The sequence below is a fragment of the Manis javanica genome, chromosome 7, assembly GCF_040802235.1.
Source record: "Manis javanica isolate MJ-LG chromosome 7, MJ_LKY, whole genome shotgun sequence".
NCBI lineage: Eukaryota > Metazoa > Chordata > Mammalia > Pholidota > Manidae > Manis > Manis javanica.
The window spans coordinates 87796904-88373619 of NC_133162.1; the positions used below are offsets into that span (position 1 = coordinate 87796904).

The 576716-nt window shown below is 41.7% G+C and overlaps 1 protein-coding gene across 2 annotated transcripts; it reads right to left on the bottom strand.

The window, feature by feature from the left end:
- Positions 1-8917: 8917 nt before the first annotated feature.
- Positions 8918-470311, bottom strand: SLC35F3 (solute carrier family 35 member F3). Of its 2 annotated transcripts, XM_037017161.2 has the most exons (8): positions 469885-470311; positions 469300-469529; positions 121107-121431; positions 22698-22917; positions 16245-16370; positions 14016-14208; positions 13167-13256; positions 8918-10390 (listed from the first exon to the last, which is right to left on the bottom strand). In XM_037017161.2, exons 1-8 carry the CDS (start codon positions 469935-469937, stop codon positions 10155-10157), a joined length of 1473 nt encoding a protein of 490 aa, XP_036873056.1. In that variant the 5' UTR covers positions 469938-470311; the 3' UTR covers positions 8918-10154. The 2 variants fall into 2 exon arrangements, with proteins under 2 accessions (XP_036873056.1, XP_036873057.1); XM_037017162.2 differs by lacking the exons at positions 469300-469529; positions 469885-470311 and adding an exon at positions 135991-136998.
- Between the last annotated feature and the right edge of the window lie 106405 nt (positions 470312-576716).

The window sequence follows — 576716 nt, forward strand, 5'->3', positions numbered from 1 at the left end:
GTAGCATGCATTTGGGCGAAGTCCCAAGCTCGTGTACGCTCCTCAGGGAGGAGAGTATTGGCCAGGAGCATGAAAATGTCATGATGCGTGAGACTGTAAGACTGGAGGGTCCATTGAAACTCCCTGATGTAGGTCGTGGGATCAGTGGAAAAGGAACCTAGGCATTTCTCTAGTTGGGCTAAATCTCCTAAGGAGAAAGGTACGTGAACGCGCAAGATGCCTTCGGATCCTGCTACTTCCCGGAGCGGGGCGATAATTTTGGGAGGCCCTCGGGACCGAGTCTGAGGGGGACTGAAGGGTTCTGGCTCAGTCTGTGCAGGGGAAACAGGTAATGGGGGCAAAGCCGCGATAATTTTGGGAGGCTCTTGGGACCGAATCTGAGGGGGCAAAGACGGACGAGGCTCTTGGAACTTAGTTAGAGGGGGGCTGAAAGGCTCAGGCTCGATTTGCGTGAGGGGGGAAGGTGAGGGGGACGGATGAGGAGGTGGTGAGGTGTAGGAGGAGATGGTGGAGGAGGGGGAAGGGAGAGGATGGGAGGCTTCTGCGGGGTTGGAGGCTGCGGCTGCGATAGAGGAAGGGGGAGGGGCTGTTGTAGGAGAAGAAGGGGAAGGGAGAGGATGGGAAGCTTCTGCCGTGGGGAAAGCGGCAGCGGTGGCGGCGGTAGAGGAAGGGGGAGGGGCTGTTGTAGGAGAAGAAGGAGAAGGGAGGGGATGGGAAGCTTCTGCCATGGGGAAAGCGGGAGGGGTGGGGGGGGTAGAGGGAGGGGGGGGGGGTGTTGTAGGAGAAGAGGGGGAGGGGAGGGGACGGGAGGCTTCTGCCATGGGGAAAGAGGCGGCAGCGGCGGCGGAGAGTGGAGGGGTTGTAGGAGGGGGAGGGGCTGAAGGGGGAAGTCTGTATTGCGGAGGCTCGTCGGCTGGGTCAAAGGTAATTGAAGAGGGACTGGGAGTGTGTGGAGGGGAGGGAGACGGTTTGCAGGCTAGGAGAACTTGGGGCGGGGAGCAGGTGGTGCAGAGGCTGGGATTTTGAGCTAGGAGGCGAAAAGCTTCGATATAGGGAATCTCCTTCCATTTTTTCAGGCACTGGCAGTAGTTAAAGAGATTGCGAGTGATGTTAGGATCAAGAGTTCCCCCTGCGGGCCATTGGTTGTTATTATCTAGGGGGTATGTCGGCCAGTCTTGGGAGCAATATTTACGGAGAAGTTTTGGTTTTATATCAGGCGTCAGGGAGAGGGTAGCTAGATGCTTAAGCAGGCATTCAAGAGGTGAACTTTCAGGGAGGGATGAGGAGGCTCCCATGGCTAAAGGACAGAGAAGGAGACAAACAGGGGAAGACAAACGGAGATCCTTGGACTGGAGGCAGACCACAAGGAGACAAAATGGCTAAAGGACAGAGAGGGAGACAAACAGGGGAAGACGAACGGGGATCCTCGGACTGGAGGCAGACCACAAGGAGACAAAGGGCGTCCCCGATGATCCTTGGTGGTCTGCGGAAACTCATATACGAGTCGGAATTTCTTGGGAAGTGTGGGTCGTCACCCAGACTTCCCTAAGAAGGCAGAGTGCCGGAGTCACGAGGTACCTAGCGCTAGGCGTTTTCGGCAGACCGAACAGGTTTCGGCGGACGGAACAGAAGGAGGAGGGGGCGGGAAAGGGAGCGTTCTCATCCGCAAAGGAGTCACCTCATTTATGGCTGTTGGAGGGGGAGGAGGCTGAGAGTCTGCTGCAGCTGTGAAGGCCTGAGGTGGGGGTTTATGGCTTTTGGAGGAGGGGCCTGAGGGTCCGCTGCAGCCGTGAAGGCCTGAGGCGGGGATTTATGGCTGTCGGGGGAGGGGCCTGAGGGTCTGCCGCAGCCGTGAAGGCCTGAGGCGGGGAGCGTTCCCTCCTCGTCCCCGAGCGTCAGGGCCTTGCCGGACGATCATGGTCAATGGCACTGCGATAACTCAGGGAAGAGTGGCCCACCCCGGGGAAATTTTGCTTAAAAAGTTTCAGCTGAGGCGGGGGTTTATGGCTTTTGGAGGAGGGGCCTGAGGGTCCGCCGCAGCCGTGAAGGCCTGAGGCGGGGAGCGTTCCCTCCTCGTCCCCGAGCGTCAGGGCCTTGCCGGACGATCACGGTCAATGGCACTGCGATAGCTCAGTGAAGAGTGGCCCACCCCGGGGAAATTTTGCTTAAAAAGTTTCAGCTGAGGTGGGGGTTTATGGCTTTTGGAGGAGGGGCCTGAGGGTCCGCCGCAGCCGTGAAGGCCTGAGGCAGGGAGCGTTCCCTCCTCGTCCCCGAGCGTCAGGGCCTTGCCGGACGATCACGGTCAATGGCACTGCGATAGCTCAGGGAAGAGTGGCCCACTCCGGGGCGGGGGGGGGGGGGGACTTACCTAAAGGCCAGAGAGGAGTGGTGAGTGTGATGAGCCAGCGCCGGAAAAAGAGGACGAGGGCAAGCTGCTGCTCGTGTTGGGGGAAGACGGGGCCCAGTTGGGGTGTCCCGTCTCCCGGGTTTCGGCACCAATGAAAGGAAAGGAGCGACACACAACAGCAATTCACCGGAGAGTTCCGCTTTATTAGGGAAAGGTGCTGGGTTATATAGGATGGGGCATAGGGTGATTGTGGTGTTACTTCTACGGGGCTGGTGGCTGTTGGCTAGGTGCTGGGATTGGGAGGGGGGCGAGAGGTGATTGGGCTTCAGGTGGCGCCGGTGGGAACCGAGGACCCCGAAAAGAAGCCGGAAGTTCGCCATCTTACTGGTGGGGACCCTTCAACACCTTAAACTAATACAATGTATGTCAATTATATCTCAAAATGGAAAAAATATAAACTACTTTAAATAATATGGAAAAGGTACAATTGTAAAGGAGTGCAGAGAGCATTAAGAGTCAGGAAAAAGAACTAATAAAACTTAGCTAAACCTTAACAGCAGACCATTCCGGAATAGTAAGAGATTCAATGTCTAAACTTAGAGAGAGACCAGATCAAAGGAAGAGAGAGCGAGAGGCCTGCCAAGGGCTATTTGAATCCTAGTTTACTAAATCCCCATGGTTTACAACCCTGATATCCACCCTGGCAGGGCCCTTGCTTATTTTTATACTGCTTCTCACTTTAGGTCCCTGTATCTTAAACCGGCTAATAGCCTTTGTTAGGGAAAGAGTGAGTGCTGTTCAGGTGCTAATGCTGAGACCGCAGTATCATTCACTCACACAGCAGGAAGAAACAAACATTCCATGATTGGAATGGTCAAAGGAAAGTGGGGAAATGTAGAATCTAAGCATTAGTAAGATTAGTAAATTAACATAAGCATAGTCATCTTAGAAACCTAGAAACCATTTTCTGAGAGTGTGACTCAGAGGAAAAAAAAAAAAAAAAAAAAACCCTGGGCCTGGGTAAGGCCTTGAAAAACAAGTTAATCATGAGCACCGGGTGGTGGGCAGCTGTGACCCTTGGTCAGCTAACCTTGGTCAGTAAATCTTACATACCAAGCTTATCGTGCAGAACCTCCCTAACCATTGAGGAGTAGTCTTACCCTGCCCTTGCTTAACCCCAGGATATATGTCTTGCAAGAATAATGTATAGTTATAGAAAATTGCTATGAGTTAAGTGCTTTGAAATTGCTATATAAACCCTTGGCTCAGAGTGCTCGGGGTCCTTGTTGAGACCCGCTGCGTCGGGGCTGACTTGGACCCCAACTAGTTGGCTGAATAAAGACTTTGCTTGAATTTACATCTCTATGCCTGTGTAGTTTGTTCTCTGGGGAAGCCTCGGAAGCCTGGACCCTAACAGCTTTTATTTAGAAATAAAGTGAGAGAATAGAGCTCCTAGCTCACTCCAGGAGGGGACAAGAGAGCCCTTAGTGGTGTGTTGTCTAGGGGGTTTTATAGGCAGTTGAGGGTTTTTCGAGAACATGAAAAAAACTTAGGGGTGTGGACTTGCATCACCTGCCCTGTCCTCAAGGTGGGCTCGGTCATAGTCTGATTGCTAGGGCTGACAGCGGAGTCATGGGTTATCCTGATACCCTTGCAGAACACTCAAACATTCCAGGCCAAGTTGCTCCTGGCCTTTTGACCCTTAAATGATCTCACTGAAGATGTTTATATTCTTAGGTATCTTTCCCTAGAGAATTAGTGTGACCTTGACTTTGCATAATGCTTAACAGAGTTCCAATGGGGACTTCTTTGCCCATTGTTACATTGCTCTGACTGTAAATATTCCGCCCTGGTTTTCCCGGAGGCCCTCACCCTACTCTGACTACACCCATGGTCCCTGTCTCACTCTCTCACTTTATTTGCCTCAAAATGCCCATTTAAATAGTACCTTTCTAAAGTCTCCTGCCCTCTTTCTTCCTAGGCCTTTAGTCAATTCTAGCCCCTATCTATTCTTGTAGAACCATCATAGTGTTAGGCTGGAGAAAGGAAAAACAAGGACATGCAAACAGAACAGAGAGATGCCATAGGGGGAGAACAGACCAGACCCCAAAGTCTGTGCCATATATGGAAAGGGGGACAGCTCTCCCTGAATTCCATCCTGATGTACCAACTGAGACCCAGATGTCAGCCTCCTCCCTCTTGGAAAGAAAAAAGTTTCTAGTTGACTATTATGTCACCTTTAGCCAATCATACCTCAACACCCCCTAGGATAGCTTGCCCACTCCTCCCCCTCCTAATCCCTTATAAGCGCTCCACCTCCTTAACCAAGCGTGACTTCTCTGGCCTCTGGCAAGAAGGCCACAGAACCTCACCCGGGGGCGTTTAAATAAATTACCTGGCCCATTGTTGCCTCTCTTTGCCTGCTTATTCCGGCTAGAATTTATCTTACACATAGTACTTATCATATTCTATTTTTTAAAACCCACCTCCATCCATAGACCACTTTAAAAAAAAACTGTGGTAAAATAAATGTACCATAAAATGTATAAATTTAACCATTTTTCAGCATACAATTCAGTGACATTAATGTCACTCGGACTGTTATGTAACAATTGCCACTGTCTGTTTCTGAAACTTTTCACTTCAAACATAAACTCTGTACCCATGTAGCAATTTTTGGTTGTGAGTTACGGTGGGTAAAATTGCAGTATTTCCAGAATCTCTAGCCTGGCCTTAGTTCATCTCCATATCAATAGGTGTTTCCAAGGGGTGGAGAGAAGTACATGTCCATATCAATAGGTAGTTACTTGGGCAAGCAGCGCTTATCTGGAACAGGTTGGGTGGGGCCTCTTGTGCTGCTAGTAACACAGGGACCATGGGTGTAGGCAGAGTAGGGTGAGGGCTTCCGGAGAAAAAGCAGAGCAAGATAATTACAGTCAGAACAATGTAACAATATGCAAAGAAGTCTGTATCAAAACTCTGTGTTAAGCATTATGCAAAGTCAGAGTTACACTAATTCTCTAGGGTAAAGATTTGTATACATGACTAGGAATATAGACATTATTCCGTGAAATCGCTTAAAGCTCAAAAGGCCAGGAGCAACTTGGCCTGGAATATTTGAGTGTTCTGCAGATAAAGAAAAGTATCTCAGCATAAATCATCACTTTATTGTATCAGTTACATCGTGACAATGTAAAGTTTACCTTATCCTGCTAAACGGCCCAGTTTATTTTAATTGTAACTAGTGTTATTTTCCCTTCTCTAATCGTATTCTCCAACCTAGGCAAAAGAGTGCTTTGGTAAGCAATCTCAACTATAAACAGCCCAAGCAAACAGACAACAACCCAGCCCACCTTGGGGGCAGGGCAGGCAGTCTTACAAGTCTACACTGCTAACCCTTTACCCTCATTCCTGAAAATCCTCAACTGTGCATAAAACCCCTAAACAATGAGCCAACCACGGACTCTCTTGTCCCCTCCTGGCGTGATCTGGGAGCTCTGTCCTCTCACTTTATCTCTAAATAAAAGACTGTGCCTTGCTCTCCTACCTTGAGTGTTTGTGAAGCTCATTCTTCGGCTTCATGAACAAGAACCCCGGCATCACTAGGTCAGGAGAGAATGTGCTGCCAGAGCAAAAGTGGATGACTGCTTATAAGAAATAAATGGGTTTTTTCCAGTTTATTTCTCCCTTTGATTGATTTCAGTTTCAAAGATATTTGCCCCAGGATTATCCCCCTGGAGTTACAGGTACAATTCACAATACATTACATTGTAATTACGTAAAATCTCATTTCCTAGGATTCTAGTAACTCCATTTACCTCACTGAAGTTTACCATTATTTTAACTCAAGAAAATGATTTCCTCAGGAATTTGACAATGCAGAATACATGAGAAATGATATAAGGGAAAATATTGTTTGAAATTTCCTTAAAAATCTATTTTAAGCACTGAGGAACTTTTAAACCCTCTTCATTTTTATTTCATTGCCGCATTTCTTATAAATCTTATCCATTCTTTAAAGCAATTTGACCAAGGAGTTCTGCTAGGCCATAATTAGGTAAGCTTCAAGAAGTGTGACTACAGAAAGGAAAAAACAATCTGAAATGAACAGGAGTCCAACTTTGCTTTGAACATGCCAGTTTTCTCCCACAGGTGATTCAGAGTTCTTGGATTCAAGTGACAGAAAGAGCGTCTTGTCATAAGCAAACGAGAATTTATTGGAAAGCTCTTTGAGACCTTGTGAGTCCAAAGGGTCTATTTGGAGAAGGACAGGAATCTGGACTTCAGTGGTGGGAGGCACTGGGGCCGCAGTAGAGACTGTGGGGACTGGCTGGTTGGCGACCTGCTGGGGCTGTTCCTCAAGGTCTAGCATCCTTTACTCCAGAACCAAAGTCCTGGGAGACTGTGGCCCCCTGGCCAAGGCCATTTTACCCACTGCCCTCCTCTCTCAGCCTGTGGGTGGGCCCAAGATGAAATATGCTTCCTTCAGCTTCTGCAACATTAATAAGGCGCTCTTTCCAGTAGGAACCAGATGCTAGGCAGCCAAATACAAGCCAACAACCCAAGTGTCCTCTTTGCTTCTGAGATTTTGGCAAAGGAATTTTAATTAATTTTGTGTGGCAATGATTTATCTATTTATTAAACCACTTTATTGAGATATAATTCACATACTATATAGTCCCCCCTATTGAAAGTGGACAATTCATTGAATTTTAGCATATTCACAGAAGTGTGTGACCACCTCCACTTTCTAATTTTAGAATAAATCATTTACTTTCAAAGTTGAAGATATGAAGTCCACATTGTACATCACTGACTAGATTTGGGAACATACCTGTCCTCTGGGGGTAGGTCTCTGGCCACAGAGACCTCTCCCCTGATCCTCTTTATCCTTGACAGCCCAACCAGGGAACACATGCAGGATCTACACAGCAGGTGTTGTGCCTGGAGACAGTTCTGCCTCCGCATGCCCGCTGGCCCCATAAGCCCGGGCTCTGGAAAAGGGGAAGGGCTGGAGATGTGGAGACTCTCAGCTCCTTTGTCAGCAGCAGGGGTCCTATACCCTCTTCGAACCTTCTGTCTTCGATTCATTTTTACTCCTTAAAGGAGCCGAAATAGAAAAAATCCTGTTGTTGCTATGCAGACTGGCCTCTGGAGGGCAGGGCAGACAATTCCTCAGAGCAGGGATGGAGCCTGTTCCTCAAAGTCACCCCATGGCTCCACTGGGAAGCACTCCTCTCTGGGATGTTCTGTTCCTGGAGCCCTTCCTGGGTTTCCACAGCTTGTCCTCCAGACCTGCTTGGGGTGGGGGTGGGGCTGTGGTTTGTATCTTTTCTAGGAAGAAATCTCTCAAATCCCCCTATACCCACACCAACTCATATTTAAAATGTACTGAAAGGAGCATTAACCTCTCCTGAGACTTTTCACCTTTTTATTTCACATGACTTACCCTTCATAGTCTTATTTTTATTGTGGTAACTATTTTTAAGTGTGCAGTTCAGTGTCATTAGGTATATTCACATTGTTGTGTAACCATCCATCTCCAGAAGGTTTTAATTTTACAAAACTGAAACTCTGCACCCATTGAATTGTAACTCCAATAACTCCCCTTTCCCAGCCCCAAATAACCACCATTTCACTTTTTGTCTCTATGAATTTGATGACTCTAGATAACTCTTATATGTGGAATCACAGTATTTGTCCTTTTGTGACTGGCTTATTTCACTGAGCATATCTTCAAGGTTCATCCATGTTGTAGCATGTGTTAGAATTTCCTTCCTTTTCAAAGCTGAATAATACTTCATTGTATGGATATACCACCTTTGTTTATTCATTCATCCGTTGATGGACACTTGTATTACCTCCATTCCTTGGCTATTGTGAATAATGCTGCTATGATCATAAGTGTACAAATCTCTCTTAGAATCTCTGCTTTCAGTTCTTTTGGGTCTTCAGAGTCTTTTATGCCCAATGGGAGAACAAGGTAAATCTGTTCCAATATAGGGTTCTCCAACTTTGCCATGTATGGCTTACAAATGAAATGTAGGTTTGGCTCCCTGGGGTAACTGGAGGGGTTTGGAGCCCAGACAGATTTGTGGAGGTGGCAGTTTTAGGAACCTGCTGCCCCAGTTCAGGACACCCAAGTTGGAAGTTAGGTGTGGGAGCTGAGTTGGAAGACCATGTTGATTTAGTAATGGAAGTTGCCACGCTGAGGCAGCTCTGAGAGACCAGTGTCAGCTGAGCAGAGGAACCAGGCTGTGCAGGAAAGAGAGACAGAAGCCATATCCAGGGCTGAGTGGAGGGTAGGTACCTGGAGGGCAGGGCAGGGGGGTAAGGAGAAGAGGAGGGGAGGGACAAGACAGTTTCTGTGAGGCCTGTGGCTGCTCTGCATTTTGGTTTTGTGAAAGTCAACTCTGTCTTTACAATAAGAATTTTCCTCCCTTAAAGTGGGTTTACATGCCTTGAAAGTTCAGTAGGTTGGGCTCGCTGGGAGAGAAGCAGGAAACATCGGAAGCCGCACAGTGGGAGTGTAACAAAGAGGCCACCAAGACAGCACTAAATGCTTCTTTTTTAAATAGTTTATTAATCTGTTTTGCCAAACAGGTAATGGGAAATGAGAAGGTTAATTTACTAAAAAGTTCAGGTCATGAATGCCCCTTTCCCCTATGAAACGAAAGACTCCATGGTTACAGAGTGCGCCATTGATAATGACAATATTTCAAAGTAAGGTTTCCATTTCATATATAACAATGTAAACTTCAAAAATAGTAAACTCTAATACCCTTGTCCCTCTTTACAGATCTATCACAGATAGAATTTTCTGGCAGACCTAAATTGTGTAAGTAAACAGCCTGGTGCTTAAAAGTTTCATAGAAAGGTTTACAGGTTCAGTAAATAATTTTTTCAGTCTTGATCATGAAATAAAAGCAACCAGCAATTCACTTCCTGCATAGTCTGCCTTACACATGCATTGCACACTGTGAACCACCTTCCAGTGCACTGGTCATCAGCTTTGTCATTTTGTGCACGCACACACACACACACACACACACACACACACACACACACACACAGTTTTATTTGTTTTGAAAGATTTCTACATCTAAATTATAAGACAGTGCCAGTGACTTATAATGTCACCTGGCTTCACATAGGTAAAGACAGAAATTCTGTAGAAGGCACTGTAATTTCTCTTGCATGATCTTACACAGACTCAGGAGAGCAAGCCAGCTGGGTCTTGGACTCATCTTTCCCTTTCTGTTCCCTGGCCTGTCCACCTCCAGTTGCCACCCCATATCAGCACAGTCCATGGGTTCTGCTGTCCATGATGCTTTTATGCTTGACATCCCATCCATCCAGCCATCCAAATTAATTTACAATTATCTTTTCGTTCCTTGAAATCCTTTAAAATTGAAAGTACAGCTCTGGTATAAAACAAAATATGACCTACCATAGCTGAAAAATAATCACAGTGTGCAATGTAATTTTCAGTTGCTGAGATTCAAAACATTTGCCCTGCCTGGTCCAGAATGGCTGTCATCCAAAACAATTCATGCAAGGAAAATTTTAACCTGCTTCGAATTCACTTGAATAGTGCTCTTCCTGGTGCTTCGGTGCCCTTACGTGAGAAGTCTGATGTGAGAAGACTGCAAGCGAATTGGACATGCCAAAAAATGCCATATGACTTACCGCAGGTAACCGAAACTGTACAGGTATGTACACCTTACCAAACCGAGGCTCCCCCTGTCAGGAACAGACCTCCGGCTCATTAGCATGAGTGTTCTCCAGGAGTTCTGCGGCGCTGAGGTCAGCGGACAAAGGAAGGGCGGGCTCTTCTGCTCTTGTTCAGGGGCCCCGGGCCGGCGTCCGCGCCGCCCTCCGCCGTCTCCTCCTTCTTCCTCACTTTGAGCTGGGTGAGCAGCTTAATCAACCAGACATCCCACTCCTCCGGCAAGAGCAGCAGGAGGAAGCCCAGGCCGATGATGACGATGGCGATGACACGCACCCCGTTGAAGACTATCTTACTGGTGTAGTGATCGACCACTGCGCGGGACAGAGAAGCTAGGTTACCGCGAGGCACGCCAGGCCCGTGCACGGGGTGGGGGTGGGGGTGGGGGTGAGGCCTGTTCTGGGCACAGCGGCCTTCCGAGGGGTGCTTTCTGCCTGGTGGCCGGGCGGCTGGCTTCTCTTGTCCACAGAATCTTCCTCAGTTTGGTTTTGCTCCAAGAGGGCCCCCTAGCCAATCACTCTTAATTTTATAACCACCCTGGGCGTGAGGCCTTGCCCTTGGGTCTCACTTTCCCACACTGACTGGGCGCCTTGGCAGATGCTGATTTGTGCAGGAGACAAAACAAATGGAAGGCAGTTGGAGAGACATACATACACCGCAGTTAAACTGTGGCCACCTCTGGGCGGCAGGATAATGAAAACCGTTAATACTTTCTTCATATTTTTGATAGTTTGCACATTTACCACAAGAACAAGAACATATCTACTTTTATAATTTTAAAGCATTATTTTGCAACACATGCATATATATATATGTACATATGTACATATGTACACACACACACACACACATGTTTTGAAGACCAAACTTGAACTGGTGTTTTTGAAGATAATCAGGATAAATTCTTGTTCCCCAGGGCCTTATTAGTGTGAGGCTCTATGCACCCTGTCAGCGCTGGTGGTTAGAGCTTATTAAAGGGCCACGGAGCACATGGCTCATCTCTGATTCGTATCCCTGAGGGAGCATAATGAGAAGTAGGATTCACGTCAGTAATAAAAATCCAGGTTATCGTTTTCCTCTAAAATAGACCAAAACGTTGTGGATGTAAAGGTTTCTTTCTTCTTTTCTTTTCCTTCTCTCTCTTTCTCTCTTTTCCTAACTAAACCAGACAAAGCAATTTGGAGCCTGCCTGCTACCCAAGAGAGAACCAGACTGCTTTTCTCCACTGCCATGTGTGCAAGTGGGTTGTGCTGACTCGGAAGATGTGGCTTCAGGAAGCTGATGTGCTGGGCAACTTCTGTGTGTGGGGTTGTCCTGCTGCTTTTTTTTGGCTTGGCTGTCTCACTTGTTCCTTCACTTCACCTGCCCTCCTGCTCTGCCCTCCCTCCCCGACTCTCATGTGGCCTGCAGGGTGCACAGAGAATGGGTGAGGGGGTAAGGGGAAACTGGGGAAATAACTTTGTTAACAGCCCTTTGGTGGGACCAAAATGCCTCTGTTCCCTCACTATATTCGAAACACTTTAATTTTGAATGTTGGTGGAACATTCTGTTGATTCAATAGATGGGGCTAGTCAAAGAGCAAATCACATGGGCTACACTAGAGGGATGTCAAGGGGGAGCCCGAAAGCTCAGCCGAGACTCTGCTCTGACATGTCAGGTGATGGCAGGTTCCTCTGCTTTTCTCCTCCAACTGAGAGTGCAGTGTGATTCCTTCCTTTGACATATTATTAAATCTATTATGTTGTAGGTAAGTAATAAGAAATATTTCTGATAATTCTCTCAAACTCTGGCTACATGACATGGTCAAAGTGAGCTATTCAGAGCTGCCTGGAATAGGCCTTTTTGCAATAAGATCATGGTGTAACTATAAACAGGCAGTAAAATGTAGGGGGAAGTTGGTTATTTTTCAGAAGCCTGGGGTGTCTAGAGACTGACAGGCCAGACCACATTTTACCAGCTCGCAGGACCTCAGAGGCTTTCTGTATTGCGAAGTGCTGCTCAATAGATTATTTCTTGTCAACCAGGGTCATAAGGAATCAACCCAGGTAATATGATCTTCACTTTTAAGGGAGATAAGCTAAGGTCAAGAGTGGTGATGAGTTGGGACCACCATCCTCCAGGCCTGCAGGGGTATGCTGAGCCTCAGCCCAGGCCCCTGATGCACCCTCCTGGCCCTTTTCCACACTTCATCTTGAGGTGCTCCTAGAAGAGTCAGGGGCCAGTGTGAGGCATGTACAGAATCAAATCATGGGAAAAGACTTAGGAAATTGAAAGATGCTTTGCTTATGCTTCCAGGCACATTAAGGCCATACTGAACTGGGTAAGGCTTTCCCTTCCTTGGGCAGCTAATCCTCTGATGGCTGGATGTAGGAGGGTCCTGGGGATGGCTCCGGATAGAGCTATTTCAGGCCTAAGGGATGAGTGCTCTAGAGAGAGCACATTATACAGGGAGGTCAGCTGTGAAGTAGGGGATTCTGGGAAGAAAATCCACAATTCACAGCAGAATGAGCCAGTGAAAGGCAGGAGGTGAGTGGCAGGTGACAACAAACCTTTGGAAGAGCTGCCAACTGTGTCTGTCAGCGAGTCTCCATTGGAAAACAAAGCAAGGTCCTGAGTGCCCAGGCAAAGGGCTCCCTCTCTTCTGGAAGGTGGGAAATAATGCTCTTGCTTCTTCAGTTTGTAAACATATCTTTATGTCATACCCTAAGCAAATTTTCTCCCCCTGAAGGTCACTTAAAAAATTAAAATTTTTTTCTGCTACATATTTTTCTATATTTACTGATACTATTAGTGATATTCACCTCAATCCCCGTACCAGTTACAATCTAAATGGCTTTAGACTTTCTGTACCTTGGTGTGGTAAGTGAAAATCAATCCATTATGGAGAATATATTGCATATATAACAAACAACATTTTACCTAAGTGTTTTCTTGCTATACTAAAGTTAAACATGCATTCTGTATGAGACACAGCAAGAACATACGTGTGTGTGCGTTTGTGAGTGTATGTTTGTGTGTGTGTACATGTGTTTGTGTGTGTTTAAGAGTGTGAGCATTTACCAGCAGAAACAGAAAGCCACGTGGGCTTACCTGCATTCACAGGTACACTGAAGACAATTCCGAGAGACATCAGAGTGGGATATGTAACAGCAATTCCAAAATTTAATACAATATTGAATGCTGAAAGAGAGGACGGAAACACGGGTGTTACTCATGACTGGCCCTGACTTCACATTCTTCCCCATCTCTGCGACCCCAGCTTCTCTGATGAGCTGGAATCTCAGCCGTTAGCACCGCCCTTTGCTCTGACTCAGTGAACACAAGGTTCCTGCAGGGCTCCAGAACTTGGGGACCAGGGACAAACACCCTGGTTGCACAAGCTCTCCTTTTCCCGGAGTTTTGGAAAAGGGATTCAGAGAGGGTAGCCAGTGAGAAGGTGCTGGGACAGAGGTCAGGGCCACCCTGCTCGTCTTTTGACTTTGCCCTCTCTGTGTGGGCCATGATTCTGGGGTGACTGTGAATGGGAGCTCTGGGACACACCCTGGGTGCAGCCCCTCCTTGGTTGCTTCTCTGCTGAGGACCAGCCTTGAATCAAGCAATGGTGATGATGATGATGGTAATAATGATCACTGGAAACACTTATGGAACATTGACACTTATCAGGCAATGCCTTAAAAGTTCTGCATTCATTAATTTGCCAACTCCTTATCAGCCCTATAAGGAATGTACTAGTACCAGTAGTAACACACAGCACTGGGCTATCAGCTCACTGTTTGGAGCAGCAGGGACTGTGGCCACTGTGGCAGTGGCCATCGTTCCGGAATCAGAATCCATGCTGGTTTTCTCCTTCAGGGCGCGGGTCTCCAAAGAGGCCCTGGGCTGCAGGGGTCCTGTGCTGCCAGGCCATGCTCTCTGGGGGCTCCGACGGGGGCCACTTACTCAATAAGAGGACTGAAAATCCACAAAGGCTTCCCCATGGAATGTCGCTGAAGGAGCTCCAGTATTCCACTTTGGTAAAGTAGAGAATGACAGGTATACAGGTGACGAAGAGGATGTTAAACACACCCAGAATGGACAGAAATAAGGCAGCCTCTCCAAACTTAGCGCTCCCCAGCAGGAGCTTGAAGAGAACCTGCCGGAGAAAGAGAGGAGGGTTCACACAGACCCCAGCTCGCCCCAGGGAGCTGAAGGTGCTGCCAGCTCTGTGGCAGGTGAATTCTACCTCCCCAGGCCTTAGTGCAGGGATGGTGGGGTCTGCCCGTGCACACCACCAGTACAGGGACCCAAGTCTCAGCAACCTCACGATGGCAGCTACGCCCTGGCCTCATAGCACCTTCAGGAACCATGGGTTTTCACACTAGGTTTGATTTGTCTGTGTTGTACTCATGATAGCACATCCCAGGTTCAGAGCCATTGAAGATGAGGAAGAAATTACAATTATCTGCCTTGAATACACATTCCCCCCTAAAATTGATCTCTGACCTTGTAGGATACAGTTTGCCCCAAAGAAAAAGGGCTTTGGCTGTGAAGACATTTTCTAAAGATTATGGGGAGGGATCTAACACCCCCAGCTCGACTCTGCTCCATCCCACCACCTCCAAACAGCCTGGGTTTAGCAGAATGCACCCAACTTTGATTTCTTGCACCTGTTCCCAGTTATACATATTTCAGGTGCATGAAAGGCCAGGCATAGAGGGCCAGATGAGACTGCGGTGGCTGGGAAGCTGAGCTTACAAGAGGCAGCAGGCCCCCATCCAGTCCCTGTGCCTAGTTATGACTTACAGTTATGGAACTGATGTGAGTCCAGTTTGTGTCTCTGTATTGCTATCGCTCCTACTTTTCCTGCCTCTTCCTTTTTCAGCCACTTTGCAACTCTTTCAGGTCTTTCTGAGCTTATATGTAGGAAGGATGGAGAGACAAATAAATTGCTTCCAGCCTTCCATCTGAATACGCAGTGGGCAGTGGAGGGTATGGAAAGGGAAGTCTATCTCAGAATATCTGTGTTCACCATAAATTGCATTTCTACATGCTCTCTGCTTCCCATTAGCACATAGCTAATATGGCAGAGTGGCCTTTTAATAATTTCTGAGTTTGGATAGTGGCTTTAAAGTCTCTGAGTGGCACTAGACTATCACATCCTCTTGGTGAGATTTGTCCCAGAGAAGGAAGGTCATGTATGTCTCTCTGTGGGCAGGGAGGACAGAGCTGATGCAGGAGAAGAAGGTACAGTTATTTCACTTTATGAAACCATGAAATGTGTTCCTCATGAGCTGAAAAAAAATGCCTTTTCTTTAACTTTCTGCTGTGCTTATTTTTCTGTCCTATGGTCTGGATCCCCAAAGGGCCAGTAAATCTCAAAGCTAAAATCTTGTTTCTCATTGTGTCCTCCAGGTCATGTTCCCGGCTTAGAGACCAGAACCTATTTGCCTTCTCTGCTCTGGGTCTGAAGAGGAGGACAAAAGGATAAAGGGGAGGCCAGGGGAGCAAGCAGCAGGAGGCACGATGGAGTAGAGGACCAAGAGCCAGGCATGAACGTGTGCTGATGGAAAATGGTTTCACCTAGAACTGCAAGCAGGATATGCTTGCCAATGGATCCCTATATTTTGTCAAAAATAATTAGTATGTATTAAAAATTTTAGTAATAAAAGTGTTTACTATTTCAGAGTAGTTGTGCTTCCATTTATTCAGCCTATGGGCAATTCTTGAAATGCATATGGATTCATGCTCAGTACTGGGTGGTGGCCATGTGATGAGATTTAAATGACAAAGCTGTGCCAGATATTCAAATTTCAGGTCCAATCTGGTGGGAAATGATCTAACCAAACACTGAGCCAGCCACTTAGGGACTCTGGTCCTTCTGCAGTCTGCACCACACAATGCAGTCACTAATCTGACTCTGATCCATTTTTTCACCCACTGTATATACTAAATGCTGTACATCATGGCCATGGATGGAGAGGTCTGGACAGCCAAGGCTGAGCGCAGGTGTGTGCCTCATCAGGGCAGCCTCAGTCTGCCTGGGGCATGCTGCAAACAGCTGCTGGTTGTAAAGCACAGGCTTTACCATCGAAGGCTTTACCATTGAAGGCTTCCCAGAGGCAATGGGCAGCTGAGCTGGGACCCACCTTGCTCTCCAAGAGGCTTGGAGAGCTGGTCCTGGGGGCTTACCTTGTAGAGGGCAGACATGGACGCGGAGCCCACCGCCAGGGCTATGCCGATGACAGAGTGGCTGTGGAAGCCATCTGCGTAGGTCATCATCACGATCCCAGCGATGGCGAGGATGGCAGCCACTATCTGGACCAAGGGAGGAAATGGTGGTCAGGGTAGTGGTGAGGAATGGGAGGGACCACCTAAGGGCTCAGGAGGGAGAAACGCTTGTGAGAGTTCAATGATGTGAGAGGAGAGGGTCTCCCTTCCAGTTCTTCTTTGGAGAACAGCAGGCAAAGGCCACTCCTTTGTCTAAATGTTTGTTCCTATCCAAAGAATCTCCAACAGCTGGTAGCAAGTAGAGGCCTAGTGGCTTAGCATCAGAGGTGGCCAGTCACCTCAAGGAGAGTTGGCTGTAATCCCAACAACAGGTCATTTGGTCACAACAAGGCCTGGTAGGCAATGCCTGGACGGCATCTGATACATGACCTCTTGGCTCCTTTGCAACCTTCTGGAAGCACTTCCTGTGGTCTTGTTTTTTTTTCACCTCCCTACAGAGAGGGCCTAGTGAGGACCTCTGACTCAGCCTCATTTTACACACCAGCAGTAGGATCTTCTGACAGAAGACAGGTGTCACCTGTAACCTGTCACAAGGGCTATAAACATTGTCCTAACTCTGGAGGTACAGGGCCCTCTCCCACAGACCCCCTTGGTCCTGTTATTGTCCAGATACAAAATTCTCAGGTTGAATGGAAGCCCCAGAGAACATACATGCATCTGCTGTGCAAAATTAAAAGCATTGCGGTGCACGGGTGATGGACTGCTCTGGAAAACATTTCCCCAAGGAGAAACGCATCAGTACAGAGAGTAAGTGCAAGTCCTGATCTGAGGTGGTCACACAGCTGCACAAATGCCATGGGGTGGGGAGGAAGGAGGGGCTGCTGGAGGCAGAACGTGGAAAGCGCAGAACAAATGTGTGCAACACGTTTTCATTACTGGATTTATTGAAAGTTTTATCCCTTTGTGGATTATTCAAAATTGACCCCAGCTACCTCTAGCAATATCAGATAGCTAACATTTATGAGTGATCATGGGTTAATGTTTTCTATGTATTTTCTCAATTAATCCTCAAAATAGGTATGTAGATCTTTTCATTTCATAACATGGAAATTGAGGCTCAGAGAGATGAAGTAACTTGCCCCAAATCAGAGAGCTGGTGTGTGACAGAGCAGGGACACAAAACTTCAGGTCTGTCTGAATGCAAAGTCAGTGTTTACATACATAAACAGGGAAGTACAATTCACATAATAAGCTGTTGCCACCTACACTTGGAGGTTTGAATTGAGGTTTCCTTCGTGGTTTAAATGTAAAATTTTTAGGCTGGTGAAAAGTAATGTGGTTGTCTCACATGGCCTGTCTGAGTTATGTATTTCTCCTACTGTACTCCTCATGCAATACTGTCATGTAATGATATGTCTGCCCATACAACAGGCTCTTGAGAGAGATGACTGCCATTTAATAGAAGCACCAGCCTGCAGTCTGTCTACTTGCTCTCTCTGGTTTAGTGAGTCTTTCGTATTCAAATGCTATGCTACGTGTACTGTGAACAACTGCTCATTAGGACAAAGAGACAGAGGTAGCAAGGCAACAAGTGATTCGTTTTCCCCAAGAGAACAAGAAAGGGGCAAGTGAGGAAGCCAGCAGGAAAGGGGTGGTTTCTGCTCCCAAAGACACATCCCAGGTGGAGAGGCTGCCTGGAATAGTTCACCTGAGTGGGCGTCAGTCAACACAGAGAAAAACAATTAGAAAAAGAAGGGAGGGAGGGAGAGAGGGAGGAAAACAGCCAAGTTTCAGATGCTTCCGTGCATCTCCAAATGTATCTTGAATCTTACCTAACTTAGGGCTGAAGTTGGAGGGAAATGAAGGAATGAGGGCTATTTTTTGTTGCAGACTTACAAGGCCAATATCCAGCGTCCTCCTCTCCCTTCTCTGTCGATTAAACAATAAACAGCTAAAAGCGTCCATCAAGTTGTGCTAGGCGTAGCTGACGGAAGGGGCTGGTGGGAAAGGAGGCATGTGGAGGCCGCCACCTTCTGGCTAACATCTGAAGAGACCTGAGCTCAGGTGACTCTGGGACAGGGATCCCCTCGCTCACACCTGCGGGACCTCTCCTCTTGGGAGTGGCCACAGTCACAGGACCAGCCTACTCTGCCCGGCCCTAGCCTCAGCCGCCACACTGCTGAAGGGGAGCTGGCAGCTTGGCTTCATCCTGTCACCCCTGGTCACAGAGGAGTTGAACCGCAGCCAGCAGGGCTGGAGGCAGAGCCTAAGAGTCCCTCCTCAAGCCTGATGAGTCTTTGAAGATTCCAGTTCTCTCTTCAAAAAATAAGTGTGCACTGTACATCTTAAACCATGACAGATCTAGCTTCCTAGGTGTGTGCCTGGAAACATTCCCTGGCTCCTGCACCAAGAAGAGCTCTCTGGGAGGGTGTGCTTGTCCTGTGGCCTCGCGTGCCCTTAATCGTCTAGATCTGGGCATCTCTGAGAAGAAGGCTAAGTCTAAGGATGAATGAAGATGGAGAATTTCTGTTTCCCCAGACATCTGCTTTCTCATGCCTTCCCACCCCATCCCCAGCCCATGCATCCCCCTGACCTATCCAAAAACCAGGGCCCAGGACCCAGACTGCTGTCTAACAGTGGCATTGAGGCCCAGAGTGGTGAGAGCCAGCATGTCCTTCAGCTGAGGAAGAAACCCAGGCACAGGAGACACTGAGGCCAGCACACTGCCATTCAGCCTCAAAAGGGGGCCTCACCTAGTGTGGCTGTCTGTTGTCACCTGCCTGCCTCAGGGCTCCAATTCAGAGCCCCAGCCAGCCCAGAGGTGGCCACCCAGGGTTCCTGGCCACATGCTCCCTGTCAGATGTCAGGCTGGGGGAAGGAGAGCGAAGGCCTGGGCATCAGAGAGGGGATAGGGATGGCCAGCAGCCCTTAGGAGGCCTGGTCACCTCTCACACTAGCATGGCTTCTACTCCCCCTCAAGAGGTGACAGGCTGCATGTCCTCTGCCAAACAGAACCCTGACCGCGAGAGTTTAAATTTGTACAGTTTGGGGAGATTTTGAAGTAGGGAAAGAACAGACTACTTTTTAAATTTACTTTAAAACTTTTTCCCCAATGCCTGGACTGTTGTCATCAATCCTGAGTAGCAGAGTTCAGAGGGGACCCTCTAGCTCACCTCATTGAAGAGTGTGGAAAGGGGCCTGGGCTGTGGGTGTCCACCTGTACTCTCCTGTGCTCTGCAAGCCCTGTGTCCTCCCCATGCTGTGCTCAGGTAGCAGGGGACAGCCTCCCAGACAGATAGCAGTCACCATCTGAAGGTGGTCTTACCGTTCAGGGACAGCCCCTTGTGAAACACTTATAATTGTTGAAAACATGAGCCAGAGTCTGATTGAGATGGGAATGTGTCATGGTAGAAGCACAGGACCCCAGATGTGCTTCCAGGGCTCAAGGTCCCATGGGCTTATCCCTTAGCCTGCCTCCCTGCCCCTCTGCCCTCATGCCTGCTGTGAAGCCCTAACTGTAGAGGGCTGTTAGGAGCAGCTGCTGGACAATCGGAGAACCACACCCCCCCCTTCCCTGAGAGGGGGGCCAGGCATGGGCTTACCCACTCATTTCTTATCAGCTGCTGACCAAGCTGTGGGCCTCAGCTGGAGGGGGCCCACACCTCAGGCCCCTTGAGTGCTACTTGCTCCCATTCTGCTGCTCCTTTGCTACATAAAACTGCCTTCCTGAATGTTTGCCAGCTCCCTAGCTCCTGACACTGTCAACAAAAGAACAGGGCTGGTGCATCTAACCTCTCCAACTGAGAGGGGAGATAAGAACACTGAGAAAGAGAACATTTGAGTTTTATGTGCCAGACATATACCTTCTTATTCTCACAACTGTTCTATGAGTATTTATATTCCATTTTGAAGTGAGGTAACTAAGGCCCAGAGATGTTAGGTAACTTGCTCAAGGTCCCACAGCTTGTAAGAGTAGAACCAAGATCCAAACTCTAGTCACGTGACTCTAGACTGGAGCACTTCCCTGTTATATTAGAAACCCCGAGTCTGGAGATCCAGGAACCATAAAAGCACATGTAAGCACAGAGTCAAAGGGTGACACGGGGGCCAGCTTGGGCTCCTATCAACAGTCACCTCAGATGCCATAAGTGGCTGGGATCTCCCCAGCATGAGAAGACACATTTACTCCTTCTGGTCAGTCCACATGACCTGGACCAGTTGATCTTTTCTAGGAACCACAACCCTTGCGATTTGACTGTCTTAATACTATAGGTCCTCTGTGCAATCTGCTCCATGAACAGAATGGTGAGGCTCCATTGTGTTCTCTGTGCGTACATGACAATCAAGCTCCTATGCTCAGCAGTCCATCCTGGGGAAGAGTATCAGTTTCCTCCACTCTCTGGAAATTAGCCAGTGGAAGAAGGTGCTAGTTCACCCAGCAGCCTGGGAGTGGTGTAAGAGAACCCGCATGCCTATTGGACATTATTTTGGCCTTAAATCTCCACCAAGGGGCCACTTCCAGTCATTCTGGCCAGCTGCTGGCATCTCACAGACTTCACTAGCTCTCTGAACTCTTGAAGATGTGCAAGGCCAAATCCAGCACTGGGAAGCTCTGAGCTGACTGGTCATTAATCAGAGAATCAATGATGACCAGACAGATTCACAGCTGCACAAGTGCTTTGCAGGTCACAAAATTCCATCGCCAACACTGGCTCCTCCGACCTTCATTTCAGTGCTGGCCTAGCTAAAGTTCAACACAAGACTATTGGGCATGCAGTGGTCAGCGCACACCAAACTGTTCAAGTGACCAGGATGGCTAGACTGTATTGTAACTCAGCGATATTAGGCAGAAACCCTCTTAGCCACGAATAGCAACAGAGAAGAACTGGACATGCCATATCGTTCTCTACGGTCTAGGAATGTTTCAAGTATTTTCATACTTCCTTTTCTGAACCTGAAAATTATTGTTTTCTTCTGCCTAGATGCAGAAAGTCCCTTGAAATTTCTCTTCCCAGTAACACGTTCTCATCTGCAAGTTGCTTTGGACATCACAGAGTCATGCCGAGAAGTTCTATGAATTCCCTTGGCATTTTACATCAAAATAAAATTGTAATGGGCCCCAGGACATCCACGTCCCCAGTGTCCTGTCAGGCAGGCCATTGGGTAGATTGCTCCTGGAAGTACCTGCATTTCTTGTGGAGATGTATTAGATCATTTATTTGTTGAAAGCTTTTCTGGGTGGTAACACAGTAAGTTTTTATTCCAAAATTAACACAGCCTCAAAACAAAATTTCCCCCTACTGCCAGCTAAAAATACTACTCAGCAGTTGACTCATGTCCCCACTGCTGTTTGAGTAACTAGGTGGGCGTGAATCCACCATTAGGGTGATGTCATTGCTCCCAGGACAATGAGTGAAAGACACAAGTTTGGGGCCTGCAGTCTGCCTCTCCCTGGGTGTCGGCATCGTTTGCTCTAATGGGACTGCCCATTCAACTGGCTCTTAGCTTCACGCCGGCCTAGCCAGAGAGTGCACAGAAGAGTGAGCTGTGGGCTCTACCAGGAACTAGCCGCCTGGCCAAATCCTCTTTTTGTCCTTGTTGGGGAACGCAATAGCAGCTCCTGGCCACCAGAGGGAGACAAACAGAAGGCACCAGGATTCTGTCAACACTAAAATTTTACCTGTTCCCTTTTTTCAGGGAGCGTCCCTCTGCATTTCAGCTGATATTTGCTAGTGTTTTGATCATATTTTGTACAACTGCTATGAAGTTTGCCTAGCTAAATTTGACTACGTTTTAATGGAATTTCCTACATCGTGGCTGTAATAATGAGAAGTAATTCAAGGGATATAATTTCACTCTCCCTTCAGTTGGGATGTGAAGGAAATGGAATCCCCTCTGCAACTTGGATTTCGCATAAATGCATCTGGCCACTTTGGCTCTGTCACATGGCCGAGACGCAAGGCCCACCATGAGCGCGCATGTGCGTGGATATGGAAAGACCTTTGGCTTTCAGATGCATCCTAAGCAGAGGGTGACAGTGCTATCAGAGAGCTTCAGGTACCAGGGCACAGCTGCCCATGAGAGAGGTGAGCACACAGAGAGGAGAGCACATCACCATTCCTAGGTTGGGGCCCCAACTGGTACATACTTTAGGGAATGCTCGTTGAGATGCTTGAAATGAAAGGTGCCTTAATGAATGTTTGTCTACTATGGTTCTATGGTTTGCAAGCAAGAAGGTTTGCAAGGCACACCAAGAACTGGGCCCGCTGCTGGGTTCCTTTTCTGATGCAGATCAGAAGGAAGGTGGTCAGCAGCTTCTGCTTGTGGTCTAGCACATGGAGCTAAGCAAGCCAATGGGCAGGTTTTGGTTGACATGACTGAGTGAGGGAGGAAAACAGATAATAAAGAACTTACCCTCACTCCCATGAACCTGTCCCTGAGAACGATCCATGAGAGCAAGAACACAAAAGCTTTGTTGCAGCAGAACAAAACGGAGACATCCGTAGTGTTTATTTTCTTTATTGCATGTAAGTACAGGTAGTTTGTGAGTGTCCAAAGAACACCAAAGGGTGCTGCCTTGGTAAAAAACACCTTCAAAGTCAAGCCATTGTCTCCAAAAAATCGACAGCATTCCCTAAAACAAGGAAAGAGAGGCAGTGTTATTATATTCTTGGGTTGACACAGATCATTTTCTTCCTATAACTAGTTTTTTTTTTTACAGCAGATATAGGAAAGGGTGGGTGTCCTTTTATGTATTATCATTTTTTATGAACATCTTTCTATTAAAGCTCTTCAACCTGTGGCTTTAGTCCCTTGACAAAGAGAGCACACCATGATCTGGTGTCATAGATTATTCCTTCTGTTCCTATTGGGTTTGGAACTAATGGTCCTAGAAAGAAGGTGGTGTTGGGTTTATCTGATCTGAAGAAGGCCCGATTCCATGGTAATTGACTGAGGGATTCTGTCACTTGCATAGTAGAAGAAGGAAGTCACTTTTCCTTTTGTTTTGAGGGAGATACTTGAAGAGAACTCATTGAAACATTTTTTTTTTTTTAAATTTGCCCCTCCTTGGAATTGTGTTTGTGATCAGAGAGGGGCAGTCATTTCTTGGCTGCATCTACTACACTTGGCTATGACACAAATAGTGGTAACTATACATTTTCTCATCAGGTGCTTTTTAGAATTTGTTATTATACTGTGGAAGTTCATACCATCTAAGAGACCAGCCCAGGAGGAATGAGCAGATCCAAGAATATGGCATTTTAAGAGTGAGATGAGAAACACCTGAAGAGGAAAGGCTTTCCATGATTACAGGGGAAGGACTGTTGATATCTGAAAGACCAGTTAAGAAAAATAAAGCCAATCTTCCATGCACAGAGGAAGACAGTAGAGGGGGTCACGGGGTGGAGAAAGTGGAGAGAGAATGAGAGGGGCTTGGTCTACAGACAGCTGCCCGCTGCCCCGATGTTGGGGAGCAAAGATCACTGCTCTGCTGGGTCTGACGAGCCAGGCCAGGGGCAGACGAGCGAGGACATATTGCTCCTGTAACCATGACTGTCCAGGCTCACAGACCAGGCCCAGCATGGCCGAGGCACCGGTGAGCGAGGAAGGGAGTCAGCACAGGACAAGATGTGACTAAAATAAGCTAAGTATGCTAGGGTGGGAAAATAAGCCATTTTGCAGTAAACTGCTGCAAACTGAAAGAGGAAAATTTAAGATAAAAGTCAAGGGGGATTTGGAGTGGTTGTTAATTTTGTTTTTATCATCAATCTAAAATGAAATCTGTACTTGTTCATTGCTTGACTGTGGGATGTTCATAGAAGAAACAGAAAACCCATCACCTTTCATTCAACTTAGAATCCTACATTACTTCTAAACCAACACAGGTAAAACATTCAAATCACTATCACTACATTTATCATGAAATCAGTTCAACTGAATTGATTCTGTTTGGCTTTGTATAGATAAAACTCTCATCTAACTGGTAGGTTGCTATTTCTGTTTGCCACATGACTTTCATACATTATTTCAGCTGCATTTTCTATGGGGTTTTCTTGAGCCCCTATTCACAGAACAGTCTTCTTTCCCTCAGGGACAGTGACCAGGGATGGCTTCCTTTAAGTTTGTAATTGTGGTGGCTATAAAGTGATGCCAGTACCCTTCAGTGTGATCAACTGGAAATACAAGTATTCTTTCCTGCCATTAATGCCAACCTATTTTAACTATACTTACTCTTAAAGGAACACAGTGCAAGTAGGACTTTCAAGTTTCCCCTGACTCACTATTACAAAAAAATGATTCATGTTGTAGCAGAGCCATCCAAAGCCAAGTGGACACCTTATGTCCTCTATGAGAGTCTAATTTAGTTCCTCCAAGGTGTGATGCATGTAGAAGTGGTGGGAAGGGATTGGGGCACAGACATGGCTGGGTACTGATGACCCAAATTGCTGACTGGAAATGAGGGGAGGTGTGGGGATCCACCCTGGAAAAGGTAAAGGCAGGATTTCTGCACCCAGTAGAGTTCTGTTGGCCCTCTGAGGACTTATGGCCAGTAGATTACAGTTCAGGTGGGTAGGTCTTGGTTCTACTGAGACCAAGATGATTGTCTCCAGGCCAGTGAATGTTGTGCTGTTTTGACACCACAGACTGAGCACTAATCCATGTCACTGGCTTGTCCATTATACCCTTGGATGCAAGGGGACCCAAGTGAGAAGATGAGCACAAATCCATTTTTGCTAGAGACTGCTTCTTGGTACAAGAATAGACTACAGTAGAACACTTTCTTGACTGATTGCCACTTAACTGATGTGACAGCCGATGCCCTTCAGTCCTTGGCAGATGAAAGGCCCAAGGCTGTCAGGTCAGTATTCAGCCCGCCCAAGACCATTGGTTCCTACCAATCGAGTTGTATGCTGGCCAAGATTTAGATGGGCTTGGTTCCAATCCTGCTTGTGCCAATTCCTCTTGGTTATTTCAATTAAATATTTCCTAAACCAATATGATATGAGTGAGTAAACAGAGTTGTGTTTCCCTATGGCATCTAAGTCCAAAGCACCAAGGAAGACTCAGTAAAGGCAAGTCACTAAAATATTGCTATTGAATGAGTTATAAATGAAATGCTGAGAAAGGCAGAATAAAATATAAAAATGTCTAAGTTCTACACTTTTATTATTTAACAAATGCCTATGTTCTTGGTACTCTTTAAAGGACCCCGACTGGGATGGTCTGGCTTGGTAAGATTAGGATGGATTATCATTTAATTCAATTCAAAAAGCATGTTAGTTGTTATATTTACAATCCTAGATAAGGGCTCTGGCTGATATAAAAGAAGTATTGAATTGAGAAGATATGGTGCAAATGGGGGGGATTAAAGCCAATTTCTTAATAGGAAATAATGCAAGTTCAAATATCACATATTTGATGGTAGGGAATATAATAGTGCTATGGACTTCATGTCTAGTGGACAGAGTGGGACTGACTGGAGAAGGCCTCATAAAAGATATGGATTTTGAGCTGAACCTTGAAGGATAAGTAGTATTTACACACTGGTATTGGGAGAGACATAATATCCTTGGAGAGATAGGAAAATCAGTTGTGTCTATGAAATAACAACAAATGGCAATAAAAAAGGAAATGATATTTGAAATTAATTAGTGGATAGCCAAACTTATAAAATAAATAGAAGAGTTGGAATATAAAGTCAAGATATCTTTTATGAGTCAGAGAGAGGGAGTGAAAGAGAGACACAAAGAAGAAAGAAAAGATAAAACTAGAAGGTCAAGACAGAAGGTCCAACATTGAACTAAAGAAACTTCATAAAGAGGAAAGAGAAAAATTAAGTGGGGGAAATTACAAAAGAAATAATTAAAGGAAATTTTTTAGAGGTATAGAACAGGAGTCTTTATAACAAAATGGCCTACCAAGTACCAAACAAAATGAATGAGGAAAGAACCACAATGAGGCACATGCTTGTAACACAAAGGGATAAAAATAAAGCTCGAAAGGTCTTTAGAGAACTAAAACCAAATAGGTTAAAGGATATGAAAGCTTAACAGCATTAGACATCTCAACAACAAAAATGGAAGCTAGACAATAACAGCCTTAACATTTTTCAAGGAGAATTTTTTTCCAAGCCAGAATTCTCTAACCAGCCACATATCAATCAAAAGTAAGGGTAGAATGAAGATATTTTCAGTTATGCAGTACTTGAAAACATTGTCTCCCAAGCCACAGGAGGACAGGCAGCCCCAAAACAAGGGGAAAACTAAGGAGGAGGTGGAGACGTGGCAGCAGGAGATAGGGCTCCTGCACAGGCAAGAGAGAGCTGGTCCAAGGCAGATGCTCGAGGGTGGACCAGGAAGGTGCAGAGGGCTCTGGGAGGCGAGTTCCCAGCAAACTCTTGTGATTAAGCAAGCTCAGGGAAAATATGGATAGGTTTTTGAAATAGTGGAACATTTAGGAAAAAATGCAATCATGAATGGAAAACAAGGTAAGTGAGACAAAAGAGGCAAATATTGCTGGCAGGAAAATGACAGGTGGTTCACAAAAGGAGACAGAGCTGGTGTGCAACATCTGCAAGGCTTATAATAATAAAAATACTGTTGACCAAAAACTGGGATAGTGTTATGTTGGAGGGAACAGAATCAGGGAAAGTGGACACATGGGATGGGACAGAAATCAGTAGTTGTCTACATTTAAGAAACACAGAAATAGGAGTTTAATTTTGGTTACTTGGTATAAATACAAAAATTCAGAGTGGATGACAGTGAGCAGGTGTGGAGCAGGAATTCCTGTTTTTTATGATAATTCTTTTACTACTATTTTGCTTTACCAAAGTATGCACATGTATTAAATGGCTAAAAATAAAAGTTATTTAAAAACATCTGAGAGGAGTGGAGTCATGTGGTTGAAGCTGAAACAAGAGTGCTCTGAGAACACTCTGAGGAGCGTAGTTTGAAAACCATAGATAGAGGGATGTGCTATAAGCTGTACAGAAAGATGATGTACCCCAGATGGATTAAACCATGCACTCATGCTCCATTGGATCATGGTGGAGCCAGCCCTACCCCTGTGCTCAGTCCTCAGGGAACATACTAATGATCCCTCTCTATTTTGGATCCTTTCCATCACCATTTAAATGTGTCTGAGCCTCACCAACCTTAAAATACTCACCTCCCCCCACAAAAACTAGCATCTTGTCAGCCCCCTCTCCTCTCTCTTCCCCTCTTTCAAAGCCAAATTTTCTCAGAATTGTCATCTGCACACATCCCACATCTGCCTCCCACTCTTTCGCTCACTTTAACGCAGTGCCTACTACCACCCTTCACCCAAACCCCCAGATTGATTCATTACTAAGGACCTTCACATTGTGAAATCTAACAGTGTTCACCTTATGGTTGGAAGTCTCTGACATTGTTGACTGTTCCCCTGAAACACCATGCTTGGCTTCTAACTCAGTGGAGTCCCCTGGCTCTGCCCGGACCTCTCCATGCCATTCCCAGGCTTCCTCCACAAGACTTCTCAGTATTTTCACAGGTTTCTCTTCTAGTTCCTCTTTTCACCATGCAAACAGCCACTGAGCAATCTCTTCTAGCACTATGGTTTCAAAGGCCAGCTGATGACTCTCTAGTCAACGCACTTCTACTGGAACCATCTGCATGCTGAACCCCCCGGACACCTCAAATTCAGCTTTCCCAAATGAGCACAGTAACTTTCACTTCAGTCTTCAATCATGACTTGGTACCATGATTCATATTTCTAACCAGGCTAGATACTTAGGAGCCACTCTAAACTTCTCTTTGACTCTTAACATCGATTTCATTACCAAGGTCTATGGATTATTTCTCCTAAATATCTTATTCTCATGGCCACTACCCTGGCCCGTGCCTCTACCCTACTCACTTGGACTACTTCCACTGGTATCTAATTGAGCTTCTCTCTCCACTGCTGTGTCTTCTCAAATGCAGTCCATCCCATACCCCATGCTACAGTCAGAGAGATCCTCCTCCTCCCTCACTTTCCCTTACGATGATGGCCAAGCCCCCCACAGGCTTCCCAGGTTCTTTCTGCCCTGGCTTTCGTGATCATTTAGCTTTCTCCATCACCACTTCTCCACCTCTGCTCTGAAGTTAAGCTACTTTCAGCTCATTTCTGTTCTGTGAATTCAATGCTCTTTCTTCCTCTGCTTTAGGTCTCGATGGATTTTTCTGTTGAGAAAAGGGGTCTCTACTCCCTTTTCCTGAAACATTCATCTTTTTTCCTCTTTCTTTAGTTGGTTTCTTTCCATCTGTTTGTATCAGCTCATACAGCTGCTTCAGTGAAGTGCCCGATATGTGTTCTGCACATGCCCCGTATCCCTTATTATACACACAGTACCCATTATTATAATTGCACTTTACTGTAACTGCTTATTTAATCATCTGACTTCCTCAATAGAATGTAAGCTCCATGTGCACCTTATACTTTTTCTCTTTTTTAAAATTTTGTGCTATTTATTTATTTATTTTTAACATTTAAAAAAATTTTGTTATCATTAATCTACAATTACATGAAGAACAGTATGTTTACTAGGCTCTCCCCTACCCCAAATCCCCCCCACAAACCCCATTACAGTCACTTTCCATCAGCATAGTAAGATGTTGTAGAATCACTACTTGTCTTCTCTGTGTTGCAATCCTTATACTTTTTCTTCATCTTATATTCTCAGAGTCTATCACATGTCTTATAAATAATTTTAACCAATAATGTGCTTATTCCTTTACGAAGGACCAATGCTTTTCAAACAATGATGTATAGACCATTGGTATTAGAAATCCCAGGGAGCTTTTAAAAATATGGATTGCTTATCTTGAGAAAGAACACAACTGGAGGTATCATGCTCCCTGATTTCAAACTATACTACAATGTTATAGTAACCAAAACATTATGGTACTGGCACAAAAACAGACACAAAGATCAATGAAACAGAATAGAGAGCCCAGAAATAAACTCATACTTATATGGTCAATTAATCTATGACAGAGAAGACAAAAAAATACAATGGGGAAAAGAGAGTTTCTTCAATAAATGATGTTGGAAAAACTGGAAAGTTTCATTGAAAAGAATGAAATTGAACCACTTTCTTACACCATACACAAAACAAACTCAAAACAAACTCAGATCCTAACCAGAAGATATGAAACCACAAGAACTAGAAGAATACATAGGCAGTGAATTCTTGAAACTTGTTAGCAATTTTTTCTAGATATGTCTCCCCAGACAAGGGAAACAAAAAGAAAAATAAACAACTGGGACTACATCAAACTAAAAAGCTTCTGCACACCAAAGGAAACCATCAACAAAAGGAGAGGGCAACCCACAGAATAGGGGAATATATCTGCAAATGATATATCCAATAATACATACAATAGTATCCAAAATGTATAAAGAACTCATATAACTCAACATCAAAAACACAAATAATCTGACTAAAAAATGGGCAGAGGACCTCAAAAGACATTTTCAAAGACATTTAATTGGAAAATGGGTGTAGGAAAAGACGCTCAACATCACTAATCATAAGGGAAATGAAAATTAAAACCACAAAGAGATATCACCTCACACCAGTTGGAATGGCTGTTATCAGAAAGACAATACAAATAAGACACTCATGAGAGAAATTAAAGAAGATACCAATAAATGGAAACACACCCCATGCTCATGGATAGGAGGAATTAATATTGTCAAAATGATCATCCTGTCCAAAGCAATCTACAGAGTCAATGCAATCTCTATCAAAATACCAACAGCATTCTTCAATGAACTAGAGCAAATCATTCTAAAATTCATATGGATCCACAAAGAGCCCAAATAGCCAAAGCAGTGCTGAGAAGGAAGACAAAGCTGGGGGGATTACACTCCCCAACTTCAAGCTCTACTATAAAGCCACAGTAATCAAGACAATTTGGTATTGGCACAAGAACAGACCCATAGACCAATGGAACAGACTAGAGAGTCCAGCTATAAACTCAAGCATATATGGTCAATTAACATATGATAAAGGAGCCACAGACACACAATGGGGAAATGACAGCCTCTTCAACAGCTGGTGTTGACAAAACTGGACAGCTACATGCAAGAGAATGAAACTGGATTATTGCTTAACCCCATACACAAAAGTAAACTCAAAATGGATCAAAGAAATGAATGTCAGTCATGAAACCATTAAACTCTTAGAAGACAACATAGGCAAAAATCTCCTGAATATAAACATGAGCAGCTTCTTCCTGAATGCATCTCCTCGATCAAGGGAAACAGAAGCAAAAATGTGCACATGGGACTACATTAAACTAAAAAGTTTCTGTATGGCAAAGACACCATCAACAGAACAAAAAGCCATCCTACAGTATGGAAGAATATATTTGTAAATGACATATCTGACAAGGGGTTAACATCCAAAATACATAATGAATTCACACACCTCAACACCCAAAAAGCAAATAACCTGATTAAAAAATGGGTGAAGGATATGAAGACACAATTCTCCAAAGAAGAAATTCAGATGTCCAACAGGCATATGAAAAGATGCTCCACATCACTAATCATCAGGGAAATGCAAATTAAAACCACAAAGAGATATCACCTCATACCAGTAGGGATGGCCAGCATCGAAAAGACTAAGAACAACAAATGCTGGTGAGGATGTGGAGAAAGGGGAACCCTCCAACACTGCTGGTGGGAATGTAAGCTAGTTCAACCATTGTGGAAAGCAATGTGGAGGTTCCTCAAAAAACTAAAAATAGAAATGCCATTTGATGTGGGAATCCTATTCCTTGGAATTTACCCAAAGAATACAAATTCTCAGATTCAAAAAGACAAGTGCACCCCTATGTTTATTGTCTATCAATACCACAATGCTTTCCACAATGGTTGGCTACAATAGCCAAGATATGGAAGCAACTTAATTGTCCATCCGTAGATGAATGGATAAAGAAGATGTGGTACATATACACAATGGAATACTATTCAGCTGTAAAAAAGAAACAAATCCTACCATTTGCAACAACATGGATGGAGCTGGAGGATATTATGCTCAGTGAAATAAGCCAGGTGGAGAAAAACAAGTGTCAAATGACTTCCCTCATTTATGGAGTGTAACAATGAAGCAAAACTGAAGGAACAAAACAGCAACAGACTCACAGACTCCAAGAAGGGACTAGCAGTTACCAAAGGGGAGGGGTGTGGGAGGGCAGGTCAGGAGGGAGGGAGATGTGGATTGAGGGGTATTATGTTTAGTACACATGGTGTGAGTGTTCACAGTGAAAACAGTGTAGCACAGAGAAGGCAAACACTGAATCTGTGGCATCTTACTACACTGATGGACAGTGACTGCAATGGGGTATGGGTGGGGACTTGATAATATGGGTAAATGTAGTTAAACACATTGTTTTTTCATGTGAAGCCTTCATAAGTGTGTATATCAATAATACCTTAATAAAAATTTTTTAAAAATTAAAAGAATTAAAAAAGTATCCCCTCCCCAAATGCTTATTAAAAATAAATAAATAAAAATGAGCAACTTTTTTCTGAACGCATCTCCTCGAGCAAGGAAAACAAAAGCAAAAATGAACACATGGGATTACATCAGGCTAAAAAGCTTCTGTACAGCAAAGGACACCATCAACAGAACAAAAAGGCATCTCACAGTATGGGAGAATATATTTGTAAATGACATATCCGACAAGGGGTTAACATCCAAAATATATAAAAAACTCACATGCCTCAACAACCAAAAAGCAAAAAACCCAATTAAAAAATGGGTGAAGGATGTGAACAGACAATTCTCTGAAGAAGAAATTTAGATGGCCAACAAGCACATGAAAAGATGGTCCACATCACTAATCATCAGGGAAATGCAAATAAAAACCACAATGAGATATCACCTCACACCAGTAAGGATGGCCAGCATCGAAAAGACCAAGAACAACAAATGCTGGCGAGGATGTGGAGAAAGGGGAACCCTCCTACACTGCTGATGGGAATGTAAGCTAGTTCAACCATTGTGGAAAGCAATATGGAGGTTCCTCAAAAAACTCAAAATAGAAATACCATTTGACCCAGGAATTCCACTTCTAGGAATTTACCCTAAGAATGCAGGAGCTCAGTTTCAAAAGACATATGCAGCCCTATGTTTATTGCAGCATTATTTACAATAGCCAAAAAAAATGGAAGCAACCTAAGTGTCCATATGTAGATGAATGGATAAAGAAGATGTGGTTCATATACACAATGGAATATTATTCAACCATAAGATGAAAACAAATCCTACCATCTGCAACAACATGAATGGAGCTAGAGGGTATTATGCTCAGTCAAACAAGCCAGGTGGAGAAAGACAAGTATCAAATGATTTCACTCATCTGTGGAGCATAAGAACAAAGCAAAAACTGGAGGAACAAAACAGCAGCAGACTCACAGAACCCAAGAATGGACTAACAGTAGCCAAAAGGAAATGGAATGGGGAGGAGAGGTGGGAAGGGAGGGAGAAGGGGCATAAGAGGCATTATGATTAGCACACATAACGTTGTGGTGAGCATGGGGAAGGCAGGACAGCACAGAGAAGACAGGTACTGTCTCTATAGCATGTTACTACACTGATGGACAGTGACTGTAATGGGGTATGTGGTGAACACTTGGTAATGGGGCAAATCTGGTAACCACAATGTTGCTCATGTGATTGTATATTAATGATACCAAAATAAAAAAAACCACTAAACATTAAAAAAAATGAACACATGGGACTACATCAAACTAAAAACCTTCTGTACAGCAAAGGACACCATTAGTAGAACAAAAGGCATCCTACAGTATGGGTGAATATATTTGTAAATGACATATCCGACAAGGGGTTAACATCCAAAATATATAAAAAACTCACATGCCTCAACAACCAAAAAGCAAAAAACCCAATTAAAAAATGGGTGAAGGATGTGAACAGACAATTCTCTGAAGAAGAAATTTAGATGGCCAACAAGCACATGAAAAGATGGTCCACATCACTAATCATCAGGGAAATGCAAATAAAAACCACAATGAGATATCACCTCACACCAGTAAGGATGGCCAGCATTAAAAGACTAGGAATAGCAAATGCTGGCAAGGATGCAGAGAAAGGGGAACCCTCCTACACTGCTGGTGGTAATGTAAGCTTGTTCAACCATTGTGGAAAGCAATGTGGAGGTTCCCCAAAAAACTAAAAGTAGAAATAATATTTGACCTGGGAATTCCATTTCTAGGAATTTACCCAAAGAATATAATTTCTCAGATTCAAAAAGACATATGCACCCCTATGTTTATTGCAGCACTATTTACAATAGCCAAGATATGCAAGCAACCTAAGTGTCCATCAGTAGATGAATGGATAAAGAAGATGTGGTACATATACACAATGGAATACTATTCAGCCATAAGAAAGAAACAAATCCAACCATCTGCAACAACATGGATGAAGTTGGAGGATATTATGCTCAGTGAAATAAGCCAGGTGGAGAAAGACAAGTACCAAATGATTTCCTTCATTTGTGGAGTACAACAATGAAGCAAAACTGAAGGAACAAAACAGCAACAGACTCACAGACTCCAAGAAGGGACTAGCGGTTACCAAAGGGGAGGCATGGGGAGGGCAGGTGGGGAGGGAGGGTGGGAGAAGGGGATTGAAGGGCATTATGATTGGCACACATGGTGTGGGGGGGATCATGGGGAAGACAGTGTAGCACAGAGGGGCAAATAGTGACTCTGTGGCATCTTACTACACTGATTGACAGTGACTGCAATGGGGTATGGGGGGGACATGATAATATGAGTGAATGTTGTAACCACATTGTTTCTCCATGTGAATCCTTCATTAAGAGTGTATATCAATAATACCTTAAAAGAAAAAAAGTTGAAAAATGTCTTCATGCTTACAGGTTTCCACCAATTTTACAACTTTCCTGATTAACTGCATTCATAATAGAATGTTAGGGTTTATAGATGACTCAAATGTTGTTTATAAGATTCACAACCCACCCACATGATTAGGGTACATTAAACTGCATTATAAAGAAAACAGGTACCATGGAGAGAATTTGGTTCCAGCTCCCTTGGGCATTCTCGGACACTCATTTTGTATCCAAAGGGTAGTTCCCCAGACTTCAGCACACACTGAGAGATTTTACTGAAGATAGATGACAGAATGGCTAGAAGCATAGTATATTTATATAGCCTGTGTCACTTGATATCTTCAAAGTATCTATAAGCAGGTTGTGAGGTGTTTGTAAAAGACATGCACTCCAGCATTAGCAGGAAGGTGGAATTGGCTGTTTTTCAACTTTGAGATCAGAAAAGAAAACCTTTCTAACAGGCAAAAGTCAGAGTGGCATCCAGCTGCAGGCAGTGAACTGTTGGGTAAATGTTTCTTCTTCTCCTTTAAGCTAACTGAAGCAGCAAAGACCAGTTTCCAAAGTCATGAATTATTGTTTTAATTATTTAGAAGATTTTAAGACATCTTTTGGGGAGTTTTAAGTAAAATGGTTTTTCCTTTGTAAGCGACTACTACTTTTAGGTAAGTGAAAATGTGTTTCCATTTCCCATGAGCATGCTTTAATGTTACACATCTTCCCTTCCATAGCAGACCCAGGCTTAGCCAAAGTATCCCTCTGTATTAGGATCAAGTTGTACAGACTTGCCTAAAAAATGAGAGAAACATTTACAGCACAACTAGAAACAAAATACTGAATCAATTTATTAGCTTGATTTCCTGCACTGTAGGTTCATTAAGCAACTAGTTTTTTGTTAACAGGGAGTCCAGAAATTGTGTGCCTGTCTGAAATTGTATGCATCTATATACCTACCTATGTACCCATCTATTTATTTATCTACCTACCCATCTGTCTCTTGTTACCAGCCAGTTCTGGAAACACATGCCTGAAACATTTAGAGGCAGAAAAATAGAGATATTCCATGATGTTATTGGTGATGTCCTTTTAGGAAAATGATTTGAGAAAAATGGAGTCTATTCACAGCATACAAAGAAATTTGTCCCTGAGATATCCCCCTAGGAATGGCCCAGCCTTAACCATGTCAGAGAGAGAATGTAATAAGAAGCCTGGATTGCATACATGTTCCACTAACTAGGAATTTCACAGCCTCCTCCACAGGAATCTGTTCTGTTTGGGGCTCAGCTGGTTGTGTGGCATGCACAAACAGCAGAAGTATCTGAAAAGTGCAGAGACTGCCTGCTCCCTGAGTGTCCTCTTGTCCACAGGGCTCCTGGATAACCTGCTATTTATGATGAAGCCATGCTGAAGGTGAGGATCGAAGCAGCAAAGACATGGGTGGCCAACAGCTTCTGTGTGTGGAGGCTAAAGTGCCAACTGAAGTAGCCTGGCCACTTAGGAAGGTGGGCTCTCAGAATTTATATGCCTTTCCCTCCCAATCTGACACAGCTTCCCTATATCAGAAATCATTCCTTCTATTCCAAGGAGCTCATTCAAATATTGGCCATGTTTAATAAAGTGGCTCTGGAAAGCTTTGCTTGTGATAGTTTACTTATTTAACCCAGCAAGACTCAACATGAGGTTTTCTGTAGCAGAAAGACATGATGGGGCCACTCTGTTGCAGATGGGATTTCTCTCCTGTGCACATAGGAGACAGACAGGTTGGAGATGGGCTCTTACGAGAGTCGTTAATGCTGAAATGGAACGGGTGGCTCAGGAAAAAGTCATCCTTCTGCTATAACGAATTACATCTCCTTGCAAAGCAGAGGGGCCCAGTCCTGACTGTTTGTTTAACAAGTCCTAGAAGAGAACAGCTGCTGGGCTTTCCCTTCTGCTTCACTGCCCTTTCTGCTACTTCTACTTCAGCAATGACCTGCTTTGAAGTTCACTAAACTGTCAAGATCTGAACCAGGAATACATTTTATAAATGGCCCAATGGCATTCTTATCACAGCGTGGAGAAGGCATGGCAGACCCTGTGGACCTTTCCTGGGCTCTCTAAAAGAAGATGGAGCTCAGACTTTGTGAAGATAGTGGGCTGACAGGGGATCGAATGGTTCCTGTCAGAGTTCCCAGAACTAACCCCTCAGCCGTGGCGGGTGCCTGCATTCATCTGTTGGCTGGCCTTGCTTTCTTCCAGGGGGTGGTGATTTGTTTGGGGCTTTGGACTGGTGGAAAGGAGCATATTTAGCTCACAGGGAGGAAGAACTTCCTAATAATAGTTCAAGTAAAGAAGCACCTGAGGATGCAATGCTATGCTTTTGTTCTCCACACCAGCTTTCTGGTATCCTGGATTCTATCAATGTGGAAAGGTGACCAGCAGAAATTCCAAAATTCTGACCAAATTTCCTGGGGCCCTTGGGTGAGCAGCCCTCCCTCTCTGTCCCATCCTCTCTCCCACCCTGGCAATCGGAAGTCTAAGGCTTGAGACTGAAACCTGGGCCAATGACCAGCGCATTCTGCCTGTCATCATGAAAGTAATGGTGTTTTGGTAAAGGTCAGTGGCCAGAATGGCAGGCTTCAAAGCCCAAGCTTTGCAAGGGAGTAATGCAACACACACTGAGATATTTCATATAGCTATCTCATAGATTCACCCCACAGATATCCAAGAACAGGATGACTGGCCAGTTAAATGAGGCTATGGGGATTCCAAAAGGCCTTTAGCCTGACTGTAGCCCCTTTGTCACTCATGTTAATATCACCTGCTGTCTGTAGGAGCTCAAAGGAGCACAAGCGATATCTAGTCCTGATTCTCTCTGCTAAAGCTGGCTGCAGGAACACAGAGGCTCAGCGAGGACAGCAAAGCACAGAGAGGGGCTCCTGTCTCATTAGGAACCACAGCATTTCTCTATTGGGCTGAGCTCAGTTCTGCTGAGGGCCACACTCCCACAGGCTTCAGACATTTGGAGTTACCCCTCCTCGGCTGTCCCCTTCATGGAGCTCCCAGGTATCTCCTCCTCCAGGGCTTCTTTGACATCCAGTTGCCCCCAGGTGCCCTGAATATCTGCACCCATAATACTCCTCACATCTTCACAGTTTTATAACGACTGTTTGCATCAATGTCTCTCCCAATAGATCACTGATTTCTACTTGGCAGGAGGAGCCTGTATCTTATGTCACTTTCACATCCACCAGCACCTAGGACAGCACCTGACTCAAACATGTCCTCAGTGAATATTGGTGAATAAATGAACAAAACTCAGCTCTTGATATTTAAGCAAATTTGGCCAATGTCAGCACATTTACACTACTAGAAAGTTCAGCAAATGGATATAGTAAAACTGCACTATTGGTGCTGTCAGGGACAATAAAGATACAACTTCCTTATCTTATATGTAGGGAAGCTCAGACACAGTGGTGACAGTGCTGCTCACGGATGTGCAGCTAGTTAGTAGCAGAGCTGCATCCAAATAGGGGATCCTGGCTCACTTCCCTGCTCTCTGCATCTATTTTAGTGAAACCTTCATGGTAGCCGATGGGCCAGATAGAGTATCTTTACCTCAGAGAGAGCAGCTGCTGGCCCACTCTGCTGGCCAGGACAGAATAAGAAAACAATGCAGAGCCGGTTCCAATGGTTTCTTTGCTACTTCAGGCTCTGTTATTGTTGAAGGGGCCTGTGTGGAGGGCTGAGTATATGCAACCTGCCCCTTGCATTTTGCAGAAGTGGGCATGTGGATTTAGGGTGTATTCCCTGCAGCTAATTGTGCAGATGTGTGGGCAATGGTCTGTGCTATTTTCAGGACCTGTGTCAAAAGTATTTAAAACCATGAACCTTAGAAAGAAAAATTCAGGGACATTAACCTGAAGCTCTCACTCTGGCTGTATCAATAGATTTCTGCTTTTATTTAAAAAACAGCTTCCCTCAAATAGGAAAGAGGTAAAGATTTGTGGAATTCAGCCTCAGATGAACATGCTGCGTTTTCCTGATTTCAGATTTAGAGTAAAACAAAGATGCAATAGGGCTGAAAAATCCGAGCCGTTACTAAGAAAAGCAATTTTACAAAAGTTGAAATGGAATTCTGCTGTATCTCAAGGACAGAGGGCATACAAATAGTCAATTCCATAATGTGCCACTTTGGATAGAACTGATTTGTATTAACTGTAAAGCTTGTCAAGGCTGGGGTGTGGATGTGTGCCCACTGACCAGTGCTCCTTTTTGTGTGTGTGGGTGTATGTGTGTGCTTCTCCTTCACACGTGCAGCCAGAGCTGCCTCCATGCAAATGAGCAGCACACAATTCGTCAAAGTTGGATGGACTTCCATGGTACACACCACCAGCTCCTTTTCAAAATAAATCAGATTGGGCTTCAGAAACTGTCTGAAGACTGATTGTTGGCCTGCACTACTGACTGGAGACACACACTGTTTATCCTTCAAGAATCACTGGAGTTCCCCCGAGATTCAAGTTCAAAAAATGGCTGAAAGCTGTCCTTGCACTTGGGTGTTTCTGTAGCCTAGAGCAAACGGCATACACCTGGGCTCCTGGGCTCATTTCCTCCCACCCTACACTCAGGCCTGCACCCAAGGGGCTGTTCTCAGGGGTCCTGTTCACCCCAGGGGCTTCCTGGTAGGCTTCCCTATTTCCCATCTTTTGGCAATCCCTATTTAATGGTTCCTTTCTCCTCACTCAGGATCTGCAAACACCACTCTGGTTGTGAGACAGGCAGTCTTCATTTTCCAGGAATGGAGGTTTCCAAAGTGAAGTGACCCCCACTGCCCTGGGTGGCAGAGGTGTCTGGAGGCAGGACCCTGCTTGAGTGTGCTTCTGAGGAACCTCATCACGAGCCTTAGAGATCTTGAATCTAAAAATGAATTAACTGTATGCCTCTAGGCTTCAGTTTTGTCACCTGTGAAATGTAGGACCAATTCAAATGACCTCTAAGATCCCTTAATAGTCAACAACCAATGAATTTGTATTTCACATCAAGTAGCTTAAGAATCTAAAGCTGGAAGTAACTCCCTGAAGCAGAGGCCCAGGCCCAGGTCTGCGAGGTAGCAGGAGGATGGGTCGAGCCTGTAGTGCTTCTTCCTCTCTGCTCACAGGGGCCCCAGATAGCAATGAACATTCACTCAGAGTGTACGGAAATCAACCTAGTGTGGGTCCCAGCCCCACATGCACACTTGCAGGGCCCATTCCCATTTCAGGCAGGGCATTTGGGAATATCATGTACTCCGCAGGATTCTAACATTTATTCCAGCCTTCCAGAATGCTCCACTAAGCATCACAATTGTTTTAAGCATTTGGTAACAGTTCAGGAAACAGATGATTTAGGGAGCCAAAATCTTCCCTGACCATGTTCTCCATGTGAGTGCAGAATCAAGACCCCACTGGTCTGCAGACCCCACAGTTCAGAAGCCAAGTGGCTTCCCTGTGGTCCTCAGTCAGAGTAGGAAGGGATCAACTGCCTCAACCATTGCTATGCTTGTTGTGGTTCTAAATGCGCTGGGTGTCAAAACCCAGCACAAAAGGCAGCAGACAGGCAGTGGAGCCATGTTTATAGGGATGATGGATCACAGCCTCATGAATCACTGCCAACCTCCACCTGAGACACATAAATACAGGCCACAGACCTGCAGCCAGGCCTGGGAGTGTGCACCCTGCGATGGGTGAACTGTGGTTTCCCTGGAGCCAAGACAGCCAGCACTGCCCTCCACCTGTCCCCACGTTCTCCTGTTACTCTCATCTTGCCTTGCACTCCTCTTTGTCCTCCACACATGAAGGACCTCCAGCAGCTCCTAAGGATTTTTGGCTTTTACCTTAAAGTCTACTGGGAGAGTACCAGGCCCAGCTGTAGCTATTTTTGCTTCCTGGATGCAAAAAGATCCTGTTTTGAATTATGCTGGCTTCCCCAATCACAAAAATCTCTCTAGTGGCCAGCTCTGGGAAACCCACCTTCTATTATTTTGGGAAGCTGCTCCTCCTCCTGATGTACCCTACTTCCCCCAAGAGATAGCTGGTGTCTTCGCGGCCGGTCCAGGGACCACCAGCATCAGCACTACCCAGAGCCTGTTAGGAGTGCAGAATCTCAGGCTCCACCTTAGACCCCCTTCTTGAGGTCAGAATCTGCATTTTAGCAAGTTCCCCTGGTCATCTGTGCACACATTAGCATTTGGGAAGCACTCCTCTAGCAATCTGGATTGAATGGCAGGTACCACCTACAGTCTTTCTGGTCACAGGGATTAGTATATTTGTGATGGTGGGGAGGGATCAGGTACAGCACTCAGGCTGGGCTCTCATCCCTCACCCATAACAGTCATAATAATCAGCCCTTGGCTTTCTCAAATCTCTGGTGGAGAAGAATCTATTCTTCTTTAGTGGTGAATGTGAAGTTTAAGGGCAGATCTATGGGTGGCCTATCTCCATCCCCAATGCAATCTGAGTAAAAGAGGATCAAGCCAGCACACAGAAAGTAGCAGAGAGACAAGAGGATGGGGAGGGAAAAGAGCAAGGTCAGTCCTACAGGTTTCAAGTTCCTGGTTTGAGTCTCCCAGATTCTTGAATGTTCTGCTTCATTCTAACCTAAGGTCATGTGCTTAACTCCTCCAAATTTCTGAGTCTCTAGAGTACTCTCCCAGTAAACCCCCTCCTCCCTCTTTTTTTGCTTAAGCTAATTTGGTTTTATTCATTTCTAACATATATGGTCTTAACAAGTACCCTCAAAATCAGAGGGTGTGGTCTCTGCAGCCCATCCAGGGTGAAGGAGGGAAACTAGGCATGGCCCTTTGCATCTCCTCTGTTAATGAGTGTCTCCATCACTGATGTTGGACTCCAGGACACAGGCAGTGAGGGCATCACTCCTATTTCAGACCCTCCAATAAGTGTGCAGAATCTAATCCTCTCTTCCATGTAGTCTGCCCTGTGCTGTGGCCCTGAGTTTGCTGGAGCATAATTACAATAGGCCTCAGTGTGAATATATTCTATATACCCTTACCTGGGGGTTTGCTATACTTTTTAATCTGAAGATTCATATCTTGCATCATTAATGGAAATTTTTCTTTATCATTATTCTTCTGAAACTTGCTTCTCCCCATTTTCTGTTTCTGGAGCTCCTAAAACAAGTGTTGTAGCTTTTTACTACTTCTTAATATTCCATTCTTTCTTCTTATTCTACGACTCTTTACTACTTCTTTTGTATTTTCCATTGTTTTATGTTTCTGTTTTATTCTGGGTGCTTTCCTCAGAATAATCTTCCAATTCACTAATTCTCTTTTCAATTGTATCTGGCTTACTGTTAAGTTCATCAATTTCTAGAATGCATAGTTAGCTTTCAATTTTGTCCCTCACACAAAGATCTTTTTTCTTCTTTATTTTAACATTTTAAGCAGGCTTTGAACAAACTTCATTTAGTTTGTTCAGTAGTTCCTGGGGTATGAATTCCACTGCTTGTTGTGGTTTGCCAATGTTATCTGTCATGGTGGTTTTGTTTTGTTTTTTACTTTGTGATTTTTAAGTTTTGACTTTGGGCTCATTTTAAGTGGGAGCTGTTTTTTTGTGAAAATGCTGTAAGTGCTGTATTGTGGAGACATTCCTGTGGGGCAGTTTCGTGTTTGCTTCTGCATGGATCCTGTGGGTTTCCCTACACTTAGGGGGCTTCCTTGTTAATTTCTTAGCTTATGGTTTAGTTCTGCTTGATTTACATGAATTCAGATTCCATACTTTCACACAACATGGGCTTGGGTTCCTATTTCTAATTGGTGGCTTTTTCTTCTCATGTACCAATGGTGGGCAATCTGTTCCTATGCCACACCCCTGGTTTTGTAGGCAGTTTTTTTCTGGCCTCCTTTCATGGAAATGGGAAGGCCCTTCTTGGATTTCTAACTTTATTTAGAGAGGTATAGTCATATTCCCAGTCACATATGAATGAGGCTGGTAGGCTCAACACAGGGCCTACAGTTAATTCTGCTATTCCTGTGGGCACTTGTGATTTTTTTGCTACTTCTTCATTTCTGGCACGTGGCACTCCTTCTTCATTGATTTCAAGAACAGTATGTATTTTCTTTAAACTCATGGAATTTTATCCTGTATTTCTATGTGCTTGAGCAGTTTGGGAAAAGAAATGTTTCTCATTAACTTGGTGTGCATATTGATTGGAACTTCTGAAAATATTGACAAGGACCCCAAGATCCCTGTGAGGGTGGTATTCTTCTGTGGAAGTTTGATCAACAACATCACTGGCATCAATTAAATAGCATTTCAAGGTTCTGGGCACTATGTCTGACATAGAGATTTGTGCCCATCATGGATACACTTCCCCCATTTTTTATCTAAATTATTGTAGTGTGATGCATATAATTCTTTGTCCAACAATCCAGGAGACGAGAAGCTTCTGATGAGCTCCAGAGGAAACAAGCTCATTTGAAATGGTAGCATCACAGCTGTGGTAATCTATTAGCCTCTGGTCTCTACTGCCTTGACTAGGAGGCAGCATGAGTCAGTGCATAACACAACTATTTTTGAAGCCAGGGAAACAAAAACTAAACCCTGCCTCACTATTTGTCACCAGCGGGGTCATAAGCATCTTATGGAGTCTTGGGATCCTTAATTTCCTCATCAGAAAAATGGGCATTTTAATAGTAACCTTAGAGGACCATGATGGTGGTTAAATGAGATGATATGACTTAAGCAATTACCAAAGTCACTGACATAGTAGAAACTCCTGATATATTATCCTCCCTTTTCCCTTCCTCTCCCTTCAAAAAGGACAGATTTCAATTTAAGGAAAATACTTTGAGGCTTGAGTCTAGTTTCTCATGCTGTCAACACAGACCAAGAATGTCCTTAGCATTTTGTTCCAAGCCACTGTAGACAGAGCTATGAGTCTGCCGGCATTTCAGAAAGTTTTATTAATAGTTGTAGAAGACAAGAGTTACAAGGGTGTTTTGAAAAGTACTAAATGTGTAATGATTTATATCTTTAGCACTTAATTAAAGTCCTACCAAATTCTAAATTTCAACTATCTTAATTTCCCAATGCTGTGAGTTTCACTGCCTTCTTCATTTTTACAAGTGCATTGCTCTGGCTTGGGGGAAGGGAAGCCTGTACTGTGGTAAAACCTTGTACCTGAGCATAAAGATTTGCCCTACATCACCTTCAGTGTGAAGGCAGTCTTTTGTTAACCCAGTCAATGCAAATGAAGGAATTAGAATTTAAGCTTAGAGCCCAAGTGAATGAGCCTATTCATATACTGAAGTCTCACATTCTTGGGCAAAAGTTTTTATTACACAGCAGCAGCCCTTCATTGATGCTGGTAATGCAGAGAGGTGGAAAGCAAAGAAATGTGGTTAAAAGCAGTCTCTTCAGTCAGACTGCTTGTGCCCAGTTCCTGGGTAGGAGAGTGACTTGGGCCATTACATAACCTCTCCATGTCTCAACTTCATCATCGGTAAAATGGGAATAATAATAATATAGACCTCATATAATTGTTAGATGAATTGCTTGTATAAGGTGCTTAGGTTAGTGCCTGGTATGTAATAAGTATTCAGTAAATATTAGCCACTGTTACTGTGATTACGTTTGGTGGTTTTAGGTACATGAAGCCCTCCTTAAGAAGGCTTACTAGGCTACATGTCCCAGTAAGAGCAGGGATTTGGGTATTGGGCAGACCTGGAACTGAAACTGGACTTATCCATGTATTAGCTAAGTAGCATAAGTTATTTAACCTCCAGGAATCTGTTTCCTTATATCCAATATGGGTATAAGGCATAACTTGCAGGGTTACTGTGAAGATAAAATAAGAGAGTGGTGGGAAAGTGCAGTGTGTGGCTGGTGCTTCATAAACATTAGTTACTTTTTCTACTAACGCAAAATCCCTGACTTCTGAGAAATGTTCTCTGTTTATCCTGATTTATAATCTAGCTTTGTATAACTACTACAGATTGGTCTTAATTCTACTTTATAAAACTAGTGTCATACCTTTTCTCTTTAGAAAGACAATCAAATATATGGAGGTTTCTCTTCTCCATATAATAATCCTGAGTTTCTATCACATCTTGTCAGACTTGATTCTGGGTCTTCTTGCACCTTCACTGCCACTCACCTGTGCTTCTCTTTAAACATGGTCCACACGACATTATTAGTATAATCTGATCATCACAAAATAGGACAGAGCTGTCAGGTCATTAATTCAAATTATGGTACTTTATTATACAACCTGGATTAAATAAAAAATTTGATGGCTTCATTAGGCAAGTAACTCATTTACAGTTATAATCAGTTAAAGCCCTTTTCACTCATGTGGCTACTGGGCTGTCCAGTTCCTGCAGCCAGCCCTGCTCATATATTCCATGGATCCATTTGGACCCTTTACATTTATTCCTATTGAATTTGTTATATTTGGCTCTGCTTTCTAGCCAGTCAAGTATTTTTGGATTCTGATTTTATCATATAAGACATCATTGTCCCTCTCAGATTTTGTGTCATTTAGAACTTTGATAAATGCTCTTAAGTTTTTGCTAAAGTCATTGATAAAAGTACTGAACACACTAGATAATGTGCTAAGCCCAGTTAGAGGTCCTGAGCAATTTCCCTTGAGGTCGATATAGATAACTGACATACATCTTGGGGAGCAGTTAGTCCCACCCCTCCATGTCCTGTTTCAACCCTTTTTTTTCCTCCTAAGCTTCTTATGAGGTTAGATACTTCGCTAAAGTTCAGCTATACAGTGTCTATTACATACTCTTGAGCTACCATCCAGGAATCCTCACCAAAAAAGGAAATGGCACCCAAGTGACATGACATCTTTGGAGAATCTGAGCTACTTCTTACTATCACTACCTGTGTTAATTCAAAGGCTCACAAATCATCCCTTTCTACTCTAACCTAGTATTTGGCTTGGGTCAAATCTTGACAGCAGGTTGCAATCTGTAGGTCTCTTCTTCCTTTGCCTTTCTCTATTCTTCTGCCCTCCTTGCTCCCAGAATTCCTCAGAGACCATTAGCTGTGAGTCAGTGATCTCAATTGCTATTCCACTGATATTTTGGAATGTCACTCATTGGATCAAGTGACCTGGACACCTGAATTTAGAGGGGCCAGGTACACTCTACCCCCTTCTCCCTCTGGGCCTTCATTGGCCTCTAACTTTCCCGTTTGAATTCCTTAACGCAGGAGACAGAATCACAATGGCAGACCTTCTTCCTTCTCTTCTACATCTTCCCACATTCCCCAAGCCACTGGAATGGAGCCAGGCATGCAGAAGGCATGCCATCATTTGTTGGGTGTATGAATTCTGTTTGAAACTGAACCAATGATTCCAGTAACAACTTGCAGAGGGAGATGAGGAGTTCGAGGGGAACCTGCCTGTGGAGCATGAACAGGAGCAGAGGGAGGCGTTCGCATGCACCAGACAGCAAGTGGTTGTTTTGTGCACAGACTTAAAAGTCAGTCACACCTGGATATGATTTCTGTTTTGATCACTCCCTAGCTATGTGATCTTGGGAAAGTTAATTTTCCTCTCTGAGCATCAATTTTGCCATCTATCAAGTGGGGATAATAATGCTTATCTTAAAAAGTTCCAATCAGTATTTTATTAGATATTGTGTCTAAACGTTCCTGTAGTAAGTGGCATCTGCTGCTTCTAGTGCTCTCATTATAATCACCATCATAATAATTAGTGTGTCCTTAAAAATTCTAGGTACTGAGGGGGATATTCTCATGCTGTAACACCCAGGTACACATGAGATTTAATGATCTAGTCTCAATGCTCAGGTGCCACACTTTCACCGCCAAACCACCTGTCGGTGGAGAGTGCCTGCACACTGCTGCTGGTAGACAGCTGTGAGGATTGAACCTCCAGGCCTTTATTTCCTGGTGGGCCAGATTCTTCTGCCTTGAAAGACTTCTGCCCTTTCAAGCATCCCAGAATCAGCTGCCTTTCAGGTGCAGCATACCTTATGGGATCATTCAATCTCACTATTAGGATGCCTTAGGAACCACTGGACCAATCCAATTTCCTGTTGCTCTGCTGAGCTATTTTGTATTTCCCATTATATTTGACAAAATATCAAGTAGACCTAAACTCATAGCTGCTAATTAGCAGTTGAGTTGCACAATAATTGTTTCTTCTTAGTTACTTGTGGAGAAAATGATAGTATTTGCATAAATACTTGTCCTTTGTGCTTTGAGAATATTTGTTGGGTAAAGCATAGGAAGCCAGGTAGTTTATTCAAAATACTTGCTGCAGAATCCAGGCTTGGTAAGTGGTGACATGCACTTTGGCTTGGGCCAGTCCAGTGGGCGATGGCCGTGGAGTCAGTTCTCTGTCAGGAAGTGCCCTTCAGGCCTGGGGAAGGGCTCTCCTCCGAGGTTAGACTCAGGTTCAAGAGCAGGGTGAGAGAAGACCAGCAGGTCTAACCCTGTCTGGAACATAAGCCAAAGGTCCAGGAGGGGTCTGCAGTCTCACACAGGCCCACTGTCAGGCTGTGGGCAGGTGAGTGTTTGACATTCTAGCCCTGATAACAATGGGGATTGTCTATCAGCTTGGTGCTTCCTCCGAATGTTTATTCAGTCCTCCACTGAGCACAGCAGTAACTGTCTGGTGAGAGCTCTAGGGCTATTTCCTTCCTGCAGAGAGTGACTAACAGGGCCCTGTGTACACCTGTGCACAGTTAGAGGTGTGGGGAGGGGAATTTACATGGCCTGGCAGCTCACTCCACAGGGCTGTGAGGTCAGGACACTCCTCTACACCACATGCCAGGGGAAATGTTTGCTTCAATAAAGAACCAAGAGCTTAAGCTCAGCCTCAGCCTGGCAGCCACAGCACATCCTTGCTTCCTGGCAAGGGCTGCAGGTCTGACAGTAATTTAACATGATGCATAAGACATGAGCAAGGGGTTGGCTGGGCCTTTACAATGCAGTGTAATCCCCACACAAAGTGCACTGAAGTCTTCACACAAGCTTGACAGGATTGATTTACAGGACCTGACACTTGTAGGGTGTCTACTTTCAAGTGAAAGGCTGACCTATGTTGAAGGTCACCTTGGAGGTGTGGGTGACTTTACCACTTATCATGGACCCCTTTCTCATTCAAGAAAAAAATAATGAGTTGCCTATTTTGTCTGCATATACTTATTCCACGATGTGTGTCTAAAGATTCTATTTTAAACTACCAACTATTTTTGCTGTCATTCTGAGACTTTTGAAAAGTCTATTTTAACACCTCATTAAATCTCTGTTTTCCCAATGGAGTATCACAGTTATGTAGATGGACGTTTGTCCATTTTCCTCTCGGCCAACTGGTAACAAAGAGGAAATGTAACCTCAGACCATGTGTATTAGCTGCAGCTGCCATAACAAACTACCACAGAATGTGGGGCTTGAACAACAGAAATGTATTTTCTCAAGTGCTGGAGGTCCCAGACTGACGTGTGGGCAGGCGGGTTCCTCCTGAAGACCCTCCCCTTCCTTGGCTGGCAGCCGGCCACCTGCTCCCCATGGCCTCATGTGACCTGCCCTCTTTGTGGGTGTCTATCTGCTCTTCTTGCCAGGGCACCAGTCAGATGGGACAAGGGCCGCCCTCACGACCTCCTTTTAAGTTAGTTGCCTCTTTAAAGACCCTTCTCCAAATACAGTCACATTCTGAGGTACTGGGGGTTAGGACTCAACATATGAATTTCGGGGGCACATGGCTCAGCTATAACACTCAGGTGAGGACACAGCAGACTGGAGAGGCTCTCTGCTGTCCCCAACATGACCTCTGCTGACTCCTGCCTATAAGAGGGAATTTGGCACTGACCACAAGCTGCTATGCAGAATCGGCTGGCACTTCACCCTGGTGTCCCTGCCAGTGCAGGCAGAACTTAAGCCTTCTAGTTAAGATGAGACAGTCAAGGCAGGTCTGGAGTCACCCTAGGATTCAAATCTTGCCTGGACAAGTTATTTGAATACGTGACATGTTATTCAAACTGTCTGAGCCTCAGTCTCTCCAGTTTTAAAAAGGAGATGGTAATAATGCTTATCTCCTAGGATGATGTGCTGTTGAAATGAGGTGATGTATGTACGTGTACTCAGAAGTGCACTGGCAGCTGGTGAGTGCTCAGAAATGGGGCTAGTCACAATCACGTGCCAGGTAAAGTGGCTTTCGTGGCATTGGGAGAGTTGGCCCAGGCCATCTGGAGGCCTAGTCACCCTGCCTCCCATCTTCCTTTAATTCAGCGCTACCCGACCATTTTCTTGTCATCTCTATTCCCCTCTTGGAAAGCCTACAGTTCAGCGAATCCCGTGCTGTGACTTCCTGGTCTCGAGGGCATCCCTTGTTGTGATTCACTCCACTGGCTTCCGATAAACAGACTGGCAAAGCCTGTTTCAGTTACAGGTTGAATTCATTTAATGATGAATCTCAGTAGAAAGATTAAAATACAGCCATCCATTAGCTTCTCTAATTATAGTCCCTCTCTGTGTTGAGAATGTGCTCAGGCATCGGAAAGTAGGTAGTGAACAAGGACAAGAAGATAAAGTGCGGGCTGTTAGGGGGAAGTCTATTTGTTACCCAAAGTGATGCAGTGAGCATCCTCTTTTGGGGGAAGCCACAAGCTGAACACAAGCCCCTATTGCCTCCATTAACAGCACCTTGGATGGAAGCAAATGAAGAATCTTTGCCGTGGAAATGCTAGTATGTTCTATTCTGAAGAGAAGTGGCTCCAGTGGCTCAAGATGGGGCTCTTCGTAGCTCTTGTGTCAGGAGCCAAGGTCAGAGAGGAGCAGACCTCTCGGCCACAAAAACAGCTGTGAACCAGTTAATGAGCTAAGCACCATCTTCATAGCCACTGTCAACCATGATCATTTGTTAATGAGCAGGGCTGAACCAGGTAATGGTTCCTGACATGCTGGCTGATCCAGGACAGTCTAACTAATGTGCTGTGAAATAAAAACACATTGCTTATTTACATAATGGAGCAAAGTCAAGTTCAGGTAACACAACTGCAAACGGGATCAATTCACAAAGGAGCATTTTTTAGTCTTTGTTGTTCTCCACTGTGAGATCATCTTCTGGCCATTATTTTCCCCCCCTGTTCCTGGTGTGGCTTCTAAGGGAAGCCCACTGTCCAGGTCCACTCCACAAGCAGCCTGGGTATTTCCCCGATGCGCTGCCCACATCCATGCTGGTGCTGGCCCTCGCCATTCATTCTCTCCATGCCACCTTCACCTCCTGCCTATTGTGCACTGCTGGCTGCTCCTGCCCAGCCAGCTCTCAGACCCTCGCCCACTGGCCCAGCAGGCCCAGGAGCCCCCGCCTATCAGGGGTCAGAAATTGGAAGCCACATACTCATCTTCCCTCTGCCTTCTGTCTTGGTTTTTAAGAACCACATGAGTCCAACTAAGCCCCACAGAAAGTTATAATAGGAGAAAGACAACCGAATGACAACATACCAGCCATGGTCCCTCTCTGTTCCCAGTGATGCTGTGTGGCCTCCTGGTGGAATTAGAACTCCTTTCCCAGCCATTCTCTCTCTCACTCTGTAGTGCTGTCTGCTCTCCAAAAAACCAACTGAAACCATAAATGTTGTCTGTCCTAACTTTAAGCCACAATTTATTGCTGTGTCTTTTTAAGCATACCAAATTCACTTGGTTAGGAGGACAGAATGAGAGGAATGTAAATCGAAGTTGGTACAGGGTGGGCTGGATTGGGGCATCCTTGCTGTGTTTCATTTGAAAATTGAGATTAGCATAAGAAGACTTCAGGCTAGACCACAAATCACGACCAAAGCTGGTAATTTAGAAGAGTGCTGAAGTACCGGCCATGACGGATGCTCTTTTCCTACTGATGCGGGACTGGTGTCAATATGGCTTTGCAAAGGCTGAGATGGCCCCTGGGTCCAGGCTGCGGTGGCAGTTCCTCTGCCTGGAGCTTTTGTTAAAGCAGAGTGCTTGCCTCTATATTCAGTATCTCATCCAACTTTTCTTCTCCTTTTCCCCCTTAGAGAATCACAACATAATAAAACATGGCTTTTGGTGATCTGCTGTCACCTTAAAACTCCCTTATTAGAGAATATCAGAGAAATAAAGTTCATGCAGCCTCCAGACCACAGCGGAGTCCTGTGCCACCATGCTGAATATCAGCGCACACTGCTCCTCTCCGGGACCAAACCCAGGGGCAGGGCACACTCCTCCTACCTCACACCCCCAACCCTGCCTGCCTGTAGCACAGAGACCGCAGCTGGTTATAAAAATGCCAGTGAAGCTACCATGACTTTGAGGGCACTGGCTGTCCACAAGGCAGACAGACTGGAGTTACATGGTTGGCATGCAGTGTGGGTTAACTTAAGTTGCCTGAGAATCTCTCCCAGGGTCCCTAGTTCTGTTCCAAGCTCCTCCTGTGACTGATTCTACAGAAGCTCTGCTCTTCCTGCAGGCTCATCTTTACCACCTGCTCCTCAGAACTACACAGAGCATGTTCTTCAATTCCTCTATCCTCATGAAAGCAGATGGCTGTCTCTTTGGGTCCTCCGACCTGGGAATACAGGATGGAATACAAATCACTTTCCTACAGCTTTCTGCCCTTTGGCTTAGTGCTGTCTGGAGAGCTGCTCAACAGGTGCCAGGAGCTCTTCCCCTGGAGGCCCCAGCATCCTTGCCAGCAAACCCGACTTGTTCCCCTGCTTCTGCTCATCCCCTCACAGATGCTGAGACTCTGGCTTCTTCTCTGCTGGCAGCTGCTCCCAGACCCCTTCAGCCTCAGGTGTCACTGCCTCTCCCGAGACTCTATTTCTATTTTGCAAAAGGAAGAAGCTCTGAACCAGAGAAGCTAAGACATTTACTAATAATTCCAGGAATGAATCCTTTAATTAACGAGACCAGAATGTAGATTATTTTCAGTTTCTATATTGACAATTTTCACAAGATTTCAGTGCCAACTATTTCAAGAACATTTTTTTTTTTTACTATATGAAAAGACTAAAGAATGACTCATCATACTGTTGGTGCTCTGTACATGGTACAAAATAATAGTTGCTTTTCTCAGTCCTGTGTCTGCCGGACCTCTTCACACTAGCCTAGATATGAAATCTATCGCAGTGGTAACCACTGGAGTCACTCAGTGGATCAAATTGACTCATATACCCCCCACATCTTTCTTTACATTTACAGCTAGTCTCTTACTATTTAGGGAAGCCTATGATTTGAACTTTATCAATTTTTAATTTTGCAATAAAATTCCACAGGCAAAGGTACAGATAACCTAAGAAGCGCACACTTAGCTTACATTGCTGTCAGAGCTGTGCTGTTGGAGAGATGTAGATCCCTTCTTCCCTAGGAAGAGACCACATTTTCCCATTTCACAACCTGTATGGAATTGGCATTGCCTAACACTAAGCATCCCACAAGCATGGTGATTACTATTTTTGAGCAATATACAAGCTTCCCTCTCCTGGGTGCCAGGACACCTGCCTCCCATCTTCTTAGATCCCACAGCAGGCAGGCATCATTCCCATTTGGCCTTGATAGTTGTTACACAGAACATCCTTCAAGAGTGAAACCTGAAACAATTGGTTGCCTTTTTCTCTCCCAGAAAGCCTTTTCTCTGGCCTCGGCTTGGGATGGCCGTCTATGACATTTAGCTAGTCTGGGCCAGCACAGGCCTCCAGAAAGTGTGATGAGCTTTGTGGGCAACTGCCAGCTGTCCCATGGACTCTGAAGGGCCTGAGTGAAGTGGATGCCATCTGAAAAGTAGGTATTATGGTTTGAAACTTTTATACTGCCACAATCACTACAGTGAAATGGATAAGGAAGGCTACAATTTAAAATTGTGTGTCACTGACCTTGCCTCCTGCACAAACTCCAGTATATCCCTCAATATGCAAATTACCTAACAGATTTATTAACTGATTTATTTTTGTCTCTGAGAAGCTGAGAGGGTCTGTGAACTCCTGCATAAGGTTGACGGGATGGACCATGCCCCCTGGACTGGCTGCTGCCCTCTCTGAGGCCAGGGTGAGTTTCCAGCTCCCTGGCAGAAGAGCAAGGACTGGGAGATGGTTTCACAGAGTGCAGTGAGCTGAGAGGTGCCAAAAAGTTTGCACGAACAAAATTAACTGAAATAAATCCAAGTGTAAGAGCAGATGGTATTATGTGAGAGGTCTTACACATTAATGCACATTTTAAAAACTGAATAGTCCTTGTGACTCAATTTATCCTAGGAGATTAAGTGAAAATGGGCATAGGCTTCTGCATCTAAATGAGAAATGAGCATAGTTAGGGCCATAGTATGCTCTGCAATACCAGGTGGTGCAGTTTAAGGAATAAAAAGGGCAGCATATCACTGTGAATCAATGGGTGGGGCAGGGGAAAATTGGGCTGCAAGGTTCTAAAGAAAAAGGAAAGTGGCAAAAAGAGATCATTTTGTTTACTTGGCATGGGCTAGCCCTGCATTTGACCATGGGCTCACCAGAAGATGTGTCACCTGGCTGATGTTCATTGTAGTCTGGGTTCTTCCCACATTGCCTGTGGAGGGGCCTCTCCAAATGCTAGTTCTCAGGGCTCATGGTTTTGAGGATCTGCTGTAAGAGAGCTCTCATCTCTTCAAGTAATAGGAAGGGCTAGGGCCTCTTATTACTCCTCTTAACAGTTCTATACCAGGAAACAAGCTTCATTCATCAAAAAGCTCTATTCAATTGTTTATAGTGGGAGTGTTGCTATTTAAAATACTGAACTACAGATCAGATCTGTAGAACTGACTATTTACAACAATGTATGGCAAAGTAGTAGAATGTCACCAAGATGCTGACACAGGTCATTCTTGACTCTGTGCTCCCTCACAGAAAGAACAGTCAACAACTATTCAAGAACAAGAGAACACTGAGAGAATCCTAGAACGTGGGGGTGAAGCTGAAGCACCCCTGGTACCTCAGACACCAACAGACTGAATTAGGAGGTGAGAGAAGCCACTACATGCTAATGGCACTGCCCCTCCCACAGACTGGCACAGCATCATGCAGAAAGGTCCCCCAGGCCTCAGTTTCCTCCAGTGGGAAAGAGAACACAGCAGGGGACAGCCAGCTCCCCCCAGCATTGTGCATCAATTTGCAGGAGCCCCTACTCTGATCTCACCCCACAGGACTGCAGAGGAATCTATGGGGCTCAGCCTCTGGGAATCTGACTGTGATGGAGAAGCAGGAAAGGGCTTGCAACAACCAGCACATGGACCTCAGCGAACCCAGTTCATACCTGCAGCGCCCAAACAGTAATCCCAACTGGAGGCTTTGCTCATCTGCAGAACCAAGCTGGAGGCCTACTCTGTCCAGGGACTTGGCAAGGTACAAATCCTGCCTGGTTTGGATCTACAAGGTAGAGTTTTGCTGGCCTTGGATCCCAGACTGCCACACCCAGGTACAGTGTCGAGAAACAGGCCATGTGCTGCGGAGAGTGCCTTCCTCTCCTGACTGCAAGGCTGCAGACAACTTCTGTGAGCTGTATAGGGCAGCGGTACTTAAGATAAGAGGAGCACAGGCAGCGTTGTAGCCCCCACAGCAAAGCCAGGACTAAGTATGGAGTGTTCCCATGCCACACACAGGAAAGGGGATTAATTCACAGCCAAGGCTGAAGGTAGCTCTTGGCCCTTCAACTGGAAAGACTGTTTGGGAGATCTGTTTGGGAGATTGAGAGTAGCCTGGAGTGGCCCTTGCCCCTCCCACTAAGGCGAGGGGGCTGAGACATATCCCTATATGCATTGTGGCTCCCAGCTCCACTGGACCAGAAAGGCTGTCAAAACCAACTGAAAGCTGTGAAGCCCAAAAGCACTTGAGCCAAGAGAGGAGTGGGTAGAGCTGACAGTTTGCAAAGCCAAGCCAGAGGCCCTTTGTGGTGAGTTAAGACAATACAAAGTTTTATTTGTTTTAGAGCTGCTTCTCCCCTGTGCTTGGGCAGGGAATCTGATTTGTAGCCCTGCTCATCCCTGAAAAAATCTTTCATCCTGTGCAACCAGGGAACCTAACCAGAGAACATGGGAAGCTGTGAAGCCCATTCAACAGCCCTACATACAGTGGCACTTGAATGGAGAGCATGGCTTGTGGCTTCCTCCCAGCTGCAGGGCAAAACTGGTGACCTCACCTGACCAGGGAAATCATTGCATACTTATGCCTGATTTGGGCCCCCCAAAAATGAGATGTACAGGCCCTGAGTCCTCGCCTACTGTCCTGCTAGGGGAGGGAAGCCAATTCACAGCCCCAGCTATTACTTAATACAGTCTCAGTCCTGACCATCTAGCAAGCCTGGCTGGAGAATCCAGGTGACTGAGGAGCCCATCCTATAACCTCACTTGGGTAGGGAACAAGCCAGCAGTCCTGTCCAGTGATTCTCAGCCGGTGGCACATCCCTGCCTCCCATCCCCATCCTCAGAGCTCAGCTGCCTTGCCCCCAAATAGATTGTAATAGCAGGCCCCACCTGCCCAAGGACATTACTAGCAGACACACCCAGAAACCCACACTGAGATGACCAGTGAAGAACTGTCTCTGCCTAAGCAAACCTGCAGACTCTGGAAGAGGAGCCCCATCACCCAATGCACAGATACCAACATACAGAATCAAGGATCACAAAAAATCAGTAAATACGATGCTACCAAGGGAAACTAACAGAACTCCAATAACTGACCCTAAAGACATGGAGAACTATGAACTGTCAGATGAAGAATTCTGAATAATCCTCTTAGGGAAGTTCAGTGAGCTACAAGAAAACACGACAACTAAATGTAATTAGAAAAAAATAATACCAGACAAAATAAGTTCAACACATAAATGAGCAACCGATAGGACAGGACACTAGAAATTACCCAGGCAGAGAACAACAACAACAACAACAAAAACAAGAAAGAGTGAAGAAAGCCTATGGGAATTATGGGACACAATGAAAGGAAACAGTATTTGCAGGATCCCAATCAAGATGGTAGAGTAGGAGTATCCTACGCTCACTCCTTCCTATCAACACACCAAGGCTGCAAACACATACAGAGCAACTCTCTCTTGGGGCAACCCAAAGACTAGCAGAAAAGCTCTTCCACAGCTAAAGAAATAAAGAAAAGCCACATCGAGAAGAGTGGCAGGTGCAGAGATGCAGGCTTGTTGGGACCCACATTTCTGGTGTGGTGCTGTTTCTCCAAGGAGCAAAGGGATCAAGCCCACAACGGGCATTTCCCACCCTGGGGACCTACACCAGAAAGAGAAGTCCCCCTAATGTCCGGCTATGAAAATTAGTGGGGCTTAACTCTGAGAGTTTGGAAAATCATCAGGGCTTAACTCCCAGAGAGGTGGAGGACTACAGGAAACTGAGACTCAGTTCCCAAAGGACCCGTGGACAAGCTTACTTGCTTTGAGACTCAGCACAGAGGCAAGAGTTTCAAAAGTGTCTGAGCCGTATATAAAGGAGTGGTATTGACTGATTTTAGGGCATGTGCTAGAGGGGCACGGATCTCTAGGAACTTTCTCCAGGAACAGAAGTGCAGCTGAGTGACATTTTCCTTGCCTTCCTTCTGCCTAGCCAGTGTGCTGAGGGAGGGTACCAGTTCTGACGCTCTCCATCTGTCTTGCTTGTGTTGCTTGTGCTGCCTCAGCATTCCTCTGCAGACCTGCCATGCACAACCCAGCTCCCTGGCAGGCTCCCCTCCAAAGCAGCTCCTGCCCTACCACACTCAGCGGGTAGCCCTGCCTGGGACTGACACCCCCTTCAGATGGTTCCCATCCTGCCAAACCCTGTGGGCAGACTTGGCCCCCCAGAGAGGCTACTACATGCTATATAGCCAGCAGGCATCTGCAGCTGGGACTGGCAAAAGGGTGCCAATTCTGCCCACAGGCATACCTGCAATAGCTGAGGTCAGGCCTTGCAGCTAGCCAGACCAGGGCCTAGCCCCAGTTAATAGCACACCCATGGCAGCCACCTGAGCTGAGGACCAGCCCTGCCTACCAGTGTGCCCACACCAGTTGTGGCCTGGCTTCACTGCCAGCCATGATGGGGACCAGCCCCATCCACTAATGTGCCCACAGCAGTGGTGGTCCGGCTACAACAGTAGAGCACATATAGTTCATACAGGTGATACCCCTGAAACACCTGGTCCTGGTGACCAGGGATGATTGTGCTTCTGGGCCCTGAAGTACACCTTCAATCTCAAGCCACTCATTCAAAATCAGATGTAGTTGGTCTATCAAACACATAGAAACAAACACAGAATCAGACAAATTAAGGAGACTGAGAAATATCTACCCAACAAAAGAACAAGACAAAATCTCACAAAAAGAACTAAACAAATGGAGACAAGCAATCTACCTGATAAAGAATTCCAGGTAAAGGTCATAAAGATGCCCACCAAACTCAGAAGAAGAATGGATAAACACTGTGGAATTTCAACAAAGAGATAGAAAATGTTAAAAAGAACCAATCAGAGTTGAAGAATATAACAACTTATATAAAAAATACACTGGAGGGCACCAATAGAAGATTGGAGGATGCAGGAGAAGGGACCAATAAACTGGAAGACAGGATAGTGGAACTCATCTAAGTAGAAGAGCAAAAAGGAAAAAGAATAAGAAAAATTAGGATACTTTAAAGGTCTTACAGGACAACAAGTATACTAACATTCAAATTATAGGGGTCTCAAAAGGAGGAGAGAGAGAAAGGGGCAGGAAATTTGTTTGAAGTAATAATCGCTGAAAAGTTCCCTAAAGATGAACCCAAAGAGGCCCAAACCAAAACACATAATAATTAAAAGGACAGAAATTCAAGATAAAGAGAGAATATTAAACACAACAAGAAAAAAACAACTAGTTTCATATATGGGAACACCCATTAGACAATCAGCTGATTTTTCAGTAGAAACTTTGCAAGCCAGAAGGGAGTGACATGACATATTCAAAGTGCTGAAAGGAAAATCCTACAGCTGAGAATACTCTACCCAGCAAAGTTATCATTCAGAATTGAAGGAGAGAAAAAGAGTTTCCTAGACAAACAGAAGTTAAAAGAGTTTATCACCACTAACTGGCCTTATAAGAAATGTTAAAGGAACTTTGTTAAGCAGAAAAGGCTTTAACTAGAAGTAAGAAAATTATTAAAGAAAATATCTCACTCATAAAGCAAATATACAGTAAAGGACTGGATCAACCACTTATAAAGCTAGTATGAAGGCTAAAATACATAAGTAGTAAATTCAACTCCATCTACAATAATTAGGTGATACACAAAATAAAAAGATGTAAAATGTGGTGTCAAAAACATAAAATGTGGGATAGGGGAGTAAAAATGTAGTGCTTTTAGAATGTATCAGAACTTAAGCAACCATCATCCTAAAATGGACTGTTATACATAGGGTTTATACATGAACCTTATGGGAACCACACACCAAAATCCTATAACAGATACACAAAAAATAAAGAGAAAGGAATCCAAAAACACTAAAGACAGTTATCATATTACAAGGGAAGAGTGCAAGAGAAGACAGGAAGAGAGAGACTCACAAAAAGCAACAAAATGGCAATAGGTACATACCTATTAGTAATTACTTTAATTATAAATGGACTAAATGCTCTAATCAAAACATATAGGGTGATTGAATACATTAAAAACAAAATACTTCTATATGCAGGGTACAGGAGACTCACTTCAGACAAAAAGATACATACAGACTGAAAGTAAAAGGATGGAAAAAGATATTCCAAGCAAATGGAAGAAGAAATAAAAAGCTGGGGAAGCAATACTTGTATCACACAAAATAGACTTCAAAACAAAGACTTGTTTTGAATAATAATAATAATAGGAGTGAATAATAATAATAATAGGAGACAAAGAAGGGCATTACATAATGATACAGGAATTGATCCAATAAGAGGATATAATTGTAATTATATCTATGGGTCCAATATAGGGGTACTTAAATGTATAATACAAGTATTAAAAAACAAAGGAAGAAACTGATAGTAATGCAATAATAGTATGGAAATTTAAAACCCACTTACACCAATGGATAGATCATCCAGACAAAAATGAATAAAGAAACAGTGGCCTTAAGTGACAACTTAGACAGATTTAAAATACATACAGAACATTCCATCCAAAGCAGAAGAATACAAATTCTTTTCAAATGCACATGGAACATTCTCAAGGACAGATAACATTAGGCTACAAAACATGTCTCAATAAAATTAAGAAGACTGAAAACGTATCAAGCTTCTTTTCCAATCACAACAGTCTGAAACTAGAAATCAATCACAAGAAAAAATATTGGAAATGCACAAATATACAGAGGCTAAAACATTTTCTACCAAACAACCAATGGGATAACAAGGAAATCAAAGGAAATTAAAAAAATGGAAACACAATATTCCAAAATTTTGGGGATATGGCAAAACCAGTTGTAAGAAGGAAGTTTACAGTGATACAAGCCTACCTCAAGAAACAAAAATCTCAAATAAACAAGCTAACCTTACACCTAAAGGAAAGAGAAAAAAGAGTAAACAAAGCCCAACATTGGAAAGAGTGGAAATGAATGAAATGAAGACAAAAAAAGAAGAAAAGAAAAGAAAAGAAAAATCAGTGAAACTAAACTAAGAGCTGGTTCTTTAAAGGGATAAACAAAATTGATACATCTTTGGCCAGGCTCATTAAGAAAAAAAGAGAGGGCTCAAGTAAACAAAATCAGAACTGAAAGAGGAGAGTTAATATCCAACACTACACAAATCCAAGGGATTATAAGGTAATTCTACCAAAAATTATATACCAACAGATCAGACAACCTAGAAGAAATGGATAAAGTCCTAGAAACATAATCTTCCAAGACTGAATCAGAAAGAAATAGAAAATCTAAACAGGTCAATTACTAGTAACAAAATTGAATCAGTAATCAAAACACTCCCAACAAACAAAAGTCTATGACCAGATGAATTCTACCAAACATTAAATGAAGTGCTAACACCTATCCATCACAAACTATTACAAAAAATAGAAGAGGAAAGAATGCTTCCAAACTCATTCCATCAGGTCAGTGTTACCCTTATATCAAAACCAGACAAAGATGCTACAATAAAAGAAACTTACAGACCAATATGCTTGATAAGCACAGATGCAAAATTTATCAACTAAATATTAGCAAATCAATGCAAAAAATTCATTGGAAGGATCATTAACTATGACCAGGTGAGATTTACTTCAAGGATGCAAGGATGGTTCAACATCCACAAATAAAACAATATAAACCCCATATTAACAAAACAAAGGATAAAAAGTATATGACCATCTCAATAGATGCAGAAAAAGCACTTGACAAAATTCAACATCTATTCATGATAAAAACTCTGAACACAGTGTGTACAGAGGGAACATACCTCAACATAATAAAGGCTATATAAGATAAACCCACAGCTAACATCATATTTAATGGTGAAAAGCTGAAAGGTTTTTCTCTAATATTGGGAACAAGATGAGGATACCCATCCTCATCACTTTTATTTGACAGAGTACTAGAAGTTCTAGCCACAGCAATCAGAAAAGAAAAAGAAACAAAAGGCATCCAAATTGGTAAGGAAGAACTAAAATTATTGCTATTTGCAGGTGTGTCATAATGCTATATATAAAATCCTAAAGAACTCCACCAAAAATTATTAGAACTAATAAATGAATTCACTGAAGTTGCAGGATACAAATTAATATGCAGAAATGTGTTACATTTCTATACTCTAATAATGAACTATCAGAAAGAAAAATTAAAACAATCTCATTCACATTTGCCTCAAAAGGAATAAAATACTTAGGAATAAACTGAATTAAGGAGGTGAAAAACCTGTACTCTGAAAAATACAAAACTTTGATTAAAGAACTTGAAGATGTAACAAAAAAAACAGAAAGATACATCACGCTCCTGGTTTGGAAGATTTAATATTGGTAAAATGTCCATATTATCCAAAGCAATCTACAAATTCAATGTAATACCTATCAAAGTACCAATAACATTTTCACACAACTAGAACAAATAATCTTAAAATTTGTTTGGAACAAAAGACCCCAAATAGTCAAAGCAATCTTGAAAAAGAAGGACAAAGCTGGAGGTTTGACAATTTCAGTTTTCAAACTATACTACAAAGCTATAGTGATCAAAATAGTATGGTACTGACACAATAACAAATACATCAATGGAACAGAATAGGGAAGCTATAAATCAACCCACGTTTGTATATCAACTAATCTACCTTGAAGGAGGGAAGAAAAGACAATGGGAAATGGTTTCTTCAATAAATGGTGTTGGGAAGACCAGAAAGCTATATGCAGAATGAATTGGACTACTTTTTCATACCACATACAAAACTAAACTCAAAATCTATTAAAGAACTAAATGTAAGACATGAAACTATAAAGTTTCTAAAAGAAAACATTGGCAGAGACTCTTGGGCATCAGTCTTAGGTTAGGAATATTTTTTAGATCTGTCTCTTCAGGCAAGGAAAACAACAGCAAAAATAATTAGGACTATATCAAACTAAAGTACTTCTGCACAGTGAAGGAAACCATCAACAAACAGAAAGATAACTTATGGAATGAGACAAGACATTAGCAAGAGACACATCTGATAAGGGGTTAATATAAAAAATATATAAAGAACTCATATTACACCTCAACACCCATAAAACAAACAATCCGATTAAAAATGGGCAGAGGATCTGAACAGACACTTCTCCAAAGAAGAAATTCAGATGGCCAACATGCACGTGAAAAGATGCTCCACATCACTAATTATCAAGGAAATGCAAATTAGAACCACAATGAGATCTCAACTCACACCAGTTAGGATGGCCAACTTCGAAAGGCCTAGGAACAACAATTGCTGGTGAGGATGTGGAGAAAGAGGAACCCTCCTACACTGTTGGTGGGAATGTAAATTAGTTCAACCATTGTGGAAAGCAATATAGATGTTCCACAAAAAACTCAAAATAGAAATACCATTTGACCCTGGAATTCCACTCCTAGGAATTTACCCAAAGAAAACAAGATCCCAGACTCAAAAAGACATATGCTACCTTATGTCTATCACAGCACTATTTACAGTAACCAAGATATGGAAACAACCTAAGTGTCTATCAGTAGATGAATGGATAAAGAAGATATGGTACATATACACAATAGAATATTATTCAGCCATAAGAAAGAAACAAATCCTACCATTTGTAACAATGTGGATGGAGCTGGAGGGTATTATGCTCAGTGAACTAAGCCAGGTGGAGAAAGACAAGTACCAAAGGATTTCCATCATTTGTGGAGTATTAACTACAAAGCAAAACTGAAGAAACAAAACACCAGAAGACTCACAGACTCCAAGAAGGGACTAGTGGTTACCAAAGTGGAGGGGTGGGAGAGGGTGAGTGGGGAGGGAGGGAGAAGAAGATTGAGGGGCATTATGATTGGCACACAGGGTGTGTGGGGGGTCATAGGGAAGATAGTGTAATACAGAGGAGACAAGTAGTGATTCTGTGGCATCTTGCTATGCTGATGAACAGTGACTGTGGTGTTGTGTGTGTGAGACTCAATAAAATGGGTGAATGTAGTGACCACAATGTTGCTTATGTGAAATCTTCATAAGATTGTATATCAATGATACCTTAATAAAAAAAAGAACTCATACTACTCAACACCAAAAAAACAGGAGAACAAAACAGAAAAAATCAAAGCAACCTGATTAAAAAATGGGTAGAGGATCTGAATAAATATTTTCCCAAAGACATAGATGGCCAACAGATACACAAAAAGATGGTCAATGTTGCTAGTCATCAGGGAAATGCAAATCAAACCCACAATGAAATATCATCTCACACCTGTCAGAATGGCTAGTATAAGTAAGAAAAGAAATAACGTGTGTTGGTTAGGATGTGGAGAAAGGGAACACTTGTGCACTGTTGGTGGGTATGTAAATTGGTGTAGCCACTATGGAAAACATTACGGAGGTTACTCAAAAAAGTAAAAATAGATATGGAGAAGGGGCGGAGCCAGGATGGTGGCGTGAGTAGAGCAGTGAAAATCTTCTCCCCAAAACACATAGAGCTATGAAAATATAACAAAGAAAAATCTTCCTAAAATAGAGACCACAGGACACAGGACAACATCCAGACCACATCAACACCTGCAAGAACCCAGCGCCTTGCGAAGGGGGTAAGATACAAGCCCCGGCCCGGCAGGACCCGAGCGCCCCTCCCCCCGGCTCACGGCGGGTGGAAAGAAACCAGAGCGGTTTTTTTCTTTTTTTTTGGCGAGTGCTATTTGGAAGCCTTAAAGGGACACGGACCCCGTTGCTAGGGAGGCAGGGTGGCGGGACCGGTGAGCGGGTGCCTGGGACCTGCGCCCGAGGACAAAGAATATCCTGCATTTTTCCCTGCGGGACCGGTGGGCGAGTGCCTGAGACTGGCACCTGAGAAAAGAGGAAATCGCGTGTTTCTCCCCTCCTTTTTTTTTTTTTTCCTTTTTGGTGAGTGCTTTTTGGAAGCCTTAAAGGGACAGGGACCCCGGTGCTAGGAAGGCAGGGTGGCGGGACTGGTGAGCGGGTGCCTGGGACCGGCGCCTGAGGACAAAGAATATCCCGTGTTTTTCCCTACGGGACCGGTGGGCGGGTGCCTGAGACTGGCACCTGAGGACGGAGGAAATAGTGTGTTTTTTCCCTTTTTTTTTTTCTTTTTGGCGAGTGCTTTTTGGAAGCCTTAAAGGGACAGGGACCCTGGTGCTAGGGAGGCAGAGCAGCAGGACCGGTGAGCGGGTGCCTGAGACCGGCGCCTGAGGACGGAGGAAATCGCGTGTTTTTCCCCCTTTTTTTTTCTCTTTTTGGCGAGTGCTTTTTGGAAGCCTTAAAGGGACAGGGACCCCGGTGCTACGGAGGCAGGGCGGTGGGACTGGTGAGCGGGTGCCTGGGACCGGCGCCTGAGGACAAAGAATATCGCGCATTTTTCCCTGCGGGACCGGTGGGCGGGTGCTTTTTGGAAGCCTTGAAGGGACAGGGACCCCGGTGTTAGGGAGACAGGGCAGCAGGACCAGTGAGCAGGTGCCTGGCACTGGCGCCTGAGGACAAAAAAAAAACCCGCGTGTTTTTTCCTTTTTTTTTTTTTTTTTCTATTCCCTGTCTCATTGTTGCTGTTGTTGTTTTGGTTTGGAGAGTGCTTTTTGGAAGTCTTAAAGGGGCAGGACAGGTCACTTAGACCAGAGGCAGGGAATCTGGGGATCTGTGGACACTCTAACCTCCCTGGGCAGCAGGGAGCACAGAGGCCCCTTATGGAGATAAATAGCCTCCCGGCCGCTCCCCCTCCAACGGGGCTCCACCATTTTGGAGGAGCAGCCCCAGCCAGGCCACGCCCACAGCAACAGCAGAGATAAACCCCATAGCAACCGGGCAGGAAGCAGAAGCCCTGTCTGCACACAGCTGCCCAGCACAAGCCACTAGAGGTCGCTATTCTCCCAGGAGAGGAAGGCCACAAACCAACAAGAAGGGGAGCTCTTCCAGCGGTCACTCGTACCAGGTCTGCAAACTATCTCTATCACCATGAAAAGGCAAAACTACAGGCAGACAAAGATAACAGAGACAACACCTGAGAAGGAGACAGACCTAACCAGTCCTCCTGAAAAAGAATTCAAAATAAAAATTATGAACATGCTGACTGAGATGCAGAGAAAAATGCAAGAGCAGTGGGATGAAGTCCGGAGGGAGATCACAGATGTCAGGAAGGAGATCACAGAAGTGAAACAAACCCTGGAAGGATTTATAAGCAGAATGGATAAGATGCAAGAGGCCATTGAAGGAATAGAAGCCAGAGAACAGGAACGTATAGAAGCTGACATAGAGAGAGATAAAAGGATCTCCAGGAATGAAACAACACTAAGAGAACTATGTGACCAAACGAGAAGGAATAATATTTGTATTATAGGGATACCAGAAGAAGAAGAAAGAGGAAAAGGGATAGAAAGTCTCTTTGAAGAAATAATTGCTGAAAACTTCCCCAAACTGGGGGAGGAAATAATCGAACAGACCATGGAATTACACAGAACCCCCAACAGAAAGGATCCAAGGAGGACAACACCAAGACACATAGTAACTAAAATGGCAAGGATCAAGGACAAGGAAAGAGTTTTAAAGGCAGCTAGAGAGAAAAAGGTCACCTGTAAAGGAAAACCCATCAGGCTAACATCAGACTTCTCGACAGAAACCCTACAGGCCAGAAGAGAATGGCATGATATACTTAATGCAATGAAACAGAAGGGCCTTGAACCAAGGATACTGTATCCAGCACGACTATCATTTAAATATGATGGTGGGATTAAACAATTCCCAGACAAGCAAAAGCTGAGGGAAATTGCTTCCCACAAACCACCGCTACAGGGCATCCTACAGGGACTGCTCTAGATGGGAGCACCCCTAAAAAGAGCACAGAACAAAACACACAACATATGAAGAATGGAGGAGGAGGAATAAGAAGGGAGAGAAGAAAAGAATCTCCAGACAGTGTATATAACAGCTCAATAAGCGAGCTAAGTTAGGCAGTAAGATACTAAAGAAGCTAACCTTAAACCTTTGGTAACCACGAATCTAAAGCCTGCAATGGCAATAAGTACATATCTCTCAATAGTCACCCTAAATGTAAATGGACTTAATGGACCAATCAAAAGACACAGAGTAATAGAATGGATAAAAAAGCAAGACCCATCTATATGCTGTTTACAAGAAACTCACCTCAAACCCAAAGATAAGCATAGACTAAAAGTCAAGGGATGGAAAAACATATTTCAGGCAAACAACAGTGAGAAGAAAGCAGGGGTTGCAGTACTAATATCAGACAGAATAGATTTCAAAACAAAGAAAGTAATAAGAGATAAAGAAGGATACTACATAATGATAAAGGGCTCAGTCCAACAAGAGGATATAACCATTCTAAAGATATATGCACCCAATACAGGAGCACCAGCACATGTGCAGCAAATACTAACAGAACTAAAGAGGAAAATAGACTGCAATGCATTCATTTTAGGAGACTTCAACACACCACTCACTCCAAAGGATAGATCCACCTGGCAGAAAATAAGTAAGGACACACAGGCACTGAACAACACACTAGAACAGATGGACCTAATGACATCTATAGAACTCTACATCCAAAAGCAACAGGATATACATTCTTCTCAAGTGCACATGGAACATTCTCCAGAATAGACCACATACTAGCTCACAAAAAGAGCCTCAGTAAATTCCAAAATACTGAAATTCTACCAACCAACTTTTCAGACCACAAAGGTATAAAAGTAGAAATAAATTCTACAAAGAAAACCAAAAGACTCACAAACACATGGAGGCTTAACAACATGCTACTAAACAATCAATGGATCAATGAACAAATCAAAATAGAGATCAAGGAATATATAGAAACAAATAACAACAACAACACTAAGCCCCAACTTCTGTGGGACGCAGCGAAAGCAGTCTTAAGAGGAAAGTATATAGCAATCCAGGCACACTTGAAGAAGGAAGAACAATCCCAAATGAATGGTCTAATGTCATAATTATCGAAATTGGAAAAAGAAGAACAAATGAGGCCTAAGGTCAGCAGAAGGAGGGACATAATAAAGATCAGAGTAGAAATAAACAAAATTGAGAAGAATAAAATAGCAAAAATCAACGAAACCAAGAGCTGGTTCTTCGAGAAAATAAACAAAATAGATAAGCCTCTAGCCCAACTTATTAAGAGACAAAGAGAATCAACACAAATCAACATAATCAGAAATGAGAATGGAAAAATCATGACAGACTCCACAGAAATACAAAGAATTATTAAAGACTACTATGAAAACCTATATGCCAACAAGCTGGAAAACCGAGAAGAAATGGACAACTTCCTAGAAAAATACAACCTCCCAAGACTGACCAAGGAAGAAACACAAAAGTTAAACAAACCAATTACGAGCAAAGAAATTGAAACGGTAATCGAAAAACTACCCAAGAACAAAACCCCGGGGCTGGATGGATTTACCTCGGAATTTTATCAGACACACAGAGAAGACATAATATCCATTCTCCTTAATGTGTTCCACAAAATAGAAGAAGAGGGAATACTCCCAAACTCATTCAATGAAGCCAACATCACCCTAATACCAAAACCAGGCAAAGACCCAACCAAAAAAGAAAATTACAGACCAATATCCCTGATGAATGTAGATGCAAAAATACTCAATAAAATATTAGCAAACAGAATTCAACAGTATATCAAAAGGACCATACACCATGACCAAGTGGGGTTCATCCCAGGGATGCAAGGATGGTACAACATTCGAAAATACATCAACATCATCCACCACATCAACAAAAAGTAAGACAAAAACCACATGATCATCTCCATAGATGCTGAAAAAGCATTTGACAAAATTCAACATCCATTCATGATAAAAACTCTCAGCAAAATGGGAATAGAGGGCAAGTACCTCAACATAATAAAGGCCATATATGATAAACCCACAGCCAGCATTATACTGAACAGCGAGAAGCTGAAAGCATTTCCTCTGAGATCGGGAACCAGACAGGGATGCCCACTCTCCCCAATGTTATTTAACATAGTACTGGTGGTCCTAGCCACGGCAATCAGACAAAACAAAGAAATACAAGAAATCCAGATTGGTAAAGAAGAAGTTAAACTGTCACTATTTGCAGATGATATGATACTGTACATAAAAAACCCTAAAGACTCCACTCCAAAACTACTAGAACTGATATAGGAATACAGCAAAGTTTCAGGATACAAAATTAACACACAGAAATCTGTAGCTTTCCTATACACTAACAATGAATCAATAGAAAGAGAAATCAGGAAAACAATTCCATTCACCATTGCATCAAAAAGAATAAAATACCTAGGAATAAACCTAACCAAAGAAGTGAAAGACTTATACTCTGAAAACTACAAGTCACTCTTAAGAGAAATTAAAGGGGACACTAATAAATGGAAACTCATCCCATGCTCATGCCTAGGAAGAATTAATATCGTTAAAATGACCATCCTGCCCAAAGCAATATACAGATTTGATGCAATCCCTCTCAAATTACCAGCAACATTCTTCAATGAATTGGAACAAATAATTCAAAAATTCATATGGAAACACCAAAGACCCCGAATAGCCAAAGCAATCCTGAAAAAGAAGAATAAAGTAGGGGGATCTCACTCCCCAACTTCAAGCTCTACTACAAAGCCATAGTAATTAAGACAATTTGGTACTGGCACAAGAACAGAGCCACAGACCAGTGGAACAGATTACAGACCCTAGAAATTAACCCAAACATATATGGTCAATTAATATTTGATAAAGGAGCCATGGACATACAATGGCAAAATGACAGTCTCTTCAACAGATGGTGCTGGCAAAACTGGACAGCTACATGTAGGAGAATGAAACTGGACCATTGTCTAACCCCATATACAAAGGTAAACTCAAAATGGATCAAAGACCTGAATTAAACTCTTGGAAAAAAACATAGGGAAAAACCTCTTAGACATAAACATCAGTGATCTCTTCTTGAACATATCTACCCGGGCAAGGAAAACAACAGCAAAAATGAGCAAGTGGGACTACATTAAGCTGAAAAGCTTCTGTACAGTGAAAGAGACCATCAATAGAACAAAAAGGAACCCTACAGTATGGGAGAATATATTTGAAAATGATAGATCCGATAAAAGCTTGATGTCCAAAATATATAAAGAGCTCTCACGCCTCAACAAACAAAAAACAAATAACCCAATTAAAAAATGGGCAGAGGAACTGAACAGACAGTTCTCGAAAAAAGAAATACAGATGGCCAAGAGACACATGAAAAGATGCTCCACATCACTAATTATCAGAGAAATGCAAATTAAAACTACAATGAGGTATCACCTCACACCAGTAAGTATAGCTGCCATCCAAAAGCCAAACAACAACAAATGTTGGCGAGGCTGTGGAGAAAGGGGAACCCTCATACACTGCTGGTGGGAATGTAAATTAGTTCAACCATTGTGGAAAGCAGTTTGGAGGTGCATCAAAATGCTCAAAACAGACCTACCATTTGACCCAGGAATTCCACTCCTAGGAATTTACCCTAAGAACGCAGCAATCAAGTTTGAGAAAGACAGATGCACCCCTATGTTCATCACAGCACTATTTACAATAGCCAAGAATTGGAAGCAACCTAAATGTCCATCGGTAGATGAATGGATAAAGAAGATGTGGTACATATACACAATGGAATACTACTCAGCCATAAGAAGTGGAAAAATCCAACCATTTGCAGCAACATGGATGGAGCTGGAGAGTATTATGCTCAGCGAAATAAGCCAAGGAGAGAAAGAGAAATACCAAATGATTTCACTCATCTGAGGAGTATAGGAACAAAGGAAAAACTGAAGGAACAAAACAGCAGCAGAATTACAGAACCCAAAAATGGACTAACAGGTACCAAAGGGAAAGGAACTGGGGAGGATGGGTAGGCAGGGAGGGATAAGGGGGGGGAAGAAGAAGGGGAGTATTAAGATTAGCATGCATGGAGGGGAGGGAGAAAGGGGAGGGTGGGCTTCACAACACAGAGAGGACAAATAGTGACTCTACAACATTTTGCTAAGCTGATGGACAGTAACCGTAATGTGGTTGTTAGGGGGGACCTGATATAGGGGAGAGCATAGTAAACATAGCATTCTTCATGTAAGTGTAGATTAAAAATTAAAAAAAAAAGAAAGAAAGAAAGAAAGAAAGAAAAGGGGGATTACTTCTTGATAGGATAAAACTATTGGTAAATCAAAGATCAACGCATGCTTTAAATATCCTTAATGTTGATCACTTAAAGGGTGTCAGATGATCAGCTGTGGATGTACTCTTTTCTGATAATATTCCTTTTTCTTAATAAAAAAAACAAACAAATAAAAGGAGTTCCTGTGTGCTGACCTCCAATGAGTTCTACACAGTGGTATAGAGGGCATGTCAAAGTGTGGGCAAAGGGTTTGTTTGTTTCTATGCAGAAGATCAAGGCCTAGCTTGGATACCCAGAAAATGAACTAAGATACGATATGAGGAGGAGCTTCCGGCATCAGCACTCTCTGGAGGACTTGTGCCGGGGGATGATCATCAAAAAGCCTCCACAGGGATCCAGACGACGCTGCGGTTGTGGCTGCATCCACCCCACCATCTCCTGGACTTGCCATAGGAATGAGGAGGGAGATGTCTAGGCTAGCATGTGCATACAGTGAGACAACGAATTTGACCGGATCTGTACTGTTGGAACTCAACCAGGAGTTGGGAGGGGTGCAAGTTGTAGCACTCCAAAATCTCATGACTATAGACTATCTACGATTAAAAGAACATATGGGATGTGAACAGATCCCAGAAATGGGCTGCTTTAATTTGTCTGATTTTTCTCAGACTGTTCAAGTACAGTTGGACAATATCCATCATATCATAGATAAATTTTCACAAATGCCTAGGGTGCCTAAATGGTTTTCTTGGCTTCACTGGAGATGGATGGTAATTATAGATTTGCTTTGTTTATGTCACCGTATTCCTATTATGTTAATATGTGTGTGCAAATTAGTAGTTTAAAACCTATACATACTTAAGGTACTATACAAGAAGATATGTCAAAGAAATAATCAATCCTCCCATGTTTCCTTCCATATGCTACCTCTATAGCTTTTCTTCTTCCTTCCAAATTACAACCCTTAAATAGAATTCATGCCTCATATCGAATTTACCGAGTATCATAATTCCTCCAGGTGGTAAAGGTACCTCGAGACAAGTGCTGGGCATAGAAGCCACAGGGCATAAATCTGCAAAGAAGTAAAAAGCTAACCTTTGCAAACAATATGGCTTCTCTCTCACTTACCAACTTTACATTTCCCTGTATGGCCCCAGAAGATGACTGGTTAGCCAGAGACGGGTAAGATTCCTCAAGGGAGGAACAACCTAAGACAGGCACAGTCACAGGGGGTCCATCAGGTGAGAATTTGGGGATCAACAGAGGTGAGGCTCAGAACCTCACCCCCCCTGCTTTGAGAGAAATCTTCTGCATCCGTGGATGTTTTGCTGCCCTTGTCTAGCCTGGATTAATACTTAGTCCATAGGCACACACCTGATCATCTGATCATCTACATTTGCCCTCTTACAGCACTAAACTATGTTTTCTACCTTTATCTTGCATCTACCTACCACTTCAGCATTTTATTAAAAAATAATAATAATAATAAAGGGAGAAATGTGGGATCAACATATAAATCAAGTATAAAAATCAAACGAATATTCATATTTGACCTGATTGTTTATAGTTCATAATGCGTGATCAAAACCGAAAGTTTCTGTGATGAATGCCCTTGTACTGTTCACCATGTAAGAATTTTTCACTATGTAAGAATTCGTTCACCATGTAAGAACTTGTTCGTTATGCTTCAGAAGATTGGAGACTGATGAGAATTAGGCGATGGATTAATGATTGTACATTGAGCATTGACCCCCCTATACTGAATTTTATTGTTGTTAACAACCATTTAATCAATAAATATGAGAGATGCGCTCTCAAAAAAAAAAAAAAAAGTAAAAATAGAACTACCATGGGATCCAGCAATTCCCTTCTGGATACTTATCTAAAAGAAAATGAAAATATTACTTTGAAAAGATATATGCACTCTGATGTTCACTGTAGCATTATTTACAATAGCCAAGATATGGAAGCAACCTAAGTATCCATCAACAGATGGATAAAGATGTGGTATGCATACACAATGCAAATTACTCAGCCATGAGAAGGGATGAAATCATGTAATTAATGGCAAGATGGATGGACCTGGAACACATTATGCTAAATGAAGTAAGTCAGAGAAAGACAAATACCATATGATTTCATTTATATATGGAAGCTAAAAAAATAAATGAACAAAACAAATAGACTCATAAATACAGAGAACGAACTTGTGATTGTCACAGAGGAAGAGGGCAAAGTAAGTGAAGAGGATTAAGAGGTACAGAAAACTAGTTATTAGTCATAAGGATGTAAAGTACAGCATAGGGAATATAGCCAATATTTAATAGCTACATATGGTGACAGATGGTGATTATACCTATTGTGGTGATTATTTTGCAATATATATAAATGCTGAATCGCTATATTACACACATGAAACTAATATAATACTGTATAAAAAATAAAGGAATTAAGCTGAGCATTTGGAAAAAAGAAAATAAAGATTATTTGCATTGGGAATTCTAGAAGGAGAAGAGAAAGGGAGAGGGACAAGAAGTATATATAAAACAATAATGGCTGAAAACTTTCTAAACCTGGGGCGAAAAATAGGTTTCCAAACCATGGAGCCAAAAAGAGCCCAAATGGTTGATCCCAAATAGAGCTACACCAAGACACATTATAATTAAATTGCCAAAAGTCAGAGACAAAGAAAGAATTTTAAGAGCAGTAAGGGAAGACAGAGAAGTTACATTTAAAGGGAAGTCCATAAGACTAGCGGCATAGTTCTCAACGGAAAGAACTAGAACATTTCCAGTAACTCAGAACCTCTCCTGCCCCCAGGGGTTCCCTTATTTCTCCCCAATAGGTTACTGTTATCCTGGGTTTATCATCCCTAGATATTTCTTTATAGTACACATACTATCTATATTTATGTAATCAATGTGCAGTTTAGTTTTACATGCTTTAAACTTCACATACATGGAATTACACTGAGTACATTCCTCTGTGTCTTCCCTTTTTTTTTTTCCTAACACCATGCTCTAGAGATGCCCACCCATAAGGTTCATTCATTTTCACAGCTATATTGTATTCCATTGTGTGTGTGTATGCCACAGTTTGCTTCCATGATTCTGTTGGGGCATTTGGGTTGCTTTGTGGTGTTTTATAATTACAAACACTGCTGCTGCTATGAAGCTTTTTTCTATGGTTTTTTTGGACTCAAGTGCAAAAGCTTCTTTAGGGTGTAAGTCTAGGAATAGAATTGCTAGCTTATAGGTAAGTATGTATAGATAATGTTAAAAAATTTTTAAGGAGACAGTACCAATTTATCCTTCTACCAACAATGAATACAAGTTCTAGATGTTCCATGTCTTCCATTCACTTAACACTGCCTAATTGTTTATTTTTGCCAATTCAGTGGGCACAAAAGGCACTTATCATTGGCTTTCATGTGAGGCTCCTAGATTACTAAATTAGGTTTAGCATTTCATATTTTTATTACCTGATGTGTTTTTTCTTCCACGGCATACAGATTAAACTCTGTGACCATTTTTCAATTCTATTTCTTATAATATGAAAGATATTTAAATATTTTAAAATTTTATTTAAAGATGAGGTACCCAGAAATAGAAAAATAACCTCTCTTAAAATTCATATAGATTTTCAAGGGGTTCAAAATAGCCAAAACAATTTTGAAAAAAAAAGAACAGAATTGGAAGTCTCATATTTCCTGATTTCAAAATTTATCACAACGCTATAGTAGTCAAAATAGTGTAATGCTGACATAAAGGCAGACATATAAAACAATGGAATAGAATAGAAAGCCCAGAAATAAATCCTCACACATATGGTCAAATATTTTTGACAAGGGTGCCAAGCCCATTCAATGGGGAAATGACAGTCCCTTCCACAAATGGTGCTGGGAAACTACATGCAAAAGAATTAATTTGGATCTTTACCCTACATCATATACAAAAATTAACTGAGAATGGATCAAAGACCTAAATATGACCTAAAACTTTCAGAAGAAAACATAGAGGAAAATCCTCATGACATTGGATTTAGCAATGATTTCTTAGACATGACAACAAAAACACAGGCAAAAAAAGAAAAAAATAGGTAAGTGGGACCACATCAAAGTTAAAAACTTCTGTGCATCAAAGGCACAACCAACAGAGTGAAAAAGCATCCTACTGAATGGGAGAACATATTTGCAAAAAATATTTCTGATAATAATATCCAAATATATTTTAAGAATTCTTACAACTCAACAGTAATAACAACAAAAATACCAAATAGCTTGATTAAAAAATGGGCAAAGAATTTGAATAGACTTCTGTAACGATATGCCAATGGCCAACAAGCATATGAAAAGATGCTCAATATTACTAATCATTAGGGAAATGCATATCCAAACCACCCTGAGATGCCATGTTATTGGAATGGCTATAAATAAATAAATAAGTAAACACACACACACACACACACACACACACACACACACACAGAGACAATAACAGGTGTGATGTGGATGTGGAGAAATTGGAGCTCTGTGCACTGTTGCTAGGAAAGTAAACTGGTGCAGCCACTATGGAAAACAGTATGGTAATTCCTCATACTATTTTTAAATATTAAAAATAGAACTACCATATGATGCATCAATTCCATGTATATATCCAAAAGAATTGAAAGTAGAGTCTCACAGGGATATTTGCCTGTTTGTGCATTTGCACACAGCAGCATTATTTTAATAGCCAAGGGGTTGAAGAAACCCAAGTGTCCATCAGTGGAAGAATGTATAAACAAAATGTGGCATATACACATAATGGAGTATCAGTCAATCTTTAAAAAGGAGATTTGGACATATGTTACTAGGATGAACACTGAGAACACTGAAGACACATAAATTATGCACACTGAGACATGGCATTGTAAGTGACATAAGGGGCACATTGCTAAGGGAAGTAAGTTAGTTTCCCAAAGAAAAATACTGTATAATTCTACTGGTATGAGGTACCTAGAATAATCAAATGCATAGAAACAGAAAACAGAATGGTGGTTGCCAGGGGTTGGGGTAAGGGAAATGGACTTAGTGTTTAATGGGGACAGAGTATCACTGGTTTGGGAAGATGAGAAAGTTCTGGAGATGCATGGTAGTGATGGTTGTATAACAGTGTGAAGCACTTAGTGCCACTGAAATGTATAATTTTAAAAAATTGTTAAGATGGTAAACTTTGTTATGTGTATTTTACAACAATTAAAAAAATTAATGCCTGCTCTCTGCCAGGCACATTCTAGGTTCTGGGATATGGCAGTGAACAAAACAAAGTCCCTCCCCTCATACATCTCTGTAGTGAGAGTAAATAAGCAAAGACATGAGTAAAGATAGAGTACCAGATGCTCCTAAACTCTAAGGAGAAAAGTAGAGCAGGGTGAGAGGGATAACGAGTGTTGAGCTGTGGGTCAGGAAGACCTCACTGAGGCTATTCAGCAATCCAGGGAGAATGATGTGTTGGTCTGGGGTGGACATGGTGGGAGTGGTGAGAAGTGGTCAGTTTCTAGATAAGGATGTACAGTCAACAGGATTCCCTGGTGGGTTGGATGGGAGCATGAGAGAATGAAGGATCAGAAATAATACTGAGATTTTTTTACTTTATTGTAAGGATGCAGGTGTCATAACTTGAGGTGGGGAAAGATTGTGGGAAGAACAGATGGGGAAGGTTAAGGGGTGTGCTTTTTGACATGTTACATTTGAGATGCCTTTTAGCTACTGAAGGGGAGATGTTGGGTAGGCAGCTAGTTATATGTGCTGGAATCCATGGGAAAGGTCCCTGCTGAGGACATACACTCAGGAGTGTCCACCCTGAGGATGTAGGCTGGCACTGCTCCCCCAGTGAGTGAAGGTAGATACTGTAGAGGAGAGGACTGAGGATGCGCACAGGTCCTGGACTGTTAGAGGTCAGGGAGGCGGGAGGAAGAAGGAAAGCAGACTGAAAAGGACAGCCAGGGAGGAAGAGGGGTCACACAGACAGCATGTGCTCCCAGTAGGCAGCTGACAAAAGTGTTTCCAGAAGGGAGGAGTGATGAAGTGACAGGTTAAGTAGGACTACAACTGAGAATGACTACTGGATTGGGCAACATGTGACTTTGATAACAGTTTATCCTAACGAGGGCTTATAAGCAAAAGGAAGACAGAATTTGAATCACTCTTCAGGTGAGTTTTGCTGTATTCAGAGAGATTAATGAGGTGGCACCTGGTCAAGAGTATTTTTTAAGCTGGAAGAGCTATCTTACAGTAACTGATGGAAATGACCCACAGAATTCATTTTCATGGAGTACAGTTTCAAGAGGCAAAAACTGATTAGCAGGAGAGAGTGGGGACAGCTCTGGAGTGACATCATTGAGGAGACAGAAAATGGAAGGTCTCTAGCACCCACCTGGAGGTGGTCCTTCAGTAGGATAGAATCCTTTGTCAATCATTTGTGTTGCTAACATTTTCTCCCATTTCATGGGAGAAAGGTAGTTTTTCATATAGTCAAAGTGACCAATCTTCACTTTATGACCTACTGATGCTCAGCCCAGTCATGCAGACCTTCAGATTGGTCACCTTGCCCTTGGGCCCCACAGGGTTGTTAGGATGGAAGCCTGTTGCACAGGGTGGTGCCCACATCCCCAGGGCCAACGCTGGGTCAAAGGCTCACCTACAGCTCTGCATTCTTGCTTCCATTGCAGTTTTGGCTTCTTTATTTAAAAATGTTTAAAAAAAGTTTTATCCACCATCATGTTCAGTTGGAAGGTATTTCAGGATATCAACACTATACTGTCACAAACAGATGCCAAGTCTTGTATTTCTAAAGAAGAAACTGGAGAGAGAAAAATTCTCTGAAACTCTGACTTGTGAAGTCTCCTTGCTCCAGTGTATCGTGGAAGAGATTTTGGTGGGGACTGTAGCTCTCATTTGCCAAGTGTGAGCTGGGCCACAGACTTGTCTTTGGAAGTATGCCGGGCCTGCTGGACATTCCCCACTGTGGAGCTGGATAGGTGACTCTCAGGTTGAACAGGAACCTGGCCCACAGAGAGGCCCTTCCTGGCGGCCATTTCTCTCTAGGGTTGAAACCCATTCTCTTATGCAAAAAGAGCATGTCAGTCCTAAGGAACTCCTCGCCTACAGTGTTCTAGATAAGCCCCATGTATCTTACTTCACCTCTTTTGAAAATACCTTATATCTGAATTTCTAAAATTTAACTTTAGTCTTCATATCTAACAGACCCATGTAACCTATTTATATGTTGTCATTTATTGGATTGTGTCTGAATTGACTTCTACCATCATGTTTTGTGTATTCTATTTACCATGCTTCTTGTCTGCTTATTTTCATTTTTCCTTTGCTATGTTCTGATGGATCAATTTCCTCTACACATTTCATGTATATATTTTTAACAAGCAGTTATCTTCACATTTTTAGCATACAAATTTAACCATATGTGTATATGCATATATATATATATATATATATATATATAACCTTATTTTTCTTAAGTTTAAAATTAATCAACGTCTCTTGCTTTGTCTTGTATAAGGAAAGGACTTGAGAATATTTAACTTCCCTCTGAAATTCCCACATTTTTCCTACATTTTATTATACTCCACCTCACTTTTATCCTCCATTACATTTTTTCTCAGTCAGTAATTATTACCAGTTTCTTTGCGCATCATTGTTTCTTTCATCACATCCTCTGTGCAGCAGTTTTAGTAAATTCCTCAGACTTTTCTTGAATTTACAAGTTTTCTCTTCAGCTAAGTAAAATCTACTTTTCAATTATGTGTACTGAGTTTTAGGTTTCAGTTATTACATTCTCCGTAGAGTTTACTTGATTTTCCAAACTTGTCTTTTAAAAAAATACGTTGTGTTTTCTATTGCTTCTCTAACATTATTGTAAGCACAGGCTCAAGCAACAAATTCTCCTATGGTTCTGTAGCTCAGAAGTTCAACACAGGTCTTACTGGACTAAAGTCCAGGTGTCCGCAGGGCTGTGCTCCTTTCTGAAAGTTCTGGGGAAGAATCCATATCCTTGTTCACTTGGGATGTTGGCAGAATTCAGTTCCTTGTGTTTCTAAGATGGAGGTCTCCCTTTTCCTGCTAGCTGTCAGGTGAGGCCTGTTCCCAGCATCTAGAGGCCACCCTCATATCTTAAGTGTGATCTATTTCCTCCATCTTCAAAGTCACCAAAAGTATCTTTTACTCTTTGAATCTCTCCTGCCTCTTCTTTCGTCCTCTCATTTATGACTTTTAAGGACCCTTGTGATTACATTGGATCCACATCCAGGTTGTGGATAATCCAGGATACTTTCCCCATCTCAAGGTTCTTAACATTAATCACATCTGCAAAGTCCCTTTTGTCATGTAACATATTCATAGGTTCTAGGGACCGGGACATGAACATCTTTGAAGGTACCATTATTCTGCCTACCACTTCTGTTCTTGTTGTATGGATTGTTTTTTCCTTTATCTTTGCTTATATTAAACATACTTATGTTGAACTTACTTTTTGCTCAATTATTTGCAGCTCATGGAATATAAGCTTTTTTTTCTCTTCTGCTTTTTCTCAGAGTAGTGAGCTTGTCTTCATGGAGCTTGTCAGCTATTGAGAGAGAGTTCTGGGTTGTGGAGTCCCTAAAGGGAAGTTTTATGTTTGTCTTTGCCAAGGCTCTGTGGCATTCACAGGTTCTGGACCCTTTTTTATGGTTTCTGGGTCTTTACACTGCAAAATTTGACTTTGATTTCTCAAATGAGCACAGAGACAGCCTGGGGTTCCAAGTCTTTTGTGGGAGCTTTTCTTTAAATCTATGATACAGGGCAGGCACTATACTTCCATGTCACATCCCTGGGCTGTTAGCAGAGTACTTCTAGGTTCCCAGGGAAAGGGCATCTTTATCTGAGCCTGAGCACCACCTATTCCTGAGGTTCACTTCACAGCTAACAGGTAGGTAGTCAGGATGGGGTACAGTCAGGGATGGAGAGAGTCAGCATCTATGTTGGGATGGTTGTAAGCTTCATGTGCATTACCTGTGCAGTCACACAGGATTAGGAGGACTTCACACTGATTTAATGGTCTGCTGCTTAGTGTCATGAAGTTCTTAATACATTTTTGTTTTTATTTATTTATTTATTTTAGTTTTTATTTTGGTATCATTAATCTACAATTCCATGAGCAACATTATGGTTACTAGAGTCCCCCCATCATCAAGTCGCCACCACATACACCATTACAGTCACTGTCCATCAGCATAATAAGATGCTCTAGATGCTCTAGAATCACTACTTCTCTGTGTTGTACAGCCCGCTCCGTGCCCTCCACCCCCTACATTATGACTGCTAATTGGAATTCACTTTTCCCCCCTTGTCCCTCCCTTCCCACCCATCCTCCCCAGTCCCTTTCCCTTTGGTAACTGTTAGTCTATTCTTGGGTTATCTGAGTCTGCTGCTGTTTTGTTCCTTCAGTTTTTTTCTTTGTTCTTACACTCCACAGATGAGTGAAATAATTTGAAACCTGTCTTTTTCCAGCTGGCTTATTTCACTGAGCATAATACATTCTAGCTCCATCCATGTTGTTGCAAATGGTGGATTTGTTATCTTCTTACGGCTGAATAATATTCCATTGTGTATATGTACCACATCTTCTTTATCCATTCATCTACTGATGGACACTTAGGTAGCTTCCATTTCTTGGCTACTGTAAATAGTGTTGCGATAAATATAGGTGTGCATCTGTCTTTTTCAAACTGGAGTGCTGCATTCTTGGGGTAAATTCCTAGAAGTGGAATTCCTGGGTCAAATGGTATTTTTATTTTGAGCATTTTGAGGAACCTCCATACTGCTTTCCACAATGGCTGAACTAATTTATATTCACACCAGCAGTGTAGGAGGGTTCCCCTTTCCCCACATTCTCGCCAACATTTGTTGCTGTTTGTCTTTTGGATGGTGGCCATCCTTACGAATGTGAGGTGATATCTCATTGTGGTTTTAATTTGCATTTCTCTGATGATTAGTGACGTGTAGCATCTTTTCATGTGCCTGTTGGCCATCTGAATTTCTTCTTTGGAGAACTGTTCATATCCTCTGCCCATTTTTTAATTGGATTATATCCTTTTTGTTTGTTAAGGTACGTGAGCTCTTTATATATTTTGGATGTCAATCCTTCATTGGATATGTCTTTTATGAATATATTCTCCCATACTGTAGGATACCTTTTTGTTCTATTGATGGTGTCCTTTGCTGTACAGAAGCTTTTCAGCTTTATATTGTCACACTTGTTCACCTTTGCCTTTGTTTCCCTTGCCTAGGGAGATATGTTCTTGAAGAAGTTGCTCATGTTTATGTCCAAGAGACTTTTGCCTATGTTTTTTTCTAAGAGTTTTATGGTTTCATGACTTACATTCAGGTCTTTGATCCATTTCAAAGTTACTTTTGTGTATCGGGTTAGACAATGATCCAGTTTCATTCTCTTCATGTAACTGTCCAGTTTTGCCAACACCAGATGTTGAAGAGGCTGTCATTTCCCCATTGTATATCCATGGCTCCTTGATCATATTTTAATTGACCGTATATGTTTGGGTTAATGTCTGGACTCTCTACTCTGTTCTACTGGTCTGTGGGTCTGTTCTTGTGCCAGTACCAAATCATCTTGATTACTATGGCTTTGTAGTAAAGCTTGAAGTTGGGAAGTGAGATCCCCCCCACTTTATTCTTCCTTCTCAGGATTCCTTTGGCTATTCGGGGTATTTTGTGGTTCCATATGAATTTTAGAACTATTTGTTCCAGTTCATTGAAGAACGTTGTTGGTATTTTGATAGGGATTGCATTGAATCTGTAGATTGCTTTAGGCAGGATGGCCATTTTGACAATATTAATTCTTCCTAGCCAAAGCATGGGATGAATTTCCATTTGTTAGTGTCCTCTTTAATTTCTCTTAGGAGTGTATTGTAGTTTTCAGTGTATAGGTCTTTCACTTCCTTGATTAGGTTTATTCCTAGGTATTTTATTCTTTTTGATGCAATTGTGAATGGAATTGTTTTCCTGATTTCTTTTTCTGCTAGCTCATCATTAGTGTATAGGAAAACAACAGATTTCTGTGTATTAATTTTGTATATTGAAAACTTTGCTGAATTCAGATATTAGTTCTAGTAGTTTTCGAGTGGAATCTTTAGGGTTTTTTATGTACAATGTCATGTCATCTGCAAATAGTGACAGTTTGAATTATTTTTTACCAATCTGTATGCCTTGTATTTCTTTGTTTTGTCTGATTGCCGTGTCTAGGACCTCCAGTATGTTGAATAACAGTGGGGAGAGTGGGCATCCCTGTCTTGTTCCCGATCGCAGAGGAAAAGCTTTCAGCTTCTCACTGTTTAGTATGATGTTGGCTGTGGGTTTGTCATATACGGCCTTTATTATGTTGAGGTACTTGCCCTCTATACCCATTTTGTTGAGTGTTTTTATCATGAATGGATGTGGAATTTTGTCAAATGCTTTTTCAGCATCTATGGAGATGATCATGTGGCTTTGTCCTTCTTTTTATCTATGTGGAGGATGTTGATGGATTTTCGAATATTGTACCATCCTTGCATCCCTGGGATTCATCCCACTTGGTCATGGTGTATGATACTCTTCATGTATTTTTGAATTCAGTTTGCTAATATTTTGTTGAGTATTTTTGCATCTACATTCATCAGGGATATTGGTCTGTAATTTTCTTTTCTTGTGGGGTCTTTGCCTGGTTTTGTTATTAGAGTGATGCTGGCTTCACAGAATGAGTTTGGACGTATTCCCTCCTCTTCTATTTTTTGGAAAATGTTAAGGAGAATGGGTATTATATTTTCTTTATATGTCTGGTAAAATTTAGCGGTGAATTCATGTGGCCTGGGTGTTTTGTTCTTGGGTAGTTTTTTGATTACCAATTCAATTTCTTTACTGGTAATTGGTCTGTTTAGATTTTCTGTTTCTTCCTTGGTCAGTCTTGGAAGGTTGTATTTTTCTAGAAAGTGGTCCATTTCTTCTAGGCTTTCCAACGTGTTAGCACATAGATTTTCATAGTAGTCTCTAATAATTCTTTGTATTTCTGTAGGGTCCATTGTCATTTTTCCTTTCTCATTTTGGATTCCATTTATGTGTGTAGATTATCTTTTTCTCTTAATAAGTCTGTTTAGGGGTTTATCTATTTCATTAATTTTCTCAAAGAACAAGCTCTTGGTTTCATTGATTCTTTCTATTGTTTTGTTCTTCTCAATTTTATTTATTTCTTCTCTGATCTTTATTATGTCCCTCCTTCTGCTGACTTTGGGCCTCATTTGTTCTTTTTCTAATTCAATAATTGTGACTTTAGACTATTCTTTTGGGATTGTTCTTCCTCATTTAAATAGGCCTGGTTTGCTATATACTTTCCTCTTAGAACTGCCTTTGCTGCATCCCACAGAAATTGGGGCTTTGTGTTGTTGTCATTTGTCTCCATATATTGCTAGATCTGTTTTATTTTGATTTGATCATTAATCCACTGATGTTGTGAAGTCTCCATGTTTGTGAGCCTTTTTGTTTTCTTTGTAAAATTTATTTCTAGTTTTATACCTCTGTCATCTGAGAAGTTGGTTGGTAGTATTTCAATCTTTTTAAATTTATTGAGGTTCTTTTTGTCGCTTAGTATGTGGACTATTCTGGAAAATGTTCCATGTGCACTTGAGAAGAATGTGTATCCTGCTGCTTTTGGGTGTAGAGTTCTGTAGATGTTTGTTACGTCCATCAGTTCTAGTGTGCTGTTCAGTGCCTCTGTGTCCTTACTTATTTTATGTCTGGTCGATCTGTTCTTTTGAGTGAGTGGTGTGTTGACGTCTCCTAAAATTAATGCATTGCATTCTATTTTCTCCTTTAATTCTGTTAGTATTTGTTTCACATATTTTGGTGCTCCTGTGTTGGGTGCATAGATATTTATAATAGTTATATTCTTTTGCTGGACTGACCCATTTATAATCATGTAATATCCTTCTTTATCTCTTGTTACTTTCTTTGATTAGAAGTCTTTTTTGTCTGATATAAGTACTGCAACACCTGCTTTTTTCTTCCCATTGTTTGCATGAAATAACTTTTTCCATCCCTTCAGTTTTAGTCTGTGAATGTCTTTGGGTTTGAGGTGAGTCCCTTGTAGGCAGTATACAGATGGATCTTGCTTTTTTATCCATTTTATTACTCTGTGTCTTTTGATGGGTGCATTCGGTCCATTTACATTAGGGTGATTATCGATAGATACGTACTTGTTGCCATTGCAGGCTTTGGATTCATGGTAACCAAAGGTTCAAGGGTGGCTTCTTTACTACCTAACAGTCTACTTTAACTCTCTTATTGAGCTATTATAAACACAGTCTGATAATTCTTTTCTCTCTCCCTTCTTATTTTTCTTTCTCCATTCTTTATATGTTAGGTGTTTTATTCTGTACTCTTTTGTGTTTCATTTGACTGTTTTTGTGGATAGTTGATTTAATTTTTTGCCTTTAGTTAGTATTTGGTTGGTCTGCTTTCTTTGCTGTGATTTTATTTTTTCTGGTGACATCTATTTAGTCTTAGTAGTGCTACCATCTAGAGCAGTCCCTTTAAAATACCCTGTAGAGGTGGTTTGTGGGAGGTAAATTCCCTCAACTTTTGCTTGTCTGGAAATTGTTTAATCCCTCCATCAAATTTAAATGATAATTGTGCTGGATACAGTATTCTTGATTCCAGGCCCTTCTGTTTCATTGCATTAAATATATCATGCCATTCTCTTCTTGACTGTAAGGTTTCTGTTGAGAAGTCTGATGATAGCCTGATGGGTTTTCCTTTGTAGGTAATCTTTTTTCTCTCTCTGGCTGCCTTTAACGCTCTGTCCTTGTCTTTGATCTTTGCCATTTTAATTATTATATGTCTTGGTGTTGTCCTCCTTGGGTCCCTTGTGTTGGGATATCTGTGGGCTTCCATGGTCTGAGAGACTATTTCCTTCCCTAGCTTGGGGCAGCTTTCAGCAATTATTTCTTCAAAGATATTTTCTAACCCTTTTTCTCTCTCCTTCTTCTTCTGGTATCCCTATAATGCGAATATTGTTCTGCTTGGATTGGTCACACAGTTCTCTCAATATTCTTTCATTCCTAGAGATCCTTTTATCTCTCTCTGCCTCAACTTCTCTGTATTCCTGTTCTCTGATTTCTATTCCATTAACAGGCTCTTGCACTTCATCCAGTCTGCTCTTAAGCTCTTCTATCGATTGTTTCATTTCTGTTATCTCCTTTTGGACTTCATCCCTTAGGTCTTGCATATTTTTCTGCAGGTCCATCAACATGGTTATGACTTCTATTTTGAATTATTTTTCTGTAAGATTATATCTATCTCACCAGGCCCTCTCTCTGGGGTTGTCTGAGTGATTTTTTTTTTTGAGAGCGCATCTCTCATATTTATTGATCAAATGGTTGTTATCAACAATAAAATTCTGTATAAGGGGGTCCAATGCTCAATGCACAATCATTAATCCATCTCAAGCCTAATTCTCGTCAGTCTCCAATCTTCTGAAGCATAACAAACAAGTTCTTAGATGGTGAACGAATTCTTACATAGTGAATAAGTTCTTACATGGTGAACAGTACAAGGGCATTCATCACAGAAACTTTCGGTTTTGATCATGCATTATGAACTATAAACAATCAGGTCAAATATGAATATTCGTTTGATTTTTATACTTGATTTATATGTGGATCCCACATTTCTCCCTTTATTATTATTATTACTTTTATTTTTAATAAAATGCTGAAGTGGTAGGTAGATGCAAGATAAAGGTAGAAAACATAGTTTAGTGTTGTAAGAGAACAATTGTAGATGATCATGTGTGTGCCTGTAGACTATGTGCTAATCCGAGCTAGACAAGGGCAATAAAACATTCACAGATGCAGAAGCTTTCTCTCAAAACAGGGGGGGAGTGAGGTTCTAAGCTTCACCACTGTTCCCCGATTTCTCACCTGATGGCCCCCCTGCGACTGTGCCTGTCTTAGGTTGTTCCTCCCTTGAGGAATCTTACCCATCTTTGGCTAACCAGTCATCTTCTGGGGCCATACAGGGAAATGTAAAGTTGGTAAGTGAGAGAGAAGCCATATTGTTTGAAAAGGTTAGCTTTTTACTTCTTTGCAGATTTATGCCCTGTGGCTTCTATGCCCAGCACTTGTCTCGAGGTACCTTTACCACCTGGAGGAATTATGATACTCGGTAAATTCGATATGAGGCATGAATTCTATTTAAGGGTTGTAATTAGGAAGGAAGAAGAAAAGCTATAGAGGTAGCATATGGAAGAAAACATGGGAGGATTGATTATTTCTTTGACATATCTTCTTGTAGAGTACCTTAAGTATGTATAGGTTTTAAACTACTAACTAACTTGTGCACACATATTAACATAATAGGAATATGGTGACATAAACTAAGCAAATCTATAATTACCAGCCATCTCCTGTCTGAGTGATTTTTGACTGGACCAGATTCTTCTGCCTTTTAATGACAATAGAAGTGGTCACAGGCAGGTGGCACTTGTGTCAGTTGGGAGGACAAAGTCCCTTCCGCTTGTTGGTTGCCTTGCCTGTATCCAGCACCCCTGAAGCAGACTCTGGGACAACCTCCTCAGGTGCCATGGGGAAGGCCACCTTTAGGCTAGCCAAGAGTGGTGTGTGGTGTCGTAGCCATGCTTTGTGTGTTCTACTGTGAGAACGGTGCCCCTTCCTTCTTTCTGGACCTTGCTCTGGCTTCCGCTGTCTGTGCTAGTTACCAGGAGCAGACTCTGGGACAATCTCCTGAGCTGCTGTGGGCATGGCCACCCTCAGGCTAGCCTAGAGCACTGTAGGGCGTTGCAGCCATCCTGGGTGTGTTCTCCTGCCAGAACGGCATCCCTTTGTGCCTTCCCGACCTTGTTCCACCTTCCACTGTCTGTCCTGGTTAGCTGTGCACTGGAAGGAGACTCTGTGTGGTTGCTGTGGGTGGGGCTGCTTTCCAGCTGCTCTGCAGCTGTGGCGGGTCAGCTGGTTTGCTTGCAGCGCCAGCCAGGGAGAATGAATGGCAGGCTTCTTATTGCGGTGAAGAGCTTTGGGGCAGTTTTACTCTCCAGGGGGTTAGGGGGCCCGAAGTTCCTCAAGATTCCCAACCTGCTGGGCTGAGTGTGCTGGGATGATTTTGTTCAGCTGTTGAGCCCTTGTCCCTTTAAGACTTTTAAAAAGTGCTTTTCTTTTGTCCCAGGGGACCTGGCTGTTGGGACCTGCTCGCAGTCTCTGTCTTGGACCCTACCCTTCTGTTTCTCTAGTATCCAGCACACCATGCAATGTGTGTCTGTGCTCCTGGTGCAGATTAATAGGGCTGGTTATTCAGCAGTCCTGTGCTTCCACTCCCTCTGCACTCCGACTCCTTTCCTCTTGCTGGTGAGCTGGGGTTGGGGGAGTGCTGGGGTCTCACTGGGTCACGGCTTTGTATCTTACCCCCTTCATGAGATGCTGAATTCTCACAGATATAGTTGTAGCCTGGTGTTGTATTGTATCTTCTGGTCTCTCTTTTAGGAACAGGTGTCTTTGTTGTATTTTCAAAAATATATATGGTTTTTGGAGGAGATTTCCACCACCCTACTCATGCCACTATCTTGAGCCAGAAGTCCCTTAATACTTTTTTAACAAGGGGCCCTACATTTTCATTTTGCACTGGGCCAGGCAAATTATGTAGGTGGTCCTGGTTGTGGATCTAGAATGAGGGTGAGTGAGGCTCACAGAAGGGGATCAGAGGAGGATGACCAGGGTCAGAGAAGGAAAGAGGGGAAGAATGAGATGAGGAGCAGAATGGGGGTGATTAGTGATGTCCCACATTTACTATAACTAAAAACAAAAAGCAGTGATGGTTGATGTAGTCAAGTTATAAAAAAAATCCTCTGCAGAATGAACAGGGCTGTTTATTCAAAAATGAGTTGGAGAGAGAGAGCAAGTTGGAGAGAGACACTATACATGAAAAGACTTAAAGGCATATCAACCAGTGACATTTAGGAGACAACTAGAAATTTTACCATTGATTGAATATTTGATATTGTTAAGGAATTATTAATATTTTAGGCATGAAAATTGTATTATGGCTTTAAAAACAGAGTCCTTATATTTGGAGATACATACTTAAGTATTTATGCATAAAATGATATAGTATCTGGGATTTGTTTCTAAGTAACACAGGAGCAAGTAGGGATGGGGTTAGATGAAACACAATTAGTCATGAGTTGGCAATTGCTGAAGTTGGATAAACAGATACATGGAAAGGGTCAGTGTACTATTCAGTATTCTTGTGTTTGAAATTATCTATAATACAAAATTAAAAAATTTGCTCTACCAAAATACCTGGCTTTGGGTCATAGGCATCAGGGCAGATAGAACTTATGTCTAAATAATTTGTGTAGCTGGAAGTACAGAGCTATATTAAGGAAGTTCAGATGCTAAAACCTGTGACCTGATCAAGGTGCTCCTGGGAAAGCCCTCCTGGAGATGAGCTAACAGGTGGGCCATCTCCCAGCAGGACCTGAGACCACCATGGGTAACTGGACTGACCTAATGCATCTCCATTATTATGCCCTTTTTACACACTGTGAAAGAAGCTGGCTTTTAGACCATTATGATATATTAATTTAGAGACCACATACCAATATCCTGCAGTCACTAAAATGAGGGCTATGAAGACTGCAGCACCACCCCCACAAAAATGCTCAATGAAAAAAATCACGGTATAAGATTTTACCTGTCAATCATCTCAGCTATAGAAACATTTGCAAATGAAGACTTGTAAGGAAAACACATTAAAGTGATAATGCCCTGTGTTTGGATTATGACTGATCTTTTTCCTTTATTCTAGTTAATAATTTTATTTTGGAATGAAAACAGGCTTTTATAATTCAAAACACAAATTTATTATTTTTTTCAACACAAAGCCAAGTCTTACACAATCTCTCCAAGACAGTCCAGCTTCTGAGTAGAGTGCTTTTTTTCATACTGGTTCTACATTAACTGCTAGTAGTCTACACACCCTACCAACAATTGTCTAAAGGCTCCCTGAGTTCCATTTCTAGCCTTATCTGGAAGCCTCTGTTTTTCCTGATGCCAGAGAAAGACACAGTCTCCTATCCTTGTGTTTCCCTTCCTTGGGTTGCATGTGGAAATTACCTGGAGGGCTGCCTACTGCTATACCCCAAAGATTTTGGTGTTCTTAGTCTATGGTGGGGCAATTGGATTCTAAAAAGCTCCAAGCAATTCTAAGGTCAGCCAGGTTGCACATAACCATTCTTGCCTTCCAGGGGTGGTACTAGTAACCCTCAAGCACAGGCTGTCTCTAAATGTGGCTTCTGGTACCGCCCTACACTAGTGGTTCTCAAACGTTAACTGCAGCAGAGTCATACAGATGGCTGTTAGAACACAGACTGCTGGGTCCCAACCCCAGAGTTTCCATTTCAGTAGGTCTGGAGTGGGGTCTGAGAATGTGCATTTTATCAAGTCCCCAAGGGGTATAGATGCTGCTGCTCTGGGGGCCACACTTCAAGAACCTTAAGTCAATGCTCAGAACACTGCTGTCTACTCCCCTGAACAAATAGCCCACAATATAGGAGTAAGCAAGATAGATTTAACTTAATGTTTTACAAGGGAGGCAGAAAAGAGGTTTATTTTGCATACCAAATAATTAAAATTCTCATTAGAAGTTTCTGTTCTCCTTTAAAATCCTTCCAGTTCTCTTTAACATATTTCTTTTCAAAATTATTTTTCTCTCTTTGAAGCTCTCCTGCTCCTTAATCTCAACAGAATTGAAATCTTTCCTACCTCCCCATCCCTGGCTCCCAGATTCTCCTTCCGTGCCTCTCTCTGTCTCCCTTTCTCCGATGATGCTTATCCAGTCTGGCCCTGCAGGTCTATGCTGTGAGCAGGGATAACAGAATTGATTGTTTGAGTCATTGTACATAGCAACTATTCCCTCACCAGCAACCCTTTGTGTGTGTGTGTGTGAGTTGGATCCCATCAGCAACATAACCAAATGCAAAGCCCCATGATGATGGGCATACCTGCTCCAGATACGAACAGTAAGCCAGAACTGTGACAACTGGGAAATGTAAGCAGCCTGCTCCTGTTCCAAAGCCAAACCCGTTAGTCAGAAAGCTGTTTACCTAAGAAAAGCCCAGCTCTATCTGGCTGAGAAAACAGTACTGTTTTCCTAAAGCAAACTGAATTCTGGTAGCTCCACCTGGGGGGAGTGAGCAGAAGAAAGTGGAGGCCAGGGCCCACTCTTGGCATTGCCAAGGGTCTGACCATCTGACCTGAGGCCACAACCAGATCTTTGCTCTGGAACCAGTACCTGAAGCTCCTGCCACAGGAAACAGGCCAATGGGGTGGACACAAGAGAGCCTTCATCTGCCACACTCAGGTCTTGATTCTGCCAAAATCAAATGCCAGAGGAACCTCCTGAGGACCAAGAAGGGGAATAATGAGGGTAGCCCACCTAGTGAGAAGTACAGCTGTTTCCTTTTCCAGCAAGAAGAGCCAGATCTGAAACTGCCACCCCCACCTCTCCATGAGTGCCCAGCCCACACCAGTCACCTGGCTGGACTTTTATATGCACCCTTTCCTTTATTTTGGTATCATTAATATACAGTCACATGAGCAACATATAGTTACTAGATTCCCCCCATTATCAAGTCCCCACCACATACCCCATTACAGTCACTGTGCATCAGTGTAGTAAGATGCTATAGATTCACTACTTGTCTTCTCTGTGCTATACTGCCTTCTCCGTGGCCCCCCTACATTATGTGTGCTAATCGTAATGCCCCTTATTCCCCTTTTGCTGCCTTTCCCACCTACCCTCCCCAGTCCTTTTCCCCTTGGTAACTGTTAGTCCATTCTTAGGTTCTGTGATTCTGCTGCTGTTTTGTTCCTTCAGTTTTTGCTTTGTTCTTATACTCCACAGATGAGGGAAATCATTTGATACTTGTCTTTCTCTATCTGGCTTATTTCACTGAGCATAATACCCTCTAGCTCCATCCATGCTGTTGCAGATGGTAGGATTTGTTTTCTTCTTATGGCTGAATAATATTTCATTGTGTACATGTGCCACATCTTCTTTATCCATTCATCTACTGATGGACACTTAGGTTGCTTTCATTTCTTGCTTATTGTAAATAGTATGCACTCTTTTTTAATGCCTCCAATCTCAAATGGTTTCTTATAGTCACAGCAAACAGCCCTGCTAGGTTATTAACCCCATCTCACAGATAAGAAAACCAAGGCTGAGACTCAATTCCTTGCTCAGATACACAGTGAGTCAGTGCCACAGCAGATCTTCCTGGAGCCAGCCCATTACAGAAATTACAGAATGCCTTGGAAGTTGAGCTTATGTCTCAATCACTCACCATCTTACCTTCCAGCACTTACCACAGAGCTCACCACGTGGTAAATGCTAAATAAGTATTTGTTGGGTACCATTAGCCTTCTTTTTACTTAGCGTTGACCTAGACTTATACTTAAGTCTTTGTGGGGAGCCTCAGAAGCTGGAGAGATGCCAATGTTCTGAGGATGCAAGGACACAGGATTTCTTGCTTGCAAACCCAGACTGGAGTCTCTGATCTATTAGATATATGACAATAGTTAAATTCTTTAATTTTTCTTAGTTTCCTTATCCATACACATCCTTAATGGGGGGATGCAGTAATGTTCCCAAACAGTAATACCTCACTCCCACTGGCAGGGTCACTATGGGGATTCCAGGCCTGCCACTCCCTTTACCTGCCCAGAAAAGGTTGTGGGAGGCAGCCTGTATGATCTGCCAGCAGCAAGCCCAGTTTGGCACTGTGTGAGCCAAAAATACTTAACAAAATTATTTTAATTTTTATGGAGAAAAGAATTTCAGTCCATAAACCTTTCTATCTTTCTTGGTTTAGCCTCATGTAAAATAAAAAGAAAAAAGAAAGAAGAAAAGTTGTCCATATTGATGTGTTGGTTTCTAGCTTCTTTCCTTATATGTGCTTACTTATAAAATGACTCATCAAATCCTTGTATCAGCCTTATTATGTTAAGATTATTTGCTTTCTTCCTTCTCAACAGGTGAAGAAGATCTTGCCCCCAAAGGTTAAGTGAATTGCCCATAGTACTCAGCTATTTGAATTCCATAAGCTAAGCCCCAACACCAGAATTTTATCCACCAGCCTAGACTAGTTAGTCTTTAACATGCAAAACCCAAAAGGAGGATGTTGGAATCAAAGGCTGAAACTTCCACTCAGAGCTCCCTGGGATCCTGAGCAGAACTCACACAATGTAATAAACTTCACCTTCCCAAGTGTCTTTTACCTTAAGTCCAAATGGTTATCACTGCCTTCATTTCTGAATAACAAAGGAAAACTTCACTCTTTTGGTCTGAGCTGGTAGATTTTTTTTTTTAAGAATGTATTAAAGAAAAGCAGAAGGGCAGATTTTCTCTTTGAGTCCATACAGCAGTCTCTCACAAAGAGTGGAATCACCAGTGCTTGCTATAAACTCAGAGCCCCGGAACCACTCTAGGCAGAAGGAATCAGAATGTCTAGACAGAGCTTTGGAATCAGTATTTTAACCAGTTCCCTGGGTGATTCTTCAACACACTAAACTTTTTGAACTGTTGATTACAGAAGAGAGGATACTCAACTATGATAAAAACTAATTTCAAGTAGATGTGTGCTTCAAAAAGATGCAAAAAACTTTGTTTTTTCCATAGAGATTAAAAAGACTGTCCTCTTGCCCCACTTACCTGAATTACCCACTAGCAAACTCTCCAGGAGTAGCTCCAAATACTGCAGCTCAATCTCTTTCAAAATCAACTCTCAACTAAATGTGAATCAATATGATTCAGCTGTACTGAAGCTGTGATTTCACTGGGGAAGAGCATCAGCATCAAAATAAAGATATCACTTGAATACAAGAGGCTGACTGATAGAGACTCAACCACTGGAGAATAAAAATACCCCAACTCTGCCTAGACAAGAGTGTCAGCATAAATCAGGCAGTGGTTTCCTCATGTCAAACCAACCCTGCCCCAGAGGCGCCGGAGCATCTCCTGCCTGCATCTGGTGAAAGCATTCGGAAACTGTACTTAGCAACACAGTTGTGTGTGTGGCAGCTTAGATTGAATAAAAACCCTCTTTCGTTCTGTCTTATTATAGTCGGTTTCAATTAGCTAATGGGAGGTGGGAAGCGATTAGCCTGCTACTAAACTGCAGCGATATGCTTTTTTGTTTAAGGCTTACACAGTATATTGCAGGAAGAATTACAGTGTATGAGACGAGGTCTTTTAAAGTGAAGATTTAACACAACAGTAGAAAACAGAATCTTCCAGGCAGAAGGACTCTTAGAGGTCATCTTGTCCTACAGCAAAATGCTAGAATTCTCCTTTTCCAGTTTGAAGGTCTGCAGGCAGCTATGAGGCTCTTCTGAAGTCTTGCTTTGTGCAGGATAAATATTCTTAGTTCTATCAACCATTCTTCACATGAAATGGTTTTTCATGCCCCCACTCAATTATCCCAAACACTTTCTTCTGGACACAATTATTTATCAAAAACCCTTTTAAGAGTGTGGAGTTCAGCACAGGACGCATTATTCCACATGGTCCCATCAGTGCAGAATGCAGCATGACTCTTATCTCCACCAGTCAGGATGGTGTACTTTAAGTCAGGCAGGAATGACATTAGCTTCTTATGGAGCTGTCTGATGCTATTGGCTTGCCTTGAACTGGACAAAAACCAAGACTTGTCCTGTGAAAATAGGTGCAACAAGCCACAGGTACAATCTACATGGAACATCTGAGATTAGCATTTTAAACTTAAATGGCCAGTGTATCATAGGTGATGTTTGTTAAATCTAACCCTGCTGGTTTCTGCTGATCATTTCTACCTTGTCAATATCTTTTTGAATCCCAGTAGGGACACCCACTGTTTTAGACATTAATTCATCTTGGTTTCATCTACACATCTGATTGTAAAAATTCATCCTGCTTCACCAAGGCATTCTCACACCTTTACTATTGCAGTGTCTGCAATTACATGGCTGTATAGCAGAGTAAAATCATCCTAAGATGAAACTGTTCCCTAGTGAACCAACTGTAATACAATATACAAGTATTTGCTGCTCAAATATCTTTCCCAATTCAACATTAGCCTTTATATACATCTTTTGATTCAACATCCTTGTCTACCTTCTTGACTGAGTGCAAATAAGGGCAATTAGCTGCAAAGTGAATGACAAATCTTGCCAAAACAAAAACAAAAACAAAACAAACCAGTAGTCCACAGCAGTGATGTTGGAGAACAAAGTAAATCACGCGCAAAGCCACTGATCAATGAGGGTCAGTGGATTTAGAAGAGTTAGCAACATTTAGAAGACATTTATCAAAGATGATGACTTCACACAAGGTTTAAAGGTGATTTAGACCTTCACAGAATGGTCAAAAAATGAAAGTATTTTGAAGAGACTTTGAATAAACTGACAAATAACTCCCTTTAGGATCATTCAGTAAATGTCATATATGAAGTAAAGGATGATGTATAGTACTTTCATACAATTTTGGCATAAAAATTATACCCCCAAATCACTCACCTCACTTAAAAAATTAGTTATAATTTACTTACAAACAAAGAACATGTCTTATGTTGTAAAAATCCATGTTTTGTTAAGTTTATACAGTGATGATACTATTACCACAAACAAGATTTCCATCACTCCCTGATTTACTTTTTATTTATTCTGAGATTCTTTGTTGCATTTATAAACTAAATTTTAAATAAGGCTTATTTTTATTATTTTTAGTTTCATTTCCAGAAAAGTTCCCCAAAATTTCTTCTGCTTTTAATTTTGATATTTAAAAAATCGGTAGACTATTTTTTAGAGCAGTTTTAGGCTTACAGAAAAATTTAGCAGAAAGTAGAGAGAGCTCCCATATAATCCAACCCATGCCTCTATTATTAACACCTTGCCATTGGTGGTACATTTGCTATAATTGATGAACCAATACTGATACATTATTAACTGAAGTCTACAATTTAAATTAGGGTTCACTTTTTGTGTCATACAGTTTGTTTTTTACAAACCCATAATATCATGTATCCACCATTATATTATCATACAGAATAGTTTCACTACTCTAAAATATCCCATGTGTCACATATTTTTCCTCCACCCATCCAAATTCCCAGTCACTGCTCTGTTTTTTTACTGTATTTGTATTTTTGCCTTTTCCAGAATGTCATAAAGTCAAAATCACTGTATATAGCCTCATCAGATGGGCTTCTTTCACTTAGCAGTATGCATTTAAGTTTCCTTCATCTCTGCTAAGAACATCTTGGTTGCTTCCAAGTTTTGGTGATTATGCTACTAACATCCCTGGGAAAGTTATGGTGTGTATGTAACTTTTCATCTTATGGCTAAATACCAAAAAGCACAACTGCTGGATCATACGGTAAGAGTGTGTTTGGTTTTGTAAGAAACGGCCAAATTGCCTTCCAAAGTGACTGCATGTTTTGCATTTTCACCAGCAGTGAATGAGAATTCCTGCTGCTGCACATATTCATCAGCGTTTGATGTTGTCAGTGCTTTGAATTTTAGCAATTCTAATAGTGGTATCTTATTGTTTTAATTTGCATTGATGACATATGATATTGACATGTTTTTATATACTTATTTGCCATCTGTGTATCACTTTAATGAGTTGTCTGTTCATATCTTTTTCCCTATTTTAAATTGTATTTTCCTATTTAAAATACTTTCTTCAGCTGTTTTTTTACTGTGGTAAAATATACATAAAATTTGCCATTTTAAACATTTTTAAGTATGTAATACAGTGGTATTAAATATATCCCATAATGTTTGGAACCATCAGCACCATCCATCTTTACAGCTCTTTCATTTTATAAAACTGACACTCTGTATACCTGTTAAATAATAAATCCCCATTGCTCCCTTCCCCCAGCCTCAGAAAACCACCATTCTATTTTCTGTCTTGCTGACTGTCACTACTCTAAGTATCTAATATAAATGGATTCACACAGTATCTGTCCTTTTGTGACTGGCTTATTTCACTTTGCATAATGTCCTCATAGTTCATCCATGTTATAACATGTATCAGAATTTCCTTCCTTTTCAAGGCTAAATAATATTCCACTGTATGTATATTTCACATTTTGCTTTTCTAGTCATCTGATAGACATTTGGGTCACTTCACCCCTTGACTATGGTGAACAATGCTGCTATGAACATGATGTTCACATATATCATTTTAGACCCTGCTTTCAATCCCTTTGCATATATCCAGAAGTCAAATTGCTGGATCATAGTAATCCTATTTTTTTTATTTTGTTATAATTAATCTACAATTACATGAAGAACATTATGTTTACTAGGCTCCCTCCTTCACCAAGTACGCCCCCACACACCCCATTACAGTCACTATCCATCAGCGTAGAATCACTACTTCTCTTCCCAGTGTTGCACAGCCCTCCCCATGCCCCATTCTACATGCTAATTATACATGCTAACTGTAATACCCCCTTGCTTTTCACCCCACCCCCTTATCCCTCCCTTCCCACCAATTTTCCTCAGTCCCTTTCCCTTTGGGAACTGTTAGTCCATTCTTGGGTTCTGTGATTCTGCTGCTGTTTTGTTTCTTTAGTTTTTCTTTATTCTTATACTCCACATATGAGTGAAATCATTTGATACTTGTCTTTCTCTGCCTGGCTTATTTCACTGAGCATAATACCCTCTAGCTCCATCAATGTTGTTGCATATGGTAGGATTTGTTTTCTTCTTATGGCTGAATAATATTCCATTGTGTATATGTACATCTTCTTAATTCATTCATCTACTGATGGACATTTAGGTTGCTTCCATTTCTTGGCTATTGTAAATAGTGCTGCGATGAACAAAGGGGTGCATCTGTCTTTTTCAAACTGGGATACTGCATTCTTAGGGTAAATTCCTAGAAGTGGAATTCCTGGGTCTAATGGTATGTCCATTTGGAGATTTTTGAGGAACCTCCATACTGCTTTCTAGAATGATTGAACTAATTTACATTCCCACCAGCAGTGTAGGATGGTTCCCCTTTCTCCACAACCTCACCAACATTTGTTGTTGTTCGTCTTTTGGATGGTAGCGATCCTTAACTGGTGTGAGGTGATATCTCATTGTGGTTTTAATTTGCATTTCTCTGATGACAAGCGATGTGGAGCATCTTTTCATGAGTCAGTTGGCCATCTGAATTTCTTCTTTGCAGAACTGTCTGTTCAGCTCCTCTGCCCATTTTTTAATTGGATTATTTCCTTTTTGTTTGTTGAGGTGCATGGGCTCTTTATATATTTTGGATGTCAACCCTTTATTGGATCTGTCATTCATGAATACATTCTCCCATACTGTAGGGTACCTTTTTGTTCTATTGATGGTGTCCTTTGCTGTACAGAAGCTTTTCAGCTTGATATAGTCCCACTTGTTGATTTTTGCTTTTGTTTCCCATGCCTGGGGAGATATGTTCATGAAGAAGTCACTGATGTTTGTGTCCAAGAGATCTTTTGTCTATGTTTTTTTCTAAGAGTTTTATGGTTTCATGACTTACATTCAGGTCTTTGATCCATTTCAAATTTACTTTTGTGTATGGTGTTAGACAGTGATCCAGTTTCATTCTCTTACATGTAGCTGTCCAGTTTTGCCAGCACCATCTGTTGAAGAGACTGCCATTTCCCCATTGTATGTCCATGGCTCCTTTACTGTATATTAATTGACCATATATGTTTGGGTTAATGTCTGGACTCTCTATTCTGTTTCACTGCTCTGTGGCTCTGTTCTTGTGCTAGTACCAAATTGTCTTGATTACTGTGGCTTTGTAGTAGAGCTTGAAGTTGGGGGGCGAGATCCCTCCCACTTTATTCTTCCTTCTCAGGATTGCTTTGGCTATTCGGGGTCTTTGGTGTTTCCATATGAATTTTTGAACTATTTGTTCCAGTTCGTTGAAGAATGTTGTTGGTAATTTGATAGGGATTGCATCAAATCTGTGTATTGCTTTGGGCAGGATGGCCATTTTGACGATATTAATTCTTCCTAGACAAGAGCATGGGATGAGTTTCCATTTGCTAGTGTCCTCATTAATTTCTCTTAAGAGTGTCTTATAGTTTTCAGGGTATAGGTCTTTCACTTCCTTGGTTAGGTTTATTCCTAGGTATTTTATTCTTTTTGATGCAATTGTGAATGGAATTATTTTCCTGATTTCTCTTTCTATTAGTTCATTGTTACTGTATAGGAAAGCCACAGATTTCTGTATGTTAATTTTGTATCCTGCAACTTTGCTGTATTTCTCTATCAGTTCTAGTAGTTTTGGAGTGGAGTGTTTAGGGTTTTTTATGGACAGTATCATGTCATCTGCAAATAGTGACAGCTGAACTGCTTCTTTACCAATTTGGATTGGTTGTATTTCTTTGTTTTGCCTAATTGCCGTGGCTAGGACCTCCAGTACTATGTTAAATAGCAGTGGGGAGAGCGGGCATCCCTGTCTAGTTCCCAATCTCAGAGGAAAAGCTTTCAGCTTCTCACTGTTCAGTATAATGTTGGCTGTGGGTTTATCATATATGGCCTTTATTATGTTGAGGTACTTGCCCTCTACTCCCATTTTGCTGAGAGTTTTTATCATGAATGGATGTTGAATTGTGTCAAATGCTTTTTCAGCATCTATGGAGATGATCATGTGGTTTTTGTCTTTCTTTTTGTTGATGTGGTGGATGATGTTGATGAATTTTCGAATGTTGTACCATCCTTGCATCCCTGAGATGAATCCCACTTGGTCATGGTGTATGATCCTCTTGAGGTATTTTTGAATTCGGTTTGCTAATATTTTGTTCAGTATTTTTTCATCTATGTTCATCAGGGATATTGGTCTGTAATTTTCTTTTTTGGTGGGGTCTTTGCCTGGTTTTGGTATTAGGGTGATGTTCGCTTCATGGAATGAGTTTGGGAGTATTCCCTCCTCTTCTATTTTTTGGAACACTTTAAGGAGAATGGGTATTATGTCTTCTCTGTGTGTCTGATAGAATTATGAGGTAAATCCATCCAGCCCAGGTGCTTTGTTCTTGGGTAGCTTTTTGATTACCATTTCAATTTCTTTGCTTATAATAGGTTTGTTTAACTTTTGTGTTTCTTCCTTGGTCAGTCTTGGAAGGTTGTATTTTTCTAGGAAGTTGTCCATTACTTCTAGGTTTTCCAGCTTGTTGGCATATAGGTTTTCATAGTAGTCTTTAATAATTCTTTGTATTTCTGTGGAGTCTGTCATGATTTTTCCGTTCTCATTTCTTATTCTGTTGGTTTTTGTGTTGATTCTCTTTTTCTCTTAATAAGTTTGGCTAAAGGCCTATCTATTTTGTTTATTTTCTCAAAGAACCAGCTCTTGGTTTCATTGATTTTTGCTATTGTTTTATTCTTCTCAATTTTGTTTATTTCTTCTCTGATCTTTATTATGTCCCTCCTTCTGCTGACTTTTGGACTCATTTGTTCTTCTTTTTCCAATTTTGATAATTGTGATGTTAGACTATTCATTTGGGATTGTTCTTCCTTCTTCAAGTGTGCCTGGATCGCTATATACTTTCCTCTTAGGACTGCTTTTGCTGCGTCCCACAGAAGTTGGGGCTCTGTGTTGTTGTCATTTGTTTCTATATATTCCTTGATCTCTATTTTAATTTGTTCTTTGATCCATAGATTATTTAGGAGCATGTTGTTAAGCCTCCATGTGTTTGTGAGCCTTTTTGTTTTCTTTGTAGAATTTATTTCTACTTTGATACCTCTGTGGTCTGAAAAATTGGTTGGTAGAATTTCAATTTTTTGGATTTTGCTGAGGCTCATTTTGTGACCGAGTATGTGGTCTATTCTGGAGAATGTTCCATGTGCACTTGAGAAGAATGTATATCCTGTTGCTTTTGGATGTAGAGTTCTATAGATATCTAAATTGTCCATCTGCTGTACTGTGTTGTTCAGTGCTTCCGTATCCTTACTTATTTTCTGCCCAGTGGATCTATCCTTTGGGGTGAGTGGTGTGTTGAAGTCTCCTAAAATGAATGCATTGCAGTCTATTTCCCTCTTTAGTTCTGTTAGTATTTGTTTCACATATGCTGGTGCTCCTGTGTTGGGTGCATATATATTTAGAATGGTTTTATCCTCTTGTTGGACTGAGCCCTTTATTAATATGTAGTGTCCTTCTTTATCTCTTGTTACTTTATTTGTTTGGAAGTCGATTTTGTCTGATATTAGTACTGCAACCCCTGCTTTCTTCTCGCTATTGTTTGCCTGAAATATGTTTTTCCATCCCTTGACTTTTAGTCTGTATATGTCTTTGGGTTTGAGGTGAGTTTCTTGTAAGCAGCATATAGATGGGTCTTGCTTTTTTATCCATTCTATTCGTCTGTGTCTTTTGATTGGTGCATTCAGTCCATTTACATTTAGGGTGACTACTGAAAGATATGTACTTATTGCCATTGCAGGCTTTAAATTCGTGGTTACCAAAGGTTCAAGGTTAGCCTCTTTAGTATCTTACTGCCTAACTTAGCTCGCTTATTGAGTTGTTATATACACTGTCTGGAGATTCTTTTCTTCTCTCCCTTCTTATTCCTCCTCCTCCATTCTACATATGTTGGGTGTTTTGTTCTGTGTTCTTTCTAGAAGTGCTCCCATCTAGAGCAGTCCCTGTAAGATGCCCTGTAGAGGTGGTTTGCGGGAAGCAAATTCCCTTAGCTTTTGCTTGTCTGGGAATTGTTTAATCCTGACATCATATTTAAATGATAGTCATGCTGTATACAGTATCTTTGGTTCAAGGCCCTTCTGTTTCATTGCATTAAATATATCATGCCATTCTCTTCTGGCCTGTAGGGTTTCTGTCGAGAAGTCTGATGTTAGCCTGATGGGTTTTCCTTTATAGGTGACCTTTTTCTCTCTAGCTGCCTTTAAAACTCTTTCCTTGTACTTGATCTTTGCCATTTTAATTATTATGTTTCTTGGTGTTGTCCTCCTTGGATCCTTCTGTTGGGGGTTCTGTGTATTTCCGTGGTCTGTTCTATTATTTCCTCCCCCAATTTGGGGAAGTTTTCAGCAATTATTTCCTCAAAGATACTTTCCATCCCTTTTCCTCTCTCTTCTTCTTCTGGTACCCCTATAATATGGATATTGTTCCTTTTGGATTGGTCACACAGTTGTCTTAATATTGTTTCATTCCTGGAGATCCTTTTATCTGTCTCTATGTCAGCTTCTATACGTTCCTGTTCTCTGGTTTCTATTCCATCAATGGCCTCTTGCATCTTATCCATTCTGCTTATAAATCCTTCCAGAGTTTGTTTCATTTCTGTAATCTCCTTTCTGGCATCTGTGATCTCCCTCCAGACTTCATCCCATTTCTCTTGCGTATTTCTCTGCATCTCTGTCAGCATGTTTATGATTTTTATTTTGAATTCTTTGTCAGGAAGACTGGTTAGGTCTGTCTCCTTCTCTGGTGTCTCTGTGATCTTGGTTTGCCTGTAATTTTGTCTTTTCATGGTGATAGGAATAGTTTGCAGAGCTGGGACTAGTGACGGCTGGAAGAACTTCCCTTCTTGTTGGTTTGTGGCCTTCCTCTCCTGGGAGAATAGCGACCTCTATTGGCCTGTACTGCGTAGCTCCGTGCAGACAGGGCTTCTGCTTCCTGCCTGGCTGCTATGGAGTTTATCTCTGCTGTGGGCGTGGCCTGGCATGGGCTGCTTCTCCAAAGTGGTGGAGTTGCATTGGAGGGGGAGCGGCCGGAAGGCTATTTATCTCTGTAAGGGGCCTCCGTGCTCCCTGTAGCCCAGGGGATTAGAGTGTCCAGTGATCCCCAGATTCCCTACCTCTGGACTATGTGTCCCGCCCTGCCCTTTTAAGATTTCCAAAAAGCACCCACCGAAAGAAAACAAAAACCACACACACACACACACAAAATGGCTGCTCGTTTTTCTTTATTCTCTGGTGCCAGCCTCGGGCATCCGCTCACTGGTCTTGCTGCCCTGTTTCCCTAGTATTGGGGTCCCTATCCCTTTAAGACTTCCAAAAAGCGCTCACCAAAACAAAAGAACAACAACAACAACAACAAAAAAAGGTGGCCACTCGCTTTTCTTTTGTTCTCCGGCACCAGTCTCCGATACCCGCTCACCAGTCTTGCTGCCCTGTTCCCCTAGTATTGGGGTCCCTGTCCCTTTAAGACTTACAAAAAGCCCTCACCGCAACAAAACAATAACAACAACAACAACAACAAAAAGATGGCCGCTCGCTTTTCTTTTGTCCTCCGGCGCCGGCCTCCAGTACCCGCTCACCGTTCTTGCTGCCCTGTTTCCCTAGTATCCAGGGCCCCGCGCATGCACTGTGTCTGCGCTCTGGTCCAGATAGCTGGGGCTGGGTGTTCAGTAGTCCTGGGCTCCCTCTCCCTACCACTCAGACCTCTCTCCTCCCACTGGGAGCTGGGGGGAGGGGCCCTCGGGACCTGCCGGGCCGGGGTTTGTATCTTACCCCCTTTGCGAGGGGCTGGGTTCTCGCAGGTGTTGATGTGGTCTGGATGTTGTCCTGTGTCCTCTGGTCTTTATTCCAGGAAGAGTTGTCTTTGTTATATTTTCATATATATATGTGGTTTTGGGAGGAGATTTCCGCTGCTTTACTCATGCTGCCATCTTGGCTCTGCCTCCTGTTGTTGAGTTTTAAAAGTTCTTTTCACATTCTGGATGTCAGTTCTTTATTAGATATTTTGCAAATATTTTTTCCCAGTCTGTGGCTTGTCTTTCCACTCTCTTAACAGTGTCTGTGTTTCACAAAGCAGATGCTTAAATAACATAATTAACATAGTTTAATTCATTATGACATTCTAAAACACATATGTAAAGCAAATTATCATGGGATAACCAAGACGTATACCACATCTGTTACCAAGAAAAGTAAGAATAAGAGAGTTTAAAGGTGTTGAATGTCAGGTATCTCCCTCCAGGTTGACAATGATCCACTAAAACATGTTGATGAAGATTTCATAGCTTATTTGGCATATTTTGTAAATGAACCATCCTGTCTACTAGTTAGGCCTTTTTTTAAATTAAGTGCTTACAAATTCATTGAAAAGTTTTACTATGAGTTGATGTTATGCCTATATTTAGAGGGAGTCTTTTTTTCTACCATTCGGAAAAGTGAGAAATGATCTTCCAGAATCTTTCCTTTTCTTTCACAATATGTTTGGCAGGCTTTTTCCCTGCCCTGGGATAGAGGTAACTTGGGCCTGGAGACCTGAGGATATTTAGAGTGGCAAAATGTACTTCTTCAATCTTGTCTCTTTCTTTTAGTTTACCTCTTTAGTAAAATTGTGCTTCATTTTCCATAGTCCATTTGAAGATTACTCTTCTTGATGGTTGGTACCCAAAGGGTGAAACCATGGCCAGGCAGAGGCATTCTTGAATGATTTAGCAGGTCTGGTGGAGCTGGCTGGATGCCAAAATGAGTTCCTGAATGAGTCTTGAAAATACAGGAGAGTGTGAGCACTACTCAAGGATACAGAAGGCACACATTTTGGCCTTGAAGGAGCTAAAAACATAAAGGGGACAACTAGCCTATAGGAACATGGTTAGACCAAGTACAAGTAACCCCAGGTCACTAAACCAAAAAATGAAACAACCAAGACCAGTGTTTGCATGAGTCAGTGAACCCAAATAGCCACGAGAGAATAACCTGGGCCCCTACTAAGCTGGACAGTGCTCCTCTGAGGCATGAGCGGCCTTTGCCTGACTTTGGAAAGGGGAGGTACTCAGAGGCCCAACTACAAACAGAGCTTAAAGGTTTATGAGTAAGAAGCAGCAGGGTTATAACACGAGAACAATCCTACTTTCTGTCTGTCACAATTAGCATCCTGCCATTGCCCCCCAAAAATGGTGCCATTAGCTTTTCCTGTTACTATCTCACTCAGAAAAACAAAACAAAACAAAAAAAAGGCCCCGTGCCTAGCATCTTCCACAAGGCTTAGCTCATCCCAGGGGTTATTTGTGCCCTTATTTGGCACTCAGCCTTGGTTATGTGTCTCTCCTATTTTCTCTATGTGCTTTTAAAAAAACACTGAGCTCAACAGATAGCACCCTGGAGGGCCACAGTGATGCTCTTGGTAACTTTCACATTTTTTTACTTGTTTAATTTTTAAAAATTATGTATTTCTTTTTGACTACTTAACATAATCCAACCATTTGCCCTGGTCCAATCCCACTAACAGTTACCCAATTTATTGTTTATTCTTGTTTATATATATATTTTATATACCTATACACAATATATTATTTATATCTTATTTATCCTTTTGGAGATTTTTAATGGATATTCAAGCAATACAAATATCTATTATTTTTCCTTCTTTTCATTTAAGAAATACACTTAATAGTATACTTTGCTTTCTTACCAAACAGTATTTCTTGGAGAGCTTTCCTTATCATTGTATATGTACTTGCTATTTATTTATTCACTTGCCAAAGCTTTGGGGTTTTTAAAATTTAAATTGATAAGGTTTCATTAAGACATTCTGTGCAAAATGTCAATGATCATGTCTTTCTGGTGAAGAAGGATGTAAGAGATGGTAACTTAAATTTTGGGCAATCAAATGCTATCTGAAAAGCATCAGAAGAGTCCTATAACTTACACCTCTTCAGATTATCCTGTTATACCAAATAATAGACCATACACTAATACACAACCCTACCTATGCCCATGAGATTTCCTGGTGCAGTGGAGCCCTTGTGACCCAGTCCCTGATGATGGGGCTTAATAAAGTCATTCTCTGAGGATGGGATAGGGGTACATTCATCAAGGAAGTACCTTTATTAGCCTTAGAGTCACTAAGTCCAAACTATACTTAAGCTGCTTTTTTGCTCTTTGTATTGGAAGCTATTGCTGCATAACAAATTATAGCCAAACTTAGCAGCTTAAAGGAATGCATTTGTCATTTTACAATTTCTGAGTGAGGACTTTGAAAGTGGTTTAATGGGTGTCACTGGTTCAGGGTCTCTTCTCTCATGTAACTGCTACCAAGATGTGAGTAGGACTGGCAGGAGGCCTCAGTTCCTCACTAAGGAGTCTTCTCCACCATCCTCACGACAGAGCAGTAGGCTTCCCCCGGACCAAACAATCCAAGAGAAAGCAAAGAAGGTGCCACAATGTCACTGAGGACCTAATCCCCCACCATCACTACCACCAGATTCTATTCATTAGAAGAGAGTCGCGAAGTCCAACCCATACTTAAGGGGAGGAGAAATTAGCTCCATCTCTTGAAAGGAAGAAACCAAAGAATTTTAGGATATATTTTAAAAGAATCATGCACCCAAGCTTCCCTGTCTCTCTAAGAGCTTTTTACTTTTTTCTTCAGTTTTTTAAAGTAGCAAACTAATTTCTTCTTATTTCCTTTCCTTCAGTTAATTATTCTTAGGTAAATTTCTTCACTTAATTAAGTCAAGTAGAATATACCCATGGCGAATGTCTTGGCTATAGTCATGAGATGAGTTTAATGTCCTGGGCACCACATTATTGTCACTGAGATTCTAGTGTTTTAGATGGTTAGTCAAATGACAGTAGACATGAGTGAACTTAAAGTAACAGACTTTAGTTTCTGTTTTTAGGGCCCTTCTTTCTTACTGACCAACCAGCAGTTGCTGTTTCTTCTATTGCTGTATAGTCATCTGACGGTAATGTTAGCTAACAGATCAGCTTGCATCGAGGGTAAAGAGATGAGCCCAGACAAATTCCAAATGGAATTTAGGTGTAAGACCTGAAATTTTATGAGTACAGATAAAAAGGAGCCATTAGGACCTGCTCTTCTACTGCCATTCAACACTGCCCTCAAAGCCCTCCAGAGCCCAGCTATAAAACATACAGTGAGCATCCTTATATATGCAGGTATTGACAGGATAAATTTCTAGATGCAGAATCGATTGGTTAATGGGCATTTAAAACTTTAGTACATATTTCCAAATTGTCCTCCAACATTACTACACCAATGAATCCTCCCACCACAGCATATGAGTATCCCAAATCCTGCTCACCTCCCTTACACTGGGTGTCATCAAGCTGTCTGATCTTTGCTGTCTGAGAGTCATAGTTGTTCACATCATGTAGGGGTTTTGAAATAAGGGTGAAGTTCATTCAGCATTTGTGATGATATTTCTTGAATTTGGAAGAGTAGAGGATGGGAACTGAGGTCTGAAAGGTGGGAGATGGGCTGAAGGGCACAGGAAGTGGCTTGAACCAACCCGGGCAGAGAACACCTGTTCCTCATTTGCAGCCGATACAGTGGAGAGCATGCACGTTTGCTTGGACCATAATCTCTTTAGCCAGTCCCCTACTGGGAACATTTTGGGTTGTGCCTAATCTTCAGCTGACTACAAACAATGCTGCAACAATACCTCATTCTTACCTCATAACTCATGCTCACTTGTTTCCTCTTCTAAAGTAACTTCCAGGAAGCCAAGTACTGGGTCACGGCAGATTTGCCTTTGTGATTTTGCTGGGTACAACCATACAAACTGCCCTACATGAGGCTTGCTAATTTGTACTCTACAGGCAGTCTATTAAATAACTTGTTTCCTCATCATTTTGCCAATTCAGCATTATTATCAAATCTTTATATTACTATTTTTATCAATCTGACAGGTTAAAAAATTATCAGTTTTAACTTACATTTCTTTCAAAATGAATGAGAGGAAGCATTTTTTATATACATTTATGACACATTTCCATTTCTTTCCCTAAGAACTAGCAACATATACTTTGCACACTTTTTGAGTTGCTCATTTTTACACTGATTTATAAGGGCTTAACTTACTTACGAGAGAGCTTAACTCTTTGTCTATTATATGAATGGTAAATATCCTCCCCAGTTTGCCAGTTGTTTTTCGCTTTGCTTAGGGTGATTCTTATTTTGTTTTTGGCCAAGCACTAGTTTTTAAACTTTTGTAAAAATGTAGTTTGATTTCTAATTTATTAACGTTTTGTTTTTGATGCTTTCTAAACTTTGTGCCACAGTGAGAAAGGTAATTAAAGTACCAAATGGACTATCCCATGTTTTTATCTTGTACTCATAAAATTTCAGGTCTTACGCCTAAATTCCATTTAGAATTTGTCTGGGCTTATACTAGGAGGTATGAGTCCAGTTAATTTTTTCCTAGCTGGTTTCCAGTTGTCCCAACATCACTTACTAAACAGTTTATCTTTCCTGCACTTCTGTGAGCTCCCACACTAACCATATTCCAAAGCTCTTCATGCATTTAGGCCAACTTCTGGGTGTCCTTTTGTGTTTGGCTGGTCTTCTGTCTAAACATGTGCCGGTACCACGCTGCTTCAATCCCTAGGACTTCCTAGCATAGTTTAACCTCCAGAGCAGCTAGCTGGCTCGCCTTACTGCTCTTCTTTTTCAGTTGTCTCGTCCATTTCTTAAAACCTTTTGGTATTTAATTGGGGTAGCATTACACTCATAAATGAACACAGGGAGGATGGTATTTTTATGTTGTTGAGTCTTGGGCGAGTTTAAGTTTTCTTCATCAAGGTCCTATAAGTTTTTATTATGTTTGTTACTAGGGACTTAAAATTGTTTTGGTTGAGTTTGTAAAAGGGTTCTTTCCTTTCATATAGTTACTACTGGATGTTTTCCCTACAGTGCCAAAGGGTCACACTGAAATGATCTCTCAATTAAAATCTCTCTGTACCCACTAAATGGGTGCATCCTTTCCCTAAATTTCAGGCTGACAGAACCACCCTCTCTAGTGTAACTGCAGCCTCCACTCACTAAGCTGTTTTTCCTTACTGGTCAAATAGCACCACCCCTGGTTATTTCCTTTACCTCCTGAACACTGGAATTACCCTAAAGCAGATCAGAGACTTATCAGAGGACCAGAGGTTAGAGTAAGGAGGTCCCCAACTCTGGTCAGGATGCTGAAACACGCCCTGCTCTTGCGTGCTCCCTCTGAGCTTGGCTGGCACTGTCCTCTGGGCTCAGCAGGATTCATCTCCAGCCTCCTGTTGCGGGGACCACGGCTCTGCTCCAGGGGCCCTCCTCTCTGCCTTTGCTTTTAGCCCAACCAAATGCTCCACTCCTCTTCCACCAGGCTTGCCAACTGCCACATATTGCACCTCTTTTTATTTTATGATTCTATCCACTTCTTCTATTTGGAATAATTATTTAAATATTATCTTTAAAAATGTGCTTTTCAGAATGCTAGTGCATGTGTTATATTCAGTATAAAAAGGGCTCTGTGATGAGCTATGTTGGGAGATTCTCCATGTCCTACACCACCTGTAAATCCCAGTGCACATTAACACTTTAAAGACTGCAAAGTGCAGTAAAACCACCACATTTTACAAACTGATGTGACCACAGAAGTGTAATTAACACCTTGTATGACTCTCATTCTATGGAACACACTCGGGGGCTAGAGCCTCAAAACACCAAGCACACTGGTCTGCCTGAGTTGCTCTGCTGGGGACACCTGTGACATCAATTATCTATCTGGGCTAAAGTGTCAGGTTCACTTATGAACTGGGATAGAATATTTACATCCAAATTTACTTATTTACCCTCAGGATGACCACAGAATGTGTAGGGCCTAGTTTTATTTTCAGTAAAAATATGGTGCCTTGCCTGGGGGCAGGGTAGTCAACTTCTCCTTTCCCCAGGCCCTTGCCCCAACCCATGGCAATCAGGTGACTCCAAGGGATATTCTGGCTTCTGGAGGACCGTGGGCAAGAGGCCCCCACTGAGATGGTTGCTGAGTGTGCCACAAGAGGTAAGAACATAAGGAATCTGCTCAGACCCACAGGGTAAGGGGTAGGCACCTCTCCTGCCTGAGGGGTCCCCCATGGTGTGAGGCACACCAGTGGGGGGACTCCCTGCTAAAGGAGGAGGAAGCAAGGGAATTCCTCTTTCTCATGGGAGATGGGGGTATAGGCTTCTATATGGGATAGAGGAAAAAACTAGGAAAGAAGCTACATACATATGTAAGAAGGAAGAGGGGAGATTTACACCGGGAGCTGGTGGTAAGGATGAGCTTCTCCATGCAAGGGAAGCCAGTGCTCCCAGGAGAAGCAGCAACCGGTTTGCAGATCTAGAAGCCTCTGTGACCCTAGTAATGCAAGGGATAAGATGCCCATCCCCATGCGCCCCCAGCCCTCTGCCACTCCCAGGAGGACACACAGTGCACCGTGGCAGTCAGCAATTCCCTGCAGGTATTTAAGAGTTCTGACGAGTGCCTGCAACCAGGGGACATGTTGCCTAAGACTCCTCCACAGAGCAAGCAACTTTCCTCCTCCTGATGGCACTAAAACACATGATTCCATCAGAGGAAGCCTGGAATATACCTCGCAGGGTAGCTAAAAGTCTGGGCTGTTTTCCCCTGGCCTGCCCCCTGTGAGTGGGGGTTAAGTTCATTAGCATACCAAGTGGACTCTGGAAGGGAAGGGGATGAAGAAAGACATCTTGCCCATCTAAGTGGCAGCAAATAACAGAGCTCAGTTTCTGGGCTGTGATGTGTGCTTTTGGCAGGAACAGATGTGCATCTCGGGCATTAGCATCTGATCAAGAACAGAAATGTGAAAGAAAACAGAAATCAGAAAGACCAGTACTTTCTGAACACAGTCAGGGCAGCTCTTCCTGAATCCTTTTTCTGCACTGCATTTTGCTATGTGATTTTTTTTTAATTAGAAGAAAGTATTTCTCTGCTCAATACCCCCAAACCAAAAACTAGCTTGCCAAGAGACGGACCCAATCAACCGACCAGCCAACCAACCAACTAACCAAACAATAAAGTTTAAAATCATTGCTATACTTCCCTTACTCTCTCTCTCTTCCTCTCTTTTGTTTCAAGCACTTAGCACTCAGTATGCTAATGCACTTAACCTTGGAACTGTTTATGAGGCAGTTGGTGGTGCCTGTACTCCACCCCATGTGGTTTCACAGCTTGGTTTCCAGCCCCAAGAACTGCTGGATTCAGCTGTGGTGTTTTGCTCCTTTGGACCATCATATCCTGCTGTGTCTCCACCTCCCCTGTACCCTACCCTGGCTCCTAGGTCATCACCACAGTCTAGCCTCACCCCTCACCTATACACCACTGGCCATGAATACACAGGCAGCCAACCGAGTTCTCAGAGCAAGCAACCTACACGGCCAAAATACTATTGTGCTCTCCCTGCTGCTTTGGGGAGCAATTTCCTACTCACATCTTAACTCACATGGCTGTTTTTGTCTTAGGTGTTTTATATTGATGCTAGGTCTTCTGGCAATCCAGGGCATAAAACCATATGATCTGGGTTATAAATCACTGTGTTGTCAGTGGCCTTCAGTGCTGCAGTCCTTGCACACTACTTGTGTAAACAGAATTCACATGTTCAGAAGGGGTAAAATCAGGATGGAAAAGGTGTCAGGGAGACACCTGCAGAGTAAACAGGTCACGTTTCTCTTTTCATTTGGCAGTTCCAGAGCAGTTTTCACTCTCTGAATCATTTATTCTTACTTTCATTAGCCTTCTCTATCCAGGTTGACATTATTTTCTGCTTTACTGATACAGGCCCTGCTCCTCAGAGAACGGAGAGGACTGAGGTAGCAGCTGGAGCAGCCCTCTGGCCAAGACCCTGTTGGTGTCCAGATGGGCTGGAAGGTCAGCCAGGCCCATGTCTACCAGCCTCAGGAGAAAATCAGAGCTCTGCCCTCCCCACCAGGTCAGGACAGAGAGGTTCCATGAGGATCTGCTGCTGCTCTTGTAGAATCTTTCTCCCAAGCCACTTTGTCTGCCTGCTGAACACTTAGCCTCCAGCTCTGGCTGCCTTCTGTAGCCCAGGAATGCCTCTTCCTGACAGGGTGTGCCTACCACTCTCCCCCACACACCAGACTTGCTTCAGATGTTGTGGCAGATGGTCCTTTCCAGAGGTGGTGGCAGCCATGCCTCCTATCCATGGACTCTTCCATCAGGGACCTTGCCACCTGCCAGTTGAGGGGTGGGGTCTATGCCCCCTCTGAAAGTGGGCAGGCCTGTAACTGCCAGGATGGAAAGAGTATGGGGGAAATGTCACTGGTGACTTCTGAGGTTAGGTCCTAAAAGGAATGAGGCGTCTTGTCACTGTTGGGGCCCTGAGCCACCATGAAAGCAGTCTAACTGTCCTGGGCCACCTGAGGAGGCCACATTGACATCCCTAGCCAAGGTAGCAGGTGACAGCCAGCATCAACTGCCACAGAGGGAATATGTCCCAGATGACTAGCCCCCAGCCATCAAGTTGCCCCACCCAGAAAATCTTCCCTGTGGAGGCCCCCAACACCACAGAGCAGAGAAAAGCCATCCCTGACCCTCTGCTGGAATTTCTGACCCACAGAGTCTTGGAGTAGTAACAAAAAGCTTGTTTTCATCATTAAGCTTTGGGGTAGCTTGATAAACAGCAACAGTAACTGAAACAGATAAAAAATCTCAAATCTCATAGCAGGTTAAAAGGTGTGCAAGTCTTATAAGACCCTGAAGGCACAAATACTCTAAATTTCTCTGTCCTGGGACACAGTGAAAGTGTAGTTTTAAGAGAATGTGAAATTCTAGCTAATGCAAATGCCAAGTTGAACCTTCCTGAAGATGGGTCTTTCCTCTGGCTTTAATCAGACAGTGTGAAGGGGTATCCCCACCACCCCCGAGTTGGAGTCCACTGATTTCAGACCTGACCAATTTCTAAAAAATGTTTGAAAATCAAACACTTATTTTTTGAAAACTGCTTTATAATTAAAGGGCTCTTTCAGAATTGGATCTGTTTACCATTCTGGATGGTGGGGGAACCACCTGTTTTAAGTCACTTCTAGCTGTCATTGCCCAGGTAATAATTTCTTCCTTCCCTTCCCCTCCTCTGTCCCTTCTCTCAGCATCCATTCCTTGTGTACTCTGCCAGACACTGAGCTTACTGCTGAGGACATGCAGGCGAGGAGCTCAGACATGAACCCCGTCCTTGTGTTTAGAGGACGGCATTTTCTGTTCAGATATACTTAAACAATTTTATGTATTTGAAATAAAGATAAAGCCACATGTAAGCTTTTGGGTAATGAGGCTGTCCAAGTGTACATGGTCGAGGATGTTAATTTTCTGATGGACTCTGCCTTTGAAGGCTGGGGTGTTAATTAGCATAACGTTAGCTGCTGTGTCAAACTCTCTAATTGAAAGGCTTGGCACAACACAAGTTTAGTTCCAATTCCTGTTGTTGGAAGACAGGTAGAATTTCACCACTTGGTGATTCTCCTTCTGTTTGCAGCTTGCCATCCCTTGGAGCCTGGCAATCCTGTGCATGTAGCCAGTGGAACAAGGAAGAGGAGGGTAGGAAATACCACCTGCTTCTTATCTGCCTGGTTTGACACGTAACATTTTGGAGAGAAGTCGCTGGCCCAATTTAGAAGCCAAGGGAGGCTGGATACAGTCGTTGATCGGATGGCCCCACCTTGCAGCAGCCCTACGCTGTGGTAGGGCAGCGTGGATCTTTGTTCCAGAGCGGCCTATCTCTGCTGCAGGGTGATTTCCAGGTCTGCCAGAGTGTTCATACACTATGGAACACTAGTGGCCTGCCGAGAACTCCTGGGACTGGGAGGCTGGCCAGGAAACCTAGATGGCTCTATCTCCTCTGTAGGGAAGCTCTTTTAAAGCTTCACAAATCCCCAAAAAGGATTCTGTAAAATGCATGTACATATGCCTCAGCCTGCCTTGTCAATTCTCTCTGCTCCTCACATGGGGGAAAATAACTTTACCAAGAAAGAAGGGTACTCTCTGAGCTGGGCTTAAACACACTGACTTTCAACCAACTTCAATGAAACCAAACACTTACAAAATAACCAGTAAGACCCAATCCCCCCAACACTAATTCATTATAAAATATTAAGGAGCCTGTCCTCATTCTGCAGATAGAACACTGAGCCTTTCTTTGAAAAAAATTATCTTCCATTCCACCCCCCAGGGGGAACATGCAGCAAAATAATGCCATATAATGGTTCTAATGATGTGTTCCTGCAACAAGGGAGCTTTTGTTTCCAGTGCTCTTAATTTTGTATGTGTTCCAGTGTTATAAAATTTTATATGTGTATGTGTGTATATATACACACATACACATATGTATGACTAAGAGTAATTACTGAGTGTACATGTCATAAACTAAGGCACTTAGACAAGAAAAGCATGAAAGGATCCTGATGTCCTCTGGAATGTTCCACCAAGTACCTAAATCATTTTGTTTTCTCACTACTTAAAGTAGAAAACAGCTGAGGAGGTAAATATAATTACTATAATTCCACTTAAAAAGGTCCACAAAGCATGAGAATAGAATTTGTGCAAACATCAGAAAAGGCAGTTTATTCTGTTTGTCATCTTTTGCGACAAATTCAACTGGATGGTGTGGCGTGTGGCCATCAAACCAATATATACTTTCAAGGACTGAGAGAGCTTTATAGAACCAGGTTCACCAGCTCTAAGGCACAGGGAACCCTCTGCACCTTAGAACATAATGACCCAGGCTAGAAGACACATCTGGTTTCCCAGGAACCCCCAGCCCTCTCGGGCCCAATTTGCAGGGGTTTGGATGGTGGGTGGAGGGGTGGATTGGCCCAAGGGGGCCTGGGTATGTGGCTTGGTCTGCTCTGGCTCATGCCTGAAATAGATGAAATGTATACTGGTCGGCAGCAGGGAAATGAAACTATGAAGTGCTCAGCATAGATACTAGGCATATAAAAGTATTTTGTTTGATTTTACTTTGCAAATCAGGCATAATTATTTCTAGTGATTCCATTTCCTGTAGGCTCCTAATTCTGTAGCTGAGGAAAGCCTATGTGGAATGTAATACAATGAAAGAACACAGGAGAAAATGCAAGCTCCAAAAAGTTCCTTTGCTCTGTGGCTCAGTTAGAAATGAAATAGCTCTGGGAAATATGGCAGGTGCAGAAAGGCTGTTAAGGCAGAGAATACCACTTAAAATTAACAACCACCACAGTAATCGTTTCAGCAGCAGGGGAGCAAGCACCACTGTTAATTTAGCATCCACCCTGGGCCAGATTGCAGGCTAGGACCCCAAACCTCAGAAATAGGCATTATTGGTTTCATTCTTAAATACGAGAGCACTGAAGCTAAAGGAACACTTGTAAATAACTTACCTGAAGTCACACAGTTTGTAGGTGGTGGATCTGAGAACTTGAACCAGGCTGACTCCAGTGCCCAGGGTCCCTTCCCTCCCCCATGTGGCCTGATTCCCCTAGCAATCCCTGGGGCTTGCTGCAGCTATGACACTAGTAGGTGCACAGTACGGGGCAGGAAGTGGGCTGAGTGCTTTGGAAGCCATTATACAATGTGTCCCTATGGGCACGGGGGCCACTCCAGTTTAGCTAAGAGTGTGTACAATAAAGGCTCGGGTAGTGTCAGCAGAAGATTAAATGACACAAGAGGACATCCACTTTAGCACTCTGCACAGTACCAGCATTTCCTCCCTTTTTTTTCCTTAGCTTTCAAAAAACAAAAAAGCACCAAGAGCTTGACAGGACATTGCTTTCTAGACAAATGACTCACCTTGAATTTCTCTCTGGCTTTCAGCTCATGTTCTAGAAAGACATGACAATGGCATGAACCATATGCATTCTCTGCCCTTTTCTTGTCAAACTTGTCTCAAAGCTCACCCTCTCCCTAAAGTCCAAAAATAGACAGGGCATGATGCCGTTCTCTCTACTGTGGGCTCCACATTGGCTAACAGCTTATCTGAATCTTTCCAAGGAGAAAGACTCAGTGATCTGTGGATGGAATGTTCTCCATCATTATCACACAATCATGACCACCATCTCCATCATCTTATAATCCACAGGGAGCAGGAGCCATTGTTTGGGATTTGGGATTCACATTTGGAGTCATCCAAAGATGGGTCAGAAAACTCTGGACCAAAGATGGGTGCAGTCTGGGGCTTTATATGTGTTCTTACATTTACTTCTATCTACAAAGGAGCTGTGAGAGCCCAGAGAAGGCAATTCCAATGGCAACCCTCAGAGGTGAGCAGCAGGGTCTCTATTTTATAGATAAGGGATGAGGTTTAGAACTTGCGGTGACTAATCTATGACCATATTGTCAAATACAGGTAAAGCCAGGTTTCAGAACTGAGCTGTCTAATGACAAGCCCACATTCTTACCATTTTATTACAGTGTCTCAAGTATGGGCTAGTAGCTTCCTTACCCCCACTGCTCCATTCTGCCCAGGCACTGCTTCCATGTTTCTTCCTAGAAGGAAAGACTGTTAACCCATTTCTTTCCTGGTGGCATTTCTGTGGGAGTCTGGGGCTCAGGCCCTTTCTCTGAGCATGTGTGGTCTCCTTGATAATATGGATGAGTTGAATCAGAGAGCCCTCAAAATCCCTTTCTGATATTTTGAGATCTCTATGCAGATGATCCTTAAATGCAGTGAGATTTTTAAATTTCAATGTGACAGTGAGCTGGCTTACTGTCTCAACTCTATGACTAAGTTCACAAGGAAACTATGAAATGGCTCAACACGAGCTGGTTGGGATGGAGTCTGTGCCTCCTGGCCACATCAGCAGCCTGTTGTCTTGCTGCAGCCCATACACACCTGCACATGCCTCTCTGTATCTTCCTGCAGGCTATGCATTGGAGCCCTTCTCCCCTGACTCATACAAATGCTAACTGCTCCTGAAGACTCACTTCCTGGAGGATACCTCTCTGGGAGGCCACCCCTCCTTCTCTATGCCTTCTATGCCACTGCAACATTGGTCTTGCAAAGCTCTCAAGGACCCTGGCACTTTATGTTACTAAGTCTCTTGTTGGTAAGTCTAGCCTAGGGTGTCTTGACCTGCAAAGAGCCATTGTCTCACTGATAACAGCAATTATTTAATGGCTGCCATTCTTCAAACCCACAGCATGAACACAGGATCTGACATTTTGCAATATTTCAATGAAACTGCATGAGGAAACATCACTGCAGCTGGATTCAACCTCAGACATGTTCTGAAATTAAAAGGTTAAATTGTATAACCCTCTTAAAGTACTGAACTTCAAAGACAAATCCTTGATATCTGTTCAAGGATCAACAGTGTCCTCAGGCAACTAGGGGGTGAACAGTGGCTGAAGTACTAGAGAACAGAGGAGATCGGGAGCTTGTGCAGTATTTCCTACTTGACTCAGTGAAAGCTGAAAAATCACATGTGGAATATTCTGGACTTGTCTGTGGGAGAATCCGGCAGTCACTGAGTTTCTCTGGGATGAAGCTAGCAGCTATTTAACAGAGTTGTGGTGGGGGTGGGGATGACATGCGAGGAGATACCAGTGAGCTGAACTTCAGTGCCACTATGGGAGGACGGAGGGCAGACCTGCGGAGTGGTGGGGACCTGGCCGCATGCATGAGGGCCATGTCACCATCTGGGCCCTGAGAACAATGCTCTGTGATGTGTTTCTCCACTGATGCATCCTTGAACATTTTAAATGATATCTTAAAACAGGCAAAGACAATTTAACTCTATGTCAGCCACCCCCATCTCATTTCTTCCTTAGCTGACATGGTGGCCCATTATGACTTCCCAGTTAGATGGCTGGACTTGGAGATTTGTTTGTGTGCAGTCCTGTGGCTGACCACATGCCTGCCACTCCAATGGTTGTGTGCTCACATGTAGGTGAGGCTTGTCTGTGTGTGGCAAAGTACTTTGCCTCAGCAGCAAGCTTGACCAAAATCTCTTGGCATGAAGATGTCTGTATATCATTGCCATTATTTTCTACTGAGCAGAAGACACAAACCAAATTAAAAAGTGCAGTTTCCAAATATTTAGCCCATTTCTTCTAAACCATGTACAAAAACAACAAAATATCAACTGCAAGGGTTCTGGATGTAGCTTGCTGCTTTCTGGGTTGATGATTCTTGGAAATGAGATAGGAAACAAGCCTGCTGCCTGTTAGGAGAAAGGGAGAAAGCAAAAGGATGTGCTGAGAGCAGGACATTTTGTGCCTTCCTCCGCCCCTTGGGGCCTCTGAGCTGGCGGCTAGAACAGGGCTCTAGGGTTCCACAAGAGGCTAAACAGGTCAGGCCTCCTTGCCATGGGACTCCTCTATCCAGGGGTGTATGGGTGGTTTTTCCCTCTGGGTTTTGAGCATCTCAAGGGCAGGAATGTGCTTCAGCCTGCCCTCACCAGTGCCCTGCAGGGCAAAGCCCCAGTAGGCAGTCCATGAATGCTTACTGGAGGAGTGAATGCTTGCCGGAATAAAGAATGAATGAGCCAGTGGGTAACCAGGGCTAATCTACGCATTTGGGTCTGGATAGGGTCGGGAGATGCTGGCACAGCCACAGGACCCTTTAGCGGACACTGTTGCCTCCCCACCCAGGGCCCCCACTCTCCAGCCTCACTCCATCTTTCTCCATAGCACTCAGCACCATCCCACATATTAGATCCTATTTGTTTATTGTTTGTTTCCCACTAAAATGTAGGCTCCACAAAGACAAGGAGCTTATTTTGGTCACTGCTATAACTCTAGCTCCTAGAACAGTATCTGACCCTGTTAAATATTCTGGGGTGGACAAAGGCATATTTCTGTCCTCCTAGAATGGAGGGTCCCTGTGGCCTTGTTCCCCAGAGTGCCCTCATCCTACAAAGAGCTGTTCATGTGAACAACAAGCCCGAGCGTGTCTAGGGCTCAACAACTCATCAGCTCACATCAAATCAAAGGCCCGACAGCACTGGGAACATAGGGACGTGCTGGGGCATCAGTAATGAGCATTCACACGGGACCGTAAATGTTTACTAGTGTTTCCTGGAAAGATTTTCTCCGTTCAGAATACCTGAGCTTGGTGAGAAAATGACCACTGAAATAGTTTCCACCAATACAAGAATTTGCTTTAGGCTAAAGAGGTTAACAATGCAAAGCAAGAGACCCAGCTTGGTAATACTTCAAGATTTATGCTCAAAGTAATTGCTATTGCTCAGAAACTAGGTGCACCCCGCATCCTATGCTCCTGCCCCAAAATTCCCAAAATACCTGGGAGTCAATTCTACCTCTGATATGAAACGGGAACAATTCTGTAACCAGTTCTGTAATTAGCACTCTGAACCTACTTTTGAGAGCAGATCTGATTATATCAGTTCTTAAAACCTTTCTGAGTCTCCACTGCCTTCTAGAATAAAGCCTCAGACCCCTTTGATCCCTCGCCTGCTCCCTCCCATCTGGGCCTCAACCTGACTCTTCAGTCTTAACATTTACATAAGCTGCCCTGCCCTCGCCACCAAGCAGTAGGCAAGTCAGTCGGCCTCATTCTGCTGTCCCATAGTCTGTTATGTGGGTCTCTCCCACTCCGCTGTGAGCTCCTTGGGTCAGAACAACACCTGTGTCTTCCACATGCCCAGCCACGCAGATATTGCCCCAGTGCCGGCTCACCTGGGCCACCTCCAGCCTTGCAGACCACACCCTTCTCTGCAGAATGGCGAGGGTGCTTTTCGTCAAGTGCCAGTCTCATGACTCCTCTGCTCTTCCCTTCACTTGCTCTTCCCAGTATTCACCCCAGAATTCAAGCCTCCTGCATGGCGTGGGAGGTTCACCAGGGTCCTCCGTGCCATGCCTCACCTACCTCCCACAGCCAAGCCAGAGCCCCTTCATGTGCCAGGCAGACTGTGCTCTCCTCAGCTGCTCTGCCTCCCCACTGCCCAGCACCTAAAGGGCCTCTTCCTCAGTTACTTCCTCTAAAAAACCTTTTCATTCTGTCCCAGGACCCACACACCTAGGCCTGTCCCCAGCCCCCTGCACACCCTCCACTTTGTCTGGCTATCTGACTCCCTTACTGCACTGCAAGCTCCTTGAGATGGGGACCATTTATTATTGTACCCCCAGTGCCTCACCCAGAGAAGACATGCAATAACCATTTTCTGTCTGCACCTTAGACCTAGAATGTTATAGCTGCAAGGCGCCATGCAGTTCCCGTGTAAGTCTGTGCAACTACATACACACACTGGGCCTTTATAGGATTTCAGCTGAAAGGCATTGAAACTGCCCTTTCCCTTTCTTGACTCAAAGGTTTCTCAGCATTTCTGAAACAGAATCAGTTGGCTAGATTGCAGAACCCAAAGCTACAGAGGAAAATGTGTCACCACTGCATCATCATTCACTCTTCAGGCAGCTGCATGATAGTAGGAGGTTCCAGTATTTCCTTATGCAGAGAGGACACTACTGGCAGAAATTCCTGGAAGACCTACTGACCAGACTGCAAGTGCCCCGGATCAGCTCTGGCTGGTTTCTGCAGGCCGGGTCAGCCCTTGGGATCTGAGATGCTATCTTCCTCACCTGGGGTGAGAGGGTCTGGGAGGCTGTGTCCTCACACCTGCCCTGGACAGTCTCCCCAGTGCCATAGCCCTGTTGCAACCTCCTCCGTGTGCCTCCCTTGCTGCCCAGCTCTGCAGGAGACTCCTGGGAGCTGGGTCCCCTTTCAGGTCACGCCTGCAGCTTCCGCAGTGCCCACATGCATCTCTACGGCCAGAGCCCTCCCTAGATCCTAGGCTACTGCTTCCTCAGGGCATCCCTGTGGTCAGCTGTCAATGAGCAACAGGGAAGACAAGGCGGAGGTGCTGGTCATCGGCGGGAAGGGAGGAGCTTGCTTTTCTCTCTGATGCTCTGGGCGTGTTCACTGGGGAGGCCACAAGCATGAGGCTAAAAGGCCAGGACAGCTAGGCCAGGAGGCTTTCACCTTCAGGAATTTTTAATTCCTGCCCTCAGTGCTGATTGTGAGGTGGGCTGGTGGGTTCTGGGATGCCCTGTGCAGCCAGCAAGGCCACAGGTTGGTTTCTCCAAGACATACAAAGTCATGACCCTATAGGGTTCGGCACTCTAAGATGCACTCCTATATTTGAAATAGGCCACCACAGGTGGCCAGTAAGCTAAGCATGGCTACATCCTTGGATACAACCCATGGAGGATATCTCAATACAGTGGTGACTCTTGGTTTTTTTAAGGCATTTCACTGTGTACAGGGCACTAGCATGCATGGTGTCTCGTTTGATCACACAGACATCTTTTGTGCAAGGCAATGCAGGTGGCATCACCTTCCATTCACAATGAGCCTCTGAGGCTTCCACAGCTTAGGTGACTTGCCCACACAGCCTTCCCTCCTTGGCAAGGGGCGGAGGACCAGGGCTCAGTCATCTCTGGGGCATGAAGTGAGTCTCTCATTAGTGAATCCTGGTTGTTTGTGTTGTGTGGTCAGATTGGCAGCATTTTTAAACATCTGTAGCTGAGACTCAACAATTCCAGGGCCTTAACAGTCAAAGTGCAGCAGCACCACTGTACCTGGAAATCGTTAGGAAAGCAGAATCTCAGGTCCACTCAGACCTACTGAATCAGTGTCAGCTCTTCCACAAAACCTAGGGCGATTTACAGGGTTTGAGGAGCTCTGCACTGGACAATATGTACTTCCATCTCTCTGCTTTGGCTTATTTTTCTAGCTTCACATCAGGGAAGTGGCCTAGGTGTGGAGAAAAGAAACTTCCAATTGACTGCTTCCTGATAACCACAAGGAAAGCTTATCTGTCCAGCTTCCCTCTCTGTGGAAGAGGTGTCTCCCTTTCTCCTTTTCTCTCAGCTCCCTGTTGAAACACTTTGAGCCAAGCACACATCTCCTCAGCTGACTCTAGATCTTCTCCTCTCTGGCATTAACTCTGAAAATGCCCCAAATTGGAAGATGTGGTTTCAGTTTTCCTTGATTTCTGGAAATCCTAACATCTGTTTAGAGAACTCCCAGTCTGAGTTGTGACAGAGTCGTGATTTCCTAAGTAAAGTTTGATGTTAAAATTTTTCTCTGAGAAACAATCTCTCTTCACCCCTCCAACAGTGTCTTCACTCACACACCCAATAACTGGTTGGTAAATTTGCAGCTCTGCTTAGCCACAGGGTGAACGACTTTGACAGAGGTGAAGCTAGGTGTTATTATGGAAACAAGGCATGATTTTGACTGGCTTCACTAATCAAGCTATTATCATCCACCTGCCACTGCCCCCTAGCTGACACAGCAGTCATCACAGTCCTTTCATGACTCTTCCCAGATGCTTTCTACAGGAAGACAATAAGCTGAAATCAAGGTGTTGATGTCTTTTTGTGTCTAACTAACCTTTCACTGTAACCTTGCATTTTTCCTACCTTGACCTTTTAGCCACCACAGGGCTTGGTTCTGTGGTATTTTCAGCACAATGCGTTAAGTGGCCTAAGTGGCCCTAAGGGGCCCTAAGTGGTCCACAGTACCAGTCTTGTCTCAAGGTAAGCGGTTTAGGACACATACAGTGTAAGGACACCTAAGTCATGTTTAGGACACATGTGTAAGCCAGAAGCCAGTGCTGCTCCTCACAAGGGAGATGATGCTTTTTCTGCTTGAATGGTTGAAGGAAGCAGAGAAGAACTCTACATCTTCTCTCTCAGTAATTCTCTATCAAGAAAGGGCACATAAGCTCATTTTGAGCTCTTTGTTAGAGAAGCAGTTTAAAGAAAGGCACACTCCCTAATTACATATTAAATATCCTTAGGGCTATTTAACTGTTAAATACATCATTAACTGAAGTGTTGCTTTACTAGGTGACTAAAAGCCAGCCAATATTTTCTTCTTGCCTTCAGGACAATCTTGGGCCCTATCAGAGTTTCTAAGCCTGTTTCAGTCTGCTTCTGGATGCTCATCAGAACAAGTGCATCAAGGGCCTTTTTAGCAATTTCTGGCTGGTCCCTGAGCCACTGGATTAATTACACCCTGAGAATGCTCCAGGCCTGGGTTCTGGTTCTGGGCTCAAGGCTCCATGTTCCTGCACGCCTTGCTTCCAGAATTCATCCTAATCCTTCTCACTAAGGGCACCCGGGAGGCTGGCCTTGTGACTCAATCCTTTCTCCATCAGAGCCCTCTTCTCTAGAATTCGTGCTCTGATTTACAACTTGGTTTTTTAAAGAAGCCAGCCCAAATTCCCTCTGAACATTAAAAACGTCTGGCACCTCACACCTGCCAATTATAGCTTTATAGTGACATAGTGGCACATGCCCAGAGAGAGATTCTGATCTGCATCCAGACCTCCATTCCCAGGCCTCTCCCTTCCTTGGACCCAGTGATGTTTTTAGTTATCTTTTGACTTTTAATGGCAACCTCAGAAAAGAAATGAGATCTGAAGCAGATGGTAAATGGGACATGGCAATTTTATGGGGTGTATGTTTGGTGAGGCGGGATGAAGTGGGTTAAAGGACTGAAGAACCCCCAGCTTTTGCATTTTTTTCCACTTCTGGGACTGACAAAAGGTAAGTTCCAGGTCCCACTTGTTTACCTTGGTCAGCATTCTTTCCTGGAGCCCTGACCCAGCCTGTGGAGAGCCTCTACTCCAGGCAGCCAAGAGGTTCATGGATTGCCAAGGATGAGGACCAGGGGTGACACCAACAATTTGACCTGAGGTGGGTGGGGAAGCCCTGCTGTATACTGAGGTGGAGGGATGCCATCATGGTTTCTGGCCTCTTTTTGAAAGGGAAGTCATACCAGAGGGCTTCTTATGAGAAAATACAGCCAACAAAGTTCAGACACTGCTTTGACTTTGAAAGCCGCATAGCCAGACATTCAGACTGATGCCTTCCCATAATCAAAGGAGATGTCTTGGGCTGGGAAGGGACTGAGTATTCAAGTCTTTGCAGGGTGCAATTCCAAGAGATGGGGCAAGCTCCAGGAAGCAGCCGTGTCACCTGGCTCCACCGACTCCCACTCCTCACCCCAGCCTGAGGAGGGGTGCGGGGCCGCCTCCTAGTTCTCCCAAGTGCACCCAAGCTTTCTGACTCCTTGCCAAGGCCTCCTCTGAAAATGCTGCCGTCGCCTATTTCACATAAAGGAATTCCTGGGGTTGAGGAGCGGGCGGCAAGGAAGCAGGCGTTCAAACCCTGTGGGAGGCAGAATCACCATCAGGCCTCCCTGATGCAGCAGGTGGCACCGTGACCTGTCCCCACCGGCCCAGGTCACCCCGCCGCTCCGAGGCGCGCAGCCCCAGGGCGTGCCGGCCCGCGTGCGCCTACCGGTATCTCTGCTTCGCGGACTGCTTCTCCGCCGCTGTGCAGACGTGCCCGGCGTAGTACAGCGGAAAGAATAAAAAGTTCCAGTTGGTGGCGAACCATGTCAGAGTGAAGGGCGCGTCGAACCGCCGGAAGGTGAGCCTGGCGAGCTGCGTGGCGCCCGCCCAGGAGGCGCACACGCACAGCACCACCGCCACGCCCCAGCAGACCTTCTGGAGCTGCGCCCGCGAGCACCGCCGGCAGCCGCGGCTCGCTCTCCCGCCGGCCTCCGCCCCAACCGGCGCCGGGGCCTCCGCCGGGCCTGGAGAATCCCGGGAGCGGTCCTCCCCTGCGGAAGAGAAGCGTAGTTAGCCGGGGCTGGGGGCGGGCGAAGCACAGGCGCAGCTCCACGGCCAAGGTCCTGGCAAGCCGCCCTGGGTCGTAGCCGGGGGCACCAGGCCGTGGAGGCCGCTTTCCGAAATAAAACCTAAATGGAAGACGTTCCCCACGGGTTTTCTTACCCTCTAGAATCTTGACCCGCACTTTAGTGAGAAGGATGAGCTAGCAGCATCAGCGCCCCCTCCCAGTTTGTAGGAAAGGCAGAATCTTAGGCCCCACCCCAGGACCCCGGAATCAGAATCTGCATTTCAACAGGAATCTGTGCACATCAGCATTTGGAGAGCTGCAGGACACGCCAGCGGCTCAAGTACTGTCTTCAGTCAGCAGACTGACTACTAGTATTAGTCTTTATTCGTACTCTAGTACGCAGAGCAGTACTTTAGTTTGGGTCAGGGCACAGCTGCTGCGCCGTGAGTGCTGATCACAGGGGCTGGGATTCCTACCTGAGGAGGTCGTTGGCCTTGACCTCTAAAAGCTCTCTTATGTTGTGTGCATATGAAAAACAGACTTTCCCTCTTATCCCTTTATTTGCGCTGCCTTCCTGCTGATGTGATGGCCTTTGGTCCCACTTGGAAGTGTTACTTAAAAACCACAGCCTCTGGCAGCTGTGCTCTGAAAAGGCTCCACACTCCATTCTAGAGCCCTGTGATTCCTGAGGACCAGGCTGCAGCCCAAAGGGGGCTCTGCAGCAGTGCTTTCACCACACACCCTGAAAAGGTGGAAAGTGCATGATTTCCCACTGTCTGGTTTGCTTTCACGGTTGTGTGTATCAGTTAGCTGGAAATGTAAATAAGAGCTGTAACGTGCATAGGGTGTAACCATGGACCGATGCAATTTCCAGGAGATAGCGTACTTGGCTTTTATGTGATCAGCCTGGCACTTAGCTGAGTGCGCACACAGAGCAAAGAAGCCATCCTCCCCCACAGGGGTACAGGAGATAAGTACAAAATATATTGGGGTCAAATGTACTCTATATGTTGTGCTTAAACTTAACAGTAATTTAACTAGCTTTAACAACATGACAACTTTGAATAATGTTTATCCTACACAGTAATTCTATGAGGCAAAATCCTGATTCAAGGTAGCCTATTATACAGGTGTTCGCAAATTATATTATTAATTGCCAGCCCTGGTTCTGTTTTAGCCAAAGGTAATCCCAAGCCTTATGTGGCTAGTCAGGGAGACATAATGTCTTTTACTTGCCCAAACCCTGCTTGACACCATCTATATTGTGCTTCTGTGGGGAAAATGGAAGTTCCTATGGCCAGGATCCTCACCTGACCTTAAACTGCTTTATCATGTAATTGGCCTACTGCTAGGCTAATGCTTCCACACCTGTAGGCAATAAGCTGTTACTGACTGAGTCACTATATAAAGAGCTCTGTCCAGTGCTCTGGGTGGAGGCAGAGATGAAAGAGGATTACAGACCTGCAGACTGCTGGATGCAGATGTGATTCTAGTGCTGGACCTTACCACCAGGAGAAAAAAGCTGGGTATGAACCCTTTTACCCCAAGAACATTCCATTGTCATTTCTCAGTCTCACTGAATCCATAGTGAACTTGTCTGGGGCTGAAACCCTCGGGCAAGACAGTTTCATTACCTGTTTTATTAATGTTCAGTCTCCTTTTTCCTCTTACTTTTCACAGGTGTATATATCCTAGTTGGAAAGTCCTTGGAAAACCAAATACTTAACCACCATCTGTGCTCCCAACAACTTATCTGTTCCTCTCATGGCTGTAGGGCAGGGAAAAGCAAAGGAGGGCAAAATCCAGGCAGATTCCCATTCTTGTAAGTTATACTTTTCCATCAGGATGTCTTGATTTTGTTCTCAGTGAATCCCCGCCCACAAATTTGATTTCAGATGGAGGCACAAATTTTCCAATCTACACACTATGATTACCTGACATTTTGGGTTAGCCTTTGCCACATTTCATTATTGTGATAACCTTCAAATAGTGGTGGAGGTTAGAAAGATTTCTCAAGTGTCAGCATCCCTGTTAAAAACTCATGCTGAAAAATAATTATGGAGATGATAAAAAAAAAGCCCATGTAGAAGTGAAATGAAGTAACTTAAGAATGGACTCTGTAGGAGGCTGAATAAATTCAGGCTCACAGAATATATTTTCATTATGGCAAATAAAGTTTTAAAACTTAAAGAATTAAGTGATGACTGATGCTGCAGAACTGTTACAATGAAAGAGAAAAATGACCAAATCATGTATTGTTTAAATGCACCTATAGACTTGGATTAAAGACATTAGCCTCTGCCTTTATGACCCCTCTCAATCATTTAATCAGGGTAATATTAATAAAACAAGTCAAATAAAGACATTCAAAACTAAAATCTATACTATTATTTAAATATAAGATAGAACAATGTTTCCTAAAGTGTAATACAGTTAACAGGCATTATAAGAAAAGGAGATTCCATTATCAGAAAAGTTTGGAAAACGCTGGGTAGATCACAGCCAGGTTCTTTTGCTGTGGGAATATTCAGAACTAATAGACACTGTGAACTTCCAAAAAGCAGCTATGGAATGTGTGCTTCCCATATTATTCAAATTTAACCCTTGTGGTAGGACTGGTGTCCTTGGGAAACACTGGAATAGACCATACGTCACAGACATCCAAACCTAATTCATTGCAAACTTTGAATCTCACTGTACTGAGCCTCTGATGATAATTGCTTAATTACCTCAGCCATTCTTAATACTTTGGTTAAATTAGATCTACCGCACGTAAACTAAAAACATTCTTTACAAAGGCTTTAAATAGTACAGAATAGCATAAATAAAAAAGCAATCTATGCTAATCTTAGTACCCAGAGATACACTGTTGACATTCTGCTGTATTGTGTGCTGTCTTGTGTCTTTTGACACACACACACACACACACACACACACACACACACGCATATAGCAAACTGGGATCATATTGTATTTTCATCTGGAATTCACGTAACCTAATGCACTTTATAAACAGAATGGACTTTATAAATTTCACAGGGCTACTTGCAGTGCTATACATATCCTGGGAGTATTTCAATTGGCTAGGAAATGGCGATGAAGCATCTGCCTTGTGCCAAAAGCTTTGGGTGGTCAATAAATAAATATAAAATATGATTGTGGTGTGTTTCAGGAACTTACAGTCTACCTGGAAGTGACAAAATGGGCCTTTGAAAGAATAATGTGCAAAATGGGGAGATTTTGACTGTAATGGAACATCTTAAAGAGTGTAACTGGCGTGGAAAAGAATCAGAAGAGGCAGAAGCTTGGCCTGGGCCTTGAAAAATGGAAAGGCTCTAAGTAACAAGAGGAACAAAGTTCAGGGTCAGGAATATACATGGTCTATACAAGGGTTGGTGAGGATGAAGGTGAGATCTAAAATCCACTTCTGCCTCGCCCCATTGCAATGCCCAATCTTGCTTTTGTCAGACAGGAAACAGGTCAGACATTCAGCCAGGTTGGCCAAAGAGACTGGAGAAAATTCAGATGCTAACCCTACTTTAGGAAGTATATGCCCCAATGCTCTAAACAAACAGATAAAATGAATAAAGAACAAATGTAGAGTGACATAATAAATTTGGTCAGCAGGTGCATTTATTCTCCACTATTTAAAATGCATCAAATGCATACCAATTTTCATGCCATTATCAGGGTCATTTTCAATGAGCTGTTCAATTTATGTTCAGATTTCAGAGAGAAGAAATTACAGTGAGGGGGCAGAAACACTTTTCAAAAGCTGTGCAAATCTCCAAGTGCAGGAAACTTTTGTTTACTTTCCCTTCCTTCCTGAATTGCAAATCAAGCGATTCCTCTGTATATGATTTCGCTCCTTTATTATAGCTGAAGGAGGCAGTGCAGACCACCTCAAAGAAATCAACACCAAATTAGGTTCATGCTGTTTCCTGTCCCAGCTCCTCTGACCATTATTACATGACTAGAAATACTATTTATGTCACCCTCACCCTCATTCTCCACACCACCTCCCTGTTCACAATCCCTCTATTTATGATCCTGTACCCTCCCTTCTAAACTTGCACTGTGGCCAACAGTTCTGGGAGCAATGCAAAGTAGATTATACAATGTGGCCCAGTAGTTGTGCTGACAGATACTCTTACTGTGGATCCAAGCATTTCCTTTTAGCTTGTGATGCCTCTAAATGTCTTGTTTATGCCACTTAATTGACTCAGAAGCACTGGGGTGAGCTCTTCCCTGTTCTTTTACCTGAGTTGCTTCCATTAAGCATTTTGGAGAAAGGTGCATGCATGTGTGTGTGTGTGTGTGTGTGTGTGTGTGTGTGTGTGTGTGTGTGTGTGTGTGTGTGTAGGAGTATTTTCTTGATTATAGTGCATACTCCAAGGCATGGTGAGATGTAATCATATCTGTGCATGAACTTTCATCTTGAGCTCTGTCTCTCAGAGTCAGGCAATTTACTGGAACCGTATGTCAGTCCTACAACCTATAAAATCACACTGCATGCCTGTCTCCCTTCAGGCCATTTATAAGGCTTTCACACTCTTCAGGCAAGCAGCAGTAACTAGAGACAATGTCTGCTCAGAAGAAGGAAACTCTAGGTCCTAATGGGTGTGTTGGGGGTCTGGTTTAGCTGCCAATTCATTCTGGGACCAAAGCAAGTCCTTCTCATGAGCTGTCCACTGCTTTCCCCTGAGAAAATGACAAATTGGGTGTTTTTTTTTTTATTTAGTGGAAGTCATGCTGTAATGAGAAAGCTGGAAAATCATTCCCTCTCAAGTTAAAGTTCCCATAAATCGCTCTTGCAAACTCCCAAGAAAAGACAAATGTTTCCTTTTTGAGGTCATCTGAAAATAAATGGACCTCTGTTGACTCTATGAAAAAGTGTCTGGGAAGTTAGCACTTAAAGTGGCCAAGTCCTGTCTTAGGGGCAAAGAGCTGGTGATCAAAGACCACCTATTGGCTGGCATAGTCCCAGTCTCCTGAAAGCAAAGGGAAGATATCAATGCACAGAGAATGGGAAGGGAGACCTCCCAAACTTCTCCAACATTAAGATCTATCCAGTTATTTTTCTACAGATTCTTTGAGGCATAGTTTTCATAAAACTTACTTGTTTTAGGAGTAACATTCATGATTTTTAGTAAATTTACACAATTGTGAAACCACTGCAACTATCCTGTCTTAGAATATTTCCACCACCTCAAAACATCTGCCTGCCCACTTTGCAGGCACCCTTCATGTCTAATCCCAAACCTAAGCAACCACCACAAATCAGCTCTCTGGATCTATAGATTTTCCTATTCCAGATATTTCACATAAATATGCAGACCTTTGCATCTGACTTCTTTCATTTATCATAAGATCTTTGGGGTTCATTCTCCTGGTAGTGTGTGTCCGCAGTTCATTCATTTTTTTATGACTGGATGGTATTCCACCATATGGCTAGTCTATATTGTGTCTAGCCGTTCATCAGTCGATGGACACATGTATTGTTCCCAGTTTTTGTCTACTGTGAATAATGCTGCTACAAACACTCACATATAAATCTTTGTGAACCTTCTAGGCTTGCATTTCTCTTCAGTAGATTACTTAAGTGTTTAGGCCACTCATCCAACAAACATTTATTGGCACCTACTGTAGGCACAAGGCAGGCCACCCTTCCCTGGTGTTTATTCCATGCACCATGCTTACAGTGCCCAGCATACAGAGAGGATTCAGTGCTCTAACTCTACCCAAACAGGACACAGGGAAGAGTTGCTCTGGAAACTAGAGCTCCTCCCCTTTTTTTCCTGGACTGCCCAGGGGAAGAGAGCCTGACAAACAATTTCCCATTTATTGATCACTGATGCATATACCAATTCAGGGCCTGGCCACCCAATTAAATAGCTTTTTTAAAATGAGGAGCTTGAAAGAAAGCTTTTGTTTATGGCCATCTGCAAGTGTAATTCATCTCCCAAAAATGCAGTTTATCTCATCTACTCATTAAATACTTACTCGGTGAATTTATGTATGATTTTTTTTTAACAGTGGCTAGGATAAAGGGAAGAAGAGGCTGTCATGTGTACAAAGCCTCCATAGACCTTGGATGTCCCAAAGCATCCTCATTTCACACCCTCTGACCCATTATGCCTACCGGCACTCGCTAGACCATCTTTTTGGGTTCCTGGATTTGGGTCAGAAAACACTCCCTCAGTAATGCAAAACCCCAGTCATGCTCCTGACCAGCACTGTTCCCAGGGAAAGAATGGGGTCCACAGATAAGTTGGACACTGACTCTGAGTAAGTGACAAGGGGAGGGCTCAGGGAAGTAAGGGACAAGTGACAGTTAAACACCCAGTGTATACATCATGCTCTCTGCCAGGAGAATTTACATATTTTTTTAAACTGTCATAATGTTGGCAGCCAGTATGACTATTCTTATTCTGCAGATTGGACAGCTGAAGCTCTGAGAGTTACTCTCCTAAGGTCACAGATTAGCGAGTGGCTAAGATGCACTGTGAAGCATCTGTCTGAAGCCAAAGCACCAATAGGAATGGAGAGCAACGTTGTTGTCCCCTTTGAAAGTTACTAGGGCCATAGTGCTGAACACTCCAATAGGAACTGCCAATCACTAAAGAGGGACTTCAGGTTTCCATAGGACAGACCCTGTTTTTAAATTTGGGAGAGCCTGAGTGTGCTGGCACTCCTGGCCAGGACTCGTCACCCTGGAATAGGGCCTGAATGTTTGTGTCCCCACCACATTCGTAAGCAGAAGCCCTTCAGTGTGATTGAATTTGGAGAGGAAGACTCTAACGGAGTATTTAAGGTTAACTGATGTCCTTAGAGTGGGGCCCTGATCTGATAGGCTTGTGGCCCTATAAGAGGTGACAGCAGAGAGCTCATTCTCTCACTCTGTCTGTGCACATGTGTAGGAGAGGCCACATGAGGACATTCTGAGGAGGTGACTGTGTACAAGTCAGGAAGAGAATCCTTCCCAGAAACCAAATTTGCTAACATCTTGATCTTGGACTTCCAGTCTCCAGAACTGTAAGAACATAAATGTCTGTTGTTTGAGTGACCCAGTCCTGAGCCCTTTGTCATGACTGCCTGAGCAGGCTAACCTGAGGGGCTCCAAGGAGAGTGTGCTCAGCCTATGGAGGTGTGAGGCACAGCCCAAGAGCCACTGTGTAGGATGTGGGGCAAGCTGCAGATGACAGATTATTTACTTTGATAACCTCTTAGGAGAAGAAATAACTGGACTGGTGATTAGATTAGAAACATTAGATGCTCTCTTATATTTGTTTACCTCCTGTGAATTGCTCGCACCTTTGTTGTAAAGTGATTCCTGGAGGCAGTGTGTACAAATAGGAGAAAACATGGCAGCTGCAAAGTTGTTTTTAAAAATCAAAATTATTTCCTTGGTGTGGATACAGAATTGGGAGGTGAACAGGGGCTGCTCTTTTGAGGGTGTCATTGGGTGGTGGGTGGCTTCTCTGAGATCCCCTCAAGTTCTCCCTGCAGCGGCTGGCAGCTGGTTTGAGTCAGCCCTATGTCCACCCACCTCCCCAGATCACCATCGCCATCTTAACGAACAGACATCTGCATGGGTGTTCTGCCCCACTCCCCATTTCCTTAGAGGACTCTGAGTAACTCCCAAATGTCCAAATACCACCACTTTGTGCTGTGGGGCTAGGACAGTCCTGGGTGTGCACAGCCTTAGGCGAATACGACTGGTAAGGAAATGACTGATATGGACTGGAAGCTTTAAATAAGGCTCTCTGTGCCTTGCAGGGAGGAAGAGACAGTGTTGGCTTCAGGAGGGGAGCAAGGATCATGTGTCAATACATGGTATGAAAACCTTTGAGCTTGAGGGGGTTAGTTTTACTTAATCCACCACCCTACTCACCATGGCCTGTGCAGCCTCCCAGAATGGCACCATTTCCATGGCCTGGGCATGTGGCACCTTGGTGCACACAGCAGGCACTCACCAGGGCAGACAGGGTGACATTTTGGAGCTCTTAAATGACCTGCACACAAATGCAGACAAATGCACACCCTCTTCTCTGATGTTTTTCCTTGTCAGATGATGCCTTCTACTTTTGTTGCCAGTGGGGCCCAGGCTGTTGGAGCTCACAGGCAGAGTCCGGGCTTGACAAGAGGGCGGATGTACGAGGGATGACCCCCAGGCAGCCTGCCACTCCTGGGAAGGAAGGGGCACCCTGGAGCCTTCTCCCCTGCAGGGCAGCAGGGGAACTGAACAGTATTTTAACTGAGGGCATGGGCTACTACACAATTTATCCTGGACAAAGACCTGTTTTCTAAAACATACCACCAGTTCTCAGCATAGTCACGCATCCATAAGATAGGACTGAACTTGCTTGGTTAAAGACCAGTGTGGGGTTAGCCTTAAAGTTCAGAGTCATCTTCCTAGGCTTTCTCTCTTGCCCGGGGAGAAGCCTCTGCACCAACTGAAGGTAAGGGGGCTGAGCTAATCTCAAACAGTGGGGCTTCTCTCTGAACACACTGGGCCAGCCTCCGCCATAGCCGGGAATTTTCTCAGCTTCTCTGGGTCACTCTGTACTCTGTACCAGCCCATTGCCTAGGGGCCCTTTGTTGAGCCCAGTGGTTTACTGCTGCTAAAGGTTTGCAGCTGGTCTTTCCATCCACTGCTCAGATGCCACCCCTGAAAGTGCGTGCACCCCACAGACATGCATGTGTACACATGCATGGACACACATGCATGCGGGCCAGATCTCAAACTTGTCCCAGGTTTCATTAAGCTCTGCTCTCTGAGTTAGAGCTAGTGAAGGTCTTAATCTGATAAATCAATCAATGTCAATGAGTAAGCTACTTAATAGACTCATAGACTCTGCTGAAAGAGTTGGTGGAAGATCTATTTCAATCCTGTTTCTTCTGAGAAAAGAGAAGGCTGGACTCCGAGAAGTGAGGCGACATGTCCAGTATATTAGCTAGTGGGGGAGCCGGAGCTGTCTGTGCCCTGGGCCTCACCCAGTGCTCTCCCCTGGACACACTGCCCCCACACTACACCACATCTTAACCAGTGAAAACCTATCACTCGCCAAAAAGGCCTTTAAGAATCACAGCCCTTCTTGGCTCCTCTGACAGAGCTGTTCTGAATTTTTCCCCACCTCGTCAGGTCTTCAGTCCCCATCCATTATTCTCAGCAGACGATTCCACTTCCTATGTTAAAAAGACCAAAGTCGCTGACTCAGGTTCTTGGCTTCCCTCCTCCACATCTCTACACCCTTCCACGCCTCTGCCCCTCATGTCCTCCCCTTCAGTCTTGTGCCTTCCTCCTATGACCCTCAGCCTCCCCAGGTTGCCCTCTCAGAATTGCTCCCCTTCCCCTGCAGACAGCATCACCTCTCTCTCCAAATGCTCACCCCTTGTGATCTGGCTTGCAGAGCAGCACAACCTTAACACTGTTTCTGCATAACCGCCCTCTTAGCTTGTACTGGATACCACATCACACTCACTTCCTCCTTCTTGTTTTTCTTCCTGTGGTTTCCCTGAGACCATAAGATCTCAGTTCTCGGCCCCTCAAACCTCTCTTCTTGCCTGCCCCATCCCCAAATGTATGTGACCATCAGGACCCCGTGCTTGCCCATTCATTCCCTGGCACCTGATCAGTCACTCAGTCTTCACCTCCTCTTTCTCCATCCCCCACCTCCCTGCCTGCCACACACCTGTACTTGGAGGCACTGCCAAGACTCAACCCACCTAAATCTGACTTCCCGTCTCTCCCTCACAGGTGTGTTTTCCTCCTACCCTTGCTGTCATGGCTAAGGGCATCTCCATTCCCTACATTGCTCAGTCTTTATTTCTAGAGCTGTCTTTGATGGCTCTCTTTCCAGCTTGCCTACTTAAACTGCCCGATACACTTTGGTATTTTTGATTCTATCCTAATTCCTTTATTGAGAAGTATTTACTGTGATTGATGAGACAGATTTCATGATCCATGGTGAACCCCACAGCTATGCAGGCTATCTTATCTTCTCAGACTTAGATGATGTTTTCCTCCTCTTCTGTGGCTCCCCCTCCCACCTCTTTCCATTCACTCTCCTGACCCCGCATTCAGGAGGCCTCTGCACTTGTCCCCAGTCTGCCTTGACCTTGGCTCCTTCCCTCCCGCCCACCTGGTTGGATGGCCTAGGCCCAGCCCCAGTAGACCACTCTCAGGTCTCTGCCAAGTACCCCTCTTTCCTAACTCTGCAACTTTTTCTGTACACCTGTCTCTGCCAGGAGTGCTATGTTCTCACTCCCCTGTGACAGCAAAAGGCAGGGGAAGAGCTTCTCCTGTGGTGCCCTGGTCATGCTCCCAAGAAGACAGACTCCAGCAAATGTTAGCATCACCTGGAGTTTGGTGATGAGAAGGATTCTGAGTCCACATTCAGGCTCAGCAGGAAAGAGTAACCTGTTAGATTATGTGATTTTGGCAAAACAGGGGGAAATGATGGCTAGAGTGGAGCCGAGTGACCATCTGTGTTCTAGCTGGAAGTGCATTTACTCTCTGCTGAAACACACCACTTATTTTATCCTCCTTGCATGGATTTAAAGAAATTACTTTCAACATGTAATCATTATTTGTGTGCAACTGTAACATTTCTCACTTGTTTGAAAGCTCTATTGTGTCAGGGATTATAATTTATAACTCTTAACCTCCCCAGCAATATCTGGTTCATTCTCTGCCCTGGAGCAGAGACATTAAGAGTATGAACAGCAGTGGGCCCTGGGAGCCCCTGTGGTGGTCCAGGCCTCCAAATCATAGAGTGGTGGGAGCTTCAGGAAGCAAATATTTCCTGAGCACTTACAAAGTGCAATGAGCTGAGGTAATTCTTACTGATACTCAAACAAAATACAGTTGTGCAAAGGTTTTGCAACATTTTGGAGCCAGGCAGATTTGAATGTGAAGCCTGGCAGTCTTGCTTTCTAACTATGTGACTTTGTATGAATGATTTCTTTGAGCCTCAGTTTCCCTGTCTGTAAACTGGGGTAATAATCCTTAGATTGTTGGGAGGAATAGAGCTAAGGTAACCATCTCCGCAAGCAAAGTGCCTGCAATATGGTAGACTTATTTTTCTCTATTACTCTCGTTATTCAAAGGCACAGATTGGAACCCTCCTTTCCATATGAGAGAAACGATTCCCAAAGAGCTTTAACCACCAGATAAGTTACTTGGTTCTGCACAAGAGGTGGGCACCAAACGCAGTCCATCTACAGTCCTTCTAATTCCAAAGCTCTTTTCATAGCACTGCACGCTGCTGGCCTCTTGGGGGAATTTATTGTACTGTTCTCAACTACTAATCCTACTGACTATAATTCTATTGAACATGAATTAGCTGGTTGTGAATATAGATGATCCTAGTAAATGCTACTCTACTAGAGATGTGTTACTGATCAATATTTCATGTCTGAGTCTGGCAGGAAAGTCAGGAAAAGGATCTGAAAACAAGATAGGCTGTCACATAGGATAGATGCCATCAAAATCACTCGCTGGAAACTACTTTTAAAGCCTTATCCCCTGTCTGGGGCCCAGCAGTGCTCTCCTGTTCACGCTTCCCGGCCAAGCCTGTGCGCTGCACCATTCCCTCTGCTTCAAACAGCCTCCCCTCCCCTCTGGGCCTGACAAATTTTCTCACTTCCACTGCAAGCCTCTACCTCAGAATGCTTCCTCTTCAGAAGCCCTTCTCCTCAGGATGGCCTCCTCAGATTGCTCAGTTATCAGTGTTTCTGTGACACTTTGCCTTTAGCTGTGAACCAGAATTTACTAGATATTTTATCTATCTATATGTCTATGCCATTAGACTGAAGCTTTCTTAAGAGAATGAAGCTAGTGTTTTTCTTTTTGCATTTCCAGGGTCTTGCTGAATAGACAGAGGACACAGAGAGGATGAGGCATTTGCTGAGTAAGTGATGTTATCCTGTTCATCTTCCTGTGTTAGAGTTCAACTAAGCACTGTATTTTTTATTTTGGTTTTATATGTACCACATGCTGGTACCTTCCTGCCTCCTGCTGGAAGACACACTCCACAAGCTAATAAATACTCCTTGCTGGCCACATCCCTTCACTGTAGCCTGTCTGCCATCTGCACAGAAACAGCCACAGCTGGGGACCCCCATGCCCCGTGCAACCAAGGCAAACCACAGTGATTCAATGCTGTCAAAGCGAGCACATGAGATGCATATGGTTGCAAAAAACAGACCAAAATCCGAGTTGGACAAAAACACCAAGGAAAAAAATGTGCAGAGAGAAGAGCAACATGTAAACACAGGCATACCATGGGCAGGTTTAATCAGACAAAGACCTGCAGACTTTTGCTGATATACACATAGGTACCCTAAACAAAAAGCAACTAGAGGCTTTCTAGTATCATTGGAACCCAGCAGCTGCTTCTAGATGCTGTCCCTACACATGTAGTCTTTGAGAGCAGCAAGGTTTGCTAAGATGGGAGACAGTCTGTGACAGGAGAATTGCCAGACATTTATTAAGCATTGACTATATGCTAGATATGTGCTAGGTATTGTCACTTACTTTACCTCACTGCATTCCCCAAAATCTGCAGAGGTAGGTCACTATTTCTGTTTTATAGTTCTGGGCACTGAGGCTCTGCATTTCTGATTTATACAAGTCAAACTGTATATGGGAAGAGCACACTTTCCACTTCCCACAGACATTTATGTGCAAATATTGGTTAAAGAAAATGAAGCCCATGGTTTGCTAAGCTTATTGGTGTGAACAGGAGGCTCAAAGTTCACCGGGAAGTAGCCCTAAGGGAATTGGGGAAGGGTATCCCTATTTTCATTCCCTGAAGGTAAACCCCAGGCCTGGCCGGAAGGGGCACCTGTGCCTGGCACGTTACTCACTACCTCCTGCAGGGCATCTGAGGTCACAGAGCCCAGCCTGGGTGGCCTCATGCATCCTTGCAGCCTGACTCCCAGTACAGCTTGGGCCTGTCCTGCCCTAGGTGGGCTGGAGGCTGTGAGGCTGCCTGATGGAGACACCCTGCTGCTGTCAAGCAGAGCCTACCTGCCTGACTTAACAGATGGGGGTGCACCGACTTCCCCCAAGAACCCCATGAGTGAAACTTCCAGTTTTCCTAAGGGAAGTAAATATCCAACCCTTCTGTTCTCCAACTTGCATGGACATTTGGGCAAAGTTCCTGGGAAGGGTTGGTAGGACAACCCCCTGCTCAAGGGAGCACATGCACTAAATTCAGGTGTAGATGACTGACACTAAGTCTCCCCTACAAGTAGGATGGGGGAGGGGAGGAGGCAGCTACACTAAGGGGAAAAAAAAATCAACCTCCTAAAAATAGTCTATGAGAAATAGGTAAGTAGTTCCAGGTTGGTGCAAAATGATGTTCTGAAAAGCATGGGTTTGGGATCAGACAGCCCAGGATTCGATTCTTGCTTCACCACCTACTAGCTTGTAGATCTTAAACAAATCGATTCACAGTCCTCATCTGTAGGATGGGCCAGTGGTACCAGGATTGCTCCTGACAGATGTTTGTGGATGGGCTGAGTGCAGAGCACACAACTGTCCTGCTAGCTTCTGACCTCCTCTCACTGGTTCTCAGTTTCATTATAACAAACAAGAACTTGCAAGGAGATACTTGGAAGCCACCATATAGAGGTCCAGGCTCCAGGCTGTAGTCCCAGGCACAGCAGAAGCCAGGTTCCCTGAGCCCATGGCTGCCTGCACACACTGCTTGCACTGGGCTCTGTCAGCTCAGGAAAAGTGAGGGTCTGGGACTGAGGGGTCCCCTTTCCTCTCTCCCTGGCTAGCCTTCCCAGCCCTCACCTGTGTATCGTGACCAGCTCTAGGGAGACTCAGAAATTCCCCTTCTGCCTCCTGGAAGGGGGTAGTTGAGGACGGACGCTTGTCTCTGCTCCTCCACCCCCACATCAGAACACAAGGTAACCTTTACTCCAGCAGAATGACAGCTGTGTCTGAGTAAGGCAGGCTCTCCAGGGAGGCTGCTGGGCTCCTCGCCTGTGGCCTCTGCCTCCACATTCCCCGAGTAGGGGAGAGAACAGGTTTCTAGGCTGCTGGTGGCTTTCCCTCATCTGCTTGCCCCACCCATCCGGGAGCTGGGCAGTCACCTTGTTGGTGGCTGGGAAAAGGGTTCAGAGCGCCGGCAGAAGAGAGTCTCAGCCTGCGACAGCGTCTTCTGCCTCTGGTAGCTGACACCACCTCTGGCCTGCCTGGAGGTGGGGGTCGGGGTTCTCGGAACCCAGGGGATTCAAGTTTGTATGTGTGTATGGGGGCACTGGTTAATGTCTGGGCAACCCCTTCCTATCTGGCCCCAGTTGGCAAGTGCCCTGGGACAGATAGGGCAGGGCAGAGGCCGCTGCAGGGGCGGCTGGGAGGGAGCCAGCCTGTGTCGGGCAGCAGAGCGGGTGGGGGTAAGCCGGCAGCGGCCGAGTCGCCACCCACCGCAGGCAGCAGCGCGGCACTGCAGGCGACGCTACCCGGGCAGCCGGCGTGGGTGCAGGGACCCCGCGTGAGGCCCCGCGGCCCCTAGGCCGTTACCTTCCACTTTGGTGAGGGTAAGCACCGGACTGTTGCAGGCGCTGAGGGGGGCCACCCGGGCCGAGTGCTTCTTCATGATGAGCCGTCCGCCTGCAGGAGCGCCACCGATCGTCTACATCCTGGGGCCGGCTGCGGCGCGCCTCTCGGTCCCGGTGCCTCCTTGGCGAGGAGAGCGAGTGGCTGGCAGTCCAGGCCCTGCCCCCGGGCTGCCGGCGGTGCTCCCGCGGCCCCGTGGCTCACTGCGGCGGCCGCCCCGCCGAGCGCATCTTTCCTGGCCGCGCAGCCACTCCACACGCGCGCCCACAGCCTCCTGCTAGGAGGTGGCTGCCAACTCCAACGTCACGTACAAGTACGCTCCCCACTCCCACCCACCGGCTCACCTGCTCCGCCCCCCGCCCAGGAGGCCCAGCGCCGCAGCTCTCTCTCATCCCTCCCTGGGAGCCAGGTCCTGGCTTCAGCCCCGCACCCGGGCAGCAGGGTTGGCCGTCAGCCCTTTAATAGAACCAGTGCCAGAGAGGGGAGACCCTGAGAAATCTGCCTTGATGGTCCACAAGTTTAAAAACAGACGTGTTTAACTTTGGGTTGATAATTGACTCCTCCCTGCTCAGAGTACTGAATTATTGGTTTACAGGGAGAGTCTGACAAAAGCAAAGGTTTGCACAGCTTGCATTAACTTCTTTGAAAGAATCTAGGGGCACATTATTCTATCTGGCCCCAGTGGATGGCTCGTTTGTAAGAAGATGCAAAGTCCATAGAGGCAAAGCAGCCAGAAGAAAACAAAGGCTTGAGATGTCTGCTCCTGCCCCACTGCCCCAGTACGGAGAAGCCACGCTCCCTGGGGAGTGGAGAAAGCTCGATTCTTGCCCAGCTCTCAGGTTCCTGCTGTAGCAGGAGGCCAGTCATTTGCCCTTCCCCGGCACTGGTCTCACTGCCCGCACTTGGCCCCAACTGTAAGCTACTGGCCAATGATGCTTGTTAAAAAGCAACGACATACCTATTGAATCACTGGCCAGGGTGAATTTGGAGTGACTACTGAGGGGCATTTATCCCATGGTAGTGTGTCATCAGAGATGCCCTGCCATACCGTGCTGGTAGGATAAAGGGTGTGTGTGCAGATCCTGAACCTCCTAGGGCCTCACACACATCTCATTCACACATGCATCTCATTCACACATGCTCATCCATCAGTTTTGGTCCCCAGCCTGCACTGGAAATCTGAAAGTTCAGTGGAGATTCCACGTGGGTTTTGTTGTTATTGTTAAGTCCTTACCCAGATTTTCAGAACTTCCCACTCTACTTGGACAGTGTCCCTAAGTTGCTATTCTACTGTACAATGTCATTTTTGTGCCTCATAATGGTGACTCAGTAGAGTGGTAGAGGCGGAGAGTGACCTTAGAACAAAAGGGTTTCCTTAGCTTGGTGCCTACCAGCTGTTTCTGGTGACATTCACCTGCATTCCCCAGGTCTCTGCAGAACTGGATCTTGGAAGTTGCTCTTGTAGGCTTCTTGTTATTACATGCCCTTTTGAACAGCCAGGGGCTTCTCAGGGTTGTTTCCTCATTACTCAATCCAAGCAAAGGTTTTTAGGGTCTCTGCAGAGCCCTCTAGTGGCAGGTTGGTCACTATACGCCTCTCACAAGAATTTATCCCAAGACCCCTAATGATGGCATTATAAGTCACTAAGTCATTCCCTTCTTTGTAAAAATTAAACACAAATAAGTTTAAAACAAAATAATCTCATATTACATATTAAAGAGGATTTTTATAATATTCCTATGTGTTATTTCAGTAAGTTCATCAGTCAACATTATATACACAATAACTAAAAGAAATATCACATAACTACCTATGTTTTGAGCACTTACTATGTATTAAGTACTATGTTGAGTGTTTTACATAAATAATTTCATTTTTTTTACTCACAAAAGTGCTGTAAGATCCTTGTTACCTTTTTTATAGCGGGGACACTGAGGCTCACAGAGGTTAAATAAAGTGTCCCCTCGCAGAGTGAGTAATTGGGTGAGCAGGGATTTAAATCTAAGTTTGACTGAATCAAAAACCTGCATTTACAACTGTTATACTCATTCCTTATATTTTGTCAAATGCAAAAAGTCACATGACTATACCAATTCAGGTGGGAGGTACCAGTCAAATAATCCATAATCCATTTTCTCTCATGTGAATGTGACTTTGACAGGCTCCAACCTGCTTCTGGATGACCTGGCTGTGCTTTTCTGGGTTTCCCCCAGCACCCCAATTTTTAGCATATGTACTGCTGACATGAGCACCCCAGGCACTTCAAGCTGGTCTGTCCACACTCATTCTGCCACCGGCACAACAAAGTTGCCAATAAATATTGTCTGTTTGTTGTTTAGATATCTACTTTCTATTTACTGCAATGTTATATACAAGTCAAATAGATAACACAGTATTGTTAAATGCCCCCCCTCATTAACTTCACTCATTAAATAACTGTTACTTAAATCTTTTCTCCCTCTTTTAATATTCTAGGGCCTTTTAATATTTGAGAGGTCATTACCTCCTCATGCCTGACAGCTTCTGTTTATCAAAGAGGAGGTAACTTTATCATCTCAACTTTCTCCGCTTAATTTTAAGTACTGAGGGATGTTTCTTTTTTTTTTCTATACTCAACTCTATCAGCCTATGGGCTCTCTCACCTTGGGTTTCAATCCCCAAATCCCAATCTGCAAACAAACCAACAGACCTCCTATGTGCCTTTTAAAATCGGAGTCCCTGCTGCCTGACCACATGAGCACTGACGCTCCTCCCTGCACACCTTTCTTGGGAGTGGGTCTGGTGGGGATGCATAGTTAAAGCCTCACATAAATAAAATGATTCTAGAAAGTTAATCGTGTAATGATGTATGAACATACACTAGTATTTTGAAAATTCGAACAATTCAAAACTCTACCCTGGAGTTAGGCTATAATGACTTAACTCAGGGAGACCTAGAAAATCACGCAAGTTCCCCACTGGAGAACCCAAATCTCATATTACAACATAAAGGTGCTAATAATTCTTTCAACAAAGAGAGAGGCATGTTCCTTGAAGTATTAATGTAAACAATGCTGTGTAAATAACAACCAGGTAAGAGGAGGGTCATTGGCCCTCTGACCCCTGTTGCTCTTTGGAGGGAATCAGTGTGAGCTAATAACAGAAGGATGCCATGGGCTTCTACCTGTCTTGAATTTAGTATCACAGGAACTTATCTGAAAGGGGAACTGGGGTGACTTTTTTCAGTTCATATTCATGAATAGATCCTCCTTGTCATCTTCTAAAAATGTATGTTGTAATGGTTTGCTTATCAAAGCCAAGCATTTCCTCAGCTCTACATGAGATGGTATCTGTTCTGACAGAAGCCTGCTCTTTGTCACTAACCTCACTCTCTCATTTGCTTTCTCTTTTTGTCAATGAGGTTGGGCAGGTGGGATATTTAATGGCAATTTGTGGCCATCCAGTAGTTAGACTCATGAAGGGTGGTTACGTTTTGTGTTTTTAGCATTGCTTTTCAAACACTGAAGGAACTTCCTTCACTGAACAGACACAGAGAGTGATGAGCCTTTGATGTCAGGTGTACCACGAGTGTGAGTTTCACACTCCCCCACCTCCCTCCCTGTTCCCCACTCTGAACTCCCAAACCAAAGAGAGAGGAAGTAAAAGAGAGTCTCAGGCAAGAAAGGAGATGAAACAACCAGCTTTTCCTACCACCAAGGGGCTGTATTTAAATTGCAACTCACAGGTGGGAGCCCAGCCAAAGTCCTTTAGGAAGAGAAAGGTAGGTAAGCCTGGAGTGAATCATCAGGAAGGGGGAAGCTATGTAGGGCTTCACTGATTCCTCAAATTCTGGAGACTTACTATTTTCCTTTCTGGTACTGGGCTCCCTGCTCTGGGCCTATATTCAGGCTCCAGCTGCTCTTAATAACATGTGTTACCCAGACAACCTGTTTTGGCCTTCCTGGGCTGACTCATAATTCTGCCATCCTTGGAACTGGCCTGTTCTACTACTGGTATGTGAATATTTACAGTTGACCCTTGAACAACGCAGGGGGTAGGAGAGTCAACCCCCTCCCCCACAGAGTAAAAAATCCATGTCTAATTTTTGACTCCTTCAAAACTTAACTACTAATAGCCTACTGTTGACCAGAGCCCTATTGATTACATAAACAATCAATTAACACATTTTGTATATTACACATATTATATACTGTATTCTTACAATAAAGTTAGCTAGAGAAAAGAAAATGTTTTTCAAACTGATGCATATGTCCAAAAAACTTTCTAATATATCTACTGAAAAAAAAGAAATGACGTATAAGAGGGCCTACACAGTTCAAATCCATGGCGTTCCAGGGTCGGCTGTATAGTCCCACTGCACTATTCCAAGATGAAATTCAATCCCTTTGATACTTGTGATTCTCTTGTGGCCAAGACAGCCTGGACAATGGCTGGAACAATAGCCAACAGTTTGAGTTTGAGCTCCAGCTACTTCAATAAGAGTGGCTAACCTGGAATGGTCACTCGGCCTATTCTGGCCTCAGTTTCCTAATTTGGGCACAAAGGATTGGGCCCCATTGGCAGCTTCCAAACTGTGTTTCCTGGTCTTTGTGCAAATCAAGTCTGTTTTTATCTGTTGGGGTTCCAGGTTAGGTTTGGTTTATGAAAAAGCTTTGAAAACCATTGACTCGGTAATCTCCAAGGTCCTGTTCGGTTTTAAAATTCAGGTTCTGTAAAATAATTTTTCTAGACAATTGTCACTATCTTCAAAGACCTTAAAAGAATGTTATTCTCCAAGAATATCTCCAGTAGATTCTTGCTGTCAGTGGTCTTCTAACATTTTTTTTTTTTGAGAGGGCATCTCTCATATTTATTGATCAAATGGTTGTTAACAACAATAAAATTCAGTATAGGGGGGTCAATGCTCAATGCACAATCATTAATCCATCTCAAGCCTAATTCTCGTCAGTCTACAATCTTCTGAAGCATAACGAACAAGTTCTTACATGGTGAACGAATTCTTACATAGTGAATAAATTCTTACATGGTGAACAGTACAAGGGCATTCATCACAGAAACTTTCGGTTTTGATCACGCATTATGAACTATAAACAATCAGGTCAAATATGAATATTCGTTTGATTTTTATACTTGATTTATATGTTGATCCCCCATTTCTCCCTTTATTATTATTATTATTTTTATTTTTAATAAAATGCTGAAGTGGTAGATAGATGCAAGATAAAGGTAGAAAACGTAGTTTAGTGCTGTAAGAGGGCAAATGTAGATGATCAGGTGTGATCATCTAACTATTAATCCAAGCTAGACAAGGGCAGCAAAACATCCATGGATGCAGAAGATTTCTCTCAAAGCAGGGGGGATGAGGTTCTGAGCCTCACCTCTGTTGATCCCCAATTTCTCACCTGATGGCCCCCCTGCGACTGTGCCTGTCTTAGGTTGTTCCTCCCTTGAGGAATCTTACCCGTCTCTGGTTAACCAGTCATCTTCCGGGGCCATACAGGGAAATGTAAAGTTGGTAAGTGAGAGAGAAGCCATATTGTTTGCAAAGGTTAGCTTTTTACTTCTTTGCAGATTTATGCCCTGTGGCTTCTATGCCCAGCACTTGTCTCGAGGTATCTTTACCACCTGGAGGAATTATGATACTCGGTAAATTCGATATGAGGCACGAATTCTATTTAAGGGTTGTAATTAGGGAGGAAGAAGAAAAGCTATAGATGTAGCATATGAAGGAAACATGGGAGGATTGATTATTTCTTTGACATATCTTCTTGTATAGTACCTTAAGTATGTATAGGTTTTAAACTACTAACTAATTTGCACACACATATTAACATAATAGGAATACGGTGACATAAACAAAGCAAATCTATAATTACCATCCATCTCCAGTGAAGCCAAGAAAACCATTTAGGCACCCTAGGCATTTGTGAAAATTTATCTATGATATGATGGATATTGTCCAACTGTACTTGAACCATCAGACAAATTAAAGCAGCCCATTTCTGGGATCTGTTCACATCCCATATGTTCTTTTAATCGTAGATAGTCTATAGTCATAAGATTTTGGAGTGCTACAACTTGCACCCCTCCCAACTCCTGGTTGAGTTCCAACAGTACAGATCAGGTCAAATTCATTGTCTCACTGTATGCACATGCCAGCCTAGACATCTCCCTCCTCATTCCAATGGCAAGTCCAGGAAATGGTGGGGTGGATGCAGCCACAACCGCAGCATCGCCCGGATCCCTGTGGAGGCTTTTTGATGATCATCCCCCGGCACGAGTCCTCCAGAGAGTGCTGATGCCGGAAGCTCCACCTCATATCGGATCTTAGTTCATTTTCTGGGTATCCAAGCTAGGCCTTGATCTTCTGCATAGAAACAAACAGACCCTTTGCCCACACTTTGACATGCCCTCTATACCACTGTGCAGAACTCATTGGAGGTCAGCACACAGGGACTGCCTTTTTTTTTTTTTTATTAAGAGAAAGGAATATTATCAGAAAAGAGTACCTCCATAGCTGATCATCTGACACCCTTTAAGTGATCAACATTAAGGATATTTAAAGCATGCATTGATCTTTGATTTACCAATAGTTTTATCCTATCAAAGAATAATCCCCCTTTTCTTTCTTTTTTTCTTTCTTTCTTTCTTTTTTTTTTTTTTTAATCTTTAATCTACACTTACATGAAGAGTACTATGTTTACTATGCTCCCGCCTATATCAGGTCCCCCCTAACAACCACATTACGGTTACTGTCCATCAGCTTAGCAAAATGTTGTAGAATCCCTACTTGACCTCTCTGTGTTGTGCAGCCCACCCTCCCCTTTCTCCTTCCCCCCCCATGCATGCTAATCTTAATACTCCCCTTCTTCTTTCCCCCCGCTTATCCCTCCCTGCCCACCCATCCTTCCCAGTTCCTTTCCCTTTGGTACCTGTTAGTCCATTTTTGGGTTCTGTAATTCCGCTGCTGTTTTGTTCCTTCAGTTTTTCCTTTGTTCTTATACTCCTCAGATGAGTGAAATCATTTGGTATTTCTCTTTCTCTCCTTGGCTTATTTCACTGAGCATAATACTCTCCAGCTCCATCCATGTTGCTGCAAATGGTTGGATTTTTCCACTTCTTATGGCTGAGTAGTATTCCATTGTGTATATGTACCACATCTTCTTTATCCATTCATCTACCGATGGACATTTAGGTTGCTTCCAATTCTTGGCTATTGTAAATAGTGCTGTGATGAACATAGGGGTGCATCTGTCTTTCTCAAACTTGATTGCTGCATTCTTAGGGTAAATTCCTAGGAGTGGAATTCCTGGGTCAAATGGTAGGTCTGTTTTGAGCATTTTGATGTACCTCCATACTGCTTTCCACAATGGTTGAACTAATTTACATTCCCACCAGCAGTGTATGAGGGTTCCCCTTTCTCCACAGCCTCGCCAACATTTGTTGTTGTTTGTCTTTTGGATGGTGGCTATCCTTACTGGTGTGAGGTGATACCTCATTGTAGTTTTAATTTGCATTTCTCTGATAATTAGCGATGTGGAGCATCTTTTCATGTGTCTCTTGGCCATCTGTATTTCTTTTTAGAGAACTGTCTGTTCAGTTCCTCTGCCCATTTTTTAATTGGGTTATTTGTTTTTTGTTTGTTGAGGCATGTGAGCTCTTTATATATTCTGGACGTCAAGCCTTTATCGGATCTGTCATTTTCAAATATATTCTCCCATACTGTAGGGTTCCTTTTTGTTCTATTGATGGTGTCTTTCGCTGTACAGAAGCTTTTCAGCTTAATGTAGTCCCACTTGCTCATTTTTGCTGTTGTTTTCCTTGCCCGGGGAGATATGTTCAAGAAGAGGTCACTCATGTTTATTCTAAGAGGTTTTTGCCTATGTTTTTTTCCAAGAGTTTAATGGTTTCATGACTTACATTCAGGTCTTTGATCCATTTTGAGTTTACCTTTGTATATGGCGTTAGAGAATGGTCCAGTTTCATTCTCCTACACATAGCTGTCCAGTTTTGCCAACACCATATGTTGAAGAGACTGTCACTTCCCCATTGTATGTCCATGGCTCCTTTATCAAATATTAATTGACCATATTTGTTTGGGTTAATTTCTGGAGTCTCTAATCTGTTCCACTGGTCTGTGGCTCTGTTCTTGTGCCAGTACCAAATTGTCTTGATTACTATGGCTTTGTAGTAGAGCTTGAAGTTGGGGAGTGAGATCCCCCTTACTTTATTCTTCTTTTTCAGGATTGCTTTGGCTATTCGGGGTCTTTGGTGTTTCCATATGAATTTTTGAATTATTTGTTTCAAGTCATTGAAGAATGTTGCTGGTAATTTGATAGGGATTGCATCAAATCTGTATATTGCTTTGGGCAGGATGGCCATTTTGATGATATTAATTCTTCTTAGCCATGAGCATGGGATGAGTTTCCATTTATTACTGTCCCCTTTAATTTCTCTTAAGAGTGACTTGTAGTTTTCAGAGTATAAGTCTTTCACTTCTTTGGTTAGGTTTATTCCTAGGTATTTTATTCTTTTTGATGCAATGGTGAATGGAATTGTTTTCCTGATTTCTCTTTCTATTGATTCATTGTTAGTGTATAGGAAAGCTACAGATTTCTGTGTGTTAATTTTGTATCCTGCAACTTTGCTGTATTACGATATCATTTCTAGTAGTTTTGGAGTGGAGTCTTTAGGGTTTTTTATATACAGTATCATATCATCTGCAAATAGTGACAGTTTAACTTCTTCTTTACCAATCTGGATTCCTTGTATTTCTTTGTTTTGTCTGATTGCCATGGCTAGGACCTCCAGTACTATGTTAAATAACAGTGGGGAGAGTGGGCATCCCTGTCTGGTTCCGGATCTCAGAGGAAATGCTTTCAGCTTCTCGCTGTTCAGTATAATGCTGGCTGTGGGTTTATCATATATGGCCTTTATTATGTTGAGGTACTTGCCCTCTATTCCCATTTTGCTGAGAGTTTTTATCATGAATGGATGTCTTCTCACATTTTTCACATAGTCAGAAATACATTTCCATTTGTCAAAATTCAGAGAGTTGTATGCTAAAAAGAATGGATTTTACTGTTTGTAAATTATATGTCAATTTAAAAGTTGCAAAAATATACTTTATGCAAACACATATATAACTGAATAGAATATTTAATAAAATACTACTTCATTACATGTGAGCACTCCTTTTCTAGATTTTGTTCTGTTCTTTCATTGCAAAAAAAAAAAAATACTGACTCTGCTCAACTAAGGTGGGTTTATTAGGATCCACTCATGGGTCATAATCCATGAGGTCTGAAAAATGCTGTTAAAAATTACATTCTTTGTAAGTTATGTGAAGACCTTTAGTTACTCTGTTCAAAATAAATAATACAAATTCTAAAATCCAGCTAAGATTTTCCATAGTCAAAAAACAGACCACTTCAATTAAGTCACTCTGAAATATGTGTTTCACAGTCCTTCACAGTATTAAATAGTAAGAATAACAAATTATTTTCATGGTTACCAGTGTTTAAAAATAATCACTTAAAGTAGTTCCAGGAACCAGAAATGGAGTTTTACCCAAATAAATCAGTTTGTAGCATTCAGAAGCTTTCAGAGCATTTCCAACAGGAAATAAGCATTGGTATTTCCAACAGGAGATAAAGTCTAGTACTTGAAAGGAATTAAAGTCACACACATTGGGCAACGTGATTGGAATAACTGATTACCTTTTTCAATATCTCCAAGTGCAAGTTCAGGGAGACAAGAACCATTAGTGCATTTGGTGGCATTCCCCATCTTCACACCTCCCTTCTCGTCAATACATGTCTCACCAGGACAGACTCAGACTCATTAGGGTCCCACTAGGATCTCTCCTCTTTCCCTGGGGAGGAATGTCAAGGCTGGAAAATTCCTGACAGGACATCAAGAAGCAGGGTCACTGACTGTTACCAGGAGCTTCCAGACACATCCCCTCCAGGCACCTCCATGACTGCTCCATGGTGACTGGACAGCAGCTGGCTCTGTGTTCATGCTGGGCCCCGAGCTGGGATTGTGATGGACAAAAGGAGAGGCACAGGCATGTGAAGAGGATGTCTGGTTGCTTCCTTTGTGTGCTCCTTCCCAGTCAGGAGCTTGTCCCATGCTCACGGCAGACACCCGGGGGTGGCAGGGCCAAGGCATAGTGGGAGCTGAGCAGGGGCAGCTTCCCTGATAGCATGGCCAGGAGGGAACTCCAGGAAGGACACCTGGGGTAGTCTCAGTCCCCCTTTCCAGGACCCTCAGAGACCCAGCTAGGTGCCCACACAGATAATGGGTGTGGAGGGTCCACAACAGGCACTCAGGGAATGGTCATTCTCTTCCACCTTGGGAAATGGACATGCCAGCTTCTGCAAATTCCTTCCAACACCATGAATCAGTGTGAAGAGGGGGCTCTGCTTGTTAGTGGTTTCATGTGGGCATGTCATTTAATCTCTCCATGCTCAGCCATCCCATTTTTAAAAAGAAGATAATGATAGAAGCTACTTTACAGTGAAGTTGTGAAGATGAAAGGAATTAGTACCTGAAAAGTGTTTATCATGGTACCTGGCAAACAGTAAGCACTCAGAACACATGGTTCATTATTTTCAGTCTCTCCCACCAGGCTCCTCAAGTGGAGGGGCCATCTTTGGTTTGATGTATCCCCACCATCTAACACAGTATATGGCTGTGTAGTAGGTGCTCACAGTAAGAAAGAAGGAAGGGAGGGAGGGAGGAAGGTAATCACAAGACCCAGAATTCTATAGTTTTCTAGAATTATCAGCTTCAGACTATCCCTGCCTGCCTGCTAAGATGAGTGGCAAAACCACGCTGGCTAAGTCTCTCCTGCTCAGAGCTCTCTGCCTCTCACTGTTTCATCTGAGACGAAGGGCTCTGGAGACCAGGACACTATACTCAAGGTGAGGAGAGAGATCTGATGCCATTTAGTTCAGAAATAGCTGCTTGCTTGTGTTCCAGATGATTCATCGACCACAGCTGGACTCCTGTCTGATCCCCCTCCCTTCCTCCTCTGTGGAGTGGAAACTAGAATACTGACCCACATCGGTTCCTTGTCAACGCCAGGAGCAGGCTCCCTTGGCTGGTGTTTGTTTCCAAGTGTGAACCAAGGGGACTGGCAGACAGACTTGGCTTGAAATAGACCAAAATGCACAGATTTGGGAAGGGGCCTGCTCCGACCTTTAGCTTCTGGGTGCAGGGCAGGTAGGACCCACGGGAAAAGATCATGTTCAATGGGGACAGAGGACACTCCAAGTTGGGCAGAGTTCCCGAAGTCCTGATCTGTGAGGGCTGGGCCTCCTCTGGACTCAGATAGCCCTTTGCATGTCTCTGAAGGCAGTGACCACATCTGCTGTGCCCTGGAGTTCTCTGTATACTTGCATCAGCTTCCTGCTGGACAGACAACCCTGTGGGGCAGGGACCCTGCCCGTGAGCAGGGCCTCAGTAAGCATTGTTGAATGAATGACTGGATGGATGGATGAATGGGTGGATGGATGGATGGATGGATGGATGGATGGATGGATAGATGAATGAAAAATCACTAGGGCAGAAAGAAGCCAGTGGTGTAGGTGGACACAAAGCTGAATCCAGAGAAGCAGATGCAGAGGTTCATGAGGGCAGATAGTGTCAGGATCAGCTTCCTGAACTAGACCCACAGAGAGCCCCTTCAGGAATCAGGAGTCTGCCCATTTGTCAAAGGAGCCCATTTGTGCACAGACCCACTTTGGGCAGGTGACCTCTGGACACCCTGCTCTTCACACAATCCCTGACCCTGCTGGTTTCTTTCTGCTCCTGAGAACCTGGACATCCCAGATTCCCTGCTTAGGCTAGTGGATCTAGGAGACAACTGGGCCCTCCTGATGCCTGGCCTAGCTCTGCCCCTTCATATAACCTAAAACTCCAGAAGCCTCTAAGGATCACAGAAACTGTGTAATGTGTTTCCTTGTAGGGGTGGTACAGGGGGGTTTATAAAGCATCACACAGAGGTGCTTGAAAACTATTTAACAGGACCTCTACCTCCCCATGTCTCTCATCCCAGCAGCTGCCACATTCCCCTCACCCACATGGCGCCCTCACAGCACGTCCTCCCCTTGCCCCATTCTCATGGCACCCTCACCTCCTCCTTCCCCACCCAGCCCAGGCTCCAGGCCCGCTCTCCTCCTCATCAAGCAGAACCTTTGCTGACCTGGCCAGAAAGGGGAGCCCCTGGGATTCCAGTAGCTAAAACCCTCCTCCTTGCTGGACTTGCTCCCCTGAAGTCTGGGCTCATTCTGCCGTATAGGAGGAAAAAGAGCATGGATGTTGGAGTACTCTGTTCCTCTCCCCAATGAAGAGGCCAGCTGCTCCAGGAAGGGGATTTGGCTTTTGGCTAAGCTGTTTGCATTAGAGGCTCTCAGGCCCTGCCCAAGCTTCTGGCTGTTCTCTGCTACCTCAGGCTGGCTTCAGAGAAATGTGGGGTCCTGGTGGAAGGCAGAAAGGCCAGGTTCTTGGAGGAGGTGCAGACAGAGGGTAAGTCCAGCAGCCCTGGTGCCAGTGGCTTCCCGGCACTCACCCTTAGAGACCACACTGCTGAAAGCTTTCAGTTCAGGGCTCATTCTGTTCTAGGGGCTGTGCTTCCTGCTCCGTGACAATGAAGTAGAGTTCTGACCAGTGGCATTCTATGCCTCACATACTGAGACTGTTACCCCGGAGCACAGTGGACCAAGTCCAATGGGACTAGGGGAGAGCGAACATTTTGCATGCCGAAGATCACTAAATGACTCACTGGCCAAAAAGTATAAGGTACTCCACAGAAATAATTGTGTCTGCCCAACAAAAACAATTGAGAATTGCCATTTTTCTCCCTTGTTTGGTACAAGGTACCTCCTGAGCTGTGCAGGGCATGTGGAGGCATGGATTTTCACAAGCAGCTGCAGTAGTTACCAGAGGAGTGGGTGCAAGACAGAGGGAGGCAGATGGTCCACAACTGAATCAGATTTGTGAAGCACAGATCTTTAACACACCTCAGGCTTTGTAAAAGCAAACAAACCTCAAATCCTGCTTAAGGCAAAGGCTGTTCTTTGCTTTGGGGCTGAAAGAGAAGGTCCCACACATTTTGGACAAAAGCAAGAATTGGCCAGAGGTCTGGAGGTACATCCTGCTCCTGACTCAGACAGTCAGTCACACCTTCTCTCAAGCCAGTGTAGGGCAAGAGGACCAGCCTCAGGAATACCCTCAAGCTCTGAGGGGTTTGGAGGGTTCCTAACATGATCTCGCCAGCATCAGAATATTTCTGTCTTGTGGATTCCAAAACGACCTTCCAAAAAGTAAGTCCCTGTCACTTTGACAAGGTGGGCTTATTGGTGCTCCAGGGGTGAATTCAGGGTGATGCGTTAGGCCCCCAATGACTAGTAACCAGCCCTGAGCACTTGTTAGCAAGACAACCAGGCTTGGTTGGGGTTTGCCGTAGCTCACCAATATGGTAACAGTTTGCTGGCTTGATGGGAACCTTCTGACATTACCTAGTCAAAATTTGTTCTGGGAGTTTTGTCAATCCCCATTTTAACTTTAAGATGATTGTCCGTGCAAATTTCACATACTGTTGATGGGAGTAAAAACTGATAGACCCTTTCTGAGAGTTGACTATATATATATTGAAATTCCTAAAAAATAACAAATGTTTGTGGCCTGTTACTGACTGTTTCCATTTTTAGGAATTTCTCCCAAGCAATAATGTGATGTGAAAATAGATATACTACCAAGATGTTCATTCGAGTTCTATTACTAGTAAGTAAAAAAGTGGAAACAACCTAAGAGTTCAACAGGGAAATGGGAAATAAACATGGTGTACTTACAGGAAGGAAAATAATGCAGCCAATTAAACAAGTCATTCAACAACATGGGAAAAATGCTAAGGAGAAAAAAATAAGGTATGCACTTGATATCCACATTGATCTCTACATATATTGCCTATTCCCTTCATATGTAGACCATTTCATTCATATGTCTGTATATATATTATATATATTGATTAAAAAATTAAATAGGCTACCACTTTTCCCCCCCATTTCTTCTAACTACCACAAATAGTGAATCATTCACTTTCTCCTTGAGACTTCTCTAAAAGAGAAGGTTGTCTACTTTTAAGAGTTCAGTTCAGTAGAACATGGGGTGGAGACCAGTCTTGATGCTTGAGCATAGTTTAAAAGATCTAAAAATGTGTCTCCTATAAACAGATACTAATGCTAATAGAAACAGGAAAAGTCTTCATGTACAGGAGTGTATACAATAATGGTGTGACTTTCTTCTTCTAAAATATTTAGACAATTTCTATTCCTTTTATATAAAACTGTTTTAGGCCCATGTTTTTAAAGCCATTGTTCCTCTGTCATTTTAGAACTGTCTAGTATAACATCAAAAGTAATATACAGTTCCAGTTTCCATATTTTAAATATTTTGTTTTCCCACATCCTTTTTATATCCTGCTGTGTTCAGAACACGCTGGTGCTGAGACAGAGAGAAGGGAACGAGAAAGGCACCTTTAGTCGCAGGGTGGACTCTGGCCCAGATGAGTGAAGGGACCTAGAGCTCTGAGCTGGTGGAGGCGTCCGGCCTTCCCTACCTGGGTGGTGCCTGGTTACTTCCGCAAGGACAGTCCCTTCCTTTCACTGCTTCTTTAGGATTCTTACATCTTTGCTCCAATCTCACTGAGATCTGTCCTTGTCTTCTCCCTCACCTGTTCACTCCTGCTTCAATGTAGTTTTAGATCTTGCCCTTGAGTGTACATGAGTGTAAAGGCTACTGTGTCCCTATCTGTCTTAGACCACAGAGCTGCCACCTCCTTGCGATCCAGTGGCTCTGTGGTGTCCCCAGGAACCTGGCATTGGGCTCCAGCCTGTAGGAGACCTGAGCTCTGGCACATGGAGGACACATAGCAGGACAGCCCTTGCAATGCCACACACTTGTCTCCTCAGCTCGTTAACTACAGGGATCACCTCTAGGGCACAGGTTAGAAGTCATTGCACAGAGATTTTATTAATGGATTGTGTACACCCATCATGTACTTTTTTATTGGAATAAATACTTCTCAGCATGGATTTATTAGGTCTGATATGATTGCTCTACTTCCTGAAAAGCTCAAATGAACAAACCAAAATAGTTCAATCTTACCTCCTTCTCTCAACTTTATTTCCTGGCTACTGTTTAAAACATGCCCCTCTCCACCTATACTGTACCTGTGCCTAAGCCCACTCTTTTTGCACAATTATGAAACTAAAAATAAATAACAAAAAGCACACCCCTCAAAGGACACTGTTACATGTGTACACATTCAAGCCTTGAGTTCTCCACTTCCTGTGGTGGGGACCAAATCCAGGGGCAGCTTGGTGTGGAGCCTGGCTTATGGAAAACACTCACTCATCGATTTTTGTTTTAACCTTGACTGCTTATTTAAAGTAGCTGGCACCAAATGCTCTATTGATAGCAGGATTCTAATTTGGGATTAGTAGCAACCTAAAACATCTGAGACATGTGGGATGACTGCAGCTTGAAATCTCTTCCTGCAGTGACAATCACATAATTTAGGGACCACTTCACCCTGACCTTTAAAGCATTATTTGATTTGTCAGTGAGATGGGAGAAATAATGCACAAAGAGTTCAACTCAACTGTCCTTGGAGCTAACTGAAGATAACAAATATGTAACGTTAAGATGTTAGAATAAACTGGAATAAAAAATCGTTTTCATTGCAGAATATTGCCCAGAAATGAGAGGTGAGCATAAATTTGTCTTCACCCAGACATATTAATTCATAGGATACTTCTATGAATTTGAATAGTAGTGATTGAATTATGCTGGGATCTGGAGTATGTGAGCCCAATCCAATTCACAGCCATGGGGCCTGTGGCACATTTTGGTGATGGAGCACTCTGCTTGCTAGTGGGCTTTGGGTGTGGCTTACAGATGGCACCTTGTGCCCATGCAAAGGAGGGCCTGGACACTTCAAGAGCACATGCTTTCCGAGGTGGAAAGGGTTTAAAAATCACCTAGTGCATCACCCTTAGCTTGGGCCAGGAAGGAATAAAACTAAGAGGATGACGAGAAATAAAAAACTGTGGCTATTCTGGGAACACTAAACAGAAGCGACCTAAATATACTTCCAGAAGTGCACAATGGCCAGAATGACAGGGGCTTTCTTGCAACTGCAGCTGTTACCAAGCTGAGAGTATTTTAGATCAATGGGACCTGCCTGCTTTTCAGAGACTCTTTTGGAGGTGAAATAAAGAGACCATTCTTTGTTGGACTTCAGTTTGAAACTCAGGACAAGATTCTGGAAAGTTACAGTGCCTTTCAAGTGACTCTGTTTTTAGGAAAGGAGGTTGTGTCACTAGGGGAAAAAAGGCAGACCTAAATTTTAAGAAATAAAAATCGTGTGTATGCTTCTTACTTCCAAGTGGAAGTCTTCTGGGACATGGGGGATTCACATAGGGAGATGGGAGGTGAATTAAGGCATCTGATAAGCTCTGGCAAAATAGCAAAGGTAGGCATAGGCAAAACAGCAAACTCATATGCTTCTTGTCATCAAGAAAGTAAAAAAGATACAAATAGAATGAGAAAATATTTGCAGATCATGTATCTGATTAGGCACTTCAATCTAAAATAAGTAAAGAATATAAATTATGTATTTATATTTACTATATATTTTAATATGTTTTTGCATTCTTGCAGCATGTGATTATTACACATATTTTATGTATATTATCTATTTACATTTCCATATAAAATATAAAGTGAATTTTGGTCTGATATGTTCTCTCTGCTTCTTGAAAGCTCAAATGAACAAAATGACACAAAAATTCAATCTTATCCCCTTCTCTCTGCCATTTATGTAAAATATAAAAGTATACAAAGAACTTCTTTCTAAAACATATAAAAAACAACTCTATAATAAAGAGATGAATAACCCAATTAAGAAATAGGCAAAAGTGATTAAAAAATGGGCCAAACACCATATGAATACCTCACCAAAAAAGATAAACCGATTGCAAGGAAGCATCTGAGAAGATGCTCCACAGCATATTTTATCAGGGAAATGCAAATTACAATAATGAAAAACTGTATCATATCCATTAAAATGACAAAAATCTGTAACATCAACACCACCAAAGGTTGGCAAGGATGTGGAGCTACAGGAACTCTCACTCAGTGCTGGTGTGAAGGCAAAACTGGTGTAACCATTCTGGAAGACAGCTCAGCAGTTTCTCACAAAACTAAATCTACTCTTACCATATGACCTTGGCATTTATCCAAAAGAGTTGGAAACTTATGTCTGTATGAAAACCAGGCATTTGGATGTTTATTGCAGCCTTATTAGAACTGCCAAAACTTAGAACCACCAAGATGTCATTCAGTAGGTGAATGAATAAACAAACTGTGGTCCATCTAAGTAATGGAATATTACTCAGCACTAAAAAGAAACAAGCTCTCGGGCCATGAGAGACATTGATGAACTTTTAATGTATTAAAAAGTGAAAATATGCTGTGTGCTTACAACCACATGACACTCTGGAAAAGGCAAAACCATGGAGGCAGTAAGAGATCACTGTCAGGTGGAGGCTGGGTTGGGGGAGGAGACAAGGGGAGAGATGAACAGGCAGAGGACAGAGGATTTGTGGGGCAGCAAAAACACTCTGTATGATGTTATTATGATGGATACATGTCACTATACATTTGTCCAAACCCATAGAATGTGCACTACCAAGAGGGAACACTAAGATAAACGATGGACTTTGGGGGATTATGATGTAGCAGTATAGGTTTATGCTCAGTAAAAAATGTTCCACTCTGGTGAGTGAAGTTAATAGTGATGGAGGTTGTGCAGGTGTGGGTGCAGGGGCCATATGGGGAATCTCTGCACCTTCTTCTCAATTTGTTGTTAACCTAAAACTGCTCTAAAATAATGAAGTCTTAAAAACTTTTTTTTTAATGGGCAAAATATCTAAACAGACATTCCTCCAAAGAAGATATACAAATGAAAAGATGCACACCGACAGACATTAGGGAAATGCAAATCAAACCCACAATGAGATATCCTTTCACACCCACTAGGATTATAGAACCAAAGTGTCAGACAATAAGTCTTGACAAGACGTAGAGAAATCGAGAAGAAAACTTCATGCACTGCTGGTAGAAGTGTAAAATGTACAGCCACTTTGAAAAACAGTCTGGCTTTTTCTCAACAGGTTAAACATAGAGTTGTTATATGACCCAGCAATTCTACCTCTAGGTATGTATATTCAAGAGAAATGAAAACATGTTCATTCAAAGCTTATCTGTGAATGTGCATGGAAACGTTATTTATAATAGTCCAAATGTCCATCAACTGATGAATGAATATGGAAACATGGTATATCTACTGAATGGAATATTATTCAGTCATAAATAAGAAGGCAGTACTGATACATGCTATAACACTGATAAGCTGTGAAAACTTTACCCTAAGAAGCCACACACAAAAGAATACAGGTTGTATGATTCCATTTATATGAAATGTTCAGAATAGACACATCATAGATACAGAAAGTGAGGTGACTGCTAATGGTAATAGAGTTTCTTTTTGGGATGATAAAAGTGCTCTCAGGTTAATTGTGGGTGATGGTGACATAACTGTGAATATACTAAAAAACAATGAATTGTATACTTTAGGTGAATTTTTATTTGTGTGTTTTATCTCATAAAGCTGTTATTAAAGAAATCATATGCTTCTTAAAACCTAAGAAAAAAAGTTTATTCTTAACTATGGTCACATATTTATTGGCATCTATTATGCAACATTGAATTTTTACATGAAATTATTAGTTTATTGTATTTGGTGCCATTACAGGAGACTTTAAAATTATTTCTCTTGTTCCTTTCTTGATTGATTTTTCATAAGTAAATATGCTAAAAATATTGTTATAAAAATAAATACAGAGAGAAGTTGGACAGGTTTTAAAAATGACTATATGCAATCTTCCAGCACAAATGTTCAATACATCTACTCACTACCATGTATGCCTTCAGCCTTTCTTATTGTTATAGTATTTGTCTTCAAGCCCATTAAATTACTATGGATGATGATCATAATCCATATCTCAATATTTTAGCTCCTGCCTCTGTGAAATGAGGCCCTAACTTCCTTTCCTGGTAGGATTACGAGGGACCCTGTATTAACCAGAATGCCAAGCAAGGCTGCAATGTGGCCCCAGGGCGAAGGGCTCTACTCATGGGCTAGGGGAGGCTACCAGGTGCTGGCCTGGATGGCCATGTGATTCCGCTCTGCCCATCCACGAGCACAAACCACTCACATGGTGGGATGTCAAGGGTGCTTACAAACAGCCAAAATGCTAGAGTTAAGTCTATAAATGCCAAGGGCTGCTGTATGTTTCTGACAGGAGCTCTCATGTCAGCACTTATCCAAGACTCAATTTTCCCTTTCTCTAGGTACACTTTCCATTTCCCGCTTCACAAGGGCAGCTGGAACCAGAAATCAGCCTCAGCACCACCCATGCATCCACCAGTTTTTCCTTTCTCGCCACCCAGGAGGCCTCCCGAGGGTAATGGCTTACCAAAGCTACCTCGGATGATGTTATAATGGCCACACGTACAGTGCATCTTGCAAATATATTTTTCTTTAAATCCTTGAAGGCCACATACAGTCCAGTCCAGATGATTTACTCTATATCATAAGAAGTGGTAAATCAGTTCACTGGAATAAAAGCCCTGAATTGCAGCCTTTTCCAACTGCCATGGTGTAAATACTGAGGACATGGTCCATTGCAAGTTATCAACATGATGTCACTGAACTCAAAATTGGCAGATATGTACCATGCCTTTTGTAAGCTGCTCTGAGCTAATGTATTTAACAACACATTAATGTTAATTAATAAAATTTTAGGCCACCCATTTCAGCAACTGCAGTATCACAGCCCCAGTATGTATCAGTAAGGACGCTGAATTGACCAAAATATACTTCTTGAATCTAAAGTATCCCCCAGGTGTTAACTGCCTAGGGCCTGCAGTGGGACAGACTGGTGAGGCTCAGTTCTTCGACACTGAAATCCAGTCCAGTGTAGCTTAAACATTTTTCTTTTCTCATGTGTGCTTTCACTAAATTTTCTCTCATAAACATGTTAGATGGTCTTATCTATTTGTTTTATTTTTGTCCCCAGTTTATTTTCCACTGAGCCCTGGCCTACAGAGTTTCCTGACTGGTTGTCAGAGTTTCTTAACTGGTCACTTGGTATCAAGTCTTATCCTCTGTCCTACTCATTACCCCCAGATGGGTCTTTCTGAACCATAAGTCCTCTAGGCCTAGGTGATCCTGTCCATCACCCCCCTATCTCCTTCCTGCAGACACACTTATCTTCCTTCAGCACCTTATCTCTGCCTGAAACACACTTTCCTTACCACCTTTCTGCTGCTTTCTACTCTTTGAATCTCAGCTTAAGTGTCACTTCAAGAATATTCCCTCTGCCCTCATCTCAGGTCAGGTGGGTGTCTCACACACACACTCTTAGTTTTCAGCCTCTCCCTTTTCTGTAGCATCCATTGCACTTTCCTAGATTGGCAGCTATACATGTACTTCTTTGTCTTGGGTCTTCTTGTCTGAGTAAGCTCCAGGATGACAGGAGTCTGATTTACAGCCAGGTCTCTAGTGCCTGTGTGATGCAGAACACCCAGCGGGCTGCCCAAATGTTGGTGTAAGGGCTGATGGGAGGCATTAGGGAAGGAGGGAGGGACTTCTGACATCTCCAAGATAGCAACATATGTTGTTCCTGATTTCACTCACCTAGGATGGCATATGTAGTTCTCAAAGTGTGTTCCTTGGACCACTAGTTACTAGGGGAAGGGGCTACAGGAAGTGGGAAACATTGCACAATACATAGCCCTCTTGACAACCCACAATGTACATTAGCTTACTAAAGGCTCTGAGAAGACCTGCCATAAAAATAAAAAACACAAAAACCTGCTGAAATTTATTCAGTCCATTGTCTCTTACACTTATTTGATCACAGATCCATTTTCCCCCATCCATCACTTAATGAATACCCACCAGGAGTTGCTGTATTTATTTGTCCAGTGTTTCTCCCTAGACTAGTCCCTGAGCTCCTGGAGGACAGAGATCATGGCTGTTTTGCATTCAGTCTTTGCTACTAGCAAACTTTTAGCATTAGTATGTAAATCACTGAATACTTTCTTTGTTCCCTCTTAAGATTTTTCTATGAAAACATCAACTATTGGGATTTCTGGCATTGGCTTTTTTCAAAATGCTTGCTCAGAAGAGGGAAGCTGATTTTCTGCTACATTCCAATAAAGACTAGCTCCATGGCAATTTCAATAGTAGAGCAGAATTCTTGCCTGCCTCATGCAAATGTCGTTGATGTTTTATTCTCCCATTCATCCGTTTCCTAGGAAGATTTTCATCATTTAAAAGCAATATATAATCCAGCTAATCCACATGAAAATGAGCAAAATGCCTTCAGATAGGAACTAATTTCTTACTTAGTGAAAGGTGCTAATCAGTATATCTGAATGCCTATTGATGTTCTAGACATTTCCTTTCTTTTTCTTCTAAAATCACTCAGCTATTAGTTGATACTCACCAGGTTAACCATCTACTCAAAATCTCTTCAGAGTGAAAGTTAGTTTCCATATGCCAACACATATTCCCGTGTTTATATTTACAGTGTATCACAGGTGAGGGGCAGACTGGAAGGGATTTCCAACAGCTAAATGTTAGCTATGACCATGGTTTGTATAGTTTATCAGAGGAGTGAATAGACATGATCTTGTTAAGAATAAAAAATGTGGCTGTTGTTCAGCTGCCTCTGTTTTTCTGGTTGGTCTTTCAACACAACAGATGTGTTATTGCTGCAAACATGCTCTCATTACAACCTGATGCTGGTTCTTTTCAAATTTCTCTTCTCTCAAATCAATGATATTGAGTCAAGGTCAATGAAGATGCTAAAGTACTGCTGCAAATGCTTATTGTACAAGGACTGCAGTGCTCTGTGGGGGCAATAGCAGGCAGGTGGCCGTTGCCCTCCATCCCGGGGTCTCTTGGGGTGAGAGACCTCCTCTTTCTTCTGCACCATCCCAACCCACACCAGGGCATGGCAATGGAGGGGTTGCCCCCTCCCATTACTCATTCACTCATTTGTTCATTGATTCAATAGGAGCTATTTGGGCACTTCCTGGGTACCAGGCCCTGTGCTAATGGTTGAGGATTGATAAAGTTTCTCTCCCTGCCCAAGCTCTAGCCAGCCTCCTCTGAGCCTCCTTCTTAATTAAGGCTCAATCTTGGCCCAAAAAACTTGAACAAATACCAGCACAATTTCTAACCACATCCCTTGGATGATCTTAGCTCCCCTTCAAGAACCTGTCTGAGAAAGCTCAAGGTTGCCAGAAAAATTTACTGTTGCTCCAGCCAGTGCCTGAAAATAGGGTTCTAGCCTCCCACCCTCTGTGGAAGGGTATGAACCCAACATGATAAGCACCAGTTAGCAAACCCAAGTGGGTTTCATATGGACCAATCCCCTCCTGCTTCTTGTGATTTTCCCTTCCCTAACTCCCTGAGCCCCGATAGTTCCCCCTCTCCACTCCCACAGTCCACTTTTAAAGCACCTGGTCACCTTTGCACAAATCAGAATGGAGCTCAGCTCTCCCCTTCTGCGAGGAGACACTGAATAAAATCTGTTTTACTGCTTTTACTAATGTCCAGTTGTGTACTGACTGATACGAGATAAAGTATCTGTCCTCGTGGGGCTTACCCATCAGTGGGGAGACAGTGAGCAGTTAGAAGAAGGAAAGAGGTGCTGTGTGAGGCCTGTGGGTGGCAGGGGTGGTCTCTGAGGATGTGAACCTGCAGTGAGAATAAGCAGGCTTTTCCAAAGCTGGGACAAGAGTGTGCCAACCAGAGGGGGCACAAGAAGAGGACAGTATGGCACAGGATGGAGTGAGCAGGAGAAGCACTGGGAGATGAGGCAGGAAAGCAGGTGGGAACATGGTCCATGTGGCCAAGAGGCCTTAAGAAATCTGGATTTTTACAGTTTTCCTTTATTTTCTTCTGCCCCTTGCCAGGGTCATGCTTGAGAGCCCAAAGTGGGTAATCAGGTGGAATAGAGTCAAGTTTGAACTGAGCAATTATACTGTGGGAATTAGATGGAAATAAGGCAAGAGATTAATTTGTGATGTGATGCTCAAGATCATTCCATAGCTGGGAGGGCCTGGAGGAAGGGGAGGCTCAGAAGGCTTGTGTTTTTTGACTAAGACAACTGGCATTGGTGCCTGGAAAGGTGTGGGCTTGGAGAGACGCAGGAGCAGCTGACATGGGGAGGGTTCTGGCCACAGGTGCCCTCTGGTCACTCCTTCCTGCTGTTCACTAGTGTCCACAGGTGTGGCTGGTTTTCCTTGTCCCTCTCAGAGCTGCCTGCAGTCTGTAGAGGCAGGAATGCAGAGCCACTGCTGCCCTCGCTCAGAAAGGGTGTCTGAGGCAGTGCTTACTGGCAGCTGGAGTGCTGAATATCTGGGGGCCAAGAGTGGCTCCCAGCACAGGTGCTCTTTCCAAACCTGCAGACACCTGTCATCTGTCTATTGGCTCCTCTGCAGAACTGGGCATGGGTAGACTAACATGATAGAAGACAGGAAAATGGGTTAAAAATCACCAGAATTGCAACATTCTGAGACCAGGATGCACTGGAGGGTACAGCAGAGTCACCTCCTATCACGGAGGCTGGAGATGTCTGGACAGCCTCTCTCACTGGTGCCCAGTCTATTCCTAAGCATGGAAGGGGCTCGCAACCCTCTGTGCATCTAGGAGCTGCTCATTCTCACTTCTTGTGTCTGGGATCCTCTCTTCTCACCCCATTGGGTCACTTCTGGACAAGCTAGTGCTTGCGTGTGTGAGCCTGCTGGTTTTCCTGTTCACCTGAGAGGTGGAAACGTTTGGTGAGCATCTGATTTCAAAACTGGCACAATGGTTGGCTCCTTGCTTCATTGCACAGTGTGAAGTCAGCAGGCAGTAGCTGGGGCTTCTGCGGAGGTGCTGATGGAAAGTGACAGCAGTGACAAAAGCCCCAGAATCAGGAACATAAGGACACATAGGTTTTCCCTCCTGACAGAGGAGCTACTATATGTGTCAAGCCTAGAGCTATGGGGAGGGGGGCCTGGGGTTGCTGGCCTTACACAGAGAGTGTGGGAGCTGGAGTACCAGAGATGAAGGAGGAGGAAGGAGAGAGAAGCAGGACCCAGAGCCAGGCCAGGAAGCAGAGTGACCCACATCAGGAGCCAAAGGGAAGGGAAGAGGATGCAGAGCTCTGAGCACTTCTCAGGCCCCAGGCTCATCACTGGGCCTCATGCCGTGTGTCCCATCAAAGTGACAACACCTACCCTGCGAGGATGCCCCAAGGATTAGATGAGGCATATTCATAGAGTGCCTGGCCCAGCACTTTGCATGTAGTGAGTCACTGCTGTCACTCCTCTTAATCAAAATAATTGCAGAAATGTTGGACTCATGGTTGAACCCAAGCTGTGTCAACAGAACAGAATACTTGCAATCGATGCGATGGGGAAAACCATTATCATCCTAGTGATCTCGATGACATGCCTACCCTCTAGCCTACTACTTGTCACTTCCAAATCTCAGGGCGTGCTTCTCAGCTCAAACAGGGGGCCAGGTCGACCCATGGAAAGAATCTGGAAAAACTCGGAGAAAAGAGCAGGGCTAGGAGAGGGCCCCCTGTCTGTCCCACGCGTCAGAGCAGAGACGCTAAGTCAGCCCTTTGCTTGGAGCTTGCCAAGCGTCCACTTGACTTCTCATCAGTTCCCCCACTGATGCTCTGCTTGTTGGCCTCATCTCAAAAAACAAATGCTGGTCAGCTCAAAATTCGCTTTAGTCATGATAGGCAAACCCAGGAGCATTTGGCCAATACCAGCAAGGGCTCCCTGCCGGGGTTGGGGGAGGGGCACTGTGTGTTTCAGTGAAGCTTTGGAGCCACTGTGAGTGCAGTGTGCCTGCTCAGTCCATCTGCATCCTGTCTGGGGGACCACACTCCAAGCACCTGCAGGTGAGGACTGTAGCAGGCAGGCTTCCCTGCAGCTGAGAGGACAGCACAATCCCTTCCTTGGGTCTCTTTTCTTCTCTGTCAGTGGACCTCCTGTAAAATGGTGACCTCAGACAATGTGTCCACACAGCACCCAGCCTATGTTAGCAAGTATATAAAAAGTTTGTTAAAAGTCCTCTTTCCCAACCAGTGGAAATTAAACCAGCAGGACACAGCAACATTGCTCAGAAGTCAGGAGAGGGATAAAAGAATCAGAGTTAAAAGTTATCTCATCTTAATACAGTAGTAAAAGAGTAAACATGTATGAAACATGCACTATTGGCATGGGCTGGAAAACGCCAAGGCGATTAATGGTACCAAACCTTTCAGAATCAATTCCTTAGGTGCATATTTGAGAATTCCTTGACTATCTTTTTTGGAAGCCCCTGTCCCTAATTATTCTTCTGCAAAGCAGGGTGGCCTTTTTAGAGCCGTCCCGGGGGAGGAGCAGTCAGCCTGCAGGACGAAGCCGCTGCAGGTCCTCCCCACGTGGTGGGCACCCTCAGGTTCCTTGAACAGACCCACACCCTCCCTAGTCAGCGGCAGGTTCCAGCCAAGAGGGGAAGTACAAACACCTCAGTTATAAGATAAGCTGCTAATTGAATAATATATCACCCTTTTAGAATTGCCTAAGTTAAAGTGATAAAATGAAATACACTTGCCAGCCCCCAAATCATTCACTTTCTCCAGGGCTTTCCACTCTTTGAAGAGGAGTCCTGCAAAGTCCTTGGCAATGCATTTGGCTTCAGCTGTGCATGGTAATTTGCTGAGCCAGGGACACGTCTGAGGCCTCCTTTGCCACCTTTTCCTTTCCTTCCGGCAATGCTCTCCTCCTCCCATCAGCTCAGATCCTCCCAACAATCCAGAACCAGCTTAAACCCCCACAGAACTCCTTTCCTGAGCACTTTAGTGTGAAGAGCTGCTCCTTCCTGTGCATTTATTTGTCAGCTAATCACACCCATGTCTCATAGCCTCCACGTCTGTCTTTAGATCTGAGATGATGCTGTCACTGGCCTCCTGTTGCAAGACTACTTTTCTGGTTCTCTAAAACAGGGGCTGTGTCCTGCATGTCTCAGTTCTCTCAGCATGAGGCTTGGACTTCACATGTAAACAAACACCCAGGGGTCTTGTTAAAATGAGGATTCTGACTTAGTAGTCTGTGTGGGGCAGGTCCTGAGATTCTGCATTTCTAACAAATTCCCAGGTGATGTAGATGCTGTTTATTCCAGGACCACACTTTGGGTAAAAAGACTGCCTTGCATATGGTAGGCTGAATATAGTTATTTGTTATGAGCAATTGTCTTTATTATTCACCCAGCCCATGGAGCTATACCTTCCATCCCCTCTGAGGAACAAATAAACATAGGCCCAGTCTTGGAGTCACATGAGAGCCAGGATGGGCCTCAGGGTCCCCTGGTCCCATCTGGTCTAGCCTGTTGGCTACAATAATGGGTTCCTTCTACATGCTAAACAATATTCAAGGAGTACTATGTGATATGTCAATACAAAAGTCAATACTATGTGATAAGGCTCAATACAAATGTTGAGCCTTACAGATTTGAAAGATTAAAATGTCTTCCCCAGTAAGATTAATTTCTTAGGTGGTTTTCTACATCAGTGATAAAAATTAAAGTCATTGATCTGAGTGCTCATTTAGGCTGAATATATGCTCTGTTATAGAAGCTAATATGTTCAGTAGACCTTACAAAGCACGCGAAGTAGCTTGAATACTTTTAAAATATCAGTATATATCAGATAGAGGAAGAGCATGTTGCTATGAGACTGAATATTTATTTAATAAGATCCTGTTTTCCATGGAAAACAGAAAATACTAGCAAGATGAGCAATAGAAACAAGGCACAACTATTATGGGTCATAAGTGATCCTATTACTGATGATAAGTGATACAGCAATATGTGCATTTAGTTTTTTAAAAACTGTGTCTGTAATGGTAGAGAAGGAGGTAGCAAAAAGCAGTACCCTTAAAAATAATGAGATCTGATTGAAAGGAGCCAAGATGACGGCATAAGTAGAGCAGCAGAAATCTCCTCCCAAAACCATATATATTTTTGAAAATACAACACATACAACTATTACTAAAAGAGAGACCAGAAGACACAGGACAACAGCCAAACTACATCCACACCTGCGAGAACCCAGTGCCTCATGAAGGGGGTAAGATACAAGCCGCAGCCCGGCTGGACCCGACCCCCCTCACCCCAGCTCCTGGCGGGAGGAGAGGAATCAGAGCTGGGAGGAGAGGGAGCCCAGGACTGCTAAACACCCAGCCTTAACCATCTGCACCAGAGCACAGACACAGAGTGCGTGGTGTGCTGGATACTAGGGAAATAAGACAGTAAGACCTGTGAGCAGGTCCCCGAAGCTGGCCTCCCTGGGACAAAGAAAAGCAAGTGCTTTTTGAAAGTCTTAAAGGGACTGGAAACCCACAGCTGGACAGAAGCATCATGGGACACTTAGCCCAGCAGCTGGGAACCCCAGGGAACTCCAGGCGCCCTAATTCCCTGGGCGGCAGTGTGTCGGAGGCCCCTCACAGCAATAAACAGCCTCCTGCCTGTTTCCCCTCTGATGCAGCTCTGCCATACTGGAGGAGCAGACTGAGGCAGGCCACGCCCACAGCAACTGTGGAGCTTAACTCCACAGCACCAGGCAAGAATCAGAGGCCCTGTCTGTGCGCAGCTGCCCAGCACAAGCTGCTAGAGGTCGCTGTTCTCCCAGGAGAGGAAAGCCACAAACCAGCAAGAAGGGATGTTCTCCCAGCTGACACATGTGCCAGTTCTGCACAACTATCTCTACCACCATGAAAAGGCAGAAGAATTTGATACAGACCAAAATCAAAGAGTCAACCCATGAGAAGGAGATAGACCTAACCAATCTTCCTGAAAAAGAATTCAAAATAAAGGTCATAAGCATGCTGATGGAACTGCAGAGAAATATGCAATAGCTAAAGGATGATGTCTGGAGGGAGATTACAGAAATGAAACAACCTCTGGAAGGATTTATAAGCAGAATGGATAAGATGCAAGAGGCCATTGATGGAATAGAAACCAGAGAACAGGAATGCATAGAAGCTGACGCAGAGAGAGATAAAAGGATCTCCAGGAATGAAACAATATTAAGAGAACTGTATGACCAATCCAAAAGGAATAATATCCACATTATAGGTGTACCAGAAGAAGAAAAAGAGAGAAAAACAGATAGAAAGTGTCCTTGAAGAAATAATGGCTGAAAACTTCCACAAACTCGGGGAGGAAATAATCGATCAGACCACAGAAGTACACAGAAATCCCAACAGAAGGGACCCAAGGAGGATAAAACCAAGACAGGTAATAGTTAAAATGGCAAAGATTAAGGACAAGGAGAGAGTTTTAAAGGCACCTAGAGAGAGGAAAAAGGTCACCTACAAAAGAAAACCCATCAGGCTATCATCAGACTTCTGAACAGAAACCTTACAGGCCAGAAGAGAATGGCATGACATATTTAATGCAATGAAACAGAAGGGCAATGAACCAAGAATACTGTATCCAGCATGATTATCATTTAAATATGAAGGAGGGATTAAACAATTCCCAGACAAGCAAAAGTTGAGGGAATTTGCCTCCCACAAACCACCTCTACAGGGTATTTTGGAGGGACTGCTCTAGATGGGAGCACTCCTAAGACTAAATAGATGTCACCAGAGAAAATAAAATCACAGCAAAGAAAGCAGACCAACCAAATACTAACTAAAGGCAAAAAATAAAATCAACTACCCACAAAAGCAGTTAAAGGAAACACAAAAGAGCACAGAATAAAACAGCCAACATATAAAGAATGGAGGAGGAGGAATAAGAAGGGAGAGAAATAAAGAATTACCAGACACTGTTTATAACAACTCAATAAGTGAGTTAAGTTAGGCAGTAAGATACTAAGGAAGCTAGCCTTGAACCTTTGGTAACCACGAATATAAAGCCTGCAATGGCAATAAGTACATATCTTTCAATAATCACCCTAAATGTACGTGGACTGAATGCACCAATCAAAAGACACAGAGTAATAGAATGGATAAAAAAGCAAGGCCCATCTATATGCTGCTCATAAAAAACTCACCTCAAACCCAAAGACATGCACAGAGTAAAAGTCAAGGGATGGAAAAAGATATTTCATGCAAACAACAGGGAGAAAAAAGCAGGTGTTGCAGTACTAGTATCAGACAAAATAGACTTCAAAACAAAGAAAGTAACAAGAGATAAAGAAGGACATTACATAATAATAAAGGGCTCAGTCCAACAGGAGGATATAACCATTTTAAACATATATATGCACCCAACACAGAAGCACCAACTTATGTGAAACAAATACTAACAGAACTAAAGGAGGAAATAGAATGCACTGCAGTCATTTTAGGAGACTTCAACAAGTCACACAGTCCAAAGGATAGATCCACCAGACAGAAAATAAGTAAGGACACAGAGGCACTGAACAGATGGATCTAATAGACATCTATAGAACTCTACATCCAAAAGCAACAGGATACATATTCTTCTCAAGTGTACATGGAACATTCTCCAGAATAGATCACATAATAGGCCACAATAAGAGCCTCAGTAAATTCCAAAAGATTGAAATTCTACCAACCAACTTTTCAGAGGTATAAAACTAGAAATAAATTTTACAAAGAAAGCAAAAAGGCTCACAAACACATGGAGCCTTAACAACATGCCCCTAAATAATCGATGGATCAATGAACAAATTAAAATAGAGATCAAGGAATATGTGGAAACAAATGACAACAACAACACAAAACCCCAACTTCTGTGGGACGCAGAGAAGGCAGTTTTAAGAGGAAAGTATATAGCAATCCAGGCATACTTAAAGAAGGAAGAACAATCCCAAATGAATAGTATAACATCACAGTTATTGAAATTGGAAAAAGAAGAACAAATGAGGCCTAAAGTCAGCAGAAGGAGGGACATAATAAAGATCAGAGAAGAAATAAACAAAATTGAGAAGAATAAAACAATAGAAAAATCAATGAAACCAAGATCTGGTTCTTTGAGAAAATAAACAAAATAGATAATCCTCTAGCCAAACTTATTAAGAGAAAAAGAGAATCAATAAACATCAACAGAATCAGAAACGAGAATGGAAAATCACAACAGACTCCACAGAAATAGAAAGAATTATTAAAGACTACTATGAAAACCTATATGCTAAGAAGCTGGGAAACCTAGAAGAAATGAACAACTTCCTAGAAAAATACAACCTTCCAAGACTGACCAAGAAAGAAACACAAAATGTGAACAAACCTATTACAAGCAAAGAAATTGAAGTGGTAATCAAAAGACTACCCAAGAAAAAACCCCCGGGCCAGATGGATTTACCTCGGAATTTTATCAGACATACAGAGAAGACGTAATACCCATTCTCCTCAAACTTTTCCAAAAAATAGAAGAGGAGGGAATACTCCCAAACTCATTCTATGAAGCCAACATCACCCTAATACCAAAACCAGGCAAAGACCCCACCAAAAAAGAAAACTACAGAACAATATCCCTGATGAACGTAGATGCAAAAATACTCAACAAAATATTTGCAATCCTAATTCAAAAATACATCAAAAGGATCATACACCATGAGCAAGTGGGATTCATCCAGGGATGCAAGGATGGTACAACATTCAAAGATCCATCAACATCATCCACCACATCAACAAAAAGAAAGACAAAAAGCACATGATCTAATTCCTCCAGGTGGTAAAGATACCTCGAGACAAGTGCTGGGCATAGAAGCCACAGGGCATAAATCTGCAAAGAAGTAAAAAGCTAACCTTCTCAAACAATATGGCTTCTCTCTCACTTACCAACTTTACATTTCCCTGTATGGCCCCGGAAGAGGACTGGTTAGCCAGAGACGGGTAAGATTCCTCAAGGGAGGAACAACCTATGACAGGCACAGTCGCAGGGGGGCCATCAGATGAGAATTTGGGGATCAACAGAGGTGAGGCTCAGAACCTCATCCCCCCTGCTTTGAGAGAAATCTTCTGCATCCGTGGATGTTTTGCTGCCCTTGTTAGGCCTGGATTAATACTTAGTCCATAGGCACACACCTGATCATCTGATCATCTACATTTGCCCTCTTACAGCACTAAACTATGTTTTCTACCTTTATCTTGCATCTACCTACCACTTCAACATTTTATTAAAAATAAAAATAATAATAATAAAGGGAGAAATGGGGGATCAACATATAAATCAAGTACAAAAATCAAACGAATATTCATATTTGACCTGATTGTTTATAGTTCATAATGCGTGATCAAAACCGAAAGTTTCTGTGATGAATGCCCTTGTACTGTTCACCATGTAAGAATTTATTCACCATGTAAGAATTCGTTCACCATGTAAGAACTTGTTCGTTATGCTTCAGAAGATTGGAGACTGACGAGAATTAGACTTGAGATGGATTAATGATTGTACATTGAGCATTGACCCCCCTATACTGAATTTTATTGTTGTTAACAACCATTTGATCAATAAATATGAGAGATGCCCTCTCAAAAAAAAAAAAAAAAGCACATGATCATCTCCATAGATGCTGAAAAAGCATTTGACAAAATTCAACATCCATTCATGATAAAATCTCTCAGCCAAACGGGTATAGAGGGCAAGTACCATAACACAATAAAGGCCATATATAATAAACCAACAACTAACATCATACAAAACAGCGCGAGGCTGAAATCTTTTCCTCTGAGATTGGGAACAAGGGAGGGATGCCCACTCTCCCCACTGTTATTTAACATAGTACTGGAGGTCTTACGGCCATTAGACAAAAAGAGAAATACAAGGAATCCAGATTGGTAAAAAAGAAGTTAAACTGTCAGTATTTGCAGATGACATGATATTGTACATAAAAAACCCTAAAGACTCCACTCCAAAACTACTAGAACTGATATCAGAATACAGCAAAATAGCAGGATACAAAATTAACACACAGAAATCTGTGGCTTTCCTATACACTAACAATGAACCAACAGAAAGAGAAATCAGGAAAACAACTCCATTCACAATTGCATCAAAAAAAAATACCTAGGAATAAACCTAACCAAAGAAGTGAAAGACTTATACTCTGAAAACTACAAGACACTCTTAAGAGAAATTAAAGGGGACACTAACAGATGGAAACGCATCCCATGCTCATGGCTAGGAAGAATTAGTATCGTCAAAATGGCCATCCTGCCCAAAGCAATATACAGATTTGATGCAATCCCTATGAAACTACCAACAGCATTCTTCAACGAACTGGAACAAATGATTCAAAAATTCAATAGAACAAAAAGGTACCCTACAGCATGGCAGAATATACTCATAAATGACAGATCCGATAAAGCCTTGACATCCAAAATATTTAAAGAGCTCATGCACTTCAACAATTAAAAAGCAAATAATCCAATTAAAAAAGGGACAGTGGAGCTGAACAGACAGTTCTCCAAAGAAGAAACTCAGATGGCCAACATACACATGAAAAGATGCTCCGCATCGCTAGTTATCAGAGAAATGCAAATTAAAACTGCAGTGAGATATCCCCTCACACCAGTTAGGATGGCTACCATCCAAAAGATAAACAACAACAAATGTTGGTGAGGTTGTGGAGAAAGGGGAACCCTCGTACACTGCTGGTGGGAATGTAAATTAGTCCAACCATTGTGGAAAGCAGTGTGGAGGTTCCTCAAAATGCTCAAAATAGACATACCATTCGACTGAGGAATTCCACTTCTAGGAATTTACCCTAAGAATGCAGCAGCCCAGTTTGTTAAAGACAGATGCACCCCTATGTTTATTGCAGCACTATTTACAATAGCCAAGAAATGGAAGCAACCTAAGTGTCCATCAGTAGATGAATGGATAAAGAAGATGTGGTGCATATACACAATGGAATGTTATTCAGCCATAAGAAGAAAACAAATTGTACCATTTGCAACAACATGGATGGAGCTAGAGAGTATTATGCTCAGTGAAATAAGCCAATCAGAGAAAGGCAAATACCAAATTATTTCACTCATCTGTGGAGTATAAGAACAAAGGAAAAACTGAAGGAACAAAACAGCAGCAGAATCACAGAACCCAAGAATGGACTAACTTTTACCAAAGGTAAAGGGACTGGGGAATATGGGAGGGAAGGGAGGGATAAGGGTGGGGAAGAAGAAAGGGGGTATTAGGATTAGCATGTATAATGTGTGTGTGGGGAATGAGGAGGGCTGTGCAACACAGAGAAGACAAGTAGTGATTCTACAACATCTCACTATGCTGATGGACAGTGACTGTGAAGGGGTTTGTGGTGGTGACTTGGTGAAGGGGGGAGTAAACATAATGTTCTTCATGTAATTGTAGATTAATGATAACAAAATAAAAATAAAAAATATAAAAATTAAAACAATTTTATGAGATCTATTTTCATTTGTCCTTACACATAGGCTAGAAATTAACAAATATAAATTTGGAATGAATATCCATTTTTGTTGTAGCTGGTATCTCTTGTAACACATCAATGGAAGTAAAGTTAATAGATACATAAAAAGAATAAATTATAAACTGCTCTACTTGTGCCCAGCCCACAGTAGGTATTCAATGAAGGAATGTTACATAACAAATGAATGGATGGATGGATTAAAGCATGAGCAGGGACTCTTATAGTTGTGTGAATGGGCCCACAATGAGGTATTTTGTGCATAAAAGTTTTATGAACACGAGACAAAAACATTCATATGGCCCAAATCACCATTATTAAATAAGGACTCCACACTGTATGGCTGGTCCTTACCTGACTAAAGATAAACCTTGGGTACAGGCATTGCTGACATAAAGATGGGGTGTTTTCAATTAGTCAGCCAGCTGGGCCAGCAAAACAGTATTATTTTTATAAAAATGAGTTTGATCTGACATGTATTTATGAATGTACACCCAATGAAGGCTCATGCCATATCAAGTCTTGGGTACCTTAGATTTTCACAATGACAATAAATGAGAAGAATCCTTTTATAATTAAAATACATCACTCTGAAATATTTACATATATAAAAAAGTATGTATTTTCTTAAAATAATTTTTTCCCTCAAAATCCACATAAAATCAAGGAAATAACTGATAAATATGGTTACATAAAAATAAAAATGTGTGTATTGTTTAAAAAAAAGGACCCTTAGTGAAGCAGATAGACAAGTTGGGAACATTTATGCTTGAGTTTGTAATGCAAAGTATTAATATCACTATCATAAAAGAGGTTTTGAAAATAGAGAAATAAAAGACCAATAATCTTACAGAATATGAGTTAGAGATATGATCAGAGAGTTCACAGATAAAGAAATGCACAGAAGATAAATAAGTCCTGGGGATATGTACAGCATGGTCACTACAACTAGTAATACTGTACTGCATATTTGAAAGTTGCTAGGAGAGTAGATTTTAAAAGTTCTCATTTCAAGAAAAAAAAACTAACTATGTGCAGTGGTGTAAGTTAACTACACTTATTGTGGTAATCATTTCACAATATATCCATTTATCAAATCACTATGTTACATACCTTAAACTTACACAATGTTACATGTCAATTATATTGCAATAAAACTGGAGGAAAAGAGAAATGCAAATGGCACTTAACTATAAGCTCAACTTCATAAGCAAAATGTAAATTAAGACTACACTATTTCTCATTTATAAAACTGGCAAAAATTCAGAAGTTTGACAATATACTGCAATTGGCAAGGCTGTCAGGAAATAGGCATTATCAATCAGTCCCTGCTGGTAGAGATGTACATGGTACATCCTTGATGTGGAGAACTGGGTATTATCCAGCAAATTGATGTATGCATTCACTTTTTGCTCCAGCAATCCCAAGACATATACCAAAGACATCTATCTACACAGGGTATTTGCTGCAGAACTACTGGTAATAGCAAAAGACTGGAAAGAATACAGATGTTCACCAATAAAGGATGGAGAGAAAAGCAGGGCATGATCACACGGCAGAGACTCAAGCAGCTAAAGAAAGCAACCAGTGATTCCCAGTGCCCTGACAGGGCTCTCTGGATACTGTTTCCCTTAAAAGGCACAAGGCAACTTAGACAAGAGGCTGATACTGAGTCTAGAGCAATAAATGTGCAAGATGATCCTGGAATGTATCATTATACCAGTAAGAACAAAAGAAAACTATCAAAGAATAAGGTGAAAACGACATATGATCTTTCTTGCCAAAGATGGAACAATTGGAATATCAATAAGGAAAATAACTGTCATGGATTGTAACACATCAAATATGCCAGAACCCATGAGTTTACCAATATATTGGAGAAAAATTTACTGGTGACCTTGGGAAACTGAAGCCAACTTTTAGAATTGGTTAAAAAAATTAAAAAGAGGGAAGATTTCATCTATCTCACTATTCATACATGAACTGTATGTACTTCAGGGTAATCAAATAGTTGATGAAGAAAAGTTTCTCTTCACAAAAGTTTTCCAGTGAGTAAAATGAAGACGAAATGACAGAATGTCGCTTTTACATCTCTGATGAATTAATGGACTTAGGCAATTAATTAATGGTTACTAGTACATGAATAGATAACCAGACAATGTGTTATCTTGTGGTGAAAATACACAGAACCATATATGAATTATTCTGGCAAAAAAATAAATAAATAAAATTAAAAAAACAAGGAATCCAAAAACCAGAATCCAACCCAGCTAATTACAGGAAGTCTTTTTATATGTAATTATCAATTTATGGGAAATATAGAGTACAAAGGAGTATGTTAAATGACACCCTAGAGATGCAATCAGTGAAATTCAGATTGTGGAACACTCTGAAGACAAATAATATACTGCTTTCTTCAGCAGAGAAATTTTGCGAGGAGCAAAAAAAATAAAACATTTTAATGGATGTGGCAGCTATAGCTTAAAAGACACTTTGAAGACATATCAACTAATTGCAATATATGGATCTCATTTAGATACTGATTTGAAGAAGCTGCACAAAGGATTTATAAGGTATTTCAGGGAATTTGAACAATGGATCACTTATAATAATGGTATTGTAAGTTTTTTTTTTCAAAAAGAGAGTGCTTATTTTTATTTTTAGAATCACGTGCATTTAGAAATACTTTAAAAGAAATGATATGATGCCTGGAATTTTCTTCAAAGGAACTTAATGGAAGGAGAGAATGCAGTGTATCTGAAAGAAGATTTGTCACAAGTTGCTAAGTGCTGAAGTTGGGTGGTGGATACATGGTGGTTCACTGAATTGTTCTTTTTACTTTGTAAATATTGCATTTTCCATAATAAAAAGATAAATAAATAATGAAGAAATTTTAAAAATAATAATAGTCTTCCATGTCTGCCCTCCTTCTTTGCCTGGGTGTGTGATGATTTTCATTTCTGGAACATTTTACTGCAAAGACTCTGTGAACTTAATGGAGCCTATATCAGCTCTCAGGTGCCTTTACAGTAGAAGGTGGCAGATGTAGGAACTAAGGAAGTAGGTGAATGGAATCCCCAGGACTAGGACTTTAAGTAGACAGTGACATGATGACTCAAAATTCAGTGCCCATGAGCTCTCCTAACCACCAGGTGTCTGTGGTGTGTGTGTGTGTGTGTGTGTGTGTGTGTGTGTGTGTGTGTGTGTGTGTGTGTGTGTGTGTGTGTGTGTGTCTTAAAGTCCTGCGGGGACACGGGCATTTTCCTTGAGTCACTCATGGGGCCCTCTCAGCCAGTGATCTCAGCTGTACTCCTCATGCAGGAATGATGTCTTTCTTCTTCCTGGTCACCTTCTTTTTTAAGGAGGATTTAAGAAAATTGAAGGTCAAGACAGCCATTCCTCTGTCTCCATTTCATTAAGCTCTAAACTTGTGCCCAAGGAAAGGCCACAGGAGGTACTCACCCCTAGACCATATAGGCACTTTGAGAAAATATTTAGTGTGAAGAATTTGCCAGCTCTTTTTAAAAAGGAGGGAAGTCAGAGGAAGACCCACAGGGGTGGAGTGACCATCTGAGGTCACATGCAGAACCAGCAGATGCACCGAACTAGACTGTCATTCTAAACCATGTGCTCGCATTACTCACCCTCACTTACTAGAAGTTGACAGGGGATTAAAAAACATCTTATATGGAAATCAAGCCCAAGCAATTCTAGAATAGAACTCTCTGTGTATTACTGCTGAGTTGCCAAATTTCCTTCTGTGGTGAGTCTAAGTGACAGCCCAAGGTCACAGAGCTAAAGAACAGGAAAGAGTCAGGGAAGCAACTTCTCTTTCTTTTGCTCTTCATTCTAAGGAAGCACCCTGCATACCCTGCTGCAGTCAAAGAGCTTTTGCAATTGGGCTCAGATACGCATGCTTCATTCCACTACATGCCCTCTGCTTCCTTTGTTCTCTTCTGTAATTGAACCTGAATTGTGAAGTTATTTTAAAAGTAATTGGTTAAAAATTCAAGAGAGTTACTGCCATGTCCTTGAGCTCACAAAAACCTTGTTTCCCTTGGCTGTGCTTCAACTCAGTACTGATAACCAGGTATTAGGGAAGGAATTTCTGAACATTGGAGGTAAGTCTGCCATTCTAACAATTAAGGTTCGAATTTTTTATTTTTAAAATGACTTTTTTTTTTGCCTTAGCTTTAAAATGCTTTCAGGCTCCCTTCTTTCAGCTTCACTGAGCTGATGGAGAATATGGGCCTCTCAGCCTAACTGGAACGCTCTCTAAAATTCTTCTAGTCACTGAAACCACAGCCTGAGTCCTCTCTCACCCAAGGTCTGAAATCATCACAGCTGAGGCAAGTCACAGGGAGTGTGTGGCCAGGACATCAAAGTCCAGGTTCTGACCATGTCCCGTGGAGCCACCACACACCTCTCTGGGCATCAGTTTCTGTATCTGTTAAAAGGAGATGGTAGTCCAACTACAAGACATTCTGGAAAAGGCAAAACTATGGAGACTGTAAAACGATCAGTGGTCACCACAGGTTAGTGGGAGGAATGAATAGGGGAACACAGGGGAGTTTTAGGGCAGGAAACTGTTTGGTGTTATACTACAGTGGTGGGTAATGTCATTGTACATATGCCTAGACCCGTGGAATGGACAACCCCAAGAGTGATCCCTGATGTAAACTGCGGACATTGGGTGGCAATGATGTGTCCATGTAGGATCATCCATTGGAACACATGTCCCACTCTAGTGGGGGGATGCTGACAGTGGGAGAGGCTGTGCATGTATGGGGACAGTGGGTATATGGGAACTCTGTTCTTTCTGCTCAGTTTTGCTCTGAACCTATAACTGCTCTAAAACAATAAAGTTTATTAAAGAAAAGGAGATGTTAGAAGCTATCTGACTTTTCTTTTGGATTGCTGTGAAGTTCCGTGAGAGAAATGATATAAATGCTGGTTGAAAACGGCCAGATAAATAAGGGTAGTGTGGTTATTATTAAAAGTCTTAATAAAACTGCAGGTGTCAGAGGTCGGAGCTTGGGTGCAGGAGTGTGGGCTGGGTGCGGCCTTCCCCACCTCTCCTTTGTGTGATAAGCAGCATATTCCAGGCACACAGTGGAGCAATGGACCCACTGGAAAATGTACACCCAAATGATAATGGTCTTTGAGAGGGGGCAATATGACTTGCACAACAGAACTTGCTCCAAACCATGACATGGCCCATAAATTATCTAAGCTCATCTGTGATTAAGACTTGGGGTAAAAGAGCTTCCCCCTTAGCAGTATTTATGCTATAACCTGAAGCCTCACGAGACCAAAACTCAACCCAGCATTCCAAGACCCCCAAGAATAACTCCTAAGACAAAATTCCAGCTATGGAGCCACTGTGGTGCAAGGAAAGATCCCACTCAGAACCTCTGGAATGGGAGTTAACAGAGTTTAGAGAACATAGCAAGAACCTGGAGAGATATTTTTCTTTAAAGGCAGGTTCCTGGTGTCCACTTACAGATGATCTAATTCAGTATGTCTGGCAGTGGGCCCAGGAATCTGCATTATTCACAACCACCCAGGTCAAGCCACAGTGGCTCTGAAGTAGTAGATGGTTCAAGACAGAGAAGGCTGCCCTGTCAGCCCACTCAGGCTGAGTTCTCTCCTGGTGGGCCATCAGAGTGCACAGGGTGCCTTTTATGAGTCACTGTCTAAAAGGACTTTCTGTCAGGTTCTGATGGGGGTGGGCATGCTGTTCTTCCATGGAAGGTGGAAACTATGAGGGTCCAAGGGACCATCTTGTTCTGCACATTTCCTCAAGGGCTGGGAGGTCCTCGCAATTTAATAAGTGGAACCCACATTTCCTGTGGCTGATGCTCATCACATCACACTAAAGATTTCCAAGATTCTCTGTCCTTGCTTAGAAACTGGTTTTCCCACAGAAGGCAATAGAATCCAGACACTGTGCAGAGATGGAAAAGCCTCTCTTCTCCTCAAACAGTACTTACCTTAGAACATTGAAATCTCTAGCGATCAGCAACTGCTGAGAAATTTTCCCCCTCAGTGAAGACTATAAAACTGCCACTCAAAGTGGGAGTGTGCAAATCTTCAGCTACTCTGAGCAGAACGTGTTTCACACAGAACTCCAGCATATGGCTCAGGGGGGGAGATTCACCGATGTTCCTGGAAAAGGATCACACTTCACCTTCTGATCCCCTCCAGCCTCTCTGGCAGAAGGGGCCCAGGTGGGCAGGGATGGGTATGGGGCACTTGCTGAGGGAAGCACTTTTGAGTGGGAGGGTTTCTGAAGGGGAGGGAGGGGCTCAGGGCTGTGCAGGGTGTGGCAGGAGGGACTGCCTTGGAGCAGTAGGGAAGCAAGTGCCATAGTCCCTCAAGGGGTGTTCGCTGCATACGGTGCACTGGGGATGAAGGGGCTGCTGTGTGTCTTGGTCAGCTGCCTGTGCTCCTGGACCCCTCAGCTATCCTCCTCCCTTTGCACTGAGCTGACTGTGCTACTGGGGACCAGCTGGCTGTACTGCTATCTCTGGGTTCTGAGATCTGCTGTCCACCTGGCCATCCAGTCCTGCATCTGTCCTCTGCACACAGCTGAGCTCTTAGCCATGGCCCCTTGCTATCCAGAATCCATGAACAGCCTTATTCAGACTTATCCAGACTTCTAGCCAGTTGGTGTGGAGCCACTGTTTCTTTCAGTACACAGGATGACTTAAATAGGTTTGTGGGGTGGTTCTAACCAGCCACTTCCTCTTTCTCCAGTCACCCTCTCTTTAACAAAGTGTGAAGAAATGGTTCTTCTTGCCTGTTGTGCACAAAAATAAATTAAGATGGTACTTACAAATGCAAATTAATCATCCTGGTCTTCTGCACACATAAGGAAGAAAATAGTTACTAATGATTTTTCTTTTTGACCAAAATGAGGAGGATTTTCCCAGCATAGACACTGCCAGAGCTTCCTTGATTAGATAGAGATGTATATAAAATAATACACTGAAGAGGCATTTAATGAAAGTTTATTGGACAGGGTAACTATGGTGACATCACCACTCAAGATACAGAAACTGTTTCTGAGTTTAAGAAAGTTCTGAAATTCTCAGAAGAGCTCTAAAAAATACAAGATGGTGAGGGTCAATAAAATCTTCCTACAAGTCACCTGGGCCCTCAAATGATGAGATGCCTCTTTCTCCCTCTCAGTTTCCATTAAGACCAACCTCTGTTGGTCAAGGGTTTCAGCCTTCTCCCTTCCTTCTCTGTCTGATAGTCCCTGACAGTGAAGCCTTCCCCATGTAGATTAGATAAAGAATGTTGCTTTTGGTAGGTGAGTGTTGGGTTGTTCCTGAATGGGGTTTGTAGGCGTCTCACTGATGACATTTCATACAAACAATTTCCAAAGTTGCCCATTCATAAAGGGAACCCTGAAGTCTCCTAGGCATGTATTTTGGGTTTTCTCCAGTTAGAAAATGTGGGCTTAACAGTGCAAGAGTAGAAGAGCATAGTGATTAAGGGCAAACACTCTGCAGCCAGGCTCAGGTGTTGGCCCCCTTCCTTATGCTGTGTGACTTGGGGTTAGTCACTTAATCTTTCTGTGCCTCTTTCCTCATTTGTAACCCTAGGATGATAACTAGAGTATCTTTCTTATAGAGTTTCTGTAATGACCAAATGAATGAATATGCATTGAGTACTGAGAAAAATGTCTGGCATGTAGTGTTATCATCCTTGATTGATATTTTCATGATTGTCATTTATGAGCTTCCAGTTTCTTGAAACTTACCCTGAGCCAGGCAGGAAACATGAAAAGTAAGGGGCCTACTTTCATGGAGCTTCCATTCTGCAGAGGGAGCCCCAGAATACGCACTTAAATAATGAAAGGTCAATGATGGTATGTGTAAAATACAATGAGGTGATACAGATCAGCAGTCTAAAATATGGGAGGTCAGGGAAGGCTTCACTGAGGAGGTGGCACTTAAGCTGAGAACCAAAGGACAAGAAGACACAACTCTGGGAAGATCTCCTATAGGATGGGCTCCCGGGGAGAGGGCATGGTGGTTGCCCCAGGCCCAAGATGGACACCACTTGGCATCCAGGATGGGAGCCAAGGCCAGCGGGCCAGGGCATGGTGGGCCAAGCGAGGGAGAGGAGAGGTGGAGGCACAGAGGGGAAAGGAATGCGGATGGACAGCTTTTAGAGAAACATTTCCCAAACCAGGCTTTTTCACCCTCTATGCTACTGACGTCTGGGCCAGCACTTCCTTGCTATGGGGCTGTCTTGTGCACTGGAACATGCTTAGGGGCATCCAGACCTCTCCTATTAGATGCCAGGAGCAACTCCCCTCCAGCTGTGATAACCAAAACTATCCTTGGACATTTCAGCACATTCCTTTGTTGGCCAAGGATGAGGCTCAGGACTCAGGTCTTTTGGAGCCTTTACATGGTAGTTTGAACAGCCATGGGAACAAGTACTTGTTAACTGGCTAGCATAAAGTTTGCATTCAACAGATCCTTGCTAAATGAAGAGGTATTGAGGATTGCCTTTTTGGTGACTAACAGGCTGGTCAGAACTCAAGAAGAGGTTGGAGAAGACAGAGAGGAGTGACCAGCTCAGAGAGCAGAGACCCTTGCCCACAGCCTCTTGGGTGTTAAGGCTGGTCAAGGAAGGGGCAATTGGCACTGGTTGCCAAATGCCCTGGAAACAAGAGTCTGCCTGAGCACCCTAGGGGGGGACTATCTAACCTAGGACTTATGGAGCATTGGCACCTTCAGGCAGGGTTGAACCTTTGACTTCCTTGGCACAATACCACTTGAGTTTGGAAGCTTATAATTAACTTGCACACTTCTCAGAAAGAAGAAAAGTCGAGAGTGGGGAAAATAAGGGCAACAAGAATCTGATGCTTGTTACAGTGGTTGCTACTGCAGGATTTATCAAAAGAAAATATCACCTGCCTTTTTAGTGTAGGGCAGCCTTCGTTCACTCAATGAACACTTGGCCAGGTGCAGAATGAGGTGAAGGCTGCTCTCCACTGCCACTTTTCTGGGTGCTTATGGGCCAGCGTGATGAGTGTGGGTGCAGTCCTGCATGCACAGTGCAGAGCTTTGCCATGTGAATGGCCCCTCACACAGGAGGGGGTGCTGAGGCCTTCCTCACAGGCCAGAGCTGGTGGCAATGGGTCCAGCTCTGCCCCAGTGCCGCAAGGAGTGGCTTTTGGTCCTCCTGTCCAAATGCAAGGAAGTGAGGGACACGAGTGGCCTGGATTTGTTCAATAAAAAAATCAGAGCAGACCAGAGGTCTGTGTCATTTTGTTCTCTTACCTGGCAGGGCTGTCTGCTCTGCAGACATTAGATAAGTGCCAAGAGATTTCACAGATCAAAAACGGGATTAGAGAGAAGGGAGAGGAGCTGGATAGGGAATGTGAACTGCCTCACATCACTGGCCAAATCTAGTTGAATCAGGAGCAGCCTTTTTTTTTATTTTTTATTTTGTTATCATTAATCTACAATTACATGAAGAACATTATGTTTACTAGGCTCTCCCCTTCACCAAGTCCCCCCCACAAACCCCATTACAGTCACTGTCCATCAGCATAGTAAGATGTTGAATCACTACTTGTCTTCTCTGTGTTGCACAGCCCTCCCAATGCCCTCCCCCCAACATTATACATGCTAATCAAAATACCCCCTTTCTTCTTCCCTGCCCTTATCCCTCCCTACCCTCCCATTCTCCCCAGTCCCTTCCCTTTGGTAACTGTTAGTCCCTTCTTGGGTTCTGTGATTCTGCTGTTGTTTTGTTTCTTCAGTTTTTCCTTTGTTCTTATACTCCACATATGAGTGAAATCATTTGGTATTTGTCTTTCTCCAGTTGGCTTATTTCACTGAGCACAATACTGTGTAGCTCCATCCATGTTGTTGCAAATGGTAGGATTTGTTTACTTCTTATGGATGAATAATATTCCATTGTGTATATGTACCACATCTTCTTTATCCATTCACCTACTGATGGACACTTAGGTTGCTTCCATTTCTTGGCTATTGTAAATAGTGCTGCAATAAACATAGGGGTGCATCTGTCTTTTTCAAACTGGGCTGCTGCATTCTTAGGGTAAATTCCTAGAAGTGGAATTCCTGGGTCAAATGGTAAGTCTATTTTGAGCATTTTGAGGAACCTCCATGGAGCAGCCTTTTTTAATGAATTTTTGTTTTGAATTTTCCTATAGGAAGTCAGTCCCATAGAGAAACACTTAAAATGTAAATAAATAAATACTTTGCTGTCAGAGAGCCCCCAGTGATCTCACAATGCAGTGAAGCTTGGAAGGCATGCAGCAGAGTTCCCCTGGGAGGTGCGCAGCAGGGTCCCCATGTCTCCTGGGAGGCATGCAGCAGTTCTCCCAGGAGGTGCGCAGCAGGTTCTCCAGGGAGGCACACAGAGGGGTTCCCGTGGGAGGCATGCAGCAGAGTCCTGCTGGGAGGCACACAGTGGGGTCCCCCTGTGAGGCATGCCACAGAGTCCCCCTGGAAGGCACGCAGTGGCCCCAATTCCTGGGTTTTCTGACTCTGGAGGTCTGGAGTGAGGGCTGGGAATGTGTGTTTCTGACCAGTTCTCTGATGGTGCTGATGTTGCCAGTTTGAGGACCACACTTTGAGAACCACTGGCTCAGGGAAGAATGTCTGTGAGATACTTAACCAGTTTATATTATTTCAGGATATATGGAAACTTCTCTAAGGTGAGCTAAGCATGAGTCTGCAAAGCACAATTTCTTAATTGTACTCTTGGCTTCACCCAACAAGGACTGGTTTGGCTTGCCAAGATCCTGAGAGGGCATTATCCCCATGACAGGGCCACATCAAAGGGACTTGGAGGAAAAAGAAATGACGCTTTCTTGCAACTGTAAATACTTGCTGTGAATGCACTTCTTTGAACACTCCCCAAATCCATGTCTAGGTTGTATTAAGCAATCTGTTCTCTCTGCTATTTTGGGGCCAAATGTTTTCAGCTCTGGCCCTCTGCAGCTTTTGGTCTGTACATAGCTGTGGACCCTGAACCTATACAGCTGAATTCTAGGGCCTCAGGATTCCTAGGAGCCAGCATACCCTCAGGGCTGTAGCGAGAGGGTAAAGGATGCCACAGGGCATCAGAGCTTTTGCTTCTGTGTCCAGGATGGAGATGGACCTGGGAGAGGTCCATAGGCCACTTGGGGCTGGTCTTGGGTTGGAATGGGCACTCCATGCCCTGGGATCTGCCTGCCCCACAGTGGCCTGGCCACCAGGGAGCTCTGGTTCACATGTATGTGCTGGAGCCAGGACGTCTGGCCAACATGTATGTGCGCAATGCATGGGTGCTCTCCCTGTGCCGGCCACTTGGCTTTGGCTCCTGCTTAGCAGCTTTGTTTTTGGTATCAGCTAGGCTGAGCTTAAGCCCAAGCATCTACTCTTACCAGCCAGCGATTGACCCTCTCAGAACCTCAGTGTCCCCCTAGGTAATCAGCACAAGCCACCTGCCTCACAAGGCTCTGGTGAGAATGAAATGAGATGGGACCACATGTGAAGTCCAAGCACAGTGCCAGACACACAGGACTTCATGTCTGGTTGCTCTTACAGCTCTGCTCTTTGACCTGTCCTAGGGTGGGAGGATGCATTTATTAGTCAGAGTTCTCCAGAGAAAGAGAAACAATAGCAAAACAATCTGTGTGCCTGTGTGTGTGTGTGTTTCTGTCTATCTACCTAGAGGTATTTTAAGAAACTGGCTCTTGTGATTGTGGAGGCTGGCAAGTCCAAAACCTGCAGGGTGGACCAACAGACCAGAGACACAGGTAAGAGCCAATGCTTCAGGTCAAGTCTACAGACCATCAGGAAGCAGAGTTCCTTCTTTCTTGGGGGAGGTCAATTTTTTTCTCTTAAAACCTTCAATTGACTGAATGGGGTCCACCCACATTATAGAGGGTCACTGCTTTATTTCAAATTTACTGATTTAAATGTTAATCTCATCTAAAGAGTACCTTCACAGTGACATCTAGATTGGTTTGACCAAGTATATGAGTACCACACCTGGCCAAGTGGACACATAAAATTTAACCATCTTGAGGGCAAGAGAGAGCAGGGCTGTAGAACACTCACGAAGGCTCACGAGGTCCAGTCAGGAGAATGTGCTTCCCCTTCATTATCTGGCCTCTAGGGGCCCTGCAAACACCCACTGGCCCCCAGTGAGGCCAGCAGCCTCTGAACCTGGACTCCCTGTGAAGCAAGTGGGTGGCTCCTCCTGCAGTGAGGATGTAGGCCTATGGTTAACAAGGTGTCATCAAGTAGGAAGGATGCCCCTTCCAGGACACTACACTCAGTCACAGCTGGGTGCACTTGGGGGCCCAAAGAAGCTTCTAGGTATGCCTGGTGTCCCTTCTGTGGCCCATGGCTACAGAATCCAAAGGACCTGATGGGAGAACTGGGGCCAGGGGAGGAGAACAGCTTGCCCAAGGTCACACTGGTAATTGGCTGCAGAGCTGGGTGAGGGCAGGCCTCCTGACTGCGGCTCCCACACTGAACTGCAGGGACATCTGTGAGTCCCCAGTGACAGCCATACCTCCTGGGGAGATCAAAGCCTGGCCATTTGAATCCCTCTCCTGGTAACTGGAACACAGGGGCAGGGCACAGAGACTGGGAAACCTGGAAGCTGAGCTTCCTGAAGGCAGTGTGCCATGACATCATGCTGCAGGCTGTGCATGACAGCTGCCCTGCCTCCTCTCCCTGGAGTGGCTAGCCAGTAATTCTGTAGATTCTGTAAAATACCTCAGGTCCTCTCACAGAATTTCCTTTGTGCTTAAGACAGCTGGAACCCCAGCCCCAGGTCCTGATCCTTTGTGTGCGGGTGCTGTACACACAGCCCTTGCCCCTGAGCTGCTGGGGGCAGGTGGACACATGTGCCTCTGCTTCCAATGTACTAACCCCTGAGCCACACTGCAGGCAGGGATGGGTGGTTTGGCCATATGTCTACTCCAGCCTAGAGTGAGCTGGTTTGGGGAGTTCCCATGGCATGGCTTCCCTCTACATGGTACATTCCTGGGACCCCAAAGCCATCTCCCAGTCCCAGAGGCCTCCCTGCAGCCACCCAGCCTCACCACCCACGGTAACAGCAGATCACAGCCCTGAACTCTCACCCTGCACTGCCTGGCAGGGAGTCAGCTGCAGAATCACAGACGTTGTGCTCCACATGCCAAAAGCCATTAGCAGTGGCTGCTGTAAATTATAATGACCCGCTGGCAAGCTGTCCTGTCCTATCCACTTGGAAGGCCTGTTGGGAAAGGCTTGCTGCTACATGACAGCCAGAAAGGTAACAACAATCTCAGGATGGTCTGAGTCACAGGTCTGCACCTCTGCCTCATTCATTATTGGAGGAGAAGACTTAAAGCCCTGGGAGTTACTGGAGAGGTGCCAGCAGCCTGGCTGGGTTGTGTGGGCTGATCTGCAGGTCAGCAGGGACTTGGAGGGCCACTGGACCTGAGGGCCCCAAGGGAGCATCCCAGCCATCACAGGTTCTCTGAGAAGCTCGGTGACATGAATCTTTAACAGACCTTCAGCTATCATCTGAAAGTCATAATCTGGCCTTGGGTGCAGAGCCCTGGCATTATGGCATTAGTATAGCCCATTACATCAGGGTTTTCAACTCCAAACAGCTGAAAGGACCAGGGCAGGGGTTGGTGAACTATGACCTGCAGGCCAATCTGGCCTGCCATTTGTTTTGTAAGAACTGTTGACCCTTGAACACCACAGATTTGAACCATGTGGATCCACGTATATGTGGATTCTTTTCAATAAACACATTGAAAAATTTTTGAGATCTGAGACAATTTGAAAAAACTTTCTATTTTCTCTAGCTTACTTTATTGTAAGAAAACAGTATATAGTAGACATAACGTGCACTATGTTATCACTCAGGCCTCCAGTAAACAGTAGGCTATTAGTAGTTTTTGGGGAGTCAAAGTTGCATGTGGAATTTTAGCTGCAGAGTGGCTGGGTCTAGGCCCAATTCCTGTATTGCTCAAGGCTCAGCTATACAGTTTAATCAGATATCCACTTGCTTAGGTATTGTGAGTGGCTGCTCTGAGGTGCAGTGGCAGAGCTAAGCAATTGTGACTGGGACCACATTGCTCACAAAGGCTAAATAATTTATTATCTGGCTTTTTTCAGAGAAAGTTTGCTGTTCTCTGGACCAGGGCATAGAACACAGGCCAGGCAGCAGTACAGCCCCCCCCCTTAGGGGACCTCATGCACATGAGCCTTGCCATGCCCAGCTTTCTAATCTGTATCATGGGATCAGGGACATCTACCTCACCCAGTTGAGGGTGGGGACTAAATGATGTGATTCCCTTGCACAAGGGATGTGTTCAATATTAACCTTTCCTTCTGCTAGCCATGAAATGGGGCTCATGATGGCTGCCCTATCTGTGTCAAAAGTCATTACTATTTTACCATAGAAGTGGAAGCACTCTGAAAAGTTAAAGATGTAAGAACCTGATGTAGGTATTATTCTTGAGATGAGCGATCTGGAGCCACACACCAGGAAAATCACACCAGTGCTATACAGGTTGCTTTGTCATGGAGAAACCTGCCCAGCCAAGCATTTGCTCACTCCCGTTCTCGATGGCTCTCCTGGAGGAGCCTGCTTCCCCATCAGGGCTCCAGCCCCTGTGAACTGTGTGAGCTTGGGCATTTCCTTTGCCTCTCTGAGCCTCAGTTTCCCACTTGAAAAGCAGCAAGGCCAATCCCACTCTTTTTCAGAGAAGTGTTGTGAGGATGTAATGAGATGTAATGACATGTGAAGACTTCATGCAGGAAACTCTAAACTGATAGCTATTATTTTCATTGCAATTCTAGTGAGCGGAAGTGAACGGCTGGGAGGGTGCTGGCAGGCGGCGTGGGGGACTGGGTGGAGGGAGAGGAAGATGAAGGGTGCAGCAGTGGATGGCTCCTCTCCTGCCCCTGCAGTGGGTCTGACCCTTGGACAGAGGGGCCATCTTACCTTTTGGTGGAGCCCGAAGTGTCTGGGACAATGACAGGAAATGCCTGGATCCTCATATACACTAGGGGCTGCCGGGAAGGTCCTGCCTCCAGTGGCATGGCCCTGGAGTGGCTGCTACTGAGAAGCTGCACACTGACATGGGAACTGCAGGACGGAGGACTGCCAACTTCCAAGAAGACCTGAAAAATGCCTTGGTGCGGGCGGAGGCCTCCCTGCATCCAGAATGGTGCAAGAGTCCCTGATTTTAGTACAATTGATACTACTCTACCTGGTCAAGGTCAGAGGGGCTTCCTTGACACCCCCTATCTTGATAAACTTTGAAGGCTATAGAAGCTTGGGAGCAGTGGCTTGGGCCTCCCAGCTGGCCCTTCCTATTCCCACAACTCCCTGGCCTGTCCCTGCCAGACATGCACCTAGACAGAAGGCCCCTCCTGGGACAGGCACACACAGCTCCACAAGGGACAGCTGCTGCCCTCCCTGCAAGGGCAGGAGGTGGGAGGAGATGGAATTTTCTATTTTCCCTTTTATTAAAATCGAGGCTTCCTTATGCTACTGTAATGGTGGCACATGTCATTATACCTTTGCCAAAACCTATGGAATGTACAGCACCTACAGTGAATCCTAACATAAACCATGGACTTTGGGTGCTAATGTGGGAGCAGAGGGCATATGGGAACTTTCTGTAACTTCTTAATTTTACTGTGAACCTAGAAGTATTCTAGAAATATTAAGTCTATTAAAGAAAAATAAAGGCCAGAAATAAGCTGACCATAAAATGAAATGAGCAAGCCCCTCATGGAAGCAGCCAGAGCTGCAGTGTTTGGGGAGCACAGCATCTCCTCTCTTTACAGATAATAGGATGCAGATGGAGTTGTGGGTTTTTGTTTTTTGTTTTTTTCTAGGAGCCCTTTTCAGAAAGACATTGTTACTTTTCCTATAAGTTCTTTTTGTAAAATAAATAAAATACTTCCTCAAAATATCACAGTATCTTCTTGCAAAACATCAGTAAAATATTTTTCTCAGCGTCTCCATGATGGTCAAACACAGCCATCCTTGAGAAAAGTGCCAGCAGTGATGGTGCAGCATTTGTCTACAGTGCAGCGACAGCCCTGCCTGATGCTCCACTCAGGGCGGGATTCTTTCTCCATCTCCTCTAACTGCGATGGGCCAGCAGGAATCAAGCAACCCTGAACTCTGCTAGAGAAGGCCAAAACAACCACTGAAAAGCCTTGGCATCAGTTTTCTATGTACCATAAGTACATCGATCAGGGAGCCATGATTCTAACTGTACATCTGGGCTGAGTAGAGGTGGTGAATGGCTCACAATCAGCTGTATCTCACAAGCTGGGCAGGGAGGAGAGGAAGGGCTGAGACAGAGTGGGAGGGGTAGGGGGGAAGGGTGAAAAAAATGAGGGAGGCAGGAAAATTCCTGCAATCAAGATCCCTGCCCTACCGTCTCTCTTGCATTCTAATTAGAATTTTTTTTTTTAATTATGAGGGTTTTTTTTCTCCTTCCTTTCGAGGGGGACTATTACTATAATTTTGAAATCTAGTGGAGAAAGGCCAAAGTTTCCCAAGGAGCTCTTTCCCTCCCGGGTACTGAGCAGAGGGAAAAAGTGGAGGGAATCTCAGGAACTGTATAGCAAAGGGGACGCTCACAGAGGAAGGCACTGCAGAGCTGGCAGACACCCAGGCTCGTTCACGGTGGCTCAGGAGAGCAGGCGCCTGGCCAAATTTGGTCCATGAGTTTAAAAACAAGGCACTGGAAAACCTGCTGGGCTCATGGTCTCGCCCCCACAGAAAGAACTTCCTCTTGGATCTGTATCAAGATGACAGTGTCAAATGGACAGAATGGCTGCGCCAGTGCCATTCCTGCAGGCACCGCACACTGTCGCCCACTCTCCTCAGCCTCCTTCCCTTGCCCTTCTCCCTCCTTCAGCCAACACAGTGGTTATCTCTCCTTCACCTTCTCTGCCTCAGCAGATCAGACCTCGCCTGCAGTACAGCTCCTCCTGTCTGTCTCTGTCTTCCCACCCTGCACGCAACCACCCGCGCCCTGCCTGCCTCCCACCACACTCCTTCCACTTTCCCCACCCTCCGGGCCTGGCAGGTAAGAGGCGTACTGCATCACCAATGCATGTAGGACAGAATGAATATATTAATATCAACATCCAATTACATGGGGCAACTGGTGGTCGAAATACCAAATAGTAAAATAAAAAATTTTTAATTGATGGAAGTTCAAAATGTTGTGAGGTCTTAGAAATGGGACAGTCTTTTTGGGCCAAGGCACTGAGCTACCTGCAAGGCAGAGAGAGACTCCCCAGGAAGTCGAGGGGCAGACAGACTCCCCAAAGCTGTCTGTGCAGACCGCTGTGATGGAGAGCCCAGGGCTTACAGATGGGCAGCGTGGTATCGAGGTCGCTGTTGTTCACCACTTACATTCTCAGAGAGTCCACTTTGAGCAGAGTGTTACTACACTCAGCACTGACATGGAAATCCAAGAAAAGCAGCATGTAGGACACCTCACTGTTAATCACAAGGGAGATGGCCAGAGTAAGCTACCTTCCTGCCTTGGGCTCCCAGAGAAATATGCAGGGGGAGCCTCAGGCAGTCAGACTTGGTTTATTACATAGGCTTTGACCCTTTACTACCTGCCACCCTCCCAGCGCACTGCACTGAGCCTTTATAATTCCTCTGACTTTCTTGCTCCGAGATCTCTGGTCCTTTTCTAGGGCCTTGAGGAAGGCTTAAGGCTTCAGTGGCGAAAGGGCAAGTAAAGAGATATCCAAAGCCAAATGGTGTTTACTCCTCAGGTCTAGGGCAGAAGTGGCTCCAGTGCTCCCTGCCAGCTTCCTTTACCCCAGACCCATCCCAGCTCTGCTGGCCTTTGGGGGTGAGGGCAGTGGGAGAGCAGAAGTGTTTCAATGAGGGAGGACAGGCTGCCTTCCTTCAAAAAGGACATCCCAGTTCCCAAATTTACTATCAGTGTGATCTTAGACAAGTCACTTAACATGTCTATGCCTGCTTCTCCATTTGTAAAACTGGGATAAAAGTGATCTGTGCCTTGGAGGAGTGCTGTGAGATAATGAATGAAAAATACTTAGCCCAGCAGCCAGCACAGAGTAAACAGTAAAAAATAATGGAACAAAAGCTGATACTTCTTTCTGCTCACTAGTGCAGATGGTAGAAGTAGAAGGTGGGTGTCCAGTGCAGGATGACACTGAGGCCCAGCTGCAGCTTCCAGAGCCTGGGTCACCTCACTGCAGATGCAGAAACGGAGAGAAGCAAGGAAGCCTGGGGCCAAGGGAGACGAGGAACAGTCTGGACTCCAACCGAGAGAAATGCTGTTCTACACAAAGAGGAAGAATACCCCCATAAACTTGGACTAAGGTTGTATTACAGAGCAGGGAGCAGCTGCAGAGAAAGCTAGTGAAACAATGTGGTTAACAAAGGAGCTCAGTGCTTGCTTCTTGATCTTGATTGGCTGGGACATGGGCAGAAGACTGGGAATCACTGCAAGAAGGGTGACCGTATGGTTTGCCTGAGACAGTCCTGGTCTATGCCCCCTGTCCTGGTGTAAATACCAATCTCTTGCACTCTCACTTGTACCCCAGTTTGGACAACCCAAGTCTAACCTAACTGCAGGGAGTCTACACAAGAGGCCTCTGCTCACTCTGGGCCAGTTGAAGGCTTTACCTTTGGAGCTGGGTACTGGGCTGCAGAGGCCCTGTCGCTCTTTGGAGCAGCCTTGTCCCCAGTGACACCAACCAGCAGTGACCCTGCCTTCCATCAGGTCCCTCTGGCTTCTCTTGCAAGCACAGCTCTGGGCCCTCCATGGCTCATGCACTGCTGTTGGTCTGTCTGCTCCAGCACTGAAGGCAGAGGGGCAGGGGTCATATTTTGAAAGTTGCTATTTATGAACCTGGTATGTATTTCTATTCTAAAAGACCATCATGTTTACTTAATGAGGAGCCTGAGTTTTCACAGCAATTTTCATTAGCCTACGTGGCAAGAGACGGGTTCCTTCCTGGGGAAATAGTAAGGCTTTACCCTTGAATCTAATTCCTTGTCGACAATGATGATCTTAGAAGTCCTGAGACCCAACCAGGTCTAAAATTGTAAGAGAAAGCGGCCCAGACTCAAAGGGACTGACCAAAGGGCAACTCCTCAGCATATGTCTGCATGACCCTGTACTGGGATGTGTCGGCCTCCCCAACTAGATTGTGAAGGCAGACGTGGAGTGAAGCAATGAAGGGATCACTGGCCTACCAATTAAACTCAAGAAAAAAGCTTCTAAACTGAACCAAAACTTTGGTTCAGAGATTAAAAAGAGCATAGTCAAAGCAGTGGGATGAGATGTAGGGGAAATGCTGGCACTCATTTATAAAGTGTATTGGGCTATTCCTAAGGTGGTATTATTTTAATGCTTTTTTTTTTAGAACTTTCTTCTCTACATAGATCTGATGGTTCTTAAGTGCTTGAAATACCAGCAGTTCTTTTTTATAGGTTTCCCTTAACAAGGATGAGGATTTTTCAGAGATACTAAGATCTGCAGGAAAGGGATCAGGTCTCAGCCAATAAATGTTTGTCTGTTTACATCACACTTCCTCCCATGAGCTTGACATTCATGCTGTGTGATCAGTCTTCTGCTGAGGTATTACTGAAACTTCTACAAGGATGCAGGTATGAGAGGCCCCACGCGGCCCTAGCATAAAGCAGAATGGGAACAACCAGCTGTCAGCCTGGTGCCATTCCATTCAAGAAAACATTGACTCAAAGGTTCAAATGATTAACAAAGCATTCAATTGTATTTATTTTTCTCTTTTGCATAAAAATATGGACTATTATGGGGGAAAAAAGTCCTCTCTGTTCATTAGTTTCCTTATCTATAAAAATAAATAAATGAAGAGAGGATTCACTCGAATATCTTATAAAGCAGTGACTGCATATATTTCTTCATTCAGTGCTCACAAACTTTCATCCAGCACAGTCAATGTGCTTGACAAAAACAAAGAAAATGAACTATGTGGCAAAATGTATTGAAAGCCTTAAATGCATGCATGCTTTCTTTTTTTTAAGGGGCAGACATAATTTTTTTCCTTCTTTCCTTCTTTCCTTCCTCTCTCCCTCTCTCTCTCTCTCTTTCTTTATTTAACTAAGGTATCATCGATATACAATCTTACGAAGGTTTCACATGAGCAAAACCGTGGTTTCAACATTCATCCATATTATCAAGTCCTCTCCCTCCCCGCAGTCACTGTCCGTAAGCATAGTAAGAGGCTATAGAGTCACTACTTGTCTTCTCTGTGCTGTACTTGCATGTACACTTTTGACAATCAATCTGTGTGTAGCAGTTGATGCTAAGAAAATCATAAATGTGTGCAAATATTAAACCACCAGTGTGTTCATCATAAAGCTTACTTTTATAGTCCTGAAAAGTAGAAGCAACCTAAATAGTCAATGATAAGGGCTTCTAGTTAAATACACAAACAAATGCTATACAGTGATTTAAACTATCTAACATAAAACATCCAAGATGCATTGGTCAGTGAGAAAAGTTATAAAACACTGTAGAAAATAGCTCCATTTTTAATATAAGTAAATATGTAAATTCATAGGAAAACATTGGAAGGGCAGGCAAATACCACATTGTCGCTGTGGGGTTTTGGATAACCTTGCTTATTTGCACTTTCTGAAGTATTGACAATGACTGTGTGTTAGTTTTAAAACAAGGAAAACAATAAAGGCTACTTTTAGGTAATTCTGTTAGTGGAAGTAAATACCCAGCCTAGTTGGAAGAAGTAAGATGACTTAAAGGACTAACAGTGCAGAAGATGTAAAGTCATTGCCTTGCCTGCAAGTCTTTAGCCTGGTCCACATGCAAGAATGTCACCTGAAATCCGGACCAGACTTCCCAACCCAAGAAACAAAGAGGCCAACTAAGTCAAGGTCGTGATTTAGGGAACATGACAGGGTGACTCGTTGAATCAATTCATAAATGACTGTGGAACTGAGTTCTCACAACAAGCAAGGTTTGGGAGGGCATTTTATGGTGAAGGAAAATCACAAAATACTGAGGTATGAATAAAAAAATGTCAGTAATTGTGTTGAAATAATCTCCTGTTTTTCATCCCCTCAATCGCAGTTTTTTTTTTTTTCCTGGTGAGGAAAGGAAATGATCAGGTCTGAATGTAAAAATTGTAAAATTAAAAGATAAGTGCTTCATAAAGTATGTAGAGGAGAGCTAGCAGCTGATTTGCATATAGCCAGGAGCCAGCCCTTGAGGTTAGTGATTCCAAGACTCAAACTGCATGGAAAACACCATGTGCAGTAGAAATGGGGCCCTCATTTGGGTGCTATGTAAAGACGCCAAGGTTTAAAACAAATGGTGAATGTTTTCCAGAAGAAAACAATCATGCTTGCATTGTATCTTCAGAATCAAGGTGCTCTTCTGTAAACTTAAAGAATGAAAATAGGACTTTTACTTTTTTCTTAGCCTTTTTAAAAAATTTGTGGAGAAGTGTCAAACATATACAAAAGCAGAAGATGCTGTCAGAGAGGTAATGGCCAGCCCGCTAGTGCCCTGTGGTCATTGTGGGCACTTTGGGCTTGGGATGGGAATCCTGGGAGAGTTCTGAGCAGAGGAATGACATAACCAGATTTGTGTTTAAAAGCATTGCTCTGACTTCTGTGTGGGAAGGAGACTGGAGGAAATGAGAATATGAAAAGGAAAACCAGCTTGAAGGTCACTGCAATAACCCAGGCCTGGCAGGATGCTGGCTTGAACCGGGTGGTAACAAAGGAAAAAACACAGTGTTTTTTCCGGTCATAAACAGTATCATCCTGAACGGTTTTTCCCCAACAGCTGTATTGAGATTTAAGTCACATACCACCCAATCCACCCTCTTAAAATGTACACTTCAATAGTTTTTGGATGTTCATGGAGTTGTGTTATCGTGGCCACAATCAGTTTCAGGACATTCCAGAATCCTCCCCAAATCTCTGTTCTTTGTAGCAGTCTCTCTCTATTTCCCACCAAACTCTCCAGTCCTAGACAACCACTCATTTACTTTCTGTTTAGACAGACTTTTCATATAAATGAGATCATGCAACATGTGGCTTATTTGTGACAGACTTCTTTCACTTACCGTGATGTTTTCAGGGTTCACCCATTTTGTAGCAGGTACCAGTACTCTCTTTCTTCTTATTACCATGAAAAATACCCCATTGTATGGATGTACCACATTTTGTTAACCCATTCATCAGTAATGGAGATTTGGGTGTTTTCTACTTTCTGGCCATTATGACTAACGCTGCTATACCACTCATATACAAAACTGCTGAGTGGATGTATGTTTAAACTTATCTTAGATATATGCCTAGGAGTCAAACTGATGAGTCATGTGGTAACTCCATGTTTAACCTTCTGTCTAACTGCCAGACTGCTTTCCAGAGTGGTTGCACCATTTTACATTTCCATCAGCAATGTGTGAGGGTTACATTTTCTCCACATCCTTGCTAACACATTTTAATAGTGAATGTTTTTATATTCCCATATTGCACCCCTGAATATCTCTGTAGATACATTTTGAGGGGTGGTACTGCTGGGTTAGACTGTGTGCACTTCTAAACGCTTCAGATGTGTATTGCAAAATGATCTTCCAGAGAGGTTGTAATTGCACAGATTGTGTATAATTTAGTTTCACTGAATTCTCACCAACAATGAATGGACATTACTATTCTTTTTAATTTTTTCCAATCCAATATAGAAAAAAGGCTCTCTGCTTTTGTTATATTTCTTTAATTTATTGTTAATTTGAAATACATTTTAATGCATTCATTTGGGTCGTTAGTTATCTTATTTTAAAGAACTTTTCTTATATCAAGGACAGAAGATTTTCACTGTGTAAGTTATAAATAATTATTCTAATTTGCTTATCTTTTATTTTTTCTTACGGCACTCTTGACCAAACAGTAGTTTAATTTTTAGATATATTTATCAATATAATTTTTATCATTTTTATTTTGATATTATGCTTAGAAAAGTGTTACAGCCCTCCAGACATCTAAATATGAAAATGTTTTCTGATAGTAATTTTATGTTCTCATTTTCACATTTAAAAATTACTCCAACCTGATTCTTTGGGGTTTTTGGTATGAAGTATATCTCTAATTCTCTTATCATTGAATAATCCTTCCTTTCCCAACCAGGCAATTGTTAGCATGTACTGAATTCTTGTATGTTCTTGAATCCTTTTCTTTACTTTCTTTCTTGTTCATTCAACTATGTGTATTTAGATAGTATCACAATATTAATTGTTGTATTTTATAAAGATATCTCTAAATCTCTTGAGGCAAATATCTTTTGTATTTTCCCCTGTCCAAAGTTTCCTGATTGTGTCCTCCTGTTTTTGCTATCAAATGAATTTTTATTTTTTCAGTTTCCTCACTATAAAGCCCCAATAATCATTTATAATTTTCTAAAAATTATTTATTTATTTATCCATTAATTTTTTAATTGTATTGTTATTATTATTTTTTGGTATCATTAATCTACAATTACACGAAGAGCATTATGTTTACTAGACTCCCCCCATCACCAAGTCCCCCCAACAAACCCCATTACAGTCACTGTCCATCAGCATAGTAAGATGTTGTAGAATCACTATTTGTCTTCTCTGTGTTGCACAGCCCTCCCCATGCCACCCACCCACATTATACATGCTAATTGTAATGCCCTCTTTCTTTTTCCCCACCCTTATCCCTCACCCAGTCCCTTTCTCTTTGGTAACTGTTAGTCCATTCTTGGGTTTTCTGATTCTGCTGCTGTTTTGTTCCTTCAGTTTTTCTTTGTTCTTATACGCCACATATGAGTGAAATCATTTGGTACTTGTCTTTCTCTACCTGACTTATTTCACTGAGCATAATACACACGAGCTCCATCCATGTTGTTGTAAATGGTAGGATTTGTTTTCTTCTTATGGATGAATAATATTCCATTGTGTATATGCACCACATCTTCTTTATCCATTCTTCTACTGATGGACACTTAGGTTGCTTGCGTTTCTTGGCTATTGTAAATAGTGCTGTGATAAACAAAGGGGTGCATCTGTCTTTTTCTAACTGGGCTGCTGTATTCTTAGGGTAAATTCCTAGAAGTGGAATTCCTGGGTCAAATGGTATTTCTATTTTGAGCATTTTGAGGAACCTCCATACTGCTTTCCACAATGGTTGAACTAATTTACATTCCCACCAGCAGTGTAGGAGGGTTCCCCTTTCTCCACAACCTCGCCAACATTTGTTGTTGTTTGTCTTTTGGATGGTAGCCATCCTTGCTGGTGTGAGGTGATATCTCATTGTGGTTTTAATTTGCATTTCTCTGATAACTAGTGATGTGGAGCATCTTTTCACGTGTCCGTTGGCCATCTGAATTTCTTCTTTAGAGAACGTCTATTCAGCTCCTCTGCCCATTTTTAAATTGGATTATTTGCTTTTTGTTTGTTGAGGTATGTGAGCTCTTTATATATTTTGGATGTCAACCCTTTATCGGATCTGTCATTTATGAATATATTCTCCCATACTGTAGGATACCTTTTTGTTTTATTGATGGTGTCCTTTGTTGTACAGAAGCTTTCCAGCTTGATGTAGTCCCATTTGTTCATTTTAGCTTTTGTTTCCCTTGCTCAGCAAGATATGTTCAAGAAGAGGTCACTCATGTTTATGTCTAAGAGATTTTTGAGTATGTTTTTTTCTAAGAGTTTTATGGTTTCATGACTTACATTCAAGTCTTTGATCCATTTGGAATTTACTTTTGTGTATGGGTTAGACAGTGATCCAGTTTCATTCTCTTATATGTAGCTGTCCAGTTTTGCCAGCACCATCTGTTGAAGAGACTGTCATTTTCCCATTGTATGCCCATGGCCCCTTTATTGAATATTAGTTGACCGTATATGTTTGGGTTAATGTTTGGAGTCTCTATTCTGTTCCATTGGTCTGTGGCTCTGTTCTTGTGCCAGTACCAAATTGTCTTGATTACTGTGGCTTTGTAGTACAGCTTGAAGTTGGGGACTGAGATCCCCCCACTTTATTCTTCCTTCTCAGGATTGCTTTAGCTATCAGGGACTTTGGTGTTTCCATATGAAGTTTTGAACTATTTGTTCCAGTTCATTGAAGAATGCTGTTGGTAATTTGATAGGGATTGCATCGAATCTGTATATTGCTTTGAGCAGGATGGCCATTATGACAATATTAATTCTTCCTAGCCAGGAGCATGGGATGAGTTTCCATTTATTAGTGACCTCTTTAATTTCTCTTAAGAGTGTCTTATAGTTTTCAGGGTATAGGTCTTCCACTTCCTTGGTTAGGTTTATTCCTAGGTATTTAATTCTTTTTGATGCTATTGTGAATGGAATTGTTTTCCTTATTTCTCTTTCTATTAGTTTGTTGTTAGTGTATAGGAAAGCCACAAATTTCTGTGTGTTAATTTTGCATACTACAACTTTGCTGAATTCCGATATTAGCTCTAGTAGTTTCAGAGTGGAGTCTTTAGGGTTTTTTTTATGTACAGTATCATGTCATTTGCAAATAGTGACAGTTTAACTTCTTCATTAGCAATCTGGATACCTTGTATTTCTTTGTTTTGTCTAATTGCTGTGGCTAGGACCTCCAGTACCATGTTGAATAACAGTGGGGAGAGTGGGCATCCCTGTCTTGTTCCCAATCACAGAGGAAAAGCTTTCAGCTTCTTGCTGTTCAGTATGATGTTGGCTGTGGGTTTATCATATATGGCCTTTATTATGTTGAAGTACAAGCCCTCTATACCCATTTTGTTGAGAGTTTTTATCATGAATGGATGTTGAATTTTGGCAAATGCTTTTTCAGCATCTATGGAGATGATCATGTGCTTTTTGTCTTTCTTTTTGTTGATGTGGTGGATGATGTTGATGGATTTTCAGATGTTGTACCATCCTTGCATCCCTGGGATGAATCCCACTTGGTAATGGTGCATGATCCTTTTGATGTATTTTTAAATTCGGTTTGCAAATATTTTGTTGAGTATTTTTGCATCTACGTTCATCAGGGATATTGGTCTGTAGTTTTCTTTTTTGGTGGGGTCTTTGCCTGGTTTTGGTATTAGGGTGATGTTGGCTTCATGAATGAGTTTGGGAGTATTCCCTCCTCTTCTATTTTTTGGAAAACTTTAAGGAGAATGGGTATTATGTCTTCCCTGCATGTCTGATAAAATTCCGAGGTAAATCCATCTGGCCCGGGGGTTTTGTTCTTTGGTAGTTTTTTGATTACCACTTCAATTTCATTGCTGGTAATTGGTCTGTTTAGATTTTCTGTTTCTTTCTGGGTCAGTCTTAGAAGGTTGTATTTTTCTAGGAAGTTGTGCATTTCTCCTAGGTTTCCCAGCTTGTTAGCATATAGGTTTTCATAGTACTCTCTAATAATTCTTTGTATTTCTGTGGGGTCCGTCGTGATTTTTCCTTTCACTTCTGATTCTGTTGATGTGTGTTGACTCTCTTTTTCTCTTAGTAAGTCTGGCTAGAGGCTTATCTATTTTGTTTATTTTCTCAAAGAACCAGCTCTTCGTTTCATTGATTTTTGCTATTGTTTTATTCTTCTCAATTTTATTTATTTCTTCTCTGATCTTTATTATGGCCCTCCTTCTGCTGACCTTAGGCCTCATTTGTTCTTCTTTTTCCAATTTCGATAATTATGACATTAGACCATTCATTTGGGATTGTTCTTCCTTCTTTAAGTATGCCTGGATTGCTATATACTTTCCTCTTAAGACTGCTTTTGCTGGATCCCACAGTAGTTGGGGCTTTGTGTTGTTGTTGTCATTTGTTTCCATATATTGCTGGATCTCCATTTTAATTTGGTCATTGATCCATTGATTATTTAGGAGCATGTTGTTAAGCCTCCATGTGTTTGTGAGCCTTTTTTGCTTTCTTTGTAAAATTTATTTCTAGTTTTATGCCTTTGTGGTCTGAAAAATTGGTTGGTAGGATTTCAATCTTTTGGAATTTACTGAGGCTCTTTTTGTAGCCTAGTATGTGGTCTATTCTGGAGAATGTTCCATGTGCACTTGAGAAGAAAGTATATCCAGTTGCTTTTGGATGTAGAGTTCTATAGATGTCTATTAGGTCCATCTGTTCTAGTGTGTTGTTCAGTGCCTCTGTGTCCTTACTTATTTCCAGTCTGGTGGATCTGTCCTTTGGAGTGAGTGGTGTGTTGAAGTCTCCCAAAATGAATGCATTGCATTCTATTTCCTCCTTTAATTCTGTTAGTAGTTGTTTCACATATGTTGGTGCTCCTGTATTGGGTGCATATATATTTATAAAGGTTATATTCTCTTGTTGGACTGAGCCCTTTATCATTATGTAGTGTCCTTCTTTATCTTTTGTTACTTTCTTTATTTTGAAGTCTATTTTGTCTGATATTAGTATTGCAACACCTGCTTTTTTCTCTGTGTTGTTTGCATGAAATATCTTTTTCAATCCCTTGACTTTAAGTCTGTGTATGTCTTTGGGTTTGAGGTGAGTCTCTTGTAAGCAGCATATGGATGGGTCTTGCTCTTTATCCATTCTATTACTCTGTGTCTTTTGATTGGTGCATTCAGTCCATTTACATTTAGGGTGGTTATTGAAAGGTATGTACTTATTGCCATTGCAGGTTTTAAGTTTGTGGTTACCAAAGGTCCAGGGTTAGCTTCTTTACTATCTTACTGTCTAACTTAACTCGCTTGTTGAGCTATTATAAACATGGTCTGATGATTCTTTATTTCTCTCCCTTCTTATTCCTCCTCCTCCCTTCTTCATATGTTGGGTGTTTTGTTCTGTGCTCGTTTTAGTAGTGCTCCCATCTAGAGCAGTCCCTGTAAGATGCCCTGTAGAGGTGGTTTGTGGGAGGCAAATTCCCTCAACTTTTGCTTGTCTGGGAATTGTTTAATCCCTCCTTCATATTTAAATGATAATCATGCTGGATACAGTAGTCTTGGTTCAAGGCCCTTCTGTTTCATTGCATTAAGTATATCATGCCATTCTATTCTGGCCTGTAGGGTTTCTGTTGAGAAGTCTGATGATAGCCTGATGGGTTTTCCTTTGTAGGTGACCTTTTTTTTTCTCTCTGGCTGCCTTTAATACTTTGTCCTTGTGTTTGATCTTTGCCATTTTAATTATTATGTGTCTTGGTGTTGCCCTCCTTGGATCCCTTGTCATTGGAGTTCTGTGTACCTCTGTGGTCTGAGAGGCCATTTCCTCCCCTAGTTTGGGGAAGTTTTCAGGAATTATTTCTTCAAAGACAGTTTCTATCCCTTTTTCTCTCTCTTCTTCTTCTGGTACTCCTATAATGCGGATATTGTTCCATTTTGATTGGTCACCCAGTTCTCTTAATTTTCTTTCATTCCTGGAGATGCTTTTATCTCTCTCAGCACCAGCTTCTCTGCGTTCCTGTTCTCTGTTTTCTAGTCCGTTGATGATCTCTTGCATCTCATCCATTCTGCTTTGAAGTCCTTCCAGAGCTTGTTTTATTTCTGTATTCTCCCTCCTTAGTTCTTGCATATTTTTCTGCAAGTCCATCAGCTTGGTTATGAATTTTGTTTTGAATTCTTTTCCAGGAAGATTGGTTAAATCTATCTCCCCAGGTTCATTCTCAGGGGAAGATGTAGAAGATGTTGAAGATGTCTGGGTAAGTCTTGTCTGGATGAAATTTTTTTGCCTTTTCATGTTGATAGATGCAGTTGTATGCTATTGACTCATCTGTCAGCTGGGAGAGCCAAGACTCTTTCCACTTACTCCTGGCCTTTCTTTACTGGGACAACTGCGACCCTTAGTGGCCTGTGTTGGGAAATTGCTTGTAGACTGGGTCTCTGTATCTTGCCCGGCCGGTATGGAGGAAGTTCCTTTGCTGTGGGCATGGCCAGCCTCTTGCTGCTGATCTGTTATGGTGGGTCTGGAGGGGTAATGATCAGGGGGCTGTCTGGCTGTTTACCTCTGTGAGGGGTCTCAGAGCTGTTGTCCAGGGGGTTAGTGTGCCCGGAGTTCCCTGGAATGTCCAGCTGCTGGACTGTGACCTGGGATGCTTCCGTATAGCTGTGGGGTCCCTGTCCCTTTAATACTTTCAAAAAGCGCTCACTCTTCTTTGTCCCAGGGGCCCCAGCAGCGGGAACCGCTCACAGGTCTTACTGTCCTGCTTCCCTAGTTACCAGCAGCCCATGCATGCACTGTGTGTCTCACTCTGGTGCGGATGGCTAGGGCTGGGTGTTTAGCAGTTCTGGGATCCCTCTCCCTCCCCGCTCCGACTACTCTCCTCCCACCGGCAGCTGGGGTGAGGGGCCTTGGGTCCCACTGGGCTGCAGCTTGTATCTTACCCCTTTCATGAAGTGCTGGGTTCTCGCAGGTGTGATGTAGTCTGGCTGTTGTCCTGTGTCTTCTGGTCTCTCTTTTAGGGATCGTTGTATTTGTTGTATTTTTAAAAATATATATGTTTTTGGGAGGAGATTCCCACTGTCCTACTCACACTGCCATCTTGGCTCCACTGCCTCCTCTGCCCATTTTTTAATTGGATTGTTTGCTTTTTGTTTGTTGAGGTGCATGAGCTCTTTATATATTTTGGATGTCAACCCTTTATTGGATCTGTCATTTATGAATATATTATCCCATACTGTAGGATGCTTTTTTGTTCTATTGATGGTGTCCTTTGCTGTACAGAAGCTTTTCAGCTTGATATAGTCCCACTTGTTCATTTTTGCTTTTGTTTCCCTTGTCTGGTGAGATATGTTGATGAAGAAGCCACTCATGTTTATGTCCAATAGATTTTTGCCTATGTTTTTTTCTAAGAGTTTTATGGTTTCATGACTTACATACAGGTCTCTGATCCATTTCTAATTTACTTTTGTGTATGGGGTTAGACAACAATCCAGTTTCATTTTCTTACATGTAGCTGTCCAATTTTGCCAGCACCAACTGTTGAAGAGACTGTCATTTCCCCATTGTATGTCCATGGCTCCTTTATCATATATTAATTGACCATATGTGATTGGGTTTATATCTGGAGTCTCTATTATGTTCCACTGGTCTATGGGTCTTTTCTTGTGCCAGTACCAAATTGTCTTGATTAGTATGGCTTTGTAGTAGAGCTTGAAGTTGGGGAGTGAGATACCCCCCCAACTTTATTCTTCCTTATCAGGGTTGCTTTGGCTATTTGGGGTCTTTGGTGTTTCCATATGAATTTTTGAACTATTTTTTCCAGTTTGTTGAAGAGTGCTGTTGGTAATTTGATAGAGATTGCATCAAATGTGTATATTGCTTCTGGCGGGATGGCCATTTTGACGATATTAATTTTTCCTAGCCAAGAGCATGGGTTGAGTTTCCATTTGTTAGTGTCCTCTTTAATTTCTCTTAAGAGTGTCTTATAGTTTTCAGTGTATAGGTATTTCACTTCCTTGATTAGGTTTATTCCTAGCTATTTTATTCTTTTTGATGCAATTGTGAATGGAATTGTTTTCCTGATTTCTCTTTCTATTGGTTCATTGTTAGTGTATATGAAAGCCACAGATTTCTGTGTGTTAATTTTGTATCCTGCAACTTTGCTGAATTCTGATATTAGTTCTAGTGGTTTTGGAGTGGAGTCTTTAGGGTTTTTTATGTACAATATCATGTCAGCTGCAATTAGTGACAGCTTGACTTCTTCTTTACCAATCTAGATTCCTTGTATTTCTTTGTTTTGTCTAATTGCCGTGGCTAGGACCTCCAGTACTATGTTGAATAACAGTGCGGAGAGTGGGCATCCCTGCCTTGTTCCTGATCTTAAAGGAAAAGCTTTCAGCTTCTCACTGTTTAGTATGATGTTGGCCGTGGGTTTATCATATACCCTCTATCCCCATTTTGTTGAGAGTTTTATCATGAATGGATGTTGAATTTTGTCGAGTGCTTTTTCAGCATCTGTGGAGATGATCATGTGGTTTTTGTCTTTCTTTTTGTTGATGTGGTGGACGATGTTGATGGATTTTCAAATGTTGTACCATCCTTGCATCCCTGGGATGAATCCCACTTTTCATGGTGTATGATCCTTTTAATGTATTTTTGAATTTGGTTTGCTAATATTTTGTTGAGTAGTTTTGCATCTATGTTCATCAGGGATATTGGTCTGTAGTTTTCTTTTTTGGTGGGGTCTTTGCCTGGTTTTAGTATTAGGGTGATGTTGGCTTCATAGAATGAGTTTGGGAGTATTCCCTCCTCTTCTACTTTTTGGAAAACTTTAAGGAGAATGGGTATTATGTCTTCTCTGTATGTCTGATAAAATTCTGTGGTGAATCGATCTGGCCTGGGGGTTTTGTTCTTCGGTAGTTGTTTGATTACCACTTCAATTTTGTTGTTGGTAATTGATCTGTTTAGATTTTCTGTTTCTTCCTTGGTCAGTCATGGAAGATTGTATTTTTCTAGGAAGTTGTCCATTTCTTCTAGGTTTTCCAGCTTCTTAGCATATAGGTTTTCATAGTATTCTCTAATAATTCTTTGTATTTCTGTGGGGTCCGTCATGATTTTTCATTTCTCATTTCTGATTCTGCTGATGTGTGTTGACTCTCTTTTCCTCTTAATAAGTGTGGCTAGAGGCTTATTTATTTTATTTTCTCAAAGAACCAGCTCTTCATTTCATTGATTTTTGCTATTGTTTTATTCTTCTCAATTTTGTTTATTTCTTCTCTGATCTTTATTATGTCCCTCCTTCTGCTGACTTTAGGCCTCATTTGTTCTTCTTTTTCCAGTTTCCATAATTGTGATGTTAGACTATTCATTTGAGATTGTTCTTCCTTCTTCAAGTCTGCCTGGATCGCTATATACTTTCCTGTTGAGACTGCTTTCACTGCATCCCACAGAAGTTGGGGCTTTGTGCTGTTGTTGTTCTTTGTTTCCATATATTCCTTGATCTCTATTTTAATTTGGTCATTTATCCATTGATTATTTAGGAGCATGTTGTTAAGCTTCCATGTGTTTGTGAGCCTTCTTGTTTTCTTTGTACAATTTATTTCTAGTTTTATACCTTTGTGGTCTGGAAAGTTGTTTGGTAGAATTTCAATTGTTTGGAACTTACTGAGGCTCTTTTATTGGCCTAGTATGTGGTCTATTCTGGGGAATGATCCATGTGCACTTGAGAAGAATGTGTATCCTGTTACTTTTGGATGTAGAGTTCTGTAGATGTCTATTAGGTCCATCTGTTCTAGTGTGTTGTTCAGTGCCTCTGTGTCCTCACTCATGTCCTGTCTTGTGGATCTATCCTTTGGTGTGAGTGGTGTGTTGGAGTCTCCTAAAATGAATGCATTGCATTCTATTTACTCCTTTAGTTCTGTGAGTGTTTGTTTCACATATGCTGGTGCTCCTGTATCCAGGGCTTATATATTTATAATGGTTATATCCTCTGTTTGGACTGACCCCTTTATCATTATGTAATGTCCTTCTTTATCTCTTGTTACTTTCTTTGTTTTGAAGTCTACTTTGCCTGATACTAGTACTGCAACTCCTGCTTTTTTCTCCTTGTTCTTTGCATGAAATATCTTTTTCCATCCCTTGACTTTTACTCTGTGCATGTCTTTGGGTTTGAGGTGAGTTTCTTGTAAGCAGCATATAGATGGGTCTTGCTTTTTTATCCAATCTATTACTCTGTGTCTTTTGATTGGTGCATTCAGTCCACTTATATTTAGGGTGATTATTGAAAGATATGTACTTATTGCCACTGCAGGCTTTAGATTCATGGTTGCTAATAGTTCAATGTTAATTTCCTTACTGTCTAAGCATCTAACTTAACTCACTTAATATGCTATTACAAACACAATCCAAATGTTCTTTTTTTTTCTCCTCCTTTTTCTTCCTCCTCCATTCTTGATATATTAGGCATCATATTCTGTATTGTTTGTCTATCCCTTGATTGACTTTGGGGATAGTTATTTTAATTTTGCATTTGCTTAGTAATTAGCTGTTCTACTTTTTTTTCTGTGGCTTTATTTCCTCTGGTGACAGTTATTAAACCTTAGGAACATTTCCATCTATAGCAGTCCCTCCAAAATAGATTGTAGAGATGGTTTGTGGGAGGTAAATTCCCTCAGCTTTTGCTTATCTGGAAATTGTTTAATCCCTCCTTAAAATTTAAATGATAATCTTGCCAGATAAAGTAATCTTTGTCCTAGGCCCTTCTGCTTCATTGCATTAAATACATCATGCCAGTCCCTTCTGGCATGTAAGGTTTCTGCTGAGAAGTCTGATGTTAGCCTGATGGACTTTCCTTTGTATGTGATCTTATTTCTCTCTCTTGCTGCTTTTAATAGTTTGTCCTTATCCTTGATCTTTGCCAATTTTATTAATATATGTCTTGGTGTTGTCTTCCTTGGGTCCCTTGTGTTGGGAGATCTGTGGGTCTCCATGGCCTGAAAGAGTATCTCCTTTCTCAGATTGGGGAAGTTTTCAGCAACTACCTCCTCAAAGACATTTTCTATCCCTTTCTCTCTGTCTTCTTCTTCTGGTACCCCTATAATGCAAATATTGTTCCATTTGGATTGGTCACACAGTTCTCTCAATATTCTTTCATTCTTAGAGATCCTTTTTTCTCTCTGTGCTTCAGCTTCTTTGTATTCCTCTTCTCTAGTTTCTATTTCATTTATCGTCTCCTCCACCGCATCCAACCTGCTTTTAATATCCTCCATCGTGCTCTTCAATGATTGGATCTATGACCTGAATTCATTTCTGAGTTCTTGGATGTCTTTCCGTACCTCCATTAGCATGTTAATGATTTTTATTTTGAACTCCCTTTTAGGAAGAGTCACGAGGTCCATGTCATTTTAATCTTTCTTGGGAGTTGTATTAATAATTTTACTCTAGACCAGGTTTCTTTGGCATTTTATATTTGTATATGGCACCCTCTTGTGTCCAGAAGCCCTAGTCTGGAGCTGATCAGCCCATGAAGCAATGTTGGGAGTTGCAGGGGAGTGGTATTGGTGCCTGGGGGGATGAAAGAACTGTTTTCTGCTTCCCAGCTACTATGCCTGTCTCCACTGGCTGAACCAGTGCGCTGAGCACACAGGTATAAACTTTTGTCCCAAAGCTTTCCACAAGTGGCTGGAATCTCAGTCTCTCCAGGAATTCTGCCTGTATTAGCTTTCCAACCCCATCATCAGAAGCAGCTACATAAACATGAGTATCATGAAAGCACCATAAAATATAGGTTTGTGCTCCCAGATCAGATCTCTGGAGCTAGGTATTCAGCAGTCCCAGGCCTCCACCCTCTCCCTGCTCCATTTCTCTTCCTCTCGCCAGTGAGCTGGGGTGGGGGAAGGACTTGGGTCTTACTGGGCCATGGCTCTGGTACATTACCCTGTTCTGTGAGGTTTATTCTTTTCTCCAGGTGTGTGTAGTCTGGCATAGTCCTCTTTCCTGTTGCTCTCTCAGGATTATTTGCACCAACTATATTTTCTAATTGTATATGGTTTTAGCAGGAAGTCTCTGTCTCTCCTCTCATGCTGCCATCTTTTAGTAGCTATTCTTATGTATAACTTTGACAAATATCAGACTAAGGTATGTACAGCCATATTTAGAATGTGAAATCTTGCAATGCAGAGATGAGAGAATTTTCTATTCATTCATTTCTTTAAGGGTTTTTGGCTGTTTTGTTATTTTATTGTCAGAGATTTTTCATTCCTCTTAAATTTAGACATATTATATTTTGTAGCTATTTTGAATAGGATTTAAAAATTAATGTATTTCCTATTGGTTATTTTTAGTAAGTACAAAAACTATTCACTTTTTTCAAGTTTCTTATGTAATCAGCTACATTACTAAACTGCTTATTATGCTAATAGATTTAATTGATTCCCTGGGGTTTTTCAGGCAGAGAATCACATCACCTGCAAATGGTAATCTTTCAGCTTCTCTTCCAGTTTATGCCTATTATTTCTGTTTTTGCAACTGCCAGAATTTTCAGGACAACATTTAATAAGGACAATTATAGTGGGCATATGTTTTCTACTTTAAAAGGAATAGGAATGCCTCTACAGTTTTCCGTAAGTCCAGTGCTGGCCTTGGGTCTGAGATACATACATTTTTGTTTTTTGGAAGACTGTTAATTTCTAGGTTACTGAGAATTGTCTTTGTTAAAATTGGGAATCAATTATTATTGTATTAAATACTTTTTCATCATCTAATAGGGGAAACATATGGATGTTCACAGTTGACATATTAATATAACGATCATGACTAATATCCTAATACCAGGTGACTTCTGTATTTTTGGATTAGCCCCACTCATTCATGCTACCTTGTTCTTTTTAATATACTACTGGCTTCAACTTGCTAATATTTTATTAAGAGTATCTATTTCTATCTTTCTAATAGGTGTATTTTCTGTTTTCTCTCTCAGCCTAGCTTTGTCAGGACTCGCTGGCCACCTTCCTGCATGCCATCAGCAGCATGCTTTCTTGGGAGCACCAGGGGGCCCTCAGGGTCATCTGGTGGTGGCACTGGGGTGCTTCAGGTAACTGAGATCTCTACACTTTCCCACTCCATTCTAGCCTTGTCATCTCCATGAGAAGAGGCCTTGGTCTACAGCCCCACCTTTTGAGGATAAGAGAAATGATGCATAACTGCAACTGAGGGCTATTTAGCAGCATCTGTCATGGTTTTGGTTTAGAACCAAGACTTATGAGATCCTGTGTACCCCAGAAAAATGAATTTGCATGAAGCTGCAATTCTCGAGTGCCTTAACCACTCAGAAACTGGAGTCTTCCTCTTTATTACCATCACCTTTCTGGCAGGCATTTACATGAACATAATCATTAGTAACTATACAAGCTAGACACCTCACCTATATTTACAGATGGATAACCAAACATGAATCCGTCAACTCCTCAATGTACATGAGCTGCTCAACTGAACAAGTATAAAATGAAGACATGAGAATTTTTAATATTTTATCTGAGCCTCTTCTGGAGCCAGGCAAGCCCCACAAAGAGCTGGCTACAGACAGGTGAGTAAAGAGGCTCGCAAACCTCTCCAGGCTCTTTGCAGTTCAGTACCTGCTTGGCCACAGCCTTGATCAACCTGCAGCATGCATCCGCTCAAGCATCCTGTGCGGGACACTGGAACTTTCATCGGCAGAACTCACCAGCAAGGAGGAGTGCTCTGTCAGAATTGTGGTGACTAGGCGGCTGGTGCACTTGTGGGAACTCCATCATGGATGTGCAGAGTTGGATAATGACTATGTTTGTCTAAATTCCTCCCAGAAAGGTGATGGTAATGAATAGGAGGACTCCAGTTTCAGAGTGGCCGAGGCACTCTAGAATCGCAGCTTCATCCAAGTTCATTTTTCTGGGGCACACAGGATCTTTAAGTCCTGGTCCTATGGGAGGGAGGAAGAGGGAGGTGTTCCTGATGATAGCAGTGGTTCATGCCCCTTGGTGGGCTGCAGGCTCTTTTCAGAATTTGATAAAAAATGGCCCCCACTTTCAGCCCCAACATCTGCCTAACAAGCTGGGCATATATGTACATGCACATCATCAGTTTAACAGAATTTTAAAGAGCTTCATGGACCCTTGCATCCCATCATGAACCTGGTAAGGAGTTTGTAAATCTAGCTATACCTCAGGTTAATCACCTGCAGAACTTCTAAGAACACTTGCTCCTAGGCCTTCCTCTAGAGAGACTGAGTGAGAATCTCTGGTGGTGGGAAGGTGTGCTCTTAAGCCCCCAGGTACCTATGACAAAGCAGTCTGCAGAGCATCATGCAGGACAAATGCCCCTGAGTCACTGATCCCCAGGTGAGGACCCCCTGTTGCAGATGATAAAGGGACAGAGGGTAACACTCCTCGGACAACTCGATTCATAGATTCACATAAACTCACCCATTAGGGTTTTTTGAGGCTATGAAAGAATCCAAGAAATTTTACTAGAACAGTATGCTAGCACCTAAGACGGGGTTGATCAATGATGTGGATATGGAGATCTGGAGTCTGAATGTAGCCAGGAGAACATGAGCTAGGCATTAGTGGAATTATTAATATAAAGACAGGAAATCCTTAAAACCGTACAGCCAAGAATTGTCTTGGTTTAAGAATGAGAAACTAACAATTTTCAAAAATCTATCACCAGCAATAGAACTTGCTTGCAATCAGATCACTCCAATTTAAATGCCAATCACTTAGCTTGGATGTCTTGAGTGTGTATGAGCCCCTAACGGGTAAAGCATAGCAGTCAGTCAACCATCTGATTCAACATGTAAAATAATAATCAATTGACTGGCAGGTTTCACTTCTAAGGATGGAGAAGTTTATCAAGATGCTTTAAAAGGAGGGGAAAAGTACTAGTCCTTGGAGAAACCTTTATTAGACAACCTGACCAAAGTAATATTTCTCCCTGAAACCAAGTTCTGTTAAAACAAAATAAAAACGAGAACAGGGAAACAAATTCTACCTACACTTGCCCATTTTGACCCCTGGTGTATTTCCTTTGTCATTACAGCAGGCAGGGCCCCTCTATGCTGTATCAGGGCTCGTGGGGAGGATGAAGTAGGCTGGACTACAAGATTTAGCAGCCCTAAGTACTAAAAAGATTACAGTGGCACCTCATCCCTATATATTAAAATGAAATTTCTGAGATAAAAGCAAGTGTAAGGAAGTCTTACAAAGATATGATTTTTAAAATTTTAATTAATTATGACTAGATTTTGGGGGGTGAAGGAGAATTTCAAACATTACATTTATCCTCCTTAAATGTGCTTTTGGATGACCTCTGCATGACCCCTATCATCTCTGATAGTTCCTCACTCTCTGGTATTACAAGAAATCCTAGGTTATTTTGTGTATTTCCTTCCCAGATCTGGAATCAGCTGCTTCTTCAAAGAGAGCGGGCTTCTGTTAATGAGCGAGGGGTGCTCATTGCTATGGTTTGGCCATTGAACTAAGAAGCATGTGTATGCAGACTGACAGATGGATACCTACAGAAAATACCTCGTGAGTTCATACTGAGACTCCTATTCAAACCTAAGACTTCAGGGCTTTTATTTAACTTCCCCTATTATATCAGATCTCCTTTCTTGCACACTAAGAATGGGGGTTTTCAAAGTCTACAGGGGATGGTAGAATTAAAATGCAGCATATAATAATTACTCATTTGTTTTATCTTATATCACATACACAATCTCTGAATAATAATTCTTATATATCACCCACATGATTACTGAAAACATTAGCAAGTTCTCCCTTTTCTTCCTCCCGTGTTTATAGTTGGGCTCTATCTACACTCTGAGAACACACATTATCTACCCACTGAGTTCACATCAGCGTCTGAGTTTAATGCTCAATACCAGTCCTATGTCAATGTCTCTTCAGTCATTTGGCTGTCTGAAGCCAGTTTTCTAGAAAATTCCTTAGGAAGTGTTCATGGGACTATGTTCCCTGAGTTCTTGCATGTTGATAAGAATCTATGTCCTTTATTCTTGATACAAAATCCTTGGTATGCTGTATTTACTTGAGTGTATAAATAAGTTATTTTCTTCGGGAATTGCTGTCGAAAAGTTGATGATAACCTATTTTTCTTTCATGTATTCTCTTGTCTTTCTTCTAAGTGCTCAAAGGACTTATTTTTCTTTTCTCTAAAACCCAGTTGTTTTACAAGAAAGCGTGTTGGTGTTAGCCATTCTGGGGTCATTCTCAAATATGCAGTATGCTCTTTCACATGTGTTTCAATTTTTCTTTATTTCAAGGAAGTTTTCTTGAATTAGTGGTTTCAGTATTCTGTTCATTGCTTTGGTTATTTTTTCTTAAGAAGCTCCTATTAGCCACACATTCCCTCTTTTTAGACCCATTTTCAATATTTGCTGCTTTCTCTCAAGTTCTTTTTATTTCATTTCTTTTTGAATCTTACCATTTTCCTTTTTTAACCTTCTGTTTGTCCTTGTGCCCCTTGACATTAATCTTAATTTCTGAACAGACTTTCAAAAAAATTTCTGATTCTTTCCTGAGTTCTGTCACCTTATCTCTGAGTGCTGCTAATTCTGATTTGTGTTATTTCTTTCATATTTTACATGATTTTCTCTATTTTGAAATGCTCAGTTGCAGTTTTGTTCTGTTTGTGGGCATGTCTTTCCATCACACTTTTCTTGTGTATGATTTTTTTCCTGTTCCTTAGTCTCTTTTTTCTTATAATAACTTTGTAGGGGATTTGACTTTAATATTTTTCCATTGTTCATTTTTATGCGAAATTGGTTTTCTGAACTTTTAGAATGAGATGGGATTCAGGAAAGTTTCTCTAGCCCCACAGAGCTTCTGTCTGTTGTTCTGTGTGGTTTACATACATGGCAGTGTGCTTTCTGGGATATCCTGGCTCTGTCCATCACCCCAGCTGTGGTCTGGAGTTTCTCTTTCCCTCCTCATTTGTCCCCATCAGGTTCCATTTTGATCCATACTCAGCAGTCCCTCCCCAGGTGGTCAGTACTCAGCAGGAGCCCTGGTAGGTCAGTTTCAAGCATCCCCGGGGGCACAACGGCTGCAGCCCCTTCAGTCCTTCCTGCCACAGGCCCCTTGCACTGACCTGGTGCTAGAGTAAGCAAAACCCCATCTAGTTTTGGTGTGGCTTTTAAAGGGGCTGCCTTTCCAGGGATTATTTATGAGCTATTTGGAGCCTTCTTGTTCTCCCGTCCAGCAGCAGCTACCCCACTCCTTCTTTCTTTCCCTCACAGACACCAATACTAGCAGGACCCATGGCTCAATGGTGGTTCCTCTCTGCCTGCCTGTATTCTGGGGTCCTGGGGACATCTTTTCATTAAGTTTTGTTATAAACGCTCTGGAGCTTTTGTCTGCTATCTAGTTTTTTACTTTAATGTAGGGATACAGACAGACTGAAAAACTACACTGCCACTGCCACCACCCTCTTGGAATCTTCTCCATACCTGGCTAACCTTTCATAGCCAGTGTTGGATTTCAGTTTGGCAGATATGGCTTCTGTTCTGATAAGATTATGTAACAGGGTAAGATATGGCAGGGGAAATGAATGAAAAAGAAAGTAAGTAAGCAATAAAAAATAATCTTGGGATCACATAGAGATCATGTAAACATACTTAAATAGCATAGAATCAGGCAAAGTACAGACACATGGACCTGACGAAAAGGCATGAGATAATGGTACAACATTGGCTGGAGATAAAGAAAAGCCCAGAGAAAGACAGTCACCAAGTCTTCCCACCCCCTGGCCTTAAAACCAAAACTGCCCACAGTCTTAAAATCATTACCACCCTTTCCTACAATTTGCATCACCAAATTAAGCTAGTCCTTAAGAAATTCAAGGAAAATTGGTTGCTTTACTTATAATGAACTCACATTCATACACATTAAGTCTCAGAAAGTGCAGATAATTACCGCTTACATTTGAGAAAAATTTACATGTAGACTGTAACCTTTGGAGAATAAATCTACTTCCCTACACCCTATTGTTTTGAGTATTAGATTTTGGTGAGCAAAGTGCTATCAGAAGGCAGTTTCACTCCTGGTTAAAGAAGCTGTGTGTAGGCTAGAGCCCATGGGATGAGGATTCAGGGGACTTTCTGGTGGCCCTGGAACTTTTCTATGGCAGAGATTTAGCACATGGGCTCTCTCTGGAAAAAGGTCTAAATGCCACCTGTAGCACGTGTTTACCACTAATCCTGCTGAAAGGAATTGGCTTCGGTACCACCTGCTCTACTTGAGATTGAACTGTTGTAGATAAAATGGAGGTTCCTATGGCCTGCATTCTCACCTGGCCTTGGTCAGCTTGCTCACTACACATGTGTGGGCAATACATTGTTATTGACTATATAAAGAGCTCCACCCAGTGCTCTGGGCAACACGGTGGCACAGCTGCTGCATGGCTGCAGGAGAGCAGAGATGAGACTGGAGTGGTGGCAGCACTGAGGACAGAGACTGAGATGGCTGTAGGGGTAGAGGCTCAGAGGCAGAAACTAGCTTGCTGCATGCAGACTCGCTCTGAGTGGATGGGATTCTAGTGATTGACCTGCCAACTGTGGAAATAAAGTTGGGTATAAACTCTTTCACCCCAAGAACATTTTACTGTCATTTCTTTGGTCACATTGAATCCATAGTGAACTTGCCCAGGGCAGAAACCCATTGGCAAGACAACTGTTCTGGGCAGTTATAATTTTGGATGCCAAAATACATTTTCTTACTTATATTTTAAGTGATTCTCTATGGCACTGACTTCCTATAGGAAAATTCAAAACAATGTATATTCATCAGCTACTCCTGATTCCACTAACTTTGGCCAGTGATGTGAGGCAGTTCACGTTCCTTTTGAAATATCAGTCATGAGAACACAGCTCTCAGGGGTGTTTTTCAAGGGAAGGAAGAAAAGAGCATGTGAAATGGATGTCCTGGAATTCATAGGATTAGGGATGCCAGTTTTTGGTTCCTGGAGGAGGTCATTAGGGACCAGCTGATGGATGGGTGTACAGCTGTTACCTGGGATTAAATTAACTGTGTTGAAGCCATTCATCAAAACGTCACAGTTATAGCTCCCAGCCACTTGGAACATCTTGTAACATTCAGCACATCACCAGGCTTTAAAACCATTACTAGTCTTTAATGGTGTATGACAACTAAAAATGTCAAAGCTGTAAAGAAAGATTAAACATTTAAGACTGGATTTTTTTGGGGAAAAATCTCTTAGAATCTTGGGACTGGAAAGTTATTTTGTCCAACTTCCTACTTCACGTGGGGATCATGTCCACAGTGCCCTCAATAGGTGCTTAACCAGATTTGCTTGAACATTAGCAGAGATAGAAACTGCCTCAGAACTTGGTTCCAGGAGCCTCCTCTCTCTTCTCTGCACAGCTTCCCTAGACTATTTCATCCACCTGTGTGCTAATGACTCCTTTGTCTATCTCCCTAACTGGACTCTGCAGTATAGCCCACTGCCTACCTGACATCTCCACTCGGATGACTCAGCATCTTAAAGTTAACATGTGCTAAACAGAACTACTGACTCTCCACCCCTGCCTGCCTCCTGCCTCCCCACCTTGTGACCCTGCATGTTTCCCCCAGGCTTTTCATATGAGGAAGCACCATCAGTTTCCATCCAGTTACTCAAGTTCAAAGCCTGGAATTCACCCTGCTTTCTTTTTCTCTCTCATTTCCATGTCTAGTCCCGCAGCACATCCTATCATACCTTCCTCCAAAATAGGTATGTATTTTAAACAGACTGTACTTTTCCAGAGCAGTGTTATGTTCACTGCAACACTGAACAGAAGGTACAGAGACTTCCCAAATGCTCCCCGCCCCACTCATGCATGGCCTCCCCCATTATCACCAACCCCACCAGAGTGGGACATTGGTTACCGGTTAACTGAAGAACATACGCTGACACATCAGAATCTCCCAAAGTCCATGTTTTTTGTGAGAGCTCACTCTTGGTGGTGCACATTCCGTGGGATGTGACAAATGCATAATGACATGTATCCATCACTACAGTGCTACGCAAAATAGTTTCACTGCCCCAGAAACCCTGTGTGCCACTTATTCATCCCTCCCCCTCATCTCTAGGAACCACTGATCCTCTGCTGCCTCCATAAACAGTTTCTTTATTTTGTTTTGCTTTTTCCACAGTGTCATGTAGATGGAGCATGCACTTTGTATGTAACCTTTTCAGATTGGCTTCTTTCACTTAGAAATATGTATTTATGTCATCTTTGTGCCTTTTCATGGCTTGATAGTGCATTTCTTATTAGCACTGAATAGTATTCCATTGTCTGGATGAACCATTAGCTATTATCTATTCACCAAACATTTTAAAATTCATTCTTCCCTCTCTATCTTCATAACTACCACTATGGTCCGAAACACTATGATATCTCTTAGGTCACCACATAGCCTCTTTAATGTGGCTAATTTAAACTGTCTCCCTGCTTTAGTTTTGTCAAACCACTAACTATTCTTTACAAAACCGTTGGGCGATCCTCTTAAAATGTGAATCAAGTGATGTTTCTTTCCTGCATAAATCCTCAAGGCTTCCTAATTCACTGATTCTGAACCCTCCCATCCTGGAGGGCCCAATGGGATGCGGCTATCTCTGCCTGGGACATCATCACTCTCCTCTTGCTCCTTTTAATGTGGGGCCTTTTTAAACCTCTAGTTCAACTTCCAGATGAAAATGTTCAACAGGGTTTCTTAATGAAGACAGTGTCAGAGTTCAGGCTGGTGAGCTACCCCACTTGTGACTTGCTCGCAGCAAAGCAGCCCTGGAAGGGTGAGTGGGAACAATTCATAGCCAAAAACACAACTGAAAACAAGCCTGTGAGAAACCCCTGAAAAGTCTGAATTTTGTCTTGAACCCATATTTGGGGCCTGAGAAGGCAGCTGGAGAAAGGGAGGGGTGGTCAGACACAACCCTGCCTGCTCTTGCCCCTCTCCCTCCCTTCCTCAGGTAGATAATCAGCACCTGGCCCCTTACTGCAGACATCTGGAGCTAGAGCCCAGGCCACAGGGCTGTGCATGGGGTAATAACCGGGCAGTGCAAAAACTCCCTGGGTGAACCTTTGGTAGGGAGGGGTGAGCACTGGCCAGCCCCCCTTGGACGAGTCACTCGTTCCTCCTCCCTCTTCATGCACTTTAGGCCAGTGGATAACGACTCAGGGCCCCTACCTGCTTTGCTGTCGCACCTCCCTAAGACAGCACTTCTCAGCGTGTGGTCCCAGGAGCAGCAGCATCTGAGTCACAGGGAACTTGCTAGAAATGCAGATTGCTAGGCATGTCCCCAGACCTTCCACACAAGAGGTTCCAGAGGCAGGGCTCAGCAATCTGGACTGGAATGAGTTCTCTGGGTGGTTCTGATGCATGCTGAAGTCTGAAACCCATTGCTGTAAAGGTTAAGGTTGTTAAGTGAAACACGGAGCAGGAGAGGACTAGGGACAGGAGGGACCCAGAGAAGCTCTGTGATGCCTCTGGCTCCCAGCTGGTCTCAAAATTTGTTCCCCAATCTCATCCTTAAGTTACACAGGGCAGAGCTGCCTTGGGCCCTTTACCAAAATAATTACCAGAGTAACTGATTCTCCCAAGGAAACATGAATGAGCTCATGGGTCAAAATAACCCCATAACTAAGGACACAAACACTGTAAACACAAAGATAAAAAACTGAACAATAGACACCACCAAAGCAGAGGTGTTAAAACAGATGCTCACAAACTTTAAAATGAGTATAATCCTACTTAAGAAGATAAATATGAGGCAACAATATGAAACCATGACAAAGAACTAGGTAAAAATATAAGCTATGGATATTATAAAATTTGAAAGAGAGGCACAATGGATGGGATGAAAAGCAAGTTGGATGCAGTAAATACAAAAGCAAAGCTAAGACAGCTCGAGGATAAAGGTAGACGTACCAACATTTGATAATATGAATTCCAGGGTGACAGAAAAAGAAAGCAGAAAGGACAAAACATATTAATTTCTCAGACCTAAAGAGTGCTAATAAACAGGAGAGAGAAGGATGAATCTGCCCTTAAACATAGTAAAACTTTATAATGTTAAGGACAAGGAGACAACTCTAGTCTCCTTAGAAAAAGAGCAGATTATGTACAAAGGAACGAGAAGAAAATATTAAAATCCACAGTAGCAGTGCTGGATGTGAGAAGACAATAAAATAATATTTTGATGGTTCTTTAACCCTAGAATTTTATATTCACCCAAAGTATCATTTGAGTATGAGGCGAAACTGTCCTCAGGCACACTAAGTATCAGAAGTCCCACCACACAGTGATACACACCGAAAACACCCTGAAATAAGATGCAAAATAAAACCAGATTGTTGCTGCAGAAAACTAAGGGAAGGAAGAGGAGAAAGTACTACAGTAATCCTTATCTCAGCTTTAAGAAAAAAAAAAAGGTAGACTGGAAAAAAAGACAAAAGACAAAAGACAAAATTATTATGAAGTTCTCCGTGTTTCACTTAACAAACCTTAACCTTTATGGCAGTGGGTTTCAGACTTCAGCATGCATCAGAACCACCCAGAGAACTCATTCCAGTACAGATTGCTGAGCCCTGCCTCTGGAACCTCTTGTGTGGAAGGTCTGGGGATGTGCCTGGTAATCTGCATTTCTAGCAAGTTCCCTGTGACTTGGACGCTGCACAAAAGCTAAGAACTAAATATCCATACAATAGCCAAAACATGGGTATGAAGAGGGATGGGAGATACAGAAGGGATGTTAGTACATGATAAAATATTTGTCCTACTGGTGGTGGGGAGATACAGATACTGATGAGTTTGAAGAATCAACAGAGGTTCTAAGGTTAGTAGCAGTTATCACATCACATGTTTCAGCAGAAGAAACTGATGAAAACTTCATTTATGCAGTGGAATTCAGGAAAGGAGATAAAGGCATTAGACGAAAAATGTGAAATAAAATTTCAGAGACCCATTCTAAAATTACAGCTACTGTCATTAATTTAAATGGCTAAACTAAACAAACAAGCCATCAGATTGCAAAGAAGGGGGAAAAAAGATTCAAGTACATGTGTAGAAGAGGCTCACTTAACACAAAATGACATAAAAAATTGAGACATGAAAGTTGAAAAAAGAGACCCTGTGCAAACACAGTAAGAAAGTAGGCTGGGGTATCATCTTATAGATTCCAAATACAACTGAAGACCAAAATCATCTTAACATACAAAAGAGGACAATATGCACAGTAAAGGAACTGTATTGAAGATGACATAACCGTCACACACATATTGTCTCTAATAATTCAGCCTCAAAATGGGGAAAGCCTCAAAAGACCCAACCACAGGGAGAAAAAGATTCATAACTGAAGATGGACTTTACAATAGCCCTCTCAGAAACCGATCCAGCAGACAAAAGTGTACAGATGCATTAAATACCTGAAGACCATTGGATGACTAGTTAAATTCAAAGCACTCCAGAGCTTTCTGGCAGTACAACCCACTTAGGTCCCACCCTCCTTCAACATGGGATGGTCAAGGATGTCACCCAAAGTGGATTTTGTTCCTGAAAGTCCTGGAACAGCCTCATCATAACACTGCACCACTCACAACACCTAAATGTGTAAGGACATCAAAACTAGAGGTGCAAAGAGGTTCCAAGGTACTTACTCTGGGTACAGTGAAAAGCCCCAGGGCTGCTGTGATGGAAACTGGTCCCTAGTCTGGTGCTGTTTAATATTTCATTTGCTAACCTGGAGGATACTGTGGTTGGACAAAAGTCATATTCAAAACAAGAACAATGACTATCACACTATCACACAGATAGATCAGCACAGTGAAGAGAATGATTATTATTAAGTTACCTATGACTCAACTTCTCAAATGTTATTTCCTGCTCCCAGCAAGCTCCCCTCCCATCCCCAGCACCATCTATCCCTTGTCCTCATGGCTGATTGTGCCTCTGTTCTCTGGGCTGCTTCACTAGACAACCCACTGGATGCCTCCCTATTATTATACTTACCTGCTGTGTCATATTTATTTGTTGTCACGTGTCTTCCCCACTGGACTCTAGGCTCCACAAGAAAGGGGACACTGATTTATTCATCTCTCTATCCCTAGGTTCTACTGAAGAATCTTAGTAAATATTTATTAAGTGAATCAGCAGCTAATTAAAGAAAGAACAATTTTGTATATAACAGCAACAAAAATTGCAAGGTTGGAAATAGTTACCCAGCTGATGCTAACATTCACTTCTAAGTCAAAAATATGTACCTGAACAACCCAGAGCCCATATATAGTCACCTGAACATAAATGACAAACAGATACAAGCTTTGGGGGTGCAGGGACAGAAGCCATCAATCGGAGGTAGAAATAACATGCTGTGAAGAATCACAAAATAAAACGACCAAGCTATCATGGGAAAGTAGAAAGGGTATGTTCTCCCAAGGAGTTCTGTGTCCACTAGCCCCCTGAAGCCACAGCTACCTTGGGCTTCCACCTTGGGAAACCAAAGAAACTTGCTGTCAGCTCTACAACTGCAATGGCGCCAGACATTCAGCATGAAAGGATGGGGCACCTGGTGCTTCCAGGGCAGAGTGCCGGCAGGGATGAGCAGCATTTTAAGAGGTTCTTTGTGCTCATAAAGCTCCTAACTTCCATCAAGAGCATATGCTCCAGACTGTGCTGGGCCATGTCCCTTGGCATACTCAGCCACACCCTAAGGATCTCTGTCCCTGGGGCTGGGGTCCAGCCCTCGCTGCCCAGTGGAAGGGGTGGGACATCTTTTCTCTTGGTTCCCTCTTGGCTGCCTGAGATCCCTTGCCCCAGGGGAACTGCTCATGTCATCCCATGACTGTGGGGGCCCGGCCTACGGCCGAGGCTAAGCCCCACTCTAGCTGGACAATGCCCTAAAGATGGCGCCTGCTTCCTGCTCACCACCCTTTCCCCTCTTCCCTGTTGGGGATTGGCCCAGCAGACTTCCGTACCCATGCACAGCTCGTGCTGCCCGCTTAGAGTGGCGCGTGACACCTATCCGCTTAAAGGTCACGCATGATACTGTCCCGGATTGGTTAGGTGACTGAATATAAGGGAGCCTGCCGGGAGGGAAAGAAAAAAGGAGGAGCTGCCCGACAACTGCTGTAACCACCGTGAGAGATTAAACAATAAAACCTAGAGAAGAATCAAGACCTTGGGCGTGTTGCTTCGGTCCCTGAAAGGTCGCGACAAGTGGTGCCGAACCCCGGGAATTGCTAAACCTCGTCGCGACCTGATCCGCTGACCCTGGTGCCTGCCGATGAACGTCGCTGGACGCCGTTCAGTCAGCTGGCCAGACCGGGAGAGGGAACCGAGGAGGGTGAGTGGATCGGTGAGTAAACTGAAAGTATACGTGGCAGGGCAAACAGCAGGCAGTTGCGGTGGGTGTTTATGTGTAGTGTGTGTGTCCTGTTAGTGTTTGTGACATTGTTTATTATAATATATGGAATGCGGAGGCGCCAGTGAAGGTTCGCAGAGCGGCGACGAAATCAAAAGGTTCGCAGAGTGGCGACGAAATCAAAAGGTTCGCAGAGTGGCGACGAAATCAAAAGGTTCGCGGAATTAGCGACGTAGTCCATCTAAATCATAACTAGGATACTTCCCCCTTTAGAGAGAGGATGGGGACGGAGGACCAGGATTGGGTTTTTCTTCAGGGCCACTGAGGGAAAACAGCCTAAAAAGGCCTGTGTGGGTACCTCAGTGGCCCCTCACCAAAGAAAAGAAGAAAGCAGCCTACACTTTAGTACAAGAACAGATAGCAGCTGGTCACCTCCAGCCCTCTACCTCGCCATGGAACACACCTATTTTTGTAATTAGGAAAAAGTCTGGCAAGTGGAGATTATCAAAGACTGTTTCTCCTCCATCCCGCTTCACCCCAGAGACTGTCAAAGGTTTATTGCCACAGGGCATGGCTAATAGCCCCACCATGTGTATGTAAAGAAGGCCTTACAAACTGTCAGGAAACAGTTTCCCCTGATAATCTATCATTATATGGATGACATCCTTTTGTGTCATGAGAGCAGCAGGGAGCTAGAGACAACCCTCAGGGTCAGGGTATGGTGGAACGCACCCACCTCACCCTCAAGAATGCCTTATATAAACAAAAAGGGGGAATAGGAGAAGATTTTAGAACATTGGACAAAAATGGCCGCAGTGCAGCAGAGCGGCACGGCCAACAATCCAATCCAAAACACATGCCTAAAGTTTTGTGGAAGGATGTGTTGGAAGGAACATGGAAAGGCCCGGACCCAGTGATAATCTGGACCCGAGGCTCGGTTTGTGTTTTTCCACAGGACCAGCAGAACCCCGTTTGGGTGCCTGAATGTCTGATACGCAGAGTGGAAAACCCCAGAGCGGAGGTACAAGATGATCGCACTGCTTCTGCTCCTGCCGTGGATCCTACAGCAGGCGATGGTGGAGCCAAGCTGCAGCTGCAGCCACTGCCGCGCTGACTATCACCATTCCTACGGCAGAGACGCTGAATGGTCTGTCCCAGGCCACTGAACCTTCTTCAAGAACAATTAGACCTCTTGGGGGAGGTTTTGTCTGTGGGCTGTATATATGAGGGTGTATTACTGGTATTCCTTTTCATAATTATTCTGAAGCTGCCAACTTGTCCAGACAGTTAGGCAAGATGTTAAACGCCACCAAAGCCTGGTCAGGTGTAGGTGTCATAGGAATATTGCTAATTGTGGGCCTCTCCTGCTTGGGAGGAAAGTCTTTACAAAAACAGCAATGGGGAGAACGGAAGGTCCTGTTGCAGGCCATGGCAGTGCTAGAGGAAGGCATCTCCCCTAGAGTATGGCGTAATATGCTGGATCAGTAGTCAAGGACGGGTAAGATTGGGAGCTGCGCATATCAACCTAAGACAGGGCACAGACCTAAGCTGTCTGTTGCCTGAGGACGGGTAAGAATGCCGCAGACTCCGGACGTCCTAAGACAGGCATGATCCCAACAGCCCTTTGGTTATAAAACAATAAAGGGGGAGATGTGGGGGCCCGGCCTACGGCCGAGGCTGAGCCCCACTCTAGCTGGACAACGCCCTAAAGATGGCGCCTGCTTCCTGCTCACCACCCTTTCCCCTCTTCCCTGTTGGGGATTGGCCCAGCAGACTTCCGTACCCATGCACAGCTCGTGCTGCCCGCTTAGAGTGGCGCGTGACACCTATCCGCTTAAAGGTCACGCATGATACTGTCCCGGATTGGTTAGGTGACTGAATATAAGGGAGCCTGCCGGGAGGGAAAGAAAAAAGGAGGAGCTGCCTGACAACTGCTGTAACCACCGTGAGAGATTAAACAATAAAGCCTAGAGAAGAATCAAGACCTTGGGCGTGTTGCTTCGGTCCCTGAAGGGTCGCGACAATGACCACTGTAAACACAAGGTCCATCTATATCGGATACATAATACTGATCTTGAATGAGAGTCAACACATGGCCATAAGCAACCATGATATGAGGGCAGATACCCAGAATCAAAAACATGGTAAAGACCATGGTGCCCAATTTGGTGGGAAAAGGGCCATGTTTAATGTGCTGAACCACAGTGTATTTGTAAGACTTCCAACCGTAGGATCTCACATACAAGGTCTGATGAAGCTGGCATAAAAATTTTATTGAAGGCACAGGAATCTGGGCTTACTTCTCAAGGTCTAACTGTTCTTCGCCATATGCCCTCAGGCAGGAAATACTCCCATTCAGTGAAGCAGGCATTCCTTTCCCTGAACTAGCATCACACCTGCTCAGCAGGCTCCAGAGCCAGATACCTTCCTTCAGACGTTTCACCCCCAGGCAGCTCCCCACCAGTCCTGGGATAGACAATATGCCTCTGGCTGTCCCTCTTGCTCCAGGAGGAACAGTCCTGCGGACTGAGCTCCCTCTTGCTTCCTCCTTCCTCAACAGCATCTTGCCAGAGCCTCTGGGACCACAAGGAGACTTGCAGCATGCAAAGGCAAGATTCTGCTAACCAGTCCCCTCAGGCAAACACATCTCCATTTTTTAAGCTCTGTCTGTCATTCTCTCCCAGCAGGTACTCCTTGCCCTCAGGGAAGCCTGGAAGGATAGAACTGTGAGCACTCTGTCAGTTTCAGTGTCTGCCAGCCCCTTTTCCGACTCAGAACCATGTAATAGACTGCAATCATTTCTTTACTCTGCCTTCCGGAAGCACAAGCTATTCTCTGAGAACCTGCCTCTTTCATGCAGTAAATATTTACTGAGGGGCTACTCTGTGCCAGGCTCTGGGGCAGTCGTTCAGGGATACACTGGTGAGGGACAGGCGAGGTCCTAGAGGTGGCTTGGTTTACTTCTCATGAGGGTAACATGACCGGGAGTTGCTGGGACACAGGAGCACCCGGGAGGGTGGTGGGCTCTGTGAGGAGACATGCTGAGCGCACATCTAAAGGGTGATTAGGTGTTTCAGAAGCAAAAGAGCTGGGCTGCGGGTCTGGAGGAGGCACAGAGGGGTACTCAGGCTACAAGGCTGACATGGGCAACAGGCTGGGGATTCAGGAGGGTTTAGTTGATGCTTCAATGGGTGGAGCTTAGATGCAAAAGGGAGTGGTGAGCTGGGTGGTGACCGAGTCATGTCAATAGAGTCCTTGTGAACTAGCTTGGAGTTTATCTAAAAGGCAACGTGGAGCCGCTGAAGAACAAACCAAGATGAGCTGAGCTGCTCATCATGCAGGGCAGTGGGGGCCGTGCGGTCCCGGGCTTGGGTCTCCACCCACACCATGTGGGGCAAGAGCCTGGTTAGCATCCTAAAAGTTTGGAAAGGATGTTACTCACCTGCTTAGAAAACATAATTATGTCAGGTTTTATTTTTCATTTACTGTAGGCCATCTTATGGTAATAGATTATCCAGTAAGAATGTCAGGGAGGACACTATCAGCCTATCAAATGAACAAATGCTGTCACTCTGCCAGCCCATCCTCAGTGACTGCTCTGTGAATGCTCTTTGTTCTAGCACACAGTAAATTTGCACCCTGTACAAAATGCCCAGTGATAAATTTAATATAGTTCAATTAATAGCTGCCATAACCTTTGTCATTTTCTCTCTTTGTAATTTCAAGCCCACCCAAAGAGATTTCCATGCAGTAAATTGTTTTGCCAACCTGAGGAATTGGTGATTCCTTGGCAACTGGAGGCTTAAACCAGATCACTTCAGGGAAAAACTTATCAGGGTAGGCCTGTGAGACAGACAGGGTCAGTATTACTATTCTTATATTTCAGACAAAGCAGACAGTCTCGGTAACTTTTTCCAAATCTGAATTAGAGTACACAAAAGCAGAATGAGGAGCTGACACCTCACATTGTTTCTATAGCTGAATTTTTATTATGAGCACTCCTCTCTTACTTCTGAACTTTTTGTATGAGCCTAAACTCCAGAAAGGATCGGGAGAAACTGGTCAGCGGACTAGAGAACCATTTCTTCATCACAGCAGGCTAGAGGGCCATTTCATTATCACAGCCGACTAGAGTTACTGAGGGCAGGATCTCACTATTCTGATATGGCTATGGAGGGATGATATAAAAACCCTAAGTGTGTCCCATATTATGTGTGTCCTACATGATATTTCCAAAGAATACTGTACTGTGCCTTTACCTGGAGGTTGCTTGCTTTTTTTCTTGAAAGGTAATATACCTATTTTTTTGGAACATACAGCCCTGTTTCAGGAAGAATAACTAGTTTGTGCTGTCCACTGCAGCCTTCTGCATCTTATAAAAGGACCTGAACTAGCTGACCTGGAAGAGCTTATCAGAGGCTACATATCAGATTTCTAAAAAATTGTAATGTCTCAAGGAAGGAAAAATCCAGAACTACAGCAAGTAATATAGTAATGGGTTTTAGTCTTATGACCAACTTTCAAACAACTTACAAGAAATGGCCACTTCGGGAATTCTATGGTCTGTTATAGGAACATAAAGAGGCTGCCTGGTCCCTGAACTATGCAGGGACAGGGTTGGCACAGCAGGCCTGTGTCCCCTCTCCTCAAAAAGGCCTGCTTACCTGATTGCCCCTGGCTGGCATTTGGGACCTGAGGTTTCAGAATTCAGATAAAACACAACATGCTTCCTATTGAACACCTGTTTTCCTGCAGGGAGTCTGGAAGCTTGGTTATGTGTAAGGCACACAGTACCCACAGAACCAGATGCCAAGAAATTCCCTGGGCACCGAGTATTTAATGAGCCTTCTGGTAGATGGCACTTTACATGTGTTGTCATGCTTTGTCGCTCCAGGTCTCAAGCATGTTGTGTGCGACTCCACTGAGGGAAAACTCCCGGAAGCTGCACCTGGTTCCTCTGCATTTGTACCATATGCTTTTCCCCTGGGGGTTTTGCCTTACATCCTTCTGCTGTAATAAACCTTGAGCCTTCCTAGTAAATCATGGAATCTCAGGATGTGCTTGGGACCCCCAACATAAAGTACCCACTTAATTTAATCCTCTCCAACACAAGCTTCCCTGACACCATTCATTCATTTATTCATTCATTCACTCTTTCATGCCTACTGTGTGTCAGATATGGGGCTTGGTGCTGGCAGCACAGCTTTCCCAGGCATCTGCATGGTCTATTGCCTCACTCTAGGTCTCTGCCCAAACAGAGAGGCCTTCCCTGACCAGCCTGTCCAAACTGTGCTGCCCTCATTCTCCGATTGGGTGGTTCTCACCCTGGTTGCACATTAGAAAATGATGTGCCAGGGCCCACTTGTAAGGTATTACTCCCCTTGTCCTCAGGAAGGGGTCTGGAAATCAGTGTCTTCCATACCTGTCTGGATGATTTCAGCATGTGACATGTGACAGGGCTGAGGATGGGGACCAGTGTTCCACCCCTTTATCATACATGATTTTTCTGTCACTGTTATATCGTTGGTGCTTCAAACACCACCTGCCATATAACGCATGCTCAGTAAATAGTTGCTAAATAAAAAGAGATTATTCTCTCTAGCATGGCACTCCAAGATCTCTGTGACCTGAAAAAGTCAACTCCTCTTGATGTTCTCATTCCCTTCTCTCATATGTACTCCACACATGATGGACTTTTTTGGCTACAACTTATTTTTCATGCTCATCACAGTCTCCCATATTAGTCCCTCCTCTGCCATGGGATGGGAGACCTGTGTATTCAGTGTTCACTAAGTGTGGTGCTTTGCTCAAGGCAGGTGTTCAGCCTGTGAGTTGCACTGAGTTTGTCTTAGATCCACAAAATCAACATTTCAGAGCAAGGATAATTAGGCACTGGATTAAGTCATTGCTTTTAATTAGGCCCCTGGATAAATAGCTCTCCAAAAGAGAGGGGTACAGTCACTATCTTATTCCCAACTTGATACTTTGATTAATATTGCCAATGGCTAAAATCCAGACAACATTGTCTAATGTATGCCTTGTTTTTCCTACATTTGGCTCTTTATCAACTCGGCCAGTATTGAGACACTGGTATCGAAAATGGGAAATTAAGGTCTTGCAGGCTGCCCAAGTGGTGGCTCCAGCACCCATCCCATGTTGAACTTCTCTGTCATTCAGCAGCTGTGTGGAACTTAATTATGAAGAGCTGGGGACCCTGTAGGCTTCAGTTACAGCTCTGTCCTCCAGAGTGGGGCAAATCTTCACCTAGGTTTTTACATATCTTTAAACATAAGTAAAAGAAAAGCTCCCTTAGAAACTTAAGTGACATTAAGACTTTTGTGGATGTTATAAAAACTTCTGTTTTTCTTCTTGCAGAATGGATTTGGGATTATTTTATTCTTTTGAAAAAATATGATCTTATTTCAAATTATTCTAGCTGTTTGGGGTGAGTTTTAAGTAAATGAAAAAGGTAGTTGCCATAATTCTTTGAAAACACACTTCCTCCAAAAAAAAATATTGAAGGAGAGATAATATTACATACAGAGTCAGGATTACTACATTGAAACTCCAGCTTCATTAGTTACTAATTTTGGACCCTTAAACACTTAGGATACTTAATCACCTTGGGGCACAGTTTCTTCATCTATAAAATTAGTACAAGAATAGTACCTACCTCACAGTTATGAGGATTCAATGATTTAGAACATGTAAACTACTTCATACAGTACCCAACAATAGTTGTTACCTACCACCAGCATTTCTAGCTATCACTACACATTTAGTGTAATACTTAAAACCAAAAGTTCTAAAAGAAAATATGTATGGAATGTCATGTAATATCAGAATGGGAATGCCCTAAGTAGGATACCACAGGCTGAAGTCATAAACCACCATGAATGAAATTCACAGATTGTAAAGTAAACATTTTATAACACAAGATAAAGTTCTTAATATGTAAGGCGTGCCAATATATCAACAACAAAAATTTAACATCACTATAAAAATGGGCAAAAGATTTGAAAAGTTAATTCATAAATGTAGAAATACGGTCAAAAACATGAAAAAGTTTCAAGACATAAAAATATTTAAATCACAATACACAATGTTTCTTCTATCAAATCAAATTGCAAAGATTAGATGAAATGCTAATCCACAAGGCTGTCAGCAAGTGTGAAGAAGAGTGTGCTCATATGCTGCTGAGAGGAATGACAACCTTTGGATGCCAAATTGGCCATATTTGTCAAAAACTTAAAATTTTGCATCCTCTTAGATTCAGCAAATCTACTTCCAAATATTACCCTAGGAAAATAATTATAGATACATACCAATGCTCATCACAGCATTACTTACAGCAATGAAATATTTTAACTAATCTAAATATATAACAAAATAAGTATGAAAACAGGAAGAAATAGTGGAAAGATAAACAGTGGCTATCTCTGAGCAATCAGGTGGTAAGTATACACTGTTTTTTTAATTTACATTTGCTCTGTTAGACATGAATTAATTTCATGATAAGCATAAAGTTATAACACACACACACGCACACACACACACACACTCACAGAGAGAGACAGAAAGACAGACCGACAGGCAGAAAGGGCAGCAGGAGAATCTGATTGCTTGAACAGTCCTTTCACCTTGTTAGGTGAAACAGGACCCCCACCTCCCATTATCTTCCTGCTGGCCTCTGTGTTCAGGCTATGTTTGTAATATTCCCTGTCTCAGCTGCTTCAGAAAAGAACCGCATGGTCTCTTCTCTGCCCCACTCCCCCCAGTTTATACATAGTCTAGAATAAACAAAAACTTTGTTTTCACAAGAGAACCTTATTATTATTACTTATTATTTGCTAAGCATCAACAGTTCTTTACAAAAAGAGGCGAGTGATCTGTTCTAAATTAGGCTAACTAATAAGTGCCTGGCTCCCGGGAACACAGCCACCTGCCAAATGCTTTCTAGTTTTGGGTCTATTAAAAGCTATTCTCCTATAGACTCCTCTCCCCAATCACAAGAAAGATACAGCATTGATGGCACTGTTGAATCTGTTACAGATTCTAGTTTGCATATGATATACACAAGATCATTGATTTGCTAGGTAGCAGTCTGCCTAGTAAGCTAGGCATTGATGCTGATAAATGTCAGATCCCTTATCACTATCATGGTGAGCATAGACCAATGTGATGTACGACACTCATAATCTTTAACTCTAGTTCCATCTCTGGTTTAGTTTTGACCTTAGCCAAAGTGATTCAGCCGCACATGTATGTAGATACTCCATGAGGATGTCAAGCAAGAGAACAACCACTGCTGAAGCCAGGCTGGGGAGGAGGGGTGCTGAGGTAGGAGGATGGCCCAGTACTGGAGGCCGGGTATGTGGGGGACAGCAAACGGCTTCCTGTGACCTTGGACTGACAGCCTCCAGGGGACTGTCCTCTCACAGTGGAAAAACAGCAAGAGAGACAGGCAAATAGTTGGTTAATTATTTTCTACACTTTCTAAAATCTTAAGAATTTCATAGGGGAATAACATTTTGGTCAACTTTTTATTCAAGTACAATACATACACAGAAAAATGACAAATCTTAAGTACACACATCAAAACCAGTAGGTCACCAGGACCCCAGTACTCACTTTGTGCTCCTCTTAATCTCTTGTCTCCTTCATCCCCCAGAAAACCAATATCCTGACTTCTAACACCAAAGATTCATTTTGCCTTTTCTTGAACTATATAAACACGAAATTGTACCATGCTTTTGTGAGATTTTTTTCCCACATTTCAATTAACAGTGTTTCTACATTTTCATGCTGTGTAGTATTCTAATATATGAATATGCCACCATTTATTTATCTGCTCTATTGTTGTACAACATTTGGGTGGCTCCTTTGTTTCAGCTATTATGAGTAATAATAGCCCATGTTATTACTTTTGATCCATGTGTGCCTGCATTTCCAGTGGATTTGTCTTCAGAGTGGAATTTCTGGCCATCTGGTATGGGTATATTCAACTTTAATGATAATGTTGAAGTGATTGTGTCAGTTTACACTCCCACCAGAAGTGTTTGAGAGTTTCATTTGCTCCACATCCTTGCCAACATTTGGTATTGAGAATCTTTTTAAATTTAAATTATTGAGCAGGTGTGTGGTGATGGGAACCAGTAATCGAGTTTGTAAAACATTTCTCTGGGTTTAAGTTGATCAAACCCAAGGAGGGAGCTGTTCAAACTGTAATCTATAGCTGTGTGGTTAGAAACTCAGGTGACAACCTGGACTTGGACTGGCACCTGAAAGGCTGGGAAACAGACATTTTGGTAGGACTCAACCCTTAACCTATTGGGCCTGTGCTTGCTCCAGAAAGACAGTGTAAGAAGTGGGTTAGTTGCTTGGTAGTGTGTAAAAAAAAAAGTACTAGAATTGGTGTGGAATTGTTGGGTGGTATAAACTGTGATTTTAGTATGCAATTTTCTGATAGCAATGATGCTGAACAGATTTTCATACGTTCCTTGCCCACTTAGAGAATTTATTTTGTGAAATGCCTATTCAAGTATTCTGTTCATTTTTAAAATTCAGGTTGTTTGAATTCTTATTAATTTCAAAGAATTGTTTATGTACTGGGTAAGTTCTTGATCAGATGTATATCCCATAAATATTTTTTGCAGTTTGTGGCTTGTCTTTTTTTTTTTACTATTTATTAATTTAAAAAAAATTTGGTACCATTAATATACAATCACATGAGCAACATTGTGGTTACTAGATTCCTCCCATTTTCAAGTCCCCACCACATAGCCCACTACAGTCACTGTCCATCAGCATAGTAAGATGCTATAGAGTCATTACTTGTCTTCTCTGTGCTATACTGCTTTCCCCATGACCCTGCCACATTATGTGTCCTAATTGTAATGCCCTTTAATTCCTTTCTCCCTCCTTTCCCACTCACCCTCCCCAGTCCCTTTCCTTTGATAACTGTTAGTCCATTCTTGGGTTCTGTGATTCTGCTGCTGTTTTGTTCCTTCAGTTTTTGCTTTGTTCTTATACTCCACAGATGAGTGAAATCATTTGATAGTTGTCTTTCTCTGTCTGGCTTATTTCAATGAGCATAATACCCTCTAGCTCCATCCATGTTGTTGAAAATGGTAGGATTTGTTTTCTTCTTATGGCTGAATAATATTCCACTGTGTATATGTTCCACATCTTCTTTATCCATTCATCTACTAATGGACACTTGGGTTGCTTCCATGTCTTGGCTATTGTAAATAGTGCTGCAATAAACATAGGGGTGCATATGTCTTTTTCACACTGGGCTGCAGCATTCTTTGGGTAAATTCCTAGGAGTGGAATTCCTAGGTCAAATGATATTCCTATTTTTAGTTTTTTGGGGAACCTTCATACTGCTTTCCACAATGGTTGAACTAGTTTACATTCCCACCAGCAGTGTAAGAGGGTTCCCCTTTCTCCACAACCTCGCCAGCATTTGTTGTTCCTTCTCTTTTGGATGTTGGCCATCCTAACTGGTGTGAGATGATATTTCATTGTTGCTTTAATTTGCATTTCCCTGATAATTAGTGATGTGGAGCATCTTTTCGTGTGACTCTTGGCCATCTGAATTTCTTCTTTGGAGAAGTGTCTGTTCAGATCCTCCACCCATTTTTTAAGAGTTATTTGCATTTTGGGTGTTGAGGCATGTGAATTATTTGTATATTTTGGATGTTAACCCTTTGTTGCATATGTCATTTACAAATATATTCTCCCATACTGTAGGATGCCTTTTTCTTCTGCTGATGGTGTCCTTTGCTGTGCAGAATTGTGGCTTGCCTTTCTTAATGACATCTACAACTTTTTACATGTGAAGACACTAATCTATCACTTTTTTCTTTTATTGTTAGTGCTTTTTGTGTCCTTTCTAAGAAATACTACCTCAAAGTATTAAACATAGTTTTCTAAGTTTTCTTCTAGAGGCTTTACAGTTTTAGCTTTGTTCAATTCCTCAAGAATTTATTTTTGTTTATGGTGAGGTGTATAAGTCAACATTCATTTCTTCTTCCATGTGGATACCCTGCTATTTCAGTCACATTTATTGGAAAGGTCATCCTTTCCATACTATGCTGCTTTGATGTCTTCTTGAAAAATCAAGTGGCTTTAGGGGTTGCTGTATTTATGAACTCAGTATTCTCTCCTATCATCTATTTTTCTATTCTAACACCAATTCTACACTGTCTTGATCAGCATAGCATCATAACTTTTGAAAACCAGTAGTGTTATTTGAATTTGTTCTTGGCTAGTCTAGATTTTTTGCTATAAATTTTAGAATCTGCTACTCAATTTTTTTAAAGAAAGGATTTTGATTGAGATTTCATTGACTTCATGGAGCAGTTCTAGGGTACTGATGTCTTAATACTGAGTCTTCTAATATATAAATATGCTGTATCTTTCCACTGATTTAGGTCTTCTCTAGTATTTCTCAGCAATGTTTTGTAGTTTTCATCAAAATCTTCTCTATCTCTCATTTGTTGTATTTATTCCTATGTATCTGGTATTTTTTGAGTCTATTGTATCACCATTTCATTGAAAATTATAACCATTATAAATACTAGTATCCTATTTTGGTTTCAATTTGTATTTCCTTCATAACCAGTTAGACTGGGCACCTTCTTTATGAATTAACTGATGGAATGTCCTCTTATATAAAGATTGTTTATGATTTTTAGGTCATGTAAACATAAATGGTCTACTTTTTTCTTCTTTATTTACAGGGATTCTTTATACATTCTTGATATAAGCCTTTCATAGGGTATATATGTTGTAAATATCTTCTCTTGCTCTGTAGGTTACCTTCACTCTCTTAATGATGTCTTGATGAGCATCAGTGCAAACCAGCTACTTTTCTGTGTTCTGCTGCTGAAACAACAGTCTTTTCCAGTATCAGAGGAAAATTTGTTTGTATTCACTTCAAGGCAGGATGCCTATTTACTCTATTTTATGGATAATTTCAGAGATTTTTCAAGAGCAGCTTTGATGCATCCAATTTCACCTTGCCTGCTGCCTTTGAAGCCTATTCCCTAAGTTATGAGTCTCCTTAGTCTTCTAAGATTTTGTGATAAAGTGCAAAAGGTGTGAGGTGCAGCCCTTGCTCTCCAGACACTCAAAATTTAGGTAAGGAAACAGGGTTTGTCTCTATTTTTCCCTTCACAGCATTAAGGAACTATTATAACTCCCCAGATATAACATGTCTTTTCCATACTCATGCCTTTTCTTAAGCTCCTTCCTCTATCTGGAATCCCCTTTCCTACTTGATGCCTACTTATCTTTAAAAATGAAGCTCAAATATTACCTCTTCTTTATATATTTCCCTCACTGAATTTGGTTCTCAGCTATGTCTCTGATATGGCCGCTGTTCAATTTCAGTTTTTCTCGAGCACTCTGATAACTCTGATTTTCAACCCTCATCCCATATCCAAGGTTCTGACTTTCTGAGCAGGCACCTTCCAACCAGAGAGCCTAAGGATATTCATCTCCTCTGACCAACCTCTTCCTGAAGAACTCGATCCACAGAAACCTTCAGGACTGGGATCTTCTCATTGCACTTGGCCAGGTGATGGAGAGATGGCAAAGGGCAAAGCATGCCCTGCTGTATATTTGCATCAAGCATCAATTCGAAGCACACCCAGATTCACCAGCTCCCTCCAGAGTGTCCTGGACCTTCTTGCTTCTTGACTCCTACTGTGTTTCTAAATATATTTATTTCCTGGCCTTTCCAGATTACTTTCTGGCCTTGCTGCCAGTTCATTTTCTCCAGTTTGGCTCTGCCACTTTGAGGACACAGCTGGCTAGTACCAGACATCTGGCTGCTCCGACTCCTGGCAACGATCTCTCCCCTCTGTGCCTTAAACCTGGTACCCCAGCCCGTCAGGCCTGAAGGGTGTCATGGGTCCCTGGAGGGAGCAATGGGCAGATGATTCTCGAATACATGTTGGAAATCACTGGGTATAGCTGATTCAGTGCCATGTTAGGACCTTAGACAATACACATGTGTGTGCTTGTGTGTGTCCATGTGATGTTTAAGCAACATTTGACACTTCCAGTGTGTTCTTAGGCAACATATCATCTTTCCAGCTTTATGCTAAAAATATCTTGTTATGCTTACAAATCTCTTCTGCTGGAAACCTGTGTTCAATTTATTTCCTTCAAAGAAAACTAGGGCATTATATTTTTAATACACTCCTTTTTTATGGTAATACTTGTATATTGAAACACCTAAGTTATCATCTCCCAAAGGAGGCTTTTAAATCAATCTATTTATGATATTAACTCACTTAGAAAAAAATATCCTTGTTCTAAAATTTTTCTTTTACAAAGAGGCACAAACATCTGCCCCTTCAGCTGTGCTAAAATGATAGGATTATTCAGCTGTCTAAATCATGCCCATGAGATGCTTTATAGAAAAATATGACTGAAAGGATCTCAGCATTCAGCAGTTCCTGGGGTCCCCTGTGTGAGAAACACTGTACTGGATGTTCATGAAGTGGGAAGAGAGGGTACATCCCTGTTTCATCAAGATGTGTGGAAGAACATGACAGATATTTATATGAAATAATGTGAAATAACACATGCAAACATCCTTTAAAAACCCTGAAGAGTTATGCATATATAAAACACAGTTATTAAATAGTTTTGACTCAGAGAGGTATTAAAGGTTGGTAAGTGAGCAGAGAAGAAATGATTGATTCCAATGGGGGGCATTGAGAAGGCGTCATGGAGGACCTTAAAAGATGGGTAGGCAGCAGTAAAAAGGAACAAATTATTAGTATACATAACAACTTGGAAGGTTGTCCAGGGAATTCTGCTGACTGTAAAGAGCCAATCCTAGAAGGTACATAGAGTAGGATTCTATGTATACGGCACTTTTGAAATGAAAAAGTTATAGAAATGAAGAGATTATAGGGGTTTCCAGGAGCAAGGAAGGAGATGTGGTGGTGGGAGGATCATATGAGCACACATGTGCACATGAGCACAGGTCAACCTGCTGACATCTGAATGAGATCAGTGCATCGTGTCCATGTCTGTGAAATGTACTTTAGCTTTGTAAGATGTTACCAAGGCGGAAACTGACTAAAGGATACTTGGTCTCTCTCTGTGTTTTCTTCCAGTTACGTGTGACTCTACAGTTCTTTCAATAAAGAAACACAGTTAAAACAAAAAACACAATAGGATCTTAACAGGTAGAGATGTGTTGGGTGTGGATGGGGTGCGAGGAGAAGCCTTCCAGGTGGAGGAAGAGACTGGGCTGGGATATACAAATCTGAAAGATGTGGCTGGGGTATAGCAATAATAGGCCAGTCACAGCAGCAAAAGCAACTGCTTCCATTTACTGAGCATCATACAAGCCAGGTGTACAGCTTATCATAGAATGACTTACATACACTTAATAGCACACAGCCCCACGAGGTGGAAATTGTTGGTATCCCCATTTGACAGCTGACTTAGAAGGTGCAGCCATTTGCCCACCAGGATTGTGCAGCCAGCACATGGAGGCACAGGGCTTTGAACCCGGAATGTGTAACTCCAGTCCTAACTGTAAACTTTATGTCCCTGGAGGAACTAATTTGTTCTGACCAGCTGGAGTAAGGGGTGCTGTGGGTAGAGGTACAGATGGACAGGAGAGGCACAATGCTGATCTGGGATGGTGGTGAGTGCAGTCTAACTTTGATTATAATTTGTGAGCAATGAACATGAACGAAAAGTCTTTCTGAAGAGAAGTGACAGGTTCAGAGCTGATCTCTAGGAAAATAACTTCATTGGCATCATGGAAGGTGGATTAGGGACAAGAGAAGAGCAGAGACTGGTGTTAGAGACACGGCAGTTCTCACAATCTCTGATCAGTTAGGAGCTGGGGAGTCTTGAGCAGCATGCCAGGTGGTCTTGTCACTCAAACATTAGCTGCCTCTGCCTGGGGTGAGCTATGGCTATGGCTCCATACTCCAGGGATGCCAGCACAGCTGCAGGTGTGTCAGGCCTCTAGTGGAGGAGGGGGCTCTTGAACACATGAAGTCAAGAGCAGGATTCTGATTTCCTTTGGACACAGACAGGGGGTCCTGCAATGAAGCTGATGTGGGAAAGACCTGAAGCCTACCCAAAATGGTGTGTAACTAAAGTAAGAAACAAACCTAATCTGTTATAAGTTGTTGAGATTTTGTGGTCATTTATCACTGCAGTATAAGTTTGCATCTTCATTGATACAAGCAAGATAATATGAGGTGAAGAAAAAGAACCTATATGATCAGCTCAGGTATGAAGCTATGAAAGGAGTGCAGTGTATAAAAAGGGGGCAGTACATAAAAGGGGAGCAAGTGCATAAAAGAGAAGCAGTGCATGGCTGTATAGAGGCAGAAAAAGATGGAAGTGTGAGAAGGGAGGGAGAAACCTCCTCCAAAAACCACATATAGCATGAAAATACAAGCACACCTAATCCTGAAAGAACAATGTGAAGATTGCAACAGACTACCTGTATCTGGGGAAAATCTCACAGGAAAGGGTAAAATAGCAAAGTTTCAATCCAGTGGGACCCAAGCCCTCCACCCACCCAGAATTACAGGCAGGAGGAAGAGAAATGGAATGGGGAGGGAGTAGAAGCCCAGGACTGCTAAACACCCACCCCTGAAGATCTGCTTCAGGAGCATGAATCCACATTACATGGTGCTCTGGAGATTAGAGGGGTTGGAAAGCAAAGACAGGCAGAATACTCAGAGAAACTGAGATTCCAGCTGCTTGAGGAGAACAGGTACCCATAACCAGCCACTCCAGGAAAAAAAAAAGGCGGGCACTTTGAAAGACTTCCCAATAGCGAGGAGGGTGCTAAAGGGGCAAGGATTACACAGAGGTTGTTTCTTAGGAGAAAGGACAGGTGGACAAAATTGTCCTGGCACACTCAGCTTAGCAAGTTGGAACTTTCAGGAGCTTCAGATGCTCTCACTGGCTGGCAATGCAGTGCTGAGGCCCTCCACTGTGATACACAGCTTGCCACTCCTTCCTCCAGGCAGGCACTGGTCTGTACATCTGCTGCCCCCACCATCACACCACACCAGCTGGAGGGTTGCCCCACCTGTGGCAGCTATAGGGGAGTAATGCAGAAGCTCCTCCTTGTGTGCTCAGTCCACTGGCCTTGGCAGTGGAGGCAGGCACTGCAGCCAGAAAGCAGGAAAGGGCTCTTTCCTCCTGGAAGGTGCTGGTGTCATGCACCTGTGACCCCTGCCATTGCTCCAGGTCCTCAGAAGCTCCAGGGAGGAGAGCTTCTGGGAACTAGAGGGCACTGCCTACACAAAGTTATGATTCCAAAGCAATCATTAGAATTATGAACAGAATTTTGTACAAACCAGAATCCTTCAAACACTAGAAAGAGGGCTAAGTGAGACTGAAATAACCAATCTTATTGATAAACATTTCAAAATAAAAATCATAAACATGCTCATGAAGTTACAGAAAAATATTCAAGATCTTAGGGAAGACTTCAAAAAATAGATGGAAACTTTTAAGAACACAGTATTTGAAATGAAACATGCAATGGAGGGATTTAAAAGCAGAGTAGATGTGGTAGAGGAGACCATTAATGGAATAGAAATTAGAGAACAAGGATACAAAGAAGCTGAGGCACAGAGAGAAAAAAGATATCCAGGAATGAAAGAATAATAAGAGGACTGTATGAGGAATCCAAACAGAACAATATTCACATTATAGGGGTACCAGAAGAGGAAGAGAAAGAAAAAGGGATAGAAAGTCACTTTGAGGAAGTAATTGCTGAAAACTTCCCCAGTCTGGGGAAGTAGATAGTCTCTCAGGTCATGAAGGTGCAGAGATCTCCCAAAACAAGAGGCTCTAGGAAGACAATACCAAGACCTACAATAATTAAAATGGCAAAGATCAAGGACAAGGACAGAGTATTAAAAGCAGCCAGAGAGAGGAAAAAGATCACATACAAAGGGAAACCCATCAGGCTATCATCAGACTTCTGAACAGAAACCTTACAGGCCAGAAAGGAGTGGCATGATGTATTTAATGGAATGAAACAGAAGGCTCTCCAACTAAGAATAGTTTACCCAGCAAGATTATCATTTTAAATTTGAAGGAGGGATTAAACAATTTCCAGATAAGTAAAAGTTGAGAGAATTTACCTCCCACAAACTGTTCCCATAGTGTATTTTAAGGGGACTGTTATAGATGGAGGTGCTCCTAAGGCTAAATAGTTGTCACCAGAGAAAATAAATCCACAGTAAAGGAAGTAGACCAATTAATTACAAAGCAAAGGCAAAATTAAATCAATTACCCCCAAAGTCAGTCAAGGGATATACAAAGAATACAAAATAGGACACCTAATATATAAAGAGTGGAGGAAGAAGAAAAAGAAGGGAGAAAAAAAACTTTAGATTGTGTTTGAAATAGTGTACTCAGCCAGTTAAGTTAGACTGTTAGATAGTAAAGACACTGTCCTTGAACCTTTGGTAACCATGAATCTAAAGCCTACAATGGCAATAAGTTCATATCTATTGATAATCGCCATAAATGTAAGTGATCTGAATGCACTAATCAAAAGACACAGAGTCACTGAATAGATTAAAAAAACAAGACCCATCCATATGCTGTCTACAAGAGAAAACAAGATCCCAGATTCAAAAAGACATATGCACCCTTGTTTATTGCAGTGCTATTTACAATAGCCAAGAAATGGAAGCAACCTAAGTGTCCATCAGTAGGTGAAGGGATAAAGAAGAGGTGGCACATATACACAATGGAATATTATTCAGCCATAAGAAGAAAACAAATTCTACCATTTGCAACAATATGGATGGAGGTAGAGGGTATTCTGCTCAGTGAAATAAGTTAGGTGGAGAAAGACAAGTACCAAATGGTTTCATTTATTTGTGAAGTATAACAACAAAGCAAAACTGGAAGAACAAAACAGCAGCACACTCACAGACTCCAAGAAGGGACTAGTGGTTACCAAAGGGAAGGGATGGAGGGACAAGGGGATTAAGAGGCATTATGATTAGCACACATAATGTAGGGGTGTTAGGAGGAAGACAGTATAGCATGGAGAAGACAAGTAGTATCTCTATAGCATCTTACTATGCTGATGGACAGTGACTGCAATGGGGTGTGGAGGGAGGACTTGATAATGTGGGTGAATGTAGTAATCACAATGTTGTTTACGTGAAAGCTTCAGAAGATTGTACATTAATGATACCTTAAAAAAATTAACTCTAGGCAGTTCTACAATGCAAAAAAAAATCACTATAAATTAGACACAATAAAAAGTTAACAAAATAACAGTAAAGTAGAACAATTACCACCATATGCTGCAATAAAAAGATTTACTAATGGAATCAGAAGGTTATTAATTCATTACTTTTCACTTTATTGGACTGTATATTTTGTGTGTATTACTGGGATGTGAACATTGTCATTATATATGAGATGTTTGATAAAAGAAAAATTGTCAAGATGGCAGTGTGAGTAGGACAGTGGGAATCTCCTCCCAAAAACATATATATTTTTGAAAATACAACAAATACAAATAATCCTAAAAGAGAGATCAGAAGACACAGGACAACAGCCAGACTACATCCACACATGCGAGAGCTCAGCGCCTGGTGAAAGGGGTAAGATACAAGCCCCGGTCTGGGGGGACCCAAATGCCCCTCACCCCAGCTCCCAGCTGGAGGAGAGGAGTCGGAGCGGGGAGGGAGAGGGAGCCCAGGACTGCTAAACACCCAGCCCTAGCCATCCGCAACAGAGCACAGACACAGTGCATGTGTGGAGGGCTAGAAACTAGGGAAACAGGGCAGCAAGAACTCTGAGCAGGTCCCCAAGCTGATGCCCCTTTGACAAAGAAAAGCGAGTGCTTTTTTACAGTCTTAAAGGGACAGGGACGCAACAGCTGGACGGAAACAACCCAGGTCACAGTCCAGCAGCTGGAACTTCCAAGGAAACCCGGGAGCACTAACCCCCTGGGCAACAGCTCTGAGAACCCTCACAGAGGTGAACAGCCAAACAGCCCCGTCCATTACCCCTCCAGGGCGCAGCCATAGCAGAAAAGCAGCCTGAGGCTGGCTATGCCCTCAGCAAGGGAGCTTCCTCCATACCGGCCGGGCAAGACACAAAGACCCAGTCTACACACAATTGCCCAACACAAGCCACTAGGGGTTGCAGTTGTCCCAGTAAAGAAAGGCCAGTAGCAAATGGAAAGTTTGGCTCTCCCAGGTGACAGTCAATAGCACATATCAACATGAAAAGGCAAAAAAATTTGATCCAGACAAGACTAACCTAGACAGCTACCACTGAGAAGGAACCTGGGGAGATAGATTTAACCAGTCTTTATGAAAAGAATTCAAAACAAATGTCATAACCATGCTGATGGACTTGCAGAGAAATATGCAAGAACTAAGGAAGGAGAATACAGAAATAAAAAAAGCTCTGGAAGGACTTCAAAACAGAATGGACGAGATGCAAGAGACCATTAATGGACTAGAAAACAGAGAACAGGAATGCAGAGAAGCTGATGCAGAGAGAGATAAAAGGATCTCCAGGAATGAAAGAATTCTAAGAGAGCTGAGAGACCAATCGAAACGGAACAATATCTGCATTATAGGGGTACCAGAAGAAGAAGAAGAGAGAAAAAGGGATAGAAAGTGTCTTTGAAGAAATAATTCCTGAAAACTTCCCCAAACTAGGGGAGGAAATGGCCTCTCAGACCACAGACGTACACAGAACTCCCATAACAAGGGATCCAAGGAGGGCAACACCAAGACACATAATAATTAAAATGGCAAAGATCAAAGACAAGGACAGAGTATTAAAGGCAGCCAGAGAGAAAAAAAATGTCACCTACAAAGGAAAACCCATCAGGCTATCATCAAACTTCTCAACAGAAACCCTACAGGCCAGAATAGAATGGCATGATATACTTAATGCAATGAAACAGAAGGGCCTCGAACCAAGACTACTGTATCCAGCATGATTATCATTTAAATATGAAGGAGGGATTAAACAATTTCCAGAGAAGCAAAAGTTGAGGGAATTTGCCTCCCACAAACCACCTCTACAGGGCATCTTACAGGGACTGCTCTAGATGGGAGCACTCTTAAAAAGAGCACAGAACATAACACCCAACATATGAAGAAGGGAGGAGGAGGAATAAGAAGGGAGAGAAATAAAGAATCATCAGACCATGTTTATAATAGCTCAACAAGTGAGTTAAGTTAGACAGTAAGATAGTAAAGAAGCTAACCTGGACCTTTTGGAAACCACAAACTTAAAGCCTGCAATGGCAATAAGTACATACCTTTCAATAATCACCCTAAATGTAAATGGACTGAATGCACCAATCAAAAGACACAGAGTAATAGAATGGATAAAAAAGCAAGATCCATCCATATGCTGCTTACAAGAGACTTACCTCAAACCCAAAGACATGCACAGACTTAAAGTCAAGGGATGGAAAAAGATATTTCATGCAAACAACAGAGAGAAAAAAGCAGGTGTTGTGATGCTAGTATCAGACAAAATAAACTTCAAAATAAAGAAAATAACAAAAGATAAAGAAGGACATTACAGAATGATAAAGGGCTCAGTTCAACAAGAGGATATAACCATTATAAATATATATGCACCCAATACATGAGCACCAACATCTGTGAGACAAATACTAACAGAACTAAAGGAGGAAATAGAATGCAATGCATTCATTCTGGGAGATTCAACACACCACTCACTCCAAAGGACAGATCCACCAGACAGAAAATAAGTAAGGACACACAGGCACTGAACAACACACTAGAACAGATGGACCTAATAGACATCTACAAAACTCTACATCCAAAAGCAACAGGATACACATTCTTCTCAAGTGCACATGAAAGATTCTCCAGAATAGACCACACACTAGGCCACAAAAAGAGCCTCAGTAAATTCCAAAAGATTGAAATCCTACCAACCAACTTTTCAGACCACAAAGGCATAAAACTAGAAATAAACTGTACAAAGAAAGCAAAAAGGCTCACAAACACATGAAGGCTTAACAACACACTCTTAAATATTCAATAGATCAAGACCAAATCAAAATGGAGATCCAGCAATTTATGGAAACAAATGACAAGAACAACACAAAGCTCCAACTACTGTGGGATACAGCAAAAGCAGTCTTAAGAGAAAAGTATATAGCAATCCAGGCATATTTAAAGAAGGAAGAACAAACCCAAATGAATAGTCTAATGTCACAATTATCAAAATTGGAAAAAGAAGAACAAATGAGGCCTAAAGTCAGCAGAAGGAGGGATATAATAAAGGTCAGAGAAGAAATAAATAAAATTGAGAAGAATAAAACAATAGCAAAAATCAATGAAACCAAGAGCTGGTTCTTTGAGAAAATAAACAAAATAGATAAGCCTCTAGCCAGACTTATTAAGAGGAAAAGAGAGTCAACACAAATCAAAAGAATCAGAAACGAGAAATGAGAAATCACGAGAGACCCCACAGAAATACAAAGAATTATTAGAGAGTACTATGAAAACCTATATGCTAACACGCTGGAAAACCTAGGAGAAATGGACAACTTCCTAGGAAAATACAACCTTCCAAGACTGACCCAGAAAGAAACAGAAAATCTAAACAGACCAATTACCAGCAATGAAATTGAAGTGGTAATCAAAAAACTACCAAAGAACAAAACCCCCGGGCCAGATGGATTTACCTCGGAATTTTATCAGACATACAGAGAAGACATAATACCCATTCTCCTTAAAGTTTTCCAAAACGTAGAAGAGGAGGGAATACTCCCAAACTCATTCTATGAGGCCAACATCACCCTAATACCAAAACCAGGCAAAGACCCCACCAAAAAAGAAAACTACAGACGAATATCCCTGATGAACGTAGATGCAAAAATACTCAACAAAATATTAGCAAACTGAATTCAAAAATACCTCAGAAGGATCGTACACCATGACCAAGTGGGATTCATCCCAGGGATGCAAGGATGGTACAACATTCGAAAATCCATCAACATCATCCACCACATCAACAAAAAGAAAGACAAAAACCACATGATCATCTCCACAGATGCTGAAAAATCATTCGATAAAATTCAACATCCAAGCATGATAAAAACTCTCAACAAAATGGGTATAGAGGGCAAGAACCTCAACATAATAAAGGCTATATATGATAAACCCACAGCCAACATCATACTGAATAGTGAGAAGCTGAAAGCTTTTCCTCTGCTATCGGGAACAAGACAGGGATGCCCACTCTTCCCACTGTTATTTTACATAGTACTGGAGGTCCTAGCCACGGCAATCAGACAAAACAAAGAAATACAAGGAATCCAGATTGGTAAAGAAGAAGTTAAACTGTCACTATGATATTGTACATAAAAAACCCTCAAGACTCCACCCCAAACCTACTAGAACTGATATCAGAATACAGCAAAGTTGCAGGATACAAAATTAACATCCAGAAATCTGTAGCTTTCCTATACACTAACAATGAACCAATAGAAAGATAAATCAGGAAGTCAATTCCATTCACAATCACATCATAAAGAATAAAATACCTAGGAATAAACCTAACCAAGGAAGTGAAAGACCTATACCCTGAAAACTATAAGACACTCTTAAGAGAAATTAAAGAGGACACTAGCAAATGGAAACTCATCCCATGCTCATGGCTAGGAAGAATTAATATCATCAAAATGGCCATCCTGCCCAAAGCAATATACAGATTTGATGAACTCCCTTTCAAATTCCCAGCAACAGTCTTCAATGAGCTGGAACAAATAATTCAAAAATTCATATGGAAACACAAAAGACCCCAAATAGTCAAAGCAATCCTGAGAAAGAATAATAAAGTACGGGGGATCTCACTCCCCCCACCCACCATAGATGGTGAACTTCCTGCTTCTCTTCTGGGTCCTCGGATCCTGCCGGCACCACCTGAAGCCCAATAACCTCTCTCCCTCCTCCCAATCCCAGCACCTAGCCAATAGCCACCAGCCCCATAGAAGTAACACCACAATCACCTCATGCCCCTTCCTATATAACCCAGCACCTTTCCCTAATAAAGCAGAATTCTCCGGTGAATTGCTGCTGTGTGTTGCTCCTTCCTTTCATTGGTGCTGAAACCTGGGAGACGGGACACCTCAACTGGGCCTCATCTTCCCCCCCAACACCAGCAGCAGCTTGCCCTCATCCTCTTTTTCTGGTGCTGGCTCCTCACACTCACCACTCCTCTTTGGCCTTTGGGTAAGTTTTCCCCCGGAGTGGGCTGCTCTTCCCTGAGCTATCGCAGCGCCATTGACCGTGATCATCTGGCAAGGCCCTGACGCTTGGGGACGAGGAGGGAACTCTCACTGCCTCAGGCCTTCAAGGCTGCGGTGGACCCTCAGGCCCCTCCTCCAACAGTCCTAAAATGCACTCACTGACACTTCCTTTCATTAGTGCTAAAACTCTTCGGGTAAAGTTTCCCCAGGGTGGGCTGCTCTTCCTTGAGCTATCGCAGTGCCATTGACCATGATCGTCCAGCAAGGCCCTGATGCTCGGGAACAAGGAGGGAACTCTCCCCGCCTCAGGCCTTCACGGCTGCAGTGGACGCTCAGGCCCCTCCTCCAACAGCCATAAACGAGGATGAGAACGCTCCATTTTCCCCCTCCTCCTTCCGTTCCTAGTACTAGGTTCCTCGTGACTCCAGCACTCTGCCTTCTTTGAGGAATCTGGGTGACGACCCACACTTTCTAAGAAATTCCGACTCATATATGAGTTTCCGCAGACCACCAAGGATCATCGGGGATGCCCTTTGTCTCCTTGTGGTCTGCTCCCAGTCTGAGGATCTCCTTTTGTCTTCCCGTGTTCATCTCCTTCTCTGTCCTTTAGCCATGGGAGCCTCCTCATCCCTCCCTGAAAGTTCACCTCTTGAATGCCTGCTCAAGCATCTAGCTACCCTCTCCCTGACACCTGATATAAAACCAAAACTTCTCCATAAATACTGCTCCCAAGATTGGCCGACATACCCCCTAGACAATAACAACCAATGGCCCACAGGGGGAACTCTTGATCCTAACATCACCCGCAATCTCCTTAACTACTGCCAGCGCCTGAAAAAATGGAAGGAGATTCCCTATATCGAAGCTTTTCACCTCCTAGCTCAAAATCCCAGCCTCTGCACCACATGTTCCCCACCCCAAGTTCTCCTAGCCTGCAAGCCGTCTTCCTCCCCTCCACACACTCCCAGTCCCTCTTCGATTACCTTTGACCCAGCCAATGAACCTCTGCCATTCAGGCTTCCCCCTTCGGCCCCTCCCTCTCCTACAACCACTCTGCCCTCTTCCACCATCGCCACCGCCTCCACCTCCTCCCCCACAGAAGCCTCCTGTCCTCTCCCTTCCCCCTCCTCTCATACAACAGCCAACAGCCCCTCCCCCTTCCTCCACCACCATCTCCTCCCCCACCTCACCCCCTCCACCTTCCTTCCCCTCACCTCCCACCCCCGCAGATTGAGCCTGAGCCTTTCAGCCCCCCTCTAACTAAGTCCCAGGAGCCTCCTCCATCTTTGCCACCATCACCTGTTTCTCCTCCACAGACTGAGCCAGAACCCTTCAGTCCCCCTCAGACTTGGTCCGGAGGGCCTCTCAAAATTATGATCCCCCTCCAGGAGGTAGCGGGACCTGAAGGCATCGTGTGCGTTCACGTCCCTTTCTCCTTAGGAGATTTAGCCCAACTTGAGAAAAGCCTCGGTTCCTTTTCCACTGATCCCACGACATACATCAGGGAGTTTCAATGGACCCTCCAGTCTTACAGCCTCACACATCATGACATTTTCAAGCTCCTGGCCAATACCCTCCTTCCTGAAGAGTGTAGACGAGTTTGGGACTTTGCCCAAACACACGCTACTGAAACCCACAGGACTGACCCCACCTATCCCACTGGCCCCACCGCTGTCCCCGAACGAGACCCACACTGTGATTATAACACCACTGTAGGTCTCCGTTCTCGAGATATCTTCGCCTGCTGCTTAATAGCAGGTGTGAAAAAGGCAGCTCAAAAAATAGTCAATTTTCAAAAGCTCCAGGACATAATTCAAAAAAAGGAAGAAACTCCCTCCAAATTCCTAGATAGACTCACCCAAGCCCTATTACAGTATACCAGCCTAGACCCAGAAACGCCGGACGGAAGACATGTCCTTATGACAGACTTCCTGGCTCAAAGCTACCCCAACATTAAAGCTAAACTCAAAAAGTTATATCAGGGCCCCACTACCCTGTAGACTGAGATCCTAACAGTGGCCTTTAAGATCTTCCATAACTGCGAGGAGGAGAAAGAACACCGTAAACAAAAGGCTGATCAGACCAACTTTCAAATGTTGGCTCAGCTGATAAAACCACAATCTGGGTGCCCCTCTACAAACAAGCCCCCCCCCCCCAGGAGCTTGTTTCAAGTGCGGAAAAGAAGGACATTGGTCAAGGGCATGCCTCTCCCTCAGATCTCCTACCATCCATGCCCCAGATGCCACAAAAAGGGCCACTGGGGGTCTGATTGTCCAACCACCCAAAGGGGAGACTGGACGAACAACCCCCATCCTAAGCCTGCCATAGTGGGACTGGCAGAAGAAAATTGACGGGGACTGCGGGCTTCTCCCCCAACCATTTCCATCACCAAACAGGAGCCCAGGGTTACTTTAATAGTAGATGGTCACCCCATCTCCTTCCTCCTAGATACAGGAGCCACCTTCTCGGTCTTGCGAGAATACCGGGGCCCTACCATGCCAGCCATTACTCCTATAGTCGGGGTAGGAGGTAAACAAATTTTCCCATTAAAAACCCCTCCCCTTTTATGCACAATCCAGGACAATCCCATACCTTTTTCCCACTCCTTCCTGGTTATGTCCCTGTGTCCCATCCCCTTACTAGGATGGGACATCCTTTCTCTCCTCCATGTTTCCATAACTATACCCACTCCCACAGCCCCCAGTACCCCCTTTCTGATGGCCCTCATAGCCAATGATACCCCTCTACCCAATGAAAGCTCCAGTTTCGCCCTCATACACCCTGTAGATCCCAAGGTCTGGGATATTACAAGTCCCTCCATGGCTCTATGTCCTCCTGCCTCTATTAAATTATGGGACCCCTCACAGTATATCTGTCAGGCCCAATACCCCCTAACCACTTCGGCCCTCATAGGCCTCCAACCCATCATTCAAGATCTTTTAAACAAAAATTATCTCAGACCCACTCATTCCCCATTTAACACCCCCATATTAGCTGTTAAAAAAACCAACGGATCTTTCCGCCTTGTCCAAGACCTTTGCCTCATCAACATGGCCATCGTCCCTATCCATCCCTTGGTTCCAAATCCATACACCCTTTTATCGTGAATCCCTGCCTCGGCCTCCCACTTCTCAGTCCTAGATCTCAAGGATGCATTTTTTTTCCATCCCTCTGGACCCCTCCTCCCAAGATTTTTTCACCTTCACCTGGAAGGACCCATACACAAGACATTCTGAACAACTCACTTGGACAGTTTTGCCACAAGGCTTCTGAGATAGTCCCTATATTTTTGGACAGGTTCTAGCTCAGGACCTCAAACAGTTTCATCATGATCACTCCAAGTTCACCTTATTACAATACGTGGACGATCTTCTACTCTGCAGTCCCTCATGGGAACAGTCTCAACTTGACACTGTCTCCCTACTTAACCTTCTAGCTTCCAGAGGTTACCGGGTATCCCCCGTCAAAGTTCAAATCTCTTCCCCTTCTGTCACTTACCTTGGATTCCTTCTGTCTCAACAAAGAAAGTCCATTACCTTAGACAGAAAATGACTCCTCTCTGATTGGCCCATTCCCAAAACCAAGACAGAAATCCTTTCCTTTCTAGGCCTAGCTGGGTATTTTAGAGCATGGATCCCTAACTTCTCCTTGTTGGCAAGACCCCTATATGACCTCAGCAAGGGCTTTCCTGAAGAACCATTATCCTCCTCACCCTGACACTCCTTCATTAGGCTCCGTCAAGCCCTTGTGGAAGCCCCAGCTCTCCATCTTCCTGATTTGTCGAAGCCCTTCTCATTATACATCCATGAAAGGTCCAGTCAAGCACTAGGAGTCCTAGGCCAATATTATGGCCCATCCTTTGCCCCAGTAGCTTATCTCTCCAAGCAATTGGACCCCAGAGTTTGGGGATGGGCCCCCTGCCTACGGGCATTAGCCGCTGGGCAGCTCTTGCAGAAAGAAGCTCATAAACTAACATTTGGGGCGCCCCTTACCATTCTGCCCCCACATCACTTAAAAGACCTCTTAACCTACAAAAGTGTACAGACTCTCCCTCCCTCCAGACTCCGGACCTTACTATCCTCTTTCCTCCAAAATCCAGACATTTCTTTCCTCCCCTGCCCCTCCTGAATCTGGCTACTCTTCTTCCTCTGCCCTACTGTCCTCATACTCCCTCGCATGATTGCCTGGAAGCCCTTCACAACTTCCTTCGTGCCTCTCCACAATCTCCGAAGGAGCCCTCTCATACTCTGACCTCATATGGTTTACTGATGGGTCCTCCTTTAAACATGACGGCACCCAATATGCAGGATACACAGTAGTTTCCCTCAAAGATGTCATTGAGGCACAAGCCCTACCCCCCAGTACAACCAATCAACAGGCTGAATTCATTGCAGCCACCAGAGCTTGCACTCTAGCACAGGACACGTCTCTCACACTGTACACTGATTCCAAATATGTATTCCACATTCTATTGTCCCATGCAGCAGTATGGAAAGAATGAGGCCTCATCACCACAAAAGGAAATTCCATCACTAATTCAGCCTTAATTACCAAATTTATAGAGGCTTCACAACTCCCACACCGACTGGGCATAGTCCACTGCAAATCACATCAAAAAGATGACTCCTCCATTACTAGGGGTAACAATAAAGCTGACAGAGTAGCCTGGTCGGTTGCCCTATCAGAAGACGCACCAGACAACAATCCATCTGCCATTGTGGTTTTAGCCTTATCACAAGACACCCTCTGTTCCCAGGACAAAGAGTCCCTCTTCCGCTTCTTACACAATCTGTTCCATCCTAGCCCCCAATCCTTGATCCATTTTTTACAATCCTTTTTTTCTCTCTCTCCTGAAGACAAAATCCTACTTAACCAAATCACCCGCAGGTGCACCATCTGCCAACGCACCAACCCTAATACCCCCCTCAAGGACCGACCCTTCCCAGCTCATCAAGCAAGGGGTAATGTCCCTGCCGCAGATTGGCAAATAGACTTCACTAACATGCCCCCCGTATGGCGTACCAGATACCTAGTTGTGTTAGTATATACATTTTCAGGATGGGTCGAAGCTTTCCCCACCACTAACAAATGAGCATCCGCAGTTGCCTCTATCCTCCTCAACCAGATCTTTCCTAAGTTCGGGATGCCCACTTCCCTCCAATCAGATAATGGCCCTGAGTTCACTGCCCAAATTATTCAGAACCTCTCTAAGTCACTCTCACTCCCCTGGCATCTACACTGTCCTTATTGACCACAGGCTTCGGGAAAAGTAGAAAGAACCAATAGGACTCTAAAAGACATCCTAAACAAACTATCTCTGGAATTACACCTTGACTGGGTTCGCTTACTTCCCTTAGCTCTACTCCGCATTCGGGCCCTCCCAAAAAAACCTTCCTTCTTGTCACCCTTTGAGATCATGTACGGCTGCCCAATTTTACCCCCGGGGCTCCCTCCCCACAAAGGACCAATTCCTCCCAACATGGCCCTTCTGCAACTCTTTCTCCTCCACACTGAATTATGGAAATATCAGGATTGGCTCCTCCCGGATCCATCTGCTTCCCAAAACCCTCCTGTCTTATGACCCGGTCAACTAGTGTTTTATAAGCCTCCAGAAAATAAGCCCCCTCTCACCCAAAAATGGGAAGGTCCACACCCAGTCATTCTCTGCACCCCCTCAGCCACTAAGCTCTCACTGCCTGATAATTCTGTCACCCCTTGGATTCATATCTCCAGGTTGAAACCAAACACCCAGGACCCACCTCCTCTGGACACCCAAGATCCAACCCAGAGTCCTTCGGATACAGCCCAAGATGCTGTCTGCTCTTCCACACTCCATCCCTCTGATCCTTTGAAACTCCCCATCTCCCGTCCACCCCCTTTGCCATCCATACCTGAATCATGATTTTTTCCTCCTTTACTGCTCTCTCGCTTTTTTCCTCATTCCTATTGTCTTCCTCGCCACCCCTTTGTATGGTGATTCAAAGTCAGACAGACTTACACACAGCATCAAACAAAGGTTACTGCCCTCATTGCCACATCAGACTGCCCTCTGAAAGGCTGCTCCAAGACTTTATACCTCCACTTTCCTCCCTCCACCAAAGTGTTCACTAGCAGCTACCTTTATTCTCCCTACCTCTGCTTCCTCTATGACCAAAAACAAGCCTATTGCAGGCGATGGCCAGACACCTATGGGGGATGTCCCTACTGGTCTTGCTCCATTCACTACATGGGTAACTCCTGGTACCCACAGTATTACTCCTCCAACTGTTTCATGAAATATCCCAAAGGCTCATTCTCCTTATCAATCCCAGATCCCTGGGACTCTTGATGGGCTGCCAGAGTCACAGCCTCAGTTTACTATGGGGAGTCCTTGACCCCCCACAGTACCCTTCATATCTCTCGAGAGTATGTTCCCTCTCATTCCCAGATCTCTCAAGTTGCATCCGATATCAGACATTCTGAAAAAGTCATTATCCAAACTCTTGACGGCACCTCTTCATCCTCTCACCACCGCCCCTCTTCCAATTCCTCCTACACTTGGTTACAGCTCATTCAGGACACCACCATCTTTCTCAACCACACCCTTAACACCGCCAATTGTTTCTTGTGTGCATTACTACAGCGCCCACTGCTAGCTGCCATGCCCCTTAACATTTCCAATTACTCCTTTCACGCAGAAGGACAACCCTTCCATCCCCTGGCAGACATACCCCTATGGGAACCAGAATACGCAAACAATCTCACCATCCACCACTGTGTAGGCCCAACTCCTCCCCCCTCCAGCGCACTTCACTGTCTCTCTATCTACACCCGCACCTCCAATGGCAGTCTTTTCAACTCACTGCATTCTCATCACCCTAATCCCACAGCTTACACTTTACAGCATGGTAGAATTTCTTGAGCTCCAACCTCCCTTGCCCTCATGCATAAAAAGGGCTCCTTTCCTGCCCATCATGGTCAGTATCTCTTTGACCACCTCAGCCATTGGGGCAGGGTTTTCAGGAGGAGCCTTGGGTCACTCTCTATGGGCAATTAGAGATCTCAATGCCAAACTTGAGGGAACCCTGACATTCACTGCCGATTCCCTGGCCTCTCTCCAAAGACAGGTCACTTCGCTAGCTAAGGTCACCCTTCAAAACCGGCAGGCCTTAGATCTGCTTACAGCTGAAAAGGGCGGCACCTGTGTCTTCCTTCGAGAAGAGTGCTGCAATTACATCAACGAATCCGGCATTGTAGAAACTGACATTACCAAACTCACTGACCTTGCCTCCAGCCTCCACTCTGCTTCCAATTCCAACCCATTCTCTTCTATACTAACAAACCCCTTCCTCACCTGGCTGTGGCTCATTGCAGGCCCTATAATAATCATTCTTCTCGCCTGTCTCTTCTTGCCTTGTATAGTAAAGTTTATCTAATCCCAAGTCGGTAAAATCTCTAATCAAACTTTCAACCAGCTTTTACTCAGGAACTACCAGCTTTTAGCCACAGAAGATCCCTCACCCTCACATAACCTCATCCCCACACACTGAGATGGACCCCTCTCCCCACTGGAAAGAGTTCCTGGAAACAATGGCCACAGATGCCTGGCTTCTGGCACCCATATCCTCTTGGCACCATTGGAATCAACAAGTCCTTGACCTATGGTTACAGGGAACCTTCATTGATTTCCAACCTGAAGAAGTCCACATCTACTCATCCTTACTGTGGGGAGTCCTATCAACCCTTTCCTCCCAATCGTCAAGCCCTCACTCCCTTCTCCACCCCCATTCAGCAGGAAGCAGTCAGACAGAAAGCAATGTCCACAACCCCATAGAGGAGAAAGGGGGGAATGAAGGGCCCCCACCCATAAGATGGTGAACTTCCTGCTTCTCTTCTGGGTCCTCGGATCCCGCCGGCGCCACCTGAAGCCCAATCACCTCTCTCCCCCCTCCCAATCTCAGCACCTAGCCAATAGCCACCAGCCCTGTAGAAGTAACACCACAATCACTTCATGCCCCTTCCTATATAACCCAGCACCTTTCCCTAATAAAGCAGAATTCTCCAGTGAATTGCTGCTGTGTGTTGCCCTTTCCTTTCACAAAAATTCATATGGAAACATCAAAGACCCCGAATAGCCAAAGCAATCCTGAGAAAGAAGAATAAAGTAGGGGGCATCTCACTCCCCAACTTCAAGCTCTACTATAAAGCCACAGTAATCAAGACAATTTGGTACTGGCACAAGAACAGAGCCACAGACCAATGGAATAGACTAGAGACTCCAGACATTAACCCAAACATATACGGTCTATTAATATCTGATAAAGGAGCCATGGACATAAAATAGCGATATGACAGTCTCTTCAACAGATGGTGCTGGCAAAACTGGACAGCTACATGTAGGAGAATGAAACTGGACCATTGTCTAACCCCATATACAAAAGTAAATTCAAAATGGATCAAAGACCTGAATGTAAGTCATGAAACCATTAAACTCTTGGAAAAAAACTTAGGCAAAAACCTCTTAGACATAATCATGAGTGACCTCTTCTTGAACATATCTCCCTGGGCAAGGAAAACAACAGTGAAAATGAACAAGTGCGACTATATTAAGCTGAAAAGCTTCTGTACAGCAAAAGACACCATCAATAGAACAAAAAGGAACCCTACAGTATGGGAGAATATATTTGTAAATGACAGATCCGATAAATGCTTGATGTCCAAAATATATACAGAGATCACATGCCTCAACAAACAAAAAACAAATAATCCAATTAAAAAATGGGCAGAGGAACTGAACAGACAGTTCTCCAAAAAAGAAATACAGATGGCCAAGAGACACATGAAAAGATGCTCCACATCGCTAATTATCAGAGAAATGCAAATTAAAACTACAATGAGGTATCACCTCACACCAGTAAGGATGGCTACCATCCAAAAGACAAACAGCAACAAATGTTGGCAAGGCTGTGGAGAAAGGGGAACCCTCCTACACTGCTGGTGGGAATTTAAATTAGTTCAACCATTGTGGAAAGCAGTATAGAGGTCCATCAAAATGCTCAAAACAGACTTACCATTTGACCCAGGAATTCCACTCCTAGGAATTTACCCTAAGATGCAGCAATCAAGTTTGAAAAGGACAGATGCACCCCTATGTTTATCGCAGCACTATTTACAATAGCCAAGAATTGGAAGCAACCTAAATGTCCATCGGTAGATGAGTGAATAAAGAAGTTGTGGTACATATACACAATGGAATATTACTCAGTCATAAGAAGAGAGCAAATCCTACCATTTGCAGCAACATGGATGGAGCTGGAGGGTATTATGCTCAGTGAAATAAGCCAAGTGGAGAAAGAGAAATACCAAATGATTTCACTCATCTGTGGAATATAAGAACAAAGGAAAAACTGAAGCAACAAAACAGCAGCAGAATCACAGAACCCAAGAATGGACTAACAGGTACCAAAGGGAAAGGGACTGGAGAGGATGGGTGGGTAGGGAGAGATAAGGGGGGGGAAGAAGAAGGGGAGTATTAAGATTAGCATGCATAATGGGGGAGTGGGAGAAAGGGGAGGGCTGTACAGCACAGAGAGGACAAGTGGTGATTCTGCAGCATTTTGATATGCTGATGGACGGTGACTGTAAGGGGGTTTGTGGGGGGGACCTGGTATAGGGGAGAGCCTAGTAGACATAGTGTTCTTCATGTAAGTGTAGATTAATGATAACAAAAAAAAAAAAAGAAAGAAAGAAAAGGGGGATTACTCCCTGATAGGATAAAACTAACTGTAAATCAACGATTAATGCATGCTTTAAATATCCTTAATTTTGATCACTTAAAGGGTGTCAGATGATTGGCTATGGAGGTATATTTTTCTGATAATATTCCTTTCTCTTAAAAAAAAAAAAAGCAGTTCCTGTGTGGTGACCTCCAATGAGTTCTACACAATGGTATAAAGGGCATATCAAAGTGTGGGCAAAGGGTCTGTTTGTGTTTATACAGAGGATCAAAGCCTAATTTGGCTACCCAGAAAATGAACTAAGATATGATATGAAGAAGAACTTTCACCATCAGCACTCTCTGGAAGAGTCATACCAGAAGACGATCATCAAAAAACCTCAACAAAGATCCAGATGCTGCTACAGTTGTAGCTGCATTCATCCCACTGGTTCCTGGACTTGCCATGGGAATGAAGAAGGAGATATCTAAGCTGGCCTGTGCATACAGTAAAACAACAAATTTGACTGGATTTATACTGTTGGAACTCAACCAAGAATTAGGAGAAGTGCAAGTTGTAGCGCTCCAAAATCTTATGACTACAGACTATGTACTGTTAAAAGAACATATGGGATGTGAACAGTTCCCAAGAATGGGTTGTTTTAATTTGTCTGATTTCTCCCAGACTGTTCAAGTTCAGTTGGACAATATCCATCATATCATAGATAAATTTTCACAAATGCCTAGGGTGCCTAACTGGTTTTCTTGGTTTCACTGGAGATGGCTGGTAATTACAATTCTGCTTTGGTTATGTAACTGTATTCCTATTATGTTAATGTGTGTGCACAATTTAATTAGTAGTTTAAAACCTATACATGCTTAAGTTATTCTACAAGAAGATATGTCAAAGAAATAATCAATCTTCCCATGTTTTCTTCCATCTGCTACTTCTATAGCTTTTCTTCTTCCTTCCTAATTACAACCCTTAAATAGAATTCGTGCCTCATATCGAATTTACCGAGTATCACAATTCCTCCAGGTGGTAAAGATAGCTCGAGACAAGTGCTGGGCATAGAAACCACAGGGCATAAATCTGCAAAGAAGTAAAAAGCTAACCTTTTGAAACAATATTGCTTCTCTCTCACTTACCAACTTTACATTTCCCTGTACGGCCCTGGAAGATGACTGGTTAGCCAGAGACGGGTATGATTCCTCAAGGGAGGAACAACCTAAGACAGGCACAGTCACAGGGGGGCCATCAGGTGAGAAATTGGGGATCAACAGAGGTGAGGCTTAGAACCTCACCCTCCCCTGTTTTGAGAGAAATCTTCTGCATCCGTGGATGTTTTATTGCCCTTGTCTAGCTTGGATTAACACTTAGTCTACAGGCACACACCTGATCATCTACATTTGCCCTCTTACAGCACTAAACTATCTTTTCTACCTTTATCTTGCACCTACCTACCACTTCAGCATTTTATTAAAAAAATAATAATAATAAGGGAGAAATGTGGTATTCACATATAAATCAAGTATAAAAATCAAACGAATATTTGTGTTTGACCTGATTGTTTATAGCTCATAATGCGTGATCAAAACCGAAAGTTTCTGTGATGAATGCCCTTGTACTATTACCATGTAGGAATTTGTTCACCAGGTAAGAACTTGTTCGCTATGCTTCAGAAAATTGGAGACTGACGAGAATTAGGCTTGGGGTGGATTAATGATTGTGCATTGAGCATTGAGTCCCCTATACAGAATTTTATTGTTGTTAACAACCATTTGATCAATAAATATGAGAGATGCCCTCTCAAGAAAAAAAAACAAAAATAAAAACAGAAAAAAATTGTCAGTCTTTAAAAAAAAGTGGTGGAGCACAGTGCATAAAAGGGGAGCAGTATACATAAAGGGAGCAATGTGGTCTCTTCACTTGACACTGTATCCAGGATGTAAGGCAGGGCAGGCCTGGTGACCTAAAGGTGCCATCCCAGATTATTTTCTAAGATATTCTCCTCTCCAGACGTCAGCAAAACTGACAGATGATATGACCCAGTGCCTGGAATCTGCCACCTTGGTGGTCAACAGGGGTTCATGAGTGAACCAAATCAGATCTGAGAAAATATGATGCATGCAGGACCTGCCTGTACACACGCACACACACACACACACACACACACGCTCACACACACGCATGTGCACATGTACAAGCACAGTCACAAATTCCCTAGCTTCCTTCTTTTCTAGAATTCTACCCCATCTCTGTTTTCATTGTCTCTGTTGTCATTACACTGTCCCTGCATGCTGTACCACCAGGTAAGCACTTATTTCAATTTCTTGGGGACATGTTCTTAGGTTGGTGGGGGAAGAAGAAAGCCCAGCTTGAGGTCTCTATTATCCTCCAAAGCTGTACAAACATGAGCTACGGAGGGAGCTCAGTAGGAATATTGGTTAGAAGGCATATGATTAATAATTACAAACCCTGAATATTGGGCAAAATGCTGTCCTTTACTGCCCTATCCACGAAGTCTGGAACCTGGTTGTTTTTGGCAAAAAAAGCTTTTTGTCTCCTTGGACTTGAATGCTTGGCTGCATTTGGTAACTGAAGGGGAAACAGTGCGTGTGTCCTAGAGGCTCAGAGGAACTTGGGCTGTTGGAGGATTCAGATTAATGTACCAGAGTGCTGAACACAGTTTCTGGATGACAGCAGAAATCCTGCAAACATTAGTTGACCTACTATTATTAGTATTATTCCCAGAATAATAAAAACTACTATGGTTTATATCATAGTGCTGTCAGCACTGACTTCCAATACTTTAACTATGAGAATTTATCTTCATTCTTTAACTGAGAATTTATCTTCATTCTGTGAGGAACAGGGGCCCTCCATTCGTAGCAGTAAGAACACATGCTGAGAGCAGCTATGCCTTTCTATCACCTCCATTTCATCTCCAAGAGGCACAGAGAGGCCACCTAATGTCCATTCCAGCTGCAGTCCTCCCTGCCCACTACTCATGAAATGGAACTCAGTGTTTGCCAAGTTTTGTGAGGTGGAGCATAAGCTGTCCCCTCTGCTGGCTGGCTCTCAACGCCCCACACACCCAGCAGCACTGCTGAAGACCCTCTGAACCTTAGGTGGGCTCTGTTTGGCTAGGCCTTCATGGGCTCAGGGCTGGTACTTCTAACAATGGCAGCCCACCAATGACAGGTCAGATCACAGGAGAAAAACACTGCCTTGCTCTTGAAATTGTTGAGGACCGTACATGCGGGGGGAAGCATGCAAAGGAAGAAAATTCTGACCAGGCATGTTGCGGCCTGATGGAAGTTTATTTCTTATACAACTATGCTATTTTCAGCTTCTTGTCCGTTGCCCTCCAGCTCTTTTAACTATTATGTTCATATCCTCACCATAATACTAGCTAAGTTTTGATTTTTTTAAAGATAAAACAGACTATAATAGTTAATCACCTAATATAAGGGTCTGAGAATTCCTTCTACCAGGAGTGAATGTAAGAGATTATCTAATGATTAGGTGAAAGGCTCACATTGGAAGTGACAGTTTCCTTTTCCATTCAGCTGACATGGGACAGAGGAGGGACTTGTTGCCCTACAGCAGAGCTTTTGCAAAGCTGCTATCAAAAATGGGAAAATTGTGAGGCAACTGCTGGCCTATCACACTGTTCTAAACCTTTATAACTAATTAGCTACAGGTCACCACAAGGCAGATTTTTACATCTCTGCTTCATGACATTGTGGCAGATCTGATTTTTTCCATTTCTGCTTCATGAAATTGTGGCAGTTAAGAGATTTTATTTCAACCCTTTGAGTAAAAAAATTTCGGCACAGATTGCTGTGGGTTGTGCAAAGGGTGCAGGATTGGTGCCCAAGGCCAAGACAGCACAGTACTGTGTGTGTGTGTTTGGCAGGCTGTATTATCATTCACAAGTGTGCACTCCCTGTCCCTGAACATTGTACTTCCACCTCTGCCACTCCTGTGGAAAGACCTGTACTGGTCACCCACTGACTTATCCAAGTCTGGGTGTGCTGCAGCTGACCTGCATGGAGATAACGTCTTGTCCAGGCAGAAACTTCCAGCAGTGCGAGGAGCTCCTGCCAGCTCCTGCTCCTGCGCCCTGCAGCACGGCCACCTGGACTTCCTCAACTTCCCTTTCATCACCTTCCTCCAATGAAGAATAAACAGAGGTCACTTCCAATTAAAGGAGTAGTGAACTTAACATGTTAACAGGGGTCTCAAAAGGGTTGGTTTTTAGTTCTAGTTCCTCCAAGGGTGCGGATGTGACCCTCAACAAGTCATTTAACTGCCACAAGCCTCAGTTTCCTCATTTTAAAAATGATACTAAGAATTCCTTGGCTGCTTCCTTCAGGTGGCTGCTGGGAGGACCAGTCAGAGCCAGAGGCACCAAGCATTCCTGTAAAGGGTCGTAACACACACTGTGGGCTCCATGAGTCACGGCTGGCCTCTCTCACTGCTTCTAATCCTCTTCCTTCATCTACCACTATATAGTTTTAAAACTATAAAACCCCTCCTTAGCTTGCTGGTCATAAAAGAACAAATCTTGAGACAAATATGGGCCTCTGTCCAAATGTTGCTGACCCTCGAGCTGGGAAGGATCATTCATGGGCAAAAAGGTTGAGATGAGGTGGTGGAAGTCAGGTGATAAACTCATTATACAGAATGGCTGCTGCCAGGCCATGCCTGGTGTCAGCAGAACTGTGGGACAGAAACGCACTAGGACAGGCACAGATCTGGCAATACTGAATCGGATGACGTTCCAGTATTAGTACCCACGGTTTGTTGACGTTTCTGCAAAATGACACACGGGGTAGTGGCTATGCATTACCACTGTTGTATCTTCTGCAAGACTAGATACTCTAACTGAAACAAAACAAAGCAAAACAAAACCAATAGAATATGCCAACCAGTAATTTCAGTACAGTTTGCATATCCCATGTCTTACCACATCCTGGCACAGGAAAATCAACTCTGGGCTTAAAGGTAGACTAGAGCCCTTTCTGCATAGCTCACACTTTTCCGTGGTTTCTTGTTTATTGCATTGAAGTGAAAAATAAACATAATTTTTATTATAAAAATAAATAAAAAATTTTAGTTTTATTAAAAATAAAAATACATGCACAAAACCCTTCAAACCAGAGCTGTGTGGGATCAGTGTCTGGATTTAGCACTTAATGCTAAAAGTCACACCCAGTGTCCTGAGAGAGGAGGTGATCCCAACAAAAGCATATGAGTCCCCACATTTTGAGGAACCCAGAAATTCCAGAGCTTGGAATACATAGATGGAGCTGGGGAAGAATATTAATGAATTTTCCTTTACTGAATTTGTTTTTGGTGCCAGGAAAAAGGATAATAAAAGCACACTCTCCCTTGGGATAATTCCGAAGTCTTGGTTCCTAAAGACCATCCTCCAGAAAATGGGCCAGGACTCCTTGGAGAAGTGGCTGATTTCAGGGCTGGAGCTGACAAAGTACAAGATAAGTCTGGAACTTCTTGTTGCAGGAGAACATAAATAATGGATTGAAGAATGACTGGAACAGGTCAAGAGCACACAACAGCCCGCTTAAAAATGGACTCTGTTGGCCAAATCTGGGACAGTGTATCAACAGAAGTAAGAATAGTCATACGTTATAGCCCATGTAATAAAATAAGAATACATGAATCCATATTGATACTAAAAAAAAAAAAACTAAATACCTGGAGGAAAAGGGAAAAATTTTTTTGAGACAGAAAGCCAATCAATGAGTGTAAAAGGAATGATGGAATTTAAATCACTGTTTGGCAAAGACCTTAGTAATGTGTGTTTCAGACATGAGTCATCAATGGATGCCAAAACTAGAGAAAAGACTGATGACAAATAGGGTGTTAATTTGGGCCCCATGTATCTTCCCATTCTATGCCTATTAATTACAAAGGTCATACAAATAGCTTTATGCTGGAGAGACCCAAGGACACTACCTTAACCAAGGGACCAATTTGATCTTAATATCAGCAGCAGTGGCATCATGTGCCTCCTAATATGATGCATGGAGAAGGATGCCACAGCACCTCTGCTGTATCCCTAACAAAAATGCATAGCCTGCATGTCATCCTGGGGAAATAGCAGTCAAACAAGTCGAGGGGCATGCTACAAAACAAATGTCCTCTTCCAAACTGTCAAGGCCATGAGAAACACAGAGAGGAACTATTTCAAATTAGGTGATTCTGGACCAGAGAGAATACCTTTTTTCTCCTTTCCTATGAAGGACTCTAGTAAGACAGCTGGTGAAATTTGAATAGGTATATAGGTTAGAAAATAGTATTGCATCAAAGTTCCCTGATATTAATAAAAGTATTAGGGCCATGTTTTTTAAGAAATACGTTCGAGAGGTACAGGGAAAGGAGTCTTTTATCCACAACTTATTCTCAAATGGTTCAGAAAAGAGAGAATAATAGAGCAAATATAGTAAATTCTTAACATTTGAGGAATCTGAGTGTTCATAGAAATTCTTTTACTATTTTTGTAACATTTTACAAGTCTCAAATTTCAAAATAATTTCACATGTAAAGTGGGGGTTAGTGACTAGACCTGGGGTTTACCTTATTCTCCATTATTTGACTTCAGAAATGGGTAGTAATTTAGGGCAATAAATTGGGGTCCTAAGCCCTGAGACAGGGCTGAAAGAGAAGCAGAGGATAAACACAGGCATGGAATATTCCCAGGGAAGTGCTCTGGCTTGGCGATCAGAAAGCAGCCAGGATGGGCTTCCAAGCAGCCTATTATGTAATATACAGGGACCAGAGAACGAAGAAATACATACATTGGAATTACAAATTCCAAAAGCAGCACAAATAGAGGAATTTACATAAACAGTCGTAAGAGCAGTGGTGGGTAAACAGGGCAAGTCTATGAACCAGTAAAAGGCGGGATGGGAAGTCAGAAAGGGAGCTGTGAGGTCCCCTGCAAAGGCACATCAAAGTCCTTCCAGGAAATTCTTACATGCTTCCTTCCTGGAGCAGAAACCCAGCTGCCCACTCAGGCAGCCACAGGCAAGAAGGATGTGCTTCTTTGGAGGTTCAGGAAGTCCGGACAATAGAAGCAGAGCCAGTGACCTCCCCACATTGATCTGTTCATTTTACAGATCTTATGAACACTTTTCTACATATCTCCCCTTTAAAGACCATTTAAAAAGAAAGGGTTGCAAACATGACAAAATGCACATCATATATTAAAATTACTCATTTCTAAATACTGTTTTGAAACAAAGGAATCAGGCCTAAAAGATACTCCTTTAGCACCATCTTGTGTCTGCACATTAATGTGATGAAAAATTCATCTTCCCAGTTCTCCACAAATATCCAAGAAAAGACATCCTTCTCATTTCAACCTGAAATTTTGCTAACTTTTAAAATCTCTTATTCTGAAGCTAAACTTTTTCTAACACATTAAAACAATCCGCAAACATGGACATCATTTTCAGGGTCAACCAGACACGAGCCCAAAGGAGAGATTCATGGTTCTGACCAAAGGAGAAAAACAAAACCAGTCAGTCATGATTCACAAATATTTTAACTATTTTATTGTATTTTGAAATTGTCCCCTCAACCTAATTAAAACCCTCTCCATTAAAACAGAACCTCTCACAAATACGTCAGTTTATAATTAAGATAAATCAGTGATAATGAATAAGCAGTGTTATTCACTTCCCTTTCTTCACATTTAAAGGAGCAAATAAGCAATCTTTTCTCTTAAAAAGATGAATTATAAGCCTTTCACAGAAATTCAAGTGTACATTTTTCCAATTTGTTTTCCTTTCCAAACTTAAGCAAAAAGTAATATATTTTCATCAATGGTAAGTACACATGATATAGCAGTAGAATAAGGTAGAAATCTATGAAGAGAATGGAGTCGTGTGCTCAGGACAACTTATGCCGGCTCATGAGACCACCATGTGCGTCTCTCCCCAAACAATTCAGTGATGGCACATAGGTCACCTGAAATCAGCTATGGTGGGAGTAACTTTATCATGGAAATTGACAAATGCTACAAGCCAGGGCTCCCTCTCCACTCCTGGAGAGCCAGTTGAGAATCGTTTACCAGCACATCACGGCATAAGGGAAGAAGAGATCACTGCATCAGTCTTCATGCTTTGGTGGGAAGTCACCACGTGCCATGGACTGAAGGCTTGGAAAAGAGGAAGACTTCAGTTTAGGGCATCTCATAACCAAACAGTTCAACATGTTTAAAACCAACTAAACCCTCTAACACTGTATCTTCATATGTCAGTTTCTTGCTTGTCTATTATCTTAAAATTTCTCTTATGTTAATAGACCATACATATTAGCCAGTAACATGTATATTCAGAGCTTCCTCTCCCAAAAACAAATTTCCTGGAAAGGCAAGCAAAAAGCAAATGTGGAAGTCTCCTCTGAAGGACTGCCACTGGTTCTGTCCTAATTCTTTGGTGTCCTGGGTCCAGGGCCAAGTACCAGGGCAGTTTTATCTGTGGTGGGACAAAGGGGGTAAGTGTGGGCATCACCCAGGGCTCCCAAGACTTGTCTGCTTCCCTCAGGAGCTTTGAGCACAGCAGAGATCCTTATTCCTGGAACCAGCCATTAGGAAGGCAAGTTACAGATTTCTCTGAAAGACTGGGTAGAATTCCCAAATACAATAGAAGAGAATAGTTGTTTGAGATTTCCATTGGAAACAAGTGGTATGGGATAAATTCTGATACATGATCTTTGTGAGAGAAGCATGAGCAGGGTATTGGGTGCACTGTTTTGATATGGGGATATGATACTGTGTGTCCTACACAGAATAACCAAACAGCTGAGGCAAGGGTGGGAGAAGCCATTTCATTTACACTACTCCACTGCAAGGATGAGCTACAACTATGCCCTTGATTCCCCCAGAGCCCTGACAGGGATTCCACAGTACACGCAGGAAAAAGGTCAGTCTCTCCCTGCATGTCTCACTATATCCTCAAAGCTCCATCTCATTGTTCCCTTTATTTTTAAGAGATTTTCTCTTTCCTTGTAATTCTCAGCTGTCTCTGTTTCTCAGCGCTGAGGCCTTCCTCTGGGGAAGGTTGAGGAAAGCGTGGGCCCCAGCAGTCTGGAAAGACTGGGCCTGCAGTACCGTCTATTGCCAGCAGAGGAAGCCCAGGCCTCACCGTGTTGCTTGCTAGTCTAGCTCAGCTGAACGCAGCCCTCGAAAACTCTGGAGCCTTTTTATCAATTCAAACGAGCCTGTATTAACACGGAGCAGGAGCTAAACAGCCCGTTATATTTACTTTGTTTTTTTAAACTTTTTAAATTAAGGTATCATTGATACACAATCTTATTAAGTGTCACATGAGCAACATAGTGGTTACTATATTCCCCCCTATTATCAGGTCCACACCACATACCCCATTACAGCCACTGTCCATCAGCGTATTAAAATGCTACAGAGTCACTACTTGTCTTTGCGCTATACTGTCTTCCCCGTGCCCCCCCAAATTTTATATGTGCTAATTGTAATGCCCCTTAATCCCCTTCTCCCTCCCTCCCCACCCACCCTCCCCATCCCCTTTCCCTCTGGCAACTGCTAGTCCCTTCTTGGGTTCTGTGAGTCTGCTGCTGTTTTGTTCCATCAGTTTTGTCTTTGTTCTTATACTCCACAGATGAGTGAAATCATTTGGTACTTGTCTTTCTCTGCCTGGCTTATTTCACTGAGCATAATATCCTCCAGCTCCATCCATGTTGTTGCAAATGGTAGGATTTGTTTTCTTCTTATGGCTGAATAATATTCCATTGTGTATATGTACCACATCTTCTTTATCCCCTCATCTACTGATGGACACTTAGGTTGCTTCCATGTCTTAGATATTGTAAATAGAGCTGTGATAAACATAGGGGTGCATCTGTCTTTTTGAATCTGGGATCTTGTTTTCTTTGGGTAAATTCCTAGAAGTGGAATTCCTGGGTCAAATGGTATTTCTATTTTGAGTTTTTTGAGGAACCTCCATATTGCTTTCCACAATGGTTGAACTAGCTTACATTCCCACGAGCAGTGTAGGAGGGTTCCCCTTTTCCCGCATCCTCACCAGCATTTGTTGCTGCTTATCTTTTGGATGCTGGTAACCTCTTATCGGATATGTTGTTTACAAATGTAGGATGTCTTCTTGTTCTACTGATGGTGTCCTTTGCTGTACAGAAGGCTTTTAGTTTGATGTAGTCCCATTTGTTCATTTTTGCTTTTGTTTCCCTTGCCTGAGGAGATGTGTTCAAGAAAAAGTTGCTCATGTTTATATTCAGTAGATTTTTGCCTATGTTTTCTTCTAAGAGTTTTATGGTTTTATGACTTACATTCAGGTCTTTGATGCATTTTGAGTTTACTTTTGTGTATGGAGTCAGACAGTAATCCAGTTTCATTTTCTTACGTATAGCTCACCAGTTGTTGAAGAGGCTGTCATTTCCCCATTGTACATCCATGGCTCCTTTATCATATATTAAATGGCCATATATGTGTGGGTTTATATCTGGACTCTCTGTTCTACTCCATTGATCTATGTGTCTCTTCTTGTGCCAGTACAAAAATTGTCTTGATTACTGTGGCTTTGTAGTAGAGCTTGAGGTTGGGAAGTGTAATCCCTCCACTCTATTCTGCTTTCTAAGGATTATTTTGGCTATACCAAATAAATTCACTTTCTAAAAAATATCATGGATTTCTTTCCTCTGTTTATAAAAGAAATATGTAGTTTATTTTCTACAATAAATTTTCCTGTTTCCCAAGTTTCCTATAATAATGATCTAAAAGCACACCATCCAGAGATAACCACTAGTGAGTTTAGACTAGATTTTCCACAGAATTTAAACATTAGAATCTTTCCATCTTTTCAAGTTCTTGTTTAACGGGCCACACAATTCTTTTATAAGGCTATATGTTAATGAACTTGATCAATATCCTATTTAGATTGTTTAAAACATTTTGTTACTTCAGCCAAAGCTCATTCTGTAGTTAGGACTGTTTTTTCAGGACAAATGGCTAGAAAGAAGTATATTACCTCATCCAAGGGGGTAAGATCTATATGACTAAAAGCTGTTTAAGTTTACATTACCATCAGCTGTGCATATAATTATAATTGCCAGTTTCATAGCATCCTAGCCAGAATTTTTATTCAAATTGTGTTATTTGTCCAAAAATTATATATGGTTATGTATTTTTGCATTCTTTTCATTACTAGAAAGATGGAATTTATTGTACATGTACATACATTGATTATACATTCAAACACATGTCCATTCACTTGTTCATTCATTCAGCAAATGTTTATTGAGCACCTAATCCATATAAGACATTGTGTTAAAACCTAACAAATTATCCTGAACCAAAATGTGATCAGCTGCTGACCCAAGGCAGCACCCCTTCCTGGCTCTGCCATCCTGTCAGTGTCTCTATTGGCTGACCTGGAACCGTGGTATGGTTCTCACTGCCCCTTTCATCACTGTTACATTCCTGGAAATTCACCCTGGAAATGTCTCTGAGAGTCATCTTTCTCTCTCTAGACCCATGACCACCACCTTCTTGTCCAGGCACTCATAAAGTTCTTGCAAAGATGATGGGATCTAAAATGATGTCCTCCTATCTATCCAACCAATAAGACATGTGCTGGAAGAGACTATCTTTGCTCAGAAACCTCCCCCTATTCTCCACCTTCTCCTCAAATTCCCTAGACTGAGCTCTAAGGCCTTCAGGCTTCGGGAACCATCTTACCTTCCCAGTCTTATTTCTATCACTTTCTTAGGCGCACTGAGTGCCTGCCAACCAGACCCAGTTGCTGTTCCTTAAACAGTGCTATGTTTTCTCACAGGGGGCACTTCTGGCCATGCCATCTCTCCACAGCCCTGCCTACTGAGACCATAACCACTCTTCAAAGCCCAGCTCAAACACCTTCTCCACAAGGAAGCTATTGGATTAGCGTCCCACCCTTATAGCCTCATTTAACCTTGGGCAGATGCCTCCTGCCCTCAGAGCCCAGGTGGTGTCCTCTGCTCCCACTCCAGTGTGCCCAGAGCCCAGAGTCCTCCAACTCCCTCTCCTCCTACATCTCCTCTCTGCACCATTGTTGAGAGGCCAACAGTGGCTTGCTCACTTCTGTATCCGCCACCTAGAACAGTCCTGGCACACAGCTGTCCCTCCATAAATATTTATTAGAATGAAGAATGAAGAAATACATTGTTAAATATAGGTGTTAGCAGCCATGTAGAGCAGTCTGTCATCTGTAAGAAATAAACCCACTGCAGAGAGAAACAGAAATGACAGATGCAAAGGGAGACCCTCAGCAATGGTCCAGGCTCATTCCTGGGGTTTCCTGGGCCCAGCTGCATTCCTGCCCTTCTGCCCCAGGGAGGTGAAGTGCTCCCTGCTTCAGGATATACCTGTCTCCATGATCTCTCTCATGAGGCTTCCCTGAGCCTGGTAGCTCCAAAGGATGCCAAAGGATGATATAGGTATCACCTACAGGATTGAAAGCAGAAATTCCAGAAAGGACATCTATATTCTGTAGCCACTCTCTAGAATTCCTTCCCTGCTAAGCCTCTAAAGCAAGAACTGAGTTACTTGCTTTCACAAGCCCTTAGTCAATGTGAGAATTTCTTGATCCTGGCCTCAAGCCAAAGGCTTGACTCACTCCTACTGCAAATAATGTTTCCATAAAGGAGACTGCTCACAGCACCTCCCCTTCGACAAAGAAAACCACTCTGGTGTGTGCAGATGCCTACTGCATGGCAGTCAGAGCAGGAGTGCTCCCCAAGTAGAATTCTTCCCCCTGAGAGTTCTGACAGGCATTTCAAATACCTCTTGAGCAGTAGGCTGTCAGGCCACCTGCTTCCCAAAATAAAGTCCACAGGTGATTAGAATAATTGTGTCCCTACATCTGGTAACTGCTCCAGCAGTCACTTGTGGGAGAGTTGCACCTGGGCTCTGAGAGTGCAGGAGAGATTGAGAGAAGTCAGGAAATCGAAAAGCACTACTATGAAGGGCAACCAGGAACCTCACTGGGTTGCTTAATTTTCCTCCCTCTCCTTTATTTAAAAAAAAGAAAGCAATTGATTTTTCTGGACACAAACATGTGAGGTCATATTGGAAGTGACCAACATTTTTAAAGATTTGGAATAATAGACTTTTCAGTAGCTCTTTCAGTAAATAACAGTACTTTAAGCAGTCTTTTCCTTAGGGAGCTTATGCTTATCACATACTTATCATTCGTACCTGGAAGAAAAGAGAAAGACTTATAGACACTGCTGATGGCGAATAGTTCTGCCAGGTGAAGTGCCCAAATAAGCATCGGATTTTTCCAAATAACATACATAGAGAACAGAAAGAAAGCTGCTCATCAGTCTAGTCACGTTTACTTATAATTTGTACTCTGCTGCTTCCATGATTAAAAGAATGGAAAAGAAGCAGTGGAATTGATTAAAAGTGGTTTAAACAAATTCCCATGGCAGGATGTAGAGGGGTCAGCAGTCCTGGGGTTGGTTTAGTGGGCCCATGATGCTATCAAAGACCCTCTTTCTCCTCCCACTGCTGGCTGCCCTCAGTACCTCAGCAATGTTTCTCCTCACAGGAGCCCAGTGGCTGCGATGACTCCATGCACTGTGTCTGCAAAAGGCAGCATTCCAAGAAGAAGGGGTAGGCACTGTGGGCTGGATTGTGCCCTCTGCGTCAAAACCTTATGGTGCAGCCCTAGCCCCAGTGTGACTGCATTTGGAGATAAGACCTTTGAAGAGGTAATTAAAGTTAAATGAGGCTATAAGGGTGAGATGCTAATCCAATAGGATTGGTGTCTGTATAAGAGAAGGAGGAGACACCAGCACTCACTCTTTCCCTGCATACTCTTGCCCACGTGGAGAAAAAGCCATGGGAGGACATGGAGAGAAGGCGCTACCTGGAAGCCATGGAGAGCCAGCTCCCCAGACACCAGTCCTGCTGCTGCCGTGGCCTCCAGCTTCCAGCCCCCTGGTAGGCTGCATGGCAGCCTCGGCAGACTGGTGGTGGGGTACACTGGGCTTCTTTTTATTTATTTATTTATTTTTTATTTTGGTGTCATTAATCTACAATTACATGAAGGACATTATGTTTACTAGGCTTCCCCCTTCACCAGTTTCCCCCCACATCCCTGTTCACAGTCACTGTCCATCAACATAGTAAGATGCTGTAAAATCACTACTTGTCTTCTCTGTGTTGCACAGACCTCCCCATGCCCCCCAACACTATACATGCTAACCGTAATGCCCCCTTTCTTTTCTTCCCGTCCTTATCCCTCCCTTCCCACCCATCCCCCCAAGTCACTTTCCCTTTGGTAACTATTAGTCCATTCTTGGGTTCTGTGCTTCTGCTGCTGTTTTGTTCCTTCAGTTTTCTTTTGTTCTTATACTCCACATATGAGTGAAATCATTTTGTACTTGTCTTTCTCCACCTGGCTTATTTCACTGAGCATAATACCCTCTAGCTCCATCCCTGCTGTTGCGAATGGTAGGATTTGTTTTTTTCTTATGGCTGAGTAATATTCCACTGTGTATATGTACCACATCTTCTTTATCCATTCATCTACTGATGGACACTTAGGTTGCTTCCATATCCTGGCTATTCTAAATAGTGCTGTGATAAACATAGGGGTGCATATGTCTTTTTCACACTGGGCTCCTGCATTCTTAGGGTAAATTCCTAGAAGTGGAATTCCTGGGTCAAATGGTATTTCTATTTTGAGCATTTTGAGGAACCTCCATACTGCTTTCCACAATGGTTGAACTAATTTGCATTCCCACCAGCAGTGTAGGAGGGTTCCCCTTTCTCCACAACCTCGCCAACATTTGTTGTTATTTGTCTTTTGGATGGTAGCCATCCTTACTGGTGTGAGGTGATATCTCATTGTGGTTTTAATTTGCATTTCTCTGATAACTAGTGATATGGAGCATCTTTTCATGTGTCTGTTGGCCATCTGAATTTCTTCTTTAGAGAACTGTCTATTCAGCTCCTCTGTCCATTTTTGAATTGGATTATTTGCTTTTTGTTTGTTGAGGTATGTGAGCTCTTTATATATTTTGGATGTCAACCCTTTATTGGATCTGTCATTTATGAATATATTCTCCCATATTGTAGGATACCTTTTTGTTCTATTGATGGTGTCCTTTGCTGTACAGAAGCTTCTCAGCTTGACATAGTCCCACTTGTTCATTTTTGCTTTTGTTTCCCTTGCCTGGGGAGATATGTTCAAGAAGAGGTCACTCATGTTTATGTCTAAGAGATTTTTGCCTATGTTTTTTTCTAAGAGTTTATGGTTTCATGACTTACATTCAAGTCTTTGATCCATTTCAAATTTACTTTTGTGTATGGGTTAGACAGTGATCCAGTTTCATTCTCTTACATGTAGCTGCCCACTTTTACCAGCACCATCTGTTGAAGAGACTGTCATTTCACCATTGTATGTCCATGGCCCTTTTATCGAATATTAGTTGACCACATATGTTTGGGTTAATGTTTAGAGTCTCTATTCTGTTCCATTGGTCTGTGGCTCTGTTCTTGTGCCAGTACCAAATTGTCTAGATTACTATGGCTTTGTAGTAGAGCTTGAAGTTGGGGACTGAGATCCCCCCACTTTATTCTTCCTTCTCAGGATTGCTTTAGCTATTCGGGGTTTTTGGTGTTTCCATATGAATTTTTGAACTATTTGTTCCAGTTCATTGAAGAAAGCTTTTGGTAATTTGATAGGGATTGCATCGAATCTGTATACTGCTTTGGGCAGGATGGCCATTTTGATGATATTAATTCTTCATAGCCAGGAGCATGGGATGAGTTTCCATTTATTAGTGTTCTCTTTAATTTCTCTTAAGAGTGTCTTATAGTTTTCAGGGTATAGGTCTTTGACTTCCTTGGTTAGGTTTATTCCTAGGTATTTAATTCTTTTTGATGCTATTGTGAATGGAATTGTCTTCCTGATTTCTCTTTCTAATAGTTTATTGTTAGTGTATAGGAAAGCTACAGATTTCTGGATGTTAATTTTGTATCCTGCAACTTTGCTGAATTCCGATATTAGTTCTAGTAGTTTTGGAGTGGAGTCTTTGGGGTTTTTTATGTACAATGTCATGTCATCTGCAAATAGTGACAGTTTGACTTCTTCTTTACCAATCTGGATTCCTTGTATTTCTTTGTTTTGTCTAATTGCCATGGCTAGGACCTCCAGTACTATGTTGAATAACAGTGGGGAGAGTGGGCATCCCTGTCTTGTTCCTGATAGCAGAAGAAAAGCTTTCAGCTTCTCACTGTTCAGTATGATGTTGGCTTTGGGTTTATCATATATAGCCTGTATTATGTTGAGGTTCTTGCCCTCTATACCCATTTTGTTGAGAGTTTTTATCATGCTTGGATGTTGAATTTTATCGAATGCTTTTTCAGCATCTGTGGAGATGATCATGTGGTTTTTGTCCTTCTTTTTGTTGATGTGGTGGATGATGTTGATGGATTTTCGAATGTTGTACCATCCTTGCATCCCTGGGATGAATCCCACTTGGTCATGGTGAACGATCCTTCTGAAGTATTTTTGAATTCGGTTTGCTAATATTTTGTTGAGTATTTTTGCATCTACGTTAATCAGGGATATTGGTCTGTAGTTTTCTTTTTTGCCTGCTTTTGGTATTAGGGTGATGTTGGCCTCTTAGAATGAGTTTGGGAGTATTCCCTCCTCTTCTACTTTTTGGAAAACTTTAAGGAGAATGGGTATTATGTCTTCCCTGTATGTCTGATAAAATTCCGAAGTAAATCCATCTGGCCCAGGGGTTTTGTTCTTTGGTAGTTTTTTAATTACTGCTTCAATTTCATTGCTGGTAATTGGTCTGTTTAGATTTTCTGTTTCTCTCTGGGTCAGTCTTGGAAGGTTGTATTTTTCTAGGGAGTTGTCCATTTCTCCTAGGTTTTCCAGTGTGTTAGCATATAGGTTTTCATAGTACTCTCTAATAATTCTTTGTATTTCTGTGGGGTCCGTCTTGATTTTTCCTTTCTCTTTTCTGATTCTGTTGATGTGTCTTGATTCTCTTTTTCTCTTAATAAGTCTGGCAAGAGGCTTATCTATTTTGTTTATTTTCTCAAAGAACCAGCTCTTCGTTTCATTGATTTTTGTTATTGTTTTATTCTTCTCAATTTTATTTATTTCTTCTCTGATCTTTATTATGTCCCTCCTTCTGCTGACTTTAGGCCTCATTTGTTCTTCTTTTTCCAATTTCAATAATTGTGACATTAGACTATTCATTTGGGATTGTTCTTCCTTCTTTAAATATGCCTGGATTGCTATATACTTTCCTCTTAAGACTGCTTTTGCTGCATCCCACAGAAGTTGGGGCTTTGTGTTGTTGTTGTCATTTGTTTCCATATATTGCTGGATCTGCATTTTAATTTGGTCATTTATCCATTGATTATTTGGGAGCATGTTGTTAAGCCTCCATGTGTTTGTGAACCTTTTCACTTTCTTTGTACAGTTTATTTCTAGTTTTATGCCTTTGTGATCTGAAAAATTGCTTGGTAGGATTTCAGTCTTTTGGAATTTACTGAGGCTCTTTTTGTGGCCTAGTATGTGGTCTATTCTGGAGAATGTTCCATGGGCACTTGTGAACAATGTGTATCCTGTTGCTCTTGGATGTAGAGTTCTGTAGATGTCTATTAGGTCCGTCTGTTCTAGTATGTTGTTCAGTGCCTCTGTGTCCTTACTTATTTTCTGTCTGGTGGATCTGTCCTTTGGAGTGAGTGGTGTGTTGAATTCTCCCAGAATGAATGCATTACATTCTATTTCCTCATTTAATTCTGTTAGTATTTGTTTCACACATGTTGGTGCTCCTGTATAGGGTGCATATATATTTATAATGGTTATATCCTCTTGTTGGATGAAGCCCTTTATCGTTCTGTAATGTCCTTCTTTATCTTTTGTTACTTTCTTTATTTTGAAGTCTATTTTGTCTGATACTAGTATTGCAACACCTGCTTTTTTCTCTGTGTTGTTTGCAAGAAATATCTTTTTCCATCCCTTGACTTTAAGTCTGTGCATGTCTTTGGGTTTGAGGTGAGTCTCTTGTAAGCAGCATATGGATGGATCTTGCTTTTTTATTCATTCTATTACTCTGTGTCTTTTGATTGGTGCATTCAGTCCATTTACATTTAGGGTGATTATTGAAAGGTATGTACTTATTGCCATTGCAGGCTTTAAGTTTGTGGTTACCAAAGGTCCAGGGTTAGCTTCTTTACTCTCTTACTGTCTAACTTAACTTGCTTGTTGAGCTATTATAAACATGGTCTGATGATTCTTTATTTCTCTCCCTTCTTATTCCTTCTCCTGCCTTCTTCATATGTTGGGTGTTTTGTTCTGTGCTTGTTTTAGTAGTGCTCCCATCTAGAGCAGTCCCTGTAAGATGCCCTGTAGAGATGGTTTGTGGGAAGCAAATTCCCTCAACTTTTGCTTGTCTGGGAATTGTTTAATCCGTCCTTCATATTTAAATGATAATTGTGCTGGATACAGTAATCTTGGTTTGAGGCCCTTCTGTTTCATTGCAGTAAGTATATCATGGCATTCTATTCTGGCCTGTAGGGTTTCTGTTGAGAAATATGATGATAGCCTGATGGGTTTTCCTTTGCAGGTGACCTTTTTTTTCTCTCTGCCTGCCTTTAATAGTTTGTCCTTTTGTTTGATCTTTGCCATTTTAATTATTACGTGTCTTGGTGTTGCCCTCCTTGGATCCCTTGTCATGGAAGTTCTGTGTACCTCTGTGGTCTGAGAGGCCATTTCCTCCCCTAGTTTGAGGAAGTTTTCAGCAATTATTTCTTCAAAGACACTTTCTATCCCTTTTCTCTCTCTTCTTCTTCTGGTACCCCTATAATGCGGATATTGTTCTATTTCAATTGGTCACACAGTTCTCTTAAAATTCTTTCATTCCTGGAGGTCCTTTTATCTCTCTCTCCATCAGCTTCTCTGCATTCCTGTTCTCTGTTTTCTAGTCCATTAACGGTCTCTTGCATCTCGTCCATTCTGTTTTGAAGTCCTTCCAGAGCTTGTTTTATGTCTCTATTGTCCCTCCTTAGTTCTTGCACATTTCTCTGCAAGTCCATCAGCATGGTTATGAATTTTGTTTTGAATTCTTTTTCAGGAAGATTGGTTCAATCTATCTCCCCAGGTTCCTTCTCAGGGGAAGATGTAGCAGATGTCGAAGCTGTCTGCATTAGTCTTGTCTGGATCCAATTTTTTTGCCTTTTCATGTTGACAGGTGCAATGGTGAGCTATTGACTTTCTGTCAGCTGGGAGAGTCATGCCTCTTCCACTTGGCTCCTGGCCTTTCTTTACTGGGACAACTGCGACCCCTAGTGGCTTGTGTTGGGCATTTGCATGTAGACTGGGTCTCTCTATCTTGCCCGGCCGCTTTGGAGGAAGCTCCCTTGCTGTGTGCGTGGCCAGCCTCAGGCCACTGCTCTGCTATGGCGGGGCCCGGAGGGGTAATGTATGGGGAGCTGTTTGGCTGTTTACCTCCGTGAGAGGTCTCAGAGCTGTTGCCCAGGGGGTTAGTGCGCCTGGAGTTCCCTGGAATTTCCAGCTGCTGGACTGTGACCCAGGATGCTTCCATCCATCTGTGGGGTCCCTGTCCCTTTAAGACTTTCAAAAAGCACTCTCTTTTCTTTGTCCCTGGGGTGCCGGCTTAGGGACCCACAGAAAGGTCTTGCTGTCCTGTTTCCCTAGTTTGCAGCACTCCACGCATGCACTGTGTCTGCGCTCTGGTGCAGATGGCTAGGGCTGGGTGTTTAGCAGTCCTGGGCTCCCTCTCCCTCCCCCTCTCTGACTCCTCTCCTCCCTCCGGGAGCTGGGGTGAGGGGCGCTTGGCTCCTGCTGGGCCGGGGCTTGTATCTTACCCCTTTCACCAGGTGCTGGGTTCTCAAAGGTGTGGATGTTGTCTGGCTGTAGTCCTGTGTCTTCTGGTCTCTCTTTTAGGATTAGTTGTATTTGTTGTATTTTCAAAAATATATATGTTTTTGGGAGGAGATTCCCACTGTCCTACTCATGCCGCCATCTTGGCTCTGCCCTCTACACTGGGCTTCTTTTATATCATTCTTTCATCACTGAGGAAAAGCCTTCCAGTGTTCCCCATCAGATGCCTACCCCAGGCCCCACTACCCAGAAGGGTCACGTGTGAGCCACTCTAGACCAGCCACTTGCAGAGAAGAATGAGATTGCATGATCACCTTCAACCAACCATGTTGAATTACCTAGGACTGGGAACTGTGCCTCCCAAGCCCATTTAGGGTGCACATCCTTCAGAACATGCTAGGATGAACTGTAGTCACAAATTCCAGTGGCTTACAACACCAAAGATTTTTTTCATACTTATGTTTCATGTCTACTATGGATTGGCTGCAACTTTACTCCAATTTCTTTCCTCTGATACCCAGAATGATAGAAACTTCTAACTGGAACATGGCTGATTTCATGCTTGAGGGTGATCCACAAGCTGACCCAGAATTGACATTTATGATTTCTATTCATATTTCATTAGCCAGGGCCAAAAACTCATGCTAGTCATGCTGGCAATGGGGCCAGGAAGCACAATCCTCCCCCAGAGAGGGGAAACTGATCTTTGAGAACAATAATACAACTGATCAGTTTGCCTTCTTGGTCATAAATATTCCCTTCTCCTCCCACATCCAGAACACCTGTGTCCCCTCCTCAGAGGAGGTAGCCCCAAAGTCCCACCTGGTCATTGTCTAGCTCGTAGTGCAGGAGCCACTAAGTGGCACATGGCAGTATCATCCAAGAGGTGCGACCTTTACTTATTTACTGGGAGACCATCTCTCACCACACCCATCCCCACTCCACCCTAAATCTAATATACAATGGTGAATACCTGCTGGTAGGAGCAGAGGAACTTCAACCATTCAGAAAGGGAAGAAGTGGGTACACAGAAAAACTGTTGACCGAGCTGACTCTGAAGTTCCAACAAGCAGATGTGTCAGGAACCCCTGCCCAGGAGCAGAGGGTCTTCCTTGGTGAGGCCTTGATTTTACATTTTGCAAGCAGCTTCCCCATTACTGTTCTCCTTGGCTACTGACTCAAGCCTCTGGAAGTACTTGCTTTCTTCCCATTATCTCCCTTGGCCAAATCTGAGAACACTAGAGGACAGTTCTAATTTGGGAACTGATGTACACCCTCAGCCTGCTTCCTATACATAAAAGTTTGGAGCCTAAGGGTTGTCTTTGTTTTTCCCAGCTTATTACAATATAATTAATATATAATACTATGCACACTTAAAATATACAATGTGTTGATTTGATACACTTGCACATTGTACTATGATTACCACTGAAGTTTTAAGTAACACCTTCAGCACATCACATAATTACTATTTATTTCTTGTGGTGAGATTTAAGATCTACTCTTTTAGCAACTTTCAAGTATATAGCACAATATTGTTATCTATAATCACAATGATGTGCATTAAATCCCAGAACTTATTCATCTTCTAACTGAAAGCTTATATTCTTGACCAACATCAACCCAATTCCCCACCCCCAATCCCTGGTAACCAATATTCTGTTGTTTCTCTGAGTTTTGTTGCTTTTTTATATTCTACATGGAAGTGAGATCATACAGTATTTGTCTTACACTGTCTGACTTAGTTTACTTAGCATAATACCTTCAAGACCCATCCCAGTTGTCACAAATGGTAAGATTACCTTTTTCTTATGGCTAAATAATACTCCATTGTATATATGTACCACATCTTTGTTCATCAATCCACTGATGGTTATTTCCATATCTTGCTATTGTGAATAATGCTGTAGTAAACACAGGAGTGAAAATATCTCTTCTGATATCTTTTCCTTTGGATATATACCTAGAAGTGGAATTACTGGGTCATATGGTAGTTCTTTGTTAAATATTTTGAGGAACCTTCATATTGTCTTCCACAGTGGCTATACCAAGCTACATTCCTACCAACAGTGCACAATGATTCCCTTTTTTCCATATTCTCAGCAAAACTTGTTATCTCTTTGTCTTTTTATGATAGCATTTCCAAAAGATGTGACATGACATCTTTGTGGTTTAGTTTTGCACCTCCCTGATAATAACTGCTATCTTGTATATTTTCACATACCTGTTAGCACTCTGTATGTTTTCTTTATAAAAATGTCTGTTCATTTCCTTAGCCCATTATAAATCAGATTGTTATTTTGTTACTGAGTTGTATGAGTTCTTTATATATTTTGGATATTAGTCCCTTATCAGATATATGGTTTGCAAAAATTTTCTCCCATTCCATTGCCTTTCATTTGTTGATTGTTTCCATTACCTTTGCTGTGAAGAACAGTTTCATTTGATATAGTCCCACTTATTTATTTTTGCTATTGTTGCTTGTACTTTTGGTGTCATATCCAAAAAGTCATTGCCAACACCAAAGTCAAGGAGTTTTCCCTCTATGCTGTATTCTAGGAGTTGTATGGTTTCAGGTCTTAATTTATTTCAAGCTTATTTTTTTTTTGAGTGGTATAAGACAGGCATCCAATTTAATTTTTCTGTCTCTGGCTATCTGCCACCATTTACTGAAGAGGCAATCTTTACCCCATTAGTTATTATTGGCTCCTTTGTCAAATATTTGTTCACCATATATCAAGAGGTTTTACTGTGGGCTCTTGATACAGATCCTTAGGTCTATGTGTGCGTTTTTATACCAGTGCCATACTGTTCTGATTCCTATATCTTTCAGTATGGTTTGGAATCAGGAATTGTGATGCCTCCATCTTTGTTGTTCTTTCTCAGGACCGCTTTAGCTTTGGGGTTTTTTTCAGTTTCATACAAGTTTTAGGATATTTTTTACTATTTTTGTGAAAAATGCCATGGCAATTTCAATAGGGATTGCATTGATGACTTTATGTGGTATGGATATTTCACTAAGATCCATTCTTCTGATCCACAAACACATATCTTTCCATTGGTTTGTGTCTTCTTCAGTTTCTTTCATCAGTGTCTTGTAGTTTTCAGAGTACAGTTCTTTTGCCTCTTGGTTAAATTTATACCCAAGTATTTTATTGTTTTTGATGCTGTTGTGAATTGGATTATTTTTATTTTCTTTCTTTCAGATGTTTCATTGTTACAGTATAGAAAAGCAACTGATTTCTGTATGTTGAATTTATATCCTGCAACTTTACTGAATTCACTGATTAGTTCTAACAGTTTTTGGTGGTCTCTGGGATTTTGTATATATAGGTTTCTTGTAGGCAGCATATAGCTGGGTCTTGTGTTTTAATCCATCCAATCACCTTGTGACTTTTGATTAGAGAATTCAATCTGCTTATGTTTAGAATAATTATTAATATTTAAGGGCCTACTACTTCAATTTTACTGTTTTCTGGCTGTTATGTATTTCTGTCATTCCTTTTTGACTCTCTTGTTGCATTGTTTTGTGAACTGTTGATTTTCTGTGGTAGTATGCTGATTCCCTTGTTTTTGTGAATTTACCATAGGTATTTACTTTGTGGTTACCATCAGAGTTACACAAAATATCTTATAGCTGTAATGGTCTATTTTATGATGATAACAACTTAACTTGGATCACATACAAAACTACCCATTTACTGCCACCCTTCTATGCTTTTGTTGCCACAACCGTCTCTTTCATATTGTATGTTTATTAACAAATTATAGTAGCTGTAGTTATTTTTGGTTCTCTTGTCCTTTATCTTTTACACTCTAGTTAAGTGGTTAACATGCCATCACATTACAGAATTAGTTTTCTGAATTTGCCTATATATTTGACTTTACTAGTTTATTGCAGATTTTCATCTCTTTTCATGTTATCGGTCAGCATCCTTTCATTTTAGTTTGAAGATCTCCTTTGAGCATTTTTTGTAAGGCAGGTCTAGTGGTGATGAATCCCCTCAGATTTGTTTTCTGGGAAAATATATCTCTTCCATTTCTGAAGGATAACTACCAGAAAAAGTATTCTTGGTTGGCATTTATTTTCTTTTGGCACTTTGAAAATATCCCACTTTGAATCATTATAAGAGCTATAACTAAATGCCCCCACCCCCATCCAAGATGAAGTCAGTCCTGTCACCCTGGTGTTGGATATCTCATGTTATTGTTACATTATTGTGGCATGACCCGGAACAATTATGCTTAGGAGGTACTGTCACGGAGGCCCATCCACAGGATCCTTGAGAAGGTGTGCATATGCACAACCCTGCAGACCAGGCCACCTCTCCCTCATCCACACTCACGAGGACCCTTGGCCTCTGAGGGTGGCCTGGGAGGCCAGATGCAGCTGTGATTGGAGGCAGATGCTTAGATGCAGTGCATTTCTCTTATGAATAATAATGAAATAGCACTGCCAAGGCAACATCAGGGATGCATTGGGGAAGAGTAGGGATGGAGAATAATCAAGATAGACAAATGTCCATCCTTCTAATAGTCACTTTCCATGGACAAACAGGCTGAACCTTAGGTCACTTCTGTCTGCCTCACCAACTGCCCTGAAAGCTAGTCCAGTTTTTGCCTGCAAAGCTGCATTCATCTTTTCTGCCATCCCCACCAACCTCAAACTATAGTGAGTCCAATCTCACATAGATATTTTGTGCTTTTTCCTCAAACACTTGAATGTCTACATAGAGTGACATATAACTTTGCATCATGTTGATTTGAGAGGCAGATAATACTGATGTCAGTGAATTTTCCCAGGCCCTGTCCTGTTCATGTTTACTTCTCTCCTGTTTGTTTGGCTTCTATTTCAGTTACAAGCTGATAAATGAGCCTGTTTGGCCATCTGTGTGTGTTTCCTGCCAAAGACTTTTTCAGAAGTTCAGACTTTAGCTGCTGCGGTTTGGAATCTTTGTGTGGAAAGCCAACAGCTGCTGGGGCAGCTACTTGTCCTTGTGTAACGGGCCTGCAGCTGCAGGAGGAGCAACAGGGGAGGTGGAGAGGGCAGAGCTTATTACATCACAGGCAGCAGTCTCAGCCTGGGTGACATTCTGGGGTTCTCATGCTTTTCCCCCCAGTTTGAGTCTCACTGGCAATGAAACCTGTGAGAGCTCAGATGCTCACTCTTAGATATTTTATCCCCCATGGGGAGGACACATTCAAGGGGTAGCAAAGCACATGTGTTCCAAATCTGGGCTCTGCACAAGGCTGGGCTTTTCTGGAAGACGCTGTCTCTTTTCTCTTGCTCAGGCAGTCCAGGACACATTCCCTAACCTTGCTTTTCTGTTTTTTCCAAAACAAGGAATCAAGAGTAACCAGCCAACCAAAGAAAACCCTCCCAAACAGACCTGATCCAGATGTGAATCTGGTCTGAGATCTTGTTCTCAAAAGTACAACGGCAGATATGGCTGTAAAGCGAGCCCCTGGTGCCATCAGTGCCCCTTTCAAGCCTCCTGATGCTTCATCACTGTCCCCCAACACTCCTGTGCTGTCACAGAGTTCACTGCTGAGGAGAGATGGGTTTGGGAATGAGAGGCCCTCAGACATCTGGGGCTCAGGCCCAGCTCACAGCTTCCTTAAAGACTGGGTAGGGCTGTGCCGGGGGATCAGTTAACTACACACTGTTTCTATGGAAACAACAGGCATCAACTGAGAATTGCTGGTAGCACCCAAGACAGCCTCTCTGATAACAGTACCTCATGCCTCTGGTGCAGAGCTGGCTTTAGGAATTGCCACAAGCCTCCGTGCTTTTGCTTTTGGAAGCCCAGCTTCAAAATATCTCACTGCAGGAAGCGTGAAGTTAGAGGGCTTAAAAGACAAATCAGAGGGCAGAACCAAGATGGCGGCGTGAGTAGAGCAGTGGAAATCTCCTCCCAAAAACACAGAGCTATGAAAATATAACAAAGAAAACTCTTCCTAAAATAGAGACCAGAGGACACAGGACAAAATCCAGACCACATCCACACCTGCAAGAACCCAGCACCTCGCAAAGGGGGTAAGATACAAGACCTGGCCTGGCGGGACCCGAGCGCCCCTTCCCCTGGCTCCTGGCAGGTGGAAAGAAACCAGAGCGGTTTTTTTTTTGGTGAGTGTTTTCTGGAAGCCTTAAAGGGACAGGGACCCCGGTGCTAGGGAGGCAGGGCAGCAGGACCGGTGAGCGGGTGCCTGGGACCGGCGCCTGAGGACAAAGAATATAGAGCGTTTTTCCCTTTTTTTCCTTTTTTTTGGCGAGTGCTTTTTGGAAGCCTTAAAGGGACAGGAACCCCGGTGCTAGGGAGGCAGGGCAGCAGGACCGGTGGGCAGGTGCCTGAGACTGGTGCCTGAGGACAGAGAAAATCGCGCGTTTTCCCCTTTTTTTTTCTTTTTGGCGAGTGCTTTTTGGAAGCCTTAAAGGGACAGGAACCCCAATACCAGCAAAACAGGGCAGCAAGACTGGTAGCGGGTGCCTGAGACCGGCGCCTGGGGACAAAGAAAATCACGCATTTTTCCCAATACTAGGGAGGCAGGGCGGAGGGACCGGTGGGCACGGGCCTGGGGCTGGCGCCTGAGGACAAAGAAAATCATGCATTTCTCCCTTTTTTTTTTCTATTTGGCGAGTGCTTTTTTGAGGCTTTAGGGGGACAGGGGCTCCAGTGCCAAGGAGGCAGGGCGGCAGGGCTGGTGAGCGGGTGCCTGGGACTGGCGCCTGGGGACGAAGAGGGTTGCGCATTTTTCCCTTTTTTTTTGTGAGTGTTTTTTGGAAGCCTTGGAGGGACGGGGACCCCAGTGCTAGGGAGGCAGGGTGGCAGGACCAGTGGGCGGGTGCCTGGGACTGGCGCCTGAGGACAAACAATATTGCACGTTTTTCCCTTTTTTTTTGGCGGGTGCTTTTAGGAAGGCTTGAAGGGACAGGGACCCTGGTGCTACAGAGGCAGGGCAGCAGGACCGGTGAGCGGGTGCTTGGGACCGGCACCTGAGGACAAAGAAAATCACGCATTTTTTCCTTTTTTTTTTTTTTTTCTTTTTCCTCTTTCGTTGTTGCTCTTGTTGTTTTGGTTTGGAGAGTGCTTTTTGGAAGTCTTAAAGGGGCAGGACAGGACACTTAGACCAGAGGCAGGGAATCTGGGGATCTCTGGGCACTCTAAACCCCTGAGCAACAGGGAGCACAGAGGCCCCTTACTAAGATAAATAGCCTCCCAGCCACTCCCCCTCCAACGGGGCTCCACCATTTTGGAGGAGCAGCCCCAGCCAGGCCACACCCACAGAACAGCAGAGATAAACTCCATAGCAAACAGGCAAGTAGCAGAAGACCTGTCTGCGCACAGCTGACAAGCATAAGCCACTAGAGGTCGCTATTCTCCCAGGAGAGGAAGGCCAAAAACAAAAAGAAGGGAAGCTCTTCCAGTGGTCACTCGTACCAGCTCTGCAAACTATCTCTATCACCATGAAAAGGCAAAACTACAGGCAGACAAAGATCACAGAGACAACACCTGAGAAGGAGACAGACCTAACCAGTCCTCCTGAAAAAGAATTCAAAATAAAAATCATGAACATGCTGACAGAGATGCAGAGAAAAATGCAAGAGCAATGGGATGAAGTCCAGAGGGAGATCACAGATGTCAGGAAGGAGATCACAGAAGTGAAAAAAACCCTGGAAGGATTTATAAGCAGAATGGATAAGATGCAAGAGGCCATTGAAGGAATAGAAACCAGAAAACAGGAACGTATAGAGGCTGACATAGAGAGAGATAAAAGGATCTCCAGGAATGAAACAACACTAAGAGAACTATGTGACCAATCCAAAAGGAATAATATTTGTATTATAGGGGTACCAGAAGAAGAAGTAAGAGGAAAAGGGATAGAAAGTCTCTTTGAAGAAATAATTGCTGAAAAATTCCCCAAACTGGGGGAGGAAATAATCGAACAGACCATGGAAATACACAGAACCCCCAACAGAAAGGATCCAAGGAGGACAACACCAAGACACATAATAATTAAAATGGCAAGGATCAAGGACAAGGAAAGAGTTTTAAAGGCAGCTAGAGAGAAAAAGGTCACCTGTAAAGGAAAACCCATCAGGCTAACATCAGACTTCTCAACAGAAACCCTACAGGCCAAAAGAGAATGGCATGATATATTTAATGCAATGAAACAGAAGGGCCTTGAACCAAGGATACTGTATCGAGCATGACTATCATTTAAATATGATGGTGGGATTAAACAATTCCCAGAAAAGCAAAAGCTAATGGAATTTGATTCCCACAAACCACCTCTACAGGGCATCCTACAGGGACTGCTCTAGATGGGAGCACTCCTAAAAAGAGCACAGAACAAAACACACAACATATGAAGAATGGAGGAGGAGGAATAAGAAGGGAGAGAAGAAAAGAATCTCCAGACAGTGAATACAACAGCTCAATAAGCGAGCTAAGTTAGGCAGTAAGATACTAAAGAAGCTAACCTTGAACCTTTGGTAACCACGAACCTAAAGCCTGCAATGGCAATAAGTACATATCTCTCAATAGTTACCCTAAATGTAAATGGACTTAATGCACCAATCAAAAGACAAAGAGTAATAGAATGGATAAAAAAACAAGACCCATTTATATGCTGCTTACAAGAAACTCACCTCAAGCCCAAAGACAGGCACAGACTAAAAGTCAAGGGATGGAAAAACATATTTCAGGCAAACAACAGTGAGAAGAAAGCAGGGGTTGCAGTACTAATATCATACAAAATAGACTTCAAAACAAAGAAAGTAACAAGAGATAAAGAAGGACACTACATAATGATAAAGGGCCCAGTCCAACAAGAGGATATAACCATTCTAAATATATATGCACCCAATACAGGAGCACCAGCATATGTGTAACAAATACTAACAGAACTAAAGAGAGAAATAGACTGCAATGCATTCATTTTAGGAGACTTAAACACACCACTCACTCCAAAGGATAGATCCACCTGGCAGAAAATAAGTAAGGACACACAGGCACTGAACAACACACTAGAACAGATGGACCTAATGACATCTATAGAACTCTACATCCAAAAGCAACAGGATATACATTCTTCTCAAGTGCACATGGAACATTCTCCAGAATAGACCACATACTAGCTCACAAAAAGAGCCACAGTAAATTCCAAAATACTGAAATTCTACCAACCAATTTTTCAGACCACAAAGGTATAAAAGTAGAAATATATTCTACAAAGAAAACAAAAAGGCTCACAAACACATGGAGGCTTAACAACATGCTACTAAATAATCAATGGATCAATGAACAAATCAAAATAGAGATCAAGGAATATATAGAAACAAATGACAACAACAACACAAAGCCCCAACTTCTGTGGGACGCAGCGAAAGCAGTCTTAAAAGGAAAGTATATAGCAATCCAGGCACAATTGAAGAAAGAAGAACAATCCCAAATGAATAGTCTAACATCACAATTATCGAAACTGGAGAAAGAAAAACAAATGAGGCCTAAAGTCAGCAGAAGGAGGGACATAATAAAGATCAGAGAAGAAATAAACAAAATTGAGAAGAATAAAACAATAGCAAAAATCAATGAAACCAAGAGCTGGTTCTTTGAGAAAATAAACAAAATAGATAAGCCTCTAGCCCAACTTCTTAAGAGAAAATGAGAATCAACACAAATCAACATAATCAGAAATGAGAATGGAAAAATCACGACAGACTCCACAGAAATACAAAGAATTATTAAATACTACTATGAAAACCTATATGCCAACAAGCTGGAAAACCTAGAAGAAATGGACAACTTCCTAGAAAAATACAACCTCCCAAGACTGACCAAGGAAGAAACACAAAAGTTAAAGAAACCAATTACGAGCAAAAAAATTGAAATGGTAATCAAAAAAATACCCAAGAAGAACACCCCGGGGCTGGATGGATTTACCTCGGGATTTTATCAGACACACAGAGAAGACATAATACGCATTCTCCTTAAAGTGTTCCAAAAAATAGAAGAGGAGGGAATACTGCCAAACTCATTCTATGAAGCCAACATCACCCTAATACCAAAACCAGGCAAAGACCCCACCAAAAAAGAAAATTACAGACCAATATCCCTGATGAATGTAGATGCAAAAATACTCAATAAAATATTAGCAAACAGAATTCAACAGTATATCAAAAGGATCATACACCATGACCAAGTGGGATTCATCCCAGGGATGCAAGGATGGTACAACATTCGAAAATCCATCAACATCATCCACCACATCAACAAAAAGAAAGACAAAAACCACATGATCATCTCCATACATGCTGAAAAAGCATTTGACAAAATTCAACATCCATTCATGATAAAAACTCTCAGCAAAATGGGAATAGAGGGCAAGTACCTCAACATAATAAAGGCCATATATGATAAACCCACAGCCAGCATTATACTGAACAGTGAGAAGCTGAAAGCATTTCCTCTGAGATCCGGAACAAGACAGGGATGCCCACTCTCCCCACTGTTATTTAACATAGTACTGGAGGTCGTAGCCACGGCAATCAGACAAAACAAAGAAATACAAGGAATCCAGATTGGTAAAGAAGAAGTTAAACTGTCACTATTTGCAGATGATATGATACTCTACATAAAAAACCCTAAGGACTCCACTCCAAAACTACTAGAACTGATATCGGATTACAGCAAAGTTCCAGGATACAAAATTAACACACAGAAATCTGTAGCTTTCCTATACACTAACAAAGAACCAATAGAAAGAGAAATCAGGAAAACAATTCCATTCACCATTGCATCAAAAAGAATAAAATACCTAGGAATAAACCTAACCAAAGAAGTGAAAGACTTATACTCTGAAAACTACAAGTCACTCTTAAGAGAAATTAAAGGGGACACTAATAAATGGAAACTCATCCCATGCTCATGGCTAGGAAGAATTAATATCGTCAAAATGGCCATCCTGCCCAAAGCAATATACAGATTTGATGCAATCCCTCTCAAATGACCAGCAACATTCTTCAATGAATTGGAACAAATAATTCAAAAATTCATATGGAAACACCAAAGACCCCGAATAGCCAAAGCAATCCTGAAAAAGAAGAATAAAGTAGGGGGGATCTCACTCCCCAACTTCAAGCTCTACTACAAAGCCATAGTAATCAAGACAATTTGGTACTGGCACAAGAAAAGAGCCACAGACCAGTGGAACAGACTAGAGACTCCAGAAATTAACCCAAACATATATGGTCAATTAATATTTGATAAAGGAGCCATGGACATACAATGGCATAATGACAGTCTCTTCAACAGATGGTGCTGGCAAAACTGGATAGCTACATGTAGGAGAATGAAACTGGACCATTGTCTAACCCTATACACAGAAGTAAATTCAAAATGGATCAAAGACCTGAATGTAAATCATGAAACCATTAAACTCTTGGAAAAAAACATAGGCAAAAACCTCTTAGACATAAACATGAGTGACCTCTTCTTGAACATATCTCCCTGGGCAAGGAAAGCAACAGCAAAAATGAGCAAGTGGGACTACATTAAGCTGAAATGCCTCTGTCCAGTGAAAGACACCATCCATAGAACAAAAAGGAACCCTACACTATGGGAGAATAAGTTTGAAAATGACAGATCTGATAAAGGCTTGACGTCCAGAATATATAAAGAGCTCACACGCCTCAACAAACAAACAAAAAATAACCCAATTAAAAAATGGGCAGAGGAACTGAACAGACAGTTCTCTAAAAAAGAAATACAGATGGCCAAGAGACACATGAAAAGATGCTCCACATCGCTAATTATCAGAGAAACGCAAATTAAAACTACAATGAGGTATCACCTCACACCAGTAAGGATAGCTGCCATCCAAAAGACAAACAACAACAAATGTGGGCGAGGCTGTGGAGAAAGGGGAACCCTCCTACACTGCTGGTGGGAATGTAAATTAGTTCAACCATTGTGGAAAGCAGTTTGGAGGTTCATCAAAATGCTCAAAACAGACCTACCATTTGACCCAGGAATTCCACTCCTAGGAATTTACCCTAAGAACGCAGCAATCAAGTTTGAGAAAGACAGATGCACCCCTATGTTCATCGCAGCACTATTTACAATAGCCAAGTATTGGAAGCAACCTAAATGTCTATCGGAAGATGAATGGATAAAGAAGATGTGGTACATATACACAATGGAATACTACTCAGCCATAAGAAGTGGAAAAATCCAACCATTTGCAGCAACATGGATGGAGCTGGAGAGTATTATGCTCAGTGAAATAAGCCAAGGAGAGAAAGAGAAATACCAAATGATTTCACTCATCTGAGGAGTATAAGAACAAAGGAAAAACTGAAGGAACAAAACAGCAGCGGAATTACAGAACCCAAAAATGGACTAACAGGTACCAAAGGGAAAGGAACTGGGGAGGGTGGGTGGGCATGGAGGGATAAAGAGGGGGAAGAAGGGGGGTATTAAGATTAGCATGCATGGGGGGGAAGGAGAAAGGGGAGGGTGGGCTGCACAACACAGAGAGGACAAGTAGGGATTCTACAACATTTTGCTAAGCGGATGGACAGTAACCGTAATGTGGTTTTTAAGGGGGACCTGATATAAGGGAGAGCATAGTAAACATAATATTCTTCATGTAAGCGTAGATTAAAGATTAAAAAAAAAAGAAAGAAAGAAAGAAAAGGGGTATTACTCCTTGATAGGATAAAACTATTGGTAAATTAAAGATCAACACTTGCTTTAAATATCCTTAATGTTGGTCACTTAAAGGGTGTCAGATGATCAGCTTTGGAGGTACTCTTTTCTGATAATATTCCTTTCTCTTAATAATAAAAAAAAAAGCAGTTCCTGTGTGCTGACCTCCAATGAGTTCTACACAGTGGTATAGAGGGCATGTCAAAGTGTGGGCAAAGGGTCTGTTTGTTTCTATGCAGAAGATCAAGGCCTAGCTTGGCTACCCAGAAAATGAACTAAGATACGATATGAGGAGAAGCTTCCAGCATCAGCACTCTCTGGAGGACTCGTGCCGGGGGATGATCATCAAAAAGCTTCCACAGGGATCCGGATGATCCTGCAGTGGTGGCTGCATCCACCCCACCATTTCCTGGACTTGCCATTGGAATGAGGAGGGAGATGTCTAGGCTGGCATGTGCATACAGTGAGACAACGAATTTGATCGGATCTGTACTGTTGGAACTCAACCAGGAGTTGGGAGGGGTGCAAGTTGTAGCACTCCAAAATCTTATGACTATAGACTATCTACGGTTAAAAGAACATATGGGATGTGAACAGATCCCAGAAATGGGTTGCTTTAATTTGTCTGATTTCTCTCAGACTGTTCAAGTACAGTTGGACAATATCCATCATATCATAGACAAATTTTCACAAATGCCTAGGGTGCCTAAATGGTTTTCTTGGCTTCACTGGAGATGGATGGTAATTATAGATTTGCTTTGTTTATGTCACCATATTCCTATTATGTTAATGTGTGCACAAATTAGTTAGTAGTTTAAAACCTATACATGCTTAAGGTACTCTACAAGAAGATATGTCAAAGAAATAATCAATCTTCCCATGTTTTCTTCCATATGCTATCTCTATAGCTTTTCTTCTTCCTTCCTAATTACAACTCTTAAATAGAATTCGTGCCTCATATTGAATTTACCGAGTATCACAATTCCTCCAGGTGGTAAAGATAGCTCGAGACAAGTGCTGGGCATAGAAACCACAGGGCATAAATCTGCAAAGAAGTAAAAAGCTAACCTTTTGAAACAATATGGCTTCTCTCTCACTTACCAACTTTACATTTTCCTGTATGGCGCCAGTAGATGACTGGTTAGCCAGAGACGGGTAAGATTCCTTATGGGAGGAACAACCTAAGACAGGCACAGTCGCAGGGGGGCCATCAGGTGAGAAATTGGGGATCAACAGAGGTGAGGCTCAGAACCTCACGCCCCCTGTTTTGAGAGAAATCATCTGCATCCGTGGATGTTTTGCTGCCCTTGTCTAGCTTGGATTAATACTTAGTCCATAGGCACACACCTGATCATCTACATTTGCCCTCTTACAGCACTAAACTATGTTTTCTACCTTTATCTTGCATCTACCTACCACTTCAGCATTTTATTAAAAATAAAAATAATAATAATTATAAAGGGAGAAATGTGGGATCCACATATAAATCAAGTATAAAAATCAAACAAATATTCATATTTGACCTGATTTTTTATAGTTCATAATGCGTGATCAAAACCGAAAGTTTCTGTGATGAATGCCCTTGTACTGTTCACCATGTAAGAATTTATTCACTATGTAAGAATTCGTTCACCATGTAAGAACTTGTTCGTTATGCTTCAGAAGATTGGAAACTGATGGGAATTAGGCTTGAGATGGATTAATGATTGTGCATTGAGCATTGACCCCCCTATACAGAATTTTATTGTTGTTAACAACCATTTGATCAATAAATATGAGAGATGCCCTCTCAAAAAAAAAAAAGAAAAAGGCAAATCAATTTCCTACCAGTTCCAGTTGGAGCCTGAAGATGAATACCATTTATCTGGCCTCCTTCCAAAAACAGAGCTAGAGGAGGAACTAGCAGAGTTCTTCATCTGTTTTTAACATAAGAGGCTTTGAAGACTTCTCTCTGAATTGAAGTTGCTGGCAGAACCATATTCTGGGCAATGACATAGCCCCTAGAAGAAATGGCAAGTTCACCCTGCAGGAAACTAGACATAGGAGACCCTCATTTGACTGGTCCCCCAGGAAGTCTGACCTGATGCCTGGGTGTAGAGTGACAGCAGACCATAAGCGCAGAGGGCTTGGCGGCCCGGCCACCTGGGTGGTCTGCTGCTTGGAGAGCACTGGTGAAGAACGAGCACTGGCCTTGGCCAGCATGTTTGCATCTGGCAAAAACATCCTGCAGCTGCAGACTCCCCCTCTAACAGTGCTCCAGTGTCTCTTGCCCTTCCAGCCCTTTGTGATCATCTTGTCACCATGTGCACAGGGGAAATGGTAAAACGTAGGGAAGTTGTCTTTGTTCCTGCCCAGAGCACATTTAAGAGGCTGGCATTTTCTTCCTCTCTCAGCTGGATTCACTCTTCCTTTTGAGCTGGGTGGAAGGTGTGCTGGTAGAAGGGAGATCTCCAGGGCTAGACATGGAAGAACAGACTGCCCACCTGAGTCTCAGAGAAGGGAACAGCTTGAGACCTTCTCCTGGGGTCTCCCTTTCAGGGATACAACCCACGAAGGAGCTGAGAATCTGGGGTGTTTGCTGCATGTCCAGGGGAACCCTATGCCGTTTTATGGGAAAAACTATAGAAATGGAAGGCTTGTCTAAACCCATACACAAAAGTAAACTCGAAATGGATCAAAGACCTGAATGTAAGTCATGAAACCATAAAAGTCTTCGAAAAAAACATAGGCAAAAAATCTCTTGGACATAAATATGAGAACTTCCTCATTAACATATCTCTTCGGGCATGGGAAACAAAAGCAAAAATGAATAAGTGACTATATCAAACTAGAAAGCTTCTGTACAACAAAGGACACCATCAGTAGAACAAAAAGACATCCTACAGTATGGGAGAATATATTCATAAATGACATATCTGATAAGGGGTTGATATCCAAAATATATAAAAAGCTCACACACCTCAACAAACAAAAAGCTAATAATCCAATTAAAAAATGGGCATAGGATTTGAACAGACACTTCTCCAAAGAAGAAATTCAGATGGCCAACAGGCACATGAAAAGATGCTCCACATCACTAATCATCAGAGAAATGCAAATTAAAATCACAGTGAGATATGACCTCACACCAGTAAGGATGGCCAACATCCAAAAGACAAACAACAACAAATGTTGGTGAGGTTGTGGAGAAAGGGGAACCATCTTACACTGCTGGTGGGAATGTAAATTAGTTCAACCATTGTGGAAAGCAGTATGGAGGTTCCTCAAAAAACTCAAAATAGAAATACCATTTGACCTAGGAATTCCACTCCTAGGAATTTACTCTAAGAATGCAGGAGGCCAGTTTGAAGAAGACATATGCACCCCTATGCTTATTGCAGCACTATTTACAGTAGCCAAAACATGGAAGCAACCTAAGTGTCCATCAGTAGATGAATGGATAAAGAAGATGTGGTACATATACGCAATGGAATATTATTCCTCCATAAAGAGAAAACAAATCCTACCATTTGCAACAACATGGATGGAGCTTGAGGGTATTATGCTCAGTGAAATAAGCCAGGCAGACAAAGACAGGTATCAAATGATTTCACTCATCTGTGGAGCATAAGAACAAAGAAAAAAACTGAAGGAACAAAACAGCAGAAGATTCACAGGACCCAAGAATGGACTAACAGTTACCAAAGGGAAAGGGACTGGGGAGGATGGGTGGGAAGGGAGCGATAAGGGGGGGGAAATGGGGTCATTATTATTAGCAGACATAACATAGGGGGGAAGGGCGCAGCGAGGGTTGTACAACACAGAGAAGACAAGTAGTGATTCTACAGCATCTTACTACGCTGATGGACAGCAACTGTAATGGGGTATGTGAGGGACTTGGTGATGGGGGGAGTCTAGTAAATGTTATGTTCCTCATGTAATTGTAGATTAATGATACCAAAAAAAAAAAAAAAGAAACGGAAGGCTTGTTCTTTGGCTAAGAATTGACTAATACCAAGTGCAGAGAAACACTGGTGAACATCCAGGTAGGGTGACAGAGACTGCAAACTGGAGGAGAAGTGAGAACTAGGTCAGACATCCTTGTTGACACTTTGTAGTACTTTTGTGTTTGCAAAGTGTTTTTGCACACATCTTTTCACATCAGGATGGGATGAGAAAAAGTCAAGAAAGCTGTCTTAGAGTAGATCAGCTCAAAGCAGGGGCAGATAGACTGGTTAGAGTAGACAAGCTCAAAACTGGCCTCTTGCTCTCACACACAGTGCCCAGACGCAGTAATGCTGGTGGAGTGAGTGGATGGTGGGAGTGGTACTGTCCCTTGGCCACACACAGAGGGCTGTGGGGAGGGAGGCGGTGGCCTCACAGGGCCCTCTGGGATGCACAACACACTGCCAAACTGTCAGACCAGCCTTGTGTATACTTTAGCAGCTGCTTCATGTCTAGGCTCTTCAAACAAGATTTTAAAGCACTCTACCTTTCCATATACTTAAAAATACATAAGATCTACCAAGCAAGGCATTCTTTCAAAAGGAATCCTCTCATTTCCAAGGGCTGAGCAAGTGGAGCTATCTTTAGCAGACCTTTTATCTCTCATGCTTTCACATCTAGTGAATCAGTGTATCTCCTCTCCTTTCCTTCCTCTCCACATTGTACCCCACGGCTTCCCATTCACTGCCCGCATGGCAACAAGGGTGCCAGGATATGCATTGTCAGTTGGTCAGAGGCCCAGGGGAGCCCCTCTGGTGGCACATCCCAGTGTGACAGCCCACGCCCTCATTTTCTCTGTCTTTCTGGATGTGGATAAGCACGGAAGCTCTTTTCATACCAGGACTTGATTACCCCAGGCCACCCTTAACCCCTCAAGAGGCAGCCGAGGAACCTACGACACGCACCAGCCACCACCCTGTGTGATGGTATGATGACAATCCAAACTCTCCTGTTTGTAGGCAACACCCACAAGCTGGCTGCCTGGCTGCTCAGTGTGGTCATCCTACTCTGTGAACTTGGCACATGCCATCACCCATCAGGAGCCCACTGCTTCTCTCTATCTGCAGGAAGTCTTCCCTGATCACCTCCTTCCACAGTGAGCTCTGCCTTCCCTCAAGACCCACAGTCCCCGAAGCCTTCCAGGGGAAGCAAAAAGCAGGTGACTTTAGGGTCTGACCAGAAAACTTAACATGTGAAATGGGCAAATATTACATAAAAGTGGGAAAGTGCTTGCCATCTGTGAGACTCTTAAATCCATATTTTTGTAAAAGACTCTGCTGATCAATCAAAGCACTGCCCAAAGGCCACTGGTTCTCCATGGGCACGGACAATTACTTGGACTCTCCACAGACCTGCACGGCTCCTTATGGAAGTCTTCAAGGTCCTTGTGAACACAGACTATGGAATTTAGTTCTTCTTAACCCCACAACATATGAAATACTGCAAAGCTCAAAAAATACTAGACAAACTAAATGGAAACAAATTTTAATCTGTATGGCTCCTTTTAAATTAGTAAAGAAATTAGAATAAATTTTGAAAAAACTTCAAATAAATATAGCCATTCATTTATTTAAAAATGTTTTTTGAGTTCCTTCCATGTGCCTGGCACCATTGTAGGTGCTAGAAATACAAAAGTAAGGAAGAGATAAAGCCCCTGCCTATGTGGAGTGTGCATTCTACAGAGAGAGGAGTGAAAATACAAGGGAGTGAATATAGGATCTACCACGGGAAGGAAGCAGGTAGAAGGGGTACAGAAGGGCTATTCTGGGAGAGGTCGGGAATGAGGCCATGTAACTACTTGGGACAGGTGTGGTCCAGGCGGAAAGACATGTGTGTGCTGAGTCATGGGGACAGGAATGACCCCTAGGAAGCCCTGTGGCTGTACCAGAGTGGGATGGAGGGAGCAGAGGGAGATGGGGCGGGGGAGGTGGGTGAGGGCCACAGCAGGTGGGATATCACCAGTACAGACTGCAGTTTTGCTTCTAGGTGAATTGGGAAGCCACTGGAAGGTTTTTAACAAAAGAATGACAATCTTGAGTGGCTAACCAATGCTGCTACCTGGTGAACAGGATGAAGAGGGCATGGTGCAGCAGAGCCCTATGCTAGAGTCAAGAATGCCCAGTCCCAACCTGGCTTGTTCACTAACTAGTTGGGTGACATTGGGAAGGACATTTAACTCTGGGCAACACTATATGCTCTAAGTGTAAAGGAGTGCTGAGGATTGCTAACTACCAGGTAATTCCAGCTCCTACATTCTGAGCCTGGGTACTGCGCATTTAGTCACACCTAACAGGTATGCCACCAGCTGAAGCAAGTGTTTAATCATTGTCACAGATGGCTGGGAAGGCATGTGGCATGGTAGACTTCTGGAAGCTCTCCAGGTGAGCAAGAAGTCCTGGTTTTGTATGGCTGACTGTAAGAAAGGGGTGCCTCTCCCCACCCCAGACAAGCAGGGCACACACAAAGGCTCAGAGGCAGCAGTGGGGCAGGCATGCAGGTGACCTGAAAGGCAGGCAGCAAAGGAGAGAAACTCCCTCTTCTTCCTATCTTTGTCAAGCACCTCCTCTACCCAGAAGTTCAAACATGTCATGTCAGGTTCACAGACCAGTCTTAAAAGGTACCCAAAGGACTCAGGATATGAAATTAAATGATCAGAGGGAGGAGACATTTTTAAACCCAGAGAAATCCAATAGATCATCCTTCTAGGAGTCTATCTCACATTTTGACCATGATGTGACAACTGGTCAGAAATTACTTCTACGCAAGAGAAAGCTACAGAGAGGCCGAGCTAGGGCCATGGTATAAATCCCTAAATGCTATCCACATAGCCTGTGCATTTTCCAACAGCCTCTCCTGAAACATCACCAACCATCTTCATTGTCATGACATTTAATAGCAACAGCTAACCACCCTTCAGCAGAGACAGGTATGTGCAACTGGGATAAATCTTATTATTTAAAAATATATCCTGGCCAAGATAACCCTGCACTTGGGCAATATGCAAAGATTAATCATGTAATCAAGCTTATACAATGTTTTGTGCAAGATCTTGTGGGGCTGAATGCACATAAATCAGGACTTTTCTAGATGCAAATCCATCTCTTTTTTCAGTATCAGCATTCTGTCCATCATGCTAAGAACATCATTTTAAAATACAGGTCTGTTGAGCTAACTCCTCTGCCTTAAAACCCACTGACAACTGACAGTTGGTTGGGGAGTGGGGTCCAAACTCCTAGGCATGGCTCTCAAAGCTCTTCATAGTCTCACCCAATGTTCAGTCCCTGACTCATGGCTCCCCATCGAGCAACACATAGCACATGCTTGAACTAAACTGGACAGCTTGCCATTTTCCAAACGCAGTCCAGGAGTCATGGAGGGTCATCTGATTTTAAGGAGATGGATGCAGCATATAGGGTACATACAGATCCTCAGTCAGACAGGAGCAATTCAAATACAGACAAATTTGTTCTTTCATTCAGTCATTCATTTAACTACTTGTTTCTCCAGTGATTTTACTGGGCACCAACCTATGATGTTGCAATGGGTGGGTGTGAACAAAAATGAATACCACACTCCTGATCACAAGGAGCTTATACTCTTTTCCATTAAAACATACAAAAGTACTGACTGTTTTTGATCCACAAAACAGGTGTTCCCACATGGCTCAACCTAATAGCTGTGTTACACACCAACTATTCCCAGGCGATTTCTCAACTAAGAACCAGAAATTCTTCCTGCTTAAAATCAGGCAGGGCCTGAAAATTCCCAAAGAGCAGCCAGAATCAAACTGGGCTGACAGTGGGTCCCACATCACACAGACAACTGCCCAGCAGGATTGCCCAGATGTCACCCTTAAAATTGTCATGGGATTGATTAGTAACAGAATCACTCACTTTCCTAAGGTATGGGAGAGGGGAGGAGAGCCTACACTCAAGGGAATGTCATTAGCCTTCTAATAAAAGCAAATCACTCAAGTGTGGAGGTATTGAGGTCTGAGTACAAGATGGCCTGGATACAAATTACATCCCAAACTTCATTGTTATATAGGAACAAACGCATTAAAAAAATAATATCCCATTCCAGTTAAAACTGGAGGGAAACAGGCATCACAGCACAAGGATTGTTGAAGGATTACTTATCTCCAAATCTGGCTAGTTAAATGCCCCAGTAAGACACAGAAAACAAAAACCAATTATTGAAGTCCCAAGTTGATCATAAAGATCTGGACAGGGGTAATTTCTACTTATCACCAATCGATGGGGCAGTTTCTATAGCTGCCTTCCACTTTTCCACACAGATACATCTCGTGGATTGGGAAGCATTCCTCTGCTGAAGACTCATGTGGGGAAGCCGACCATCTCTTTGGACCCAGCCTGGGCAAAGCTTCATTCTAAGACATTACAAACCTTCGTTGTGCAAGACACCATCAGAAACCAGAGGCTGCTGCTGTTCTGTCCTCTGCCTGCTGGAGCTCTTGCCAAATATATATAGGATTCAGGCTGATTCTAGAATGTCTACTTCCAATGTGGCCCTGTGGTCCTTCTATGGGTAAAAATCTCCCAAATCCAGGGAGTTACTCCAATCTGTAGATGCTGCGATAAGGCTAAACAGTATCCAGAACAACAATCCTGGTTAGGCAATATGTTATTTCTCAAGTTCATTTTCCACCTAACTTCTCTGAGACGCTAGAAACATGATAACCCTTTTTGTACTCCAACAAAGAGCACACTTGAACACGTGGGGCTGAGGTCTGGAGGGAGCCTGGCAGCCAGGGCCTCCATACAGCCATGGGGTGGTTCCCTCTTTCATTGCTCATTTTCTGGCCATAAGTAAACTGAGCTGTTTTCTAGAACCTTTCATAACACATAATTTCTTCAGAGGGGTTTCTTTAAAAATACACACACATAGGACATGTATCTTAGGTTGCAAAAGTTAGTTGGCTCCAGGCCTGGAAACATATTTTGTTTTGACTGTGTGGACTAGGCTTTGGGTGGGTCAGTTCAGCTCAAGATTCTGTGCCTGATATTTAAATGATATCTTGCACCCACCTGAATGGGGGTGGTAGGCCAGATGCAGATAATATCTATACAGGCACATATATATCCATAAGACAAAACCTATGAGCAATCTGCTCTCCCCTCCACCCACCCATTTTTGGGGGTTATTCCTCAGCAACAACTGTATACAACAACACAGTCACTTATTTTAAAATGCAGTTGGTAATAAAAGCTCCTTCACCTCCCACCTCATAATGCTTTTCCCCACTGAAACTGTACACCCATGGCAAGCTCAGCGCAGGCCACTGTTCTGATGACAGGAAGGCAGTGCTTCTGGAACAAAGGCTTACATGAATGAGAGATTTCTAGGAAGAAGTCCCAAGCTTCCTCAGCTCTTTTTAAGAAATGACTGGAATCTGATGGCTACCCTGCCTCATGAGCCTTTTGAATGAAGACAGTGAGGTCCTGTGGACAGAAGGTGAGGTGTCAGTTATAGCTGAGGACTTGTGGGTGTAATTCTGTGCTGGAGTCTGTGTAGGATGTGTGTGAATGCAGGAGAATGGGCTGATCCAATAGAAGGGGGGCCAGGACAAACCCCAATGAATAACATACCAATATCTGCCCCAAACTGAACATATAAAAGATATTATGAGCAAAGTAACAGGAGACCAGTATGTAAGAGTCTGAGCAATAAAAGAGCCAACTCAGAACACTGCGCCGAGGAGTGCTCTGGGAGGTGGCGCCCCCGCTTTGTGAACCTGTGAACCCCACATACCATGAGGTCAGCTGTCCATTCAGGGCCTGCACAGGACAGCCAACTTCTTTCTAGCCAACATTATTTTTATCATGTCTTTGTCTTTTTCTGTGGAGCTAAGGAAGAAAAGATATGGAGGAAACAAAGAGGAAATATGACTTCCTATCTTTTCTCCTCCTCCCATTCCAATGGGTCATTTTAGCAAAAAAAGAAAAAAATCTTTAAATAAACCTCCAAAGGCTTATTTTAACCAGATTTCTGTCCTTGCTCTGGTTCACTGTAAAGCAGAAGACAGCAGCAGATCTGCAGCATCCCAGAGACAGGTAAGGGTTGAGGGGGCCAGAGGCAGCTTACGAGATGTAAATCTCTATGGAAACTAATGTATCACTGAAACAAGTTTCACAAAGGATGTCCATAATCTCCACACACAACCTGCACAGAAATGAACAGGCAGCACCTTTGGGAATTAAAACAAAACAAATGTAAAACTACTCTTCATCCTGCTGCTCTGTCTTAGTTGAGAACTTCAGTGACACAGGCAGTTAGTTTTAGCCCTAGGCAGGCAGAGAGTTGTAATCTTTGAATCTGTTAAGGCACGAAGTAGTGGTTTCTACAGGGACACGTCTTATTTATATACAAAGCCATTAGATACCCTTCTGAGAACTTGTCTTGTTCAGAAAATGACAGAAGAAAAGAGAACAAGAACTACAGAAAAAGTGAGTGGCAACTTACCAGATTTCATAAGGACATGTCTGCTGACAGACATGAATTAAAAAGTGAATCTGTATTGTCTATTAATATAAAGATCAATGCCTCCCTGCCCTCCTAGAACAGACATATCTAGATAGAGAAAGCACTGCTTTGAGGGGGGTGCCCAATCACCAGTCTGCCTGTGGGGCCCAGACTGGGATGGTGCAGATCCGACGGTGCCTTCTGCTTTGCAGTGAACCAGAGTGAGGACAGAAACCCTGGTTACAAGCAGCAAGAAATGGCAGTGCATAGAAAAGCAAGGGTTGGGACTGAAGTAGTGGGAACTCCAGCCAGAGAGAAGGCTTATGGTTGTGACAGAAGGATATTCACCCCATCACAGCGGCTCACTCAATCCCTTGTCTCCCATTCCCAAGTCCTGATTCTAGACATCCACACCAGCAACTTGGAGCCGGGCGTGCAAGTCAGAACAGTGAGCTCATGTTTGTGAACCTAAGGACAGCCGACCACCATACTAGGGACCACCAAAAAGGTTTCTAAAGGCCTAAGAGTTGGAATTGCAAAAAGTCCATCTATGGAAACTTTAACTTTCTAACTCTATAATACCATCTGTTAATTAAGTTCAAAGCTAAACAATTTGTATCTGCATTCCTGCTAGAAGGTAAGCAAGAATGTTCACCCTTTCCATTAATTTCCTTTGGTGCCAGGATGTATATTGCCCCCTGACTCTTTCTTTGCATGGCATATCTTATGTCAATGAAGTCTACCCCTTTGAGGTTCTGTCTTTCTTGCCCGCATCCTGCATGTAAAACCTTTGTATGATCTGGGGTCTGCAGAAAGTTCTTTTCCTATCCACCCATGGGAATCAATGTTTCCGGGGTTCTAAGTTCTTAGTTTTGAGCTCAAATAAAACTCTGTATTTATTTCAAATAGATTTTAGTGAGTTTTTCATCAACATGTTTCCAGAAAACATTGTTTTGTAACAATTCAGTTTTCCAGTACTATTAGAACTAACTTTCAGTTATCTGGAGATTAAAAAGATGCTCCTATGAGTTGCCTAGGGAGCTAGCCTCTCTTTACCTGTAATATGGTTTTTATGGTATAAATGTGATCTGAGTTACAACCAGCCATGTTACACATGAATATTTGGTCTACACACAACTTGTAGACTGGTCTCAGCCTGTAATAGTTTGGCAAAGGCATGGGTTTATGTAAGGGTTAAGGACTTTGAGGGAAAAACTGCAGGAAAATTAATTTGGCTATGAAATGCTGGACTGTGTAGTGAGAGGCAAGAGGCTGAGGAAAGGGGACCAGTTAGGATGCTATTACTAAATGTGTGGCAGTAGGAATGGGAAGGAAAGGAGGATTGTAGGACTGAATAATTGTAGTGGGTGGAGGAGAAGACAGGTAGAAGAGTTCAATATTACTCTGAAGGTCTTTTTCTTTTCTATTTTTTGCTGAGATAAAACTCACATAACACAAAATACATCACTTTGAAGTGTACAATGTAGTGGTTTGTCATATATTCACAATGTTGTACAATACTCATCGCTATCTGATTTGAGAATATTTCTGCTGCCACCAAAAGAAACCCCATACCTATTGGCAATCTCTCCCAGTTCTGCTCTCTCCCATACCCTGGAAACCACTAATCTACTTTCCTTTTGTATAGATTTTCCTATTCTAGACATTTCATGTAAATGGACTCAAGCAGTATATGGCCTTCTGTGTCTGACTTTTTTTCATTTAGCACAGTATTTTCAGGGTTCCGTCATTTCATAACATTTATCAGCACTTCATTCCCTTTAATGGCCAGATAATATTCCACTGTATGGATATACCATATTTGTTTCTCCATTCATTAGTTGATGGATATTGCGTTGTTTCTCTTTTTTGATTATTCTCCTATTTTGCTGCTATAAACATTTGAGTACAGGTTTTTGTATGAACATTTGTTTTCAATTCTTTTGAGTGTGTGTATACATATACATATATAATCTACTTACAGAGTTTATATAAACTGCTGAACCATTTTCCATGGTGACTGCATCATTTTACCTTTTCACTGGTAATATATGAAGGTTCCAATTTCTCTGCATCCTCACCAATGCTTATTATTTTGTTTATTAAAATATCTTATTCTAGCTCTCCTAAGTAGATATGAAATAGTAACTCTTTGTAATTTTGATTTACATTTCCTTGATGAGGAATGATGTTGAGCATCTTTTCATGTACTTATTAGAAATTTGTGTATCTTCTGTGGAGAAACATCTGTTCAAATCCTTTGCCCATTTTTAAATTGGGTTGTTTGTCTTTTTATTGTGTCATAAGAGTTCTTTATATATTCTGAATACTCTTATCAGATACATAATTTGCAAAAATGTTTTTCCCATTCTGCAGCTTGTGTTTTCACTTTTGTGATAGTGTGTTTGACACACAGTTTTTAGCTTTGATGGATCCACCTTAACTACTTTGGTTGCTTGTGCTTTTTGTGTCATTTTTAAGAACCTTTGGCAATCTAAGATTAAGAAGATTTACCCCTATGTTTCCTTCTAAGAATTGTATAGTTTTAGCTCCTACATTCATTTTGAGTTGATTCTTATATATGGTGTGAGAAAGGGATACAACTCCATTCTTCCACATGTGAATATCCATTTGTCCCAGCAACATTCATAGAAGGGACAGTCTTTCCCTATTGAGTGGTCTTGGCATGCTTACTGAAAATCAGTTGACCATAGACATAAAGGTTTATTTCTGGATTTTAAATTCTATCACCTTGATTTATATATCCACCCTTATGTCAGCACCACACTGTCTGAATTACTTTTTGTTTGAAGTACGTTAAAAATTGGGAAGTGTGAGTCCTCCAACTCTGTTCTTTTTCCAGATTGTTTAGGTATCCCTTACATTTTCATATGAATTTTAGGAGCAGCTTGTAATTTTTTCCTGTAAAAACAGTAGTTGGAATTTGAAGATTTTGAAAGCCCTCTTTGTAAAACATTGCATGCACAGAGGGAAAGAGTACTTGAAATGAAATGAAAATGAAAATGACCTGTTAGGTCAGTTATGACTTCCTTCAGTGGGTCTGTTTTTCCTTGTGTAAAGTAAGATTTTGGAATAATTGATCTCTAAGCTCTAGATCTGAAATTCTAGCATTCTAAGAAAAATATAAATGAGCTATAGAAAAAATTTAAATGCCTGTTTTGAGAGTTAGCCAGGAGAAAGCACAGAGTAAGAAAAAGGCTTAAGCTAGATAGAGTTCTAAGAATGTAAATATTTAATGGTCAGATTGAGGAGACGGAGACTGCAAAGGAATCTGAAGAGGAGCTTCCGGAGAGGCAGGAAAGCCAGCGGGGAAGTGCATAGGGAGAGAAGCTGGTGGGGTGGGGGGCTTCAGGGTGGAGGGAGGGCTCAACAGGGCTGGAGGTTGCTGAGACCAGAGTGAAATGAAGGTGGAAAAATGTCTCTGCTTACACTTGTCAACATGCTGGTCTCAGGTGGTCTCAATGAGAGCACTTTTGATGGAATAACAGGGTCAAATGGCTGAGGAGAGAGCAGGGGGTGAAGGACTGGAGACGGGGAGCATGGTAACTATTTTGGGAAACTTGCAGAGAAATAGTAGTAGTGGGAGAGGAGGAGAGGGTCTTTGCTTTTTTAACAAGAGACTTGAGGCCTGTTTAAATGCCAATGAAAGGGGCCAAAATGAAAAGGCCAAAATGACTCAGCTGAGAGAGAGGAAGAAGACCATAAAACAGGCTGAAAGACAGAAGGGGAGAAGCTTCAGGCTGCAGATGAAGGGACTGGCTTTTGCTGGAGGACAGGAGGAGGAGATGGTGGGTGAGATGTAGGCAGGTTTGTAGATTCCATGGTGGAAAGCTGAGATCATTTCTCTTTGACAGCTTTTGTATTCTAGAAGGCGAGACTGGAGAGTCATCTGCTGAGAGGGAGAAGAGCTGGAGAAAGCCGAGTTTATCAAGAAAGCTTGCCACAGAACTCGGGAGAGAAGGAGCACCAGTGGAACAGAGAGCCCCAGGGAAGGCCAGGCGAGGCAAGTTTATGGTGCCCCAGGCCACAGGCAGGGAGCCCTGTCCAGCTGTGATCCTGCCTGCACAGCCTGTGAGAATCCAGCCTCCAGCCAAAGCTGGCTGGACCTCCAAAGCATGCCTGAACCCTGGGAGGCCAACCGTGCAGGCAGCTCGGTTTTCCACAGCCATCGTCAGCAAGAGTCCTGGCTGACTCCCTGACCGCTCTGCATCTGCATCACAGGCTCATCCCTGCCGTCCCTCTCCCTTTGGGCAGCACACACTGTTCACAGAAGAGCCCTCTTTCCCATAAAAACATCCTTTGGGCCCCACACTTTCCTGTCAGAGCAGTGATGCTGTCATATTGATAATACACTTAAAACACAGTTAGCCATTGGCATCACTTGGCAACACATGACACATGCAGGTCACAGCTTTTATATTTTGCTTACAAAGCAGAAATCAAGTAGTGAGTTATTGAGATGATTACCTTTCCAACCTTCTTTGGTGTTCTTCCAATTCCACCCACTCCCACATACAATGACCTCCTTCCAGGACCCCTCACTGGTCTGCAACGCACACAGCTTGGTTCTCACATCTAATGCCCTCGGTGCCCCTCAGTGTGGGTTCCTCCACATTCTACCTGGAGTCTTCCAAAGATCGCCACTCCTAGCATTCATGAGGAATCACTTTGTCAGCACAATGTACACAGCCCACATGCTATTAACTTGTCCTAAAGCCATGTTTTGGTGGAAGTGTTTCCATATTTTTGGATGTGGACTAAGAACAAGGTGCCTGGAGACCACTCTGTGATTCTCTCTATGAGTAGAAGGGCTCAGCACCCATGGGGAAGCCAGTGTTGCTGACTAAATTTCCTCTGACCCATTTGCCTATTTCCTTTGCTGAGATGTTTCTTCACTCAAGTTCCATTTTTAGTTCATTCTTTTGCCAAGTCATCTACCTCCATTGTTTGAATATGGAGCACACATCTCTCAGTTTTACATCATTTAACTGTTCCATTTCTCTCTTACCATTTAATTCCCATGTTGTAAATGCTTCCTCATCTGTGTATCTCAGTCAGGAAAAATTTCATCTTTGGAACTGAGCTCATGACCTCCTCCCGATTCCCACAGCCCCATCACTACTATTTGCTCTGGTCCTCATGTCAGCCTACTTGGGTTAGCCTGAGCCCAGCCTCTTTGGCATCTCTTTTTTTTTTTTTTTTTTTTTTTTTTTTTTTTTTTGAGAGGGCATCTCTCATATTTATTGATCAAATGGTTGTTAACAACAATAAAATTCAGTATAGGGGGGTCAATGCTCAATGTACAATCATTAATCCATCTCAAGCCTAATTCTCGTCAGTCTCCAATCTTCTGAAGCATAACGAACAAGTTCTTACATGGTGAACGAGTTCTTACAGAGTGAATAAATTCTTACATGGTGAACAGTACAAGGGCATTCATCACAGAAACTTTCGGTTTTGATCATGCAATATGACCTATAAACCATCAGGTCAAATATGAATATTCATTTGATTTTTGTACTTGATTTATATGTTGATCCCACATTTCTCCTATTATTATTATTATTTTTATTTTTAATAAAATGCTGAAGTGGTAGGTAGATGCAAGATAAAGGTAGAAAACATAGTTTAGTGCTGTAAGAAGGCAAATGTAGATGATCAGATGATCAGGTGTGTGCCTATGGACTAAGTATTAATCCAGGCTAGACAAGGGCAGCAAGACATCCACGGATCCAGAAGATTTCTCTCAAAGCAGGGGGGGTGAGGTTCTGAGCCTCACCTCTGTTGATCCCCAAATTCTCACCTGATGGCCCCCCTGCGACTGTGCCTGTCTTAGGTTGTTCCTCCCTTGAGGAATCTTACCCGTCTCTGGCTAACCAGTCATCTTCCGGGGCCATACAGGGAAATGTAAAGTTGGTAAGTGAGAGAGAAGCCATATTGTTTGCAAAGGTTAGCTTTTTACTTCTTTGCAGATTTATGCCCTGTGGCTTCTATGCCCAGCACTTGTCTCGAGGTATCTTTACCACCTGGAGGAATTATGATACTCGGTAAATTCTATATGAGGCACGAATTCTATTTAAGGTTTGTAATTAGGAAGGAAGAAGAAAAGCTATAGATGTAGCATATGAAGGAAACTTGGGAGGATTGATTATTTCTTTGACATATCTTCTTGTATAGTACCTTAAGTATGTATAGGTTTTAAACTACTAACTAATTTGCACACACATATTAACATAATAGGAATACAGTGACATAAACAAAGCAAATCTATAATTACCAGCCATCTCCAGTGAAGCCAAGAAAACCATTTAGGCACCCTAGGCATTTGTGAAAATTTATCTATGATATGATGGATATTTTCCAACTGTACTTGAACCATCAGACAAATTAAAGCAGCCCATTTCTGGGATCTGTTCACATCCCATATGTTCTTTTAACCATAGATAGTCTATAGTCATGAGATTTTGGGGTGCTACAACTTGCACCCCTCCCAACTCCTGGTTGAGTTCCAACAGTACAGATCCAGTCAAATTCGTTGTCTCACTGTATGCACATGCCAGCCTAGACATGTCCCTCCTCCTTCTTATGGCAAGTCCAGGAGACGGTGGGCTGGATGCAGCCACAACCGCAGCATCGTCCGGATCCCTGTGGAGGCTTTTTGATGATCATCCCCCGGCACGAGTCCTCCAGAGAGTGCTGATGCCGGAAGCTCCTCCTCATATCGTATCTTAGTTCATTTTCTGGGTATCCAAGCTAGGCCTTGATCTTCTGCATAGAAACAAACAGACCCTTTGCCCACACTTTGACATGCCCTCTATACCACTGTGCAGAACTCATTGGAGGTCAGCACACAGTAACTGCTTTTTTTTTTTTTTTTTTTTTTTTTAATTAAGAGAAAGGAATATTATCAGAAAAGAGTACCTCCATAGCTGATCATCTGACACCCTTTAAGTGATCAACATTAAGGATATTTAAAGCATGCGTTGATCTTTGATTTACCAATAGTTTTATCCTGTTAAGGAGTAATCCCCCTTTTCTTTCTTTCTTTCTTTTTTTTTTTTTTTAATTTTTAATCTACACTTACCTGAAGAATACTATGTTTACTATGCTCTCCGCTATATCAGGTCCCCCCCTAACAACCACATTACGGTTACTGTCCATCAGCTTAGCAAAATGTGGTAGAGTCACTACTTGTCCTCTCTGTGTTGTGCAGCCCAGCCACCCCTCTCTCCCTCCCCCCCATGCATGCTAATCCTAATACCCCCCTTCTTCTTCCCCCCTCTTATCCCTCCCTGCCCACCCATCCTCCCCAGTTCCTTTCCCTTTGGTACCTGTTAGTCCATTTTTGGGTTCTGTAATTCTGCTGCTGTTTTGTTCCTTCAGTTTTTCCTTTGTTCCTATACTCCTCAGATGAGTGAAATCATTTGGTATTTCTCTTTCTCCGCTTGGCTTATTTCACTGAGCATAATACTCTCCAGCTCCATCCATGTTGCTGCAAATGGTTGGATTTTTCCACTTCTTATGGCTGAGTAGTATTCCATTGTGTATATGTACCACATCTTCTTTATCCATTCATCTACAGATGGACATTTAGGTTGCTTCCAATTCTTGGCTATTGTAAATAGTGCTGCGATAAACATAGGGGTGCATCTGTCTTTCTCAAACTTGATTGCTGCGTTCTTAGGGTAAATTCCTAGGAGTGGAATTCCTGGGTCAAATGGTAGGTCTGTTTTGAGCATTTTGATGCACCTCCATACTGCTTTCCACAATGGTTGAACTAATTTACATTCCCACCAGCAGTGTAGGAGGGTTCCCCTTTCTCCACAGCCTCGCCAACATTTGTTGTTGTTTGTCTTTTGGATGGCAGCTATCCTTACTGGTGTGAGGTGATACCTCTTTGTAGTTTTAATTTGCATTTCTCTGATAATTAGCGATGTGGAGCATCTTTTCATGTGTCTCTTGGCCATCTGTATTTCTTTTTTGGAGAACTGTCTGTTCAGTTCCTCTGCCCATTTTTTAATTGGGTTATTTGTTTTTTGTTTGTTGAGGCATGTGAGCTCTTTATATATTCTGGACGTCAAGCCTTTATCAGATCTGTCATTTTCAAATATATTCTCCCATACTGTAGGGTTCCTTTTTGTTCTATTGATGGTGTCTTTTGCTGTACAGAAGCTTTTCAGCTTAATGTAGTCCCACTTGCTCATTTTTGCTGTTGTTTTCCTTGCCCGGGGAGATATGTTCAAGAAGAGATCACTCATGTTTATGTCTAAGAGGTTTTTGCCTATGTTTTTTTCCAAGAGTTTAATGGTTTCGTGACTTACATTCAGGTCTTTGATCCATTTTGAGTTTACCTTTGTATACGGGGTTAGACAATGGTCCAGTTTCATTCTCCTACATGTAGCTGTCCAGTTTTGCCAGCACCATCTGTTGAAGAGACTGTCATTTTGCCATTGTATGTCCATGGCTCCTTTATCAAATATTAATTGACCATATATGTTTGGGTTAATTTCTGGGGTCTCTAATCTGTTCCACTGGTCTGTGGCTCTGTTCTTGTGCCAGTACCAAATTGTCTTGATTACTATGGCTTTGTAGTAGAGCTTGAAGTTGGGGAGTGAGATCCCCCCTACTTTATTCTTCTTTTTCAGGATTGCTTTGGCTATTCGGGGTCTTTGGTGTTTCCATATGAATTTTTGAATTATTTGTTCTAATTCATTGAAGAATGTTGCTGGTAATTTGAGAGGGATTGCATCAAATTTGTATATTGCTTTCGGCAGGATGGCCATTTTGACGATATTAATTCTTCCTAGCCATGAGCATGGGATGAGTTTCCATTTATTAGTGTCCCCTTTAATTTCTCTTAAGAGTGACTTGTAGTTTTCAGAGTATAAGTCTTTCACTTCTTTGGTTAGGTTTATTCCTAGGTATTTTATTCTTTTTGATGCAATGGTGAATGGAATTGTTTTCCTGATTTCTCTTTCTATTGATTCGTTGTTAGTGTATAGGAAAGCTACAGATTTCTGTGTGTTGATTTTGTATCCTGCAACTTTGCTGTATTCCGATATCAGTTCTAGTAGTTTTGGAGTGGAGTGTTTAGGGTTTTTTATGTACAGTATCATATCATCTGCAAATAGTGACAGTTTAACTTCTTCTTTACCAATCTGGATTCCTTGTATTTCTTTGTTTTGTCTGATTGCCGTGGCTAGGACCTCCAGTACTATGTTAAATAACAGTGGGGAGAGTGGGCATCCCTGTCTGGTTCCCGATCTCAGTGGAAATGCTTTCAGTTTCTCGCTGTTCAGTATAATGCTGGCTGTGGGTTTATCATATATGGCCTTTATTATGTTGAGGTACTTGCCCTCTATTCCCATTTTGCTGAGAGTTTTTATCATGAATGGATGTTGAATTTTGTCAAATGCTTTTTCAGCATCTATGGAGATGATCATGTGGTTTTTGTCTTTCTTTTTGTTGATGTGGTGGATGATGTTGATGGATTTTCGAATGTTGTACCATCCTTGCATCCCTGGGATGAACCCCACTTGGTCATGGTGTATGATCCTTTTGATATACTGTTGAATTCTGTTTGCTAATATTTTATTGAGTATTTTTGCATCTACATTCATCAGGGATATTGGTCTGTAATTTTCTTTTTTGGTGGGGTCTTTTCCTGGTTTTGGTATTAGGGTGATGTTGGCTTCATAGAATGAGTTTGGGAGTATTCCCTCTTCTTCTATTTTGTGGAACACTTTAAGGAGAATGGGTATTATGTCTTCTCTGTGTGTCTGATAAAATTCCGAGGTAAATCCGTCCGGCCCCGGGGTTTTGTTCTTGGGTAGTTTTTTGATTACCGTTTCAATTTCTTTGCTTGTAATTGGTTTGTTTAACTTTTGTGTTTCTTCATTGGTCAGTCTTGGGAGATTGTATTTTTCTAGGAAGTTGTCCATTTCTTCTAGGTTTTCCAGCTTGTTGGCATATAGGTTTTCATAGTAGTCTTTAATAATTCTTTGTATTTCTGTGGAGTCTGTCGTGATTTTTCCATTCTCATTTCTGATTATGTTGATTTGTGTTGACTCTCTTTTTCTCTTAATAAGTTGGGCTAGAGGCTTATCTATTTTGTTTATTTTCTCAAAGAACCAGCTCTTGGTTTCGTTGATTTTTGCTATTGTTTTATTCTTCTCAATTTTGTTTATTTCTTCTCTGATCTTTATTATGTCCCTCCTTCTGCTGACTTTAGGCCTCATTTGTTCTTCTTTTTCCAGTTTTAATAATTGTGATGTTAGACTATTCATTTGGGATTGTTCTTCCTTCTTCAAGTGTGCCTGGATTGCTATATACTTTCCTCTTAAGACTGCTTTCGCTGCATCCCACAGAAGTTGGGGCTTAGTGTTGTTGTTGTCATTTGTTTCTATATATTCCTTGATCTCTATTTTGATTTGTTCATTGATCCATTGATTATTTAGTAGCATGTTGTTAAGCCTCCATGTGTTTGTGAGCCTTTTTGTTTTCTTTGTAGAATTTATTTCTACTTTCATACCTTTGTGGTCTGAAAAATTGGTTGGTAGAATTTCAATATTGTGGAATTTACTGAGGCTCTTTTTGTGAGCTAGTATGTGGTCTATTCTGGAGAATGTTCCATGTGCACTTGAGAAGAATGTATATCCTGTTGCTTTTGGATGTAAAGTTCTATAGATGTCTATTAGGTCCATCTGTTCTAGTGTGTTGTTCAGTGCCTGTGTGTCTTTACTTATTTTCTGCCCGGTGGATCTATCCTTTGGGGTGAGTGGTGTGTTGAAGTCTCCTACAATGAATGCATTGCAGTCTATTTCCCTCTTTAGTTCTGTTAGTATTTGCTTCACATATGCTGGTGCTCCTGTATTGGGTGCATATATATTTAGAATGGTTATATCCTCTTGTTGGACTAAGCCCTTTATCATTATGTAGTGGCCTTCTTTATCTCTTGTTACTTTCTTTGTTTTGAAGTCTATTTTGTCTGATATTAGTACTGCAACCCCTGCTTTCTTCTCACTGTTGTTTGCCTGAAATATGTTTTTCCATCCCTTGACTTTTAGTCTATGCTTATCTTTGGGTTTAAGGTGAGTTTCTTGTAAGCAGCATATAGATGGGTCTTGCTTTTTTATCCATTCTATTACTCTATGTCTTTTGATTGGTGCATTAAGTCCATTTACATTTAGGGTGACTATTGAAAGATATGTACTTATTGCCATTGCAGGCTTTAGATTCGTGGTTACCAAAGGTTCAAGGTTAGCTTCTTTAGTATCTTACTGCCTAACTTAGCTCGCTTATGGAGCTGTTATATACACTGTCTGGAGAGTCTTTTCTTCTCTCCCTTCTTATTCCTCCTCCTCCATTCTTCATATGTTGTGTGTTTTGTTCTGTGCTCTTTTTAGGGGTGCTCCCATCTAGAGCAGTCCCTGTAGGATGCCCTGTAGAGGTGGTTTGTGGGAAGCAAATTCCCTCAGCTTTTGCTTGTCTGGGAATTGTTTGATCCCACCATCATATTTAAATGATAGTCGTGCTGGATACAGTATCCTTGGTTCAAGGCCCTTCTGTTTCATTGCATTAAGTATATCATGCCATTCTCTTCTGGCCTGTAGGGTTTCTGTTGAGAAGTCTGATGTTAGCCTGATTGGTTTTCCTTTATAGGTGACCTTTTTCTCTCTAGCTGCCTTTAAAACTCTTTCCTTGTCCTTGATCCTTGCCATTTTAATTATTATGTGTCTTGGTGTTGTCCTCCTTGGATCCTTTCTGTTGGGGGTTCTGTATAATTCCATGGTCTGTTCGATTATTTCCTCCCCCAGTTTGGGGAAGTTTTCAGCAATTATTTCTTCAAAGACCCTTTCTATCCCTTTTCCTCTTTCTTCCTCTTCTGGTATCCCTATAATACGAATGTTTTTCCTTTTGTATTGGTCACATATTTCTCTTAGTGTTGTTTCATTCCTGGAGATCCTTTTATCTCTCTCTATGTCAGCTTCTATACGTTCCTGTTCTCTGGCTTCTATTCCTTCAATGGCCTCTTGCATCTTATCCATTCTGCTTATAAATCCTTCCAGGGATTGTTTCACTTCTGTGATCTCTTTCCTGACATCTGTGATCTCCTTCCGGACTTCATCCCACTGCTCTTGCATTTTTCTCTGCATCTCATCCCACTGCTCTTGCATTTTTCTCTGCATCTCATCCCATTGCTCTTGCATTTTTTTCTGCATCTCTGTCAGCATGTTCATGATTTTTATTTTGAATTCTTTTTCAGGAGGACTAGTTAGGTCTGTCTCCTTCTCAGGTGTTGTCTCTGTGATCTTTGTCTGCCTGTAGTTTTGCCTTTTCATGGTGATAGAGATAGTTTGCAGAGCTGGTACAAGTGACCGCTGGAAGAGCTTCCCTTCTTGTTGGTTTGTAGCCTTTTCCTGGGAGAATAGCGACCTCTAGTGGCTTGTGCTGGGCAGCTGTGCACAGACAGGGCTTCTGCTTCCTGCTTTGGCATCTCTTTTTAGCCTCTGCTCACCCACAAACTACCCAGCAGTGTGAGCAAAGTTCTTGTGCAGTGGCATCTGTATTTCCTGCCTTTTCCACTACAGGAACTCAGCTATGCACTGAACTGCCTCTGCCCTAACCTCATTCAGTTTCCAACATTTGGGCTCTCCACTCTCCACTTGGATTAGATAAATGGACAGGGCATCCAATTTGGTACTTTGCTTTCTCCATACTCTCTACACCTTTCCCCTCCTCTGGAATAGATCACCTCCTGCTTCTGGGAAACCATAAGCCTCCACTCCTTCTAAACTTCCTCTTGAGTCCTACCCTTCCCTTTCCTGCCATCTCTGACTAGACCCCCGAGATTCAGTGCCTTTAACAAGTCATCCTGCACCCGACAGCTTCATCCTTCTATAAATGCAGACATTCTAACTCACATGTGCATACCTGCCCAGCTTTAACTGTCATTGCCATGGTCACAGGTTCTGCCATTTGTGTTTCAAGTATATACTTCTATTTGCCTGGGCCCCTCCCTTACTTCATACACTCCTTTAGGGCAGCTGCTTTCTCTGGAATTGCTTTTGGAAGTGCCCAGAATTCAGTCACTATAAACTGGCCATGAAGTCAGAAGGGAAAATGCTTGCCCTGTAGAAAGAAGTAGGTCCAGAAGAGATCACAGAAGCAGCAAAAGGAGAGCTGGACTAGCAGTCAGGTTTTGAGCTTCTTCCACTAACCAGCCATCTGACCCTGGGACCTTGACCTTTATAGAGAGGACGCTGAAGGGAAGAGGAGTTCACTTGTAGGGAGCAGCTGACAACTAACACCTTTGGAGATGGGAAGATTTTCGGACCATGGAACAAGAAGGAAATTTCTTAAAATTATAGCTTCAGGGATATTAACAGGAAGACAGTAGAAGGCCAGTCAGAAAGTTTTGCTCAATAAGAACTCATTATGGCTTCCATGCCTAGCAGACTTACCAGGAAAAGAAACTGAAGTTTGCATAGCAATGTGACCATACTTAACACCACTGAACTATATACATGAAACCAGTTAAGATGGTAACTTTTATGTCATATGCATATTACCTGAATTAAACATGACAATAATAATAATAATAATAATAATAATAATAATAATAAAAAGAAACCAAAAGCAATTAATCAATGGTTTTTTTTCCTGAGGTATACATGATGCAAAAAGTAAAGGTGTGGGAAAGAACAAATTCTAAATCTAATGTGATTTCTGACTATTTCTTTAATTTTCATTGTCCTTACTTTCACCACCTGAAATAAAAGTGGTGTGTAACATACATCTATCAGATAAGATAAAGTGATTTAAATTAGTCTGGTTCAGAGATTCTTAGAATAATTTTCGAGTATGTGTAAAGGAACCAAGAGCTAGGTGAAGGTATTGTGATCTGTGGGCTGTTCTTCTCAGCAGCTCTGGCCTCCCTTTCTCTCACTATTACTGTGTTCTGCTTTGTTTACACACCTATGCCAGGGGCTGATGGGAGGACTATAGAAATAGCAGTTAGTATATATGGCCATCTGGCATTTGCATTGCGGTAGGAAAGGTACAAACATGTGCACGTGAAATAGGTAAGTGAATGGAGTCTCTTCGCTCCCTCTGTGCACTGCTGTGGTCTCTCCTGGGTAATTGCAAGAGCCCAGCAAGTCTCCTAGTGCTCACGTTCACTCCTGTCTTACCACTCTCTGCTTTCCCCTATAATAACCAAAGTGATTCTTACAAAATTTTAGTTCATATCACTGTACTACTCAAAGCCTTCCCATGTCTTCCCATGTCTCCTCGCCAAACCAAGGTTTTTACAACCCCCTCTGCATCCTGACATATCTGGTTGCTCCCTTGGCCCCTGTGTCTGGCCACTCTTTCTAGATTCATCTACCTTAGGCACCCTGACTCCCTCCTGTGCCCCAAATACTGCAGGCACAACCCCATCTCAGGGGTTGCGTTGGCTTCCCCTCTGTTTGGAACACTCTTCTTCTCCATGTCCATGGCCCCAGCCCAGTCCTCCAGGCCTCTGCTCTATTGTCATTCTATTGGCTTTACTTTCCTGGTCACTCTCTGAGAAAGGGTAAATTCCCTTCCCCATCCCACACCCTTTCAATCCACTGAAACTGGCTTTATTTTATTTATCTCCATGGTATTGAATGCTACCTAACACATTGCATGTTCAGTTGTGTATTACTTAGTTGTGTATTAGTGTATTAGTAATATTAGTGTATTAGTTGTGTCTCCTTCCCTCTCCCAGTGAGGGTAGGGACCTCATTTATGTGGTTTACTGTGTTATCTCCATCAGTGTCTAATGGGTACTCAGAACATATTCGTTGAATGAATTAAGGGCTCAAATGACTGGCATAGGCAATTATTGCTAACAGAAATTCTATGTTTATATCTGAAAAAAAGGCAGAAGGAAGAATACGGCTGCAACAAGCTCCTTTTATTAAGTTCAACCTTCTTCAGAGAGAAATAAATGCAAACTCAGAGCACAGCTATTTAGACAAGACATGGGGAAAATATAATAATCTAGCATTATGACAACTGTCCTATTACAGAGTCAGCAAGAGCATATGAAACAGTCAAGCTGCCTCCAGTATCCACTGCTGTTGAATTAATTTCAGTAGTCACTCACAAAAATCTCACTCCAAAAACAATGATTTCCACTCAAATACATGGTCATAAGTTCCTTGGTTCACAATGTGAGCAGCTGCACACTTATTAGCCTTCTGACTGGCTTTTCTGCCCAAGACCATAAATCGTTCTTTTTGAATATAACGAAACTTTATTGACTAGAGATAGTAGAGTCTTTTAACTCCCATAACTTAGGCAACTAGTCTACAATGTTAAGAGTAGAACGGGTGTCCCATGGCCATTAATTACCTCTTAATGAGAAACAGCTAGTAGGAAGTACAGAGTTTGAGACAAAACCAGGTTCAGAAAGACTACTGCTGTTACTAATATATTTAATTCAGAAACTGTAAATATTTTATTGAATCCTGCTTTTTCACTTTTGAGGCTTTACCTATTCAATGAAAAACTGTCTACTTATGGCTCTGCATATCATTTGATATTTATGAAGTATTCAAAAAAATGTTATTTATTGCAAGTGGAAGTCATGAGCCCAGATCTATCACACTGACAATTTCTATTTGTCCCATTAATGCTCTACTCTTACTAGTGGTGAGAGAAGTGGCAAAGATTTGGAAAACTGTGAGCTTGTTAGTTTAAGGCTGGTCCACTCACCCACACACTCACAGGCCGTCTGCCAGGACACCATGGACAGCAAGGTGAACGTGGTCCTGCCATCCCAAAGCCTGCCCAGAACAACCTTTCTGAAAACGGTTCTATAATAAACATTATGAGAGCAGAAATTTTAGACTGTTTTGCAAGGTACCCCAGGCACCTTGAGGAGCTCCTGACACAATGGTTCTCATAATTGTTGAGTGAGAGAAGGCCTTTGACCAGCCCCTTGCACCCTGAGAGTGCTCATGGCTGCAACCACATGGGTGAATTTCCAGGATGTCATGTTGCTCTCCAGTGCCTTCTGCACACAGGGTGGAGGCAGCACAGCTCCTCTGAAAGGAAGTCCTAAGGGTGCAATCATTTGCCAAGTATATACCTGGAAAGCCTCTGGTTGAGCCAGGAGAGGTCAGCAACCTGGAGGCAGGGCCTCCTGAGGAGCAGGTAACATCTCTGCATCCCTTTCCTCATCTCCCAAAATGAAGGCTGAGTGTAAGCTCCCAGGTCCTTCCCTGCACCACTATCTCCAGCAGTGACTCTACAAGCAAATCTAGAAGGTTTAGAGGAACATTAATGGCTCTTGTTAAGCAGCCATCAGATGAAATTGCTATAATGAAATGACTGGCCATGCAGTAACATAAAAAATATGTCAATCATAATATTATAAAAAGTTACAAAAAAACAAACAATTCTTTACATACAGAAAAACAGAAGAAGATATTAATTAATGTGGATCATTGGACCAATCTTACAGACCTGATTAGGTAAAAATACATATGGAAACTATAATGTTAATTAAAAAGAAACTGAGGACACACCCAACATTCTGTTATAGTTGTCTTTGGAGAGAGGATTAGTATGGGTATGGTGACCATATTTTCTAACCAAAAGTCAGTCAACATGATCTGAACCCAGGATATAATATTTGGAATATGGACTTTGTTTTTTTAAATCTGGATTATATGGTTGGCATCCTCCTCTACTGGAAAATGAAGGTGAAAAGGGAATGTTTCCTATTTTGGTAGCTATGCTTCCACATTAGAGTGTTGTAGTAGTTGGCCATATAGCCTTCAGGCCTCACCAGCATGCACCCCGTACAGCCTACCAGGGACCTGTGTGCATGCAGGAAGGTCAGAGCTGTCTGAGAAACAAATGGGCATTCATCTTATGCCAGAGGACACTGACACCCAAGAGGACAGCAGTGTTAGAAGGGGCAAAGGGGCCTGGGCAAGTGCTGCTCCAAGAATAGTCTCTGACCACACCCCTTCTCCCAGCCACTGAAGCCAGCATCCGGGTGGAGGAGGTGGTCAGAAGGGAAGTGGGTCAACCAGAGCACAATGCCTTGCTGCCTTGATGCCTGCCTAACAAAGGCAAGCTCAGGGGAGGCAGAAGGGTGTCCTCCCAGAGCAGTGCAAGACTGGCCTGTAATGGAATTAAGACAAGACTGAGTGGCAAGAAGAGGGATAGAACTGGCAGAAATGTGTCACAAGTGCGGGGGGGACTACCAAAAAGGGGAGAGTCCCTGCAACACTGGGAACAAGTCCCACAGGCCTGCCAATGAGAGCCTCCTTCTGGTTCTGGCTGCTTGCTCACCTGCTGGGCTTGGTGGGGGCAGCCGAGCATCAGTGCCTGTGGGGTGTGGCGCAGCCTGGAGTGCCGCAGTTGATGCTCCTCCTGTACATGTTTTTGGAGTCTTCAGGACCCAGGCTCCAACCTGGACACCTCATCAGCTCTGAGGCCATATTAACAGAGCAAGAGGTTGTGGAAAGCCAGGCACTGGAATCCTTCACTGACCTTCCCTGTGGAAACTGATAATGGGGTCTTTTGTGTTTCTACAGCACTTTGTTCCTACCTCTATTATAGCTCCTATTTGTGTCTACCTCTGTTTCAGAGAGTGTTATTATGGCTTCCATTACAGCTAAAGGCAGCTGTAACTAACATCCAACTTTTGTATCTCCCGTTCCAGACCATGAATTAGATAAGGGCAGGGTGCACTTACTCAGCTTGCATCCTTCACAGTAATTCTGGCTGCATCTGGCCCCAAGCAACCAAAATTGTCTCAATGCACAAGTTTCAAGAGGGAGACACAGACCAGAAGGCAGGGGCAAAAGGCAACTCACTATTTGGGAAAGTGTGGTTTGCACAGAATTTCTCACACTGAAGCTCATGTTTACAATGGTTTCCCTTTCGCTTTTGGAGAGGCCTCATTTCCACTTCTGATTGACGTCCCTTCAGCAAAGGCTCTGAACATTTTTTCTTTTCATCTTCTTTTTTTTAAATTTTTTATTTTGGTATCATTAATGTACAATTACATGAGCAACATTATAGTTACCAGACTCCCCCAATTATCAAGTCCACACCACATACCCCATTATAGTCACTGTCCATCAGCGTACTACTAAGATGCTATAGAATCACTATTTACTTGACTTCTCTGTGTTGTACTGCCTTCCCCGTGCCCACCCCTACATTATGTGTGCTAATTGTAATGCCCCTTTTCCCCCCTTATCCCTCCCTTCCCACCCATCCTCCCCAGTCGCTTTCCCTTTGGTAACTGTTAGTCCATTCTTGGGTTCTGTGAGTCTGCTGCTGTTTGGTTCCTTCAGTTTTTTCTTTGTTCTTATACTCCACAGATGAGTGAAATCATTTGGTACTTGTCTTTTTTCGCTGGGCTTATTTAACTGAGCATTATACCCTCTAGCTCCATCCATGTTGTTGCAAATGGTAGGATTTGTTTTCTTCTTGTGGCTGAATAATATTGCATTGTGTGTATGTACCACATCCTCTTTATCCATTCATCTACGATGGACACTTAGGTTGCTTCCATGTCTTGGCTATTGTAAATAGTGCTGTGATAAACATAGGGGTGCATATGTCTTTTTCAAACTGGGCTCCTGAATTCTTCAGGTAAATTCCTAGGAGTGGAATGCCTGGGTCAAATGGTATTTCTACTTTGAGTTTTTTGAGGAACCTCCATAATGCTTTCCACAATGGTTGAACTAATTTACATTCCCACCAGCAGTGTAGGAGCGTTCCCTTTTCTCCACATCCGTGCCAACATTTGTTGTTGTTTGTCTTCTGGATGCTGTCCATCCTTACTGGTGTGAGGTGATATCTCATTATGGTTTTAATTTGCATTTCTCTGATGATTAGTGATGTGGAGCATCTTTTCATGTGCCTGTTGGCCATCTGAATTTCTTCTTTGGAGAAGTGTCTGTTCAGATGCTCTGCCCATTTTTTAATTGGATTATTTGTTTTTTGTTTGTGGAGGTGCATGAGCTCTTTATACATTTTGGATGACAACCCTTTATTGGATATGACATTTATGAATATATTCTCCCATACTGTAGGATATCTTTTTGTTCTACTGATGGTGTCCTTTGCTGTACAGAAGCTTTTTAGTTTGATGTAGTCCCATTTACTCATTTTTGCTTTTGTTTCCCTTGCCCAGGGAGATATGTTCATGAGGAAGTTGCTCATATTTATGTCCAAGAAATTTTTGCGTATGTTTTTTTCTAAGAGTTTTATGATTTCATGACTTAAATTCAGGTCTTTGATCCATTTCGAGTTTACTTTTGTGTATGGGGTTAGACAATGATCCAGTTTCATTCTCTTACATGTAGCTGTCCAGTTTTGCCAACACCAGCTGTTGAAGAGGCTGTAATTTCCCCATTGTATATCCATGGCTCCTTTATCACATATTAATTGACCATATATGTTTGGGTTAATATCTGGACTCACTATTCTATTCCACTGGTCTGTGGGTGTGTTCTTGTGCCAGTACCAAATTGTCTTGATTATTGTGGCTTTGTAGTAGAGCTTGAAGTTGGGGAGTGAGATCCTCCCTGCTTTATTCTTCCTTCTCAGGATTGCTTTGGCTATTCGGGGTCTTTGATGGTTCCATATGAATTTTTGAACTATTTGTTCCAGTTCATTGAAGAATGCTGTTGCTAATTTGATAGTGATTGCATTGAATCTGTATATTGCTTTGGGCAGGATGGCCATTTTGACGATATTAATTCTTCCTAGCCAGGAGCATGGGATGAGTTTCCATTTGTTAGTGACCTCTTTAATTTCTCTTAAGAGTTTCTTGTAGTTTTCAGGTTATAGGTCTTTCACTTCCTATAATACCTAGGTTTATTCCTAGGTATTTTATTCTTTTTGATGCAATTGTGAATGGAATTGTTTTCCTGATTTTTCTTTCTGCTAGTTCATCATTAGTGTATAGGAATGCAACAGATTTCTGTGTATTAATTTTGTATCCTGCAACTTTGCTGAATTCAGATATTAGATCTAGTAGTTTTGGAGTGGATTCTTTAGGGTTTTTATGTACAATATCATGTCATCTGCAAACAGAGACAATTTGGCTTTTTCCTTACCAATCTGAATGCCTTGTATTTCTTTGTGTTTTCTGATTGCTGTGGTTAGGACCTCCAGTACTATGTTGAATTAAAGCAGGGAGAGTGGGCATCTTTGTCTGGTTGCCTATCTTAGAAGAAAAGCTTTCAGCTTCTTGCTGTTAAGCATGATGGCTGTGGGTTTCTCATATATGGCCTATATTATGTTGCAGTACTTGCTCTCTCTACCCATTTTGTTGAGAGTTTTTATTATGAAAGGATGTTGAATTTTGTCGAATGCTTTTCAGCATCTATGAAGATGATCATGTGGTTTTTGTCCTTTTTGTTGATGTGGTAGATGATGTTGATGGATTTTCTAATGTTGTACCATCCTTGCATCCCTGAGGTGAATCTCACTTGGTCATGGTGTATGATCCTCTTGATGTATTTTTGAATTCGGTTGGCTAATATTTTGTTGAGTATTTTTGCATCTATGTTCTTCAGGGATATTGTTCTGTAGTTTTCTTTTTTGGTGGGGTCTTTGCCTGGTTTTGGTATTAGAGTGATGCTGGCTTCATAGAATGAGTTTGGAAGTAGTCCCTCTCTTCTATTTTTTGGAAAACTTTAAGGAGAATGGGTATTATATCTTCTCTAAATGTGATCTATTGTTTTAGTTCTAATTTTCATTCATTGGATTTTCTTCCATGGAGGCACACTTTTGTAAACTCTCCTTCTTGTAGAGAAACAGTCATATTTGGAACTAAAAAGTTATGTTCATGTTCAGCTGCAAGAAGTGACTAATATTAAGGTGTAGCCAAGCCAAAAGCCAGAAATGCTTAATTTTCCAAAGGTTATATGTAAAGTTCTTAAACTTTTATGTTAATATTCATGTGCCCAAGAACAACATGTTCTATTTTTTTCATAGCACTCATAGCAGACTCCTATATGATGATACCAAACCTTATTCTAAAAATCACAATGAAAGCATATATATATATACACATATATATATATACAAATCAATTTTCTATTCTTCTTAAGTCCTGAATATTCCTAAACCTGAAAACATAAATGACAAGCCAGAAGCCAATTCTTTTAAGAAATAAGCACTTTTTATCAACAGATCTCACATCCCTTTCCACACCCACAACTGTCAGGACTTTAACTGTATAATAAGCCTTTGCAAAGACACATACCAACTGTGTCAAAATTCCCTCTCATCTCAGGTTCTCACCATGTTTTATTATTTTCAGATTACTTGAGGCAACTGGCCCTACTTTATTACTGTTCTCTTTTTAATTCATTCTCAAATAAATAAAACAGAGATTTCAGTACTCTGATTCTGAATTTTCTAATACCCTACTCTGGTTTTGTGTGTCTGCTTCTTAAACTGATGGGAATAAATGTGCCATCCATTTGTCATGGATCGCTTGGAGAGGAAAAGTAACTGGTAATAAGTAATCCATGTCCCCAGATAGTATGGTTCCTAAACTGTACATGATTTACCCTGGGATCTGTTAGGACACAGTTTTCTAAGGCACTTACACAAAACAATTTTCATGTTTTAACCTGATTTAATAGCTCACTTACTGGTGGCCCTAACTGTATGAAAAGAACACAACTAGACACTGCATAAACTACTATTCAGAAAGATATCATATGATATTAGTGTGTCCAGGTGAGCCATGGGTCCCTGGAGGGAGTATGTGAAGTTGTGTTATGTGATACAGCTGCCGGGCAAGGGCATCTAGGGCTTGCTTATAATCTTGCAATAGAATAAGGAACTAAAACAGCTGTAAAAGATCTTACTAAAAAAACATAGTAGAATTTGGAGATCCAAGCCACAAGGGTCAATTTCACAGGCAAAAGTTCCATCTAATAACAGGGCACCAAAATACACAACGCAGAAACTGATAGAAATGAGGGGAGAAACAGACCATTCAGCAATAAAGTTGGAAAGCAAAACTCCCCATTCAATAATGGATAGAAAAACTAGGCATAAGACCAATTAGGAAGGATAAGACTTCAATGAGACTAAGAACCAGCTACTCCTAACAGAATCTGTGGGGTAGTCCACCCAACTTCAACGAAACACACATTCTTCTCAAGCACATAGACAACATCTCCAGGACAGCCCACATGCTGGGCCATAAAGCAAACTTGGATGAAGTTTAAAGTGTTGAACTATTAAAGTACGTTCTCTAGTCAGGTGGAATGAAATTAGAAACTGGAAACCAATAACAAGAAAAAAGTTGGGAAACTTACAAATATGTGGACTAAAGAAATCTCTCCTAAATAGTCAATGAATCAAAGAAGTAATCAAAAGGAAAACTAGGAAGTACTTTGAGATAAATGAAAATGAAAACACAACTTACAACAATGTATGGATGCAGCTAACACAGTCCTTAGAGGGGAAGTTCATGGTGGTAAATGCTTACATTAAGTAAGCAGGCATTTCAAATCAGTAACCTACTCTTCCACCATAAGACACTCGAAAAAGAAGAACAAACTAAACCCAAAACAAGCAGAAGGAAGGAAACAGCAATAATTAGAGTGGAGTGTAATGATATAGAAAATAGAAAAACCAATGAACCCAAAAGTTGTTCCTTTCAAGAGGCTGACAAATGGACAAACCTTTAGCTAGATTTTCCTAGAAAAAAAAGGGAGAAAACTCAAATTAGAAGTGAAAGAGACACTGTGTCTAATCTTTTGGGGGAAAAAAAGGATTGTAAAGGCATACTATGAACAACTGTATGTCTGTAAATTAAGATAACTTAGATGAAATAGAAAAATTTCTAGAGGACAAAAACTACTGAAACTGACTCATGAAGAAATAGGTCATCTGAATGGAACTATAATGAATAAAGATAAAAACAAAAAAATAAAAAAACTATCCACAAAGAAATCAGTTCCAGATGGCTTCATTGCTGAATTCTACTGAATACTTAGAGAATAATCAACACAATTATTCACAAATACTTCCAAAAACAGAAGAGGAACGCTTCCCAACTCATTCTGTGAGGCCAGCAATACCTTGACACCAAAATGAGACAAAGACATTACAAGAAAAGAAAACTACAGACTAATACTTCTTATGAAAATGAGTGCAAAAGGATTCAACAAAAATATAAGGAAATGAAATCCAGCAATATATATATATATTGTATATATATATAAAGCATTATACACCATTGCCAAGTGGGATTTATCTCAGGAATGCAAAATTAGTTTACATCCAAAAGTCATTAATACATCTGACCTTTGAACAACATAGGGGTTAGGGACACTGACACCCCACAAAGCCAAAAATCTATGTATAACTTTTAACTCCCCAAAAACTACTCATACAGCCTACTGTTGACTGGAAGCCTTACTGATAACATGATAGTCAATTAACATGTAGTCCATGTGTTATATGTATCATATACTATGTTCTTCCAATAAAATAACCTGGAGGAAAAAATGATTTTTCAAATAGTTGTACATCTGCACAGTTTTTCCAATATATTTATTGAAAAAAATCCATGTAATGGACTCAAACAGTTCAAATCCATGTTATTCAAGGGTCAACTGTACAATACACTATATCAAAGGAATAAAAATGAAAACCACATGATCATCTCAATAGATCCAAAAAAATTCACAAAATCTAAAACCTTTTACTATAAAAGCACTCAGTAAACTATGAATATAGAGAACTTCATCACCCTGGTAAATTCACCTATAAAATCTCATAGCTAACATCATAAGGTGGAAGACTGGATGCTTTCCTGCTAAAGTCAGGAATAAGACATAGATAGATAACTACTCTCACCACTCCTATTTAATATTGTATTGGAGGTTCTAGTCAAAGTAATTAGGCAAGAAAAAAAAGGAAAGGCATCCAGATTAGGAAGGAAGAAGTAAAACTATTCACAGATTATATAAATTTGCATGTAGAAAAATCTTAAGAAATCCACAAAATAGATAAATAATTTAGATAAATAAATTGAGAGATATTTGATGTTCATAGATAGGAAGATTTAATATTGTTAACATGTCAGTTTTTTCCAACATGATATATAAATTCAATGAAATCAAAATAAAAATAACAGCAAGTTATTTTGTGGATATCAACAATCTGATTCTAAAGTTTATATGGAGAAGTAAATGACTCACTATAGCCAACATAATAATGAAAAAGAACAAAATTGCCACTTCCTGACCTCAAAACTTACTATTAAGTTACAGTAACCAAGACAGTATAGTGTTGGCAAAAGCATAGGCAAGTAGATCAATGGAACAGAATCGAGAGCCCAGATAAAAACCCATATAAATATAGTCAACAAATTTTCAACAAAAGAGCAAAGGCAATACAATGGAGCAAAGACAGGTTTTCAACAAATGGTGCTATGAACAACTGGATATCCACATGCAAAGAGTAAATCTTAACACATACCTTACACCCTTCACAAAAATTAACTTAAAATGAGTTATAGATGTAAATGTAAAATACAAAATTATTACACTCTTAATGTTAAACATGGGAGAAACCTACCTCACTTGGGTACGGCAATTACTTTTTAGACATCAGAAGTACAATCCAAACACCAAAGGCAGAATCCTTAAAAAAAAATCATTGATAAACTGGACTTCATTAAAATGAAAAACTTCTCTGTTAAAGACAATGTCAGAACCAGAAGATAAGCCACAGACTGGAAGAAAAAATTTGCACAAGATACATCTGATAAAGGACTGTTATCCAAAAAAAGCAAAGATCATTTAAAACTCAACAATGAGAAAACAAGCAACCTGATTTTAAAAATGGTCCAGAGACTTTAACAGCCACCTCACCAAAGAAGAATACAGATGACAAGTAAGCAACTGAAAAGATGTTCCACCTCATGTGTTATCAAGGAAATGCAAATTGAAATAATAATCCTGTTACCATTATACCTAAAATGGCCAAAATCCAGAACACTGACAAAACCAAAGGCTGGTGAGGATGTGCAGAAAATGGAACTCTGATTCATTGCTGATGAGAATAAAAAATAGAACAGCCACTTTTTTTTAGGGCAGTACAAATATTCTGTGTAATATTATAAGGATGGATATCTGTCCTTATACATTTGTCCAACCCCATAGAATGTACAGCACCAAGAGTGAACCCTAATCTAAAATATGAACTTGGGTGATTATGATTTGCATGTATAACAAAGGTACCATGCTGGTGAGTGATGTTAATACTGGGGAAGGCTATACATGTGTGAGAGAGTAAGGGGCATATTGGAAATTTCTGTATCTTTCTTTCAATTTTTCTGTGAACCTAAAATTGCTCTAAAAAAATTTAAAGTCCTTTGAATACTCTTAGAACAAATGAGTTTGGCAAGTTTTCAAGATATAAGATCTATATTCAAAAACCAATCATATTTTTGTCAATTCTAATAAACAATCAAAATTAAACTAAGAAAACAATTTCTCTGACAACAGTACAAAAAAGATAAAATTCTTAGGAATAAGTTTAACAAAATAAATGCAAATGCTATACTCTGAAAAGTACAAAACCTTGTTGAAAGAAACTGAAGATCTACATGGAAAGACATCCCAAGTTCCTGGATCAGAAAACTTAATATTGTTAAATGATGATACTCCCCAGATTGATCTACATATTCAATATAATACGTATCATAATTTCTGCTGACTTGTTTATAGAAATTGACAAACTGATTCTAAAATTCACTAGGAACTACAAAAGACCCATGTGCTCTAAATAATTTTCAAAAAGAACAAAATGGGAGGAGTCACACTTCCTGTTTTCAAAGGTTGCTACAAAGAAACAATAATCAAGACATTGTGGTACTGGAATAAAGATAGAGTTATCAATTAAGGGAATAGAATCTGAAGTCCAGATACAAACCAATACATCTAAGGCTAACTGATTTACAAACATGCAAAAAACCATCCAATGGAGAAGGAATAGTCTTTTCAATAAAAGGTGCTGGGACAACTGGACATCCACGTGAAAAAAAAAAATGTAGTTGGACCCTAACCTCACACCATATACAAAAATTAACAAAATAGACTAAAGACTTAAATATAAGAAATGTAAGAGCTAAAAGGACACATGTTTAGAAAAAGACATAGAGATAAATCTTCCTGACCTTGGATTTGGCAATGGATTCTTAGATATGATGTAAAAACCATGAGCAACTAAAGAAAAAATAAATTGGGTGAACTTGAAAACATTATGCCAAGTAAAAGAATCCAGTCACATACATGATTACATTTATCTGAAACTTCCACAAGAGTCAAACATACAGAAACAAAAAGTAGATTAGTGGTCGCTTATTGCTGTGGAATGGGGTGCAAAGCTAACGTATATGGTGTTTCCTTCTGAGGTCATGAAAATGTTCAAAAATGCACTGTAGTGATGGTTGCACATATTTGTGAATGTACTAAAGCACTGAACTGTACATTTTGAATGGTGACTACTGTATGATACATGAATTATATTAACTATATTATAAAAACTATTAAAAAATGAATGTCTCAAGAAACAGAAGAATACTTAAAAATTATGATCGATACAGTCAGAGGTTCAAGAAATAAACTAAAAGATTCATAAACATGTCTATAAAATTATAATAGGAGTATTGCATTAAAAAAATAAAGAATGGAAAAGAAATTTTAGAAAATAAAATGAATCAGAGTGTAAAACAAAGGGACACTTTCGGAAATTTGAGGAAACACAAGGTAAGGGAACATGAAAAAAAATAAAACATGAATCAATTCAGGAGATGCAACCTTGGACTAACAGGAGTCATAAAGTGAGAGAATAGAGAAGAGAAAGAAAGACAAAGGAGAACATTTTCCCCAGAACTAGGAAGTGCATAAATCTTCAGATTAACAGACCCACTGAATCGCTAGCACAAAGAATTTAAACAAATAAACAAGAAGAAACTCAAAAGACAAAACCTATGAGTCAACATAGCCTTATAAAATAAATGTCAGACTGAGGATCCTAAAGTACTGAAAAGCTTCCAGAGAGAAGAAAGGTTTATTTGGAGAAAGACCACCCTGGAATCTATATTACTGAATGACAGCAGCAAAATGGACAAATTCTTCAAAATTTGAAGAAAAATCATTTCCTAACAAAAATTCTATATCCAAATGTTGGTTAAGATGAGACCATTTTTTTTTTCAGATATGAAAAATCTACCTTTTCTCTCTGGCACCTTAGTTTGTAGCTTAGCTTTGATTAGCTCATGTGCATCTGTTCAGTAGTAAGTGGGCATTTTCAATCTGAGAGCTCTTCTGTCTTGAATTCTGAATAATTGTCTTTAACTATTTTATTTCTCTTTAGCTATTTTCTCTTTAAACATTGCTCTTCTGTTATTCCTTTTATCCTATTCCTCTGGAACTCTTGCTAACTGAATGGCCAGTTTTCTCCTCTTAATCCCTTCTCCTTGTCTTTTAACTACTATCTGCAGTTTTTAAAAACTGTTTTGTCTCTTTGCATTGCTTTCTGGGTACTTTTATGTTGCCTTCTTTAGTACTATCTTCATATTACTAAACAGTGTCTTCAATTGCATCCAGTCTGGAGATTTTCTTATCTATTCCACTTCTTTATTTTGATGACAGAATTTTTCTTTTCTAAGATTTGTAATTCGGTATCTATCTGGTCTTGTTTTATCTTTACCTATTTTCTCCTACAGTTTCTTGTGCTTTTGAATGGAAGTTCTGTGCTTATTTATCTCTGAGTATCTTTATTTTAAAGTCTTTGTCTTTCTGCTCTGGAAAATTAATTTTATCTGGAGTGAACTCATATTCTCAATGCTGTCTACAATTTTACCATTAGATTTCTCCATTTATTTTGCTGTTTTGATTGGCATGCTAATTTTGAAAGGGACAGGTTTTTCTTTCTCTTTTTAATTTTTGCATTTCTTTTTCATTCTCTTTTCTGTCCTGTATTTTAGTAAGATGTTTTATGGTTACCATATTTGGCCCTTTGGTATTTAACCCAAAATCAGGTCTAATGCATTTCAGAATTTATGTTCCATTGTAATACCAGGCATTTGCCAGATATGCAACAGGGCCAACATGTGGCTTGATTCAACTTCCTTCTCAAGAGGTTAAGTATTTGTCTGACTAGCCTCCTCACCACATGCCTGATCCTATAGTTTCTGAGGTAGCTCTTAATGGTAAGTTTACTATCTTGTTTTACCTTTTGTGGGCAATGGGGCTCGGGGCTTTTTTTCTAAAGATATTTAACCTCACCATAGTCTCTGGCCTTTCTTCCCCGAGCTGTATTGAGATATGAAAGACATTTAACACTGTGCAAGTTTAAGTGTACAATATGTTAATTTGATACACTTACATATTGGGATATGATTACCACCACAGCATTTCATAATTACATCCCCTTACTCTGTCACGCTACTTCTCTTTTGGGGTAAGAACATTTGAGATCTAGCAATTTTCGAGCACGTAATACAGATTGTTAACTACAAACACAATGGCATGCATTAGTCCCCAGAACTGACCCACCTTCTAACTGGAAATCTATAAACTTTAATCAACATCTCCCCATTTTGCCCCTACCTTCCCCCCCTACCCTGACAGGCCCTGGTAACTACCATTCTACTCTCTGCTTCTAGGAGTTCAGTTTTTTTAGATTCCACATATAAATGACATTCTACAATATTTCTCTTTGTCTTTCTGACTTATCTCACTTAGTATAATGGTCTCAAGGTCCATCCATGTTGTTGCAAATGGCAGGATTTCCTTCTTTCTTGTGGATGGATGATATTCCTCTGTGTGTGTGTGTGTGTAAAAACCATCTTCTTTACCCAGGCTCTGGCTTTAAGCAGTAAGTCTTGCTCATTTCTTCTATATCGAGCAAAATATTTTGTCTTCACTCTCCCACAGGAGCCAAGATCCTCACTGTCACTGCTTGCTCTGGGCTCCAAGCCCATGTGTGCCTACTGTAACACTCACCACTTTGAATTTCCATTCCATTTCTGGACCACAAAGATACTAAGCATATTTTGACCTCAACCTTTCCATTTTAGCCAGTTTTTTCAAATTTTGTCATCACTGGCATGATTTTGCAGTACAGGAATGTTCTGTATTGGAGTTTTAATTTATGAAGGTGACTGAATGAGGACATGGAGAGGTCAATGTCATTGAAAGGAAAGTTTAATATTACTCACAGTTCCTCTAGAAACAACAGGATGGGTCACCAAGCAGGGCCATAGTAGGACACCGGTTTTCATCAGGAAGCAGAAACAGAAGTGAGCGATTGGTTTAGGCCAGTGCCTTTTATCAGGATTTCCATGGAAAAGGCAAGGCAGGGCAGGGTAAATCATTAGGATTGGCTAGTTTGAATGATTTCAGAAGGCTCTAAACTCTAGGCGTGACCCCTAGCTGCCTGGTACCTGGCTCTGGCCCTGGGATGATTAAGAATACTGCCTCCTGTGGTGCTGGCACCAGACAGAAGAGGTGTGGCTCTGGACTGGTTAGTTTGCATGTCAAGGCTGTGTTGGGGCTGAGCACATTGCTGTCTCTAAGGACTGGCTGGCCCACAGAGGCTCATCACACCCTAGGAAGAAGGGTTTTTAAGGTGTCAGAACATCACAATATATCATAATATACAGAAAATACAAACATGATTACTCGGAAAGTATTGCAAAGCATGAACTCACGGAGTCACCTTAACCAAAATTCTGTTTCTTGATTTCTTGATTAATCATCTTTACATTCTATTGTTCCCTCAATTTGAAAGATGAATATCTAACTCATTAATAGTTCTCTTTTCATCCCTTTTTTATTTCAATGTTTATATATAGTGTTTATATACATAGTGCTTATATATGCATACATTATATATGCATTATAGATACATTTACATAGATGCATATAGAAATTATGATTTCCTTAGTCACTTAAAATAAGTGAATAATTTAATAATATACTTACACTTATAGTTTAACCCATCAGTTTTCAGTACCTCTAGATTCTTGATTCCTACCATGTCAGGTGGGGACAGATCCCCCACCCTTTGTCCCCTCTTCCACATGCCACCTCCATCAACTCACATTTTCACTATTATAGTATCAAGTTTAGACATTTACAATCTGACCTGCAAGCACAGCCACATCTTTCCAGCTCTGTCTACAAACTGATGCTAAAATTTGAGAACAAATAGAGAAAAACACCACTGTAGCAATATAAACATTATTTCAGTTCATGGCCAGGAAACATATTTGATATACTTTGCTCCATGGTGGAGCCCCATGCCATGAATCCTGAGTCATGTGGAAGAAAATGTTTCCAGTTTTAGATCAAATGAATGCTCTTTTTTTCCCCTTCCCTCCCTCCCTCCCTTTTTGCTTTTAATCTATTGCTTAAAATCATGGTGCGTTTTAGTTTGTTTCTTATTTGGACCACAGCTGTCATATAATTTGCTTTTGTATTTTCCCTGAAGTTTTTAATTTGTCTTGCTTTCTCTTATTTGCCTTTATCTTAGCTTAAATTTTGCTCCAAATTCTCAAACATATTTTCTCTGACAAGCCAAACCCTACACATTATAGAAATGTCTCTCACAGAGACTTCAATCCCCCTTCTTCAGTTTAGAAGGCTGGGTGTTCCCATGACTCTCTCTCTGCTTCCTTCCTCACTTTGCTTGAATCTCTAAGATTGCGGGGATCTGAGTCACACAAACAGGCTGTCCTAAGACTGAATACTTTGATTTTTTTATCTAAGGTTTTAGCAAAAGGTGGTATAACCACACCTTCAACTTTTCTTCAGAACATGCTTTCCTGGCAGTGAATCTCTTAATTTTAGCATTTTTTTGCCATCTGTTTAGGATGAGAATTTGCAAAATCATCAAGTCATGGTTCATTGTCTAAAAAAAAATCACTTAAAATAATTCATCTATAAATCTTTCTTTTTCCTGTCACATTTTACTATTAGAGGCAAGAAAAAACAGGCTGTACCTTGAATATTTGCTTGGAAATTTCCTCAGCTAAATATCCAAGTTCACTGCTTATGAATTCTGCTTTCCACACAAAAGCAGGAAAAAAAATTGTTTTTCCTCCAGTTTCCAATTACTGTTCCAGGAAACAGTCTTCATTTCTTTCCAAGCCCTTGCCAGCAGCATCTTCAACACCCAGTTTCTACTAGCCAACTGTTCACGACGAGTTAGGTCTGTAAGAGCAGGTGAGGTCGTCTCTACCTTGTTCCTCCCTCCCTCTGAGGCTTCCCTGGCAGTGAATCTGCTCAACATTCGTATCTGCTCAAGGCAACCTAAGCTTTTCCATCGGGTTCCTCAAAATCCTTCCACCCTCTTTTCACTACCCAACTCCAAAGCTACTCCAAATTTTTCAGTGTCTCACAGCAACATCTTGCTTCCAGGTACCAAAATCTGTGTAAGTTGTCTATTGCTGCCATAATAAATGGCCACAAACTTCGTGGCATAAAACCACAAATGTGTTATCTTACAGTATGTCAGGGTCCCATAGGGGTCTTGCTGGGCTGAAATCAGGGTGTCAGCAGAGCTTTCTGGAGGCTTGAGTGGGAAGTCTGCTTCTTTTGCCCTTCCCAGCTTTTGGAAGCCTCTCTCCAGTCTTTGCACAGAGCCTCCTACATTTCAGAACCGGTCACAGGGTGCCCATCTCATGCTGCAGCTCTTTGACCCAGATGGAACAGATTCCCCACTTTTACTGCTTCATGTGATTAAACTGGACCCACCTGGATTACCCAAAACACTCTTTGCAGATCAAGGTCATTAAATACTATTTACCAAGACCCTTTTACCATGGAACATAACATTCACAGACTCCAGAGATTAGGTCATGCACATTTGGGTGGCCCTTAGTCTTCCTAAAACATCAAGAATATTTCCTCTTCCATTATTTTCTCTCTGTTACTTTTTGTTAAATAACTTTGGTATTTTGATTTAATGTAACTTCATCCAATAGGCAAGAATCCATAATGTAAATGTAGCCTTAGTTTATACCATATCCACACAATGAAAAATGCTCAAGCAGTTTGAGGATAAAATGAGAGTTCCTGTGACCAGTATACTCACCTAGCCATGGTTGAATAGCTCACGGCACACCTGTGGGCAATACATGGCTGTTGACTATATAAAGAGCTCTGCCCAGTGCTCTGCACATGACACGGTGGCAGGGCTGCAAGGCTGCAGGAGAGCAGAGCAGAGGCTGGAGTGGTGGCAGTGCCAAGGACAGAGGCCCAGAGGACGGCTGTGTGGGACAATTGTGCAGAGAGGGCCAGAGGATGGCTGTGCAGGATGGCTGTGTGGACAGAGGGGCCCAGAGGCAGAGACCGGCTTGCTGCATGCAGACTCTCTCTGAGTGAATGGGATTTTAGTGACTGACCTGCCACTTGGAAATAAAGTTGGTTATGACCTTTGCACCCCAAGAATGTTTTGCTGTCATTTTCTTTGGTCACACTGAATCAATAGCAAACTTGCCTAGGGCTGAAACCCATTGGCAGGACACAGTTCAACTTCATTCACCCCCTGTTCACCTGTTCACATGACCTGTGTGGGGAAGCTGGGGTTCCTATGGCCAGGAGCCTCACTGAACTCAAACCACCTGATGATGTAACTGGCTTGTTGCTAGACTACTGCTTCCAAATCTTCAGGCAATAAGCTATTATTGCAATATATTATTGCATATATATATGGGGCCCAGTACTCTGGGTGGAGGCAGAGACACTAGTGCTTGACTTACGGCCAGGAGAACAAGCCGGGTAATAAACACTTTTGCCCAAAAGAACGTTTTTATGTCAATTTCTTTGGTCACATTGAATCCATAGCAAACTTTCTGGGGCTGAAATCCATTGGCAAGACAATTGGTATAGTCATCAGGGTTCATTGTTGACCAAGGAAAAAGACAGGCTGCCCTTATGGGAGGGGTACTTCAGTGGGCTGCCCCTGTGAATGGGGAGACAGTGGATTGTCCCCCAATGGGTATGTGGTCTGAGGTGGCTTGCCTCCTAGAGGAGTGGGCCCCATGCCAGGACTGGAGGCAAGTGGAGGTGACACCTGAGGCAGTAGGGGTGGCCCTTGGTATAGTAAATAGGTCTTTTGAGAGACAGAGTGCCAGTGAGGCAATGGGAACTGTGATTAGGCTGCCTCTCACAGTATTAAAAAAATCTGCAGAAGAGAAGGACATGCTCCTGAAAAAGACCCAGGAAATGGCAGCATGAGAACGAGGGCTGCAAACTTGTGTGGATTCCTTAAAGAAGGAAATGGCATTGATGTGAGAGGAGGCAGCATGAGAATGCTGGCAGCAAGGTGCCATTGAAGAGGTAAAAGATTCCTTACAGAATGAGACGGCAGTGCTGCCAGGTGCTCTGAAGGAGGAAAAGGCCATCAAGGAAAAAGATGCACTCCTGAGGGAAGCACAGGGGGGAGGTGACATGAGAACACCAGCTGTGAAGCATTGAGGTGAAGGTAAGAGACCTTCTGAAGACTGAGCTAGCATTGCTGCGAGGCACAGTAGAAAAGGTAAAGGTTGTAGCAGAGGAGGCACTCGGGGGAGGGGAGAGAAAGATGCCATCAGCCCTGGAAAAGGAGGAGCTGGGGAAGGACAAAGGGGTGGTGCTGGAGGCACTGGCCCCTCCTGTATTGAAAGCATGCCCAGTGGTTGTAAAGAAAATAAAGACCCAGCAGCTGAAAGTTCCCCAAGGAGAGGTGCAGCCCCCTCCCCAGGTTGTGGAGCACTCTGTGGTCCACCCTTATACTCAGGCTGAGTTGGTGGATTTAGGCTCCCGGTTTAGGCAGAAGCCCTCGGAGTCAATATCAATTTGGCCCCTTGGTCTATTGGACTTAGGGGTGGATGGAATTGTTCTGTTGTGATCAGAGATGGGAAAGCTGACTTCCCTGACAGTGCAGCCTGACTTGAGGCAGTGATTATAAAATGCACATCAGACCCCAGGGAGTCACTCTCTCCTCGATTGGCTTATAGCTGCACTTCATATGGCCCAATCAGGGTGATCTACCATCCTCTCCTGTTAGATGGTAGACATATGCTGAGTTCTAATAGGTGTTACGAGAGCTAGGCATAAGAAATGCCATCTATAGTCCTGAGAATGATGGCCTAGATGAAGAGATTTTCATTACTGGGATGAGAAATATTGTGCTTCAAACAGCTCCCCTTTAGGTCTCTAGTGACCATTCTTTCCCCTCACTTAAGGCACCCTATGAATGAGGTGATACATACAGTCACAGACTTAGGAGAGGCTGAAGCAATGAGAACATGAAAGGAAGTAAGGTATGCTATTCACAAGAAGAATTTAAAAGGCCCCATGAAGGTTATGAGGACCCAGATGTGGGTTGATTTAATACAGGCAGGAGCAGATGGAAGGAAGGTAGATGGGAAGTCCAATAGGACCTTACTAGAGCTATGGCACCAGCTGAAACCAGAGCAGCAGTTCTAGCCATTAGGACCAAAGAGGCAGAGGTCACACACAGAGCCACCAGTCCAGCCTGTGTATTTGTAAGACTTCCTGCTGGAAAGTGAGCCAACCTCACTTGAGCCCACACAGGAAGGTGATTGGGGAACATGGTTTGACTGAGGAAAAGGTCAAGGTATCTGCCCTGAGGGACCAGGGGGTCACCGGAGGCCACATATTGAATTAGCTATCCATTGGTCCCCAGTGAACATACGATGTGCCCTGGCTGTGGTGGACACAGGGGATGAATGTTCACTGATTTATGGTGACCCTGAGTGGTTCCCCGGGACCCCCACTATCATACGGTTATAGAGGTAAAACTAGCAGAGTGAAACAAGCTGAGATCCCTTTGGGAATAGCACAGCTACCCCCAAAAGAGTATACTGTGTATATATCTCCCATCCCTGAGTATATTTTGGAAATTGATATCCTGCAGGGTCTATGGTTGCAGATCATTGCAGGTGAGTTGAGACTGAGAGTATGTGTGGTGAAGGCAGTTCTGAGGGGACATGCTAGGCACCTGCCCATAGCTTTGCTTGTGCCTCGGCCAGTGACTAATACCAAACAATACTAACTGCCTGGGGGGCATAAAGAGATTGGAAAAACTCTCCAGGATCTGGAAAATCTGGGTATTATGAAGCCCACCTATATTCCTTTCAATTCCCCAGTGTGGCCAGTAAAAAAGCCAGATGGCTCCTAGCTTAGGCCTGTGGATTACAGAGAACTGAATAAAGTCATACCCCCTATGCATGCTGCTGTCCCCTCTATTGCAGGCCTGATGGATACCCTCAGCCATGAACTAGGAACATACCATTATGTGGTAGATCTTGCTAATGCCTTCTTTTCCATTGACATTGAGCAGGAAAGTCAGGAACAATTTGCCTTCATGTGGGAAGGACGGCAATGGACTTTCACCATCCTTCCACAGGGATACCTCCACAGCCCCACCACTTGTAGCCCAGGACTACATGGGAGAAACTGCAAATGGTACAGCTGTACCATTATATTGATGATGTCATGCTCATATCTGATTTTCTTTCAGATCTAGAAGATGCAGCACATAGATTGCTGCAACATCTACAGGAGAAAGGATGGGCTGTAAACAGTACCAAGGTTCAAGGACCTGGTTTGTCTGTCAAATTCTTGGGGGCCGTCTGGTAGGGTAAGACCAAAGTTATATGGGAAGCAGTTATAGATACAGTCCAGGCCTTTCCTACCCCTACAACTGTAGCATCGTTATTGGAGTTTTTGGGTCTTCTAGGCTACTGGAGAGTGTTTATCCCGCACTTGGCACAAATTCTGAAGCCCTTATACTGGTTGGTACAAAGCAGCATGAGGAAGAACTTGCTTTTGAACCACTAGTGGCAGAGAGTCCCTATTGGGAGGGTAGAGCCTGTATACTGGAAGATGCATGGTACACAGATGGTTCCAGCTGTGGGCAGCCCCCAAAATGGAGGATCATAGCTTTCCATCTTGAGACTAAGACAATATGGATGGAATATGGTGAAAGGAAGAGCAGCCAATGGGCAGAGCTGTGGCCTGTGTGGCTTATGATCAGCCAGGAGCCCTCCCTTATAGTTGTCTGCACTGACAGCTGGGCTGTTTATCGGGGCTTGACCCTGTGGCTACCAACCTGGTACCATGTCAACTGTCTGGTTGGTCACTGACCCCTTTGGGGGCAAGAATTGTGGCAAGACTTATGGGCCTGTGGTCAGACTAAAATAATTACAGGTCACACCATGTGACAAGTAATTTGTTATTGGCATCCCTAGGACATGATGAAGCAGATAAATTAGCCCAGATACATTGGTTAGATAGAAAGCCTGACTCTGATGTAGCCCAGCGGTTACATCAGTGTTTGTTACATGTGGGGCAAAGACAATGTGGGCTGTAGCCCATCAGTGGGGCTTACCTTTGACCTTTGAAGAAGTTAGCAGAGCCCAGCAGGAGTGTGTCATGTGCTTCAAAAGGGACTTACACTGAGTTCCACAGCAACATGGGACAATAGCTAAGTGCCCTATACCCCTCATCAGGAGGCAGATAGACTATATTAGGCCTCTACCTTGTGTCAGAAGGATATCAGTATGCCATGACTTGTGTGTACACAGCTACTGGACTTCTGGTTGCTTTTTCTACCCATTGTGCAGATCAAAGGATGCCCAAAAGAGGCCTGGAACATCTTTTTGCTGCCTATGGCCGACCACAGGTAATTGAGAGTGATCAAGGCACCCATTTTACTGGACATACACTGCAACAATGGGTGCGACAGCTGGGAATCAAATGGAAGTTTCATGTGCTATACAATCCTACTGCAGCAGGCATGATAGAGAGGCACAATGGCTTGTTAAAATCCAGACTCCAGTCAGATACCAATAGTCTGCGTGGATGCTTAGTCCACTTATGGACCGGGCATTTGAACCTGAGACCCCCAAAGGGAGCCCCAAGCCTCATAGACATGTTAACACATATGGCTGCCTCCCCTATACAACTGCAAGTACAAACCAAGGAATAATCACTGAAGCTGAGGTTCAGCCATCAGAATAATATCTTGCTGCCAGCACCCACGGCACTGAACCCCGGAGACTACATTGAGTGAACATGGCATTGGACCTTTTGACACATGGCTCAATGATGGCTCGCTCTCCTGGAACCTTGGGGACAAGGCCTGGAAGCTGGCCTCCTGTGTATTCCTAGAATAACAGCAGAGTGGCACCCAAAGGTCACAGTAGTATATCCTGAATGGCCAGCAGGTAGGAGCATCTTACCGGAGAGCTTAGTTTTATTATTATGGCCAGTGCATGCACCACCAGTAGCGCTATATATAGACCCTTCAGTAACCCCCATAGGGAAAGGAGTAAAAGTATGGTATACTAGACCTGGAAGGAACCCCCTTCCTGCTACAGTCCTATCACAGGACCACTCTCTTGCATGCATCCTACCTGATGGACAAGATTTGCCTATGTTAGTGGCATTAAAACATGTGTCTTATTGCCCCTAAGATCTTTGTGGATTGGGAACTTCCTCTGGCTTGAGGATTATTATAATTTTTGTTATTAGGAATCTCCTCTGGCTTGAGGATTATAATTTTTGTTACCTGTATCAAAATTTTGTTGTATCTTAATTTTTGTTATTATCTCTAAGTTGTTGTTATCTTTTCTTGCTGTTATGGAATCTGGTTACAATGCTCCAGCTTTCTCGCACAGGGACCATTGCAGATGTTTGAAAGTGTGTAGATTATAAGGCAAGAATCCTGGAGAGGAGGAGTGTGGAGAAGCTTGGGTTCCTATGGCCTGGATCCTCACTGAACTTAAACCACATGATGATGTAACTGGCCTGTTGCTAGGCTACCACTTCCACACCTTTGGCAATAAGCTATTATTGCGCTATATAGAGAGCTCAGCCCAGTACTCTGGGCAGAGGCAGAGACGCTAGTGCTTGCCTTACCACCAGGAGAACAAGGCAGGTAATAAACCCTTTCACCTCAAAGAATGTTTTGCTGTCAATTTCTTTGGTCACATTGAATCCATAGCAAACTTGCTGGGGCTGAAACCCAGTGGCAAGACACCTGTCATGTGTCATGCTTCATTTGACCTCAATTACTTGCTTAGAGGCACCATCTCCAAATTTAACCACTCTAGGGGTTAAGGTTTCATTGCACTAATTGTAGGTTGACACAAACAGTCCATAACATTCCATCCCTGGCTTCCCAGAATTTGTGTTCTTCTTGTTTGCAAATTACATTCATTCCATCCCCAAAAGCCTCCAAAATCTTAACTTATCCCAGCATCAACTCTAAAGTCCAAAGTTCCAAGTTTCATTTAAAATGTCATGTAAGTTAGACATGGGTGAGACTTGAGGTCAAATCATCCTGAAGCAAAAGTCCTCTCCAACTGAGAATCTGTGAAACCAGACAAATTACGTGCATCCAAAATACAGTTTTGGGACACGTATAGGTTAGACATACCAATTCCAATAGGGAGATACAGGAAGGAAGGAGTGAGAAGCCCTAAGAGTCCAACACTAGGCAAGGCAAATTCCATTAGATCTTAAGCCTCCCAAGGCTCCAGGCAGCCTGGCCTATGGAAATCACAGTGGTGGCCCCACTCTTTGAAACTGAGATAAAGGCAGCCTTGCCCCCTGGCCAGTGGTAGGAGTGCAAGGCCTGATGATCTTGAGATCACCCTTAGGGTCATTCTTCCCTTTTCTTCCAGAGTAAAGTGTTCACAGCTGAGTAGCTCTATTGTCCAGTCTTGTTTCCTTTGGCTCAAACTGCAAGTGTCTCTGCTGAAACACTCCCATCTCTACTCCTGGTACCTGTGGGATGGCTGATTAACATCATGGATAACCTCTTCAAAGAGGTGCTGTCCAGCCACACCCTTGGTGATCTCTCCAGAACAAGGACAGGTTGAGAATTTGCCAAATCTTTAAGTTGTGGTTCCTTTTAGCTTCACAATTCCTTCAGTGAGAGCCTAAATTGCTCCATCAATACTGTGCTTAGAAATCTCAACAAAATATCCAATTTCATTACTTGCAGGTTCTGTCTTCCATGAAACACAAAATATTATATTCCACAAAATAATCCAGCCAAGTTCTCTGCTACTTTATAACAAAGATCACCAATAATCGGTTCTTCATTTCTGTGTTTCTTCACCAGAATTTCTGAGACTTCACCAGAATGGCCTTTAATGTCCATATTTCTACCAACATTCTGTTTGTTACTATTTACGTCTTGCCTAAGAAGATGGGATCTGTCTCTGCAGCTGTCCACTCATCTTCCTGAGTGCACATCTGAATACTTGTAACATCCATCTTTCTGCCCATAGTCCTTGCATGGAAATCAAGGCTTTCTCTAACATGCATCTCAGAATTCCTTCAGCCTCTCCTCATCACCCAGTCCCAAAGCCACTTTGACATTTTTAGATATTTGTTTCAGTAGCACCCCATTTCTCAGTACCACAATCTGCATTAGTCAAGGTTCTCCAAAGGAACAGAAGTGACTGGATGTATATACCTATAAATATTGATTACAAGGGATTATTTCACATGATTATGGAGGCTGAAAAGTTATAATATGTCAAGTCAGCAAGCTGGAGACCCAGGAAAGCTGATGATGTAGTTCTAGACTGAGTTCAAAGGCCTGAGAACCAAGAGAGCCATAGTGTAGTTCCAGTCCAAAGGCTGGAGACTTGAGACCTGGGAAGAGCTGATGTTTCAATTCAAGCCCAAAAGGAGAAAGGCTGATGTCTCAGTCCAAAGGCAGGAAGAGTTCTCTTTACTCAGGAAAAGGTCTGCCCTTTTGTTTTACTCAAACCTTCAATTGATGCGACCCACCCTGATTACAAAGTCAACCTATTTCATTCAGCCTACTGATTCAAGTGTTAAAATCATCAAAAACACCTTCTCAGACATGCCAGGAGTAAGGTTTGAGCAAAGTCTGGGACTCAGTCAGTGCCCATAAAATTAACCATCACAAGGTACATAAAAGAAGTATATAAATGAATGTTGTCATGTATTGGAGGACTCACTGTCACAAATCTATTGACTTTTCCCCAAAATGATCTTAAAAATCAAAACACATTTAATCAAAATATCAAGAAGGTTTTCCACAGAACTTGACAAGATGATCCTAAAACTGGTCTGAAAGAACAGTGGACAAGTATATTTGACATGATTAAGAGGAAACCAAAGAGGGAATTTGACCTACCAGTGAGCTCACAATAAAGCTAGAGTAATTAAGATGGTGTGACTCTTCATTCCAGGGCATTGGTGTGTAAGAAAAGAAACAAACCTACATATAGGTGAAGAACTGAAAACTGTGAGAGAAGGCACTACAGTTAGTGGGACTATTTAATAAATGATGCTGGAAGTATCCATGTGGAAAAATAAATCAGAATTAGATGTCTGCTTCACACCATACAAAAGATAAATTTTAGGGATAAATGAACTCAATGCAAAAAAGGAAATGTTTAAATTTTTCAAAATGTGTAGAAGGGTATCTTTATAATCTTACGCAATGTTGTAGGTTTAAAGAAACATATATTTGGTTATACAGATGACCACCATTCACGTCCACAGTTCCTGGCTAATTTCCTGAGCAAATAAGAGGAAAGGGAGCATCTTTGGTTGTAATAGTTGGCCTCTTGTCCTCAGTTCCTGCAATCTCTTCAGAATTATAAAAGTGAAATGGGTGTCTTATTACCCATAACAAGTCCTTTTCCACCGCAGATGGGTTTATGTTAATGAAGTGACCTGCCTAAGGATGCAGTCTGGCTGCCAAGGGAACCAACCCTCACTGGAGGGGTGGAATTTTCAGTCCCATCCCATGATTCCAGATTGAATCAATCACCAATGGCAATTTAATGATTTACTCAGTCGTGCCTATCTAGTGAAGCCTCCATGAAAACCAAAAAGGTGGGGTTTCAGAGAGCTTTCAGGTTGTTGAACTAAGATGCTCCCACTTGTCATCCTGACAGGCACAAACTCCATGAGGACAGAAGCGCTGTCCAGAACCTGATCCTATGTATCTCTTCATCTGGCTGTTGATTTGTATCCTTTAATACTCTTTGCAATTAACCAGTGATCTAGTCAGTAAACTGGTTTCCTGAGCCCTGTGAGATGCCCCAGCAAATTAATCAAACCAAAGGATGGGTTTGTAGGAACCTCTGATTTATAGCCAGTTGCTCAGAAGTACAGGTGACAACCTGGACTTGCAAATGGCACCTGCAGTGCAAGGCAGTCTTGTGGGAATGGGCCCTTACCCTGGGGGGTCTGATGCCATCTCTGGGTAGACGGTGCCTGAGTTGAGTTGAAATGCTGAGCACCCAACTGGTGTCTGAGAATTGCTCGGGAGTGTGGGAACATTCCCCCATCCACACACACACTGGAAATTGTGACCAGAACCTTTAGGTAGAGAAGTATTTCTTAGATAAGAAAGATGTATATATAAGCCTTAAATAAAAATATTAATAAATATGAACTTATCCAAAGAAAAAAAGACTATGAACAAATTACAAATAAAAACCACAGCACAGGAGGAGATTTTGCAATGCAGATAACTGGCAAAGAATTTATTCAGACTATAAAGAATTACAAATCAATATATAAAAGACAATTCAGTTGACAAGTAGGCAAACACAGTGAGCAGCAATTTTCTAAAGAGGATACTGAATGACCAAAAATCTTATCAAAATATGATCATTGTTACTAAAGAGCAAGGAGTTACTAATTAAAACCATAGAAAGATATCATCTATTTCATAAGAATCAGATAGGCAAAAAACTAAAGTCTTCAAGAGTGAATGTTAGAAAAGATAGATCAACCTTAGTACACTCCTTATACATTTTAAGTGTTGTCTTTTATTAAGCCAGACATAAAGAAATTTGCAAAATGTAAAACAACATCTCTTCTTTTACTTTGGAAAATGTATTTTCCATAAAAATGTTATTTATATTAACATATAATGAATTCACTATAACTTAAGTAAGTCAACAAATATTTCTAAAATTTCCCTTTGTTTCAGACACTGTAAATATTGATAATTATAATCCATATAAAGAAAAATATTTGGGGGTCATCAATAAATTTTAAGAACATGAAAGGATTCCAAGACCAAAATATTTACAAACTGCTGGTATAAGAGCATTTGTAGGAGAGATAAACATCAAGTTCAAGGTTCTGGTTAGTCTGGCGAGGGGAGGGGGACAAAAAGTGATGGGATCTGGGGGTGGCGACTGTGGGAGTTCAAATATTATCTGCAACATACTTTTCTTCAAAAATGAAGCAAGGTACAGCACAGTAGAATTCAATAGCGCGGGGTAGTGATCACACTGTAGTTTTGAATGTTTTGGTGTCTTTAAAATAGCACAGAATAGAAAGAAATAAAAAGTCATAAGCATGTTATTTAGACTGATGGAAATAATTATCAGAAACACTAATAACCAAAATAGTTAGGAATTTTCCAATGGGGTGTGAGACTAGAGGTGGGCGAGCCAGGGAAGGTGGAAGACAACTGCTCTTCATAGCAAGTTCTTTGTTCTGTTTCATTTGTTATTATGTACACCCACTGCAGTTTCATAAAAATAGAGCCTTAAAAAAAAGTAAATAAAGAAAAAAGGGGAAAAATTACATGAACTATAGAAAACACAGAGATATGAGAATATAATCTAGAAAGAAGTGAAGTACAATTGTGTTAGGATGCTGGGATTATAGATAAGTATTCTTTTCTTACATTTTCATATACTGTGTAATGTGGTTGTACTATTTATACAATGTGAGCACATTTTTAAAATCAGTAAGTTATCAAAAAAGATGTCTTTTTTTTCTCCTCGGGCAGAAATTGATTATGGCTGACATTTGGATCCCTTTTTTTTCTTTTGGTTCTTTGTACATTAGTAGTTGCCAACCTTTTATACCTTAAAGACTATGATCATAAATAGATTCTTTCTTTATCTTGTAACTGTAGGAGCCTCTCTGTAGAGATGTAATTAACTTCATGGAATGATACAAAATTGGTTTCATGTCATCAGAGTATGTTAACCATGACACCATCTCTTTCAGTGTACTCTTACAACCATGCTAAATCAAATATTAATTTTCATATAAATGAGTTGATAATGATCTACATTGGGGGTCCAGATGGACTACTTTTTGTACCCTTCCTTATGTACCATTTCCTCTGACTCTGTCAGAGATAGCTATTTGCTGAATAAAAGCAGAAACGTCAGCGTCTGGTCATAAGAGCGGGAGGTTTACTGGACAGCAGGCCCTGCTCTGTATTCAGGCCCAGCCCATGCAGTCCGAGTGGACATGCACGTGTCTGAGGATGATGGCCTGAGCTCAGAGGGCACTGACTAAGACCTCTTTCCTTGTGTCATGAGAAGCACAGGGACCAAGCAAGGGTCTAGAAGGTTTCTGATTTGCTTTGTCTTTAATGTGGAGCATCTAAAGAATGACTCCTAGGGTACAATGTAAACCAAGGGAAGGCAATTTCATGGAAGCCCCTAGAAAAGGTGGGTGCAAAGGTTTCATTTGGGCAAAACTTGAAAAGATCATTCCTATGCAGTGGCCAGGTAAGAATGAAAAAATAAAGAAAAGAAAAGAATTCCCACAATCATAAGAAACTACTTTTTGAGGGAAAAACAGGAACATTTCAGTGGAAATTACCACAAAATTGGTGGCTTAAGACAACAGAAATTTATTCTTTCACAGTTTAGGAGGTGAGAAGTCAGCAGGGCTGGTTCCTTTGTGAGGCTCGCAGGGAGAATCCGTCCCAGGCCTCTCTCCTAGCTTCTACTGTGCTGGCAATCCTTTGCCTGCCCTGGCTTATCTCTTCGTTCTGACCGCTGCTCCTCCTTCATATGGCCTTCGTTCCTGTGTCCTTTTCTCTTCTAGTCATTGGATTTAGGGTCCATCTAAATCCAGAATGATTTCATCCTGAGATCCTTAATTAACTATATCTGCAAAGACCATATTTCCAAATACGGTCACATGCTGAAATTACAGCAGACATGAGTTTGGGAGGCATATTATTTAGTCCACTAACAGGTACCAAGCTAAGTAAAGTATTAAATCACATACCCACTGAATCCAATTCTTATTGCAAGTAGAGGGGACTGTTTAACGATAAGCCACTTGAGAGAACTCAGTATTAACAACACTGACCACTGGGGGAGTCATTTAACTCTTGCAAAACAACAAAAGTGATTTCTGATTTGTTCTGTCCACCTATCATCCATCTGCCCCAGGATCTACTCATCAATATGATTATTGAACACTTTCATGTTTTTTCACTATGCTGGGTACTATATGCTTATGGTGGAAACTGAGGCTCCACAGGAATCATTAGATGTAACAGACTATAATCTCAATCACCTTCAAATAAACTGGAATGCTTCTTTGCTTTGAAAAACAGAATCTTTATTATAAAATGGGCAAGGGACTAAAAGACCACTTATAACAATTGTAAAACATGTTTTGCTATTATCACTTAGGTCTGCTGTGTGTGTGTGTGTGTGTGTGTGTAGAGATGGGTGACAAAAGCAGACAAACTAAATGGATAGCTGGAGTATTCTCAATTCTCCTTTCCTCTTCCTGGAGAAACAGGAAGGTTACATTGCACACACACTCCCTTTTGCAGTTAGGCTGGGAGCATGTGACTGAATTTTGGCCAGTGGAACTGGGTGACAGTGATACATGTCACTTCTAGGTCTGGAAAAATATTCCTTCATACTCCTTGCCTTCCGTGGACATCATGGTGGTATGTGCCAAAGGTGGCTGCTGGTCAAGGTGGAAGAAGCATGCATTCCTGAGAAACATGGAGAGAAAGACCCAGTAGAACCACAGGATTCATGTCAGACAGTGATGGAGTAAGAAACAATCCTTCACTAGAAGCTACTAAGAATCTGGGGCATTTTATAACAGTAGTGGTGGTAGTTATCCTGTGTCCCCAGACTGTGGAAGACTAGCTCTTTGGCTATGATGCTGATGAAGCCATCACCAAAGAAGGAGATGCTCTCTTACTGTGCTGCTGAGACAAAAGTCACTGTACTCCTCCAGGGATGGTTCCTGGGACTCTACCCATGAAAGGTTAGTCAGACCTTACTTACAGGGGCTTACATTCAGCCAGCTCTCCTGAGGGACACTCCAAATGATCAGTAACAGTCTCACCTGCTCATAGCTGAAGAGTCTGGTTGAATGAACAACTTCTGAATGTCTTCTATGTGGCAGACCCAGATGTGATTTCCTCAAGTCTTTTTTCAGATGGATTCCATGACTGGGTACATTCCCTAGAACCTCCCTAGGATGTCTGAGCTTCTGTAGGTCCTCCTGGGTCCCATGGGACACTCTGCAACTCTCTCCTGCCCCATTCTCAGGCGGCAGCAAAGACCAGAGGTTCATATGCTGCCCTGCTGCCCAAGTGAGAGCCATGCTCACTGTCATGACCCGCAGCCCTGGGTTCAAACCCTGCTTAGTACTTATTATCAACTGGTGCTTTCTTTTATCTGTTTAGAAGCCCATCTCCCCAACCAGCCAGTGAACTCCTTAGGAGCAGGGATGTGCTTTATTGTCTTTCCAGAAGGCTTTCCTTCCGGACCTTGAGGACACTGCACTCTCTGGTTTTCTTGCTGTCACTGGCTGCTCCTCAGAGCCCAGGGTCAAAGTCAGGCCTCTTCTCTTTTCTTTCTACCCCAATCTGCAGATATTTTGTCCCACCCAGAGCTTCAAAGGCCTTTTATAAGCTGACTCCCCTCAAGCTTTTGTTTCTAGTGCAAGCGTCTTCCCTAAGTTCCAGGCAGCAATATTCATATCTGCCCACCTCCACTTAGGTGTCCAGAAGGTGTCTCAGAACAAAGCCATGTTCCTCCTCCAGACCTCCCTCATGACCTGGCTCCTTCCTTAATCTTCCCATCTCTGCACTGAAACTCTCTTCATTTCCTGTCTAAGGCTGGTCATTCTTGATGCCAGGCTTCCACATCCTACCTCCAATCCATAAAACACCATGTGGGTGTCACCTTCAGTTATGGCCAGAGTTTAAGCACTCATCTCCTCCATTAATTTAAGCACCACCATCTCCTGTTTGGATGCTTCAACTGCCTCAAGACAGAGTCCCAGGATGCAGCCAGGATGGTCCTTATAAAGCTGGAATCCAGTCTTGTCACTTTCCTGCTCAAATGCTGCAACAGCTGCCCATCATAGTTTGAATAAAACACAGTCCTTACCCTGGCTACACACCTCGGTACGACCCAACTCAGCTGCGTCTGTGCCCTCATCCATGCCACTTCTGCCAGGCACAGGGGCTTCCTTCCTGCTCCTCAAATAAGCCAAGCCTGCTGCTGCTCCAGGGCTTTTACATAAAATAGAAATTTAAAACTCAGGGAAAGGGTTGGAAAATAGAGTCTAGAAAGTAGAGTAAATATACAAAGAGACAGAAAATAGAAGAGAAAAGCAAAGATAATTAAAGGACCAGGGCCAGCTAGAAAATTATATATTCAAATAACCAAAGTTCTAGAAAAGAAAACGAAAAGGGAAAAAATATTCTATAATGTTTTTAAAGGGAATTTACTAAAATGGTAACATGTCAGTTTCTGCGTGCTCAGTGCAAAGACAGGAGATACTACAAGCTTCCAGAGAGGAAAAAAAAAAAAAAACAAGAAAGCAAGCTACATTCAAAGTATCAAATTAAATCTGCTTCAGACTTCTTAGGAGCAATTTTGGAAGGTATATAATACAAGAGCAAGACCTTTAAAATCCTCAAGGATTGTTATTGCCAAATCTAGACAAATTATCAATTAAGTATATAAACAGACTAAAGACATGTTCAGATGTGCAAGGTCTCAAAAATTTACTTCCCATGTACCTTTTCCCTGTGTGCTTCTAGTGATGTGTTCCACCAAAAAGGGGAATAATCTAAGAAAGAGGAAGATACAGGATGCCAGAGTCAGTACGGAAGGGAGCAGATCCCCAAAACGAGATGCCAGCATGACAGCTGTGTGCTAGGCATGGGGGCAAACTCTGAAAAGAGAGTTCTCTGACACAAAACTGTTGGAATGTTTATGTGTCCTAAATTCCTAAGCAAAGTTTAAAAAAAAATGATGAATGGCTTGAAGTTGAATTTATGATAGGTCACAGAAAACTAAGCAAACAAAAAATAGAGGAATTTATTTCAGGAAAAATAAATGGTTGCTCAGGAAAGCAACAGGAATCATAATTTACTATAAATTAAAGAATAAACAGAATTTAAGTAATATAAACAGGAATAGTGATCTTTAAAAAATATGATATAAATTATTTAGGAAAATGGATGATGAGGACAGTGGGAGACAGGGGAAAAAGGGCAGCTAAATTCTCAGTTTATATAGTACAAAGTCAGTAGATCAAGGCAAATACAGAACAACCAGGAATGATGAATGCAGGTGTGCTATTTAGAAATACGAATTAAACAACAAAAGAGTCAGAACTGAAACAGGTTGCCTGGGAAAATGGATGGGCGGGATTGTATGGACTGCTGCTTTAGTCTATAAACCTTATAAAACAATTTGACTGTGTGCCTTCATACATGAAACATGCATTTTAAAAAGCAGGGAATAAACAAGTGGCTTATTCTGGATAGAGCAGGAATTTTAGAGAAGGAAAAGGGTCCTTCCAGCACATGCTCCCCCATGAGACCACCCTATGGTGTCAGTAGTCATGTGCCCCTTCAATGGCATGCTGCCTGGACTGAAAAGGATACCCACCAGGCCGAGGACACCTGGGTCTCTCCAAGTTCACATGTGGGAGGTGACTTTTCTTCCCCAAAGAAATAAACAAAGAATGGAGTGAGAACCATGGTGCTCTGAGCAGGGTAGGTTTTGAGGGTAGGTTTTGAGTGAATACTTGGCTGTATGAGCACCGTGGGAAAGCCCATATAAAATGAGAAAGTAGGTGGGCTTATAGGAAGCAGACCATTTGGAACAAGAGAAGCACGGACCAGAACAGGAGGCCATCTGGCTGTGGATCTTTTGGTGCAAATGGTATAAATTCCCAGCAAATTCTTGTATACATTTGGCTTTTCTTCTCTTGTCCTGCCTGCATTGATACAGATGATGGGAACAGGCTGGGAAAGCAACACATGGATAAAAGCGATCCTCTCTGCATTGGCAGAGAACTAGCAGAGTGGTAAGATTTAGTTTGTTCTGTTCGCTACCAAAGTCTAGACCCAAAAATGGCACAGACTTCAAAAGCAGTGTCTATTAGGAAAGTAACTGCTGGTTAGAATCCATCATTTTTCTTGGTCTCCCCCAACTTTCCCTTCTAAAATGCAGGAAATCTATGTTTTTACATGAGATGCTACAGGTGTTACAATTATATAGCACTACATCACATACATGAATCAGGTGAACTATGTGAAATTGCCATTGCTGTAGGTCAAAGAATGGTCTAGTGTTGGCAATTTTATCTTATAATTTTGTCTTGTCTTATTTTCAGGCTGGTCTTCGGAATTAGAGTTAGGTATGTTAATCCCATTTGATAGATAAAGAATGAGCCTCAGGGGAGTTAATGCTTTGTTAAAAGTATTTACGGTTGTCCCAGAAGCAGTGACCCCTTCCAGACACTGGCCTGAGGGTCGGTACTGAGACCCACAGTTGGGGCAGCTGTGTGCACTGACAGCACCGTGGGGCCCTGCAGGCACCTATCTCCAGCTGCTGCCTGATGATGCCATGAATCCCAGACACAGGCTCCTTGTTCCCCTGCATCCAAACTGCACTGAGAGCACAGAGCAACTCAGCAGAGGGAGACTCACCCATAGGATGTAGCCCAGTGGTGGCCACTGAGGGCCAGGTCTGGCCGTGGGTTCTGTGGCAAACTGGATTTGTTTAGACCCAACAGGTACCATAGCTTTTGTAGAAGGTAACTTTGACAGTACTGAATTCTGTCTGGCTGAATCATATTTCAGAAGAAAAATGATTGTAATGGCTATGTGGTACATTTAATATTAAAGTATTTCTTATTTAAATATAATCTTGCAATATTTGGCCAAAATCTCTTTGGCAAAGGAGCATGGAGAAAAAATTAATTCTTAAAAAATGGAGGGAATGGGAAAGAGAAAGAAATTTAGCACAGAATCAGGACTGAGAAAGAATGGACAGTAAAGAGATACAGCTAAGAAAGGGGGGGAACTGGGAAGAAGTGAAGGATTTTTCTTTTCTGATTGATCTCCACATTATTACCAAACCTAGTTATTTCTTTTCTTTTTGATATTAGCCATTCTAGCAGGTGTGAGGTGGTATCTCACTGTGTTTTGATTTGCATCTCCCTGATGATTAGATGTTGACCTGTTTGCATGTACCTGTTGGCCATCTGTATGTCTTCTTTGGAAAAATGTTCAGATCATGTGCCCATTTTAAATCAGATTCTTTTCTGGTGTTGAGTGACATGAGTTATTTTTACTTTTTGGATATTAACCCTTTGTCAGATCATTTGCAAATATTTCCTTCTATTCAGTAAGTTACCTTTTCATTCTGTTGATGGTTTCCTTTGTTGTGTAGAAGCTTTTTAGTTTGATAAAGTTTTCCTTTCTAATGTTAATGATTTGAAATTTCCTGAGGTCAAGTGCTGCTCTGTGGTCCCACAGCCCCTTATTGCACTGAACTGCACTAATGTGTTTATGTGTTTGACTCCTCCACTGGAGTGAGCTGCCTTTAGGCAGGGACAATGTTTTTTAAGTCAGACACAGAAGGGCCTACCTCAGGATAGAAACTCACTAAATATTTCTTTTGATAAATGTATTTGATAAATACATAAATAAATGTCTAAACATCTTGTGTGCAAAAATGTTTTAATGTTCTCTTTAACCATTTTGGGACCAGTAGCACCATCATCCCTAAAGCACTTTTCAGAAATGGTGAGCTAGGAGGTGATGGACGCACTTAATGTGAGGATCAAAGTCTGCATTTACCCAGGTGCTAACTTATGGGCGGAAGGTTGGGCACAAAATGCACTCTTAGGACAGTACAAATCTGAGGTTATTCACATTACATGTCACCAGCAACATCTTTCCTTTTTTTCTTGGTACAAGCTTGAGAAAATGACATTGTAGGTAGCCCTATGATAGCAGATTTAACTAAGAATAAAAGCCTGCACAGTGTGTGTGGAAGGGCAAGGCCAATGACCAAAGAGTGGTTCCAGACCCACAGATTCTCCAAGGCAGCATGGGAGTCCTCAAGCTCTCTCCCATAGTTTCAACGACTTGTCAGACATCACAGCCTAAATACTACATTGAGTGTCCACATCTGGCTGGGTTATACCACTCTTTGTGGCAGGCCTGGTTATAAAGGGTACTCACTTCGTTAGGCTATGGTGCCCAGTTGTTTAGTCAAACATCAGGTCCACATGTTGCTGTGAAGTATTTTTCAGATGTGATTGACATTTGAATCAGTAGACTTTGAACAAAGCAGATTGCCCTCCATAATGTGTATGGGTCTCACCCAATCAGTTGAAGGCCTTAAGTGAAAAAAGATTAACCTCCCTGAGTAAGAAGGAATTCTGCCAGTAGACTGTCTTTGTAGTTGAACCACAACTCTTTCCTCAGCTTTTGAATTCATTTACCATTCATTGCCTTCAGCCTTCCAGCCTGCCCTGCAGATTTTGGACTTGCCAGTCCCCACAATCTCATGAGCCAGGTCCTTAAAATACATCTCTCCATTTCTCTATTTCTTTATTTTTATCTCTGTCTCTCTCTATGCACACACACACACACCTATATACATATATATCCTCTTGGTTCTATGTTTCTGAAGAACCCTGACTAATACAGGGAATGACCCCAAACTTCACCCTCTCAATCTTGTAACTAAATGGTTTAGGAGACCACTTCCTCCCTGATATGTTACCATCTTGACATCTGCCAAAAACCTTAGTTACAGACAGGTCACTGCCTAATAAAGGCAGCAGGAGCTGTCAAGAAAGTTTCTTCATAGACCTGGTTAAAATACACCTCTCTGTTATCTGGTCTCAATTCTGACTGGCAGATGCATACCACACAGATCCTCTGGGCCAAATCAAAGCCTGCTTCTACCTGGTCAGGTTGGAACATGTGCCACATGAAAGTCGATTTTCATCTTTCCCTTTCAAATACCAAGCTGCTATTTCTTGAATAATCAGTGCAAATGATTCATGCAATTGATTCTCTCCAGAAAGTCAGCATGTAAACAGTGCAGTCAACCAATGAGGAAATTATACTGGGGAGAAAAAAATAGAAGCTTTAAGAAATTTATAAGAAATTAAAGAAATTCCCCCAAAATACCCTGGACCATTGCCAAGATATGTTCTGTGTCAAGGAGATGCAAATTGAAATGACTGTTGCCAGAGATGCTTGAACTACTGCTTTTCTTGACTGACTTTATTAACAAGTTCAGGGACCTAGTTTAGCAAGATCTATCTAGAGAACTCTGACTTGATGCAGCCATGTGTTTGCCCTGCTTACATGGCTCCTGGTGTTCTATCTTCCCAGTGCCTGGTGTTGTAATTCCCTGGGGAAAGAAGCAATGTCTTATGGTCTTTGCACCCACTATTACTAAGTTGACTCTTGCACATGGTAAGAATGAAAAAAGGAAGAAGAGGGAGAATATTTGGACAGAAGGGACAGGGGACAGTCAACAGGGAGGAATCTGGGGGTGATCTCTTCTTCTCCTGTGCTTCTGGCTACCAGCACCTCAAAGGCAGCTGAATGTGGGCACTGGAGCAGGGATGTGTCCTACCATTCATTGTCTTTCTCCAGGAGCTTAAAGTAATAAGAGGAATAATAACAACAAACATTTTCTAGAAATTATGATGTCAGGTATGTTGATCCTCATTATTTACAAATTCCATATTTGCAAGTTTAACTGCTTGCTAAAATGCATCTGTAACTCCCAAATCAACACTCAGCATGCTTTCACAGTCATTTGCAGAGATGCACAGAAGGGTCACCCAATGCTCATGTTCCTGGCCAAGACTGCAAACAGAGGTAATGCTTGGCCTTGTTTCAACTCTCCTACTATTAAAAAAAAAACCTCTTGTGTTCTATTTATTGCCACGGTTTTGTATTTTAATGTTTTGTTGGTTATTCTGCTGTTTAAAATTAACCTCAAGCACAGTACTGAAGTGCTGGGTGCTGTACCTAAGTACAAGAGGCTGTGACATGGCCAATGGGTGAGATGAGGTTCACACAGGCCTAAGTCACAATGCTGCTGGCCATGAGCTCCGTGTTAATGAATCAGTTCTATGTATTAGATAAGGTGTCCTTAAACAGAAACCCACATAAAGCAAGGGTATCTATCAGTCAGTTGTGAAAATATGACCATAGGCTAGTGGGCATCTTACCCTGTATTTCTCTTGGAGGTGATGCTTCAGCACTTCCTAGTTCAGTGTTCATGGTGACTTGAGGGAGCATAACTATTTAAAAAAACAAGAGCTGACTATAATATTGTTTATGGTTAGTTACTGAGCTTTTTGCTGCCCCAAATCTGGCTCAAAGCCAATGGGGCAACATCAGTATTTATTAATTCAGTGTCCACAGTGACAGTGAAACATGACTACCATGAATAGTAAAAATTGCAAGCACTTTACATGCATTATTTCCACAGTCTTTCCTGGCAGGTCTATAAGGTATTGACTGTTATTACTAGGGCTTGAACACTCAGGAATTGAGGTTTGGGGTTAAGTGACTTGCCCAATATAATCACAGAGCCAGTAATTTTGGGGGGCAGGATTCCAAACCAGGCAGTCTGACTACCATATACTCTCTGAGCTATTCTGCCTGCCATCTCCCTCCTGTTCCCCCCAGGGCAGGGTTATGGATGGGGGAGGACAAAGGCTCCAAGACACCAGAACAATGCTTCTGAACCTCTTTATGTTACAGACTCTATTGGCAGATTGTAAAGCCCATGGATTACTTTTAGAACAATGTTTTTAATTTCTTAAAGCACATGGGATTAAAAAACAAATCAGGTGGAGCCAAGATGGCGGCATGAGTAGGACAGTGGGAGTCTCCTCCCAAAAACACATATATTTTTGAAAATACAACAAATACAACTATCCCTAAAAGAGAGACCAGAAGACATAGGACAACAGCCAGACCACATCCACACCGGCAAGAACCCAGCGGCTGGTGAAAGGGGTCAGATACAAGCCGCAGTCCAGTGGGACGTGAGGCCCCACACCCAAGCTCCCAGAAGGAGGAGAGGAGTAGGAGCAGGGAGGGAGAGGGAGCCCAGGACTGCTGAACACCCAGCCCTAGCCATCCGCACCAGAGTGCAGACACAATGCATGCATGGGGTGCTGGAAACTAGGGAAACAGGACAGTAAGACCTGTGAGTGGGTCCCGAAGCCGGCCCCACTGTGATAAAGAAAAGCGAGTGCTTTTTGAAAGTCTTAAAGGGACAGGGACCCCACAGATGGACAGAAGCATCCTGGGTCACAGTCCAGCAGCTGGAAATTCCAGGGAACTCTAGGCGCACTAACCCCCTGGGCAACAGCTCTGAGACCCCTCACGGAGGTAAACAGCCAAACAGCCCCCGTCCATTACCCCTCTGGGGCCCAGCCATAGCAGAGCAGGAGCCTGAGGCTGGCTAAGCCCACAGCAAGGGAGCTTCTTCCATACTGGCCCGGCGAGATACAGAGACCCAATCTACACACAATTGCCCAACACAAGCCACTAGGGGTTTCAGTTGTCCCAGTAAAGAAATGCCAGGAGCCAAGTGGAAAGAGTCCTGAATCTCCCAGCTGACAGACAAGTCAATAGCACACCACTGCACCTATCAACATGAAAAGGCAAAAAAATTGGATCCAGACAAGACTAATGCAGACAGCTTCGACATCTGCTACATCTTCCCCTGAGAAGGAACCTGGGGAGATAGATTGAACCAATCTTCCTGAAAAAGAATTCAAAACAAAAGTCATAACCATGTTGATGGACGTGCAGAGAAATGTGCAAGAACTAAGGAGGGACAATAGAGACATAAAACAAGCTCTGGAAGGACTTCAAAACAGAATGGACGAGATGCAAGAGACCATTAATGGACTAGAAAACAGAGAACAGGAATGCAGAGAAGCTGATGCAGAGAGAGATAAAAGGATCTCCAAGAATGAAAGAATTTTAAGAGAACTGTGTGACCAATTGAAATAGAACAATATCCGCTTTATAGGGGTACCAGAAGAAGAAGAGAGAGAAAAAGGGATAGAAAGTGTCTTTGAAGAAATAATTCCTGAAAACTTCCCTGAACTAGGGGAGGAAATGGCCTCTCAGACCACAGAGGTACACAGAACTCCCATGACAAGGGATCCAAGGAGGGCAACACCAAGACACATAATAATTAAAATGGCAAAGATCAAACACAAGGACAAAGTATTAAAAGCAGCCAGAGAGAAAAAAAAGGTCTCCTACAAAGGAAAACCAATTAGACTTCTCAACAGAAAACCTACGGGCCAGAAGAGAATGGCATAATATACTTAATGCAATGAAACAGAAGGGCCTCGAACCAAGAATACTGTATCCAGCACGATTATCATTTAAATATGAAGGAGGGATTAAACAATTCACAGACAAGCAAAAGTTGAGAGAATTTGCCTCCCACAAACCACCTCTACAGGGCATCTTACAGGAGTGCTCTAGATGGGAGCACTCCTAAAAAGAGCACAGAACAAAACACCCAAACATGAAGAAGGGAGGAGAAGGAATAAGAACCATCAGATCATTTTTATAATAGCTCAATAAGTGAATTAAGTTAGACAGTAAGATAGTAAAGAACCTAACCTTGAACCTTCGGTAACCACAAACTTAAAGCCTGCAATGGGAATAAGTACATACCTTTCAATAATCACCCTAAATGTAAATGGACTGAAAGCACCAATCAAAAGACACAGAGTAATAGAATGGATAAAAAAGTAAGACCCATCCTTGTGCTGCTTACAAGAGACTCACCTCAAACCCAAAGGCATACACAGACTTAAAGTCAAGGGATGGAAAAAGATGTTTTATGCAAACAACAGAGAGAAAAAAGCAGGTGTTGCAATACTAGTATCAGACAAAATAAACTTCAAAATAAAGAAAGTAACAAAAGATAAAGAAGGACATTACATAATAATAAAGGGCTCAATCCAACAAGAGGATATAACCATTATAAATATATATGCACCCAATACAGGAACACCAACAGGTGTGAAACAAATACTAACAGAATTAAAGGAGGAAATAGAATGCAAAGCATTCATTTTGGGAGACTTGAACACACCACTCACTCCAAAGGACAGATCCACCAGACAGAAAATAAGTGAGGACACAGAGGCACTGCACAACACACTAAAACACATGGACCTAATAGACATCTGCAGAACTCTACATCCAAAAAGCACCAGGATACACATTCTTCTCAAGTGCACATGGAACATTCTCCAGAATAGACCACATACTAGGCCACAAAAAGAACCTCAGTAAATTCCAAAAGATTGAAATCCTACCAACCAACTTTTCAGACCACAAAGGTATAAAACTAGAAATAAATTGTACAAAGAAAGCAAAAAGGCTCACAAACACATGGAGGCTTAACAACATGCTCCTAAATAATCAATGAATCAATGACCAAATTAAAATGGAGACCCAGCAATATATGGAAACAAATGACAACAACAACACAAAGCCCCAACTACTGTGGGATACAGCAAAAGCAGTCTTAAGAGGAAAGTATATAGCAATCCAGGCATATTTAAAGAAGGAAGAACAATCCCAAATGAATAGTCTAATGTCACAATTATCGAAATTGGAAAAAGAAGAACAAATGAGGCCTAAGGTCAGCAGAAGGAAGGACATAATAAAGATCAGAGAAGAAATAAATAAAATTGAGAAGAATACAACAATAGCAAAAATCAATGAAACCAAGAACTGTTTCCTTGAGAAAATAAACAAAATAGATAAGCCTCTAGCCAGACTTAAGAGAAAAAGAGAGTCAACACACATCAACAGAATCAGAAGCGAAAGGAAAAATCACGACGGACTCCACAGAAATACAAAGAATTATTAGAGAGTACTATGAAAACCTATATGCTAACAAGCTGGGAAACCTAGGCGAAATGGACAACTTCCTAGAAAAATACAACCTTCTAAGACTGACCCAGAAAGAAACAGAAAATCTAAACAGACCAATTACCAGCAACGAAATTGAAGTGGTAATAAAAAAACTACCAAAGAACAAAACCCCCGGGCCAGATGGATTTACCTCGGAATTTTATCAGATATACAGGGAAGACATAATACCCATTCTCCTTAAAGTTTTCCAAAAAGTAGAAGAGGAGGGAATACTCCCAAACTCATTCTATGAAGCCAACATCACCCTAATACCAAAACCAGGCAAAGACCCCACCAAAAAGGAAAACTACAGACCAATATCCCTGATGCAAAAATACTCAACAAAATATTAGCAAACCGAAATCAAAAATACATCAAAAGGATCATACACCATGAGCAAGTGGGATTCATCCCAGGGATGCAAGTATGGTGCATCTGAAAATCCATCAACATCATCCACCACATCAACAAAAAGAAAGACAAAAAGCACATGATCATCTCCATAGATGCTGAAAAAGCATTCGACAAAATTCAACATCCATTCATGATAAAAACTCTCAACAAAATGGGTATAGAGGACAAGTACCTCAACATAATAAAGGCCATATAAGATAAACCCACAGCCAACATCATACTGAACAGCGAGAAGCTGAAAGCTTTTCCTCTGCGATCGGAAACAAGACAGGGATGCCCACTCTCCCCACTGTTATTCAACATAGTACTGGAGGTCCTAGCCATGGCAATTAGACAAAACAAAGAAATACGAGGAATCCAGATTGGTAAAGAAGAAGTCAAACTGTCAGTATTTGCAGATGACATGATATTGTACACAAAAAACCCTAAAGGCTCCACCCCAAAACTACTAGAGCTAATACTGGAATTCAGCAGAGTTGCAGGATACAAAATTAACACACAGAAATCTGTGGCTTTTCTATACACCAACAATAAAGTAATAGAAAGAGAAATCAGGAAGTCAATTCCATTCACAATAGCATCAAAAAGAAGAAAATACCTAGGAATAAACCTAACCAAGGAAGTGAAAGACCTATACCCTGAAAACTACAAGACACTCTTAAGAGAAATTAAAGAGGTCACTAACAAATGGAAACTCATACCATGCTCCTGGCTAGGAAGAATTAATATTGTCAAAATGGCCATCCTGCCCAAAGCAATATACAGATTCGATGCAATCCCTATCAAACTACCAACAGCATTCTTCAATTAACTGTAACAAATAGTTCAAAAATTCATATGGAGACACCAAAGACCCCAAATAGCCAAAGCAATCCTGAGAAGGAAGAATAAAGTGGGAGGGATCTAACTCCCCAACTTCAAGCTCTACTACAAAGCCACAGTAATCAAGACAATTTGGTACTGGCACAGGAACAGAGCCACAGACCAATGGAACAGAATAGAGACTCCAAACATTAACCCAAACATATATGGTCAACTAATATTTGATAAAGGGGCCATGGACATACAATGGGGAAATGACAGTCTCTTCAACAGATGATGCTGGCAAAACTGGACTGCTACATGTAAGAGAATGAAATTGGATCACTGTCTAACCCCATACACAAAAGTGAGCTCCAAATGGATCAAAGACCTGAATGTAAGTTATGAAACCATAAAACTCTTAGAAAAAAACATAGGCAAAAATCTCATGGACATAAACATGAGTGACTTCTTCATGAACATATTTCCCTGGGCAAGGGAAACAAAGGCAAAAATGAACAAGTGGGACTATATCAAGCTAAAATGCTTCTGTACAGCAAAGGACACCATCAATAGAACAAAAAGGTATCCTACAGTATGGGAGAATATATTTGAAAATGACAGATACGATAAAGGGTTGACATCCAAAATATATAAAGAACTCACACACCTCAACAAACAAAAAGCAAATAATCCAATTAAAAAATGGGCAGAGGAGCTGAATAGACAGTTCTCTAAAGAAGAAATTCGGATGGCCAACAGACACATGAAAAGATGCTCCACATCGCTTGTCATCAGAGAAATGCAAATTAAAACCACAATGAGATATCATCTCACACCAGTAAGGATGGCTACCATCCAAAAGACAAACAACAACAAATGTTTGCAAGGTTGTGGAGAAAGGGGAACCCTCCTACACTGCTGGTGGGAATGTAAATTAGTCCAACCATTGTGGAAAGCAGTATGGAGGTTCCTCAGAATGCTCAAAATAGAAATACCATTTGACCCAGGAATTCCACTTCTAGGAATTTACCCCAAGAATGCAGCGCTCCAGTTTGAAAAGACAGATGCACCCCTATGTTTATCGCTGCACTATTTATAATAGCCAAGATATGGAAGCAACCTAAATGTCCATCAGTAGATGAATGGGTAAAGAAGATGTGGTACATATACACAATGGAATATTACTCAGCTATAAGAAAAAAACAGATCCTACCATTTGCAACAACATGGATGGAGCTAGAGGGTATTAAGCTCAGTGAAATAATCCAGGCAGAGAAAGACAAGTACCAGATGCTTTCACTCATATGTGGAGTATAAGAACAAAGGAAAACTGAAGGAACAAAACAGCAGCGGAATCACAGAACCCAAGAATGGACTAACAGTTACCAAAGGGAAAGTGACTGGGGAGGATGGGAGGGAAGGGAGGGATAAGGGTGGGAAAAAGGAAAGGGGGCATTATGATTAACATATATAGTGTGGGGGGGTTACAGGGAGGGCTGTGCAACACAGAGAAGACACATAGTGATTTTACAGCATCATACTATGTTGATGAACAGTGACTATGAACGGGTATGTGGGGGGGACTTGGTGAAGGAGGGAGCCTAGTAAACATAATGTCCTTCATGTAATTGTAGATTAATGATACCAAAATAAAACTAAAAAAAAAGAAAAACAAAAACAAATCAATGTTACTGAAATGTATTTATCAAATTACTAAAAAGTTCTGGTGCATAATAATACATACATTATATAACATAAATTATATATATTATGTTATAATATATATTATATGAAATAAATATAAATTATATAATTTATGATTTATATAATATAAATTATACATATATACTAAATATGCATGTATTTATATTTAATGCATTCAAAAACAAGATCTTGCAGAGCTCCTATTAAGCACTCTAATTCTGAAATACCGATTCCTGTGAAGACTATCTTCAACTACCAAGGTGTGGTATGGAAATGTTATTTCTACTGGTGATAGAGTCCAGTTCTTGTGTACTGCTGTAGTGTGTAAATCTCCAAAATGAACGAAATGCTTTCAGTTAGAAGTTGGTCAAACAAAACCTGTCATCCATTCCCTGGCCCCATGCACATTGCCCTTTCCTTTGAATGCTCTCCATGACTGCCTTGGTTAAAGGCCCTTATACCTACCAGTCAGAGTCGGATCTGACTGAGGAGGCTCACTAAGGACTAGGGGCTGCATCTGAAGGTTTGGGCTTAGAAAGCACTTTGTCTATTTTGTTCATCTAGCAGGCAACAGAAAAGTTTTAGTTTAGCGCCCTTTTAGTTCACTGTCCCTTAGTTCAATCACAGGATGTGAAAGCATACACTGGATGGGGAGTCAGGAGCTGAGAGGGCTTTCCTACATATTTAATTTTTCAGGTCTGGGAAAGATTTCCAGAATAACATCAAGCCAAAGGTTGCTAAGTCCTTTCCTGGATGAGAAGTGAGAAAACCATTTCAGACTACACACACACAATTTGCAGGGTTGACAGTATCTATAAACAAATCCTTATAAACAAATAAATATCTGCACCAGTGGAACCTGCTTACTACGGCAACTTCAGGTTCTCATTTGCTCACAGTGCAGCCTGCCTTTTTTAAGGGCAGCAGTTCCTGTGGGCTGCTACAAATATAAAATTGCCATAAATCTCACAGAGTAACATAGATTCTTCAAGTACCTAATCCCCTAGAAGTGAAAACTGTCCACTAAAGTGCACGATCCTGGTGTCAGGCTGTGTGTGCATATTCAGCAATGCTGAAGAAGGTGGTCAGGATGTATGTTATGCTCCCCTGAGGCAAGACTAGGGAGTGAGTGCTGATTTTTTTGCCCTGATCAAAAAGGCAGAAAACCATCTCAGACTGGGATAGCAAATTAAAAGAAAATTTTGGCTTAGAGGAACCCAGTATGACTGCATGTCATCATAGCCAGTGTGAGAACAGGTATAGACTCAACGGAATTCTGAGCACTGCACTGGAATCAACTTGAATGTGAAATAAATTGATAACAAGTATCTAAAAAGATTAAGTTCTACAAGCCTCTCTAAACAAAGAGTTGCCAGTGGTATACAGCTTGGGAGCTTGGAGTGTTTTGCAAAACACACCTAAAAAATACACATCTAAAAGAAAGCCTATTTCCATTTCATACCTCTTTCCTTCAACAACTAAATAAACAGTTCTGGTCCACTTTTGTTCATTAGACAGGAATTTGGGGACCATATTGACAGAGACCCATGTTTCAGGGAATTTTGGCACTGTGAAAAACAATGGTGACTTTAAAACAAAAAAATACATTTTAGAATATTTACTTGACATGAACTGTGTAGGCAAATGATATGATATAAAGAAAAATAAGCTTTCATCCTTTACCTCTATGCAAAAGGAAAGAGAAAAACAAGAACCAGCTTGGGAACCAAATGCAAGTTTTGGTCCTATGCCATCCCTCCTTGTCCACAGGAAACTGGGAAGAGAAATCAGCCAGTCAGCCTTCCAGGAGTCTGGAGTCATGGTTTGGAGATAACAGACATGACAGAAGGATTCGTGAGGGCCTAAGCGACAGCCAGCAAAGGCTGCAGAAGCAAGTGCCAGCCTAGGGGAATACAAAAGGAGTGAGCACGAACAGTGACACCAGCTACTCCTGCAGGGGATGCTGCATCTGGAAACTCTGCCTAAGGAGGGTCTCCATCTCACACAGAGTAAGGTGGAGGCCTGAGCGGGGGCTGCGGTGAGAGAAGCAGCAGAGGTGAACACCGCACTTCAACACAGGCTTCGGCAGCCCTGAGCACAGGGGGCTTTACTGCAGGCTTCACAAACAATGGAACAGGGAGGGAACAACCGGTACACCCTTGTCCATATAAGGGTCTGCTGCTGACTGGGAAATATACTCTGTTGCTAAGAGTGTACAGTCCCCAAAAGGCAGCACATTTCCAGGGAAAATGCAACTGCTGGTGCATCGTTGCACGAGTGCCTGAAAGAGTATTTTGGCTCTCAGACTTCTCTGATTGTAACACTGGAATCATGCCATCCTCTACAGGCATTCACTGAATGACCAGAACGGGTCCTTGGAGGCTTGAGCTGCCTTCAAGGAGACACTGATTTCTGGGAGGAACTGAAGGGGTGAGTAAGTAAAGGAGAGGAAGAAGAGAATTAAGGGCACCCCAGCTATTTCTAGTGCAAGAGCAACCATAGAGCCCCTGGTGTAAGCTCCTATGACTCTGGAATACAGAGAAAATAACTGAGCTCAGGCATCGCCTTCTCAGACCACTGAGAACTGCTGCCCCCATCCCCTCAGCACTTCCACTCAACCTTCCCCTTGTTCAACATTTTCTTTCTCCCTGGCTTATTAAAAACTATAATTTACCTTTTATTATGTTTGCTGTTTATTGTCTAGAACAGAGGGCAATAAACTAGCCCTCAAAGCAGATCTGGCCCACCACTTGTTATTGTAAATAAAGTTTTATTGGAACACGGCCATGCCCACTGTTCTGTGACTCCTTTGACACCTCAAAACAGAGCTGAGTAGTGGTGACAGAATATATAGGGCACACAAAGATGAAACTATGTACTCTCTGGTCCTTTACAGAAAAATCTGGCCAACCCCCTGGTCTAGAATATAAGCTCCAGGACAGAAAACTGATATATATATTCATTGATGTATTCCAAGTGCCTGTCACATAGTAAGTGCTCAATAAATATTTGTAGAAGGAATGAACAAATGGTGTTTTCGTTTTTGTGTTCTGTTTTGGTAGCTTAAGTGGGGAAACTGAGTCACCCCACCATACACCTAAGATCATACATGGAAAGCAAACAGCTCTGTGTGGTAGCAGTGAGCACCTTTTAGGTTTATACATATTAAGAAAACACTGGGTGTTTATGAGAATCTTTTTCTCCAGTAAAAGGGGAAGCTCTTTCCACAGGTTTGAAAAGCATATGCCTAGAGAGCTTGATTTTTGGAGCTTCCCTTGGTGACTACAAAACTGGGGAAGCCAAGCAAATTAGCATGCCATCCAGATCTTCAAGACAAGTCTTAGCTCTCACCTGTCCTCTGTTACCATTAGGTATAGTTGTACTTATATGCCTTAATGTCTGGTTCACAGAAAATGATTTCCAGAGGGAAAGAGCCTCCTGAAGAGGGACACCCCTGCCCCCAGTCTCAAAACTGGAGGAGAGAAGGGGTTGGCATCAGTAGATTCAAACCTTTCCTATATCTTGAATCCACAAGAAGCACCAGGAAAATGCTTCAATTCAATTTCTGCTGTAGTACCAAGGATACTTCTGCAAGTCTTCAGATTTAAGGAATTATCCTAGAAGGTAACAGCAGGAAGGGACCACGGATATTATCTAGGCCAACATGTTCATCTCTCAGGGAATATGTGGTTCAAAAACTTGCCCCAAGTTCGACTGCCCTGAGTTAGGCTGAGTGCCCCAGGCTTTTCTCTCTTGGGCAGTGCTCGGCCTGTGATGCTTCTACATTTTCCCACAGAAACCACAGAGCCTTATCCTTGGCTAGTTTCTCCCTCCCACCTTTTTAGAGCTGGCAACTGCAATTCCTGTAACTCCACTTCAAGAATCAGGCTAGGGGATCTTCTCCTGCCCAGAGAGTTGGTGGCACTTGGGAACAGTTTAGCTATGCCTTCAGATTAGCGTAAGCTTACAGACAAACATTCCTATCACCAACAGTCTCAAAGAGGGTTTTTTGAAAATCCTATCTGCTCTACCCACTGCCATCATCATTATGAAATGGTCATCATATCACCAGCAGCATTCATTGCTTGGTTTTCCTTTTGCTGATGAATAATTAATCTGCAGGAGGCAAGGAACAATCCTCCAGCATGTGACAACCTGGAAGCATGGAAACTCGGATTATAACGTGGCTCTGCAACTGACTGACTGCCAAGTCGCTCAGCCCTGTGTGCTTCAGGGGTTGCATGGAAATCTCTTAAGGGTCCCTCAAATCCGCATGAGTCTAAAGCACCAGAGGAGACAGAACTCAAGAAAATGGTTTCACCAAAAGATTTAGATTAGCATTAAAGAAAAACATGCTTCTTTGTTGTTAGTCTTGTTTTGTCTAGGAGCGTGCTGATGACCTAAGTCTTCATTTTCCAAAATCTGCAAAATGTCATATGATTTGGGCTTAGTTTTTGCAGGATCCTGCAGTGGTTGATCTTCTGAGGTTTCACTGCAGATTTGGAAGAAGCCAAATACAAAGTTGCATTTAAATTTTTTTAAAAGGTCTAAAAGATTTTTCACTTTTCTATTTTATTCTTTAATCAAGACTAAAAAATTCTTTCATTTCCTACTAAAAATTCCTTCCTCAGAGTCCTCTTAAATAAATTTCTCATATCTAAAGACTATTGCTTCTATGATTAGTGAATTTCCATCTTAATGCATATTGTACAAGTTGCAAATATGCAAGGAAGAGGATAATTCAGGGACTATGACAGGAAAGCCACTTGCAAATAAGGAATAAAGGAAAGTTATCATGACTCATGTACCATGGGAATGAAACAGGTGCGTTTATCAGAAAATTACCTGACTTCTAACTAAGAAAGCTGTTTTACCTTCAGCAATAAATGGCAACTCTTGGAACTGAAGCAAATATGGTCAGAAAGAAAACACATTTCCACTTATTAAGAATAAAATTTGCTTTTCTTTCCTTTCCTGTAATTTTTCTGTAAAAATTTTCTCTTCAAAATTAATATTTAATTTCACCATTAATTAAGAAATCCAATCTTCTTATTCAAAATTAGATGATCACAATATATTTTTCTCCACATTCCCAATCTCAGTACCCTTCACCATTTCCAATGATAGCCAATGTCATATTTTGAGTGTTATTACCCACTTAAAAAATACTTCTTACATCCATATGTATATACACTTAGAAAGTATATTACATTCTTCTGTGTGTTTTATTACATTTATAGTTATTATTACGCTTCATTCTGCAACTTGTTTTTTTAAATGATAAATATTTTGGAGATATAACCATGTTGAAATGCAGATAGAAAATAGATAAAAATATTCATTCTTTTTTAATACTGTTTACTTTTCCATTATAAGCATCTTCCACATTTTATTTATTTCTTCTTCTACTCATGGCTGTTAGGTTGTCTCTAAGTTTTTGCTGTTCTAATGATACAAAGAACATTCTTATTCATTGTTGTCTGTGACTCTATGTTTGCATTTCTGTAGGTCAGATATTTAGAAACTAAGTTTCCAGATCCCTAGGAAAGCACAGCCACGGTGCTATTAGGTTCTATCAAGCTGCCCTCCCCCATAGCTGAAGCCATTTATTCTCCATCAGCAGTGTATACATATTGCTTCCCCTAACTGCCTCAGCTTTTCATGTTGTCACCCTGCTGAATTCCTTGACCATCTGATGGGTTTCAAATCATGCTTCACTAGTGTTTACATTTGCATTCTTCTAGTTATTAGTGAAGTTGACCATTGTTTTATTTACTAGCCATTTTGATTTTCCTCTTTTGTGGACTAAATGTTTACATTTCTCATTTTTCCATTTCTTCCATTTTTCCGTGTCTTTTTATGACTGACGAGTAGTTTTTTATATGTACTTCTATGACACTTCCCCACAGGCTTTAATTGGTTTCATATTGTCTTTTGTGACACGTAAGTTTTATTTTATTATTTTTATTTTGGTATCATTAATCTACAATTACATGAAGAACATTATGTTTACTAGGCTCTCACCTTCACAAAGTCCCCCCTATATACCCCTTCACAGTCACTGTCCATCTGCGTAGTAAGATGCTATAAAATCACTACGCATCTTCTCTGCGTTGCACAGCCCTCCCCGTACTCCTCACGCACTGTACATGCTAATCGTAATGCCCTCTTTCTTTTTCCCCACCCTTATCCCTCCCTTCCCTCCCATCCTGCCCAGTCCCTTTCCCTTTGGTAACTATTAGTCCATTCTTGGGTTCTGTGATTCTGTTGCTGTTTTGTTCCTTCAGTTTTCCTTTGTGCTTATACTCCACATATGAGTGAAAGCATCTGGTACTTGTCTTTCTCCACCTGGCTTATTTCACTGAGCATAATACCCTCTAGCTCCATCCATATTGTTGCGAATGGTAGGATCTGTTTTTTTCTTATGGCTGAGTAATATTCCATTGTGTATATGTACCACATCTTCTTTATCCATTCATCTACTGATGGACATTTAGGTTGCTTCCATATCTTGGCTATTGTAAATAGTGCAGCGATAAACATAGGGGTGCATCTGTCTTTTTCAAACTGGAGCGCTGCATTCTTGGGATAAATTCCTAGAAGTGGAATTCCTGGGTCAAATGGTATTTCTATTTTGAGCATTCTGAGGAACCTCCATACTGCTTTCCACAATGGTTGAACTAATTTACATTCCCACCAGCAGTGTAGGGGGGTTCCCCTTTCTCCACAACCTTGCAAACATTTGTTGTTGTTTGTCTTTTGGATGGTAACCATCCTTACTGGTGTGAGATGATATCTCATTGTGGTTTTAATTTGCATTTCTCTGATGACAAGCGATGTGGAGCATCTTTTCATGTGCCTATTGGCCATCTGGATTTCTTCTTTAGAGAACTGTCTATTCAGCTCCTCTGCCCATTTTTTAATTGGATTATTTGCTTTTTGATTGTTGAGGCATGTGAGTTCTTCATATATTTTGGAAGTCAATCCTTTATCGGATCTGTCATTTATGAATATATTCTCCCATACTGTAGGATACCTTTTTGTTCTATTGATGGTGTCCTTTGCTGTACAGAAGCATTTTAGCTTGATATAGTCCCACTTGTTCATTTTTGCCTTTGTTTCCCTTGCCCAGGGAGATATGTTCATGAAGAAGTCACTCATGTTTATGTCCATGAGATTTTTACCTATTTTTTTTTCTAAGAGTTTTATGGTTTCATGACTTACATTCAGGTCTTTGATCCATTTGGAGCTCACTTTTGTGTATGGGGTTAGACAGTGATCCAATTTCATTCTCTTACATGTAGCTGTCCAGTTTTGCCAGCACCGCCTGTTGAAGAGACTGTCATTTCCCCATTGTATGTCCATTTCTCCTTTATCATATATTAATTGGCCATATATGTTTGGGTTAATGTCTGGAGTCTCTATTCTGTTCCACTGGTCTGTGGCTCTGTTCTTGTGCCAGTACCAAATTGTCTTGATTACTGTGGCTTTGTAGTAGAGCTTGAAGTTGGGGAACGAGATGCCCCCCACTTTATTCTTCCTTCTCAGGATTGCTTTGGCTATTCGGGGTCTTTGGTGTTTCCATATGAATTTTTGAACTATTTGTTACAGTTAATTGAAGAATGCTGTTGGTAGTTTGATAGGGATTGCATCGAATCTGTATATTGCTTTGGGCAGGATGGCCATTTTGACAATATTAATTCTTCCTAGCCAGGAGCGTGGGATGAGTTTCCATTTGTTAGTGACCTCTGTAATTTCTCTTGAGTGTCTTGTAGTTTTCAGGGTATAGGTCTTTCACTTCCTTGGTTAGGTTTATTCCTAGGTATTTTATTCTTTTGGATGCAATTGTGAATGGAATTGTTTTCCTGATTTCTGTTTCTATTAGTTCATTGTTAGTGTATAGGAAAGCTACAGATTTCTGTGTGTTAATTTTGTATCCTGCAAATTTGCTGAATTCTGATATTAGTTCTAGTAGTTTTGCAGTGGAGCCTTTAGGGTTTTTTGTGTACAATATCATGTCACCTGCAAATACTGACAGTTTGACTTCTTCTTTACCAATCTGGATTTCTTGTATTTCTTTGTTTTGTCTGATTGCCATGGCTAGCACCTCCAGTACCACGTTGAATAACAGTGGGGAGAGTGGGCATCCCTGTCTTGTTCCCAATCTCAGAGGAAAAGGTTTCAGCCTCTCGCTGTTCAGTATGATGTTAGCTGTGGGTTTATCATATATGGCCTTTATTATGTTGAGGTACTTGCCCTCTGTGCCCATTTTGTTGAGAGTTTTTATCATGAATGGATGTTAAATTTTGTCGAATGCTTTTTCAGCATCTATGGAGATGGTCATGTGGTTTTTGTCTTTCTTTTTGTTGATATGGTGGATGATGATGGATTTTCGAATGTTGTACCATCCTTGCATCCCTGGGATGAATCCCACTTGCTCATGGTGTATGATCCTCTTGATGTATTTTTGATTTCGGTTTGCTAATATTTTGTTGAGTATTTTTGCATCAGGGATATTGGTCTGTAGTTTTCCTTTTTGGTGGGGTCTTTGCCTGGTTTTGGTATTAGGGTGATGTTGGCTTCATAGAATGAGTTTGGGAGTATTCCCTCCTCTTCTAGTTTTTGGAAAACTTTAAGGAGAATGGGTGTTATATCTTCTCTGTATGTCTGATAAAATTCCGAGGTAAATCCATCTGGCCCGGGGGTTTTGTTCTTGGGTACTTTTTAATTACCACTTCAATTTCGTTGCTGGTAATTGGTCTGTTTAGATTTTCTGTTTCTTTCTGGGTCAGTCTTGGAAGGTTGTATTTTTCTAGGAAGTTGTCCATTTCTCCTAGGTTTTCCAGCGTGTTAGCATATAGGTTTTCATAGTACTCTCTAATAATTCTTTGTATTTCTGTGGGGTCCGTCGTGATTTTTCCTTTCTCTTTTCTGATTCTGTTGATGTGTGTTGATTCTCTTTTTCTCTTAATAAGTCTGGCTAGAGGCTTATCTATTTTATTTTCTCAAAGAACCAGCTCTTGGTTTCGTTGATTTTTGTTATTGTTTTATTCTTCTCAATTTTATTTATTTCTTCTCTGATCTTTATTATGTCCCTCCTTCTGCTGACCTCAGGCCTCATTTGTTCTTCTTTTTCCAATTTCGATAATTGTGACATTAGACTATTCATTTGGGATTGTTCTTCCTTCTTTAAATATGCCTGGATTGCTATATACTTTTCTCTTAAGACTGCTTTTGCTGCATCCCACAGAAGTTGGGGCTTTATGTTGTTGTTGTCATTTGTTTCCATATATTGCTGGATCTCCATTTTAATTTGGTCATTGATCCATTGATTATTTAGGAGCATGTTGTTAAGCCTTGTTCATGTGTTTGTGAGCCTTTTTGCTTTCTTTGTACAGTTTATTTCTAGTTTTATGCCTTTGTGGTCTGAAAAGTTGGTTGGTAGGATTTCAGTATTTTGGAATTTACTGAGGTTCTTTTTGTGGCCTAGTATGTGGTCTATTCTGGAGAATGTTCCATGTGCACTTGAGAAGAATGTGTATCCTGTTGCTGTTGGATGTAGAGTTCTGTAGATATCTATTAGGTCCATCTGTTCTAGTGTGTTGTTCAGTGCCTCTGGTGACACATAAGTTTTAAATGCTGGTGTACTTATATTTAACATTACCTGCCCATTTTGGATGTTGCCCTTGTAGGTCTGTTTTGTTTATGAAGCTGTCCCTACTCCAAGGATGTACAGATATCTTTCCACATTTGTTCTAATAAATTTAAAGTGTCTTTTCTTATATTTGGGTGTTTAATTCACTGGAATATGTACATTGGTTGTGGATGAGCTCTAACTTTATTTTGCTTCGTAAGGCTCACCCACTGGAAAATACCATTTATTAAATCATCTGTTCTTTCCCAACTGTTAGGAAAGCCATTGATTTTATACTGATTTTCTCCCAGAGCAAAAGAAAGAGAGAAACAGAGGAGGGAAGGAGGAAGGGAGGGAAAGAGGGAAGGAGGGAAGGAGGGAGGGAGGGAGGAATAAAAAGCAGAGAGAAAAGAGAAGTCTTCTGTTCTCTCATTGACTAAGGGAGTTATCGTAGGAGTAACATACCATCCTAGCCTTAGGTTCTAATGTGAAGAACACATGGACTGGATTCAACATTCTCCATGGCTCCTTGAAGCTTAAATAAACTATAAAGACAAATGTCATTTTGTTTTATATGCTTTAATTTTCATTCCCCATAAATACTTTATTGTTTAAAACAGAAACTGACCTTGGTTTCTAATACTACTTTACAATTAAAGGAACTATGGTTCCTTGGAGAAATGGCTGATTCTAGGACTAGGGCAGGAAACACACAAAATATACCTGGAATATATTGTGGTACCAGCAAGTAAGAAGTACTCAAAACAAAACAATAACAATAAAAATCCCATGCACATTGATGGAGGTAAGTGAAAGTGGCATAGGGCTGTGACAGAGCTCCCAAATTTTGGCAAACAAATAAACAGTGCTGGATTGTAACCTAAAGTACAAAATGAATATCTAGAAGCCCAAACTGATATAAATACATATATGAATAAATAACTAAATTGGAGAGGACAGACAGTTCTCCCTTGAGAAGACATCCAAATGATTTATGCAGACACTGCCTTGGTTAGGGGCCGGGGAGGTGGGAAGTTAGTGGAACAAAACTCCCCACTTCCTTCACATGAGCTGTACACAGTGACATCCTTCCAAAGAGGACAGTGTGGAAGGGGAAAAAGGAAACTTTTCAGTGGGGACACCTGACAAACACTTCCTTAGCCAGGTGAAGAAGGCAGCATCAGCAGTGATGAGTCATGTGGGAGCACGCACTCCTGCCAGGAGGTGATGGAAATGGCCTCTGTGTCTTCCCCCTCCAAGCCCATCACCTCAGTATAATGGTTAGACACCACCAGACATATCCCCACTGAGTGGCAATCTACAAGTTCTCTGCCCAGTACTCCTCAAAAGTGTCCAGGTCATCGAAAATGAAGAAAGTCTGAGAAACTTTCACAGTCAAGAGGAGCCTAAAGAGGCATGAGGACTAAGGTGAAGTGGTACCTGGAAGGTGTCCCGGGACAGGAAAAGGAGCTTCGGGAAGAGCTGGGGAAGCATGGATAAAGTATGGACTTACATTAATTGGCCCATGAGCTGCTACCAGTGTACTGCACCCACATATGATGTCAGTGATGGGGGAACATGGTGTGGGGTGTATAGGAACTCCGTATACTTTACAAGTTGCCTATAAATCTAAAACTAGTTTAAAATGAAAAAGCTTACATAAGAAGAAAGGAGATGCAAGACTCTCTGTTCCGCAGCAACATCACTGATGGACAGGCTGGAGACGCCACGCTGGGAGCACGAGGCTGGCCCTGCAGGACGAGTCAGGATGTGCTTCTCAGCACCTGCAGCAATACATTTCTTTACACTAGTCTGTCACCCTTCCTCCGCTCTTACCAAGCCTTCAGAAATTCAGGATGGCTTGATGAAGGGAGCCAGCAGGGTAGATGATGGATGCACCAAAATAACAATAGTCCAGCCCTTAGTTCCCCCAAGATGGTGGATCAGAGGCTACATCCAGGAAATTTCCAGTACAGGCACCAGTATGCCGAGTGTGATCATTCCCTGTTCCTGCCATCTTCCTCGCTACACTCTCTTCTTTTCCACTGAATGGAAAAACAATTTATTGAACATTAGGACCTAGAAGAGGTTGACTACCAGCAGTGAAAATCTCTCTTCCTGCATCAGTCAGACTTCTGATAACCCCTGCGTGCCTCAGTCTCTCGAGTGTGAAATGGGAACGGCAACTCTCCCCACCCAACAACACCATCCACCTGCCAGGGTATTGTAAGGAAACAGATGGACTATTTAGGTGACAAAACTTGAAGTCTTATAAAGCACAATAGAAATGAAAATGGCATGACTGGTGACAGTTATGACAGGAGCCATTCACTCAGTACTGGAAATCCAATTCCTAGTATTTGAGGCACAACCAAATGAACAGCACATGGTACTGCCTCCTCTACATTTTCCAGAGCTTATTCACTAAGTATTGCCTGTTTGTCAAGTGGTGTTTCAGGAGAAAGATACCACCTGCATTATTGGCTTTCCCTGTTACATTAAGAAAAATGTTCACAGACTAATTTAATGTCTTGATAGGTCACAATGCATAATTAAATCTCTGAAAGGGCAAACATTTTGGAGTTGGCAGATTTTTGCCTTCCTGCTCATCTGATCCAGCAGGCTAACCAGAGGCATCATCCTCAAAAGAAAATGGATTCATCCGGGGCTTTGTCACATGACCACACAGATTTTAGGGTTCCACTCCCCTCTCTGGGCTCTACTTTCAAGAAGCCAGCCTATGCAAGGATCAAGTTTTCTATACGGCTGACTCCTGGCTTAAGACTTGTTCTTTCTCTTGTTCTTTCTCTTTGTCTCTTCACAAATTCAACTATTAGCCCTTGAGGGGAATGTCACTGTCACTGTCAAACAGTGGCAGCTGTCCTCCCTTGATGCCGATTACAGCAACAGCCAGAGGAAGCATAGCTCACCATGAATAAAGAAATTAGCTTCCCCATCAATTCCTGGCCTGTTCCCCACAGGCCCTGACAACGGTAGAACTGGGAAGCTTTGTTTGTAAGCTCAATAATGTGCTAATTCATTTTTCTACTATACAGATCAGAAACAGCTGGATTTTTAAATTTCCATTTGCAGTGAAAGCAGACCTTTCTTAGCTTCTGTTCCATTACCATTTTTGGTCACAGAGGGGCACTCAACAGTTGCTTTTGTCTAATCTAGAAGTCAATAGCATTCCCTATACACAGCAATGGCTTATGAAACCATCTCCTGTTTGACATGATGGGTGTTCCCATGACTTTCTTAATAAGTCTTTTTGTCATAATACTGGGCCACGCCCAACAGGATGTCAATAAATACAATGCCAATTTCAGACAGACTTGCTAACTTACTGTTGCCTAAACCTATGAACAAAGGTAGGCTGTTTTCATATCAATAACACCACCAAACCTAAGTCTAAAGCAGAAAAAAAAACAGACTGGACTTCAATCTTTAACTTCTCATCTGGACTGCAAACCTAATCAACTAAGATATGCTTATAAACCAGGAATTAAAGAAATGTCATCAAAGAAATGAAAAGCAGCTCATGTTTTCTACTATTTGCACACAATAGTTACCGAGTTAGAACCTCCGTCATTGACCATGAGTGCTCATATTCATTTTTAAAATCCTTTAATATCCTTGTCACATAGAGATTAGTTTCTACAATTAAGAGGGTACATTATGTGATTTTATAAATAAAGGGCTTTGCTAGAAAATTGTCACATTGTGAATGAGGGGACAGGGGTTATTTTCATTATAAAAATCCTCTGCTTTAGGATAGGAATCATATTCTAAGTGCTGAAATATTTCTGTTAATCTTTTCACTCATTTTAACTAATCTCTAACAACTGCCCTTTGTATAGAGATGCAGTGAGGGACAGAGAGGTAAAGATACCTTCTGTGTCTTCATGGATTTTAAACTCTAGTAAGGAAATGTATAAAAATAAAACCACTGTAAGGCAGTATACACACATAAACAGGTTCGAACAAGTGCAGGAGAGGATAGGAGGACTCAGGCGCCTGCATAGCAGAGGCAGTTTCTGAGCTGGGTGCTGGGGTACAAGTGTGCATAGGCAGGAGAGGTGGGAGATGGGGAAGCCCGAGTAGGCCACCATTGCTGACAAGCAGTAGTGCAAGCAAAGCCACCAGGTAGGAACACAGAGCCTGCTCAGTGATAGCAAACAGGCAAGCTGAGCTGGACAGCAAAATCTGCATAGGGAATAGCAGAGACAAGCCAAGGCAGTGAGGCTTTGGCCTCTAAGAATTAAGAAGCCCCTGGAGGGTGCAAAGCAGTGAAGGAATATGAACATAGCTGCTCTGGGGAAGCTGCTCTTGCAATGTGCTCATTGGACAAATGGGGGCAGGCGAGAGATGGCCACAGGGTGACAAGTCCTGAAATCCTGGAAAAGGACAACTGAGAGTTCAGGATCTCTACCCACAATGGTCACTCAGAATTGGTGCTAAAATATCCTGGAGCTCACACTCTAAACCAGTGAGTAAACAGGACTCAGGGTGGACAGAGTGGGATTACCTCAGGAACAGAGCTCAGATAAAGGGGGTGCATCTGTCTTCTCTCCTCCAACCTGAGGCCAGGAACTATAAGTCATCCAAACCTCTAATGCCTACTATACACTAATAATGGAATAATGAGAAGACTCATGGCTGTTATCTTTAATGAGCACTAGGCTAAAGGCTCCATAATTATCTTACTTAACTCCATCCATAATCCTAGAGAGCAGGCATCATGTGCTGTAGTCTACAGACGAGAAACTATCTGGTGACCAGTAGCCTGACACTTCCTAAATACCTATTAAGTTACTCTTCCATCATAAGTAGCAAAATGGTCATTTATGGACACATCAGGGAAAAGCATTGAATTTTCCACTATTGGTACATATTAGACATTTCCTTTTTTTATTTAATTTTTCCAGTTTTACTGAGATATAAAAAGAAATAAAAATTGTATAAATTTAAGATGTAGAATGTGATGTTTTGTCATATATATACACTGAAATGATACTGCAACCAAGTTAACATTTTCATCACCTCATATACTTACCTTTTTGTGTGTTGGTGAAAACACTGAAGATCTACTCTCTTAGTAAATTTCAGGTACACAATAGAGTATTATTAACTCTAATCATCATGCTGTATATTACATCCCCAGAACTTATTCATACTGCATTAAGAGAAACTCTGTACCCTTGGACCAACGTCTCCCCATTTCCCTTGCTCGCCAGGCCCTGGCAATAACCATTTGGCTCTTTGCAATTATGGGTTCAGCTTCGTTAGATTTCATATATAAATGCTACCATGCAGTATTTGTCTTTTTGCAATAAGATGCTTCTTTAAATCCTGCCTCTAAAACTGTCTGACAGAGTAGCTATGAGCCACATGTGGCTATTTAAATATAATTACAATTAAGTGCAATGTAAAATTTAGCTTCTCAGTAAAGCCAGCCACATTTTAAGAGCTCAGTCATCACATGTGACCGGTGGCTGCCGAGCTGGACAGTGCAGATAGAGAACATTTTTGTTGCTGCACAAAGTTCTTGTAGACAGCATAGCTCTACAGTCTCATATGATTTCTTGGCAGGAGTACCTCCCTAAGTAGAAGGTCACTGCTCTCTTCGGGCATCAGGTACAGCACCTCCTCTGAAGATCCCTCCACATTCCACCTGTCATATTATTGCAACAAATGACTGTTTTGCATCTGTTCTACAGCAGTTACAAATCTCATTAAGAGTGGGGACAGAAAGCCAAGTCAAACAAGAGTTTTTCCCTGAAGGGATTTACAGCCTAGAAGAAGAAGAATATGTTAATAATAATTACAAGTGGTCACACTTGCAGCATATATGACAACATATGGATATCCAAAATACACAAGGCATGGGGAGCTAACTGAGTAGGGGACTACTGAATGGCTGTGTAGTTACAGGACAGAACATGACGGGGATGGTTTGTGTGACTGGTTCAGAATGGCACATGTCAACATGGATAGGTTACAAAATCAAAATATTGAGGGAAAAAACAAATTGCAGAGTGATGTTTATATTGTGACACATTAAAATCTAAAAATACAGAATAACCACATATATTGTTTACGTATAAATATATCTATCCATAATGCTTTAGCTTTCTAATGAAAAAAACAGACTTGAAGCAAATGTGAACGTGTCAGTAGTTGTTTATTCCCAACTCAGACTATTATATTCCACAAAATAAAAGAAGGGCATGAAGCACATAGAGAAAAAGAAGAGCCCCTGTCACAGTGGAAAGAATGGTGTGCACATGGGACAACAAGGAGGGGAAGGTTGCTGGGGGGCAGGAGGTGACAGGAGACATGAGTCATGAAGGAGAGGTGAGAACAGACACCAGGAGCAGAGGTGAGGAGTATGGGCAGTGGGTGCTGTGGGAGCCCTGGGGTAGTTCAGTCTGGCTGGAAGCAAAGCAGAGAGGTGGGTGTGTCACAGCCCTGCAGAGGCACTTAGCACCAGTCACTGGTGACCTTCTTGCTCCCCAAGACATGCGGTCCCTTACTCTGTGGGCAATGGGGGCCACTGACAGGTTTTAGGCTGTAGGAGAGCAAGACCTTTACATTCAAGACTGTCAGCTGCAGGGTTTAGAAAGACTATAGACAGCAGCCACATAACGTGGAGTCTAGCAGCTGGGGAGTCAGAAAGTCTAAAGCATACAAGGCAGAAAAAGAAAAGCTGAATGAAACTGAATAATGCGCCTAGTGGAGTTCTCAAGGCTCCACTCAAATGCCCCTGCACAGCTGTTGCTGGAATGAACCTCCAAACAGCAGTGCCATTATAGCCTCTCAGCTCCAAACTCACCTTCCACGCTGCTCTGTGACAATAGAGGCAATGAGTTCCTTTAGGTATTTCTCCCTTGCAATGAGCACAAAACTAAGCTTTCTTAGTAGAGGGTGCTAGGTAAGGGGCCCTGGGAAGACAGGGCTTCTCTCCCTGGTTCCAGGGCTGCACCACAGTCAATAGTCTGGCTGTGAGCCCAGGGAGGGCTGAGGTGCTCTGTCCCAGGCATACTCCAGGACACAAAGACCCTCTGCAACCTTGAGGCCCTGGCTCAGCCTGGTAATCTCCTTCTCACAGACCTCTTGGAGCAGACCCGCCTGTGCCAGCTCCCTGACTCTGTGCCTGTCCCCATCCAAGAGGTCTGTTTGCAGTCCTCCCAGCACTGACACTGGGTGCCCCAGGCCTCCTGCCCACCCTGGTGCTCATACATCCTCTGCATACCCATGCAAGGTCCACTTCACCTGTGCCCTGGAGGGTTGATTACTGGTTGCCCACTGACTGAAGACCACCTCTAGCCCTGGCAAACCAGCAAACTTCTCTGCCACCCGGGGGGCTACAGCCAAACCTTCTCCAATGAGGTATGGCTCCCAGCCTCGGGGAGGGGGCTTCATCCAAGTTTGTCCTTCCGTGGGTAATACCGTCAGCTCTGAGGTGTCCTGTAGAGTTCTCTTACATCTTACATTCTTTCATCACAGCTTAATAATTCTTTATATTAAACTGCCCTGTTTAAATCACTGTGTAGTTAATCTCCTGCTTGCACCAAGCTGACACAGTGGCTTTGAAATTATACTTTTATAAAACAATTGTTATTTTGATGCCATTTGTCTACCCACTGAACTGTTAGCTCCTTGAATGCAGGGGCCATCTTTTATTCCAGGAACATTACAAAGGAGAGGAGGGAAGAGGGGCCCCAGATGTCGAAGGATGCATTGTGAGGACACAGACTCTGGCAAAACTCTTTCCCATGCAGCAGTCAGGAGAGAAGACAGAACACACTCATTTACTTGGGGAGCAATTAATCCTTTGACCTTGTTATCTTATCATCTTTGGACATAATATGTCTCATTCAACACCTTGTTCACAACAAATGCTGAATAGAGCTTTTCTGCAAACAGTTAAAGTGCTTTACATAAGACACAGTCATGTCCTTCCTCAGTCATTAAAATAGAGAATGACAAGAAGACATGTCCTGGTTCTATACATGAGCCCCAGGACTTCCCTAGGAATGGAAACCACTGAGAAGCTACATAACTAACATTGTGTTAGTCTTGTTCTTATATGCATAATATTTATGTAGTGCTTTATAAGTTGATTCATTAAAACTTATCACCTTTAAATTTTAACGAAGAAAAGAAAACCAACCCTGAAGCCCTGGGTGATTAAGGAATGATCGTGACCAGGAGGAGTGGAGCCACAGCACATGCAGGCAATGGAGCTGAGACAGATGAGCCTGGGCCACAGGGCTGCCTGTACTGAGCCAAACTCCACTCTGGCAATTACCAGTGACTTGACTTTTGGTAAGTTTCTTAAGCAAGCCTAGCTTCAGTTTCCTCACATTATCAGAATGCAAGAAGATTACCTGTTTGCTGTCAATAACAAATGAGAGAATATGCAAACAAGTCCCATTCAACACAGAACCTGGACCCAGGATAACACAGCAGAGCAAAATGTCCTCAGAAAAACCCTACGTGTAGGTGAAAATAATTCAGGGAGTAAGGTGTTCACCACATGGGCAAATAAATGCCTTGTGGTGGAACATGCCAGAAAGGGAACATTCTGACAATGTGAGGGTGCCAGGGAGCCTGCAAATCCCCCAAGTCCTCAACTTCCCCTGAGGGCCTTTTAGCTCACAGTTCCTCAGCTGGACTGACTATCCTTCCAAATTTGTACTGTGTGAGCTGAGCACTAATGTATGTGTGTGTGTGTGTGTGTGTGTGTAATGTGTATGTGTATATACATATATTGATTAAATGCCCCATCTGCTCAAAGATGACAATAAAATGCCCACAGGTGAAGACAATTCAATTTAGCTCAGCTGAGACCTCTGTGCAGGCATTCAGAGTGGGTTACAGAAAAGGAAAACTTCACTTGCCTTCTTCTTCTCTGAGGCTATGCTATTTCTAAAGTGCCCAGAAAGAAATGCTAGAAAAATGTGTAATGATGGGGGGTTTTCCAAGAGTCTGCAGATGCTGGACTTAAGAGGGACTGCCCCATACACCTGCACTAACTTCTGTGTCACAGCCCTGCTCCTGGCTGGGGAGGGATGTGGCCACAGAAGGCCCCCTTTTGTGACCCAGGGGTTCTGTGAGGCTGGTGAACACATGACCAATGGATGTCCAGAGGCTTGCTGCTGTTCATGTGCTATGTCCCAGGGGTAAGCCAAGAGCTTTTACATCCCCTTACTCTCTGTTGCTGGTATGGCTTGCTGAAGAATAGTTTCCATTCTCAGGGCATCAGGAAGTATTCAAAAGCAACTTGGATGGCTGACTTTAGTGTAAATCAAAGCAGACTGCCCAGCAAAGATCAGCAGTCAGTTTTAACACAAGTGCAGGGTCCAGGCATAGTGACACTTCATTTAAAATAAATAGCTTCATCTAAAATAAACTCCCATTATATAAGTCCAGTATATGCAGGCTGACATTCCATCCAGGCAGGTTTATCCATCCAGGGCTCCCAACCTCTTAGTCCCACAGCTTTCACTCAGGCTGTGACTCACTGTCCAATTATCCCCCCATCTCCTCCTCACTATATAGTCTCTGCTCTCACCTAGAAACACTGGTTGTAAATGCTTACTCAATTAACCTCTGTATTTCTATATCTGGCTCTGTCCCATGGAAAAGAAGTGTATATAGGTATGTTTTAGATAAACTCTCAGTATTGAATTCTAAAATATTTTTTATCCCCACATCATCTATTAATGATGATAGTGATGATGATGATGACTAATATTTATTAGGCATTTATTTGTGGCTGGTCCTGTGCTATGCATTTTACACATACTAGCTTGTCTCTTCCTCCCAATGACTCTATGAGGTAGACCATTCTATTCTTATAAATGTGACATCTGAAGTTTGTAGAGATCAAGAAACTTGCACAAAAACACAAAAGTAGAAAGTGAAGGCTTAGGAGTCAAACCAAGGTGAGCTGTCTCTGGAGCCTGCATTCTTCTCATGAGGTTATAATGTACTTCTATATTTAGGGTTTTTTTTTTTAAGAGCTAGAAGAACCTTAGAAATCACCTCTTTGGAAATCTTCCATCTTAGAGATGAGGAAATTGAGGCCCAGGGAGCTGCCTTTTCCAAAGTCACACAAGGGTTAGTGATTGAGCCTGGGCTATAATCCAGTCACTTAATTCCCATAGTACTTTTAGATTTATACTGGGAAGCTTCTCCACACACAATGTGTCACTGCATCACAGGGCGACGATAAAGAGAGCTGAAGAGGACTGATGACTTTCCCGTGACTGAAGAGGCTCTTCAAATGAAAGCCAAGGAGTCAGGCAGGTTGCTTTTATTCTGGATCACAACTTAACCAGAGCCTTGTGGTTTCAGAGACAGGCTGCGTGCTTTGACAAAATTAACTTACACACACCATGTTCTGCTATATTTATACAGGCTGAACAGTGTTGTGGTTAAAAGCTTGAGCTCTTGAGTTTTACCATCCAGTGTATAAAAGCATACTCTTTCTCTTACGAGGTCTGCCACCTTGCATAACCTTCCTCAGCCTCAGTTTTCGCATCTATAAAATGGGGATAATATGAGTATATACCTCAAAATGTTCTTATAAAGTTTCAAAGATTATGCACTTAGCACCATGCCTGATCCATGGTAAGACTGTCTATCATTATTATTAATATTGCTAACTTCTCCCCTGGCCTGTCTGCATGGCATTTTGGACAGGGGATGATACTATGGCAAGACAAACCCAACAAAAGAAACGATGTTTCCCATCTGCCACGGACACTGCCTCTGACGCCACTTCTCAGACTTCCTGGTGACAATTAAATGCCCTTCCCCCACGGCCATCCAAAAGCACAATTACTTTACATGCGTCACTCTGGTAACCAGGCAACTGATGGTCTTTCCACACAATGAAACTGCTGCAAATGCTTCACTCTGATTCTTTTTAGCGGGTGACAGGTTGGGCACTGAGTCATCTGTACTTTCTGAGAGGTACAATTAGAGACCACAGTTTTCAGCAGCTCCACTAGTCATTCCCCAGGTGTTAGGCTACACTGAGAACAGAGGCAGAATCCCCTGTGCAGATGGACTCCAGGCCCATTCGGGGCTTTGGGTAGAGCTTTCAGTGTGACGTGTCATTGAATGAGCACCGTGCTAGACTTCAGAGGGCTGGCTCTGGCCTCAGCTCTGCCCCCCTGAGCCAAGTGAACCTAGACAGTCATATCACAGTCAGGGTCTCTGCTTCCTTATCTGTAAAATGAGGGCATTAGAATAGAGAACCTCTTGAAGGTTCTAAATCTCTGTGATTAGTTAAAATGGCTACTTACATGGGAAAATTCAATGATACGATGCCTTTCAGATTTAAAAGATATTTTTGATCAATTATAAGCAAACCCACGACGTTTGAGTGGCAGGTTTGGGGCTTCAAAGCAAATTCCTCACAAGATTAAAGATGGAAAAAGTTCAACACCTTCAGTCCTCTTCCAAGAGCTGGTCTGCCCTCCACCACCCATCCGGAAAGACATCAAGCTGTGTTCTCTTGATATGATTGGTTGTACCCTTTGGATTTTCTTTTTCTCTCATTTGAAGTTAGTTGCAGGATGTGATGAGCTGAGAACTCCTCACGTGAATAGCAAATGACACACTAGACAAGGCTTAGGCTTATCAAGTGCACTCAGGGGACAAGAGTCTCAGGCAGAGCCTTTTTAGCACAGAGAGCTGGCGTTCAGGGGAAATGGCTCTCTGGTTTCTACAGAGACTTGGACAAGCCACCATCCCACCGCTCCTCCTGTCTCCTCTACCTTACCCCCACCCAACTCCAGATGCCCCACTTTCTAAGATGCTCTTGTAATTCCCAGCCCTGCTATAGTGTCTATCTAGATGAATTCTTGTGAGACCAGCTGCATAACCAGGGTGTCGAAGACGGGTTCCTAAACCAAACACATTATTATTATTGTGTTTGCTTATGTGATGGGACAAAGCAACCCTGAGGGAAATGAGTGGAGTAGGCGCCCTTTCTGCAGTTTGCCCACAGACATTTCTCTCACGTCCTTCTCCAAAGAGCACCCTGGCCTCCTATGGTGGGAAAGTCGCTGTGGCTCCAAGCGTCTGCTTCTGTTCTCAGGTTGACTTCACAAATTCCTTTGTTTACTGTGTATCAAATTCCCAGTTCAAATCAGTATATAAAAGCTTTAGCAATTGGCCATTAAACATTTAAAGGGAAGAGAAGTTATTTTTCTTCATGTAGAGATAATTAAAATATCTTCGTTTGTTTTGATTCAATTTAGTTCCAAAAAGAATAATTTGAGAAACTCATAAAAATATGTATCATAAAATATAAAATTAAATATATAAGGGAATTGAGGCAAAGAGAAAAATAATAATTTTTAAAAAGTAGCTGCAGGCAAGGTTTAGTTCTCCAAATGCACACAGAGAGGTTCCTGTAGAGTTGTACAATATGGATTATGTTAGCTGTTGAGCTTCCTGGAAGCCAGAGCAAAGAAGAAAGTATAATTAATTCAAAGATTTGTAGAGTCTATAAGTAAATAAGAAATCAGCACAATTTTTCCTTAAAGATATTCTACGTATGAAGGAGCCAAATGATGTGGCTAAGTCCGCAGCTTTCTGAGAGGTGTGAGTAACCCAAGAAGGAGGAAGAAACTGAGACCTCATTGGGAGAGAGTTGGTAGCACCACAGTGGCTCCCTGCAGAAGGATTCTAAGACCATTACAAGACTCTGTTGCCAAGAAAGTAGGGCACACTTACTAACATGAGTGCAGGGTGAAACATGGGACTCATTCCAAGGTGTCATCTGTCTTTAGGAAAGCCACATTATATTAACAAAACTCAGCTTCTGATAAAACAAAGCACCAGGAAGGTCAAGACAATAGCTTTGGAAAAGACCTAGAATACAGATGTTCTGTTTTGCCACATATGGGCAGATCCACATTCTTTATCATCATTATCACTTTCAACATCATTTCATAATTTTAATAGAAACCAGTTATTGAGGAGTCACTATTTTCTAGGCATTTAATTAAGCACTTTAATATACATTATATATATTTCTTTGGGTTGAAGAAACAGAAAATTAAATGTTAATTTTCCTAATTGCATAAGTAACAGAGTGAAGATTTTAATCTAGGTCAGTCTCCTCCAAATTTGTGGCTTTATATTTGGTCTTCATTTTTTATGTAGTTCATATATCCCCACCTATAAAAATAAAAATTAAACATGCCTTTCCAATATATGCATGTCAATTTAAAAAATAAATTATACATATTAGTGAATACTAGTATGCCCACTATAAGTCACTAAAACATACACATTTTATAGAATAATAAAGCTAAAGATGAAATATTTAACTTTAAAATTTTATTTATTAGCAGTACAATTTTTCACTATCATTAATATTGTGAACAATACATCATTATTTTTTAAAATCTTGGTTTACTACTTATACAGACCTTGGTTTACTACTATATACCAGATCCAAGATCTGGTTGTAAATTGAGTTTGCTTTGACACTTAGACAATAATAACTACAAAATATGTTATACAAAGCTATGGTGATAGAAATACAGTATCTCTTTGCTCTTATGAAATAATGGCATTTATTTTTCAATATCATCCACCAATTAGGGAAATAGTTCAGCTAGCAAATTCCCACCTTTCTTGGACTCAGTCACGAACTAATCAATAGGTAAGATATTTTTACATTTTTCACAAATGGGATCAAAACCCACCAAAACTTTTCATTTGGAGTATATTTAAAATTGTTAGAAAATTTTTTCCAAGTTTTTTTCTTTTTAAGTATGTAGGTTTGATCTTAATATGTGACATATTGTTTTCAACAAAAATATTTACATATGATAGGACATTCAAGATGGTGGGGTGAGAGGTGAGACAGAGAACTCCTCCCAAAACCACAAATAGTATGAAAATATAGTTAATACAACAAACTCTAAAACAGCAGCAGGAAAGAAGGCTGAACCAGACTGCATACAGACCTCATGAACAGAGTAGACCTCATAAAACAAAGTAATGTACTAAAGCCTTGATCCGGTGGGACCCAAGCCCTTCCCCCACCCCAGGTCACCAGCAGGAGGAAGAGAAACAGAGTGGGACAGGGTGGAAGCCTGGGACTGCTGAACACCTAGCCCTGGAGATCTGCTTTGTGAGCAGAAACCTACATTGTGTGGTACTCTGGAGGTTGGGTTGCTGGGACAGGCGGAGTGCTTGAGAGACTAAGATTCTGGCCATATGTGGGGGATGGGGATCCACATCCAGCCACTCTGAGACAAAGGAAATGAAAGGCAGGTGGTCTGAGAGGCTTCCTAGCAGCAAGAGGGCTGCTGAAGGGGCAGGGTTTACACAGAGCTTGCTGCGCCAGAGAAGGGAGAGGTGGACAAGGTTGTCTTGGTGCACTCTGCCAGCAGGTTTGGAATGAATTTAAGATGGAGGTTCAATCATTAAGAAATTCCACATCTGATTAGCATGTATAGTGTGTGGGGGGCACGGGAGGGCTGTGCAACACAGAGAAGACAAGTAGTGATTTTACAGCATCTTACTATGTTGATGGACAGTGACTGTGAATGGGGATGTGGGGGGGACTTGGTGAAGGAGGGAGCCTAGTAAACATAATGTCCTTCATGTAATTATAGATTAATGATACCAAAATAAAATTAAATAAAAAAAGAAAAAAGAAATTCCACATCTGAAATGAGACATACAATGGAGGGATTGAAAAGCAAATTATATGTAGTAGAAGAGATGGTAAATGGAATAGAAATTAGAGAAGAGGAATACTAAGAAGCTGAGGAACAGAGAGAAAAAAGGATCTCTAAGAATAAAAGAACATTAAGAGAACTATGTGACCAATCCAAAAGGAACAATATTCGCATTATAGGGGTACTAGAAGAAGAAGAGAGAAATAGGGATAGAAAGTGTCACTGAGGAGGTAATTGCTGAAAACTTCCCCAATCTGGGGAAGGAGATAGTATAGTTTCTCAGGCCATGGAGGTGCAGAGATCTCCCAAACACAAGGGACCAAGGAAGACAACATCAAGACATATAATAATTAAAATGGCAAAGATCAAGGATAAAGACAGACTTTCAAAAGCAGCTAGAGAGAGAAAAAAGATCACATACAAAGGAAAACCCATCAGGCTATCATCAGATTTCTCAATAGAAACCTTACAGGCCAGAATGGAGTGGCATGATATATTTAATGCAATGAAGCAGAAGGGCTTTGAACCAATAATACTCTACCCAGCAAGGTTATCATTTAAATTTAAAGGAAGGATTAAACAATTTTCAGATAATCAAAGGTGAGAGAATTTACCTCCCACAAACCACCTCTACAGTGCATTTTGGAGGGACTCCTATAGATGGAGCTATTCCAAAGGCTAAATAGATGTCACCCAAGGGAAAGACAAAGAGTACAGAATATGATTTATAACATACAAAGAATGGAGAAAGAAAAAGGAGGGGAAAAAAAGAACCTTTAGGTTGTGTTTGTAATACCACATGAAGTAAATTAAATTAGACTGCTAGATAGTAAGGGAATTATCCTTGAACCTTTGGTAACCATGAATCTAAAGCCTGCAATGGCAATAACTACATATCCATTGATAACTGCCCTAAATGTAAGTGGTTTAAATGCAACAATCAAAAGACAAAGAGTCAGTGAATGGATAAAAAAACAAGATGCATCTATATGCTCCCTACAAGAGACTCACTTCAAACCCAAAGATAAACACAGAATGAAAGTAAAGGGATGGAAAAAGATATTTCATACAACTATTAGGGAGAAAAAAGCAGGAGTTGCAGTACTTGTATCAGACAAAATAGACTTCAAAACAAAGAAAGTTACAAGAGACAAAGAAGGACGTTACATAGTGATAAAGAGGTCAGTCCAAGAGGATATAACTATTATAAATATCTATGTACCCAACACCGGATCATCTACATATGTAAAACAAATACTAACAGAATTAAAGGGGAAAATAGAATGCAATGCATTCATTTTAGGAGACTTCAACACACCACTCACTCCAAAGGACAGATCAACCAGACAGAAAATAAATAAGGACACAGAGGCACTGAACAATGTATTGGAACAGATGGACCTAACAGATACCTACAGAACACTGCATCCAGAAACAATAGGATACACAATCTTCTCAAGTGCACATGGAACATTTTCAAGAATAGATCATACACTAGGCCAAGAAAGAACCTCAGTAAATTTAAAAAGATTGAAATTGTACCAACCAGTTTCTCAGATCACAAAGGTATGAAAATAGAAATAAATGTCACATAAAAAAAATGAAAAAGCCCACAAACACATGGAGGCTTAATAACATGCTCCTAAGTAATCAATGGATCAATGACCAAATAAAAACAGAGATCAAGCAATATATGGAGACAAACGACAACAATAATTCAACACTGCAAAATCTGTGGGACACGGCAAAGGCTGTACTAAGATGGAAGTATATCACAATACAGGCCTACCTCAGGAAAGAACATTCTAAACTCACAATTACTGAAAATAGAAAAGGAAGAAAAAAGAGGCCCAAAATCATAGAAGGAGGGACATAATAGAGATTAAAGCATAAATAAATAAAACTGAGAAGAGTAAAACAATAAAAGAATCAGTGAAAGCAGGAGCTGGTACTTCAAGAAAATAAACAAAATAGATAAACCCCTTAGCCAGATTTATCAAGAAAAAAAGAGAGTCTACACACATAAAGAAAATTAGAAATGAAAAAGGAAAAATCACTACAGACACCACAGAAATACAAAGAATTATGAAAGAATACTATAAAAAATATATGGTAATAAACTGGATAACCTAGAAGAATTGGAAAACTTTCTAGAAAAATACAACCTTCCAAGGTTGACCCAGGAAGAAACATAAAATCTGAACAGACCAACTACCAGAAAAGAAATTGAATTGGTAATCAAAAAACTACCTAATAACAAAATACCTGGACCAGATGATTTCACTGCTGAATTTTATCAAACATTTAGTGAAGATGTAATACCCATCCTCCTTAAAGTTTCTAAAAAGTAGAAGAGGAAAGAATACTCCCAAAATCATTCTACAAGGCCAACATCACTGTAATACTAAAACCAGGTGAAGACACAACAGAAAAAGAAAATTACAGACCAATATCCCTGATGAACATAGATGCAAAAATACTCAACAAAATATTAGCAAACTGAATTCAAAAATACATAAAAAAGATCATTAATCATGATCAAGTGGGACTCATCACATGGATGCAAATATGGTACAACATTCGAAAATCCATCAACATTATCCACTACATTAACAAAAAGAAGGACAAAAACCACATGATCATCTCCATAGATGCTGAAAAAGCATTTGACAAAATTCAACATCCATTCATGATAAAAACTCTCAACAAAATCGGTATAGAGGGCAAGTACCTCAACATAATAAAGGCCATATATGACAAACCCACAGCCAACATTATACTTAACAGTGAGAAGATGAAAGCTTTTCCTTTAAGATCGGGAAGAAGACAAGGATGTCCGCTCTCCCCACTTTAACTCAACATAGTTCTGGAGGTCCTAGCCATAGCAATCAGACAACACAAAGAAATAAAAGGCATCCAGATTGGCAAGGAAGAAGTTAAACTGTCCCTGTTTGCAGATGACATGATATTGTACATAAAAACCCTAGAGAATCCACTCCAAAACTACTAGATCTAATATCTGAATTCAGCAAAGTTGCTGGATACAAAATTAATATGCAGAAATCTGTTGCATTCCTATACACTAACGATGAACTAGCAGAAAGAGAAATCAGGAAAACAATTCTATTCACAATTGCATCAAAAAGAATAAAATATCTAGGAATAAACCTAACCAAGGAGCTGAAAGACTTACACTCTGAAACTACAGGACACCCATGAGAGAAATTAAAAGAAGAAACTAATAAATGGAAACACATCCCATGCTCATGAACAGGAAGAATTAATATTGTCAAAATGGCCATCCTGCCTAAAGCAACCTACAGATTCAATGCAAAATCCCTATCAAAATATCGACATTTTTCAACAAACTGGAACAAATAGTTCTAAAATTCATATGGAACCACAAAAGATCCCGAATAGCCAAAGCAATCCTGAGAAGGAAGAATAAAGCAGGGGGAATTATGCTTCATGACTTCAAGCTCCACTACAAAGTCACAGTAATAAAGACAATTTGGTACTGGCACAATAACAGACCCATAGACCAATGGAACAGACTAGAGAGCCCAGATATAAACCCAAGCATATATGGTCAATTAATATACAATAAAGGAGTGATGGATATACAGTGGGGAAATGACAGCCTCTTCAACAGCTGGTGTTGACAAAACTTGACAGCTACATGTAAGAGAATGAAACTGGATCATTGTCTAACCCCATAGACAAAAGTAAATTCGAGTGGATCAAAGACCCGAATGTAAGTCATGAAACCATAAAACTCTTAGGAAAAAACATAGGTAAAAATCTCCTGGACCTAAACATGAGCAACTTCTTCATGAACATATCTTCCCAGGCAAGGAAAACAAAAGCAAAAATGAACAAGTGGGACTATATCAAACTAAAAAGCTTCTGTATAGCAAAGGACTCCATCAGTACAACAAAAAGACATCCTACAGTATGGGAGAATATATTCATAAATGACATATCCAATAAGGGGTTGACATACAAATTATATAAAGAGCTCACACATCTCAACAAACAAAAAGCAAATACAAATAAGCCAATTAAAAAATGGGCAGAGAAACTGAACAGACCCTTCTTCAAAGAAGAAATTCAGATGGCCAACAGGCACACCAAAACATGCTCCACATTGCTAATCATCAGAGAATGCCAATTAAAACCACAATGAGATATTACCTCACACCAATTAGGATGGCCAACATCCAAAAGACAAACAACAACAAATGTTGACAAGGTTGTGGAGAAATGGGAACCCTCCTATACTGCTCGTGGGAATGTAAATTAGTTCAACCATTGTGGAAAGCAGTATGGAGGTTCCTCAAAAACCTCAAAATAGAAATACAATTTGACCCAGGAATTCCACTTCTAGGAATTTACCCTAAGAATTCAGCAGCCCAGTTTGAGAGAGACAGATGCACCCCTATGTTTATCGCAGCACTATTTACAATAGCCAGGAAATGGAAGCAACCTAAGTGTTCATCAGTAGATGAATGGATAAAGAAGATGTGGTACATATACACAGTGGAATATTATTCAGCCATAAGAAGAAAACAAATCCTACCATTTACAACAACATGGATGGAGCTAGAGGGTATTATGCTCAGTGAAATAAGCCAGATGGAGAAAGACAAGTATCAAATGATTTCACTCATCTGTGGCATATAAGAACAAAGAAAAAGCTGAAGGAACCAAACAGCAGCAGACTCACAGAAACCAAGAATGGACTAACAGTTACCAAAGGGAAAAGGACTGGGGAGGGTGGGTGGGAAGGGAGAGATAATGAGGAGGAAGGGGCTTTACAATTAGCACACATAATATAGTGGGAGGGTGGGCACGGGAAAGGCAGCATAACACAGATAAGACAAGTAATGGTTCTATAGCATCTTACTAAGCTGATGGACAGTGACTGTAGTGGGGCATGTTGGGGAGACTTGATAATAGGGGGAGTCTAGTAACCACTATGTTGTTCAGGTAATTGTGCATTAACAATCCCAAAATTAAAAAGACCATTCACATAATAGTAGACACATTTCAAAACATTTAGCTTCCAAATGCTTGCTATAGACTACCAGTTCCTTTAAAAAATATATTATGTTCTCGCTCACTGTTAAAACATCACCTTTGCCTTGGGTAGACTATGTTTGTTTGTAATACTTGCTTAGTATCATATTCTGGTAGCCCTTGTTGTAACAGAGAAGGCCATAATATATATTGAGTACCTGTTTGTAAAAGAAAAACATAAATTTATAACATCCTTAAGTTTGATAACATTTCTAAGCACTTTGTTATAACATAACCAGAGAATCTCAGTATAGAACAAAAGATTTTCATATTTCGTTATACACTGCAGTAAATACACTGTGTCAGTCTTGTTTTTATAAAATTAGCCAGATCAAGAAATCTTATGCCACTATCAAAGGACAATATATTTCATCATTCCAAAAGAGAATGAATGAGGCCCATTGCCCAACTTACTATGTGGTGAACTCCAATCATACTTGATGCCCCTGGTATCAGGAAGTCTTGTTCACCCTGTGTAATCAATCCATAACTGGCTTGAAAAATGTATCAAATCAGTATCAAACATTAAGTTTATACTATTAATACTACAAGTAAAGGTTAAATTCATTTTAATTTTTGAGTTAAGATAGAAATGGAAATTCTAATGCCTTCTTAACACCAATGGATCATCTTGTATGCCCCCTGGGACAGGGTTTCCATTCTTGGCGACCACCACTCTAGACCACCTTGTTCTATTGCCTCCCAGTCAACTCTACTTCCCTGCTTTGACAATCAACCAGGCAATGAAGAGTTGAAATTCTCCTTTGATAATTAAGGAGAGACTTCTGATAAGGTTTGGCAGAGTAAACCCATGTTTTACCTCCATTTCTCTGGAAATCTCCCTTAAATGATAGTAAAGGGATAACAAGGCCAATTTCTCAAGAATGGGGTCAGAAAACTTGGGCCCAATAGAGAAGAGAGGTAAAGGGAATTTCCAGGAGATGATGATGATGACAAAGGAAAATCCCAGGAGGCCTGGAGAGTAATCAGTCCAGACTGGAGAGGGAAGAAGGCCCCAGGAGGGATGTCTCCAGGAAAAGAAAAGTAAAACAAATACACGATTTAGATATTTGAACCCATCAGGGGAGATTTTCAAGTCTGCTACAGAATGTGGGCTCAGTAATATGTAAATAAAAAATAAGCAACTGTTAAAATTATTCAATTATAAACTTAAGTGAAAAAAGTTGAAGAAAGGAAATACACCCAAGAGTACACAAGATGACTTGGATGTGTATATATAATATATAATAATATGTAGAATTTATAATATATAATATATATATTTACTGATAATACATATTACATATTATATATCTGAGTCATCATATATATAATTATATATATGATACAAATAATTAAATATGTAACATATATAATATATAATAGCCAAGTTAATACAAAGTCTAGGTATCGACTGAACATCTAGAGGATATGAAGAAAGATCCTCTTTAGCACTAAGAGATCCTTTAGTGTAAGTGAGCTAAATCCTTATTTCTATATTTGGAAATTAAACAGTCATTTTGAGAATGGCAAAGAAATTCACAATGGAAATAACAAGAAAAAAAACAAGAGTTGAATGTGACAGCCTCTTATAAGTGGCAAACTCGGTTGGAAAAAGTTGGATAAAATATTGTAAGCCTCAAAGAACTATTTGAATTTTTTAAAAGGTGTATGTGTTATCTTGATAGAAATAAAAGCTCAATCAAAAGGAAAACAGAAAGAATAATAAAGACAGAATGAAGAACAGTAGCTAACATATATTGCTCCCATATTTTGTTTGAAGCACTTTACATACAGTAACTCATTCCTAACCCCCAAAACCCTATGAGGTAAGTGCTGTTATTATGCCACCCATTTTTAGACCAAGAAACTAAGGTTTAGACATCTTAAGTAATTTGCCCAGGGTTGCAGTTAGGAAGTAGTAAAAACAGAATTTTAACCCATATAGCCTGGCTCCAGAGCCTACATTTTTAACCATTCTGCTATAGTAAGAAGGAAGATTATTTAAAAGCCATAACAAAAAAAAATTGTCTGATTAAAAGTCCAGGCAGGAGTTTCTGCAGGCAGGACTGACCGAAAACAATTCTGGTTCTGTGTCCCTATGTAGATTGGTGGGCAGCAGTGATTCCAACATTCTCTGCCTTATACTTTTATGCATGATTTTTAGCTTAGAGAATTATCCAACCTGGCCATTTAAAAAGTCTCAATAAAGCATCCTCAGAATGTCTAAAGAAAGGTAGACTGCTGAAAGGTTATGCTGAAAACATACCCTCATTAATTTACACAATGTACTAGTGATGATAATAAGAACTAGGAGGAAAAAGAACAGTGTGGGTCTCAAGAGGGTCTAAGAATCAAAATGGAATTTTTTATTGCTGGGCACAGAAGTACTGGGTACCTACACAAAATACTAAGAAAATAAAATCTTAAATCAATCTGCCATATTTCTAAGTTTGGAAGTAGTTGATAGAGTCTTCCCATGCAGATTCAATCCCTGTAGGAAGATCAGATAAAAGCAAGAATGACTGCATAATGTGTGCAATACTTAACTTGCATTACAAAAAGAATTAGAAACCGCATGAAAAGTCTCCTCTGCTCAATTTTTCTCTTTGAGCCACACTGGGTGCTGGTATTATTTCTGAGAGATGGAAGCTCATGTGCAATCAGAGGACATGATGTCTGTGCCACTAAGGTGTCTTACTGATTTCCTAGGAGAGGAGCTTTAATGAATTCCCAGTGAATTGTTCCTATCCTTCAAGTGCCACTGAGTGGACTTCACCCCAGAACACTGGCAGCACTGAGAGTCGTTCAGGAGATTCTGGGCAGATGGAAGACTAGGAGGTCACCCCTCCCACATACACATAGAGGCAGCAACTACACGTAGTACAACTCACCCTGAAAATGACCCAAGCACCAGCAGAACAGACCTTCCAAAGCTAATAACAAAGAGAAGAGAACACTGAGAAGTATAAATGGGCAGAGCCACAATCCATCAGGTGGCTCCCCTAAGTGGGAAGGAGTAAGGTGTGGAGTGGGGAGGAGATAAAGCCCCTACTTCCCAACTGGCACACCTGGCCCTGTGGATCTGCACACAGGGAGATGAGCTCCTATAATGTCTGACTTTGAAAAGCAGTGGGGCTTAACTCCTGGAGAGTTGGTGGGCAGGGAGAGGCTGAGTTTCCACACTTTGTGGATAGGCATGCTGTGTTATTGGGTCTGAGACCCAACAGAGAAGCAGCAATTTGAAAGGAGATCTAGGGATCCCTCAGGAGCTTTCTCTAGGGAAGGAAGGGCTGGTAGACACCACTGTTCTTGTCCCTGCTCAGCCTAGTTGATTGGATGCTTGTGTGAGCCAGTTCTGCACTATATACCATGCCTGCAAGGTTTTTTCTGGCCCGGAATTCCCCTGCTCAACATGCCAAGCCTAGCAGGTGTCCCACAAAAGCAACTACCACTCTGGGGAGGGGTAAAGCTAAGCCCATCCACAAGCATGCACCCTGTAGTCCCTTGGCCATTGCTGACAGCCAGGCTGAGGGTTGAGGGCTGAGGGCTGAGGGCTGGGTCCACCCAGCACACAGTAGGGGTTGCAGTTAACAAGAGATAAAGTTATCCAAGGAAAGTTAAAAAAAAAAACAAAACAACAAAAAAAAAAAAACAGCAGCACCTGGAGTGAACATTGTGAACTAGTGCAACTTCAACAGTCACACCAGTCATTGCTGACAGCTGGGAAGAGGGCCAGCCTCACCCACCAGCCCATTCACAGCCAGTCACAGCCCACCACAACAGAAGGGTGTATGCAACCCACACATGGGACACCCCTGGGGCACCTGGTTTTGATTTCCATGGGGTACTACTGCACTTCTGGGCACCACAGGATGCACACTGCATTAAACAGCTGCCTTCAAGACTGGGAGACAGAGCTGACCTACCTAATATATCAAAACAAACACAGAGAATTACATAAAATGAGATAGAGGAGTATGTTTCAAATGAAAGAACAAGACAAAACACCAGAACAACTGCTAAACAAAATGCAAATAAACAATCTGCCTGATAAAGTATTCAAAGTAATGGTCATTAGGTATCATAAAGATACTCACCAGACTGGAGAGAAGAGTGGAGGAACTCAGGGAGGACTTCAACAAAGAGACAGAAAACATAAAAAGAATCAGTCAGAACTGAAAAACACAATAACTAAAATGAAGCATATATCAGAGGGAATCAACAGCAGATTAGAGGATGCACAACAACAGATCAGTGATCTGAAATACAGGATAATGGAAAGCAAACAAGCTAAACAGCAGAAAGAAAAAAGAATATTTTTAAAAAAAATCAGCATTTCCCTAATACCAAAACCAAGAGAAAGACAACACAAAGAAAATTATACACCAATATCCTTGATAAACATAGATGCAAAAATTCTTAACAAAATAACAACAAACTGAAATTAAAAATTCTAGGATTTTCATCACAATAAGGTGGGATTTATTCCAGGGATGCAAGGATGGTTCAATATCCACAAATCAACCAGTGCAATCTACCACATTAACAAAAGGAAGGATAAAAACCGTATGATAATTTCAATAGATGCAAAGAAAACATCTGACAAAATTCAATACCCATTCATGAGAAAAACTTTCAACAATGTGGGTAAACATACCTCAATGTAATAAAGGCCGCATATGACAAATCCACAGCTAACATCATACTCAATGGTGAAAGGCTGAAAGCTTTTCCTGTAAGTTTGGGAACAGGACAAGGATGCCAACTCTCACCACTTTTATTCCATATAGTACTGGAAGTCCTAGCTACAGCAATCAGACATGAAAAAGAAATAACAGACAACCAGATTGGTAAGGAAGAAGTAAAATTTTCAATTTGCAGATGACATGATACTATGTATATAAAAAATCCTAAAGATGCTACCAAAAAAAAAACTATTAGAACTAATAAATGAATTCAGTAAAGTTGCAGGATACAAAATCAATATACAGAACTTGGCTGCATTTCTATATACTAATAGTGAACTAGTAGAAAGAGAAGTTAAGAAAACAATCCCATGTACAAATGCACCAAAAAGAATAAAATACTTAGGAATAAATTTAAAAACCTGTACTTTGAAAACTGTAAGACACTGATGAAAGAAACTGAAGAAACAAATGAAAAAATACACTTTGCTTATGGGTTGGAAGAATTAATATTATTAAAATGCCCATACTACCCAAAGAAATATACAGGTTCAATGCAATCCTATCAAAATGCCAATAGCATTCTTCACTAAACTAAAGCAAACAATCCTAAAATCTGTCTGGAACCATGGAAGACCCTGAATAGCCAAAGCAATCCTGAGAAAGAGCAAAGCTGAGGGTATCATGGTCCCTGATTCCAAGCTATACTACAAAGTTGCAGTGATAAAAACAGTATGGTAATGGCACAAGAAAATAAATCAGTGGAAGAAAATAAAAAGCCCAGAAATAAAACCACATTTATATGGTCAATTAATCTATGACAAAAGACACAAAAACACACAATGGAGAAAAGACAGTCTCTTCAATAAATGATGTTGGGAAAACTGGATAGTTATATGCAAAAGAATAAAACTGGACCACTTACACTGTATACAAAAATAAACTCAAAATGGGTTAAGGACTTAAATGTAAGATGTGAAACCATAAAACTCCTTAAAGAAAACATAAGCAGTAAACTGTTGAGCACTAGTCTTAGCAATTTCTTTCTGGATATATCTCCATAGGCAAAGGAAAGAAAAGCATAAATGAACAGGTGGGACTACATCAAACTAACAAACTTCTGCACACAAAGGAAACCATCAACAAAATGAAAAGACAACCTACTTCTCTGATGATTAAAGAAGGTATTTGCAATGATATGTATCATAAGGGTCTAAGATCCAAAATACATTTTTTAAAAAACTCCTATGACTCAACAACAAAAAAAAATTGACTAAAAGTGGGCATTTGTTTTTAAGATGGAGCCAAGATGGTGGCGTGAGTAGAGCAGCATAAATCTCCTCCCAAACCCACATATATATATATGAAAATATAACAAAGACAACTCTTCCTAAAATAGAGACCAGAGGACACAGGACAATATCCAGACCACATTCACACCTGGGAGGACCCAGCGCCTCGTGAAGGGGGTAAGATACAAGCCCCACCCCAGCGGGACCCAAGCACCCCTCCCCCCAGCTCCCAGCGGGAGGAGAGGAGTCAGCAGGGAGGGAGAGGGAGCCCAGGACTGCTGAACACCCAGCCCCAGCCACCCGCACCAGAGAGCAGACACAGTGCATGAGTGGGGTCCTGGATAGTAGGGAAACAGGGCAGCAGGACCGGTGAGCATGTGCCTGAGGCCAATGCCGGAGAACAAAGCAACGGGAATGGCCATTTTTTTTTCTTTTTCTCCTCTTTTTTTCTTTTTTTGGCGAGTGCTTTTTGGAAGTCTTAAAGAGACAGGGACACCAATACTAGGGAAAAAGTGCAGCAAGACTGGTGAGCGGGTGCCTGAGACCAGCCCCTGAGGACAAAGAAAATTGTGCATTTTTCTTTTCTCCTTATTTTTAAAACTATTTATTTAATTTTTTGTTGTTGTTGCTGTTGTTGTTTTGGTTTGAACACTGCATTTTGGAAGTCTTAAAGGCACAGGACAGGACACTTAGTCCAGAGGCAGAGAATCTGGGGATCTCTGGGCACTCTAACCCCCTGGGCAGCAGGGAGCACGGAGACCACTTACGGAGATAAATAGCCTCCCGGCCGTGCCCACTCCAACGGGGCTCCACCATTTTGGAGGAGCAGCCAGAGCCAGGCAACGCCCACAGCAACAGCACAAATAAAATCCATAGCAGCCAGGCAGGAAGCAGAAGCCCTGTTTGTGCACAGCTGCCCAGCACAAGCCACTAGAGGTCGCTATTCTTCCAGGAGAGGAAGGCCACAAACCAACAAAAAGGGAACCTCTTCCAGCGGTCACTTGTACCAGCTTGAAAACTATCTCTATCACCATGAAAAGGCAAAACTACAGGCAGACAAAGATCACAGAGACAACACCTGAGAAGGAGACAGACCTAACCAGTCCTCCTGAAAAAGAATTAAAAATAAAAATCATGAACATGCTGACGGAGATGCAGAGAAAAATGCAAGAGCAATGGGATGAAGTCGGGAGGGAGATCACAGATGCCAGGAAGGAAATCATAGAAGTGAAACAAACCCTGGAAGGATTTATAAGCAGAATGGATAAGATGCAAGAGACCATTGAAGGAATAGAAACCAGAGAACAGGAATGTATAGAAGCTGACATAGAGAGAGATAAAAGGATCTCCAGGAATGAAACAACACTAAGAGAAATATGTGACCAATCCAAAAGGAACAATATCTGTACTATAGGGGTATCATAAGAAGAAGAGAGAGGAAAAGGGATAGAAAGTGTCTTTAAAGAAATAATTGCTGAAAACTTCCCCAAACTGGGGGAGGAAATAATCGAACAGACCACGGAAATACACAGAACCCCCAACAGAAAGGATCCAAGGAGGACAACACCAAGACACATAATAATTAAAATGGCAAGGATCAAGGACAAGGAAAGAGTTTTAAAGGCAGCTAGAGAGAAAAAGGTCACCTGTAAAGGAAAACCCATCAGGCTAACATCAGACTTCTCAACAGAAACCCTACAGGCCAAAAGAGAATGGCATGATATATTTAATGCAATGAAACAGAAGGGCCTTGAACCAAGGATACTGTATCCAGCACGACTATCATTTAAATATGATGGCGGGATTAAACAATTCCCAGACAAGCAAAAGCTAAGGGAATTTGATTCCCACAAAACACCTCTACAGGGCATCCTACAGGGACTGCTCTAGATGGGAGCACTCCGAAAAAGAGCACAGAACAAAACACACAACATATGAAGAATGGAGGAGGAGGAATAAGAAGGGAGAGAAGAAAAGAATCTCCAGACAGTGAATACAACAGCTCAATAAGCGAGCTAAGTTAGGCAGTAAGATACTAAAGAAGCTAACCTTGAACCTTTGGTAAGCACGAACCTAAAGCCTGCAATGGCAATAAGTACATATCTCTCAATAGTCACCCTAAATGTAAATGGACTTAATCCACCAATCAAAAGACACAGAGTAATAGAATGGATAAAAAGGCAAGACCCATCTATATGCTGCTTACAAGAAACTCACTTCAAACCCAAAGACATACACAGACTAAAAGTCATATTTCAGGCAAACAACAGTGAGAAGAAAGCAGGGGTTGCAGTACTAATATCAGACAAAATAGACTTCAAACCAAAGAAAGTAACAAGAGATAAAGAAGGACACTACGTAATTATAAAGGGCTCAGTCCAACAAGAGGATAAAACCATTCTAAATATATATGTACCCAACACAGGAGCACCAGCATATGTGAAACAAATACTAACAGAACTAAAGAGGGAAATATACTACAATGCATTCATTTTAGGAGACTTCAACACACCACTCACCCCAAAGGATAGATCCACAGGGCAGAAAATAAGTAAGGACACAGAGGCACTGAACAACACACTAGAACAGATGGACCTAATAGACATCTATACAACTCTACATCCAAAAGCAACAGGATATACATATTTCTCAAGTGCACATGGAACACTCTCCAGAATAGACCACATACTAGCCCACAAAAAGAGCCTCAGTAAATTCCAAAATATTGAAATTCTACCAACCAATTTTTCAGACCACAAAGGTATAAAACTAGAAATAAATTATACAAAGAAAACAAAAAGGCTCACAAACACATGGAGGATTAACAACATGCTTCTAAATAATCAATGGATCAATGAACAAATCAAAATAGAGATCAAGGAATATATAGAAACAAATGGCAACAACAACACAAAGCCCCAACTTCTGTGGGACGCAGCGAATGCGTCTTAAGAGGAAAGTATATAGCGATCCAGGCACACTTGAAGAAGGAAGAACAATCCCAAATGAATAGTCTAACATCACAATTATCGAAACCGGAAAAAGAAGAACAAAAGAGGCCTAAAGTCAGCAGAAGGAGGGACATAATAAAGATCAGAGAAGAAATAAACAAAATTGAGAAGAATAAAACAATAGCAAAAATCAATGAAACCAAGAGCTGTTTCTTTGAGAAAATAAACAAAATAGATAAGCCTCTAGCCCAACTTCTTAAGAGAAAAAGAGAATCAACACAAATAAACAGAATCAGAAATGAGAATGGAAAAATCATGGTAGACTCCACAGAAATACAGAGAATTTTTAAAGACTACTATGAAAACCTATATGCCAACAAGCTGGAAAACCTAGAAGAAATGGACAACTACCTAGAAAAATAAAACCTCCCAAGACTGACCAAGGAAGAAACACAAAACTTAAACAAACCAATTACGAGCAAAGAAATTGAAACAGTAATCAAAAAACTACCCAAGAACAAAACCCCGGGGCCCGGATGGATTTACCTCGGAATTTTATCAGACACACAGAGAAGACATAATACCCATTCTCCTTAAAGTGTTCCAAAAAATAGAAGAGGAGGGAATACTCCCAAACTCATTCTATGAAGCCAACACCACCCTAATACCAAAACCAGGCAAAGACCCCACCAAAGAAGAAAATTACAGACCAATACCCCTGATGAATGTAGATGCAAAAATACTCAATAAAATATTAGCAAACAGAATTCAACAGTATATCCAAAGGATCATACACCATGAGCAAGTGGGATTCATCCCAGGGATGCAAGGATGGTACAACATTCAAAAATCCATCAACATCATCCACCACATCAACAAAAAGAAAGACAAAAACCACATGATCATCTCCACAGATGCTGAAAAAGCATTTGACAAAATTCAACATCCTTTCATGATAAAAACTCTCAGCAAAATGGGAATAGAGGGCAAGTACCTCAACATAATAACGGCCATATATCATAAACCCACAGCCAACATGATACTGAATAGCGAGAAGCTGAAAGCTTTTCCTCTGAGATCGGGAACTAGACAGGGATGCCCACTCTCCCCACTGCTATTTAACATAGTACTGGAGTTCCTAGCCATGGCAATCAGACAAAACAAAGAAATAGAAGGAATCCAGATTGGTAAAGAAGAAGTTAAACTGTCACTATTTGCAGATAACATGATATTGTACATAAAAAAGCCTAAAGACTCCACTCCAAAACTACTAGAACTGATATTAGAATACAGCAAAGTTGAAGGATACAAAATTAACACACAGAAACCTGTAGCTTTCCTATACACTAATAATGAACCAATAGAAAGAGAAATCAGGAAAACAATTCCATTCACCATTGCATCAAAAAGAATAAAATACCTAGGAATAAACCTAACCAAAGAAGTTAAAGACTTATACTCTGAAAACTACAAGTCACTCTTAAGAGAAATTAAAGGGGACACTAACAAATGGAAACTCATCCCATGCTCATGGGTAGGAGGAATTAATATCATCAAAATGGCCATCCTGCCCAAAGCAATATACAGATTTGATGCGATCCCTCTCAAATTACCAGCAACATTCTTCAACGAACTGGAACAAATAATTCAAAAATTCATATGGAAACACCAAAGACCCTGAATAGCCAAAGCAATCCTGGGAAAGAAGAATAAAGTAGAGGGATCTCACTCCCCAACTTCAAGCTCTACTACAAAGCCATAGTGATCAAGACAATTTGGCATTGGTACAAGAACAGAGCCACAGACCAGTGGAACAGATTAGAGACTCCAGACATTAACCCAAAGATATATGGTGAATTAATATTTGATAAAGGAGCCATGGACATACAATGGGGAAATGACAGTTGCTTCAACAGATTGTGCTGGCAAAACTGGACAGCTACATGTAGGAGAATGAAACTAGACCATTGTCTAACCCCATACAGAAAAGTAAATTCAAAATGGATCAAAGACCTGAATGTAAGTCATGAAACCATAAAACTCTTAGAAATAACATAGGCCAAAACCCTTTAGACATAAACATGAGTGACCTCTTCTTGAACATATCTCCCCGGGCAAGAAAAACAACAGCAAAAATGAACAAGTGGGTCTATATTAAGCTGAAAAGCTTCTGTACAGCGAAAGACACCATCAATAGAACAAAAGGGAACCCTACAGTGTGGGAGACTATATTTGTAAATTACAGATCTGATAAAGGCTTGACGTCCAAAATATATAAAGAGCTCACATGCCTCAACAAACAAAAAACAAATAATCCAATTAAAAAATGGGCAGAGGAACTGAACAGACAGTTCTCGAAAAAAGAAATACAGATGGCCAACAGACACATGAAAAGATGCTCCATATAGCTAATTATCAGAGAAATGCAAATTAAAACTACAATGAGATGTCACCTCACAACAGTAAGGATGGCTGCCATCCAAAAGACAAAGAACAGAAATGTTGGTGAGGCTGTGGAGAAAGTGGAACCCTCCTACACTGCTGGTGGGTATGTAAATTAGTTCAACCATTGTGGAAAGCAGTATGGAGGTTCCTCAAAATGCTCAAAATAGAAATACCATTTGACCCAGGAATTCCACTCCTAGGAATTTACCCTAAGAACACAGCAATCAAGTTTGAGAAAGACAGATGCACCCCTATGTTTATCACAGTACTATTTACAATAGCCAAGAATTGGAAGCAACCTAAATGTCCATCAGTAGATGAATGAATAAAGAAGATGTGGTATATATACAAAATGGAATACTACTCAGCCATAAGAGGAGGACAAATCCTACCATTTGCAGCAACATGGATGGAGCTGGAGAGTATTAGGCTCAATGAAATAAGGCAAGCCGAGAAAGAGAAATACCAAATGATTTCACTCATCTGTGGAGTATAAGAACAAAGGAAAAACTAAAGGAACAAAACAGCAGGGGAATTACAGAACCCAAAAATGGACTAACAGGCACCAAAGGGAAAGGGACTGGGGAGGATAGGTGGGTAAGGAGGGATAAGGGGGGGGAAGAAGAAAGGGGGTATTAAGATTAGCATGCATGGGGGGGAGGGAGAAATGGGAGGGCTGTACAACACAGAGAGGACAAGTAGTGATTCTACAACATTTTGCTATGCTGGTGGACAGTGACTGTAAAGTGGTTTATAGGGGGGACCTGGTATAGGGAGAGCCTAGTAAACATAGTATTCTTCATGTAAGTGTAGATTAAGGAAAAAAAAAAAAAAGAAAGAAAGAGAAGGGGGATTACTCCCTGATAGGATAAAACTAACTGTAAATCAATGATTAATGCATGCTTTAAATATCCTTAATTTTGATCACTTAAAGGGTGTCAGATAATCAGCTATGGAGGTACACTTTTCTGATAATATTCCTTTCTCTTACAGAAAACAAAAACAAAAACAAAAAAAAACAGTTCCTGTGTGGTGACCTCCAATGAGTTCTACACAATGGTATAAAGGGCATATCAAAGTGTGGGCAAAGGTTCTGTTTGTGTTTATGCAGAGGATCAAAGCCTAATTTGCCTACCCAGAAAATGAACTAAGATACGATATGAAGAAGAACTTCCAACATCAGCACTCTCTGGAAGAGTCATACCAGAAGATGATCATCAAAAAACCTCAACAAAGATCCAGGTGATGCTGCAGTTGTACCTGCATCCATCCCACCAGTTCCTGGACTTGCCATTGAAATGAAGAAGGAGATATCTAAGCTGGCCTGTGCTTTCAGTAAAACAACAAACTTGACCTGATATATACTGTTGGAACTCAACCAAGAATTAGGAGAAGTGCAAGTTGTAGCGCTCCAAAATCTTACAACTACAGACTATCTACTGTTAAAAGAACATATGGGATGTGAACAGTGCCCAGGAATGGGTTGTTTTAATTTGTCTGATTTCTCTCAGACTGTTCAAGTACAGTTGGACAATATCCATCATATCATAGACAAATTTTCACAAATGCCTAGGGTGCCTAACTGATTTTCTTGGCTTCACTGGAGACGGCTGGTAATTATAGATCTGCTTCGGTTATGTAACTGTATTCCTATTATTTTAATGTGTGTGCACAATTTAATTAGTAGTTTAAAACCTATACATGCTTAAGTTACTCTACAAGAAGATATGTCAAAAAAATAATCAATCCTCCCATGTTTTCTTCCATCTGCTACCTCTATAGCTTTTCTTCTTCCTTCCTAATTACAACCCTTAAGTAGAATTCGTGCCTCATATCGAATTTACCGAGTATCATAATTCCTCCAAGTGGTAAGATAACTCAAGACAAATGCTGGGCATAGAAGCCACAGGGCACAAATCTGCAAAGAAGTAAAAAGCTAACCTTTTCAAACAATATGGCCCTTGTACTGTTCACCATGTAAGAACTTATTCACTATGTCAGAATTAGTTCACCATGTAAGAACTTGTTCGTTATGCTTCAGAATATTGGAGACTGATGAGAATTAGGCTTGAGATGGATTAATGATTGTGCATTGAGCACTGACTCCCCTATACAGAATTTAATTGTTGTTAACAACCATTTGATCAATAAATATGAGAGATGCCCTCTCAAAAATAAAAGGGCATTTTTAATCAGATTATTTATCCAAATAGACATTTCTTCAAAGTAGACATAAGGTGCCCAAAAACACATAAAATGATGCTCCACATCACTAATCAGGAAAATGCAAATCAAAACCATAATGTGAGTTACTAGGCTAGTGTCAGAAAGATAAGAAATAACAAGGTTGGTGAGGATATGGAAAATAGGGAACCTATGTACACTGTTGGGAGGAATGTTAACTGGTGCAGCCTATATGGTAAACAGTATGGAAGTTTCTCAAAAAATTAAAAATAGAAATATCATCTGACCCAGTAATTCTACTTCTCAGTATCTACCCAATGAAAACAAAACATTAATTCAAAAAGGTAAATGTACCCATATGTTTACTGCAGCATTATTTACCATAGCCAATATATGGAAGCAACTTTTGTCCATCAATAGGTGAATGGATAAAGGAGATGTGGCACATATGTACAATGGAATACTATTCAGCCATAAAAAGGAATGACATCTTGTCATTTGCAACAACATGGATAGACATAGAGGGTATTATGCTAAGTGAAATAAGCCATCCAGAGAAAGACAAATACCATGATTTCACTTAATATGTGGAATTAAGAAACAAGGCAAATGAAGAAATAAACAAAAACCCAGAAAGAGTCTCATAACTACAAAGAACAAACTGGCGGTTGCCAGAGGAGAGGGGGTAGAGGGATAGGTGAAAGAGGTTAAGGGGATTGAGAGATATAAACTTTCAGTTATAAAACAGATTAGATGTGGGAATGAGAGGCAGAGTCAATGACACTGTAAAAACTTGGCGTGGTGACACATGGTAACTACACTTATCATGGTGTTTTATAACGTCTGTTGAATCAGTGTGTTGTACACCTGAAACTATTATAACCGTATGTCAACTGTACTCCAATAAAAGAAGTCCTTCAGATGACATTATATACTTTTCAGAATATGTATTGCTCTTTTTGGGTTTTCTACAGAGAGGTGGCAGTGACATAGATAGGATGGAGACAGGATGGTGCACTGAGGAGTGCATGAGAGGAGTCATGCAGCTTTTCGAACTGCAACATCAGGAGGAAATACATGTCATTGTCATCAAGGGCCTATGAACCTGACCTTGATCTAGTATCCACGGATGCCAGCATAGGTGGGTAAGTGGCCTAAGCAAAGGCAGAATGGGAACAATGCAAGTCACTGGGGCAACAGCAAGGACAAGTCAGGTGTACTGAGTATGGTCCCCTATTTCCTGAACTTTCTGTCACAATCATGATTATACTGGGTCCTGGTGTCAGGCCATGGGGTCTTATCTCAGTTTAGGAAGACTTACTTCCAAATCTAAGGAAGCTTACACATGTTTAGATATTCCACATTCTAAGATGCTTTTATTTCCTTCTAAAATTTCCACTGGGAAATAGGCCCTATTTATTGCTCACTGCAGTGAGGACCCCAGGGAGGATTTTCACTCTAACTTGAAGCTATGCATATTGGATACAGACTCTCTTAAATTTGTTGATGAAGTGGTTTCTAAAGGAGCTAGTTGTTGACGATTGTTAGCAAGGGAATGAGACCAGCCATCTTGGATGCTGTATGTGAATTAAGAGGCAGATAAGCAAGGATGCATTGGGAATAGTTCTATCCATAAAAAAGGGATAGAAGTTAAGAAATTGAGTTTACCAAAGTCAAAGGTTTTTTGAATTTTATATTTTTGAAGCTTTCTATGCTTCTATGGAGGTAGTGAACAAAGAGGATTAGATTAGAGATACTTTGTGAAATCACTCACCTTTCAAACATTACATTTGTATGAGGGATATTATTTATGAATCCAAATCTGTTCTAAATGAAATTATCACCTTATCCCTGTCACAGGTGACTTGTTCCCAAGTTCATTGAAGATTCAGGTAATAAAGGAACAAACACTTCTTTTGGCTTGATCATGCTTTTGTCAATTTTTTATCTTAATACAACAGCTTTCACAATGGCAAAAACAATTGAAATGTACTTTGTGATTGCTGAGCAATGCAGAGTGGCAGGGGGAGATTTGATCTCAGGGATGAAGGAATTTACAGTTCTGTGGTTTCTATTGCTTCTTGTGCATTTCTTCATTAGGGACTGACAATCAGCCCCAGCAAGAGCAGAGGAAGATGCAAAGCACCTGGAGGACTACAGGATCCCCAGCCCCACCCCACCTGCCCCTCACACCTGTGTCTGTTCACCTCCTGTTCAGCTACTGGACTCCCTGGGTCCTGGATCAGGTGAAGCCCCTCTCACCACTATCTGTTCTCAAAGCACCGCTCCCTCTCCATGGCCCTGCATAACTGCAGCTAAGAATCTCTAACTGTGTCCTATTGTTGATGGCCTCCTCCCCACTGGAATATAAGCTCTGTGCAGAAGGGATGACAACATTCATTCATTGTCAAATCCCCAGGTCCTGGGTCCATGCCTTGCACATAATTTTCAATATAAAACATATGAATATCTGACAAAAGACTCACACATCTAGAATATATAAAGAACTTTCAAACAGAGCAGTAAAAAAAAAGTCAATCCAATTAGAAAATGGACAAAAGTGATGAACACACACTTGGTCAAAGAAGATATATGGTTGGCAAATAAGCACCTGAAAAGATGTACGACACTATCTGTCATTAGGAAAATGGAGAGTAAGACTGTTATAGAAAACCGGAAAACCTGTACTAGATTGCTAACGAAAGAACCAAGCGGCACTCAGAGGTCTAGGAAGGCGGAGGTTTATTTTACGCTGATGGGCTCAGAGGAAAGTGATCTCCAAAGGTCCGAGGCCCGAGTACAGCAGCGCCATGCCTTTTATACATTTACTAGAAAGCTAAGGGGGGAGTCAGCGCTCAGGAACTGTTGCAGTAGGAACTATTAGGTCACTATAGGTGTATTCAGGATGCTAGTTATATTTTAATCTATTTCTGTAAAGGTTACCGGGATACTGTATTATAAAGTAATGGGCTTCCATGATTATGATTAACAAGCTGTTCCATACCACTGAGTCCCGGTGGGAGTGGGGGTGGGGGAATAGATTGTTACATTGTTTTAATCTTAAGCACCCAAGCACCTTGTGATTACTTTATATTGCCTTAACAGAAACTTTGTTTCCTTGGCTTCCTTGGCTTCCTACCAAACCCGAAGAAGGGGAGGGATCTGAGAACTTTCTGAATATTTCCTCATCAAGACTATGATGGGATGCTAGTACTTACCTATAGAACATCAACAAATGGTGACAACACAATGCCCAGACGGGGATGCCGAGGATAAGACCACTCAGATGCTCCTGTTGGGGGTGTACAGTGGTACTGCCACTTTGCAAAATAGTGTGGCAGCTTCTCTAACAACTTAAACATACATTTGCCATATAATCTAGCAACTGCATGCCTGAGCACTTGTTCCAGAGAAAAGGAAATTTCTGTCCACATGAAAAATCTGCACATAAATGTACATAGCAGCCTTATTCACAACAGCCTCAAACTGAAATGGACCTAAATGTTCTTGAATGGATTACTGGTGGAAAGACTGAAGTCCAGCCATACTGTGGATCCTACTCAGCAAGAAAGGGAATGAGCATGCAATACACAGCAACCAGGATGGGTGTCTAGGGCCCTCTGATGAGGGAAAGAAGCCCATCTCAGAAGGTTAGGTATGGTATGATTCCATTTGCATAGCATTCTTAAAATGACAAAACTATAGAGATGGAGAAGGGAGCAGTGACTGTGAGGTGTTAAGGAAGGAAAGAGGGAGAAGTGTATAATCAGGAAGGAGTAGCAGGAGGCATACCTTCGTGCCGTGGGACTGGTTCTGTATCTTGATTGTGGTGGTGTTACACAGATACACACCACACACACGTAAAGCTGGAGAAATCTGATTAAGGTCTGTGGGCTGCTCCAACATCCACTCTCTGGCTCTAAGGCTGCACCAGAGTTATGCATGATGCCACCAACGGAGGGACCAGGCCAAGGGTGTACAGGATCTTGCAGTGCTCCTCCTCCTTCTGCATCTTCCTATGTATCATTAATTACTTCAAAATTAAAAGGGCAAACAGCCAAGCAGAATGAATGTGGGGCAGAAACCATGGACTCAGAGTGAAAGTAGCGTCCTTGGTGAGTGACCAGGGTGGTTACATGAGGGTGCACAACAGTGGGGCTGCAGAGGACGTGGGTCAAGCAGGAAATTGGCAGAGCTGTGGATGGGGAGGACGTGGGCTCCCCATCAGAATGAACATGCTCCCAAGGAGCTCCCTGAGCTCAGCCAGCGCCAACACCAGTACCTCTGGGGAGAGAGTCCAGTGCTCCAGTGGAGGTAAGGTTACCTCATACCTCACTGCCTCTCAGTTTATGTCCAGGAAAAATCAATTAACACCTGGAGTTATTTTTAGCAAGGTCGTCCACATTCAGGAGGGCAACTGGGGACATGGTAAATCACATGAACACCCTTAGAGGTGACCCCACCATAGTTTTCTGGGCATAAACAAATTGTACAGCAGGATGGGGCGGGGGATTGTCAAGACCTGGCAAAAGAGGGCTTGGCAGGGACTCTGGAGATGGTCAGAGGCAGAGGAGGCAGGGGCCGCTGGAGTCCAGAGCGAGAGGAAAACTCAGTAATGTTAATTTTCTCTTTACTTAAAATTTTCCATTTTATTCATAATGGGTTTTTTGTTATTCATTGATTCTTTAAAACACTGCACTAAAATAGTCAATCCTCATTATTTAAGGATTATATATTTGCAAATTTGCCTACTTACTAAAATCTGTTTGTTCAGGTTTCACAGTCATTTGCAGGCCCTAGGAGAGTGGCAAAAATCTGAATCACCCAGCGCTCATGTTCCCAGTTGAGGGCAACTCTCTGCCTGCTCATTCCAGCCTTCACATGTCCTTTCTAGGATCTACCTAGTGCCACATTTTTTACAGTTCTGTGATTTTTGTTGGTGATTTTGCTGCTCTCCCCAGCCTGGTGCTGAAATGGTGCCTAGTGTTTCTAAGTGCAAAAGACTGTGATGTTAAGTTTCATTCAGATATGAGCCATAGTGCTGTTTGCTGTGAATTCAATTCTAATGAATATATAAAATATAATTTAAAAGGCATCCTTAATGAGAAACACACACTAAACAAGGTTATGTATTGATGGTTTGATGAAAATATTGTGACTAGAGGCTCTGAAGAACCTGACCCTGCACTTCCCCTGAGAGCAATGGTTCAGAACTCACTAATTCAGTATTCACGGAGACTTCACAGTAACTACTGTGAATAATGAGAACTGACTGTATTATTTATTTTGATTATGTGGTTTTTGGTACAACAATCCTAGCACTTATGGGTGTGGCCACCCAGGGTTTCCCAAATCAAATTTCTCTCAAAATTGTAGGTATCAAAATATGCTGTCATTTCATTCTTCCAGTTAAGGCATTCAAAATACCCACTACTATCTACAAGGACTATACATTAATGAGAGAAAAAAAGAGTACCACTAAAAAAGTAGAAAGGACAGAATTTCAGAATAAAGACTAATTCCTCTTCAAAAAAGACAGTTAACAATTTTACACTCTTAAAGGACATGTTTTTTAAAGTTTTTAAATGCAAGCAAAATAAATTATTTTAGAATATTGCTTTGCACATTATTATTTTTCTTGACTTACTTTTGTTAATTCAAGTATTTAGAGTGAGGCAAAGTCCACCCATCCTTTAGGGGCTAGTCACATTTCCTCATGCAGCTGGTGCAGGACTGAGTGAAGGGTGCATGAGGGCAAAGCTGGCGCAGAGTGGGAACACCCTTCCCCGCCCGCAAGCCCTGGTCTGTGCAAGGACAACTGGCGGGGCCTTGTGTGTGTGTGTGTGTAGGGGGGTGGTTCTGACTGCTCTGCGAGCCCACCTCAGCCTCACCAGGTCCAATGAAGCTAACAGTGAGGACACAGCCACTGCTGCCACACACTCCCCACCCATCCAACTCAGCACACGATACTGTCCACGAGATCCCTTCAAACCTCCATGACCCTCCGTGTCAGAGCCCACAGCCTCCCACCTCCAGGAGCAAGTGGCAGGCATGGCAGCCCCACCAGCAACCAGCAGCCACCACTTGTGAGCACGCTACCCACATGCCTGTAGCCGCACAGCCCTTCCATGATGTCACTGTGCCCTGATTACCCAATGACAAGACCACGCATCCAGCACAGAATACAAACTAGGTAACATCTGTACACCTCCGTAAGGTTCATGTAAGACGAGCGAGCCTGCTGCTGTTGTCTGTAGAAGTGAGGGAACAAAGACAGGCTGCCAGGCGTCAGGACAAAGCATCCTTTCTTTTCAGATCACACTGCCTGGCAGGCTTGGACTCTGTGTGGCCTGAATAATCCACCATATGCTTGCTTCTACTATTCCTGTGTCCTTTTTCACTGAAACCACTTTTCTCCTCATTGGGGGATTTAGAAATCTCCTGATGTGAGAAGGAGCTTGAAGTCCATATGGAATCACATCTTTCATTTTACAGATGACAAACTTGAGGCTGAGGGGCCAGTGTCTTCCTGACCCACAGAGAAGCAGGGTGAGTCAGGATTCAAACCCAAGTCTTTCCACACCACTCTCCATGATCTTTGCCCTGAGTGACACCATTCACTACATTTATTTCTTAGTAACCACACAAAACACATCAGCCATCTTCCCCGACTTCCTGGATGAAGGAAACAGAGGTAACATTCCATAAACATCACCAGTGCCAAGTGAAACACAGATCGAACAAAGAGGTAAGACCTCAGGAGCTGAGCCTGGTGACGTAAAACAATTCACAAACCCACACTCAGGAGCACTGGCTCCCCCAGGGGAACCCTGGGGTGCAGCCACACCAGTGTCACTAGCTATTTAGACTCACTCTCTGTTTCATTGCTGTGAACTAAGGGATGACTTTAGGTAATATCTAGGTCCCTTGGAAGGTTAATCTATGTACACTGTGCAGAAAAGGACCACTAACCCCCATCATTATGTATTTCTTTAGGAAGTCTTCTTTGCAAAATAAGAAGGTTGCAGTGTCCACATTGATGCATGAAGCAGTGGTTCCAAACACAAAAGCAACCTCTGATCTCAGTGTGAGAGAGGCCATGTGAATTGATAGTAGCCAACAAGGAGTGACGTGGGCTACACACCTCCAACCAGCCATGTGTACCCAGTTTCTCTGCTTTGCTTTGTCCTCCTTCCTTCTCCAGCTCCTTACTTCCTCACAAGTTTATTTTTTTGGGCTGCAGACACCTGCTAGCCTGTAGCCACTGTGATCAAGCTGCCCGGAGTTTAGCACATGAGACATCCCACCTACCTACAGAAACACTGCAGCAGATGTGGACAGCATCTGGGACGCCTGCATGTACTGCTGCTATAGCTTCTCGACTCTGACAGCATCAGTTCTCTTCCTATTTCTGGCCAATGGAGGTCATCAGAGTCCCTCTCATTTTCAATTTCCAATGGAAAGCATTAACTGACTTAGTTCAAGTATCCTAGCTTGACTATCACATTTTGCCTGGTCTTATAAGATTTGTACCTGCATCCAGAGCATAGAATAGTGCCTGAAATACTGCAGGCACTCAATAACTGAGGTACAAACTGCTATAGAGGGCTTAAGGCACAGGACAGGCTTAGTACTGTCATTTACACAAGTGATTGGCCAAAAACGCTTCATGAATGCTGATATTAGTATGATCTACCAGCACATAGCAACAGTGCCTGAAATATACAGAGCAGACCTCAGTGTATATTATAAGTGCAGGAACTTAACTATTGCTATTGCAGGAGGAAAAGAAAATTCAGGAGCAGACCCCTTCCTATGCACTGTAGCTCCCCCACTCCCCCATCAGGTGACAAGAGAATCAGCTGCTCTGGCAGGGAGACTGAAGAAGCCAAGATTTCTCCAATCTGAGAGCTGTGACTTCAAAGGTCTGCCTTCACTGGGGCTTTTCTCTTCTCAGAGCCAAGGCTGCAGTGTTCTACTCCCATAGGCATATTGAGGTGGGTGATATGCTCAGCCCTCCAATAAGGTTACTTGCACAAAACAGCTTAATGGGAAGAGAAAAGAATCCTTGCAACTACTTAAGGCAAGCATCTTGGTTTCAAAACACAACCCCAAGAGGAGCAGGATATAGGGAAGAGGGGTGGAAGCCCAACTCTCAGACAGACCCACAGGGAGGCAGGCAGACTGGACACAGCTCAACTAACCACAGGCCCATGGGAAGCCCCTTTCAGTGGGGCCATTTGAATGGTATCCCCTTTGCCTTTAACAAAGATGCTTTGAGAATGGTCTCAGGAAGCTGGCTGCTGTATCAGTATACCCACTGTCAGACCAACTGTCAAATGTTATCAGTGTTACATCTGGATGATAACATCTTTTTAAAATTTAATGCCAACCATACCATCAAATAATGTACGATGTCACGTATCAAAAAAAAATTTCAATGCCATGGGAGTAAAAATAAATTCACAATAAGATATTAATTGAGAAAACAAGAAGTACATCTTCATCTTTGGTCTGAAGCTTAAAAAGCAGTCAGGGCACAGTACAACACTGGTCATTGCTTTTTGTCAGATACATGAGAAATCGCTACTCTGCTCCCCAGTAAATGTGTGAAGTCTGACATTTTCATAATAAAAAGTTTAAAATTAAAAAATGGAAAGAGTTGTTACATGTAATGAAATTTTAGCTGTGTTTAATTTTGGGTTGTAGAATTAGTGATTTCTACTTTTTTTTTGTTTATACACAGTTTCAACTTTTTCTACAAGATTCTATTTATACTAAAAAGCCAGACTACTTTAAAAAATTGTGCCTTAAAAATTGAGATTTTCCTGAATAAGTCTTATGTTTTCTTCTTATTTCCCCTGCTCCCATCTTTCCCTTTTTTTTTTTTAGATACGAAAACGTATATAACCCAACCTATTTTCTTTTGCCCTCATGGTAATTATATTAGCTCCATGATCCCTTACTTCTTTCTCTTCATGATCCTCTATCTCTATTAACTCAACCACATAAAACACTCACAATACATATACACACTACCATGTCACTCACTGGGGCACACCTCAAGTCCTTTTTTGGAAGGGGCTGGGACTACCACACATGAGGCAGAAACTGGTACCCCCAAGCATAAAAAGATGCCACCATCTCCCTGCTTGCCAGCCACCGATCCCTCCAAGCTGAACACATGAGTCTGCCAGTGAGAACTTCCTAATCCCTCCTACATGGGGTTTACTTTCTGATTTGTGCTGCCGCTCTGAGCAGCACAGCCTGCTCCTCCCTCGATGGACAGCTTGTTGGTCACCTGTCAACCATCCATTACCCTGAGCGCCTAGCTCAGAAGGGAGAGTATGGGGCCTTTCTGTGTGGGTTCCCTCTCCTGCCACCGTGCTCTTCCTGAGTTCCATTAGTGAAACCATGTCTATCACTAATGCACAGTGCCAATGGCCCCTTCTAGCACTGCTCTTTCCTCATCTGCAAATGGGAGAAAGATACTTTCATCCTCATTCCCTCCCAATTCATCTCCTGCAAACCCATGGCACTGTGACTGGCAAAAGTTATTTTAGCTTCTTAGAGACTGAGATACCACAGATATGACATACTAGAATTAATTTTTATAAGGTCCCAGCTCACACAACCTGGAAGGTCCATCAGTAAGCACCTTCCAGAATGACAGAGATACACATGCCACTAGAACTGCCAAGAATCCATGATTTTTCAGCACAGTGTTTTGCTTTTAATATCAGAAATACCTTCCTTTATCTTCTTCATTTCAGAAACCCTTTTATCTGCCTTTTAAGGCAGTATTTCTCAAAATAGAGTGTCAGGACTGCCTACATCAGAAGGGAATGGGGTAATTGTTAAAATGCAGACTTCTAATCCTCCACCCTGACTTCCTGACTCCCAACCTCTAGGAATGGAGCTTGGAAATCTTTGTTTCAGCTCTTCTATAGATCGTTTTCTTCACAGAGGTTCAAACTTCCTGCTTTGCAGCCTGGCTCACCCTCATGCCTCTGTAGTCTTTCCACCACTGCTCCTGCCCACTCTGGTTCTCTTCTCTGCATAGTCACTATCTGCAACTTGCAACGCAGATTAGATTGGATGATACACACTTTTATAGCATTATTTGATATGGAACGCCTCCTCAAATATTATTTTCTCAAAATAATGAAGGTCTACATGTCGTATGCAGGGTAAGTAAACCCGTGTGATCAAGCTGATGTGAGGCACAGCATGAACTAAACCGCAGCTTCTGAGGAAACTCAGATATCTTTGCTGGATGCTCAACCTGTTAAGGTCACTGACATGTTTGTGGAGAGCATAAATCATGGCTCAGACAATGTGGAAGTTAGTTCCAAGAGTCAGGGAGAGCAAAGAAGTGTTCCAAGAGCCAATACTCAGAGTCAATGAGGTGCTATCACACACATTTATTTTTATTGGGGAGAACTGAACACTGAGTGAAGGCAGAGGATAGATTAAAATGACTGAATATAAACAGCCACTGTGAGATGCCCTAAATTTGTATAAGGAAGAGGAAACTGACTTGCCTATAGGCTAATTGCTTAAGTTAGTTTTATTAGAAACCCAATAGAAATATATCCTGCAAAGTTAAAATCACCTGCCTTTACAATGGGTTTACTTTTCCCTGAAAAATTAACTTTTGAAGAGAAACTCTGCCATCAGAGAAAGTTTCTATCATGAGCAGACACAGTGAGTCATAAGCAAGGATTTAAGTTTAGCCAGAGGCTTGGAAAAAAATTAATAATCTATATGAAGGTGTTAGACAGATAAAAATGATTCTTCTGAGTTGATCATCTGGCAAAGTCTGTAATGACTTCTGAAAAATTTTGCACCAGTTATGTAGTATATCTGCGCCAGCTAACAAAAAAAAAACAAAATCAAAAACTCTCCTAACTTTGCCACCAAGCCAGCAATGCCTACGTGCATTTGAACCCATCCTTTCCTCCTTATCCTGGGGGAGGAGGGTGTCCACTTGCTTCCCATCAGCCCAGCCACAGTGACCTGTGCTACACCCCTTGAGCTGTCCAGCCTGTATTATTCACCACCTTTGTCTTCATCTTCATTATAACTCATAAGCTTCTTGACAACAGGAACCACACATAAAGAACTTTGATCTCCAATCCCTCTCAAGAGCCTGGGATATAACAGGAGAATTAGAAGTATGTGCATAATTTTGAAGGTTTGTCTGCAATCACATCAATGCTGGCAGGCTCCCTTTCTACACTGTCGGGCTTGATCCCCATGATGTTCAAGTTGGGGACTGGTCGTTCACCTCACATACACAGAGACGGTCCTCCTGGGCCACTACCCTGTGCCACAGAGCATCTGTCACCTCCCCTGGAGACTACTCACTTCTCTGCACCTTCCCTCAGCCAGAGGTGCCCAGACTCTGACCTCAAGTCCCACGGCTCTGCTTCCAACCTGAGGCTCTCACAGGCTGTCAATGTCAGCATTCCAATGTGGTATTATTCCAGATTTAATGGGAGACATGGGGGTCACATTTCTCTGCAGATGTGGCCCCTGAGCCACACAACTTTATCATGACCCATAGTGACAATGTCCTTAGGCTCTAAGGCACATTTTTCATTGCCAGGGACAAGGTGAGATTTGGGCGTGGAGATGTGACAAGTCCCAGGTTCCTCTTGCCATCATGGTGGAGGCCAAGGTGTCAAAAGCAGCGCAGGGGCAGTGAGTCAGGAAGCTGTCACTTTGTGCCATGGCTGAATGGTTCCACTGCCTGAGTCTTATTTTTCTCATCTCTAAAATAAGGTACCAACAGCTAACCACCAAAGTTTAGGGACAATTAAATTACATCATGTAAGTAAATCACCAGGACACCTCATTCAATAACTCAGCCCACCCAAGTAATGCATATGAACAGTAACAAGAAAAACACCTCACTGTGCATCCTGACCTCCCTCCTTTCTCTGTTGTGACAGTGATGATGATGATGACACTAATGAGCTCACCCCTTTGTGCATGTTTAGCCCATTCACTCCTCTAAACAACCATGCAATAGTTATTAGCATAATCCACATTTTCTAGATGAGGAAACTGAGGCATGGAGAAGGTCACACAGTGGAGCTGGGATTCAAACCTAACTGTGACCTTAATAATCAGTTTTACTGTTTACATCCACCGTGAGAAAAGGGAGAAATAAAAAACAAAGAGCTCACACTGATTGTTTATAATGTGTCAGGCATTATGTAAAAATGCCTTTTGACATGTAATATTGTTTAATACTCAGACACATCCCTTGATGTCAATGTTACAATCTACCACTGCCATCTTGGGGAAACAGGTAAGATTTGAAGCCCAGCAGTCTAATGCCAAAGCTCATGGGCTTTGCCCACCCTCTGCCACTACACTGCCTCCATTTGAAACAGCAAGTCACACATTTGGAGCAGCAACATCGGCTGTGAATGGCCGAACAGTTTTAATTCCAAGCTTCCAAAACCACTGTCACGGGAGGTGTGGCTGGGAGTGGGTGACAGCCACCAGGAGTTGCTCATACTCAGGGAGACTGCTCCATGCACATTAATGACTCAGGGTGAGGCTGTGTGTGGCCAACAGGCCCCCTCCAGGCCCCTGGGGCGGAGGAGATGGCCCTTTCCATGCAGGTGGCAGGCCTGGGACATCCAGGGTATAAGTGGATGGCTGGTCCTTCCAAGATGGCCCTGGGTCTCGTCTCAGCCAGCCAGTGTCAAACCCCTCAGGGCCTGGTCCAAGGCTGACTGTGGCCTTCCTACTCATGACAGGCAAGCCACAGAGAAGCAGGACGTATTTTGATAACTCTACTTATTATCACAGGATTGGACCTGCATAATGATTTTCCCCTCCTCTCTTTACTGCCATCACCAAATGTTGCATTCACATTTTGCTTGTAGTGATGTTCAGTTGCAGGCAGAGAACTGGGATGTGCTGGGTATGGCAAAGGGCTTCTCTTCTCTCTGGGCATCTTAATTCCTTCACATGGCTGCCAGGTGTGAAAGGAGAAGGTGCTGTGGACATCAGTGTGATCTGGATGTGCTGCGCAGTCCAGTCATAGACATTTGCTCCTGGTGCCCCATATCAGGAAGCTGAGTATGGGAGATGCCCTGGATTTAGACACTCAGCCTCTGAACCAGGGTCTAGATGTGGGTGAAGAAGCCAGCCACAGACATAAAGATAGTAACAACAGAGCTCTGATTTTTAAGTCAGCATTGAATAAACCCAGCTAAATATTATTGGGCAACTCTGGGAATCTAATATAGTCCAAAATCTGTATTAGGGCTGACATAACCAAGTGCCCCGCACTGGGGGCTTAAACAACCTAAGTTTATTTTCACATTGTGCTGGAGGTGGGAGCCTGAAATCAAGGTGTGGGCAGTGCTGTTTCCTCCTGAGGCCTCTCTCCTTGGTGTGCAGACGGCTCTCTCCCTGTGTCTTCACACAGTCTGTCCTCTGTGTATGTCTGTGTCCAAATCTCCTCTTCTTATAAGGACACCAGTCATGTTGGACTGAGGCCATCCTAACGACTTCATTTTACCTTAAATAACTCTTTAAAGACCTAATCTCCAAACCAGTCAGATTCTGAAGTGCTAGGGTTCAGAACTCATCATATGAAGTTAGGGGGACACAGTTCAGCATAACACTTTGTCCTCTTTCCTATGAAAATTCATGTCTTTCTCTCATGCAAAATACATTTAACCGCATCTCCAAAACTCCAAAAGCCTTAACCCATTTCAACATCGGCAATAAGTCCCAAATGTCTTTTCTCTAAGGCAGGTGTGGATGAGACCTGAGGCTGGGTCCCTCCAAGGCCACAGGTCTTACCCTTCTTTGGGCTGCAGACCCCTGACATGGGTGGCTCTGCTGAGAGCACTTACTGAGCATCCCCACTACTGCTCCCTTTTCCAGCACCCCTGGACAGGGCTGGGGGCTGACAATGGTGGCACTCAACACACAGGAGAACAGACCCCAGGGTCATGGCCAGGCTGGGCCAGACTGTGGTGGAGCCACCCATGTGTGCCCATCACCTACTCTGCCCTCATCCTTACTGATGGGACCCTGTGCTGGCCGGGGGCAGCACACTGCCACCAGAACACATTCCAAGCCTCCCTTCAGGGAGTGGGCCCAGTGAGATGCGGTCAGGAGTGAGGCTGCTGCAGAGGGGGAGCATGCCCTTCCTGCCCCACCCATTCCTCCTGCCCTGATGACAGAAGCCAGTTGCAGTGATGGAACAGAAAGACAACACAGCCTCTGATACTAGCCCTGAGCTGTGTTCCCAGAACTCATGTTGAGGGAGAGAAAAAATGCCACCTGTCTTCTTAAGTGACTATTTCAGGTCTGTTAACAGAGCCATTAAAGAGAATCAGACCTTCTGACAGCAGGCCCCATGCCCGGAGTGGAAGTCCACAATCAGTGCCTAATTAACTGTGGCTTTTCATGTGACAGTTTTTCTTTGAAGAAGCAGGGAGATTCAGAGAGAAACCTTACACACTTCATCTTCTTTCCTCTGTCAAAGGGGATGTAGGAACACCAGGAGAGTGGACAGGACATGGCCATAGACAGGAAGGAAGGGCACTGGGGAGAAGAAAAGAAGGCAGAAGGGAGCAATACTAAGGTTAGGAGGCATGCCTACACCAGCCCGGCCACCAGGCCTCCTGCCAGAAACTGCATCAGCTCCCCATGGTCAGTGCCAGTTATGACCACACTTGTGGCAACCACAGGAATTCCCCCACCAGGGCAGTAGAGTGTGACCCACTGAAAACCAGCCCTCCCTCTAGCTCCCTTGGATTGAACAGTGTTCATAGAAGGGTAAACATTCCATGAGAAATCTGTCAAAACAGGCATGGCAGAACCACATACACAGCCATCAGAAAACCTAAGACAATAATAGCCAGAAGGAGGGAAAATTCAACAACATTTTGCAATTTGTATCTGACTTACTGTGCATACTTTCTGCAGTGGTTTGACTGTGTCCCTAGGAAAGGTATGTTGAGGTCCTAAACCCAGTGTCCAAGGCCACTGCAGATGCAGTGAGTTAAGATGAGGTCATGCTGGAGTAGAACAGGCCCCTAATCCAACATGCCTTGTGTCCCTGTAAAAAGCCCTGTGAAGACATAGAAACACAGAGAGCGTGCCATGAGATGATGAAGGCAGAACTGGAGTAATTCACCTGCAACCTAGGAGCCCCGAGGATTGCGGGCAGCCACTAGAAGCCAGCGCCTCGGGAAGGAAGCAACGGTGCCAACACCTTGATCTCAGTCCTATGGCCTCCAAATGTGTGGGACAATAAATGTCTGCTCTTTGAAGCCATCTAGTGTGCTATACTTTGTTACAGCAGACCTAGGAAAATAATAAACCCTATGTTCTTAAAACTTCCCCATTCAGTGGTGAAACTGTAGTTTCATTTTGGAAGCAAAGGAAGCAGTTTCCTTTTTAAGTAAAAAAAATATATTTACAGTGAAGACATCAAAGAACTAAGTTTTTCAGTGGCAGTTAAAACTATCTCAGGCTTTAGAATAAATAAATGCTTTCAATATCCCAGAGTGAAAAAATGCCATGGCCTGTTGTTTTTCTGCTTTAAAATTAAACCTGCTTTGAAAAAAATTCTTTGAATGAAAAGTCACCCTACATGTTGTTTCTGACATAAAACTTCTGATTGGGTTCTATATTGGCCTTAACTCATAAAATGCTATCATACTAATTGATTAGCATAAATAGAATCATTAAAATAAGGTCATGATATTGAACAGAATGTAGCAATGCACATACTGGAGTTCAATGTCAAATTTAACATTTCCTTCCTATGTAAACAAAGGCTGAAAGCCAGTCTATGAGACCTACAATTATCTACATTTATGATACTCTATTGGGCAGATGATCTAGCTAAAAAATAATTATCTAAGAAGATAGAATTAAAACTATATATGCATGCATAGACTTCCTTACCAATAATCCTGTTATCTTTTTTAAAGGCCCTGAAGATAGAATAGCATTCCTAAAAGAGTACCTAAAGTGTATGTCTGGAGTGGGGGCCCTAATTTTCAGTAGAAATATCTCTATAATAGGAATGCCAGATAAAATATAGGATTCTCCATAAAGTTTGAATTTTAGATAAAAAAAATTATATATTTTTTAGAATAAGTATGTGCTGTGCAATATTTGACATGTAATTATGCTAAGACATGATTTGTTGTTGATCTAAAATTCAAATATAACTTGAGAGTTCTACATCTTTATTTGCTAAATCTAGTAGCCCTACTCTAAAAGATGGATGGAAAGGTAAGGTCCCAAATTTGTTCCCCAGTTGCAAAGGAGCTTTTGACTCAGGAAAAGACAATACCAGTACTATGTCACACAGAGCCAGAGGCTTCTTGATACTTGTGCATTCAAAGTTGGCACTGATGCTTTCTCTCCAAAGAAAATTAAGGCACAATCACGAATTTCCTTTGCTTTTCTACAGAATTCCTAAAACCATGCTCATAAATCTGTATTTGATCCTTAGCAAAGTTAGTCTGAGAGGAGGAATGCTTTCTATGATTTAGGAGAGTCTAAAGTCATTCTTTGAATGAATGGGCTCTGGTCTTCTAAAAGTACTGGAGATGTTCCCCTACTTTTATTATTTCTTAAAAGAATCTCTAGACATCCTTGGAGAGGGCATTTTCGATGCTATTTTAGTGGGCAAAGAAGCAGAAGTAAGTGGGGGTGCCCCCTCGAGATTAGGTCTGACAGACTCCAGAACTATTTCCACTTACCAAAACATCTCCATCTTTTCCTGCTGCTATACCAAAAAAATCACCACAAACTGAGAGGTTTACAACAGCAAACATTTAATGTCACAGTTTCTGTTGGTCAAGAATCTGGGCACAGCTTAACAGAGTCCACTTCTGTGATCAAAGTGCTGGAGAGAGCTCTGTTCTCATCTTAAGGCTCCCAAGCTCATTCAGGTAACTGGAGTGATTTATTTCCTGGAGGCTCTAAGGAGACCCCTGGCTGGAGGTTGCCCTTGGCTCTTAGAGCTTTGGGTTATGCATCATGTGGGCTTCCTCAGTGTGGTCACCTGCATCACTGAGCCAGCAAGGGAAGTCTGTCTAGTGTCTTCTAGCAAAATGCAGTCTTACCTAATGCAACAACCACAGGAGTGACAGCCGATCACATCTGTCATACTGTCTTGGTTAGAAGCACATCACTGCTCTTGTCCATTCTCAAGGGAAAGGGACTGGACAACAAGATAAGCACCAGGAGGCAGGGATAAAAAAGTCTGTCCTCAAGCTGTGAGCCTGGATAGCTGCTTAAAGGTTTTATTGTGGATTCCAAGTACAAGTAACACCACTAAAGAATATTTGTAAATCTTTGGTGTCTTCCCTCTTTAGGTCAAATTTTTGAAGAACAATCATTTGCTGCTCTTCTAAAATCATCACACAGCTTTTAGAGAACTGAGTTGTATATTTTAAGAAGGACCATGCACCTAAGGCCTGGAACAGGAGTACAATAGGAACCAGGCTATAGACAAAGGCTTTATAAAAATCAATTACAGTCCCAGTAATACATTCTTCAGGCCCCCAGTGTTCAGGGTCCAAAAGTAATTACAAACTCATGACATCAGTGAGGGCAAGGGGCTGGGGACAATTTTAATGATAAAAGTCTTGGTGGTGGAAAAACTTCCTTTCACTTCTGCAGCAGGCTAGTGGGCTCAGAGTTCCTCTCATGTGAGTGTGGCCCTTGGAAATCTCCCACTCAGTGCTGGTCATCGCTTCCTCACAGGGGGAGAACATCGTGGTCAGAGCAAAGGCAGGACAGGCGATAAGGATGCCCAGGGTGGGGCAGCCCTGGGAGGGGCTCGTCCACATGGTCCAGGCACTCCCCTGGGACTAATGTCACACACCACTGTGCCCTTCTGAGTAGCTGCTTCCACCTGCTCATCCCTCTGTCTGGAACTTGTCCTCTGATTCTCTGCACAACCGACTTCTCTCATCATCCCGGTCTCGGCTGGCACGTTGGCTTCTCAGGTGTGCTTCCCTGATGTGCAAAGCTCTCTCCCATGTCTCCAGTGGGTCTCATTGCCCTGACCTGCTGCCTGCACAGTGAGAATTGTGACCCTTGAAGCAGTTTCACTCCTTACTTACTGTCGCTGGACTCATCCACTATAAACACCACACCTGCCTCAAATACGGTTGTGTCATCAAGGCTGCCAACATTCCTGGCCCTTTGGAGGTCCCCAGTGAATATTCTAGATGAACAAGTAAGTGGACCAGACCCTTCATCCAGCTCCAGACCATGTCAGAAAGAAGTGCAGGAAGCAGCTTCCACATGCTAACACACCTGTCTTAAGCCACATCCTATATCCGCCTTGTGACTAGATGTCTTCTCCTTTGGGAGATTAGAAACATGACTTTCACCCCATAATAATCCTGAAAGAGTTCAAAGTGGTCCATGTGTGGCCCATGCAAATCACTTAGCTCACTGGGCTGCAGCCTCAGCTGTGCTGGATACAAAAGGGGGCAACTCCTCAGAACGTCAGGAGTTTCAATGACACGGATATGTCCAGGGACACTGAAAATCTTAACTACCACATTTATACAGAGAGCAGCATTCATTTGCGTTGAAGTCTTTGGAAATGACGGCAATTCCTTCAATCTGTTCTCAGTGGGAAAAGCCTCCCTCACTCTGCGCAAGTCCAGGTCTAGGGCCCACAGTGGGTATCAGCCAACCTGAGGCCACAAGAAAGGAGGATCTGAGCCCAGAGTGTCTCCAGCTAACCTGGAGAACAAACTTTAAGTGCAAATGTGGAGTAGTAACTGGGTTACAGTAAAAGACTGTGTGGATAAAATGAGAGTTCCTGTGGCCAGGATTCTCACCTGGCCCTGGTTGACTAGCTCACTGCACACCTGTGGGCAATACGTGGCTGTTGACTCTATATAAAGGGCTCTGCCCAGTGCTCTGGGTGCAACACAGTGGCATGGCTGCAGGGCTGCAGGACAGCATAGCAGAGGCTGGAGTGGTGGCAGTGACAAGGACAGAGGCCCAGAGGATGGCTGTGCAGGATGACTGTGCAGAGAGGCCCAGAGGATGACTGTGCGGACAGAGGGGCCCAGAGGCAGAGACCGGCTTGCTGCATGCAGACTCGCTCTGAGTGAACAGGATTTTAGTGACTGACCTGCCACCTGGAAATAAAGTTGGTTATAACCCTTTCACCTCAAGAATGTTTTACTGTCATTTTCTTTGGTCATATTGAATTCATAGCAAACTTGCTTGGGGCTGAAACTATGACTTAGAGCTATGCAGTAAGATACTGACACAACTCTAGGGAGTCACTGACATGAGACAAAACATGCCCTTCATGTCCCTAAGTTTGTCAGGTCAAATAGCTTGCAGGTGTCTGTGTTAGCCTATGACACTCTGCCCTTCCAGGAGCTGCCCAGCACTAGTGGTGCCCCAGTGGCTAGCAGGAGCCCCCTGCCTTCCCAAAAGGCTCTCCACAGGGCAGACAGCAGGTTCGGGTGAGGTGATTCCAGTGTGTGAAAGACACCACTTTGAGCTGCCATCACTGAAGATGTAGAAAGAGAAGCCCCAGTGACACCAATGCAAGTCTGAGGAGCAAAACTGGAGACCACCCCAGAGTGCTAGCGAAAGCCATCTGGCTGATACCTTCCTCTGTGCTCTAGCAGGCCTCTGCGGCTGCGGACTGAGGACAATACCCAGTGACTGCTGAAAGAGATTGCAGCTGTGCACAAGATTCACTGTAGTGCTCCCCAAATGCTAAGCCATTTCGCTATGCAGGTTACAGCTTTGTAACAAAGCCTGTGCAAGGAGTGGAGATTAATTTATCCCTGCCACACCAAAAAGTGCAATATCTCTACTCCAGTCCTTTCTCAGCCACAGCACTCAAGTATGAAAAGGGATGTACCACCTCAGGTTGCACAAACACCCTGAAAATAAGATGCTTAGGTTCCATGTGAGATGTTAACCATGTTGGCACAATGATGAATTATAATCAGTGTCACCTGCTTCAGTGATCAAGGACTGTGTCACTGGCAAAATGTCAAAAGAAGCAACTCTTCAAGGTAGAAAATACGTAAGAAAAATGCACCGGATGAAATACTAACTGGCCAGCTCTGGCCTTCTGCACAAACCACCAAAGAGCTCAATTCATTTTACTATGAACTCTCTGAATATGTGTCCTATGAAGACCAAGATTTCTTTTGGCTTATTTGTGCCTGGCTAGCAGTTAGCAGCATTAGGCATAGTATGAGCTCAATAAATGTGTGCCCAAAGATTCATGGGTACAAATGTTCAACACAATGCTGCTTATACAGGAGAATAATCGAAAATAAACACTGAAATCCCAGCAATGAGGACATAGATAAGCATATTGTGATAGAGGTACACAAGGCAATCATGTAAAATCGCACTCTTGAAGAACAGTTAAGGATAAGTAGAAACTCATCTGAATACTATGATAGAATTAAATAAATATACAAACTCATATTATATAAATTATAGGCTTTGCACAGAAAAATATCTATAAAATTATGCACCCAAATAAAATATTAACAGTGGTTATCTCTGTGGTGGAAATCCAGATGATTTTAATTTCTGACATGTACACATCTATATTTAACTATATTTAAGGTTGCTACAATAATCATATTTGCTCTTACAATGAATGAAGGAATGGACAACCCCTTGAGGATTTCAAGAACCCTCCCTTCTAGAGGCTCATTCTTATGGATTTTGACTGAAACATACCAGAAGGTTCTTCTGTCCCCAGTACCACCTGCTTCCTTGTCACACTATTGACATCACTACTCCAGGTTAAGACACCACCTCCATTCCAGTTAAATGGCATGTCATCCTCCTCACAGAAGGGAACACACTAACACATTAGAGTAACAAGCGGGAGAGCTGTCATCTGACAGAAAGCAGGCCCCTAAGAAGGCTGAGATGAGGACATGTGACTCAGGATTTGTGAGGTGAAAGGACCTCGAGAGCAGTGCTTCTCCACGTGCAAACTAGGAGTCTTTCAAAATGCAGATTCAAATGCAGTGCTTCTGGGTGGTGCCCAAGATCCTTTTTCAACCAGGTTGGCCAGAGAGGCCAGGCTGCTGCTTTGCCCCCCTCTGCTGGGCAGTAAGGCAGGGAGCTCAGCAGAGCTCGGACAGTCAGCGAGACACGAGGCACCAGGGCCCTGAAATGGTATGGGCAGGCGGGGAAGGATGAATGGCGGAGTCAGAGAGCAACCAAAACAGAGGTGGGGGGTGGAAAAAGGGAAAGACAGGTTTCAGAAGACAAATTCCATATCCCTGGCCTTTAACAGATACCCGCAGAATGTTTTCTGATACCGATATCTGTTTTCTCCACTCAGGCAAATCAGACACCACTGTGAACACTTGTGGCTTTCTGAGGAAGGATTCCGCCCAACACCCTTTCCTCACAGACAGCCCTGGCACATCAGTGGTTGACAGGTAGTCTTGGGAACCATCCCACCAACAAGACACACAGTCCTGGGGGAATCAAGCACACCCCCGTGAGGGTGCCGGGGACTGGGCTGGGACTCCACCAGGTGGTGAGGTGTGCGGAGCCCCTGGAAGAAAGACTCTGCTCTGGTCCAGGAAGCAGCCGTTGCTCCCAGAAGATGGAGAAAATGAGTTACCCACGATCACGGTTAAAGAAACTTAACAGCTGGTCAAGCATTGCAGGACATGTCTTATACTCCAGACGCAACAGGGGTCTCTATTCTGGCCACACTTCTAATCTTCTTCCCCACTGGAGTCTGGAGGGAACCAGGACCTAATGGTGGAACTTACAATGACGGACATCTGCCTGGGGAATGTGAGAAATGATCTACCCGGAGAAGGAACACTAACAACCAGTATCATCCAACAGCTTGGTGGGCCAGGTGGGAAGAAATGCCTCCTTTTACCTGGCTATCCAAGTCCCAGCTGGATTCTGAGAACGGCTTTCTGCCCAGCAAGACACTGGGCTGGATGATCTTTAAGGGCCTTTCCCACTCCAAAGTCTGTGTTCCAGAGTGGCTCAGCATTACCTGCCTGGGGAGAAAAGTAGTTCTTTGTATTGGAGGATAAAGAAAAAGAGACAAGTGTTAACTTCCTTCCTGAAAGTCAAGAAGGAGCTTTCCTACTCTGCCCTCTCCTGGCAAGGTCATGGCTCAGGGAAGTGAGGGCACCTGCTAGGGGAGGAAGGCAGTGACAACAGCCCAGTTGTTGGTTTAAGTGCAAGAAGGAGAGCCAGAGGACACAATGCAGCAATGCTCCATGAGCAGATTAGCATATCATGCAAAGAATATGTCATCTTCTAGGAGTGTGGGACCCACACCCAGAAAGCAGGCTAGGTCCAAATCGATCCATATTTGGATGACTGCATTCAGGCCCCAGACCCAGAGATGAGTCTGCAGGAGGCAATAAAATGGGATAGGAAAGCACGCATGTGTGGGCAGGAAACAGACTGTGGCAAATACATCTATATCTTGCAACCCACAGAACGCCGCACAGTACATGATGCCGGGGCAAACAACTGCAACAGAAGCTTGGCAATCCAGGTCCTCAGTGCCCAGGTCACTCCTGACCAATTAAATCAGAACATCTGGGGTGGACAGGGCATTGGTATTTTTTAAACTTCCAGGTGATTTCAAGGTGCCCGCATGGCTGCAAAGCATGTATCTCGTCCCAGCCCTGCCACCAACTAAGCAATCCTGTTCAAGTCACTCAACCTCGTGGAATCATCGGAAACTTGGAACACGAGAAGGTTCCATCTGCACACTTCCTCCAACAAATAAAAGTCCTGTTGTTCCATGAAACTTTTAAAGCTTGCGGTTATTTACACCCATTTAGTCTTAAAACCTGACTGACATTCACAGTACTCACAGGGACCAAACTACAGAATTCCATTAGTTTCCTAGTGTGACTTGTTACTGAAAAAAATTATATCTTTTTTCCCTCTTCAATATGATTTGCTGCCAACCTTCCCTATTCTTCACTCCCCAGTGAAATGCTTTTCAGGCCTAGAGGAAATGAAAAGGCCTTTGGGGAGAGATTTCCATTATATGTACTTGCTGCTTTTTTTTTTTCTTTTCTGAAGCAGCTGCAATTAAGGGCAAAAAGTCTAAGTATTTTGAAATACCTGGCTGTTACGCTACTCCATGCTAAACTACAGATAAGACTAAGGTGCCTTCTTTAAAAAAAATACCTAAATCAGCGATAAGTAACTTCAACATGTGACAACTATATAATATTTTATATTTGGGAATAAAGTAATTAGAAATAAGAATAAACTTTAGAGTAGTCACACACACAAATGCCATTAAAACCTATTCAATCAGCTATTCAAACGTGTTTTATTCTGTAATAGTCTCTAGGGATACTGGCAAATGGAAAGTAAACTTCTCCTCCAGGAAGCAAGAGCTTTTTTTTTTTCTGCATTGTTTTTGTTCATTTTGGAGGTACCTGATCATATCCACAGTTCAAAATAAAAAAATAACATAAACAGTTGTTTGAAATGTTTTTCTATTTTCTACCATGGAAAAAAAGGTAATGTTTAGGGCAGTAACTTATGTACTTGCTTAGTATTCAAAGGTCAAGTAAAACTTGAATGAGGCTGAAAGAACTTGCTTGTATTTTTCTTATTTTATATTCTGTAACTTGGAACTAATCTTTCACTCTTTCCCCTCCAAAAAGGGTTACCTCTGGGGTAACCTTAGACTTAGTTCCTGTAGGATAGCTCTCAACTGGTTTATTGAAATTGTAGTCTAACAACATCTCGCTTTTAAAGTTTATAATTTAAAAAATACTCCTCCTTTACCATCTCATGCAAAATATCCTCTCACTCATGTCTAGAAACTCTCCCCTCTCTTGACCAAGATTCATAAAATCTTTGAGTTGGAAAGGACCTGAAACGTCACCTGGTCAACCCTGCAAGATTATGTCCTATAAAAATCCACACAATGGTCATAGGGCCCCTACTGGATGGAATAGGTCTCAGAGGTATGAATGGGCTCATTCACCCATCCATTCAATAAACACTCATTACATGCCTTGCTAGCCCTGAAGAAACATGAGTGAGAAAGTCAGAACCATTTGGGAGCCATAGTCTAACTAGGGAGAAAGAGGCAGCTGAACCAAAATCTATGTTCAGGGCACATGAAACGAAGTGATCAGACTGACCTTGAATTGATAAGTGCTATTCAGAGAAGGCTTAAGGTAGTCAGAAAAATCATTCTAAGCAAAAATTAAGAAACATGAAACGGTAGAGAGTCCTCAGGAGGATCAATTCAGCAGCTGTGAAACCAGGCCCATTTCTGGTCTGGCCTCTCAGAGGCTTCCCCTACTTCCTCCCTTTGTCATACTGCAGCAACCACATGGAGAAGCCACATAAAGAGGCCAGGTGGAGTGGGAGGTCCTAAAGCTGAAAAAGAAACTAGTCTCCTCAGTGGCTTAGGTGGGCTTCCACATGTGACTGGTCCCAGCCACCACCTGCCCACAACCCCAGACAGACCCAAGAGCAGCCACCTGAGGAACAGGCCTAGCAGAGCCTGGAAGCCATTAGCAGTAATCAGTCAGTTGTCCTTATGTCACTAAAGGCTGATATGGCTTGTCATGCAGCAATAGATAACTGCAATATTCAGAAAACTTCTCATGATTTAGTAAGACTCAAATATAGGGTATCCTGAAGGGAGGAAAAGAAATAAGGCAAGAGAGGTGACAGGACTTAGAACACCAGTTAGCAGAATGAGGGTGGAGAGGGTCACTTCTTCCTGTTGCTCCTAACTGTGCTGTGTGTGGTCTTCCTTTACCATTCAGCCTCCTTTAACTGGTGAACCATCCAGTTTAAAACTCCAATTTCCTACCTGATATAAAACAGTCTCCTCCCACTCAGGCAGCTGGTCTAGGGGCTGGAAGTCTTGAAGTGGAGAGGGGTGGTCTTACTCTCCTTCACCTGCCTTCCTTTGCATCGCAGTCCTTCAAGGAAGGACAGGACAGCAGGACAGGGGAACAGGCAAGGGCCTCTTCCTTACTGGGGGCAGGTGTAATCCATCCAGCTAGTCATCATGGCTACATTAGTTGCTAATGCCCTTTGCATGCTAACTCCACATGGGGCACCTGTGTAGAGTCCTGGGGGCCCCTTGAGATCTCCCACTATACAGATCCCCTGATGGGGAAGTTCAGGTTTCTGCCCCACTTCTTCAGCCCTCTATGCCCCAGGTGTGTCACCACAGCTGCTTGTTGCTGGAGTCCCCTCATAGGCTGGCAGCCTCCTGGGTGGGATGCTGGCAAGATGTCTCAAGGCTGGTTACCTTCTGTGGAAAACTCACACATCACCAACCACTCTGATGGCATGTGGAGGCTGCGGCCCTGCTGCCTGCTCACTCTGCCTTGCCGCATCCTTCCAATTCTCTTTTTCCTGCTCAATAGGCCCAGTGTCTAAGCAGATGCCCACCCTCTTCTTCTGGTGCCTCTCTTTCCTCCTCTTACTTGGGGAAGAAGAAAGTAGAGGGGAAAGAGTTTCAGCACACTTTCCCCCTATCAGAAGTCTGCAAACACTGGTTTGCACCCCCTCCCCACCTCCCACTAACCCCACATGCAACCACCACATGCAACTAGGAAGCGTCAAAGTGGGCCCTCGTACAGTCACCTGCCTCTCCAGCTCCTGTAGGGAGAGGCCTAGGGGTGCCTTATGAGGCAGCTGTCATTGCTCTGTTTGGGGCTGGGGGTGGGAGGGAGCAGTCTCCCTGGTCTCCCTGGGATGGTTGCATGTGGGGCAAGCAGGAGGTGGGGCCTTTGTTTGCAGATTTCTTTTAAAATAAAGACTCTATTGCTTCCAATAGGAAAAGTTACACTCAACTTTTATAAACAAATTTAATAGTTTGGGTGGTGGGGAGGTACCTTGTGGGATTTTTAAGTAGAGAAGTAACAGAAACAGATGTGCCTTTTAGAAGGGATACTTAACATTAATGTGAAGGATGAGCAGCTGGGAGACCCACTGGGTGCAGTAACAGCCTGGACCATGGCGGCCAGGCGCGGGAGGGAGAAGGGTGACATGGCAATAATATCACACACTTCACATGTATCATCATCATTTGTATACTTTGGACCACAGCCCCACAGTGTTACAGAGACAGCATCAACATTAATTGTCCAATTTGATGTTCGGGTTGTAGGAGGATGAATCAAGGTTGACTCCTAGTTTCTGGCCTGCATGACCAGATAGCTGGTCGGCACCATCATCAAATGGGAGCCCAAGGTGCAGGCTCCAAGAGCTGTTTCAGAGAAAAAATAAAGGGAGTCTGTTCTATTGCTAAGGCCAATCAATAGAAAGCCTTTCTTGACTGAACTTAAAGCTTTCTTCCTGCACTCAGAAGAGTATAGCTGTCACAGTTAAAAATGAATTCAGTTGCAAATAACAGAAAGCCAGCCAACACTGACTGAAACAAATCCAGCTGGCTTTTCTCATATGAGAAGACTGGAGAACATACCTGGACTGTTTATGGGTGACAACCAAGACCCAGGCCCCTGCCACCTGGCCGGTCGACCACCCTTGTCAGGGAGCTTTCATCCTCATGGTTGCAAGAGGGCTATGGCATTGTGTCCAGATCTCAGCAGAAGAGGGGAGGGCAGAGGACACAGCACTTTTTCCTAGGGAGGTTTCTCTTTTCATTTAATAAGGGACTCCTTTCCCTGGCACTCCCATGCCCACAACTACTGCACCTGGCCATGCCTGGCTACAAAGGATTCTTAGAGGTTGAGTTTCTTGCCACTATTGCCTCCATCATACAGGCAGAAGGGAAAGAAGTCAGCCTCAAAGGCCCTTTGTTTCCCAGAGCCTCACTGTAACACCCCTTCCTTGGTCTTCTCTCCATGACCCAAATTTTGCATGATGCAGATTACCATCTGGTCCCTGCCCCCACCCCTTTCTGACACACCCTATTTCATCCAAATCTCAATGTCTTTTCTTTAAAAGGGGTTTTATTTTGGAGCTGTATTCAGATGAATCCTAACACTGAGGAAGCACAGTGGGCTTCTTCCCTGTCATGACTGTCTGGAAATGCCATTTTTAGTAAAGCAGCTTCAGCTTACCTGAGCATTCTCAGCAGCTACGTCGTGCAATCAGCTCCCATAATTTGCACATTTTTTCCTTTTTGATGGTGCACCTTTCCAATATTCCTCCTGCCTGACTTGATTCTAATCCCAATCTTTCTCCTACCACCATTCTGTAAGTATCCCAGCTCCTGGGGGTCTGCCCTGAGTCACTGATTTCCTCCCTCATCCTATCTTATGAAACAGCATGGATTTCCTGTGCCCCGTATTTGTTCAAGTGCTCTCTCTTTCCTAAATCTCACCCCTGCTGAGACAACTGCCTGCTCCACAGCGGCCATCAGCTAGGGGAGATGGGACATCCCCTGCTCCACACAGGTAGCTGTACCAACAGAGCCATGAAGGCTGGTTTGCCAGGGCCCCACTCCCCTGGAATGTTACTGAATGACATTTGCAATGCCATACTCTGTCTCTTCCCAATCTGTCACCTTGAGGCAATTATACAGATCCACTATGATTACTCTGGTGGTGACTTCAAAGTTCACTCTTAGACAGTAATCTTATTTCTCTTTTACCAAGAACATTAAGCCTCAGTGGAATCCCAGCTCTCATTCCAGAGTCTCATTGATTCTATTTCTCACTTAGTTTCAAGCTTTAAATCATTATTAACTCCTCTCCCCCCATCAGATCTCATACACTTTCAAGTATTTTTTATATTTCCTTCTTAATATTTCTTGTACTTTTTCTTTCCTTGGCAAATACTACCATTATTAGCTCATTTCAAGCCATTATTATCTCACACTTGGATCTTACCTCTGCTTTTAGGCTTATCTCCCAGGCTCTAGTGTTCTCTGATTTTGAACAGACCCTTTACAGTACAACTAAAATACTGATCCTCAAGCTTTCTTTTCATTTTGTTTCCCTATGCAAAGCCTTTTAAAGACTATCCATCACTCACAGACTAAAGGCCAAAGCCAGCCATTTGGGAGTATCACTATTTTAGGTGGAATAAAGTCAAATTTCCCCTTATCTTCTTGGAAATCATCCGAAGCAACAAAAAAAGAATGAGGAAAAACTACTTTTGATGAAAATAAGAATTAAAATCCCTAATTCCAAACACTGGCAGAAAGCTCACCTCCATCAAAGCCAAATGAGCAGGGATGCTTGGGGGAGGAAGAGGAGAGAGGACTCAGAGGCTGTGGGTTAGATAGAGCTGGAAAAGCATATGTCTCCAAGTAGAGAGGCATTTCCTGGGATGCTGTGTGCCACAACAGAGGTGTGGTGTGTGGCAGACACTGGGCCGCGTTTGTCTGAGGGAAGGGATGGGGCCAAGGCTAAGGGACAGAACACAGGAAGGGTCTGCATGCAAAGAGGAGGGTACCTTGGGGGCACTGGTGGGGAAGAGAGAGATTTTTCACTGTAAAAAAACACACAAATACATAATTGAAATCCCAGGGGAAAGCACACTGAAATAATGGGCAGGGTGGATAATGATATTTGAAAAGAGAAGACTTAATCTATATGTTCAAAGATTACAGTATCACAGGAGAAATTGACACAGATGAGTCAACTCCAAGACATACTAAGAAAATTACTGTGTTTCAAAGAGGAAATAAAAAACCTTTGGCTAGTCAGGCGAAGAATATCAAGCCACTGATAACAGAGAAGCTGTCAGGCTGGCCTCAGACTTCTCTAGAGTAACATTCCAAAAAACACAGTGGGATTGCAATTTAGCCCCACTGGATAGAGAGATATAAAATCTAAGTGAATTTAAACCTAAGTCCCAGGGTCACAAGAATTCCAAACTATGGTGGAGCACAGACAGCCACCTCACCCCCAGCTTTCCACCAAAAAAAAGCAAAAACAAAAACAAAAAACGTTCTAGGAGAAAGTCACTGGCTTCAGTGATAAGTAATCAAAACAGGAGGAAAGCCATGGTGAAAGCAAATGGCAGATAAAGGACAGTTACAAGAAAGTGTTTCCATGGAGCAGATGGAAAATGTGGCCATTTTTCATGCATTTAAAAGAGCATAATGAAGTAAGAACATCTCTGAAGAAATTATGTATTTGAGATCAGGACAAATGTAGAAGAAAGAAATGAAAACATCAAAGAAACACATAAAATTGTAAGAAAAGAAGAACTATGGCTAAAAACATGGGTAATAAAGGTAAGACATGAAAAATCAGGCAAAAGTAAAATACAGGAAGAGTTAGTGGGACTGGAGAGAAAATGATAGATGTGAAAGAGGGCAAAGGAGAGCCAACAAATACGTAATTGAAATCCCAGAGGATGGACACTGAAATAAGGGGCTGAGTGAATATTTAAAGATAAATTTGATATGAAGGAAGACCTTGAATCTAGATGCTGAAAGGTAAGAATGTATTGAGAAACTGACACAGAAGAGTTGACTCCAAGGCATACTAGGAAAATTACTGTGTTTCAGAGAGTCTTTAAATAGTCAAAAATTCAAGCTACTGATAGCAGAGAAAGAAAACTCAGGCAGGCCTGAATTTCTCCTGGGCAACATTCAATGCTAGAACACCATGGGACACAATTACACCATCTTCAAGGAAAGAAAGGATGAACCACCCTAAATGTGAGGTTAAACCTTACCATCCTTTCTTGAGAAAAATACCAGAGACAAACTTCTAACAGCTAAGGACTACACCACTGGTACAATGGTGATAAGCATCAGATTTATTCCACTACAAGAACAAGACTAAAACAAATGCCAGGTGTTAAGGAAATGGAGGCCTATGCAAATTCCTAGGCCAGGAAAATGCATGGACATCAAATTAGATCCATGCCATGCACACTCAATATAGGAAAATTCCACATGGATCCAGGATTGAAGCCAATAAATAAATAACTAGAAGAAAGCGTAAGTGCATGTTTTTTTAAACACTGATTGAAAGAAGCTTTCTCATTAACACACAAAACTCAGAAGCCACAATCAGAAACAAATAACAGCTCATAAATTTGAGTATAAAAAAATTTTTCCAGAGACTTCAAGGAAGAAAAGATGGTGGCATGAGAACTGAGGCAGAAACCTCCTCCCAAAACCACATATAAGATGAAAATACAGCAAATACAACTAAGCATGAAAGAGCATCTGGAAAGAAGAATGTGATGGATTGTTCAATTCTGAGAAAAAGAGAAGATATCACCATAAAAGGTAAAGTAGCAAAGCCGGGATCTGGCAAAACCCAAACCCTCCCTCAACCCCTGTTCACAGGCAGGAGGAAGAGAAACTGAGTGGGGAGGAAGTAGAAATACCAGGATTGCTGAATATTCACCCCTGGAGATCTGCACTGGGAGCACAAACTCACATTACATGTTGCTCTGGAGATTAGTGGGGTTGGAAAGCAAAGACAAGGGGAATACTTGGAGGGACTGAGATTCCAGCCAATTGTGGAGAACAGGTATCCACAACTGGCCACTCTGGAAAAAAAAAAGGCAGGCACTTTGAAAGACTTACCAATAGCAAAAGGGATGCTAAAGAGGCAAGGATTACACAGAGCTTGCATCTCAGAAGAAATGACAGGTGGACAAAATCACCCTGGCACATTCAGCCCAGCAGATTGGGAACTTTCAGGAGGTTCAGGCACTACATCCCTCTGAATGGCAACCCACCGCAAAGCCCCCCACCATGATACACAACCTGCCGCTCCCTCCTCCCAGCCAGCACTGGTTTGCAAACCTGCCCCACCATCATGCCAAGCAAGCCAGATGGCATTCCTTCCTACAGTAGTTACAGGGATATAATTCAGAGGATCCACCCTGTGTGCTCTGCCCACAGGATCTGGCAATGGAGGCAGGCACTGCAGCTGGGGAGCAGAAAAGAGATCTTTCCTCCCAGCAGGCACTGGCACCACTCACCCACCACCCTCCCGACACCCATTGCTCCAGGTGCTGGGCAGCTCCAGAGTAGAGCTTCTGGGCATTAGAGGGTGAATCCTACACAAACTTATACCACAGTAATCATCAGAAATATGAAACATTAATGGAATCTGGTACAAACCAAAATCCCACAAACACCAGAAAGAGGGCTAAGTGAAACTGAAATCACCAATCTTCCTGATAAAGATTTCAAAATAAAAATCATAAACATGCTTAAAGAGCTACAAAAAATATTCAAGATATCAGAGAGGACTTTAAGAAAGAGATAGAAACTTTCAAAAGTACAATATCTTAAAGGAAACATACAATGAAGGGATTTATAAATAGATTAGATGAGGTAGAGGAGATGGTAATGGAAATAGAAATTACAGAAGAAGAATACAAAGAAACGGAGGCACATAGAGAAAAAATCCAATCCAAATGGAACAATATTCGCATTATAAGGGTACCAGAAGAGGAAAAAGAGAGAAAAATGTATAGAAAGTGTCTTTGAGGAAATAATTGCTGAAAACATCCCTAATATGGGGAAAGAAATAGTCTCTTATGCCATGGAAGTACACAGATCTCCCAACACAAAGGACCCAAGGAGGACAACACCAAGACATATAAGAATTAAAATGGCAAACATCAAGGACAAAGACAGAGTATTAAAAGCAACCAGAGAGAGAAAAAAGATCACATACAAAGGAAAACCCATCAGACTTCTCAGTAGAAACCTTATAGACCAGAATTGAGTGGCATGGTGTGTTTAATGCAATGAAACAGAAGAGCTTTGAACCAAGAATACTCTAACCAGAAAGATTATCATTTATATTTGAAGCAGGAGTTGAAGAATTTCCAGATAAGTAAAAGCTAAGGGAATTTACCTCCCACAGACTGTCTCTACAGTGGATTTTGGAGGGTTTGCTATAGATGGAAGTGCTCTTTAGGCTAAATAGCTGTCACCAGAGAAAATAAAACCACAGTAAAGGAAGCAGAACAATTAATTCCTAAAAAACTCCAAAATTAAATCAATTACCTACAAAATCAGTCGATGGATACACAAAGAGTACAAAATAGGACACCTACTATATAAAGAGTGGAGGAGGAAGAAAAATAATGCACAAATTGTGTTTGAAATAGCATACTAAGTGAGTTAAGTTAGACTGTTAGATAGTAAAGAAGCTACCCGTGAACCTTTAATAACCACAAATCTTAAGCCTGCAATGTCAATAAGTACATATCAATTGATATGTACTAAATGTAAATGGACTGAATGCACTAATAAAAAGACATATTACAGAATGTATTTAAAAAAAAGACCCATCTATATGCTGCCTACAAGAGACTCACTTTAAACCCAAAGACATACACAGACTAAAAGTGAAGGGATGGAAAAGGATATTTCATGCAGCTAATAGGGAGAAAAAAGCAGGAGTTGCAGTACCTGTATCAGAGAAAATATATTTCAGAACAAAGAAAGTAACAAGAGATAAACATGAACATTACATAATGATAAAGGGGTTAGTCCCTCAAGAAGATACAACCATCATAATAAATATTTATGCACCCAATACAGGAGTACCCACATATGTGAAACAAATACTAACAGAATTAAAGGAGGAAATAGAATGCAATGCATTCATTTTAGGGGACTTCAACACACCACTCACTCCAAAGAACAGATCAACCAGACAGAAAATAAGGAGACAGAGGCACTAAACAACATATTAGAACAGATAGACCTGACAGACATCTACAGAACAATCCACACAAAAGCAGCAGGGTTCACATTCTTCTCAAGTGCACATAGAACATTTTCAAGAATACATCACATACCAGGCCACAAAAAGAGACTCAGTAAATTCAATTGAAATTGTACCAACCAGCTTCTCAGATCACAAAGGTATGAAACTAGAAATAAATTATGCAAAGAAAACAAAAAAGCCCACAAACACATGGAGGCTTAATAACATGCTCCTAAATAATCAATGGATCAATGATCAAATAAAAACAGAGATCAAGCAATACATGGAGAGAAATGACAAGAATAACTCATCACCATAAAGTCTGTGGGACACAGTGAAGGCTGTGCTAAGAAGGAAGTATATTGCAACACAGACCTACCTCAGGAACGAAGAACAATCCCATATGAACAGCCTAAACTCAAAATTAATGAAACTAGAAAAAGAAGAACAAATGAGGCCCAAAGTCAGTAGAAGGAGGGACATAATAAAGACCAGAGCAGAAATAAATAAAATTGAGAAGAATTAAACAACAGAAAGAATCAATGAAAGCAGGAGCTGGTTCTTTGAGAAAATAAACAAAATAGATAAACTCCTAACCAGACATATCAAGAAAAAGAGAGAGTCTACACACATAAAGAGAATCAGAAATGAGAATGAAAAAATCACTATAGACACCACAGAAATACAAAGAATTATGACAGAATACTACAAAAAATTATATGATAACAAATTGGATAACCTAGAAGAAATGGACAACTTTCTAGAAAAATACAACCTTCCATGACTGATCCAGCAAGAAAAAGAAAACCTGAACAGACCAATTACCAGCAATGAAATTGAACTGGTAATCAAAAAACTGTAAGAACAAAACCCCTGGACCATATGGCTCCACCACTGAATTTTATCAAACATTTAGAGAAGATCTAATACCCTTCCTCCAACTTAAAGTTTTCCAAAAAGTAGAAGAGGATGGAATACATCCAAACTCATTCTATGAGGCCAGCATCACTCTAATACTAAAACCAGGCAAAGACACCACAAAAAAAGAAAATTACAGACCAATATTCCTGATGAACATAGATCAAAAAACACTCAAAATATGTTAGCAAACCAAATTCAAAAATACATCAAAAAGATCATCCATCACAATCAAGTAGGATTTATTCCAGGGATGCAAGGATGGTACAACATTCAAAAATCCATCAACATCATCCACCACATCAACAAAAAGGAGGACAAAAACCACATGGTAATCTCCATAGATGCTGAAAAAGCATTTGACAAAATTCAACATCCATTCATGATAAAAACTCTCAACAAAATGGGTATAAAGGGCAAATACCTCAACATAAAAGTCCATATTACCCACAGCCAACATCATAATTAATGGCAAAAAGCTAAAAGCTTTTCCTTTAATATCAGGAACAAGGCAAGAATGCCCACTCTCTCCACTTTTATTCAACATAGTCCTGGAAGTCCTAGCTACAGCAGCCAAACAACACATAAAAGCAGCCAAAGACATAAAAGGCATCCAAATTGGTAGGGAAGATACTAAACTGCCACTGTTTACAGATGACATGATATTGTACATAAAAAACCCTAAAGAATCCACCCCAAAACTACTAGAACTAATAAGTCAATTCAGCAAAGTTGCAGGATACAAAATTAACACACAGAAATCTGTTGCATTCCTATATACTAATGATGAACTAGCAGAAAGAGAAATCAGGAAAACAATTCCATTCACATTTGCATCAAAAATAAAATATCTAGGAATAAACCCAACCAAGGTGAAAGACCTATACCCTGAAAACTAAAAGACACTCATGAGAGAAATTGAAGAGACACCAATAAATGGAAATACAACCTGTTCTCATGGATAGGAAGAATTAATATTGTCAAAATGGCCATCCTGCCTAAAGCAATCTACAGATTCAATGACATCCCCATCAAAATACCAATAGCATTCTTCAATGAACTGGAACAAATAGTTCTAAAATTCATATGGAACCACAAAAGACCCCAAATAGCCAAAGCAATCCTGAAAAGGAAGAATGAAGCTAGGGGGCATTATGCTCCCCATCTTCAAGCTATACTACAAAGTCATAGTAATCAAGACAAGTTGGTACTGGCACAAGAACAGACCCACAGATCAATGAACCAGAATAGAGAGCCCAGATACAAACCCAATATATGGTCAATTAATATACAATAAAGGAGCCATGGATATACAATGGGGAAATGACAGCCTCTTCAGCAACTAGTGTGGGCAACTTGGACATCTACATGTAAGAGAATGAAACTGGATTACTGTCTAAATCCATATGTCTAAATCCAAAAACTCGAAATGGATCAAAGACCTGAATGTAAGTCATGAAATCATAAAACTCTTAGAAGAAAACATAGGCAAAAATCCCTTGAATATACACATGAGCAACTTTTTCCTGAACACACCTCCTTGGACAAAAGAAACAAAAGCAAAAATGAACAAGTGGGACTATATCAAACTAAAAAGCTTCTGTGCAGCAAAGGACACGATCAGTAGAACAAAATGGCATCCTACAGTATGGGAGAATGTATTCATAAATGACATATCTGATAAGGGATTAACATCCAAAACATAAAAAACTCACATGCCTCAACACCCAAAAAGAAAATAACCTGATTAAAAAATGGGCAGAGGATATGAACAGGTACTTCTCCAAAGAAGAAGGTGAGATGACTAATAGGCATATGAAAAGATGCTCCACATTGCTAATCATCAGGGAAGTGCAAGTTAAAACCACAATGAGATGTCACCTCACACCAGTTAGGATCGCCAACATGCAAAAGACAAGCAACAAGAAATGCTGGCGAGGACTCAGAGAAAGGGTAACCATCCCACCTCTTGGTGGGAATGTAAATTAGTTCAACCACTGTGGAAAGCAATATGGAGGTTCCCCAAAAAACTAAAAATAGAAATACCATTTGATCTAAGAATTCCACTCCTAGGAATTTACCCAAAGAAAACAAGTTCCCAGATTCAAAAAGACACATGTATGTATCCCTGTGTTTGTCACAGCTCTATTTACATTAGCCAAGATATGGTAACAACTTAAGTGTCCATCAGTAAATGAATGCATAAAGATGTGGTACATATACATAATGGGATATTATTCAGCCATAAGAAGAAAAATCCTACCATTTGCAACAACATGGATGGAGCTAGAAGTTATTATGCTCAATGCAATAAGTCAGGTGGAGAAAGATATGTACCAAATGATTTCCCTCATTTGTGGAGTATAACAACAAAGCAAAACTGAAGGAACAAAACAGCAGCAGACGCAGAGAATCCAAGAAGAGACTAGTGGTTTCCAAAGGGAAGGGGTAGGGGAGGATAGGTGGGGAAGGAGGGAGAAGGGTATTAAGAGACATTATGATGAGCACACATAATGTAGGGTATCATGGGGAAGGCAGTACAAAGAAGACAAATAGTAACTCTATAGCATCCTACTACTACACTGATGGACAGTGACTGCAGTGGGGTGTGCAGGGGGGACTTGATAATAGGAGTGAATGTAGTAACCACAATTTTGCTCATGTGAAATCTTCATAAGATTATATATCAATGATACCTTTATTAAAAAAAAATTTCTTCAATGCTAAAGCACCAAAAGAGAGCCAAAAGACAAATGACCCACTGATAAAATTATTTGTAATTTTCATTAAAAATGTTATTTTTAAATTAGTTTATTAATTTTAATAAATTTTATTAATTTTAATAATAGTTTATTTGTAATTTCCTTTTTGTGTCAGTAATCTACTTCTAGGAAAAAATGACCACAAATTAATGGCTTAAAAGATAACCATTTATTTGCCCACATCCCTAGAGTTGACAATTAAGGCAAGGCTCCATGAAGCGGCTCTTGGTCTGAACCTGTCTGGGTGCATCCCTACAACTGCAGTCAGCTGGTGGCTGGAATGGCTGCACGGCCCCAGATGACCTCTCCCATGTGTCTCCTCATTGGTAGTACCTTGTGATTGCTCATCCTTGAAGAGGCTGTCCTAATACCTTTACATGGCCCTCTCAAGATAGCAAGTGGCAAGTCCTCATGAGGCCTTGCTCAGAAGCACACATTATTATCATGGCATCCACAGCCTACTGGCCAAAGCAAGCCAGAAAGCCACCTCTGAAAGGGGAGAATGTGTCCCAGGAGAAACTGACACAGAAGAGTCAACTCTAAGGCATACTAGAAAAATTAACTGTGTTTCATGGTGTGGAGAAGACTCCACCTCTTAATGGGAAGAGCTATACAGAAGTTGGGCGTATTTTTAATCCTGTCACACATTAAATATATATGTTTTTAAATCAATAAAAAAGGCTACCAACTGAATATAAAGAACTCACAGCAAGGAAATTCAAATAGCTCTTAAATATATAAGATACTCATAAAAGGAGAAATGCAGATTGAAAGCCTACCAAAGGTTCTATTTTTCACCGATCAGACTGGCAAAGATCAGTTCAGTAGCATCATTTTGACAATGATATAAGGGGAAAGCACTCTTATTTCTGTTTGGAGTACCAACTGAGACAACTTTTTACAAGGATGACTTGGCACAATCAATCAGTATTACCAATGCCTATTCCCTGACCAGCAATTTCATTTCTAGAAACGCATATTACAGATATACTCATAAACAAAGGAATGGAGTATGCAATGACTATGCTTTGCATCACTGCTTGTAATAACATAAGAACAAATAGCCTGATTTTTCATCAGTAAGGACTAGTTAAATAGTTTATGGTTCCGCCATACAGCAGAGTACTGTGCAGCTAGCTATAAAAATGAATGAGAGTCTGTATGGGTGCATGCACCATGATGTGTGTGTAAGAGAGAGAGAGACACAATGTCTCTCTATGGTAGGCTAAGAACCATGTAACGTAACAGTACTGTATGTTCTTTTACGCCTTTAGGATTCAGAGCTACGGGAATGTATTACCTATTCAATAAATAAAGAGTTATTCAAGTGCCCAATCTGGAATGTAAAGCCCTCTCTGCTCTGGCTGCAGATTACCTTCCCAGAGTTACTTCTCCCCATTTCCTATAATTTGGCTTCCATGCTTCTGTGTATCTTTCTCTAAACAGAAATTCCCTCTTTTTTTGTCTACCTGAATCTACCCGGGCATCCAGATTCATTGCAATGGTCTTTGAAGGTCTCAGGTCTTGGAGCTCTCTCCTTTAGGACCTCACGAGTAGGACTGTCTGCTGCACCCTCACACTTAGCACTTACTGCCATGTTTTCATTCTCTCCTTCCTGGTAATATCCTTCAATCACACGTCTTTGCTCTCCAACTAAACTGTATCTTCCTTGAGGATATGACTTTATTTATATGAGTTTGTTTCTCTATTAGATGAGCACACTGCCTTGCATTTGCCAGATCATCAACAAATGTCTGTTGACTTGAGAAGGAAGTGATCCTAGCATGGTGGACTGATAATGGCTCCCAACAATGTCACTGTCCTAATTCTCTACACCTATGAATGTTCTATTTTCCAGTGATATTTCTACAGATGTGATTAAGAATCTTAAAATAAAGATGTTAATCCTGGATTATCTGAGTGATCCCTAAAAATCATCATTATAAGAGAGGTGAAAGATTAGAGGACTAGTGCAGATAGGAGAAGGCAATGTGGCCACAGAGGTAGGTGATTGAAATAATGCAGCTACAAGTCAAGGACTGTCAGCAGCCTCCAGAAACTGGAAAGGCAAAGAAAGGATTCCCCCCAGAAGCCTCGGGAGTGAGCACTGCTAAGCCCACATCTTGACTTCAGCCCAGTGGAACTGATACTGTTCTTCCAGCAGCCAGGATTCTGAGAATGAATTTTGTTGCTTTAAGGCACCATGTTTGGGGAAATTTGTTTTGGCAGCCATAGGAAACTAATACACCTGGCAATAAACTGACGTACAACTGAGGAACAGTAATGGGACAGTTAAGGTAAGAGTGATAGTGAAGCCAGGTGGACTTGCTCCAGGTTGGACACCAAGTCAGCACACACAGGACCAGAACCCGGGCTCCTCACACCCAGTCTGGGGGTATTTCCAAGACTCTGTTTGCCTCATCACCCCAGACTCTCCTAGTATGCCATTGCCCTTAATCCTGGAACCCTGTCATACAGAGAACACTGAGGCAAGGCTGGTCTTTCTGATGTGATTGAGCTGTCTCCCCTGGATTACTGACTCACTTGAAAATGATGTCCTTAACAACCCCTCTTTTCCTACACTTTGAGGCTCACTGATCCTTTGAAACAGTTCATCCCAACCATTCACAATGAGGCATCTTCCTGAGAACAGCAAGCCTCCGGAACTCTGCTCAGACACCTGGGCCATGCTGATGCCCAGGATACCACACTCCTCATGCCTTAGCTAATTAACGTGTTGTCCTTTAGAACTGTATTCTTTCAAAGCCTGATCTACCAGAGCTAGATACACTTGATCTAAGAGCCATGGCATCCCACATTGCAGAGGACAAAGATACATATAAAAGATTTGTCTCCAAGAAATCTGTCACCACTCCCTTTTTCCTCTCACTGCAAACTGCCCAGGGAGAGATGTGTCTATTGGAAATCTTTCCTTCATCCTTATTTTTGGTTCCTGTCATTGGACTTGTTATTCTAAAAGCTAGGCTTGCTCAGTCTATCCTTAGAGTCAGACACTAATGCTAGATGCTGGACATATTTCAGGGCATAAACCAAAGTTTCCACCCTAGTGGAGGGAGGTTGGCAGCAAAAAGAGAAACAGATAAAAAGATACAGTCAAGGAGCAAAGGGCTGAAGCATGATAGAGATGCTTTTATAGATAACTTTTTCCAAGAAAAGTCTTTGTTCTCCGTAATGTTTTTGGTTTGAGGCACCATTTAAGATGAAGGGAGTGAGGGAGGAAAGGAAACATTTCTTAACCAATAATAGTTTTCTACCTCATTTTCACTTTTTCCTCTGTGACTATTCCCTCTGATAACCAATCAATGCAATGGAAATAGACAGCTGTCCTTCATGCCCCAAAATGCTGGCACAGGCTTTCTCTCCTCACATGCAGAGGGGCCTGAGAAAACCAGCTGGCACTCAGAGACTGTTCCCCACAGCCTGACTAGAGGCTGCCTGTGCTTGCGAGGAACATCTCTGCTGGTTTCAGGGCTGGCCTTTCTGCCCAGGGACCGCTGTGCGCCCTCTGGGTCTCTCTGTGTTTCCTGCCAACATCTGGTTTGGGGCTGCCCCACCGAGAACGGCAACTTCTTACATTCTAACACTGGTCTAATTCAGTGGTGCAACAGATGGTGCAAACATCCACACATCCTCATCTGGACTTCACTCTGGCTGCTAAGTGACACTAAGCAATCTGCCCAAGGGTGCCAATGTGACAAGCCTGGTGGGTGCTGAGGAGTGCTGGGCCTCCGGCATGTTTTCTCTGCCAGCCTCTCTCCACTGCTCTTCTCAATACTCTGCAGGTAGCGTGGGTCTGGGGGAGTTCTCCCCAGATGGTTAGTTGAATCACCAGCATGGTGATCTCAGAGCCCAAAGCAGACCCATTTCCCACCAAAGATCCTCTGTCCCTGGTGAATGGAGGCTCATAGATTTGCCCTGTTCTGTAACAATACTTCCCCACCTGGCTACTTGGGAAACACACTGTTCTTCACTGGTCTCCCTCCCCTCTGACTGCTTCTGGCACAGTGTGCCCTCCCATGAACACCTGCATTTGTAAAGTGCCTCCCTACTCATTACTGGCTCCAGGGGAGGCAGATCCCTCTGCACAGGAAGATGGGAGAGGTGATGCTCAGAGATCTCACTAACACAGTTAAGGTGAGAGTGGGGATTGAGAGCCCAAGGGAGAGACACTAACATGAGAGGGGAAATGAAGCACTGGAGGAAAAGTTAGGGAATCTCAAGGCAGACACCTGCTCTCCAAAGTCTGAATGTGAAATTAAGAGAAAAGGAGCCCAGCAATCATGGGTGAAGGGAAGAGTTTTTCAGACAAGAATACATACTCCCTGCTGATGGAGGGGCTCCAGGGTGGGAGGTGAGAGGCTCCAGTGCTGGTTCCACCCCCAGCAGTGTGTCCTCAGGCCAACATGGTTCCCCACATCCCCCGTGAGTGGAAACGCAGCCTCTCATTGCAGAAAAGGTTTAGGCTGGGCTGCATTTCTGTTCCTGTACACAAGTCTGTATGAGGGAAGCACCTTAACCAACTTTCCATGCCTTCCTAGCCTCACCCATAATGATGTGTCTTAAGTTTCTACCCTTTACAGGTTTAACTATTGGGGTACCCATTTGAGCTCCTGACTTCACAAGACATTGACTTCAACTGCAAACCACCAAGCTTGCTGTGGGAACTGCTGGGGTCCAAACAGAATGAGAGATGGTTCTGGAGGAAGACAAACTGAGATAACAACACATGAAGGTTTCCTTTGTTTGGCAATCTGCCCTGAGAATAAATCATCTTGCTACAGGCTTGCACTTGATTTCAATTGGCAGATCTTTACAGTTTCCTATTTTTTTTTTACTGCCTCAATGAGTACAGACCATGCCTTGTAGGATACTTGTAAAAATTCAGATCATGCTGGCTCCCACATGAGGACCAGCTAACTAATAAAATTTATTTTCATAGATTAAATATTTTTTGAGTTGGAACAGACTTTGAAGAGTACTTATTAAAAATCAGAAGTTGGTAGATCTCAAGCAGCATCCAGTTCACAGTGTTATTTTTGGCTAAGTTTTGGTAAGTAATTTTTTTTAGTTTAATTAGTTGCAAATATTGAAGCTTAAGAGTTTTTATCCTGAAATCTTAATTTTAAGTTTCTCTTAAAAAATCTCAAGATCTAGCTATGGTAACAGAGAGCAGGAGTGAGTAGTGGCTGACATAATTAGATGGGCACATACTCTCCATGTTACCCCAGTCCCCACCAGGCCTTACAGTAGTCCCCTTGCCACAATTGAGGACAAATTTAATTTTCTAATTGTCATTGTGTTTTCACTGTTTTTATTAGGATAGGGTGAAGAGCAAAGGTTAATATTTCCTGAATTCATGATTATATCAGAAGAAGTAACACAAAGGACAGAATCTCCTGATTCAATAAAAGTGGAGAAAATGATTTTTTGTAGAAGTGAAAATTATCCTTGAAGATGATCTACCTTACCATTTAATTTATCTGTTTTTCTCAATTATATTTGGATATGTTGCTCAAATTTAACTGAACTCTCCTACTTCACAGATGGTAAAATCAAGCCAAGAATATAGGTCAGTGACATATTCTAGATCACACAGCTAGGCAACAGCAGAAGTGAAGCTAGTGCACAGGCTCTCCTGCTCTATTTCTTCAGTCATTCCCACATAACTTGGACTTCCTGATGCACTGCCACGTCAGCCATTGTTATGGGCCCACACAGTCAGTTCAGTGGTTACCATTATCCAACACACTTTTAACAATGCTCTCTGTGAAGTGCCTCAGAACAGTGCTTTCCAAATTCTCAGTATCCACTGCCACTAATGGGTGCTGGCACGTAGGCCATTGCTCTTAGGTACATTGTTTAAAAAGATTCATCTGAAAATTTTAAACACAGAAACATTTTAAATGATAATAACTGTTTCACATTAATGAGAGAAATACTGTTGTCAACTGTTTATGAACATACCTGGCTCCAAGTCAGAGTGCCTGAACCACATTTATCTGGTTATTATTTTTTTGTAATTTTTATTTGTATTATATTAGCAAGCCCAAACAAAATTATAGGCTGTTTGGAATGTCAACAACAGTATGCTGGCTGTCAGATAGTCTGGGTACTCAAATTAAAGACTGATCCTCAATTTTTATAGAAAGATCTCTCACTGAAGAAACCCTTGCTTCAAAAGACACTGTGTCAGCAGGGCAGCCAGTATTGTTCAAAGCTGCAGCATTTGTGTAGTTGTTAAGTTTGTTACCCTCAACTGCTAAAGAAAACTAGTGACTACTGGGATAGAATCAAGCATTTTCAAATTCTGAAAATTTATCTTCAATATTAAAAGCTATCATATGTTGTCCCCAAAGTGGTAGATCCTGGCTATTCAAAATGTTGACTATCTCCCTGAGATATACAACTGGAGACAACTTCTTGTAATCATAGGAGCCTTTTTCCAGGTACTACTGGTTTCATGAATAAGCATTTTATCTCATTCCCAATTCCAAAGTCAAACTCATAAAAACAGAGAGTAGAATGGTTGACAGGAGCAGGGAGGTGGGAATAGGGAGATGTCAGTTAAAGGACACAAACTTCCATGGAAAATGAGTAAGTCCTAGGGATCTAGTATACAGCATGGTGACTACAGTTAACAATACTGTGTTATATATTTGAAAGCTGCTAAAAGAGTAGATCTTCAATGCTGTCACCAAAGAAAAAAGTTTTAATTATGTGAGAGGATAGATGTGCTAATTAACCCTATCACAGTAATCTTTTCACAATATATAAGTGTATCAAATCGTCACTTGTACACCTTAAACTTACACAATGTTATACATCAGTTAGATCTCAATAAAGCTAGGGAAAGTATTATGTCAAAAAAGTGAAAGAAAAGTACCTTTCCTTCAATAGCCAGAGAAATCATTGTGGAAGAACAGTTTTATACTTGCCTAATTCTTCCTAAGCATCCTCCGAAAAGAAGTACACTTATTGTCCATAATAAAACTAAATGTGTCATTTTCACTCTTTCCTTTATGCTTAATCACATCCTGAAGGCATACTGTGGACCAGTCTGTGCTCTGTGAATAAGGCTGCATGTAGCCTGGCTGTCAGGGGCAAAGGCTTTTTTCCAAATTACAGCACCCTTTCTGCTTGCACTTTTCACTGGTGCGCCATCAGCATTGATCCTGAATCACCTTTTCTGGTCTGCCTTGGAGTTCACAACAGAATCATTAGCCAAATGCAAACTTCTCTACTTGTACAGATTTTATGAACAGAAAAATGACAACTCACCAAGCTTTGCCTCTCCTACACCTGTGCAGGGATATTAATTCGTACTTTGCACATGAGTGGTTTCATTCCAGTCAAAGCCAAGCATCTCTGAGGCTGCACACTGATAGTAATCTCTTCCAGTTATATGCTACTAATATCATGCAAGTTCCAAAAGTGTCCTTTAACTACAGAATTTTGCCATAGTTCTTTCTGTTCCATCCACAATCATAAAGCATAATTTATCATTAACTGTGCAGCTGGTTTTACAAGCTTCTTGGCAATGGTACAACTTGTACCTGTTTCTGCACTGAGGAGGCACTAATGGTGCTCCTATAGCTTTGCTCTCTTCTCTATCATCAGCAACAAAATTCAACCCTCTCATACTGGAAAATTTTATCCTGGAAATGGTTGGTTTATAAGAGGTCACTGCACTTTGCTTGAAGTTGAACAAACAGCTTTTGGATGCCTACCCCAGACCATGGGGTGAAAACAATCAACCTGGAGGAACAGGAACCTCTAAGTTGCACTTCCAGGTGTATGAGGCTCAAGTCGTCCACTCCCTATGAGATGAGGAAGCCTTGACCCAGAAACTAAGCTGAAAACTGGAAGCCACAGTGAGCATTAAGAAATACTCAGGATTGAATGTCAGTATAAGCACCATATAACAAAACATTGGAAGTAATGAGACTGGTACTTACAGCCTTGTATTTGTATACATATATTAAAAACAGAATACCATTTAGAAATAGATGAAACGTGTTCAACTCAGGAAACTAAAAAAAAAAGATTATGCAGCTGTGAAACTTAATACAGGAAACCCCATCTAAAATAGTTGGTAGGCCAGAAATAGGGAGCTTTCAGGCCTTACCAATTGCAGACCCCAACAGCAAGAAGGGTATCTTGCATTTCACAACAGAAGCAGTCTAATGTACTACCCCAGCCAATGAGAAACTGCCTCAATTCAGCCAGTCAGAACCTGTCACCACCTGGAACTCTCACTTTCCTCCAATGGGCTTCCATTCAGACTGGCCCCTCCCAACTTCCTTCTTTTTCTCTATAAAGTAAGTTTCTCCTCTGTTCTCTAGACTTGCCTATGGCTATGCCACAGCTTGCATGTCCCAAACTGTAATTTCTCTGTTATTCCTAATTAAATCCATTTTGCTGGTAAAATAACTGACTGTTTAATCTCAAGATCAACAGAGGAAACCCCAAAGGAAAAAATTTTTTAATTAAAATTGAAGCTGAACTACAAAAATACTCAATATTTGTAAAGTTTCATCACAGACACTTGTGCCTAGAGGTAAATGGATAAGTTATCCAATAAGTTTCAATTTTTAGCTATTCATTGAGGTTCATTTTTTATACTTTTCCTTCCACTAATTTATGTAAAGTTAACATATTAACAGATACACATGGCCCACCCCATACAGATTTATTCTGTAGTTTCACTGGAGCCCTCTGCATTCTTTCAATTCAAGAGGTTATCCTAAATTGTAAAATTTGTTGTTCTGTTATCCTTGCTTCTATCCTTTGATGAATTAGAATTTTATTACACACCTATTTTTTATACTCGAATGTAATAATACCACACAACTGAAAAAATTAAAATCCAGATTTAATAGAAACAGTAACTGGAAAATGACACATAAGCATACTGGCCAAATCTACTTGCATTGTTAACTAAACATAAATTTGTATATTGGCTAACTAAGCATTAAAGAATAAAATTATTAAGAATTTAATAAGATAGGAAAGATCATCTGGAATCTTACTTTCAAATTGGGAAAATATCTGTGAACAAGATTATTTCACCAGTTTCACTGCAAAAAACTAGCAAATTCCCTTTAGAGTACTGCTCAATGATGGAAATCTATGGACAACTCTTTGAATCAGTTTATGAGGCAAATGACATAAAGAGCCTTCTTGCTTTATAGTCAAGGTTTGTTTCAAATTTCCAAGAGAATTTCCATTATGATCTCCCACTTTCATCACCAGAATTACCTCAGAATGATACTTGGCTATTTTCTAAAATAAAGTCTAGCCTCCATCCATCCATCCATGAACATTAGGCTTTTCATATCGTGGCTCTCACGAATAACAGGAAATCCTGCCACTTCTGACAACATGGATGAACCTGAAGGACATTATACTAAGTGAAATAAGCCAGACACAGGAGGACAAATACTGCATGATTCCACTTAGATGAAGTATCTAAAATAATCAAACTCACAGAAGCAGAGAATAGAGTGGGTTTATATGATCTGGTGGGAGAAAGAAATGGGGAGTTGTTCAATGGGTATAAAGTCTCAGTTATAAAAGATGAATAACTTTTAGGCATCTACTGTACAACATGGTGCCTACAGTTAACAACACGGCTTTGCACACTTAAAATTTTGTTACAAGAGTAGTTCTCAAGTTACATGTTGTTCCTGCAAAACAAAACAATGAGGCACAAGGAAACCTCTGGAGGTGCTGGATATGTCTAGTACCTTGACTGCGGTTATGGTTTTACAGGTATAGTCATATGTCCGAACTCATCAAATTGTATACAGTGAACATGTGCAATGTTTTGTAGATCAATCAACTATACTTCAATACACCTGTCACAAAAAGAATTCAAGCCTCAACAATTAATGATCTTCAACCCCAAGAGTAATCAAAAGAAAAATATCCTTTTGGCAATTTGTAAAAGGAATTCTCGGCAAAGGGTTCTGAAAATAGTCTGAATAATGGCTGCACTGGTGTCATTAGTGATGGATCTCAATTTGACCACTGTTTAGCTATGATGATCATTTGGGTGTCCAAGTTGTGGTATAATTGGTGTTTTAATACCCACAAAACAGTAGTTCATTGACTAATTAATTCCACAAAAACATGTTGCAGGCACAGACCATGCAATAAGCACTGGTCCGGATATCAGGATACACAAACGCACAGCATGATGATCTCTGCCTTTCTGGAAGTTCCTCAAATGAGGTTGGTCTAATGGGAGGGATTCACATGAAATAAATATGCAGTGGCAGTTGTTATATTGTAGCTTTAAAGACACATCTCTTACCTCTTCCCAGCAAGTTTAGTTACCAGATTCTAAATCTGTACTCTTTTTCCAGTAACAAAGGTATGATGCAAGATCACAACAGCTCAGATAAAATGGGTTACTAGAAGAAAAAGTCCCAGTGTGCTGTGAAGAATACCTGAAATATCAGTAGACTCAGTAAGGGGCAGAAATACCATAGTTACAAAAATGAGAGGAAGGCATGCTCATGGGGACTCAGCGCCTGGGCTACAACCATATAAGGTGCATGAGAAGAGAACAGTTCTTTCCTCTGACTGCTCCAACTGCCTACACGAAAGGCAAGCACAATGCAGCAGCCAGTCAAAGGATTCCTACTGGTGGTAACTAGAGAAAAACACTGAAAAATAAGTTTATGGCCCACCCAGCATATGAAGGACAGGCATCCTCAGGTACAGTGGGTGCAAGCACTGTAAATCAGTATGCCTTTTGGGGAGGCATTTTGTAATGACAGTATCTTATCAGTGATACTAACATGTATTCCCTTTGGTGCAGTAACTGCAATTCTAAGTATCTGTCTCCCAGAAAAACCAAAGACAAATCTATAAGATAAATGTGCAAAGATGGTTACTGTAGAAATTTTAATACTGGTAAAAAGCTGAGAACAACCTAATTGTCCCCTAGCAGGGAAAATCTTAAATGAAGGGCAGCACCATGCAAAGACAGGATACACAGCAATACATCTTACGGAGAGGTTTTGTCTGATTTGGTCAAAGTTATATCTGTTAGCTGTTTGCTCAGATAAGTATCAAATGAAGGGGCCAGCTTATGCTTAGGCATCCATCCCTGACTGTATGGCAAAGTACACACACTTACAGGCACGTGGGGACTGCGACCTACATGGCCAGCAGAACCACCAATGTTGCACTTCACTCCTGTTCTCTGCACCTGTGTCTCTGGACCTCTTTGCTTTTTCTGTGGCTCCTCCCAAGCCCAAACAGTTCAAAGGAAATAAATTCAGGGTTCATATACAGCTATCTCACTGTATGATTGATAAAGACTGGAATTAAAAGATAGCAACAAAAGTGTGTGTGTGTGTGTGTGTGTGTGTCTGTTATTAAGTGAAAAAAAAGCAAGCTGCAGAGCAATATACAAATTGTGATCCCATTCTAGCCAAAACTAGAGGGGTGGATATCTGTTTGAATGCGGATGTGTGTAATAAAACTAGTTAGGTTCATACCAACGTAAAAACAGTGGTTACCTCTAGGGAGTGGTTTCAGAAAGTTGGGCATGGGTAACTCTTTTATGTTATCCCTTGGGTTCATTGCTTAAATTTAATACAGTGCTTTTACAGTAAAAAAAAATTTAGAAGATAAGAAAAAGGGTCACTGGGGCCTTTTAACTTCTGAGCTTTTGACGCTTTCCATAGCTTCTCAGCTTCCTCTTCCTCCATCTGTGTTTATCCTGTTCTGTCTTGCTTCAGAAAATGTTCAGTCCCAAGAGGGCTTGACTGAACCAGTCCTCTAAACAGGATTCACACTGATTTCTGTAAGTGGTTCTCCACCAAGTGAACCCATAAGTGTCAGGAGTGGGAACTGAGCAATGACTGATATTAAGACACTCTGACATCTCTCCATTGAGGCAATGACTCTTTTCAACTCTCTGTGACACATACTGTTCCTCATTCCACGTGAAGGAGGTACTTCTAACACAGACTGAGACTTCACCTGTTCTTTGCAGTAGGATTCACAGAATTTCCAATACTTCATTACAGCAGTATTTAAGCTAATCATACATGAATTAGTATTTATATTTTTAGCTTGATGTTCTAAGCTCTAGCTAGCCAAATTCTATACTGGAATGTGGATAGAGGGAATTCAGAGATCCAATAATCTACCAATAAACCACAAGGGTACATTTTATTCTACATCTTCCTGAACTACCAGACTACATTACATGTTAATCAGTCTTGCTTTCTTGTCACATTTTCCTTCCCTTGCTTCTGTGACCCTACATTTTTTATTTGTTCTCATTATGTCTTTCTGACTCTCCTTCATTTTCCTACACTAGTTCCTTTACATCCACATGCCTGCCCATATGGCCATCCATCTACTCATTCTTCAGCCTTTATTTTCCTACTGTCTACAACTTCCTTAGTTATAATGACCCTTTGGTTGTTTTCCAGCATCTGTCTCCTCTTTTCCTGTCCCAAAATTCACACAGGGGGAAATTCCCACTGTGTATAACTTTGACAGAAGGCAATATTCAGAGTCCGCCTCTCACTGTGACTTCCTGCCACCTCAGCCTAGGACAGAAGTCTTCAACACCCTACCTCCCTGTACAGCCAGAGGAAGGTCACAGGACCCACAGGGAGCCAATCAGATGCTTCAAAATCTAGAACAAGTGAAGCAAAGAGCAACTGGAGATTGAATTTATCAGTTACTGGTATGAACAGAGAACTATAGTCTCTGCTTCTAGTGCCTGAAGCCCCAGCATCCTGCCCATTCTTCATCCTGGCCATTCAGTCTCCCACAGTTTAGATGAGTTTTCAGTGCTCTTCCAACAATTACCTTTTTGCTCACAATTCATACACTGGATATCTATTGCTTCTGACCAAGCACCTCAACTAATCAGTGGAGCAATGGCACTGATTTAGAGCTCCATTTATCTCCTGTTACTAACAGTTTGATAATTGTAGTCAACTTGAACCTCTCTCCCGAGTTCTGGAAACTACCTCCAATTAATAAATGATAAATGGTTGTCACTACCTGAAGATCCTCCAGTCACCCAAGTTCAGAATTTCAAACATCAGCCTCTCCTCACCCTTCTCCTGCACTTGTGATGTGATAACAATCTCTAGTCCATCCCTTTAGCCCCTGGTTATCGTCAGTTCTATCTGCCTCTGCATCCCCATTGGACTGGCCTAAGTTGTGACTTTCATTTCTTCTGCCTGAATTATAGTATTTAGCTTCCTAACAAGGCAATGCTTTCAGTCCAGTGTCCATTCTGCTTGGAGTATATTTTCACAAATGAAAATTTGATCACATCATTTCCCTTTTTCAAATACTTCGAAAGCTCTACTTTGCCTACATGACAGAACTTTGAACTTGCTATTCCAAACATCAGACAACTCCAACACGGCACAAATATAAAATAACTGTTATCTCCAAATTCATAGGAAAAGTCCTAATTTTCATAATATTAGGCAAGCACAGACAGAGGGCTAATCAGATGGTCTAGAATTATGTTTACTACTGACTTGGCAGGCCAGAGATCTATAGACAGACTTGGACAATTTTTCTCCCTGCCTTCTGTTAAATCAAAAAGGTATAATCACATCTAAATTTGTAGGAGTGCAGATATCCTAAACCCTCTGCATCCATTTTGTTAGCATTTGGCCAAATTTTTGTATCCTAGCTAAAGCCTTTTTCAAAAATACCACTTTCTAAAATACCTTTCAAGAGGCTCAAGATGGCGGTGTGAGTTGGGCAGTGAAATCTCCTCCCAAAACTATATATATTTCTGAAAAAACAGCAAATACAACTATTCCTAAAAGAGAGACCAGAAGATATAGTACAACAGCCAGGCTACATCGTCATCTGAGAGAACTCAGCATCTCACAAAAAGGATAAGATACAAAGCCGTGACCCAGCAAGATCCGAGTACTCCCCCCACTGCAGCTCACTGGTGGGAGGAAAAGAATCAGAGTGGGGAGGGAGTGGAAGCAGCCCTAGTAATTCGCACTGGGAGGACAGACATACATCACATGGTGTACTGGATATTAGAGAAACAGAAAAGTAAAATTCGAGATGGAGACTGCGAGCGTGTCCCCACAGCCAGCTCCCCTAGGGCAAAAGAAAGCCAGTGCTGTAAGTCTTAAAGAGACAAGGGTTTAACAGGTGGACAAAATCGTCCCGGCACACTCAGCCCAGCAGGCTGGGAATCTTAAGGAACTTCAGGCACCCTAATCCCCTGAGTGGCAATGCAGCTCAGAAGCCACTCATGGCAATAAGCAGCCTGCTGTTCATTCTCCCCTGCCGGTGCCTGCCATTCATTCCCCTCTGCTAGCGCTGCAAGCAAACCAGCTGACCCGCCACTGCTGCACAGCAGCTGGGGAACAGACCCACCCACAGCAACCACACAGAGTCTCCTCCCAGAGTGCAGCCAACCGGGCCAGACCCAGACGCTGCCCCCACGTGCACCTGTCCGGCACAGGCAGAGGAAGTCGGGACAAGGTCTGGAAGGCACAAAGGAGCACCGCTCTCCCGGGAGATCACATCCGGTATTTCTGCGACCCCCGCAGTGCCCTAGACTAACCTGAAGGCTGCCCCACTCATGGTAGCTCAGGAGAGTAAGCAAGAGACAGTCCCCTGTGTGTGGGTAACTGGCACAGGAAGCGGAGAAGGGCAAGGTGACCAACATGCAGGAAAGGACTTTGTTCTCCCAGCTGACACATGTGCCACTTGCCGGCTATCAATTCTATCGCCATGAAAAAGCAGAAGAACTCGGTCCAGTGAAGAATCACTCAAACAGCCACTGAGAGAGGGCCTGGCAAGATAGATATAACCAATATTCCTGAAAAATAATTCAAAATAAAAGTCATAACCATGCTAATGGACTTGCAGAGAAATATGCAAGAGCTAAGGGATGAAGTCCAGAGGGAGATAACAGAAATGAAATAATCAATAGAAGGACTTCAGAACAGATTGGATGAGGTGCAAGGGACTGTTAATGGAATAAAAATCAGAGAACAGAGAAGCTGAAGCAGAGAGAGACAAAAGAATCTCTAGGAATGAAAGAATATTAAGAGAATGGTGTGACCAATCCAAACAGAACAATATTCAGATTATAGGGGTACCAGAAGAAGAAGAGAGAGAAAAACAGAAAGTGTCTTTGAAGAAATAATTTCTGAAAACATCCTCAAGATGGAGAAGGAAATAGTCTCTCAACCATGGAAGCCCACAGATCTTCCAAAACAAGAGACCCAAAGAGGAAAACACCAAGACATATAATTCAAATGGCAAAGATCAAAGACAAGGAAAGGGTATTAAAGGCAGCCAGAGAGAGAAAAAAGATCACCTACAAAGGAAAACCCATCAGGCTATCATCAGACTTCTCAGCAGAAACCTTACAGGCCAGAAGAGAATGTCATGATATGTTCAATGCAATGAAACAGAAGGGTCTTGAACCAAGAATACTGTATACAGCAAAATTACCATTTAAATTTGAAGGATGGATTAAACAATATACAGATAAGCAAAAGTTGAGGGAATTTGCCTCCCACAAAACACCTCTACAGGGTACTTTAAAGGAATTGCTCTAGATGCATTCATTTTAGGAGACTTCAACACACCACTCACTCCAATCAAGCAGACAGGAAATAAGTAAGGACACAGAGGCACTGAACAACACACTAGAATAGATGGACCTAACAGACATCTATAGAACTCTACACCCAAAAGCAACAGGATACACATTCTTCTCAAAAGCACATGGAACATTTTCCAGAATGGACCATATTATAGGCCACAAAAAGAGCCTCAGTAAATTCAAAAACATTGGAATTCTACAAACCAACTTCTCAGATCACAAAGGTATAAAACTAGAAATAAATTGTACAAAGAAAATAAAAAGCTCACAAACACATGGAGGCTTAGCAACATGCTCCTAAATAATCAATATATCAATAATCAAATTAAAACAGAGATCAAGCAATATATGGAAACAAATGACAACAGCAGAATGCCCAAACTTATGTTGGACACAGCGAAAGCAGTTCTAAGAGGAAGTATATAGCAATGCAGGCCTATTTAAAGAAGGAAGAACTATCCCAAATGAATAGTCTAAAGTCACAATCATTGAAACTGGAAAAAGAAGAACAAATGAGGCCCAAAGTCAGCAGTAGGAGGAACATAATAAAGACCAGAGAAGAAATAAATAAAATTAAGGAGAATAAAACAATAGAAAAAATCAATGAAACCAAGAGCTGGTTCTTTGAGAAAATAAACAAAATAGATAACCCCCTAGCCAGATTTACTAAGACTAAAAGAGAATCTACACACATAAAGAGAATAAAAAATTAGAATGGAAAAATCACTATGGACACCACAGAAAGACAAAGAATTATTAGAGAACACTATGAAAATCTATATGATAACAAGCTGGATAACCTAGAAGAAATGGACAACTTTCTAGAAAAATACAACCTTCTAAGGCTGACTGAGGAAGAAACAGAAAACCTAAAAAGACCAATTACCAGCAACGAAATTGAATTGGTAATCAAAAAACTACCCAAGAATAAAACTCCAGGGCCAGACAGATTCACTGCTGAATTTTATCAGACATATAGAGAAGACATAATACCCATTCTCCTTAAAGTTTTCCAAAAATAGAAGAGGAGGGAATACTTCAAACTTATTCTATGAAGCCAGCATCATGCTAATAACAAAACCTGGCAAAGATCCCACCAAAAAAGAAAATTACAGAGGAATATCCCTGATCAACATAGATGCAAAATTACTCAACAAAATATTAGCAAACTGAATTCAAAAATACATCAAGAGGATCATACACCATAATCAAGTGGGCACATCTCAGGGATGCAAGGAGGTTACAACATTCGAAAATCCATCAACAGCACCCACCACATCAACAAAAGGACAAAAAACCATGTGATCATCTCCAAAGATGCTGAAAAAGCATTCAACAAAATTCAACATCCATTCATGATAAAAACTCTCAACAAAATGGATATAGAGGGCAAGTATTTCAACATAAAAAAGGCCATATATAACAAACCCATAGCCAACATCATACTTAACAGCAAGAAGCTGAAAGCTTTTCCTTTAAGATTGGGAACAAGACAGGGATGCCCATTCTCCCCACTTTCATGGAGGTCCTAGCCATGGCAATCAGACAAAACAAAGAAATATAAGGCATCCAGACTGGTAAAGAGGAAGTCAAACTGTCACTATTTGCAGATGACATGATATTGTACATAAAAACTCCTAAAGAATCCACTCCAAAACTACTAGAACTAATATCTGAATTCAGCAAAGTTGCAGGATACAAAATTAATACACAGAAATCTGCTGCATTCCTATACACTAACGATGAACTAGCAGAAAGAGAAATCAGGAAAACAATTCCATTCACAATTGCATCAAAAAGAATAAAATACCTAGGAATAAACCTAACCGAGGAAGTGAAAGACCTATACCCTGAAAATTACAAGAAAGTCATAAGAGAAATTAAAGAGGACACTAACAAATGGAAATTTGTCCTATGCTCTTGACTAGGAAGAAATAATATTGTCAAAATGGCCATTCTGCCTAAAGCAACCTACAGATTCAATGCAATTCCCATCAAAATACCAACAGCATTCTTCAATGAACTGAAACGAATAGTTCAAAAATTCATATGGAACCACAAAAGACCCCAAATAGCCAAAGCAATCCTGAGAAGGAAGAATAAAGCAGGGGAGATCTTGCTTCCCAACTTCAAGCTCTACTACAAAAACACAGTAATCAAGACAATTTGGTACTGGCACAAGAACAGACCCACGGACCAGTGGAATAGAACAGAGACTCCAGATGTTAACCCAAACATATATGGTCAATTAATATGTGATAAAGGAGCCATGGATATACAATGGGGAAATGACAGCCTCTTCAACAGCTGGTGTTGGCAAAACTGCACAGCTACACTAAAGAGAATGAAACTGGATCACTGTCTAACCCCATTCACAAAAGTAAACTTGAAATAGATAAAAGACCTGAATGTAAGTCACGAAACCATAAAACTCTTAGAAAAAAACATAGGCAAAAATCTCTTGGACATAAACATGAGCAACTTCTTCATGGGCATATCTCCCTGGGCAAGGGAAACAAAAGCAAAAATGAACAAGTGGGACTATATCAAGCTGAAAAGCTTCTGTACAGCAAAGGACACCATCAATAGAACAAAAAGGCATCCTACAGTATGGGAGAATATATTCATAAATGACAGATCTGATAAAGGGTTGACATCCAAAATAGAGAAAGAGCTCATATACCTCAACAAACAAAAAGCAAATAAGCCAATTAAAAAATGGGCACAGGATATGATCAGACACTTCTCCAAAGAGGAAATTCAGATGGCCAACAGGCACATGAAAAGATGCTCCACATCACTAATTATCAGAGAGATGCAAATTAAAACCACAATGAGATATCACCTCACACCAGTTAAGATGGCCAACATCCAAAAGACAGACAATAACAAATGTTGGAGAGGATATGGAGAAAGGGGAACCCTCCTACACTGCTGGTGGGAATGTAAATTAGTCCAACCATTGTAGAAAGCAGTATGGGGGTTCATCAAAAAACTAAAAATAGAAATACCATTTGACCCAGGCATTCAACTCCTAGGAATTTACCCTAAGAATGCAGGAGTCCAGTTTCAAAAAAACATATGTACCCCTATGTTTATTGCAGCACTATTTACAATAGCCAAGAAATGGAAGCAACCTAAGTGTCCATCAGTAGATGAATGGATAAAGAAGATGTGTTACATATACACAATGGAATATTATTCAGCCATAAGAAGAAAACAAATCCTGCCATTTGCAACTACATGGATGGAGCTAGAGGCTATAATGCTCAGTGAAATAAGCCAGGCTGAGAAAGACAAGTATCAAATGATTTCACTCATCTGTGGAGTATAAGAACAAAGAAAATCTGAAGGAACAAAACAGCAGCAGAATCACAAGACCCAAGAATGGACTAACAGTTACCAAAGGGAAAGGGACTGGGGAGGATGTGTGGGAAGGGAGGGATAAGGGGGGAAAGGGGCATTATGACTCGCAGACATAATATAGGGGGGGACATGGGGAAGGCTGTGCAACACAGAGAAGACAAGTAGAGATTCTATAGCATCTATCTATGCTGATGGACAGTGACTGTAATGGAGTATGTGGTGGGGACTTGATAAGGGGGGGAGTCTATTAACCATAATTTTGCTCATGTAATTGTAGATTAATGATACCAAAATAAATGAATAAATAAATAAATAAATAAATAAAATAGAATACCTTTCATCTCCTTTTCTGAAGCCAGGTCCTCACACAAGTGGCTTTCTAATTCACTGTATTGCTTTTTCCTGCCTCCTATTCCATCAAAGTGGCATTCTTTGTTTTTCCCTTTCTGTGAAACATGTGGAAGTGTCTCATTTTAATGAGCATAAAGTACTTGGTGCCAAAGGTTTGAGCTGCTGGATTCATGGTAGATGGGAGCAGAGGTAGAGATTGTTAAATGCTAAGTGGCAGGTATTATTCACAAAATGCCAGAGTCTTGTAAGACAGCCGCATTGGATGGGACTCTATAAGGGAAGCACCAAATGCTCCCCAATCCCCTCCTCTCTCATTCTGAAATGTGGGTTTTATGATGGGAAGCATGGCCTATGAGACGTTTAGCAACAACACTATGATACAGGCAGGACAGGACAGTAACTGATAAAAACTTACTTATCCAGTTAATCCTTTGAAGTAAGCTGGAGATGTCACTTTTACCTAACAATCACCTAAAGATCAATTAATGTTTCCTAAAACAGGTAAAGACACATCTTAGGCTTCACTAGGCTAACCTGGGACTCTGGGAGGTCACAGCAACTAAGGGAGAAGGATTTCAGTAAGCAGTAATACCACCTCTTACCTCTTAGAAATACACAATTAATATTAATTTAAAACTGAGAAGAAATTTCTACTTCTCCTTAGGATGCAGGAAACCTCAAAAGAATATTACTTTACCCAAACAACAAGAAATAACTGGATGATCAACAAAATGATAATATTTACTGAGCCCATCTGAGAGCAGAGGTCTCAAGCAAACACTAAACTGAATTCCAAAGAGTGACAAGTGCCTCCAAACGGAGATGACACATATGTGTTTCACCTTTAGCACAGCATGGGAGAAAGAGAAACTTCCAAACCAGCGGGCAAGGAGAAATCCATCCAATTTAAATGCCTTCTTAAGGGCAAATGTAGTCTAATGGGTGAATTTGGAAGAGCTGGGTGTCTCAGACACAATGGGAGCTCAGACACCCTCACAAGCTCTTCTCCCAGAGCCCCAGCAAGCAGCTGGAATTTGCACTAGAAGGACTGAGAGGTCCAGAGACATAAGCTGCTTTTAGGGCAGCACAGGCTGTGGGAGGTGAGTAGGGGCTGCTGGGAGACCCACATGAAGCCTATTCACTTCCCCAACCCTCCTCTTACACAACGCGCTAGTCTTAGGTCATTCTAAGAGGCAGCAAACTCTTACCCCAGGGCCAAACAAACAAACCTAAAGGAGCAAAATCAGCTAACTCTGGGAAAGAAAAAGGAAATCCTCTTGTCCTCAGGATATAAGCAAAGATCCACTGCTACTGAGGGAGAGTTAAAAATGGAAAATTCCCAAAAACCCAAATGCAGGTCAACTGCCAGCTAACTTAATTCAGCTCCCCATACTAATGGCCTGACACAGGAAGATGTGTGCTAATTCCTGGTCATCAGTAATATGTAACTCTGGCTCTTCTGTTCTTGGACACCCACTATCCAATATTCAGTTTAATACTATGAGACAGAAACCACTTTTAATTTGAAGGATCAAGCATGCATTACTTCATAGCCTGGACATATCAGAACTTAGATACATACTCTGAACTCAGAGGAAAAATCAGTTTCTTATACCATCCCTCCCAGCAGCATGTGAAGAATGGTGAACATTCACAGGACAGTATCCCAAGCCGAGTAAGGAGCTTTGTGCTGAACTCCAGACTACTTGCACTAAAGGATAGGTGCAGGATAAAAGAAAGGCATGAGCAGCATCAGAGCCATGGGTAACCTCAGAAAGTCCTTTATTCTCCCCATTATATGAAAAGTATGGTTCTAATATTGAATTTGCTTTGCATTTTTAAAAATATTTTAAATATTACAAGTTGATAAAACTTTTTTTTCTCAAATGAACTTCCACTTTGCAATTTCCTAAAGGCTGAAAGACCAAAGAAGGGTTTCCAAAGTTACAGCCAGCAATACGTTGATTGGCTTATAATTTGAATGAGAATTAACCAAAGCATGGAAATTTAAATAAAGAGAAACCCCCAACCTTAGTTTGGGTCACTTCTTTCTTAAAAACTTGCAACTGATGTGGATAAAACTTTAAACTGAAACAATTTGTGCTGCACCATTCTTCTACCTCCTCTGTCATCTTCTAGATGCTTCCTACGGAAAACTATTAAGTAGTATAGTAAAATAATGGCAAGGAATTGCACAGAGGCCAAATACTAAGTCCCAATTATTTTTACTATGGCCTTAGTGTCCTTGCCCTTACGTATTTAAACAGCCAATGCCCGTGGTTTCCTTCAAGCATCCACTCCTTCAGAGATGCCCCTGTAGGAAAATAGTAGCTAAATCAGCAACTGGAATTTGCACAGATGGAATTCCTTTAGATTGAGGGAATGAGATGTGCTTCTATTTGCAAACACCTAAATGTCAAAAACACATGGGACTGCGGTTGGCAGTCAGCTGCTATTCAGGATGTCAGTGGAACAAGGAGGAGAGTGACAACAGAGGAGCCAGGCTGCTCTTTTCCAGCTCTGCTTTCCCTCGATGGTTACCATCCTCCGTAAGCAACCTGATCCACCCAGGGACCAATGTCTCTATATGAAGAAGCCCTTTCCTCCCAAAACCATCTTTTATAAAAAGGTTTTTAATTGAGGTATGATGTACATAGCCAAGCAGTCAGTGAATTTTCACATGCAGACACATGCCTCTAAAATAAACCCTTCACCCAAATTACCATAGGGAGTATTTCCATGTCACAAAGGAGGTTCCCTCCTGGCCCTTCCCAGTCCACACACCCTAAGCGTAACCACTCTTCTGACCTCTGTCACCACAGGTTGGTTTTGCCAGTTTCTGAACTTCATGTAGATGCAATCAGATACTATGTTGGGTCAATTCTCTTCTGCGAAGCTCACAAACTTCAACAGCAATTTGAGAACCACAGGAAAATGTGACAGTTCTATGAATGGGCTGTTCAATGGTCCTCACCCCAGCCTGCTCACAACCAGAGCCTGCCAGGTGGGAGATTATGACACCTTTTCTTGCAGTCAGAGAGAAAGTCAAAAGACCAACTACAGCTAGTTTTCCTCTGATGTCAAAGGAAACTCCTGCTGCAGTAGCACAGAGGGATAAAGACCATGAACAGGCAAGTCCTTCCTAGTCTGACACCTGATAAGATGTTCTTGGTGATGATGCTGTTCATGAGGATCTACCGCTGGCAGAATAAAGCACACTATGGTCTAGAGAAGCAGTACCTCCCTTTATCAATTATTCTCAAAGGGGCAAGTCCTAAAAGCTGGTCCTCTCAGCAACCTTGCAAAGCTTCTCCACTTCTATTACCTCTTCCACCTCCAACCAGCTTCCAGTTTCCTGTTGGACTTATTCTGTCAGAACCATCTCCACAGAGCTGCTCACCACAGACACACTGAGCTTTTAGGAGGCTGTCACAGTGGTGCAACTTTTTTCAAGGAACTTATTCAAAGTCTTCTAACTATCTTCTAGAAACAACCCAGTTAAAACCGGTGTGAAGTCTCCTGGTCACCCCTTCTGTTCCATGAAATGTGTAACCCTAGGACCAGGTGCTCCTGTGGCCCAAAAGAAATCCTCATTTTCTTGAAGAATAGCATCAGAAACCTAAATTGTTATTTCTCTTATTTTCAAAGCTTCAAAATGCAAACACCAAATCTACCATGTTTCAGTGTTTAACATAATTAAAGATGTAATCTGTATATTTTTGGTTGATATACCAAAAGAAATTAAGAGAAAAAGAGCAGTGCAATAAAAAGGAACTTTCATCCATGTGTTTCCCTTTCCAACGCCTTCACATCAGAGAGTCAAGTTGTGGGCTTTGCCTGCAGGAAACTGCAGAGGTGATTCCAATTGGACTAATTTTCTAGATAGGACTCAGATTTGTTTAGCTTCCTAAATTTTTTCTTTTACCTCTAAACTCTCATTTACAGAATAGAGGATTTCCTCTGCTATTGTAGATAAACCTTAGGTTCATTAAAATTTTGTGATGTAATCTTGCCAAATCCCTTCATTGAACATCAAAGGTCAGGGTGGCCAGGCTGGAAAGGAGACCAGGTCAATGGCACCCAGGTAGTAAATGGCTGCACTAAGACCAGAATTCAGGTATGTCATAATAATGCCTAACTGCATCTCACTACCTTGTGGCAGGTGGCCTTATCAGTCTAGTGTTCAGTCCTGTCAGTACACGAAGCTGAAAGGAAGAGGTTCACCAGGGCTGGTTCTCATCTAGGGGCTCAGCAAGGGAAGGATTGTTTTCCCACTTGTAGGATTGTGAGAAGCACTCAGTCCCTCATGGCTGTAGGACTGTGGGTTTTTTGCTGTTGGCTGGAGGCCACCTTCCATGACTCAGTTCTCTGGGCCTCCCAACAAAGCCAATTATTTCATCAAGGGAGGCAAGAGAGGGAGAATTTGCTGGCCAGATGGCATCTCATATAACATAATCACAGAAGTTATGGCACATGATGCCCTGTATTCTATAGGTTAGAAACAAGTCAGAGGCCCTACTCATGCTCAAGAAGAGGCAGGTACTCAAGGGCTGACACCAGAAGTGGGGGTCATAAGGATTGCCTTGGAGTTTGTCCACCATAACAGCGCAACCCCGATTCCACTGCTGGATGTGCATCACATCATCTCTCCTCAGTTTTAGCACTGTCATCAATGCTGCCTCTCATGAAAACTGTTTGAAATTCAAACACCACTCTTGCCTTCCACTCAGTACTCTTTCTCCAACGTGCATATTTTATTCTGAAACCGATGCATTGCTCCCCCTCCCAGCTCAAAGGACAGATACCTCTGGCATTTCTGCTTCCTCTATTCCACTGCAGGTTCCAGAGGGTCTCCCTCTCTTATTCTTAAGGCAGAGCTGCTCTTTTTTTTAATGGGAACCTCCACAACTTACAATATTGCCTCCCATTCTCATGCATTCACCTTGAAGCAAAACTCCTGTTCTCCCTATGTGGTATCTCCATTTTTCTATACACAAACAGTGATGTTCCTGCCTCCAAGGGCCCTCATCAGGTGGCTTCTGCTCAGGGTTCAGAGCTGCTAAAGGCAAATGCAGAGTCATAACAGTGTGTAGCATTTATGCAGAGCAATGCCAGAGACTAGGAAGCAACTCTGATTCCTTCTCTCTTGCTTCCAGCACATGGCAGAGCTGACAGAGCAATTTCCTTGGAAGCATCCCTCATAAGGAGGTAGCCCTCTCTCTCCAGCCTTGCCCTAATCCCTGGGAGCCAGAAGGAAAGATATAGTACTCAAGCATAAATAGATAGAGAGCTGGTCAGGAGAGATGTGAAACAGCAGGAGATAAGATGCTAGCATGCTGGAGACTCAGCCCTTGCAATGTAGTCTGTGCTACAAGCCATGAACCCTTTCAAAACAGCCTCTTTTGCAGACTCAGATACGACACTACCTGTCCACTCTCAGGTAAGGCAAGTTGTCCCCAAATTCAAGCATATTTTTACTTTACAGGGTACAAAGTTAAACCATTTAGATAAATGGGCTAGAAAGCTAAATGTCTGAAAAACAAGTGTCCTTCATAAAAAAGGATCCTGGAGCCTGAGAGAGCCCCACATGGTAAAATCAAGTCTTTTTACTTAATTAAAAACAACTTTATTGAGGTATGTTTGGCAAACAAAAGCTGTACATATTTCATCTATGTGGCTTGATGAGTTTGGAGATAAGTAGACACGCACCACAACCTGTGCCATAAATACACCCAGGTGAAGGGTATGTCTGAAGGACTGTGACAAGGGGAGGGAACCTGAAGCAAATGCTGCCACGAGGTCTCAGTGTGTTTGGGCTGCCAGAACAAAGTGCCACAGACTGAGGGGCTTTATAAACAATGGAATTTACTTCTCACAGTTCTGGAGGCTGGAAGTCTGAGGCCAAGGTTTGGGCAGGGTGGGGTTCCGGTGGGAGGGTCTCAGCGGGGTGCAGACGGCAGACTTCTCCTTGTGTCCTCAAATGGCAAAGACAGTGACAAACTCCCCAGCCTCTTCTTCTTAGGGCAGTAAGCCCATCATGAGAGCTCCACTTGTCACATCCCAAAGGCCCCACCTCCCTCACACCATCGCGGTGGGTGGTTGGATTTCAACATGTGAGTCTGGTGGGGACACATTCAGACCACAACGCTTAGGCCCAGCCCTACCTGAAGATGCTGACTGCCCAGCATGGCTGACAGCCAGAGACGTCGCTGCCTTTGAGGTGATCTTCTGCCTTCCCTGAAACAGCTTGGCAGAGTCCACTCAGTTCTCCCTGCATTTGGGGCTAAATTCTGATGTGGTAACTTCAAACCAAACCCACAGTATTTCCCTTCCAGGCCTGGACTATGCTATGCCATTGGCTACAACAATGACATTTCTTATACTGAAAATATTCACATTTATAGAAAGGTTAAGAACATAATCTAGTAAACACACATGTATCTATTATTTAGGTTCACCAAATACAAAAATTTCGCCATGTTTTGTTCATCTGTCATTCAATCTATCTGTCTATACTTGTTTTTGTTGAACCTGAAAGAACATGATAGACATAACGACGCTTTACCTTAAATACTTCAGTATCTCTTAAGAATAAGGACATTCTGCTGTTTGAATACACTAATAATATTAAGCCCAAGAAAAATAACAATATTCTATAAAATAATTTAATAAAGAGTAGAGAGCCAAATTTCCGTACCTGCCTCCAAAATGTCTTTTATACAGACATGTGATATTCTGGTTTATAGTAAATAATATATATCTGGTTTTCACCCCCATTTCTGGCCCAGAGCTCTTAAAACCCTCAGAATTTCCTAGCTGACAAGAGCAGCAAAGGCGGGATGGGTGTGTTCTGTTATTCCTAACAATCCTCTAGGAAGTACACAAGACGTTATGTTAATGAGGTGACTTCTGGAAAGCCCCTAAGGATGGGGGCTGATTGCCAAGGAGCCAACTATGATAAAAAAGTTGCCACTCTCAGTCCCACCCAAACCTCCCACCACCTCTGGGGAAGAGAGAGGGGCTGGAGGCTGAGGCATTCACCCTGGCAGATGATTTAATCAATCATGCCAACCCACTGCCTCCAGAAAAAACCAAGAGGAGGGAGCTGGGACAGCTCCTGGTCTGGTGGAAGCACAGAGGTTCTGGGAGGGCAGCACCCTGGACAGGGAAGAGAGGCTCTTCCTGCCCGGCCTTATGCATCTCTCCACCAGCCTGCTTTTAGTTACAGCCTTTCATAATAAACTGATAAGCGAGTAAGTAAAATGTTTTCCTGAGTTCTGGGAGTCACTCTAGCAAATAATTGAACCCAAGGAGGGAGTTGTGCGAACCTCCAATTTATGACCAGTTGGTCAGAAGCACAGGTGACAACCTAGAGTCGTGATTGGCCTCTGAAGTAGGGACAGTCTTGCAGGACTGAGCCCTTAACCTATGGATCTGATGCCATCTCCAGGTAGACAGTGTCAGAATTGAGGTAAACCGTAGGACATCTCACTCATGCTTCAGAATTGCCTGGTGTAGAAAAAATAATCTCCCATTTGGTAGCCAGCAATGTCAGAAGTGAAGCACTATCCAGAGGGTACTGTGTGTGATGTAAAGGAAACGATCATTTGTTTTTCCTTTACACTGTGTTTCCCCCAAAGCAACACAGACACCTCTACATAGAAAATGAGGCAGTTCTGGTACACTGCTGAGGCTGTGGGACAAGAGATCCACACCACTAGAAGATTACTATCACCTGTCATCCCCTGGCCTCTCATCAGACACAAGGTGGTCAAGGGATGCCATGTCCCTCAGCCACATCAACCAGAAAAGAGTAGAGAAATCCAGGGCCCTAAGTATTGATCTGCGTGGCTCTAGGCCACTTGCTGACCATTAGACACTATCAGTTCCAATGATGCACAGTCTTTTCTCAATGCTCAGATTCCAGCCTTTGTGCTCAGCACAAATAAGAGGTAGGAGTCAAAGAAAGAGATGAGCAAGACAGGAGAAGAGCAGTAAGCAAGATAATGGCCTCCAACAATCTCATCCTACATTTCAGCCCAAGCTCATCCATGTGTCTTAGATTCATCCACACATGGGCAAGTGGCTCCAGATCAACCAACACAATAAATCTCTGTACACAGTCCATATCTTATATTCTCAATATGATGTAAAGTAGCAGTCCCATTATTAGGATGTTTTGATTCCTATTAACATGTAAAAGTAGAGGTGCCCCTTAGAAACATCATTCCCTTCACATCTATGAGGTGGATAGCATTATGACTCTGTAGCTGAACAGCTAAGAGCATTGTTTTCAGAGTATTTCTATGGACAAGGGAATTCTCTCCTAAAGGAATTGGAGAAACTACATGAACAGAGTGTGCAGCAGTGTGGGAAAGAACTGGGAGAGCTGGCAGTAAACCCCAATGCCTCTGAATCTCAGTCCACTGCTATTTCTGCTAGTCCCCTAGTTCAAGGGAAAAACCATCTCTGGGCTCAGGCTAGCTTCCTTAGCAATTGAAAGAAACAATGGTTGCAGCGCAAAACATTAGGGAAGAAAGTGCTCAGTGAGTAACTTAATCTCATCAACCCAGTCGAAAGTATTTTCTTGTTGCATGATTTCCTGAAAACAAAAGTGTTCAATAGCCGGTGTACATCAAATGAACAAATCAGATCTCTGCATATAGTGGCAGAGCCCAAGTTCCCAATGGGAGAGAAAAAGAAGGTCCCTGAGGCTCGATACTTCACTCCGCTGCTACCTCGCTGTTCATAGTGCCCTATAATATTACACAATATTCTATATAAAATACAGAGTTTGGTATAAAGCTGGTCAATGCTGATACAAAATATCCCCAGGAAACTTAGGTAGGGAAGCACCAAAAGTAAATGTTTATCTTAAAAGTGAATCTATTCACTGCCCTTTGGAAGCAGTGAACTATTTGATGTTTGAACGAATGAATGAATGAGTGAGTGACTGGATGGATGGGTGAGTAAATAAATATACATTCACAGTTGGTTCCATTGTTTGATCCATTTCCAAATCATTCACAAATAAACCCCTTCATGAGTAGTGTTTGAAATTCCATGTGATTTCTGAAGCCCTTGCCTCACCCCCTGGGGCTTGTGAAGAGGGAGGGAGCATTATGGCAGTGGGGTCTAGTTTGAAAGTGTTCCTTCCTCCACTCTCCAGCCACCACACTTAAACTCCTCATCTCCTCCTTGAGAGAATCACAAGGTACAATGTAGCTTAGAGATAGAACAAACACAATTACACATATACAGTGCCAACTTTTCCTAGTGTCTTTAGAATAAATTCTAAATATTTAAGTTTTATCTACATGCTACTTTAAAAAAACACTGCATAAAATCAGAAAAACCTATAAAAGAATTTCTATCTTAAATATTTAAAAAAGGAAAGTTCTGACTTAAAGAATTTAGATAAACCCTTGAAATCTGTTCTTCTGGGCTAAAGGCATTTAAATAGTGTTTAAACTATTTCATTCTTTCTTTTAAAAAAAATACATACAGAGAGGGGACATCATGTCTTTCCTAGGTATTATCACACTCCAGCATAATGTATTTCTTTGTGAAAAGTGTTGCTTAAACTCCCACATGTGCATGGCGTGAGAAAATTACACAAAGCCCAACTGTTTCATACCTACAATCATATTTCTGTTTTAAGAAGAGGATATCTTATTGGTGCACATGGTGCGTGTGGGGTCACGGGGAAGACAGTGTAGCTCAAAGACAAATAGGGACTCTGTGGCATCTTACTACACTGATGGACAGTGATTGCAATGGGGTATGGAGGGACTCAATAATAAGGTGAATGTAATGGCAGCATTGTTTTTCTTGTGAAACCTTCTAAGAGTGTATATCAATGATACCTTAATAAAAAAAAAAGAAGAGGACATCTTAATATATGGTCTTTGAAAATGAGCCAACTCAAATTCTAGAAAGAAAACTAAGGAAGCAAAGTTGACAATCATTAAGAAGCATCTTTCTTCTGACTTTTTTAAATAAAACTTTGAGGGCATATCCTAATTTTTATAACATTACATTGTTACAAAGTAGATGGTGAAAAAGGATAAAAATAACTTCTTAATAGAGTCTTATCCAGTCAAGTACTGTAGATGATACATAGCAGACTGACAAAGAGAGAATCTGAATGTCACAGAAAACACTTGTGAAAACCTGAAAACTCTTCTGAGAAGTTACTTGAATATCTCTGTCTCAGGAGTCCAGAATAGCCTCTAGCCTTGCATGCTCCAAATCACCATAGAGGAGCAATTTATTCCTTACAATCTTGAATGATGTCATAAATTAAAATCACCTCAAGCTGCATGAGAGAAAAATGTGTGCCCACATCCTAGGCAATTTCTCAAGGGGTTGGTGCCCATTATTAACCAAAAGAATTTACCAGGTTCCTATCTGTACAAGTTGCTTTCTAGGCTTTGCAATAAGACAAGGAAACAAAACTGGTTTACTATTCTACCATTCAATGTACACTCACCACTGAATTAAACCAAAAGGTATCATGTAAAAAAAAAAACCCCAATTCATCTCCCTAACTGGGATTAGTAAATACTTAATCCAGCCAGGGTTACTGGGTGTCCACATCCTTCTGAAGCTCTCCAATGACGGAAGTTCCATGACCTTCAACTAAGTGTCAGAGTGATTTCTTATTTCCCATGGAAAATTGTATATATCTCCTTGCTTTGTCCCACATGGCTCTGAGTAGAACTGGCCCAGAAATCTTATTCAGATAGGAGTCTTCAGTTGCAGGAATACCCAGCTTCTGCTCACTTAGCAGGAAGGGGCTGTCTCATGCCACAGAGGTGTCCCCTGGAGCTTGCAGAAGCTGTATCACAACCTTGGCTGAGGAGGGAAATAGGACCCAGCACGGAGTACTGCAAGCCAAGGCTCCCTGTGGGTTGCTTTACATTCATTCCTGATTTTTCTCTGCAGACCAGCTTCCTCTGCCCCTCCATCTACATGGAAGTCAAAACACCTCCCTTACAGCATCTCCTCCACTCAAAATATCACCCCAGACCACACCACAATCTCCAAGCTTTAATTTCAAATTCTAGGAGGGAGATAATGATTGAGTTAATGTGGGTCAAGAGTCCACCCCAATCTAATCCATGGTGCCCAGGAGGAAGATGATGCATGTCTGGTGCCCCCCTGAAGCTCTGGTGCAGGGCAGTGAAGGGGCTCAGTGAACTGGGAAGGCAACCCAAAGGTGTTGGCTCCAACTGTTCTCATAAAGACTATGTAATATGCCTGTTTTACCTTTCCCTTCCCCAACACTTTAATCTTGCCTGTAGAACACATTTCAATTCCATGGATCCACTTTCTCTTCTTCCAGGGCCCTGCTCATTTTTCCATATCATCTGTAAAGTGAGGTTATCAAAGCTAGACAGAACACTTTGATGACACTGGCTAATGTTAAGCTCTAGGAAAAAGACTGCTTGTCAGTGTTTTTAGCTAAGTTAGAGGGAAGATCCAGGGGACCAAGCAATGGGATCCCATTTCTTGACTCACAAAGGCAATCAGAAATGTCAATGCAGGATAATTCTCTATGACCCCACAGAAAGATAGATGCTTAGGAGTTGTGTGTGTGTGTGTGAGAATGACCTTATTTGTACATTGAACAAATGTTTATTGATTTAGATGCCAAAGACACTATGTCATCTAGGCATAGGATCTCCATAGCTCTGAAGTACTGAGAGCCACACTGAGGTGCATGACCTCACAGAGCTCTCCACCAGTACTTTTCAACCACACACTTACTTAGCCATGACAACATGCAAGAGAAGTGACAGCACCATGGGAGCTGCTGGCAAGGACACCTCAGCAGATCTAACATGCAGGAAGGCTCCCTGGAAGAAGTGATGCTTACACTGACACCTACATGAGTAAGGTGACATGCTCCAGTGGCGCCCCCTGATGACACGCATCAGATGACTAGAGCACAGGTACTAGAGTCAGTTTCTGCCCACAGGCCAACTTCAGCTTTTATATTCCTGTGCTGCTAGGCTCCTGTTAAGCTGGATTACCTTCTAGTCATAGATTGTGCACATGTCTGCACATATACTGTTCCTCTACCTGGAAGGCAAACTTCCCCTGCACCACTTCCTGAGGCTACTACTGCTCCAGCTTCTGAACTGAACTTGCCACTGTGAGAAAGGCCTCTGGAAACACCCCACACCAGTCTGTGTGTGTGTGTGTGTGTGTGTGTGTGTGTGTGTGTGTGTGTGTGCTCCTGACCATTCATTTTTTTATATATTTTTTGAAGTATAGTTGAGACACAATATTATATTGGTTGCAAGTGACTTTACAGTTATCTACATTATTAAATGCTCACCCCAACTAGCATAGTTACTACCATAGAAAGATGTTATAGAACAACTGACTATATTCTCTATGCTGTACTTCCCCACTCCTTATCACACCCGTTCACCGCTTCTCTCCCTCTAGTCTGTGAGATTCAAAGGCAAAGATTTTGCCTTTCATCACTTACCACTATATCCTGCCACAGTAAATGCTCCAAAAGTTTGCTAAATGAATAAACAAAAAGAAAGGAACACTTATAGATGCCAAGCAAAGTGCTAGATGCCGTGTATACATTATTTCATTTAATCTTCATGACAATCCTGAAAACTAGTTATATTATCCCCATTTATAAATAAGAGAACAGAGGCTTACAGTGGTGGGTAACTTGCCAGCATACAAATTGCTACAAAGGGACAGAGCTGAGATGTGAACGCAACTGACTGTAATTCCATTTCCTCTGCTTCTCCTGACATGAAAGATGCAAGGGTTGTCCCTCCTTCAGGGCTACCATTCAAATTGGCAGCCTTTTCGACACTCAGCAGAACACTTAACAGAGCTCCATGGCTAATACATTGTGGATTAATTTTATAATGCAACTAACCTGAATTTTTCCATCTGCTTACAAAAAGGACAAATGTTCACAACTGGATGTTTTAAACCAGGTACTTTGTACACAGAATGAAGATAGACTTCTGAAGAATAGTGAGAAATCCCTTTGCCCCAGCCTCTCTTAAAGCCTGGAAGATTCTGCTTCCCTGGAAGTGAGAACATCCATTTGCCCTTCACGACCAGACACAATGTGTTTATAACCCCTGTCAATGATCTGAGTATACGGGGGGAGCACTGTGTTTCTTCAAAAAATAAAATTCTGCATTTTAATTTTTCAAATCTCAGAAAACTACTTTTCACATTGTTACCTGTTTAATTTATTCTCTGAGACATTAGAAAATGTTATGCTCTATGCTCGCCCCACCCCCACCACTCTCCAATTTGTTTACTTTTAAAATCTTTTCCATCTAGTACTTCATATGCCAAGCTCTATTCTAGAATAAGCATTTACAACCAAATTATAAATCTCTTACAAGTGGGTCATTTTTGAATTGCTGACCTGACCTTTACTATTTTGGGAGGATCAAACAGAAGTTGCTCACCATGAATTCAATTATCCTATGAGCCACTGACTCAGTTATCATGGGGAACAACATCAGCAACTATATTCACAGTTCAGTCTGAGAGGGCACAGAGTAAAAAGGTAGTCTTTCCCCACCTCTGTCCCCACCTCCTACAAACCCTTGTAACATGTGAAACCTGGAGGATTCTGAAACACGACGTTTCCTTGTCACCAGGTGAGTTATTTGATGGTCGACATTCGTTCAGTTTGAAGTACCAAACCTTCCCCCAGAGAACCAGGTTTTGCTCCGTCATCCCCGCACTTCCTCTCCTAGGTTCCAGTGGCCTATGGGGAGGCTGGGACAGATCAGAGAAGGGGTAGCCATATGGGACAAGCTTCCCCCTATTCTACAAATGTCTTAAAACAAGACATTTTTTAGAAATCATTTTTATCTAAACACACCAACTCCACACAGTGTTTTATACATCTACTCAAAAGACAGTTCTATCTCATTTTAGTCAGTAAATATGCTCTGCCCAAGAGCTAGTCCTAAAAAGTTTCTTTACTAGAAAATCGTTTAAGAGCTCACTATTTGCAAACATCCACTGGGGAAAGCTTTTGCAAAGGAAAACCCCCACTCCATATAAAGAACGGATGCTACTTCCTAGATGCAGGTATTTGTTGATCCATGTTTCTTGCCACAAAGCACATCTGTATAGTGAACCATACTGGTTCCCATCACTTAGCTCTGTATTCTGGCATATAGAAAATGCTCCAAACAAATGCTAAATGAAAATAAAGGAGCATTTATAGATGGTCCTTCATCCTGCATAAGAGTCTCCTTCTGGGATCTCTAAGATAAAGCTATTTCAATCCTCTCGGTATGGAAATGGCACAGGCCCCACCTGTTAAATGCCTAGGCCTAGCTGTCCACTGTAGCAATGGCTTATTCCTGATCTTTGCCCACCTCCTCCCTAACTGGTGTCTATACCAGAGAAATGAGAAAGCAAGAGGGAAGCCGACAATATTCCAGTAGGTCGCTTCTCTTCTGCTGTCAGACAAGGTGGGTGTTAAATGCCCATTGTTCTGAACTCTAAAGCACTTGCTCAGGTTATCAGTTTATGGTGAGTGGGTACAGAATCATGTACTGGCAGATGTAATAGACTCTTTCAGAAGGCTGTTCAGTCTAACCTGACCCATCATGAAAACCGAGGAAGTGGTCCAGGAAGCATGACAAGAGGAGGAGATCAGGAATCCAGCAGAGAAGCCTGCTGGGTTAGCACCACGGGTCAACAGAAAACAGTTCACTTGGAGCATAAATTTGGCACTAGGGTCTGAGGGCCTCTTGAACTCACAGGCACTCCTGGGGATATGCACTCTGCCTGGAAACATTTTGGGTTGTCATTATGGGGCAGAGGCAGGGAGTGTGTTTGAGGCCCAGCATGCAGCCATAGGACCTATAACACACAGGACAGCCCCCCACCATACAGAATGACTCCATATAAAATGTCACTAGTGCTGATTTTGAGAAACCCTGGATTAAACCAAAGACAGCTATCAAGAATTCTAGTCTAATCCATGGTCCAGAAACCAAGGATGGCACTTGTGATGGAACAACAAACAAGGAAGGAAAGAAAGAATTCCAAACTAACAGGAAGTCAGCATACATAATTAAATGAAGCAGATCACTTCAGAGGTACAGTTAAAAGTTCTCTCTCCCTGAGGTCAATATTTCAGGCAGCACCTATTCACTCACTCAACAAATATTTACTGAACAACTACTGTGGACCATGCACTTTCCGGTCTTGGGACCAACTCACAGCTAAAATTCCAAGGAACTCCTAAGAATACTGCCCAGTTGTTTGGGTCAAAAACAGGGAATGTGAAGCTCAGAGGACTTTAGCCGCTGAGAAGAAGAATTCGACCTGTCCTACCTGCTGCTTATAGTTTAATTCTCAGTTAAATGTTCCATACAAACCAGTGCTCTAAGACCCAGGGACCCTTAAGATTTTTTAAAAGCAATTCCTTACCAGAAATCCATTGTCTGGAGTGAAACCTGTTCATCTCACTGACAGGGCTGAGAAGAGTGAGCAAAGATGATTCTGCACTATTCACAATTATCCCCCTCTAACTTAACTGCCCAAAACAAAGTAAAAAAATTAAGACAATAAGAATGAAAATTTGGCCATTCAGATACTTTCTGCTACTACAAAAGCAGCTCACTTATACTGCTTAAGTAGTCTTAAAAACTCACCAGGCAGCTCCTGCAATGGGGACATAGTTAAGCCACTTTGAAAGATGACTAAAAGGCGACAGAACATCAAGGATTAAAGCTTGGAGCATTCCATAATTTGCTATGGAGACCATGAAAAGAACATTTACTTTGCAGTCATTATTTCTCCCAGTTTGGTGGGTGTGATTATTAACCAACAGACAAAATGACTGATACCAACATATAGATAACCCTCTTTATTTTATTACTTTTTCCTAGTTGGGTAGAAATGGCAAACAGCCAAAGTACTGCCCTAAAATGTCTTTGGCTATATTAATAAAACATTAGCTTCTCTAAATTTAAGCTTAAAATCCAATTAATCCATCAAAATGTCAGTTGTCACCTAAAGCATTTTAGTAAGAAGGAAATACCTTGGAATACAGAAGAATCTTCACAGGAATAGAGTGTGGAGTGAGGTGACTTTGACTTTATTCATCTCACAACAATCACTGTAGTCTTGTCTGCTAATGTTTATTGCTTGACTGAAGCCTCAGAGAAAGGGTGTTTAAAAATACTACCAGTGGTACAAGAGGCTCTTATTCCATATGCCTTTACCCTCTCTGAATTATAAAGTGTGTTTGTACCAAGCATAGTTATTACTGCTATAAGCTCCCCACCGGTTCCCAAAGTCACAAACCTCAGTGAAAATTTCTATGAGGCACGTGGGGCCAGTCACAAATCGACTTGTAATGACGAGCCTTATTATGACTTCAGGGGCTGAACAGATGACTCCATGAAGGCAGTCATTTGTACCATTGTCTTTAATTACTAAGAAAGCAGGGCACAGGAATAAGATGTGGAAGATTTCTAATAGAAATTCAGAAGGCAGAAATAGAAATTGAGTGTCCAATCCTTATCTATAAGAGAAATGGTTTCCAATGGGCTTTCATTCTTGTTACTCTATGCCCAGTGTTTACCAAATGAAAAAAGAACTTGCTTCCTTGTCTTCTGTGATTCAAAGCCAATTTATCAGCTACAATTTTAGCAGCAGAAGCAGATTGGAGGAAACACAGATAACCTTTTAAAGGTTTATACAAAGGTAAATGCAATCACCAAGGTCCCTTTAAAAACAAGGGCATAAAAACAAAACATTAAAATCCTATGTTTCTTCCTGCAAATAAAGTAACAAGCTAACTGGTAGCACACCATTGACCTCTGGCTTGGAATCAAGATTTTGGAAAAAACTAAAGATAGATATATTTTCAGAGCTGAATATGATTAATTTGCAGAAGCCTGATTCTTTTTCCTAAGGACCAATAAAGTACATTCCAAATTCAAGCAATGAAGGGTAAAAACACTTCACCATCATTAAGCTATTAGTATCTACTACAAATGGAATGAAGCAATACTCATTTCCTATACTGACTGAGGTGGTAAATGACAATCTTTTTTGCCATGTCAAATGGTACTGATGGAACCACCTAATTATGGTTTACAATTACAGGTGTATGGAGTTTTGTTGTAGCCAACTACTTCCATCCAAAGTGAGAAAATAAAATGTCCATCAAATTAGTCCTGGTCGCACAGGTAATGTTTGCATAACTGATCACAGAAATTGCCACAGCCCACTGTGGTATCAGCTGGGGCCCACTGGCAAAGAAAAGTTTCAGCTTCTCCACCTGGCACTAACCATTTAGCTCGAGGGGATCAAATGCCAGTATCTAGAATTAGCCATACATAACCTCTATTTTGAGGAAAGATGAAGACCTGGGGCAAAGGGAGAGAATGAGATCCAAAATGTAGGCCCCAAGAACTGTCCTTCATCCTCCTGGCTCAGGAGACAGAGGGAAGAGTTAAAATCCAGGCGGGCTAAGTGTGCAGTCTCTAACAGCAAGCTGAGCCCCGACCCACCAGAGGCAAGTTACACTTTCAAACCCACAGGGAAGATACACAGTGCAGGACGCACTGAGCTTCCAGTCTGTCTCCCTTACTGTCTATCTCAAGAGCAAGGGGATTTGGATGGGGAGACGTGTGTGGGAAGGGTAAGAGAATGGATCATAAATTTCCAAAGGTCCAGGAGTACTCTGTCTCCAGGCCTCTTTTAAAAGTTGCAGACCCAGGTCTGTGTCTGCGGACAGGAAAGTGGGGGGTGGGGAGAGACGGCGGCCGGGTGCATGGCTGCGCGTCTCCCAGGCTGCTGGCACAGCTCTAGGGGGGTCGGACCGGCGACGAGGTAAATGAGGGGAGGGGTCTTACTTCTGTAGCTCGCCGCCCAGGGCTGGTAGCCGTAGTAGCCGGTGATGCGCAGGATCCGCTCCTCGATGGACGTGAGCCCCACGGGCCCGCTGGTGAGGTCCTCCACGGAGCGCGACCATTTCAGATCCTCTTTAATCGCCTCGTCCACCACCAAGTACTTGAGCTGCCGCAGCTGAGGGCTGATGTCGGAAAGTCTCCGGGGGCTGACGTCCGGTGACCTCCTCATGCCACTGAGGCCGCGGGCAGGTGGGCGGGGAGGGAGAGACGAGGGGACTCTGGTGAGGAGCCGACCAGAGGGCAAGCAAGAGCGCAGCCCTGGCTCTCCAGGGGCAGGTGCCGCCGAACGGCTGGCGCTGCTCCCCTCCGGTCTCCCGCCGCCCACCCCAGCGCCCCCGGCAGCCTGGGCGTCGGGTCCCGTCTGACTCCCGAGTCCGCCCCTGGACACCAGGGACAGCGCAGGTCGGAGAGAGCGGCGAAGGGAGAGGATGCCCTAACTTCCCGAGCAGCTCCGCCGCGCGCCGCCCCTTCCCGAGACCCAGACTACCCGACGTCCCGGCTGCAGAGGGCCACCCGGGCGCTACTCACATGGCGATGCTTTTGCCCCTGGGTGCGCCGCCGGGAAACTCTCGGATCCCCATAGGCAACGGTAGAGTAGGGCCGGAGGCACCCAGGCTTAAAGCTGAGGGGCCAGGGGCCAGAACCGTCCGCAGGCGCAGCCCCGGGCGAAGGGGCGCGCTGCCCGCTGAGGGTCCACACGGCGCCCGCCGCCCGTGCGCGCCCGCGCCCGCAGTCCCCGAGACCGTCCGCGGCGGCGCGACTCAGGCGCGGCGGCTGAGCCGGCTCCAGCCGGTCCGCGGCGCTCGCTGCGGTGAAACGCCACGGGGCAGAGCGCGCGCCGCGACCCTCTCCTGTCGAGGTCGCCCCCCGCCCCCCGGCGCGGCGCGGCGCGGCGGGGGAGCCGCGGGGCCCGGAGCTCCGGAGCCGAGGGCACTCTCGAGGCACCTGGCGGGCGGGATGTGCCGGCCAGGATCACAGGAGCCAGGCGGGGGCGCTGCTACCCTCTTCCCGCCCAGGGCATGCGCTCGGCTCCCGCGGTCCGCCCGGCAACCTTGGGGCGTGGGGCCCGCACCCCGTCCCCTCTCTTGTGGCTTGCCAGGCCTTCTGCTTCGAGTTCAGTAGTTCAGTTTCAATCTCTCAAACCTCCCCTTCCCTCTCTCCCTCGCTACCCTCCTCTCCCTTTCTCACCTCATTCTAAAATAATGAATAAGACTACTTGGAAAAACAGAAACCTGGCTCCACATCCACAAAAACCGTGCTCCGAGTGCCAAACAAGTGGCGTTTCATAGGCAAAGCTGAGGCACAGGTGAATTGATTTATTTATTAGGCTTGGGGATACTTCAGTCAGGCCTGGCCCTCAGAGAACCTGCTTTCTCATTGATGGCACAGTTAATATATTAGTTCTCTCTTAGATTTACGTTTAATTTAGGCTTTAATTGTTTTTTCAGTCCGCAAGCTGTTCTGTCCAGAACACCTAATCATGCTTCATGTTTTCGTTTCATAAAAAATACCAGTTAACTGGGCAAATTTAAAAAATACAGAAATATGTAAAGAAGAAAATAACCATTATCCAGCCAAAAAAGACTACTTAGAATTATGTGTATTCCCTTCCACCCTTATTAATGTAAAATACATTTTTCACAAAATCAGAATCAAATTGCCTACACTACTTTTGTTAATGCTTTTTAGGTTTAAGATTGTATTGTCTGAGGGTTTAACACCCAAAATATATAAAGAACTTAGACGCCTCAACACCCAAAAAGCAAATAACCTCATTAACAAATGGGCAGAGGATATGAAGAGACAGTTCTCCAAAGAAGAAATTCAGATGGCCAACAGACACATGAAAAGATGCTTCACATCACTTATCATCAGGGAAATGCAAATTAAAATTACAATGAGATATCACCTCACACCAGTAAGGATGGCCAGCATTAAAAAGACTAAGAACAACAAATGCTGGCAAGGATGCAGAGAAGGGGAACCCTCCTACACTGCTGGTGGGAATGTAAGCTAGTTCAACCATTTGTGGAAAGCAATATGGAGGTTCCTCAAAAAACTCAAAATTGAAATACCATTTGACCCAGGAATCCCACTCCTTGGAATTTACCCAAAGAATACAACTTCTCAGATTGAAGAAGACTTATGCACCCTATGTTTATCACAGCACTTTTTACAATAGCCAAAATACGGAAGCAACCTAAGTGCCCATCAGAAGATGAATGGATAAAGAAGAGGTGGTACATATACACAATGGAATACTATTCAGCCATGAAAAAGAAACAAATCCTACCATTTCCAACGACATAGATGGAGCTGGAAGACATTATGCTCAGTGAAATAAGCCAGGTGGAGAAAGACAAATGCCAAATGATTTCCCACAATTGGGGAGTATAACCATGAAGCAAAACTGAAGGAACAAAATGGCAGCAGACTCAGAGACTCCAAGAATGAACTAGTAGTTACCAAAAGGGAGAGGTGTGGGAAGGTGGGTGTAGAGGGAGGGAGAAGGGGATTGAAGGGGTGTTATGTTTAGTATGCATGGTATGGGGGATCAGGAGAACAGTGTAGCACAGAGAAGGCACATAGTGGATCTGTGGCATCTTGCTGTACTGATGGACAGTGACTGCATTGGGGTATGGGTGGGGACTTGATAATATAGGTAAACGTAGTAACCACATTGTTTTTTCATGTGAAACCTTCATAAGAGTGTATATCAATCATACCTTAATAAAAAATTTTTTAAAAAAAGATTGTATTGTCTCAGCAAACTAGGAAGAGAGGAGAACATCCTCAAAAGAATTAAGGATATCCGCAGAAATGTAAAGCTATTACCGTTCTTAATGGAATGAAACTAGAGGTTGTTAAGACAAGGCTCAAGGGAAGGATATCTCTTCTCACTACTCCTTTTCAATATTGTACTGCGTGTCCCAGCTAATGCAATTAGACAAGAAAAGAATTTAAAAGTATTTCTGTTGAAAACAAAGAAATGTCTTTGTTCACAGAGGACAAGATCATCTTTGTAGAAAACCTAAAACAATCAGCCAAAAATTTTCCCGGAATGAATACTGAGTATAGCAAGTTTGCAGGATACAAGTTTAATGTACAGAAGTCACTCAACTTCCCAATTACCAGTAATGAACAATCAGAATTTGACATTTAAAATGTAATACCACCTACATTAGCACACACAAAAAATACTTAGGTATAAATATAATATGTACAAAATCTTTATGAGGAAAATTATGAAACTCTGATGGAAGAGATAAAAACTGAGCAAATGGAAAGGTATTCCATATTCATGAGTAGGAAACAATATTAAGGTGTCAGTTCTTTCCAACTTGATATATAAATTTGGTGTAATTCCAATCAAAATCTCAGCAAATTTTATTTTGTGGATATCAACAAGGAGGTTCTAAACTTGATATGGAAAGACAATAGACCCAGAGAAGCCAACAAAATATTAGAGAAGAACAAAGTTGAAAGATTGACACTACTCAATTTTAGGATGTACTATAAAACCGCAGTAAACAATAGAGTGTGGTATTGGTGGAAGAATAGACAAATAAGTACATGGAAGAAAATAGCCCAGAAATAGACCCACATAAATTAGTCAAGTGATCTTTGACAAAAGAGTAATATCAGTTCAATGGAGAAAGGAGAGTGTTTTCAACAAACGGTGTGAACAATTGGACATCTACATGCAAAACAATGATCATACATCTAAATATATAAGACAAAACTAAGAAACTCTTAGAAGATAACATAGGGTAAAGTCTACATGACCTTGGGTTTGGTGATGACACTTTACATACAAAAATCAAAGGCATGATCCTTGAAAGAAAAAACGTAATAAACTGGACTTCATTTAAATTAAAAATTTCTGCTCTGCAAAAGACATTTTCAAGAGAATGAGATAGAAAACCATAAGCTTATATAAAATATGTGCAAAAGACATATCTGGTAAAGGACTGTTATCTAAAATAAGAACCCTTAAAACTCAACAATAAGAAAATGAACAACTTGATTTAAAATTTGGCAAAATATATGAATAGTTTACCAAAGATGATAATGATGGCCAGCCACATGTGAAACAATGCTCAACATCATGTGTCATTAGGAATTACAAATTAAAACAACGAGTGAGATACCAGTACACACCTGCTAGAATGTATACAGTAAAAAACACTGACAACACCAAATGCTGATGACGATGTGGAGTAACTGAAATTCCCATTCATTGCTTGTGGAGCTGCAAAATGGTACAGCCACTTTGGAAGACAATTATAGTTTCTTGTGAAGCCAAATACTCATACCAACAATCCAGCAATCACACACCTTGGTATTTGTCTGTATTGGTATAAACTTAAATCCACTCAAAAACCTGTATACAAATATTTATATCAGTTTTACTCATAATTGCCAAAACATGGAAACAACCAAGATGTAAGAAACTATATAGTACATGCATACAATGGTATATTATTCAGTGATAAAAATAAGTGAACTATCAAGCCATGAAATGACACAGAGGAACCTTAAGTGTCTATTGCCAAGTGAAAGAAGCCAATCTGAAATGCTGCACACTATATGATCCCAGCTATATGACTTGTGGAAGAGCAGAGCCACAGAGACAGTAAAAAGATCAGTGGTATCCAGGGATTCATGGTGAGCAGTAGAGAGGGTGGGATGAATGAGTGAGGGATTTTTAGCACAGTGAAATTACTCTGTATGATATTATAATGCTGGATACATATCCTTATACATTTGTCAAAATCTGTAGATTGTAACACACCAAGAGTAAACCCTAATGCTAACTCTAGACTTCTGTGGATAATGCTGTGTCAGTGTTGGTTCATTGATTGTCACAAACATACCACACTGATGGGAGTCCCTGATGTTGCTGAGGAGGCTATGTGTGTATGTGAGGGTGGGAAGTATTTGTGAACTCTCTGTACTTTCCTTTCAATTTTGCTGTGAACCTAAAATAGCTCTAAAAAAATTAAGTCTGCTAATTTAAAAAATTATGTTTTGCAGCTTTCTAGTGTTACAATATTCTTCTAAGATAGCATTTTTACTAGATGTATCATTATTTTTAGGCCTGTTATAAAAACAACAAAACCATTGTAAAAAAGTAACAAGTAACATCTAGGTGTATAAATACAAAATTAATATTCTCCACAATTGTACATGATTTTGAACCTTTCTTTTATGAAAGCCTTAGGGGCAAGTTGTTTCTGTGTGTGTATGTGTGTGGTGTGTGTGTGAGAAAGGTTTCTTCTGTATCCCTCTTCTGAGACTCTGGGACAGGCCTATTTTCCTTCACTTAAAACATCTCATTTTAAGCTGATTTTGGATTGCTGTAAAGAATGTTTCAACTCGTGTTTCTAGAGCATCCCCAGAGGATCAGGATCACCTGACATCAGAATCACTCAAGACAGATGTTTAAGATGCTGATTCTGAATTATCATCTCTCAGTATGGGTGTGGGAATTTTCTCCACACCACCAAATTCCCCAGGTGGACACTTCGCACATTATGTGAGAACCACTCATGTGAATAATGGAGGTTACGTGAACTTAGACTCCTCCGCGTTGCTTGTACAGACACATTTAATGAACCTAAGGGAAGGTCAAGGTGTAGCCAGAAGCAGTCAGAGGACACCTCCCAGTTAATCACCACATTCTGGCTGCTGTGACTCTGGGCAAGATCTTTAACCTTTCAGAGCCTCAGTTCTGATCACACACACCTTATAAGTTTGGTGTGAAGGTAAAATGAGTTAATACATGTAAAGTACTTAGAATACGGCCTAGTACATGGCCAGGGGCAGTATTTAATAAATATGAGCACTGTTATTAGCAATGCAACTAGAGGTTGAATTCATTATTTTGACAGCCACATCAAGCTGTTGAGTCATATCCAGGTTCATGTTGTCCAAAATCACTAAATAATTGTTTTTTTTTTTGGCGTTTAGCAGAGGGCTTAGACTTTCTCTGGAGACTAAGCACCAAGTCAGCGCTCCCCTGCACTTTTATTAGGTTGCAACGGCAGAAGGCCAGGCATCGATTAATGATTATAGGATGTGTTTTTCATCAACCGAAACAACAGCAAGCTAAATATTTCTTTCTTTCTCTTTTTTTTTTTTTGAGAGGGCATCTCTCATATTTATTGATCAAATGGTTGTTAACAACAATAAAATTCAGTATAGGGGGGTCAATGCTCAATGTACAATCATTAATCCATCTCAAGCCTAATTCTCGTCAATCTACAATCTTCTGAAACATAACGAACAAGTTCTTACATGGTGAACGAATTCTTACATAGTGAATAAATTCTTACATGGTGAACAGTACAAGGGCATTCATCACAGAAACTTTCGGTTTTGATCACGCATTATGAACTATAAACAATCAGGTCAAATATGAATATTCGTTTGATTTTTATACTTGATTTATATGTTGATCCCCCATTTCTCCCTTTATTATTATTATTATTTTTATTTTTAATAAAATGCTGAAGTGGTAGGTAGACGCAAGATAAAGGTAAAAAACATAGTTCAGTGCTGTAAGAGGGCAAATGTAGATGATCAGGTGTGTGCCTATGGACTAAGTATTAATCCAAGGTAGACAAGGGCAGCAAAACATCCACGGATGCAGAAGATTTCTCTCAAAGCGGGGGGGGGGTGAGGTTCTGAGCCTCACCACTGTTGATCCCCAATTTCTCACCTGATGGCCCCCCTGCGACTGTGCCTGTCTTAGGTTGTTCCTCCCTTAAGGAATCTTACACGTCTCTGGCTAACCAGTCACCTTCCGGGGCCATACAGGGAAATGTAAAGTTGGTAAGTGAGAGAGAAGCCATATTGTTTGCAAAGGTTAGCTTTTTACTTCTTTGCAGATTTATGCCCTGTGGCTTCTATGCCCAGCACTTGTCTCGAGGTATCTTTACCACTTGGAGGAATTATGATACTCGGTAAATTCGATATGAGGCACAAATTCTATTTAAGGGTTGTAATTAGGAAGGAAGAAGAAAAGCTATAGAGGTAGCATATGGAAGAAAACATGGGAGGATTGATTATTTCTTTGACATATCTTCTTGTAGAGTACCTTATGTATAGGTTTTAAACTACTAACTAATTTGCACACACATATTAACATAATAGGAATACAGTGACATAAACAAAGCAAATCTATAATTACCATCCATCTCCAGTGAAGCCAAGAAAACAATTTAGGCACCCTAGGCATTTGTGAAAATTTGTCTATGATATGATGGATATTGTCCTACTGTACTTGAACAGTCTGAGAAAAATCAGACAAATTAAAGCAGCCCATTTCTGGGATCTGTTCACATCCCATATGTTCTTTTAACCGTAGATAGTCTATAGTCATAAGATTTTGGAGTGTTACAACTTGCACCCCTCCCAACTCCTGGTTGAGTTCCAACAGTACAGATCCGGTCAAATTCGTTGTCTCACTGTATGCACATGCCAGCCTAGACATCTCCCTCCTCATTCCAATGGCAAGTCCAGGAAACGGTGGGGTGGATGCAGCCACAACCGCAGCATCGCCCGGATCCCTGTGGAGGCTTTTTGATGATCATCCCCCGGCACGAGTCCTCCAGAGAGTGCTGATGCCGGAAGCTCCTCCTCATATCGTATCTTAGTTCATTTTCTGGGTATCCAAGCTAGGCCTTGGTCTTCTGCATAGAAACGAACAGACCCTTTGTCCACACTTTGACATGCCCTCTATACCACTGTGCAGAACTCATTGGAAGTCAGCACACAGGGACTGCATTTTTTTTTTTTATTAAGAGAAGGAATATTATCAGAAAAGAGTGCCTCCATAGCTGATCATCTGACACCCTTTAAGTGATCAACATTAAGGATATTTAAAGCATGTGTTGATCTTTGATTTACCAATAGTTTTATCCTATCAAGGAGTAATCCCCCTTTTCTTCTTTCTTTCTTTCTTTCTTTCTTTCTTTCTTTCTTTCTTTCTTTCTTTCTTTCTTTCTTTCTTTCTTTCTTTCTTTCTTTCTTTCTTTCTTTCTTTCTTTCTTTCTTTCTTTCTTCTTTCTTCTTTCTTTCTTTCTTTCTTTCCTTCTTTTTTTTTTAATCTTTAATCTACATTTACATGAAGAGTACTATGTTTACTATGCTCTCCCCTATATCAGGTCCCCCCTAACAACCACATTACGGTTACTGTCCATCAGCTTAGCAAAATGTTGTAGAATCCCTACTTGTCCTCTCTGTGTTGTGCAGCCCACCCTCCCCTTTCTCCTCCCCCTCCATGGATGCTAATCTTAATACCTCCCTTCTTCTTCCCCCCCCCCTTATCCCTCCCTCCCCACCCATCCTCCCCAGTTCCTTTCCCTTTGGTACCTGTTAGTCCATTTTTGGGTTCTGTAATTCCGCTGCTGTTTTGTTCCTTCAGTTTTTCCTTTGTTCTTATACTCCTCAGATGAGTGAAATCATTTGCTATTTCTCTTTCTCTCCTTGGCTTATTTCACTGATCATAATACTCTCCAGCTCCATCCATGTTGCTGCAAATGGTTGGATTTTTCCACTTCTTATGGCTGAGTAGTATTCCATTGTGTATATGTACCACATCTTCTTTATCCATTCATCTACCGATGGACATTTAGGTTGCTTCCAATTCTTGGCTATTGTAAATAGTGCTGTGTTGAACATAGGGGTGCATCTGTCTTTCTCAAACTTGATTGCTGCGTTCATAGGGTAAATTCCTAGGAGTGGAATTCCTGGGTCAAATGGTAGGTCTGTTTTGAGCATTTTGATGAACCTCCAAACTGCTTTCCACAATGGTTGAACTAATTTACATTCCCACCAGCAGTGTAGGAGGGTTCCCCTTTCTCCACAGCCTCGCCAACATTTGTTGTTGTTTGTCTTTTGGATGGCAGCTATCCTTACTGGTGTGAGGTGATACCTCATTGTAGTTTTAATTTGCGTTTCTCTGATAATTAGCGATGTGGAGCATCTTTGCATTTGTCTGTTGGCCATCTGTATTTCTTTTTTCGAGAACTGTTCAGTTCCTCTGCCCATTTTTTAATTGGGTAATTTGTTTTTTGTTTGTTGAGGCATGTGAGCTCCTTATATATTCTGGACATCAAGCCTTTATGGGATCTGTCATTTTCAAATATATTCTCCCATACTGTAGGGTTCCTTTTTGTTCTATGGATGGTGTCTTTCACTGGACAGAGGCATTTCAGCTTAATGTAGTCCCACTTGCTCATTTTTGCTGTTGTTTTCCTTGCCTGGGGAGATATGTTCAAGAAGAGGTCACTCATGTTTATGTCTAAGAGGTTTTTGCCTATGTTTTTTTCCACGAGTTTAATGGTTTCATGACTTATATTCAGGTCGTTGATCCATTTTGAGTTTATCTTTGTATATGGGGTTAGACAATGGTCCAGTTTCATTCTCCTACATGTAGCTGTCCAGTTTTGCCAGCACCATCTCTTGAAGAGACTGTCATTTTGCCAAAATATTTCCATGGCTCCTTTACAAATATTAATTGACCATATATGTTTGGGTTAATTTCTGGAGTCTCTAATCTGTTCCACTGGTCTGTGGCTCTGTTCTTGTGCCAGTACAAAATTATCTTGATTACTATGGCTTTGTAGTAGAGCCTGAAGTTGGGGACTGAGAACCCCTCTACTTTATTCTTCTTTCTCAGGATTGCTTTGGCTATTCGGGGTCTTTGGTGTTTCCATATGAATTTTTGAATTATTTGTTCCAGTTCATTGAAGAATGTTGCTGGTAATTTGATAGGGATTGCATCAAATTGTATATTGCTTTGGGCAGGATGGCCATTTTGATGATATTAATTCTTCCTACCCATGAGCATGGGATGAGTTACCATTTGTTAGTGTCCCCTTTAATTTCTCTTAAGAGTGACTTGTAGTTTTCAGGGTATAGGTCTTTCACTTCTTTGGTTAGGTTTATTCCTAGGTATTTTATTCTTTTTGATGCAATTGTGAATGGAATTGTTTTCCTGATTTCTCTTTCTATTGATTCATTGTTAGTGTATAGGAAAGCTACAGATTTCTGTGTGTTAATTTTGTATCCTGCAACTTTGCTGTATTCTGATATCAGTTCTAGTAGTTTTGGAGTGGAGTCTTTAGGGTTTTTTATGTACAGTATCATATCATCTGCAAATAGTGACAGTTTAACTTCTTCTTTACCAATCTGGATTTCTTGTATTTCTTTGTTTTGTCTGATTGCCATGGCTAGGACCTCCAGTACTATGTTAAATAACAGTGAGGAGAGTGGGCATCCCTGTGTGGTTCCCGATCTCAGAGGAAATGCTTTCAGCTTCTCGCTGTTCAGTACAATGCTGGCTGTGGGTTTATCATATATCACCTTTATTATGTTGAGGTACTTGCCCTCTATTCCCATTTTGCTGAGAGTTTTTATCATGAATGGATGTTGAATTTTGTCAAATGCCTTTCAGCATCTATGGAGATGATCATGTGGTTTTTGTCTTTCTTTTTGTTGATGTGGTGGATGATGTTGATGGATTTTTGAATGTTGTACCATCCTTGCATCCCTGGGATGAATCCCACTTGCTCATGGTGTGTGATCCTTTCGATATACTGTTGAATTCTGTTTGCTAAAATTTTATTGAGTATTTTTGCATCTACATTCATCAGGGATATTGATCTGTAGTTTTCTTTTTTGGTGGGGTCTTTGCTGGTTTTGGTATTACGGTGATGTTGGCTTCATAGAATGAGTTTGGGAGTATTCCCTCCTCTTCTATTTTTTGGAACACTTTAAGGAGAATGGGTATTATGTCTTCTCTGTGTGTCTGATAAAATTCCGAGGTAAATCCATCCGGCCCCAGGGTTTTGTTCTTGGGTAGTTATTTGATTACTGTTTCAATTTCTTTGCTCGTAATCGTTTTGTTTAAGTTTTGTGTTTCTTCCTTGGTCAGTCTTGGGAGGTTGTATTTTTCTAGGTAGTTGTCCATTTCTTCTAGGTTTTCCAGCTTGTTGGCATATAGGTTTTCATAGTAGTCTTTAATAATTCTTTGTATTTCTGTGGAGTCTGTCGTGATTATTCTGTTCTCATTTCTAATGCTGTTGATTTGTGTTGATTCCCTTTTTCTCTTAATAAGTTTGGCTAGAGGCTTTTCTGTTTTGTTTATTTTCTCAAAGAACCAGCTCTTGGTTTCGTTGATTTTTGCTATTGTTTTATTCTTCTCAATTTTGTTTATTTCTTCTCTGATCTTTATTATGTCCCTCCTTCTGCTGACTTTAGGCCTCATTGGTTTTTCTTTTTCCAGTTTCGATAATTGTGATGTTAGACTATTCATTTGCGATTTTTTTTCCTTCTTCAAGTGTGCCTGGATCACTATATACTTTCCTTTTAAGACTGCTTTCACTGCGTCCCACAGAAGTTGGGGCTTAGTGTTGTTGTTGTCATTTGTTTCTATATATTCCTTGATCTCTATTTTGATTTGTTCATTGATCCATTGGTTATTTAGAAGCATGTTGTTAAGCCTCCATGTGTTTGTGAGCCTTTTTGTTTTCTATGTAGAATTTATTTCTAGTTTTATACCTTTGTGGTCTGAAAAATTGGTTGGTAGAATTTCAATATTTTGGAATTTACTGAGGCTCTTTTTGTGGGCTAGTATGTGGTCTATTCTGGAGAATGTTCCATGTGCACTTGAGAAGCATCTATATCCGGTTGCTTTTGGATGTAGAGTTGTATAGATGTCTATTAGGTCCATCTGTTCTAGTGTGTTGTTCAGTGCCTCTGTGTCCTTACTTATTTTCTGCCCAGTGGATCTATCCTTTGGGGTGAGTGGTGTGTTGAAGTCTCCTAAAATGAATGCATTGCACTCTGTTTTGCTCTTTAGTTCTGTTAGTATTTGTTTCACATATGCTGGTGCTCCTGTGTTGGGTGCATATATATTTAGAATGGTTATATCCTCTTGTTGGACTGAGCCCTTTATCATTATGTAGTGTCCTTCTTTATCTCTTGTTACTTTCTTTGTTTTGAAGTCTATTTTGTATGATATTAGTACTGCAACCCCTGCTTTCTTTTCACTGTTGTTTGCTTGAAATATGTTTTTCCATCCCTTCACTTTTAGTCTGTGCCTGTCTTTGGGTTTGAGGTGAGTTTCTTGTAAGCAGCATGTAGATGGGTCTTGCTTTTTTATCCATTCTATTACTCTTTTTCTTTTGATTGGTGCATTAAGTCCATTTACATTTAGGGTGACAATTGAGAGATATGTACTTATTGCCATTGCAGGCTTTAGATTCGTGGTTACCACAGGTTCAAGGTTAGCTTCTTTAGTATCTTACTGCCTAACTTAGCTCACTTATTGAGCTGTTGTATTCACTGTCTGGGGATTCTTTTCTTCTCTCCCTTCTTATTCCTCCTCCTCCATTCTTCATATGTTGGGTGTTTTGTTCTGTGCTCTTTTTAGGAGTGCTCCCGTCTTGAGCATTCCCTGTAAGATGCCCTGTAGAGGTGGTTTGTGGGAAGCAAATTCCCTCAGCTTTTGCTCATCTGGGAATTGTTTAATCCCGCCATCATATTTAAATGATAGTTGTGCTGGATACAGTATCCTTGGTTCAAGACCCTTCTGTTTCATTGCATTAAATATATCATGCCATTCTCTTTTGGCCTGTAGGGTTTCTGTTGAGAAGTCTGATGTTAGCCTGATGGGTTTTCCTTTACAGGTGACCTTTTTCTCTCTAGCTGCCTTTAAAACTCTTTCCTTGTCCTTGATCCTTGCCATTTTAATTATTATGTGTCTTGGTGTTGTCCTCCTTGGATCCTTTCTGTTGGGGGTTCTGTGTATTTCCGTGGTCTGTTTGATTATTTCCTCCCCTAGTTTGGGGAAGTTTCCAGCAATTATTTCTTCAAAGAGACTTTCTATCCCTTTTCCTCTTTCTTCTTCTTCTGGTACCCCTATAATACAAATATTATTCCTTTTAGATTGGTCACATAATTCTCTTAGTGTTGTTTCATTCCTGGAGATCCTTTTATCTCTCTCTATGTCAACTTCTATACGTTCCTGTTCTCTGGCTTCTATTCCTTCAATGGCCTCTTGCATCTTATCCATTCTGTTTATAAATCCTTCCAGGGATTGTTTCACTTCTGTGATCTCCTTCCTGACATCTGTAATCTCCTTCCAGACTTCATCCCAGTGCTCTTGCATTTTTCTCTGCATCTCATCCCATTGCTCTTGCATTTTTCTCTGCTTCTCTGTCAGCATGTTCATAATTTTTATTTTGAATTCTTTTTCAGGAGGGCTGGTTAGGTCTGTCTCCTTCTCAGGTGTTGTCTCTGTGATCTTTGTCTGCCTGTAGTTTTGCCTTTTCATGGTGATAGAGATAGTTTGCAGAGCTGGGACGAGTGACAGCTGGGAGAGGTTTCCTTCTTGTTGGTTTGTGGCCTTCCTCTCCTGGGAGAATAGCAACCTCTAGTGGCTTATGCTTGGCAGCTGTGTGCAGGCAGGGCTTCAGCTACCTGCCCGGTTGGTTTGGAGTTTATCTCTGCTGTTGCTGTGGGCGTGGCCTGGCTAGGGCTGCTCCTCCAAAATGGTGGAGCCCCGTTGGAGGGGGAGCAGTGGGGAGGCTGTTTATCTCCATAAGGGGCCTCTGTGCTCCCTGTTGCCCAGAGGGTTAGAGTGCCCAGAGATCCCCAGATTCCCTGCCTCTGGGCTAAGTGTCCTGTCCTGCCCCTTTATGACTTCCAAAAAGCACTCTCCAAATGAAAACAAGAACAGCAACAACGAAAGAGAAAAAAAAAAAAAGGGGAAAAACATGCGATTTTCTTTGTCCTCAGGCACCCGTCTCAGGCACCCAGTCACCTGGCTTGCTGCCCTGTGTCCCTCGTATTGGGGTCCCTGTCCCTTTAAGGCTTCCAAAAAGCACTCGCCAAAAAAAAAAAAACTGCTCCTGTTTCTTTGTTCTCCAGCATCATCCTCAGGCACCCGCTCACCGGTCCTGCCGCCCTGTTTCCCTAGTATCCAGGACCCCACACATGCACTATGTCTGCGCTCTGGTCCGGTATCCTGGGGCTGGGTGTTCAGCAGTCCTGGGCTCTCTCTTCCTCCCTGCTGACTCCTCTCCACCCACCAGAGGCCGGGGGGAGGGGTGCTCGGGTCCCGCTGGGTCAGGGCTTGTATCTTACCCCCTTCGCAAAGCGCTGGGTTCTCGCAGGTGTGGATGTGGTCTGGATGTTGTCCTGTGTCCTCTGGTCTCTATTTTAGGAAGAGTTGTCTTTGTTATATTTTCATAGATATATGTGGTTTTGGGAGGAGATTTCCACTGCTCTACTCATGCCGCCATCCTGGCTCTGCCCCTAAATAATTTTTTGTATGTGCAGTTGCTAAGCCACCTCACTCTCCCCACCCCATCCCACTCCCTCTTCATTTTTTAAAAATAAATTGCATGTAGTTTGTAGTCAGATAAAATGTCATAAACACTGGCTTCTCTCCTCACCAGTTAGATAACCTTGGGAAGTTATTTAACTCCCCCAAATATCACAGTGAATATCAGAAGTGGGTTATTGGTGAAATTATTTGCTTGTTGAATGGCATAAGCATTTTTTCACATCACTTATACAGATTAAGTAAATTTAAAGATATTAAGAATTTAGCACAGTGCAGAGCCTGGGTTTGCTACCCAATAAATAATAGCAATAACAACTTAGGTCACTAATGTTTCCCCTAGTCAGATGCAGTCACTGCTGTAATATCCCAGCATGTTTGGGATGCTGACTTTCTTACCACTGCAATCACTCCTCTACCTCACCAAGTGCTGTGGGTCAGCTCTTTAATCTCCTTGCCTCTCAGTACTGCCACCTCTATAAGCAGTCCTCTTTACATCTTGCTCTGATGTCTGTAACTGATGTGAAATACTTCAGCCTAGATAGTGTGGTGCTGCATATGCATTCCCTCATGGGCATTAGGGCCAGTGATCTACCCTCCCAATCTACATGCAGAGGCAGCTGCTCCAGGCTATCCCATTACCCGTATGTAAATCAACACCTAAAGCTTTACTTCGGGGCACAGTGAATATAAGAAGTGGATTATTGGTGAAATTATTTGCTTGTTGAATGGTATAAGTGTTAGGATAGGCTCCTATTGGGGAATTAGAGGAATTCAAAATTTATGGATTGGATACAGTAGTTCAGAGAGCCTTTCCACCCTTGCATAGACTGGTTGTATAGGATTTGTAACCTCACTGGAGGAGGTCATTAGGAGGACATGACTGGAGGTTGACCTGCGAACAGGACCCAGGCAAACGGAGGCTCCTCACCCCCTCCCCCATCTCTGGAGGTACATTCTACCCACCATTCCCACAGCAGGAGCTGTTTCAAGGGTGCGATCTTTAGACAGTAATGGATGGAGCACATGACTAAACCAAGTTAAAGCTTTTCTTAACTTTTAAGATTATGGCCCGCAGGTGCAGAGATCCATGCATCCTGCGGCCACCCAAAACAAGCCTCGTATATAAGTTCCCTCACTTATTAAAACTGCCACCTCCCAAATCTGGAGTGGTCTGCTTCTTTATTTGGTCTCTCTTTACCCTCTGTGGTTGGAGACCAATTCCAGATTTTACCTAGGGAACTCCTGAGTTTGTAAACTAAAAACCTTTGTCCTTAGAGATGGTATCCAAAGTTTGCCATCCTTTCCCCAGACAATGGGTATAAGGATTTATGGTTGCCTGACAGCAACTATAAATCCAGTGTATAAATTCCAGTGTAATGGAATTCTGCACTAGAATATTGTCCTTCTGCCTGGTGTTAGTGTCAAGCATGATCAGAGCACCTAAAAAAGCAATGCTGGAACTTCAACTTAGAGAACAGGACATAAAATTTTTTTCTGCACACATGCTAATAAATGTTGTTTGTTTAATAATGTTCATATATGGTACAATCTAGATAAGTTGTTTTTATCATTACCTGATAGCTGGGTTATGGGTTTCTAATTTTTCACTTACTTATGTAAAATTTTTCACTGGCTAACACCATCTACCCAAAGAGCCTGGCTATTCATGAGCACATTGGTTTAGGTCTGTTTGCAATACATCATTTACAAAGCAGTGTATGTAGTAACTTCACAACTCCAACCCTGAAAGTTTGATCCTGATATAAGTTCTGTCTGGAATATTTCAGAACATCTGCTTTACCAAAAAACAATAACACAGCATAGGGAATATAGTCAATAATATTGCAATATTTTGTATGCTGACAGGTGGTAACTACACTTATTTTTTTTTAATGTGCATTTAGTAATGTATGTAATTGTCAAGTCACTATACTGTACTCCTAAAACCAATATGATACTGTATATCAAGTGTATTTCAATAAAAGACAAAAAGGAATGGAATTTTAAAAAATCCTCTATACTGGTAGTTATTAAAATTTATAATTTTTCAGAATCACTTCAGTTGCTAATGAAATAAAGATTTAAATGTTAGACATTAAACCACAAAACTCCAGGAAGAAAACAGGGGAAAAATCTTCTTGATATGGGACTTGGCAATGATATTTTGGATATGGTACCTAAAATACAAGCAACAAAATAAAAAATAAACACGTGGGACTGTATCAAAGTAAAATCTTCCACACATCAAAAAAAATCAATAAAATGTAAAGGCAACCTAGAGAACATAAGAAAATATATTCAAATCATGTATCTGATGAGGGGTTAAATATCCAAAATACATATAGAACTCAATGCAATAGCAAAACCAACAAATGAAACAATCCAATTTAAAAACAAGCAAAGGAGGATATAACCATTATGAATATATATGCACCCAATACAGGAGCACCAACATATGTGAAACATATACTAACATAATTAAAGGAGGAAATAGAATGCAATGCATTCATTTTGGGAGACTTCAACACCACTCACTCCAAAGGAGAGATCCACCAGACAGAATATAAATAAGGACACACAGGCATTGAACAACACACTAGAACAGATGGACCTAATAGACATCTATAGAACTCTACATCCAAAAGCAACAGGATACACATTCTTCTCAAGTGCACATGGGACATTCTCCAGAATAGACCACATACTAGCCCACAAAAAGAGTCTCAGTAAATTCCAAAATACTGAAATCCTACCAATCAACTTTTCAGACCACAAAGGCATAAAACTAGAAATAAATTGTACAAAGAAAGCAAAAAGGCTCACAAACACATGGAGGCTTAACAACATGCTCCTAAATAATCAATGGATCAATGAGCAAATTAAAATGGAGATCCAGCAATATATGGAAACAAATGAAACAACAAAACAAAATTCCAACTTCTGTGGGATGCAGCAAAAGCAGTCTTAAGAGGAAAGTATATAGCAATCCAGGCATATTTAAAGAAGGAAGAACAATCCCAAATGAATAGTCTAATGTCACAATTATCGAAATTGGAAAAAGAAGAACAAATGAGGCCTAAGGTCAGCAGAAGGAGGGACACAATAAAGATCAGAGAAGAAATAAATAAAATTGAGAAGAATAAAATAAAAAAAAATCAATGAAACCAAGAGCTGGTTCTTTGAGAAAGTAAACAAAATAGATAAGCCTCTAGCTAGACTTATTAAGAGGAAAAGAGAGTCAACACACATCTACAGAATCAGAAATGAGAAAGCAAAAATCACGATGGACCCCACAGAAATACAAAGAATTATTAGAGTACTATGAAAACCTATAAGCTAACAAGCTGGGAAACCTAGGAGAAATGACAACTTACTAGAAAAATACAACCTTCCAAGACTGACCCAGAAAGAAACAGAAAATCTAAATAGACCAATTACCAGCAACGAAATTGAAGCAGTAATCAAAAAACTACCAAAGAACAAATCCCCCGGGCCAGATGGATTTACCTTGGAATTTTATCAGACATACAGAGAAGACACAATACCCATTCTCCTTCAAGTTTTCCAAAAAATAGAGGAGGAGGGAATACTCCCAAACTCATTCTATGAAGCCAACATCACCCTAATACCAAAACCAGGCAAAGACCCCACCAAAAAAGAAAACTACAGACCAATATCCCTGATGAATGTAGATGCAAAAATACTCAACAAAATATTAGCAAACCGAATTCAAAAATACATCAAAAGTATCATACACCATGAGCAAGTGGTATTTATCCCAGGGATGCAAGGATGGTACAACACTCAAAGATCCATCGACATCATCCACCACATCAACAAAAAGAAAGACAAAAACCACACGATCATCTCCATAGATGCTGAAAAGGCATCTGACAATCAACATCCATTCATGATAAAAACTCTTAGCAAAATGGGAATAGAGGGCAAGTACCTCAACATAATATGTAGTAAACATCATACTTAACAGTGAGAAGCTGAAAGCTTTTCCTCTGCAATTAGGAACAAGACAGGGATGCCCACTCCCCCACTGTTATTCAACATAGTACTGGAGGTCCTAGCCATGGCAATCAGACAAAACAAGGAAATACAAAGAATCCAGATTGGCAAAGAAGAAGTTAAAATATCACTATTGGCAGATGACATGATATTGTATATAAAAAACCCTAAAGACTCCACTCTGAAACTATTAGAGCTAATATCGGAATTCAGCAAAGTTGCAGGATACAAAATTAACACACCAAAATCTGTGGCTTTCCTATACACTAACAATAAACTAATAGAAAGAGAAATCAGGAAGACAATTCCATTCACAATTGCATCAAAAAGAATAAATACCCAAGAATAAACCTAACCAAGGAAGTCAAAGACCTATACCCTGAAAACTATAAGACACTCTTAAGAGAAATTAAAGAGGTCACTAAAAAATGGAAACTCATCCCATGCTCCTGGCTGGGAAGAATTAAAATTGTCAAAGTGGCCATCCTGCCCAAAGCAATATACAGATTTGATGCAATCCCTATCAAATTACCAACAGCACGACGGCATTCTTCAATGAACTGGAGCAAATAGTTCAAAAATTCATATGGAAACACCAAACATACCAAATAGCTAAAGCAATCCTGAGAAGGAAGAATAAAGTGGGGGGGATCTAACTCCCCAACTTCAAGCTCTACTACAAAGCCACAGTAATCAAGACAGTTCGGTACTGGCACAAGAACAGAGCCACAGACCAGTGGAACAGAATAGAGACTCCAAACATTAACCCAAACATATATGGTCAACTAATATTCGATAAAGGGGCCACGGATATACAATGGGGGAAATGACAGTCTCTTCAACAGATGATGCTGGAAAAACTGGGCAGCTACATGTAAGAGAATGAAACTGGATCCCTGTCTAACCCCATACACCAAAGTAAATTCGAAATGGATCAAAGACTTGAATGTAAGTCATGAAACCATAAAACTCTTAGAAAAAAACATAGGCAAAAATCTCTTAGACATAAACATGAGTGACCTCTTCTTGAACATATCTCCCCGGACAAGGGAAACAAAAGCAAAAATGAACAAGTGGGACTATATCAAGCTGAAAAGCTTCTGTACAGCAAAGGACACCATCAATAGAACAAAAAGGTATCCTACAGTATGGGAGAATATATTCATAAATGACAGATCCGATAAAGGATTGACTTCCAAAATATATGAAGAACTCACACGCCTCAACAAACAAAAAGCAAATAATCCAATTAAAAAATGGGCAGAGGAGCTGAATAGACAGTTCTCTAAAGAAGAAATCCAGATGGCCAACAGATACGTGAAAAGATGCTCCACATCGCTTGTCATCAGAGAAATGCAAATTAAAACCACAATGAGATATTATCTCCCACCAGTAAGGATGGCTGCCATCTAAAAGACAAACAACAACAAATGTTGGTGAGGTTGTGGAGAAAGGGGAACCCTCCTACACTGCTGGTGGGAATGTAAATTAGTTCAGCCATTGTGGAAAGCGGTATGGAGGTTCCTCAAAATGCTCAAAATAGAAATACCATTTGACCCAGGAATTCCACTTCTAGGAATTTACCCTAAGAATGCAGGAGCCCAGTGTGAAAAAGACATATGCACCCCTATGTTTATCACAGCACTATTTACAATAGCCAAGATATGGAAGCAACCTAAATGTCCATCAGTAGGTGAATGGATAAAGAAGATGTGGTACATATACACAATGAAATATTACTCAGCTATAAGAAAAAAACAGATCCTACCATTTGCAACAACATGATGGAGCTAGAGGGTATTATGCTCAGTGAAATAAGCCAGGCAGAGAAAGACAAGTACCAGATGATTTCACTCATATGTGGAGTATAAAAACAAAGGAAAACTGAAGGAACAAAACAGCAGCAGAATCACAGAACCCAGGAATGGACTAACAGTTACCAAAGGGAATGGTACTGGTGAGGACGGGTGGGAAGGGAGGGATAAGGGTGGGAAAAAAGAAAGGGGGCATTATGATTAACATATATAGTGTGGGGGGGTTACAGGGAGGCTGTGCAACACAGAGAAGACAAGTAGTGATTTTTACAGCATCTTACTACGTTGATGGACAGTGACTGTGAAGGGGTGAAGGGATATGTGGGAGGGACTTGGTGAAGGGGGGAGCCTAGTACACATAATGTCCTTCGTGTAATTGTACATTAATGATACCAAAATAAAAAATATAAAAAAAAAATAAAAATAAGCAAAGGACCTGAATATTTTGCCAAAGAAGATATTCAAATGGGCATGTACACAAAAATGTGCTCAACATCACTAGTAGTCATCAGAAAAATGCAAATAAAACCCACAGTGAGATTCACTTCATGCCTTTTAGAATGTCTATCATAAGAAAGGCAAGAGATAACAAATGCTATCAAGAATGTACAGAAAAGGAAAATGTCGTGCGCTCTTGGTGGAAATGTAAATTTGTGCAGCCCATATGGAAACCAGTATAGAGATACCTCCTATGATCCAGTAATTCCACTTCTGGGTATATATCTAAAGGAAACAAAAGCACTATGATGCAAAGATATCTGCACCCCCTTCCCCATGTTCATTGATGTATTATTTACAATGGCCAATACATGGAAACAACCTGAGTATCCATCAACCGATGATGAATAAAGAATATGTCGTATATGTATACAATGGAATATTATTCAGCCATAAAGAGAAGAAAATCCTACCATTTTCAATAATAGCATGGACAGGTCTTGAGGGCATTATGCTAAGTAAAATAAGTCAGACAAAAACAAATATGTATGAACTAACTCACTTATATGCAAAATCTGAAAAAAACAAAGTCATAGAAAAAAAGATCAGATCTATAGTTACTGGAGGTGGGGGTAGGGCTTGGGAATTTGGTGCAAATCAAAAGGTCAAAAGTTATAAACTTCCAGTTATAAGATAAATAAGTCCTGGGGATGTAATGTGCAGCATGGTAACTATAGTTATCCGTACTGTATGGTATATTTGAAAGTTGCTAAGCAAATAAATCCTGAAAGTTCTCAACACAAGGGACAACATTTTTTGTAATTATATAAGGTGTTGGATGTTAATTAAACTTGTTATGATAATCATTTGTATGTCAAGTCATTATGCTGTACCCCTTAAACTTATGCAATTTTGTATGTCAATTATATCTCAATAACACTGAAAGAAAAATAATAAAATAAAATGCAGATTGTCATAATCTATTCGCAGTGAGGCATTTTCCTCCCCGTAAACCTGGGAATCTGTATTTTAATGACCACCCTTGATGAGCCCATTGCAGATGATCAGTGAACTATACCCCTTAAAGACAGGTGTGCCTCAAAATCATGCAGAAGCATTTTAAAAATACTAACTTCTAGGCTTCTCTCCAAATCTCTCAATAAGAAGTTCCTGTGTAATAACTGCATATAAACATTTTTAAAAGAGCTTCTCTGGTAATTATTTAACATATTAATCATAGTTATTTTAAAGTCCTTATTGGCTAGTTCCAATAATGAGGTCATTATGGATATAACTTCTACTGTTTTTTCTCATGATTGCCAATCATATTTTCTTGCTTATGTGCATGTCTTGTAATTGTTATTGTATTCCAGAAATTGTGTTTGATACATTAGAGAACCTCCAGATGAGTATTTCTCCCACCAGAGAAGGTTTTTCCTTCTTCTATTAGGCCAAGAGAGTGAGGAATTGATCACCAAGTCCAATAATACTTTCCACACTCTTTCCTTAGACATAGTCCTCAGGGGTTTCAATTGAAAGCTTGGCAGGCATTAATCTCCTTAGTTCCAAAAGACTGCAAGAAATCTGCCTCTATCCTTCGGATATTCCCAGTCCAGTTCTCTAGCCTTCTACCCACACATTTTTAAAAACTGCTAAATGCCTTAAGAGAGAAAATGTCTTAATGATGTTCTTCAGATAGGCTGTTTCTCCTAGTGGGTCTTTGTTGCTTAATCCCTAAGAGACTATGTTAGGGCTCCTTCTGCCTATAGGAGTTTTTGACCTAGCTCCCCAATCTCCTGAATAAACCCAGAGCTCAGCAAATATTCCATGGGGAAAGTTGGAGTTCTTCAAGTTGCTTATTTGTTTTCCAGCTCTGCTCAATCACTAAAAGCTTTGCTGATTTCACTGATCTTTGGCAGAGGTCCTCTTACAAAACCATTGTCGATCTTCAGCTTGCACCTAGAATCGGCAAATGTCCCCAGGGTAAACAAATCAGCTTACCTTAGAATAGTTGTGCTTCTCTGGAATATAAACTCACTTAACATTGTTCCTTCCATAGCTCTCCAATACTTTTACAAATATTATTTACCTGGGTTTTCAAGTTGTTGTAATGAAAGTGTTGATCTGCCAAGACCTGCTACATCCTACCTGAATGGTGATGTCTTCCTGATACATATATTTTTTTTAGTTGTTCATTTATTTATCTTTTCTAAAGCAGTCATGTACTTATATCAAAGCTAACATATTTTTCAAGCTACCTTTAAAAATTTGCTGTGTTAGAATTTGTTTTTTTTCAGCTGGCTTTCCTTTGTTCCTGGGTTAATTTGAAAGAAAAGGTAAGTAATGGAGATGTTCATGTGCTGGCTTCATTATTCTCAGTTGTCATTTTATTCATTTTTGAATGATTTTACTTCTGAAACTTGGTTAACAACAATAGCAGTCAGTATATCTGCATACTGTGGTAGAAACAACTCTACTCATTGCCTAAGCAAGGTTATGTATTTTTCATTTTCTGCACATAATAAAATGTCAGTGAGTAAGTTCCTAAGAATGGTACTCTGTTGCAAGCCAAGCTAATCAATTGCTATCTTTAAATAAGGAATGTGTCCTAAATGTTTCTATAGCTTATTTTAAAACCCTGTAAATGAAGCTAAACTCATTAACTTTTAAATATTACTTTTCTAAACACTTCCTTTTTAACATGGAAATGATGTTCTTCACAAATGTGACGAACCCTAAAATACTACAATATTAAGATATACAGTCTATTTTACAATGAATTAAACAAACATTTATTGAGTACATGTCATGTGCTAGGTTCTTTAATGAAAGCTAGTAATACAAAAAAAAACAGATATTGCATGCCCTTAATGAACTCACAGCATAATAAACAAACAATTAAGCAAACATTTGCAATAGGAGGCAGTATGAGACATGACTGATGTACACAAATGATTCTATGGAAGCATGCAGGAGGTATTTCCCAGTCAGCACTGGGAGGAGAGTGGAGAAAGAGATGGGGCATCAGGGAAATCTCAGATAAGTCTTCTTAAATGAGATAACACACAAACTGGTTTTGTATAATGGATGAAATTAGCCAGGGAAAGGAGAAGGAGGCAGAGGAGAGGAAGTCACAGAAGGAAGAAGGAATGGGCCCAAAGGCCTGGAGGTGGGAGATAACAATCTGTTTAGGGGGCCCAGTATGAACAGGAAGCTGTAGTAAAGAGTGGAGAGGCACTCAGGGTCAGATCACAAAGGGCTTTGTAAGCACAACCACCACTATTGCTTCCCAGAATACTACATCTTAACTGGTCCACCCATATCCATTCCTTTCTACTTACTTAGCCAGAGTGAGCCATTCAAAGGCTTAATTGCTATCTATCTGAAACCCTTTCAATTATATCTCACTTTTTTAAGTTAGAGACCCAAATCCTAACTTTGCCTTACTGAGCTGCTTCTGGCCTTGCACTCTGTATCTCTTCACCACCCTCACCAGCCTCTTAGAGCCCATGAAATATGTTTTACTTGCTTTTGCCTCCAAGATATTTCACAAGACAGCTCTTTGTCTGGGAAGCCCTATCTACCTCCCACACCCATTACTTGTCAATTCTTTCAACTACCTCACATCTACTGCTGAGACTCTCCCTCCAGGAAGTCTTTTCTGATCCACCCAAACTGTATTAGGTCCTTCCTATACAAGCCTACAATACTCTATTATTGCCTTTATAACACTTATCAGGGCTTTTTTGTAAGATTTGTAAGATTATTTAATTAGAACCTGTCTCCCCCACTAGGCTAAAAGTTGTAAGAGGCAGAGATTGTATGGCGCTGATTGTGACCCTCATATCCAGCAAAATGCATAGATATGTTATTCTTAAAAAGATTTGTTAAGTGAATGAGAAAACTTGTAAAAAATAAAGTAATAAGACAATAAGATATGTGAGAGATACAGTGCACACACACAGTTTGCCAAACCTATTTCACTTTTGTTCCTGGCAGTTCCCATTTCTAGGTTAAAACTAGATTATAAGGTTGCCAGGGGGGTGATTTCTACAACTAATTCCCTCCCAGTCTATTTCCTTTGTGGCTCTAACTTTCAGCCTTTCTACAATCCTGATTTTTCAACCCAGATACTATATATAACAATAAAATATCTGGATTTTCTGAGTTAGTCTTGATTTTAAATATCCTGTTCCACTGTTCTCACAAAGTGTGCTCCTATTGTTAGAGACTATGTCCTAGTTTGGTGTTCAGAAAGTTTAGTCATTATGTTAGATGTCTTTAACATGCTTATGGAAGATATATGGGTGGGTAGATAGATAGATTAGATAAATAGATAGGATTAATGCATGGATGGATGGATGGACAGATACCCACACATGTGCCATTTGTTTTCTTACCCCAATTAAATAGTAACCTCATTTAATTTAGAGGCCATATCTTCCATTTCTTTTCTAACTCTTCAGTGTTCAGTAACTAAGTGAATGCTCCTGTTGGATAAGCCAGTTACGGGAAGAGAGAGAAGTAGATTTCTAATATTGTACAGTGTGCAGTAGGGAAGGAGGTTTCTATTCTGATTCTGAAGAAATTTGATCAGACCATCTAAGATAAGTATCCTAAGTCAGAATTATGACATTTGAATGTAGCAAAGATAATATTATGTGTTTCAAAGTATTCCTCTGGGAGAGAGAGGAAAAGATGGTGGCATGAGTAGGGTGGTGGAAATCTTCTTCCAAAACCATATATATTTTGAAGATATAGCAAATACAAATATTCCTAAAAGAGTGACCAGAAGATACAATACACCAGCCAGGCTACATCTGCAAGAACCCAACATCTCATGGAAAAGGGTAAGATACAAAGCTGTGACCTGGGGGGACCCAAGCACTTCCCCCACCCCAGCTCACTGGTGGGAAGAAAAGAATCAGAGTGGGGAGGGAGTGGAAGTGCAGGACTGCTAAATAACCAGTCCTAGTAATCTGTCTCAGGAGCACAAACACATATTGCATGGTACTCTGGATATTAGAGGAGTGGAAAAGCAAAATCCAAGACTAAGACTGAGAACAGGTTCCCATAGCTGGCTGCCCTGGGACAAAAGAAAAGCAGGCGCTTTAGAAGTCTTAAAGGGTCAAGGGTTTAACATGTGGACAAAATCATCCTGGCCCACACAGCCCAGCAGGCTGGGAACTTTAAGGAACTTCAGGTGCCCTAACCCCTTGGTTGGCAATGCAGTTCCGAGGTCCCTCACAGAGATAAGAAGCCTGCTGTTCCTCCCCAACCACTATCACTGCAAGCAAACTGGCTGACCCACCACTGCTGTGGAGCAGCTGGGGAGCAGCCCCGCCTACAGCAAACACACAGTTTAACATAGAGGCTTCTCTCTGTGTGCAACTAAGTGGCCCAGACCCAGAGGCTGCTCCCTGCACATGGTTGACTGGCACAGACAGTGGAGATGTGAGCAGAGTCTGGAAGGCATGAAGGGGCTCTGTTCTCCCGACAGAACACATGTCGCTTGCCTGTAACCCCTGCTAGTGCCCTAGGCCATTCTAAAGGCTGCTCCACCCACAGCAGCTTAGGAGATTAACCCAGAGGCTACTCTCTGCATGCAGTTGACCAGCACAGACAGTGGAGACAGGCGCAGAGTCCGGAAGGCACAGAGGGTCTCTGTTCTTGTGGCAGAACACACACCGCTTGCCTGCAACCCCCGCCAGTGCCCTAGGACATCCTAAGGGCTGCCTCCCCACCCAATGCAGCTCAGGGGATTAACCCAGAGGCTTCTCCAAGTGTGCAGTTAACTGGCACAGACAGCAGAGACAGGCAAGGCAACCAGCAAGCAGGAAGTGACTTTGTTCTCCCAGCTGACACAGGCACCACTCATCAGTGACCACTCCAATCACCGTGAAAAGGCAGAAGAAACTTTTTCAGTCCAAAATCCCTCAAACACCAGAGAGAGGGCTTGGTGAGACTGAAATCACCAATCTTCCTGAAAAAGAATTCAAAATAAAAGTCATAAGCATGCTGATGGAGCTACAGAGAAATATTCAAGAGCTAAGGGATGAATTCAGGAGGGAGATAACTGAAATGAAACAAACAATGGAAGGATTTAAGAGCAGACCAGATGAGGTGAAAGAGACTGTTAATGGAATAGAAAATCAGAGAACAGGAATACAGAGAAGCTGAGGCAGAGAGAAAGAAAAGGATCTCTAGGAATGAAAGAATATTAAGAGAACTATATGACCAATCCAAAATGGAACAATATTCGCATTAAGGAGTACCAGAAGAAGAAGAGAAAGAAAAAGGGATAGAAAGTGTCTTTGAAGAAATAATTGCTGAAAACTTCCTCAATCTGGGGAAGGAAATAGTCTCTCAGGCCATTGAAGTCCACAAATCTTCAAACACAAGGGACCCAAGGAGGAAAACACCAAGGCATATAATAATTAAAATGGCAAAGATCAAGGACAAGGACAGAGAATTAAAAGCAGCCAGAGAGAGAAAAAAGATCACCTACAAAGGAAAACCCATCAGGCAATCATCAGACTTCTCAGCAGAAACCTTACAGGCCAGAAGGGAGTGGCATGATATATATTAATGCAATGAAATGGAAGGGCCGTGAACCAAGAATCCAGCAGGATTATCATTTAAATTTGAAGGAGGGATTAAACAATTCCCAGATAAGCAAAAGTTGAGTGAATTTATCTACCATAAACCATCTCTACAGTGTATTTTAAAAGGACTGCTGTATATGGAAGCATGTCTAAGGCTAAATAGCTGTCACCAGAGAAAACAAAACCACAGCAAAGGAAGGAGACCAACTAAATACTAATTAAATGCAAAATAAAATCAGCTATCCACAAAATCAGTCAAGGGAAACACAAAGAGTACAAAATAAAACACCTAATGTATAAAGAGTGGAGGAGGAAGAAAAAGAAGGGAGAGAAATAAAGAATCATCAGGCTGTGTTTATAATAGTGTAAAAAATGAGTTTAGTTAGACAGTTAGATAATAAAGAAGTTGCCCTTGAACCTTTGGTAACCACGAATCCAAAGACTGCAATGGCAAGAAGTACATATCTATTGATAATCTCCCTAAATGTAAATTGACTGAATGCACCAATTAAAAGACATAGAGTCACTGAATGGATAAAAAAACAAGACCCAACTATATGCTGCCTACAAGAGATTCACCTCAAACCCAAAGACATACATAGATTAAAAGTGAAGGGATGGAAAAAGATATTTCATGCAAACAATAGGGAGAAAAAAAGCAGGTGTTGCAGTACTTGTATCAGAATACAAGTATCAAAATAGATTTCAAAACAAAGAAAGTTACAAGAGACAAAGAAGGGCATTACATAATGATAAAGGGGTCCAACAAGAGGATATAACCATATAAATATCTATATACCCAACACAGAAGCACTACATATGTTGATGTGTAAGAGGAAAAGAAACAAACAGATATTGTCTAAAAATTTGGAGCCTTGTAGGATTGGGAAAGCCAATTGCTTCTGGATCCCAGAGTAAGAAATGGGGCTTTCAAGGCTCTGAAAAGGGAAGATGAAGTGAATCTTCACAGATTAACATATATGGTATTGCCAACCCTAATAGTCCCAGGGCAGTTGCCATGAAATGAGAGAAGGATGTGGATGAGGAATCAAAGAAACAAGAGAGACATGGAACACATGTTTAGGAAAGAATCTGGGCATAGTTACTGGCACATAATATCTACTAGAACCCAACAGACTAACTTGTAAGACAAACATACACTCAAAGAAAGCACAATTCCCAAAAAAATAATGCCTTTTGCTCTTAGACACTTCCTAAACTTTTGGGCCCAGACTCAAGAAGAGTCAGCAGGCTGGAAAATATTCACAGACCTCAAGAAGAGCATCTTCCTCAACACTGATTCTAACTGTATCTGGGGGAGGATACTTGGAAATACCAACCTTCCCCAAGGACTGAGACAGGGACCAAGGGGAACAGTAGACACGGGATTGCCTTTTGAAGAACAGAGTGAGGATTTGGTCAGAAAATATGCCCTAGCCCAGGGTAAGGGGCCATCTCAGTGCCTGCCCTACAGGGTTTCATCATTGCTATGGGCCAAGGGCCTCAGTATTTTACTCAGCCTTCCCCTTTCTCCAGGAAGTATGTGTTGCTGGCATCCTGTCCCTACGCTGCTCCAGTATCTTGATTTGCGTGTAGGGAACCAGATTGACTTTTTAGTCAAAGATTGCTTATGAACAGTCACCTGTGAATTAGGGGAAGAGGAGGATTGAAAAATTGACACATCACTGGGCCATCCTGGACATTGAGCTGGATGCAGTGACTTGATGAGACTTTGAGTTGTTTTCTTAAGGGAAGGGGTGGGCATGTTCTATATGATCATACAGTGATAAAAGGATATTTGGTCACTGTGGCAGAGGCAGTACTTGGCATTTGTCATACCTGTTTCACCTATCCTAGTTTCCCTAGCTTGGGCATATAGAAAGACTACATATTTCAACCTCCCTTAAAAGTGAGGATATTTGATGGATACTTGCCAGTGGGATATGTGTAGACATTGTGTGTGCCACCTTCAGACTGGACCCCTAAGACATCTTCAGAAATACTTTACATGTTCTCTTATTGCTTTGGTGCAATGGAATGATGATATCACTACACAGAAGGATACTGGGTCCCTGAGTCTCCTTGTGGAGGAGAGCCACCTGACCAAGAACATCCAAGGAAATATGGACATTTCATGAGCAAAACACAAAATTTTACTTGTGTTATAAATAGAAATAAACTTGTGTGCACTAAGCACCTGACATTTCAGAGTTTCTCTGTTACTGTGGCATAAGAGTGTCATCTTGCTTTGCTTACCTTGACCAACACCATGCAATAGATTATATTCTTCATGGTTCTTCTCTCACCTTTACATAACTTTGTATTTCCTCTTAGCTACATAACTCCTGCATTTGTCATCTTTGTTTAATCACAGAAAACAAAAAAGGAAAAAGAAGTCAGTTTCAGGAGAAAAATAATCCACTTGTTTCTTTTCAAGATTTTCAGACACTATGATGAAACATGTGGAAAACTATGCCCTCAAAGGCATATAAAAGGTAAAAAGTACAGGGTGTTTAAGTTAGACACAAAATTCTGTAAGAATTTGAAGGAGGAAGTGATTACTTCCTGTACTGCAAATTAGATGCAAATAATTCCATGGCCTAATTTTTTAAAGACTTGGTATATGCCCCTCCCTCCATCCCTAACAGATTGTTTATCACCTGGACATGGACTTTATCTGCTTTGTGAAATATCCACTTCAGATTTTAAATTCTGGTCTGGTTCTTGCCTGCCACCCAGCATATATCAGAATTATCAATTCCTATCACTCTATGTGGGCTCTGGGAATTGAACCAGTTCCAGTTTTATCTAAAAAAGATATTAATACATGTAGAAAACTAATTTCAAAAACAAAAGCTGAAAACAAATATAAATATTCTCTAAGAATCACACACTTTGTGACTTTGCTCTCTGTATGCACAGGTTAACAATGTAAGGCTCCTAACCATTAAATAAGTTTAATTTTTCTGAAAAGGCTTCAGTAGTATTTTCCATGAGAAATCTCTTCTGTGGCATCTCTGAAAGGGACAAATCTAGTCTTTGCTTAAATACCCTGTTTCCGGGCCATCCAAAGAAGACTTTTCTGCTGATGAACAACTCCAAGCCTACTACATTTTTATCAACTTAAGCAGATTAATCACTTTTATTTTGAACTTCATTCAACTGTTTTGTTTCCTTTTTTCCTAATAATTCTTCACTGATTGATGAAGAAGCATTTTTACACGGAATTGAGGGCAACAAGTCCCTCCATAGGAAAAAAAAAAAGGAATGAGAGAAACTACAGATACATGTCATATCTTGTCTCTCAAGAATGGAGCATCAGGCCCTGGTGCCTCCTGCTCATGGCCTTGCTGGTGATTTAAATTTTATTTGTTATCCGGTAGGTTGTAGAGAGTGACATCCTCTCCATCATGATCACTCGCTGCCTTTCATTCTTTTCAGCGATGCCACAGCTTCTGTTTGAAGTATTTCTAGTTTCCATCTGCTCAGGCCCAGGGGCCCTCTGTACCTCTAGGGAGGTGAAGTCTTCCGGGCAATCAGTGATAATGTATTCAGCACAGCACCAGTTTCCTCTGTTACACTGGTCCTTAAACCCTTTGAGATTCTGGCTGCCAAACACTGAGATATCTACCCCCCAGGGCAGGAGTGGGGGCAGCAGGAGTATAGAAATACACAAATACATATATGTACGATTTTAAGTATCATTTCAAGGAATTCACAGACCTTCTGAAGATGACCTATTCCATCTCATGTCATGACCTAAACCTCATGTTAGGTAAGAATCCAAGCCTTATAATGAAACTGAGTGACTGATTCTTTTCATCCAATCCAAATTCATTGAGCACCAATTCTGGTCAAACACAGGGCATTAGTGACCGAAGTACCACCTTTACACACAAGGATGCACCATCTAGAAGGGAAATAGATATACACTTAATTTTAATGAAGCAGTTTCTTATGTGTTACCATTGGTAGAAAGTGCTACTGGAGATGGATTGCAAGTTAGAAAACTCAGTTGTGACAATCACGGAATAGGTGACAACTTTATATTCAGGTTTTCATAACTGTGTCCTTGCCACCTTTCATATGATGACTCACATTAATGAGATATGTACATAGTAGTCTTGGAAATGGTGATAAATAGCTATATAATCTTAGGCGATAATTCCATTAACTTCTGATGTCTGAAGCATTTTTCACTAGAGACATTTTGTCATTGCAGGGGTTAATTATCACTTCAACCAACGATTTTTCCCACTCTATCAATTGCAAGAAGGGCAGGTAGGTTGGTCCAGGCAGCCTGGCATGGGGAGGAGACTCACATTCTTGCACACTGGTTTAGGTGGATGAAAGCAAAGTATTGCCCCAAAAATAAAAGGTTCTGAGTGTCAGAGTTGAAGACAAGGGACAAGATGGATCTTCTGATGAAGAGTGAGCAGGTGTCAGAAGTCAGAATGCAGAACCATGAGGTCAGAGATTCATATGTCAGTGGGTTCAAACAGAAAAGCAGGGGGGTATCTGGGCAAATAACAAGAATTATGAGCATTGCCAAGACAGAGTTTTCCTGGGTCCCAGCTGCATGTTCTCAGAGGGCAGAATCCACTTAACAGCCAGAGAGCAGATGAGCATAAGCATACTGTTTCTTCTCATCTGTTTCCATTTCTTTGCTACCATTTTTGATGAGTCTTCTTCCAGGTACTAGTTCCCAGTGATCTATCTTTAATAATGATTTGTTTAAAACAGCACTTATAACCAACTCTCAGTGATCCGGAGGAAAGAGAAATGTATATACATTGGGATCTTCACATTATTTAAAGCTTCTTTTAAATCAACAGCTTTAATTAGTATCCCTTTAAGTCATTCAACAAAACTGCTGGTAAATAGTCATATTGAGTGGTTTTGATCATACCTCTTTTCCAACTCCCTTGTCAATGGGATAGAGATTTGATGTAGTAAAGATTATCTTTTGATAATTTTAACCAATGAGTTTTACATTTTCCTCTTCTGTAAATGATGATTGTCTGACAGCCATTTTGCTAGAGCTTCAGGAGAGGAGCAAGGGCTGATGTCTCTTAGGAGAAAGAGGGTACACTATCAGAGAAGTCCTGTCTAAACTGAAAAGAGGGGAGCCTCCATCCGGATTGTGGAGGCTAGAGAGAGGCAAGAGTTGAGCAAACAAGTTAATCATCAAAATTTCCATATCCCCCCACACTTGAAGCCACATCTCCAAGGATGGGGTCAAGGTGCTATAGAAACTTCCTGGTTAGTGTAGGGAGTGTCAAGACCATCAGGGCTTATGTCATGTTTCCCAGGGCATAAGGAAGATAGACTGTGGATTTCTAATACATGTAGGATACAGCATGCCTTTGGTATTTCTGGCAGCCAATGAAATTGTGGGTAGAAGTTATGTGATCTACTTCTGGATGTGGAAACTATTTCCAGATAAAGGAAACTGAGAGAGAGAGTGAGAGCATTAGTCCTTTCCTCCACATTCTGGCCACAGCCCCAGTGCTGAAAAGGGGCTTGACAGTCTTAATTTCTTCTGAGAAGGGGTTGACAGTCTTAAATTCTTCAAGACCGGGCCACCATGGATAGACTCTCAAAGACTAGAGGCAAGGCCAGGCCAGTGATCAGTGGCAAAGGATGCCATCACACTTCAAATGGCCAAATAGGACCAGTTATACCTCTGAAGATGCTGGTCCCAGCCCAGGCCACTGTTCTGCAACAGAGACTAGAAGGGATCCAAAGAACCCTGTATTGACCAAGAATGCTATAGACTGACCATCAGCACTGCCTAAGATACTTCCTTAGAGGAGAAAGAGAAAATATAGAATTCTGAATGCAATTGTTCAGCACTAAAGGAGACTGTTTAAACTGGAAAAGAGGTATATTGCTAATGGGATAAGCTTCCCCAATACCCAAGGAATTTGGAAAGGAGGGAAGATAATTACAAAGGCCAATTTTCTTTGCACACCTGAGAGTAGAGTGGAAAATTTGTAACCTGCTCTACTAATCATCAAGGGAAAGGGTACCAGAGATAGGCAGCCAAGAAGAATAACCAAGACATTGCAGAGGCAGAATAATTAGTTTCTGAATAATTAAGATCTTTTGATAAACAGAACAATCCATTACCCTTATAAAGTAAAAGACATTTCCTGAGGGTGCAAAACTTGGCTGGGGCTGGTCACACCTTAAACATCAGAGCTAGAGGTTGAATTCACAGAAGTTGAGCCCCATCTTTAATCTCATTAAGTATCTTCACAAACATTAACTGATTTTATGTAATGTGTCCTTATATCCTTATATCCATAGTCTGGATGGAAAGGCTGAAGATCAGAAATCAACTGATGTGAACCATGCGATTGGCACCAGCACAACTAGGTGAGCTCAGGGCTGGGTTTGCATCTCACTCTGGCTCATGCAGCCCTTCAGCCTCGTGGAACCAGAGCTCAGTGGTCTTTTTCAGAGCAGCTTTCTTCTAACAGTAACATGGCCTTTGGCTGCCTCTTTGGCCATAGATCTTGCGTTTAGAATTAACAAAAGGTGGAGAAACTTTGGTTAAGTTGCTGGGAGATGGCCCAGAATTGGCAGTGGTAAAGTCATCCTGCCAAGGGTCTTGTGTTGAGAAAACACTGTGGTTCATATTCTCAGAGTGCAAATACAGAGAGGTGGGTCTGGCTCTGGAGAGGAGAGTAACCTTGAGGAGGACTTATAATTAGAACTGTCACAGAGAATTTTCTTCAAGTGGCTTCACAAGCAGAGGTGTCACCCAAGCAGGGTAGCATCTTTTCAAGGCCAAGAAGTCACATAATTCTTGACTCTGACTTCTGAAAAAGAAATAGATTAAAGAGGGTTTCAAAGATGGCAATCAGTCCTCAAGTCCAGGTCCCACTGGCTCCAGCAGCTGGAGCGGCACCGCACGTGGCCCTCTTCTTGTGCTTAGGCCCTTCGCCACAAGGGGCGCTGCTCACTCAGCCACCTCCACACTCTCCTACAGCCAGCCCCTTCTCACCCGGGTCTGGAACATCTAATAATAGCAAAAGAGGTTCTTGTTATTTTAGACCTTACAGTGGCAAGGAAAAGAAGGAAAGCTTGAGACTGACATAGCATTACAGTTAACTTAAGGATATAAATATACATCAGTATATATTTAACCCTGTGCAACAAATTAAAACGTTAGAAGCTATAACCCTGTGTCAGGTATTATCGGGCACTGGTAAAACCTTCAGCCAAGAGCATCCAGGGCAATTATTTCACCCAGGCCCCCTCCTTTTTATCACCTGGTTCCGGAGTCCTTTTCTGAACCTCACTCCCGATCATGTTCCCTGATAATTGCCGCCAGTCCACGAGTCATTGCCAGTGTGCTAATTAATTGCAGAGATTCCTAGGAGGTTTTATGTGATTGCTTCAAATTTAGACTTTCAAGTTACTGAGCCCTATGGTTGTTAATTGCATTTTTAGATCCTCATCTATTTCAGTTCCTATATCTGACCCAGTTTTCTGCAAGAAGTCTTCCTCCCTCTCTACGGGAAGCCGACTAGAAGTTCCATGGCTGCTAGCAGAAAAAGAACAGCATATTAACTTGTGTGGCAGCTGAAAAAATTTTCTCCTTGACTTAAAAACCATTTGCACTCTCATGGCAAGATTATTTTCCTATGCCAGGGCACTAGAACACTGGGACTGGGTCTCATTTACCGCCTTCCAGGGGTTTTGTGTTTCATACCCACTAGGATGAATGTTGCACCTAAATTCTATTCCCATTTTTTCTACCTGTTGTTCTAGAACCTCAGGTCTGATTTCATTACAAAAAAGCCATGACAATGAAATGTATATATAAATTCATATATACATATCAGTATACTCAAATAAGTGCTGTTTTTTCTGTGTCAGCCTTGAGGAAGTTTTCCCCTCAATTCAATCCTATTGATATTGCTTAAAAGCTTTTTACTCTCTTTTTAAATAGTTTTTAGAATCTGTAGCACAAACTTTTCAGTATTTCCTGTGGTGATTATCTTTATTCATGGAGGGTGGCTTTAGGTTTGGAAAACAGTGAAAGGTCATTTGGAGCAAACTTTGGCTACAATGTGGTTGATTAAGCTGAATTAAAATCAATTCAGGGTTTTGGGTTTTTTTCCCTCTGAATATTCATTCATTTGGAGAATTGTCAAGAGACACTAGCAAATCAGTGGGTGGCCATGGCATAGTCGTATTCCTTTGCACCAGACATTTCAGATGCTTCAGTTTTTACATAAAAATTCTCTTGGACTATATTTGATGGTGGAGGGAAAAATCTACATAAGCAATGCATTTTTTCATCATTGAAAAAAATCAACATTTAATTTCAAAATTTTGGAACAAATCAACATTTAATCACCTAATAATTTTGCCACACGTTTTCAGGCACACAACAATTTTGCCACACATGTAATCGCCAAGACATTTTCATTTTCATTTTCCTATCATTAATTAAATTTTAGTTTTCAGATCATATTCAAAATAATAAAATAAAACAAAAATCCTCTTGCTTCATCTCTGAGCATGTCCTCAAGAGTTTGTGAAGAACATTTTTTTATAAGGAGTTGGCTCACGCAATTACGGAAGCTGGTAAGCCCAAAATCTGCAGAGCTGATGTTGCAGTTGGGTCCAAAGGCTGGCAGAATTCTCCTTTCTTAGAGGTAGGCTAGCCTTTTGTTCTACTCAGGTCTTCTACTGATTGGATGAGGCCCAACACTATGGTAGGCAATCTGCTCTACTAAGCCTATGATATAAATGTTAAACTCATCCAAAAATACCTTCACAGAAACACCAGGAATAATGTTTGACCATCTATCTGGCACCCTATGTCCAGTCAAGGTGACATATAGAATTGATCATCACAATACTCTTAACTTCACATTTTCTCACTATTACCCAAAAGAAAGGCACAGTCTTTACAGGCATTGTCCCTAGAGTATCAAAGGATGTTCAAATATTTTATACATATTTCATGCAGCTCATTATTTTGCAGATGGCACTAGGGAAGACCCAAGTCACTCAGATGTTTGGAGGAGAACCTAGCTCTACAATCATGTTTGTGAATCCCTATGATACTAGTTTTTCACAACCCCATCCTGGCATACTTTCCACACCACTAATGACTTCCTGTGTAATGGGTCCGCATCTTTATCGACTTTTATTGCTTTGGACATCATTATTACAGTTCATAGGATAGTTGAACTGATCAAAGTTTTGATATTTAGTTACTGTATGAGAACGAGACACATGATGCCTTCAAGCATCTTTCCAAATGTCTTTGTGCCAATGAAACATTCATTTGAATTTTTTACTCAACATGTACTTTAATATGCCAGCTGTCTGCTTGGCAAATTGAATAACTTTTTTCAAAATTTGATGTGAATTCCTTGTTCTGGTTAGCAGTTACTCATTTATACCCTGCCATGCAGCAACAGGCGCGCAGACTTGCCCTGACTATAAACATGGATACTCCTGACTCTGGAATTTCACTAAAACTAAAAAGCTTTGAGACCTTGATCCCATCCTTTTATTTCTTAGAATATCAGTGAAAGGAGTTGGATCTTGAGATATATGTTATCTTCACCTTTGTGCAATAGTTTACAAGACATGCTCACATACATTGTCTCATTCAACTTACACAAGTTCACTGTGAAATGGATATTATTTCCTATGTTGTAAAGTAAATGTTTCCATCAGCAGAAGTCTACAATTAAATGTTACCATATGTCTCTGCTATTATCCTTCCTTCTCTGCTTCCTGAACCACAAAGGAAAAGTCTGCTTGTAGTTAACTGATGATGTAAATCGAATAACTATCCATACATGGTACGCACCTGGAGAGCTCTTGATTAAGTGCTCCTCCTGGGAACAGGAAGTAAAGAATACCCAATGCTTAGGGTGGACAGAGATGATACTGCCACATAAAACTTGCTGACTCTTCCTAATCATAGAAAACCTGAGCCTTAAGCCTGGGGACAGTCTTTGGGGGGTACAGGAAGGGGGAGTGTAGTAGGCAGCTTTAAGAACTTGAGTAAAGGAAAACCAGAATTTCCCTTTTGAAAGGAGTGGATGCAGGGTAGAGGTAACATTCTTACCCATCTGACACTCAATATATGTATCTCCAGCCCAGACTTCTCCAATGGCCATCTCTAAATGAATGTCCAATGGGTATCTCACGTTAGCCTGTCCCCACCTCAAAAAAAAAATCAAACTCCCAATCTTTCTCTCCCACTGTAAAACTCACCCCTCAACTAGCTGCCACTTCATCCTCACTGTGACTCAGGCTAAAATCCTTGAATTTGTTCTTCCCTGTGCCCCTCACACACTTGCATAACAGCTTTACTTTGTTATGACTTCTGCTGCTCACCCCACTCCCCCCCAAGCCACTACTGGACTGCCTCTTTTCTAGATTAGTGCCATAACCTACTAATTACTCTCCCTGCATATACCCTTGCCCTCTGCTTTTTAGAGTCTATTCCCAGCTCAGCATTCAAAATAATCTTATTATAATACAAATCACATTATGTTAACTCACCTGCTTGGAAATCTCCAACAGTTTTTGCTTCAGTCAGGTAAAAACCAAAGAATTTACAGCAGCCTCAAATGCCCTCGCCTCTCTCTGACCTCGTTATCTTCTCTCTTTAGGTAGGGTCACTGAGCAGCAGCCATGCTGGCTTCCTTGACCCCTTGGAAAACTCTGATGCCCTCCCAACACAAGGCCTCTTATTTCCTTTGGCCACTGGAATGTAAGCTCCATGAGAGCAGAAGCTTTGGCTGTTGTGTTCACTATATGTCCCCAGTGTCTCACATCATGCCTGGTGCAGGGTAGGACTACATAATTATTTGCTGAATTGAGTTTAGTCAACAATCCAGTCCCAGACTATACCCTCTGCCTCCAAAGGGGCAGAAACCTCGGGCCTTGCATGAAAGGCACTTCGGTGACTGAAGTTGTCCAGAACCCAGAGTTATGCACCTGGACCTGGGGCATCCTGCCTACTTTAGCATAAGTCTCAGCCACTGAAAGAATGCTACTGTGCATCCTACAAATTTAAATGAAAAAGTAATCAAAAAGATCGGAGACAATGTCTTGATACTGCTTTCAGTTACCATGACCATGAAAATGTTTCTTGGTGGTTTTCTATCCTTCCTTCTGTGTCCGGCCCCTCCCTGGCGAGTGTGAAATGGGGTCTCTTTTCCAAGGCTGCGCTCAGATGACAGTGCAGTGCCAGTTACCTTTGCACCCATTCCCACTCCCACCACCCCAGAGGAATCCAGAGAATCACAGATGATCCCAAATGGAATTTGACCAGCTCCTGTTGTTAAGGAAAATACTGGAAAGCCTGGACTGGATCACTGATGGAAGAACCAAGTGGCACTCAGAGGTGTTAGAGTGTTAAGGCTTTATTTCACACCGGCGGGCTCAGAGGGGAGTAATCTCCCAAAAGTCTGAGTCCTGTACAAAGGCAAAGGGAGCAATATATCTCTGCTACTGTATCTGTAACATTCTTACGTGCACAGCAAACGAGCAAGCAAGGGGAGTAAGTGCCCGGCAGAGCAGGAAGTGAAGGGGAGGGGGAAGTTAAGGGAGTTTCTGTTGTCTTTGCTAAGAAGAGCAGCAGAAGGGAGCCACCTGGACTAGACTGTTGTCCTTGACGGCAGTGTTGAATATTTTCCTTATCACTGCCAGATAATTTATGGAGCAGAAGAAAGTCATCGTGTGCCTTGGCCCACAGTACGTGCAATAAAAGCAGTTTTAGCAGGATAACAAAAGCAGTGTTAACCTGAGGAGCTCATTTAACTTAGATGCACAAAGGTGGAGTGAGGTTTCCTCCATTTCATACGTTATAAAAGATATTGGAGAGCAGAAGCTTCTGGTGTGGCCAGAGGCACAGGGTGGATGTGGGCAGTAGGGGAGGATGCACAGGCGCAGCTGGCCTGTCCTTGGTTCCGGAGCACAGGAGGGAGGCATGGGAGTAAATGCCGCAGCCCACGCCCATGTCACCACGTCTTCCCGGTGTGGTGCGAGTGGTAAAGCGAAGGCATTGTCTTTCCTAGGCGGCTGCTTTATACTTCCTCACCAGGCTTAAACACATTCTCTTGACAAATTCATCGTTCCCCAAATCTCGCCGTTAGAACGCTAATGCTCATAATGTTAACTTTAAGATGGCAATTAGCCAAACAGTCTTCTGCTGACTGCCTGAGAAAGGAAGATAATGAAATGATTCAGCTTGATCCCTTTATGCAGATGAGGACTGGGAAATTCCTTCTTTTCTGTCTTACCATAGAGATCTCCCTGAGCATGGCACTTAATGCCCATTGGTATCTCTTAGGAAAATGCTTCCATTGTCCCCTGAACAGCCCAACTCTTTGTGCTAGGATATGTATTTTTTAATCTTGTAAAGCAGGGGTTGAGTCAAAAGCAGAGACTTTAAAGCAATTCATGAAATGAGGGAGTTAAAATCAATGAAAATTTAATTGGTATGCAAAAATATGAGCTTTTATTATGAAAAATCAACTAAATTTTCCATTAAAATATGTTAATTATTATAAAATAGTTGATATCTTGATAAACCATATTCTGAGTGTGCTTGAGTAAAAGATAAGGCTATTCATTTTTTTCCAGAAAATAGATCCTAAGACTGGACAAAAATGGAAGGCTGAGAAATGCATATGTCACCTGTACCACCTGAAATTCTTTAAAATGACAAAAGAGATTTAGAAAGAAAACAAAAACCATTAACAGGGATGATTTTAAAAAAAAGAAAATGTGCCATAACTAAACTAGAAATACTGAGCATATTCACATCTCAGGCAAAGTTTACCACAGCAGATAGAGTTGAGCCCCACTTCAAATGCATCCAGCCTGTCCATGTATGCCCTCCACTGCTATCATACAAATCCAAACCATCCTTATTTCCCACCTGAATAACAATTTCATGTTTCCACTCTTCCCATTTAGTGGTGCCAAAAAATCAGTTCTCTACACAGATGACGGAATGTTTCATTTTCTTAAAATTAGATTATGTCATTTCCCTGCTCACTGCTCCCTTCTTCCCCCAGGGCTCTCTATTAGGCTTATGTTAACATTTGAACTCCTCACTATGGCTTATAAACCCTTAAAGATCTAACCCTCTGGTTATCTGTCCACTATCTCCTACCAGTTTTTACCCATGCTTTTTGCTCTAATCACATGCATTTTCTTTTTCTTCCTTGAACATACAAAGCAGAGTTGAGGCTCAGGACCTTATTAATTACTCTACTAAGACCATCTGTTTTCAGACATCTGAAATGACTCATTCTCATGTCATTCAGGTTTCTGCTCAAATGTTACCTCTTAGGTTTTCTCTGACCACCCAAGTAGCAAAATCCCTCTCCAGTCACAATCTATTTTCCTATCTTGTCTTATTTCAATTGACAGCTCTTGGGAAAACCTGAAATTGTATTATAACTAGTTTACTATATGTTTGTGTATTGTCTCACCATGAGTATGGGGAACTTTGTCATGTTTGCTGCTGTATCCCCAGTACATCATAAAACTACCTGGCACTTCAGGAATGAATGAATCCTGAAGATAAAAAGGCTCACAGGTTCTAGCTGGATGTAAGAAAGATCTAATCATTGTGTGATGGTATTTCATAACACTAAAGATAAACTAGTTATTATTTCTAAAACTTCCAAGGAGAAGAAAACAAGTTACTTTCTTGTAACATGTTCACTTTATCTACCAAGACATAATAGAAAATGCAACTCAAACGGCTTAAGGAACAGAGGGGATGCATCAGCACCTATGAGTACAGTCCAGGAATGGGACAGCTATCAAAGGCTGGTTGATTTGGTAGCTCAATGATGTCACCAAGCTGTCATTTTCTTTCTTCCATCTCTGTTCTGTTACCTGCAGAATTAGATTTTTTTTTTTCGTAAGACTGACTTATAAACTGAGTGCCACTCTCAGTGGAAGCTATAATTTTTTGTCTATAAAAAGGGAGAGAGGCAGTTAGAGAGATTAAAGATGGCAGTGTGAGAGGAGAGACAGAGGCTTCCAACTAAAACTGGATACAATTAGAAAATTTAATTGGCACAAATGATCCTGAGAGAGCAAAAGGAAAGAGGACAGCATCAGACTGCACACACCTGGAGAAAAGAACAGACCTCAGCAAAGGGGGTAACGTACCAAAGCTGTGGCTCTGTGGGACCCAAGCCCCTCCCCCACACCAGCTCACTGGCGGGAGGAAGAGAAACGGAGCAGGGAGAGAGTGGAAGGCTTGGTACTGCTGAATACCTAGCTCCAGAGCCCTGTGCTGGGAGCACAGACCTACATTTCATGGTGCTTTCATGAGACTCCCATGACTACCGGGTTGGAAAGTTAATACAGGCAGAGTTCCTGGGGAGACTGGGAATCTGGCTGCTTGTGGAAGTCAGGGATCCATATCTGGCTGCTTTGGGACAAAAACTTATACCTGTGTGCCCGGCCCACTGGCTCAGGCAGTGCAGACAGGTACAGGAGCCAGGAGGTGGGGAACAGCTCTTTCCTCCCACCAGGCACCAGTACCGCTCCCCTGCAACCCCTGACATTGCTTCAGGGACTCAGCAGCTCCAGAATAGAGCTTATGGACACTAGAGGGCACCATATATAAACATGAAATGCCAAAGGAACCTTGTCCAGAGTAAAATTGTTAATACAACTCCCGAGAAAGATTTAAATGATACGGACCTCGTGACTCATCCTGAAAGGGAGTTCAAAATAAAAATAATCAACATCCTAATGGAGGTACGGAAAGACATCCAAGAACTCAGGAATGAATTCAGGTCGGAGATTCAATCATTAAAGAACACGATGGAGGGTACTAAAAGAAGGTTGGATATGGTGGAGGAGACAATAAATGAAATAGAAACTAGAGAAGAGGAATACAAAGAAGCTGAGGCACAGAGAGAAAAAAGGATCTCTAAAAATGAAAGACTATTGAGAGAACTGTGTGACCAATCCAAATGGAACAATATTCACATTACAGGGATACCAGAAGAAGAAGAGAGAGAAAAAGGGATAGAAAGTGTCTTTGAGGAGGTAGTTGCTGAAAACTTCCCCAATATGGGGAAGGAGATAGTCTCTCAGGCCATGAAGATCCACAGAACCCCCAAAAAGGGACCCAAGGAAGACAACACCAAGACACATAATAATTAAAATGGGAAAGAACAAGGATAAGGAGAGACTGTTAAAAGCAGTCAGAGGCAGAAATAAGATCACATACAAAGGAAAGCCCATCAGACTAACAACAGACTTCTCACAGAAACCTTACAGGCCAGAAGGGAGTGCCATGATGTATTTAATGCCATGAAGCAGAAGGGCCTGGAACCAAGATTACTTTATCTGGCGGGATTATCACTTAAATTTGAAGGAGGGATTAAACAATTTCAAGATAAGCAAAAGCTGAGAGAGTTTACCTCCCACAAAGCAACGATGCTCTCTATTTTGGAGAGACTGCTATAGATGGAAGTGTTCCTAGGGTTGGATAGCTGTCATTAGAGGTAGTAAAATCATGGTAGGGAGGGTGTAGCAGCTGATTGCAAGGCAAATGCAAAATTAAATTGACTATCCCCAAAGCCAATCAAGGGACAGAGAAAAAGTATAGAATCTGATACCTAATATATAAAGAATGAAGGAGGAAGAAAAGGAGGAGAAACAGAAAAGAACCTTTAGATTGTGTTTGTAACAGCATACTAAATGAGTTAAGTTAGACTCTTAGATAGTAAGGAAAGTAACCTGGAACCTTAGGTAACCACGAATCTAAACCTTGAAATGGCAATAAGTACATATCTATCGATAATCACCCTAAATGTAAATGGACAGAATGCACCAATCAAAAGACATAGAGTCACTGAATGGATAAAAAAAAACAAGTCCCAGCTATATGCTGCTTACAAGAGACTCACCTCAAACCCAAAGACATGCACTGACTAAAAGTCAAGAGATGGAAAAAGATATTTCATGCAAACAAAAGGGAGAAAAAAGCAGGAGTTGCAGTACTAGTATCAGACAAAATAGGCTTCAAAACAAAGAAAGTAACAAGAGATAAAGAAGGATATTACATAATGATAAACTGCTCAGTCCAACAACAGGGTATAACCATTATAAATATACATGCACCCAACACCGGAGCACCAGCATATGTGAAACAAATACTAACAGAATTAAAGGAGGAAATAGACTGCAATGCATTCATTTTAGGAGACTTCTAAACACCATTCACTCCAAAGGACAGATCCACCAGACAGAAAATAAGTAAGGACACAGAGGCACTGAACAACATACTAGAAAAGATTCACCTAATAGACATCTATAGAACTCTGCATCCAAAAGCAACAGGATACACATTCTTCTCAAGTGCACATGGAACATTCCCCAGAATAGACCACATACTAGGCCACAAAAAGAGTCTCAGTAAATTCCAAAAGATTGAAATCCTATCAACCAATTTTTCAGACCACAAAGGCACAAAACTAGAAATAAATTGTACAAAGAAAGCAAAAAGGCTCACAAACACATGGAGGCTTAACAACATGCTCCTAAATAATGGATCAATGACTAAATTAAAATGGAGATCCAGCAATATATGGAAATAAATGACAACAACAACACAAAGCCCCAACTTCTGTGGGACGCAGCAAAAGCAGTTTTAAAAGGAAAGTATATAGCAATGCAGGCATATTTAAAGAAGGAAGAACAAACCCAAATGAGTAGTCTAATGTCACAGTTATCAAAATTGGAAAAAGAAGAACAAATGAGGCCTAAAGTCAGCAGAAGGAGGGACATAATAAAGATCAGAGAAGAAATAAACAAAATTGAGAAGAATAAAACAATGGAAAAAATCAATGAAACCAAGAGCTGGTTCTTTGAGAAAATAAACAAAATAGATAAGCCTCTAGCAAGACTTATTAAGAGAAAAAGAGAATCAACACACATCAACAGAATCAGAAATGAGAAAGGAAACATCACGACGGACCCAACAGAAATACAAAGAATTATTAAAGACTATTATGAAAACCTATATTCTAAGAAGCTGGAAAACCTAGAGGAAATGGACAACTTACTAGAAAAATACAACCTTCCAAGACTGACCAAGGAAGAAACACAAAAGTTAAAGAAACCAATTACGAGCAAAGAAATTGAAACGGTAATAAAAAAACTACCCAAGAACAAAACCCCTGGGCCAGACGGATTTACCTCGGAATTTTATCAGACACACAGAGAAGACATAATACCCATTCTCCTTAAAGTTTTCCAAAAAATAGAAGAGGAACGAATACTGCCAAACTCATTCTATGAATCCAACATCACCATAATACTAAAACCAGGCAAAAACCCCACAAAAAAAGAAAATTACAGACCAATATCCCTGATGAATGTAGATGCAAAAATACTAAAAAAAAATTAGCAAATCAAACTGAAAAATACATCAAAAGGATCATACACCATGAGCAAGTGGGATTCATCCCAGGGATGCAAGGATGGAACAACATTTGAAAATCCATCAACATCATCCACTACATCAACAAAAAGAAAGACAAAAACCACATGATCATCTCCATAGATGCTGAAAAAGCATTCGACTAATTCAACATCCATTCAATGATAAAAACTCTCAGCAAAATGGGTATAGAGGGCAAGTACCTCAACATAATAAAGGCCATATATGATAAACCCACAGTCAACATCATACTGAACAGCGAGAAGCTGAAAGCTTTCCCTCTGAGATTGGGAACAAGACAGGAATGCCCACTCTCCCCACTGTTATTTGACATAGTACTGGAGGTCCTAGCCATGGCAATGAGATAAAACAAAGAAATACAAGGAATCCATATTGCTAAAGAAGAAGTTAAACTGTCACTATTTGCATATGACATGATATTATACATATAAAAACCTTAAAGACTCCACTCCAAAACTACTAGAACTAATATCAGAATACAGCAAAGTTGCAGGTTACAAAATTGACACACAGAAATCTGTGGCTTTCCTATAAACTAACAATGAGCCAATAGAAAGACAAATCAGGAAAACAATTCCATTCACAATTGCAACAAAAAGAATAAAATACCTAGGAATAAACTTAACCAAAGAAGTGAAAGACCTGTACCCTGAAAACTATAAGACACTCTTAAGAGAAGTTAAAGAAGACACTAACAAATGGAAACTCATCCCATGCTCTTGGCTAGGAAGAATTAATATTGTCAAAATGGCCATCCTGCCCAAGGCAATATACAGATTTGATGGAATCCTTATCAAATTACGAACAACATTCTTTAATGAACTGGAACAAATAGTTCAAAAATTCATATGGAAACACCAAAGACCCCGAATAGCCAAAGCAATCCTGAGAAAGAAGAATAAAGTGGCAGGGATCTCACTCCACCACTTCAAGATCTACTACAAAGCCATAGTAATCAAGTCAATTTGGTACTGGCACAAGAACAGAGCCACAGACCAGTGGAACTGATTAGAGACTCCAGGCATTAACCCAAACATATATGGTCAATTAATAGTTGATAAAGGAGCCATGGACATACAATAGGGAAATGACAGTCTCTTCAACAGATGGTGCTGGCAGAAGTGGACAGCTACATGTAAGAGAATGAAACTGGATCACTGTCTAACCCCATACACAAAAGTAAATTCAAAATGGATCAAAGACCTGAATGTAAGTCATGAAACCATAAAACTCTTAGAAGAAAACATAGGCAAAAATCTCTTGGATGTGAACATTAGCGACTTCTTCATGAATATATCTCCCCGGGAAGGAAAACGAAAGCAAAAATGAACAAGTGGGACTATATCAAGCTGAAAAGCTTCTGTACAGCAAAGGACACCATCAATAGAACAAAAAGGTACCCTATAGTATGGGAGAATATTTTCATAAATGACTGATCCAATAAAGGCTTGACATCCAAAATATATAAAGAGCTCACGCTCCTCAACAAACAAAAAGCAAATAATCCAATTAAAAAATGGACAGAGGAGCTGAACAGACAGTTCTCCAAAGAAGAAATTCAGATGGCCAACAGACACATGAAAAGATGCTCCACATCGCTTGTCATCAGAGAAATGCAAATTAAAACCACAATGAGATATCACCTCACACCAGTAAGGATGGCCAACATCCAAAAGACAAACAACAACAAATGTTGGTGAGGTTGTGGAGAAAGGGGAACCCTCCTACTCTGCTGGTGGGAATGTAAATTAGTTTAACCATTGTGGAAAGCAGTATGGAGGTTCCTCAAAATACTCAAAATAGACTCACCATTTGACCCAGTAATTCCACTTCTAGGAATTTACCTTAAGGATGCAGCACTCCAGTTTGAAAAAGACAGATGTACCCTTATGTTTATCGTAGCACTATTTACAATAGCCAAGAATTGGAAGCAACCTAAGTGTCCATCAGTAGATGAATGGATAAAGAAGATGTGGTACATATACACAATGGAATATTATTCAGCTGTAAGAAGAAAACAGATCCTACCATTTGCAACAACATGGATGGAGCTAGAGGGTATTATGCTCAGTGAAATAAGCCAAGAGGAGAAAAACAAATACCAAATGATTTCACTCATCTGTGGAGTATAAGAACAAAAGAAAAACTGAAGGAACAAAACAGCAGCAGAATCACAGTACTCAAGAATGGACTAACAGTTACCAAAGGGAAAAAGACTGGGGAGAATGGAAGGGTAGGGAGGGATAAGGGTGGGGAAGAAGAAAGGGAGTATTATGATTAGCATGTATAATGTGGGGTGTGGGGGAAAGGGGAGGGCTTTGCAACACAGAGAAGACAAGTAGTGATTCTACAACATCTCACTATGCTAATGGACAGTGACTGTAATGGGGTTTTGGGGGGGGGACTTGGGGTAGTGTAGAGCCTAGTAAACATAATGTTCTTTAAATAAATAAATAAATAAATAAACAAACAAACAAACAAATAAATAAAGGGAGAGAGAGCAAGCTTTTGCTTCAGTGTCCTAACCAAAAATCCTGAGAATGACTATAGTCCAGTTCTTTAAAACACATGCCCACACCTGGAGTGGTGCAGGTGCCCGCATGAGTGCATGTGCTCATTGCCTTAAGCCAACCTAGGGCTCTGAAGCCGTGATGGTAGGTAGGGTCAGGGGAGACAGTCAGCTTTCTGCTACATGGAGGAAGAGAGGTGGATGCTCAAGAGAAAATCTGAGTGATGTGAAGAAGGGATAGTCAGCTGGAGGCCAGCAGGCAGTTAATGAGGAACATTGTGCTGATGAAGGCTGTTCATCAGGTGGTACCAGACATCATGGCAACTGTGTGACAGGAGAAACCACTTCAGACATCAGAGGAAAAAGACTTTGACTTAGGATTCCATAACCAGCTAAGTTATTAGTCAAATTAAAGACTGATATAAAGATAATATTGCACATGAAAAGTGTAAAGTTTACTAACTATAAATTCTCTCTGAGAAGTTATTAGAAAACACACTCTTGTCAAATGAAAGTTCTCAAGAAAGAGGAAATTGTGGAATACAAGAAATAGTAATGAGTAGCCAAAGTTGAGTTTATGTAAGTATCACTCATCAGGCAACAAGTTAATCACAATCTGATATCAACATCACAGATGCTCTCATAGAACAAGTAACAGAAGAGAGAGGTGAGGTAAGCTAAATCATGCTACACTTTTTTTCTTTTCGCATTAATAGGCAGTATATGGGTAATGATTTACTTAGCTATTGAAACATATTGTATCTAAATATGTGTGCTTAAAAGGGAAGAAGATTAGAAACAAAACCTATCTTCCAAAGTATGTGGGGAGGTATTGGGGAGAGGAGGTTGAAACCATGAAACCACAGTTAAGTGAAAAACTTTTAAAAGATAGGAAAGGAGAATCAATAAAAAGAACAGACAAGAAAATGGAAATAAATAAGAAGAATAAGCTAAAGCATATCAGTAATGATAAGATGTACAAAGAAATTAAAATTTCACATTAAAAAATCAAAGAAAGCCCATGTATACCCTGTATTTAGGACATATTTAAAAACAAATACATCAAAAAACCCTGTAATAACAGACTTGTTGAGATATAAGAATGAGAAAAAAACTGTGCCATGAAAGTTGTAAAAAAATCTATAATAATAAACAAAATATAATTAAAAGAGAGAGCATTAATATGACCAGCAACTAATTTCACTTGAGAGAAATTCCCTTCAATGAAGAAAGTATAAGAGTTATGGTCCTTGATCACTTACCAAAAAAAGCAAATCAGTATATACAGTAGAATGGATAGGAATGCAAAGACAATTGGCAAATTCACAATCCTAACAGGGTTTTTTCAAATGTCTGCTTTAGAAATTAGTCTAAGGGGTCTAACAGTAAGTAAACACATAGTTCAATGAAGAAGTTTTAATACATACACACAACCATCAGCTTACAGCCACACACGCATATACATTTGACTTTGCTTACCCCAACCAGACATTACAATTTTCCCAAATAAACATGGACCATTAACAAAAACTGTTCATGTAGTAAAATGTAAAGAAAAAAATAATTAATTTCAAAATCCAGAGATGTAAATACAAGACACATTCTCTGGTCACAATATGATAATCTTAATGAACAATGAAAGGATAACCAAAAACTATCTGCCCTTTGGAAAAAGCTTGAATGTTTTTCTAACTTACTCTTGTTTTAAAGTAAAAATCAAAACTGAAATTATAAGCAAAAATGAATGATAATGAAAACATTACATGACAAAACTGATCAGTATGATCCAAAATGATACATAGAGGGGATTTTCTAGTCTTGAAGCATTTACTAAAAAGCAAGGTATAGTAAAAGTAACCAAGCATTTCCCTCAAGCATTTCCCTCAAAGAGCTAAGGGAAGGACAACAAAAATAAACCCAAAGAGGGAAAGGATAGAATTAGTAAAGATTAAGAGCAAATTAATCAAATGAAAACCAAAGAATAGAATTAAGAGAACCAAAAGCTGGTTTCTTAGATCAGTAAAACAAATTTTTGGAGCAACTGATCAAGAAAAATAAGGTAAAAGGTACAAGTAAATAATATTAAGAACCAAAAAGGAGACAAAACTAGAGAGAAAGTAAATTAAACATTTAAGATAATATTATGTATAAATTTGAAAATTTAGGCAATATAGGCAATTTTCTCAATGACATAAATTAGCAAAATTGGGTTAAGAAATTAGACTTAACTGTAAAACACAAAACTATAAAAATCCTAGAAGATAACATAGGAGAAAATCTAAATGACCTTGGGTATGGTGATGACTTTTTAGATAAAAACAAAATCATGGCCCATGAAAGAAAACTTGATAAGCTGCAATTCATTAAAAGTAAAAATTCTGCTCAGTTGTGGGAGATCCTGTTAAAAAAATAAAAAGACAAGCCAGCCACAGACAGAGAAAAATCTTTGCAAAAGAAGTGTCTGATAGAAGACTGGTATCCAAACTATACAAAGAACTCTCAAAACTCAGCTGTAACAAAACAAACAATCCAATTAAAAGTGGGCAAAAGCTCTGAACAGACACCTCACCACAGAAGATACACAGATGGCAAATAAGCATACAAGAAGATGCTTCACATTATATGTCATTAAGGAAATGCAAATTAAAACAGCAAAGAGATACCATTATACACTTATTTGAATGGCTGTAATCTAAAACACTGACACCACCAAATGATGGTGAAGATGTGGAGCAACAGGAAATACCCTCATAAGTAGTGGAAATTTAGAATGGAACAGCCACTTGGAAAGACAGTTTGGTAGTTTCTTACTTAACGTACTCTTGCCATGTGAGCCAGCAATATGCTCCTTGGCATGTACCCAAAGGAACTGAAAACTTAGGTCCACACAAGACATGCAAATGAATGTTTTTATAGCAGCTTTCTTCATCATTGCAAAAATGTGGAGATAACCAAGACGGTCTTCAATAGGTGAATGGATAAACAAACTTTGGTATATTTATTTATACACTGTTTATTCCAGACAATGAAATATTATTTAGCACTAAAAGAAAAATAAACTATCAAGCCGTGAAAAGACATGGAGGAATCTTAAATGCATATTACTAAGAGAAAGAAGCCAATCTAAAATTCCAACTATTTGTCAGACATTCTAGAGAAGGCAAAACTACAGAGACAGTAAAAACATTTGTTCTCAGATGTTTGGAGTGAGTGGAGGGAGAGATCAATAGGTGGAGAACAAGGAGTTTTTAGGGTAGTGGAACTATTCTGTATGACACTGTAATAATGGCTAGATGTCATCACACATTTCTCAAGACCCATAGAATCTACAACACCAAGGGTGAGCCCTAATGTAAACCAGGGGCTAAAGTTAATGATGTATCAATATTGGCTGGCCAGTTGTAACAACTGTACCACAGAAATGCAAGATGTTGGCAATAGGGCAACCTAGGACAGGGATGGGGTTTGGGGGTGGGTGGTGGGCTGAGGAGATACAGCAGAACCTTTTTTACTTTCTGCTCAATTTTTTTGTAAGCCTAGAACTGCCCTAAATATTAAAGTCTACTAATTTTTTAAAAATTGGGTTACAAAGCAGCATAAAACCTGAACTGGCTAATTTCAAAATGGAAACAGAGAAGATAAGGAAACAGCGATCTCTAAACAAAGCATAAGCCTAGAGAGCTCTAGAGCTCACACAGAGCAGAGTCAGGTGGGGGTTGGGCAGCAGAACAGGGAGGGCAGAAGGGACTTGGTGGGAGGGGGCGGGGGAATAGAACACAAAAACTAGGGCTCGTCTCCAGAAGGGAGGACCTTATCTTGGTTGGGAGAGGAGAGAACAAGCTGAGACCTGGTGGATCAGGGCGTGGCAGACTAGAGAGTTAAAAAGAGGGATGAAGAAAAAACTAGAACTGGCAGCACACATATGACGGGAAGCCCTTAGCTCATTCTACAACCTGGGAGTGAGAAAAAGTCCAGGAGCAGAAGCTTTTAAGGAACACATGACCTATCAGACCAGATAAGAATTAAAAACCTCTTTTGATAAAAAGACTTACACAAATTACAAGACAAAGTCAGATAGAGAAAAAGTATTTGTTGCACCTACAGCAATTAGTTCATATACAGAATACAGTTACATGACAGTGGAGAATACATGGTGGCATTAGGAGAAGGGATCAACCCCCCTGCATTTGAATCTTCTTTCTACCACCTGTTGTGTGATCAGATGCATGTTTCTTAACCCCTGTGTATGTGAAGATAGTAAAAATACTTTTGGGGGCTTTATTGGAAACTTAAACATGATACATAACAAATGATGCATGTAAAGTGCTTTTAATGGCACTCATATCATAGAGGAAGTGCCTAAGAAATATTAATAATTATTGGAGAAGTATCACAAACAACGTTGAGAGGTAAGCAACCAATTAGGACAACACTTATCACAAGTGTCAAAAGCAAAAGGAAATGATCCTTACTAAAATAGCTAAAAGATTTCTCCAAAGCCAGACCTCACCCACTCTGGCCCATGTCAACTATATCAAACCAATTTCTTTCCCTGTGGCCCACTGTCCTCCAGTAGCTCTGCTCCCACGGGCTTTTGAACAGCTCTTATCTCCCCTGCTTGTCCAATCCTCCAGCTTCCATCATCAGATTAGCTCCCAAGAAAAGTCAGCAAAAATCACTGAAAGTGATTCTTCAATGTTTCACTTCAAGAATCATAAAGATCAGGAATAAGTTGGAAAGAGTTGCAAATAAGCTTAAAGATGAGAGAGAAAGCCACCAAAAGACTTTTAAACTACAGATTGCTTAAATAGATGCTCTAATACATCACTTCTAAATACAGTGTGCAAAATTTACTGTTGCAAAGCATTTTTATAAAAAGAAAGGAAAATGGTTGATTATCTGAGGCCAAGCAAACAGTCTTAGAGTTTAGGCTTCCTGCTTTTAGCCCCAGGGACAGAAACCACTTCACAGAGGCAGCTGCTCAAGTGAGGAATGGTCAAACCTCTTTTTTGGGTTTAGTTCTTGATTCCAGGGTATGAAGACAAGGCATGTTTGACAATGTAGTGCAGAGGAAAGAAAAAACAATGCAACAGAAGTTGTATGATGCCTGGGGTATGATGCAGGTCTCAGCCATCTTTTAAAAATGTCTGCCGAGATCCCCACAAACTGCTATGTGTTTCCCCCTGAGTTGTGTTGGATCCCAGGGCAGCTGTCTGGTACAAAGAGGTGCTGTGCTTCTGGCCACAGTGGGGCAGCTGGCTCAACAATGGTTTCCCCTGAAGAGGCCTGGATTTAAGAAGGAAGTCAGTCTCTATGCAGATGACTGAACTTGCTTTGATCAAACTGTAGGCTGGACGTCCCCACCCATTATGAGGCTGCACTATGAGAGGAATTGGTCAGCAGGGACAGAGCAGCACCAGGCAGAGATGAGATGGAGAGTGGGTAGCTCTCCAGTTCCTAGACTCAGTCTCTACCCATGGAGGCCCATTCTTTTACCATGAGCTTCAAGGATATATTCCTACATATGTGATGAATTCCCTTTTTCCATGTAAACTGGTTCCAATTTGTTTATGTTACTTGCAACTAAATTCCTAACTAGTAGAATGTGTGCATGGCCCATCTCCCCAACACGACTGTAAGTCCTTGACAGAAGGAAACATGTCATATTCATTCATTCAACTAATGTTATTAAGCACCTCTGATGCACCAAATGCTGGTGTAGGAGCCTAGAACACTAATGAACAAGAGATCTAAAATGCTTGTATTATGTATGTGGTGCTCCTACAGATTGGATGGTCAGGGAAGTCTTCTCTGAGAAGGAGATGCGTGAGCAGAAACCTGACAGAGGTTAGGGAATAAGCATTGATGTAAGCAAAAGCAGCAATAAATGCAAAGGCTTGGAGACGAGAATATGTTTGTCATTTGAGGAATGGGAACTCAGGTGACTGGGCTGGAGTAAGCAAGGAAAAGTGAAGAAGGGTAGGGTGGGAAAGTGAGCCAGGTGCCATGTTAAGTATGGCCTTGGGTTTGGGTTTAGTGTGATGGGAAGCCTCTGGAGGTCTTGACTCAGTGGATAAGGGCATTGTCTGATCATCCTGGTGGTGATTATAGAGAATTTTCTGGAAGGGGAGTAGGTAGGCCAGCAAAATGGAAGAAAAGAGTTCAGATTGGTCGGTCTTGGAGGATCCAGTGGTAGCTGACAGTGGTAGAGGAAATGAGAGGTTGGCCCATTCAGGATGAGTGCCAAACACAGAGCTCAGTGGATTTGCCCTGGGTTAGATGTGATACTGAGAGAGAAGGAGGATTCAATAATGACTCTGAAAATCTCAGCCCAAGTTACTGGCAGAATGCTATTGCCATTTACTAAAGCAAGAAAGACTTGGGAGAGAAGCAGTTTGGTAAGGAAAAGAAAGCGTTATTTTCACATGCTAATATTAGATCAGATACCCAAGTGCAGATGTCAAGGAGGCTGTTGGCTATACATACTGGAGCACAGGAAAGAGCAGATTTAGCATGATCAGCATGTAGATAGCCCTTAAATGTATTGGACTAGTTAAGGTCACCTGCAGAGTGAGTTTAGCAGGGAAAGAGGTGTGATGGGTGGGTTCCAGGTATTTCAGTATGTAGAATATGGGCAGAGGAGAAGCATCTAAGAAAGTAAACTGAGAAGGAGTACACGTGAAGTGTTGGAGGACGTCGAGAGTGCATCCTATGTGTTCAGGGAGGGTAAAATCAAGGTGCCCTTTGGAGCTGGGAGGCTGAGGGTATAAAACCAGAAGGTCAGTCTTAGATTTGGCAGGCCAGTAACCACAATGAAAACTGCTTAGAGGAAGAGAAAAAGGAGCTTGCATAAAGTGCAAAAAGCATGCCAAATTAAACATAGCTGAAGGGTACAGCTGTCATGAAATTATTGAGAGCAAATAAAGCCTGAATATAAAATTCAGCACAGTATTTATCTGGGATCTGTGGAAGCAGGGGAAACTGGGAGTCTCCAAGGGGAGCTAACAGACTGGGAATGTTTATCACTTAGATAGTGTACATGCGTTCGCTTTCTGAAAGTGCTTTACAGCTTTTTACCTGGCACAAATTTACAGACAATCTTTTGTACCTCTTCAACCTCTTAAGAATAATTTTAAAAAAAGAATGAATGGAAAGCAAATATGGTGTAGTAATATAATCTTAAATTTGATGGCAGGATCACAGATACTTGTTTTATTGTGAAGCTTCATAAATGATGGCTATGTTGCATCTGTTCTTTTATCAGTAAAATCTATCATAACAAATATAATAGCAGACTAGGAGGTAGAGGCTTGTAAACATCAGGTGCAGAGAACTATTGAACTCTTGAACTAAGAGACAGCAGAGAACTAGGTCAGTGGTTGGAGCTGGATGTCAGTCAAGAGAGGTTATTGTAAAGAAGGGTCTAATAATCAGATGCCTGCATGTGAATGGAATAGTCAGGAAAGAAAATGTGAAATAAAAGAGGGAGGAAGTCAGGTGATGTCAGCATGGGAGGGATGAGCCCACTGCCCTTTGTTGAGATTGGCCTGCTTGAAGCAGAGGCTCTTCTCTGTCTTGGAAGGCAAGGGCCAGCCACCGGCCCAGAGGAGGCACATCCATTGAGCAGGTGAGCAGCTCCTCCTCAGCACCCAGGACAGCTCTGCACGCATCCTAAGTGGTTCTCAGCTGTGGCTGCACATTAGATGAATATGGAATCTTTTAAAAAGTGCCTAATGCCTGGACCTCACCACACAGCAATCAAATCACAGCCCCTAGGAATGAGGCTGTGGCATCAGTATTTTTTAAAAGTCTCCCAGGAAATTGTCATGTGGATGCAGGATTGAGCAACAGGATTCTTGTTCCTGAAAGTGTATTGTATGAATAAGGCAAGAAAGAAAATTTCAGTAACGTATGAGTCTTTCGTATTTTGGGGCAGCAAAACATTCAATAACCTGGACACAGAACTATTTAGAAAAATACCTTGGTCTCTAGGAAATCTCTACCCTGGAGCACCTGTGAATTCTCTTCTCTCTGTCCAGCTTCTTCCCCCAAATCTGCTACCTATAGAACTTCATTAGCATTTCCAGAGCACTGTCTTTGGGCAGAATAGTTCACAGCATGGAAGGGAAACGCATCCTAGGACACCCACAAGAGGAAAGGAAGCTCATGGAGAAGAGGAGCAAATAAGGCTTTGCTGGCAGAACTCGATGGTCAAAGTCAACACATGCTTCATTTTCTGGGTTTTTCTCAGACCCTTAAGGCCAGCCCCTCTCGGTCCTCTGCAGCATCCCTTGAAATTCCTGCAACATTTAGAACTGGGAGAATCCTTTCAGATATCTATACTGATGGCTTGTGATCCTTTGGTTTTTAATTTACATCCCCAAGCACTACATCCAAGTAATATCTACAGCTGACATGGGAGCCAAAGAGATAACTTTCCAGGATGAGGCAGAGGAAAGGCTGGAGCCCAGCTTTTTGTGCTCATCTTCCCTAATCCAGGGGGCTCTACAGAGCACCGTGTGAAAATCCAGGACCCTGGAGAGAGGCAAGAAAATGGTGAAACTCCTGTTTGTGATGAGGAAATGGGTGCTGAGATAGATTACATGTCTCGTCCAAGGACATCCAGCCAGTCAACGATCCGAGTCAGGCGGGTCTCCCAGGTTCCAGCCCCTGTGCCTTCTGCATCACCAATCTGCCTTTCTCCTTCATGGAAACATTCACTAGCTAGAATCCAATAGTTTAAAAACTATGATGAAAAGACTACTCTGAGTCTAATTTATAGCTTACTAAACATGGTCTTGGAGTTAGGTTTCCAGAGATAGCAAATAAAAATGGAGAACACACAGTTCAGCTTAAATTTCAGATACATGATAAATATGCTTTGGTATTAGTATGTCTCTTGCAGTATTTGGAACATACTCACACTAAAAAATTACTCGTTGTTTATCTGAACCTCAGTTTTAACTAGACATCCTATATTTTGTCTGGGAACCCTAGCCAGAGCTAATCAGGAGAACTCTGCTAATTCTACCATATTCTGATGATCTGAGGGCAGGGAAAAATTATTTCAACACTTCTTTTGTATTTCTTTAGTTTTGTTTCTTTGTGTAAGGGAATTATTATGAAGAAAAGTAAAGAAGCTCTAGTTAAGAAAATGTACACTACCTACCAAACAATGGTAGGTAATGTGTGTTTAGGACTGAGAAACAGAGTTGTAACTCCTTAAAGTATATGGAACAAATAAAAATAAAGAATTTCAGTAACGAATGAGCCTGTTCATATTTTGGTATACCAAACCATTCAACCATTCAACTGATCTAAAATCCTAAGGTCTTTGTACCTTCTCAAGGAGGAAAAGTATATTTTAAAACTTGTGATTTTTTTCCCAAGATATGATTTATTCTACTTTTCTTATTCTGCAATAAGAGGCTGCTTTCTCCTTGGATGGAGACTTGCTGTCTGTCGCCTCAGGTTAATGGAACTATTGTTGAAGATTCTTATTTTATCCCACCAATCCATCATTCCATGACAGTGGCCAGACTCAGAAAGCAAAGAGGGATTTTAGGCCACAGATTGTAGAAAGTGAATCCCCTTTGCCTGTCACTTTTGGAAATTCAAAATCTCTTTAAAATCTTGATAGTATTACCAAGAATTCAGGGCCAGTTCAGCTTTGAAAACTTAAAATAAAAAAATCCATTCCTGATCTTGCCAGACTTAGCCCCGTGTACGATAACTTACCCACCTCCACACACATGACTCTCTTAGTTCAGGCCTGGGATCCTCAGGAAAGCCTCACAAAAAGGATCTAGGAAGTAGAAAAGAGGGTGAGAAATTAACCATTGTATTATAGGACAATGGAGGCCATGCCTAAGTGTCATTCATAGATACCCTAAAACATTATCTGTTGGTAGCTTTAACTTGTCCTTTTCCCCATTTACTTTTAAGCCAGAGATATAAAAAGATCATAAAATGAACTGGCATTTACACTTTCTCTCTTGCCCTTTATCTTCTAGTATATCCATGGGTATACATGGCCAGCAATGAGCAGGTCAACCAGACAGAAGAAGGCTGGTAAAGCAAGAGGCCTCGATAACTCAGACCCTTCATGTTTATTTCTTCAAAAATTAGACTTCACCATATGTCTTTTGGGATGGCAAAGAGAAAGGAAGTTAGAAGACAGTGTAAGAAGGAAATCATAGAGAAGGAACACAAAATCTGAGTTGCTCTGTTCAGATAAAATATTTAACAGAAGGCGTCAGTGTGTACAGAAGAATTGGCAGAATATTATAATGTAAGCCAGCAAGAATGTGCTCTAGTCCTTCATTTCAGCCCAGGGGACTCTGACTACATCAGGCTGGGAGCTGAAGCAACCCTCTCTGAGCACTTGTGTAGAGCAAGCCTGATGGAAGAAACCACAAACTGACAGCTCTGGCACCTGGCCTCCTGCCGGGAGGCACTGGGGATTAGGCAGAACGGGAGTCTCCCTAGGCTTCCTTCCATAAGGACCCTGCCAGACAAACCACAGCACAGCACACCTGGTTTCTAGACAACAGTGCATCCATCAGGGTGGTGGAGCCAAGGGCACAGGTATGACCCCAGGCCCGGTGACATCTACCCTTTTTTGTATACAGGCCTGTAGGACCTGGCTGGTATGACACAACTCCAAGCTGCATTTAGAGTGAGATGACATTATAGCCATTTAATGCTGAACCACTGTATCAGCAGGCACATGCTGGGGAGGTGCTGCTGTAAAATGATGTATGTGTTTCAGGACCACTGGGCCCATGGCGAGACATGTGTCATGGGATCATGTTACTTTGCCCTGGTTATTGCCTATGTATTTTCATTGTCTACGTAATCCTTTCTTTATTATGTGTCCCTCCCTTTAGACTATCAGCTGATCAAAAGCAGAGACCTGGTATATAATGAAAGCTCAATGAATGCATACTCTCTGGGACCCCTTCTTTAAGATGCCACCTTCCCTAGAGTAGTAGAGGTTTCAGATACACAAATCTTGTACCTGGACATACATTTCTGCAAATACCAGGACAGAAAGTTGATTCTGCTTTGCAGAAATACTGAGAAAACAATATTAATAGATGGGAAAAATAATCTTCAGTCTCCAAAAGTTTACATCGGATTCATGTCTGGCATATTCAAGAAACTCATGAAAATAAATAGGAAAAAATAGGAAACCTTTCAGAATATTGGCAAAGGATATGAATAAGCAATTCATAGAACTGAAAAGGTGAATAGCTAACAGGCTCATATTCACTAGAAATTAGAGATGCAGAAATTAAAACAACAATGAGAAGAGAGGATAATTAATAGAGAATAATTATTAGTACATAATGAAATTAGGCATGTTTACTACTCTATCTAGCAATTTCATTCCAGTATATACCTCAGAAAAATTAGCTCACAGGTCTACAAAGAAAGATTAGGCAGAACTAACAACACTGACGGTGTTGATGGCAGCAAAGAGCAGGTGGTAGGTAACATTTGTGTCTGTGCTCAGAAGAGTGATAAGTAAAATGTTATGTGCCTACCAGTACAGCACAGGGAATACAGTTAATGATCCTGTAACATCTTACTATATTGATAGATAGTGACTGCACTGGAGGGGGTGAGGATTTAATAATATGGGCAACTGTTGAACCACTGTGTTGCACATTTGAAACCAACATAAAATATCAATGATATCTTAATAAAATTTTGTCAAAATGGAAAAAAATGTTATGTGCTTACAATGGAACACTTTGTATTCAGAAGAAATGAAGGCAATGTGGATGGTCTGCAAAAAAAAAAAAAAGACCAAAGTAGAATGAAGATAAATGAGAAACAAAGATACCTATTTTTCAATATTATTAATATAAATTAAAAACAAGCATTAATGTATTTTTCAAGGATAAACACAGACACAATATTTAAAAGAGTTAAAATATAGATGTGGCATGGGCACCCGCCCATCAGAATTGGCCCTTCCTGAGATGCCTATGTGTGCCAACAGCATGTTGGCCCAGATATGTTTACCAATGAGTACCTAGAATGTGTACGGTGAAGATCATTCCAGTTAAGTGGGTCTGGCTGGGGAGGGAATGAAGCTTAACAGATAATAAAGAAGGAAGAGAGGGCTTTGCCTGGAGTAAGGGGTATGTATATTCAACTCAGTTCTGTAAGGTAAGGTCATGAAAAGGAGGAGGAGGTGAACTCTAAGAGGGAACCACAATGTAGTATTGTTAAATGATATACATACACTGCACAGCTTGACAGCCAGTTACAATACCAAGAAGAGTGGTCATCAGGAGAAATTGCGTTTCTCTTCTGGAGCACGAGCTGAGTGTCTCTATAATTTCACCTATCTTATCCTCATGTGCTCCTCAACTCAGAAATGCATTCATTCGTTTCATTCAAAGAATATTTATTGGCCAGTTATCATGTACCAGGAGCTGTTTTAGGCACTGAAGATGCAGCAGTGACACAGAAAAAAAGAACCTGCTGTTGTCCTGGAGAGGATGTGCTGATTGAGTGTCTTGTAGCCGCTTCACACTGAACACCAAAGCACCAGCTGGTGCAGGCTCCTCGGGGGGCTTCATCTTGTAGCTAGGACTTTGCAGGAGTCTCCCCTCCTTGTTCAGGGTGAACTCAAATTACTCAGCACCAAATTCAAGAATGAACTAGGTACATCTGTCCCTCCTAACTGGTCAGTCTCTTCACCTATAAAGGTTCCTTTTCCATGGGAGAATCTGCCACTCTGACATTTTTGGGAAATCCAACTGCTTGTGGGCCTCAGGCACCCACATACCCAGTTGCCAGCTCCCCCACCCTGGAGCTTCAGTGGTCCTTGGCAGAGCGGCCACTTCGTTTCATGGGCAGCCCCTCTGAGATCAGATGACCGTGGGTCCCTGGCTGTCAGGTGACCTCTTCTCTCCGGGCTCTCGGGGCTCATGGAAACCACTTCACCGTGCTCAGTCAGGAGAGCGTGGGGACTTGGATAAGGAGATTCCCCCCACAATAACTGGCCTTCTTGGTGACCTCCTTTCACTGCCAATGTGATGTCTTCCATCTCAAAGTGGCCCATTTGGTATTTCGCCTCTGCCCCACATCAGACTCTCTGTCATGCAGTGATTTGGGCCCTCACCTGGTGCCATCTGGAGCTCACAGGCTGGAGGGCACAGTATACCTGTTCCTTGCCTTCACAGCACCTTACAGACAAGTATGTTTGGATAAATAACAGCTGGTGTGCTGTGGGACTATGTTCCAGCAGAGATACCCTGGCCCTGGTGGGTCTCCTTGTTATCAGGTAAAAATAGAAGCTACCTTGCCGGGAAAATAAACATCTATGATTCAGGCCCTATTCAGTCGGAGCTTAGATTTAGGTGAAGTCTAGAAAATGCCAGCTGCTCTGTACCTCAAGACCTTGTTCCCTAGGAAGTGAAGCATCTGTAGCTCCTCTAACTGGGGGAGAGATTCTGGGCCATCTCTTCTCCGAAATTGTTCTTGCCATGGTACCCAACAATCTTCCGCTCACCAGTGATGACGTTGGCTTTTTATTCCTTTCATGCTCTCTTGGCAGCATTCAACACTGAAATACTCCCTTCTTCTTCAAATTCCTGTAGCTGTCTCAAATTCATTTCCTCAGCCTTTCTGTCCCTACCCTACACTTTCTGCTATCCAATTATGTTAATGTCATTCATCACCATCCAATTAGGCTCTCAAACCAGAAACCTGGGAGTCATGCTGGGCACTTACTTATTCATTTTCCACAATTGTTTACTGAGTGACCACTTGGGTGGCACACACGGGTTTGACTCTTATTACAGATCTGCCAATAAAGAGACTTGGCCCCTCATGTCTTAGAGTTCACAAAGCTGTGATGAGCATTACGGGGACTCCTGGTGGGAGCATCCATTAAAAAAATGAATGTTTTCATGAACATTGAAATTATTTTCTATGTCATTGCATTTTACTCTGCAGTTTAGTCAATAACTATTTATTGAGGTACTTCAAGGTATGTGTCAGTGATACTTAATATTCAGAGTATCTTCCCAGGATACACATTTGAGTTATTTTTTGTTATGCACTTCATAACAGTGGCTGTCAGTGAGGAAGTTTGGGGATCAGAATTACACGGCAAGTTTCATTCAATGCTACACACTTACGTATACATACGTTCTGTCAAAAGCCATGTTGAGACTATACATTTGGGGAATTCCGAAGTATTTGGGAAGCAATTCACACACTTACTATTTCCTTATTTACAATTGATCACATTACTAAGCAAAGAGAAAGAGAATACTAACTCTAAAACTGCTTCTGTTTTATGATCCAAATCCTTATCAATCAAACAATCATGAAATAAAGAGCATTCTAATTGTGAAGATGAAGGAAAGGATGTAAGGGTTTTTGGTATTTAATTTGTGTTAAGCTGGTGTTATGCTATATGTCTTTTCAATATGCGTTTCCTGTTCTGTGTTTCAGACAGAACTTGAAAAACTACCTATAAAAGCTCATGATCCTAGGGAACAAACATTCTTTCCTGCCAGGTAAATGACTTAGCAGCATTTCACTGTTTTTCAGTCATTGTCTTCAAGGGATAGGGACCAGAAGTCATTCCTTCTGGAGTTTCACTAATTTATCTCTATATGATGGCATTTTTAATTAACACAAAATGGTCAGTAAAATAATGACATAGACTGCAGAAAACTGCAGTTGTTACTGAAGGTATGAAAGAACTAGGATGAGCAATCTTGGTTGGTAGGCAAGATCACTTTTGCCCAGTGTGTAAACTGAAGATACAATTTCTCTGCCATTATGAGCTTAAGTACAAGCAATTTTAACTAGGCTTTGAACTGGGAGGGAAAGAAATAAGCTAAATCATAATATGAGTCAGTACAGGGTCAAATGTAGGTATTAAAATGTTCAATGAGCAAAATAAATGAAATTTTTACCATAGATGGTCTTTTAAAATGGCCATAATGCAGTATAAGGATGAACAGCAAAACTATTGAATTCATATACCTAGGAATCTTTCAGTATCTACCAGGAACAGCTAGATTTATTTTCATGTCCAGAGTACTAATGCCAGAAGAAGAAAGATGTCCAGCTTTGTGTTTTAAAATCTATTTGTGAAATACATACATAGTTTGCGTATCATTTAAAGTGCTAGATGACTAATAACTGTGGGATGCAAAATGTTACTTAAGATATGAAAACAAGATTTCAAGGATGGTTTCCTAACATGGGCTTGGGGTTGGATATCTGTATTTGTAAAAAAATTTTTGACATTGAAAAATCATTCATGACTTTCTGTGCTCCACTGGAAAAAATCATTTAAAAAGTAATTTGAAACATTTAAAATAATTGCTAAATTTACATTAAAAGCACAAATAACCAAAGCAATCCTGAGAAAGAAGAACACAGGTGTAGGCATAATGTTCCCAGATTCCAAACTATATTACCAAGCTATAGTCATCAAAACAGGATGGTATTGGCATAAAAACAGACACATAGGTCAATGGAACAGAATAAAAGTCCAGAAATAAATCTGTGCATTTATGATTAATTAATTTATGACCAATGAGCCAAGAATATTCAATGGGGAAAGAAGTCTTTTAGAATGTGGTGCTGGACAGCCACATGCAAAAGAATGAAACTCAACTCACTATCTTATACCATACACAAAAATTAATTCAAAATGGATTAAAGACTTGAATGTAAGACCTGAAACCATAAAACTCCTAAAAGAAAACACAGGCAGTGAGCTCTTTGACAAGGTCTTGGCACTGACACCAAAAGCAGAAGCAACTAAAAGCAAAAATGAACAAGTAATAACCACATTAAACTAAAAATCTTCTGTCCAGCAAAGGACACTACCCATAGGAGAAAAGTCTCCTATGGGAGAAAATATATGCAGATCATATATCTGATAAAGAGTAAATATCCAAAATATTCAAGGAAATTCTATGACTCAACAACAAAAAAACAAATAACCTGATTTAAAAATGGGCAAAGGACTTAAACAGACATTTCTCCAAAAATACAGCATATAAATGGCCAACAGGTATTTGAAAAGATGCGCCACATCACTAATCATAAGGGACATGCAAATCAAAACGGCAGTAAGATATCATCTCACACCAGTCAGAATAGCTGTTATCAAAAAACAAGAATTAACAAGTGTTGGCAAAGATGTGGAAAAAAGGGAAGCCTTGTGCACAGTTGATGGGAATATAAACTGGTACATCCATTGGAAGACAATATGGAGGTTCCTCAAAAATATAAAAATAGAACTACCATATGATTCTGTAATTTCACTTCTGGGTATTTGAAGAAAACACTAACTTAAAAATATATATGCACCCTTATGTTTACTGCAGTATTATTTACAATAGCCAAGATATGAAAGCAACCAAAGTATCCATCAATACATGAATGGATGAAGATGTTACATATATACAATGAAGTATTATTCAGCCATACAAAGGAAGGAAATCCTACCATTTGGGACAACATGGGTGGGCCTCAAGGGGCATTATGCTAAGCAAAGCAAGTTAGACAGAAAAAGACAAATACTGTGTAACCTCATTTATATATGGAATCTCTTATATGTGGAATATATATATGTGAAATGTTCACATTTACATATAAGACTAAATTTTATAGATAGAGAATAGATTGGTAGCTGTCAGAGGCAGAGAATTGAGAGTAGGTGAAATGAGTGAACAGTTACTGTTTTTGTTTTTTTTAGTTTAAATAAACTGAATTTTAAATTTAAAAAAATTCTTAAAAGTCACTTATGCATGGTTAGAAGTAATACAACAAACAAAGTACAAGTAAAAATAATTACTAAAAATACCCTTTATTCCTCTGAATCTCATGCCTGTATTTCAAGGTGAATTTTTCTAGGGCCTATGAAATTTGGGTTGGACATTGCTGGACCAGACCATACTTTTTATATTAAACATGAAACTTTTTATTTTGAAATAACTGTAGATTCACATGTAAGTGTAAAAAATAATGCACAGAGAGTTCTTGTATCCTCTACCCAGTTTCCACTAATGGCAACATCTTGTAGAACTCTAGTACTTATCACACCAAGATACTGACATCAATCTAGTCAAACTCTAGACATTTCTATCAGTATGAGGATCCTTATCTTGCCCTTTCATAGTCACATACACCCCCTTCCCACCTCTACATCTTACTTATCCCTCAACAACTATTTATCTTTTTTCCATTTCATAAATGCTATATAAATGGGATTAGATAGTACATAACCTTTTGGGATTGGCCAGGATTTTTTTCATTTAGCATACTTCTCTGGAGATTCATCCAGGTTGTTGTACATATGAATAGTTCACTACATTTTATTTCTGAGTTGAATTCCACAGTATGGTCATACTATAGCTTGTTTAACCATTCACTATTCAAAGACATCTGGTTTGTTTCCAGTTTTTGTTTTTTTATAAATAAAACTGCTATCAACCTTTGTGTTCAGGTTATTATGAGAACATGTCTTCATTTGTCTGGATGAATTCCCAGGAAAGCAATTACCAGATTGTATATAGTTGCATGCATTTTAAAGAAATTTCCAAATTGCCTATGTTTATTGCAGCACTATTAACAGTAGCCAAGACATGCAACCTAAGTGTCCATCAGTAGATGAATGGATAAAGAAGATGTGGTACATATACACAATGGAATATTATTCAGCCATAAGGAGAAAACAAATCTTACCATCTGCTACAACATGGATGGAGTTAGAGGGTATTATGCTCAGTGAAATAAGCCAGGTGGAGAAAGACAACTGCCAAATGATTTCACTCATTTGTGGAGTATAAGAACAAAGCAAAACTGAGGGAACAAATGGCAGTGACTCACAGAACCCAAGAATGGACTAGTGGTTACCAAAGGGAAAGGGGTTAGGGAGGGTGGGTGGGAAGGGAGGGAGAAGGGGATTAAGGGGTATTAAGACTAGCACACATAATATAGGGGAAGGCAGTATAGCACAGAGAAGACAAGTAGTGTCTCTATAGCATCTTACTACGCTTATGGACAGTGACTGTAATGGGGTATGTGGTGGGGACTTGATAAGAGGGAGGAATGTAGTAACCACAATGTTGCTCATGTGAAACCTTCATAAGATTGTATATCAATGATACCTTAATAAAAAAAAGAAACTGCCAAATTATTTTCCAGAGTGACTATACTATTTTACACTTCCCCCTACAATGTCTGAGTGCCCCCCTTTCTCTACAACCTTGCCAACATTTGGAATTTTTACTGTTCTTAAATTTTATCCATTTAAATAGTGATATGTCATGTGGTTTTTAACCACATTTAAACCCAATGGTTGATGATTTTGAGCATCTTTAATAATGATGGTGCTTATTTGTCAGCTCCCCTGTGAAATGCCTTTTTGAGACTTTTGCCCATTTTCTACATGGCTTGTTTGGGGATTATTTTATTTTTTGAGAGTTCTTTATATATTCTAGATGAAGTCCTCTGTTGGACATACGGTTTGCAAATATTTTCTCCTTGTCAATAGCCTATCTTTTCAGCTTACTAATAGGGCACTTGAGAACAATGTGAATTTTGTTGTTGGGCAGAGTTTTCTATAAATGTCAATCAGTTCCTGTTGTTTGAGTGTGTTATTGAGTTCTTCTACAGCCTTGCTGATTTTCTTCTAGCTGTTTTGTCAGTTGCTGGAGAGAAGTGTTGAAGTTTACAAGTGTAACTATGGGTTTGTCTATTTCTCTTTGCAGTTTCAACCAATTTTCACTTCACATATTTTGCAGCTTCGTGGTTTGGCACACACAGATTTAGAATTGCTATGCCCATGGTGGATTGACTCTGTTATCATTATATAATGTGCCACACAGTCTCTAGTCATTTTCTGTACTCTGAAGTTGACTTTATATATATTAATATATAATTAATAATTAATATAATTAATTGATATATTAATACATGTTTATATATTATATATTATAAATATATAATATATATTTATAATGTATTAATATAACACTCCCACTTTGGCTTGGTTGATGTTTGTGTGATATATCTTTATTCTTTTGTTTTCAACCTGCCTGTACTGATATATTTGAGGTGAGTTTCTTTTAGACAGCCTATAATTGGGTTATGTTTTCTAACTCCACTCCATCAATCTGTCTTCTAATTAGTGTCTTTTCTCATTCAGTTTAAGATCTTACTGGCTTTTGGTATGAGAGATTTTCTACTGCAACCTGAGTATTTTGCATTATGCTCTGAGGCTCTGAAACTTACTTAAACCTCAGTTTTAGCTGATTTTTACTGACACCACTCCAGAAGGGATAAAGAGAGGTGCCATCTCTTTATTGCTAGCACATGTAAAAACAACAAATTCTACTGCTAGTAGAATTTATGAGTGGCTAAGGGGAGAGGGCTAGCCACCTACTTTCCTGAAGAAGTTACATATTTCCTTTTATTAGTAATAATATTAATACTGGCAAGTGCAAAGTAATTTTACATCTCCATCTTCTAGAATTATACATAAAAGATTTAGAGAGAATTTCCAACACAGAGCCTGAGACCATCAGATCCAACATTTCATATTCACACTTAGGATTTCAAAATCAAATCAGTTTACTTACTGTTTTTCTTTTTTATGCAGCAGAAAACCCTGTCATTTTGATTAGAAGTATGACATAATTGTAACAAATGTTTAAGCATTAAAACCATAGCTTAAAATATATAAAGCAACATTTTTTAGAAATGCTAGGGCAAATTGGAAAGAGAAGCATGCACAATTGCTAACATACCCCTCGAGTACCCCTTTAGACCTGGGCTACACAAGTTCTCACCTTGGCACCCCCCTCTAAGCATCGTCTTCTGCTATCTGGACCCTCCCTGCCCCTGTCTTTCTGGTCTTGGGATGAAGAGATGACTAGACCAAGGGGGCATGGCTACCTGGAGCCCAGACCTAGGTCCTACTTTGGACCCATGATAACCTACTCAACTGGCCTGGCCCCAAGCCTTTGTCCAGGACTTGGGTAGGCTCCTTCCCCAGTCCATTCTCCTAGGGGCAGACCTCATCCACCAGCATGTGCATCCCAGGACTGAGAGGTGGCCAAGAGGAAGCTGCCCTGGAGAGTAGTGAGGGACATTTAGACATTATGTATGGAGGAGGTGACTACAGGTTTGTGAGTTTCTTTGTGGTACAGGATGGAGCCAGGTGGGAAGGGATGGGGTGGACCTGATGTAGCAGCTTTCTCGTATGGGTTTCTACCTGAGGTCTTCTGGACCTTTCAAGCCATTGGAGAGGTTTATTTGACAATGCAGGAGCACAGAACATATTTGACAGCCAGTCTGCTTGATTTGTGACATTTCAAATGCTTAGGATGCTCTGAGTCCTGGGCAAGCCTTGTCTATGAGCCATGTACAGTCCGCACTGTAGCTCAGTCCCAGCTTAAAAAATTTAAGGACAAGCCTTACATGCATGAGTCTTTAACTTGCTAGATCAAAAAGTGAATGGAAAAAAATAGAGGATTTTAAATAATTAATGCCTCCTTTCCAAAGTTTAGGCTTGTAAACATTATATATATCTCGTCTAGAGTAATCTTTATAAAACTTATTCACCATCCATTTCTTAATACCTATTGGTTGCCTTTCAGTGTCTTACAAATGGAAGGCAAAAAGAAGTGGGCTTTTAACTTTATCAAACTGAAAAACATCTCAAGCCTCTACCTGCCCAAGCTTTCCCCCATCAGAGGGAGACTGGCTGCATTCTCTGTCCTGGAGACCAAGCACTGCTCACCTGACACAATGATGTGTGGAGCAGCAGAAGCCTACAGATCAGCTCTCAAGCAGGAAAGACCAGTCAGTCAGCGGGGGTGGGCATGTGCTGGGACAATATGAGGGCAAAGCCTGTGTTAGCAGATAAACTGTGGAGTCAGGGCTGGATGGTCTGGGCAGACAGGAAGGATCAGTGAGAACGGCTTTGTCAGGACACAAGACATAGCTGTGGCCCAAGACTGGGCTTTTCAGTCTCCTATATCCACTATGGATAGCTCTACTTAAGGGTTCAGGAAGGAGTGGCCAATACACAGACTCTCCTTACAATTTTGTGTGAATGCTGTGAAGTTAGTACTGTGTCTAATTCAACTCTTTATTTTCAATTCTCAGATATTTACAGTGACTTAGACCCTTAATAAAATAGCTAACATTGGTTCTCACATGTGCCAGGCATAGTTCCAAGTGTTTATAGATTACTCTTAAGAAGGTAGGTAGAGTCTTTGTAAGCACTTGATCCTCACAACAGCTCTATGAAGTTATTATTATTATCATTCCCATACTGAAGTTAAAAAAAATCACTAAAGCAGATGGAAATTAATTTGTCCAAGGCTTGTAACTAACCAATAGCACAGCTGAGATGCAAACCCAAGTATGCTGAGTCTAAGATCTGCCTTTTTCCCACTACCTCTTATTGTCTTCTAGTTGTCTTTTTGTTGTTGAGTTGCAAGAGTTCTTTACACATTCTGGATATGGATCCTTAGCAGATACATGATTTGCAAATACTTTCTCCTATTCTGTAGGCTGTTTTTTACTTCCGTGATAATGTCATTTCATGCACAAAAGCATGTAATTTACATAAGTTCTTTTTGTTCGCATTACTGCCTTTAGCTGTAAGTAAACAGGCAGGTGTAAAAGCCCTTGGGTACCCTCAAAGTGGCCTGAATCTTCTCTAGGAAAAACTCTTCCAGTGTTTACTGGCACTTTGTTCTGTGGTCATGCTCCTGGATAATGTGGGGACACAATAGTCACCACGTGAAAGGATCACAGGGCTCAGAGAGTCTGAGTCCTGGGCAGCATAGGTTTTTGATTTGCAAAGTGTTGGAGCTATACCAGGCCCTAGCCACCCTCTCCTAGCCACCCTCTCCTTGCACCCTTCTTCTCTCTGCCAGGCCAGTACTCACGGGCATGTTTTACCCACTTTTGTGGACATGATTAGGCTTCATAAGGAAGTGGTTCCAAACAACTTTAAGGCTGCTGAATGCCGGTCACCTCTGTAGTTTCAACTTGCAGGGTCACTACATAGCCATTCATACAAAATCAAGCCTTACTAATACGGTTTACAGAACTTCCGGCTCTCTCCTGGAAGCATGACAAACACTCAGGGCTGACTGCATGCAGATTGCAGAGACTGGATCATGCTCCCCTGCCCCACCCCTCTGGTCTGATGGGCTAATGAAGCTGTAATGCTGTCTAGATGTTTGCAGGAGTCATCAAGATTTACTTGAGAAGATTGTTGGCATGGGACCTTCACCCCTGCAGAAGGATGAATTGCCTCACACTGCCTTCAGAAGGGCAGAGTGTGGCCAGAACTTTTCTGGTGTGGCACAAGGGCATCACCTACTATGGCCAGTCTCCTTCCTCGCTGCAGCATAGTGTTGGGGGCAGCCTGACAGCCTCTGTGCCCTGGTGAAGGGAGAGGGGAGAGAGCAGGATGGAGGGCTGAGAGCAAGCATTCTGAGACCCTCTCAGAGCAGAGCTGCACCCTTACCACCCCCCACCACCCAGTGCATCTATCTACTTCTCTTCATGCACTTACTCATGGAACTCTGTTCCCCTGCTATGTCTCTGGTCTACCACCTTTCCCTGTGCCTGCTCACTTCAGAGTCCCAGCTTTAGGCACCTGAACTGCTGTAATGGCCAACTGACTGATCTCCCCACTATAGGCTTCTCCTCTTTCCTGCCCATGTAGCCAAATTAACCTTCCCTCAACAGAATTTACGCAAGGCCTCTCTTCTTTTAAAAATATTTTGCCTCTACTTGCATTCATTCATTCACAATTGTTGAGTACCTATCATGTGCCTGGCACTGTTATGTGTTGGGAATGCATCAGTGAACTGGAAAGGTCCTTGTCCCATGAAGCTCCTATTCTAGCATGGGGAGAATGAGAAGGAGCAAATACATATGCACAACAATGTCAGGGAGTGACTGGTAAGAACTATGAAGAAAAACAAATGGAAGAGGGACAGAGACTGATAGGAATGGGAGTAGATGGGGTGAAGTGATCAGAAGGGAGTACTTCTCTGAGCAAGAAACTTGCAAACACTAAGGTGACCCCTAATGATCCTGCCTTCTGGTGTTCACACCCTTGTACAATCCTCTTCCCCTGAGTGTAGATAGAGCCTGCAACCTGCTTCTCCAAATGGAACATGGCTGAGATGATGGGGTGGCACTCCCATGCCACTGAAGCCTCCATCTAGCTAACAGTCCTGTGTGTCTGTCTCCACCGTTGTCTTTGAAGCAGCTGCTAAGAATATTTGTGTGTTAACTCTTTGTATGGATATATTTTTATTTTTCTTGGATAGATACCTAAGAATTGCCAGATCATATGGTAAATTTATGGTTAATAAACTCCCAAAGCATAGCTACATCATTTTACATTACCACAGCAAACTAGAAAGCTTCCAATTTCTCCACATCCTTGCCAACACTTTTTAATTTATTATTATTATTTGTTTCACCATTTTAGTAGGCATGCAGCAGTTTGTCTTTGTTATTGAATTACAAGAATTCTTCATATATTCTGGATACTAGATCCTTATCAGATATACGATTTGCAATTATCTCCTCCAATTATGCAGGCTCTTTTTACTTGCCAAATTCTTTCCTGAGAAATGAGCCCAGTTTATAGTTCCTCTGGCAGTATAATAGAATGCCCCTCTTACTTTATCATCACCAATATTGAGTGTTATGATTTGAATTATCTAAATGTTTAGCAATTTGACAGGCACCTTGTTTTCATGTTTATTTTTTTTGATTAATAAGTTGAACATTTTTGTGATGTTTATTAACCATCTGTATTGCTTAGTGAATTCTTTTTTTATGGCATTTCCTAGTTTTTCTACTGAGGTATGAGTGTTTTTCTTATTGACTTATAAAAGATCTTTATAGGTAAAAGGGGAAAATTACTCAAAATTTCTTTTATAGCTTTCAAGAATCTTTTTTAATTGAGACATAATTGACATGTAAGTTTCAGGTATATAATGTAATGATTTTCTATTTGTGCATATTGTGAAATGAACAGCACAAGTCTGGTTAACATTTGTCATGACACAGTTATAATTTTTTTTTCTTGTGATGAGACCTTTCAAGATCTACTCTTAGAAACATTCTAAAGCACAATACAGTACTGTTAAATAGTCACCATGCTGTAGATTACATCCCCAAGACTTCTTTTATGACTAGAAGTTTAGACTCTTTGACTCTTCACCCCATTTGTCTACCCCCAAGCCCGAACTCGGTCCTCTCTCTGAGTTCTTCTTCTTTGATCCAACTTACTAGTGAGATAAAGAATTTTTTAAGACTATTTTTTTAGATCATTCCTAGATATGTTATGAATTTTTTCATTGTTTTGATCAAAGAAATATATTTCCTCATGCAGTCTAATAATGATTACTAATGTAAAGAAAAACTGTAGGTATTTTTACATTTATCTTGTGTCTTGCCCTTTCATCTAATTAATTTAATGCTTATAGGCAATTAACAGTTGACTTTCTGATTTTAGATATATTACCATATAAGCTTTAAGAAAATCAAAATTTTCTTTTCTTTTTAGAGTTACTCATTTCTATTTGATATAAAATTGCATTGGCCAGAACTTCTCAAACAGTATTAAATAATGATGATCCTAGAAAGTATTTTTGACTTACTCCTAATTGTAATGGAAAGGCCTCTAGTATTTCACTGTTAAGTATAATGTTGATTATTAAATTATGATGAAGATCTTTATCATGGGAAGAATATGTCATAATCTTCCTAATTTTCTAAAAATATAAACAATCTTAAATTAAATGTTGAACTTTTCTCACTTTTAGGCAATATATAGAAGTTATTATGTGACTATTATTGGACCAACTGATGATTTCATAGGTTGCCTAATATTAAATTACTCTCAAATTATTTTAATACACTGAATTTAATTTCCTAACGTTTTATTGGTGATTACCTTATCCACATTCACAGTTTATCTGTAACAGAATTTTTCTGTTTCATGAACACAGCCTCCACAATGGGTTCCTGAAGTCAAACTAAGTGTTGAATTCTCAACACTATACATAAAATATTAAACACAGTGAAGTCCAACATAAAAAAGACCAGCAGAGAAAAAAAGGTTAGCTTTTCCCCAAAATTCTTCATAGATTTTTTTTCTCTGCTTAGATTTTCAGTCTTGAGTCATTTTTGCTAATACATAGTTTTACGAATACACCCATTTCTTTAAAATATTTTATTTTATTAGAACTAATAATATACCCTAAAATATTTGTAATATTTCTCATTCTTAATTCAGTTACATTATTCTCATGCTTAGTTCTGGTAAATTATCTTTTTCTTCAGTTAAAATTATACTGCAATTAATTTTAAAATTAGTTTTAACTTATAATCCTCATGTATAGTATCCTTTTCCTATTCTTTCAGATAGAATGGTTCACTCATTCTGTCATTATCGTTCTTTATTTGCTTTTTAAATAATGAAATCATTTAAAGACCTAAATTTGTCTCTGAGTCCAGGCTCTGGGCGCATCAAATATAATAAAAGGATTAAATTCAGGGTTAATAAAAATGCTATCTTTCTGTATTTTTGCAAACATTTTAGTGTGCTGATGAGAAAGGCCACAAAGGGCTCACCAGTTAGATACTGTCTTAAAGTGAAAAACTTCTGCATTCATAGTGGATATTACCTGCTCTTTGAATGGTTTTCAAAATGGCAAGGACAGCATTACTGTCATCCTCATTCAGTGTTTTGTGCTGTCTGAATACAGCATGGTGGAACAAGTCAACATAAAAGAAATGTAAGATTTTATCCTAACAGGGAATTCAGCATCATTAAATATACCCACAACTATACATGTCACTCATCTACAATATTAAATAGACATGAGCAGCATACTGCCAAAGTCTCCAGTTTAATATTGAGATATATTTGTTTCACTTTTTACATTAAATGAAATCAACATAACATAATATTGCTGTTCTTTGCACTGAGGTAGCAGTGAAAATTAATTTTATGTGTCAACTTGGCTGAGCCACAGTTCTCAGATATTTGATCAAACATTGTTCTGGGTATTTCTAGGAGGGTATTTTAGATTGGTAGGTTGAGTTAAGCAGATTGCCCTCCCTAATGTGAGTGGGCTTGTTCAATCAGCTGAAGGTTCCAGCTGAAGAAAAGACTGACCACCCTGAGAAAGAAGGAATTCTGCCAGCAGATAGCTTTAAGACTTGAACGGCAGCATCCATTTCTTTGAGTCTTCAATCTGTTAGCCCACCCTGAAGATTTTGGACATGCTAGCCTCCACAATCCATGAGCCAACTCCTTAAACCATATGTGTTTACCTATCTATCTGCCTATTTATCATCTGTCTATCATATCTATCTATCTATCTATCTATCTATCTATCTATCTATCTATCTATCTATCATCATCTATCATCTATATCATCTGTCATCCATCATCTATCATCCGTCTCTATTCCATGTTGGTTCTGTTTTTCTGGAGAACTCTAATACAGTAGTGAACAGTTAATCTCTCAGACTTATAGAATTTCAGAGCTGAGAGGGAACCTTAGAAATCATCTAGTTCCAGAAGTATTCATCAAAGGATACTAATAAAGCTCACGTCAGTGCTTGACACTGCACCAAAGCCCTTTATAAATGAAATCACACATATCCAGCTCCCGGTGCCAAGTGACTTAAGTTGTAATTCAGGCAGTGCTCAAGTACATTAACAACACCGGGAAAACATAAAAAAACTACACTGTCAACCCAAATCTAATCTCATCACTTTCTGTTTTAAAAAATATGTAGGTGGTGCTCTTTGGTTTACAGAAAATACCATATTCCTTAGCAGGAAGTTTAAGTCACTCAAAAAATTAACCCCCAAATAGCTTGTCCCACTCACCTCCTGACCCTCACTCTGTGCATCATTCTGCACTGACCAGTGACCTGGAAGTCCAGGTCTTCCCAGGTCCTTCCCTTTGTCCTCAACTCCCCTAATTCTTCATGGGCAAGCTAAGTATCACCACCCCTACATTGCAATGCTGTCTTGTTACTCTGAAGCCAAGGATGATCAACTGTGCTACTCTGGCACTTGCCAAATGGTACAGAGACTGCTGAGATGGCATCTCTGCTTTTAGATCAGGAGCAACTTGAGGGACAGACCACATCTGCTTCCCCTTCCTCCATTTGCTGCACACTGTGAAAGCAGGCTTGGCATGTTTGCTTAATGGATGTACAGAGACTGTACATAAATGTAGAGCATTTGGTCTTTACTAGCTGCTGCCTTTGTGGCAGAGGTTGCTTTTGTTGTTTCCTATGTGTCAGATCTGCACAAAGACTCACTCTCTCACTGAAGAAGGAAAAGTGTGGAGACAAATGCAGGTGGCACCCCTGGCAGTCACTGAAGGCTGTAATGTACTACTTTACATAAGAATGTCCCTTTCTTCTAAGCAGGTCCAATATGGAGACACTGAGGGGAAATCCACAGTGGGTCAAAGCCACTGAGTCCTGGTCAGTGGCTAACAGGATGGGTGATATTGAAGGCAGCTGGATTATGTCCTTGGAAGATATGGTGATCATTTCTGCTTTTGGGTATAGTGGACTTTTTCACAAGGAGACAAACTGGTGATGACTGATTTTAATTCAAGTAATAATTCATGGTTGGTGAGCTCTACTAAAAAAGGACAAGTGTGGCATCATGGATAAGACCTGTCACACTTGAATGATTCCCTGAGTCACCAAGGATCAGAGAACCCCATAGACATGAGCAATGTGATCCCAGATGGAACTCAGCAGAGAAGTCTATGAGGCCACAGGACTACTGAGCATCTTTGAGAAAGGAATCAAGGTGAAGTGACAGGGGCCTGGAGTAACAAACAATAGCCAAGAATGGAATCCTCCTGATCATTTGGGGAGCCATGCACAAGACAAGAAGCAGACCATATGTGTAAAGGGAAGGGAAATCATGACAGCAAATGAGGGCCCCCAAAGATGGAGGAGACAGCTGGCATATTGTTTGTGGGTTATGGATTGTACGCACAGTTATTGGGATTATGAGCTCTTGGAAGTTCTTGCAAGAGGGAGGCACCAGGCTGTGCCGCACAATGGGTTGCCCACCTGTGTGGGTAGGTTTTCAAAATAAGAGAAGCATCTTGAACCATGAGAAGGAAACCAGCTCCTATAAGCCATGGGCGCCTTGGCAGAAGAAGCTATTCTTAAACAAATAAAAGCACACATGAATATTATTTGCAAGGAAGGGAGATTAAGTTCAGATCTTTCAGATGGAAAGAATCAACAGCTTTGTTTTGAAAAGAAAATTCCTGGGCTGGTGCCATGACAAATTAACTACCCAGAGATCCTATACTCCCTTGTCAACTTCTTCTTCTGTTTTCCATCAGAAAACCAAGACAAGACAGAAAATCCAAACCTTTGCATTCTCTTTATACATTCATCCCCATTCTCACTCTCAGCAAATTATCTCACTGTCTACTTCAGGGAAAATAGAAGCTAATACAGGAAAAGCATCTCTGAACTTCTTATCAACAAACAAGAAATCTCACCTACACTTGCCTGGTACTTTCCCCCTCGCCTCCTGCCACAGCAGAAGACTTCTGCCTCTGCTAGTTCATCACCCTCCCTCCTCTCTCCTTGATTGCCCTCTTGTCGTGGGACAGGAAACACCAGTCCACAGGCTTTATTCTAGAACCATTTGCCATGCTAACATGGCTCATTCTCTGAGCTGAACTGAGGAAACACAATTTTTACAGGCAATGTGGGTATCATTGTGAATCACTGGGATCTTACAGAATACCTAGATTTATCTTATGTTTTATAGGAACGGTGCAAATTATTTTATACTATTATCTCTGGCTTAAAAAGAAATGGGATCTTACTTCAGTGATGGATGATTTTGGCAGTGTCAGTGGTTGCTATTATTATTATTTATTATTATTTTGCAATCAAAGAAAACTTGCATATGCTTATTTGTATTTTCAAACTATCTTCTATATGGGCCAATCAGCTGGGCTTTTGGAATAGTCCTCTGGCTTATAAATGGGAGACATTCATTTCTTTCTCTTTCCTGCATAAAATAACCATTTTTGTAAGTAACTCTTCATAATGATCAGGGATGACCTCTGACCTTTCTGTTTGGGGGCAGTCATGATTCCAAGTCTTTCTGGAACAAACATTCTGTATCCTGCTTTCCTACTCCTGGATTCTCCGACTTTTCTGGATGCTTCTCTGAATTCCTGGCAGATTCCTTTTCTTGTCCCTCTCATATATGTTTCTCAGGGCACAGACCTCGTCTTCCTCCTCTTCTTTCTCTACTACTGTTCACTGCACCTAGACAGAAGCAGGTTTCAATTTCCTTCTGTGCTACTGACTCCCCAATCTATTTTTCCAGTGCAAGACTTTCTCCTGAGCCCTACTTGGATGTCTGAAGGGAACCTCCAATTCCCCAAGCTGTCCTTATGCCCAACCCCCATAACTCTTGTCTGATATTCCCTCAGATGGCACCATGATGGCCCAGCTAAAAACCTTCCTCTCACTACTTGTTGACTATGTCAAGTGGGCACAAACTTCACCAGCACCAATTCTGTTGCTCGAATCTATCCACAGAGCCTGCTCCTATGCTCACATCCAGTTACCTCACAGGGATGAGATGATAGTATATAATTTGCTAACTTTTTATGAATGATTTGTGCATGGTAGACCAAAATTAGAAAAAAAAATCTAGCCAATCCTCCAAGGAAAAGAAGACAGGAGTGGTGATACTCAGAACATTCTCTTCAATATTCCCAAACCACCAACTTTTTCTTGTGGTGTATTCATGTTCACTAATGTGACCCTTCATTGAATGTTAAACACATCCTTGCTCTGTGCAGGTCTGGTGACAGGTGCTGGGGAGTCAGGGAAAGAGGTGGTCTGTGCCTCCAAGCTGCTAACAGAGTAAAGGAAGAGAGTGATGGGGACTCAGCACCTTCACCTGGCACTTCCTTCCATGCAAGGTTCGAGAGCTGAGGGATCATGCAGCATCTGTAAGGCCAGGGCTGTGGGGCAAACTTCCCAGGTGCAGTAAGATCTAAGACAGTTATTTAACTTGATCCCTCACTTCATTTTTCATTCAGTCATTTATTAAATGAAACTTCCATTTCCAAATCCATTGCTTCACAACTGCTCTTAATTAGCCACCTGATCACATACAAGGATCTTTGATTATTCAAAACTTTGGAATCCCAGAGTTTAACATGGAAGGGAGAGGATGTGGACAGATCAATGAGGAAGAAAGACAGCTTTCCAGCTTGCTGCCTCATTTGCAGGTTTTGGACTGTCAGAACAGTGTCCTTCAGATGGAAAGGGAGATCGGGAGTCACATTTAACAGGCTCCCAATCTATAGGTATTTTCAGATGTTTCTGCCTGGCATTTTGAGTACACAGTGCCCTCTTCCTGAATCAATCATGGAGCAATGACAGTCCTAGGGAGGGGAATGTGCTCTACCTTGGTGAGCACCACAGCAACTCAGAAGGTACCCAGGCCACAGCATGGGAGTGGGGCTCAGAGATAACAGCTCCCTGACTCACCAGCAGTTATCCGGGATGGGGGAGTCAGTGGCAGGGCTTGATTCCAGTACTCAGGCCTCCACACTGCTTTGGTTACTGACACATGAGGTGATGTAAATTGGTGAATAATTCAGTCTGAGCTTCTGTGCCTTCAGAAATTTCAGCTCTTCCTGCTGAGAGCTGAGAATCAGTTTGAATGCAGAGCCAAACTCTACTTCCAGCTTCCCACAACACTGCTGAGAAACTGAATGTACAAATGGACAATGGCCAGATTGGGCATACAAAATAAAACTGACTGACAACCTGAAGCAATGGGCTAAGGAAACCAACCCCTATGTACAACAAAGAGCCTAGAAAGCTATCCTGCTATAAGTCAGACTTGTCTCAAGTCAGACTACTATCTCTAGTAACAGTCTAAGGAGCTGCATAATAATAATTGTAACAGTCATCTCCAAATGACTGGGACTTCATTAATAATCTACAGCTTCCTTAATTTTTGTTCCTGCTTCCAAGTTAGGACCAACCAGAGAAAGCCAAATATACTCCCCTAACCAATCACAAAGGATGCCCTGCTTCTGGTGAGCCCAACTGCAGCTTCCCAGGCCAGCAGCCTCCATTCACGGCATACCTGGAACATTCCTTTTTTTTTTTTCCACTACAAGGCTTTCCCATTCCTTTGAGTCTCTGCCAAAAAGAGGTGTTAGCTGACCCCCTGCTTTAGCTAGCTCTGAACAGCAGCCTTTGCTTTTCTCAGTTGGTGGGTCTCCGTTTATTGCCACACTGCCATTCAGACCCACTGGCTTTCATCTGCAGCCTCAAGCTCTTAGTTGGATCTTGCTTTCTTAGTTCTTTTCTGGGCATGCTCTTGAGGATAAACAGTAAAAAGGTACATTTGTTTGAAACGGGTGAAGTAGGACAAGACTGCTGGATTTGGATACTTTTTGAGAAATGGGAGAAGACAAAAATAGCATTCTCACCTTTGAAAAAGAAGTTTTTACTGTGAGGCATAGGAACAAGGATAGATAACAATATTGACATGGGTGTCAGTGTGGTTGTGGGTGTAGTTGTAGGTATAGATGCATATGTAAATATATGGGTATATTTTTCCTTCTATTTGGTGTAAAGGAGGAAATGGGGGAATATTACATTGAGGGTAAGTGTTTTATCCCCTGCTAGACAATAAGTAAACAAAGAGAAAGAAAAGGAAAATGAGTAAATGACAGTTCTAACCAAAGCAATGAAATTTCTTCTTGAAAACTGGCCATGCATCAACTGACTTGTATGTGTGTGTAGTTCTATTTTAACATCTAGCAATACATCCTTTTCTTCTTCCTTACCCTAAGGCAATCCCATGATCCTTTATAATTGTACCTAAAATTATTGTATGCAATGAAAAGTGAATATTATCAATCACTTTATCAATACTTGGAATATTCTAGATATTAGAATATGGCAAAGGAAGCAGAGACTGACAAAAATGATCTAAATCAACACTCTATTCTTATTCTCTTTACAAAGTAGTAGTTGTATTCATATAGCTGTACAATTCTAGAGGGATCCAGGAGGAAACTGTCAGCAGCTTATTGTAATACTGAGTTTCCAAATGCATCATATGGTCTTTCTTGCCTAACCTGCACCATCTGTACCCCCACCACATCAACCGCACCACCCTCAGCAATATCACCCATTTCCCTCTCTGTTATTTACAAACATTATTCATTTTTGTCCTGAAATCTGGAAAATTAAGAATTCAGTGGTTACGTATTAGGGCAAGAAAGTGTCTGTATCCCTCTGAGGTGAAGTAAACAAGTAGTATGCTTAATTTAGAACCTCCTATGCATTGGCATGGACCCAGGAACAGTTACCACAAGTCCCTCCTCAAATGTCTCTTCCTTTATCCCTGTACCTGGTCATGCTTTTATCCCTCCCGTGACCTGTCAGCTCCAGGGGCAGCTGGAGCATCAGCATGCCACAGGGAATCCGGGACCACCCTTAAGGATTACTTCTCTGCACCACTGCATCAGCCATTCCGTGAGGTGCTGAGATGTTACATAAAGTATTCCCGACACTGGATGCGCCTAGTCCAGGAATCCACTTTCTACCTCTTTCTTTAAAAACATGACGTTTTATTTGAACTACAGATCAAAACCCACCTCCAAAGACATGCCCCAAATGAATCCCCAAGGGCCCTTATTAAAAGGGTCCCTCCAGCATGCCAGCTGCATTCAGACTGAAATATGGAGTTCTCTGTGTTCGCACAATTTCCTACCTCAACTCTGACCTAGTGACTGTAAACACTGTTGTCAACTCTCATGTGGCATTATCAATTCCACTTCTCAAGGAGCACTTTTCAGATGCTTCCCTCCCTGTTTACATGGGGAAAGTAGAAAGGTAGAAGGGAAAGAATTCTGAGAGTCCTTCTCCAACGCAAACATTTAATTACATCCTTCACCTGGCAGAAAATGTGTGGCTGAAAGCAAGCCACGACCTACTAAGTGTACCAGAGTTCCAGGAAGCTTCTTTTGTCAGTGGGGGAAAAATTTTTATTTCTGATCAGTTAAACGGAGTGAGAGAGACTGGGCCACCCATGGGAAAGAAAACTTGCCAGTGTTTTTATAAGCCCTTAACTGAGTCTGGGCAGTACAGCTTAACAGTATGACAGGGACAGAAATGTGGGTGCCTACAGCCTCATTGTCTCTCTTCAGCAGCCTTTGAAAGGAAAACCCAGTATTTTCCTGCTGGCTCACAAGGTCTTGTTTCCTCTGATAGGGTTAGAGCTAGAGGAAAATAAGGAATTGGTCTGCCTAAGAAAGGTCATTGAGACATATTCTTAGAACAAATAATAGCAATAATAACAGCTTGAAAGGTGTGGAGGAGCTGAGAGAGGTCAGGCTGAAGTAAGAGGAGATGAGAAAGCTGTGAAGTGACAAGAATGTCCGGAGGCAGAGGGCAGGAGGAGCTGGGGACCTTATAGTCCTTACAGTAAGTGATATTTGGGGGAGCTAGAGATGTCTAAAGGTTTTACAAACATCTGTCCATGTGTTATGCGGTGTAAACCCACACCTCGTGGTCATGCCCTCCCTCCACACCCCCAAGAAACTTTCAGAAAAGACCTACATTGTTTTGCAATGCTTTTCTGGTGTCTGCAGGATGCTGTGCCATGCTGAGCCTGCCTCCAAGGCAGGAGCAGAGAAAGGGGCCTGTGTGTTCGATGGATCCAACCAGGGATGGATCCCTGAGTCCTCAGACATGCCCCAGTTTAAATCCCAACCTAGAACTGGGTCAAGGAGTAATTTAACACATCTGCCAAGGTACTGGGCTGGTTCTGGGTGGGGCCTGGGTCTAACAGGCATGATCTGCGATGAACCTTGGAATCCCCCTCAAAACAGAACCAAAGTTAGATGACACTACCTTGGGCTCAGAACTACAGTTCTGGGAAAAAAATGCTCTCAATCTCTGCTGATATCATAGGGAAACCTTGGCATGGACCTGTCACTCTCTGGTTGGGAAAGACTTGAAAAGATTCCTCACAAGTTTGCAGGCTGGAAATTAGTATTTGGCCTAAATTCTGAGGAAATACAATTCTACAGAATTTGGATACTTCTTAGGGGACAGGTGTTTGACTCCCTTCAGGACCATTGCCTGTATCCTGGCTGAGACCACCCATGAGCTGCCCTGGGGGGTGGGGGGGGGTGTCATAGGATCACATGACTTTTGAGCCTGTGTGGAAGATTAGATATGGCTGCAGGAGCAGTTTGTATCTGGGAGTCACTTAAAAGCTTTAAATGTCTCCAACAGTCATATGAATTCTATACCCTGCAAAATTTAGATAAAGATGTCAGTGCCTATGTTCAGAAAACAAGACCAAATAACAGCACTGGGACCAAAATTGGCAGTGTGGATTTGCGGGGGCAGGCGGGGAAATGCCATAGGTGTGATTCAGCTTGCTGAGGGCAGATTTTGGACAAATAAAGACCTAGTGGGTGGTAATAAGTGTGTTTCCCAGACCTAATCAGTGCTTCCTCCTGTCCTCACCCCCAAATCATCTGGTTTGCATCATAGATGAATCCACTGATACCTTTCCATGTGATAGAGGTGATAACAAATACCTAAACACTAGGCTCCTGGCTCTTTACTGAACCTGGAACTCAGGGAATATGTTTCATAAGAAACCCAGCCCACATAGGACTTGAAACAATGGCTGTATTCGTGCATCAGACATGGTTTTGGTGATGAGAAATATCTGGTGGTAGTGAGGGTGGCCTGGTGCGACATGGCAAAGTTTACTGTTGGTGGGCTCAGAAGACCAGCCCTTGGCTGGTGAATCAGTATTCTCTCCTTGTATGGCCCTCACAGCAGATCTGCCTGTAGCTGGCTCTCAGGGCTCGTCTGTGTTGACATCAGCAAGGGGCCTGAAGGGAGGGCCACGTTTGGAAATCTCGAGCCGTGCCTTATGGGACTTTGGGAAGAGAAAGCATGTGCATGGGGGCGGGAGGCAGTACCATTTTAATAAACAATATAGGCATAGGCTGGAGAATCCTAAGGAACATGGGACCACTCAGACTTATAAGACATTATTTGACTGCTTAAATAAATAGTACAAATCCTTCTGCTTCCATAAAGATGGCACTATTGCCCTGTCATCAGGAGGACATTCACTTGCTTTTTTTGTTTTGCTGTTGTTATTGAGTTTTGCAGTTATTGTCCATTTATTGTTCATAATTTTTAGCACCAATTCTCAGCTAAAAGTCCACACCCTCTTATGAATGCATGTCAGATAGTTGACTCAGGTAGCAATGTGCCTAGGAGCAGAGGCATAGCCTGTAACTGAGGATTAGAGAAAAGAGAGTTGATCATATGAGGATGAAACCTGTCAAAAAGGCCCTATTTTTATTCATTAATTTAAGACTTTTAGTGAGATTCTACTTGTGCCAAGCTGGTAGGTCCATACGGATGAACAATTTGCCTTTGAAGGGGAGGACAAATAATTTCAATGCAATATGAAAAGTGCTAGAAAAGAGTCATATTTGAGAACAGAAGTGTGAAGAAAATTCTTAGCCTGGGGATCTGGAAAGGCTTCACAGAGAAGGCAATGGTTATACTGCATATTTAAGAGAAGATGGGAGATTTCCTTAAGGAAAATTTTTAAAAAGATGAACACTTTGAATTATCTACTAACTCCCTCAGTGCTCTGTCTTCACATTGTTTTCTCCCCTTTGAAGCAGATCATGAAGAGTTGGCTGTAAGACTGAATAGAACACATTCGACAGTCAGTTTGTCTACATATGCTTCTGCCAGGCACTTTGAGGGGTACTAGAAGCACTGACAAGGTTCTCATTCAAGAATGTCTGATCATGTCCTTTGGATAGAAAACAAGAACAAAATTGCATGCAGTAAGTCCCCGAATCATATGGAACAGAGGTAAATGCAGTAGAACTTAAAAGAAAGAATCCTGTGGGCTGTACTCTGCAAGTTATGTTTATTTGTTCCTTTGTAAACATTTAAGTTTTCTCTTTTATCCATGGCCCTTTACTTATGACACTTTAAAGAGCAGGATTTTGCTTGAGATTTCTCTTTGCCCCAATGGGAAAATCGTACAATTTTTGCACAGAATGCTCACCTCCCAAGTGCTGCCGATTGGTCTCTTGAATCACCAATTTAGATATCAGTTTCCTCCAATACACTGCTCTATGGTGATAAAGGAGATTCTCAGTCTATTATGTCTATTATCTGCAGCTTTAAGGGGCAGGGAGGCATGGGTAAAAAGCTAGAATGAAAATAAAAAACTGAGTCTCAACTCTAGAAAGAGACTTTATAAAAAGAATCTCAACCCTTTATCATTTGTAAGATCTAGCCATTTCAGGAATGACCTTTAATAAAGGATCTTCTTTATGGCAGAAGAGAAAAAAACCTAGGTATTAATTTATTGATAAGAGGTAAAAATAGCCACAGACACATAAAAAGATCACCTAATCATTTAAACAATGAAGCAGAAATAAATCATTTTCATGGGGGATGGGCTTGAATAAGTATAAGATTGTCTATTAGCACATTCCTCTCAGACTCTCTGCTATGGGGAATTATGGTCACATGTAAGTCCCCTCAGCAGACGGAAGGATAGCATTCATATTTTTTACGTTAACTAGAAGACCAGAAATTTCAGAAACATCATCCTAGAAACTTAATGCCTTTCTTGGATATCATTTGCAGTGATTACAAGAAAACACACATAGTGACAGGTACACAGGGATTACATCATGCCTAACAGAGCACAAAAAATTGTTTCTGCTGGTTTATTCTACTCATTTTATTGGAGATGCTATTAGAATCAGTAAAAATGGCTGCAATGACATGATTTCAGGGAGGAGGATTGTGCCTCTGTGTGCAGAAAAGATTTTTTAAAAATTAAGTGTTTGGGGATTCCATAAAAAGTATAACCATATATTAAGGACTTCTTTTCATAGACTTTATTTTTTTAAGAAATTATGAATTTTCCAGAATAATTGAGTGAAAAGTGTGTCAAGTGCCCACATGCCACCTCTGACCCCTCCAATTCTTCCCTGTTATTAATATCTTGCACTAGTGTGGTTTGCTATAATTGATGAACCAATACTGAGATATTATTCTTAACTAAATCCCATCATTTACATTAGAGTTCACTCTGGGTGTTTCACACTCTATAGGTCTTGACAAACATATGCCTGTAGTCACCATTACAATATCATACAGAGTAGTTTCACTGCTGTAAGAATCCACTATGTTCTACCAATTTATCACTCCCTCCTGGTGATGAATTACTGGTGACCACTGATCTTTTTACTATCTCCCTAGTTCTGCCTTTTCTAGAATGTGATGCGGTTAGAATCCTACAGTATGCAGTCTTTTCAGATTGGCTTCTTTCACTTAGGAATATACATTTAAGTTTCCTCCATGTCTTTTCATGACTTAATAGTGCATTTATTTTTATTGCTGAATAATATTCTATAGACTAGATATACCACAATTTATTTACCATTTAACTACTGAAGGAGATCTTAGTTGCTTCTAAGTTTTGGCAACTATGAATACAGATGCTATAAATATCAAAGTGCAGGTTTTTGTGTGGACTTAACTTTTCAACTTCTTTGGGTAAATATCAAGGAGCAAAATTGCTGGATTGTATGGTAAGAGTAGCATTAGTTTTGTAAGAAACCACCAAACTGTCTTCCAATGTGAAGCCTTTCAACAGACTTTCAAGAAGTTTTTAATTTTAATGAAGTCCAACTTATCAATGATTTCTTTCATGGATTGTGTTTTTGGTATTGTATATAAAAAATCATCATGAAACCCAAGGTCATTAAGATTTTCTCCTATGTTTTCTTCTAGGAGTTTTATGGTTTTGCATTTTACATTTAAGTCAATGATCCATTTGGAGTTAATTGTTGGGAAAGGCGTAAGATCTGCTGTATCTAAAGTAGTGATTCTATAGCATCATACTATGCTGATGGATAGTGATGGTAATGGTGTGGTGACTTGATAATAGGGGGAGTCTAGTAACCATAACATTGCTCATGTAATTGTACATTAATGATACCAAAAAAAAGGAGAGATCTGCTGTATCTAGATTCATTTTTTGTATGTGGATATAGTTGTTCCAGCACCATCTGTTAAAAAGACAATACTTTCTCCATTGAAGTTCCTATGCTCCTTTGTCAGTTGGTTGTATTTATGTGGGTCTATTTCTGGGCTCTCTATTTGATTCCATTGATCTGTTTTTCTGCTTCTCCACCAACACACACTATCTTGATTATCCTAAGCCTTGAAATATAATGGTGTCAGTCCTCCCACTTTGCTCATCTCCTTCAATACTGTGTAGGCTACTCTGTATCTTTCACCTTTTCACATAAACTTTAGAATGAATTTGTTGGGGTTCCCATTCAAGATGGTGATATAGGAAAATCCTGAATCATCTTTTCTCATGTGCTCACTGAGAATACAGCTACATATGGAATAATTTCCCCTAAAAGAAAATGCAAATGCTGGCTGAGTGATAACTACACACAAAGCAAATGAGAAGGAAACCACATTGAAGCAGGTAAGAGAGGCTGGGACACAATCATAAGCCTCACTCTCAGCATGGTGACCCAAAACCAGAAGAAAACTCAAAATCTGGGGCTTCTCTCTGAAAGGTGAAGGGTTTGAACACCACATTGGCACCTTTTTAGGACCTGCACGTGAGACATGAGCTCAGAACATTTAACTCTGAAAACCAACTGGGCTGGAGTCCTGAGATCTGCAAGATTGTGGTGATCTAGGAGACAGCTCTTAAAGGGTGTGTTCCTCAGGAGGAAGGGTCTTCCCTGCCTGGGGCAAGTTGCTTATGAATCTCATGAGACTGAGGGAAGACAAGGGAAAGGGTAGATTGGGGATTAAGGTTTTTTAATTCTCAAGGCTCAGTCTCTTTCTGGGTAAACCTTGACTACTCTGCTCTTTCTTCCCTGGTGGGCCCCCAAGTCCTCACTCTCTGGCCACACTGTGCTCTTCTTACCCCCACCCCTTCCAGGAGGAACTCCATGGGTGGGTCCCTGGTGACTGGTGGACTCCTGGACAATTACCTACCAGGAACAGAAAGGAGGAGAGTATGGCTGCTATTCTCCACCCCTTACTCCTGACTGGTAATCCCATGACAGACTGGGGGCCCTTCCATGGTAAACATCACATTGATGTGCAAACAGGCCCTTATATTATCACCTATTATCACCATCAAGGCCAGGTGAGAATTGTGGTTGAAAACTTCATTTACCCAATAAGGGTTTGCCTGCTCACATCACCCACCCCAGGACCCAGCCCAGAGGCAGCTGATCACTACCAGACCTAAAGTGAAGGAGGCTCATCTGCTTGTTTCAAAGCATGGGCCTGAGGGGCAGGCATCTTATTTAATACAGACATCTGGGAGCCTGCTGAAACACTCTCCAGGATGGAGATTGGCAGGCCCCATCTTCATGCTCATCCTTTTCCATGCTCCAGAGTAGTGGTGTCTCCTGGAAGGGAAGTTTTTACATGTGCTCAATCTTTGTGGCTGCACTCTAGGGGACGTGTCTTGACTGCCTGGTTATGGAAGCCAGGGCAGCTTGTGCTGCTGGTCCCATGGGACTGTAATAATCAGTATCACCCAGAAAGGAGTTCACACCTAAATTTTTGCAGATGCTACCAGAAGATAACTACATCGTCTGGCTCTGGTGTTCAGTGGAGCTTATACTTGTGGGTCCCACAGAATTGTAACTGATAGAGAATGAGTTCTTCAGAGCTGCCACCTGTAGTGCACAGCAAGAGGCAATATCCCCAGGATCTCAGTATTTCTGTGAAGGAAGCCTGTTAAATAATCATGGCCACGACTGATGGCCAGGCTTCTAATTAAGCCAGCATGTAGAGACTGACTGCAATCCTTTACAGAGACCTCACAGGGAGGGTACTCTTTGTGCTCACCCTCTTCCATGCCTTCAAAGCACCACTGTCTTCTGGAGGGGTATCTCACACATGGCTGGTGCCCTGGTTTTTGAGACAGCTGCCCAGGGAAAACCCCTTGATTGCTTGGCTCTGATATCCAGGGGTCTTGCATTCTTAGAGCCCATGGGACTGCAGAGATGTTTCTTGGCAGGCTGCTACCACCAAGGCACAACACAGAAGGTAGACTGAGGCATACCTCCACTTCTGAGTCTTTCTGTGAAAGGGGCCTCTTTGCTTGTCCTAGAGCTTGGCCTAAGGGGAAAACATCAGGTTTGACACACACCTAGTGAAGTATGAGTCTTCTGCCTTGCTTTGGCTTGCAGAAGAGCTTATGCACTTGTCTGGAGCTCTGATTTTTGTGACTGCTGCCCAGGGGATAGCACCAGATGACCTGGTCACTTGGGTTTGTGCTTGTTAGCCATAGGACTGTATGTATTTGTTTACTTTTAAAAGTTACTGCCAGGGGGTTGGAGCCAAGATGGTGGCATGATTAGAGCAGTGGAAATCTCCTCCCAAAACCACATATATTTATGAAAATATAACAAAGACAACTCTTCCTAGAATAGAGACGAGAGGACACAGGACAACAGCCAGACCACATCCACACCTGGGAGAACCCAGCGCCTCACAAAGGGGGTAAGATACAAGCCCCAGCCCAGTGGGACCCAATCGCTCCTCACCCAAGCTCCTGGCAGGAGGAGAGGATTTGGAGTGGGGAGGGAGAGGGAGCCCAGGACTGCTAAACAACCAGCCCCAGCCATCTGCACCAGAGCGCAGACACAGTGCATGTGGGGGGTCCTGGATACTAGGGAAACAGGACACCAAGACCTGTGAGCAGGTCCCTGAGGCCGGTGCCTGGGGACAAAGAAAAGCAAGTGGCTTTTTAAAAAAAATGATTAATTTAATTTTTTTTTTCTTTCTGCAAGTGCTTTTTGGAAGTTGTAAAGAGACAGGGACCCCAGAGGCAGGGAATTGGGGGAACTTTGGGCACTCTAACCCCCTGGACAGCAGGGAGCACGGAGGCCCCTCACGGAGATAAATAGCCTTCCGGCCACTCCCCCTCCAATGCAGCTCCACCAAAGCGGCGCAGCAGCCTGAGGCAAGCCATGCGCACAGCAACAGCAGAGATAAACTCCATAGCAGCCGGGCAGGAATCAGAAGCCCTGTCTGCACGCAGCTGCCCAGCACAAGCCACTAGAGGTCGCTGTTCTCCCAGGAGAGGAAGGCCACAAATAAACAAGAAGGAAAGTTCTTCCAGCCATCACTTGTGCCAGCTCTGCAAACTATCATTATAACCATGAAAAGACAAAATTACAGGCAAACCAAGATTACAGAGACAACACCAGAGAAGGAGACAGACCTAACCAGTCTTCCTGAAAAAGAATTCAAAATAAAAATCGTAAACATGCTCACAGAGATGCAGAGAAATATACAAGAGCTAAGGGACGAAGTCCAGAGGGAGATTACAGACACCCAGAAAGAGAATACAGAAGTGAAACAAACTTTGGAAGGATTTATGAGCAGAATGGATAAGATGCAAGAGGCCATTGATGGAATAGAAACCAGAGAATAGGAATGCATAGAAGCTGACATAGAGAGAGACAAAAGGATCTCCAGGAATGAAACAATATTAAGAGAACTGTGTGACCAATCCAAAAGGAACAATATCCATATTATAGGGGGACCCGAAGAAGAAGGGAGAGAAAAAGGGATAGAAAGTGTCTTTGAAGAAATAATTGCTGAAAACTTCCCCAAACTGGGGGAGGAAATAATCGAACAGACCACAGAAATACACAGAACTCCCAACAGAAAGGACCCAAGGAGGACAACACCAAGACATATAATAATTAAAATGGCAAAGATCAAGGACAAGGAAAGAGTTTTAAAGGCAGCTAGAGAGAAAAAGGTCACCTATAAAAGAAAACCCATCAGGCTATCATCAGACTTCTCGACAGAAACCTTACAGGCCAGAAGAGAATGGCATGATATATTTAATGCAATGAAACAGAAGGGCCTTGAACCAAGGATACTGTATGCAGCACGATTATCATTTAAATATGATGGAGGGATTAAACAATTTCCAGACAAGCAAAAGTTGAGGGAATTTGCCTCCCACAAACCACCTCTACAGGGAACTTTAGAGGGACTGTACTAGACGGGAGCACTCCTAAAACTAAACAGATATAACCAGAGAAAATGAAATCACGGCAAAGAAGGCAGACCAACCAAATAATAACTAAAGGCAAAAAAAATATAATCAACTACCCACTAAAAGCAGTTAAAGGAAACACGAAAGAGCACAGAATAAAACAACCAACATATAAAGAATGGAGGAGGAGGAATAAGAAGAGAGAGAAGAAAAGAATCTCCAGACAATATATATAACAGCTCAATAAGTGAGCTAAGTTAGGCAGTAAGACACTAAAGAGGCTAACCTTGAACCTTTGGTAACCACGAATCTAAAGCCTGAAATGGCAATAAGTACATATCTTTCAATAGTCACCCTAAATGTAAATGGAATGAATGCACCAATCAAAAGACACAGAGTAATAGAATGGATGAAAAAGCAAGACCCATATATATGCTGCTTACAAGAAACCAACCTCAAACCCAAAGACATGTACAGACTAAAAGTCAAGGGATGGAAAAACATATTTCAGACAAACAACAGCGAGAAGAAAGCAGGGGTTGCAGTACTAATATCAGACAAAATAGACTTCAAAACAAAGAAAGTAACAAGAGATAAAGAAGGACACTATATAATGATAAAGGGCTCAGTCCAACAAGAGGATATAACCATTCTAAATATATATGCAACCAACACAGGAGCACCAGCACATGTGAAACAAATACTAACAGAATTAAAGGAGCAAATAGAATGTAATGCATTCATTTTAGGAGACTTCAACACACCACTCACCCCAAAAGACAGATCCACTGGGCAGAAAATAAGTAAGGACACAAAAGCACTGAACAACACAGTAGAGCAGATGGACGTAATAGACATCTATAGAACTCTACATCCAAAAGCAACAGGATATACATTCTTCTCAAGTGCACATGGAACATTCTCCAGAATAGACCACATACTAGCCCACAAAAAGAGCCTCAGCAAAATCCAAAATATTGAAATTCTATCAACCAACTTCTCAGACCACAAAGGTATAAAAGTAGAAATAAATTCTACAAAGAAAACAAAAAGGCTCACAAACACATGGAGGCTTAACAACATGCTCCTAAATAATCAATGGATCAATGAACGAATTAAAATAGAGATCAAGGAATATATGGAAACAAATGACAACAACAACACAAAGCCCCAACTTCTGTGGGACACAGCTAAAGCAGTCTTGAGAGGAAAGTATATAGCGATCCAGGCACACTTGAAGAAGAAAGAGCAATCCCAAATGAATAGTCTAACATCACAATTATCGAAACTGGAAAAAGAAGAACAAATGATGCCTAAAGTAAGCAGAAGGAGGGACATAATAAAGATCAGAGAAGAAATAAACAAAATTGAGAAGAATAAAACAATAGCAAAAATCAATGAAACCAAGAGTTGGTTCTTTGAGAAAATAAAATAGATAAGCCTCTAGCCAAACTTATTAAGAGAAAAAGAGAATCAACACAAATCAACAGAATCAGAAATGAGAACAGAAAAATAATGACAGACTCCACAGAAATACAAAGAATTATTAAAGACTAGTATGAAAACCTATATGCCAACAAGCTGGAAAACCTAGAAGAAATAGACTACTTCCTAGAAAAATACAACCTTCCAAGACTGACAAGGAAGAAACATAAAAGTTAAACAAAGCAATTACAAGCAAAGAAATTGAAACAGTAATCAAAAAATTACCCAAGAACAAAACCACTGGGCCAGACGGATTTACCTTGGAATTTTATCAGACATACAGAGAAGACATAATACCCATTCTCCTTAAAGTTTTCCAAAAAATAGAAGAGGAGGGAATACTCCCAAAATCATTCTATGAATGTGAAACAAATACTAACAGAATTAAAGGAGCAAATAGAATGTAATGCATTCATTTTAGGAGACTTCAACACACCACTCACCCCAAAAGACAGATCCACTGGGCAGAAAATAAGTAAGGACACAAAAGCACTGAACAACACAGTAGAGCAGATGGACGTAATAGACATCACCCTAATACCAAAACCAGGCAAAGACCCAAACAAAAAAGAAAATTACAGACCAATATCCCTGATGAATGTAGATGCAAAAATACTCAATAAAATATTAGCAAACCGAATTCAAAAATATATCAGAAGGATCATACACCATGACCAAGTGGGATTCATCCCAGGGATGCAAGGATGGTACAACATTCTAAAATCCATCAACATCATCCACCACATCAACAAAAAGAGACAAAAACCACATGATCATCTCCATAGATGCTGAAAAAGCATTTGACAAAATTCAACATCCATTCATGATAAAAACTCTCAGCAAAATGGGAATAAAGGGCAAGTACCACAAAATAATAAAGGCCATATATGATAAACCCACAGCCAACATTATACTGAACAGTGAGAAGCTGAAAGCTTTTCCTCTGAGATCGGGAACCAAACAGGGATGCCCACTCTCCCCATTGATATTTAACATAGTACTGGAGGTCCTAGCCATGGCAATCAGATAAAACAAAGAAATACAAGGAATCCAGATTGGTAAAGAAGAAGTTAAACTGTCACTATTTGCAGATGACATGATATTGTACATAAAAAAGCCTAAAGACTCCACTGCAAAACTACCAGAACTGATATCAGAATACAGCAAAGTTGCAGGATACAAAATTAACACACAGAAATCTGTGGCTTTCCTATACACTAACAATGAACCAACAGAAAGAGAAATCAGGAAAACAACTCCATTCACAATTGCATCAAAAAGAATAACATACCAAGGATTAAACCTAAGCAAAGAAGTGAAAGACCTATACCCTGAAAACTACAAGTCACTCTTAAGAGAAATTAAAGGGGACACTAACAAATGGAAACTCATCCCATGCTTGTGGCTAGGAAGAATTAATATTGTCAAAATGGCCATCCTGCCCAAAGCAATATACAGATTTGATGCAATCCCTATCAAATAACCATCAACATTCTTCAACAAACTGGAACAAATAGTTCAAAAATTCATATGGAAACACCAAAGACCCCGAATAGCCAAAGCAATCCTGAGAAAGAAGAAAAAAGTAGGGGGCATCTCACTCCCCAACTTCAAGCTCTACTGCAAAGCCACAGTAATCAAGACAATTTGGTACTGGCACAAAAACAGAGCCACAGACCAGTGGAACAGATTAGAGACTCCAGACATTAACCCAAATATATATGGTCAATTAATGTTTGATAAAGGAGCCATGGACATACAATGGCGAAATGACAGTCTCTTCAACAGATGGTGCTGGCAAAGCTGGACAGCAACATGTAGTAGAATGAAACTGGGCCATTGTCTAACCTCATACACAAAAGTAAATTCAAAATGGATCTAAGACCTGAATGTAAGTCATGAAACCATAAAACTCTTAGAAGAAAACATAGGCAATAATCTCTTGGACATAAACATGAGTGACTTATTCATGAACATATCTCCCCAGGCAAGGGAAACAAAAGCAAAAATGAACAAGTTGGACTATATCAAGCTGAAAAGCTTCTGTATAGCAAAACACACATCAATAGAACAAAAAGGTACCCTACAGTATGGGAGAATATATTTGTAAATGACAGATCCGATAAAGGCTTGACATCCAAAATATATAAGGAACTCACCCACCTCAACAAACGAAAAACAAGTAATCCAATTAAAAAATGGGCAGAGGAACTGAATAGACACTTCTCCAAAAAAGAAATACAGATGGGCAACAGACACATGAAAAGATGCTCCACATCGCTAATTATCAGAGAAATGCAAATTAAAACAACAATGAGGTATCACCTCACACCAGTAAGGATGGCTACCATCCAAAAGACAAACAACAACAAATGTTGGCGAGGTTGTGGAGAAAGGGGAACCTTCCTACACTGCTGGTGGGAATGTAAATTAGTTCAACCTTTGTGGAAAGCAGTATGGAGGTTCCTCAAAATGCTCAAAATAGACTTACCATTTGACCCAGGAGCTCCACTCCTAGGAATTTACCCTAAGAATGGAGCACTCCAGTTTGAAAAAGATAGATGCACCCCTATGTTTATCGCAGCACTATTTACAATAGCCAAGAATTGGAAACAACCTACATGTCCATCAGTAGATGAATGGATAAAGAAGATGTGGTACATATACACAATGGAATATTATTCAGTGATAAGAAGAAAACAAATCCTACCATTTGCAATGACATGGATGGAGCTAGAGGGTATTAGGCTCAATGAAATAAGGCAAGCCGAGAAAGAGAAATACCAAATGATTTCACTCATCTGTGGAGTATAAGAACAAAAGAAAAACTGAAGGAACAAAACAGTAGCAGAATCACAGAAACTAAGAATGGACTAACAGGTACCAAAGGGAAAGGGACTGGGGAGAATGGGTGGGTAGGGAAGGATAAGGGGGAAGGAGAAGAAAAGGGGTGTTATGATTAGCATGCATAATGGGGGGGTGGGAGAAAAAGGAGGGCTGTACAACACAGAGAAGACAAGTAGTGATTATACAACATTTTGCTATGCTGATGGACAGTGACTGTAAGGGGGTTTGTGGGGGTGACCTGGTATAGGGGAGAGCCTAGTAAACATAATGTTCTTCATGTAATTGTAGATTAAAGATAACAAAAAAAAAGAAAGAAAAGGGGGATTAGTCCCTGATAGTATAAAACTAACTGCAAATCACTGATTAATGCATGCATTAAATGTCCTTAATTTTGATTATTTAAAGGGTGTCAGATGATCAGCTATGGAAGTACATTTTTCTGATAATATTCCTTTCTCTTAAAAAAAAAACGCAGTTCCTCTGTGGTGATCTCCAATAAGTTCTTCACAATGGTATAAAGGTATATCAAAGTGTGGGCAAAGAGTTTGTTTGTGTTTACACAGAGGATCAAAGCCTAATTTGGCTACCCAGAAAACGAATTAAGATACGATATGAAGAACTTCCAATCTCAACATCCTCTGGAAGAGTCATTCCAGAAGATGATCATCAAAAAACTTCAACAAAGATCCTGGTGCTGTTGCAGTTGTAGCTGCACTCATCCCCTCGGTTCCTGGACTTGCCATTGGAATGAAGAAGGAGATATCTAAGCTGGCCTGTGCATACAGTAAAACAACAAATTTGACTGGATCTATACTGTCAGAACTCAACCAAGAATTAGGAGAAGTGCAAGTTGCAGTGCTCCAAAATCTTGCGACTATAGACTATCTACTGTTAAAAGAACATATGGGATGTGAACAGTTCCCAGGAATGTGTTGTTTTGATTTGTCTGATTTTCTCAAAATATTAAAGTTCAATTGGACAATATCCATCATATCATTGATAGGTTTTCACAAATGCCTGGGGTGCCTAACTGGTTTTCTTGGTTTCACTGGATATGGCTGGTAATTGTAGGTCTGCTTTGGTTATGTAGCTGTATTCCTATTGTGTTAATGTGTGCACGCAATTTAATTAGTAATTTAAAACCTATATGTTATGTTACACTACAAGAAGATATGTCAAAGAAATAATCAGTCTTCCCATGTTTTCTTCCATCTGCTACTTCTATAGCTTCTCTTCTTCCTTCATAATCACAACCCCTAAGTAGAATTTGTGCCTCATATCAAAATTACCAAGTATCATAATTCTTCCAAGTGGTAAAGATACCTCAAGACAAATGCTGGGCATAGAAGCCACAGGGCATAAATCTGTAAAGAAGTAAAAAGCTAACCTTTTCAAACAATATGGCTTCTCTCTCACTTATCAACTTTACATTTCCCTGTATGGCCCCGGAAGATGACTGGTTAGCCAGAGACGAGTAAGATTCCTCAAGGGAGTAACAACCTAAGACAGGCACAGTCGCAGGGGGGCCATCAGGTGAGAAATTGGGGATCAACAGAGGTGAGGCTTAGAACCTCACCCACCCTGTTTTGAGAGAAATCTTCTGCATCCGTGGATGTTTTGTTGCCCTTGTGTAGCTTGGATTAATACTTGGTCTATAGGCACACACCTGATCATCTACATTTGCTCTCTTACAGCACGAAACTATGTTTTCTACCTTTATCTTGCATCTACCTACCACTTCAGCATTTTATTAAAAATAATAATAATAATAATTATAATAATAAGGGAGAATTGTGAGATTCACATATAAATCAAAGATAAAAATCAAATGAATAATCATAATTGATCTGATTGTTTATAGTTCATGATGCGTGATCAAAACCAAAAGTTTCTGTGATGACTGCCCTTGCACTGTTCACCATGTAAGAACTTATTCACTATGTAAGAACTTGTTCACCATGTAAAAACTTGTTCGTTATGCTTCAGAATATTGGAGACTGTTGAGAATTAGGCTTGGGGTTGATTAATGATTGTGCATTGAGTTCCCTATAAAGAATTTTATTGTTGTTAACAGCCATATGATCAATAAATATGAGAGATGCCCTCTCAAAAAAAAAAAAAAAGTTACTGCCTGAGGGTCTGGCTTCTAATCATCCTGAATCTAGGTAGTGAGATCTTCCTCTTTGGTGCTGACAGGTCTTGTCACATACTGGGAGCTATTAAAAATATAATAGGTTGCTTGGACAAGCACAAAGGTTTGAGAGACAACAGGAGCAGGGGCAGGATTGAATGGCAAGGTTTATTTCCTACATGGCGACCCTCTTGTGAGTCTGGGAGAGGTGGATTCATCTACTGTACAGAAACCAACACAGAGAGTCTGCAAAATGAAAAAGCAGAGGAATGTATTGCAAATGATAGAAAAAGATAAAACCCCAGGGTAAAAACCTTAATAAAACTGAGACAAATAATTTACCTGATAAAAAGTTCAAAGTAATGGTCATAGGATTCTCACTGAACTCAGGAGGAGAATGGATGAACATGGAAGAACTTCAAAAAAAGTGATAAGAAAGGACCAAACAGAAGTCACAGAGCTGAAGAATACAGTAACTGAAATGAAAAATACCTAGAGGGGTTTAACAGATTGGAAAAAACAGAAGAAAGGATCAGTCAACTTGAAGACAAGGCAGTATTACTCACCCAATCAGAGTAACAAAAAGATAAAATAATGAAAAATAGTGAAGATAGCTCAAGGGACTATGGGGCAACATCAAAGGGACTAACATTCAAATTATAGGGGTCCCAAGGAAGATAGTAAGGTACAGAAATCTTGTTTGAAGAAAGAACTGCAGAAAACTTCTCTGACCCAGAGAAGGGAACAGACATCTATGTCCAGAAAGCCTAGAGAGTTCCAAATAAGATAATAGTATAAAATGCCTTGGTATATTATAATTAAAATGTCAGAAGTTAAAGACAAGGAGAAACAACTTATTATGGACAAGGGAATCCACACAAAACTATCACAGATTTTTCAGTGGAAACTTTGCAGGCCAGAGGGGAGTAGCATGATACATTCAAGGCGCTGAAAGGAAAAAAAAAGACTTCCTACTAAGAATATTTTGCATGGCAAGATTATTCAGTATTGAAGGAGAGGTAAAGAGTTTTCCAGGTAAGCAAAAGCTAAAATTATTCATCACCACTAAACTGGCCTTACAAGAAATACTAAATATTTTCCTTAAGCTGAAAAGAAGGTGTGCTAATTAGTAACAAGTAAACATATGAATGAGTAAGTTTCACTGGATAAGTAAATATGTACTAAAGGTAATGGATTAATAATTTATAAAGCAAGTATGAAGATTAAAAGAGAAAAGTAATAAAAATAGCTATAATTATAAAATTATACAAGAGATAAAGATACCTTTATATACAATGTGACATCAGAAACATAAAACATGGCAGGGGAATAAAAATGTTGAGCTTTAGAATGAGGTCACTTAAGTTGTTAACAACTTAAAATAGATGGTTATAGATGTAAGTCATTATTTGTAAGTCTCACAGTAGCCACAAAGAAAAACCTATAGTAAATACACAAAAGAGAGAGAGAAAGGAATGGTAGTATATTACCAGAGAAATCACAAGAATCAAGAGAAGAAAGGAAAGAGAGCAACTGCGAAACAGCCAGTCAACAATGAACAAAATGGCAATAAGTACATACCTGGCAGTGATTAGTTTAAATGAAAAAGGACTCAATTCTCCAATCAAAAAACAGAGTGGCTAAATGAATTTAAAAAATGACCCATCTATATGCTACCTACAAAAAACTCACTTCATATGTAAAGTTACACACAGACTGAAAATAAAAGGATGGAAAAAGAAATTCCATGCAATTGGTAGCAAAAACAACAACAAAAAACAGCTGGAATAGCTAATCTTATATAAGGTAAAATAGACTTTAAAACAAAGACTGTAATAAAAGACAAAGAAGGGCACTACAAAATGTATTGGTTAATCCAACAAAAGGATAAAACATTTGTAAATATTTATGTACCCAACATAGGAGTACCCAAATATATAAGGCTAATATTAACAGACCTAACAGGAAAAATAGACAGCAATACAATAATAGTAGGGGACTTTAGCACCCCACTTCTATCAGTGGTTAGATCATCCAGACAGAAAAATAGTAAGGAAACATTGGCCTTGAACAACACATTAGACCAAGTGGACTGAACAGATATATTCACAACATTCCATCCAAATGCAACAGAATACACATTCTTTTCAAGTGTACATAGAATATTTTCCAGGATAAATCATATGTTAGGTTACAAAACAATTCTTAATAAATATAAGAGGATTTAATTGATATCAGGCATCTTTTCTGAGCACAGTGGTGGGAAACTAGAAATTACTAGACAAAGAAAACTGGAAAATTCACAAATATGTGGAGATTAAACAACATACTACCAACCAACCAATGGGTCAAAGAAGAAATGAAAAGAAAAATTAAAAAATACCTGAGATAAACAAAAATGGAAATACAGCAGTTCCCCCTTACTACAGTTTCACTTTCTGTAGTTGATTCTCCTTCTGATATGTCAAGTCAATAATAGCCTAACACTACATTGCAAAGCCTGTGTCACTGATATCACTTTATCTCATCATGCAGGTATTTTATCTTCTCTCTTCATCACAAGAAGAAGGGTAAGTAGAGAACAAAAGGATATTTTGAAAGACACACCTCATTCATATAACTTTTATTACAGTACAGTATAATTGTTATTAGTTTTTGCTGTTAATCTCTTACTGTGCCCAATTTATAAATTGGACTTTATCATAGCTATGTATGTATAGGAAAAGAAACATAGTATATAAAGGGTTCTTTACTATCTATGGTTTCAGGCATCCACTGGGTGTCCTGGAATGTATCCCCCATGGATAAGGGAGTACTACTGTATAACATACCAAAATGTGTGGGATGCAGCAAAGACAATTAAAAGAGGAAGTTCATTGCAATTAATGTTTACCTCAAAAACAAAAAAAAGTCTCAGATAACTTAACTTTATACCTCAAGGAAGTAGAAAAAGAAGAACAAAGTCCAAAGTTAACAGAAGGAAGGGACTAAAGATTAGAGCAGAAATAAATGATATAGAGATTAAAAACAGAGAAGATTAATGAAACTAAGAGCTAATTTTTTGAAGATATATAAAATTGATAAGCCTTTAGCTAGACTCACCGAGAAAAAAGAGAAAGGACTCAAATAAATAAAATAAGAAATGAAAGAGGAGAGGTTACAACTGATAACACAGAAATATAAAGGGTTGTAAGAGACTACTATGAACAATTACATACCAACAAATTGGAAGACATGGAAGAAATGGATAAATTCCTAGAAATATACATATCCATGTATAAACATACATATTTTGTCCATATATCCACAAAATAATTTGCTGTGATTTTGATTGAGATTGCACTGAACCTATAGATCAAGTTGGGAAGAATGGACATCTTGATCATGTTGAATCTTCTCACATCCATGTATATGGGGTGCCCTCCATTATGCAGTTCTTTTTTTCATTTCTTTCATCAGGATTTTGAAGTTTTCCTCCTATAGATCTTATTTCTCTTTTCTTAGATTTGTATCTAAGTATTTCATTTATTGGTGCTAATGTAAGTGGTATTAAACTTTTCATTTCAAATTCCATTCATTCATTGTTGGTACATAAGAAGGAACTTGGCCTCTGTATATTAATCTTCTTTCCTGAAACATTTCTGTAATCATTTGTTGGGTCCAAGAAGTCTTTGTGTTGATTCTTTGGGATTTTTATTATAGAGGCAATCATGCCATCTTTGAACAGGACAGTTTTATTTGTTCTTCCCAATCAATATACTCTGTATTTCCTTTTTTGTAATTTACCCTATCAAGGACTTTTTCGATAATGCTGAAAAGGGGTAGTAAGAGGGGACATCTTTGCCTGTTCCTGATCTTAGTAGGAAGGCATCTAGTTCTCCTCATTAACTACAATGTTAACCATAGTGTTTTTTAAATTCATTGTTATCATTAATCTACAATTACATGAAGAACATTATGTTTACTAGACTCCCCCCTTCACCAAGTACCCCCCCACAAACTGCAATACAATCACTGTCCATCAACTGCTATAGAATCACTACTTATGTTCTCTATGTTGCACTGCCCTCCCTATGCCCCCCTTCATTATACATGCTAATTGTAAGGCCCCCTTTTTTTACCCCACGCTTATCCCTCCCTTCCCACCCATCCTCCCCAGTCCCTTTCCCTTTGGTAACTGTTAATCCATTCTTGGGTTCTGTGAGTCTGCTGTTGTTTTAGTCCTTCAGATTTTCTTTGTTCTTATACTCCACAGATGAGTGAAATCATTTGGTACTTGTCTTTCCCTACCTGGCTTATTTCACTGAGCATAATACCCTCTAGCTCCATCCATGTTGCTGCAAATGGTAGGATTTGTTTTCTTCTTATGACTGAATAATATTCCATTGTGTATATGCACCACATCTTCTTTATCCATTCATCTACTGATGGACACTTAGGTTGCTTCCATGTCTGGGCTATTGTAAGTAGTGCTGCAATAAACAGAGGAGTGCATCTGTCTTTTTCAAACTGGAGTGCTGCATTCTTAGGGTAAATTCCTAGAAGTGAAAGTCCTGGGTCAAATGGTATGTCTATTTTGAGCTTTTTGAGGAACCTCCATACTGCTTTCCACAATGGTTGAACTAATTTACATTCCCACCAGCAGTGTAGGAGGGTTCCCCCTCCTCTACAACCTCACCAACATTTGTTGTTGTTTGTCTTTTGGATGGTGGCCATCCTTACTGGTGTGAGGTGGTATCTCATTGTGGTTTTAATTTGCATTTCTCTGATGACTAGTGATGTGGAGCATCTTTTCATGTGTCTATTGGCCATTTGAATTTCTTCTTTGGAGAAGTGTCTGTTTGGATGCTCTGCCCATTTTTTAATTGGATTATTTGCTTTTTGTTTGTTGAGGTGTGTGAGCTCTTTATATATTTTGGATGTCAACCCTTTATAGGATCTGTCATTTATGAATATATTCTCCAATACTGTAGGGTATCTTTTTATTGTATTTATGGTGTCCTTTGCTGTACAGAAGTTTTTCAGCTTGATATAGTCCCACTTGTTCATTTTTGCTTTTGTTTCCCTGGCCCTGGGAGATATGTTCATGAAGAAGTCACTCATGTTTATGTCCAAGAAATTTTTGCCTATGTTTTTTTCTAAGAGTGTTATGGTTTCATGACTTACATTCAGGACTTTGATCCATTTTTAATTTACTGTTGTGTATGGGGTTAGACAATAGTTCAGTTTCATTCTCTTACATGTAGCTGTCCAGTTTTGCCAGCACCATCTGTTGAATAGACTGTCATTTCCCTATTGTATGTCCATGGCTCCTTTATCAAATATTAATTGACCATATATGTTTGGGTTAATGTTTGGAGTCTCTATTCTATTCCACTGGTCTGTGACTCTGTTCTTGTGCCAGTACCAAATTGTCTTGATTACTGTGGCTTTGTAGTAGAGCTTGAAGTTGGGGAGTGAGATTCCCCCCCCCCCCCACTTTACTCTTCCTTCTCAGGATTGTTTTGGCTACTCAGGGTCTTTGGTGTTTCCATATGAATTTTTGAACTATTTGTTCCAGTTCATTGAAGAATGCTGTTGGTAATTTGATAGGGATTGCATCAAATCTGTATATTGCTTTAGGCAGGATGGCCATTTTGATAATATTAATTCTTCCTAGCCAAGAGCATGGGATGAGTTTCCATTTGCTAGTGTCTTCTTTAATTTCTCTTAAGAGTATCTTATAGTTTTCAGAATATAGGTCTTTCACTTCCTTGGTTAGGGTTATTCCTAGGTATTTTATTCTTTTTGATGCAATTGTGAATGGAATTGTTTTCCTGATTCCTCTTTCTATTAGTTCATTGTTACTGTATAGAAAGCCACAGATTTCTGTGTGTTAATTTTGTATCCTACAACTTTGCTGTATTCTGATATCAGTTCTAGTAGTTTTGGAGTGGAGTCTTCAGGGTTTTTTATGTACAATATCATGTCATCTGCAAATAGTGACAGTTTAACTTCTTCTTTACCAATCTGGATTCTTGTATTTCTTTGTTTTGTCTAATTGTTGTGGCTAGGACCTCCAGTACTATGCTGAATAATAGTGGGGAGAGTGGGCATCCCTGTCTTGTTCTCGACCTTAGAGGAAAAGCTTTCAGCTTCTCACTGTTCAGTATGATGTTGGCTGTGGGTTTATCAGATATGGCCTTTATTATGTTGCGGTACTTGCTCTGTATACCCATTTTGTTGAGAATTTTTTTCATGAATGGATGTTGAATTTTGTCGAATGCTTTTTCAGCATCTATGGAGATGATCATGTGGTTTTTGTCTTTCTTTTTGTTGATGTGATGGATGATGTTGATGGATTTTCGAATGTTGTACCATCCTTGCATCCCTGGGATGAATCCCACTTTGTCATGGTGTATGATGCTTTTGGATTATTTTTGAATTTAGTTTGCTAATATTTTGTTGAATATTTTTGGATCTACGTTCATCAGGGTTATTGGTCTGTAATTTTCTTTTTAGTGAGGTCTTTGCCTGGTTTTGGTATTAGGGTGATGTTGGCTTTATAGAATGAGTTTGGCAGTATTCATTCCTCTTCTATTTTTTGGAAAACTTTAAGGAGAATGAGTATTATGTCTTCTCTGTATGTCTGATAAAATTCTGAGGTAAATATGTCTGGCCCAGGGGTTTTGTTGTTGGATAGTTTTTTGATTACCACTCAATTTTGTTGCTGGTAATTGGTTTGTTTAGATTTTGTGTTTCATTCTTGGTCAGTCTTGGAAGGCTGTATTTTTCTAGGACGTTGTCCATTTCTTCTAGGTTTTCCAGCTTGTTAGCATGTAGGTTTTCATAGTATTCTCTAATAATTCTTTGTATTTCTGTGGAGTTCTTTGTGATGTTTCCTTTCTTGTTTCTGATTCTGTTGACGTGTGTTGATTCTCTTTGTCTCTTAGTAAGTCTGGCTAGAGGCTTATCTATTTTGTTTATTTTCTCAAAGAACCAGCTCTTAGTTTCATTGATTTTTTTTATTGTTTTATTCTTCTCAATTTTATTTATTTCTCCTCTGATCTTTATTATGTCCCTCCTTCTGCTGACTTTAGGCCTCATTTGTTCTTCTTTTTCCAATTTTTATAACTGTGACATTAGACTACTCATTTGGGTTTGTTCTTCCTTCTTTAAATATGCCTCGATTGCTATATACTTTCCTCTTAAGACTGCTTTTGCTGCGTCCCACAGAAGTTGGGGCTTTGTGTTGTTGTTGTCATTTATTTCCATATATTGCTGGATCTCCATTTTAATTTGGTCATTGATCCATTGATTATTTAGAAGCATGTTGTTAAGCCTCCATGTGTTTGTGAGCCTTTTTGCTTTCTTTGTACAATTTATTTCTAGTTTTGTGCCTTTGTGGTCTGAAAAGTTGGTTGGTAGGATTTCAACCTTTTGGAATTTAGTGAGGCTCTTTTTGTGGGCTAGTATGTGGTCTATTCTGGAGAATGTTCCATGTGCACTTGAGAAGAATGTATATCCTGTTGCTTTTGGGTGTAAAGTTCTATAGATGTCTACTAGTCCCATCTGTTCTAGTGTGTTGTTTAGCGCCTCTGTGTCCTTACTTCTTTTCTGTCTGGTGGATCTGTCCTTTGGAGTGAGTGGTGTGTTGAAGTCTCCTAAAATGAATGCATTACATTCTATTTGCTCCTTTAATTCTGTTAGTATTTGTTTCACATATGCTGGTTATATCCTCTTGTTGGACAGAGCCCTTTATCATTATGTAATGTCCTTCTTTATCTCTTGTTACTTCTTTGTTTTGAAGTCTATTTTGTCTGATCCTAGTACTGCAACACCTGCTTTTTTCTCCCTGTTGTTTGCATGAAATATCTTTTTCCATCCTTTGAGTTTTAGTCTGTGCATGTCTTTGAGTTTGAGGTGAGTCTCTTGTAAGCAGCATATAGATGGGTCTTATTTTTTTTCCATTCAGTGACTCTGTGTCTTTTGCTTGGTGCATTCAGTCCATTTACATTTAGGGTGATTGTCGATAGGTATGTACTTAATGCCATTGCAGCCTTTAGATTCGTGGTCACCAAAGGTTCTAGGTTAATTTTCTAACTGTCTAAGAGTCTAACTTAACTCACTTAGTATACTGTTACAAACACTATCTAAAGGTTCTTTTCTGTTTCTCCTCCTTTTTCTTCCTCCTCCATATTAAGTATCATATTCTGTACTTTTTGTCTATCCCTTGATTGACTTTGGGTATAGTTAATTTAATTTTGCATTTGCTTAGTAATTAGCTGTTCTACTTTCTTTACTGTGGTTTTATTACCTCTGGTGAGAGCTATTCAACCTTAGGAACACTTCCATCTATAGCAGCCCCTCCAAAATAGACTGTAGAGATGGTTTATGGGAGGTAAATTCTCTCAGCTTTTGCTTATTTGGAAATTCTTTAATCCCTCCTTCAAATTTAAATTATAATCTTGCTGGATAAAGTAATCTTGGTTCCAGGCCCTTCTGCTTTATGGCATTAAATATATCACACCACTCCCTTCTGGCCTGTAAGGTCTCTGCTGAGAAGTCTGATGTTAGCTTGATGGGCTTTCCTTTGTATGTGATCTTATTTCTCTCTCTGGCTGCTTCTAATAGTCTGTCCTTATCCTTGATCTTTGCCAATTTTATTACTATATGTCTTGGTGTTGTCTTCCTTGGATCCTGTGTGTTGGGAGATCTGTGGATCTCCATGGCCTGAGAGACTATCTCCTTCCTCAGATTGGGGAAGTTTTCAGCAACTACCTCCTCAAAGACACTTTCTATCCCTTTCTCTTTCTCTTCTTCTTCTGGTACCCCTATAATGTGAATATTATTCCATTTGGATTGGTCACACAGTTCTCTCAATATTCTTTCATTCTTAGAGATCCTTTTTTCTCTCTATGTCTCAGCTTTGTATTCCTCTTCTCTAGTTTCTATTTCATTTATCGTTACCTCCATTGTATCCAACCTGCTTTTAATACCCTCCATCATGCTCTTCAGTGATTGGATTTCCGACCTGAATTCATTCCTGAGTTCTTGGATATCTTTCCGTACCTCCATTAGCATGCTGATTATTTTTATTTTGAACTCCCTTTCAGGAAGAGTCATAAGGTCCATGTCATTTAAGTCTTTCTCCGTAGTTATATTAATTTTACTCTGGACCATGTCCCTTTGGCGTTTCATATTTGTATATGGCACCCTCTAGTGTCCAGAAACTCTCTTCTGGAGCTGCTCAGTCCCTGAAGCACTGTTGGGGGTCACAGGGGAGTGGTATTGGTGCCTGGGGGGGAGGAAAGAGCTGTTCCCTGCTTCCCAGCTGCTATGCCTGTCTCCACTGTCTGAACCAGTGGGCCAAGCACACAGATATAAGCTTTTGTCCCAGAGCAGCCAGATGGATCCCTGCTTTCCACAAGTGGCTGGAATCCCAGTCTCCCCAGGAACTCCACCTGGCACAGCTTTCCAACCCCGTAATCAGAAGAGAATCAGAAGCACCATGAAATGTAGGTTTGTGCTCCCAGCGCAGATCTCCGGAGCTAGGTATTCAGCAGTCCCAAGCCTTCCACTCCCTCCCTGCTCAGTTTCTCTTCCTCCCACCGGTGAGCTGGGGTTGGGGAAGGGCTTGGATCTCGTGGAGCCACAGCTCTGGTACATTACCCCTTTTGGTGAGGTCTGCTCTTTTCTCCAGGTGTGTGCAGTCTGGCGCTGTCCTCTTTCTGTTGCTCTCTCAGGATTAGTTGCGCCAACTATATTTTCTAATTGCATCCAGTTTTAGGAGGAAGCCTCTATCTCTCCTCTCACACCACCATCTTTAATCCAATGAGTAAACATAGTGTTTTGTAGATGTTGTTTTTTAATTTGAAAAAGTTCCCCTCTCTTTCTAGTTTTCTGATTTTTTATTATGGCTGAATGTTGTATTTTGTCAAATGCTTTTTCTGCATAATTGATAGAATATGATTTTCTTCTTTAGCCCCTTGATGTGATTTTCAAATTGTCAACTAGTCTTTCATTCCTGGAATAAATCCCATTTAGTTATGGTGTTTAATTCTTCTTATAAACTGTGGGAATTTGATTTGCTAGTATTTTGTTGAGGATTTTGAATCTATGTTCAAGAGATATATTGGTGTGTAGTTTTCTTTCTTGCAATGTCTTTGTCTAGTTTTGGCAATAGGGTGATTCTGGCCTCATAGAATGAGTTAAAGTTTTCCTTTCTGCTTCTGTTTTCTGGAATAGTTTGTAGAGAATCCGAATAATTTATTCCTTAAGTGTTTGGTAGAATTCATCAGTGAATCCATCTAGGTGTGGCACTTTCTTTTGGAAGGTTGTTAATTATTGATTCAACTTCTTTAATAGATATAGGCCTACTCAGATGTGTGAATTTTGGGTAGATTGTGCCTTTCAGGGCATTAGTCCATTTCATCTAGGTCATCAAATTTGTAGCATAGAGCTTTTCATAATGTTCCTTTATTACCCTTTCAATGTTCATGGGATCAGTTATTATGGCCCATTTTTCATTTTTCAGATTAGTAATTGGTGTCTTCTCTCTCTTTTTTCCTTAGATAAAATCTGGCTAGAAGTCTATACATGTAATTTATCTTTTAAGAGAACCAGTTTTTGGTTTTGCTGACTTTCTCCATTGATTTCTCATTTTCAGTCCAAGTGCTCCCAAATGGTCTTTAATTCTTTACTTCAACAAAAGATGTGAAAAGGTATTTTATTTATTTTGATGAAGCCACTATAACTAGTTACTCTAATCTCATAGAATCTAAAGATACTTGAAGACACAATAATTGATAATCTAAGGAATAGGGCAGTCATAACTGTCAAAAGTAAAAGCATTTTCCCCAGTGGGCAGTAGTCTGGTGGTTTTCACTCTCTTATTCTCTTCTTCCCCCTCAGTGAAAGCAATGGCTGAGCACTCCTTGATAGGAAATGGTGATTGGATACTGGATCTTTGGTGACCTCTGTCTCATGTAATTGTTCTCCCCATACAGGTGACATTTAGCATACTGATTTTTCATTATTCATTGTGTGAGATTGGACAGTCATACCTGGGACTTGGTACTGCTCTGACAGGGAGACCAGATTCAATTTTTCCACAGTCATGTGGAAGACTCTAGGAAAAGGAACAGCTCTTATACTGAGTGGTCAAAAAAGTAACTGTGAGAGCAGATATAGCTTGCAGATGTGTTATGCATATTGGCAGAAGACATGAATCTCAGCTAGAGCCATGTAGTCCTCATTTCCAACCAAGTACTATGTCCCAGATTTCTTACTTAAATCATAAAACATTTATCACAGAAAGCATGTTTGTGAAAGGAATGTTCTCTGGACAAAGAGAAGAAACTCCGGTAGAATAAACTCTCATAGGATGTACATAATGCAGGAAACAGAAATCCTAAGAAACTTCACTGCAA

Coding starts and splice junctions, on each gene's coding strand:
- SLC35F3 (XM_037017161.2), bottom strand. CDS start 469,937: ATGGGGATCCGAGAGTTTCCCGGCGGCGCACCCAGGGGCAAAAGCATC. Junction 469,530..469,884: donor AGGGGCAAAAGCATCGCCAT/GTGAGTAGCGCC, acceptor CCGCGGCCTCAG/TGGCATGAGGAGGTCACCGG. Junction 14,209..16,244: donor CCATGTCTGCCCTCTACAAG/GTAAGCCCCCAG, acceptor TTTCTCCGGCAG/GTTCTCTTCAAGCTCCTGCT.